The sequence below is a fragment of the Schistocerca americana genome, chromosome 2, assembly GCF_021461395.2.
Source record: "Schistocerca americana isolate TAMUIC-IGC-003095 chromosome 2, iqSchAmer2.1, whole genome shotgun sequence".
Classification (NCBI taxonomy): domain Eukaryota; kingdom Metazoa; phylum Arthropoda; class Insecta; order Orthoptera; family Acrididae; genus Schistocerca; species Schistocerca americana.
This window is the reverse complement of record NC_060120.1, coordinates 305,089,903-305,611,197: the sequence shown is the minus strand read 5'-3', so window position 1 is coordinate 305,611,197 and position 521,295 is coordinate 305,089,903. Positions and strand designations below refer to the sequence as shown.

Here is a 521,295-nt window from a genome sequence, read left to right as displayed (position 1 = left end):
TATCTTTTAATTTCTGTTCCACTTAACGTTCAGATAACAGGAATTTATAATTGGTGTTCAGCTTTGCGTATTTTTTGCAGTGATCCAAGTACTGTACTAGTGTCAGAGTTTATCATTGCAAGACTTCTTTTTTAACATACAGTCAATATGAAATTGTTAGTCTTCTTCAGCACTTATTGAAAGGTTGAAGTGGAGTCCTTCTTAATTCCCAAGCGATACTGTTTACTACCATGTTTGTGTGTTCCCTGTATAGAGGGAGCGATTGTGTTCCTCGTATCAATGTTTGTATCCAGTTAAGGATTTTCCAGAATTCTACATCATTACTGACAAGATTCATAAGAACTCAGTATACTCATATCCATTTTATTTGATGGACAATGATGCCATAAAAAGTAATTAAAACTAAACTCATTTTTAAATTGAAAATGTTCCTTTTCCCTTCTTGTGGTTATAGTACACTGTTCATGATATGGCTACAGCCTGGTTGTGGCCATTCTTGTGATTACACAGCTACATGGCAGTAGTATCTGCATAGAAAGTTGGACACTAGATACAGCACAGGTGATTAGTAGTAGTGGCTACTGTCACAGTTCTCACTAGATATAAAAGGAGACAAAACAGCAATAGGAATTGGCGAGCGGAATATGGCCATCCACTGTTAATTGGCAGGGATTATAATCTTCATTCTCCAAAATATCAGTCTGTTTTGGATACATTGTTTTTCTTTAATGCACATTTTCTTCCACTGACTTCTTTCATCATGCCCGGGAAGAACTGACAGTACCGGGTGGTTATAATTGAAGTGCAACTACTCATGGAGGCCCAGTGTGGACTGTAATTATCATATAGCAGTGAAACGTGGCCAATATGTCAATGTGGAACTGATTTACACTAGGGGGGAAAAAAATTCCAGTTGTGGCCACCAGGTGCAAATCTGGCAATGGAAACCATTTGTATGACGGTATAACATCCACATTATCATTTGACAGGCCATAATGCAAATGAATAGTATGACTATCAAGAAGAGAGATGGTGCACTGTTAGTGACACTGTTTTATCTGAGTGCCAGCAATGACAGTGCCACATTGAGAGACTGAAAGGTCTGTGAGGCCCATTGTCATTAAATTGTTTAATGATGATGGTGAAATTAAAAAACATGGGTGAGCTTGGTGTGGCACTTTAAGAAGCAATGTCCTATCCCTGATGAGGTTGCTGTTGCTGTAACCGATGCAGCACGTGCCCTGGGTAGTGCTAGTGCTCATGCAGTGTCATGAGATTTGTCTAGCCCATGGTCAAGAGTATAGTAAGTTCTGCAGTCTATTTTACATTGTTACCTGTACGAGGTCCAGATGGTGCAGTAACTGAAACCTCATGATTCACATAATGTTCTGAATTTGTTCCTTAGTTTCTGGCAAGGATCAAAGCTGGTGACATATAATCAGGCAATATCCTATGCAGTGACAAGGCACATTTTACATCACAGGGTGCAGTGAATGCACAGAACTGCCGAATTTGAGGTACTGTTAAACTCCGTATTGAGCACAAGGAGCAATTGCACTCACTGTATGTGAATGCGTGGTGTGGATTCACAAACACCTTTATTCTCAGTCTGTGCTTCTTTGAAAAGAATACACCCAGAGGGCCTGTCAGGTGTACTGTGACATCTGCACATTACCAAGACCACCTCATACAGCATGCAGTTCCCGCTTTGGAAGAGTGCAACTGAGTGGAAACCACTGTTTTTATGCAAGATGGGGCAGCACCTCTTGTTGCTCGCCCAGTGAAAGATCTTCTCAAGTCAATTTTCCTCAATCTCCAGAGATTTTCCAGATGAATGGTCTGCAAAACTGCCTGATCTGAGTCAATGTGACTTTTAGTTCTGGGGATATCTATAGAACATGTTTACCAAGGACACCTTTGGTTTCTACCTGATCTGAAGGCCAGTATAAGGGAACACATTGCTCAGATTAGACAGGAGCTGCAGCGGGCAACTGTTGACTAAGTCATTTTACAGATGCAGCATTTTGTCAACGTCTCTGGTGTTCATATTGAACAAATTGTGTAAGCGGCAGTTAATAATAAAATCAACATTATGCCTTTCTAACTCACAGGACCGTTTCTACCCACAACCTGTTCCTAGTCCATTACATATGGGGAAGTTTCTATATGTCTTTCTTGCATTCACATTGCACACTGCCAGATCACCTGGTGGCCAAAATTAGAACTATTTTTTTCCAGCGTAAACCAGTTCCTCATTAACATATTAGCATATCTACCAAGTTTCACTGCCATATGCCAATTACAGCCCACACTACACCTCTGTGAGTAGCTGCACTTTAATTATAAGCACCCAGTAGTTTTGAGGGATCAGATGTTCTAAAGAGGGTGCATAAGGCAGTAGTTCACACCTTGCCAAGTCAGGTGTGTCATCAGGTGTGTTGCTTTTATGAAAAATTATCTTTTTATCTCACTTGCCAAGTTGGTGACATGACTTCTTGTTAAATTCTTAATTCAATTCCTACAAAAAAAAAATGAAGCCCCCACAAAAGGAAGAGGAAATGAAATGAGACTTCATGTGTTGAGAGGCATGCTATTATTTCAGTGAATACAAAACTGCGTCAAATTTACAATGAGTTTGGCAGTATGAACCCATTTATCAGTATAGCACTGCACCTCCTCTGGTACGGATGCATGCTTGCATTCGTTTGGGAAGTGTGTCAAAAGCTGCTGTATCCTGTCCTGAGACAAGCCAGTCCAAAACTGTAACTGGTCCTTGATATAGCCACTGGGAGAGCTAATATCCAAGCTGGTCTCTCACATGTTCTATTAGGGACAGATCTGGGGATGCTGTTGGCCATGGCAGTACCTCAGCGTAGGCAGTTCCTAGAGACACATGCCACGTGTGGGCAAACATTGTTCTGTTGAAAAACAGCACCACAGTACTGTTGCATGAAGGGTGATGAGTGAGGACACAGGATATTGATGACATACTGTTGTGCTGTCAAGTGTTTCCAGAATCACTACCAGCTGTGACTTTATCGTACCTAGTGGCTACCCCACACCATGACACCGGAGTAGCACTGCTGAGCCTCTCCAAAATGCTGAAAGAATGTTACCCCTTTCCAGGTTGCTACCACACTCGCCCATGATGGCCATGGGGATTAGTGCAGAACTATGAATCTGGCATGTATGAAATTCTGGTTGCCGTGTAGAGTTTTGTGGACCAGCCATGCTGTGCCACTCCCAGTGGACTTCTCCGAAATGGTCTTCTCTAGTGTAGGAAATTGCTAATGACTTATAACAAATTACCAAATGATGACTGAACACACATTTTCTTCAACCATCCATTTCCAGTTGTTTATTTCATAACTGCATTTATAATTCAGTCCATTAATACAATGCTAATATGTCCTTCCTCTATGAGAACTCAAACAACAGCGCCACCCAATCTAACAGTAATATAAAAACTTTCTTACATTACATTAAGAACCATAATTTGTTTTTCTTCTAAGAAATCGGATAATAATATCATGATTCTGGATCCATGGACAGCATACACGATGTCCAGCAAGTAGTCAGCATTCTCCTGGCTTCCATGCACTGCAACTATATCTTTCCTCATACACTCTCTCTGTAGGAACAGATACGATATGCACAGTAGGTCTGTCGATATTTGACTCCTCTACTTTGCTTAAACATTGTGAACAACTGTAGCTGACATGAACAGTCTTCATATAGTGGAACAGGACTTGACCCACAATGTCCTGTTACACTACAAACCGGAGTCTTGACGATGGATAAGCCTGCCTTCATGCGCACATACAGTCCAATGTTTGGCCACTGTCAAATCTGAATGCCCCACAAATCTGGATATTGCACAGTTCAATCGGTTGGCCAAATGGAAACAAAAAAGGAGGCCCTTCCAAACTCAGGGTGTTGTTAACATGCCTTACACGAGTAAGAGGCATCTTTGTGTTCTTCACAGTGATCACACAACATCAAATGCTGCTTTAATCTCTAATACGACCTGTCAGATATGGTAACAACACTAACACGCTCCAGTGGCTGTTCTAACGGTCACAGAGAATGTCAACTCTAATCATTTACATACTTGCCAATGGTACCTGTGTGTACAAAATTATGTTGAAATTTGACCTAAACTTACTGGTTGTTTCACTTTTTTTGTCTGGCAGTGTATCACACAACATAAATCCCAGACAATTATAATAATTTTGCAGATAATGAAATGATTTTCACTTTCTTTTGGATCATATTTGCAAGGTGAAATCAACTGCATTGATTCTTTGTTGGCTTCAAATCAGAAATAATGTGTTAATCACTCATTTACCAAAAGATTAGATTGCTACTCAACACAAAAATGTCACACTGAGTTGCAGATAGGCACAAAAAAGACTGTTACACACTGAGCTTTTGCCAAAGCCTTCTTCAGAAAGGAAACACACACACACAGACAAACATACACCACTATATCCAGCCATAAGCCATTAACATGACTGCGGGAAATCCCAGTCTGGCACAAATCTTCACCTGTTGCCATTGAGTTATTTCAATGCCCCAGTACAGCAAAAGTCAGAAATTTGTTTTGTGAAGTTTTCCAGTTTTGTACTATTCACCAAATGAAGTTTCTAGTTTACTGTCAAAAGCTGTTAATGTTGTATGCAATTTTCTGTATATCTGAAGTATTTTTCCTAACATAATTTGTAGTGCTGTTGTAGCTTCTCTTGTTCTTCTTCCAATAATCATAAGGATTTTTAAGTACTCATACCACGAGGCCAAGTGTTGTAAGTTCAAAACAACCACCACACCAAGTGTTTTTCATTCATTAGAAACTATTTCAAGGCTATGACTAATTGCTACACCACATCCATTCTCTCAGGGGTTCCTCTCCACAGTGAAAAATACACACACATCAAAAAAAGTTTTGCATCACCTCGGTTCTGAGAGTTCCAGAACCCGTACAGAAAATTGGAATAGAGATCAACATAAATATCATTTCTGCCCTTTTTATTGCTCATGAAAACAGCACATTGCATATTGTACCACCATACAGTGAGACATTCATCAGTGGTGGTCCAGACTGCTGTACGCACCGGTACCTCTAATTCCCAGTAGCATGTCCTCTTGCATTGATGAATGCCTGTATTCGTTGTGGCATACTACCCACAAGTTCATCAAGGCATAGTTGGTCCAGATTGTCCCACTCCTCAAAGGCGATTTGGCGTAGATCCCTTAGAGTGGTTGATGGGTCACATCGTCCATAAACAGCCCTTTTCAGTACATCCCATGCATGTTCGATATGGTTCATGTCTGGAGAACATGCTGGCCATTCTAGTTGAGCTATGTCGTTATCCTGAAGGAAGTCATTCACAAGATGTGCACAATGGGGACACAAATTATAGTCCATGAAGCCAAATGCCGATATGGTTGCACTATCGGTCAGAGGATGGCATTCACGTATTGTACAGCTGTCATGCCACTTTCCATGACCACCAGCGGCATATGACGGCCTCACATAATGCCACCCCAAAACAGCAGGTAACCTCCACCTTACTGCACTCGCTGGACAGTGTGTCTCTGACGATTGTCTGGTTGAAGGCATATATGACACTCATCGGTGAAGAGAACATGATACCAATCCTGAATTCGGCTTGTTGTTGGGCCCATCTGTACTGTGCTGGATAGTTTCGTGGATGCAAAGATGGACCTCTCCATGGAAGTTGGGAGTGAAGTTGCGCATCATGCAGCCTATTGCGCACAGTTTGAGTCGTAGCAATGCATCCTGTGGCTGAACGAAAAGCATTATTCTACATGGTGACATTGCTGTCAGGGTTCCTCAGAGCCATAACCCATATGCAGCGATCATTCACTGCAGCAATAGCCCCTGGCTGGCCTGAGCGAGGCAAGTCATCAACAGTTTCTGTCTCTCTGTATCCTCCATGTCTGAACAGCATCGCTTTGGTTCACTCCGACACACCTAGACACTTCCCTTGTTGAGAGGCCTTCTTGGCACAAAGTAACAATACGGACGCGAACAATCCGCGGTATTGACCATCTAGGCATGGTTGAACTACAGGCAACACGAGCTGTGTACCTTCTTCCTGGTGGAATGACTGGAACTGATCGACTGCCAGACCCCCTCCATCGAATAGGCGCTGCTCATGCATGGTTGTTTACATCTTTGGGCAGGTCTAGTGACATCTCTGAACAGTCAAAGGGACTATGTCTGTGATACAATATCCATAGTCAACATCTATCTTCAAGAGTTCTGGGAACCAGGGTGATGCAAAACTTTTTTTGTTGTGTGTACAAATAGGCCTGCTCTGTACGGTAGTCAGTAACGACAGCTGAGAAGTGCACAAGTCATAATTAAATTTAGCAGACAGATTTGAGATAAGGAAATACAATGAAAATATACTTTATTTTCTGTTATTTGTTCCATTTTATAACAAAACAAATAAATTTGTAATGAAAGACTGGGAAGTATCTCTGGCTTGATGTTATATAAGCAACCACATCATATTACAAAAAAGATTTAGGTAACCCACTTTACAGTTGCTCAGGTATTTATTTTAGTTGACAATGAAATATAAAATACTAGATTCTGCTAAAGTTGCAGTTAAAATATCAATTTAGTCTATATTTATCACACAACATTCTGTGACAAAAAGACACTTACTGTTCTTTGAAATGCATCACTTAAATTGATCTTAGCCATCATCCAAGTGCACATGGTATATGATATGAAAGTGCAAGAAGTTTCATTTATAACCTATCTTTACTAATAATAGCAGTAAGTGAGTAAATAATTTTATACAGTAGCTCCCCCTTTTTACAACATTGGTACTTAAAGTATACCAGCAGTAATTGCTTCACGTTGCAGATCAGCTAACTGACGACGTAATCTTCCAGCTTCCAAACGAAGTTCTGCTTCCCTTTGTCGCAGTTGAGTTATCTTCCGCCATGCAGCTTTTTGTGGTCCTTGATCCACCACCCATCGAAGATACAGCTCAGACCACAAAGCCTGTAAATATGTACAATGACCATATGCAGTTAGTATAAAAAAACCTAACGTCTACTAATGAGTACAGCACTGGGCGGAAAAATGGAGTTAGGATTGATTCAATTCAAACAAAAAATAATTAATATCTCTGCGTTTCACTTTTTATTCTCATGTCAAATATCATTTGCTGCCAGCACACAACACACAATGAAACTATAATCAGAAGCTTGTGTAAGAACAAGGAAAGAAATAGATTTCATGCTAATAATGATAAAATCAAGCTCTGTTGAGGGTATTTTTTGAATTAATAGCCTTAAACAAAGAACAGACAGAAGTTTACACAGTTTCCCAGCTGTGTACTGAAAGAGTAAAAGTCTGGCATTATACTCTGGTAGAAAGACTAGTAATCTTCATATGAATACAGGGAAACTGGGTGGGGGGGGGGGGGGGGGGGGAATTGAGTAGTGAGGAAGGGATTTGAACACACTTCCATAATTTTGTGCACTCTTAATATATTTCTTCAGCGATTAGCCACCTGAGCTAGCACAGCAACATTTCAGAACACACTCAGCTTTGCTCTTCCTCTTGAGGTTTGTGTCTTTGGCACTCCTTAATTTTTATTCATAATGATGAACACTGGCTCATTCTGATGGATGTCAGAACAATGGAACTGTTGGTATATCTGTTAAGTCATGTTCAGAGTGTGATGATTAATACTAACCTCCCGGCTGACGTTCTATTTAATACCTCAACAGCTTATAAACTGTAGCAGGTTAAGGGTGAGTGAACACTACTGGTGATGGAAATAGAGAGTTTGATATCAGTGCATACTCTGCTGCAGAATAAAAATGTGGTTCTGGAAACATTCCCCAGACTGTAGCTAAGTCGTGTATTCACAATATTGGAGTGCTAGTCTTGCAGGGTTCACAGGACAGCCTCTGTGTAGTTTTACAGTAGGAGATGATCTACTGGGAGAGGTAAATCCATGAGAACAGGTTGTGAGTGCTGCAAAGTGAAAATTTCATTCAGTGTTGTGGTTAATTATACAAAAAGAAAAATTCACTCAAGAAAATTATAAGACACAATAGCTTGCCAGTACAAAATCCTACAAGGCGAAATATTTAGCACTGCCAATAGACTGTTATAAAAGTATACAACACTATCATAGCTTTTAGAGCTATTAGTTTCTCCCTCATGGAGCAGATGGGGATAGGTTGGAAAGGGGAAGATGTCAGAGTGAGAAGTAAAGATGCATTAAGATGAAGAGAAATAAATTAAGAACTAGAGGGAAAGAAAAATAAAAAAGGGGGAGGGGGGGCAACAAAGGTGAAAAAGTGAGAGTATTAAAGAAAACCATTAAGTGATACATAATAAATGGAAAATATAAGGAAGGTGGTGATGAAAGAAGAGAGGAGGAAATGTGTTAACAGAGGTTAAGTCCAGGAGGATGTGACAGTGTTGAGGGGCAAGTTCCCATCTCTGGAGCTCAGGGTGACTAGTGTCAGGTGGGAGTATCCAAATAGCCTGGGTGATGTAGTAGGCACTCAGATCCCTTGAGTCATGCTGCAGATCAGTAACTCAGTACTGAATGTGATCATTCCCATATAATACGCCAGCAGCAAATACAAGTTGGTTGGTAAACAACACGTGTGGTTTGCAATCCCTTTGATGTCGTAATATTTGCAAGTTGTGGGGATGTAGTAGATGGTAGTGGATGATTGTGCATGGTGCATGTTTAGCAGCAGGAATCTTGGAACAAGGATAATGGTTTGAGAATGTCATATGGTTTGACTATGAGGAAACAGATGTAGGAAGGCAGTGGAAGGGACAGATGGTAGCGTGGTGCATGATATCAGGCATACATGTTTCGACATTGTGCCCCACTGCAGGCTGTTAAGGAAGGTAAGAGCATATGGAATAAGTTCATGGATGTCTGAATGGGTCGAAGACTTCTTAAGCAATAGGACCCAGTATATTGTCCTCGACTGTGAGTGTTCGTCACAGATGAGGGTATCCTCAGAAGTGCCCAAGGAAGTGTGGCATGACTGCTTTTTGCCTCTGCGTATGTACATGATTTGGCAAACAGGGTTGGCAGCAATAGGTGGTTGTCTGCTGTGGTCTACAGTAAAGTGTAAAAGCTGAGTTACTTTAGGAATATACACGAAGACATAGACAAAATTTCTTGTTGGTGTGATGAATGGCAGCTAGCTCTAAAGGTGTAAAAATGTAAGTTAATGGAGATGAGTAAGAAGAACAAACCTGTAATGTTCGGATGCAGTATTTCTAGTCTTGTGCTTAACATAGTCAAGTCATTTAAATATCTGGATGTAGCCTTGCAAAGCCATATGAAATGAAATGAGCATGTGAGAACTGTGGTAGGGAAAGTGAATGATTGACTTCCGTTTATTGGGTGAATTTTAAGAAAGAGTGGTTCACCTGTAAAGAAGACCCCATATAGGATGCTGGTGCGATCTATTCTTGAGTACTGCTAGAGTATTTGGGATCCATGCCAGGTCGGTCTGAAAAAATACACTGAAGCAATTCAGAGGTAGGCTGTTAGATTCATTGCTGGTAGGTTCGAACAACATGTAAGTGTTATGGAGGTGCTTCAGGAACTCAAATGGGAATCCCTGGAGGGAAGGTGGCATTCTTTTCGAGAAACACGATTGAGAAAATTTAGAGAACCGGTATTTGAACCTGACTACCGAACAATTCTACTGCCACAAACACTGTCGTTTTCCCTCACTCCATTTGTGAGTGGAACAGGAAAAGAAATGACTAGTAGTGTTACAGGGTACCCTCCACCACACACCATACAGCGGCTTGCGGAGTATCTATATAGATTTAGGTCTTGGGGGAATTATGTATTGAGGCATTCAAGGCCTGGGTGATAAGGAGGTGCTTCTGAAGTTTTTGGACATGGAGGCAGGAGAAGACAGCCTGGGAGAGGTTGTTGGTATGGGTGTTGAGGAATTTGATGGTGGAGTAGATACATCTGCCACAGTTTCATTAGTCATAAGGAAGGTAGAGTATGATGTGGGAGCAGTGGCAGCTGTCAAAGTGAAGTGTTGTTGCTTATTGGTTAGTTTGTAAGGGATGGGGTTTGGGTGTGGCTTCATTGAGGTTAAATTTGCAGTTTTTCATGTAAGCAGAGAACAACCACTGGATTCAAGGGACACAAAAATATTGTGCGCACGGTGGAAAGAGAATGTACAGAAGTTTATTTTTGTTATTTAGCAGCACATCACTGCTATTTTGGTTTAAAGGACAAGTACATCCATTTTGATACATTGTACTATAGAAACATTTGCAAATGGCTTCACAGCTGAAACTGTACAGTAATGAAAACAAAACAAAAATGATATTTTAATATATCTGATAGTAGCTAGGTGTTAGAATGTTATCATTCAGGCATGATTTTAGAAGTAGCAAAGAATATGAAGAGGAAAAATACAATGCTGGGTAGGAGAAGAGGAAATGGAACACACAAAACAATGGAAGTCCAGGTTGGAATATCAATAGTATTATGAAAAGGATAGCTTGCTAATCAACGTGTCATCTTGACAGTGAGTAGCAGTCTGTCCTCTTCAGAATAACACATGAAGTGTTAATGAACATTAAGGAAAGCTAACCAAATGAAAGGTTGAAACTGGTAATCTGAAAGTATAAATGTGATTGTATCTGACAATAAAATCTTTTTAAATTATAGATTCCTGACTTTTCCAGAACGGGAGCAATCCGTAGTATAAAGAAATCTGGAAAACTCCAAACAGCTAAGATTGCTAGTAAAGTATTTATTTAGATGACTGGTTTTGGTAAAGTTATGTTACCCTCTTTGGATCTTCAACTTTACAATACTGACAACCATTGTTCATGTTCACACCACAGCTGAATATAGACTGTCCCCCAACCAGACTGTATTTAGATATGGTATAAGTATGAACACTTGCAGTCAGAACATTAATTTTATGTTTTGTGTATACAGTTATACATACATACATTAATCCTTGTTCGATAGATCATGAATGGCATTACATAATGGTGTGTAACGTGTCACTTTAACATAAGTTTTTGTTACACAAATTAATTAATTAATTAATTAATTTTAATTTTTTACAGTTACTACTTAATATCTAAGAACTCATCTAGTGAGTAGGAGAAGTTGTCATTCAGAAATTCTTTTAATTTGCTTTTAAATGTTGGTTGGCTATCTGTCAGGCTTTTAATACTATTTGGAAAATGACCGAAGATTTTTGTGGCAGCATAATTCACCCCTTTCTGTGCCATAGTGAGATTTAATAGTGAAGCTCATCTTTCTTCTAGTGCTGTAGCAATGCACTTCACAGTTATTTTTGAATTGGGATGGGTTATTAATGACAAATTTCATATGTGAATATACGTATTGTGAAGGTACTGTGAATATCCCAACTTCCTTAAATAAATGTCTGCAAAGTGATCTTGGGTGGGCTCCAGCTATTATTCTGATTACATGCTTTTGTGCAATGAATACTTTCTCTCTTAATGACGAATTGCTCCAAAACATGATGCCATATGAAAGCAGTGAATGAAAATAGGCATAGTAGGCTAATTTACTGATATGTTTATCACCAAAATTTGCGATAACCCTAATAGCATAAGGAGCTGAGCCTAACCATTTCAGCAGATCATCAATGTGTTTCTTCTAATTCAATTTCTTATCAATGCACACACCCAGAAAATTTGAGTATTCTGCCTTAGCAACAGACTTCTGTTCATATCTATATATGGTGTTATGCCATTTACTGTACAGAATTGTATAAACAGTGTTTTCTCAAAATTTGGTGAGAGTTCATTTGCAGAGAACCACTTAATAATTTTCTGAAAGACATTATTTGCAATTTCCTCAGCTGGTTCTTGCTTGCTGGGTGTGATTACTATATTTGTATCATCAGCAAAAAGAATAATAAGGGACCCAAGACTGAACCCTGTGCGACACCATTCTTGATACCTCCCCAGTTAGAGGACTCTGCTACTTTTTGCAGACAATCTGTACCATTAATTTCAACCTTTGCATTCTTCCAGTTAAGTATGAATTAAACAATTTGTGCACTGTCCCACTCATACCACAATACTGAAGCTTACCTAGAAGAATTTCACGATTCACACAATCAAAAGCCTATGAGAGATCACAAAAAATTCCAATGGGTGATGTTTGGTTATTCAATGCATTTAATATTTGATCAGTGAAAGCATATATATCATTTTCTGTTGAAAAGCCTTTCTGAAAACCAAACTTACATTTTGTTAGTACTTTGTTTTTGCAAATACATGATGCTAGTCATTAATACATTACGTTTTCAAGAATTTAGGATAAAGCTGTCAGAAGTGAGACTGGGCAGTAGTAGTTAGCATCAGATCTATCCCCTTTTTTATGCAATGGTTTAACAATAGCGTACTTCAGTCTATCTGGAAAAAATGCCCTGCTTCAGTGAGCTACTACATATGTGGCTGAGAATCCTACTTATTTGTTGGGAATGAGCTTTTAGTACTCAGTTGGAAATGCCATCAATTCCATGCGAGCTTTTACTTTTGAGTGAATTTATTATTTTCCTAATTTCAGTAGGAGAGGTTGGTTGAATTTCAAGTTTATCAAATTGCATAGGTACTGCCTTGCATTTTCTAATGAATAACTGGATCTTATTTTCTCTACAACACTTAAAAATGATTCTTAAAAATGTTTTCTACTTCTGATTTTTTGTTAACAAACTTTTCATTGTGTTTGATAGAAATACAGTCTTCCTGTGCTCTCGGTTGCCCTGTTTACCTTTTAACAATATTCCAAATTGTTTTAATTTTATTGTCAGATGTGCTAATCTCAGGCATAATGCATATACTTCTGAGGTTTTTAATAACTTTTCTTAATACAGTGCAGTAGTTTTTATAATGTTTCACTGTTTCAGGATCATTTATCCTCCTAGCTATAAGAGACATTTCCCTTTTCCGTTTACAAGATATTTTTATCCCTCTAGTAAGCCTTGGTTTCTTACAATTATATTTCACTGTTTTCTTCGGGAAACTGTTTTCAGATATACTCACAAAGGTATCATGAAATAGGTTAAATTTTAAATTAGCATCATGTTCCCTGTACACCTCATCCGAGTCTAACTGTTGCAAACTTTCCCTCAAATTTTGAATTGTTAAATCATTAATTGAACGCACTGTTTTGCATTACTGTGTGGAGCTATATCAAGTACTGTAACTAGCTATGCATCATGATCAGAGACACCATTCTTAACAGGAAAAGTTGTTATTTGATTAAATCTATCTTGGTCTATGAAAACATTATCTATCAGTGTGCTGCTTTCCTGTACTTCCCGAGTAGGAAAATCAATAACTGATGTCAAATTGAGGGGGAAAGAAAACCAAGTAATACTTCAAGGCCAAGCTTTCTATCATTACTCTTTCAGAAAATCTACATTAAATCCCCACAAACAATAATTTGCTTTCCTCTGTCTGACAGATAGCACAACAAAGAATCCAAGTTTTTTGAAAATAGTTGAAAATTTCCCAATGGAGACCTATACATGGCTTCAATTATAAAAGTGCCATTATTTAGTTTAAGCTCACATGCACATGCTTCTATATGTTGCTCTATGCAAAATTTTTTAGTTTCCAAATTTTTCACAATATGACAGATGTTAACATATATGGTAACTCCTCCTCTTTCCATAGTGTCTCTACTTACATGTGCTAAAAGCTTATATCCACCTACATTTACCATTTCTATACCTGTGACTATATGATGTTCAGACAGGCATAGTACATCTATTCCACCCCCAGTTCCTAAATCTCCTAACAAACAAGAGCTATCTACTTTGTTTTTTAATCCCCTGATTTCAATCAATGTAGGATGACTGGACACTGTTCTTAGCCTAAATAAGTACTCCCATGAGTTTCAGTGCCCACCCACCACCACCTCTAAAGATTTTGCTATCATCCCACCCAGTTTACCCTTCCCTTTCCTACTGAGATGCAAGACATGTTTTGTGAAGTCCCACCTACTAATACCATCAACAGGAACCAAACCTATGCCTGACAAAGTAGCTGCCCAAAGAAGCTGATCTAGCGTCATATTGATCCTCCTTATAGAGCTGTTCAATTGGGGTCGATCGTACTGCATGAAAGCACGAACCAAGTCAACATCTGTATGGTTTATTGCAGATACTATTTTTACAAGGTCACACTCAATATTGTAGCCTTGATCCCTATCAATACTGCTTCCCACTCCACCCACTACCACAATATGATCCTGCTTTGTAAAATCCTTGCACAGTGATCCTACATCCTCTATCACTTGGCTAAGACATGCACAGCGCTTGAAAATACTTGTGACCTGTTTCCTGTCACCTAATTTTTCCTGCAAGATCTGGCCCACACCTCTTCCATGGCTACTACCTAACAACAGAACTTTCCTCCTACTTTCTACTTTTTTTCAACAGTTGGTTTCCTAGTGAAAGTCTGTTGAGTGCTGACTACACTTTCATCTACTTGAGCCTCTTCCTTAGATGACTGAGGTAGCAAGGCAAATCTATTATTTGTGCTAAAGATGAAACTGTCAGATACCGTTCTCTTTCTGTGACCCAAGTTCCTTGCTACCACTTCCCACCTGTCTTCACCCTTCTCCCCCCTTAACCTCATCAGTTCCTCCCTAGCACTATCCAATTCAGCCTGAAGGGCTCTAATCTTCCCTCCCTGTTCCGCTATTTTCCTATTCCTTGAACATAATCTGCAATACCATGGAAGAGACCCATTTACTTTCCCAATTCCCATGCCACTACATTTACCCCAACGTAACCACCTGCCGCAACAGCTGCACAGAACCCCAGAACTGACTTTCCTACTGCAGCTCAGCTCAAACACTTCTCGCTCATAGTTGTTTACAATATTTTTACAATATTTATCTAGGCAATAACAGTAATATTCTATTAACTACAGATCACAAGAGTCACTACAGTTATGTGGAACACTGATATATGTATGTATACTACTAATATAGTAATGTAATGCACTTAAACTAATGTTAAAAAATCAAAACTTGTATACCCAAAAAATTAGGCCTAAGATCATGTATGCACGACAGGTACTTTACGCGTTTTGAAAGGAAATAAAAGGTAGAACTTAATTCCCCAAGTAGATATGGCACTACTAAATATATGTGTAATGAAAACAATCTAAATACTTCACTTAATACTTAAAGAAATGTCTTAAATTTGGATGTAAACCTACGTCTAAAGTATGCAGAAACTGGCCCTTAGATGTTTTCTCCCCCCCCCCCCCCCCCCCCCCCGCCCCCCTCCCCTTCAAGAAATACTTTGATACAATTGAAACCTTCAATACATAATATAAAACAGACTCTAATTAACTTTGTTGTGGTGTAATATTAACTTTATTGAAAGTTATTATAGAATTAATTACTTATCTTCACAAGATTAATATTCAAGTGTGTGCGATCTGCGCCAGTGTTGCCAACAAGATTTTATTTTTTATTTTTTTAAATTGTGACATATTGCCATCCACTGAGTGTCATGATCCTTACACATACTTTTGTGATATGAAATGATACAAAGTGCAGATGGCAGAGATTTTATGTGTTGTAAATTTGAAGAACCATAGACAGAACACAGTCTGGTCATGTAAATAAATTCTTTCCTAATGATCTTGGCTATCTGGAGTTGTTCCAGAGTTCATATTTTACATAAATTCTGTTTACAAGCCTATCAATGCCTCAACTAAATGTTGTGTAGTTACATTTTCTACTTCCATTGTTTGTATCCATAGAACTTTCCAGTATAGTATCAATATAACCGAGCCTCACTTCAACCAAACATGAACCCATTTCCCATAGTCGCTGTGCCTCACTGCTCATTGCTAAATGTGATGGAGCCACATAATCTAATGCCATTTGCACCTAATTATCCAGTATGTTGTTTCAAATGGAAATAGAATCAGAAAGTATGTTTTTCATAGCCTGACAATTTCCAGCCACCAGTTTAGAATCAAAACAGAGCAGCATGAAATGCCTAAACTAATATTCTACAGTTCACATATTTAATATCTTACCAAGCTTACTGGTGCAACTGAGGGCCAAATTACTCTACTGTTGGGTTCATACATTGGGTTAAGCACTGACTGCAGAACATCAGGCCTGTTAACATATGACCACAGACTGACAGTGCGCTCTGCAAGTTTCAACTGTACCCGCTCTGCTTCACAATTACCTACAAATGTACCTGCAACACAGAACCAGAACTTTTAAAAATGAGGTAAGTTGTGTTTTAAACCATACAAAAATATTCTCAAGCTTTTATTCCTAAAACTGGGCTGCAGAAATAGAGAAGCAGTGAAAAGTACTAAAGCATTTAAAACTATGAAACATAAATATAATAAAAATATTTAATGATATGAATAAAATAGAAAGAAACATTCCACATGGGAAAAATATATTAAAAACAAAGATTCTGTGACTTACCAAACGGGAAAGCACTGGTAGATAGACACAATAAAAAAACACACAAACACACACACAAAATTTCAAGCTTTCGCAACCCACAGTTGCTTCATCAGGAAAGAGGGAAGGAGAGGGAAAGACGAAAGGATATGGGTTTTAAGGGAGAGGGTGAGGAGTCATTCCAATCCTGGGAGCAGAAAGACTTACCTTAGGAGGAAAAAAGGACAGGTATACACTCTCGCGCGCGCGCACACACGCACACGCACACGCACACGCACACGCACACGCACGCACACACACACACACACACACACACACACACACACAAGCAGACATATGTAAAGGCAAACTCTTTGCCTTTAGATATGTCTGCTTGTGTCTGTATATGTGTGGATGGATATGTGTGTGTGTGTGTGTGTGTGTGTGTGTGTGTGCGCACGCGCGAGTGTATACCTGTCCTTTTTTCCCCCTAAGGGGATTGAAATGACTCCTCAGCCTCTCCCTTAAAACCCATATCCTTTCGTCTTTCCCTCTCCTTCCCTCTTTCCTGATGAAGCAATCGTGGGTTGCGAAAGCTTGAAATTTTGTGTGTGTGTTTGTGTGTTTTTTTTATTGTGTCTATCTACCAGCGCTTTCCCGTTTTGCAAGTCACAGAATCTTCATTTTTAATATATAAAAATATTTAATTATGAGATAAAAGCACTAATAAGTTTTTGGAACAAAGGGTTCATTAGTTGGGTAAACAGATGAAAAGCTATGAAGAAAACAGAGATTTGAAGCAATTCAAAAGTAACAGAAATCCTGAGTGCTCTACAGCTAGTAGAACTAGATTCTGAAAGAAAGAGTGGATGATAGGGGTTTAATGTTCTTTCAATTATGACATATCATTATAGACAGAACAAAAGTTCAGATTGGGAATGGAAAACAGACTGTCCTTTTCAGGGCAACCACCTCAACATCTGCCTTAAAAGATTTAGAAAAGCCACACAAACTTAAATTTGTATGGCTGGAGGTTTTTTCAAATGTGAGTCTACAGTGAGTTCGAAACATGTCCGAAGTTTTTGTGGATTGAAAAGTATTTTATTTTTTATTGCTCACAATTTCGACGCCTGCCTCCTGGAATCCAAGCAGGTCATATTTACACACAGCCGCAGAAAGTTGTATATACAACTGTTGTTAACTTTGGCAAGATTTGTAATTTATGCATCTTCAATAATTCGTGAAATTAATTATAAAGGGAACAAAACTTACAAAATATTAAATGGAAAAGAAGAACATCCAAAACCCATAAACCATGATACTAAATTAGTTAGTCACCTACATTATCATCATAGCAGTTCCTAATCTTAACTACTTGGAAAAACCATGTTCAAGGAAGAATAAGTCCCCTATTGCTGGGGACAGTATGCTACATTCTAGGACTCAAGTTGCAGAAAACCTATACCATCCCCAAACAATCCCAAACCCACTGGGTGTCAGCCTGCTCTTGCTGGGAAACCCACATAAGTCTTGTGTCATTCTGCCAGTTCTTCCATAGCTGCCATGTTGTTGGTCACATATCCACTGCATCCGATTGTCCTCTGTGTAGAAATTAAGTCTGGTGGTCAGTGAATCCTTTATGATACTCACTCACTCCTGCATTGTCTCTTATAGTTAGGTTTCTTATACACTCTAAATATTTTCTAAGTTCCCTTCCAGATATCTTATTTGCTACCTTGTTCACCACATGCCATTTGACTTTTGTCCCTGACAGTTACGGTTAGTGTACCAATGACAGTTATTTGAGTCCTCAGATCTTTGTAGACTGGACATTTTAATACAATACAGTCTGGTTTACCAAGTTGCTACATGCAATCACATCTGCTGGATGTTTCTTTAATACTGTATAAATATTCAACATCTGGTCCATGGCCTGTCAGACAATGACTCCTGCCCATAAACGGATTTACATTGTTGATAAGCAATCCCTCCTTAATGTTTGGAAATATGCCATATATCCTGTGAGCTGTTGTGATATTGTTCCAGTCTCTTTGCCATTCACTTGCTTTCCATAATTTTAACTCTTGTTTTGTGGATTTCTAACATATCTGAGGGATATATGCATGTGAAAGTTATGCTTCTCATCCATGTGAAAGCCCAAATACTTATCTCACTTTATTACACTGGAGTTCCCCTGACTCTCAGAGTAGAATTCTGCAAGTGAGAGAGGCTGCCTTTGAGCATCAGGTAGGCAATCTACATCTGAGCAAGTATGTCATACTTTTATTTCCAGCCTGGCTCTTGAGTCCTCTGCCACCACAACCAATAAGTCATCAGCATAGCTTATTACTCATGACAATTGAGCATTTTCATTCGGAGTTGTTAGCAATAGCGCAAGGCTAAGGTCCCAAAAAATTGGTCCACATATAGATCCCTGTAGATAATCTTTAGTAATCTGGCTCACTACATTGCTGGATGTTGTGCCCCACTCCACGATGTACCCTTTGCAGTAATGTTGGAAGTTATGGTACACACATTTTGGGGCCTCTAATTGTCTCAGGAGGGCAAACATTGTGATCCACCACAGGTTGTCAAATGTATGCACAATGCCTACAACATACTAGTTTCTACAGTTGTTGACAATTTTGAGAGCACAGGTATTTGCATAATCTATGGATCTGCCCTTTCTGAAGCTGAATTGGCTCTGTTTGAAGCCATGCAACTGTGTGGGGGACTGTATTCTGCTGCACAGCAAGCACTCTTGTGCCAAGAAGACAGAATGGTCTTACGCTCTTAGGCACCATTATGTCTCTACCCATGCTCTTCTAGATTATTACAACTTGTGTAGACTTTCAGATCACAGGAATTTTTCCTCATCTTGGTGATTCATTTGATAAATGTGTAAAGAACAGAACAATTTTGTTCTTCACGGCTTTTAACATTTCTTTATGGATGTAATCATAGGACACGGAGCTTTTCCATTCTTTGGCTGCTTGATAGCAATTGCAACTTCTTCTTCTGCAAATGGTAGAACACCACTTGTGCTTTCATATGGGGCCTCTCTTTGAAGATCATTAATATTTTCACTGTGATCTTCTGGAACAAGTGACTTCACTCACTAGGGTCTTACAGTTTATAAATAGCCTCACTTTGTTAAATATGGAGTGTAGAAAAGACAGTTAGTATTTTTACTTCTCTGTTACTATTCTACAGGAGTACCGCATGCACCAGTTACTAGTTGTGCCCAATGCCTTGAAGGCGGGATAATTATGGGAGTGGACAATGTGTTGTAAGGATAACTCCCATCTGCGCAGTTCAGAAAATCTGGTGCTGGAGGGGAGGATCCAGCTGCTCAGGTAGTGAAGCAGCCATTGAAATCAAGCATGTTATGTTCATCTGCATGTTGTGCAATAGGGTCGTCTACTTTGTTGTTGGCCACAGTTTGATGTAGAAAGCTGGTTGGTAGTCATGCCAATACAAAAAGCTGTGCAATGATTGCAACAGAGCTGGTAAATGACATGGCCACTTTCACAGGTTGCCTGGCCTCTAATGGGGTTGGACAAACCTGTGACAGGACTGGAACAGGAAGTGCTTGGTGGATGGATTGGGCAGGTTTTACACCTGGGTGTCACACAGGGATATGATCCTGGTGGCAAGGGGTTGGGATTGGGAGAGGCATAGGGATGGACTAGGATGTTGTGCAGGTTGGGTGGGTGACAGACCACCACTTTAGGAGGGGTGGGAAGTATCTCAGGCAGGATGTGTCTCATTTCATGGCACGATGATGTGTAACCAAAGCCCTGACAAAGAATATAGTTCAGTTATTCTAGTTCAGGGTGGTTATGGATGACAAAGGGGACACTCCTTTGTGGCTCGTTCTTGGGGTTGGTCGTGGTCGGAGGACTGGGGCTGTGAGGGGGAAATGGCACTGGAGATCTGTTTGCGAATTAGGTCTGGGGGATAGTGCCTGTCTGTGAAGGCCTTGGTGAGACCTTCAGCATACTGAGCAAGAGAGTTCTTGTCACTGCAGATATGCCGTCCTCAAGTGGCCAGGCTGTATGAGAGCGACTTTTTCGTGTGAAGGAGACTGACAGCTGTCAAAATGCAGGTACTATTGCTGGTTGGTGGGTTTGATGAGGACAGAGGTGCAGATGGAGGTATCTGACAGGTGGAGGTCAACATCTAGGAAGGTGAAATGCTGGGTTGAGGAAGATCAGGTGAAGTGGATGGGAGAGAAGAAATTGAGGTTGTGAAAGAATAAAGGAACTTGAACCACACTAGAGTTTTGTCATTTTGGGAGGCTAAGAAGGTTTACTGTACATCGTCCATAAACAGGTAGACATTGGAGGGTGCCATGCCAGTGCCCATGGCTGTGCTGTGGATTTGTTTGTATACCTTCCCTTTCAAAGGCGTAGTTGACAGTTACAATAAAATTAGTAAGGTGAATGAGGTAATGGGTTTGGAGTCTGAGAGACATTAGGAAAGACAGAGTGTTCGATGGCAGTAAGACCATGGGCATGAGGGATGTAGGTGTATAGTGAGGTGGCATCAACAGTGACGAGTAGGGATCTATGAGGTAATGGGGTGAGGTTGGTGGAGAGCCAGTGAAGGAAGTGGTTCGTGTCTTTGATGTGGGAGACTAGATTACAGGCAATTGATTGTAAGTGTTGGTCAATGAAGACTGAAATTCTTCCAGTGTGGGTACAACGACCAGCCACAGTGGGGCATCGAGGTTTGTTGGGTTTGAGGACTTTGGAGAGCATGCAGAAGGTGTGTGTGTGTGTGTGTGTGTGTGTGTGTGTGTGTGTGTGTGTGTGTAATGCCATAGGAGTGATGAGGGAAATGGATTCAGGAGAGAGAGGTTCTGGGAAGGGCCTAAGGCTTTAAGCAGGAATCGGAGGTTGTGTTGGACTTTTGGTTTGGGATCACCCTGACAGAATTTATAGGTGGACGAGTCAGATAATTCATGGAGGCCTTCTGTCATGTAGTCACTGTGGTTCATAACAACAGTGGTGGAACCTTAGTCTGCATGTAGGATGGCTAGGTCAGGATTTATTTTGAGGTTGTGGCTATTCTTTCTTCTATTGGAAGGTTGGTATTCTGAGGATGGGACCTGGGGAAGGATGGTGGCTAAGTTAGAGGTATGGAATTCCTGGAAGGTTACCAGGGGGTGATCAGATAGGGGGGGGGGGGGGGGGGGGGGGAGGGGCAGGGGGGGAGGAGGATTATGGTATGAATTGGAAGAGGCAGGGTTCAGTGTTGGAATTAGGATGGTTTTGGTTGGAGGGATTGGCAGCAAAGAAGTGCTTCCACTGCTGGGACTGAGAGAAGGAGAGTAGGTCTTTGACAAGCTCAGCATGGTTAAATTTGGATGTAGGGCTAAAGGTGAGGCCTTTGGCTATGACTGAAACTTCTGTGGAGCTGAGGGTTTTGGTGGGAAGGTTGATAACAGTGTTACGGGAATGTTTTGGCTCTGGATTTGGTGAAGAGTTGGTTGGGTGTTTTGGGGGATGTGGCAAGTTGAAAATATCAGCTAGGCAGAGTTTAGGTGCTATGAGGGATGAACGGAGGAATGCTTTGGGTAGGATAGGGGTTGGATAGTAATGTCAATAGGTTGGATAACTTATGGAGGTGGTGTCTGGAATCCTCCTCCAGGTGCTGGAGAGCAAGGACTTCAGCTTCAGAGATATGATGTACAGAGTACAGATTGCACAGTAGTAGGATTTTGCAGAGGGAGCAGGAGTGGTTCTGGGATGCCTGTGACATGGAGATGTGTTTTTGCAGTACCAGGTTTGTGAGGCCAGGGATTGACAGAATCTGAAAAGGAGTAGGTAATTGTGAAAGGAGGGATGGGATCCAGACAGAGGAATCTTTATGGTTAGGCTGTTTGGGGGATTCCACAGTTTAGGTAGCATTTGATAAATCGGATGTGGGACTGCTTTTCAGCCAGTGAAAAGGATACTTTTATGAACTGGTGCAGAAAGATGGAGCAGGGGTACAATTTGGCAGGAACGGTGTACAGGAAATGGGAATGAAGTGGAAATGGGCAAAATAGGTGTTAATGGTTGTGAGAAGAGCTGGATAAGCAGAAAGACATGTAAAAAATGCATAAAAATATGAAGATATGCAGAAACACACACAGATACACAAATATGTAAAAATACACACAAATGCATGAAACTGCGAGAAACCACATAAAAATATGCACAAATACAATAAAAACATACAGAAGTGTGGGAGAAAAGGAACACTGAGGTATATCAACACTGAGGTGTGTGTGTTGTGATAAGTGAAGAGAAGGGAATGGGAATGTTCTGCTGCAATGAGTGCACAGCTTTTTATGTTGGTATGATTACCAACTAGCTGTCCACCAGGATGAACAGCCACCACTGCAAAGTACACCACCCTCTGGCACAACATGCAGCTGAATATAACATGCTTGATTTCAATGGCTGTTTTACTACCTGAATCATCTGGATCCTGCCCTCCATTACCAGCTTCTCCGAACTGCGCAGATGGGAGTTATCCTTACAACTCATTCTCTGCTCCCGTAATTATCCCAGACTCACCCTATGGTAACATACTGTCCCCAAATCTTCCACCCAACTGTTTTCACCCCCTCTGCCTATCATCTCCTCCCCATTCTCATCTCCCACCCTCTGACAACACACCTGCCCATCTTTTCCTACTCCTCCCCCCCCCCCCCCCCCCCCTCCCACACACACCTCCCTGCCCCACAACCTCCTGATGCTGTGCCCGTTGGCATTCTAGTCTCTGCATACCCTGCCAGACAGTTTGCCTCCCTCCTCACCTCCACCACACTACTATCCCTTCCCCTTCCCTGCCCCCTCAGATTGTTACTTGCATCCCAAGTGGGGTGCTGGAGGTGGCAGTTATGTGTGCATAAGGTGTGCTTGTTTGTGTGTATGAATGGTGTGTGTTGCTCTTTTGCTGCTGAAGGCTGTGGCCGAAAGCTCTAAGTGTCTTTTAATTGTGCCCATCTGCAGCTTAACGTGTTTTCTTTAACATAAGTAGCAATCTATCTTATCCTACATTGTTGATATTCCTGCTTGGAGTTTCCATTGTTAGAGCTTTGTATTTGGTTTTCACTGATTTATAGAATAGTCTTAACTCCCTCTTCTCGTGTGTTAGAGCCCTTTGATAAAATTGTGAGCAGTTGTTGTGTATGTTTTTCTTCAGTTTTGTAGGCTCTATGTTCCAAGACATTGGTCTAGCACTTTTCTGTATTGGAATGGCTACTTTTTGTCTGTTTTGTAAGACAGTTGCAAGTACCCGTGTCATTTAGACTATGCTGCAGTCAGCATCTTCTGATATTCAAAAGTCAATTCCTGCACTTAGTTTTTCCTAGTTAGCCTTTAAAATAATTACATCAAAGGTCATTGTTTTCCTGTCCGATATTTATTAACTGTAAACCAGTGTCAAAGAAAACTATCATAATCACATTTTGGTTGCTTCCAATGGCATGGTGAAGGACTCTCCAAGAGTTGATTTTGATAGCTGCAGACGACTGGGCTGCCACAGTGGTGATAATGTTTGCTCCAGCACCAGCACTGTTTCCATGTGTGGCTGGACAGCCCATCCTGTACAGGACATTGAAATTTAATTCATCAATTGCTTCCTTATCCTGGTAACAACAGTTTAGTTTCCTTCTATTTATGCTTACAATTATCTCTTCTTTCCTTCTGTATAGTTTTGAGAATTGAGCATTGATCTACAAACTAACTGCAGTAGTTTTACTGGCAAATCAGTTTTTGTGATTTCTCTTTGCAGCAGCATATTGTACATGGACAATCACTTCCAGGCCACAAACATTTCTTACCTCTAATCATACAGGGTCATACTTTGGTGGCATTTTAGTGTTGGATCAGTATTTGGCTTCATTGCAGAGAGCACAAGCTTGCTTCTCTGCTTTTCTAAATTTGTTAAATGATCATAATCACAGCATTTTAGACTCTTCACACAACTAAGTGGTCCTTGGCTGACAGGATTCTGTAGCCAGTGTAACAAGAGCTTCCTGTCTCAGGGTGACCTCCACCATATTATCTACACACATTTATCCCATGGGGCCTGTCTTGAATTTTAACTTAATTTCATTGTCAAGGTACAGTCTTTGCATGTTTTCCCCAAAAATTTTGCTTGTACACTGCACCCGAAAAGTCTTTTTTGCATGTCGTAGTCAATACATCATACATGGTAATAAGCGGGTACCTCTTATTTTGGATGTTTGCATGTTAGCACTTTGAACATTTTTGTTTTCTTTATTATTTTCTGAGTCTTTGCTAGGATCTGCTTCTATTATTACCACACTGCTTGCAGTGCAAATACTTTTAAATATTCACATGAGTTCCTTGGGGATTTATTATGCCTGCAAAGTGTTCCTTGGTTATGCTTTCATCTTGCTCATCTTTTTATTTAATGAACCAAGTATGTGCACAGTTTAAGGTAGCCATTTTGATTTTGGCGGTATTTGTCAACCTTGGTTTGGATGGGGGAGCTGCAACTATTGGACCAGTAGCCGTTGTTTCTTTCACCATTGCTTCCCAAGACGCTAATTTTTTTTTTCTAGTTTGCTGATTCTGCCCAGTAACTGGGACTGGTACGTATCCCAGAGTAACAATTTCTGCTTGAGTTCATTAGCATTCAGTATTCTAGGTTTTTCTTGAAACCTATGACTTCACTATATATCATCATAGTATGAGATGATACTTGTGCTCATTTTCACCTGTCTCTGAGGCACTGCTTTTCTCCATTGGCTCTCATATCTTGAGAATATATTTTCCTAATGAAACTTCCTGGCAAATTAAGACTGTCTGCAGGACCGAGATACAAACTCGGAACCTTTGCCTTTCGTGGGAAAGTGCTCTACTGACTGAGCTATTCAAGCACAACTCACGACCCATCCTCACAGCTTTACTCTGCCAGCACCTTGTCTCCTACCTTCCAAACTTCACAGAAGCTCTCCTGCGAACCTTGCAAAACTAGCACTCCTGAAAGAAAGGAGACATGACTAAGCCACAGTCTGGGGGATGTTTCCAGAGTGAAATTTTCACTCTGCAGTGGAGGTGCACTGATACAAAACTCCCTGCCAGATTAAAATTGTGTGCATTCTGGCAACAGCCCCCAAGTTGTGGCTAAGCCATGTGTCCGCAATATCCTTTCTTCCAGGAGTACTGGTTCTGCAAGGTTTGCGGGAGAGCTTCTGTGAAGTGTGGAAGGTAGGAGACGAGGTTCTGGTGAAAGTAAAGTTGTGAGGATGGTTGTGAGTCGTACTTGGATAGTTCAGTCAGTAGAGCACTTGCCCAAGAAAGGCGAAGATCCAGAGTTCGAGTCTCGGTCCGCCACACAAAACTGTGTGCCACAAAGTGTTACATCAGTCCACACTCTGCTGCAGAGTGAAAATTTCATTCTGGAAACATCCCCTAGACTGTGGCTAAGCCATGTCTCCACAATATCCTTTCTTCCACGAGCTTTAGGGGTTCGCAGGAGATCTGTGAAGCTTCCACACAGTTTTAATCTGCCAGGAAGTTCCATAATAGCGCACACTCCGATGCAGAGTGAACATTTCATTCTGAATATTTTCCTAATATTTTGAAAGGAAATATGCAAGACAAGCATTCAACAGCTTTTGTCTTCGCAGCTGTGCATCCTACCCAAAGTGATGTAGCATTGCATAGAGGAACCAGCTTCTCTCCAAAAACATAGTGCTTCTTTCAGCTCAATATGCCTGCCAAGAAGAGTGGCCGCATGCACTGCTTGCAGGTATCGGACAGCTGTCCAGTACAGGGTCACTGCATCAGCTTCGTGATGTGCTGTCCAGGTGGTGATGCGCTTACACTAGATGTCGCCAATAGGCACCGTGTGCATATCTCAGCATGTGATGCAATTATGGGGCCATTAGAGTGTTGCTGGGTACATCACACCACCATTAGTGTTGCAGCAAAATGTTGACGCTCCATAGAACATGTGAGAGAGTCACTGTCATAGCAATACGGATTATCTACAGAACCGATATTCACCAATGATCCACATCAAATGCCACTAATTGTACAGGCTAAAACAATCAGTTAATAATCTATTGCATAGATCCAGCACAATGTATGTCACAACTGAGTGTATTGCAACCTTGCTTACACCTGCTTCTAAGATAGTCATTTGATCTTCGCACTCCTCTTATTTCATGTACATGCACACATTGTTCCATATGGTGGATCATACTTTGTATATGATTCCTTGCTTCACCATTCACACACTATCTGCTGGAAGTTCACAAATTCCAGCACAGTGTGGTCATCAATGGCACAATTACTACATATCTGTTGTGTCTGCGGCAGTATTGCAAGTAGAGTTCCACTTACACAGTTGGGCTACAATGAACATTGCATTTCGGTCACAGTGTGTTTCCGCTGTTGCATATGTCCCAGAGTCTGCGAACATGAAGCCATAGCCAACATTTAAGCTAATGACCAATTACTTTGCAAACACCTTCATGGTTGGTCAGTAGGTGTGACATCACTGGATATGCATGTGGAGATAAGGTACAGAACATCAGTATCTGGAAATGGTGCAGGACGGTAGTTTTACTCTGTGAAGGCCTTAGTAATACCTTCAGCATACTGGGTGAAAAGCTCTTTGTTACTGGAGATACAGCTTTCATAGGTAATTAGAAAGCTGAGAGAGATTAGAAGGTTTGATGTGAAAGAATTTCATATTGAGACATCTGTGAGGTGGAACACAACCTACAGCAAGGTGGACAAAGTGAAATGAATGGAAAAGAAAGGTATTAAGATTTTGAATGAACAAAGATAATGTGCCCTTCCACTGGATCTAGGTTACAGAGATGCCATCAGTGAATTTTTATCAACTGAATGGCAACTACAAAGGACTTCTCAAGATAGCCCATGAACAACTTGGCATAGGACTGCACTATTAATGTGTGTATGGTAATGCTATGGATCAGTTTGTATGTGTGATGTGTGAGGATATAGCAATGTTTCTTACTTCCACGTCATTACGTAGGTCGCTATATCAATATTACCTATGTTTGCTCTCTTCTACTTCTCTGCCTTGGCATACCTTTTTTTATGAGGGTTCAGTAACATAAAATGTGACTTCCATATGGATAATAAAACTACATAATTTTTGCCTTGGAAATGCCAGTTGCCAATGAATTTTAATTTAACTCTCATCTTCAGTTGATAGGATTGCTGTCTGATGAAGAAAAGTGTTTTCTATAGCAAGAAGTTTCATTAATACTTACCAAATTGTGATGAGTATGAGTGCTCAAAGAGCATGATGAGAAAGTAAGGACTGAACTCAAAACTACATGGAAATTGCTGATGCACTTGCCATACACAGTCTAGGAACAGTAGAAATGTTGGTGCATGCCCTTTAGTGCGACTGCTACTGTTAGCTGCATAGCAGGATTTGCTGTGACGGACTGTGAACGGATAACCAGCTTGCAGCCATTCCCTTTCTATCAGTGCTTCTAACCTGCAATAAAAGGAAAACCAGTATTTCACAATTGGCAATACAATACAAGATCAGTGATATGGTGGCAGCAATGACTTTACCCCCACCAACAACAGTGATAGAAGAAACGACACACACCTCACTTTTATACAGAACAAATCTGTTTTTCAGTAAAACAACAGTAAATAAAAAACTAAGAATTGTTAGTTTTACTTATGATTATTTAAATTAATTATTTCTGATCAACTGAAAGAGATCCACATGGTAATAGAAAGGTCCCAATGGAAACAAAACACACAACTCTTCTCAAAGCAGAAGTGCTAATTAGTAGACAGCATCATAAACTTCAGATGACTGGAGAGTTGCAAGTCAACACTTGTTTTTTGTTCTGAGCAGAAGGTTTAAAGACACAGACACTTGCATACAGCTACAATTCCATATTGTAGCTACAGTCGATGGTAGTCCAAGCTGAAGAGTGTGGGAATGCAAGGTTAGGAGAAGGAAAATGGTGAGACATTGTATATAGCAAGCAGAGAAACAGGAATACAATAGCTCCTCATCATCAATGCTACATTAAACCCTTGTCTCCCCTCCTATTTTCCAAGAGGGAGGTAAAGGTAGTGGCACTACTGAAGAATATGGTAGAAACAAGGGAGATAATTGCAAAAATAGCAGGTAAGAACTACCAGAGGTGTATGTTTTATAAATAAAAAATAAATAATAAAAGCTAGAAGCAGGGACTGATGGTGTTTAAATGAAAATTATATGATTTTTTATTAACACTACAGATTTTCACTTTTCATCACACCATGCAGTTGTTCCAAACTGTAATTTATCATCATTTAATTTAGCACCACAAAGCATACTTTTGTGCGTGTGTGTAAAAATTCTGAGCTGTCATGTAGTTATGCAGATACTGATGGATTGTGATTTTGATACAGTGATACTTTCATTAACAGGACTGAAATTCTGAAAAAGAATACAGAATTTGGAGAAACTATGAAAAAGCACAATATTAGCACATTGAAACACATAGCTGCCCAGTCCTCAAAGTGTTAACGAAGGGCATCTGCTCTGCTTTACTTGTAGTTAAAGTTGCTTCAAATGAACATCTTACTCAAATCCACTACTTAGTATTTCATTTTTTTTAGTAGGATTAATAATCACCACCACCACCATGTTGCAGCTCCTGTTTTCAAAGTGTTTGATGAGCCTCTTCCAACTTTTTCTATCCTTGTACACATCTTCCTCATGGATCCCTTTGGCAACCAACATGCCTTTTCCCAGTTAGAGTGATTTTAAGACGTTTCTTGGCTATCCTGGTTTCTTCTTTTTGTTTCACATGGACATACCATCTTAATTTAGACTGGCAGAGTGTTAATAGTATTAACCATTGTTGTTAATCTACTAAGGCATACTTCACAAATAATGTTTACATTAAAGTACTTGAAAACCTTGACACTCATTTAGAACAAATCAAATGTTGAAAACTTTTTTATTCACTGTGACCAGTGATATTAACTCTCATAATATTGCACAATCCTTCCAGGCCTAACCTAAATATGAATCTGTCCATTTCACGCTTTCCCCTTCTTCGCCTAATGTTCTTTCCTGATGCACTTATTTCATTTCTTTTCCCATGGCTTCTGTATGTTTTATTAATACCCCTCATTATGTTTCTGTACACTTCTATTCCTCCACAAATGGTATCATATGATGTGCTCAAGATATCCTATTGTTAATAGCCAGTCCCAATTTTAGCACTGATAAGTAAAGTTTTCTGTTATCAGTGTCCACTCACGTCAGGCTTAAAAAAATTATCGAAATGAATGCTGAATTAAAAAATAAGAACTTTTTAGCAAATTTTTATTCAGTACCAAAAATGAAGTGTTTCTGTTGCAATAATGAAATGGAGACTGTAGGCATCAATCAAAGTACTAAACACATACCCTCGCACTGTCCGGCAATCAGGATTAAGAATTACTTGTGCCAATGAAGTAACTAATAAGGTTGCATCCATCCCTTCAGAACCATGAACAAGTACAGAAGCTTCTTCCTGTGAGGGAAAAAATTAGAGTATAAGTTACTGACTAAAAACTAAAGTGATTTTCAGAATAAAAAATATATTTTAAAGTGTTGAGCATTTTAATAACATAATCCCATTGTGGTACCTACTTTCTTAGACAGTGTTTATATTATTGACTTTGTTTACACTATCGCTGAGGGGTCATGGCCTTCAGACAACTTTCAAATATCTGGAGCTGATTTGAAATGATTTAAAGTGAGAAAACCACATAACTTAAGCTGTGCAAATGGAAGAAGCGAGAGGAAGACTATACAACAGGTACAATGTTTCTGCACTTAGGGCATTGAAAGTGTAAAAACTTTGTGAACACATTGCTCTTGCTGAACCATACTTATAAACTAGTGTTATTCAAGCCCACAACATATCAATTAATTCTTCATCCACAACAAAGCTTCCTTAGATGTAACTTCAAAGTAAAATCCACATTATCTTTCAGTTCCTGATCTATTGTACAAGTATCCATTGACTGTACATACGAAACTGTTTCTTGAGTCTACATAGATAAGCAGTTACTGTACCTGATCAAGACACTGTGCAACTAGACAGGCACAATTTAGTGTATCCTTGATGTGTGACATCCAGTTAGACGACTCCAGGCGTGACAGCCAACGATCCATGGATGTGGAAGTATCATTGCATGCTGCAATGACAATAATGTGTAGAGAATATTTACAAATTACCTAGAAATTCTGGGAAATATATGGTTAAAAAAGTAGAGGTTTGCAGTCTATAGGAACCTGAAAATGTCCAACCTATTTTGGACAAAATTAGCATCTATTTTTGGTGAAATTAGCGAATTAGCATTCTGGGAAATATAAGGTTAAAAACATAGGGGATTGCAGTCTGTAGGAACCTGAAAGTACACTACCTATTTTGGATTAAATTAGCACATATCTCTGGCAAAATTAGCATCTATTTTTGGACGAGTTAGCATCTATTTTTGGTGTAGAAAGCATCTAGATGTATAAATGTAAAAGTTTGCTACACCACGTTCCTGAAGATGAAACTGACTGGGGGAAAAAAAAAAATTAAATTAAAAAAAATTATTGGAGATAAAATAATGAAACAGAGAATAAACAGTTTGTATCACTTAAAATTAAAGCTCTTTGAGTGAAATGATAGCCTCCGTTGAGAAGCAGCAGCATTTTCTTACTGGTGAACAGAATGCTCCTCCAATTTGAGATGTTTCCCGACATTCTCTTTCTTTTCCAACCCCCTGATTTTGCATATGTAGCATATAAGCCTGGATTTGCATATTGTGGCTGTGTCACCCATGCTTGAGGACAATACAGACAGAACCAACAAGATGGTTTGACTGAAAGTAGAACTGAAAATAGCTCTATTCGCACTTTACATGAAGACTTGGTGTGGTCACTATAGTGAGGATATTACAATGTAGCAGAAGTCCACAGGCATAAACAAATGAGAACCTAACGCCCAATCCAATAGGTGAGGAGTGGTGTGTGTGTGTGTGTGTGTGTGGGGGGGGGGGGGGGGGGGGGGGGGGGAAGCCCTGCCTCCCTCTTGCTGGTCAGCCAGCCTATACTAGTGTTCTAACCTATACTGGTATTTTGTGTTTCAGTGTAGCAGAATTGACACATTGATCCTTATCCCTTTGGGTGTCCTGAGAGTCATATTCTAATGCCACGGCAGACCAGGGTTAGTCTCGTCACTCATTTCAAAATAAGAAAAAGGGAACAATGAGCTACACAAAAAGCAAAGCAGAGTACTCAAAGCACTTGGTAATGGCTATCATGCTGTTGCTTGCTGAGGATGGCAATGTTGTAAACGAGGTAGTTCAGGTCCAACTTCTACCAGTATCTTATGTAACCATAGTGCAAAACACCCCACCTAAAACTGCCACAACGTTTTTAATGATCTTCTCTTTCCAAATTGTGCAATCCCAGTAACCAAGAATTAGTTACTTATCTGGTATTTATATGTAGAAAATAACAACTATTTTAAACTATCTCCAATAAAATATTTCATATGGAAAAAATATGCTATGAAACAGCATTTATTATGTAAAGGAAACTTGTTACCATGTTGCGGAGATGCTGAGTCGCAGATAGGCACAACATAAAGACTCACAAATAAAGCTTTCGGCCAGTAAGTCCTTCGTCAAAAATATATATATATATATATATATATATATATATATATATATATATATATATATATATATATAAACAAAGACGAGGTGACTTACTGAACAAAAGCGCTGGCAGGTCGATAGACACACAAACAAACACAAACATACACACAAAATTCAAGCTTTCGCAACAAACTGTTGCCTCATCAGGAAAGAGGGAAGGAGAGGGGAAGACGAAAGGAAGTGGGTTTTAAAGGAGAGGGTAAGGAGTCATTCCAATCCCGGGAGCGGAAAGACTTACCTTAGGGGGAAAAAAGGACAGGTATACACTGACACACACGCACATATCCATCCACACAGACAGACACAAGCAGACATATTTTCAAAATTGTCTGCTTGTGTCTGTATGTGTGGATGGATATGTGCGTGTGTGCGAGTGTATACCTGTCCTTTTTTCCCCCTAAGGTAAGTCTTTCCGCTCCCGGGATTGGAATGACTCCTTACCCTCTCCTTTAAAACCCACTTCCTTTCGTCTTCCCCTCTCCTTCTCTCTTTCCTGATGAGGCAACAGTTTGTTGCGAAAGCTTGAATTTTGTGTGTATGTTTGTGTGTCTATCGACCTGCCAGCACTTTTGTTCGGTAAGTCACCTCATCTTTGTTTTTATATATAATTTTTCCCACGTGGAATGTTTCCTTCCATTATATATATCACACTCTCTCTCTCTCTCTCTCTCTCTCTCTCTCTCTCTCTCTCTCTCTCTCTCTCTCTTTCCCACAAACGCAACTCACACATAAATCTGCAGTCTCAGGCAACTGAAACTGACTGGCAGTGTGGTTTCAGTTGTCTGAGACTGCATACATATGTGTTGGTTGCATTTGCGTGAGTGTCTGTACATGTGTATCTGTCATCTATTCTTGACAAAGGCCTTACTGGCCAAAAGCTTTATTTGTGACAGTCTTTTTGTTGTGCCTATCTGCGACGCAGCATCTCCACTGTATGGTGAGTAGCAACTTTCCTTTTCATAATACTGTTACATTCCATCATGGATTTTCCATTGTTTGAATTACTATGTAAATTCCCATTTTGCATTTTGAGTTAAAATTTGTTACTATATTTGAATATATTGCAAATTTGAATTTTTTCAGGTTCCTACCAGTAAACGAAACTGTGAAGAAGAATGTAGAGAAGGTATAAATCATTTACAGCTACTTAACTTATACAACAGCATCATAGCATAATAATGAAGGAAACAAATTCTAAATAAGAGTCTGCATCCATGGACCACTGTTAATTACTAATTTCATCAAGTTAGTTACAACTAACACGGTAGCATTTCTTTCTCTTTCTGTGGATGTACATCTACAACATTCTTCAATAAGAGTTAATTAACTTTCTCTCTGGTTAAATTGCTGGTTATGTTTCCTGCGTGATAGGAAACTCTCACCTACTATGCATATTGTACTTTCTCATTGAACTGCAATTTTTGTACAATTCTTGAATAAAAGGTAATTAGTGTACAACTTGTATGACATGCCACATGCATTAAAAAGGGATGCTGAAGCTTTAAATGTAGCTATGTAAAATGATTCCATTTGCTATAACACCCCTCCTAACGTAAATACAACTTTTTCTTCTTCTTCTCTGCTCCCTCTTCCTTGTGTAATGCAGATACTATGTAAATATGAAATGTCCAAATTCTTATCCAAATTGTATTATTCAGTGTAGAGTTTCTGATAACAGTCTAGATGTTCATGGCGAAACATTTTCTTTAACAAAATACTCAAAATTAAAAATTCACTAATGCCACATGTAAATCAACAATTCACTAGAACTACACATACATGCAATTGTGGTCTTGCAAATAGTGATTTGTTTTATGAGTGGCATAGCCCTCACTCTCATCTTTCGACAGAGGATCCTATCTTTTCTGAAAACTGGGTAATTAAAAATTTAACTTTATTCAAAAGAGTTGTCTTCCTAAACGTTTGAATTTTAAAATGTAATCCTTTCAAAAATTCAGTCACTGTCATATTGTCACGTCATAACCACAATCAAGACCAAATCTGAAAACAGAGTCATCATCAATGAAATACCAAGTGGTTATAATTTAAGTGCAGCTACTAACAGAGGTCAAGTGTCAGCTACAATCACCATGTGGCAGTGAAACTTGGTAGATATGCTAATGTGTTAGTGTGGAATGGATTTATATATACTGGGGGAAAAAAAAGGTTCCAATTTTGGCCACCAGGTGCAAATCTGGCACTGTATACTGACATCTCCAGTGACTATAGTGAACAAACTTTGTAAGCTATGGTTAATAATAAAATCAACATTTCTCACTTGTTTGACGTTTTCTGCCCACATCTCGTTCTATTTGGAAATATTTCTACAGAGGAACTTCGATTTTACATTCTCTGACTTTACGGTTTTTGTGATTCTACACCATAGATTCGTAGCCCATGTGAATATCCCACAAGATCAATGCTAAAAATTCCCCATTTTTACATTTCTTCCTAGTAAGATTAACCTCAATTCTAAGTTCTTATTCGCTTGACTTTGTCCCATTTTCTTCCTATTGATATTTGATGTGACTGACGGAGTTATACGTGGCACAAAATACAGGTGGTTCGCACCACGCTTGGTGGCAGAGTTAAGGAAATATTTTAGGCCGTTGTGGAGAGGGGAGATGTGAGAGAGGAAGTGCTGACGTAACCCAGGATCGGTGTTGCCAACACAGCTTTCAACATTTAGATTCACCACAAAATTATGATACAACTACTACTAGTTTGCAGCGGTAATTGAAAAACAAGACAGTTGACGCAAAGTGTTCCGGATCAAGCCAACACATGATAAAGGGGCCCAGCCACCACCTTTTCTTGTGCCAGTCATAATTCAGTCTCATCTTTTTGCATGTATTTCCAATGTACTGTATTCAGCAACGAAATCAGTCATCAACCTTTTAAATTCAAACATTGAGTGTCGAAGAATATTCTCAGTCATAATCGAGGAAATGTCACCGATTTCTGCCTAGTGAACTTTTATTGGCTGACGACTTGTTAAATCACCCAATAGCCAGTGCAGCCACCACATCACACTAAAACACGTAAAAATGAGCTCGCTTACTGGATGTGTGGAGAGGGGTAATGGCCCTTCGGCAACGAGAGTGCAAGTAGGGGTGAAAGCATTTTGTGAAGTGCTGAAAATATACTTTTCACTCAGATGATGTGCTATGACAGAGATACCACAAAGAAATAGAACAAAAGATTTGTGATAGCACATTTTAAAGACTTTCATTTTCAAATCTCACATGATCCAGCTGCAACTACAAACACATATGCCACTCAGGTATATACTTTGCACTGCACCCACCACAAATTGTAGATTGTAAAGACTGGGAGCAGTGACAGAGGGCATGCTAAAAATTCCCCTGAGTTTCCTTTCAAGTTTAAATTTTACAGTGTACAGAAATTCACTTAGCCAACTTCTAACAAGCTTGTAATGTCAACTGAGGAATTAACTCATTTTTTCACACCTCTGTTTCTCTCATCAAGCCCAAAATAACACTTTAACGGTCGTGAGCACATGAAATGCAGCTTATAAGAAAAGCATTAAACAACAGTAACAAAGTATGCCATTAAGCAGATGTCCACATTTATGTTTATGGTTTAGCTACTTAGCTGCTGTGATGTTTTTGGTTTAATTCAACGTATTCAGTTTTTGCTTTTTCTGGGCGAGCGCAAAGGATGATCTCTAAAATACACATGTCTTGAAAGTATAATTTGTAGTCATAGCACATCAGAAAACAGCTTTATTACGCTGTCCTCAGATACCAATTGCACTTTCTTGATGAGTTTTTACTTGCTGTTACACATCTGTGATTTTTCAAGAATTGATAAATTCATTACCACAAATTTCTGCATAAATATTGTAGTGTACATTTTATTTTCTTTACTTAGACAGATTTTATACACAGTATTGTAGAGGATTGCGATTTTTTATCATATATGCCAATTACATGTGTTTTTGCTTAATTTTTGGGGTTTTTAACATTTTTCTAAATTTTGCATTTTTTAATCCAGAACCACACGAAAACGTAAATAGGGGTTTCACCGTATGTGTGTCTCTTGCATTCACAGCACAAGATTAGTACCTGATAGCCAAAACAGGAATTAATTTTTTTCCAGTATAAATTGGCTCTGCATTAACGCATTAGAATATCTACTGAGTTTCACTGCCATATGATACTTCTGGCCCAAACTGGACCTCTGTGAGTGACTGCACTTAACCACCCTGCAGTACACTTAGCACAGAAAGCAAGTTTATTACAAACACCAACAGTCATCTGCAATGCAAAGACCTCCTGGATGGAGAGTGCAGCTGTAAATACAAACATTGAATATTCCAGAATGCTTATATTTATACAAACATATAATTGTCCAGAATATACTAACATATGATATTTCAAAACACTTCCAGAAATGATAAATACTAAACAACAAATAATTGCTGGTTGTAGGGTTTGAACAGGGGATCCACAGTATGCCAGGCAGTGACACTAACTGTTCCACTACACTGCATACACCACAGCTCATGGCATTGTTCCCGCTTCTCGAGAAATTGTGACCCATTTTTACAAAAGTTCTCACTGGAGCTGACTACAGCACCCTGGATCTGGATCTCATCAGTGGTCCTCTACATGGTGGCACAGGCATATCTTCGTGTTGTTAAATCCTCTTCACTATGATGAGCATCAATAGTAGCCACTCCCATTAAAGCTTCGCGATTGTTGAATGGGTCTTTAGTTTTCTTGAACCTTTCATCATTCATCTGCACATCTGGACTGTATTAGGACTTCATATGGAGGATATGGACAATGTGTCCGCAATTTTGCCCTCTTTATGAAGAGTCATAATCCTCAACTTTATATGTGATGTCTGGCAAGTGATGGAAGGATATGATACAGCCAAAAGTAGCACTTTAGTAACTATTATGACCTACTTACCACACAGGGATAAAAATCTTTACAAAGTCTCTGGGGCTGCATTTTATTGGCTGGTGCTTTATATTAAAGTGCCCTTGGTCTTTCTACACAAACCAGTTGCATGCTGCTTCAATCCTGATGGTGATATGTTTCATATAGTCATCTTGAGTATCATCCTGTTGGACTGGGAACAGTGTACCTACTGTCATTTCAGCCTCTTGACCATAGAGCACAAAGAATGGTGTGAATCTTGTAGTGTCCTATGTTTCAGTGTTGTACGTGACTGTCATAATGAATATTATAGTGTCCAAATTGCTCTGTTTGGAATCAATATACGTGAAGAGCATATCTGCCAATGACTTATTAAAGTATCCTGTGATGCCATTCATCTATATCTATGGATGGTAGCCAGTTGTCATCCTGTAGGTGATGTCACAACATGAAATTATCTCTGATACTAGTCTTGACTGGAAATCTTTTCCATGATCAGAGGTCACACGGGGTACTTCATGTTTCAAAATGATGTCTTCTATAAGGAAATTTACAGTTTCTGGAGCTTCAGCAGGCAGCACACCTGTAATAGCAGCATAGAGGCAGTGATAGTCAGTGCCGACTATTATCCATTGATTTATGTTTGTTGACTTCTGGAACTTGCCCCAATAGGTCAATTCCAATCCACTGAAATAATGCTGCTGGATTGGGATCAAATGCTCCGGAGGCTCTGCTGCATTTGATTCCATCTCTGACATTCCTTACAGGGGCTCACAAAGTGTGTAATGGACTGGTAAAGACCTGACCAGTGATACCTCCACCTGATTCTGTCAAGAGGTTTCAAGAATCCCAGATGATCAGATGTTGGAGCACCATGGAACTGTGTCAGAATTTCTGGCTTCTGGTGAGGTGAAATGGCAAGCAATCATCTCTGCTCCATCAGATCACAGCTCCTCTTATACAATATTTCAGTCCTTAATTGGAAATCTCCTTTGGTCCATTCCTCCTCCTCAAAGCTGCTACGGTTTTCAGCAGTGCTGGACTTTCTCTCTTTTCAGCAGCAATTTCTGATTACAGAGATTTCATCCAAACTGCTGCGTTCTGCTAAAGGATTACTCCTTGTCTTTGTGTCTATTTTTGTGTACCTTTGTGATGTTGTACTCCTGAAACCTCACTGCCCATCGTGCCAGTTGACCTGATGGATCCTTCAGGCTCATCAGCAGGCTAGTCACCCAGCATAGAGCATGGTGTGGTGTCACCGCCAGACACCACACTTGCTAGGTGGTAGCCTTTAAATCGGCCGCGGTCCATTAGTATACGTCGGACCCGCGTGTCGCCACAGTCAGTGATAGCAGACCGAGCGCCACCACACGGCAGGTCTAGAGAGACTTACTAGCACTCGCCCCAGTTGTACAGCCGACGTTCATAGCAAAGGTTCACTGACAACTATGCTCTCATTTGCCGAGACGATAGTTAGCATAGCCTTCAGCTACATTTGCTATGACCTAGCAAGGCGCCGTATTCAATTGATAATTAATATTATGAAGCATGTACCGTAACGAGAGATGTTCTACAATTGTGGATTAAAGTTAAGTATTCTACCAGTTACCTCCTGTTTTGCTAGTCTTATTTCTCTGACCTGTTCCAGACCTATCGCCAGTCAGCATGTAATTAAACGCGTGCATTTCGGCCTCCTCTAGAAAAACAGTGTTGGCTCTTCTGCCAACACTACACATGGTGATCCATTGCAACAGAGTATTGTTTCCTAAATAAATATGGCTGGAACTTGCTGAGGACCGAAACACCTGCAGGGCACTCTTTCTTGGTTGTACAGCAGTTATTCTTGACTTGGAGAACACTCTAGAAGCATAAGCTATCACCTACTCAGCACATTCCTGAATTTGTACTAGAACTGCCTCATCCCAAAACTGCTAGTGTTGGTGTGTAGTTCTGTCTTGGCATTCTCGTCATAAAGTGCTGTAACTGGAGATGATGTTAGCAAAGGACATGGAAAGATGTTTCTTGAGACTCATTACAGGAAAATTTGGCATCACTCTGCAGTAATTCTTGCAAGAGATGTCTCTAGCTACAGAAGTCCTTTACAAATCACTGATAGTATGAGCACATTCCAGGAAAACTTCTCACATCCCAAATGTGGTAAGGAGTTAGAGAAACTGTACCTGCTTATTTTCTCTGGGTCGGAGTGGACTCCGTCTTCATTCTTAGCCTATGATTTTTATTTCTTGGATGAGGCAGAGGCACTTTGTCATCCAGATATCACAGGCACTTTGTCCATTTAAGGTATCGAAGCAGACTGTCCACCATACATTCAAAGGAGGCTGGAGCACTGCATAGTCCAAACAACATAATTACTGAGGGTATTTTAATTCCACCTTTGCAAATACAAGAAAATGCATTTTGTGTGTAGTTGCAAAGGTGGAATTATAATACCCACAATAATAGTAAAGCAGCTAAGAATAATACGGCGACAAAAATGAACTAAAAAGGCATAAGATTGAATTCGTAGAGGCTATCAGGATTTATGAAGGCAGTCTTTTCCCAGTCAGCCTGGCCAACCTTGACTTGCCAATAGCCTGTCTTCAGTTGAGAAATACTTTGCTCCTTTCAAGCAGTCCAGGGTGTCATCAATGCACAGCAATAGATACATATCTTTCATTGTGATTTTCTTGAGTTGCTGGTAGTTGGCACAGAAATGTCGTGTACCATCCTCATCCTTCACAAAGACCACACGGGAGGACCAAGGACTCTGAAAGTTCAATATCATCATATTCCAGCATCTTCTCCACTTCCTCTGGATTACCTGTCGTTCAGCTAGGGCGGCTCACTTTATGAGTGCTTGCTAACTGACGGATGATCCCCAGCATTGATGTAATGTATTACTGTGGGCCGTTTGGTCAGTCTTTTCTCCACTTCACAGCCATAAGAATCTGAAAACAGATGCAGAATTGCTACCACTCGCCGACATTCTCCCTCGGTCAAGCCAGGAGTTTGGTGCACTGTCTGTAGTGGTAGTGAAAAATGATTCTTTGTTGATGACACTAATCTGCCCGTCTTGGACTGGTTTGGCTGTGCCTATGTACATACCATTAGAGATGAATTTTGGCTGGTGAAAATTAGTGATCCAAAGTTCTTCTTGACCACTTACAATGCTTATGATTGCTGTTGGCATGTATATTTCTTTTGAAAGTCTAAGTACCTTTTTGCAATCGACAAAAGCTTCACAGTTTAACTGAGCATCTCAGTTGATGACTGGCACTCATCTTTTTGATGATGGTGAGATAACAATGCCTTTTACAGCAAACAGCTGCCCAGAGCTGTCTTTGTAATGTGTGCTTGTTAGAATAGCTTCTTCAATCTGAACCCCTGATCTTCCACAGTCTGACTGCTTTTGATGCCTGCAAGAAGCTCCATCTGAGAATAACATTGTGACTACATTCTGCTAAAATAACAAATGCAAAGGGCTGTGTTCTGTCAGTGATAGTTATTCTTGCAATACATGCTCCTGTCAGCTGTACCCATTTCCCATTGGCAGAGACCTTCAACACAAAAGTCTTCTTTAGCTGGTGATAAGTAGAATTCAACATTACAGAACCAGAAGCTGCTGAGTCAACTAGTGCTCAGAGTGCCATCTCAGTAACTGTTGTCTATGGAGGAGAACTTTGCTAGCTTTTGGACGAATACTTCTTCAGAACTACAGAGTGTGCATGTGCACACACACTTGGCAGTTCTAAGGAAGGATTCATCCAAAAGCTAGCAAAGTTTTCTTTAATTTTTATGTGCCTGTTGACAACTCAGCATCTAAACTACTATTCAATTATTCTTTAGATTATTTATGTTCCACCAAAGACTCTGGAGTAAAACAGAACCTGTAGTAAAATAAGACATGTGACAGAGGATGCTTCAGTTGCCATTTAAGTATTGTATTGTTTGACTGAAAAGTTGGTAGGAACTCAATACTGTTCTGTTACAGTCTACAAAATTTGTAATGGGAAATAATTTTTACACACACACACACACACACACACACACACACACACACACACACACCAGCTATCATTGTCATGGCTGACTACATTACACTGGGGTGAGAGTTTGTATTGGGTTATGTGGGTGAAGAGGGGGGGGGGGGGGGGGGGGAGGGGGGAGGGACGGAAGTGCAGGAGTATTCAGGAAGGGTAGCTGAAAGCTGGAAGTGAGAAATAGGTGCATGGGGTACGAATATGGCCCTTTGAGTTCCTTCTGGCCACAGGCAGGAAGAGTTGTGCGCAGCCCACAATGATGTGGAGCAGTGTATTGGGAAGGGCAGATAGAACAGGGGAAGATTGGAACAGGAAGAATCTTGGCTGTTGTAAAACATCACCTCCACCCAACTGCCACAGCCTTGCTAACCATATGAACGACAAAAATACTATCTAGATCCCTACTTGTCATTGTTGGCACCATCTTTCTAAACACCAACATCTCCCGTGCCCATGGCCTTGCCGCACTCAAATACTACCTCTCCCAGTGTCCTTCCGAGTCCAAAGCACTACCTTATTCCTTATACACCTAACTAACTATATACTGGTTCATGTTCATTGATGATATCTTCATAATCTGAATCCAAAGCCAAGACAGTCTATAAACATTCCTTCACATTCTCAACATGTTCTCTCCTATCCACTTCACCTGATCTACTTCAGCTCAGCATATCACCTTTCTAGATATTGATCTCTACTTCTTTGATGGCTCCAACCTGACATCTGTACATATGAAGCCCACTATCAACAATGCCTAAACTTTGATATTTTCCATCCCTTACACACCAAAAAGTCATTATCGTACAGTTTGATCACCAGTAGGTGGTGCATCTGCAGTGACTAGCAAGTGAAGGTCTTACTATGGTATTCACAGATAAATCTTATGATCAATCCTAGACTGTATACAGATTTCTTGTGTTGTATCTACACACGCCCACAATCTTCTGACTGCCCTCAGAAAGCAGGTGCAAAGGAGCAACTGCCTCATCATTCGATGGCATACTGGACTGGAAAAATTGAACCATATCTTTCACCAGGACTTTGACTACTTATTATTAGGCCCAGAACTGAGTAACGTCCTACTCACAAAGCCTGCTAAAGTGGCATTCTGCTGCCCAACCAATCTACAACCTCAGGGACGTGTGGTACAACCGTTGTTATTTTCTGTGTCCATAAATGATCTGAAGGATAGGGTGAGCAGCAATCTACGACTCCTGATGACACTGTAGTATGTGGAAAAATATCATCTTTGAGCGAGTGTAGAAGGATACAAGATGACTTAGAATTTCCATCTCGTGTGATGAATGGCTGCTTGCTCTAAATGTTTGTGTGGCTTGACACAATCATATCAATTCAATATCTAGATGTGACATTGCAAAGCAATAAGAAATGGAATGAGTATGTAAGGATGGTAGTAGGGAATGTGAATTGCCGACATCAGTTTACTAGGAGATTTTTGGGATGATTAGTTCCTCTACAAAGGTACCTGTGCATAGAACACCTGTGTGACCCATTCTTGAGTACTGCTGAAGTGCAGTCAGATTAAAGGAAAATGTTAAAGAAATTCAAAGGCATGCTGCTGGATTTGTTACTGGCTGTTCAGTCAGCACACTGTAACACTACAACACAGTACTCTATATTTTTTACATTTTTTATTTTCAAATTTGGAGAGAAATTTCAGATTACAAATGTATATATTCTGTTCTTTTACTGTCAATTCTAATTACATGGAATACTGTAATGCAAATTTATTACCAATCATTTAAAAATAACATTGTAAAGAAATGTAGTAAACACACTGGCAAAGTCAGGATTTTTGCAATGTATAACAACAATCTGTATATAAAAAAAACTACACTAAACTACACCCAAACAGGCCATGAAGGCCCAATGGTACCGATCGGCCAACGAGTCATCCTCAGCCCACAGGCATCACTCGATGTGCATATGGAGGGCCATGTGGTCAGCACATTGCTCTCCCAGCTGTTTTGTCAGTTTACAAGACTGAAGCTGCTACTTCTCAATCAAGTAGCTCCTCAGTTTGCCTCCCAATGGCTGAGTGCACTCCGCTCGCAACAGTGCTTGACAGACTGGATGGTCACCTACCCATGTGCTAGCCCAGCCTGACAGCACTCAACTTCGGTGATCTGACAGGAGCTGGTGTTACCAATGTGGCAAGGCTGTTCGTACAACAATCTCTAACCAAAGACAATCTCAGCATGGTACTAATATCATTGGTACATGAAAGCGCACACACGAGGTGTTGCAAGCTGACAGTGAGAGGCACTGGGCATGATTAATTGCAAAAGTATGTGTGCAACTTAGTATGTGAACTCCACGGTGGTAAAATGTTAGTCAAGGTATTGAGAAGAATACAGCAGTTATTTGCAGAGAGTTTCAAAAGTATTAATAGAAGAAGAGTACTGTGTAGTCAGATGTCTTTAATCCTGCTCATAAATGGATGGAAGAGCCTGCTGCCTACAACTACTGTCATCAAATCATCATACCACACCTAAAGCAACTGCACTTCAGACTAAAACTGTGCCATTTCACAAATCTAGAAATCAATGTATTACAATCAGCAACTGAACATTATAGATATTGTGTTAACTTCAAATTTTGTCAGTGTCAATAACTATCCCAATTAATCACTACCAGTACTAGGGTCCTGCTCTATTCATTAAAGTAACTGAATGTAACTTAAATGAAAAATCCTCAAACTTTAATTTTATGTAGGAACCAGACAGTAATCAAATTTTGTTAGCTCAGTGAAAAGTGAAATTTTACAGTTTAATAGGTGGTGTTGATTAACTTTTAAAATTTAACTACTTTCATTACCTTTTTTGAGAATGAGACTTATTAATTATTTAAAGTCTGTCTGGTAAAACTGTAGTACATAAATTATTTCAATAGTATTTATTTAAGTGATTTCTAAAATTTGTTAAAAATGCTAATTCACTTACAGTTTGTGCACTATTGGTCCAAACTGCACAGTATTCTTGAAAACTAATTTTATCAACACACTTTTTAACAGCATTACAAATATTGAAACCTGTTGTTCTGAGCAACAGAATTATAGTGAATAAATCTTCGGGTACTGTAGACAAACAAGTGAACAGTAGGTTGTGGCAGAGCTGTAACAGCACTGCAGGTAGGATTTTCATTAGGCTGGATTCCATTAGGAATCATCATGGTCAACGACTATGAAATGATTATAATCAGAGATGAACACAGCATACAATCATGTATCAACACAGACTGATATGCAACTGATTAAAAACACCGCAGATGTTGAGATGAAGGGGGAGGCACTTGCTGGAGGGGTATGATATGAAGGCCTGGCCTTCCCAGGCTAAGTGCAATCAACAGTTTTTCACTCTCTCTCCTTGAGAGTGGAATAGGAAAGGATATGATTAGTAGTGAAACATGGTTCCCTCTGCCATAAGCCATAAGGTGACTTGTAGATTATGTATGCAGATACCCTTGTGGAACACCAAAGTGCAAGGCCTGTCTGATACATCCACCCAGCACATCCTCCTCCATTCCTGTAGCAGTCATATCCCATCCCATCACAGGCAAGGCTACCTGTGAAGACAGTTATGTTACACACCAGCTTCGCTGTAATCTCTGCACAGCATTTTATGTGGACAGGACCACCACCTAGCTGTCCACCCAAATGAATGACCACCACCTAACTGCATCGATTTCAACACATGTCAACTGGATCCTTCTGCACAACCGATTATGTAGATGGCAGTTGTCCCTGCAAGACAGCCTTCAGTCCCATATTCCTCTTGGCCTCTGCCCCCATTCACCCTACAATTGCCCCCTAACTTCACTCATCCTGTACCCACACCTTCTTTTCCCAACCCTCTACTCCTGCACAGCACATCACTCTACGCCCGCAGCCAGACGGAGCTCAACAGTACCACATTCCTACCTGCTGTCTCTCTCCCAGCTGTCAGCCATGCTTCCCAACACTCCTGCACCCCCTCCCCACCATTTCAGCCCTTGCCCACTCAAACCATGTAAGACAAAGCGTAAGGCTATAGATAGCCCAAAGCTGAATGAAACGGTTTTGGCTGTCAAGAGTGCAATGTGTGTAGCCTTCAGTGACTACTGCAGCGGAATATAGTCAAAAGATATTTCACAGAAACCAAAGAAATTCTGGTCATACGTAAAGGCTGTTACTGGCATCAAAGTCAATGTCCGGTCACACATAGATGAGACGAGGATGAAAATTGAGGGTGTCAGAGCAAAATCTAAAATGCTTAACTCGGTTTTTAAATGTTCCTCACAAATGAAAAGCCTGGAGATAAAACTGAACAAAGCTCCAGGGCCTCATGGAATCCCCATCATATTCTATTCTGAGTTTGTAGCTGACTAAGCCTCTATTCTAACTATAATCTATTGTAGATCCCTCGAGCAAAAACCCACGCTCAGTTGTTGGAAGAAAGCACAGATCATACTCATCTTCAACAGGGGTAGTAAAAGTGATTCACACAACAGACACCCAATACTATTGACTACGATTTGTTGTAGAATCTTAGAACACTCACTGAGTCAAACATAATGAGGTCCTCTGTGCCAACCAGCATGAGTTTTAAAAACACTGATCATGTGACACCATACCTGCAGTCTTCTCACATGACACACAGAAAGCCATGACTTAAGGCAGGCAGGTAGATGCAGTATTTCCTTATTTCCAAAAAGTATTTGACTCAGTACCCCACCTATATTTATTTTTGAAAGTACATTAGTATGTGGTATCAAACGAGATTTGGGACTCGACTGAGGATTTTTCTGTGGGAAGAGCACAGCAAGTTATCTTGGATGGAGAGTCAACAACCGGTGTAGAAGTTACTTCAGTTGGGGAAGTCTGTTGTTTATTAATTACACTGTTGACAATATTAATAATAACAGCAGACTTCTGAGAGATGATGCAGTTATCTACAATGAAGAACCAAAGAAACTGGTACACCTGCCTAATATTGTGTAGAGTACTGCAAGCATGCAGAAGTGCCACAACATGACGTGGCACAGACTCCACTAATGTCTGAAGTACAGTAGAGTCTCGATAGTTTGAGATGAACGGGACCAGAACCACCTCGAACTATCAAGAACTCTGACTATCGAAATTTAAATGCAAAAAAGAAATACTATGATTTTGTAAGTAATACACGTCAAAATAAGAACTTTATTAAAATAAAAGTATTTACACATGCATTTGCATTTGCAGAATAACAATAATTATTTATTTAGACAAGTAATACTGAAGTGTCTTTTGTTTGGCAAAGCTGCAATGTTTCCTCGCGGCAATGTCCCGCCATCGTCTCAGGAGCAGTAGGTCAGTTGGTGTCGCCTTAGGCTGTTGTTCCACGTAGCTTATGGCGGCCTCGAGAGCAGCGTAGCCATTGGTGTGACTCATCATCAGTGCAGCCTCTACCTCGCCATCCTCGTCACTCTCACACAGCGATGGAATGTTAACCATGTCAATTATAGAAGAGTCTGTCACTTCCAACTGTTCGTCCGAATTTAACAACTCACCCAGTTCCACCTCTTCTGCCTCTTCACACCCTATCAATCTTCTGATTAAATTACACAATGGTTGATCGTCCTCATCTGCTAAATCTTCAGTTTCTGTGTCTGGCATACTTTGCTGTAGAATTTTCCTCCATGACTTAGAAATTGTGTCTGACTTTATTTCGCTCCAAGTATTGCTAATCCAGTACACGACGTCCTTCAAAGTCACTTTCTTCAAAGCTTCTACAATGCTTTCGTTGTCTTCGGAATGCAGGATTGACTGTAGCAATCACCGTCGATACTTTTTTTTAGACATTCCAGAACGCTCTGATCCATGGGCTGAATGAGACAGGTAACGTTTGGTGGGAAAAACAAGGCGCGGATACCATCGCATTGCAGTTCTCCTGCACCTGGATGTGAGAACGCATTATCCATGAGCAAAATTGCTTTGCATAGCAGTCCCCTTTCTTTTAAAAAATTCTTGCAGTCAGGTACAAACGAGTTAAAAAACCAGTTCTTGAAGAATTCCTGGTTCATCCAGGCATTATTCTGATGTGAATAGACAGCCGGAAGAGCTGAGATGGATACATTCTTGAATGCTCTTGGCTTGGCAGACTTCCCAATCACAACTAGTTTTAGTTTGTGGTTTCCAGTTGCATTTGAAACTGCCATAACTGTGAGCCACTCTTTGCTTTTTTTGTGCCTAGGAGCACTTTTTTCTTCACAAGAAGCAAGTGTTCTTGCTGGTAACATTTTAAAATTTAGCCCAGTTTCGTCACAGTTATATATTTGTTCAATAGACAAATTTTCGTCAGTTATGATTTTTTTTTTTTAAACTCGACCATAAATTTTGAAACGGCCTGACTGTCACCAGAGTTTTTCTCCACATACGTCTACCTGACGCACTCCGTACCTCTTCTTCCACTTGTCGAGCCAGTCCACACTAGCGGTGAAATTGTCATCTCCTTTCTGCAGCTGGTTTCTGAAAAACAAAGCTTTTTCCTGCAAGATTGGGCCAGAAATCGGAGCACCCTTCTGTCTCTGTTGGGTAAACCACATGAACAATGCCTCACTTGTTTTTTCGAAGTCTGACTTCTTTATACTTCTTCGACCGAGTGATTCATGTGAGCATTTCTGTGAAGAAAACTGTTCCAATTTAAGTCGGTTTCTTTGCCAGTCACCAACAGTAATTTCACCGACACCATATTCAAGAGCAAGATTTTTTATTGTTTCTCCTATGTCAAGTCGTCTTAGTGCTTCAAATTTTAGATGCAAAGGCACAAATTTCCTCTTTTTTGTTACAGCACTCATCTTTGTAAGGTGTACAACAGAACACACAGTCAACAAACAAAACAAAACAACACACAACACTTTACAGTACAGGTACTGGGAACTACAGCAGCGTATGAACTCCCCAATTTTGATCGGTAGCAGCTGGCAGCAGTCGGGGTATTTCGTGCCATACTGACAACAGATGTTCGTGCAACAGGGCAGCGAGCTAATCGTCGGTGTTGATTGCATTGTTGTCTGCTTTGTCACTGAGCTGTACTCTCCCTATCTATCTTTTGCAATGATGTTTTCATTATTTATCATGTCAGTAAAAAAAAAGAAAGTAGATTGTTGCACCTTTTTTTTTTTTTTAAGAGGCTCGGATTATTGGAAACTCAAACTATTGAGACTCTACTGTAGTGCTGCCCAGAAATCAATGAGAGCACAAAGGAATGGAGATCTCTTCTGAACAGCATGTTGCAAGGCATCCCAGATGCTAAATAATGTTCATGTCTGGGGAGTTTGGTGGCCAGAAGAAGTGTTTAAACTCAGAAGTGTGTTCCTGGACCACTCTGTAGCAATTCTGGACATGTGGATGTTGCATTGTCCTGCTGGAATTGCCAAAGTCCATGAGAATGCACAATGGACACGAATGGATGCAGGTGATCAGACTGGATGCTTATGTACGTGTCATCTGTCATAGTCGTATCTATATGTATCTGGGGTCCCATACCACTCCAACTGCACATCCCCCACACCATTACAGGGCCTCCACCATCTTGAACAGTCCCCTGCTAACATGCAGAGTCCATGGATTCATGAGGTTGTGTCTCCATAGCCGCTTAATACAATTTGAAACAAGACTCATCAGACCAGGTGACAGGTTTCCAGTTATCAGCAGTCCAATGTTGGTGTTGATGGGCCCAGACAAGGTGTAAAGCTTTGTGTCTTTCAGTCATCAAGCGTACATGAGTGGGCCTTTAGCTCCAAAAGCCCATATTGATGATGTTTCTTCGAATGGTTCGCATGCTAACATTTGTTGATGGCCCAACATTGAAATCTGCAGCAATTTGCAGAAGGGGTGCACTTCCGTCATGTTGAATCATTCTCTTGTCATCGTTGGTTCCTTTCTTGCAGGATCTTTTTCCGGCTGCAGCGATGTCGGGGATTTGATATTTTACCGCATTCCTGATATTCACAGTGCACTCATGTAATGGTTGTACAGGAAAGTGCCAACTTCTTCATTACCTTGGAGATTCTGTGTCCCATTGCTCGTGTGCCGACTATAACACCATGTTCAAACCCATTTCAATCTTGATAACTTGCTATAGTAGCAGCAGTAACCGATCTAACAACTGCGCCAAACACTTGTCTTATATAAGCATTGCCAATGGCAATGCTGTATTCTGCCTGTTTACATATCTCTGTATTTGAATATGCATGCCTATACCAGTTTCTTTGGCATTTCAGTGTATAATGAAATGCTGTCTGTAAGAAGCTGCATATATATTCATTCAGATCTTGATAAGATTTCAAAATGATGCAAAGAATGGCAACTCGCTTTAAATGTTCATAAATGTAAAATGGTGCATTTCAGAAAACGAATCGGTCTACACATACAAATACTTGGGTGAAACATTTTGTAGGGACATGAGCATTCTACAAAGGAGATTGCTTACAAATCACTTGTGCGACCCATCCTAGAATATTGCTCAAGTGTGTGTGACCAGTACCGAATAGGACTGATGGTGGATGTTGAATGGGTACAAAGAAGAGCATTATGAATGGTCATAGGTTCATTTGACGTATGAGAGAGTGACGTTAAGTTGCTGAAAGGAATGAACTGGCACATGATTGAAGACAGACAGAAACTATCCCACGAAAATCCATTTCGCATTTTTCTAGAACCAACTTTAAGTGACAAATCTAGGAATCTTGAGTCGCAGATAGGCACAACAAAAAGACTGTCACAAATTAGCTTTCAATCAGTAAGGCCTTCGTCAAATTTAGATAACACACACACTCATACACACTCACTTGCGTTTGTTTGAGTGAGTGTGTGTGTGTGTGTGTGTGTGTGTGTGTGTGTGTGTGTGTGTGTGTCTCTCGTCTAATTCTGACGAAGGCCATACTGGCCAAAATCTAATTTGTGACAGTCTTTTTGTTGTGCCTATCTGCGACTCAGCATCTCCGCTATATGGTGAGTACCAACTTCCCTTTTCACAAAATTGTTATATTCCATCCTGGATTTTCCATTGTCTGAAATCTAGGAATCTACTACAACCCCCTGTGTGCATGGATGATATACGTGCCTTGATTTGCTTTGGGAAGCTCCTTGACTGTCTGTGGATGTGGAACATTTCACATGTTATAATGGAATATGCTCATATTTTTATTGATATACATCTAGAAAGCTTAAACATACGTTATGTACTTATAACTTCATTATGTTATTATTTATAAATAGTTTGCTTTCTTCTGAACTAATTACTAATGAATGGGACATCAGGAGGAATTAAAACACTGGAGACAAAAAACAAAGTAAAACTGAAACAATGGAAAATGTCTAAATATTCTCAGTCTAGGTAGTGTAACAGGAAGTAAAAACAATATGTTATTGACAGACAGGTAGTATAATACAATTGTGGTTGATAATGATATGCATGTGGGTTACATATCAGTCAACAGGTGTCGTAAAACTTATTAATGATTCACACTTCAAAGTTGCGCTTGGAAACATTAAAGCATACAAAATGAATGGTAGTTAACTTCAATAGTTTTACTTAAGAAGTTAAAAGCATCGTTTTTACTGAAAATCCACCCCCGTTAGCTGAGTGGTCAGTGCGGCAGAATGCCATGCCAAGGAGCCTGGGTTCGATTCCCGGCTGAGGCAGGAGATTTTTTTTCTGCTCAGGGACTGGATGTTGTGTTGTCCTCATCATTTCATACCCATCTCTGATACACAAGTCGCCCAATGTGGCATCGAATGCAATAAATACTTGCCCTCGGTGACCGAACTTCCCAGAATGGGGGACTCCTGGCCCACAATGCCGTACGCTCATTTCCATTCTTTTTTACTGAAAAGTTTTAGTAGTCACGCCCTCAAAATCATTTTCTATGCAGAAAAGGGATAGACAAATACATCCAACTTATATTAATTAAGCATATACACACCTGCAGCTCACAAAATTTTTACAGCCATTACAGTACTAGAGTTCCATGCTGAACATATATATATATAAAAAGAAGAAGAAAGAAAGATTTCTCGCAAACGTTTTGCATGCAGTTTGACTAACACGCTTTTGATCCCAAAGCCATGAAGTACCCTTTTTCCAGCTTCAGTTTTTCATGCATCTTTCCTTTTAATCACTGTGTTGAAAGAAATGTTTATAAGTTACGCCAAAAACTCTATGGCATAAAAAATTAATACCTTCAACAAGTTTTGTGAGACTATCAAGAAGAACATGGTGTCGATCAATTGGTTTATTAACTCTACGCCACTGAGGGTAGTATATTTCAACCTCGAATCCTCCACCTCGAGACTGTGAACAAAAATTATTAGCATTACTATATTTTGCATGTAAGACATATAACTCTTGTTTTCAATTTCTATTTTCATAACTGAAATAAATTACTAGATATATTTAACACAGTGATTTAAATACAATCAGGTAAGTTCAAAAGATACTTTTCTATGAAAAACTATTATTATTTTGTGTAAGTGGAATTTTGAAAAACATACTTAGAAGCAAGGTGAGTCACATATCCTTGAGACTTTATGACAACCATCCTGGTACAAGAATGTGGTACACACAGTGTTGATATAGAAACCAGTGATTCATATAGTGTTAAACGGGTCAAGAAATTATATCCAGTCTTGAATTAAATACTAATCACCAGTTTTAAGACATCTGTAAGTGTAGTTTTAATAGATTCAAACTGTCAGTTTGTCATCTTTACAGTTATTGATTTAATGGTCACAAAGTAATGCGTACGCCACTATCAGAATAGTGGTTTTTTATTTTATTTTTATTTTAAAAATCAAAGAAATTGTAGCAGCTACATTTAACAGGTAATAATGTGCAGCTTACAAGCATTATATTGTGTCAAAGAAATTGTAACAGCTACATTTAACAGGAAATAATGTGCGGCTTACAAGCATATATCGTGTGTGTGTGTGTGTGTGTGTGTGTGTGTGTGTGTGTGTGTGTTTTGACAAGATTTAGTAGATATAATTCAGTACTTCTCACAGAAACTACAATTCACTACTTTGCATAGAAACAAGAATAATTCCTCATTGTTTTTGAGGTGTCAGTTTTCCCAGAGCTTCCCTACACTTCTGAGAATGAGCCACATTATTAAGCAGACCAATTACAAAAATATGGAGGGTGAGAGAAACAAACAATCAATTATCCTGTAAAAATTCGTTCTCATCTATTGAATTATGATAATTTGCCATAGTGAAATGAAGTTATGGAGTCTTGATGTTCATAAGGTAGTGTGAATTATGCTGTTATACTCTCGTATTCCTTTGGTTTTCAAATATATAGACAATATACTGAGTGACTGTCTTAAGAGTTCTCAGGTGCTTTTTCTCTTGTGTTTCTGCAGATATTAGTTGTTATGATTTTGTAATGTGTAGATGGAGTCAGTCCAAACAAGTACTGTTCATCATGTGTATCATACAACATGGAAAGAATAGCTTTGTTTCCCATTGCAAATAAAATATTTTTCAAAGTGAACTTTCACATGCCCATTTAATACATCAATTTTTTACTGCCATATAACAGCACTACTCAGTATTCTTCATGTTTTCCTGCCTGTTTCATATACATTAAACAAAATATGCACTTCACTGGGTTGGGACCACTCTATCAACTGGACACATAAATGACTTATTTTAAGACACATTTTATTTATAATGAGAAATAAACTGATGTTTACTGTATATATATTTGAACAAAAAAGGACTGCAAGAGCAGAATGGTACACACAACCAAAAGAGTTTTGCATGACCCTGGTTCCCACAACTCCTGAAGATAGACGTTGACTGTGGATATTGTATCACAGACAAAGCCCCTTTGACTGTTCAGAGATTTCACTAATCCTGCCCAAAGATGCAAACAACCATGAACGAGCAGCGCCTATTAGACGGATGGGGTCCAACGGCTGATCAGTTCCAGTCATTCCACCAGGAAGGAGCTACATGGCTCATGTAGTCTGTACTTCAACCATGCCTAGATGGTCAATACCGCTGTACGATCGTGTCCGCATGGTTACTTTGTGCCAGGAAGGGCTCTCAACAAGGGAAGGAGATACATAGAGACAGGACGATACGTGAATGCCATCCTCCAACTGATATTGGTGAGGCATTCGTCTTCATGAATGACAATTTGTGCCCCCATCATGCACATCTTGTGAATGACTTCCTTCAGGATAATGACATCATTTGACTTGAGTGGCCAGCATATTCTTCAGACATGTACCCTATCGAACATGCCTGGCATAGATTGAAAAGGGCTGTTTATGGATGACGTGACCCACCAGTCACTCTGAGGGATCTACGCCGAATCGCCGTTGAGGAGTGGGACAATCTGGACCAACAGTGCCTTGATGAACTTGAGGATAGTATGCCACGATAAATACAGGCATGCATCAATGCAAGCGGACATGCTACTGGGTATTAGAGGTACTGGTGTCTACAGCAATCTGGACCACCACCTCTGAAGGTCTTGCTGTATGGTGATACAACATGCAATATGTCATTTTCATGAGCAATTAAAAGGGCAGAAATGATGATTATGTTGATTTCTATTTCAATTTTCTGTACAGATTCTGGAACTCTCGGAACTGAGGTGATGCAAAACTTTTTTTGATGTGTTTTTAATGCATATTGTCTGATGAATAGTGAGACCTCACTACTTGACTTTGCTATGTCAAAGCAGTAAGAAATAGTTTTTGCAGGAAGACTGAATTTGGGTTTCATTCATCTCACATGTTTTAGTAATATGTCTACTAAAAGATGTAGATCATTCTCAATTGGAATTCTGATACCCTAGAATACATCTTTATAACTTAAAAGGAACTGCCGGTAATATAAAAATAGCAGAATTAAAGAAAAGTTCATCACTGGATTGTAGAGATGAATAATTGGTTGAATAAAAAGAAGACAAATTAAAAGAATACTATATTCTGTTTAAAAATAGACATTTATTTATTTTATTACAATATTTGGTATGATGCTTATAACATTCATTTGAGGTCTTCATCTCTTTGGTAATCCACTGGGCTACTATGCGTTTCAGCAGGCATAGCAAACTATTGATGCCACCCACTCTTTGGCGCATCTGGAGCAATGGCACGGCAGGCCACAGAGGATCACCGATCCAGTCGGGATGCTCACTGCAGGGCTCAAGCTGCCAGACAGTGGCATAAATGCACTTAGCATGAATCTGTCACCATGCATAATGAACACACCAGTGCCCACATATCGCCAGCGTCACCAGGTCAAACTATGGTCATCTATTTGTACTGCTATTGTGAACTGCCCAAGCTCTTCTTTGCTTGCAGTGTAACATCTACTTACTGTCCCTACATATGAAGCTACTTGTGCTGTTATTCTGTATTACTTTGTCAGTTCTGCTCTTTGGAACTGTTCTTTATACCTGTGGAAGTTGCTGTGAAATATACCTGTGTAGTGTAGTGTTGTACCTTTATTTGTGTTGCATGTCGCAATGATCTCATTCCTACACTGCCTTGTATAAGCACGCACTATCAATGAGAGAGGAAGGTGATGATAGAAAAACGAATAGTGTTACAGCACTGTAGTATATTTTTTAATGTTTACAAAAATTACATGGGCAGATCAAAACACAATATACCACCTTTTTCTGTCACCACATTATTATGGTTGGGTAACCAGAAGCTGATAAACAAATTGTCCCACAGTAATGTTAGATTATTTGAGATAAAACAGCCCTTGACGGACGTGTTGCCGAGCATGAGGCAATTCCTGTAATACAGCTGTCTATTGATGAGGAGCATGAATTGTAGTTCATTTTACTGTGGGCAAAATAAGTCAAATCTAGTGAAATTCACACTAAAAAAATGTTTATGCTGCAACATCAACTTGTGGTGCTCCACATTCTTCACTGCTTTGGTGATGAGGTATTCCTTGTAACTGGTAAGTGGGACATCACCACCCAATATCCAAGGTATTCAGTAGGTGATTATAAATAAGCACAGGATTTATCTGAGAACCTTGACAGAGTATTTCCATATTTGGTATGGTACAGTGAACAACAGTGTGCACAGGCAGCTATCCTTTGCAAAAGTTGGTGTCTAATGAATATCGTGACAAACAATCACATCATTACATAAAGCTGACTATAACTTTCTGGAAAGAATAATGACTGGTGACAAATAATGGATGTATCAGTACAGTCCCAAATTAAACATAAATTTGGACAACATGGTCCCGAGAAGTAACAGCGATCTGGTATTACAGCTGGGTTAAAACAACAGTCTAGATCAAAATAATAATTTATTAATGCCATTAATAAAATATGGTTGCAGTCTAGATTGTTTTAATCCATTCAAATCAAACAGGTCTCCAAAAAGTGTGAAACTATCCCTCTTCTTCACTACTACAGAATTCATTATTACATACGCAAAAAAAGTTCCTTTATGTTCTGAGATATACAGGATATTTGGCTATTTTAGGTACAAACACAAGAGGCATGTAGAGAACAATGAAACAAGCAAATAATTCAATGAACATATGCCTGAGAACCAATGGTTTCCCTGATATGACTTAGGCAAAAGTGCAGTCATGCCAGCGTTACAGAATATATTGGCAATATGGTGTCGAGTGAACATTTTTCGTGTAGTGATGTCCCAGTGTCTTTAAAAAGTGATAGTGAGATTTGTAAAATTTGTGTGAAGAAGGTCAAAAGAGGTATCCTGTGTGCCGACTGCAAGTACTGGTACCACAACAAATGTGTCAAAGTCAATTTGAAATATATAAAAGACGAACATGATTGGACATGCCGATAGTGCTTCGTGAGTGCCGCGGTAAATGAAATAACGAACACGCTAAAGACAAAAGAAAAAATAATAAGCATGTTAACAGATGATTTAGTATCAATCAATACAAAATATCAAGAACTTCTGAGAAAATATCAAGAGCTGGAAACTAAATATAAAGCAGTGGATCGGAATTATCGCCTAACTCAAGACAACGCCGTTGTTAATAGTCATCCCGCGCAGAAAATGTGGCGTGTGCCAAAAAAAAAAAAAACAAGCAAGCAAGAACTACATGTAAGTACAGCCCCAGTGATACCATTATCAAACAAATTCTCAGCACTTGTAGCGGATTGTGGTTACACAATAGACATAAACAAACCTGAAAGTAATCACAAAACTCCCACTAAAGGACCAAACAAGAACTTGCCAACCTTAAGATGCACCAAAGGGCTTCTTCTGTGTGCCGACAGTCATGGAAAAGATCTATCCAAACGTATTCACGAAAGTATGCCTTCAAAGCATTCAGTTTTCGCGAAAATCAAGCCTCGTGTAATGTTAAATGCAGTGGTGGAGAATATTACAACAGAAATGAGTCAGTTGGACAAAGACACTCACATTGTGATTATTGGCGGCGGCAATGATGTATACAAAAACGAAAGCAAGACAGCCCTGCGAGGCTTCCGTAACATATTACCAAAACTATTTCAAATGAACATTGTCATCACAAACATGCCAGTGCGACATGATTTACCACTGTGGTCGTGTGTAAACAAAGAAATTCGACACTACAATTCTGAGCTAAAGAAACTGTGTGATAAATTTAGCCATGTACATTTGATAGAATTAAGTAAGATGAGTCATGATGAACATACAAAACACGGATTCCACTTAAACAGGAAAGGGAAGGCCAAGCTAGTTTCCCACATAAGCAAACTGTGGGAGAAAGACAGTGTGGAGAAAGCTCCAATTGCTCTGGGCTACAACAGCGAGACTTTTTTAGAATAAAGGACCATAATAATAGTTTTTAGGGATGTATTTCGGATATGACTGAGTCCTGTGTGCGCAAAGAAAAGCCAGGCTGTGTGAAGTAAGTGCTCAGTCATTGCAGGTCAGTTCCAAAAAACCAGTGTATGCAAAATGTCATAAAAAGTGTAACTCAAACGATTTTGATTCGTGCGAAATGGTAAATAAACAAGAAGGGATAACACCCTTAAAGTTAATGCACTTAAATGTGCAATATCTCGGAAACAAACTAGACATTTTACAAATCTTCATAGAGGAACACGTGCCACATGTACTAATAATAACAGAACATGGGCTAAAATGCAGTGAAATAATATACTATAGATTAGAAGGTTACTTACTAGCAAGTAGTTATTGTAGGCAAAACCATAAAGGTGGCGGTGTGGCAATTTATGTTAGTAAGGATGTAGAAGCTAAAAAAATTTCCTTTCTTGAACACCACACCAAAGAAGGATCAATTGAAATGACAGGTATTGTACTCCACAGTAATAATCTTAAGTTATCAAAGCATAAAATGATTGGAGTGTGTAGGCCACCAAATGCTGATGTAATGCTGTTTATGGATAAACTTAGTAGTGTTGCTGATCAGGCTGGTTCTAATGACTTTACTGTATTAGATGACTTTAATATAGATGCAAACTCAAATAGTATAGTAAACTTGAAACTCAGTGATGTACTGACTTCATACAACCTTGTAAATATAGTGAACTCTGACACCAGAGTGACGGACACATGTTCCAATAGAATAGATTATGCTATAATCAACAAAGATGTTATAGATAAGGTAAATTACAGTAAGTTAGATTTTCTTTATTCTGACCACTTCTGTCAGGTGATAGAATACAAAAATTCAGTTGTGCCTAAAATAACAAACATTGTGCCACAGAAACTAATGCTGAATACCTCAAATATTAATGCTCTTAAAGACAAACTAGCAAATGAGAAATGGGATTCTGTGTATCAGGTAAAAGGGTCGGATGAGAAATGGAATGAATTCTACTCAACCCTATTGCATCATTATGAATATAGTTGTTCAGTCAGAGAAATCCAGAAGGTAGTTAAACACTGTCAAAATGGAAGTAATCCTAGACTAAAACTCTCAACAAATCTGATTAGGCTCAGGCAGAAAGTACATGATCTAAACCAGCTTTATAAAACTACTACTATGCAGGTTTTCAAGGAAAAATACAATAGGGCCAAGCAAACTTTTAAAACTGAAATTGTCAATCTAAGGAAGCAGATTAACAGCAAAACAATAGAACAGTCTGACAACATAAGCAAAGCATCTTGGAAGCTGATTGACAAATACCGAAAAGGTCCCAACAAGATGAACATGGAACCACTCAGCATAAGACATGATGGTAACATTATAAAAAACCCAGATACTATATGTAATATTTTTAATAACTACTACATTTCTGGCGAACAATCAACGCATATTACAGATTCACAGAAAGAGATCCGATGCCATCTCACCCAGTGTACCGAATTTGAATTTGTGGAAGTGAATGAGCAGGAGGTTCGCAGGGCAATATACATGCTAAAGAAAAAATTTTCATCTGGATGGGATGGCGTATCCAGTGCTATTGCTAAAGCATACTTAAAAGAAATTTCTAAACCTCTTACTCACCTGATTAATTGCAGTATTAGAGAAAACATGTATCCAACGGTTCTAAAAATGAGTGTAGTGAAACCAGTGTATAAAAAGGGAAGTAAGAAAGAAGTCCCCAACTATAGACCAATATCATTAATTCCCACTTTTAGTAAGATATTCGAAAGCATTATCCTTTCTCAACTAAGTGCCTTTTTCACAAAACATAAACTGCTAGTAGATTCACAGCATGGCTTCAGAAAAAAGCTAAGTACAACCACAGCAGTTACACAGTTCATCCATGAAGTTTACTGTCTGTTGGACCAGAAGATGCAGACTGCAGGTATATTTTTGGGCCTGACAAGAGCATTTGATACGGTAAACCATAGGGTACTTCTTAAAAAGCTAAAATCTTATAGCGTTGGGGATCAAGCCATGAATCTTCTAACCACGTACCTGTTGAATCATAAGCAAAGCACTAAATTGTCATACAAACTAGATAACAAAATCCTGAATGCCCAGTCCACCAGTGAACCTGTATTACAAGGTGTACCACTGGTCTCAATCCTTGGACCCTTTCTCTTCCTTACATATATTAACGACATTGCACAACCCATTAACTCCCATATTGTAAGCTATGCAGATGACACATCTATCTTATTCTATGGGAGCGAATCTAAAGAACTAGAATCTCTTGCTACTAGTGGTGTAACAGAAGTAACAAAATACTTTAATGATCAGGGACTCAAGGTGAATATCACCAAATCTCAACTACTGACATTTAAAACAGGCAGTTCTCATCACAACAATATGAATAGTGTGTGTAATATCTCTGCAACAGAAAATGGTAACTGTAAATTCCTGGGTGTATATGTTGATGAAAATTTGTGGTGGGCATATCACATTAATTTCGTATGCGGAAAAGTCAGTAGTGCCATATATCTCCTCAGCCAGCTCGCAAAGATAGTTCCTATCCATGCACTGAAATAGTATATTATGGAACACTTTACCCCTTTCTCAATTACGGAATTGAACTATGGGTCTGTGCAGCTGATGTACATTTAAAAAGAATACTACTACTACAGAAAAGAGCAATAAGACTTATACATGGGATGGGGCATAGAGATTCATGTTGTGAAGTGTTTGTGCAGCACGAATATCTGACAATATATTCTCTGTACATCTTCAAAATAGTTGTATTTTTTATAAGTCAACCAACAGAAGCTATCAAGGGCAGTGATGTACACGATCACAACACTAGAACAAAGTGTAACTATTTCCGTAACAGAACAACGTTAAAAATGACTGATGAAGTCTATATATCAGTGGTTTGATTTGGTATAACAAGCTACCAAACTCTCTAAGAACGTACACGGGAAATGTTTCTGAAACATTAACATCTTTTCTAATAGAAAAATGTTTATATTCTTCCAATGAATTTTAAGATAGTGATTGTAACATGAGGCATTAGCATATCAGTTGTAATGTGATCAATGTAAAAAATAGACATAAGAAGCAACAGCTACAGAATATAGTGTATTTTATAAGTATAAATATAACCATAGTATTAAGTCTGACGTTTGCAAAAGCCATCATTACGATGGCTCCACGCAAAGAAAATGTAAATTTAAAAAAAAATAAAAATTAAAAAAAAAATAAAAAATTGTTGACGTCTAAGACTACATTTAAGGCTACCCTGCAGTGAAATATGCATGATGATGCCTCAGTATTTTTTCATGTGGCTGTTCAGAAATATGGTGCACGAATGAAGACAGGAAGTGTATCGGTCATGGCTTGCCAATAGCATGGCCTCCCAGATCCCACCTGACTTGGGCACTTTTTCTTTTTTTGTGTGGTGATATTTAAAAACATTGGCGCATTTCAGTCCTGTTGATACTGTAGATCAACTGCAGAAACGCATTGTGGATGGTTGTTAGTGCATTCAGAACATGCCTTGCATTTTGTAACATGTACTAGCATTGATGAGGATCTGTGCTGAAGCCTGTCTTCTCATGTATGGTGGCCATGTGGAATATTAGTTGTAACGTGTTTGTCCACAAGTACATATCAGCAGTTTGGATCTTTGAAGAGTCTGTTACAAGATGTTCATGTACTCAGTCATAATACTTCATACAGATGAAACCATTTGTTTCCAGATCTATGTTTACTAAAACTGTTTGCTTCTTTCATGGTCCTCTAGTTGTCCCTTTAGTTTGTACCTACAATAGTCAAAAACCTCGTTTATGAATTTATGGCAGTCAAGCTTCATCTGAGCAAAACAACGATCAATGTTGAAACATACATTTCAAGCCAACTGTTTCCTGCTTTTTGTGATAAGTGCCTGTGCAGGGTATCTACATGACAGCACACAATCCCATTTTTCAGATTTCATTTATGCTAAGATTGCACAATTTGGCTAGGAGATTCTGTAGTAAGGATCATGCAGTCCTGACTTGGCACCATTTGATTGCTGCTGTTAAATACAGCCTCTTGATGCTGCTTTCAGTGTGAAACACCCCTTGGGACATAGGTGCCAAGTAATGTGACAGGCTTCAGCAGAAACTGAATATGCAGAAATCTCACAGTGCAATGTGGCCATACCGTGGTTTCTGAACCTTAGCATTCCATTAAATGCATTAAAAGCAATGTTTTTCATGTGTGTGCAACTAGTCATCCTGATACAAGCCTCATAAAACAAAGTGGGAAAATTATTGTCTAATGATACCTATATGTAAATCTACTCATCTGCTCAATGGTGATGATTGCAATAGTAATATTCAAACTTGTGGAATTCTACCAAATTGTCATGACATAAAATATAAAAGAAAACATGTGTTAATGAATAAATGAACACTGTGATGTCAATTTTAGTGAACAATCCTGATTAAAACATGTGGAAACGTCACATTTCCATTAATAATTTACTTTGCTTGCCAGATTCTTGAAGTACTTACTTCATTCATGACTTATCTTTAAGGACACAAGTGCCATGGCTGTTACATTTCTTTTACATGGATCAGAATTATGTTATTAGGCTTTCTAGCCATAGTAAACTCCAGACCCAAAAATTATTTACTCTCATCTTTGGGCATCCAGTTCTGTTAGGCCATGAACCCACAGAATTCAATATACTAGTAAGCTCAATAGATTCTTACCTTTGCAGTTTGTGCCAATGTTTGTGTCCTTGTATCAATTATGTAACCTCGTTTTCCTGGTCCAAGCACTGAATTGATCAGTCTTTCATCTTCCTTGCATCTTTTTGAGTTTGGTCCCGTCATTGGTTGGCTACTGCGCATGAGAACACTCTGTAATGGAATACGACAGTTAACACACTTGGACGGTTATCGAGTATTTGAATATTGTTACAAAAGTTACTGCCAATAATCTGTTAACATAGTACAGAATGTGCCAAAAATGTTGATGCCATGAAACACAAATACAAAATGTTAATCATAATGATCAGTATTATTCAGATGCAGTGAAGGGCTGTTATAAAGGTGAATGATATAATGAAACAACAAAAGAAAGCATTTTTCTTACTTCTTTTGGGGGTACTTTTCTTTCCATTCTCCTTTGTTGTGGTAAGAATCAGCTTTAAAGTTTGTCCAAGAAACATATACAATGCTGACTGGTCGCTAATAATAGATCTTGGGTGTTCCATAGAAATGCTGTATTGAATCCAAACTCTGACTCTAGTTTGAATCACACAGTCTGTATAGCTATTCTTGAGGGTATTTTTGTTCTGTCATTGCAACTATGAAAATTAGTGATTTTTTCACCAGATGCTTTTAGCTTTGTTGAGGTTATCACCACCAGTGGTGGTGATTTTCGCTTGATTTCTCGCTTACATCGTGTGCGTAACAGTGTGCTGTGAAAAATCTAAGAAATTCAGTTTCAATGACAGAACAAAATTACCCTCAAGAACTGTAAAGCAACTACGGACAATATGGCCACACAAATGAAGAATTTTCTGTGTAGGTACTGTTCTGATTTGTTATTGCCATTTCACACACACATATTTTGATGTATTTTACTGTACACGTGGGTTGTTCTCATCAATACTGTGAATTTTGATGACATTCATTGTCACATACAGCTAACTATAGCCTTTTTGTTTCTTTTTGTAATTATATTGCATTTGACAATATTTGGAGAGCTAAGCTTGGCACGCCGTCTGGCATGCTTTTAGTTTACTTTACTCTTGTTAGCATGATTTGTTCACTTTAGTTTTCATGCTCAGCCATTGCACTTGACTGTTTTCACTGTGAAACCTCGTGCACTATATGTCAGGGCTTATACAACTGTCTTTAATATATACACTGGTTTGCATTCTGAAAATTTGTCTGTCACTTATTTTGCCTTACTGTGTGGGTTGTGAAGTATTTTTGTGCTCATGTTGTATATATTTTATAACGGATCGTCTGATGAGGGGCTACGCCCAAAACGTATCATTAAATGTTGCTATGGAAAACCCAAGATCTGTTATTAGCAACCAATCAGCACTGTGTGTTTATTGGATTAATCATAATGGTAATGTATCTCATGCGCAACTTCAAGTTGCAATTGCAACGTAAAGTTTGAGATATAAAATACACAGTAAAATCATATGAAAACTTTTTACATAGCAGTCTCTTCAACTTATGAAGTTGCATAAGTTGCAATGATGCATACCAGCTGATGCTGGTGGTACCAACAGTCCACCTGTACTTTATTTTTAAATCTGAAGATGGCCCAGTTTGGCCACTGGTAATAAAAAAAATTAGATGAAAATATAATCTATACTCTCTTATTCATAAAATAAAAAAAAGAAAATAAATAAAAAAAGAAAAATTGCTCTGGAGTTCTTTTGTGATCACTCATACTTTCTTTGTTGGATCTGATGCAGTTCAGTTGATTTTGTGCTTCAAAATTGATGAAATACAAGACAGGTGTGTCACTTTATCCCAGTTTCCATTTATATTGCATCTGTTACTTATTTGATTCCAACTACAGAACATATTTTTGAGAACAGCCATCATCAGATACTGTAAATACACTTCTTGCCATTAAAATTGCAACAAGGAGGACAGTAAATAACGAAATTTTACTTGTTATGTGAATACATAGTGTTAAATTTAGCGTAAAGAGGTGCCACCTCTGGCAACACTGACTCTGACCAAGTTGAGCATTTAATCACACTGAACTTGGATGACAGGGACAGATACAGGTACACCATTCCATGCTGCTTCATCCCTAGACCAGAGTCCATCAATTGTAGTGGCTGGCGCGTCATGGCTGCCAGTCTCTTGGCAATCCATGACCAATTTTTTTCAATTAGAGATCTAGAAAATGAACTGGCCAGGGAAACAGTCAAACACCCCAAGTATTGAGGTAGGTCTGGACATCATGGGCAAACATGGTGTCTTGCATCATATATTTTTTGATAAAAACATCATCGATGCATTGAAGACTGGGCACAGCCACTTGGTTCAATACATTAGAAATTAAATGTCTGCTATAGGCTATGCAAACCAGAGATGATCACGTTCTGTATCCAATGACACCACATAGCATCACGAGAGGTATGACAATGATGAACGCAATCTGGCAATGTTCATTCTCCTCGGAGCTTCCACACATGTGTCCATCATGATGCTGTGCGCAGAACTGGGACTCATCTGAAAAGAGGATGTGGTGCCGCTTCTGAGTCCAGTGTTGTCAATGGGTTCACCACGGTTGGAGCACCTCTCTCTGTTGCCATGTCAAAGGAAGCCACTACAATGGTCAATGTGCTAATGGCCCATGGAACTTTAGACATCATTGCATTGTCCAAGTGGACAAGGAAGCCTCTTTCCTAATGCTACATTTTCCTAGCTGCAGAAATTTGCTGCAATGTGGTGTGTAATACATGTGTGTGACCATGCTCTCCTCTCACACAATACAAACATGCCAGACTATTTTTCCTACAGTATGGGCAATGCAGTGCTGCTTCAGGCTCTACCTATGGAAAATGCCTGCATGCTTCTGGAGGAGTCTGCCCTCCACACAAGACTCAGTCTGTCCCACACGTTGCAGTGATTTGCTTGGTTGAAGGAGTGGGGAAGGCAAACTGAGAGCAGTAAACTCCTAAGCAAGAGCTGAAGTATGTGTCTCATGCGCAGTGGCAGCATCAGACAAGTTAATTCATCCAATCTAATTATTGCAACATTCACTAGAAATGTCACCTCATAGCTTCTCTACCTCAGAGGATGAGCAGCTTCAAGATGGTTTCCAAACAGCATATTTTGTGGTACAAGGCTGTTGCTGAGTTGAAAAACTAAATGCAAAAGGAGTTGAGTGGGCAGAAATTGGCAAAAAATTATTGAAACATGTAAGACAAAATATCTTTGATTATATCCGATGTAATATATACACTACTGGCCATTAAAATTGCTACACCAAGAAGAAATGCAGATGATAAACAGGTATTCATTGGACAAATATATTATACTACAACTGACATGTGATTACATTTTCACGCAATTTGGGTGCATAGATCCTGAGAAATCAGTACCCAGAACAACCACCTCTGGCCGTAATAACGGCCTTGATATGCCTGGGCATTGAGTCAAACAGAGCTTGGATGGCGTGTACAGGTACAGCTGCCCATGCAGCTTCAACACAATGCCACAGTTCATCAAGAGTAGTGACTGGTGTATTGTGAGGAGCCAGTTGCCAGGCCACCATTGACCAGACGTTTTCAGTTGGTGAGAGATCTGGAGAATGTGCTGGCCAGGGCAGCAGTTGAACATTTTCTGCATCCAGAAAAGCCCATACAGGACCTGCAACATGCGGTCATGCATTATCCTGCTGAAATGTAGGGTTTCGCAGGGATCGAATGAAGGGTAGAGCCACGGGTCGTAACACATCTGAAATGTAACGTCCACTGTTCAAAGTGCTGTCAATGCGAACAAGAGGTGACCGAGACGTGTAAACAATGGCACCCCATACCATCACGCTGGGTGATACGCCAGTATGGCGATGACGAATACACGCATCCAATATGCGTTCACCACGATGTCGCCAAGCACGGATGTGACCATCATGATGCTGTAAACAGAACCTGGATTCATCCAAAAAAATGACATTTTGCCATTCGTGCACCTAGGTTCATCGTTGAGTACATCATCGCAGGCACTCCTGTCTGTGATGCAGCGTCAAGGGTAACCGCAGCCATGGTCTCCGAGCTGATAGTCCACGCTGCTGCAAACATTGTCGAACTGTTCGTGCAGATGGTTGTTGTCTTGCAAACGTCCCCATCTGTTGACTCAGGGATTGAGACGTGGCTGCACGATCCGTTACAGTCATGTGGATAAGATGCCTGTCATCTCGACTGCTAGTGATATGAGGCCTTTGGGATCCAGCATGGCGTTCCGTATTACCCTCCTGAACCCACCGATTCCATATTCTGCTAACAGTCATTGGATCTCAACCAACACGAGCAGCAATGTCACAATACGATTAACTGCAATTGCGATAGGCTACAATCCGACCTCTTTCAAAGTTGGAAATGTGATGGTACACATTTCTCCTCCTTACACGAGGCATCACAACAATATTTCACCAGGCAACAACGGTCAACTGCTGTTTGTGTATGAGAAATCGGTTGGAAACTTTCCTCATGTCAGCATGTTGTAAGTGTCGTCACCGGCGCCAAACTTGTGTGAAGTCTCTGAAAAGCTAATCATTTACATATCACACTATCTTCTTCCTGTCGGTTAAATTTCGCGTCTGTAGCACATCATCTTCATGGTGTACAAATTTTAATGGCCAGTGGTGTATCTACACAGATTTGTATCTAGCCTTTAACCACAGTTATAATGAGCTCGATGATGATGTTATTGTGATGAGTAATGTGAACAAAATTTAAAATTCGTCTCATTGAAGAAGTTGGTGAATCCACTCCTCACAGTGAATCCCTTAGCTTTGGATTAAACACTAACACCTGCCAAGGGTATCATGTTATCCTTGGACAGTTCATTAATTTCTGATCATTTCTCCATATTGTCGAGCAACTGTTTTGTTACTAAAATGTTATACATGTGTTCTGCTTCATGAAGGAAGAACATCTGTGTGACTGCTTTACACTTCCTGAATACTCTTCCCGATAATATACAGTCTTCCTCCTCTTCCCTAACTTCCCTGAACTTTCAGAGTGCCAAAATTAATAGGTGTTTAGTTGGATAACTGCGTGCATGTTTTGCCTTTGCTGCTTCCCTAACTAGTCACGCTGCACTGCACCATGCCTATAATAGCAAAATGTTCCTCGCAGAGTGCTGGAACTTGTGCTGTGCTAATGAACTACATAATACTCATATGGAGGAAACTGTATGGGGGAAACTGTAGCACTTGCCAACTTCCAACAAACTGTTAAAAAAAACACAATCACCTTCCTGAAACTTTTTCTTGCTTTGTCCTCGAAGAAAGTACAATGGGAAAAGGCTTGTCACTTACTACATTTCGAATGATTACTTCACTGTCACTACGTCTATTAGGCAGAAAGTTTCCACACACTATCAATATGTACTACTGAAGCCAACCATAAAATTATGTTATTGTATGACACGCAGTTTAGGAGATACAGCATGATAAATATGAAGTAGCACAAGAAATGAACTTTTCTTAAACTCATAAATATGTCTCCATTTCAAGAGCACAAAATTTTTGTTGAATTAAAAAAGACTGTCAGAAGTACTTCTTCTATCACCCTCATCATGTACAGTTGTCCAATTATAAAAAAACACCATTTTTATTTTTATATTGTGATGCACGACACCCCGCACCTAGGAAAACACTTAATGTAGTGTCCTGCGGCCCGCAAAACACGCAAGTATATTCTGCAGCATGCTGTGATAAATTTTCATACGTCAAAGGAAGCCACTACAATGCCACACGTGAAAGGAAGCCACTACAATGGTCAGTGTGCTAATGGTCCACAGTACTTTATATATCATTGCATTGTCCAAGTGGACACTTGTCTTGCTGCAAAGAAGTCCTTTTCCTTACTCAAGTCACATTCTGGGCTCTACCAGTCAGTCTGCATAGCTGAGAGAACAATATGGCTGTCCTCTCCAACACTTGTTGCTATTGTTGTTTTTGTTGTTGTCATTTAGGGTGATCACTGTAATGGCTATCAGTGCCCTTACAATTAATGCATGAAAGGAGACATGTTAAAAAGTGACTTAAGATCACACATGCAATTTCCCACTCCTCTTCACATTAGCACACACAGTCACTCTATGACATCTGGATAAGCCTGTCATTTCCTACCTACATCAGGCAATAGTCTGTGGGGCCATTGAGGTCCTGTGTGGCATTAATATAGTCCTGAACACACTGATTCCACATTCACATCACAGTCATGCAATTCTGTCCAAAATGAGCAGCAGTATTGCACAACTGTAAACTGCAGTCTAAATAGGCCTCAATCTTGCTGCCGTCCAACTCTGACACATGACAGTTGATATTTGCCCTTTTTGCAAAAGGTGTACCATGATGATCTCACAAACAACCAACATTTAAATGTGATTTCTGAATACAAAACCTGCTGTGTAATCTTTGCTTATATATAGAATAATAGAATATAGATGTCGCTTCTACTACCTGCTTTGTGTGGTTGTGCTGAAATTATAATTCTTTAGATACACTAGCATGTAGCAGATTTCATGCCAATTTAATTGACTGTGAAAGAATAAATAAATGAAATGAATGACAGCTTTAGTTTATCTACCAAAAGAAGGCATTGATCAGCTGACAATGTCGAAGGAAACTTCCATCAAATATACAAACAAACTTAATAATCTGACATGACTGACACTCATGAATATTTTGTTTACCGCCATGAACATTAATATATACATTTTCTACTAATATTGATTGAAATACGCTAACAAATGAAGTAGATTCAAACTGTCTGTGTGACAGATCAGTACAAAAATTTATGATGCGTCAGACTCCTTGTCTTTTTCAGGTACTCTTCAGTGTTTGCATAGAGGCCAACACTTCACACACACACACACACACACACACCTACCTACAAAACATCAATGTTTCAGTCACCTCGATTTACATAAAATCAATGCATTTTGCACATAAAACAATTGAGTATCTCTACTGAGATTTCGAATCTTGTGTCGCATCCCCAAACTTTAAATTGCCATAGTTTTTCTCATATAGTTTCTTAACATTTTATGGATGATATTGCCTCAGTTATTATCAAGGTTAACTACTTTAAATCAGGTTCATGTGCTGTCATGCCTGTCACTTTCCTCTTGACAAGCTGATCTTAATGTAATTCGGAAGTGTCAGTTTCTTAATCACCAGCAGTGGTGTTTTTTATTATTGTTATTTTTATTTAGGGGCACAAAAGCAATTAGGGTCATACGCACCCATGCATAACAGTAATACAGCTAAAAACAGGGATTTGGAGAAGGTCCATAAAATACGACATAGAGAAACAGAGGTGCTGAACTAAAGATTAAATGTCCTTCGCCATATTGCTATGACAGATAAAAAGTAAAATGCAGTTGACAGCCCACGCATTGTTCACTAAAATGGCCGATTTCTCAGCCAGCAAACATAAATGAGAACGTAAGTGGTTAAAAAAAGGGCATTCTGTCAAGAAATGGCAAACCGGCAGAGCATAATATGGTGGGGAAGAACCACTTAACAAATGCCAACGGCTAAAAAGACAGTGCCCAATACGCAGCCTAGCTAAAATGATCTCCCCGTCATCCAAGCCGCTGTGAGAGGTGTAATTCCCCGGAGCTTGTTCCCATGAAGGAAGGACCGAGATCACTGGAGGGAATGGAAGAACTCACAGGCCAATGTGCGAGAACTGGAGTCTTGGCAGCTGCATCAGTGGCCTTATTTCCCATCAGACCAATGTGAACAGGAACACACATAAACATCACTATGGCTCCATCACGACTGAGCAAATGACAACTTTCCTGGACCTGTTTCACTAAGGGAGGCTCTGAAGGGCACTGAGAGAGGCGGAGCAGATAATGCAGTTGAAAAGCCTGTGTCGCAGGATGTACTGCGTGACCTGATACAGGACAAAGGGCTCTGCTGTAAATACTGAGCAGTGTTCCAGAAGCCAAAACCAAAAAATGTCAGTGCCAATGATGAAGGCACACCCAACACCACGGTCAGTCAAAGAGCCATCAGTGTACACAAAGATACTATCGTGAAGTTCCGCAAGAAGGTTGTGAAACTTACGGTGATAGAGTGAGGCTGGAGAAGTGTCTATAGGAAGTGAATGAAAGCCAACGTGAACATGGACCGCTGCACGAAGTCAAGATTGTGAAGGGTTCATACCCATTTGGAAAGTGGTAGGTAGCATGAAGTTAAGGTGCTGGAGCAAGAGCCAAAAGTGAAATCCAGGAGATAACAGAGAAGCGGGGTGCACCCCATACTGGTGATCAAAGAAGTCATCAAAAGAGGAGGCGTAGGATGGGTGGCTAGGCATGGCAGACACACGGCATGCGTATCTGCTGAGGAGAATGTCACGGCGGTATGATAGTGATAGTTTGGCAGCTTTAGCATACAGACTCTCGACCGGGCTAGTGTAAATGGGGCCAGCGCATTGGCCAAATGGATGCCATGGTAGTGGATAGTATTGAGACGGCGTAAGATGGACAGCTGTGCTGATGCATAAATGAGACACCCATAATAAAGTTTTGAATGGACAAGGAACTGATACAAACACAGGAGGGTGGTCCGATCCACTCCCCAGGGTGTACTGCTCCACAGGAAGTCTGCTGAGGGCACGCAGGACATTGAGGGACTACATACAGTGGGCGGCCAGGTAAGACACGTGAGAAGACCAAGAAAGTTTCCTATCCAGAATGAGCCCCAGGAATTTCGTAGTTTCAATGAATGGTAGAGCAACATGCCCAAGATGTAAAGACGGTGGAAGAAACCAATTGTACCCCCAGAAACTCATACACATGGTTTTGTCAGTGGAAAAATGAAAGCCACTATCAATGCTCCATGAGTAAAGATGATTGAGACAGTGCTGAAGATGCTGCTCAAGGAGACAAGTCCATGGAGAACTGCAATAGATCGGCAAAATCATAAATGAAAAGGGACCCAGAGATGTCCGGTGGTAGACAGGTCATTATAGGGTTAATGGTGATAGCAAAGAGGATAACATTGAGGACGGAACCCTGAGGCACGCCTTTTTCCTGTACAAAGGTGTCCGATGAGGCAGAACTCACAAGTATCTTGAAAACTCGGTCTTTCAAAAATTCCTGAAGGAATGGGGCATGCGGCCATGGAAGTCCCATGTGTAGAGTGTACAGAGGACACCAGTCCTCCAGCAGGTGTTTTAGGCTTTCTCGAAATCGAAAAACACAGCCACATTCTGGTATCTCTGCAGAAAACCATTCACGACATTGATGGCAAAGTGACGAGATGGTCAACTGCAGAACGGTGCGCTCTAAATCCACAATGCGCATTGGTTAGTAAATTGCGAGACTCAAGCCACCATACCAGCTGGGCATGAATCATACGTTCCATCGCCTTGCAAACAAAGCTGGTGAGAGAAATGGGGTGATAACTAGAAGGAAGGTGTTTATCCTTATCGGATTTAAGTTACGGGTATGACACTGGCTTCACTCAAGCGTCTGGGAATGTGCCCTCTGCCCAGATGCAATTGTGTGTATGAAGGAGAAAGTGGTTGCCCACAAGAGAAAGGTTCTGCAACATCTGAATACGATCATCATCTGGCCCTGGAGCAGAAGACTGGAATGAAGTGAGAGCATGATCTAGCTCCATCATAGTAAAGGCGGCATTGTAGCACTCGTGATTCTGAGAAGAGAAGGGTATCACCTGAGCCGCCTCTGCTCATTTCCCCAATAGAGGAAGGCAGGGTGACAGTGGGTAGAGCTTGAAATCTCTGCAAAATAGTGGTTCAAGGTGCTGGATGTAGCAACAGGGTCCACTATGACATCATCTGCTACTGTCAGGCCGAAAATTGGGGAATGGACCTTGGCCTCAGAAAGCCGTTGGATGTTAGCCCACATGATGAAATAGGGTTCAAATGGCTCTGAGCACTATGGGACTTAACATCTGAGGTCATCAGTTCCCTAGAACTTAGAACTACTTAAACCTAACTAGCCTAAGGATATGACACACATTTATGCCGGAGGCAGGATTCGATCCTGCAACCATAGCGGCCACACGGTTCCAGACTGAAGCGCCTAGAATCGCTTGGCCACACTGGCCAGCTATGAAAGAGGGAGTAGAACTGTTAAAAGAACTAGTAAAGGAAATCCAGATAACTTTTTTCCTATCCTGAAGAATGTGATGACAATGTGCATGCAACTGTTTATAACGAATGCAGTTTGCCATCATAGGATGACAGCTAAAAATGCAGAGAGCACGTCTCCGCATGTGAATAGTGTCACAGCATGCCTCAGTCCACCAAAGGACCAGGACATGGTATGGTAAAGAGGAAAGGAATGGAATGTTCTGCAGTGGTAACGATAACATTTGTAAGATATTATACCTGGTCATCACAAATGGACAAAAGTTGTTTGTTGAAGGTCACCACGGAGGAGTAAAGCCTCCAGTTGGCCTTAGAAAGCTGCCATTTGTGTGGCACACGGGAAATGGTCGCTCCAGTACATGTCAGAGAGAACAGACAGCTCGAGACGATGGACAAGCTGGGCAGTGCAGAAGGAGAGGTCCAAATGGGAACAAGTGTGCATGGAATCTGAGAGGAATGTAAGTGCTCCTGTGTTCAGGCAGATGAGGTTAAATTGATTGAGAAGTTCAGCCAAGACAGCACGTCGAAACAGCGGAGAGGGGTGAGGGAGTTGCCCAATAAACAGTAGGAAGTCTGCCCTGGAGACAACAAATGACGGAGTGATGTAAATGGTACAAAGGGAAAAGGTCAAGTGAGGAAGGAAAATGCAGACTTCGCCATCTTGAAGCCGGGTAGTCAGGGAGATGAGTTGACTATGAACATCATCCTGGATGAGCAGCATGACTCCCACATGAGATGGAAAGCTGTCCTCGGGGGGAAGGTCAAAGTGGATTGTGAAGAAATGCGAGAGCTAAAAGCAGTCATGAGGACATAATTTTGTGTCCTGGAGGCAGAGAACAAGCAGATGCTGTGATTCCAAGAGCAGCCATAATTTTTTGGACCAAAGGATGCAAACGTTCCATTGGAGGAGAGTCATGACGAGGAAAAGGGAGGAGGGAAAAAATGAAGTGATGTTACCTCGGTGGCTGATGAGTGCCAGCCTTCGAAGACTCACTGCTACAGGGCTCAGAGGCTGGAGGATCCTGCTCCATGAGCTCTACAGAGGCGTTAGCATTCTCTTTCTGTGCGTCTGTGGACACCAGGGCAGAAAAACAGTTGGGGGTGTGCACTGGTGACATGGAGGTCTGATGGGCGAAGATATCACGTGGTGCCATTGTCAAAGAGGATCTGTGAGTTGGCGAGGAAGACCATTTGCCTTTGCTTGGTTTTTGGAACCTTTCCGGATGGAAGAGGAAGACTCAGATGTTTGTTGGCTGGAGGGACTTAAGAAGTCTTCACAGGAGTATTCCTTCTGTCCTTTCCCGCTTGCCGGTTGTGTGGCAGGTGACTTTGCCCCACAAGATAAAAGTTTGGTGGTTTGTTGCACAGCTGGAGGAGGAGGCTGGGATGGATGCTACCATGACACTGGGTGATTTTACAGCCACGGTGCTGAATTTGGGGTCAAATGTCTGCATGGCTATGTCCTTCAAGGAATGAGATGTAGCAGGAACAGTACTGTAAGGGCCAGATGGTAGAACACAGGGTTTCCGACTAGCCAACAACTTGTGAGCGACTGGGTAAGGCAGTTTTTCCTTCACCCACAATCACCCTCATGAGCATCCCTACCATAGGTTGCACATTTGGCCAGGTGTCAACAGGACATTCAAGTGTAGTTGTAACAATGACACTGGCAACAGTGCATCGGGTTTGGAATGTATGGTTGGACTGTGATAACTTCATAGCGTGCTTTAATTTTTGATGGAAGCACCACTGTATCGAAAGCAAGAAAAAGAGTGAGGGTGGGCACTAAGGATGCATCTACTTTTTGATTACCTGATGCACTGCAGTGATACCCTGATCAGAGAGGTATGTTTGGACTTCTGCCTCAGTCAGACCATCAAGCAGTTTACTGTAAATAACATCACGCAAAGAATTCAGCATTCGATTGGCCTCGACATGAACAGTATAGGCGTGGAAAAGTAAAGCTGCAAGCAGTTGTTGTGCGTGAAAATCAGAAGTAGTCTCCAAAAGCACAGTGTCACTGTGTAAATGAGAGCAGGATTTCACAGGGCTGACAATTGCATCAATACCTTTCTAGATAATAAATGGATTTACCAAAGCAAAGGACTGACAGTCTTCAGTAAGTGAAACCATGAGGAACCGTGGGGCAGCTGGGAGGGTTGCTGAATCTGTAGCCTCATTCCATTTATGTTTAGTGGACATTGACTGCAAAGAAGATGATTGGCTCACTGTGAGAAAATCCCCGATGATTGCCAGTGTCTCCAAGTGGCGCTCCTTCCAAATTGGTGGGGCCCCTCAGAGGGGGTGCACCTGTCTCAGGTGACTGTTCACACCTCCCGAACCCTTGGCAGAAGGACCCATTGACAATTTGGGAAGGTAGCAGCTCAGGCAATCACCCCTCCCTGGGCCTGGCCTGTACCAGAGGGTTTGTACAAACCCTACCTGTTGAGCCCGGGCTGGGAATTATGTGTTGCCCATTCACCTGTTATACATCAAACGCATGGACCAGACTTCAGAAGCATACAGGGAGGAAGAGGAAAATAATGAACCTCAAGCACCGAAGCAGAGGAAGAATAGGAGAACAACAACGAAGGAACAAAAAACAGTGGAGAGACTGTTCTGACGCAGGTCATGTTTCCAAAAATCATTCCAGACATGTCTCCCAAGGAAGGGGAGAAAGAATAGCAGGAGGACAGATCTGCAGCACAGAAGGGAAAAGATGCTGCAAAGGCTGGGCCCTGTGTTAGCCAAGCACGAACCTGCCAAAGAGTAGCAAGCCCCCTGGGGGACCAGCAATGGTGTAAGGATACTTGTGTCTCAGTATTGAGAGCTCTAGCAACTGAACAGTTATTAAAAGACTGCTTGTTCTTCTAGGTTCCTGAAAATTCTTGGATTCTGTTAACCCAGAAGAAATTCCTGTACCTGTGAAAATAGAACAGATTACTGCATCTTGCAAAGCAGTGCTAGGAACATCATTTTGGATCAGGACATGAAATATATCCTCCCCATTTCCTGTTTGATATGTTTCACAGCTGACAGGCTGGTTAAAAGGATATATCATATATGTTCTCTGCTGCTCCCATGATAAGGGAAAAGCAGTGGATCACAAAACATATTATTTTCATCTACCAAAAACTATTGGTATCCTCAGTGGGAAGTGCAATATCCTAATTCCCCTACCAGGCCTGTTAGTTATAATGAAGAATTAGCAGTACCAGTGACTACTGAGAATGTGGTGGTGATTAAAGATGAATACAGCGAGGAACACACAGGAGACCAAGTAGGAATCTCCTTTGAAAAACAAGACCACGCCGTTGGCAAAAAAACAGTCTATGAGGAATTAATTTTTGCCTGGGTACAAGAATTAAGATCATTAACTTAACAGAAGATGAGAAAAGGAAGAGAGGATGCACTCATTTATACCAAAGACATTTAGACCTCAGATCAGAAAGAGTCAAGGCAAACATAAAAAGATACTAGTTAATGATGAAGAAATTAAAAAAGCTTGTGTGCAGTACAAATTTAGAAAGGTAACAATACTAAAAATAGGAGAAATCAGAAACTCTTTGCTACTATGGTTTTTTAGTCAAATTATGACCGCAAATGTGAAATAAACATATCCATTCCCAGTGATGGTCCTTACTTGGACCAGACCAGCCTTATGTGACAGAAATTCTCCAGCACGGCACTGCTGTCAGCTGTTGAAGGTGGTGATTGTGCTTTGCAAGGCAACAGCTGAATAGGAACAAAGAATGATTCATTTTCTATGGAGCATGAGAAGAGCACCCATCAAAATCTGCAGGGAAATGATGCCCACATATGAGGAAACGTGTCTCATTTTTAGAATGTGGGATGGTGGTATATTGAGTTCGCAAAAGGCCGCGAAGTGTTGCACGACAATGAGCATTCAGAGAGGCTGCATATTTATCGCTGGGAGAGTCTGGACCATCCACTGTGCAGTCCACAACTTGCCCCTAGTGATTTCTATGTTTTTTATCAGCTGAAGAAGTTACTGGCAGGACAGCGATTCACGTACTATCAAGATGTGATGCCAAGACAGCTGTCTGACGGCAGTTCCACAATCAGCTGGACTAATTCTACCACAGGGGCATCTCAAGTTTAGTGCTAAGGTGGGACAAATGCCTGAACCTGTGTGAGGACTATGTGCAAAAATAGTGTAAGGTATACAGAAGAGAGTGTATATTTGTAACTATCTGTACGTACCTTATTTCAGCTAATAAAAAATAGGGGCAAAGGTTTTCTGATGCACCCTCATATATGTTCATGCTGCAGATTTATGTAACAGTTACTACAGTTTGTTTTGTGAATAAGGCTCTCATATTGCAGACAAGATGGAATACCTGTTATAGAGATAAACAAACAATGTATGAGGTCTGTTCAAAAAAATCTGGAACATTCGTAATTTCATGCCAATGGTGTGTTCGAAGGAAATGTGGTTGGCACCCCTGCACACGCCTGTGTTTAATGTGTAAACACTGGAAGATTCAATGTTGCATGTCCATTAGTTATTGCTCAGTGCTGTATTGAGTAGAATGTCATGTCACACAGTTTGCGAATTTTGAGACAGCACAGTTTGAGAAGTAATGCGTTTGCACTCAATTTTTCTTGAAACTCAAGAAAATCTTTACAGAGACACATCAAATGATGCAGAAAGCCAACAGTGATGAGTGTTTAAGCCATGCTCAGTGTTACAAATAGTTCAAATGGTTTAAAAATAACTGGCCGGAAATTAAAGGAGACCCTCATTCAGAATGCCCTTCGACGTCTTCTGACGATGCTCACGTTAGGAATGCCAATGAAATTGTGCATGCCAATGAAAAACTGACTGTCCGAGAGATTGCAGCGAAATGTACCTGTAAAATTCCAGCTGGATCATGTCATGAAATCCTGACAGCATCTCGGAATGCACTGTGTCATTGCCAAGTTCGTCCCACGGCTCACGAGTCAAGACCAGAAAGACCTTCGCCTCACAATGTGTAAAGAGCTTTTGTATCATGCAAATGAGAATGAGATGTGATGTGATGATACATGGGCCTACAGTTATGATGTTGAGACCGAGGTTCAATCTTCATGAAGGGTCGGGAAACGTTCTCCAAAACTGAAAAAAGCTCATCAGGTCAGGTCATATGTTAAAGCCATGCTGGGGGACAAACTGTCCATCAATGGTTGTATCGGGATGTGTTGAGATGCCTGTGAGAAAACGTGAGGAGGAAATGATCTAAAATGTGGCGGACAATTGGCTCTTGCATCACAATAACGCACCTGCACATTCATCCCTGATGTTATGTGACTATTGCACTAAAAATGAAATCACTGGGCTGCCTCATTCTCCATACTCTTCAGACCTGGCACATCTGGACTTTTTTATTTCCAAAGTTGACAACCCCATTGAAAGGGAGAAGATTTGCAATGATAACCAGAAAAATAAAATTCACAGATGGTGCTTTGCGCAATCCACTAGGAAAAGTACCAAGATTGCTTCCGGAAGTGGAAACTGTGTTGGGAGCAGGGTACCTAGCATGGAGGAGAGTATTGCAAAGACCATTCATGATAAGTAAAAGGTAATCGCAGAAAAAATCTGTGGACAAAGTTCTGTAATTTTTTGAAGGGACCTCATGCATGTGACACTCTGTCTCTAACAACTTTGAGTGCAGTGTGACATGGCATACTTCCACTACATAAAATATATTTAGTTGAGGTTGGAAACAGATATGACTCTGTTTTCAGCATTAAAAATAAATTCAGAACATTCAATTGATGGACGCTACCAGTTAAGAACAAGGTGCAAGGTAACACTGTACATATTTCCAGTGAGAGTCTGTTGCAATTGCTCCAGAGTTGGAGACCCAGGCCAACAGTCCAGGAGAAAACTGTGGCAAGATATGTTTGTAGCAATTCCACTCCACAGCATCTTGAATTCTGGACATAATACACTGTACAAATTTTGTCCTATCTCACACTGGAACAAACAAAACACAATATCAGCAATATGAATTATGAATGACAGTTACAGATACACAAGTTTCTGATATGGTGAATTACCACAATTAAAGATGTAACTGGAAAGATTGAGGGAGTGTCATATGTTGAACTAGCCAACTGACAAAATACTTATTGTATAAACTCACAAGCTGACAAGACCACAAGCCCAAGATAACAGGCCAAAAATACCAGACCAGAATGAGTTTCCACAACTGTCAGTTCATAACCAAAAAAGAGCGTACTCTAGGTACGGGAAAAGGTGTAGTCAAACATCAAACAATGGAGAATCCAGGATGGAATGTAACAGTATTGTGAAAAGGAAAGTTGCCACTCACCATATTATGGAGATGCTGAGTCGCAGACAGGCACAACAAAAAGACTGCCACAAATATAGCTTTCAGCCAGTAAGGCTTTCATCAAAATTAAGACAACAAACACAACGATACACACTCACGCAAATGCAACTCTCCCCACACATGACTGCAGTCTTAGGCAACTGAGGCCACACTGTGAGCAGCAGCACCAGTGCATGATGGGATGGTGACTGGATGGGGGTAAGGAGTAGGCTGGGGTGGGGAGGGGAGCGATAGTAGCGTATCCCCCACCCCTCCCCACTGCCCTCCATCTAACCTCCCGACTGCACCCTCTTTCCACCCTGGCCCTGCGCACTCCCCAAGAACACGTAACTGTCCACCACCCCTACCCTACTATCGCTCCCCTCCCCACCCCAGCCTATTCCTTAACCCAACCCAATTGCTTCTCCCATCATGCACTGGTGCTGCTGCTCGCAGTGCGGCCTCAGTTACCTGAGACTGCAGTCGTGTGTGTGAGTTGCGTTTGCGTGCATGTGTATGTCTGTTTGTCACCTAATTTTGACGAAGGCCTTACTGGCCGAAAGCTACATTTGTGGCAGTCTTTGTCCTGTGATAGCAACCACCGAGTTTCACAAGCAAAATGTTGACAGATTGATTCAGGACAGTCGTCATATCACTCAGAGAGAAACTGCAAGTGCAATCGGCATTTCACAAGAACATGTGGGTCACATTATTGCTTTACTTGGCTATCAGAAGATCTGTGCGTGATGGGTATCGCGGATGCTGACTCCTGAAATGAAAGTGCCCAGACTTGAAATTTGCCAGGAACTCCTCTTGCATTATGAGAATGAAGGTGACGCCTTTCTCCACTCAACTGTGACAGGAGATGAAATGTGGGTACACCATTACGTTGAGAGAACTGTGAGACTGTGGTTGCAGAAACAAAGTGTTGACTTCTTCCGTGACGGCTTCAGAAAACTTGTTCATTGTTGGCAGAAATGTATCCAATTGGCTGGTGATTATGTGGAAAAGTGAATATTGGTAAGTAAAGATCACATTCTAAGGATTATTTCTGCATTTGATTTATTAAAATATTCCCATCAAAACCCAATTAATGAAGGTGGAGACATTACTTTTCATTCAATCCTCGTAAAACATCCAACATTCCACATAACACCTTCACACTATGTTTTCTTCCTTCTGTTTTCCTTTTCTAGAAAAACTTACCCCCGAGCTGAGCACTGCACAGTACTACCACCTCTTCCACTTTCACCACAAGCTCAACATCTCACTCATTATAGAGGGATGCTGACTCAGTTTTTCATGACAGTAAATGGGAAGTTGCGCTACAGAAAATGGCCCACAGACCACCAGTGTGTGTGTGTGTGTGTGTGTGTGTGTGTGTGTGCAGTGAGTGAAGTGTCATGAAACAATGTGTCTATAGCACGTGCAGTGACTGATAGTGAGATATGAGTGAACAGTGTGGCATTATATTATTTAATAAGTAATTTGTAAAAAAGTATTGTATATCAGGAGTAAATCTAATGATTGTCTCTAACTAGTCTGTAATTGTATATGCATAAAAATCAGCTTATTTTAAATTAGTCTAAACCTGTAAATACTTTGACATGTCCTACATCCTTCTAAACAGAGATCTACAAATGAATAAAGCTACTACTACTACTACTACTACTACTAGAAAGCACACTGCATGTGGCAGAGGTTGGGGGGGGGGGGGGGAGGGGAATAGGAAGGTCACAAAATAAAAAGATATAAAAAACTAAAAGGGAATGAAGAAAGGAATAGTCACTGAAATGCTGAGGCCAAAGAAAATTTAAGAAAATAATTAACATAAATTAAGGCTAAGTGAGTGGTGAGAACCAAGGATATGTTGTAATGTAAGTTCCCACCTGCGGAGTTCTGAGAAACTAGAGTCTGGGGGAAAAAATCCAGATGGCATGTGTAGTGAAACTGGCACTGAGGTCATGACTATCATGTTGAAGAGCATGCTCTGCAAATGGACATTATGAGTTGCCAGTATAGACCCTCTGTCTACACCTAATTAGTTAGGATGAATATTGTGTTGTCTATATTAATTGTTTATTATGCTCTGTGATCACACAAGTTGAAAAGCATGCAAGCCAGATACCTTATATAGCAATTAATATTCTGTTGTTGGAGATTTGCTTCCTACTTCCTTGGATGTTGGATGCTAGGCATCCCTTTGTAAATACAACATTCATGTTTGTGATGAGGAAAAACTGAAAAAAAAATGCTCATTTTATTGGTGATGAGGTAAACTACGGCTTTATGCCATTCACTGACTGTCTTGTCTCACAGTGGGATAAATGTGTTAATAGTTATGGTGATTACTATTGAAATAATAAACAGTTTACTTACTTTTTTTCTGTCTGACTCATTTTCATTTCACTGCCTCTTATATGTGCGTTTATTATCTATTTCATGTAGTGTTGTTCGTGTTACTTGTTTTAGGGATTACATCCTGTGGTCACACATGTTGCAAAGTGTGCAAGCCAACTCCCTAGTACAGGAATGAATATTCTGTGGTTGGAGGTTCACTTCCTGCTAGCTTAGATCGTGGGCACTAGACTTGCTTCAGTGACTACACCACCACATGCATGCAATTTGATTTGATTGTTTGAAAAAGTCACATCACATCAAACTGATCGATCAAGTCTTTTCAACAAAAGTATCAGGTGTAGACACAGATCCAGACTTACTCAGAGTTGCCACCTAAAAAATGACTCACAATCCATGTGGCTTACCTAACAATAATTCACAATGCACGTCTGATGAGCAACGTATGAAATGATACCCACGAGATTTACTTGCCAAGAGTGTATCTGGCAATGACAGATGTTCACTCTCCCATGTCAATAAAGGAACAAATGTGACAGTTTTTTGAGGAAGAAATACAATAGCATCTATCAATGACATCAATCAATTTCAACTGGAACATTACATTAGGAGTATGGTGCATTTTATAATTTCCATTCTATGAATGACATTCAGCAGTTGTTTGTTGGGCGGTGTACCTTGGTATATCAACAACATTAATAGCATTTTCCTCACTGTGCAGGGATAACTACTCTGAAGTGCCAATATACCACACATGAAACACATCAGCAAACAAATTTCAGCACTGCAAACATTGCAGGACATTCTAGCTTGCATTTTACTGAAATGTTAGGCTGTATGTATGCAATATGCCCAAACAATGCAAGATGCTTATATTTGGAATTACTGTTAATTAATGCAAGTGTATTGTCAGCCTTCCATGAATTAAGAACTTATCATTATATTCACCAAGAATTAATTTTTTTTTAAAACAATACGCACTGGGACCCTTCACGCACTGACGCTTTGAATGTTGCTCAGCCACAGTAAATACACGTTTCTTGACAATGTGCTTCCCATCCAATCCAAAATATCTTTGGGAAAAGAACAAAAACTAAATCGGTGAAAACATTCTACACTGTGAGTGTTGAGCTCCGAATCACAATTCAGACATACATTTAACACCAAACATTTACAGTTAGGCACCTGTTCTGGTTGAGAACATTGTTTGGCAATGGCTAACAAAGTGCAGCAACTGCAGTGCCGAATCAATCTCCAAATGACTTTTTCGATCTTCATTTGCAATGAGAAACACAATTCAATGTCGATGAATTGTATACATTCCTTTTAAGGATTTTTCCAAAATTTGTTCTGTAACAACATGTAGGGCATGACAGAAGTATGCAAGCAATTGCATGCCAAAGGGGCAGATTGAATTTCCTAGATGTGACTGCAGGCACAAGCAAACTTTTCTCATTCCACTTATTTCAGTACCATACAATCATGAAAAAATATTACATTGGAAGTGGCGTCATCTGGAATTGCTGCATCTCTTTTGGATGGTAGCCAAAAAGTGCTTTCACCATTGAAATTGCTGTTGCATATGGAGAGCCCTGAGATAGTAACTTGCAATGTCAACAAAAATGCTGGTATGGGTAAAGAACTCGAATCATGTCAACTCATTATATGGGATGAATGTACTAAGGCACACAAAAAGGCACTGGAAGTGCTTCATTGTACACTCAAAGATTTGAGAGCAAATTAACAGTTCTTCAGTGGCATACACATTTTATTGTCTGGAGACTTTGACAAACTCTACCAGTTATCCACATTCAGAACTCACTGGTGAATGTACTACACATGTCAAATCATCAGTTTTATGGTGGTATGGATAGAAATTGACTTTGAAGGTCAATATGCATGTACAACTACAACATGATCCACCTACCGAAAGCTTCACAAAACAATTGTTGGATACTGGGAATAGGAATACAGCAATTGATGAATCCACACAATGTACCACATTGCTAACAAACTTCTGTAAAGTTAATGCAGCCACAAATAAATTGATTCACAAAGTTTTCCCAAATATCACAAAGAATTACAAAAATCATACGTGGCTCAGTGCGCCTATTATAGCAGCCAAAAATTACGGTGTCAATGCCATCAATTTCACAATTCAAAATGAAATACCGGGTTATGCAATAACGTATAAATCCAAAGACAGTATAATGAATCAAGATGAAGTTGTCAATTATCCAGTTAAATTCAAGTTTTAACATTGAAAACTGCTGTGCTATCATTCTTCTCTAAACATAAATTCATCATGACTTCACCGTCGTACCAGGCTTTCAGTGAAAAATATGGTGAACAGCGTCATTGAAGCTACAGTTTTAAACAGAAAATTTACAGAATAAGATGCACTGTTGCCTTGCATCCCAACACTACTGCAATTCAAATTCAAAAATTGGCAGTTTCTGGTGTGATTAGCATTTTCAATGATGATCAACAAAGTACAGGGGCAACTGTTCCAGGTGTGTGGACTAAATCTGGCAAATCCACAATTCTCACATGGACAGCTGTATGTGGCCTGATAACACATTTGAAAATCTTCTGATTTATTCATGTTCACAACAGAAGAAAAACAAAAAAATTGTACATCCAAAAGGACTACAGTAAACAGAACTTATACACACTTTTTCTTTGAGTGATATTCCAACACATGCCTGGTATTTGCCAGTAGAATATAAAGCATTGTGTATTTATCTAGGTGCAATGAGAACACCATCTAATGAGCTATTACTTGAAGCACTGCACCCTCCATTGCACATCAATATTAATGGATAATACCAGAGAATTACTAAAGAATGCTATGCTTGATGAACAAAATGGCACCCCGTCTAGTGCCGAATTATGCAGAGATTCAAAATCTTCCAAATAAGACATTAACAAAAATATCATGCTATGAGTATGAGTTGAACCAATTATTGGCACCACCTAAAGGTGTCGATGTTACACGACAATGTAACAACATGTGACCATGGCAATGGAAAGTTTACACCACTTGACAGAGGCAGCTCCTGACAGAATAATATTTACAGGTGGAACAAAAAATACAGGGCTATTATAATTAAACTTTCGCCAATTGAGAGGGCTCCTTAAAAATGAGTGATTGTAGGACAATGAAACTTCATGGAAACATTTGTAAGAACACAGGGAAAACAAACAATGAAAAAAAAAAAAACATTAGAAACACATTTTAATTTCCATTTGAGGGGGTACCGCATAAGTTCCAGGTTAAAAAATGGATCACTGTGATGACCATCTGCATCCACAACAACCTGGAACCACATTAGAGATTGCTCTACTGAGGCCCAAAACATCTCAGGTGGGATGCTGGCTATCTCCCTTGCTATGCTCATCTTCAACCTCCAACATGCGTTGGTGTCCCACTCATAAACACTGTCCTTCACATAAACCCACAGTCAGAAATCACAAGGTTTCAGATCTGCTGATCTTGGAAGCCTCACAGTTCGTAATGATTGGCCAATGATTTAGTTTTCTCCAAATGTGTTAAGGAGTATTCAGGTAACCTCATGAGCAATGTGTGTCGATACTCATCAAGAGCAGTAGCACTATTTCCGTTGTTTTGATAAACCAGCTTTACAAGTAAATCCCCACTCACCTTATTCAGACCTACGTTGACTCTCTGCAACTGTAATGCACGCTTACGCCTGTGTTTCAACCCTACATCATCATACCAGTATCGATGCCTAAAGGCAAGCCATCACACTAAAATTATTAACAATGCAAACCCTGCAGCACATAGACTGATCATCATTCTCATAAAGCTGGGTACCCAAATGGTAAATGGTTTTCAACCTCCACTGGGTCAAGTAGCAGAAGATTAATTATAACCATCCTGTGCTATGGGCAACACCTTTGCAGACATAGACTCCACCACAGGAGATGCAGGAGAATTTAAAGTGCTCAAAGAAAGATCAAATATGACCCCAGCATTTACAGCAATCTTGTTGGTGCTGAAACACGCTTCTCAAAATGTTGATCTGAAAACAATTAAACAGTTGAAGTCTTCAGCAACATTGCATTTATTGAAATACCACAGCAAACAATGCCATAACAACTCTCAGACATAAAAATAAACAATGTCATAACAACTCCCTGATGTACAAATAAACCATTCAGTAAGTGGTGTACATGTAAGAGAGGAACAATGAAGTTATTTTTATGTGGGTAGAAGGGCACTGTGGTCTTCATGGGAATGAAATGGCTAATAAGTTAGTGAAAGAAGCAATTACCATTGACAGTCAGAAACATGATAGATCTCATACTCAGATTTCACAATCCCAATCAAGAAATCATTACAAAACAAATGAGATAGTGTCTAGAAAAGACCTAGTACTATCAGAGGACATAGCCATACTGAAGGACAACCATATTCACCAGCATTTCACTGGTATACTAAATGAACCATACCACCAAGATTTTATGTAACAGCGGCATGCCTAAAATTCACATATAGGCACTTTAAGCAAAATCTCCAATGCCCCATGGTCATGAATAGGTGGGTTGGAGAGGAAGATTACATTTTCATGACAGAGAGTAGGGATGATCCATACTTCCTTGAAATTCAACATGTTTTCATTATTATTTGAGTGAATAGCTGTGATTTAATAAGAACAAAGTGGTTTTTCATACAAGCAGCAGTGTGTTCTCGGTATACTGTCGGTTAAATGAACACTACATGGAAGCTGAAAAGGAGGGAAGGAAGATTAAGACTTTAATGTAACACTGACAACAAGGTAATTAGAGACGCAGCATGAGCTCGAATTGGGGTAGGAAATTGGCTGTGCCCTTTTCAAAGGAACTGTCTCCGCATTGCCTTAAGTGATTTACAGAAATCATGGGATTTCTACCATCATCCTCCTGAAAGCAAGTCCAGTGTGACAACCACTGTGCTAACTAGCTCAAACCTGGACATTGAGCTGCAGGGAGTAAAATGATGAAGAATAACTTAAGACCTTTTAAAAATTCTAAACAACTATCAACAAGAAAAAAATAAATCACCTTTAACTAATATCCCCCAAACAGTTCCAAAAAAATGGTCATATAATTTTTGTGTGTGAATACAGTAATTAATGGTATGAATATAATAGAAAGAAACATTCCACACGAGAAAAATATATTAAAAAGATGCTGTGACTTACCAAATGGGAAAGTGCTGGTAGATAGACACAATAAAAAATAAAAAACACACAAACACACACACAAATATCAAGCTTTCGCAACCAGCGGCTGCTTGTGTCTGTATACGTGTGGATGGATGTGTGGGTATGTGCGCGAGTGTATACCTGTCCCTTTTTCCCCCTAAGGGAAGTCTTTCCGCTCCCAGGATTGGAATGACTCCTTACCCTCTCCCTTAAAACCCACATCCTTTCGTCTTTCCCTCTCCTTCCCTCTTTCCTGATGAAGCAACCGTGGGTTGCGAAAGCATGATATTCGCGTGCGTGTTTGTGTGTTTTTTATTTTTTATTGTGTCTATCTACCAGCGCTTTCCCGTTTGATAATTCATAATATAATGCAGTAATTAACATATTCAGCATGTTATATCCCAGTATAAGCACATTCTGAATTTCACTTAACAGCTACATGTTACCTGTAAAGCAATCAAAATAAAATCTTAAGGCACTGATACATACCCCACCTTCATGCCTGTAGCTTAATACTGGAAAACGCCCACTATCACGAAAACTGGCTGCTATAGCAATAGTTTCATCATCAATGGTTTTTGGCACTACAACCGCACTAGGATACGTTGGGCAAATCTGAAAATAAATGAATCTTCCTCAATAATCTGTATAACAAGAGGCTCTTATAAATAATGTGCGTGCGTGCTTGAGGAAGAGAGGGGGGGGGGGGGGGGAAGGAGGAGTTGGAGGGAGGAGAGAGTGGGAGAAGGGAGGGAGGAGGGGGGAGGGAGGAGAGAGTGGGGGGAGGGAGGAGGAGAGGGAGGGAGGAGAGAGTGGTGGGAGGGAGGGAGGAGGGGGGAGGGAGGAGAGAGTGGGAGGAGGGAGGGAGGGCCAAGTGGGGGAGAGAGAATTGGTTTTGTATGCTTGTTAGCCCTCTAATTACACACTTCAGTGATCTATCTATTTGTGAGTGATAACCTATCCTTCCATAAACATCACAATTGTTTATATATATATTTCCTTACTTCTGAGATTGTCAATGATCCAAGGATTTTGCAGTTTTAGAAGCTCAAAAAGATGTTAATTCAGAAGCAAATTTCTCTTAAAAGGTACAAACAAAAATTAGAAACATTATGCCTTACTCATTTGCCTTCTAATCATTTATTACAATCACTGTACATATTTTTCATTTTTTGTATAGGTATTATTGTAATGCGGTTTTCTCCCTAGACAATGATAGAAACTGTTAGAAGAGAAACAATAATTATCTGGAGAATATTACTGAAAATGCGTTCTGCTCCTGCTTTTCTAATAGGATTAGATATACAACTTGCACCATGTGCAGAAAGTGCCATTCATGCTTTTCACACGTGGCTCTGACTTTGATCGTGTACACCTTCCGGGTTACAGGACTGGAGTAGGTGGTGGTGGGAGGGTGCATGGGACAGGTTTTACACCGGGGGCGGTTACAAGGGTAGGAGCCAAAGGGTAGGGAAGGTGGTTTGGGGATTTCATAGGGATGAACTAAGAGGGTACGAAGGTTAGGTGGACGGCGAAAAGACACTCTTGGTGGAGTGGGAAGGATTTCATGAAGGACGGATCTCATTTCAGGGCAGGATTTGAGGAAGTCGTATACCTGCTGAAGAGCCACATTCAGAATCTGATCCAGTCCTGGAAAGTATCCTGTCACAAGTGGGGCACTTTTGTGGTTCTTCTGTGGGAGGTCCTGGGTTTGAGAGGATGAGGAAGTGGCTCTGGTTATTTGCTTCTGTACCAGGTCGGGAGGGTAGTTGCGGGATGCGAAAGCTGTTGTCAGGTTGTTGGTGTAATGCTTCAGGGATTCCGGACTGGAGCAGATTCGTTTGCCACGAAGACCTAGGCTGTAGGGAAGGGACCATTTGATGTGGAATGGGTGGCAGCTGTCGTAATGGAGGTACTGTTGCTTGTTGGTGGGTTTGATGTGGACGGACGTGTGAAGCTGGCCATTGGACAGGTGGAGGTCAACATCAAGGAAAGTGGCATGGGATTTGGAGTAAGACCAGGTGAATCTGATGGAACCAAAGGAGTTGAGGTTGGAGAGGAAATTCTGGAGTTCTTCTTCACTGTGAGTCCAGATCATGAAGATGTCATCAATAAATCTGTACCAAACTTTGGGTTGCCAGGCGTGGGTAACCAAGAAGGCTTCCTCTAAGCGACCCATGAATAGGTTGGCGTACGAAGGGGCCATCCTGGTACCCATGGCTGTTCCCTTTAATTGTTGGTATGTCCGGCCTTCAAAAGTGAAGAAGTTGTGAGTCAGGATGAAGCTGGCTAAGGTAATGAGGAAAGAGGTTTTAGGTAGGGTGGCAGGTGATCGGCGTGAAAGGAAATGCTCCATCGCAACGAGGCCCTGGACGTGCGGGATATTTGTGTATAAGGAAGTGGCATCAATGGTTACAAGGATGGTTTCTGGGGGTAACGGGTTGGGTAAGGATTCCAGGCGTTCGAGAAAGTGGTTGGTGTCTTTGATGAAGGATGGGAGACTGCATGTAATGGGTTGAAGGTGTTGATCTACGTAGGCAGAGATACGTTCTGTGGGGGCTTGGTAACCAGCTACAATGGGGCGGCCGGGATGATTGGGTTTGTGAATTTTAGGAAGAAGGTAGAAGGTAGCGTTCGGGGTGTCGGTGGGGTCAGGAGGTTCATGGAGTAAGGTGAAAGGTTTTGTAGGGGGCCTAAGGTTCTGAGGATTCCTTGAAGCTCCGCCTGGACACCAGGAATGGGATTACCTTGGCAAACTTTGTATGTGGTGTTGTCTGAAAGCTGACGCAGTCCCTCAGCCACATACTCCCGACGATCAAGTACCACGGTCGTGGAACCCTTGTCCGCCGGAAAAATGACGATGGACCGGTCAGCCTTCAGATCACGGATAGCCTGGGCTTCAGCAGTGGTGATGTTGGGAGTAGGATTAAGGTTTTTTAAGAAGGATTGAGAGGCAAGGCTGGAAGTCAGAAATTCCTGGAAGGTTTGGAGAGGGTGATTTTGAGGAAGAGGAGGTGGGTCCCGCTGTGACGGAGGACGGAACTGTTCCAGGCAGGGTTCAATTTGGATAGTGTCTTGGGGAGTTGGATCATTAGGGGTAGGATTAGGATCATTTTTCTTCGTGGCAAAGTGATACTTCCAGCAGAGAGTACGAGTGTAGGACAGTAAATCTTTGACGAGGGCTGTTTGGTTGAATCTGGGAGTGGGACTGAAGGTGAGGCCTTTGGATAGGACAGAGGTTTCGGATTGGGAGAGAGGTTTGGACGAAAGGTTAACTACTGAATTAGGGTGTTGTGGTGCCAGATTGTGTTGATTGGAATTTTGAGGTTTTGGAGGGAGTGGAGCTGGAAGTGGGAGACTGAGTAGATGGGAGAGACTGGGTTTGTGTGCAATGAGAGGTGGTTGAGGTTTGCTGGAAAGGTTGTGAAGGGTGAGTGAGTTGCCTTTCCGGTGGTGGGAAACCAGGAGATTGGATAGATTTTTGAGGTGAAGGGTGGCATGCTGTTCTAATTTGCGGTTGGCCTGTAGGAGGATGCTCTGAATAGCCGGTGTGGATGTGGGAGAGGAAAGATTGAGGACTTTTATTAAGGATAGGAGTTGACGGGTGTGTTCATTGGCTGAGTTGATGTGTAGGTGAAGGATTAGGTGGGTGAGGGCAATGGATTGTTCAGTTTGGAACTGGTATAGGGACTGATGGAAAGAAGGGTTGCAGCCAGAGATGGGAACTTTAAGTGTGAGGCCTTTGGGGGTTATGCCAAATGTCAGACAAGCCTGAGAAAACAAAATATGCGAGCATAATCTGGCTAGGGTGAAGGCATGTTTGCGGAGGGAATGTAAATAAAACTTAATGGGGTCGTTGTGGGGGTGTTGTGAGGGTGACATGGTACTAGAAGGTGGAAAGTGTAACATGAGGTTGAAATGAAAATGAAAGATAAAAATATATGGGGAGAGATAAGGGTGAACTAGAAAGTAACTGGAGATCTGGTATGAAAAAAGGCGAAAAAGTGTTGGTTAAGTTGATCCTGTGGTCAACTTGGGTTGGTAGACAGCGATGTGCATGAAGGTTAGGTGGTTGTGTTGCCGCTAAAACACGTTAAAGGACGGAGAAATTCAGGAAAATTTCGAAAAAACGTGTAAATGTATTAAAAGGAGTGGTGTTGTGGTGAAAGATTACGAAAATGGGGCTAACAATTGTCTGACGAAGAAATAATGACGTTAAAACCTGTGGGGAGCGGCTACAAATGATCAGTGATGTGCGAAAAATGGAAGTGGAAATAAAGTGAAAGTTATTAGAACTAGCCGAAATGGTTGTTTAATACGTGAAAGCAGCTGTTATTGAACTAGAAACGGTGGATTTTATAGCAGCGGTAGTGTTGAAAACGGAAAATAAAATTTTTTTTGGTTATGGTTTGGAAGTGGGTTACGTATTATTGAGTGTATATAGGCGGGATAAAATTGTATTACGGTAAAAAGGGGAAGGTGAATACAAAGTGAGACTACTGGTAAAAACAGAAAGAGAAAATAAAGAGAAAATAAGACGACAGGAAAGATTTCGAAATGCAACAGCGACAATAATGAACGTAATTGTCGGGTTCAAATTAATGATATGGTTATAATAGAGGGAAACATTCCACGTAGGAAAAATATACCTAAAAAAAGAAAATGATGTGACTTACCAAATGAAAGTGCTGGCAGGTCGACAGACACACAAACAAACACAAACATACACACAAAATTCAAGCTTTCGCAACAAACTGTTGCCTCATCAGGAAAGAGGGAAGGAGAGGGAAAGACGAAAGGATGTGGGTTTTCAGGGAAAGGGTAAGGAGTCATTCCAATCCCGGGAGTGGAAAGACTTACCTTAGGGGGAAAAAAGGACGGGTATACACTCGCACACACACATATGTCCATCCACACATATACAGACACAAGCAGACGTATTTAAAGACAAAGAGTTTGGGCAGAGGTGTCAGTCAAGGCAGAAGAGCAGAGGCAAAGATGTTGTTGAATGACAGGTGAGGTATGAGTGGCGGCAACTTGAAATTAGCGGAGATTGAGGGCTGGTGGATAACGGGAAGAGAGGATATATTGAAGAGCAAGTTCCCATCTCCGGAGCTCGGATAGGTTGGTGTTAGTGGGAAGTATCCAGATGACCCAGACGGTGTAACACTGTGCCAAGATGTGCTGGCCGTGCACCAAGGCATGTTTAGCCACAGGGTGATCCTCATTACCAACAAACACTGTCTGCCTGTGTCCATTCATGCGAATGGACAGTTTGTTGCTGGTCATTCCCACATAGAATGCGTCACAGTGTAGGCAGGTCAGTTGGTAGATCACGTGGGTGCTTTCACATGTGGCTCTGCCTTTGATCGTGTACACCTTCCGGGTTACAGGACTGGAGTAGGTGGTGGTGGGAGGGTGCATGGGACAGGTTTTACACCGGGAGCGGTTACAAGGGTAGGAGCCAGAGGGTAGGGAACGTGGTTTGGGGATTTCATAGGGATGAACTAAGAGGGTACGAAGGTTAGGTGGACGGCGAAAAGACACTCTTGGTGGAGTGGGAAGGATTTCATGAAGGATGGATCTCATTTCAGGGCAGGATTTGAGGAAGTCGTATCCCTGCTGAAGAGCCACATTCAGAATCTGATCCAGTCCCGGAAAGTGTCCTGTCACAAGTGGGGCACTTTTGTGGTTCTTCTGTGGGAGGTTCTGGGTTTGAGAGGATGAGGAAGTGGCTCTGGTTATTTGCTTCTGTACCAGGTCGGGAGGGTAGTTGCGGGATGCGAAAGCTGTTGTCAGGTTGTTGGTGTAATGCTTCAGGGATTCCGGACTGGAGCAGATTCGTTTGCCACGAAGACCTAGGCTGTAGGGAAGGGACCATTTGATGTGGAATGGGTGGCAGCTGTCGTAATGAAGGTACTGTTGCTTGTTGGTGGGTTTGATGTGGACGGACGTGTGAAGCTGGCCATTGGACAGGTGGAGGTCAACATCAAGGAAAGTGGCATGGGATTTGGAGTAAGACCAGGTGAATCTGATGGAACCAAAGGAGTTGAGGTTGGAGAGGAAATTCTGGAGTTCTTCTTCACTGTGAGTCCAGATCATGAAGATGTCATCAATAAATCTGTACCAAACTTTGGGTTGCCAGGCCTGGGTAACCAAGAAGGCTTCCTCTAAGCGACCCATGAATAGGTTGGCTTACGAAGGGGCCATCCTGGTACCCATGGCTGTTCCCTTTAATTGTTGGTATGTCCGGCCTTCAAAAGTGAAGAAGTTGTGAGTCAGGATGAAGCTGGCTAAGGTAATGAGGAAAGAGGTTTTAGGTAGGGTGGCAGGTGATCGGCGTGAAAGGAAGTGCTCCATCGCAGCGAGGCCCTGGACGTGCGGGATATTTGTGTATAAGGAAGTGGCTTCAATGGTTACAAGGATGGTTTCTGGGGGTAACGGGTTGGGTAAGGATTCCAGGCATTCGAGAAAGTGGTTGGTGTCTTTGATGAAGGATGGGAGACTGCATGTAATGGGTTGAAGGTGTTGATCTACGTAGGCAGAGATACGTTCTGTGGGGGCTTGGTAACCAGCTACAATGGGGCGGTCGGGATGATTGGGTTTGTGAATTTTAGGAAGAAGGTAGAAGGTAGCGTTCGGGGTGTCGGTGGGGTCAGGAGATTGATGGAGTAAGGTGAAAGGTTTTGTAGGGGGCCTAAGGCTCTGAGGATTCCTTGAAGCTCTGCCTGGACACCAGGAATGGGATTACCTTGGCAAACTTTGTATGTGGTGTTGTCTGAAAGCTGACGCAGTCCCTCAGCCACATACTCCCGACGATCAAGTACCACGGTCGTGGTACCCTTGTCCGCCGGAAAAATGACGATGGACCGGTCAGCCTTCAGATCACGGATAGCCTGGGCTTCAGCAGTGGTGATGTTGGGAGTAGGATTAAGGTTTTTTGAGAAGGATTGAGAGGCAAGGCTGGAAGTCAGAAATTCCTGGAAGGTTTGGAGAGGGTGATTTTGAGGAAGAGGAGGTGGGTCCCGCTGTGACGGAGGACGGAACTGTTCCAGGCAGAGTTCAATTTGGATAGTGTCTTGGGGAGTTGGATCATTAGGGGTAGGATTAGGATCATTTTTCTTCGTGGCAAAGTGATACTTCCAGCAGAGAGTACGAGTGTAGGACAGTAAATCTTTGACGAGGGGTGTTTGGTTGAATCTGGGAGTGGGGCTGAAGGTGAGGCCTTTGGATAGGACAGAGGTTTCGGATTGGGAGAGAGGTTTGGACGAAAGGTTAACTACTGAATTAGGGTGTTGTGGTGCCAGATTGTGTTGATTGGAATTTTGAGGTTTTGGAGGGAGTGGAGCTGGAAGTGGGAGACTGAGTAGATGGGAGAGACTGGGTTTGTGTGCAATGAGAGGTGGTTGAGGTTTGCTGGAAAGGTTGTGAAGGGTGAGTGAGTTGCCTTTCCGGTGGTGGGAAACCAGGAGATTGGATAGTTTTTTGAGGTGAAGGGTGGCATGCTGTTCTAATTTGCGGTTGGCCTGTAGGAGGATGCTCTGAATAGCCGGTGTGGATGTGGGAGAGGAAAGATTGAGGACTTTTATTAAGGATAGGAGTTGACGGGTGTGTTCATTGGCTGAGTTGATGTGTAGGTGAAGGATTAGGTGGGTGAGGGCAATGGATTGTTCAGTTTGGAACTGGTATAGGGACTGATGGAAAGAAGGGTTGCAGCCAGAGATGGGAACTTTAAGTGTGAGGCCTTTGGGGGTTATGCCAAATGTCAGACAAGCCTGAGAAAATAAAATATGCGAGCATAATCTGGCTAGGGTGAAGGCATGTTTGCGGAGGGAATGTAAATAAAACTTAATGGGGTCGTTGTGGGGGTGTTGTGAGGGTGACATGGTATTAGAAGGTGGAAAGTGTAACATGAGGTTGAAATGAAAATGAAAGATAAAAATATATGGGGAGAGATAAGGGTGAACTAGAAAGTAACTGGAGATCTGGTATGAAAAAAGGCGAAAAAGTGTTGGTTAAGTTGATCCTGTGGTCAACTTGGGTTGGTAGACAGCGATGTGCATGAAGGTTAGGTGGTTGTGTTGCCGCTAAAACACGTTAAAGGACGGAGAAATTCAGGAAAATTTCGAAAAAACGTGTAAATGTATTAAAAGGAGTGGTGTTGTGGTGAAAGATTACGAAAATGGGGCTAACAATTGTCTGACGAAGAAATAATGACGTTAAAACCTGTGGGGAGCGGCTACAAATGATCAGTGATGTGCGAAAAATGGAAGTGGAAATAAAGTGAAAGTTATTAGAACTAGCCAAAATGGTTGTTTAATACGTGAAAGCAGCTGTTATTGAACTAGAAACGGTGGATTTTATAGCAGCGGTAGTGTTGAAAACGGAAAATAAAATTTTTTTTGGTTATGGTTTGGAAGTGGGTTACGTATTATTGAGTGTATATAGGCGGGATAAAATTGTATTACGGTAAAAAGGGGAAGGTGAATACAAAGTGAGACTACTGGTAAAAACAGAAAGAGAAAATAAGACGACAGGAAAGATTTCGAAATGCAACAGCAACAATAATGAACGTAATTGTTGGGTTCAAATTAATGATATGGTTATAATAGAGGGAAACATTCCACGTAGGAAAAATATACCTAAAAAAAAAAAAAGATGATGTGACTTACCAAATGAAAGTGCTGGCAGGTCGACAGACACACAAACAAACACAAACATACACACAAAATTCAAGCTTTCGCAACAAACTGTTGCCTCATCAGGAAAGAGGGAAGGAGAGGGAAAGACGAAAGGATGTGGGTTTTAAGGGAAAGGGTAAGGAGTCATTCCAATCCCGGGAGTGGAAAGACTTACCTTAGGGGGAAAAAAGGACGGGTATACACTCGCACACACACATATGTCCATCCACACATATACAGACACAAGCAGACGTATTTAAAGACAAAGAGTTTGGGCAGAGATGTCAGTCGAGGCAGAAGAGCAGAGGCAAAGATGTTGTTGAATGACAGGTGAGGTATGAGTGGCGGCAACTTGAAATTAGCGGAGATTGAGGGCTGGTGGATAACGGGAAGAGAGGATATATTGAAGAGCAAGTTCCCATCTCCGGAGCTTGGATAGGTTGGTGTTAGTGGGAAGTATCCAGATGACCCGGACGGTGTAACACTGTGCCAAGATGTGCTGGCCGTGCACCAAGGCATGTTTAGCCACAGGGTGATCCTCATTACCAACAAACACTGTCTGCCTGTGTCCATTCATGCGAATGGACAGTTTATATATGAATCCAAGATATACAGAGCTTTATTGTTTCATGCTCCAAGAAAAACATGTCACAAGAGGTGTGCTGTAGCACGAGCTGCACATTTAGCTCATGTGTATTTTTTCTTATTTTCTCTCTTATTTGTGCCACCTCAACCAGCCTCAGATTCATATTTAAAATGACTCACTTACACATACACTCATGATTCATGCACAGTATTTACATTGGTGGTAAACATATTACTTACATCACAATGTGCTCTCACTGTTGGTATGAGATGTCACTCCAAATGCCAGTTCAATATGGAGTACATAACAATAACACCTCCTCACCATTTTCCTGCCATACAATGGTTACATCGGCTATGTTATATACAAGTGATTACATTCCATTACTTAATATTGTTCTCTGAATTTTATTCATAACTCTATGTAGCAGTCCACACACAAAATACACTACACTATGCTAGCTGCGTATAGCCAGGCCGGGTCACTAGTAACATCTGCATACAGGGCTAAATTTACATTCCTCGTTCCCTTCCTGGTATATACTGGCAATGTAGGTAATTTAACACTATTCCACCTTTCCCTTCTCTTAGAGTCATGTATGTTGTGCAAGAAAAATTCTGGTTGCTTTTCAATACTTACAGGACTAAGGCAATAATTTTGTAATGTTGTTAACCTCAACTCTGAAGTGAAATGAGGGGCAATGGTATGATGGTAACACTTATTATACTCAACGTAATGGAAGTGGGAGTATGAAAGTCTCACTGGTCTAGTTTCCACCAATATTTCTGACTTATTTCTTCTTATACAGCATGGCTTCGAAACAAAATTAATTGCAAAAGAAGCACAAAATAAAATATCAGACAAACTTAAGTTTCATCAATAAAGGAAATGAAAACATATTTCATTATGAAAGAAAAACGAACATTAAATCATGAATCTAATAATCTTATGGGATCAAAGTGGAGAAAGATTGACAGATAAAAGAAGATCATTATGAGAACAAATTGTCCTGTAATCTACAGACAGAAATAGATTTGTGGCGCACTAAGCAACTGTCTCTCTCAAATCTTCAATGAACTTACATTAAAATCTTTGTTTATATAACTGATGCGCCATTCTTCAGACAATGTTGTAACAAGTTTTGAAAATTCAGTTTCTGGTCGGAATGCTGTCCAACCATCTTCCAGTATAGGATACATTGGACGGTAGAAAAATGGATAATGAAGTGTTGGTTCCTCTGAAACATAGATGCAATTAAATTAAGAGAAAAATTAATTTGAAAGCACCCCTCGAACAAAGTTCCAAATATACACAGTAGACAATACAGTTTCCAAACATTAAGCAAAAATATCTTTGAAAATCTACAAAAAACTGTCAATGAGTGTCAGTCATATTCTTTATCTACCTAGCTATAAAGATAGAAAACTTCAAAATTAAACTGCCAACAAATACAAACACACAAAGAAACAAACAACTTCTTTCTGCCAGGTAGTGGCAGATTGATAGCCCACTACAGAAGATAGTTTCGTCTGGCAAGAAAGAAGAAATGATTGGACGTAACTGGATTATTCGAAGATTAAGCTCAAGGTCACCAATGAACTGGACCACAACCTAGAGTGATTGGTTGGTTCCCATAACTCATTAAGCTTCTAATCTCTCCCATTACTGCGTACCTACTATCTACTTCCGCCTCAATTGTCTACCATTTCCACATTTATTAGTTGTTCTTTCTGTATGTGTCTTATTTTTGCAGTTTTTGTTCCTGCTTCTTCTTAACTTTGGTTTCATTCTTCTACACTACTTGTTTCCTACTATTATAACATATGTCTTGGCTCATTAGATTGTTATTCTGTCTCCTATGATTATCTGTAACTTAACAAATGCTTTGTCTGCCATTTATAATGTTTGAAGGCATCACATTTGCTAGCATTGCATTACTTATGTGCTTTACATTCAGCTATTTTTGACCTGGCTGACTTTCTTGTCTCAACAGGAAATGATGCCATTTCTCTAAGTCTTTCCTCTGTTTTGTTGGGCTTATGAATTTCTACTCTGATAGCTACTGCTTCTGTTGGCCTTAAAATATATTATTTATTTATTTGGGCCTTGTTGCATTTGGCAGTGAACTTTTCTTTCTTCCAGACCTAAGATCCTTTGATTCTTTATGAGTGAGCTTTTTCATGCTCCTCTGTCCAGGAAGCGCTGTGTCTTGGTTTTGTTTGTTCACCTCAATTTTTATAGCTCATTACTATCTTTTTGTGGAAGGATTATCTGTTGAATGTACCCATGGGCTTGATCACTAATTGCTGTGCTCGAGAGCAACAGTTGCTCACTGTTGAAGTAGGGAAACAGAGGGCCATATCAGAAGAACTAACTAAGGAGTCTATATCCAGATTACATTCCCCCCTCCCCCCCTTCCTCTTCTTAAGTTATAATACGACATATCCAATACCCTTGTACAAAATGCGTTGCCGCCGGCATGGGGGGGGGGGGGGGGGGGCGGTTGTCGCTTAGAGTGCTATAGGGCACATGCTGGGTGCTGGAGGGAAAAGTGCCATTCTAAACTGAAGCCTACACTCACATTTTTTGTAAATATTAAGTGGGGCTCCTCCACGCCCAAACTTGCATGGTGACCGTTCCAAAAGATTTACTGTAACCTCTGCTTTTGTTAGTATCTAAAAAGGATTCCACTGAAAATGCAGAGATTTATTTTTGCCTGGCTTGTTAACCACTTGTAACTTGCATGGTGACTGTTCAAAAAGATTTACTGTCACCTCTGCTTTCATTAGTATCTAAAAAGAATTTCACTGAAAATGCAGAGATTTATTTTTGCCTGGCTTATTAACCATTTGTAACTTTCAGAGAAGCGTCATGAGTGGCAAATTTTGAGTAAGACCTACACATTTCTCTGTTGCCATGTCAAAATTTGCTTCTTTTGCCAAAACATAGTGAAGTTTACACTATCTCACCTCACTAGCACATAGTGCAGATGCAACTTATAGAGAATTCTTAAACAGTGGTTTACAAAGTTTATTAAATGAGAAACTGAGGAAAAGTAAACACAGTAGCTTTGGTGCAAAAAATGTGTCATGTCTTCACATATGTTGTTCCACAACCTATAGCATTTCTCATTTCGCCAGCTATCAGTGTCACTTAAAAATTACATTCTTTAAATGAAAAAGTCTGTAGTTAGTGGAATAATATTGTGTATAATGAAGTTTTACATAATAATGATGTGGTAAAATACTCTCCTCTTTGGATGTTGTCATTTACCAAAATCTCATTCCAGTATCTGAAACCGTTTATGAAATATGAGGACTGTTGTAGATATTTCACTCTGGCTTCATTGCAGGCTTGGCACGGTCGCAAATGAGTGTGCCACATCAGATCAGTTTTCTCACGATTGGTGACTGATAGATACCTCTACCCAAATCTAACAACAAAATCAATATATAAGCTAAATTTCATATGCAACAACTTATTATGTAGTGTGCACAAATCATCAAATCATAGCGATCTCTATTTTTCATCACACACTTTCCCGAGTTTTGCACAATGTCTTACTTTCATGTAAATACCACAATAACTATGACCATTAACGAAATGATGGGCACATCATCATGAACCTGGCATATAAAGCTATAAGGAAAACAAAAATGAGTAAAAAAATTTCTATAAATTTGTTTGAGAAAGCCTGCAGGGTGCACGCCTCAATTCTGTCATTGCTGACCGGCCAAAAACTAGAAAACACTTATTGGCCCCCCCTTCTGAATAAACGAATGAATTTGCCCACCACTTTGGACAAAAACACATCACTGCACATCTACCACCGTATCCTGCACAAGCTATACTACTACTACTACTACTACTACTACTACTACCACCATCACCACCACCACTGATAAAAATAATAATAATTTTTGTTAAATTCTGAAACTACCTATTCTAACTTTTTGTGTAAATGCTTAAAAATAAATGATTTGCTTTAATTCATTTACTCTCTGAGTATGGAATGAGTCAAAATATGGAGATGCAGCTATGATAAACTGCTCCTACAGAGTGAACTAGTAACTAACTGCTCTTATTCTATAGTCATAAACACAGGTGATTGTGCAATAATTATCAAAGTTATTTTTGCTGTGCATAATTGATTGGTAAAGGTATGCATATGGTGTGGTTAAAACCCTCAATGTTTAGAACTGAACTACACCAACCAGAAATTATACAGAAAACCCAGTTCACTTGTAAGTAAGTTCCTCAATCATACCAACATCATTGGAGGAGCCTTTAATCAACTAACAATCAACTGGGCTAGTTACAAGTTTGCTAGCGGTGGATGTGACAGGACTTCCTGTGAAACATTACTAAATGCCTTCCCTGAGAAATACCCAGAACAGATAATTCAGAACTCCACTCATGATGGAAATATATTAGATCTAATGGCAACAAAAAGACTTGGCCTACTTGTGGATGTTCACACTGAAACTGGATTTGCGACTCTGGGGCAGTTGTAGCAACAATTATTACCATCCCTGACAAACTTAACACTTTTAGCACAGGACAGGAGCATGTACGAATTATGGCTCCAGCTTAAAAGAATATCTGACCATGAACAGGAGACATACGTACTAAGCAGAACAATTTCAGATGTAAGGGACCCTCTACGGTATAAAATCACTATAAAGAAACTCCTAAAGAAGCATAAACTGCTGCATAATAGTTGTCAAACAAGGTATAGGGCTACAGACAGAGAGCTACTGAGTGAAATCTGTTTGAATGTCAACAGAGCAATGTGTGAAGTCTTTAGCGACCACTGTAGCAGAATACTGTTGCAAGAACTTTCAAAAAAACCCAAATAAATTCTAGTATTATGCAGAGCTGTTCATAGCACCAGAGTTAATGTTCAGTTGTGAGGGTTTCGCAGCCTAAAATAGGGCGACTTCTGGCTGTGCAGAACTATCGTCCACCTTATTCTTCAGAATGTAACTTAATCATGCCTACTTAATACATAGTTATAGACTTGAGAGTAACAATCTGATTTATTGCTGTATTTACAAGAAATCCCTTGAGTGTGAGGTCACAAGAGGCCAATGATGTTTATGGCATTTGGTGCCCCCATACTGTCTGAAAGGAACCCAAGGAACTTCGTAAAGTAAGAAAGAAGTGGCAGATAAAACATTAGTGTTCCTGTAAGGTGAGCCAGTGGAATGTGTGGCGTCAAATACAGTCGCCTGTGTTGACAACTTACATGAAGAATACAATGAGGAAGATATGTGCTTAACAAGTGAAAGTGATATTGAAACATATGTCAACCCATGTAGTTCATCATCCTTGTCAGACAAGGAGCCACAAATCCTGTTGCCAGTGAAATGTAGCAAAGGACAACTGTTGTCCATGAAGAGGGTACTAAACATAATTATGTACATGGAACATCATCTGAAGCATAGCAAAACAATTTTGAATGAGTCTGCAGCAATATGACCATGTCGTGCATAAGAAAAACTATGGATTTTCAAGAGAGCACAAGGCACACTTGTTACAAAAAAATGGTGTTCGTGCATTTAAATTTACAGGAAGTGCATGAAGTAAGCTACCACATTATGTGCATAAAACAGCGTTCGATATAGATTGCAGTGATTTCAAGGGAAGCAGTAGATAGTTGCACAACTTCAAACAATACTACAGAACTGGAAGACATAAGATAATGAAATTTCAAACAAGGTATCAACTTGATGATGCACAGCAAACTGTAGATATTGGCTCAAAAATTTGTAGATGAGCAAAACAAACTTATCCCATTGTTCAGTAAGGAATTTATTTCCAACTCCAACCAATCAGAATTTGAAGAGGAAAGGCATATGAATGGAACCCTGGATATTAGAGGTACCAAGAGTGCTGTATCAAGATCAACTAACATCAACTCCTCAACGCATTTGTATACAGTTTGCCAACTGTTAATTTGGATGGTGAATTGGCTGGAAAGTTAGATGCAAGAAGTTGGATGTGCTCTGCCCCTATGATTCTTTCTCATCTGTGTGATCTTACATGAGTAGAATGGAATATTTACGTCACAGCGAGTAAGAGTGGGAAAATGGGCGTACGAGAACTACAACTAAGGTATGAGCATTGATTTTTGGACAATAGCTGGTAAAAATAGCTTTCTTTTGCTCAACTCCTGATCTGTGTATAAAAATCATACTCCTTTAGAGCAAAGTATCCCTCCTTAAATGTGTGCGACATTGTAATTCACACCACCTGGAACCACTGGACAAATTTCACCTCTGGATTTTTATTTTATTTTATTTTATTTCTGTGCCTATAAACCATATTATCACATCATCTACAGCTATGCTTTAAAGGATAGCCAGTTTCACAATAAGCTCCACGACAGCCTGTTTTGCATTTGGTTGCATGGAATCATATTCCATCAGCTCTCATCACTCCATAACAGCAATATGATTCTATATGCATTCTTTAAAACTGGATATCTATCTGAATGTCGTGCACAGTTTGTAACTCCCAAGGAGTTCGCCTTCGATCTTGATGGCGTGAACCTTTGTGATTACTGTGGTATGCCATTTTTCATTTGTTGTTTGTGGTGCAAGTTAATGGCTTGTTCTGAACATTTCTTGAATGTCGAAAGTGTCTGTGGGATGTAATATCTATGTCCCATAGAAGGCTGATCTCTGCACCTCCCGGACGCTCATTTTCAGTCGCCCTCCTGATGCACATGGCGATTCATTGGCGTCTTATATTCCTCCTGCCATTACTATTAACATAGCACTTTCAAATGAGCCTTGCTAAAGATTGAATTAGTGACCTCCCACTGAAGGGGTTCCTTATTAGATACAACAAACCTTTTCAACATAAAGGAACTCGAACAACAACCTTTGTGGCATCAAACTAACGTTCTTTTTTATATATAACTGTTAATGCTTTTCCATGGAAGGCTTCTGCCTGAAGTATCCCTTGGAGTGACTTCAGTGTTCTTGGCAAATTGTGTGTCCCTAACCTATCACTGTTGTCTAATTGGAGAAAGGGGACCTACAGATTAATGTGCACTATGAACCATGTGTTGTTTTTGGCAACTTCTCACATCATTGAGAGGTGAAGAGTAGGTTAAAACTAAGACTGAAAAATCTGTGATCTGACTAAGATTTGACCCCAAGACCTCTCGGTTTTCAGGTATGCATTTTACTGCTAGACTGCCAGGTTGTTTGTAAGTAGTTTTTCATGAAAGAGTTAGCGTTCGTCTTCAAGTGTCTGTCAGTTCAGGTTTACCATTATTATTGCGATGCTCCCCCACGAGTCAAAAAATGTATGACCCGCTATCTTGAACGTGGTTGTTAGTCTGCAATTAATAAGATACACAGCCAATCAGTTGCCTATTTTTATTTATTTTTAGATCTGACTCAGATTTTGATACCACTGTGGGTATCTTTTTCTTCAGAAAAACAAGGTGTTACCTTTTTTTTTTTTTGGGTGACAGAACAGGTTTTGATATTTTCTACAAACAAACTAGTGCGAATCAAATTATAGTATTTGACTCAATGCCCCCCTCCCCCAGTCCCACAAGATGGCCTTTTTTTCATTCAGCCATAAATCCTGCAATAATATTAAAAAATGCAAATGATTCCTTATGCAGTTCAGGTGTATACAGAATTATATGTGATGCATGATTCTGCTTTATATTGCGCAAATGCGGAAGGCTTTAACCATTGGATACAAAGAACACCTGTTGAGTTAAAAGAGTCACCAATATCCATAATTCTATGTTTGCAGAACACTTGTTAATGCCAGGTCATAAACCAATAAGAGCAGAAGACATGAGATTTTCCTACAGAAAAGAAAGGGTAGAGATTGCATGTATTGGAGGAATTAGAGACTTTTAAACACATGATAAGGAAAGATGGCCTCCTCCTAAACAAACAGTTCCAACTGAAAAATAGAGACTTCTTTAATGGTTTCAACTCATTGCTCACAATGTGAAACCTCTTGCTGTGGTAACTTGTTGATAAACATCACTTCCTCTAGAGAAGCATTGCTTGCCTTATGTACATCTTATAATACTTTCCTTTACAGTATAGCGGAGATGCTGAGTCACGATAGGCACAACAAAACAATTCACACAATTATAGGTTTTGGCCATTAAGGCCTTTGTCAGCAATAGACACACATACACCCATGCACACACACATTCATGCAAACACAACTTGCACACACATCTGAGGTCTCAGACAACTGAAACTACACTGTGAGCAGCAGCACCAGTGCATGATGGGAGCGGCGACTGGGTGGGGCGAAGTAGGAGGCTTGGGTGGGGAAGGAGAGGGATAGTATGGTGGAGGTGGCAGACAGTGAAGTGCTGCAGTTTAGACGGAGGGCAAGAGAGAAGGTGAGGAGGGAGGAGGGAGATAAGTAGTGGAAAGGAGAGAAACAGAGAAATAAAAATAAATTAAAAGAGTATGTGTGGTGGTGAAATGATAGCTGTGTAGTGCTGGAATGGGAACAAGTAGGGGGTTGGATGGGTGAGGACAGTTACTAACGAAGATTGAGGCCAGAAGGGTTACAAGAACATAGGACGTATTGCAGGGAAAGTTCCCACCAGCACAATTCCGAAAAGCTGGTGTTTTTGGGAAGGATCCATATGGCACAGGCTGTGAAGCTGTCACTGAGTTGAGAGATAACATGTTTGGCAGCGTGTTCAGCAACAGGGTGGTCCATTTGTTTTTTGGCCACAGTTTGTCGGTGGCCGTTCATCCGGACAGACAGCTTGTTGGTTGTCATGCCTACATAGAATGCAGCACAGGGGTTGCAGCTTAGCTTTCAAATCACATGACTGGTTTCACAGGTAGCCCCGCCTTTGATGGGATAGGTGATGTTAGTGACCGGACGGGAGTAGGTAGGTGGTGGTAGGAGGACGCATGGGACAGGTATTGCATCTAGGTCTACTACAGGGGTATGAGCCATGAGGTAGGGATTGGGAGCACGGGTTGTGTATGGGTTGATGAGTATGTTGTGTAGGTTCGGTGGAGGGCAGAATACCACTGTAGGAGGGGTGGGAAGGATAGTGGGGAGGACATTTTTGATTTCGGGGCATGACGAGAGGTAATTGAAACTCTGGCTGAGAAAGTAATTCAGTTGCTCTAGTCCTGGATGGTACTGAGTTATGAGGGGAATGCTCCTCTGTGGCCCGACTGTGGGACTTTGGGAGGTAGTGGGAGACTGGAAAGATAAGGCACAGGAGATTTGTTTTTGTACAAGGATGGGAAGATAATTATGGTCACTGAAGGCTTCGGTGAGACCCTCGGTATATTTTGAGAGGAACTACTCGTCACTGCAGATGCGATGACTATGGGTGGCTAGGCTGTACGGAAGGGACTTCTTGGTATGGAATGGGTGGTAGCTGTCAAAGTGGAGGTATTGCTGGTAGTAAGTAGGTTTGATATGGATGGAGGTACTGATGTAGCCATCTCTGAGGTGAAGGTTAACATCTAGGAAGGTGGCTTGTTGGGTTGAGTAGGACCAGGTGAGGCAAATGGGGGAGAAGTTGTTGAGGTTCTGGAGGAATGTGAATAAGGTGTCTTCACCTTCAATCCAGATAGCAAAGATCTCATCAATGAATCTGAACCAAGTGAGGGGTTTAGGATTCTGGGTTTTTAGGAAGGATTCCTCTAGACGGCCCATGAATAGGGTAGCGTAGGGTGGTGCCATGCAGGTGCCCATAGTGGTACCGTGGATTTGTTTGTATGTAATGCCTTCAAATGAGAAGTAATTGTGGGTGAGCATACACTTGGTCGTGGAGACTAGGAAGGAGGTTGTTGGTTTGGAATCCATAGGGCGTCTGGAAAGTCAGTGTTTGATAGCAGTAAGGCCATGGTCATTAGGAATGTTAGTGTACAGGGAGGTGGTGTTAATAGTGACGAGCAGGGCAACATGTGGTAAAGGGACAGGAACTGTGGAGAGTCGGTCGAAAATGGTTGGTATCTTTTATATAGGAGGATAGGTTCCGGATAATAAGTTGAAGGTGTTGGTCTACGAGAGCAGAGATTCTCTCAGTGGGGGCACACTAACCGGCCACAATGGGGCATCCTGGGTGGTTGGGTTTATGGACTTAAGGAAGCATGTGGAAGGTGGGAGTGCAGGGAGTGGTAGAGGTAAGTAGAGAGATGGACTCTGGGGAGCAGTTCTGGGATGGGCCTAAGGATTTGAGTAGTGACTGGAGATCCAGCCGGATTACTGGAATGGGATCACTGTGGCATTGTTTGTAGCTGACGGATTCCTTCTGCCATGTAATCCTTGCGGTTCAAAAGAACGGTGATGGATCCTTTGTCAGCACATAGGATTATAAGGTCGGGACCAGTTTTTAGATGGTGGACTGCAGTTCTTTCTGCAGATGTAAGGTTAGTTTGCATGTTGAGGGATTTGGGGAATGATGTTGAGGCAAGGTTCAAGGTTAAGACATTCTGGAATGTTAACAGGGGGTGGTTTGGAGGCAGTGGGGGTGGATCATGGTTGGATGGAGGAGTGAACTGAGTTAGGCAAGGTTCAATATTGGTCTTTGGTTGAGTCTGATTGGTCGGGTTGGTGGCGAAAAAGTGTTTACATTCCAGTAATCCAGCAGGATCTCCAGCCACTACTCAAATTCTTAGGCCCATCCCAGAACCTCTTCCCAGAGTCCATCTCTCTACTTACCCCTACCACTTACCCGCACTCTCACCTTCTACATGCTTCCTAAAGTCCATAAACCCAACCACCCAGGAGGCCCCATTGTGGGTTACTGTGCCCCCACTGAGAGAATCTCTGCTCTCATAGACCAATACCTTCAACTTATTACCTGGAACCTATCCTCCTATATAAAAGATACCAACCATTTCCTCGACCGACTCTCCACAGTTCCTGTTCCTTTATCACACAGTGCCCTGCTAGTCACTATTGATGCCACCTCCCTGTACCCTAACATTCCTAATGCCCATGGCCTTACTGCTATTGAACACTACCTTTCCAGATGTCCTATGGTTTCCCAACCAACAACCTCCTTCCTAGCCTCCATGACCAAGTATATCCTCACCCACAATTACTTCTCATTTGAAGGCATTACCTACAAACAAATCCGCAGTATGGTTATGGGCACCCACATGGCACCATCCTATGCTAACCTATTCATGGGCCGTCTAGAGGAATCCTTCCTAAAAACCCAGAATCCTAAACCTCTCGCCTGGTTTAGATTCATTGATGACATCTTTGCTATCTGGATTGAAGGTGACGACACCTTATTCACATTCCTCCAGAACCTCAACAACTTCTCCCCCATTTGCTTCACCTGGTCCTACTCAACCCAACAAGCCACCTTCTTAGATGTTAACCTTCACCTCAGAGATGGCTACATCAGTACCTCCATCCATATCAAACCTACTAACCACCAGCAATACCTCCACTTTGACAGCTACCACCCATTCCATACCAAGAAGTCCCTTCTGTACAGCCTAGCCACCCATAGTCATCACATCTGCAGTGACGAGTAGTTCCTCTCAAAATATACCGAGGGTCTCACTGAAGCCTTCAGTGACCATAATTATCTTCCCATCCTTGTACAAAAACAAATCTCCTGTGCCTATCTTTCCAGTCTCCCACTACCTCCCATAGTCCCACAGTCAGGCCACAGAGGAGCATTCCCCTCATAACTCAGTACCATCCAGGACTAGAGCAACTGAATTACTTTCTCAGCCAGAGTTTCAATTACCTCTCGTCATGCCCCGAAATCAAAAATGTCCTCCCCACTATCCTTCCCACCCCTCCTACAGTGGTATTCTGCCCTCCACCAAACCTACACAATATACTCGTCCATCCTTACACAACCCCTGATCCCAAACCCTTACCTCATGGCTCATACCACTGTAATAGGCCTAGATGCATGACCTTCCCATACATCTTCCTACCACCACCAACTCCACTCTGGTCACTATCATCACCTATCCCATCAAAGGCAGGGCTACCTGTGAAACCAGTCATGTGATTTGAAAGCTAAGCTGCAGCCCCTGTGCTGCATTCTATGTAGGCATGACAACCAACAAGCTGTCTGTCCGCATGAACGGCCACCGACGAACTCTGGCCAAAAAACAAGTGGACCACCCTGTTGCTAAACATGCTGCCAAACACGATATCCCTTATCTCAATGACAGCTTCACAGCCTGTGCCATATGGATCCTTTCCACCAACACCAGCTTTTCTGAACTGTGCAGGTGGAAACTTTCCCTGCAATGCATCCTACGTTCCCGTAACCCTCCTGGCCTCAGCCTTCGTTAGTTACTGTCCTCACCCATCCAGACCCCTCCCTGTTCCCATTCCAGCACTACACAGCCGTCATTTCACCACCACACCCAGTCTTTTAATTTCATTTTATTTCTCTCCCCCCTCCGTCTAAACTGCAACACTTCACTGTCCGCCACTCCCACCATACTATCCCTTCCCCTCAACGCCCCAGCTTCCTCCTTACCCCCACCAAGTCGTCACACCCATCATGCACTGGTGCTCCTGCTCACAGTGTGGTTTCAGCTCTCTGAGACTGCAGACGTGTTTGTAAGTTGTGTTTGCGTGAGTGTGTGTGCGCGAGTGTGTATGTGTGTCTACTGCTGACAAAGCCCTTAATGGCCAAAAGCTATAATTGTGTGAATCGTTTTGTTGTGTCTATCGCGACTCAGCATCTCCGCTATATGGTGAGTAGCAACTTTCCTTCTCCGGTATTGTTACATTCCATCCCGGATTTTCCATTATATATCATGTGCTTTGGACAACTACTCTTTTAAACTTCAACCACATGTCCTCTACACTCTTATCCACACAAGCAAATGTTTTGATTTCTTATTTGACATATTCCATAATGCTTTTTTTCTAGTTTACTAAACATTTCTTTCTAATTGTTTTGGTTGCAGAAAGAAATCTGAGAATTTGGATTCTGTACAGGACTAAATTACAACTGAAGTTAATAAATGTTTTTCTCTATCACATCACATACTACACTGCTATACTTCCCTAGGTTTTGCCCCTGTGTATTTGGTCACAATGCATTTCAGGCCAAATAGTTGGCTATCTTACATTAAGTTATTATTAATGATTTTTTCATCATTTTAATTACATACTTTGTTTCCTTTGTCATCAAACAATTATGTTACCAACTCGAGTGCCTATGTCATCACATTATGGTATCTAAGTTTCTTAGACAAAAACCCTCTGTGTCAAAATTATATATCCAGTTTTCATAAATCACTTAAACATAAGTCAGTTAATAATAGTGATTAAATGGTAGATTTAATAAAGAAATGTTAAAAGGTATAAAAATAAACTTACCAATGGAAGACAGCTTTTCTATAGAAAAAGCCACCTTAGTAAAATCATCAGTGGAATTGATTTCTAGTTGAATTATTCTAAAGTCCTTACACTTGATATTCAAGACTCCTCCCTGTAGACCATTAGGTTTCCGTTCAACAATGTCTATATTATGATGCAATAACTGAAACAATAACGCAAATCTCATTTTAGTAATTTTAATGTAGGTGACGGAGATCTGTAACACATAACATGATTAAAGGGTGGAATATATATTGACAGGCTTTCAGATCAGATCGATATTGAAAATAAATATTTTCGTAATCTAAACAGCATATTTCTCTGCAGCACTGTCTAAATTCAAATATAATGTCAAAAATGAATAAAATGTTGATCAGTAGTACACTGGTAGCAATGGTGGCAGTCAAAATTTTAAAGTATTATTAAGAGTGAAAACGAAATCAATTAAGTAATAATAACTGGTCAATAGATCACATACAGGTTGTTACAAAAAGGTACGGCCAAACTTTCAGGAAACATTCCTCACACACAAAAAAAGAAAATATGTTATGTGGACATGTGTCCAGAAACGCTTACTTTCTATGTTAGAGCTCATTTTATTACTTCTCTTCAAATCACATTAATCATGGAATGGAAACACACAGCAACAGAACGTACCAGCGTGACTTCAAACACTTTGTTACAGGAAATGTTCAAAATGTCCTCCGTTAGCGAGGATACATGCATCCACCCTCCGTCGCATGGAATCCCTAATGTGCTGATGCAGCCCTGGAGAATGGCGTATTGTATCACAGCCGTCCACAATACGAGCATGAAGAGTCTCTACATTTGGTACCGGGGTTGCGTAGACAAGAGCTTTCAAATGCCCCCAGAAATGATAGTCAAGAGGGTTGAGGTCAGGAGAGCGTGGAGGCCATGGAATTGGTCCGCCTCTACCAATCCATTGGTCACCGAATCTGTTGTTGAGAAGCGTACGAACACTTTGACTGAAATGTGCAGGAGCTCCATCGTGCATGAACCACATGTTGTGTCGTACTTGTAAAGGCACATGTTCTAGCAGCACAGGTAGAGTATCCCGTATGAAATCATGGTAACATGCTCCATTGAGGTGGAAGAACATGGGGCCCAATCAAGACATCACCAACAATTCCTGCCCAAACGTTCACAGAAAATCTGTGTTGATGACGTGATTGCACAATTGCGTGCGGATTCTCATCAGCCCACACATGTTGATTGTGAAAATTTACCATTTGATCACGTTGGAATGAAGTCTCATCCGTAAAGAGAACATTTGCACTGAAATGAGGATTGACACATTGTTGGATGAACCATTCGCTGAAGTGTACCCGTGGAGGCCAATCAGCTGCTGATAGTGCCTGCACATGCTGTCCATGGTATGGAAACAACTGGTTCTCCCGTAGCACTCTCCATACAGTGACATGGTCAACGTTACCTTGTACAGCGGCAACTTCTCTGACGCTGACATTAGGGTTATCATCAACTGCATGAAGAATTGCCTCGTCCATTGCAGGTGTCCTTGTCGTTCTAGGTCTTCCCCAGTCGCGAGTCATAGGCTGGAATGTTCCGTGCTCCCTAAGACGCCGATCAATTGCTTCGGACGTCTTCCTGTCGGGACACCTTCGTTCTGGAAATCTGTCTCGATACAAATGTACCGCTCCACGGCTATTGCCCCGTGCTAATCCATACATCAAACGGGCATCTGCCAACTCCGCATTTGTAAACATTGCACTGACTGTAAAACCACGTTCGTGATGAACACTAACCTGTTGATGCTACGTACTAATGTGGTTGATGCTCTAGTACTGTAGAGCAACGAGTCGCATGTCAACACAAGTACTGAAGTCAACATTAACTTCCTTCAATTGGGCCAACTGGGGGTGAATCGAGGAAGTACAGTACATACCGACGAAACTAAAATGAGCTCTAACATGGAAATTAAGCGTTTCCGGACACATGTCCACATAACATCTTTTCTTTATTTGTGTGTGAGGAATGTTTCCTGAAAGTTTGGCCTTACCTTTTTGTAACACCCTGTATACAATCAACAAAAATAAATAAGTAGAAATCTAGACAAAAATCAAATAAAATAAAATGTTGCTACTTTATACACATAAATACAACAAAATTCTGACTGTATGTAAACTATATTGAACAATACGTAAGTATGGTATAACAATACAAGGCAGATGACCACCTGGGCATAAGAAACCTCAGTTGGAAAATACATTGTTTTAGTGCGTCCATTACTGGAAATAAGACACCACAAGGACTGCAAACCAGTTGCTCAATTAAGGAAATATATATTTCAGCATTCACATTTCATATGCACTACAGATAGTTTCAGCAAATTAAAAGCACTCTATTGCTATGAGCAAGTCATATTCTTTTCACAGTTTCGTAAACCACAAAGTGTAGCATTAAACACACTAAACTTATCTGGTACAAGGTTCCAGAAAATAGAAACAGTTGTGTTATTGTGCTGTATGTGCAAGTAAAATTAAGAGTTCATACAGGGTGTTTCAAAAATGACCGGTATATTTGAAACGGCAATAAAAACTAAACGAGCAGCGATAGAAATACACCGTTTGTTGCAATATGCTTGGGACAACAGTACATTTTCAGGCAGACAAACTTTCGAAATTACAGTAGTTACAATTTTCAACAACAGATGGCGCTGCGGTCTGGGAAACTCTATAGTACGATATTTCCCACATATCCACCATGCGTAGCAATAATATGGCGTAGTCTCTGAATGAAATTACCCGAAACCTTTGACAACGTGTATGGCAGAATGGCTTCACATGCAGATGAGATGTACTGCTTCAGCTGTTCAATTGTTTCTGGATTCTGGCGGTACACCTGGTCTTTCAAGTGTCCCCACAGAAAGAAGTCACAGGGGTTCATGTCTGGCGAATAGGGAGGCCAATCCATGCCGCCTCCTGTATGTTTCGAATAGCCCAAAGCAATCACATGATCATCGAAATATTCATTCAGGAAATTAAAGACGTCGGCCGTGCGATGTGGCCGGGCACCATCTTGCATAAACCACGAGGTGTTCGCAGTGTCGTCTAAGGCAGTTTGTACCGCCACAAATTCGCGAAGAATGTCCAGATAGCGTGATGCAGTAATCATTTCGGATCTGAAAAATGGGCCAATGATTCCTTTGGAAGAAATGGCGGCCCAGACCAGTACTTTTTGAGGATGCAGGGACGATGGGACTGCAACATGGGGCTTTTCGGTTCCCCATATGCGCCAGTTCTGTTTATTGACGAAACTGTCCAGGTAAAAATAAGCTTCGTCAGTAAACCAAATGCTGCCCACATGCATATCGCTGTCATCAATCCTGTGCACTATATCGTTAGCGAATGTCTCTCGTGCAGCAATGGTAGCGGCGCTGAGGGGTTGCTGCGTTTGAATTTTGTATGGATAGAGGTGTAAACTCTGGCGCATGAGACGATACGTGGACGTTGGCGTCATTTGGACCGCAACTGCAACACGGCGAACGGAAACCCGAGGCCGCTGTTGGATCACCTGCTGCACTAGCTGCGCATAGCCCTCTGTGGTTGCCGTACGCGGTCGCCCTACCTTTCCAGCACGTTCATCCGTCACGTTCCCAGTCAGTTGAAATTTTTCAAACAGATCCTTTATTGTATCGCTTTTCGGTCCTTTGGTTACATTAAACCTCCGTTGAAAACTTCGTCTTGTTGCAACAACACTGTGTTCTAGGCGGTGGAATTCCAACACCAGAAAAATCCTCTGTTCTAAGGAATAAACCATGTTGTCTACAGCACACTTGCACATTGTGAACAGCACACGCTTACAGCAAAAAGACGACGTACAGAATGGCGCACCCACATACTGCGTTGTCGTCTATATCTTTCACATCACTTGCAGCACCATCTGTTGTTGAAAATTGTAACTACCGTAATTTCGAAAGTTTGTCCGCCTGAAAATGTACTGTTGTCCCAAGCATATTGCAACAAATGGTGTATTTCTATCGCTGCTCGTTTAGTTTTTATTGCCGTTTCAAATATACCGGTCATTTTTGAAACACCCTGTATAAATGATTAAAAAGTGTGTGTTTTAATACAATCTTGGGCTGATACGTTTTACACTTCAGAAAGTTTAACAAAACTGTTGTTTAATAAACTCTCAAATCACAATGAACAGTCATTAAAATCACAGTTTAAAATACACTAAAAAATAAATAAAAAATCCCATCATGAAGGAATTATCTGGATAGGATGATAATCACTAGATGTCGTACACATCTGCAGTCAAACACAGGATCGCAATTTCAGAAAAACTAGTTGATTTATTCAAGAGAAAGAGCTTCATAAATTGAGCGCACTGGTCCAAATATTCTCAATTGTGAATAGGTCCAGTGACCATGCTGGCCAAAGTAAGGTCTGGCAAGCACAAACACACGCCATAGAAACTTTCGCCATGTGTGGTTGAGCATTATATTGCTGAAGTGTAAGACCAGGTTGGCTTGCCATGAAGGACAATAAAACAAGGTTTAGAATATTGTGGATGCACCACAGGTGTGCTGTAAGAATACCACAGATTACAACCAAAGGGGTCCTGCTATGAATGAAATGGCACCCGAGACAACCACTTGTGGTAGTCGGGATATATGGCCAGCGACAGTCAGGCTGGTATCCAATCAATGTCCAGGCCATCTCCAGACTCGTTTTTGCTGGTCATCAGGGGTCAAGCAGGACTTAACACTGAAGACAATCCTACTCCAGTCAATGACAGCAGCCAACACGCAACAGAAGTATTTTGGACCTTGTAGCTACAAACAGGCTGAACCTTATCGATAGCATCAGAATAGAGACAGTGATTAGTGATCATGATGTCATCACAGCGACTATGGTTACAAAAATTAATAAATCAGTCAAGAAAGCTAGGAGAGCGTTTCTGCCAGAAAGAGCAGATAATCAGTTGTTAGCAACTCACTTAGACAATGAACTGCAATCATTTAGTTCCAGAATGATGGCCATAGAGGAATTATGGGCAAAGTTTAAACAGATTGTAAATCATGCTCTGGACAAGTATGTGCCTAGTAAGTAGATTAAGGATGGAAAAGATCCACTATGGTTTAATAACAAAATTCAGTAAATACTAAGGAAGCAAAGGCTGTTGCACTCTTGGTTCAAAAGAGGATGCACAAATGGTGACAGGCAAAGATTACCAGAAATTCATAGATTCTGTGAAAAGATCTATGCGTGAAGCATGCAACAGCTACCAACATTACCTTGGTTGAAGATCTGGCGGAAAACACTAAAAAACTCTAGTCCTATCTAAAATCGCTAAGCGGGTCTAGGGCTTCCACTCAGTCACTTGTTGACCAGTCTGGTTTGGCAGTAGAAGATAGCAAAAGGAAGGCCAAAGTTTTAAATTCCATGTTTAAGAAATTGTTCACGCAGTAGAATCGTATAAACGTACCATCTCTTGACAATTACACATAGTCCTGTATGGATGACATAGTAATAAGCGTCCCTGGTATAGAGAAATGACTGAAAGAGTTGAAAACAAATAAGCCACAAGGTCAGAATGGAATCCCAATTTGGTTTTATAATGACTACTCTACATCACTGCCTCTTACCTAGTCTGCATTTATCGCAAATCTGTCAACAAGTGCAAAGTTCCCAGCGATTGGCAAAGTGCAGGTGACTCCTGTATATAAGAAAGGCAGAAGAACAGGCCTGCAAAATTGCAGACCAATATCCTTAACACCGGTTTGTTGCAGAATTATAGAGCACATTCTAAGTTCAAATATAATAGATTTCCTAGAGAATGAAAAGGTCATGTTCACGAATCAGCATGGCCCTAGAAAGTATCGCCTGTGCAACACCCAGCTAGCTCTTTTTTCAATGGTATACTGACAACTATGGATGAAGGGCAGCAGGCTAATTCCATATTTCTAGATTTCCAAAAAGCATTTGACACAGTGCCCCCCTACAGACTGTTAATGAAGTGCCTGATTACAGAATAGCATCCCAGATATGTGACTCGCTCAAAGACTTCTTAAGCAATAGAACCTAGTATGTTGTCCTCGACAGCGAGTGTTCATCAGAGACAGGGGTAACATCAGGAGTGCCCCAGAAAAGTCTAATAAGACTGTTGCTATTTTGTATATACATAAATGACATGGCAGACAGGGTGGGCAACAAGCTGCAGTTGTTCGCTGATGATGCTGTGGTGTACAGGAAGGTGTCAAAGATAAGTGACTGTAGGTTGATACAAGAAGATCTTGACAAAATTTCTAGTTGATGTGATGAATGACAGCTGGGTCTCAATATAGAAAAATGTGAGTTAATGCGGATGAGTGGAAAACAAACTGCTTGAGCCAATCACGTCATTTAAATATCTGAGCATAATGTTGTGAAGCAATATGAAATGGAAAGAGCATGTGAGGACTGTGGTAGGGAAGGCGAATGGTTGACTTCAGTTTATTGAGAGAATTCTAAAAAGTGTGGCTCATCTGTAAAGGAGATAGCATATAGGACACTAGTGTGACCTACTATTGAGTACAGCTCGAATGTTTATTATCTGCACATGGTCAGATTGAAAGAATACATTGAAGCAATTCACAGGCAAACTGCTAGGTTTGTTACTGGTAGGTCTAATCAGCATGCAAGTGTTGTGGATATGCTTCGGGACAAGTGAGAATCCCTGGAGGGAAGAAGACATTCATTTTGAAGGACATTACAGAGAAAGATTAGAGAACCAGCATTTGAAGCTGGCTGCAGAAAGATCCTGCTGCTGCCAACATACATTTTGTGTAGGGACCACGAAGATATGATATGAGAATTAGGGCTAAAATGGAGGCATATAGACAGTCATTTTTCCTTGCTCTATCTGCGAGTAGAGCAGGAAAGGAAATGATTAGTTGTGGTGTAGGGTTCCCTCTGCCACACACCGCACATGGCTTGCAGAGTACATATGCAGATATCGATGTAGATATTGATTCCAGGCCGAACACATGTCTGGAGACGTCCCAGACAGCAGTGGGATACCATCCTGACTGTCACCCACCATACAAACCGAGAACCAGGAGTGATTTTCATAGCAGGATCCCTTGGCTGTTATCTGTGGCACCCTTACAACAAAGTGGTATGTCGACGATACTCCACACTATGTTTTGATGTCCTCCAGTGAGATTTTCACTTTTTGTCTTTGTGCTTCCTTAACGCTACCTTGGCCAGAAACTTTGCCAGATCTTTCTCTAACATTTGGAGCATTATGCGCAGGGTCCTCCAAACAGCTTAGGATTTTGATGATCTAACATGCAAATTAGTCAGAATTTAGCATGATATCCCTCAGAAGGACATCTACCAATTCTATCACTCAATGTCAACCCGATAAAATGCTTGTATAAGGCCCACAGGTGTATCAAAGTGTTAGTGACTTGCTCCATTTTAGAAGCTCTTTTTCATGACTAAATCATCCAATCTTTCTGAAACAGTTATAATTTGTTTGTCTCTACATGTGCATCACACTACAGGTTTCCATCCCATTCAGATAATTCCTTTGTGGTGCACTGTTTCTTTGTCTTAGTGTGTGTTTTCACACTCTGCATCTTGGCATGAAGGAAGGAATGTAACTGTTCAATATTTCAAAAATAGAAAGAACATTACAGAAGAGTGCTACTAGATACCAATGGAAGGGAGGATTAACTGTGCCAGTAATGAAGAAACCATTATTACATTTTACTAAAGCAACTGGATGAAACCACAGAAAATCTATATATGGAAGGGTGGACCAGGATTAGAACTCTTGTTTCTTGTGGGTCTGTATCTAGAGGGGGGGGGGGGGGAAAAACCTCTGGCTGGGCTACATATTGCTTTTTCGCTATTTTTACAGTGCTGAAAGCAGCACTGCAAGTTTGCATTAAAGGAAAGTTTGCATGAACTTTTCATTACAGCATTTACTGCTTGACCTTTAATCCCCAGGGTAAGACATTAACATAACTGAATGTAAAGTATCCAACTTTGCATCACAAGTTTTCACTTCATTTAAATAACTAACTCAATTTTGAATAGTCTTTCATTCTTTTCCAGTTTGATGTAGTGTAGTAAGACGTGCAACAGTAGTCCACTTCTTTAATAAGCAGACATTTTGATCTGGGAGACATCAATGTTAGAGCATCTTCTGGTGCTGTGATTGTGCACAGAACTATTTATTGAGAAGTGTACAAGGTTCAAAGCTTTTCTCTTACAAAAATTATTGTTCCATAGGCAAAGTAGGTTCAGAATATTTCATGCATGAAGCAGAGGATGGTAAAGATTGTTTCATGTTTCAGATGATTTTGATGGCTTGTTTTTTCATACACTTAAGAATGGTGAGAAATCTGATGCATATGCCATTCAAACTAGCCATAAATTGTGACCACACAAGTTTCTCTGTGAACATGAAGATCAGAAATTCCATCCATACTTTTCAGATTGAGACTAAAGCCTCCAGATCAAGCAGTGGTAATGAACATAAGTTACTAAAATTTACAGAAATAACTATAAATGAAAAATTTGAAACTAAGCTGTTCCTGGATATTTTTCCAACATATTAAGTGTCTGTTGAAATTTTCTGTGATGATTATACCATAACAAAAATAAAATCTTGAGAGAAAAAAAACATACATGAAAAAGGCACAATGAACCTGTTCCTTACTGTTACACTGTTTATGTTACTGAACAACACTGTCACACATTAAATGCTGCCTGCCCAGAGTGGCATTGGCTGCATTTACTAATAAAGCCTTAAGGACTGCCAGATTCAGTAAAAGTCTAGAATAGGGTCAATAGCCTGCTTATGCAATTCATCCTGTAATGCTGTCAACACTTGCTGTGAGGTATGATGGGAACAAGAGGTGCGTCAGCTGTTTGTGTTACACAGCCAATGAGAGAACAGCAGGCATATGACATCTTTCAGTGCTATACATCTGGAAGAAGAGTGAAAAATGCTGTAAATGAGTATTATAAATTTAATTGTTCCTGGTTTGAGTTGCAGCTATTTAAACTGGGCTAGAATTTGCAAACCAAGAACAGCTTCACAACTCATGATATTGTCATGTAGAAGGTGTAAGCAGATGAATGACGAACAATAACTTCTCTTAATGAAGGTTTATTCAGCACTTGCACATACAAGAGCACGGAGCGAACTACCTCCGGCCAGAACACATACAGTATATATATAGCTACAGAACATTCCAGTACGACGATTCTTGCCATTTGAGGATACTTCTAGAATGTACTCGACCCGAATATAGAAATTAAAATTTTACAGTTCAGGTGAGTTTTGAACTCACAACCCTCCATGAATCAGTCTAGTATCATAGCCACTACACTACAGCGACTGTGCTACTCAGCTTCTTCTGCAACATTGCTCCCTCCTTAACAGAACAGCGTCTTGGCGTTACGTCCTATAGTTCGGGAATGAGTTATCAGTCCTGCATACTCCGACTCCCGATGACTGATGCTCGCCCTGGCTGTGATCTTCTTGGAATATCCCTTGCCGCTACATTCTTCGTCACCTTTCTGCTTGTTGCCTGTCGCTGGAGCTTTTAATTTACCCTGGGTTGCAGGATCCTTATAGGGCTTCATTTGAAGGATGTGGACCGTATCTCCAACCTTTTGTCATCTTGTGTCGGGGTCAAAATCTTCAACTTCATAAGTAACATCAGACAATTGTCTTACAACCTTATAATGTCCAAAGTAGCCCCTGAGGAGCTTCCCACTGAAAAATGGTTCAAATGGATCTGAGCACTATGGGACTTAACATCTGAGGTCATCAGTCCCTCAGAACTTAGAACTACTTAAACCTAACTAACCTAAGGACAGCACACACATCCATGCCCGAGGCAGGATTCGAACCTGCAACCGTAGCGGTCGTGCGGTTCCAGACTGCAGTGCCTAGAACCGCTGGGCCACAATGGTCGGGGCTTCCCACTGAGACCAACCTTCTCAAATGGCTCTGAGCACTATGGGACTCAACTGCTGAGGTCATTAGTCCCCTAGAACTTAGAACTAGTTAAACCTAACTAACCTAAGAACATCACAAACATCCATGCCTGAGGCAGGATTCGAACCTGCGACCGTAGCGGTCTTGCGGTTCCAGACTGCAGCACCTTTAACCGCACGGCCACTTCGGCTGGCTAGGGACCAACCTTCTGAACAGGAGTGAAGATCCAGACGTGGTCACCAGGCTGGTAGACAACAGAACGGTGCCTCGCGTCATAACTTTGGCAATCATTTTCTTGAGCCTGCAGCGTGCGGAGTCGAGCTAACTGCCGAGCTTCCTCAGCTCTGGTTCACACCTGGCTGATATAGTTGTCGTCCATGACATCAAGATGTGACGGAAACACAGTGTCTAAAGTCGTCGTCGCCTCACACCCATGCACCAGGAAAAATGGGGTGAATCCTGCGGTGTCTTGTTTGGTGGTGTTGTAGGCAAATGTCACAAAAGGTTAGCACCTCATCCCAGTTGCTCTGCTCAACAATGATGAACATTGTTACCATGTCAGCCAAGGTCTTATTAAGATGTACGGTAAGCCTGTTAGTTAGTGGATGGCAGGCAGTCGTCGTGTGATGAGTGATGCTGCATTGACGGTTTATCTTTGTCACAATATTCGATTGAAAAACTTTCCCTCGATCTGTAATTAATGACCTTGGGGCTCCATGTTTTAATACAATGTCTTCTACGATGAATTTGGCTACCTCGAATACTTCGATTGGTTTCATGACTTTTGTAATGGCATAGCGTGCCGGATAGTCAATGCAAACAATAATCCATCTACTGCAACTAGTAGACATTGGAAATCGTACGAGGAGGTCAATCCCAACATGCTTGAAAGGCATTTCTGCTGGTGGAATTTGTATTAGTCAGCCAGGTGGTTTCTGAGGAACTGCTTTTCTCCTCTGGCACTCTCGACAGTGCGACACATTGTTGCAGGCACTCCTAAATAAACCTGGCCAGAAAAATCTCTTGCAGATCCTATTGTATGTCTTAATAAATCCTAAATGTCCAGCCTCAGGTGTGTCATGGAATTTCTGTAGAACATCTAAGCACATGTGTTTAGGAATCACTCTTTCCAAACGGATCAAAGTTTTTCTTGCAAAGTAATCCATTAACTACCTTAAATTGTCCTTTCACATCCTCTGACCGATTTAAGGCAATAAGGAAATACAGTAGCGTCTGATTCCACACATCTGCTTTAACCCATGACATCACAAATATGGCGGAAACAGCCATACACTATGACTAATATGGCACCTATGACGTCATTACGTAAACATGACCACAAACACTAAATACATTGAAAAACCAACACACACACGTTCCACAAAAACCTAATGAAACTAATGGGACAAGGGTGGGAAATTGGGGGTTTTTGGATGGGGACAAAGTAAATATTAACAAATTTAGACACACACCACCATACCAAACCACACAAAACGACAAAAGAAACTGACAACACGAAACTCCTCAAATGCCACTAAACACAATATCCTATGTAATCAGACACCTATATAGCTCAACAGCAGCTTCCGATCCCACAAATTGGAATTGAACACTTCCCTCGACCTATTTAGGTCAACAGAAACTACCGACACCAAATCATAAAACCCAAAACTACAACCACGTCCACAATCACCACCACCTAAAAAAACACAACAAACCAACAAAATTGGAATCGAACACTTCTCTTGACCTGTTATCCTTACGACATTTCGACATTTCCACATATAGCCATCCCTGGCCCGAGACGCTGGAACGTTAGTAAGCCTCATTTCTTCACAACACACTGAACAGTTCACGACTTCATCCAAAAATCTGAATAGTTGAAGAAATTTTATTAGAGACAACGCACTGTCCCCCACGACAACCAAAAACTGTTGACCTTGCCAGTCATATCCATACCTACAAAAGACATACAAAAAGCAATTTACCAAAATGGACACATGACGAACAGAATAAAACTACAATAATCAAAATTGTTAACTCACTGAAAAATATTCCGCTGAAAGCACAGTCACTATCGATACCACACACATGCAATGCTACCACGCAAATGAACCCCATTTGCCACGTAACACGCTACCCATAAACACACCACCAGAGAGAACCACCAATTGCAACAATATGCTACCTATAAACACGCCACACATGCAAACCAAACCAAACCAAAAACATCACGTAACACACAACACATAAACATACCACCAGAGAGCACCACCGATCACATCAAAACGACACCCACAAACACGCCACTCTCACAAACTAAATTCCGCACTGTTGTGACGTCACACACCACAACAGCCTTACGTCATGGGTCAAAGCCGACGGGTGGGATCGGACGCTTCGGTCGACCCCATAATTTGAGGTATCTTGGCATCCTCCTCCTGATCAGCAGAGAGATCCTGGAGTGCAGCGAGACAATCACTATCTTCATCAAAGTTTTGATGGTCTTGCACAGGGTTTCTTGAGAGACAGTCAGTATCTTGGTGTTTTCTTCCCCTTTTGTACACTATGGTAATGTCATACTCTTGAAGACATAGTGCCCACCTGACGAGTCGTCCTGTTTGATCCTTAAGACCTGTCAACCAACAAAGTGAATGATGGCCTGTAACAACTGTGAATGCTCTTCCATAGAGATACTGTCATTTCTCCTGGATGCTGTGCCCTGCACTTTAATTAATCTTCAGCCTTGCACTTCTGTCGTCGTGTGTCACTGAACCACTTGTGCAGTTCCGCCTGGAATACTTCCCAGCTTGTGAACTTCTCCTCATTGTTCTCATACCATTGCTTGGCAGTGCCCCCCAAGTAGAAAAATATGTTAGCCAAACACACGGTGTCATCCCATCTGTTAAATTTGGCTATAGGCTCATATACCTTCAGCTACTTGTTTGGATCTTGGCCATCATCACCAGAGAACCGGAAGGACGTTTCATGTGGTGGCACACATTTGCTGTCATCGTAACATCCTCTTCTTCTTCTTCTGTCTCTGATAGATTGCGATCTGTTGAAGAGGGCTCGAACTCAGGTTTTTCGCCATGTAAACGGTAGCTCTGTTGTGGCCTGATGGGAGCCACTGTGTCGTCGATAATGTGCGGTATCACAAGTTCCAATACCCAGTGCCTCCACCAGAATAATGTTACGTAGAAGGTGTAAGTAGATGAATGACAAACAATAACTTCACTTAACTAAGGTTTATTCAGCACTTGCACATACAAGAGCATGGAGCGAACTGCCTCCAGCCAGAACACGTACAGTATATATACAGCTACAGAACATTCAAGTACAATGATTCTTGCCATTTGTGGATACTTCTAGAATGAACTCGAACCAAATATAGAAATTAAAATTTTACAGTTCAGGTGAGTTTTGAACTCACAACCCTCCATGCAACAGTCCAGTATCATAGCCACTACACTACAGCGACTGTGCTACTGAGCTTCTTCTGCAACAATATATTTGAAAAATCAGTGAAATATTTCTCTGCTCTGTGTTGCTACACAATCCATCTGCACAAGCACACTGAGAAACTGGATCAATGTTCTTTAATTAAATCATGGGAGAAGGTAGGTGGGCCAATGTTTAATAATATATTGAATGTATGCCTCTTTTTAATAAACACTGCTCCAACCACCTTCTCCCACGATTGAATTAAAATACATTGATCCACTTATTCAAAGTGATGGCTTTTGCTGCACTTCCAGATGATTCTTTAAGAGTCATTTCACCATCACATTTGACACATCTTTGCTTCTCTGTAATTAATCCATGAGACATGCACCAACAGATGACGTTGCTGTGCAGAACTGAATCACTTAAATCAGTCCACTTTATAGCAATTACTGCCACAATCAAAAAATATTTCTCTCCATACTCATTAATACACTGAAAACCAGCAAATAAGACAATGGTTTCAATTTTGGCTCTGCAAATACATTGCCTCTCATTCGTTGTGTCAAAGAATCATACAGCTGCCTATGTGAAACTGACATGTTGCCAACAGACGAGCAGTAGATAAGCACCTCTGTGACTGTTGCTGGCCCTGATATAGACTTTAGCCACTAGATTACAAACCCTCAAAGATTGCAACAATAAACTTTCTAATCATTTCATCAATTTGCTAATTTAAAAATTGTCTCTTTGGATTATCAGAGAACATAATAGCTCAGTAACAAAGTATGGTATTAATAGAAACAATCTGTGAGAATGTTTAAACTTTTTTTCTTTCAAGAACTATCATATGTGTTCAACAGAAGACAGATTTTTGGAACTTGTTAGGGAGAAGGTATAACAGTGTACTTCACTTAAAACACAAAAAAAACTGAGGAAAGGCAATCATTTACCTGTTGCTGATTCATGGGTGGTCCACAGAACATACCAGCGTGGAGGTATTACAAGCTATTGAGTTGCCGATCTCCTTCTATTGTAAGCATTTGTGCATATATCCATGGGGGGAGGTGTGTTTTGTATGGGAAAGGAGATGCATGGTAAAGGGAAAACAGCTGACTCTCAACAGAAGTAGTAACAAGTGGATTGAAACGGTGGCATTCACAAAACTTCACCAAGATTTGAAGCAAATAATTTTCTTTAAAAGATGGAATATGGCTGGGAATTCCTAAATGTCAAAAATAAATTTTATAGATGTGAGTATCCAATGTGACGGTTAGTGTGATTTCATGGATGTGAATCCTCAATATGTTTTGTTAGTGACTGCACCCTGTTGCAAAGTGATATATCCATTCTCAAATCAACTCAACGTGTTCCAAATAATCTTTAAAATTATAGAAGATGCCTCGACAGACAGGACTGACTTGGGCAATAAATAGAAAGAGTGGTAAAACAATCCCTAAGGAAGCCCCAGGAAAAAGAATCTCACAATTAAATAACAGTTAACAAAATAATCAGAAATACTAGGAATCAGACACAAAAAACAATGATAATGAAGAATGCACAAACAAAGGTGAGGTGGTCTGATAACAGAATCAACAGCTCAAACAAATTCTTATCTATGATCTATTGCCTGTCAACAGCTTGTTAACAACAATTTTCTTGAATCGGAAAGTGAGTACAATGTTACTTTTGAATAATTTTCTTTCAAATGCTCCTGATTTTGCATATGAAGTGATTTACTTCTTCTCCTCTTCTATACATGTGCAGGTGTGCGTTTTCTTTTCTTTCTCCTACTGAGTAGTATATGAAAAATTCAGTTTGAGATTCAAACACATTTTCATGTATCTGCAGATTAGCCCGTTTGTAATCAGCAGTCAGTCACAATTGAAGGAAAAAAACAGTAACTTTAACAAAATTTATGTTGACAACACAACGGAAACCTTGTGTCACAGCTTGCAGTATGTGCTTTGACAGTTTGATGATGACCAGTGGTTCGCAAACAGTTAATTACACATCAAAAAGCTCTTGTGATAAAGTCAAAAATTAAATAATATTCATAAATACAATAGTAGAAGAAGTAATGACTCATACTATCCATCAGTCAGTGACCCGAAGCAGGTCTTTTGGTCAAAATCTTAAATTTTTAACAGTCTTTTCATTGTGCTGGTCTGCGACTCAGCACCACCTTTATGCGGTGAGTGGCAACCACCCTTGTGCGATGAGTGGCAATGTATCCATTTCAATATTGTTGTTATTCCATCCTGGACTTTCCATTGTCAGAAATGAGTGAGGTATTCAGTCATAAACAACTTTGACTTGTCACCCAGTGATGTAAAGAAGGACTTAAAGATACTAAAATTAAGTTCAAACACAAACCGAAATAACATCTGTTTGATAACTTCCCCTATTCCACAGAAGAATTACTGAATACGTAGAGAGAGAGAGAGAGTGTGAGAGAGAGAGAGAGAGAGAGAGAGAGAGAGAGAGAGAGAGAGAGAGAGAGAGAGAGAGAGTGTGTGTGTGTGTGTGTGTGTGTGTGTGTGTGCGCGCGCGCGCGTGTGTGTTACAAGTATCTGTCTGCAAAGATATAGTGGGCTCATTTTGAGAGGGAGGCGCAGTACAAAAGTGCATAGCTCTTATCATATACTTTTAAAGTAATGGCACCAATGTATTATTTAGCAACAAAAACCAGAAACTGAATACTATTCATATTTGATATGCATGTATATATATACTGCACATGAACAGAAGTCTTAAATTGTGTATTACGTAGTAATTCTGGTTTTCTGTACAGAATCCTGCAGCACATGCAACCAACACCCATCACTCTTCGTGCTAAAGACTCAACTGGAGGTTGCAGTGCCACCTGTCGGCTGTGACCTGTAGTATTCCTATGTTATATTGTGTGACACCATGGTATTTGGAATGGATCATGTTTTCAGAAGGCATGTTGGAGTAAGCATTTCTAAATGGTTTGTGAGTGGTGTTTATGATTCACTGGACTCGGTGAATACTGTTTGCGAGAGTAATATTGGAAGAGTTTGTAGAGGAGGTGTGAGATGGACCAAAGTTGTTGCATCTTGAGCCACGGACCCGTATATGTGGTGTTGTTGGCAGGACAACTTACAACATTTTATCTGAAGGGTTCCTGGTTCGAGAAGTCTAGGCTTGCATTCAAGACATTGTGTTGTTCACGTTATTTTTGCTATCACTAGATAGCTAGATTTGTCTCTCAGCTGACTTTGGTACGTATGTTTTCATGATTTTATTGTAGCCCGTGTGTTTATGTCCAATGTGTGTTCCTTTTACATTGAAAGTGGTGTTAATATAGTTTTTTTAAAAACTTTTGGGTTATGTTGTTAGTTGTTGGTAATTACGTTGGATTGCAATTGGTAGATATTGTGTTTATTTCACCTACATTGGTGAGGTTTAGTTTTAGATATTATTTATATGAGAAAGTTTTGGTTTTCTGGTACCACATACTTCACGTCAGCTAATAGATCAAGTGAAGTACAGATACTGGATTTTTTGGGTTGTGTGTGATTTTGTGGTAATGTGGATTTTGTTTAAGTTACCAAGGTCAAGTGAAATTTCTGGTACTAAGTTTTAGATATATGTGTGACTTTGTGGTATTGTGGACTTTGTTTGAGCTATATAGGTCATGGGAAATTTCCAATATCAGCTATTTTTCAGATCTTTTTATTGTGGTTTTCTTAATTGCTGAGGATTTAGTCTGTTTGATTCTTGCCTTAGTATTTGTTTTGGTAAGTCTTCATTATTAGGATTGTCATATGCTTTGTTTGTCCCTGCTCAAAAACCACTAATTCCACAGTTGTCCCATTAGTTTGATCATATTTCAGCAATTAAATATTTCTCATACTATTTGTGTCTTTTCATATGAGTAATGAGTAGTGTCATAATAATAATAATAATAATAATAATAATAATAATCATCATCATCATGTTGTGTATGCTTGAAATAGGGGTGTCTGCCATCTTGATGATGTAATGGATCAAAGCTGATTCGTGGTAATGCAATCTTCGGTTTTGCCATACTAACTTATCCCCTGCTTCCTACTCACAAATCACTTTGGTAGTTCCTATTTCTGCACCACAAGACATGTGATGCAAGTTATAAATGTCAATTATTTGAAATATTTGTACTATTGCTGCACTATAAGAGAAAAGCCAGCAGCTTGCGAGTGCTGTCAAAGTAATAATTAAACTAGACAATGAGTTTCAACTTGCTGAACTATAGTCAAACTGTGTGTTTTAATTATAACAAATACAAATAATGTTGCATCACTCATGAACTGTACAGTATCCTTATTTTTGATTCACCCAAATTTTCTAATTATGAAATTTCTAATACTGGCTAGGCTAGAAGTAATTGACAAGTAAGATAATGCCATACCCATAATTCTTCCACGCCTTCTTTTCGTGAAGAAAGTATCATATGATGACCAGTAATACACAGAGTTCCATCAACAGGTGCTTGAAATGGTGCACGCATTACCACACCATCCAGTTTTGGCACCAGAATCAACTCGGCGAATTCCATCTCTCCTGTCTTTCAAGAAGAAATAATACAATACATATTGCTCATCATATATAAGACTATTGCATAAGAATGCATGTGCTGACTTGTATTGATTTTTTTAATTGATTCAGTTGGATTACTCACAAAAGAATGGACTCAGTTAACATAAAATATACCAATAACATCATTAAAATAAAATGCAAATTACAGCTACAAAAAAGTTTTAATTGAGGTCTAACATGGAGTCTGAACACTTGTGTCAGAGTGCAAATAAGACACTGATGCTGAACACTGCTAATGAGAGTGTAAACTACCTCTACTGGTATCTGTACAAGTTGTCTGCAATAAAAATTTATAGCTCTTGCAGGACCTGTGCTTATGATTGATGATATGTCTGTCCTGATAGATACTCCAGTCTTTGAATATTGTGCTCTTGCATTTACTGACTAACTAGACTCGTCTGTGGGAGTTGTCTTAATGTTATCACAAACTATGTTTCCTTCTCTCTATTGCACAAAGGGTGTATCACAATGATTCAGGAGTCCTAAAGCAGTCACAGATTCCATGGGGGCATCACCTGCTTTGTATGGGCACCTAGAGATTTATTCTTCTCTATACAATCATGTTTGTTCCTCCACAGCAGATATCAGTGATTCTGGAAGCATGGCAATATGTACTTACTTCTCTTTAGGTCAGTGCAGTTTAAGAATCACTGATACTGGAAAATTAAGGCTCATCTTCAAAAGGAATTGGTTGATAAGAAAGTGACTGGTTGATATGCTTTGTGAAACTAGTTGAAAAGCACAAAGTCTTCCCTGAAGGCACTGCTCTTTATTGCTCAGTAAATGATGCCTACAAATATCACTTCCAGTTACAATAATAGCACAGAATGAGATTTTAACTCTGCAGCAGAGCGTGCACTGATATGAAACTTCCTGGGATATTAAAACTGTGTGCTGGACCGAGACTCGAACTCAAGGTCCCGAGTTCGAGTCTCAGTCTGGCACACAGTTTTAATCTGCCAGGAAGTTTCAATAATAGCACAACATTCACTGGCAACTCATGCAGGAATACAACATTGTGCAAATTTCAAAATAATCTGGGTTGAAGATTCCATCACAACAATCAATTTTTAGTCTATGGAAGCATGACATGGAGGACTGGTTTAGCCACAATCTACTACTGATAGCTGGGAAAGACTTTACGATAAGCTGTAACTGGTTATGATACTATATGGATAATCTGAAGCTGGAAATATTACAATAAAATAATTGCACATGAAACTGAATGATCAGATAGGCTCAATTATAGGCAAAGTAAATGGCAGACTATTGGGAAAATACAATCAATCTACAAAGAAGATTGATTACAAAACCCTTGGGCAGCCATCCTAGAACATTTTCAGGTGTGTGAAATTTACACCAAATGGGGCTAACAGGTGATACTGATGCATGTAAAGAAAGGAAGTACTAAAGGGCATACAGTGATTTGACTCGAGGAAGAGCATCACAGAAATACTGACAAATCTGGATTGACTGATGCTAAAAGACACAGAACTCCATAAAGGCCTACTTAAAAAGTTTCAACAACCTATATTAAATAAAGAATCTAGAAATATACAACCCCACCCTCCTCTCAAGCATTGCTCCCATGCGGAACACGAAGATGAGAAACGTGGAAAGTACCCTCTGCCACGAACTTCCGAATGAATGTAGATGTAAAGTATGCTGAAGGTATGAGTTCAATAGGCATTCTCAAACACCCAATCCCCCATTTGTTTCAGCAATACTACACTGAGGCTCTTTCAGCAACAACAAAGAAGAATGTTTTCAAGTATCGTTACTATTAGCTTTTATGTTTCATTTTGAATGAGATGCATTTTAAATAACTTCAATTTTCAAAATTAAATTATCTCCTAAAGTTAAAGGAGGAAGAAACTTAATCGCAGACACATTATGAATACTAATATTGTTAAAAGACATCATCAGGTGGTGGTATTGGAGGAGAATTTGCAACAAGTGTCAAGGAAGGACACAAGGTGCACTCAGTGTGTACGCCTGGGGGCCTCATTCTACATGTTGAAGAGGGTATTCTGGCAGTCACTGAGGGAACAAAGTATAACCAACTGCAGGCTGTGGTACCCGTTGGAACAAATTATGTCTGTTGCTTAGGCTCTGAGGTCACACATGGATCTTTTCAGGGACTGGCAGAGAAAGTTGAGAAGATCAGCCTTTCACATACAGTTTGAATAAAGCTCACAATTTACAGCTTTGTCCCCAGAACTGATCATGGCCCCTTGATTCTCAGCTGAGTGGAATGATTGAACCAAAGATTTCCAAGCTTCTGAGACAAGCTAACCTGTGACTTCCTGGACTTGCGCTATAGGTTTGAGAACTATAGGGTCCCCCTAAATACATCAGGAGTCCATTACACATCAGAGGCTGCTACCCAGATAGGTGAATGTGTGTGGGACATAAAGGTTTTTTTTTTTTTAGATTGTGTGTCCCTCCATCCAATACAGATAACAGTAGCTGTAGGGATCCCAGAAGTATCAGTGTAATATCGAAAGAAATGGTTACTATATTTGAGAGTATTAAAATCCTAGTGGTTACCTGCCGAAACATTTGCAACAACATGCCAGAGTTCAAAATGCTCCTGAAAAGCAGTAAAGGTCACATAATACTAGGTACCGAAAGATGGTTGAAACCTGACATTGATAGCTGTCAGATTTCTGGGAAAAATTTAAGTGTACATAGAAAGGATACAGTAATGCAAAATAAAGGACATGTACTGGTCACAGTAGACAAGAAACATGAGCCATAGTTACTCTACATGCTCCTCTGCATGCAGAGGTAACTATGGCTCATGTTTAAAGGAATAGTTGAGAATGCATTGGATATATGTGTACCCAGTAGAACAGTTCATAATGGCAGAGACCTACCACGGCATACAGTCACATTACTTCTATAGAAACAGAGAATATTGCATAATAGATGTGAAACAAAACATAGGGCTACAGATAGATAGGTGCTGAATGAAACACATTTGGTTGTTGAGAAAGCAATGTGAGAAGCCTTCAATGATGACTGTAGCAGAATATTGTCAAACAATACTTCACAAAACCCAAAGAAATTGTGATCATGTGTAAAGGCTGCTAGTGCCACCAAAGTTACTGTTCAGGCACTAGTGAACGAGACATGAACTGAAAAGGAGGGTAGCAACGCAAAAGCTGAAATGCTTCACTCCATTTTCAAATGTTCCTTTACAAAGAAAAACCCAGGAGAATTGCTCCAGTTGTGTCCACTTACCACTGAAAGGATGAGTGAAAGCAGTAATAGTGTCAGCAGTGTTGAGGAACAGCTGGAACATTTAAAACTGAACAAAGCTTCACAGCCCGATGTAATCCCTGTCAGGTCCTATACTTAATTTTCAGGTTATTTAGTCATTCTTCTAACTATAATCTATCATAGATGCCTTGAACAAGAAACTGTGCCCAGTAGTTGGAAGAAAGCACAGGTCATACCCATCTACATGAAGGGTAGTAGAAGAGATCTGCGAAAAATAACCATCCAACATCTTTGACACCGATTTGTTGTAGAATTTTAGAATATATTTAGAACTCCACCACTACAAGTTATCTTGAACAGAATGACCCCCTCCATAACCAGCAAGGATTCCAAAAACATAGATCACATGAAACCCAACACGACCTACTGAAAGCTTTGAATCAGGAAGTCGGGGAGATGCAGTGTTCCTCAATTTCCAAAAAGCATTTGTGTCAGTACCACACCTACGCTTGTTGTCAAAAGTTCGATCATATGGGTATCAAGTGAAATTTGTGACTGGATTGAGGACTTTTTGGTAGGAAGAGCGCAACACATTATCTTGGTTGGATGGCAATCATCAGATGTATAAATATAGCAATCATCAAATGTAAAAGTAACTTTGGGTGTGCCCCAGGGAAGTGTGTTGGGACTCTTACTGTTCATGTTGTATATTAATGATTTTTTTACAATATTAGAAGTAACATCAGACTTTTTGCAGATGATGCAGTTACCTACAAAGAAATACTGTCAAAAAAAGCTATATAAATATTCAGTCAAATCTTGATAAGATTTCAAAGTAGTACAAAAAATAGCAACTTGCTTTAAATGTTCAGGTACATAGAATTGTACACTTAATAAAAAGAAAAATCATAGTGCCCTGTGATTATAATATCAGTGAGTCAAAGTTGGAATCAGTCAACTCATACAAATACCTAAATGCAACACTTTTTAGGGATATGAAATGGAATGATCACATAGATTCTATTGTGGGTAAAGCAGTTGTTAGACCTTGGTTTATTGGTAGAACACTGGGGAAGTGCAATCAGTCTACAAAGAAGATTGCTTACAAATTATTCGTGCGACCAATTCTAGAATATTGCTAAAGTGTGTGGGACCTGTACCAAATAGGCTTAATGGGGGATATCGAATGTATACAGAAAGGGCAGCACCAATGGTCACCTTGGGAGTGTTATAGGGATGCTGAAGAACCTGAGCTGGCAGACACTCGAAGATAGATGTAATACATCAAAAGAAAGTCTACTGAGAAAGTTTTGAAGAACCAGCATTAAATGATTACTCTAGGAATATACTATAACCCCCCTATATATCGCTCACATAGTGATTGTGAGGATAAGCTTGGAATAATTACTGTATGCACAGAAGCATTCAAAGATCAGTCTTCCTCTACTCCATTCATGAATGTAATTGGAAGAAACCTAATAACAGGTACAATGGGACTTACCCTCTGCCATGCACTTCTACATCTACATCTATACTCTTATTTAACTGGATAGATAAAAAATCTACACACCGAGTGGCGACAGAATGCATACATAAAAGACTATTGTGATTGGCAAGCTTTCGGAGCCAGCTCCGAAAGCTTGCCAATCACAAAAGTCTTCTATGTGTGTGTTCTGCCACCACTTGATGAGTAGATTTTTTATCTATCCAGTTAAATAATTTTATGAATAATTGATTGTTTTGTTGTTATACATCTATACTCTGTAATCCGTGGTGGTTTACAGAGCATAGATTTAAATGTAGTATGAAGTTTTTTAAAGGCTTTTCTTTCACTAGTTCCTTATTTATTACCACAAGTCTGAGTGAACTCTAAGAGATATGCCATCACAGAAAACTCAAATGCAACGCTAAGAATCAAATTTGGGTTTCATATGTGTTAGTCACACTGATTGTTCGGATGATGGGAACTGGGCTGGATTCAATACCACCTAAGAAAATAAATATCAAGACTTATTGATTTCTGTTTGGATATTTATTTCCTATAAGTTAAGGCTGTTATCAACGCTAAGTTTAATTTGAAGCTTGGTTAGACAAGGCATTTGTCCCCTTCCTCCAAGCATTGAAATGACATGCCAGTCAGTAACAGAGAGACCTACAATTTAATGTGCATTCCAAATGTGGCGTAACTCAGCATTTTAACATTAACAAACATTGCCAGAGGTCAAAGAAGTGAAATGTGACTGATAAAGATCCTAGGACTGAGCGGAAATCAGATGTGAGGGCTTTGGATTTGTAGTGTGGTATTTTATTACTGAGCCACACTTCATTCCCACATAATTTAAATAATCACTTTCTACATATATTTCTGAGGTACACACTGTTTTTAACTTAGCACCTGAAAGGGAAAGACAAGCAATGCTATTTTAGGCCCATACACTAAAAAGGTACATATGTTTTGATACATGTAACCCATTTCTTATTCATCAAGCAATGCTTTGAAAATATTCTCATGAAATATCAGTAAATCATGTTTCAACAGTTTTCTTTATACCATACTTTAGTCATCAATGAAAGACTCTGCACGTAGTACAACTACTCACATTGTTGCAATTTTCAGCTTTATTGGGGTGTCCTCCACGAATATTATTCAAAATTAAATGTACCGGAGATTTATTATAAATAAGTGGTTAATTACTTAATTCTTCCCAAATGATACAGTTTCAACTTTTAAACTAATGCCCCATGTGGTATAACCAAGGTATTGAATAAGTTTTCATTACTGCTCTACTACTTTACACCTAAAACCAGTCATACTCCCCTTGCTGGCCCGAGAAATAAACATTTTCTTCCTTGTATAAGATATGATTTTTCCAGTTATATTTACATACCAGCAACCTGGGCAGTATTAGAAGCGTACTGCTAATAATTTTCAAAACTTACTGTCATCAACTGCCTCAGTCGATATAACCGAAGAAAGCAATGCAAGATTTCGTGACACGCAGTCATTCTCGTTACCATGTGCGAAGATGTGCAACAACCCACGATTGACAGGAACGGTGGGCCCGGAGGGGGGGGGGGGGGGGGGGGGGGGGTCATCGACCGTTTTCCTTAAAAAGTGTGAGGACAGGTCATGGATTTCCTGAAACACCCGTCTTTACATGTACTCATTTGGAGAAAACACATCAAACTTTACCAGGAATATTGAGAACTACGGCTCGGGCATTCCTGAACGCAAGTATAGTGCAACTATTTTGCCGTTTCCTCGGAGGAAAGAAATCAATCTACAACGAAAACTAAAAGCTAATAGGATCAACATCTGAATAACACGAATTATTAGGTTCTGCAAGTCATTATGTTGGACATAATCACATGCTGCTTACTTTTGTGGACAAAAGACAATGTATGTTGTATTGTTAGAGATCCCCAATTTAATTCAGGTATCTTCTTTCTTCGCCATGAATTGACATGTAACCTATAAAAAATTTTATTTTTCTTAAAACACAGTGTCGCCTAATGCCCCACGAATGATCAGATTTCCATTTTGCAAATTTTAAGTGCGTCGTCGGCAACACCGTACCATCTGTCAAACTTACAAATCAAAGATCCTTACCTAGTCGTACAATACATCTTTGGCTGTCGATATAATGCTCTCTACAACGATTGAGCACCACGGCGTGCGCCTGCACACAACACCAGAACAGTGCGGCTGGCATTAGGCTGAAATCGGAAATCGTTGCCTGGCTTAAAACCAAATGAAATCGTGGTGGTTCTGTGGTTAGTGACCTGCAATGGTAGAGTATGAGTAGTGAATACGCGTCCTGTTGTGTGCAAATATTTTTTTTAATCATTTTTGCATTTGTAACACATTCTGGGACTTTCTTATTCCTGTAACAGAAATATGTTGTGCAATATTCAATTCTATTTACATATAGGGGCATGATTCCTAAATAATATGTTTGTAAATCTCTTGCCTGACACTTAATGTAGTGAATAAAGCGATGAGACTACGACTCTATAACAACTTGTTCTTCTCTTTCGAAAATATTAAAACTTTAAGTTAGTAACAAACAAAGAGTAATTATTATTCCAAGAAGCAAACAACATAAAAGTATGCTCTTAATTATATAATACAAAAATCACTTTGCAGGTTTCTTTGCAGTGAAAACTCCCAGGCAGCTCCCCGCATTAGAACGGAACTCTCATAATACACAGGTATTTGAAATACATTCATTGCCTTGCCCTGTTGTGAATTACTGGAGTCTCTGGTGACAGATGATGGCTTTTCTGGAGTGGTGATAGCTACGTTTCCTCTGCTTGCTCCTCTCCTTTTGCTCCCTGTTCAGGTGTAACAGGCGATGGCCCCATCTGATCCTCTTGAACTGCCTCATCATTTTATGTCAGGATATCATATGGCTTCACTCATTTTATTGACACTGCCTGCTGCTTGTTGTTAATGTTGGAAGCATGGTGGTTGCAAACGGGGGTGTAGGATATCTGCCAGTTGCATAACGTGTGAACATGTTCAGAAATCTTTGTGGGCGAAAATATCATTATCCCTGTGACATGACTCTGGAGTTGGGCATAGCTCTGCAACTGGCTTTGCACTTGTGGAAATAAGTCTGATAAATTTATGTCTTCTGGTCCTGGCCATGTTGAAAAAAACTCTGATGGTAGACATAAAGTCTCTCCATACAGCATCTCTGCTGTGCAAGCTCCACTTCTGGTTATCACATGATTTGGAGGCCCAATAAAACCAGCTGCAGTGCAAAGGTCCAACTTCTCTTATGTCACATGAGCACACCCTTTAATATTCTGTGCCACTACTCCACTGAGCTGTTACTTGATGGATGGTAACTGGTGGTACAATTATGCAGAAATCCATACAGGTTAGATGGCGTATGGACTAGGGCTGAGTCAAACTGCCATCCTGGAACTGTGATGAGATGTGACAGGCAGCCAAACCACACTACTCACGTCGATGAAATGGTACTTGCTACCATTTCTGCTGATATATCTGCAATCAGCACTGCTTCGATCCATCAAGTATGACAATCGATGACTGTCAGTGAGAAGAGATGCCCTTCAAAGGGGGGCAGTAGTCCATGATATCTAAAAATATATGTGAGAATCGGTTTGTTGTGTTTGGATACTCTCCAACCTGTTTATCCACATGTCTGCCCACCTTGCATTGCTAGCACGATATGCACTCCCTCGTCCACCTGCAGCAGTCCTTCTTAATGCTGGGACATACGAATTTCTCAGTCATGAGTTTTATGCTTGTCTTCATGCTAATGTGGGCCAACCTATGCATACTATCGAACAACATCTTGTGGAGTCCCTCAGGTATGAAAGGTCTGAGTCTGTCTTGAGACACATCACACCAAACTGGAGCCTTTGTCCCCCACTGCCTGCATATGCTTAATTTGAAATCTGGTAGAGCTGTTTTGCAGATAGTCTTCCAATTAGCTATTGGTGGCCTGTACTTTGGCGAGCTGCTCATAATCCAGCATATGTGTGATGGCTCCAGCGCATGGGAAAAAAAATCGACAACTGCATTCTCAGCTCCTTCAATGTGCCTCGAATTGGCTGATGCGCTCCTACTGCCAGTATTGCCTCAGGGAGAAACTGTCTTTGTTTTTACCAAAAGCGAAAGTTACTGGGTTATGATCTATATATACAATGAATGGTTTTGCTTCTACTACAGTTGAAAATTTCTTATCACTTCATAAATGACTAGTACCTTGTGTTCACATGCACTCCACCTGATCTGCACTTGTGAGCTTGCTCGAGAAAAACCCCAACGGCCGCCATTGGTTTTGCATCAACTGATGGAGTTCGGCTCGAGTTGCCTATTGGCTTGCATCTGCCATCATTGCTAGTGATGTCTTGTGAACTGAAGGGGCTAAAGGACCTGCTTTTTGTAAACAGGCTGTCATCTGGTCAAAAGACATTGCACCTCTGTCGTCCATAGCAACAATCATTATCCTGAGGACCTTTATCTGCTAGCATTGCCATCAGAGGTGCTTACATCACAGTATGTATCGTCAAAACAAAGTTACAACTCCCTGGAACCAACATAACTGTTCACTGTCTGTCAAGCAAGGTACGCCCTTAATGATAGTGATCTTGTCTTTCATAGGACGAATTTCATGTTTCTGTTGTAGATCACATTTTGCCTTGTTGACAACTATGCCATACTTGCTGATTCATTCAAATACCTTCTTGAGGTATTCCTCGTGTACCAGTGGATTACTGGAAATACCAAAATATCATAGAGATATGCAGAACAGCAGACTAACCCCCATAGGACGTCCTCTATGAAACGCTGCCACATGTGTGAGGCGTGTTTTCAGCCCCAACAGAATTTGTAAGTATTCAGATAATCAGAATCAAGTTTTGTTACTACAGTTTTTTGCATGTCAATTTATATTATATAAGCTATTTTTTGATTATAAGCTATTTTGCAGTCTATGACACACGTTGGTAAAATATCTAGCATTGGATAATGATCTGGAATTCAATTTGTGGTAGTATTTGCATGGCCTCCATGCAGCACATTCTCGAATTCCACCTTTGCCACCACAAAATGAGTGGGCACTAGCCTTATTAGCCACTGTGATACCAGTTAGCATGATTCAGTCTTAATGTGCTAGACTATGTCATGCGCCGCAGTTTTATCTCGACTCTTTGGCCCTCTTCCTGTACCTTTCCATTTCGACTTGGGATCACACTTATCCATCTTAGTGAATCTGTCACAATCTCTCCATCCATCTTAATTTGCCCTGCATTGAGAGCTGTCTCGAGCCACTAGTGGCTGATAAAATCTGCACCAAATATAGGTTCCATTGCATCCATTAACACAAACTTGCACCGTCATTTTTAAGCACATCTGAGATCCACTTGTATTTCGCTTTCTCTGTAAGTCAGTATGGATGAATTGTTGGCTGTCATTACGTAGATGAAAGAGGTTGCTATTGCTCTCATTTCCAGATACGCCACCAATATGCTTATGACTGACCTGATATCGACCAGAAAGCAATGGACTGTCCTCTGATCCCTCATATACAACCGACATAACTACATTAGAAGGCTGGAGTGATTACTCACCAGCCTGGTGGTCACAGTGTCGTGACCATCTGTTGTTGTGGGGCTTCTGGTTTATCCTGTGACCTACCACATCTACTGCTAGCCTCTGAATCCGTTTGGGTAGGTACATGGGAATGTACATCTTGTGGATCGTTCGCCGAAACGTGATACCAACAAACTTGCTTTTGTTGCTTTCCTTGAAATGGTTTATATCTGTCATTAGTGTCTTATTTTGGCATAATCTTCTCATCCTGCTCCAACGATATTGTCTCCTGTTGCAGTGAATCTACCTGCTCTTTCAGTCTTTTTAATTGCTTAGTGATATCAGAGCGAAGGTCTTTTCATATCAGTAAGGCTTCTTGGGTGTCACCTTGCCTGGCTGCTTTTGTCACACTCGATGTGGCCGCTAGGTCTAGCGCTACATACACCCTGTCTGCTACTGCATTCTATGAAGTGATATCTTTTCCTTCACATTTGACCACAGCCGCTTTTACCGCTACTGGTAATTGCACCAACCATACCTGCAAGAATGTCACATTTGACAACTCCTCTTCACTTACAATTCCTTGCAAGTGGCGCCAGAATTCCCAAGATTTTCTGTCCCCTGACTGATCGCCGCATATGACTTGCTCTAGTCATTGTCCTACTGGCTTGCACAGCCAGCTAATCAGCGTTTCTCTCAGGTGGCAATACTTCTGGTCGAGTGACAGTCTCAATATGACATCTGATGCTAACTTTGATTTACGTGATAAGAACCATGGGATTTGTACCTTCATCCATGACTTGGCTATTATTGTGTTATCGAATCCTGCATTCGTTGCATTCCCATTTTCTCTTATTAATCGTGGAACTGATTGTCTATCATTGTCCTTTTTTATCTCCGCTATTAAATCTATTTGCTTCTGTACATCTTCTTGTATCTCCTTCAGTTGTATTTCCATTTACCTTCACTTCATGTCTTAATACGATGACTATGTACTACTTCACAAAGTTTCTTCCACTTGTGCCCTTTTTTTTTTTTTTTGCTGGGTCACCAGTTTGTAGCTGTCTTATATGATGCTAAACATTGTCAACCAAGCGATTGCGCTACAGCTCTGAAATAACTTTTTATTTCTCTCTAAAATATTACAACTGTTAGTTTAGTAACAAACAAAGAGTAATTAATTACTGCAAAGAGCAAGCAAAATAAAAGACGTCTCTCACACAAACCATACAAAAACCACTCTGCAGGTTTCTTTCATTACATAACTTCTGTTGATTAAAAACAAAAAAGTGAAACAATGTGTGGCAGGAAACACAGCTCAACCCCTCTGTAGAAGTGGCGCAGAATAAATTTGAATAGAATCTGATATCTTTGTGTAGGGACTGAGTTCTTTGGGATACTGTTTTGCGAGGTATGCTTATCGTGTGTGCTCTGCATAAAGTACATATAAAATCGAAGGTAGTTCAGTATAACAGTGGTTATTCAGTGGTATTACTCAGCATGCTTAAAGTGGTGAACCCCATACTGAGCGAGTTTGCTGCGTTTTGTACATCTTCAGAGAGGCATAATGGATACCACCACAAACGTGGCTGTGCAGTTGGAGCCTTCACTCACAGCCACGTCTAGCAACAATATTCCACCAATTCCTAGTGACTGCAATAGGAATTTTAGCATCAAATTGCTTGGTTTTTGACCCGCAAGGGCACAATTAGGACTTACCCAAGTTGAAATTATTTTTAGGTTGCATGGTCTTGTGTAAAACTTGAATCGTTTTACCTTGATCATTTCACAATTGGATCTTAATGTAATCGAACAGGTCGATGATATTCTGCACCTGCAGTCTTTCCATGTGTTTAAAGAGACAGTGCTACAATGTCAGAAGATCGCCTGGGAGGTTACAAGCTTCTTGCGACCTATCTCCTCTTATTAATAATGTTTCTCAGTGGAGGACTACTGAGAAAGGTCATGACTGTAAATGAAACTGGTATGAGGATTCTGGTTTTCATTTATGACAATTCAACTGGTATTGTGACATTGCTTGTTCTTCAGTCCTTCTTGTGTGGATGAGCAGGGGCTGGATGAGGGCCACTTGCATTGAGTGTGGCAGAAAAACTTGAGGCCAGACGAGCCGACTTTTGTGGGAGTGGACAATAGCATGTGTCAGCTGCAACGGTGACCGAACTGCTATTGCTCTTGGCTATTGTATTAGGCATGAAATGACTGCAAGCGCGACTTTCTGGAGCCTGTTATAAACTTCAATTGATGTTTGCCACCTGGGATTCTCTTGGCCAACGTCATGTGTTAATATTGTTTTCAATTGCTCTTGGAATCTGAAGTCTGAAGGCACGGGAGCCCGACATGCCAGTACTAGCGTCGGGCGATGTTTTGTTCGTTTTTGGTGGCGGCCTTAATGGCTGCTTTCATGCATCTCATGAAATGCAGGGAACTGGTCGGGCAACTCAAGAAGATGCGATGTGACAGAGGGCCCTACTGAAAATTGGCGGCGATGACCACGTGGGGTACAAAAAATGTTGCTGTCAGACTTGTTGGAATTTTGCAGAGTGAACTGAACACAGATGATAGACACATTTTCCTGCGGCCTCCTAACGTTGGAATCATTCGAGAATGTTGGAGCCGCGAAATACTTTTCTTCAGTATCAGCGCACTGTGCAAGAGATAGGAGTCTCCTCTGGACTGTCAGGGAGAATAGGTGTATGGACAGTGTCTCCTCCTGAAGATACTTCTGCACAGATTTTGGAGTAAGATTGTTTCTGCGATCCAGGCAGCAATTTAGGTGCTACCTGGAATTTATCTCCTCAGGTTTTATCTGTGGTCATCGAGCATCAGAGAGCCCAACAGTACAGATGTCAGTGGCTGCATCATACAGCTGCTGTCTCCTGGCTGCACACTGCCTGAGATCATGCTGGTTAAGTATTAGAATTACCACATTAATAAGGACCTGTAATTCTTCCCTGATACCCTCACCAGCATATGTTCTCGTTTTGGCGCTATACTATCCACGATTTTCCATATGGATTTTTCACAGAGTTCTCATTTCCGATCGGCATTCTGTCGCACAACTGGGATTTATCATTACCTCTGTTGATCGACCCATTTTACATTATTCAGTATTTCAGAGTAGTCCCCTTTAAAAAACGTGCCAACTACATATTTTCAACACCATTGTTTTGTGCCCTTGTACTGTTAATGAAGTGTTTAGTGAATCGAATATTTACGTTTACCTCTCTTTGAGATACTTAATTTATCATTTAGTAGCAGATGACAAATTTCGTTTCCTGCCCATTTTTGGAACTACTGAGCATAGAGATTGATTAGTAATTTGAGTATATTAACGCATATGTGCAACCCTTTTTACTACTCATCTACAGGATCATTTTATTAATTATCTTAGTGTTCGTTTCTCCTCTGTGTATAAGTTCAGGTGGTAGTTAAAGGGGAGGTTGAGTGTATGAGCAGCAAATTCAGTTGAACTCAGGTATTACTCACACTTCTTCATCCTGGCACCTTGTCTTGGATCCTTCCCGTGAGTGTTGAGAGGCTGTCAGTAGTCAATTAATAATTTTTATTGGGTTAAATATTCATAATTTTATCATTTGCAGTTTTTATTAAATTTGACAATAGTTTTAAACAGCTGCATGAATGTACTAAATATTGTGTTTTCTTCTGAACTTATTTAGGTATTTCATTTTTTTGTGCATGTGCATGATTTCTATACCACATTACATTTTCCTGTGATGATTATCGGCTTTACCATGGCATTGTCAATTTTTTTTAGGGGTATGGATATGCAATGTATGTTGTGGATTAATTTATTAGGTTACTGAAGATTTTGTTTTGTTTTAATTACATGTTAGGTGTCATGTGATGTAGTTCCTTTCCTTTGCTTTTGTGAATGATAACACAGAGCAAAGCAAGACTGTCACTAAGCGAAAGTCAAATAGGCAGTCCTAGTATGATGGACTTGAACAAGATAAGGAGAGAAACTTGTTGGGGATGAGATGGTATATTTTTCCACAGAACTGGAAGCTATGAACAGCAGAGAAATAAAGAATTCAGTTACATTTCTTGATGGCTTGGATGAAATACACAATATGAGTGAGGAATAAGACGCAGTCGAACATGAAAGACACGAAGATGGTAGAGTCCACACCAGTAATGACAAAGACGAAAGAGAATATAGGAGAATGCTGCCACGTTGGTACAGTAGTGCACATGAATCCCATTTCATGTCACCAATAGAAGGAACAGAGCAAGAGCAGGAACCAAATTTAGTCTTTCAAATTCTGAAAGGAATAAAGGAAGCAGGAAGGAAACATAGCAGGAAATGCAGGAATTAGAAAGGAAACATGAAGAGGCAGAACAGAAGAGGGAAAGAGATGTGAAGGAACATGCACAGGAGTTGGATAATGAACTGAGCAAAAGCATTGAGCACTTAGCAGAAGTAGGAAAGATCGGCATTGAAGCAAGGCAGACTGATTTAGTTGTGAAGAAGGAGGCTGTGATAGCAAAAGCAGAAGTGCCAGAGGCTAAGAAAAAAGCAATAATGGCAAATAACTAGTCTGGCATGCCGCAAACAGCAATACACATGTTAATAAGGGGCGTCCATTAATTATGTGACGCGATTTTGGCGTTTTTTCGACCCGCGCCCCTCCCACCTTGGTGAGATGTAAGATTTTAGCTTGACCCCCCCCCCCCCCCCAATCTCATACGAGATTTTGCAAAATGCGCTCTTTTATCATTAATACATTAATAAGTGCTTGATTGCGTTGAGTTTATTTAAAAACTCATAAGTTGTTTATTTTCATTTAAGACTAGTTAAGGCTAGTATTTAAGACAGACCGCAGTCTAGAATCACACGAGGAAACTGAATAATAAAATACTTAAATAAAAGGAACTACTAAAATTCGTAAAACAATATTCATTCTTATTCACTCCACAAGGTCTCAAGTGTGGTCTCAGAAGTGACTACTGGAATCAACATATCTAATGTGATTTTCGGTAAAATCATCACCTGGTTCATCCTTGCTCTGATTTAGCCACTCTAAACCCTTTTTCGCTTGCACACAGGAGATCATTACCTCGACATGTGACAAACTTTGAGGGCTGCACTTTGCACACTGGTGCAGCTGGAGCATTGTGGACATCAGTGCTCTGCAGCTCTTGTGATGGTTGGAAAGTAGTTATCGCATGTACTGCAGCATCTTTTTTCTTCCTTTTTCAGGAACTTTTGCTTCACTCCAGTCCATAACTTTGTCACTACTTCCAAGCAGCACTTCTTCATGTAGGCGTGTCGTTTCACATGTGCAGTATAATAATCATGATAACTCATTTTGAATGAGTGAAAGAGTTGACTGAGCCATCGAGTAACGAAACATTTGTGGGCATAAGCACAGCTGGTCGCGACCCGTCTGCACATGGCTGCCACCCACTCATACGCTGTACCATTTGTTGATTTGTGCGTTTGGCTGACAGTGGCAGCTAAACAATGGAGGAGCTACTGCGTTACTTTGTGGCGTTTGCATAACTGAGATAAATATTATATTGTAGCATTTAGCTATATTTTAAAAAAAAATTACGTGATATTTGCCGAGACCCCCCCCCCATGTGAGAGTGTGTGAGATTCGGCTAGACCAGCTTCCTTCTATAAGCACCTCATGTAATTAATGGCCCCCCTCGCTATGAAGGGACAAAATGTGACAACAGAGAACTAACAAAGGTTCAACGGGGTAGAGAAAAGTCTTGTGTACCAAGAGCAGGAGTTACGTAAGCTTACTTCGCATTCAGATGGAACAAAAGCAGCACATAGAACAATGCCACCGTCACGAAGCTCCCTATGCATGGAGTCAGCGCAAGGCAACACGCCCCACGGCGTGAGCACCCGGACGAAAACCGAACTCTCGCATAGTTGCAGCCCTCTTAGGAAGTGTAATACCAGAGATCGTGTACCACAGGGGCCCAGCAATTGTTGGTCACAGCACTGGACATGAAATCCTGGGGCATATGGAGTAAGCTAGAGTGTCAGATTGTGGCTTAACTACAGGCACAAGAGGTGTACCGGTGTTTGATTTCAAGCACTTTCTCTCAGTGCTAAAATTCCAGAATTTGTCATCAGTCCCCTAGAACTTAGAACTACTTAAACCTAACTAACCTAAGAACATCACACAAATCCATGCCTGAGGCAGGATTCGAACCTGCAACTGTAGCGGTTGTGCGGTCCCAGACTGTAGCGCCTGAACCACTCGGCCATCCCGGCCGGCTGTGTGAGAGTGGAAGTTCTTTATTAATCCCAAGGTCTGGCTGCCTCAATTAGTTGTTCGTTGCCTGCCTCATAGTCACTGGAGGTAAAGTTAGAATTTATATGTGGACGTATCGAGGGCCCAGCAGCAGAAAAAATGCACGGATTAGCGGCAATTTGCCGCTCATATATAAAATTCGAGGCGTGTTTCTCGGGATATACTCGTCGCGGGAAATGCAGGAGAGAACAAAAGAGGAAATTAATTTGTGTCCAGATCTTGAGTCGTCGGTGTACAAGAGCCCTATCAAGTTATTCAAAGGACTCATTCACAGGAACCACTTCATGGACGCACCCTGTAGTGAGAGCGAGATAATTAGATTTTGCATCTCAAAACTACCAAGCAATTATCAGCAATCAGTAATAGCAAAATGTGGGACCAACAGTGAGTCGTTTAAGAGCTTACTTCGTGAGCTGGAGCTTGCATTTTAGACACCGTCTGTGCCGGAATTAAAGAGAAGACAGAATGGGAACTTCCAGGCTCGCGACAGAAATAATGACCGAAGAAGTGAGAGGGATGGTCAGCCAGGAAGCCAAGAATACCACAGACAACGTTCTGGGTGAAGAGGAAATTGGCGACAATTCTGAAGAGGAAATAACGAGCGTCACTATGAACGGAACTGGCGGAGAACGAACCGAGGTTATGAGGAAGGCGAGGAGTTCGAAGTTCGGGGCCAAAGCCCACAGATCAACAACGGAATCGTCGACTGATAAGAAACTGACGCCAGAGTCGTGCGGGGAGGACTCAGTGCAAGGGACCTGCAACTGTTATCGGACTCATTTGTATACTCTTGTCAAATCTCGGGAACTTAATGGAGATTTTGCTGGAGGAACAAGGAGTGTTAACAGGACAGGACCTTCACCCCACGATCACTGTCAAAATAGGAGGGGTATGAGTGCACGGTATTCTGGACAGTGGCAGCCATATTACTGCTATTTCTGAGGCAGCATACCAGCATTTTTCTGAGAAAAGAAGCAGGCCAATACTGGCCCTGAACAGGGCAGAAGTAAAAGGGGCTCTGGCAGGGAAATGCATGGATGTAAGCCTGCAGACTCGGTAAGAGTTCATGTGCCAAGGATACAAACTAGAGACCAACTCCCTGATTGCGCCACATTTGGCGTCAGACATAATAACAGGCATGAACTTTTTGAATGAATGCCGAGCGATTCTTAATCTCGGAAGAGGGAAGTTGTTTTGTGCAACGGGACAACCATTCATACTAGATTTGAAGAGCAGGTTATACAAGTGCAACTTTCAAGCAGTTGTGTTAGACTTAATTACACCGATTGCCATAATGAGAAAGACCGATCAGTTGAACAACTGTCTGAAGAAGTCAATGAACACAAGAGGAAGCAGTGATCAGAGAAACTAGAGAGGCGATAGAAAACAAAATAAAAACTATTGATTGCATTGAGCCTGCTAGCATACTGAGTTAGGAAATATGCTGCTGCAGAACAAAGTAGTTTTTCTGCCAATACCAGGTTAGATAAAGAAGTTTCAATGTAAATTTAATGTGCATCCACACAAGATATTCTTCATGTCACTTTATGCTATACCCCAGGTTTATAGAGACAAAGTTGCAATGAGATATCGAGAATGCTAGCGGATGGGGTGATAGAACCTACGGGATTTACATATAATAACCTGTTGAAAGTGATCGATAAATCAGATGGATCTGTCTGTCTCGTCCTAGACTCTCGCCACGTAAACATAATTATTGCGTCACGGCCGGATCAATCTGAGAGGCTAAAAGAACATCTTCAGAACTTTCACAGAGCATCCGTTTTTTTCTTCAGTAGACCTCTGGTCGAGCCCCTGACAGATTGGGCTCGATCCCATTTACAGGCAATACACAACATTCCTTGCCTTTGGCAAGTGTTATCAATTTTACAGACTACCGTTTGGGGTGGACTTATCATCTGCCGCATTTATACAAACCCTTGATAGCATTCTGCGCGAATTACTCAAACGGCACATAACGACTTACGTCGACGATCTTCTGGTAGCTGAAAAGACGTGGGAATAACACAATACGGTTCCAAAGGAACTCTCCCGTACCATCAAGATGCACAGTGTCACCATAAATAATGAAAAGTCGATCTTCGGAACTTTGTAAAGTTTCTACGTCACATCATAATGGCGAATGGTAATGCACCTAATCCAGAGAAGATAGAAGCGACTGCAAAATTCGAAAGACCAACGAGCAAAAGACAGCTAAGAGGCTTCCTCGGAATCATAAATTTCTACAACTGCTATACTCACGTGGACGCTCAGAGAATCCCCTGTCTGAATTAGCTGATGGGAAAGAAAAGTAAATGGGACTGGGGCGAAACGGCTGAGAGTGAGTTTGGGGTTCTGGAGTTGGCACACATGAGGCGCCAGTTTATTTAGTATGTATATACACTACTGGCCATTAAAATTGTTTCACCTCGAAGATGACGTGCTACAGACGCGAAATTTAACCGACAGGAAGAAGATGCTGTGATATGCGAATGATTAGCTTTTCAGAGCATTCACACAAGGTTGGCGCCGGTGGCGACACCTACAACGTGCTGACATGAGGAAAGTTTCCAACCGATTTCTCATACACAAACAGCAGTTGATCGGCGTTGCCTGGTGAAATGTTGTTGTGATGCCTCGTGTAAGGAGGAGAAATGCATACCATCACGTTTCCGACTTTGATAAAGGTCGGATTGTAGCCTATCGCGATTGCAGTTTATCGTATCACGACATTGCTGCTCGCGTTGGTCGAGATCCAATGACTGTTAGCAGAATATGGAATCAATGGGTTCAGGAGGGTACAGTAGTACGGAACGCCATGCTGGATCCCAACGGTCTCGTATCACTAGCAGTCGAGATGACAGGCACCTTATCTGCATGGCTGTAAGGGATCGTGCAGCCACGTCTCGATCCCTGAGTCAACAGATGGGGACGTTTGCAAGACAACAACCATCTGCACGAACAGTTTGACGACGTTTGCAGCAGCATGGACTATCAGCTCGGAGACCATGGCTGCAGTTAACCTCGACGCTGCATCACAGACAGGAGTGCCTGCGATGGTGTACTGAACGACGAACCTGGGTTCACGAATGGCAAAACGCCATTTCTTCGGATGAATCCAGGTTCTGTTTACAGCATCATGATGGTCGCATCCGTGTTTGGCGACATCGCGGTGAACACACATTGGAAGTTGTATTCGTCATCGCCATACTGGCGTATCACCTGGCGTGATGGTATGGGGTGCCATTGGTTACATGTCTCAGTCACATCTTGTCCGCATTGACGGCACTTTAAACAGTGGACGTTACATTTCAGACGTGTTACGACATGTAGCTCTACCCTTAATTCGATCCCTGCAAAACCCTATACTTCAGCAGGATAATGCACAACCGCATGTTGCAGGTCCTGTACGGGCCTTTCTGGATACAGAAAATGTTCGACTGCTGCCGTGGCCAGCACATTCTCCAGATCTCTCACCAAATGAAAACATCTGGTCAATGATGGCCGAGAAACTGGCTCGTCACAATACGCCAGTCACTACTCTTGATGAACTGTGGTATCCTGTTGAAGCTGCATGGGCAGCTGTACCTGTACACGCCATCCAAGCTCTGTTTGACTCAATGCCCAGGCATATCAAGGCCGTTATTACGGCCAGAGGTGGTTGTTCTGGGTACTGATTTCTCAGGATCTATGCACCCAAATTGCGTGAAAATGTAGTCACATGTCAGTTCAAGTATAATATATTTGTCCATTGAATACCCATTTATCATCTGCATTTCTTCTTGGTGTAGGCCAGTAGTGTAATATAATGTAAAAGATTTGAGGAGAGAAACCAGTGGTGAATCATTCAGTATTGTGCAGATGGAATGCAGCAGCATGCAACTGTGTATTCTGCAGGGGTCGCTTCAGAGGGACCCTAGATATGGAGAAAAGCCTAGCAGCTGACCGACAACTTACCACCCACTTTTTCCCTGGAGGGATTAGCTGCATGTGGCAGCTGAGTGGTAGTGAAAGTGGGTGTGGCAGCTTACCTGAGCCATACATACACAGATCGGCTATGACAAGGAGATGCACCCAGCACTGGCAACTGCCATGCTCACCAAAACTGCCATCGCAGATAGCCAGGTGCCCACTTACACAGGTGCCTGGGAATGCCCCACTGAAGTGACAGTGACCCTTTGGTGGAAGCCGCTCATCTAGGGGAATGGCAGCACACAGTGATGAAGAGAATGGTTCAAGTGCCACGGTTCTAGTGCCACACTAATGTCGGGCACTAGCTCCAGTACCTTCTGAGTTCTCACAACTGACATAATTAGATGGACAGTATGCACAAGTCAAATCCGTGCTATATTGTTGAGGACTGCACAGGTTTCTTCTACTTTCCAAGTGAGAGCAGTAAGGAGTAATTGTCCACATCTGGATCAATCTGCTGTCCTTCTTCATTTGACGATGGATGACTCCCACAAATCTGTGGAGTCACTTCAACAATATTGACCACTCCTCAACTGAGTGTGACCATTCTAACGGTCTCCAGACAACCAGTAATTAGTCCTACTGAAAAGCTGGCATCATTGTAATCGACTTTCCCTTTTTGATGTCAATACTTGACTCAAACTTGTCCTCTGTAGTGACATGTTGGTAACAATTAGTCAGATTTTTTATGAGTGACTGTCAAACTATCCTTACTTTGAGTTAGTCAACCACTGTCAGTGTTATGACTGAGGGGGTGGGGGGTGGGGGGGCAGTGGTGGGGTTGTGGTTATGAGAGATTACAAGCCTCTTGTGGCCTGTCTCCTCTCATTTGTCTCAATTTTTTTGATTTGATATCATTTTATTAAAGTATCTCAGTGAGGGCAGGCTGGAGAAGGTCATTGCTGTAAATGAAACTGGTAACGATGACTCAGATTTTTATGGTGTTGTAACACTGCTTTCTCTTCTGTCCTTCTTGTGTGGGTGAGCTGGGGCTGGATGAGGGCCACTTGCATTGAGTGTGAAAAACGTGAGGTCAGCCCGGGCTGGATTTCCTGCGAATAGGTGGGGGATGGGCAATAGCATGTGGCAGCTTCTCAGGACAGTCGATCGGCTGTGGCTCTTGGTCACTGTAGGCATGAAGCGATGCCGAACGCGACTTTATTGATGTTTGCCATCTCGGTTTTGCTTAGCTGATGGCAGGCGTTACTATTGTTTTCAGTGGTTTTCAGAGTCTGTGGTCTAAGCCACAGGAGGCCCAACTTACCGACACCTTGCATCTGGGCGATATTTCTTTGTCAGCGATTTTCATGGCTGCTTTCTCTCGTCCCATGAAATGCAGGGAGTTGATTGGGCAATCAAGAAGACATGATGTGATATCAGAGAGCCCTGTTGAAAATTGGCAGCAGCGACCACAATGGGTACAAAAAATGTTGCTATCAGGGGTTGGTGGGATTTTGCGGAGTGCGCTGAACACAGATGATTGACGTATTTTCCCTCAACCTCCTACGATTGGAAACATTCGAGCGTGATGGAGTGGCAAAACATGTTTTTTCAGTGTCGGTGCCCTGTTCACGAGACAGGGGTCTCATCTGGACTGTCAGGGAGAATAGGTGTATTGATGGTGTCTGCTCCTGGAGATACTCTTGCACAGACTTAGGAGTAAGGTTGTCTCGGTGATGCAGGCACAAGTTTAGAGACTTTCTGGAATTTATCTCCTCAGGTTTTATCCGTGGTCATTGAATATTAGAAAGCCCAGCAGGACTGAGGTCAGTGGCTGTTCATTGTCTGCACACTCCCTGAGATCTTGGTGATAAAATATCTGAACACCAGATTAGTAGGGACCTGTAATTCTTCTCTGATACCCTCGGCCGCGTATGATCTCGTCTTAGCACTACAGTACCTACGACTTTACATGTAGGGTTTTTCACACAGTTCTCATTTCCGATCGCGTTTCTGCCGCATAGTAGGAGTTTGTCATTATCTCTGTCGATTGACCCTCTCGTAATAGATTACATTATTCAGTATTTCAAGGTAGATTCCCTTGTAGAAACCTGTCAGTTATTTAGCCTAAACACCATTATTTTCCGCCATTGTTCTATTAAAGCATTGTTCAGTGAATCGAATATTTACATGTTTATCAGACAAAATAAAATATCTTTGTGATATTATGCCTGTCATTTAGTAGTGAGCAGAGAAATTTCGGTTCCTGCCTATTTTTATTAACTATTGAGTGTAGGGATTATTAACTTCATTAAACTTTATAAAATTATAGCTTGTTTTAACCCTTTTTGCTACTCATGTACAGGCTCATCATGTCCCCATTGTGCATAAATTAAGGTGGTAGTTAAAGGTGGGGTTGAGTGTATGAGCAGCTCTCATGCAATTTCAGTTGAATCCTGGTACTACACACACTTCTCCAGCCCGGCACCTCACACACCTAAAGAAAATCGTTGATGGTGACACGTGTGGGGGTGACTCCCTGGCTCATACTCTTCGCTCACTTCATGTGCTCAAGAGTAACGAACTTCTGTCTGAGTCTTCGTTAAAGGTCTTTTGGATGCACTGGCTCCCACAAAAGTCAGAGTGGTCTTATTAGCGTTTACTGATCTATTGAAGAAGTTATGGACGGCGTCCTCGAATCGCTTATGAGCACGACTGGTCACTCGGTTGCATACCTGTTACAGAAGACATCGACACAGCCATACATGGAGAGTTTATAGAGTAAGCTTGCACTCCTAAACGCAAAGTTACACAGACAGAATTTTAAAACTACTTCTCATACAAAAAAAAAACCGTTTTAACGTACTCACAAGTGGTGATGGTATCATAAGTGTTTTGGGGCGGCAGCAAGGCAGTGTACTAAGCTCTGCTCTTATCCAGACTTGACTGACGAGTGCCAATAGACGCACATGCTCGTCGATCTCGGTTACAGCGTCCACAGCACAGCTCAAATGCCACAATTACTGATCCTTGTTCTGCAAGTGTGCTCACTAGACAGAAGTTATCGCAATCTCTGTTCTGGAATGATACTGCATCAGAGATTAATGTTATTCCTCCAACTGCAAGTGGTTTCATACAGGTTACTAAAATACCTGTTTTAATGGTAGCTAATAATTCACCTATCAAAACGTTTCATAAACCAACATTATTATGGCCTTCGAGAATCAATAATTCACCTACCAAAAGTTTGGTAAACCGACATTATTATGGCCTTGGAAAATGATTTTCCGCATACTTGTACTTTTGTTGTTGCCAATGTTTCTGCACCTGCATTCTGATTTCTTGCATAATTTCTCTCTTGTACCAGACTTGGTGAACAAGTGTCTCATTAAAGTGTCTCAACATCCTACTGCATTGGCTACTCATTGATGTAATGTCCATGACAGGGACTGTGCAGTGATTTGTGGAACAACTGCGTCTTCCAGACGTCTTGGAGCTCCGCTCGTTTGCATGAGGAATACACGTGCGTGAGTTACGCAAAAGACATCGCTTTCTCCTGCATGCGTCACTGCACATATTTCAGAGTTAAGTGCACAGTGCTCAGTTTTCGAAAATGTGGCACGAGGAAAACGATGTAATGACCTACCAATGAGAACAAAATCAGCACTTGCGGGATCGGATTGTACAGGTGCGTATGGCCTTAGTGGGGGTGCGCCGGAAATTTGGACAGTTACCAAGTGGCAGATAATGACCTCAGCCAACTGTCACTGAAGGATTTTGCAGCACTAACTGACTTAACACTTGCAATGGAGAGACATTACCATTCTACTCTCCATCACATCAAAAGTATGCCAGAACTGCTAGTGGTTAATAGACATCGTCACGTGCCTCTGGAAACGCTGCATGCTGCTCAACAAGAGTTTAAAAGGATGATTAGTGATGGTTCCCGCGCTAAGAGTGCTTGGTCTACTCCTTTGCAGATGGTCAGAAAATAAGACAGAAACTGTAGAATCTGTGGGCATTACACAGCTTTGAACTCTCGTTCAATCCCTGATAGGGACCCTGTTCCTAACGCAGCTGATTTTACCTGTAACAGTGCAAAGGCTGTAGCACAGATTCCATGGCCTCCAAACACAAAATAAAGATTGCTATTGTTACAACTCTGGGGTTATTCGAACACAATCGTTTGCCTTTTGAACTGCGTAACACATCCCAAACATGACAATGATTCATGCACAAAGTTCTTCACGGTTTTTCATTTGCTCTCTCTGCTACATATGAGGAACATTTGAAATATTTATGTGCAGTGCTCCAAAGGCTGGAGGACTACGGTACGATGACTAACGTTGGCAAGTATATTTTCATGAAGAATGGCGTTCCTTTTTTAGGCTACAAGATGTCTAACAAAGGCATTTCTCCTATGCTTGGTTAGGTGTCTGATATTCAAAACATGTCTCTCCTTGAGACTTTTGAAAGGGCTCTGCCATTTTTAGGCATGTTGAATTATTACTGCAAATACCTTCCCATGTTGGCTGAAGTACAAGAGCCTCTCAACAGCCACCTAAAATGAAAGAACACTTCTGGCAATAGGAGGATTTCTTGGACTGACAGAGCCTTTAAAGCTCAGTCTTCTTTGTTGGCCCACCATGTTGCTTACGCTCCCATTGCTCTTTTTGTTGACGCTAGTCAAGTCGCTGTGAGGGCTCGATTGCAACAATATACTACTTAAGCATGGCAACCTCCGCCATTCTTCTCCAAAAATTTGCCAAGGCAGCAAAAATCTTGGAGTGCTAATGATAGAGCAGCTAGCCATTTTTCTGGCTGTAAAACATTTTCATCCCTGGCTTGAAGGCCAGACTTTTTCTGTATATACTGATCACGTACCATTAACTTCCCCTTTAAAAAATGTACCAGAGCTAAATACTCCTTGACAGTCATGTTAAGCTGACTTCATAGCCAATTTTCTACAGACACTCAGCATATTTTTGGGCTGGACGTGTGGTGGAAGATTGTTTATCTCACAACTGCTGGCAATTATTTTTAAAATTGTGTAAAATTGGCTGCGTATCAGAACGCAGACCCACTCCTCCTCCAATATCAGCTGCATCCAGAATCAATGGGTTTACATCTGAAATGCCTACCCCTGCATCGTTGCGCAAATGGTATTTGGTGTGATACTTCTGGCCTAAAAATATGTGCATTTATCTTAAAAAAGTTGTGTCGAATTATTTTTAATTCATTTCACTCTTTGCCTCACCCAGGAGTAAGAGCAACTGTGCATTTAATTACAAACAAAGTTGCTTGACTGGGGATGCAGAAATATTACCGCAGTCGGGCGAGGTAATGCATGAAATGCGAAACATACAAAATTAGTAGACATTTGGCTGCTCTTGTTGATGATTTTCCCAATTCTTCTCGGAGATATTCTCACTTGCACATCGACATTGTTGGCCCCCTTCCACTTTTTGAAGGATACCAGTTTTTGGTCACAGTGATCGACTGATTTGCTCATTGATCAGAGGCTATGCTTGTTCAGTATACTTTTGCAATATCTATTGCTCATTTCACGGTATACTGATAATTTTGCTAATGTTTTGCTATCTATGTGGTTCGCCCATTTAAGTATCTCTAGGACTTTACCTCACATAGGGGACATCAACTTTAATGCCAGTTCTTCACACACCTATTGCATATTTGTGGTTGCAAGCATGTCCTTATTATGAGCTACCACTCCGCCAGTAATGGAATGGTAGAGTATACTCACCAGATCTTAAAGACAGCATTAGCATGCTGTCCAGAGTCTTAGGTTTTGGCATTTCTTTTGGTTTTACTGGAATTGCACACTAGTATTAAGGAGTCAATAAATGAGTCTCGTGTTTTCTTTTTTTTCCTCCAACTAAACTTCCTCCCTCACAATTCATGGAATTTATTGATTTTTTAACAAACTACTGGTCCCGAAAAACCCTACTAGACATGAGACCAAACCTGTTTTCATTAAAGGACTTGAAGACGTGCCACTAGTTTGTTTACGTGATGATGCTGTCAGACCACCCCTTACCCTTCACTATTCTGGTCGTTGCTGGGACCCGCAGTGTGACGACAAGGTATTTATGATCGACAATAACGGTAAAGCAAATGTGACCTCAACTGATCGCTTAAAGCCACCCTTCTGCGATAGGAATTTGGGAACTGTTCCCACGTGAAACAATGACAGAATTAATGTGCTTCAAATTCCTTCAAATGTAAGTCTACCTCATGTTATTGAAACTCGTTCAGATGGAAACGTTGTAAGTTAGCATTCAGGTACTCCTGCCTTTACAAAGATTTCTTAAAATTTGTAATTTCCATTCCGTTTCTATATATATTGTTAGACAAGCTACAGCTCTCCGAAAAACAGGAAGAGTGGCTAATGTGATTGAATCGATTTGAGTCTGATTATGAACTTAGGATAGAATGTGTTATCTATGTATAAGGCCTGAGTTCTGTGGGATGATGTTTTGTGATGTGTGCTTATTATATGTGCTCTGAAGGAAGTTATAATAAATCGAAGGAAGTTCAGTATATTTAATACAGTTTATTCAGTGGTATTACGTAAAATACCTCCAGAAGCATGAAAAACAATGCCAAACTGGAGCAAAATAACAGCTGTGCTGCAAATATCTTACAGCCACATGAACATCAAAAAGTATTAGTAGGAGAATAAATGACGAATCTACTGAAGAAGGAGAAACTTTTACGAAACATGTTTGGGTATTGAAACAAGAGGAACTGTGTTTGCTCTAAGCAGAACTACATTTTACACATTAAACGAAAGATGAAATTGCTGCAAGTGAAACAACCGGCAATGACATTTACATTCTTGTCTGTCACAAATAACTGGCTGTATATTACCGAACATGTCACAATTGCTGATGGTGCGGTTAGCAGGGATCTTAGAGGACAGTTTACATTGCTACAAATGAAATGAGCAACAATCATGTTTATCGACTTATTTGTTACCAATACTTTGCTGTTCTACAGCTACACTAGAATTGACCCAATTCTGGATGCACTTAACACATTCTTAATAAAAAAAGATTGGTTCAGCAATTTTCAGTTGCCTACAATTGCAAAATCTGCAGTAGCAGATAACAGCAATCTTCAGCCAATTGCAGATGGCAACATTCTTGTTGAAGTTATGTGTGATGACAAGAATGTGCAGACAACTGTTAATGATGTTGCATATATTCCAGTCCTTGCCTAGAACTTGCTGTCAGTCAGTCAAACGACAACAAGTTGATTGTGCATGTTCTTTTATGTACAGTGTGGTATATATAACAAAAGTGGTAAAACGGTCTCTGGAACACCATTAGCAATGGCAACTCAAGTAAGCTGCATGTAAGCCTACGAATTACATGAAGTTTGTCATTATGCAGATGCTATATAATTCAACAGTTACAAATTGTGTCATCAAAGATTTCCACATTTGAATTGTGTAAGAATGCGTTTATTAAAGGGAATCATGTTTGCTGGAATAATTTGGATGTCAGTTTAGACACATGTATTTCTGTCCGCCTCTCGTGGTCTCGCGGTAGCGTTCTCGCTTCCCGAGCACGGGGTCTCGGGTTCGATTCCCGGCGGGGTCAGGAATTTTTCCTGCCTCGAGATGACTGGGTGTTATTGTGTCGTCTTCATCATTATCATTCATCCCCATTACGGTCGGAGGAAGGCAATGGCAAACCACCTCCATTAGGACCTTGCCTAGTAAGGCGGCGCGGTTCTCCCGCGTCGCTCCCCTACGCTGTGTAAAGAAGTATGGGACTCATCATCATCATCATTTCTGGCATAAAAGAAAAACTGCCCTGACAACCTTTCACTATAACATCAACTGGAAGAATAAAATATCTGTTTGATATACCATTAGTGCATACTGATGTTGGTGGCCCAGTGAACATGGCTTTGTGGGGAGTAGCATGTTATCTTCTCCTTTTTACGGATAATGTGCCAAGAAAATCACTCAGTTACATGCTAAAATCGACAAAAGAATTCTGTGGTACTTTCATGAGTAGAAAATTAAATTGATTCTGTCTATCAACATATGTAGCCATCCTTAAAGGCGAATGGAATTCGCTTTGAAACGACAACTCCATACACAGCAGAACAAAATGGAATTGCGCTTTGTGGTGAGGCCACTAAAACAGTGATTTATCTGAAGAATGGATCTGTAACCAAAGCGGTTCAAAATGTTACTCCTGAGAAATTATGGAGCGGTCGTCAGATAAATCTCCGTCACTTATAAATCTCTGGCTATCGCGCATTTGTACACGTATCGAAAGAAAAATGAAGCTGGAAAAGGCGTCCAAGAATTCTATCCTAGTTGGATATTACGAAGATTTTAAAGCATAATGTCTGGTTGATCCAAATTCACCAAAGACAGTTGTGCAGGCCTATGATGTACAATTCGTTGAAAATTCAGAATGCATCACAAACAGTAACATGATTGATGATAATGGCAAGAACAACACTCAGCCAGTGGTAACACAAAGCATCGCTGAAGAGGCAACGAGATTAACACAGCCGGCTGGTGCTGATTGAAATGCAGTTTATCTTGAATTGGTACAGAATGACAGTGAGCAGATACTGAATGGCAACGCAGACAGGGACGCCAATCAGTCAGATACAGGAGCTGTGCCATCAGAAATTAGAAAATCATCACGTGAAATAAAACTGCCACCCAAATATTTTTGTGCTGATTTTGCTTGCTTTGCTAATATCTCGTAGCCAAATTCATATAAAGAAGTAATGCGAGAAATGGAACGAAGCCTGAAATGATGAATATGTAACTACTTGAAAACTAGACATATATTTTGATCGATTTTCCACCAGGCAGGAAGGCAATAAAATCGAAATGAGTATTCAAAGTTAAAAAAAAGTCAGATCGTGAAATTGAACATTATAAAGCTCGTTTTGTCACAATAAATTATTCCCAGATCCCAGGTGTGAAATCTGATGAAACGTTCTCGCCTGTTGTTCGTCGCCCTTCACTTTGTACCCTGTTAGCTTAAACAGTCGATTTTGATCTTGACATCGAGTACATGAATGTTCGAACTGCTTTTATGTACTGTTATTTCGATGAAGTTTGCATTCGTGAACCTGAGGGCCGCGTGAAGAAGGGGGAGGAGACGGAAGTTTGAAAGCTGAGGAAGGCAATTTATGGTCTAAAGATGGGTTCCCATACGCAACAAAAGTATCGCCACAGATAATGGAATGCTGCAGTTGCGTGTGTGAGCTCCCAGTTTTCAATGGTGCAATCTAAGAGATGCAGCTTTTGTCATCCCACAAGAAGTTTAACGTGGTTATACTTTGTTGCGCCACTTTCCTTCCTCCACTGCTCTCTGAAGGTTGTGTTTCGAAACACGAACGTTCTGTTGCAGTTCCATGAAGTAATTGTTGCTCAACTCTATTCAGTTTCAATACGTTTTCATTATATTACTGAAAAAAGTCAAAACAGTTGTCGATAGGCGCATTTTCGTAGCTTCTGGAACTATAAGAACAACAACTTTAGTTTTCTGCAGCAGTGTGTGTGTGTGTGTGTGTGTGTGTGTGTGTGTGTGTGTGTGTGTTACTTCCAAACCATTGATTTAGGCCTATCCATCAATCTTGAAATAATTTTGGATGAATAATTGAATAAACTTAATAAATAGCCAAAAAAGCGAGTCTATAAACTTCGTGAGGTGTGAGGCCAAGTACTGTATAAATTGTGGGTTACATGTAGGAAATAGTACCCAAGTCTGATGTGATGGGTATGAAATGAAAAATTAGTTATTCTAAATGCCTCGATCAACGAATACAATAGGATTCAAACATCTTGGAAGAGTGGCGTATCTGCAGTTGATATTCATATGCCACCTGTTGGTTAGTTTTCCACAGCAGACTTTCCGTCTTTGAGTGTTATTCCTTTTGTAAATGCGTTTGTAGCTCGATTTATCTTTGCGCGAAATCGAATAAAAAATTTACATTTCGTGAACCTTGTATTTAACTCTTTTCACAGCTCTAATGCCATAACCTGCGCTATCACATTAATACCAGCCCATATGGTTTCAGTCAACACCACAATGAAAGATGTGCAGCTACCTAGAATTTGTGACGTTACTGCTCATGGTGCCACATTACTTGCGAGTGCGAACCCAGATTAAAACAGTCATATCAGAAGTACATTACATTAACCCTTTCCAGCAGTCATATCAGAAGTACATTACATTAACCCTTTCCAGCCCAACTTTTATTTACTTGTGGGAAAAAATATTTTTTCGCGTATTTCCCTACATAATGATTGGAATAATATATATTTATAAGAAATTTTGTTATTTTTCTTTTGTTTTTGGAGGGAAATTTGGGATGACTCCATTTGGCATCATTGGGCAGGATTTGTTTCCTTCGGTCAGGTGGTTGGGATGTCACAGTGCTTGGTAATGGAACTTGAATGAATATTTTAATTACACAATTTGACGTAGTTTATTAAAGAAAAATTAGTACATACAATAATGCAACTTGCATTTCAGAACAATTTTATGTTTTTTTACAGCATGATTGTTAATTTACATGAAAATTTAAGAAACAGTTCCTGTCTTTGGTAGAGCAAAGAGGTTTATTACATTTCGTTCGAGAATATGCTGTAATGCACAATTTACATCTCTGTTTGTTTTCTATATGCTGTGGCCAGTGTCCAATGTTGTAATACCTTACATCATCAACTGTGCTGGGAACCAATTGGGCTCGTTTCTTCACAACTATAGGCGATGGACTGTCATCTGATGGGCGTCCTCGTCTTCTTACCAAAATGTCTCCTGCTTTTAGTAGTCCATGAGCTACATCAGACCGAAAAATCAATAGACATGTGTTTGGTAATTCATCTTCGTCTGCAATGTCGGCTGTATAGGAGCCACGCATTCACAACACACATGTCAAGGAGGTGGAATACGATCCTTAGATAAAATCTTTTCACACCAATATTACTCCTATACAAAGCAACCAGCATGTCGCGCAGATCAACTCCTCCCATCGAACCTCCACTGCGGAGGCAGCAAATGAGAGGGTACAATTGTGGGTAGGAGGGGGTCTATCGACCTCCTCATCGTGTGACACATTCACGGTGGAGTTGGTCAGAATGTGGTGAAATGTGGTGTCAGTGTGACATTATTAACCCTAATCTCACATGAACTTTTGAGATGTGGCCTTTTTTTCGCACGTGTCGACACCTTGCTGTCTGAAGCGTCGCCGCATCGAAGGGTGCCGTCGCAGGGCGCCACACTTTTGCACCATTTTATAGGAAGGTACCTCTGAGCCAAATTTCAAACTTATGCTTCGCACTAGAAGACATTATGGGGTTTCTCTAACAATGTCTGGCCTTGGAACGTCAATATATTTTCGTTCTCCCACTGACCAACGTTTCACTGGTCCCACTGGACTTACTCCTTTGTATGATGATGCAAGAACGACAGACTTGTTATCATACCACTTCAGCGCTATGATGTTCCTTTCTGTTTCAGTTCGATAATCGTATGATCCTTGTCTCTGCTTTTTCAGTTCACTGTCTGCTTTTAGATTGCAGCCTTGAAGTTTTGTGGGTCTAACAGTTCCAACACCCAAAATGCCATAGTTTTTCAGGGCAGGGGCAATTGAACCAATTGTCTTAAACACTTTAAAATTTTTATATTTTGGCAGTCCTTCCACAAGCTTTATCACAATATCACCACTTATACCAAGACCAGTATCATTATGTACAGTTCCTTTCCCTCGGTATATTTCAAAATCGTACACAATTCCGCTAGAACCAGCACGGGCAAAAACTTTTATACCCCACTTGTGTGGTTTGCTTTTTACATACTGTTTCAGGGATGAATGACCTTTGAAAGGAATGATTAATTCATCCACTGAATGATATTCCTCAGGTTCAATAATTGAAAAACCTTGTTTGATTTTGTCAACAAATGGTCTCACCTTGAACAGCTTGTCATAATCAGGGTCCTCTCTTTGTTTCATTTTAGTGTTGCCATTCACATGTAAATAATTTCTTAGCTTATCAAACCTATTTCTAGGCAATGAGTCAGCTATTGGAGAAAATCTTGTAGCCTCTGCCCAGTACATTCTGTAAATAGGTATTTTCATAACACCTGCTAGGATGTTTATCCCTATATACCTTTCTATTTCACGAACATTTGTATCTAAAGATGCACCTGTTTTCTGTGTGCAGTATAGATTAGATTGCTCGACTGGGTTCTGGATAATGTCATCACTACACATTGTTCTGAAATACTGCAAAGGTATCAGTTCATCTCGTGGAGGGCCAGAAAAAACTGCATTACATGATGTGTCAACTTCTTCAATGTCCTTCATTCTCCACCGAAAATCCCAGTGTGTATCACACTGAATTTTCTGAGCTGAATGACTTGGTGAAAGGTTTGGCTCAACAAGTAATCTTGAAGCTAAGGGAACATCATCTTCATCATTGGCTTGAGGATGCAGAATTTCAACCATATCAAGGCCCATTCCTTGAAGAAACTGAATATCTAGTTTAGTAGGGCCCTGCTGCCGAGCATTTTCAATCTCTTCCTCCACATCAGACGTATCAAGGTCCAAATCAGATAAATCACCTTCGAGAAGCAGCAATATTTCTTCTTCTGATAATGATTTACTATTGCGAATCATCTGGTAAACAAACCAGGAATTTTTTACTAAGGCAATAAAAAAACTGGTAAACTATATCAAAAAAATTTTAACATATTAATATTAGTTAGTATAATAAAGCTTCAAAAGAAACTTGAAAATATTAAGAGTTACACATTATGGTAAACTTTAGTCGGAAGTTATTTCATGTACTACATTTGGTAACATAACATATGCCCAATGATGTCAAATGGAATCACACATGTTTGCGACTTCCAAGCAGAAAATTATCGTCACTAGCATTATTTTCAAAGTGTTTACTAGTTAGCTCCATTAAGTTTCGGGAATGCAGCCGCATAAATTCTGCTTCTTCTTCTAATATTTCGGCTGTATATCTTTCAGCCATCTTCAGAGAGAGCCGTACGATTGACGGTCCAGCGCTCGCTCCATCCTTTTAAATTTGCGGACCGCGCCACTGCGCATGCGGCCACAGATGAACAAGGCGCCAGTGATGAAACTTCCTGGCAGATTAAAACTGTGTGCCCGACCGAGACTCGAACTCGGGACCTTTGCCTTTCGCGGGCAAGTGCTCTACCAACTGAGCTACCGAAGCACGACTCACGACCGGTACTCACAGCTTTACTTCTGCCAGTACCTCGTCTCCTACCTTCCAAACTTTACAGAAGCTCTCCTGCGAAACTTGCAGAACTAGCACTCCTGAAAGAAAGGATATTGCGGAGACATGGCTTAGCCACAGCCTGGGGGATGTTTCCAGAATGAGATTTTCACTCTGCAGCGGAGTGTGCGCTGATATGAAACTTCCTGGCAGATTAAAACTGTGTGCCCGACCGAGACTCGAACTCGGGACCTTTGCCTTTCGCGGGCAAGTGCTCTACCAACTGAGCTACCGAAGCACGACTCACGACCGGTACTCACAGCTTTACTTCTGCCAGTACCTCGTCTCCTACCTTCCAAACTTTACAGAAGCTCTCCTGCGAAACTTGCAGAACTAGCACTCCTGAAAGAAAGGATATTGCGGAGACATGGCTTAGCCACAGCCTGGGGGATGTTTCCAGAATGAGATTTTCACTCTGCAGCGGAGTGTGCGCTGATATGAAACTTCCTGGCAGATTAAAACTGTGTGCCCGACCGAGACTCGAACTTGGGACCTTTGCCTTTCGCGGGCAAGTGCTCTACCAACTGAGCTACCGAAGCGCGACTCACGACCGGTACTCACAGCTTTACTTCTGCCAGTACCTCGTCTCCTACCTTCCAAACTTTACAGAAGCTCTCCTGCGAAACTTGCAGAACTAGCACTCCTGAAAGAAAGGATATTGCGGAGACATGGCTTAGCCACAGCCTGGGGGATGTTTCCAGAATGAGATTTTCACTCTGCAGCGGAGTGTGCGCTGATATGAAACTTCCTGGCAGATTAAAACTGTGTGCCGGACCGAGACTCGAACTCGGGACCTTTGCCTTTCGCGGGCAAGTGCTCTACCAACTGAGCTACCGAAGCACGACTCACGACCGGTACTCACAGCTTTACTTCTGCCAGTACCTCGTCTCCTACCTTCCAAACTTTACAGAAGCTCTCCTGCGAAACTTGCAGAACTAGCACTCCTGAAAGAAAGGATATTGCGGAGACATGGCTTAGCCACAGCCTGGGGGATGTTTCCAGAATGAGATTTTCACTCTGCAGCGGATTGTGCGCTGATATGAAACTTCCTGGCAGATTAAAACTGTGTGCCCGACCGAGACTCGAACTCGGGACCTTTGCCTTTCGTGGGCAAGTGCTCTACCAACTGAGCTACCGAAGCACGACTCACGACCGGTACTCACAGCTTTACTTCTGCCAGTACCTCGTCTCCTACCTTCCAAACTTTACAGAAGCTCTCCTGCGAAACTTGCAGAACTAGCACTCCTGAAAGAAAGGATATTGCGGAGACATGGCTTAGCCACAGCCTGGGGGATGTTTCCAGAATGAGATTTTCACTCTGCAGCGGAGTGTGCGCTGATATGAAACTTCCTGGCAGATTAAACCGTGTGCCCGACCGAGACTCGAACTCGGGACCTTTGCCTTTCGCGGGCAAGTGCTCTACCAACTGAGCTACCGAAGCACGACTCACGACCGGTACTCACAGCTTTACTTCTGCCAGTACCTCGTCTCCTACCTTCCAAACTTTACAGAAGCTCTCCTGCGAAACTTGCAGAACTAGCACTCCTGAAAGAAAGGATATTGCGGAGACATGGCTTAGCCACAGCCTGGGGGATGTTTCCAGAATGAGATTTTCACTCTGCAGCGGAGAGTGCGCTGATATGAAACTTCCTGGCAGATTAAAACTGTGTGCCCGACCGAGACTCGAACTCGGGACCTTTGCCTTTCGCGGGCAAGTGCTCTACCAACTGAGCTACCGAAGCACGACTCACGACCGGTACTCACAGCTTTACTTCTGCCAGTACCTCGTCTCCTACCTTCCAAACTTTACAGAAGCTCTCCTGCGAAACTTGCAGAACTAGCACTCCTGAAAGAAAGGATATTGCGGAGACATGGCTTAGCCACAGCCTGGGGGATGTTTCCAGAATGAGATTTTCACTCTGCAGCGGAGTGTGCGCTGATATGAAACTTCCTGGCAGATTAAAACTGTGTGCCCGACCGAGACTCGAACTCGGGACCTTTGCCTTTCGCGGGCAAGTGCTCTACCAACTGAGCTACCGAAGCACGACTCACGACCGGTACTCACAGCTTTACTTCTGCCAGTACCTCGTCTCCTACCTTCCAAACTTTACAGAAGCTCTCCTGCGAAACTTGCAGAACTAGCACTCCTGAAAGAAAGGATATTGCGGAGACATGGCTTAGCCACAGCCTGGGGGATGTTTCCAGAATGAGATTTTCACTCTGCAGCGGATTGTGCGCTGATATGAAACTTCCTGGCAGATTAAAACTGTGTGCCCGACCGAGACTCGAACTCGGGACCTTTGCCTTTCGCGGGCAAGTGCTCTACCAACTGAGCTACCGAAGCACGACTCACGACCGGTACTCACAGCTTTACTTCTGCCAGTACCTCGTCTCCTACCTTCCAAACTTTACAGAAGCTCTCCTGCGAAACTTGCAGAACTAGCACTCCTGAAAGAAAGGATATTGCGGAGACATGGCTTAGCCACAGCCTGGGGGATGTTTCCAGAATGAGATTTTCACTCTGCAGCGGAGTGTGCGCTGATATGAAACTTCCTGGCAGATTAAAACTGTGTGCCAGACCGAGACTCGAACTCGGGACCTTTGCCTTTCGCGGGCAAGTGCTCTACCAACTGAGCTACTGAAGCACGACTCACGACCGGTCCTCACAGCTTTACTTCTGCCAGTACCTCGTCTCCTACCTTCCAAACTTTACAGAAGCTCTCCTGCGAAACTTGCAGAACTAGCACTCCTGAAAGAAAGGATATTGCGGAGACATGGCTTAGCCACAGCCTGGGGGATGTTTCCAGAATGAGATTTTCACTCTGCAGCGGAGTGTGCGCTGATATGAAACTTCCTGGCAGATTAAAACTGTGTGCCCGACCGAGACTCGAACTCGGGACCTTTGCCTTTCGCGGGCAAGTGCTCTACCAACTGAGCTACCGAAGCACGACTCACGACCGGTACTCACAGCTTTACTTCTGCCAGTACCTCGTCTCCTACCTTCCAAACTTTACAGAAGCTCTCCTGCGAAACTTGCAGAACTAGCACTCCTGAAAGAAAGGATATTGCGGAGACATGGCTTAGCCACAGCCTGGGGGATGTTTCCAGAATGAGATATTCACTCTGCAGCGGATTGTGCGCTGATATGAAACTTCCTGGCAGATTAAAACTGTGTGCCCGACCGAGACTCGAACTCGGGACCTTTGCCTTTCGCGGGCAAGTGCTCTACCAACTGAGCTACCGAAGCACGACTCACGACCGGTACTCACAGCTTTACTTCTGCCAGTACCTCGTCTCCTACCTTCCAAACTTTACAGAAGCTCTCCTGCGAAACTTGCAGAACTAGCACTCCTGAAAGAAAGGATATTGCGGAGACATGGCTTAGCCACAGCCTGGGGGATGTTTCCAGAATGAGATTTTCACTCTGCAGCGGAGTGTGCGCTGATATGAAACTTCCTGGCAGATTAAAACTGTGTGCCGGACCGAGACTCGAACTCGGGACCTTTGCCTTTCGCGGGCAAGTGCTCTACCAACTGAGCTACCGAAGCACGACTCACGACCGGTACTCACAGCTTTACTTCTGCCAGTACCTCGTCTCCTACCTTCCAAACTTTACAGAAGCTCTCCTGCGAAACTTGCAGAACTAGCACTCCTGAAAGAAAGGATATTGCGGAGACATGGCTTAGCCACAGCCTGGGGGATGTTTCCAGAATGAGATTTTCACTCTGCAGCGGAGTGTGCGCTGATATGAAACTTCCTGGCAGATTAAAACTGTGTGCCCGACCAAGACTCGAACTCGGGACCTTTGCCTTTCGCGGGCAAGTGCTCTACCAACTGAGCTACCGAAGCACGACTCACGACCGGTACTCACAGCTTTACTTCTGCCAGTACCATTCGATCCATGCTGGGAGATCGATGTATTACTGGGAGCTGAACTGTAGCGACGTCTTTGTAAGTTCAATATTGAAAGTGCCGGATTCCATGATTTATCTAACGTGAAACCGCTGTCTCTATTAATTAAATTCTTCGCCAAGCGGATTTCAATGGCCTCTTTTACTACGGAGTCCCAGAAAGATGAAACAGAAGTCAGAATTTCGACATTTTCATATGCCATAGAGTAACCAGAATCAATACAATGCTCTGCCACAGCCGATTTACTGGGTTGTAAGAGCAGAGTGTACCTGCGATGTTCCGTACACCTCTCTTGGACTGTACGATTCGTTTGTCCGATATATGAAAGGCCACATTCACATGGTATCTTGTAAACTCCAGGCTTGCGGAGTAGTAAGTCATCTTTAACGGAACCCAGGAGTGCAGCCGTCTTCGCCGGTGGACAAAAAATCACTTTTACTTTATGTTTAGTGAGGATCCGTCCTATTTTGGATGAAAGGCTTCCCACATACGGCAGGACAGCCATGGATTTAAATGTTTCCTCGTCATCTTCTGCATTCCTTATGGACACCTTAGGTTTTATTTGTAGTGCCTTACGTATCTCTTGTGGAGAATACCCATTGTCCTCAAAAACTCTCTTCAGATGTAATAGTTCGTCTTTTAAACTACTTTCATCAAGTACCAAAGTTCTTAGAACACTACTCGTCTGCGAAGGATGGTGACAGCTATTTGCATGCAAATATAAGTCCGTATGGGTCGGTTTCCGATATACTGCATGACCCAGAGTGCCATCTTCTTTGCGCCGAACCAAGACATCCAAAAATGGAAGACATCCCTCCTTTTCCACTTCCATTGTAAACTGAATTTGTCCATGGATGGAATTCAGATGGATTAAGAAGTCCTGCAATTTGTCCTCGCCATGGGGCCACACTACAAAGGTGTCGTCAACGTACCTCCAAAAAACTGTAGGCTTCAAACTAGCAGACTCCAGGGCCTTCTCCTCGAAATCCTCCATAAATAAATTGGTCCACCAAGGGTGACAAAGGACTACCCATGGCAACACCGTCAGTCTGTTCAAAAAAGTCGTTATTAAATAAAAAGTATGTGGAGGTCATCACATGGTGAAACAAAGCTAAAATCTCCTTATCAAAACTTTTTCCAATGAGATCTAAAGATTCAGAGAGAGGTACCTTAGTAAATAGCGACACTACATCACTGACTAATAGATCAGAGGTGTTCAGTTTCAAAGATTTTAATTTGCCAATGAAATCTGCAGAGTTCCTTATATGATGATCACATTTTCCCACAAGCGGCCTCAATAGTGACGCCAGGTGCTTGGCACAATCATAGTTGGGAGAACCAATATTGCTCACGATAGGACGTAGAAGCACTGCACCACTTGGTTTCAGTTAATTTACACTTTCAACAATAATTTACTAGTTCAACTTTTATATTAGTTTGCTTCCTTTACCTTGATATAATATTTTGAAAGTCGAGCTGGGTGCACTGTACCGTAGACACCATGCAACAATACTTTTGTCAAGGCATTGTAGCCTGCTGCTCTCTGTTTTAGCGAATTCACGGTAGCCAACCTAAGTACAATGAACATCAGAAAACCCTGCACACTCGTTTATAATCTGTGGGCAAATAGTTTGGCCTCGGGAAAAAGTTAAATATGATGTTGCCATATAGCATCACTGGGCTGGAAAGGGTTAAATAACCTGAAGAAGTCAGAATATGATCCTTACATTTACTACAGAATCTGAAGCATTTTAGCTGTTTATGTAGACAACTTGATTATCTTCTTATTAGAAATGATAGCTGGTAGGAAGCATTAGTGAATTAGTTTAAGATGAGAGATCTTGGCATTAGAATAAAATGCACCAGCAAACATGGAACGATTAGCGTGGATCAAAGTAAATATGCTGCAATCCAGTTGCACAATTGCATATCCATTTAAACATGGTTTGAAGCTGCAAATATGAGAAAAAAATTGACAATTAAGGAAGAGATTGTGGTATATAAGATTCTTTATCAGTTGAGTCACTCCAATATTTGGCTCAAGTCGCAAGGCAAGACATTTATTTAGTTTTAATTAATTTATTTATTTTCGTGTGCCATAGATACTTGATGCGAGTGTATCGTTAGGATGCAGAACGTGTCAGATTAATACAGTAATAGCCTTATCTAGCTTAAATGGTCATGAGGCTTACGAACTAAATACACTACTGGCCATTAAAATTACTACACCACGAAGATGACGTGCTACAGACGCGAAATTTAACTGACAGAAAGAAGATGCTGTGATATGCAAATGATTAGCTTTTCAGAGCATTCACAGTCTCACACACAGTCTAACATAACAGTCACGACACTCACTGCTGCATAAGTTGTTGCCGTTTGACTGATGGAGCGACACTAGCGCTCCAAGCGCCAGGTATGGTAAACGTCAGACGCGTCGTAAGCATAATGTTCGTTTGCATCCATTTCCTACGTAATTTCCGAATTATTTGAGTTATTTTCTTGCCTCCAAGGGTTTGTGTAGTATCAGGAGGCATATATGTTTCTAAAAATGATTCTAAAATAAGTACAAGAATGGATAAAAACCTCGACTAGAGTGGCAAGCTACAACACGTTCTTGAAGAAGCACTTGTGACATTGGACAGAATTGCAGCTTACCACGTTGATATCAAAAGCATATAAACACACATATTCACATGTAAGAAGCACAGACATGTACCTCTACATGCAAAAGCGATCGGCAGCTCGTTTATCGTTCTGTAGGCGTACTGTTTTTGTCATTGTCGCCTGTTGCCACAAGTACCACCTTCATCTTTATATTATTCTAAGTGGGACAAGAAACTGCCAAATAGTGGGAGAAAAATGCTGAAAAAAATTATAATCAGTTGATTGCATTACATTTCACGAAAAACCGAATATTTGAATAATTTTCAAACAATCTTTCAGTGAACAAGGTGCTAAAAAAATAGTGTCATCAAACGAAAGAAGCAAGGAAAATTAAGTGACTATCAACAGAAGTGAATGCCAAAGAAATCGGCAGCCCAAATGAGCCAACTTCTTCAGTTTCTTATTGTTAGAAACTAAGTCTTGATTCCAATATTTGAGCCGGTAAACGAGTCTCACTTTAACAAATATCTTGATCAACAGCAGCTTAGTTTCTTCACAACATCCAGGAGGAAAACTTGGGATAGCCATCAACAAGTCCACATATAATTCACTACAGTTTTTTTTTTGTGAGAATGTTAATCAGAAACTGAAGCCATCTGATTTTCACAATCCCTCAAAAATAAACGAACATTTTCACGGCAAATAACCAAGCTTCCAAATTTGTCTTCATAACTTTTGAAATGGCAATAAAAACTGTCGAATCTTTGTGGCAGTTTCCTCTTCATCGTCAGCTGAGGTGGCTTAATTGGAATGTCAAACAGTGCGGGTTCTGCGTTCCACACGAGTTATTGTCTGCTTTCATGAACTGGTTTCGTTCGAAATAGCGAACAAAACCTAATATTATTATACAGGTAAACTGGGTTTTTCTTCATAAGGTCTTCTCGTCTGCTATTAACTAGCCATTGTCTGCTCCTAAAACGAAACGTTCATCATTTAGACACATATAGTTTGCAAGTGAATCCTGACGATACAGTTTAGTATCATGGTGGTATATACCTCTCAGGGTCCTTAGGAAACAAAAAAAGACAGCTGTGGTGTCTTCTTCATGTTGTTTCTGCAACTTTTTGCGCTACAACCGCTCCCGATGGTAAAAACCATTGTATAAATTAAAATAAACAATCACTATTCGCTTTCACGATCGCGCCGAACTCACAGTTTAACCTACCGGCCGCTTGGGGCGCTGTAGGCAACAAAATCGAGGCGAAGTGTCGCGACTGTGGTTTCACACTTAAGGTTGGCGCCGGTGGCGACACGTACAACGTGCTGACATGAGGAAAGTTTCCAACCAATTTCTCATACACAAAGAGCAGTTGACCGGCGTTGCCTGGTTAAACGTTGTTGTGATGCCTCGTGTAAGGAGGGGAAATGCGTACCATCACATTTCCGACATTGATGAAGGTCGGATTGTAGCCTATCGCGATTGCGGTTTATCCTATCGCGACATTGCTGCTCGTGTTGGTCGAGATCCAATGACTGTTAGCAGATTAGCAGAATATGGAATCGGAGGGTAATACGGAACGCCCAGCGGCCTCGTATCACTAGCAGTCGAGATGACAGGCATCTTATCCGCATGGCTGTAAGGGATCGTGCAGCCACGTCTCGATCCCTCAGTCAACAGATGGGGACGTTTGCAAGACAACAACCATCTACAATAAAAGATCGACGACGTTTGCAGCAGTATTCAGATTCAGATTCTTTATTAGTCATTCAGCATTGTTACATGCAATAGACTTCGTCAGTTCACTTAACCTATTAATTTTACAAAAAAAAAAAAAATTACATATTTAAGTTGATGTTGGGCATTTCTAAAAATTCTTCTAATGAATAGAATGGATTATTTAACAAGAAGTTATGAACATTGTCTTTAAATAATTTGTCAGGCTTGATTGACCCATTTTTAGACAATTTGTTATATATTTTAATTGCCATATACTTATGACTATTGTTAGTTTTAGCTAATCTATTTTGTGGCAACAGCAGAGAAGTACACGTTCTTGTATAGTAGCCATGTCTTTCATTTGTTACACTTAAATAAGGTAGTTCAGCAAGTATGTAGTTAACACTCTCAAGAATATATAAATTAATTACTGTTAAAATTCTGTATTTAGTGAACAATGGTTTACAATGTGTTCTATTATCTACCTTGGCCATTACTCTGATTGCTTTCTTCTGGATCACCATAATTTCATTTATTTTTCTGCTGTTTCCCCAGAGTATTAACCCATACCTTAAAACAGATTGAAAAAAGGCAAAGTACGCTGTCCTTACGTACTCAAATGTCACACAACACATCAGTCTCTTCAACAAATATATAACACTTGACAACCTAACCACTATGTGATCAACATGAGAGTTCCATGTTAGACTGTTGTCAAGTACAATACCTAAAAACTTTGCCTTTTGTTTTTCTATTTTTGTAGTCTTTGATAGACTGAACCACATATTCTGGGTCTTTTCCTCATTTAATAGCAGACCATTGGCATTAAACCATGACGTTGCATTTTCTTTTGCCAATTTCATATCACTTACAAGGTTATCAAGTACATGGTTTACAGATAGAAAAGTTGTGTCATCTGCATACATATATGTCTTTACAGCTATATTTCCTGGTAAGTCATTTATGTGTACAAGGAAAAGAAGTGGTCCCAATTTAGATCCCTGTGGCACTCCATGTTGAACCTCGAGTATGTTTGACAGATGACTTCCTGAACTCACCCCCTGGTTCCTTTTATTGAGGTATGATTTGATGAGTTTTAAACTTTTATCACATATTCCATAGTACTCAAGTTTAGAGGGCAGAAGTGAGTGGTCAACACAGTCAAAAGCTTTGCTCAGATCACATAAGGTTACCTGGACTATCAGCTCGGAGACCATGGCTGCGGTTACCCTTGACGCCGCATCACAGAGAGGAGCGCCTCTGATGGTGTACTCAACGACGAACCTGGGTGCACGAATGGCAAAACGTCATTTTTTCGGATGAATCCAGGTTCTGTTTACAGCATCATGACGGTCGCATCCATGTTTGGTGACATCGCGGTGAACGCACATTGGAAACGTGTAACTCGTCATCGCCATACTGGCGTATCACCCGGTGTGATGGTATGGGGTGCCATTGGTTACACATCTCGGTCACCTTTTATTCGCATTGACGGCACTTTGAACAGTGGGCTTTACATTTCAGATGTGTTACGACATGTGGCTCTACCCTTCATTCGATCCCTGCGAAACCCCACATTTCAGCAGGACAATGCACAACCGCATGTTGCAGGTCCTGTACAGGCCTTTCTCGATACAGAAAATGTTCGCTGCCCTGGCCAGCACATTCTCCAGATCTCTCACCAATTGAAACCGTCTGGTCAATGGTGGCTGAGCAACTGGCTCGTAACAATATGCCAGTCACTACTCTTGATGAACTGTGGTATCGTGTTGAAGCAGCATGGGCAGCTGTAGCTGTACACACCATCCAAGCTCTGTTTGACTCAATGCCCAGGCGTATCAAGTCCGTTATTACGGCCAGAGGAGGTTGTTCTGGGTACTGATTTCTCAGGATCTATGCACCCAAATTGTGTGAAAATGTAATCACATGTCAGTTCAAGTATAATATATTTGTCCAATGAATAGCCGTTTATCATCTGCATTTCTTCTTGGTGTAGCAATTTTAATGGCCAGTAGTGTAATATATAAACATTTAAGAGAGGTTTGAGTGAGTAAACAACACAGATTATAGTAGTAATAATGATTTAAAAATCTAATTATGAGTCTTACATTCTAATGCATATGAAAAGCATACCATCATATGTTGATATGCCAGTGTCACATAGTCAGTTCTTATGGGAATGCTTAAAATTAAACATATTGTACCAATTGTTACCCACCGTCAAAAAATTCGTGTAAAGAGTAGAATGAACTATTCAAAAGATAAAGTATCAGTTGTTTTTTGAATTTAGTCAAATTTCCAATGACTGATTTAACACAAAATGGAAGTTTGTTGTATACTTTTGTGCATGAATAATGTACTCCTTTCTGTGCCATGCTGAGATTTTATGTATCTTTGTGAAGATTATGTTTACTTCTTGTATCATGATCATGATATTCAGTTTTATTAAACTGTATTATTGTTGTTCACAAAGCACATTAGTGAAAGCATATACTGAGATGGCATGGTGAGGATCCTGAGATGCTTGAATAAGTTTCTGCAAGAGCATCTGGATCAACACACCAGTCATACTTCTAATGACTCTTTTCTGTGCAATAAAGGCTTGGTTTGCTTATGACTGGTTACAAAGCTTGTCATGGAGCAAATGGTAAATGCTGCTGACTTCAGTCTTTTACATAGGTTGTTGATGTGAAGTGACCTGTTTAGATTGTTGTTACGTGTAATCCCAGGAATATGGAAGACTAAACTCTCAATATTTCTTTGTCTCCACATTTTATTTCATTATTTTTCTGTTTTTTATTTGCTGTTTGAAACTGAATGGATTGAGGTTTGTTCACATTGAGTGACAGAGCATTTGAAGTGAACCAATCTAGAGCTTCTTTGATTACAGTGGTCGCAGTGTTCTCTAGACTGCAATTGGGTGTTTTGTCAATCATAATGGCTATGTCATCAGCAAACAGTGTGAAGTGTGCTTTTCATGTCATAGAACATGGCAGATCACTGATAAGGATGAGGAAAAGTAAGGGACCAAGCACTGAGACCTGTGTTTCCCCACATTTTACAGTGCCCCAGTCAGAGCAGGCAGGTGCCATTGCAAAATTGTTCAATACTACCTTATGCCTTCTGTCGTCTAGATATGGCTCAAGCCACATCCTTACTTTGCAATTTAATCCGTAGTGATCAGCCTTTGTAAGTAGAATTTTGTGATCCACACAGTCAAATGCTTAAGTCAGATCACAGAAGATTGAAACTGGTGATATTTTATTGGTTATGGATTCAAGGAGTTAGTTGAGAAATGAGAAAATTGTATGTTCAGTTGAAGTACCCTTTTGCAGTCCAAATTGATTTTTATTAAGATTTTATTTTTAATAAGTTGATCCATGATTCTTTTAAACATAAGTGTTTCTAGGGTTTTAGAGAGACTTGTTAATAATGAAACTGGCCAGTAGTTGGAAACATTAGCTTTATCATCTTTCGTGAACAGTGGTTTCAAAATTGCATATATGAGTTCATTAGGGGCAGTACTTTGATTTATGGGCCCATTAAATATGTGATAAAGAACTTCAAGAATAAACTTGCAGCAGTGCTTCAGTACTTTGATAGATATATTATCCACACCAGTGGAATTTTTATTTTTCGTTTCCCTTACTACATTCTCAATCTCTTCATTTGTAATAGAGGGTACATGCATCTAACTAATTTTGTTCTGTACTGTGTTTTGTAGAAGACTCATGGCTTCAACTCTAGACCCTTTACAACGAATTTGATCTGCTACTGTCAAAAAATGGTTGTTGAAAATATTGGCAGCTATATCACCTTCATCTACCGTGTTTCCATCATGACACACTTCAATACTGTCTCTATCTTCTTTAATTTTTCCTGTCTTCCTTTTGACCACCTTCCAAAAAGTTTTTATTTTATTATTTGAATTGTTAATTTCAGATTTAATAAACATGGTTTTGGATTTTTTATTGACACTCTTTAGTATGCTACAGTATAATTTGTTGTGCTCCCTAGCTGGAGATTTGTGAGAATTTCTGAGCAAGACATAAAGCATTCTGTTTGTTTTGCAGGATGTTTTGATTCACGTAGTGAACCATTGTCCCCTGTAATTGCTCAGATTCATGTTTTTTTTTTTTTTTTTTTTTTTTTTTTTTAAATTATCTTGGGAAGTACACCTCCAAAAGTGGCAACGAATTCATTCAGGAATGTGTTACATTTATTAGTGACATCTTTAGCGTAATATACTATGTCCCATTCCAATTGCTGCAAATGTCAGCTGAAGATTTCTAGTTCTCACTATTGATTAGCCCAAAAGCTCTATTGTTAAAACTGCACTAGTTACCAGGACTTACATAATGCGTTTTCAACAACTGCCCATCATAGTCAGAAAGGCCATTTAAGATTTGTGTTACACATATGTTATCAATTTAGTGTCGACAAAAATATTGTCAATCAGACTTGTGCAGTTCTTAGTCACCCTTGTGGGAAAGTCAACACCTGACCTCAGATTAAAAGAGCTCATAACATTTTCAAAATCTAGAATGAGATTTTCACTCTGCAGTGGAGTGTGTGCTGACGTGAAACTTCTTGGCAGCTTAAAACTGTGTGCCGGACCGAGACTCAATCTTGGGACCTTTGCCTTTCACAGGCAAGTGCTCTACCAATTGAACTACCCAAGCATGACTCACGCCCCGTCCTCACAGCTTTACTTCTGCCAGTACCTCATCTCCTACCTTCCAAACTTTTCAGAAGCTCTCCAGTAAACCTTGCAGAACTAGCACTCCTGAAAGAAAGAATATTGTCGAGACATGGCTTAGCCACAGCCTGGGGGATATTTCCAGAATGAGATTTTCACTCTGCAGCGGAGTGTGTGCTGATATGAAATTCATTTTCAAAATCTTTCCTGACATTATTACAGGTAAGGAAATTTACATTAAAATCATTTTTGAGAACAGCCAACTTAAAAGAGATTCTATTTGCTTGAGGAATATACTGAGCCTGCCTGAGGGTGCTCTGTAAACAGTAATCACATAAATAGGCAAAATATTAACATGAAGTTCAATGCAACGAGCCTCAAAATGTTGATCAACACAATAATTTTTTACATCTACAGACTTGTATACTATATTATTTTTAACATACATTATTACTCCGCCTTTATTCATTGTATTTATAGTATAATAAGCTGCTAAGTTGTACTTAAATATAGTTGCACCATTTCAATCCTTTCCGTCAAATGATGTTCAGTAAAACATAATATATGGGTATTGTTCATTGCATCAGTGTCATTAATGCAGACAGACAACTGGTTCAGTTTGTTACTTAGACCCATTATATTCTGATGAAACATGCAAAGCTTGTCATTTCCTAAACTCCTTGTTCTGATATCACTGTTTTGCTGTAAATTGAAATTAGAGATTATAGGCAATGTACCTGCAGATTTTTGTCTTAAGTTAGTCCTGGAACTGAGGCTGGGTACCAAAAATCCAGTAGAGTTGTGCGTTTCCCGGATCTTGTGCATCCTCAGCTTCCCTCTGTTACTGCTGCTGATAGTGGAGACACATCACGTGGAGCAGGGTCTTGTACTGCTGTAGATTGTGGAGGGACTACGACTGATGAAACGTCTTAAGCCATTGATGGAAGGTCAGCAGTTTATGAAGTTTCTACCGCTGCTGCTGGTGAATGCAGAGGGATAGCAGTTGCAACTTTGACGGCTGTGTTTTGAGGTTCCACTCTTGCTGCACCTGAAGTTTGTGGTGTGTTCCTGTTGATTAAGCTGTTGTTTGCGGGTATGGTTGGATCTTCAATATTTGTCCCTGTTGGCAGGGGAACTGGGATACTGTTTATTTTACTTGTTGATAAAACAGCTTTCATTATTTCAGCACACATGGCATCTTTAACCCTGCTATTTCGATGCAGACCATGTTTTGTAAAGTGCTCTCTCACAGAGCTGTCAACTGGTATGAAAGCTGCATTGGGAAATGATTTACAAATTTTTTGCAGTTTCCTATTAGTGTTCATGATTTCAATATTAACACACAATTTTTCTATTAAATCATGCCTCCATGGAATAGCAACAACAAAAAAGGTAATTTGTGGGCTATTTCAAAGTTCGTCTTTCAAAATCCTCATTGCCCACCTACTTTCATTATAGTAGATGTCATTTGTGCCTCCTACCACAATACACTTGCTTCCAGACTGTAAGGAGCTTTCACCGTTCTTTAGGTTTCATGAAGTCTTTGGTGAGCATTACGTAAAATTTCGGCGATTCCTTTACCATGACTATCTGCAAGAACATGTATTTTGCTATTTTTCTTTGGTACAAAGATAAGTGCACAATTTACATGCGTATTTTTGTTAACAGTATTTTTCACATTCATTTCATTATTATGTGCAGTGGATGGTATGCACCGCTTCTCACCACCACTGTTTTTCCTAATGCTAAATGTAGATGATGTTACACAATTCTGTCGACACGGTGGTTTTAAATGTTCATTTCCACTTATCGGTATTGGTGCAGTCTCTTCACTCACAGGAAGAGCTTGAAATTTGTTTGTAAGCACCAGTTATTTGATGTTTTCACTTTCTGACAATTTTTTTGTGCTCAAAATTTTGTTTTTATAAGGTATGTTAGTCCACTCATTTATATTTTAAGCAGAAAAGAAGAGGAATTTTGTTTGCCTAAGAGCTCACTTATTTCTTTTCGAAGTTCAGATATATCACTACTCAGTGCACTAATGATTAACTGAAGTCTAGAAATACACTCATTTAACTTCATGATTTTGGTCCTAGAATTTGCATACACTTTACTTTTACCATCATTTTTTTCATTTTTTGCAGGAACACTATTCATTTGCACACACTACACCATCTTGAACTGTCTTGCATATGCCGTCAGAGTTGTAAGTAGATTCAACTCCAATTACCAAAAAATCTGCTGGGAACCAATCACACGAATTATGAGATACTGTATGTGAAAGGAACAGTCAGTGTAGGACTAACTTCTCGAAAAAGTGGAACAACCGAAATTGAAAACTTTTATGATCTGATCATGCATTAGATGTTGATAATCGGTGATCAATAATGGGCTGCATTCTTGTTAGTTGTGGCAGCAGTTTCCTGGAATTCAAGATGGTAATAAATGATTGCTCTATCAAGTACAGAAGCTGTAAACCAGCATGGTTTTCGCAAAGGACTGAGTACAGAATCGGCTGTTTCCCATTTCATGGAAAAGAGTGTAATGGGATTGGACAGAGACAACAGTACAATATGAATGAACTTGAGTGTATCAAAGGCTTTTGATACTGTCCAACATGATATCTTGCTAGGCAAGTTAGAAGCTCCAGTATGAAATTTTCACTCTTCAGCAGAGTGTCCACTGGCATGAAACTTCCTAGCAGATTAAAAATGTGTACTGGACAGTGACTCAAACTTGGGACCATTGCCTTTTGCGGGCAAATGATCTACCATCTGAGCTACCCAAGCATGACATGTGACCCATTCTCATTGCTTTAATTCCACCAGTACCTTGTCTCGTCGTTTCTGGAAACATACCTCAGGCTGTGGCTGAGCCATGTCTCTGCAATGTCCCTTCTCCCAGGAGTGCTAGTTCTGCGAGGTCTGCAGGAGAGCTTCTGTGTAGTTTGGAAGGTAGGAGATGAGGTACTGCAGAATTAAAGCTGTGAGGACTGGTCGTGAGTCATGCTTGGGTAGCTCAGTTGGTAGAGCACTTGCCCATGAAAGGCAACAGGTCCTGAGTTTGAGTCTCAGTCTAGCACACAGTTTTAAGCTACCAAGAAGTTTCAAGTTGGAAGCTATTGGTATACGAAGAGTTGCAAAAAAAATGGTTTCAGTCTTATGTACATTATAGCAGACAGGTAGAAATTACCCAGCCAACATTAAAAACGAAAGTATTGCTTACAGATCTGATTTTCGACCTGTATCAATCAGGATACCACAGGGAAGTGTTCTAGGACATCTCTTATTTTTGCTTTATATAAATGATACCAAAATTCCAATCAATGGTACTCATATAATCTTGTTTGCTGATGATACAAATGTTGTTGTAACTGATGCAAACCAAGTATTGCCAACATCTGTAGCTAAAGTTTTGGAATATTTACAAAATTGGTTTGAAACGAACAAGTTAAGTTTAAAGATTCAAAAACTAATGACATTCATTGTAGAAAAACAAAGTGACAGAATGACTTGGACTGCAGAATACAAAATAGAGAAGTTACGAGAGCAGCTGTCACAAAATTTTTAGGTGCCCACATGGTCGAAAATTTAGATTGGAAAGCCCACATCCACTACTCACAAGCAAGTTAAATACTACTTGCTTTGCACTATGTGTAATTAATAATGTGTCTAGCAAACAGCATAGCAGAACTGTCTACTTTGCTTTCATTCACAAATCGATTAACTATGGTCTCACTTTCTGGGGTCATAATACAACAAATCTAAAAACCATCTTTACACTACAAAAACGAACTGTTAGAGTGTTCAAGGCCAACACCCCTCAAACAGCTATTTCAACAGCTAAATATTCTATCTTTATCACACCTCTACATACAAAAACGTGCAACTAACAGAAAAAGGAGCATTGAAAATTTCGAAACCAACTCAGATCTGCATTCATATAATACAAAAATGTGCAGTGATATGCATGTAAGAAGAATAAACAAGGCTCTCACACAGAAGCAAATAAATGTTCAAGGTACAAATTGTATAACAAACTTCAGCATATATAAAATAAATGAAAAAATTACCTACATTTAAGGAAGCAGCAGTCAAGTTATTAATGACTGATATTACAGTGTAAACAAGTACCTTCAACAATGTTGTAGCAAGTAGTTATATTCATGTACCAGTTGATACTGTATGCCATAGTCACTGTCAATAGTATTTTCAGTCAAATGTTTGTTATGATCTGAATTAGTATTTTGAACAGAATTGTTACAATTATTATGTGTTTTTATTTAAATCTTAACAACAATCCATAAAAAATATCTTTTATGCAATTAATCAAAGTTGTTTCTTTAAAGTCAGTACCGCCATTAGACTGTTGTTTACTTACAGTGTTACATTTACACTTACACAATCATGATTTTGGCTTCAAAGTGCCATTATCAAGTGCTTTAAGTGTTATAAATTGCTTAAAACACTTGATAATGGCACTTTGAAGATGAAATCATTATTGTGTAAGTGTAAATGTAACACTGTGGATAAACAACAGTCTAATGGCGGTACTGACTTTAAAGAAATATATGACTGTGGCCTCGCGTTATGAAAAAATTATGAAATCAAAGTTGTATATACCGTTTTAATGTAAGTGTGTGTTGGATACTGAGCACCCTTGTATTTGTAGGAAACTGTTCATCCTTGTATACGTGTGTGTGTAATTAATTTTTATATATTATGTATTTTCTGATGACATCATGCAATGTAATTTGTCTCTGGATGAATAAACTACTACTACTAATACTACTACTACTGAGTACATTGTGCTATCAACAGCAGCAAAGAAACATTATACCTTCAAGGACTACACTGTGAATTGTGTTTTAAACATACTGAAAAAACAATAAGTTTGCTTTGCTATGATACGGACGTCATTGCACTGAGTCACAATGGTGTGCATCACACTCGACTAAACATCGACTTGAGATACCATTATATTCATGAGCTAATTAACACAGGAAAGTTCAATGTCAAGTCGATCAATAGCCCACCAAAAAGCAGAAAAGTAATTTTTTAACAAATGCACCGCCAAAGATCAACCATCAATAGTGGTGCCAAGCTGCAGGACTCTCAGATTTAAGAAATTAACATCTCGAGAAGTTGTGGGGGCATCAGGAAGAAATATCACCTTGGAAAAGCATTCCTCACTAACCTTGCTAACATAAGCTGCCTATGGTGCACTAGTACATACAGTAATTGGCAGGAAAAGAAGCAAATAGGACATGGAAAGTGCAGTTTTAATTTTTAAGTTATTTAGTGGAACAGAACACGATTACATAAAAAGTAACAGGAGAAAAATAACACAGTGGAATGGTATAGCAATAAAAAGGGGAAATAATTCCTATAGCACATAGTAGCCTCACTGAACTGAAGGTTGCATTGAGTGGAAAGTAATGAACTGTAAGAGTCAAAAATTATGTATAGTGATTCTGCATCTAAGCAAATAAAAGAAATAAAAAGTAAAGTATGCCTTGCATGGAACTGTCTAATCTAAGTGGGATTGTGTCACTACATGTGAGATGCTGGATGTCAGCTACAGTGGCAACACCATAAGTACGATCGTATGGTGTATCAAGTGAAATTTTGACTGGATTGAGGATTTTTTGGTTGGGAGGGCACAGCATTCTATTTTGAATGGGGAGTAATCGTCAGAAGTAGAGGTAACTTCAGGTGCACCCCAGGGAAGTGTGTTGGGACCGTTGCTGTTCATGTTGTATGTTAATGACCTTTCAGATAATATTAGTAATAAAATCAGGCTTTTTGAAGATGATGCAGTTATGTGTAACGCAGTACTATCTGAGAGAATCTGCATAAAAAATTCAAAAATACCACAATCATTAAAGCTAGCAAGTTTGACAGGGAGTGCTGTACACAACAAGGATTCCACCTCAACGACCAAGGAAGAAGATTAATCTCGGAACTGATTACCAAAACTGTGAGTAAACAAATGGCCACCTTTACAGTAATACCGCTGGACCAGGGAAACCTGTAAAGCCTAGTGGTCTGTCTGGCAAAATATTAAAAGATATGTTCCAGCAGGATCAAAATAGTCTTCAAACCATTCACTCTGAGCCCAGAAAACTAGATGTACCCGAACATTGTCAAAATGGGGCCTTGCTACCAGCAGTAGACTTACAAACAACTCAAGATATCAGCTGTATAGAAGTGCCCTTAAAAAAGACAATCTGAACCCTCTTCTCCGCTGCCCAGGGTTAGCAAAAATAGTCTTCTGTTCTTACATATTAATATACAGTCTTTAAGAAAGAAGTTGGAGAATTGCATTACTGGTTAGAAACTTCTAACTGTGGTATACTTAGTGTAACTGAGCGCTGGCTATATTCATCAGAAATTGACCTCAATATTCCATTTGGTTACTCCTTAGTACTCCTTTGGTACCTTTATGGCGATACAAACATTGGCAAGTCCACCTTAATAGAAAAGATTATTTCACGTAAGCAGCATGTTTATCTGCTGTTTTGTTCTGAATTCGGATTTGGCGGATATGATTCACGTGTACGTAATGTTATTGTTTTTGAGGAATTTGAATGGTCTAGGTGGAGGCAGTATGCTTCTACTTTGAAGTGTATTGTTGAAGGAAGGCCTGTTACTGTTAATGTTAAAAATAAACCAGGTATGGTTATAAAGCATCGTGGACTGGTCATATTTGTATCAAACGAGTTTAATATCGGTGACGAAGCTCTTATTTCACGTTTGAATGTTATTCATGCAGACTGTCACATTTTGCATTGTCGTTCTTTGAAGGCGGAACTGGGTGCGTCGGACTCGTCGGATGTGGAAACCCCGGAGGAGGTCGTTTGCAGATCAACAACTGGACATGGGGGTGTTGCAATATATATTAAGAATGGACTAAATCTACAATACTTTACTATTGATGTCACAGACCCGTGTATAGACACCAACTTTGAGGCTGCAGTTGTACATATACCTAAACATAATATTATTGTTGCATTTGTATATCGCACACCATCTTCTAGTGAATATGAATTTATAGTAAATTTTTTAAAAAAAGTGTTAGTCTTACTAACTAAGCCTAAATATAAACTCCAAAGAATCTTAATTTTTGGTGATATTAATATGGATATCAGGGTACAAAGTCATATCATACTGGAATTCTTCGATAGCTTAAGAGCTTTTGATTGCTATTGTCTAAATGATAAGCCTACTAGATATAATGCATGTTTAGACAATATAATAAGTAATATCCATGAAAATAATGTTGAAATTGGAGTAGTCAAGTTAGGCCTACCTGACCATGATGGCCTATGGATTACAGCCCCAGTCAGTATTTCAGATGAACAACACAAAACTGTTAGACCTATGAATGAATGCAACATAAGAGAGTTTGGAACTATATTAAGGTCAGTTAACTGGAATGACATCTTATACAAAGATATGTGTGTGAATAACACAAGCAAATTATTTATAGAGGAAATTGCAAGAATATTTGATGAGTGTTGTCCCAGATTAGTAAAAAAACAGAATAATAACCAAGCTCATATACCACAGAGACTAAGTAATTGGTTCACACCATACCTCAACAGCATCAGGATTATGCTTCTTATATTTAGGGACAGATCTCATAACAGCAGCGAGTACAAAGAGATGTACATTAGAATAAGAAAAAATTATATATCTGAAATAAGCTTGGCAAAACATAGGGTGAATGATAACTATATTCTTAAATCTAGAAACAGCTGTAAAGCTGCCTGGGAAGTAATTAAAAGTGAAATAAATAGACCAACAACTCAACTAACTACACCCATAGCCCCAGATATCTTAAACTCACACTTTGTTAACTTCAGTTTACAACAAGATTTGTCTCCTCCCAAAGCCATGCTTGATGCAAAAACTCTTTTAGGTTTAAATAATAATGTAGTTCACAAATTCTTCTGGGCAACAGTAACTGAAAATGATGTTAGCAAAGCAATAGACAAACTAAGTAGTTCCAGAGCAGAGGACTTCTATGGTCTGTCAAACTTTGTCATAAAGAAGATATCAAGTGATCTTCTGTCCCCTCTAACCACTCTCATTAACTGTATATTACAGCAAGGGATTTTCCCCGACTGTTTGAAAATAGCAGTAACTATTCCCATATTTAAAAAAGGAGATAAATCAAATCCAAGTAACTATCGCCCTATCTCATTAATCCCAATAAAATCTAAAATAATCGAAGACTGTGTTCACCAACAAATGAATCACTATTTTGAGAGGAATAACCTGTTAAGTAACTCACAGTGTGGATTCAGGTATAAACTATCCACAGTTTAAGCAGTTGAAAATATTGTTTGTGATATATATGATGGCTTTGAAAACAAATTAATCTCTTGTGCTACTCTCCTAGACCTGAGTAAAGCATTTGACACCGTATCTCATAGTACTTTGATCATGAAATTAAGACACTACGGCATGGAACAGGACACCCTGAAATTATTAGAATCCTACTTAAGCAACAGAGTACAATTTGTTGTTAGTGTAAATGGGCAGCTGTCAAACCCACAAACAATAAAAGAAGGTGTGCCACAGGGCTCCATACTTGGGCCCTTTCCGTTTGTAGTGTATGTTAATGATATTCCACAGTATTTACCCTGTAAAACAGTACTCTAATCTACTTAAGAAAATGATGAGAAGCCTTCTTAGCAACTCGGATAGTATTAACGACGATAACAGTGTATATGTTACACCTAATCCAGTGCATCGTAAACAGTGTGAAAACATGCTTCACTCAGCAATAAACGTACGTATCAGTGCACCTGAGGCAGGTGTGAATACAGGTAAAACCACGTACAGGGAAGAATATGTTATGTCTAGTGCAGTGCGTCGTAAACATTGTAAAAATATGTTTCATACAGCTGTAAACACAGCGATAAATACGCAGAGTGAAATAACAACAGGTAGGCCTACCGGTACTGTAAACCACACAAAGGAACATGCGCAAATTAATACAGTGTTACATGCGCAAATTTCTGAATCAAATGTGTGTATATATTCTGACAGCCACGGACGTGGTCTTGCTGAAATCTTACATGATAATTATCATGTAAATGCAACGGCCATTGTAAAACCGAGGGCACCCATGTCTGAAATCACAACGAACATAAAAGACCGAAATCGCCCCAGCTCAACTCAGTGCACAATTATAATAGGTGGAGCTAATGGTGTCTACAGGAATGAACTTTACAAATCCACTAACAATTTGAAAGAAATTTTGAGCTTTGCTAGAACACCTGTAATTGTCGTTGGTATTCCCCATAGACATGATCTTATGACTACTTCTATTGTAAATAAAGAAATTATTAAGGCTAACAGAGAGTTCAAGAAGATATGCAAAGCATTTCAGAACTCACATTTCATTAGTGTAGATTCACTGGAGAGAGAACATTTTACCCAACATGGCCTGCATTTAAACAACAGGGGAAAGATTGTATTAGGACAAAAAATCCGAGACCCGAGACTTCCTTTGTTCACTAGGCAGTTGCAAGAAAAGTGAGCACATTATTCTTCCACCTCCAGTAACCCAGTCTACAGCATCGTGTGTAGGACAACAATCACCATCTTCAACAGAAGCAGATCAGCCTACACTGCTGGCAGCTTCAACAACAGTACCTACTAAGGAAAGTGAGCCCACTATTCTTCTGCCTCCAGTAGCCCAGTCTACAGCATCTTCTCCAGTACTACAATCACCATCTTCAGTAGAAGCAGATCAACTTACATCTCTAACAGGTTCAACAACAGTACCAACTACCCGAGCAGAAGCAATGAAAACCACCCGCCCCTTAAGCAAAAGAAGAGTGTCACCACCAGGCCATCTCAAAGATTTTTTATTGGAGGCAGGCACCAATCAGCCAATGCGGTGAGCACTGCAACAGATGCCAAGCATAAAAAATTAGTAGTTTTGTATCAAAATGTACACGGTATAATTAGTAAGATTCCAGAATTAGAAGTACTATTGCTTGATGAACTAAAGGATGTTTCAGTTTTATGTGTATGTGAACATTGGTTAAAAGAAAATCAAGCTTTTGCTGCCAGAATAACAGGATATGAAATGGTTAGTAGCTTCAGTAGAGAAACTTTTAAAGGGGAGGAACATGCATTTATGTCAGACAAGGAATTGAATATAAAGAAATCAAGTTTAGTAAGATAAAAAACATTGAAAAAGTATTTGAATATTGCGTTTGCAAACTAACAGACCTTAAAATAATTATTGTGTGTGTATACCGTTCCCCATCAGGTAATTTTATGGAATTTTTGGACAGTGTTGAAAGTCTTTTTAGTGAGTTAAGACATTCTACAGAAAGCATTATTGTACTTGGAGATTTCAATGTCAACTTCAAAATCAACTGTTTAAATACTACAAAATTGACCAATGTCTTTTGTTCGCATAATTTAGCACCAACTATCTTTGAATACACTAGACATGGAAAGAACTCTGAAACAATAATGGACCAAATATTTCTTGACTTACATAAACTAGACAATGTTGTAGAAGTGATTGACACTGGATTCTCTGATCATAAAGCACTAAAACTTAGTATAAATAATGTACTCTGTAAAAACTCTAGGCCAAGTGAGAAACACATCCACAGGAGATGTATTAATGAGGACAACATTAGGATTTTTAATTCCTTGTTAAAAAATACAAGCTGGGATCTAGATAAACATGATAGTATAGACATGAAGTTTGAGTTATTTCTAGCTGATTACAAACATAACTTTGAAATTGCTTTTCCCCTTAAGAAAATGAAAGTAAAAGGCAAAATTAACACATGGATAACACAGGGCATAAGAGAATCTGGAGAGCAACTCAGAATGTTACGTAAATCAGCAAGGCAAAATCCTGCTTTGAAACAACGTGTTAAGTGTTATAGGAAATTATACAAGAAAGTAATCACTGCAGCAAAAAAATATATCAGTAGAAATAATGGCAACAAAAAATGAAATCAGTTTGGAAAGTGATCAATAGTAACTTAGGAAGAAGCAAAATAAGAAACAACATTGTTATTAAAACTGAGGACAAAACTATAAATGATCCATTACAAATTGCCAATATATTCAACTGTCATTTTACAAGTGTAGTTCAAAACCTCATACAAACCCAAAGTAGTACAGACATCAGTCATAACATCACATTGAATTCCGAAACTATGTTTTTGTATCCTGCAACAGTACATGAGGTAGAGAATGCCATCAGCAAACTAAAAAATAAATTATCCTGTGGCACCGATGGCATTCCAGACAAAATCATTAAACACAGCAGATATATTTCTCCTCTTCTTGTAGATATAATTAATGCATCTTTCAGTACTGGCACTTTCCCTAGAAAGCTGAAACAATCAATTATAAAACCATTATACAAAAATGGGGATCATTATGATGTAAAAAACTACAGGCCTTTAACAATGTTATCTTGTTTTTCAAAAATTATAGAAAGAGTAATGTATGGAAGACTCTCTACTTTCCTAAAAAAAAGTGGAATATTGGTCGATGAACAAAATGGCTTTCGAAAGAATAGATCAATTGAAACAGCTATATACAACTTTCTAAAACTTGTCCTAAATTCCATTGATAATAATGAAGTAAATTGTGGGGTCTTTTTAGATTTATCAAAGGCTTTTGACGTTATTGATCATAAACTACTGCTCGAAAAATTTAGTTGCTATGGACTCCGTGGTACTGCTCATGCATGGTTTAAGTCATATTTATCTGGCAGATCCCAGAAAGTAGAAATAGTTCATGATGGAAAGTCATACTTTTCTGGTTATAAGGAAGTTAGTTATGGGGTGCCCCAAGGATTGGTGTTGGGACCCCTGTTGTTCTTGATCTTTATAAATGACTTGCCAAACTATTTAACACAAGCTGATTGTGTACTTTTTGCTGATGATACAAGTCTCTTTATTAAAGCTCAGAATGAGACTGACCTTAACAGCAAAATTGAAACAACAGCAGTTGAAGCAAGTAAATGGTTCAGGGACAACAGTTTATTTGTGAATGAGGGGAAAACATTATGGATGAATTACAGACATGTTTCAAATAATTTGAAGCCCAATATAACTGTGAAGCTAGGCCAACAGAATATACTACAAACGCCGGATACAAAATTCTTAGGACTTTGGTTAGATGAGCATCTAAAATGGGACAAGCATATGGATGTGCTCAATAAAAAGTTAAGTAAATGTTGCTATGTATTTAGAATGCTCAAAAATTGCTGCAGTGATCAAACAGTATTGTGTACATATTATGCATTTATGCATAGTCTTTTGCGATATGGTGTCATATTTTGGGGCAATTCAAGTCAGGCAAAACGCTCCTTTATTATTCAAAAACGAGCGATAAGAATCATAAAAGGACCTGCACCTAGAGATCCATGTAGGGAAATTTTCAGGGAATATAAAATCATGACGCTTCCATCCATTTACATCTATGAAAGTATATGCTTTCTGAAGTCTCACCCCCAGTTTTCTTCTTTAAACAGTGAGTTCCATGACTATACAACAAGACAGAGTAATGAATTTCACAGAGAAGTGCATAAGAAAGCCCAATACAACAAGAGTGCAATATACCACCCAAAAATTCTCTATAGTGCTCTTCCCTTAAAAATAAAAAGGATTCAGCAGCTGAGCAGTTTTAAAAGTGAACTCAAAAGAATGTTAATCAGTAATAGTTTTTACAGTGTTAGTGAATATATGAATTCTTCAGAAAGATAGCGTGCCTTCACCTATCTTATAAGTTACTCATATACAAACTTGTGTCGTGGGGTAGACTCTTTTATGTACACACAAAAATTAATTAATTTGTCAATATAGAGTGTTATAATCATTGTTTCTTGTTGCTGTCCATTATACACAGAATATATGTAACTTATTTGTGTCCAATATTGTTACAAATTTATATCGTGTAAGCTATAATTGTTTTGCCCATATATTTAATACAGATTATTCACTGATAGTTTTTACGTAATATGTTGTTATTCATATTTATTCTGTATGTAACATATGACAAATCCCATATCATTGTACATGATAAAACGGGTGCTCAATAAACTGAAACTGAACTGAAACGATACAACTTTTATCAATTCAGGACAGACTCTTGAATCTGTATGAGAAAAAAATAATATAATATTTGAAAAATTGGATCATTGGTTTAGTGCAAACTCTATATACATAAATGAAACAAAAACCGAGGAAATATTCTTTAATTTGAAGGTATCAAACAAAGAAAATAAGTCTGTTAAACTGTTAGGAATGATGATTGACCAGAAACTTAGATGAGATAAACATATCACATACGTCTGTTCTAAACTTTCACGTGCTATGTTCCTATTTTATAAGCTTAGGAATAATGTCAGCCAAAACTTACTGCTGCATTCATATTTTGCTTATATCCACCCCCATCTTTCATATGGTATTCTGCTCTGGGGAAATTCTCCTAATTCAGTATCAATTTTTAGATGGCAAAAAAAAAAAATCTCTTCAATGTATAGTGGGTTTATCTCTTATGGATACATGCAGGGAACATTTCAAAGACCTTAACATCATGACAGTTCCTTGTTTATACATCTGTTATTGCGTATTACACGTATAAGAAAACATAGCTCAATATCCCCTTAGGTCATCTGTCCACACCCATAATACAAGACGAAATCACACAATTGATCTGCCATACTCTAGATTGTCTAAGATACATAACAGTTATAAATATGTAGGCCTTGAACTGTTTAATATGCTCCCTAAAATTGTACAAACAGTATCTAAAAATAAATTTAAGACAACATTGGGTCAATGGCTCAAAGGTAAAGCATTTTACTCAGTTGATGAATATAAAGATTGTAATATGGCAGATTTGCTGTTTTAACATAGAGAAAGGTACCTCTGCCTGTAGTAGGACCTAAATTTGGAAAAACAATATCTAACATATAGGCATAGGCCTATTTCGAGTGCTCTATATCTGTATCAATATCTCACGATAATGGCATAGTGTTATCAACATGTATATGATAATGACATAGTGTCATCAACATGAATACTCCTCATTTAATATAAATTTGCATAATGTTTTCTTTTTTATTGTGAAATTAACACTATATAAAATTCCAAATGTTTGCTATTGTACTACACTAACATTCATATGATTTATATATACATTGTTATGAGAATATAACCATCTTTATACTGCAATTGAACTTATTGATGAAGCCCATTGTATAAGAAAATACTGAACAGCTAATAAAGATTCTTATTCTTATTCATAAATATTCAGTCCGATCTCGATAAGATTTCAACATGGTGCAGAGATTGGTGACTTGCTCTAAATGTTTGGAAATGTAAAACTGTGCACTTCACAAAATAAAAAAAAAATAGTATCCTATGTCTATAGTATCGATGAGTCACTATTGGAATTGACCAACTCATTCAAATACCTGGGTGTAAGACTTTGTAGGGATATGAAATGGAGTGATCACATAGTTTCTAGTCATGGGTAAAGCAGATCGTAGACTTAACCAGTCTACTAAAGAGATTGCTTAAAAATCACTTGTACAACCCATCCTAGAATATTGCTCAAGTGTGTGGGACCTGTACCAAATAGCACTAACAGGGGATATTGAACATATACAAATTGGCAGCACGAATAGTCACAGGTTTGTTTAATCCATGGGAGAGTGTCACAGAGATACTGAAGGAACTGAAATGGTATACTCTTGAAGGCAAACATAAAGTATCCCAAGAAAGTCTATTAACAAAGTTTCAAGAACCAGCCTTAAATGTTTACTCTAGGGATATACTTCAACTCCCTACCTATTGTTCACACAGGAATTTGAGGTTAGGATTAGAATAATTACTGCACGCACACAGACTTGAACATTCATTCTTCCCATGCTCCATATGTGAATGGAACAGGAAGAAACCCTAATAACTGATATAATGGGATATACTTCTGCCATGCGCCTCACAGTGGTTTGCAGAATATAGATGTGAATGTAAATGTAGACATAGTGTCTCACAGTTGAGATAAACACACCATTTGTACACGTATGATCAAAATGACGATGCAGGAGGCACTAAAAAAAAAAAAATTACTTGCAGACATGCACATGGTAGTCTCCAGTAATCAGGCGTGCTGTTCACTAGGCAGTAGGATACAAATGTTATTAAGAATTCTGTGATGCAGAAGTAGCCTACCTATCCTGTGAAACTGCTGGAGGGGGGGGGGGGGGGGAGGGGGGGAGGGGGATGGCTTGAAAGCATCAATATCAAATTAGTCATATAAACAAAAATTTAACACTCTTCCTCTAACAGTCAGTAAGGTTTGCATTGTTCATATGAAGCGTGCAGTACAGACTCACTGGTGTCATCTTCTCTGCAGCCATACAGCCATACATGTCCATAATACTATTACTGCACCTCATGGCAAGTCCCTTCATCAAGTTCCCACAGCACAACCTACACTCACCATGCATTCATACAATTGATTCGCCTTGATGGACAATGATTCCACCACCATCAGTGCAGATGCATAATTATGTTCAACCTCCTGTGGGGTATCTCAAAGTGGTGAGTATGGAGGCCATGGATGGGGGCTGCGGATAGATGGCACTAGGTGGGAATGTAGGTCAGCTGAGAGGCGTACTGTGATGGTAAGCGCAATTGCGATGAACGCGTCCAAGTGGCACTGTGGTTACTGCAATTGCCTCATCACCGCTGATACTGCATAAAGCCCTGGTGCAGCTGACATCATCAGTCCCTTTCCTTTCCTTTCTCCCCCTTCAGTTTGCATAACATGTCTCACAGCTAAGGTTTCCATGTGGTGTCTGTTCTTTCAGAAATCTCTGGATGAACAGGCCCCCATGCATTATATAACTAATTTGCCTTGGTGGGCAATGAATCCACCACCTTCGGTGCAGACGTACTATTACATCCAACCTCCTGCGTGAATCTCAAAGTAATGAGCATGGAGAACATGGACAGGGACTGCAGATAGGTGGCACTAGGTGGGAGTGAGGGTTAGCTGAAAGGGGTACTAGGACAGTCCACACAGTTGCAATAAACACAGTGTCTGGATGGCGCAATGGCTAATGTAACCACTTAGTAAGCAGGAGGTCCCAGGTTCAAGTCCCGGCCCGGCACACATTTTCACTCATTGCTGCTCATTCCACAATGGTGTCCCAATGCAGCTGACATCAATAGTTACTTCCCTTTCCTTTCCTTTCTCACATATCCACCTTCAATTTACATAATATGTATCACAGCTGTAGATTCTGTGTGATGTCTGTTCTTCTGGACATGTCTGTAAGAAAAGACACCACGCACTCATATAATATAAATAAAGGATCATGTGTCATTGAGCAGAAGAGTGGCTGAAGGTACAGTTAAAACGTTGCAGTTATTGAATCCAACCACCTAAAAATGGTAAGGCTACTTCCAGTCCCTGAGGTGAAATAGTGTCATGTTAACATGCACGTTTATTGAATACAGTCCTATGATGCATGGTTTACTTCTCCAGCAAGAGGATCAACAGTGTGCAGTGCTTGTGGAAGGAAGATTGGGCTTAATGTCCCGTTGACATCAAGGTCATTAGAGGCAGAGCGCAAGTTCGGATTGTGCCAAGGATGGGGAAGGAAATTGTCCATGCCCTTTCAAAGGAGCCATCCCAGCATGTGTCTTGAGCGATTTAGGGAAATCATGGAAAACAAATCTGGATGGCTGGAAGCAGGTTTGAACCATCGTCCTCCTGAATGCAAGTCCAGAGTGCTAACCACTGTGCCACCTTGCTTGGTATACACATTGCTTGTGATGTATCACTAATTGTATGCCACATTTTAGTAAAGTGTACTTTATTTGTTGATAGGATGGCTGCATTTAATTATCTGTGGACTTGTCCTCTATTTTAGATGACAAAAGCATGAGTATAGTATAGTTGTTTTAAAAAATTGAGAGGCAAGAACTGTTCACTGAATTCATAGGGGATATATTTTAACAGAAATCGGAGTGACTGGCTCTCTCCAATTTTCACTACTTCATTTTCAATATTGTACCTTATGACATATAGAGAAACTTGGAACTTTGAAGATGTGTGTCTGAGTGAGTGTGTATTTGTGTTTTGTGATCAACCCCACACACATCTGCAAGTTATATTAGCTATAGTTGTTGCTTTTTCTCATTTGTTTTATTGCATCTACATTGACATCTATACACATAATTCACAAGTCACCGTAAGATGCATGGCAGAGGGTACCACATAACACTACTGGTCATTTTCTTTCAGGTTCCACTTGCGGATAGAGTGAGGAAAAAGTGACTGTCTAAAAGTCTCTGTACGAGCCCTAATTTCTTGCATCTTATCTTCTTGGTCCTTATGTGAAATGTACGTTGGCGGCAGTAGAATTGTTCTGCACTTGGTCTCAAATGCCGGTTCTCTAAATTTCCACAATAGTGGCTCATGAAAAGAGCATCATTTTCGCTCCTGAGATTCCCATTTGAGTTCACGAAGCATCTATGTAATACATCTATGTTCATTGACCCTACTGGTGGCAAATCTAGTGGCATGCCTCTCAATTGCTTCAATGTTTTCCTCTAATTTAACTTGGTGGGGATTCCAAACGCTTGAGCAGTGCTCAAGAATGGGTCACACTAGAGTTCTATATGCTGTCTCCTTTGTAGATGAGCTAGCCCTTCCCCAAATTCTCCTAATTAAATGAAGTCAAATAGTCACCATCCCTTCTACCAATATGACATACTCAGTCCCATTCATATTGCTCTGCAACGTTGTGCCTAGATATTTAATTGATGTGATTGTGTCAAGTGGCACCCTACTAATGCTGTATTCAGAGGTTACAGGATTGTTTTTCCTAATCATTGACATTAACTTACATTTTTCTACATTTAGAACGAGCTGCCACTCATCACTATAACTAGAAATTTTGTCTAAGTCATCTTGTATAGTCCTACAGTCACTCTAAGGTGACACCTTCCCATGCATGGCAGTATCATCAACAAGCAGCCATAAATTACTTTCACCTTGTCCGTCAGATAATTTATCTGTGTAGAGAATAAAAGCAGTCCTGTCACACTTCCCCAGTGCAGTCCTGACAATACCCTTGTCTCTGGTGAATACTCACCATCAATGACAACTTATTGACTTCTATTACTTAAAAGTCTTTGTGCCAGTTACATATCTGGAGACCTAAACTGTATGCTCAGACCTTCATCAACAGTCTGCAGAGAGGCACTGTGTCAAACACTTTCCAGAAATCTGGGAATATGGTATCTGGTTTGTAGAATATCAGGTGAGAAAAGGGCAAGCTCAGATTCACATGAGTGATGCATTCTAAATCTGTGCTGATTAGTGTTCAACCAGCCACAATTTGTAAGGTCAGTATCTTATTATTGGATCTTTTATTGAGAATCGTTTTATCTTATGATTACAATGATACTGTTGTTTTAACAAATGACTAAGAAAATTTCTATTAGTTCTTAAACTCACTTCACCAAAAACTGTTTATGGGCAATCGTAACCTAAATGTTTAGTGTCCTAAGCACAAACAATGCCATGACTAACCTATACTTTTGAAAATACTGTCTGTTGATGATGCATGCAGTGTCTGCAAAAGTAAATCTGTTGCATCTGTGTTTGGTTCTTTGTTACTAAGGGCAAAGTTTGCTGCCACTGTGAGGAAGCAAACATTGAATTCAGCTGCCAGTTATTCTGGGAACTCAATTTGATTAATACAGTTATTTTTGTTTTAATAGTATTTCACTTGTTTTTATTTTAGTTTTGGATTGATTTCCTTTTTGTGCACAATGCATGTGTTTTGTGTCTTTAATAACAGACTGGAATGTTTTAAAATATGGTTGTAATAGAATTTCAACCATATGTTCTTAATTAGAAAGGGTTTTTACGTCTTAGCATGAGATACTTTGATCCCTGGAGAAACCTTTACGTGATCCCAGTTTATTCTTAAAAGTTTTCTACATGTACGTCTGTACTCAGCAAGCTACTAAAAATGCTTGGCATAGGATACTTAGCATTGCACCACTTATTAGAGCTTCTTCCCATTCCATTGACATATGAAGCATGGGGAGAATGGTTCCTTAAATGCCTCTGTGTGCACATAATTGGTCTCTATTACTTAGTTTGCTTTACTATGAAAGACAGATAAACAGTAACAACACAAAAGACTTTACTGAAATAGCACTAAACGAGAGATATGTATGAAACCCAAGTTGTTGTCCAGAGGCATGAACCGCATGCAGTCCCCATATCAAAACAAACTCTATACCACTTTCAATGACTTTCACACTATTATTTTGTAACAAATGATACATCACCATAGTAACCCCCTCTCTTTTGAGTGTGGAACAATGAGTGACCAACTGTGTGATGCTGGATGGCAGAGAACAGCAGGACTGTTTCTGTGTTGAAATGGTTTACTAGCTGTACTATGGATCTCTATTAATTCTGGGCAAGAGCTGGGCTGTTTGCTTGTGACATTCCACTTATGTGTGGTTTTGTTGTTGTACATGATTTTCAAGAATCTTGAAGTCTCATATCTTGCTGAAGTGAAATGCTGAGAAGTGATAACTTGTAGGAGACACGCAGATGATAGAGACAGTACATGGAATAAGTTTCATGTATGGTTTAACCCAATATATTTCACTGTATTAAAGTTAGTTGCCAGTTCCAGTTTCACAGTTCACAGTGGGAACAGATGAATGAGCACATGTCCTCCACTATAATCCCATCAAGAAGGAGACTCACCCAATTATCCATTAACACAGATTTAGTGAAAGTTCATAGTGTTCATGGTTCAGAACAAATATATATTGACAGAAATATTATTAACACAGTGCACACAAAATAATTAGTAAGATAGTCACATAAGCAAAGAGAGCTTCACTCCAAGTTTAAATGCAGCCAAAACCTCTCAGACAAACAGAAGCTAAATGCTGTCAAAGTTAGCGTAAGGAGGGCTATGCATGAAGCGTTCAGTGAATTCGAAAGTAAAATTCTATGTACCGACTTGAAAGAAAATCCTAGGAAGTTCTGGTCTTACGTTAAATCAGTAAGTGGCTCGAAACAGCATATCCAGACACTCTGGGATGATGATGGCATTGAAACAGAGGATGACACACGTAAAGCTGAAATACTAAACACCTTTTTCCAAAGCTGTTTCACAGAGGAAGACCGCACTGCAGTTCCTTCTCTAAATCCTCACACAAACGAAAAAGTGGCTGACATCGAAATAAGTATTCAAGGAATAGAAAAGCAATTGGAATCATTCAAAAGAGGAAAGTCCACTGGACCTGACGGGATACCAATTCGATTCTACACAGAGTACGCGAAAGAACTTGCCCCCCTTCTAACAGCTGTGTACCGCAAGTCTCTAGAGGAACGGAAGGTTCCAAATGATTGGAAGAGAGCACAGGTAGTTCCAGTCTTCAAGAATGGTCATCAAGCAGATGCGCAAAACTATAGACCTATATCTCTGACGTCGATCTGTTGTAGAATTTTAGAACATGTTTTTTGCACTTGGTGCAGGGAGTGGCAACTGACCCTTAACATAGACAAATGTAATGTATTGTGAATACATAGAAATAAGGATCCTTTATGTATGGTTATATGATAGCGGTACAAACACTGGTAGCAGTTACTTCTGTAAAATATCTGGGAGTATGCGTGTGGAACGATTTGAAGTGGAATGATCATATAAAATTAATTGTTGGTAAGGGGGGTACCAGGTTGAGATTCATTGGGAGAGTTCTTAGAAAATGTAGTCCATCAATAAAGGAGGTGGCTTACAAAACACTCGTTCGACCTATACTTGAGTATTGCTCATCAGTGTGGGGTCCGTACCAGATCGGGTTGATGGAGGAGATAGAGAAGATCCAAAGAAGAGCGGCGCATTTTGTCACAGGATTATTTGGTAACCGTGATAGCGTTACGGAGATGTTTAGCAAACTCAAGTGGCAGACTCTGCGAGAGAGGCGCTCTGCATCGCGGTGTAGCTTGCTTGCCAGGTTTCGAGAGGGTATGTTTCTGGATGAGGTATCGAATATATTGCTTCCCCCTACTTATACCTCCCGAGGAGATCACGAATGTAAAATTAAGATTCGAGCGCGCACGGAGGCTTTCTGACAGTCGTTCTTCCCGCGAACCATACGTGACTGGAACAGAAAAGAGAGGTAATGACAGTGGCACGTAAAGTGCCCTCCGCCACACACCATTGGGTGGCTTGCGGAGTATAAATGTAGATGTAGATGTAGATAATTCATAACACTGTGTCATAAATATTGTTATTAAAACATTAGTACTCACAAGGCACAAGTTTACAGTTTCACATGAAATGTTCAAGAGAATTGGTATTACACAAGCTCATATTCTTTTCAAATGTATTTATAGCATGTATTATGTTTGGGAGCAAAGTATTACTTCAACCAACACAGAAATGTGAACAGTAGTATAGCAATATGCAGATTTTCACATTGCTCAACATACTGATGTATGAGTTAACCCTGGTCACAAACTTTTCACTGAAATGTACATGTATATTTATCCATGTAACAGTCTAACACATTCCAATATAGAGATGGTAGCAGTGTGCCTGCTGATTTTGGGAGGGGAATGACTGTTTATAGACAGGTGTAAGAACATGAAGTGAAACCTGGAACTACATAATGCTTTTGAAATTTGGTTAGGTTGTATTCTGGTGTTCTACATGGATTCCAAAACATTACTGTTGTTTGGTTTATGAAAAATGAGTTAAATTATTAATTCACAACAGTACATGGAACATTATTACTATATATTTTTTGAAATCCCCCATTTATAAATCTGGCATCCGTCATGAAATAAAGCTTTTATTCAAAATCTTAATTACTGACTAGATTAATTAATGAAGGGTATTGTCTGCTTCAGAAAAAATACAGGACCAGAGTTATATTGTGTGTGGTAACAATAATTCCTCTGATGCTGATTAGCTCATCAATGTTTCTTATTTACGCGATGTTGACATATGTTTAATTACTAATGTTTTCAGCAAAACTAATCTCATTTCTGTAATCAGGAGCATAACTATAAACAAATGAAATACAAGTTTAAACGAACTTTTGTATAAATAACTAGTTGATATCTTGCTGTACCGATGGTACCTGCATTACATATAACATGAAAAATAAAATTCATTTGTCCTTGCAAGCAGGAAACATAACAGATGGTTTGAATCCCAATTTCTTCTGTCTCAAGCTTCATATTGCATATCTGATGCCTCTTCATCTGTGAAGTAAGCAGTCTTCACTTTTGCTGTGGAGACTATTGTGGCTTTGCTGTCTTGAAGGTGTGAAAAGTGGATTGTGTAAATGATATGGCCCAACATAAGGAGGAAACAGCAGTGGCTTCACTGCATCTATACATAACCAAAGTGCATAGACTAATGCACTTGGGGCCAGGCCAATGCCTGGTTTCACAGCTGTTCTTTAACTCATAGTATGACAGGGAATGCATCATTCCAGGTATTTTTGCAGGACATGAGTGCTGCTTTGAGTATTCTATGGAGTCAGCCAGTCTGTTGCTCAGGAGATTGTAGCTCACAGGTTTGAGGTGAGAGATTCCACATAGTTTTGTGAGCTTAACACAAAGCAATCAGTCAAATTGTTGACCATGATCCATAGTTACTGTGGCCAGAAATCCATATTCCATGTGTCAACAAATTCTTTATTCACAACTTCAGCTGAAATATAAGTAATTGAGATAACTGATGGCCAGCAGATGGAGTAGTCTATTGTTGTTACAAAGCATTTGTACTTGTTGGAGTCTCTGCATGAGACGATCTTCTGAAAAGTTCTCTTGCAAATGAAACAAACTATCTTCTTAGACATCAACAGTAGGCAGAAAATTGAAGTCCCATCTGAAGAGCAGTACAAAGAGTTCCAGCATCAGACTCCATGGCTGGTGCAACGGGTTGCAATGCACGATGGTTCCAGGTGGCAAGGACAATGTTGAGTCAAGGCAGTGGCATGGTGCTGGCAATCTTCTACTTTTGCTGGCAGAGACAGAACTATCTGCTGCTTGCTGGTCAAGGACAGTTATACCTGTGTGAGAGATGACTGCCAGAAAGGTATTGGTCTAACAATGTGGGCTCAGATTGGCTGAGGAGAATGGCAAGTGGATGCAGCCAAAGGTCTGTAGATGTGGTTGCTCTACTGCTCTTGAGCATGCCCTTCTCCAGGTCAGGAGTTAAAAGAGTGAAGGACTAACACACAAGTTTCAACATCTCTACAAAAGGCCATATGTAGTAACACATATGCCTATACCTCACCTGTGCTCGCTGACCCAGTTCAAGGAAACAGAACATGAAAGATTTAAACCCTTTTGTAGTCAGTTACTAACAATTAAATATATGTCAGTAATATGCTAAACAAGGAGACTATTAGGATTGGAACAACAATGCCCAGCTTTTAAGATACAAAATTTCTAGATTTTTTTTGTATGAATGAGGTATTTTACTTATGAGTTGGTTTCTGTGAAGGTTTATTATTTAGTTTATTTTTTATTTTTGTGGAGGGGAATAAGCATATGTTATGGATAAATGGACAGTAATTAAGTATGTTACAGGATACTCTTAGTTATTGTCAGCATGAATGTAATCAGATATGACTGTGCAGCTTTGAGTGGTGGCAGATGTAAGGGGGCAAATGCATAGAGATCAGTGAGAATTGGTGATATGCACATATGCATCCTTACTTATGAACTGAGATTGTGGTATCGTGTGAGCGTATGCTCATGGGAAAATATATATGCTATGTACTCATGTATTTTTCAAAAGATAAATTGCATGATACCTGTGAAATAATGGTCATGACACATTGGCTAATACCCTACAATAATAAACATAGGACAAGCAACATTTTATTGCCCCGCGGAGTGGCTGCGCAGTTTGAGGCATCCTGTCACTGACTGCGCGGCAACTCCCGCTGGAGGTTCAAGTCCTCCCTCGGGCATGGGTGTGTGTGTTGTTCCTAGCATAAGTTAGGTTAAGTAGTGTGTAAGTCTGGGGACCAATGACCTAAGCAGTTTCGTCCCTTAGGAATTTACACACACACAACATTTTATTGGTGTTCACCATAGTATTGGATTATACAGCTCATCCTCCCCTCCCTCTCCCTCCTTTCAGCCTTCTACACTTCTTCCAAGAGGCCTACATCTTATATCTCTCTAATCTTATTTCCGAAATTATTGAGGGTATTTTAAATCCATCTTTGCAACTACAATAACATGTGTAAATTTGTGACCGAATGCATTTCATTTTATTGAAATAAAATATCATCAGTGGTCTTTAATGATTATATTTACAATCTGGTTTGCTTTCTACAGTTAAAAACAGTCCATTAAAAAAGATATTGGAGTTGCTTACTATATGATTTGTCCAGTTCTTACTCATCTCAGAAAACACTATCTGTTTGCACATTTTTTTAGTTATTCCCTTGTTTGGTACTGTTTCTTGTACCATTCTTGCAAAGACAGATTTCAAACCCTAAAGTTATTGTAAATCAGCTGTGGTAACATGTTCACACAAACAAAAATTTTTTCTAAAGTTTCATTTCAACTTTTTAGCGTAGTTTTTATAACTCTGTGGTCCACAGTAGGAATATTGTCTAGAAACGTTTCAATCATGCCTTTGTATGTGCTACTTTTTACATTCTTATTTGTGTAATGTTCATGTGTAAATTTTCACAAGCCAAGGTATTTCACAGTGCAGTTGTTTAAGTTTTTCGATTTGGTGGTGGTCCAGTCCCTTCATTGTATTGTATCAACTATAACTTGCTGTCACTTGAAAACCACTCATTTATCAATGGCAAATTCCCATTAACACCTACTTTTCACTTGTTGTCATGTTAACATTTGCTTCTTTTGGCAAACCAAAGTGGAGTTTGCACAGTTTCCCTCGGTAATATCCTGATGCAGTTTTAGTTGTGACAGAATCTTGAAAAAGTGGCTAGGTCAACTCTGTTTTTTTAAATGGGATGCTATAGTTTGGTACTTATTTTCTGATAGCGGCTATTGAGACAAATTCAGTGATGTATAACAGTAAGGTCTTTGAAGGTCAGCAAAGGCCACAAAGGTGGCATGAACATCCATTTACAGAAGGTGTTCAAAGTGATGACCATTGGTATCAATGCAGTGCTGCATTCTTCTTATCATGGATTGAGTGGTGTTCCTTATCACATTGGCACTTATTGAAGCACATGCTCTGACAATTCCCTTTTGCATATCTTTGGGTGTAGTTGGAATGTCTTTACAAACAATGTCTTTTATGAATTCCCACAAGAAAAAATTCAAAGGCGTTAATTCTGGCAAACATGCTGGCCATGATACATCTCCTCCGCATCCAATCCAATGATTTGGGAATTGTCTCTGCAACTCATTCCTAGCCATCAGCGAAAAATGTGCCGGACACCCATCATTTTGATACCAAATTCTGTTCCTTGTTCCTAAAAGTATTTCTTGCAATAATAGACCTAATGTTTTTTGCAAGAATGTGGTGTATTTCCTACCATTAAGATTTCCTTCGATGAAATGGGGGCCTATAACTCGGTCCTCCAGAATCCCACACCATACATTCACTGACCACAGTTTTTGGTGTGCATCTTGCTGCAGCCAACATGGATTTTCAGTTGCCCAATAATGCATGTTGAGCAAATTAACACTTCCATGGTTTGTGAATGTAGACTCATCAGAAAATAAAATCCCTCTGAATCTGAAGTTGAGCCCATTGGCAGAATTCAATGCAACACATACAAACCGTAACAGTTAATTATTGGTGGAGACTGATATAGTAAGGATGATATTTATGGTGATGCAGAACATGAACACTACTCTGGCTCATGCCAGATTCTGTTGTGATTTGACATGAACTAACACAAGGATCTCGAACTACAGTGGCAAGAGTACAAATTTCTGTTTCCTCGTTTGTAACTTTCCTTTGCTGGATGTGTTTCCGATGCATTAAAGATCCAGTTGTTCTCAATTTATTGTACACATATTTAAATGTACGACGTGTAGAGTGAGTATGTTGAGGATATCTTTCAGTGTATAAGTCTCTAGCTCTCACTGAATTTCGTTGGCATTCTCCATAAATGAGAAGCGTATCGACTTTTTCTTCGATGGAATACATCATTCACATTCACTTGATTTGATGATACTAGTTTTACTCTTCCTATTAGTATTGCATTGCAAAACCGTCAAATTGTGTTTACATGTCACCGGCACGTTAGATGCAATATTACTATTTGCACGATATACAAGAGAGAATTGTCACAGCATGTGCTTCGATAAGTGCCAAAGTGATAAGGAATACCACTCAACCCATAATAAGAAGATTACAGATCTGCACTGATACCAATGGTCATCACTTCAAACATCTTCTGTAAATGGATGTTAATGCCACCTTTTTGACCTTCATTGACCTTCAAAGACCTTACTGTTACACATCATTGGATTTGTCTTGATAGCCACTATCAGAAAATAAGTACCAGACTATAGCATCCCATTTAAAAAAACAAAGCTGACCTTCATATCTCTGATGCCACCCCACCTAGCAACAGAAAAACAATGTCATATTATAGCCCCGTTGTCCCATGCAACATTTGTCCCACAAACTTTTCAGCTACTATCATACTTTTGGAGTTATTCTAGGTGGCAATAATTAGTGACTCACCCTATATAGTCTAACAATGGAAAATCCAGGATGGAATGTAACAATAGCAGAGAAGGAAGTTGCTACTCACCATATAGCAGAGATGCTGAGTCGCGATAGGCACAATAAAAAGATTCACACACACACACACACACACACACACACAGACACACACACACACACACACACACACACACACACACACACACTCACATAAACGCAACTTGCACACATGTTTGCAGTCTCAGAGAGCTGAGACCACATTGCAAACAGCAGCACCAGTGCATGATGGGAGTGGCGACAGGGTGGGGGTAAGGAGGAGGCTGGGGTGGGGAGGGGGAGGGATAGTATGGTGGGAGTGGCCAGCAGTCAAGTGTTGCAGTTTAGACGGAGGGCAGGAGAAAAGGTGCGGAGGGGTGAGGGGGTAAGTAGTGGAAAGGAGAGAAATAAAAGAAATTAAAAGGTTGCAGCTTAGCTTGTAAATCACATGACTGGTTTCACAGGTAGCCCTGCTTTTGATGGGATAGGTGATGTTAGTGACCGGACTGGAGGAGGTGGCGGTAGGAGGATGTATGGGACACGTCTTGCATCTAGGTCTATTACAGGGGTATGAGCCATGCGGTAAGGGATTGGGAGCTGGGGTTGTGTAAGGATGGACGAGTATATTGTGTAGGTTTGGTGGACAGCGTAATACCACGGTTGGAGGGGTGGGAAGGATAGTGGGCAGGACATTTCTCATTTCAGAGCATGATGAAAGGTAATCGAAACCCTGATGGAGAATGTAATTCAGCTGCTCCAGTCCCGGATGGTACTGAGTTGTGAGGGGAATGCTCCTCTGTGACCGGACTATGGGACTTTGGGAGGTGGTGGGAGGCTGGAAAGATATGGCATGAGGGATTTGTTTTTGTATAAGGATGGGAGGATAATTACAGTCAGTGAAGACTTCAGTGAGACCCTCGATATATTTTGAGAGAGACTGCTTGTCACTGCAGATGCGACGACCATGGGTGGCTAGGCTGTACGGAAGGGACTTCTTGCTATGGAATTGGTGGCAGCTGTCGAAGTGGAGGTATTGCTGGTGGTTAGTAGGTTTGATATGGGTGGAGGTACTGATGTAGCCATGTCTGAGGTGAAGGTTGACATCTAGGGAGGTGGCTTGTTGGGTTGAGTAGGACCAGGTGAAGCAAATGGGGGAGAAGTTGTTGAGGTTCTGGAGGAATGTGAATAAGGTGTCCTCACCTTCAATCCCGATAGCAAAGACGTCATCAATGAATCTGAACCAGGTGAAGGGGTTTAGGATTCTGGGCTTTTAGGAAGGATTCATCTAGAGGGCCCATGAATAGGTTAGCGTAGGGTGATGCCATGCAGGTGCCCATAGCCATACCGCGGATTTGTTTGTAGGTAATGCCTTCAAAGGAAAAGTTATTGTGGGTGAGGATATTGTTGGTCATGGAGACTAGGAAGGAGGTTGTTGGTTTGGAATCCATAGGGTGTCTGGAAAGGTAGTGTTCAAAAGCAGTAAGGCCATGGGCATTAGGAATGTTATTGTACAGGGACCTGGCATCAACAGTGACGAGCGGGACACCGTGTGGTAAAGGGACAGGAACTGTGGAGAGTCGGTCAAGGAAATGGTTGGTATCTTTTATATAGTAGGATAGGCTCCGGGTAATAGGTTGAAGGTGTTGTTCTAAGAGAGCAGAGATTCTCTTAGTGGGGGTACAGTAACCGGCCACAATGGGGCATCCTGGGTGGTTGGGTTTATGGACTTCAGGAAGCATGTAGAAGGTAGGAGTGCGGGTAGTGGTTGGGGTAAGTAGAGAGATGAACTCTGGAGAGAGGTTCTGGGATGGGCCTAAGGATTTAAGTAGTGACTGGAGATCCTGCTGGATTACTGGAATGGGATCACTGTGGCGTGGTTTGTAGGTTGAAGTATCTGGCAGCTGACGGAGTCCTTCTGCCACATAATGCTTGCAGTTCAAAACAATGGTGGTGGAGCTTTTGTCAGCAGGTAGGATAAGAAGGTTGGGATCAGTTTTTTGATGGTGGACTGTGGTTCTGCGGATGTAAGGTTAGTTTGAATGTTGTGGGACTTGGGGAATGATGTTGAGGCAAGGATCAGAGCTAATAAATTCTGGAAAGTTAACAGGAGGTGATTTGGAGGCAGTGGGGGTGGATCACAGTTGGATGGAGGAGTGAACTGAGTTAGGCAAGGTTCAATATTGGTCTTTGGCTGAGTCTAATTGGTTGGGTTGGTAGAGAAAAAGTGTTTCCACTGTAGGGACTGGGAGAAAGAGAGAAGGTCTTTAACTAGTCCTGCATGGTTGAATTTGGGAGTGGGGCAAAAGGTGAGGCCTTTGGAAAGTACTGGTATTTCTGTGAGACAATGGAAAATCCAGGATGGAATGTAACAATACCAGAGAAGGAAAGTTGCCACTCACCATATAGTGGAGATGCTGAGTTGCGATAGGCACAACAAAAAGATTCACATAATTATAGCTTTCAGCCATTAAGGCCTTTGTCAGCAGTAGACACACATGCACACACATACTCATGCAAACACAACTTGCACACATGTCTGCAGTGTCAGAGAACTGAAACCACACTGTGAGCAGCAGCACCAGTGCATGATGGGAGTGGCAACTGGGTGGGAGTAAGGAGGAGGCTGGGGTGGGGAGGGGGAGGGATAGTGTGGTGGGAGTGTTGCACAGTCAAGTGTTGCAGTTTAGACGGAAGGCAGGAGAGAAGGTAAAGAGGGGGAAGGGGACAAGTAGCAGAAAGGAAAGAAACAAAAATAAATTAAAAGGCTGGGTGTGGTGGTGAAATGATGGCTGTGTAGTGCTGGAATGGGAACAGAGAGGGGGCTGGATGGGTGAGGACAGTGACTAACAAAGGGTGAGGCCAGGAGGGTTACTGCAGGGAAAGTTCCCACCTGCGCAATTCAGAAAAGCTGGTGTTGGTGGGAAGGATCCATATGGCACAGGGTGTGAAGCAGTCATTGAGATGAGGTAAGGGTTTGGGAGCAGGGGTTGTGTAATAATGGGTAAGTACATTGTGTAGGTTCAGTGGATGGTAGAATACCATGGTAGGAGTGGTGGGTAGGATTTTTGCTTAGTAAAAATAAAACCCAGCAGATAGTATTTAGTCTAAAAGACAAGCTACCATCTGATGATCCTAGTTATGTTAAGTTCTTAGGGGTGTATTTGGATGACAAATTATCTTGGGGTCAACATGTCAAGTATCTTAGTGGTAAGTTGTCTAGGGTAATCTATCTGTTGAGGTGACTAATGGATTTTATACCTAAAAATTATGTTAGAATATCCTATCTCTCATTCTTACAAAGCATAATAACCTACAGTTATTGGGGTAATTACAGGCTCATCATATAAGGCACACTGTAATGTTTTGTTTTCTGAGCAAAACATTATGACAGTAGTATATATTGCTACAACTCTAGGACAAATAGATGTATTTATACTCCATTCCAGAGACTTTCAAAATCACTGAACAGTTATGAACTAATGAGGCACAAATTATTTAATAAACTTCCACTAGCTATGCAAGATTTACCAGAGCAACCATTCAAACAAGCACTGTATGACTGGTTAGTTGCCCATCCATTCTATGACATAAAGGATTTCATCAATTGTAATATTATACTGTAATAACAAACCGATTACTCTTTTGCAACAGAAATTATATAGTATTATTAGTATGACTCTGTAGACTTTCACCAATTGTAATATTACACTGTAATAACAAACCTATTGTTATTTTGCAACATGAATTATATTGTATTATATGTATGGTCTTGTCAGTTGTAATATTATACTGTAATAACAAATCTATTGCTCTTTTGCAACAGGAATTATATTGTGTTATAAGTATGACTTTGTAGGATTTCATCAATTGTAATATTACAGTGTAATAACAAACCTATTGTTCTATTGCAACATGAATTATAATGTATTATATGTATGACTTTGTCTATTGCCTTAATTGCCTAATGACAATAAGGTTATTCTATTCTATTTTATTCTGCGTAGTTCTTAACTCTACCTGATTTCTCACTAAATGTATCTTTATAGGATCTTCCAATTCTGACTTCTCATCCCCAATAAGCTAGTCTGCTTCTTTACCTTGTCAGTAACAAGTTGATCAAAATACCTATGAGTTGCTCCATTACTTGACAAACCATCATCATCATCATCTATATTGCATTTTTCTACCTCAATGTAAAATCCATACACAAGTAAGTACCATATATGTAACATATAAATTATGCTGTTCATTAATATTTGTTTCTCTAAGCATGAACCATTGACCTTGCCGTTGGTGGGGAGGCTTGCGTGCCTCAGCGATACAGATAGCCGTACCGTAGGTGCAACCACAACGGAGGGGTATCTGTTGAGAGGCCAGACAAACGTGTGGTTCCTGAAGAGGGGCAGCAACCTTTTCAGTAGTTGCCAGGGCAACAGTCTGGATGATTGACTGATCTGGCCTTGTAACAATAACCAAAACGGCCTTGCTGTGCTGGTACTGCCAACGGCTGAAAGCAAGGGGAAACTACAGCCGTAGTTTTTCCCGAGGGCATGCAGCTTTACTCTATGATTAAATGATGATGGCGTCCTCTTGGGTAAAATATTCCGGAGGTAAAATAGTCCCCCATTCGGATCTCCGGGCAGGGACTACTCAAGAGGATGTCGTTATCAGGAGAAAGAAAACTGGCGTTCTACGGATCGGAGCGTGGAATGTCAGATCCCTTAATCGGGCAGGTAGGTTAGAAAATTTAAAAAGGGAAATGGATAGGTTGAAGTTAGATATAGTGGGAATTAGTGAAGTTCGGTGGCAGGAGGAACAAGACTTCTGGTCAGGTGACTACAGGGTTATAAACACAAAATCAAATAGGGGTAATGCAGGAGTAGGTTTAATAATGAATAGGAAAATAGGAATGCGGGTAACAAACAGCATAGTGAACGCATTATTGTGGCCAAGATAGATACGAAGCCCACACCTACTACAGTAGTACAAGTTTATATGCCAACTAGCTCTGCAGATGACGATGAAATTGAAGAAATGTATGATGAAATAAAAGAAATTATTCAGATTGTGAAGGTAGACGAAAATTTAATAGTCATGGGTGACTGGAATTCGAGTGTAGGAAAAGGGAGAGAAGGAAACATAGTAGGTGAATATGGATTGGGGCTAAGAAATGAAAGAGGAAGCCGCCTGGTAGAATTTAGCACAGAGCACAACATAATCATAACTAACACTTGGTTTAAGAATCATGAAAGAAGGTTGTATACATGGAAGAATCCTGGAGATACTAAAAGGTATCAGATAGATTATATAATGGTAAGACAGAGATTTAGGAACCAGGTTTTAAATTGTAAGACATTTCCAGGGGCAGATGTGGACTCTGACCACAATCTATTGGTTATGACCTGTAGATTAAAACTGAAGAAACTGCAAAAAGGTGGGAATTTAAGGAGATGGGACCTGGATAAACTGAAAGAACCAGAGGTTGTACAGAGTTTCAGGGAGAGCATAAGGGAACAATTGACAGAAATGGGGGAAAGAAATACAGTAGAAGAAGAATGGGTAGCTTTGAGGGATGAAGTAGCGAAGGCAGCATAGGATCACGTAGGTAAAAAGGCGAGGGCTAGTAGAAATCCTTGGGTAACAGAAGAAATATTGAATTTTATTGATGAAAGGAGAAAATATAAAAATGCAGTAAATGAAGCAGGCAAAAAGGAATACAAACGTCTCAAAAATGAGATCGACAGGAAGTGCAAAATGGCTAAGCAGGGATGGCTGGAGGACAAATGCAAGGATGTAGAGGCCTATCTCACTAGGGGTAAGATAGATACTGCCTACAGGAAAATTAAAGAGACCTTTGGAGATAAGAGAACGACTTGTATGAATATCAAGAGCTCAGATGGAAACCCAGTTCTAAGCAAAGAAGGGAAAGCAGAAAGGTGGAAGGAGTATATAGAGGGTCTATACAAGGGCGATGTACTTGAGGACAATATTATGGAAATGGAAGAGGATGTAGATGAAGATGAAATGGGAGATATGATACTGCGTGAAGAGTTTGACAGACCACTGAAAGACCTGAGTCGAAACAAGGCCCCCGGAGTAGACAACATTCCATTGGAACTACTGACGGCCTTGGGAGAGCCAGTCCTGACAAAACTCTACCATCTGGTGAGCAAGATGTATGAAACAGGCGAAATACCCTCAGACTTCAAGAAGAATATAATAATTCCAATCCCAAAGAAAGCAGGTGTTGACAGAATTACCGAACTATCAGTTTAATAAGTCACAGCTGCAAAATACTAACACGAATTCTTTACAGACGAATGGAAAAACTAGTAGAAGCCAACCTCGGGGAAGATCAGTTTGGATTCCGTAGAAACACTGGAACACGTGAGGCAATACTGACCTTACGACTTATCTTAGAAGAAAGATTAAGGAAAGGCAAACCTACGTTTCTAGCATTTGTAGACTTAGAGAAAGCTTTTGACAATGTTGACTGGAATACTCTCTTTCAAATTCTAAAGGTGTCAGGGGTAAAATACAGGGAGCGAAAGGCTATTTACAATTTGTACAGAAACCAGATGGCAGTTATAAGAGTCGAGGGACATGAAAGGGAAGCAGTGGTTGGGAAGGGAGTAAGACAGGGTTGTAGCCTCTCCCCGATGTTGTTCAATCTGTATATTGAGCAAGCAGTAAAGGAAACAAAAGAAAAATTCAGAGTAGGTATTAAAATTCATGGAGAAGAAATAAAAACTTTGAGGTTCGCCGATGACGTTGTAATTCTGTCAGAGACAGCAAAGGACTTGAAAGAGCAGTTGAATGGAATGGACAGTGTCTTGAAAGGAGGATATAAGATGGACATCAACAAAAGCAAAACAAGGATAATGGAATGTAGTCTAATTAAGTTGGGTGATGCTGAGGGAATTAGATTAGGAAATGAGGCACTTAAAGTAGTAAAGGAGTTTTGCTATTTGGGGAGCAAAATAACTGATGATGGTCGAAGTAGAGAGGATATAAAATGTAGGCTGGCAATGGCAAGGAAAGCGTTTCTCAAGAAGAGAAATTTGTTAACATCCAGTATTGATTTAAGTGTCAGGAAGTCATTTCTGAAAGTATTCGTATGGAGTGTAGCCATGTATGGAAGTGAAACATGGACGATGAATAGTTTGGACAAGAAGAGAATAGAAGCTTTCGAAATGTGGTGCTACAGAAGAATGCTGAAGATTAGATGGGTAGATCACATAACTAATGAGGAAGTATTGAATAGGATTGGGGAGAAGAGAAGTTTGTGGCACAACTTGACCAGAAGAAGGGATCGGTTGGTAGGACATGTTCTGAGGCATCAAGGGATCACCAATTTAGTATTGGAGGGCAGCGTGGAGGGTAAAAATCGTAGAGGGAGACCAAGAGATGAATACACTAAGCAGATTCAGAAGGATGTAGGTTGCAGTAGGTACTGGGAGATGAAAAAGCTTGCACAGGATAGAGTAGCATGGAGAGCTGCATCAAACCAGTCTCAGGACTGAAGACCACAACAACAACACAAGCAAATCTTTCTGCAAATGGTTCTCATTATCATTAGATACCTGTATGGGGTAATGTGGTACCTATGTGCTTTTGTTATGAATAACTTCTAATGTTTTTTTAGCTTTACCGGGTGGCCTTGAGTAGGTGTACTCATTAGCATTGCAAGTAAAATCTGGGTGAGAGTGATCCGAAGTGAAATCTGACTCATCCTTACCAACATCACTGACATGTTCAATAGTCCTCTTATCTAATGTCTTGGCATTCACACAAAATATCGCTAATGTTGATAGGAACATGTTGATTCTCTTGAGCCACGTCACTGACCCAGTCATGATCAATTACTTCAACATAAATCATACCATCCAGGTCTTCTAAATTAAGTATATCAGCTTCAGCTTCAACCATTAAATCATTAGAGCTGACACCAATGTCCTGGGTGTCACACACTTCCCCCACTACTAACTCACGATAAGCCTCCCCCTCCACATTACAATTAGCGACAGAAGTCTTTTGCACAGGGTACGTTAAAACACCAATACCAAAGTAATCACTATCAACATCTACACCTTCCACAGAAAATTCTGAGTTAAACAATTTTACTAAAACACATTCTTCAAGTTCATAAGGACCAACGATACATTTCTTACCACTATACATCTGTTTAATAATAACATCCCAAAAATTACTTTCAGAATTAGTTGCTTTAGCAGGATGGTCACATATACTCTGATCATCATGTTCCTCTTGATTTGAATTTGTTATTGCCTGGTCATGAAAATAATTTACCTCTTCCACCTGACAGGCGCCAAGTGAAGATATTAACAGTTTTGCTGGTTCTGGTTACTTTGGTTTCTGTTATGACTATTACCATTGTCATGCCTATTATTGTTATTGTTATTACTGCTATTATAAGTACCATGGTTCCTTCTGTTACCATTCTGTCTATTTTGTTGGTTGTGTTGATCTGACTCCCCACTATAATTGTTGTTTCTGTTGTAATGTGAGTTAGTAACCCTGTCCTGCCACGCGGAATTAGCTGAGCGATCTAAGGCACTGCAGTCATGGGCTGTGCGGCTGGTCCTGGCGGAGGTTCGAGTCCTCCCTCGGGCATGGGTGTGTGTGTTTGTCCTTAGGATAATTTAGGTTAAGTAGTGTGTAAGCTTAGGGACTGATGACCTTAGCAGTTAAGTCCCATAAGATTTCACACACATTTGAACATTTTTTTTAACCCTGTCCTCTTCCTCAAGAGCTTTGTTCAGTTTATCAACATGTTTAAAAAAAATCTCTAATGAATCATCAGGACCACAATCAAGGCTCCAATGAGTCCTCATTGGTAGATGTCTTTGCAAGGTGTCAATAAGAATAAGATCATCAAAAGGTTTGTCCAGGTGAACAAGCTAATGTAACTGTTTCTCACAAAATTCTTGCAGCGAGAGATTACCTGGACTGTACATACTACTATTCAAATATTCTGTTTTGATGCCCACCTGTTTACTTTTGGACCAGAATTTCCTCAAGAACATCTGTTGAAATTCATTAAATGTAATGTTTGGCTTTATGTATTGATTAGCCCATGACAACGCTTTACCATCAAAGAAACATTTGGCTATTTTAGTTTTCACAGAATCAGGCATGTTTGGAGGAGGAAGACTATCTTCACACTGTTTAGGTGGTCTACTGGGTGTCTTTTAAAATCCCCAGGGAAGTATTTAAGAGATAAATTGTTACAAACTGGTACAAAATTTCCACCAATTTGTGGGTATGATATATTTGTTTCAACATCACTTAATTGGACATTAACCTGTTGTAAACTTTCATACAGTGTCTCAATTTCATTATTAACACTGGTTGTATGGCTATGAATTTGTTCATTATTTAGTTTTAGTTTCTGTTTGATGAACTCATTTTTCTACTCTATATATTCATGCATAATTTTGAGTTCAGAGTTCCTTCATCTACAATATCATCACAAGGAGGGAAGAGTAGGTATACAACAGTAGATGTGCTACCACTCCAAGTGAACAATTTTTTAGTAAAAGGCAACAAGAGGCAGAAATCCAAAAGATAAGCCCTGAAAAACGTTTGAAAACCAATCACCATAGTGTCCAGTGTGTAAGCAATAGGAGCATGGATCTTAAAATATGTTACCTTAACGTTCAAGGACTGAAAGATAAAGAACTTATCATAAATGAGTTTGGTCTTGATAACCAGTTTGATATTTTTTGTCTGAGTGAACACTGGGCTAATGAGAATGAACTTGCAGTTGCCAAATTTGACAATTTTAGTACAGTAAATAGCTACTGTAGGAAAGAGCACAATAGAGGTGGTGTGGCAATTTATTCCAACCAGTCACTCAATTGTACAATAACCAAAATAGACCTAAATTTCTTGTGTGATGAACAGCACTTTGAAGTTATGGGTATAATCATTAATAGTCATAAGCTAATAGTAGTATCCATGTACAGATCACCAAAGGGAAGCATTAACATATTTTTAGAAAAAATGGACATGCTATTGAGTGAATTAAGTAATATTAAATGGCTACATTATGATATTGCAATAGGAGGTGATTTGAATGCTGATTTTGATGTTACTAAATGTAAGGGTAGTGTTGCAGATCTGGAAAACTTACTAAGACAATACAATTTACATCATGTTAATAACAGGCCCACAAGAAACAAAGCATGTTTAGATAACATCTTTGTAAACTTCAAGACCACTGAAAACACATGCGAAGTTGTAGTGTTCCCATTCTCTGACCATGACTCCGTATCTCTAAATTATGCAAGTAAAATTCCCCTCAATAGGAGCAATGCAAACAGACCTGTCCCAACAGTTGTGATTACCAGACCCATAACTGAGGATAAAATTAACACATTTCGAAATTCCCTTGCTGACAGAGACTGGTTTGGCCATTGTAGTGTCGATGGACATTACACATCAAGTAATGACCTGCCATCCAAAATAATATTTGATAGATTTTTTAATGCATTCTTGACCCTATTTAAGCACAGTATTCCCATAAAGAAAATCAAAATAATGGACAGCAGCCACAAATCCAGATCTCAAAACAGACAAAATATATGGTACACTAAACAGCTGACAGATCTAAAGAAACAAGTTTTGTTACTGTACAATATATACAATAGTATGAAGTCTGACTGTGCCAAATCAGCCTATGTGGAATGCAAGAATGAATACAAAAAAGCCATCCTGCAAGCCAAAAAAACCTACAATGCCAACAGCATACATAATTCCACCAATAAATGCAAAACCGCTTGGAAAGTAATTAACAGTGCTGCCAGAGATACCAAAAAAGACAAAATTAATATCCCACCACAAACAGTCAATGAGTTTTTTATTAATTTAGTGAAAGAAATAGAAGAGACAATTATCAAACCAGACATTAGTCCATCAGAGTTACTCTCCCAAAATTGGGGTAGACAGTCACTAAATACAAGCATGGTAACCTTCTCCGAAGTATCGCCTAGATATGTACAAGGGGTCATAAAACAACTGAAATCATCTGATAGCTTAGATATATATGGCATATCATGCAACCTGCTAAAAGAAGTGTGTGACCGCATTCTCTACCCCTTAACCAATTGCATAAACAAGTGCTTACTTGAGGGATATTTTCCTGATGAGTTAAAACTGTCTAGGATCGTCCCAGTATACAAAAAGGGAGATAAAGACTCTCCATCTAGCTACAGGCCTATTTCAATAGTACCCTCATTCTCCATGGTAATAAAATGCATCATGTACCAACAATTATCATCTCACTTTGAGAATCTAGGAATAATTAATGCTACACAATACGGGTTTAGGAAGAATCTGTCGACCATTGATGCAATCAACACGGTAGTCAATTACATCCTCAAAGTTTTTGAGAACAAAGGCTTTGCTCAGGTCTCATTCTGTGACCTAAGCAAGGCCTTCGACTGTGTTGAGCACATGCCACTACTAGAGAAACTAGAATTCTACGGCATCAAAGAAAACAGTCTCAGACTATTAAAAGCTTATCTCAACAACCGTAAACAGGTAGTTTGTGTTGGTAAGGAAATGTCAAACATAGAAAATGTTAAAGTAGGTGTGCCTCAGGGATCTGTACTGGGGCCCTTCCTGTTTCTGATAATGATCGATGGCCTCCCCTCGTTTATTAGATCCACCACTGTATTATATGCAGATGATACGACTTTTCTCAATAGCAGTAACAATCTTAATGATCTTAAAACCTGTGCTGAAAATACACTCACTCATGCAGCATATTGGTTCAGAGCAAATGGTTTCCTGCTAAATGAAAATAAAACTCAGCAGATAATCTTTACTCTAAGAGACAAGCCACTATCTGATGACCCTAGTTCTGTTAAATTCCTGGGAGTTTATTTAGACGAAAAGTTATCCTGGGGCCAACATGTAAACTATATTAGTAGTAAACTATCTAGAGTAATTTATTTATTAAGACAACTCAGAAACTGTGTACCTGAAACATACATCAGATCATCTTATTTTGCATTTTTCCAGAGTATAATATCCTATGGCATTATCTTGTGGGGTAACTGTAGTCATATACATGACATCCTATTATTGCAGAAGAAAGCCATTAGGATAATTACAAATTCTTCACATAAGGCTCACTGCAAACCCTTATTTACTAAACAAAAAATTACGACTGTAATAAGCCTCTATATATACAATGTCTTATTCTTTACGAAGAAGAACCTACAAGATGTGAAACGTAGAGAAAATGTACATTGTTACAACACAAGAAGCATCAAACACATATACATGCCTTACCACAGACTATCAAAATCAATAAATAGCTATGAAGTCACAGGGCACAAGCTATTTAATAAGCTGCCACGTGCCACACAGGATCTTCCTCAACATACATTCAAAGAAAGACTGCATGAATGGTTTATTGCCCACCCGTTCTATGATATCAATGAATTCTTCAACTGTAAAATGCAGTAATTCAACAGATGACCCACAGTACATTTATTGTAATATAAGCTAAAATATTTCAGTAGTCAATACCTTATCACACTGTATTATAAATTGTAACTTCATTTGACGTTGTCAATTGCTGTAATGGCCTAAAGACAATAAAATCTTTATTTATTATTATTATTATTATTATTGTTCCTAACTCAGCATGAATAACATCTTCGATGTTCTCCACACGCAACCGTATGTGATCAACCCTACCATTTACTGTTTGAATTTCAAGGGCAGTCAACACATGTAATTGACTAAGTTTTGAAAGGGAGTTTGCTACTTGTTCCTGCATAGCTTGAATTTTCCTTTCCATTACCTTAACAGTATCATTTAGAGTAACAATACTCTGTTTCACATCATTGTTTTGACTTGTAAGTTCATTCTTTAAATCATTATTTTGACTTGTAAGCTTGTGATCCAAGAGTTGAGATAATCTTTCCAATAAGCCCGAGGCCTGTTCAGTTGGAGAAAATCCTAAGAAATGTGATGCCTTGGATGACTGTTGCAGGTTCGGTGTTGATGACTGAGGACATTGAGCATATGAAACCCCTGCTGAGCTTTCCATATCTAAAGATAATATTGGGCACAAAAATAAACATACCTACCCAGATTATCATCACCAGGAAATTCACAATTATTCTGCCTGTCAATAGTCACATGACAAAAGAACGTTAGAAAAAAATGATAGTCTGAGGAAAAGTAACTTAAAATTTGAAAATTGTACTAATCTCAAATGTGGTACTATGATGAGTTGCCACACCACACTTCCTGTGTCATCCCAGTTGTTGTCTAATAATCGATTGTCACACATCACCATTATACTCTGAAATGTAGTGGAAAAATTAGTACACAGAGTTACACTTACCCCAACTCAGTGACACCATATTAAAATGCCACCCTTAAATGTGTGAGAGTAGGGAAGCATTTTAATTACCACTGATGCTGAGTAAGAAACAAATGTATACAGTTTCTCTCGTTCTGTCTATAGTTGGACAGCAGTAATAGTGAATTCTCAATCATACCATTGGAGTAACTTAATAGTTTGGACCTCCACCACTCACAAGTACGAAGGCGAGTGAAAACTAGAAAATTTCAATCAGAGGTAATGAAAGTTCACATAATAACTTAGCTGCTCCGTATGATGAGATACTCAACTTTAGTATCCTTGGGTGTTGCTTCAGAAAGTCGCAGAATTCAGCATTGCTGATGTAGTAATTTTTAAATAAAACACAGAGTATATCACTTTTCTTGTCTTATATTGTGACTGATTATCATGTACGTTGGTGGCAAGATGATAATGCAGACTGACTTTGTGGCTCCTCCTTTTATATAAAACTAAACAGTCGAATACATTGTTAAATGTAAGATTTACAGAATAACAATTAAAAGTCATTTGATGATTTTAGTTACTTAAATCAGTTTGAAAAAGTTTACTTAGTTTTGTACACAACTTCAATTTATTAATAGTGCAACCATTTAAATTACATTTTAGTTACTATGAACAAATCAGTTTGAATAAAATATTGTTAACAGTATTTCGGTCTGCTAGTAGAGCTATCATTTTAAATAATCTTAATGAATAAAAATTAGCTTTTCAGAAATAGGAAAAAAGTAAATTTTCAAGAATATGTAGTGCAACTTGACTGCACAGTTCGTATCATGAAATTTCAAATTTGGATTACTAACAAATGGCTTATTCCCCTTAGTTGCTGATATAAATTGGGTAGCATATTAATTTGTAATTTAATCTGAGATAGTAAACTCATTTGTAGTAATTTTTAAAGGGCATTTTACTACTGGAACTGAGAATTTTGACATGAGTAAGGAATTTCAGATAAGGATGGGAAGGTAGTCTCATTTCACAACCATGAAACCAAGTCATTGGTAGCCATACATCAAATATATGATGGCCTGAAATTGGCTGGTAGTTTCTTAAAGGTTTATGTTAAGAAGAGAATGACCCTTGTCTATCACAATGCTCAAGATTGATGTGGCAAGGCCTTAAAGAAGAAGCAATGTGGAGTAGATGAAGAAGCTGAGAGAGCTAGATAAAAGAGGCCCATCATCCAGCAAATTAATGAACTGAAGCCCAAAAAGTAATGGATACTGGCTGAGAGGGCCACTGAAATGAGTGGAATTGATGGAGAGATCACTTCTCTCACAAAGGAGTTTCGAGTGGTTTTCATTGATTGATTTTAATTGTTTGTTTGACTTTTATTGTCTGACAAAACAATGAGTTTTATTTGACAGAGAAAATGTTCCATACATAGCTCAGTGCTGTTGTTCTTATTCTTGAAACTTTAATGCTACATTATACGTTAGGCTGCTTTTAGGTTTCTTGTCCAGTTTGTCATGTTATCTCACCTGGAAAGCTCATAAATCCTGTATGGATGAAGGAACAAAATCTTGCTGTTAATTTGAAGTTACTCTTCAGATCATAAATCCTGTAAAGGAGGCAATAACTTGCTTTTCATTCAAAATTACAGTTAAAAACATGTTCAGGAGAACTGAACTCCTTATCTTTTTTTGTCAACTTATCTGTTCACTTACCCTTCAGATATCCACATTTGTCACGGAAAAATGCTAAAACTGTATCTGGAAATCATGGAATTGTGAGGAAATTTCGCTTTGGGAAACCTGTGGCAACGCTGAAGATGTACACAAAATTCAAGATGTTGTCACAGGATCAGGAATCACATGCTGTTCTCAGATGAAAATAAACCCTATATCACTTGCATTGACTTCTCACACTATTGATGTGTGATGAATGATATGTCACCAAAAGTCTAATATTGTCTTGACTGCCTCTTTGGAAGTGCTAAAGAGGGAGTTATATTTACATTGGAGGTGGAGGGCAGGGGTGGGAGGATAGGATGTGGGGGGGGGGGGGGGGGGGAGGAGGGGGGGGGAAAGGAAACGGAAGAGGTTATTTACGTCAGCTGCATCAGCACATCAATCAGCTGCAATGAGTGAAAATGTAAACCAGACTGGGATGCGAATCCAGGATCCCTTGCTTACTAGGCTAGTGCATTAACCAATACGCCATCTGGGACCCAATGTTATTGCAACTGCACAGACTATCTTGGCACGCCTCACACCCAACCCATGATCCCTCTGAATGCCACTTCTCCACTGTCCCTGTCCATTTTCTCCAGGCTCACTACTCTGAGATTCCCACAGGGGTTTAGACACATTTGTGCATCCACAGTGAAGAAGGAGGATCCATTGCCCGTCTAGGCGAATCTATTATACGAATGTGTGGTGTCTGTTCTTTTGGACATGTCCAAAAAACAGACATCAAGTATTCATAAAATAAGCGGTTGTAGCATATTTGTAGATTCCTCATTTAGTGCTGCTTCATGAAACTGTATGTTAATAACTTTGACTTTTTAGGCTTCTGAATATGAAAAATTAATTTATGGAATTGGTAAAGTGAAATAAAAATATTTTTGAAACTGACAACTAAATTTTATTCTATAATTTATAATAAGGCTTTCACAGGATAATTAGTGTCTGTCTTTAAGATTCTGCCAGTTCAGCTTTTCCAGCATCTCTATGACACTCTTCCACAGGGCAGAGAAACCTATGATCATTCTTACTGCCCTTCTTTGATATGTTCAGTATCCTCTGTTAGTCCTGTTTGATACTGGTTCCATATGAATGTGTTGAAACTATCTTCCTGTGTCAACTGATTGCATTTTCTTGGTATCTTTCCAACGAACTAAAGGCTGATACCTGCTTTATCTACATCTGAGACTATGTGATAATTTCTTTTCATATCCCTACAAATTTCTACAAGCAGACATTTGTAAGGGATAACTGATTCCAGTTGTGATTCATTTATATTGTAGCCATAGTATACTACTTTTTATTTTTTAATAACTTAATGTGTATTTTCTCCTGCTGCCACTTAGCAAGTAGATTTTTTATCTATCCAATAATATTATTTTTTCTTTTGTGGAATACATAATGTTAAATTTCTGAACATTTAATACAGGTACCAATCCTTGCTCCACTTTGAAATCTTATCAAGATGTGGCTGGATATTTGTGTAGCTTTTTTTTCACGTAGTACTTCGTTACAAATAGCTGAAAATTCTGTAAAAAGTGTAAGCATAGTATTAATATTGTCTGCCAGGTCATTAATGTATAACATGAACATCAAAGTAAATGTAACTCTAGCTTGTAATCATGGGGTGTGGGACAATGGCTGGCCAATGAATTGTAAAAAATAGTATTCCAAGAGCCATTATTTTTATAGCCTTTTATGTAGGCTGCCAGTTTTGACATCTCAGTAGAGTTATCTTCTTACTTTGGTGCTACTAAGATATAGTATACTATTTTGGGGAGCTAGCACCTTTGCAAAACAGTCATTTAATCTCTAGAAGAAATCTGTAAGATTACTAATTCATGTTGCTTAGAGTATTATCTAGAGATATTTTTCAAAAATTAAAAATCATGACCCAGGCATCTATATTTATATCTGAAAGTACCCATTTCATTAAGACTCCTGAAGCGTTTTCAACTTTGAACAATGAGATCCACAAGTTATGACACAAGGAATAGTTTTTCATAGGAATGTGCACACGAAATCAGTATTTCAGGACAATGTGTTACATAAATCAGCAATTCTGTTCAATGTGTTGTCAGGTAAAATCAAAAGAATACAGAACTTCAATACATTTAAAAGAGAACTAAGATATCAGCTTCTACAACATTACTGAATATTTATAGTAGGAAAGTTCTGGTTGAATGGCCTTGCCGCTATTGGAAAGCACTTCTCCTAAAGTCCTTCCAACTCCATACCCACTACCTCAGTCCTGATACACCTTACCAACTAAATCCTATCGCATAAATGCATCCCCTTTGAGGGCAAGGTATATAAGTAAATTCACAGCACACCCATGCTACCTCTCCGGACATTGATGTCCACCTCTTTGATGGCTCCACACACACTTCTGTGCATATTAAATCACTAACCACCAACGGTACCTGTATTCTGACAGGTGTCACCCCTTCTATGCCAAAAAAATCACTCCCATGCATACAGGCCACCTGTGGACAGCATAACTGGAGTTAGGAGAATTCCCTTGTCTGGTATGCTGAAGGTTTCACAAAGATCTTCACAGACAGGCACATGCAGGTCACCCTCTTATGCCAAATTGTTTATGGGCCATTTAGTGGAAACCCTCCTAGCCTCTAAAAACCCCAAACTCCTTGTGTGTCTAAAGTTCATTGATGATATCTTCATGATCTGCAACCAGGGCCAACACACCCTATCCTCATTTCTCCACAATCCTAACACCTTTTCTCACATCTGCTTCACCTGGTCCTCCTCAACCCAACACGTAACCTTGCTGGACATTGACATCCACCTCTCTGATAGCTCCATCCACACCTCTGTTCATATTAAATCACTAACCACCAACAATACCTGTATTTTGATAGGTGTCACTCCTTCCACACCAAAAAATCACTCCCATACTTCCATGGCACCCACAGACAGTGTAACTGCAGTGAGAAGAATTCCCTTGTATGGTATACTGAAGGTTTCACAAAGGCCTTCAGAGACAGGCACAACCCTCCAAACACAGTCTGCTGACCAACTTTCCATGTCATATTTGCACATACCCCTAATCTTCCCACCACCCACAAGAATCAGCTACAAGGAGCACCCCTCCACCCACCACCCCCCCTCCCACTCATCACCCAATACCCAATATCACACTCGACCAAAGAAAATGGGCCATATCCTTCACCAACGGATTTGATTATCCGTCATTATACCCAAAAATGATGGACATCCTACCCAGGATCGTCCCTATTCTTGCCAAAGTGCTATTCCAACACCAATCCAACATGCAGAACACTCTGGTCCATCCCTATGCCACTCCCATTCCAAACCTATTGCCACAGGGATCATATCCTTGTTGAATACCCAGCTGCAATACCTGCTAAAATCACCCATTCACCATATCCTCCAGTCTGGTCACAGGCTTAGCCTATCCCATCAGAGGCTGGATCACTTTTGAAAGCATCCCCGTCATATACCAGCTCTATTGCAAACAATGCACAAGATATTATGTGGGCATGACAACCAATCAGCTGCCTACCAGAATGAATGACCACAGAGCAGTGGCCAAGAACAAAGTTGACCACCCAGTGGCACAACACACTGCTGAATACAACATGCTTGAGCTCAATGGCTGCTTCACAACACATGCTATGTGAATCCTTCCCTTCAGCATAAATTGGAGCTATCCTGACAACACACACTTCACTCCTGTAATCCTTCTGACGTCAGTCTCCGTTACTCTGCTAGATTGTGTCACAATCAAGATGGCTGCCTAGTGATGTGTTCCTCTTTAACTAGTGTGAAAAGATGAAATTTGTGAGGGAAAAAAGTAAACTTTCAGTTTAAGGAATGAAAAAAGATTTACATTACTATTGGCGGTATTTCAGTGGCAACAGAATTTGCATCTTTTCACTTTTTAATTACTGCAAACAGCTTGTGAAATTTTGGTGTCTTCCAATGTTTACACCATGAGTGAAATGTGGAGATGAAATACATTAATTAAAATGGAGATGCAAACAGATGCACCACAGTCAAGATATATGAAGTGCAAAAATAGCTGGACACGAAAACAGTTTTCGCATTACAGTTCAAAGGTAATGTATACTCCATGTCAGATGAGAAAATACGGTCATGATCATGCCCATTGTAATAGAACAAATAAAAGAGTCATGTTTGTGGCTATAGAAAGCAATGAAATAGAAAATGAGAACATAAAGTGAATAAAGGAAGAGATATTATGTCTGAAACCTTTAATTACCAGCCTTAGTAATGACTTAAAAGTTTTGGAGGAAGATTTTTGTAACATGAACTATCACAACCATTGCCAGAGTCCTGTAAAAGTACAGAACAACAGCAGATTAGAAAATGAGGAGTTCCATGATGAATATGCCAGTGTGAAACAGCCAGAACATCTGCTTGAAAGAAATGCCGAAATTTGATAGTCAACCACCACGCAACACAAGGACGCATGCAGAGACTCAAATGAAGCAAATTCGCTTAAACAAGATGAAAAAAACTTGTGAGCAAAACAGAAAGTGCTTTTACTAAGTGATAGTCATGGTAGGTGGTGCAGAAAGCTTCTGAATAATATTCTAGAAAAGAATTACACAATTACTTCATTTCTAAAACCAGGTGCACATTATTCCAAAGTTACAGAAAAAAATGAAAAGACCAAATATTACAGTAAAACTGGCAGTGTAGTTGTGATTGCTGAAACAAATGACAGCTACAATGAAGAGAAATCATACCTATTTCGAAAAGCTGTCAATGAAGTGATACAAAACACAGTGCAGACAAAATTAATATTGTGTACAATCCCATACAGATGGGACATTCCAAGCAAAACCCACCCAATTTATAAATTAAACAGCCAAATAATGATAGCAGCAGCTGAGTATGATTTTGTTGCAGTAATTGACATAAACAGGTTCCTAAGCAGGAATGGTTATACAAGACATGGGCTGTTCCATAAAAACACGGGAGAACTGCCGGATATCAGTAACTTCCTGCCACGATACTTCAGCACAGAGTCTTGTGGCCATCTTCAGGTGAATGCCACTGTAGTAGTACTGGCGAGTACATGCTGAGCTTCGCTATTTAAAGCCTTCTGAGGTGACATTGCACATACGCTGCTCAGCGTGCGCGTTCATAACGGCTCCGTGCGCTGCGCGGAGTTCAGCTGATAACCGCTATCTCGATTGATGAGAGTCTCATTGTCAGACAATCTTATTTCCACAGATTCATTGATAATCGAGCTCCAAAATTTTGATGTATGGGCCAAAATTTTTGTGTCGTTGTAATTCATGGAATGGTCTATGGAAATACAATGTTCGGCGATTGTGGACTTGGTGGGTTGGAGAAGGCAAGTATGCCGTTGGTGTTCCACAATGCGTTCCTGCACAGTTCGTGTTGTTTGCCCTATATATGATTTGCCGCATTCACACGGAATTTTGTAAACACCTGGTTTACGCAGGCCCAGGTCGTCTATAACGGATCCCACCAGTGATGAAATTTTGGAAGGAGGGCGAAAGATGACTCTCACTTGATACTTTCTCAACATTCTGCCTATCTGTGAAGAAATATTCCCAATAAATGGTAGATACACAGCCGACCTGAAGGCCTCTTCCTCTTCCTTGTTCCATTGTTTGTAGGTCTTCATCACTCTGTTCACTTGCCTAGGTGAAAAGCTATTCTTCAAAAATACTTTTTGGAGGTGTTCCAGTTCCGCTTGAAGACTGTCGGCTTTAAATAGCGGAGCTCACGCGTACTCGGCAGTACTACTACAGTGGCATTCACCTGAAGATGGCCAGAAGACTCTGCACCGAAATATCATGGCAGGAAGTTACTGATATCCGGCAGTTCTCCCGTGTTTTTATGGAACAATCAGTACGCCGGGAAACCTTTAAACATCACAACAAGACATGGGCTGCATACTGTGTCTAATGCAAAAACAGCTTTTTGTAACAGATCACAATTACAGTACTCGTCACAGACACAGTTTCAAACTTTCCTCTCATAATTTAAAACTTTACACTCAAACACCATTGTACATGGGATTAAAAATTTACAATAAATTAAATAACACAAATCTGTTAAATATGGAGTAGTGGAAAAATGTTATTATTCAATTTAAGAATTCATGCAGGAGAGTTTGGCAAGTTGAAAAGAAAACAAACGATAAAGATTATGTATTATGTAATAAATTGTTAATATATTGTATTGCAAGCTGCAAAATGATCATAAGTATTTTGTATATGTTCTTGTTAATTGTTCATGTCTAAGAATTCATAAATGCCTGCTTAAATATGTTAATTATCATAACCTCATTTTTTTAAAGTAATTTGACATGTCTCTTGTACAAAATCTTTGATTTGTAACTGTACATTATTAGACGAACAAACTACATTCTATATTCTACTGAAAGCAGAGCTGGTAAGTGAGAAGAGAAAAATTCATCATCAAGAGGAAAAAACAAATCTGTGGAAGCCAAAACACTTATCAAACATTATCTGAGAATATTATCAAACATAATCTGAGAATAATGCAGCAGCAGAACAACATCAACAACAAGCAACAGCAGAGAAACTGTCATTATCAGCTTCAGACTACCAACATCCACCAGTAGCAGTAACAGTAGCGGAACAACCAGCAGCAGCAGGATCACCACCATCTGAAACAGCATCCAGTACAGTAGAAACAACTAGTGGAAAGCTGACCAGATAAGGAGTGCCACAAGCATCATCACGAGCAACAGTGTTCAAGAAGGAAGAACAGTCATCACTAACAGAGACAGCAACACTAACTCCAACAGGACCAAGAGTACCAGTACAAAAGAGCACTGTAGTGACAGAAGCTATTCCTCATAGGATGTGCTTGAGACCATGAAAGTCTTCAACTCCAAATAGGGATTTTTTATGGTCTCATCGCAGAATGGGGAAGATTCCAGTCAATGTGTAAGTAGTACAGGCCATTCCAATAAATGTCAGTGTTACTAGCACAAGAGCTTCACCTCCCCAGCATAAAATTGCTCCTATCATATCGGCATGTCGAAGGAAATAAATCTCAGCCCCAACAGTGGCAGCACCTCAAGCAACCATGTCATTAATAGTAAGCTCACAATTTTCCATGAAAATATTCAAAGCCTGTATTGCAAGTTAGACTGACTTATAATAAATATTGATGAACCAAGAGTTGCAAATTGTGGTCACATTCTCTGTCTAATAGAACACCATGTCACTGTTGGTGTTGAAATGCTCAATATTTCAAACTATGTATTAGCTACTCATATTGTAGAAAGCTTATGAGCAGAGATGGGATAGCTATTTATGTGAAAAAGAATCTGTCCTTCAATACAACAGATGTACAAAAATATTGTGTGGAGCAACATTTTGAGGTTCCGGTATGTGTTACTGAAATAGCAGAAGCTGGCAAGAAATTGGCAATTGTAGCAGTGTACGGGGCTCCATCTGGTGATTTTAAAATGTTTATACAACAATTAGATTCTGTGCTATCATGTCTAACAAGGAAAAATACAGACATTATAGTAACAGGATATTTTAATGTAGATTTCCTAGTAAACTCATCTTCTAAGGCAGAATTTGCAAATTTAATTCATACCTACAATCTTGTTTCTACTGTCAGTTTTCCCACAAGAACTACTGGCACTTTCAGCACACTAATTGATAATGTCTTTGTAGACATGAGTAGAGCTAATCATACCACTGTGGAAAGAGTCATAAATGGTCTCTCTGATCATGATAGGCAAATACTCACCATTAACAACTTTAATACAATGCTGGTGCTCAATGGAAGACTATTAGAAACATGAATGAGGAAAATATTCAAGAGTTAAATTATGCCTTTTGGAGACTGATTGGAGGTATGTTTATCTTGAGGCGATGCTAATACAAAATATAATCTATTTACTGATGAAGTATCAGTATCAGGTATATTTGAAAGAGTCTCCCTAAAAAAGATCTATGGACTATAGGACAGGCAATCGGGAAAAAAACCACAGATCACCAAGGGCATAAAAATATCATTACAGAGAAACAGAGAACTGTATATAATATTCAGAAAATCTAATCATCCTCTCGAGCTTAACTATTTAGGACATACTGCAAAATTTTAACAAAAGTAATTAGTAAATCAAGGAGTATGTGCATAACTTCTGAAACTAGCTGTTCAGATAATAAAATCAGAATGATTTGGAATATAATAAAGAAGGAAACAGGAACTTCACCATCTGACAATGTAAGAACTGCTGTTCTAAAAATAAAAATTTGAAAATAGTTGATAATAAACAGATGGCAGACAAATTTAACAATCACTTCTTAACTGTCACTTCTCAGATGGTTTGCAGTGGTGACCTAAGTGAAGCTGCATGTATTCTGAAAGTTAACCTCCCTGAAATTTCTAATGATATAACTGTCAATGAAATAAGAAAATAATTCACTCATAAAAAGTAAAAGATCTTCAGGCTTAGATAAAAACATCTCTAGCACACTGTTAAAAGCGTGCAGTAATGAAGTAAGTGTGGTATTTGCTCACATTTGCAACACATCTCTTTGCAAAGGAGTTGTTCCAGAGAGGATGAAATATACTGTTGTGAGACCTATTTACAAGTCCTGCAATGCTACAGATGTCACGAATTATCGCACTGTCTCTCTGTTGACAACATTTTCAAAGGTTCTTGAAAAAGCAGTGTAAACAGGATTGTGGCCCACCTAGATAACCATAGTACTATTAACCATAGACAGTTTGGTTTTCAAAAAGGGGTTTTGACAGAGCAAGCCATATACTCACCCAAAAATGATATACTGGAGTGTATTAACAGTAAGAAGTCCCGGTTGGTGTCTTCTGTGTACCATTTGGTGTCTTCTGTGACCTTTCCAATGCTTGTGATTATGTAAACCACAAGATAATCTTAGAGAAGGCCTATCATTGTGGAATCAAAGGGCTTATAGGTAACTGGTTAAAATTGTATCTTGAAAACAGGAAACAAAAAGTGGTCCTACAAGGCTGCAACAATGGACCTCTTAATACAGTGGTTTCTGAATGGGGCAAAATACAGCATGGGGTTCCCCAGGGATCTGTCCTTGGGGCCTTGCTATTTTTAATATATGTTAATGATCTACCTGTGTCCATTAGTAAAAAATGTGAATTCACAATGTTTGCTGATGATATAAGCGTTGTGGTAGATAGTATGTCTGCTACTGATCTACAGCCTGATGTTAATGACATACTCAGAGAAGTTACAGCTCAGTTTACAATTAATTCACTTTCAGTTAATATTTAAAAAAAACTAACTTTATTTCGTTCACACTAAAAATAAAAATCCAGAAAACATAGCCATTGCACATGACAACCAAATAGTGGAACAGGTGCATTCCACTAAATTCCTATGGGTTCATACTGACAGTAACCTCATCTGGGAACATCATGTGTCCCTGACTTTAAAAAGACTGTTATCAGCAACTTTTGCTTTAAGAATCACGCTCATCTTGGGGACATCACCTTTTTAAAATCAGCTTATTTTGGGTACTTTCACTCATTAATGAGTTATGGCATAATCTTCAGTATCAAGAAAAATCTGAACTGCTCAGAAGAGAGCAGTCAGAATTATGTGTAAACTCTTCACACAGGTAGGAGTACTGACAACAAGAAGTCAGTACATATACTATCTGATGAATTTTGTCATTAAAAACTATGTTCAGTATGAAACAAATTGTTCGTACCACAACTATAACACTAGAGGTAAGGATGATCTCCATTTTGAGCTAAGAAATTTGTCACTTGTACAGAAGGGAGTAAAGTATGCCACTATTAAGACTTTAATGCACTGCCTAATATATTAAATGTACAAGAGAAAATGAAATGCTATTCAGATGTACATTAAAGAAAGACCTGCTTGACCATCCCCTGTATTCCTTAAATGAATTCTTTTCCAGAAAAAATTATAAGTTCCATATACACTTTTAAGACACTTCTTGAATAAAAATATATATCTTGTTATTTAGTTATTAGATGAAAAATACAATACTATGTTAATGTTAGACAGTGAATTACAGTACTAGTCAAATGTTAGCTAGTAAATAAGAAAAATTGTTACTTACTATTATTTGTGTGGCGTCAAAAGGTCATAACGACCATGGATAACATAATCTTTGGGACTCAGATCGCTCATCAGAGCCACCATGTTAATTCAGTCTGTTCTTGTACCTTGTACTGTGTGCAGGTGTATGATCATTGTCAAAATATATGTATGTGCATATATAAATGGGGACAGTTTATTCCGTATACCGCTACTCGTATCCTGTTCCAATACTGGTGACACCGACGTGATCTGAACACGTAACCTGTGCTCGCCAGCACGTGAAGTGTGAAGTGCATAATATCAGAACTGTGTTCCTACCGACTGATCATATAATGATCAAAGCGATCTACTTTGACTCTCAACGGGCCGCAACAACAGTTACAATTGCGCCGTGTGCAGTGCCCCCATTATTGCAAAATGCACCCGGCCACTAACAACCATGATCGGTTCCAGTTTTGCCGCATTGGCAAACTAATCAAGAACATTTTAGTGCGCATATTTCTCCATGTTCACCCCAAAACAGGTTGCTCAAGTTTTCGACCACGTTGGTTCAGGTACATCATTCGGTGTTTCGTCTTCCAATGGTGTTGAGGGAGAAGTTCGGGTTGGTTACACAAACCAACACTCCCATTTTGCAGTAGTTCATTTATTCACCTAAACACATCTAAGGCTTAGAAAGAACTGACATGGCGGAACTGCACAAAGATAATCTTAGCTTAGTTCAAAGACGATACTCAGATCGATGCTGGTGTCGACCTCATTGGCGCCACATAGTGCCCCCCCCTGACCACGGTCAGCTCGACAGCGTCGTTGGGGAACTGTGTGGGTAGACATCGTGAAGGAAGGTTCGGCCACCAAAACTGGAAGTCAAAGTCATTGAAGCGAGCCGGGTGTTGTACTGGACGTGCTGGTCGTGCGGTGACAGAGCGATGATGATGATGTCTCCGGTGGGCATGGCGAACACACGAAGCATGTCCAGGTCGACGTCAGGCACTGAATGAGCACTAAATGAAGGGAAACACATGACGAACAGTGTATCATCGTGTAGTATTATTGAGCGAGGGCACATTCCAGGTGGGGGGCCATGAGTAACCTCGACAGGGCGAGGAAGGCGACTGTGGAGAGGTCAAAGGGACCGGCGCAGGGCCTGGAGGCGAGGGTGTGATCGTAGGTAAGCTCAACATGGGGAGCATGTGGTCACTCGATGGAGTGCATGAGACCAGAGTAGAGGGCAAGGTCAGAGGAGAGCTCTACGATTGGAGCTGGAAGACACTTGACCGAGTGTGTGAGTCTGATGTGGAGGGAATGGTCAGAGCGTCGTGAACCACGACGGTGAGAGGGGTGGTCGTGGACTGAAGGGGGGTAGAAGAAGGCTCAACATGAGCAGGCTTAAGTCTATGGAGAGAGACTGTAACAGCTGAATCTTTCATCTGGATGTCATAGGTGTTGGCTGAGCGCCGGAGAACTCGGTACGGGCCAGTATATGGAGGTTGAAGGGGAGCACAGACAGTGTCATCTTGGAGCATGACGTACTTGCAATTGTCCAGAGATTTTGGGACGTGAACTTTAGGGGGGGAATGGGTGGTGGGCGGAGGGATATGGAGGTTGATGAAGTGGCGTCTGACGTGGTCCATGAAGGAAGGTAAGTCAGACTGAGGGAGAGAAGTGGAAGGGCTCACAAGTTCTCCAGGGAGAACAATGTTCTGGCCGTATACGAACTCGGCTATTGTGCCTTTGAGGTCTTCCTTATAGATCCCACGAATGGTGAGTAGCACAAGGGGAAGGGCCTCTGTCCATAGAGAGTCATGGCATTGAAGAGCCACCTTGAAAGTGTGGTGCCAGCACTCAACTAGCCTGTTACTTTGCGGGTGATATGCTGTGGTATGGATGCGCCGGATGCCACAAATGTTACAAATCTCGTTGAACAGGGCTGACTCAAATTGTCTGCCCTGGTCAGTCGTGATGATAGCTGGACATCCGAAACACGATTCCCATGACTCGATGAAAGCTCGAACAACAGTTTCTGCTGTAATATTGGGGAGGGGGACAGACTCACCTAGCGAGGTGTTCGGTCGATAGACGAGAGAACATAACGAAACCCTTTAGAGGGGGGGAGAGGGCCGACAACCTCAATATGAATATGCTGGAAACGCCCAGGAGAGATCGAAAAGGCGCCGAGGGGGGGTGAAGAGTGCTTGTGTACTTTGCAGCGTTGGCATGCGATGCAGGAGCGTGCCCATTGCTGGCAGTCCTTGTTGACATTTCTCCACACAAAGAGCTCCGCAACGATTTGGGCAGACGCTAAATTATGCAGCATGTTGAAGACAGCTCAATGGAGCATGGTTGGAATGAGTGGGCATAACGTGCTTGTACTGACGTCGCACCAGATCTCACCAGAAATGCCAGGGAAGGTGGTGCGGACGAAGTGTAATGAAGAAGTAGAGTGTGAAATCAGGTTTTGTGTTTCCTCGTCGGCGGGTTGGAGGCTAGGCAGTTCAGAGAGGTCTAACAGCGAATGAATGGCATCGCCTCGTGAAAGGAAATCAGAAACTACATTGTCAGCACCCTTTATATGTCTGACATCAGTGGTGAACTGAGATATGAAGTCCACGTATCTGAAGCGGCAGGGAGGGTTTGTAATGGCCACGCGAGGGGTTTGTAGTCTGTTAAAACATATAAAGGGCATCCCTCAACATCAGTCTTAAAATGCTTGATCATTTCGTGGACCGCGAGCAACTCCCTGTCAAACGCGGAATATTTCCGTTGCGCTATGGTGAGCTTGCACGAGAAGAACTGCAGAGGTGAAGTTTGGCCGTCGATTGTCTGGCTAGGGACAGCGCCGATGGCAGTATCACTCGCATCTGTGGTGATGAAAAGCTGTGCATTGGGATGAGGATGCGCGATGGTGCAGGCCTCGGCAAGAAGATTTTTGAGGGCAGTGAAAAAGTCAGTCATAGCAGGGGTCCATGAAACGGGCCGAGATCCAGAAGTTTTGGCGCCTGCCAAGGCGTCCGTCAGTGGAGCCTGAATCTCCGCAGCCCAAGGTAGATGTCGGCGATAATAATAAACTGTCCCCAGAAAGTGCTGGAGCTCTTTGAATGACGAAGGTCTGGGTAGGTTTAGTATTGTTTGTACTTTCTCAGGGGGCGGTGAAATGCCGTCGGCAGAGGCCTGAAAACCAAGAAAAGTGACAGCTGGTTTATGTAGCTGCAATTTGTCCTGGTTGGCCTTGATGCCTGCTGCTGCGAGAGTGTTCATAATAGTTTGCACATGCCAAATGTTGCCCTCGCCAGAGGAGCTGAACACAAGAATGTCATCAAGATATGCAAAGCAGAATTTTAGTTCAAATAGCACTTCGTTGATGAAGCATTGCGCGGCCTGGGTTGCGTTTTTCAGAACGAAGGGCATGAATCGAAACTGAAATAGCCAAATCGGGGTGGTGATTGCTGTCTTCTTGATGTCTTCAGGTGCCATGGGGATCTGGTGGTAGGCCCGTTTGCAATCAATGACAGAGAACGTGGACGCACCTGTTAGGGAACTGGTAAAGTTGGCAATGTTTGGTATGGGGTAGGTGTCCATAATTGTTCGTACGTTTAATCGACGGTAGTCTCCGCACATGCACCAGGTCCTGTCTTTCTTGGGTGTCGTATGTATGGGCGTAGACCAGCTACTGGGAGAGGGTTCAATGACGCCGGAGCTTATTAGTTCAGAAATCTGTTTTTTAAGGTGGGAGAGGCACTCGGCACAAAGTCGACGTGGTTTACTGGAGATCAAGGGACCTGGCATGAGGCGTAACTTGTGAACTTGGTGATGACGAAAATGTTGCCGGTGGCACAGGAGGCGGTTTGTTTACAATGTGTGGTGGGTGGGGCAGGCGGGGCAGGCGAGGCGTGGTCGTGGTGTTCGGAGCCACTCGGTGGATCCAACAGGAGCCAAGATGGCGAAATGTCCCAGGAGTCAACGCGATGGCCGCTGGCCCGAAGCAGTGGCACAGTGGTCGGCTGAGCTCGGTAGAGCTTGGGAGCCGTTAGTGAGTCCATTGTCCGAGGGTGCAGCATGCGGTCGAGACGCTTGGCGCGAGTTGTCAGTGGCAGTCGTACGGCGGCGTGCAGGAGCCAAAGTTGCATAGTTTGAGGTACTGTCTGCAAGTGATATGTGATATAAGATGTCTAACAGACAGAAAAGTAAAATTTGAAAACAAACTGAAAAAGTTTCTCTTTGATAACTCCTTCTCTTCGTCCGTCCCATAGAAGTATTTGTACTATTGCAATGCATAAAAGATGGTGGATAGGAATTATTAACCCACATCTGTATAACTTTTCATTTTATTTTTGTTAAAAAATAAAATAATAAAACTTAGAAATGTTCAGATTAATTTATGGTGTACAAATTAATTTATGGTGTAAATGTAAATGGAATTATTCCACACAATTATGATTTATCACGTAAAATTATCCATGGAACATGAGACTAACTACTTAACAAACATACAAACTTATAACAACAAAAATAATCAATTATTGAGAATATAATGTAAATGGATAGATAACAAATCTATTCACCAAGTGGCAGCACGAGAACACACACAGAAAAAGGTTTAACTTTTACAAGCTTTTGGAGCCAGAGGCTCCTTCTTCTGGCAGAAGAGCTGAAGAAGAAGGAAGAGGGGTGAAGGAAAGGGACTGGAGAGGTTTAGGAAAAGGGATACACTTCAGAAAAGTCACCCAGAACCCCAGGTCAGAGGAGACACACTCGATGGGATGAGAAGGAAAGACTGATACACAAAGCAGGCATGAATAACACTATGTAGTCTTTGTATATAAGGAAAGATTATGCAGTGGATTTGTTATTTAGAAATTGCTATTAAATGTTAGTTGTTTGTGAGAAGATCATGTTATGCCTTGTGTAAGTAGGAGAAGCATCTACCAGCATGTGTCTGAATTCAACATGGCAGAGTTGTGCACTATTGAGAGTGCAGTTTATTAATACTGCAGTAATGCTGTTCACATGTTTAGATTCCATGAATATCAAATGAATATGGAATTAATGTAGTCAGAAGCTCATGCTCTGTGCCTTAAAGGTTTGCAATGGACCTACATGACTAATGTCCAAAGCGACAGACATATTGTTTACTCATCAATGTGGAATTGTATATCCACATCACACACACCGAATTTATTCATTCATTCTTTCTTTTTTTCCGTCTTTCTTTCATTACTTCGTTGTGTTCCATAGATGTCATCAATATGGAGAATCCTTAGGGATGTACAATAAGTCAAGATATGCATTAACAAAAGACAAGAAAATCATAGAGACAAGATCAGCATAGTGTATTTACAAAAGACTATCACTATACTGCTTAATACTAGTCACATTTACACCATCCGAATTTGACTGATAACATTGTAGTTTAATCCATTTAATCTAAAGATGCACAAACCAGCCAAGATCCAAATTTAATTGAATAAATCAAAAGGAAAGCTGTACTCTGAAAAATCTTTTGTCTCTTCAGTTGCACCATAGAGCTGACGTTTATCTGCTATTACTAGCTTAAAATTCACAAGTAATTGATTACAATGGTATTTTTCAAATTCAATATGTACCTAAATTTGCAAAAACCTAGTCCTATTTACAGTATATGATTACCTTTCATGTAACTGACAGAATTTTTCTATCCATGAATCTAGGTATCAAAAGTATGATGACAAGGACAGATTAAATCAAACAATGGAAAATCCAGGTGGAAATAATGACAATATCCTGAAAAGGACGGAATGCTACTCACCAATAGAAGAGATGTTGAGTTGCAGACAGGCACAACAAAAAGACTGCTATACACATTCACACAAGCACAACTCACACACACATGACCACTGTCTCTGACCACTAGGGCCAGACTGCACGCAACTGCACATGATGGCAGAAGCAATCTGGGTGGTGGGGCTAAGCAGGAGGCTTAGGTGGGATAGCAGGGTAGGGGTGGCGGATTGTAAAGTGCTGCTGCTTTGGTGGAATAGAAGGTTGTGTAGTGCTGGAGTGGGAGCCAGGAAGCTGATAGGTTTGTGAAGAACGGGAACTAACAAAAGCTGAGGCCAGGAGGGTTACGGTAATATAGGATATAAGCAGGGAGAGTTCCCACCTGCACTGTTCAGACAAACTGTTGTCAGTAGGGAGGATAAAGATGGTCCAGGCTGTGAAGTAGTCACTGAAGTGAAGAACATTGTGCTGGGGAGCGTGCTCAGCAACTGGGAGGTCCAGCTGTATATTGGCAACAGTTTGTCAGTGGCCAGTCATGCAGATAGACAGCTTTTTGGTTGTCATGTCCACATAGAATGCAGCACAGGGGTTGCAGCCTAGCTTTTAGATCACATATCTGCTTTCAAAAGGATAGACTGCAACTCACTGAAAATATGACATGGTGAGTCGCAATGGGCACAACAAAAAGACTTTTTCACTTTGAGCTTCCAGTCATAGCATTCTTCAGAATAGAAAACACACACACATTTACACAATCAAGCACAATTCACATCCCCTCACCTTCAGTGTGCTCAGCTATCTGTCCTCAAACCATAGGTCTTTTCCCCTTCTCTGTTCCTCTCTTTTACCCCTCCTAGTTCAGTTCGCCTCCACCACCTCCCCCCTGGCATCCTGACACTGCACCTGGCAGCCTTGCCTAGCTACCATAGAGTCCCTGGACTCTCTGCCAGGCATTGCTGACGCCTCTCCCACCTTGCTATTCTTCTCCTCCCCCCCCCCCCCCCCCCCGCCTGACCCCCACACGATGGATTGTTGCTTGTGTTCAATGTTGCACCATTGCATTCTGGCTGGAGATACCATTCATATGTGTGTGAAATGTGCTTGCTTGTACGAATGTGAGTGTATTTCATTTCATTTTTGTTTCTGAAGAAGGCTTTGGCTGAAAGCTCAATGTTTAACAGTCTTTTCATTGTGCCTATCTGCAACTCTGTGTGTCATCTTTCCAGTGAGTAGCAATCTATTCTTTTCATAATATTGTTGATATTCCAACCTGGACTTTTCATTGCTTCAGGAATCTAGATATTCAAATAACTTTTAGAAAGAGTGGCTAACAAGGAATATTTTTAATATTCATTGAATGTCAAGAATTCCTAATTTCTTGTTTTATTTTTTATGGGAGCTTGTTGAATAATTTCTGACCAGAGTACATGGCTCCATTCTGAACCCTAAACAATGTTGCAAATTCTATATGAAAATTATTTTTGACTTTTAAATTGTAATTGTGTAGACAAATTTCAGCTGAACCTGACTTATAATCAACAACAAAGACCATTAAAGAGTAACTGTTTTGGGGACTGGGTATATGAATTCCAGGATACTTAAAAAGAGCTCTGCAAGAAGTACAGTTATCTACTTTACACAATATACTTACTTTGCACTTCTGCTGAATAAACATTTCTTCATTTTAAGTGCACTTCTCCAGAAGATAATTCCACAGTACAACTAGGAGTGAAAACATGCAGACTAGGACGACACTATCATCTGTAGGCCAACATACAGAAAGATACTTCTGGGGGCTTAACATGCTGAACTGAGCTTCAGGATTAGTTTATATATGTGTTGATTCAGTTTTAACTGATCATCCACATCCAGCTGTAGCTCAGCTGTACCTCAATGTGTTTCATATAGTGTATGCCCTTACTGTTTAGTTACTTACTGCAATCTGTCACAAGAAGAATGACAGAAATGAGCAGATTTTTTTTAGTTTGATTTATTGACACACACACACACACACACACACACACACACACACACACACACACACATGATCTAGAAATTCTGCTGCTGAATAGAAGCAATGATCCAATAATAATGCCCTTAAGGTTTTACAAAAGAGCAAGAATGATTATATGTCTTTTACTTTATATGGAAGACTATTGTAAATTTGTAAAGAGCTGTTTACTGTGGAGGTTTTATAGGCTGATATCCTTATTGACTGGACATGAAATGTTCCCTTTTGTCTTGTATCATGTTCATGGATGTTAAAATTTTCATTTACATCTTTTTAATTCTTCCTAATTTATTTACAGATTTTTAGTATATACACACAGGGAAGAAGGAGAATTAATGACTTTTGAAAGAGGGATTTGCAAGAATCTGTTTGTCGAGCATGTTGCATTGCTCTTACAGTTCTTTTTGAGTTAAGAAGATGACTGAATAGGTGGTGTATTACCCCAGAATATAATTCTGCACAGCAGGATGCTGTGGAATTGGGCAAAGTAGGCAGTTTGGACAGTGCTTTATCTTGCTTGGATAGAGAGTAAACGCAGACTGTAACATATTTTATTTTGTGTTAAATTAATCTTGTTTATATGCGTGTGTGCCATTTGAAGTTATGTTGAAGCCATAAGCCTAAAAACTATGTTTCTGGAGAAGATGAAATTTTTTTGGAGTTTATTGTCACACTGGTCTCCTTTCTTATGGATAGGGACCACTTTAGCAATTTTTAAACTCAGTAATTAAAACTTCCGGGCTAAGAGGCCGTGGTCCAATAGTAGAAATACTAAGGGAGAAATATTTCTACTATTGGACCACGGCCTCTTAGCCCGGAAGTTTTAATTACTGAAGACGCCGGCCGTGAAAGCCTACACGCCAATTTTTAAACTGTCTGGAAATGTGCCAGACAGAAAGATGAATTTACTATATCTGTGTTGCTTTATGATATAATCAGGAATACCATTAATCCCTGAGGACATTTTTAAACAGAAATTTAGGATTTTTTTGTGTGTGTTTATCATAAGTTTATTCCCCTCAAACCATGTATTTAGCTGTTCTGTCATCTTATTAACAACTGCCTGAAGCTGTCTTTCCTTATTTCCTGTAATTATGATGCTTGCATCATCTGCCAAAAAAGTGTTTGTTTGTGACTCAATGTTCAGGTCTGGATCATTTACACTCCTGGAAATTGAAATAAGAACACCGTGAATTCATTGTCCCAGGAAGGGGAAACTTTATTGACACATTCCTGGGGTCAGATACATCACATGATCACACTGACAGAACCACAGGCACATAGACACAGGCAACAGAGCATGCACAATGTCGGCACTAGTACAGTGTATATCCACCTTTCGCAGCAATGCAGGCTGCTATTCTCCCATGGAGACGATCGTAGAGATGCTGGATGTAGTCCTGTGGAATGGCTTGCCATGCCATTTCCACCTGGCGCCTCAGTTGGACCAGCGTTCGTGCTGGACGTGCAGACCGCGTGAGACGACGCTTCATCCAGCCCCAAACATGCTCAATGGGGGACAGATCCGGAGATCTTGCTGGCCAGGGTAGTTGACTTACACCTTCTAGAGCACGTTGGGTGGCACGGGATACATGCGGACGTGCATTGTCCTGTTGGAACAGCAAGTTCCCTTGCCGGTCTAGGAATGGTAGAACGATGGGTCGATGACGGTTTGGATGTACCGTGCACTATTCAGTGTCCCCTCGACGATCACCAGTGGTGTACGGCCAGTGTAGGAGATTGCTCCCCACACCATGATGCCGGGTGTTGGCCCTGTGTGCCTCGGTCGTATGCAGTCCTGATTGTGGCGCTCACCTGCACGGCGCCAAACACGCATACGACCATCATTGGCACCAAGGCAGAAGCGACTCTCATCGCTGAAGACTGGGAAAATCTAATAAGTCTACAAAGGAGACAGCTTATAAAACGTTTGTGCAACCCATCTTAGAATATTGGTAGGTGTAGGACCTCTACCACACAGGACTAACAAGAGATACTGAAAATCTAGAATGAAGGGCACCATGGATGGTCAAGTGTTTGTTTGACCTATGGGGGAATACCATGGAGATGCTGGAAAAAATGAACAGACACATGTTTGTAGATAGACACAAACTATTGCATGAAAGTCTACTTACAAAGTTTCAAGAACCAGTTTTATGAGAGGAATTTAGGAATATACTACAACCTTCAGCTGTATTACTACTATACAGTCCATGAAGCTGAGATTAGTTTAATTAGAGCTTGCATTGAGGCATTTAAGCAATCCTTCTTCCTGTCTTCAATATGCGAATGGACTGGAAGAAGCTCTAATAACTAATACATTACAATGGGTTCTGACACGCACTTCACAGCCATTTGCAGAGTGTAAAATGTAGTTGTAGATGTAGAAGAATCAATGCAGTTTATAGTTTTACAGCTGACTCAAATTTATTTTTATGTGTTATAAAAAAGGGTGAAACCTTCTGCTTCTGGAGCTATATTTAACAGCCGCTGTCAATCTCCTTTGGTTAGCTTAATATCTACAGGACCACGACCACGTAGACAATTATCATAAAACAATAGCTGTCTTGTGCTGTAAGAATAGAGATAGTCTTGAGTTCCAAACCTACCTCAACAGATAATTTGCAGATGAAGGACATCATCAATTTCCTTTTCATTTGAGCCTGTGCTCCATCTCTACTGAACTTAGGGTCAGTGGAGTACTAAACTGTAAGCTTTCTTCCCTCTTGTGTCTCATGAGAGTGTGTTGAGACCCTCCCAGTATTAAGTAGACTCTTGCTTTCAAATCCAGACAAGGAAATAAAATTTACATGGAAATTGTTTTTCTGTTCTGAATTCTACTTGAGTAAATCATGATTCACCTAAAATTGATCCTTTTAACAGCAATAAATAACAGGAATATGTGTACTGGAAAGTGAGTTGAAGAATTACAAATTATTTTAAATGTTTTCTGCTCTTATTACTTTAGTCCTGATATATTGTATAGTCTTATTGATTTATTGTACTGTTATTTAATCAGATTGTATGGTTCTTCTGCATTTTGCTGCACAATGTTTTATTTTATAATATATGCAAAGGCAAATCAGAAAGCCTTTGCCCCTATTTTTTGCCAGCTGAAATAAGGTATATACAGGTAAGTACAAATGTACATACTATTCTACGTACCTTATACTATTTTTCCACTTAGCCTCCACACCAGACTGGACATTTGTCCCAATGCAGCACTAAATTTGAGATCCACCAATTGTATTATTCATGAGGCCGATGGTGAAACCACTGTCATACAGTTGTCTTGGCTTCAGTGTTGCATGTGTATCACTGTCCTTAGGAATTTCTTCAGTGTACCAAAAATGGGAACATCACTGGGGCAACGTCTGGGCTATATGGAGAGTGGTCCAGAATTTCCCAGTGAAATGAGCAGAGCTTGTCAGCAGTTTTAATTGCAACATGTGGCCTCACATTTCTATGGAGGGTAACCATGTTGCTCACATTTAGAATCCCTCAGTGCTTCTTCCTAACAGCAGCCCAGAGACGTGACAGTATGGAACAATAACTTTCGGCATTGGTGGTTGCACGTAATGACATGAAGTCCAGCAGGAGAGGCCCATGACAGTCCCAGAAGAACATTAACATCACTTCCCAACAGATGGTGCTGAAAGGAATGTTTTTGTCATAGAAGAACATAGGTGAGATGAACATAGGTGTTTCAACACCATGTTCTGCTGCTTCAGTTTTGGCATGCAGTGAAATGCAGTATACATGTTTCATTGCCAGTAACAATGCATTCCAGGAAACTGTCACCCTCTTCAGCATATTGTTGCAGATCATTCACTGAAGCAACATTTGCTTGCCTTTCATCATGACATTCAACTGCTTAGGCACTCTCCAACATAAAACCTTCCAGCACTCTAAGGACCCACACTCAATGTTGTAAACATTCCCATATGAAATGCCAACACCCAGGAAATGTCCTTGAGGTGCACACTCCGATCCGCTTTCAACACTGCATCTACGAGGGTAATGTCGTTGTCATCAGCAGTGAACACACCTCTCTAAATGTTCATTGTCATACAAGTCTTCAAGGCCTTTAGCAAACTAACAACACACTTTTCCCCATATGCAGGCTGCATTTCCCTGTGGATTTCAATGGGTGTTCTTCACTTGCTCCATAGAAAATGAAACATGCTTTGCTGCTTGTATGCTGTGGACATGTGAAGCACAACTGCCATCTTCAACAACTGACAACAGCACCAGGAGTCATGGAGCTACTGGCAGATAAGGTTGGTCCAATCCAAGAAAGGTCCACCAATGGAAATGGATATGTTGACTTTGCTTTTACAGTTGTAACTTGACTAAAATATAGGGGCAAAGTCTTTCTGATTTGCCCTTGTATGTGAATATGTCCTAGAAATTTTTATTGGACTGTATATTCTTTATTCTATTGAAATCAGTGGTTTTTAATACAAATACAGTTAAAAGAATTGAAAACTAGTGTATAAAAATAAAACATATATTTCAGAAGCGACTGGTCACAAATATCTGTGTTTATACTCCATTGATACACAATCACATGCTGTAATATTGACAATGGATAAGCTTAATCAAGTGTGTGTTTATTTGACAACATCCATATGACATGCACTGTATCTAGAATGGTTAAACGAAATGGATTTTAAGAGGAGCCTGCAAAAATGATTGGGTCTCTGTTTTATGTAATATTCTTACTGCTCCTTTTTGATGAGTAAATAGTTTGTTTACCTTACCTTCATTGCACCAGGATGTGGCTTCATCAAATAATAGGACAGTATGCAAACTAAGTTAATACCTTAGTCATCAGAATATTGAATACTGTATCTTGTAGGTCATAGGGTGGAGTAAAAAACTGAATTAAATAATTTCTGACATGTAGAATAATCGGGTCTACTGCCGGATGTTTGTGTCACTCTGGCACAATATTTCAGCCACATAACTCATTGCCTTCTCCAGGTGCTACCTGAGACTGCCATACTGGAGGATCTTGTCCAGTATTTATGTCCAGAGGGCGCTGGGTGCTTTCTCTGCCATCCGCACCCACCTGTCACTGCCTGTAATGTGTTGTCTCTTCCCTGGTGCTCCCTCGGACGCCCGCGCCCGACTTGGTCGCCGTCTGTGGCAGCTGCCTGAGGCGCGTCCTGTGTTGGGCATTCCATTCACGGTCCGCGCCTGCCTGGTGCTGCCCCTGAGGTTTTGGCCCTTCCCTGGTGCTCCCACGGATGTCCGTGCCCAGCTTGTCCACCATCTGTGGTCGTGGCAGCTGTCTGGCCCCCCAGCAGAGAAAGCACCCAGCGCTCTCTGGACATAAATACTGGACAAGATCCTCCAATACGGCAGTCTCAGGTAGCACCTGAAGAAGGCAACGAGTTACGTGGCCGAAATATTGTGCCAGAGCGACACAAACATCCAGCAGTAGACCCAATTATTCCACATGTCAAGATCTCGCCGGGAAAGCCTGAAGAGTTAAATAATTTATGATGGGCTACTCCTTCCACTCAGTTTAAGAGTATCTTCACAGTAAAATTTAAACTTAACACATTATACTGTTATTGACATTACTACTGTATTATAATATTTCAAAATGTTAAATAGTTTTATTTATTTTGTTGTTGTTGTTGTTGTTGTTGTTGTTGTGGTCTTCAGTCCTGAGACTGGTTTGATGCAGCTCTCCATGCTACTCTATCTTGTGCAAGCTTCTTCATCTCCCAGTAGCTACTGCAGCCTACATCCTTCTGAATCTGCTTAGTGTATTCATCTCTTGCTCTCCCTCTACGATTTTTACCCTCCATGCTGCCCTCCAGTACTAAATTGGTGATCCCTTGATGCCTCAGAACATGTCCTACCAACCGATCCCTTCTTCTAGTCAAGTTGTGCCACAAACTCTATTCAATACCTCCTGATTAGTTATGTGATCTACCCATCTAATCTTCAGCATTCTTCTGTAACACCACATTTAGAAAGCTACTATTCTCTTCTTGTCCAAACTATTTATCGTCCATGTTTCACTTCCATACATGGCTACCCTCCATACAAATACTTTCAGAAACGACTTTCGGACACTTAAATCAATACTCGATGTTAACAAATTTCTCTTCTTTTGAAACGCTTTCCTTGCCATTGCCAGTCTACATTTTATATCTTCTCTACTTCGACCATCATCAGTTATTTTGCTCCCCAAAAAGCAAAACTCCTTTACTACTTTAAGTGTCTCATTTCCTAATCTAATGCCCTCAGTATCACCTGACTTAATTCGACTATATTCAATTATTCTCGTTTTGTTTTTGTTGATGTTCATCTTATATTCTCCTTTCAAGACACTGTCCATTCTGTTCAACTGCTCTTCCAAGTCCTTTGTTGTCTCTGACAGAATTACAATGTCATCGGCGAACCTCAAAGTTTTTATTTCTTCTCTGTGGATTTTAATACATACTCCGAACTTTTCTTTTGTTTCTTTTACTGCTTGCTCAATATACAGATTGAATAACATTGGGGAGAGGCTACAACCCTGTCTCACTCCCTACCCAACCACTGCTTCCCTTTCATGCCCCTCGACTCTTATAACTGGTTTCAGTACAAATTGTAAATATCCTTTCACTCCCTGTACTTTATCCCTGCCACCTTCAGAATTTGAAAGAGAGTATTCCAGTCAACATTGTTAAAAGCTTTCTCTAAGTCTACAAATGCTAGAAACGTAGGTTACCCTTTCCTTAATCTAGCTTCTAAGATAAGTCATAGGGTCAGTATTGCCTCACGTGTTCCAATATTTCTACGGAATCCAAACTGATCTTCCCCGAGGTCAGCTTCTGCCAGTTTTTCCATTCGTCTGTATAGGATTTTGTTAACAGAATTAAAACTGGAAAAACAATACAAGCAACCTCTCCCAGAAATTCAGTTCTACATGTTTTGCTCTGAGATTTATGTGTAGAGTTTGCTCCTCAGATGATGCTAGAATGGTTTATTTTGGTTACTTTTGGTAGCTTGTAACTTATGGAATAGTTTTGTTGGATAGAATTAATAGCTGATTAAATGAAATATTTACATTACAGATAAGGGCTAATTGAATCTTATCGCATAGCTTGGCTAGGGTTCACTGCAAGCCCCTCTTTAAAAAGTTGTATTTGCTTGCTGTACCCTTGTAAATGGTGTTGATGACAGGAGCTAGACTTGGTGATCTGCTAACCAGTTCTGGATACCCCAGTTTTAATACTTGCAGCTGTGGGTCCCTCTATATAGAACAAGTTACAAAAACCTGTACTCAAAGACTGTGAGCCACTTTGGTGCCATTCCTTATAATGCACTGCCAACATACATATAGAGGATGGGGAGGGAGACGGCTTTTAGATCAGAGTTAAGATCTTTTTCTAGTTGAGAAACGTTTCTACAATGTAAATGAATATGTAAGCTTATATGATGACTAGGTCTTCACTCATTGTTGAGTTCTTTTGATTCTGTTCTGATGTACCATCTATACTGTGTCTGTCTTAGCAAAGAATTACTAGGTCTTCATTCATTGTTGAGTTCTTTTAATTCTTAGCAAAGAATGTCTCTGCTATCGGTTTTCTGTTTCCTCTGTTTCAGAGGCAGTGTAATACACCTTCATGAGGAAAAGGGATCTGGTGCTAGCCTAATTGTGATGGTTATAGTGTTGACAGGTTTTCGTGTGTTTGTGCGTTATACTTCTTAGCAGTGCTACAAAATGAACTAGTGTTTTTTATTTTTTGTGGGCTGATTTATATCAAAGTTTCATGGTATACCTGCATCACTGACTTACTTATTGTGCATGTTGTACTTTTCTGCAGTGTTATGTAATGTGTTCGTATGGTTTTTTTTTTTCTTTTTCAGTAGTGTTTTTATTTTCAAAATTTCATTGTGCATGTTCCACTCACAGTGTAAATGATGTATTTTGTGATTCCACTTCCAATCATATACCGAGCAAGGTAGCTACTCCAGTCTTAATGTATTGGACTTGTGTTTAGGAGGACTGGGGTTTTCATTCCCCGTCCAGTCATCCTGACTTGTGTTTTCCATGGTAGTCCCTTGTTGCTAAGGTGGATGCTGGGAAGGTTCCTTAAATTAGACCATGTCCAACTACATGCCCTATTCTCACCTTATCCTGCCCTACTGTGTCAATGTTTTATATTATTTCTGTAACATTTCTAACACATATGACACTGTTAGATTAGATGGTCTATGGACAAATAAATAAAATAAATAATGTAATGAAACATGATAAGAGATACTCCGAAGAGCAAATATTCTGGTATGAACACCTTTAATAGTTTTTCTGTGTATCAAGTCCATTTTAGCTTGTTATCCAGTTGGACACCAAGGACCTTTATACAGTGATTATGTTACAGTTGAATACTATGTGAATTACGAAATATCGTATTCATGATCCATGGAACTAGTATTAATCTAATCTAATCTAACTTTGAAAGAGTTCACTGGGACAATCTTTCTCAGTTGTATATATTTTTTAAGAAGAGTAAATTGTGTTACACTAACAAATAATGATACCACTATGCTAATTGTAACTCTATTGTCAGTTTTTTTTTATCATGATTTCGGACTAAGGCTGTTTTTTGTCTGTTACATGCAATATAATTATTTGGTTTGGAATTGTAATTTCCTTTGTACTGTCGGATTATTTACACAGTACCAGTACAGTATTTCACATCAGTTACACTTCTGCTTTCTTTTTGCCATGTCATAACTCATCATTAAAAATAAATACCATGAATGACTTGTGTTGTTGATTCTAATATCAGTAGGCCCTATCTGCAAAGCATGGTAAAATATATTGTGTGAAGGAAAGTGGCACAATGTTATAGGTGTATGTCTTGCTGCAGTTTTATGCACCAAAGTATGTTTCTGTGTCATCTGACATCAGCTTCATTGTTTGCAGAATTATGTATCTACTTTGGGAACAAACTGCAGCTTAAAATACATAGCCTATATGCCACATTTTTTTATCTGTACGTCCTGAAAGTATCTACAATACATTGCGTGTAAAAGCTTGTCTTCAATTAATTCCTAATTGATAGGCGTTGCATATTATGTGTATATAGTAAGGGGCATTGCTTATGGTCAAGCAACATTTCTGTTTTGTACGTTTATACTATAAGATAAATCGTGAAATGAAATACATTTTAGTGGGACAATATAACGATTCAATTAAACAGTGTGATTCGCTCTTGTACATGAACTTTTAAGTACATCGAACTGTTGTGGTTATCCTCATTCGTTTGGTCATCACGACAGCATTCGTTTTCTTCGTCTTCCACAGCAGCCCTTTTTACCCATCATTCACCGCGATTCACTGGCGAGAGAATGGTACTTGTACAAAGAAGGGCGCCGTTGTGTATTGGGTTGGATTCCCGCTAAAGAGGAAGAATAAATTGCGTTCTTGAGGTTGGTTTTATATCTATCATGTTGTACGTAGATATAGGCGCCATCTGCAACTTATCGTTATATCGACATTTCATTTTAGTCGTAAGTTCGCGTGTCCATTCCGTGCATTGGAGTATCTAAGCGGGGAACATGAATTGTTTTTACATAACTTCGAACAAAACTGTGGGTGAACGCTTGGGAACAGGTTCAGATTTGAGAAGTGGGCGAATTCGTAGTCGAAGCGTGGAATAGGTAACTATCAAAGTTTGCAGAAATGAAAATGAAGAACTGAAGGGAAAGTGCTACAATAGATAGTACAATACGTTTTGAAGTTGTTACGCATAGTAATGTAAATAAACTGTTCATTGTGGACACAACGTACTAAGAAATCTGATACAAACTCAGACGATAACACACAATGTTTACACATTATATCACAATATATTTTGAAATTGTGACAAGTTGTACGATATTATAATTTTAAATACAAAACTTGTGTTGTGGCGGGACGTAGGATTTCCAGATACGATTAACATATCAATTGTTGATGCTTTTAAGCTGCAGAAGAACTTTAATGGTAGGATTAATAACCTCTCACATTGTTTCTGCATTCACAATTAATTGTGTGTTGTAGGACATTCGTTTTGTGTTGTGACTTGTGATGTGAATAATTTTTTTATTGTTGTCATAACATGCAGAATCTCACTTTTATAACCCATTTTATATTTAGACAAAGCTTCGCACCATGCAAGCCGTCCTGTTTGTTCTATCAGGGAGAGAGCTCAGACCAACAAAAGTAGCTGTAACATATGTTGTTATACTGCTGTTTTGCGACCTATTCTGAGTTTCGTCTATTTTTCGGTCTAACTTTAGCATAACGTACTAGTTCTGCAAGTGCAGTTGGACAGGTCAAAATAACATAACATACAGTTGCTGGAGGCCTTGGTAGTTCACAGCGTTTTGCAAGCAGAAATACAACTTACTTTTACTTTTTTATTTGTATGACTGTGACTTCGTTACCGAATTTAATTAGCCTTTTTGACGTTGATGCATATGAAACTGATGTGTAGGCCAATCTACCAACAGTATTGTTAGTTTACTGATTGCTGATTTGTGTTAGTGTCACAGTTTCAGGGGAATACGGTATTTAGAGCATATGTACTTCTGCATGTCTTGTGAACTATAGAATCTATCAGATAAAGTGTGAGGGCTTATTATGTAGGGGGAAGAGGGAAGTAGGAGGGTCGAGAATGTAGTTGGTCATGCAAAAAAGAAATTACACAAGAAATAGGCCTACTGGAATACTGAACTTATTTAATGAGTGTAGGTTGAAAGTAGCCATTAGCTTGTAAAGCATTAAAAACAACCTATGTAGTCATGGCAGTTTTCCATAGTCTGCAGTTGAATGATGATTACGTAGAAGTCCTTGTTTAAATGGTGCATACACTGTTATTTTAAGCTACACAACAAACGCTATTGCAATACTGCCAAGAATGTGACTTACTATTCACATCTAATGCCATCTGGGAATATTATTTGCTAGTGTGATAACTATCTTTTTATAGCATTATTCTTTAAACGAATGTAGTCCATACAATTCTTGTGTGTAGCCCGTGGTACCAATGGAACATGGAGTAAACAGAAACATTTAAAAATTCATGTAGACTACATAATTATATTATTTGAATATAATAGAGGGAAACATTCCACGTTGGAAAAATATATCTAAAAACAAAGATTCTGTAACTTACCAAACGAAAGCGTTGGTACGTTGATAGAGACAATAACAAATGTACCAACGCTTTCGTTTGGTAAGTTACAGAATCTTTGTTTTTAGATATAATTATTATTTATTGTATCAAGTATAGTTATTTAGAAGTCAGTTGTTATACTCGAATTTCAGGAGTTATTTTGATATGGTACTCTTGATGAAATTGAAAGAATAGAAATTTCTTAACAGAACAGTCCTCTCTTCTGAAAAATATAATGTTTCTGCACTCATTGTAGAAACTGCTGTAAGGTGAAATACATTTTTCAAAAGACTATTTTCATTTAACGACTATATTAATGTTTATTCATGTATGTCATTCGCAGAAGGGGACAGTAACACGTTAACAGTAGTTTGCATACAGATAAAAATGTTAAGGTCCTTTATAAGATTTTTAGTTTCGTAGAATTGTGCTGGATAAGGAAACTGCAGTATAATAAACACACTTTTGGATTGTGGTGCATAGTTAACACCTATGGAAATTATTTATTACTTGATTGTGGTAAGAGATGCAGAAGTTTAGGTTGGGTTCATTGCGTTTTATGTGAGGTGATGCAGGAAACATCAGCATTTGAATTCTGATCACCTTGGATTGAATATCACATGAGAAATATGTTAAGACCGTTGTTGTGTCATGACACTTTTCTATTTCTATGGTATGTAACTTCAGATAGACGACAACACAACAACAATACAGAGACCTGGCTGTGACATTGCATGCTAGGAAAATACATGTGGACTACATGTTCGTGAAGCAGTAAACAAGGCGTAAAAGTTTCTCCACGTATTAATGAGAGTTCTGAAGAGGGGCAAGCAAGGGCACAATGGAGAAAACCTACATCTCTCTCGTAAGAGTCCATTGGGAGTATGCTGCAGGGATATTGGACCCCATCAAAGTTACCTGGCAACACAGGCAGGGGGAGGGCAGTGGATGGCAGCCAGATGTATAAAGGGAGATTACAGAACAAGTAGTGTCACCGGAATGATTAAGAATTTGGAATGGGAATATCTCGCACAAAAAAAAAATGTAAGGGCTAGACTTTGGGGAATACACCAATCGTTCATGGATGAGGATGCATGGGGAAACATAGTTCAAAGACTGGTTACTGATGAGGTATATCATGGAAGAAAAGACCATCAGTACAAAATACGTGTGAAATCATGATACAACAGTGCAGATAAATAATCTTATTTGCTATAAGAGTAAAGGAATACAACAAATTATCAAGAGAAATTGTCAATCCATTTGTAGCAAGCACAACAAAATTTAAAACCTGTCACAACAGTGGCAAAGTCACTCTTTGAAATTGATAGTTTTAGACCTGTTGTACCATTAACTAGTTTTTGGACCACTGCAGGCCCATCATCACATGTTAGTATTATAGGAACTTTTTTTTTTTCCAAGATCATGTGCAGCTAGATGTTTATCTGGAATGTAGACTTACCATATATGGAAGTGAAACATGTATCATAAGCAGTCCAGGTGGCAAGAAGAGAATAGAAACTTTTGAATATAGTGCTGAAGGGAGTATATCAAGTAGCAAATAAAGAAATACTGACTTGAATTGGGGGGGAGGGGGGGATTTATTGCACAATTTAACTAAAAGAAGTGATCAGTTGGTAGTAAACATTCAGATGTATGATGGAATTGTAAGTTCGGTGATGGATGGAAGTGTGGGGGGTAAAAATTATTGAGGGAGAACAGAGGATGAATACTGTAACCAGGTTTGAAAAGATATTGGCTGCTGTAGCTATTCAGAGACTACAACAGACTCTAGTGTCATGGTAATTGCATTGCATCTTGGTATCCATGACAAATTCTTTCCAATAATGTGCATTTTAGTCAGTTTACGTTCTCTCTCTCTCTCTCTCTCTCTCTCTCTCTCTCTCTCTCTCTCTCTCTCATCATAATTATGGGAAATCAATTGTAATTTTGGAACTGTCAGTGTAGGCCTACTGAACTCAAGTCTTAAGCATATATGCACTGTGTGGAAATGAATCTACTAAATTTTAAACATTAACAATGTTATGTAGCCTTTGATTAAAGTATTAGAAACTTCACTGTATTTAAGAACTGATGTGACTTTAAATGTTTGTTGCAAAAATCTGAAGCTTTTTCTGCCACAGATGCAAATTCAGTGATCATTTTAATTCAGATTTATCCATTATCAAACAGTAATAATTATGTTAGGGGTTGATGACTGGCTGCATTTAAAGTATGTAAGAGTAACTGTGTCAATAACAAATTTTATTGACCAGGTTTCACCACATTTCAAGAACTGAAATTTCTGTCATCAGGTGCATCAAACTTACAGATTCATGAAAATTATCTATAAATTCAGCCAAACCTGCCTCTCTGGTACAACTGCATATAAGTAAACATCTTTTTTTTACTGAAAGAACTGGTCACCCTGTCATTGCTGGGAACCAGATACCGTGTAGTGTGGTGTGTCTTGTTTCTGTGACCAAATTACATGATACGGTGGCAAAGATCCTGGATTCGGATTTAGGAGATGTGGGGTTCAAACCCCAATGTAGTCATCTGTATTTGAATTTTCCCAAAATCAATTAAACAAAATGCTGGAATGGTTTATTTGATAAATAAAGGGTTGCTTGCTTTCCTTCCTTGGCCTTGTGCAGCCAGAGTTTGTGTTTCACCTTTAATGAGCTCATCTTTGACAGATACCACAAATATCGTTCTTTGTGTTTTCTTTGTTGCTGTAATGGTTTGAGGTAAAGTGTATTCCATAGTTGGATACTGCTTAGGCCACTCACACTGCTGCCTGTACAAGCATCGCTTTCTCCTGTAATGTTCCTTGGAGAACCCCTGATGTTGTAGTATGTGCCACATGTTGACTTGGGTGCCATCAGCTGTAAACAGACAGCTCCTAAATATGTAACCAATGAAGAAGCTGTCTGTGAAAGAAGTGGTTAATCTGTTGATTATGGTACTTCTTTATAACCATTTAAGTATGTTTAATGGTGCTAGTTGACTTGATTTAGCAATATAGACAGACATACATGATAATTATGTGTAAGGACAATGATACAAAATGTCACTGTGGTTACAAATAGATAATTTCCTCTTAATGTGTGGCAGCAGAGAGAGTCTGGGCAATGGCCAGATATGACATGAATTAGAAGATAATTCGGAATGACATCCATGAGAAAGAGAGAACGGTACAAAACTCTAGGAAAATCGTCACTGAAATTTTAGCAACAGATAAGATTTTAAAACTTGAGAAGATGGCAGTTGTAGACACTGTAGTTGACAAGCTACAGATAACAGTAGCACAGACTAAAAATAAAAAGCATATAGGTGTAACAGAGAAGGGAAAGAAAAGATACAACAAATACAGAGAAGCAGCAGCAAGAAAAATAAAGATATTGGAAACTGAATACATAGGCCTACTTAAAAAAAGGGGAAATAAACTGAACTGTGGGAAGACAATGAAAGAAGTTGAAACTGGGCAGTGTCAAGAACCAAGCACCTACTATAGGCTAAATATCTAAGGTGCCGATGGAGGAAGGTGAATCTGAACAACATATTTGGTAAAGAAACAGGCACCAAGTTCCCGAGTATGTTGTTACTGAGCATGCTCAGCTGTACGGCATTGTTTGCTACTGTTACGACTCTCTCTTCATTTATGAGCTGCATGTCCCATCCGTAAATAGGAAGCTGGCGACAGTGGTCATGGTGTTTGTGAGCTGTGTTTGTGTGAATGTGTGTGTGTGTGTGTGTGTGTGTGTGTGTGTGTGTGTGTGTGTGTGTGTGTGTGATTTCTACTTCAGAAGAATGCTCTTTGGCTGAAAGATTAAAAATGTAGCAGTCTTTTTGTTGTGCCAATCTGTGGCTCAGTGAGTCTTCTATATGGTGAGCAGCAGTTGTTTGGTATTAAGAATTATTTTCAGCATGGTTCCCCTTAACAGATGAAGGAGCCGGAGCATTTTGTGGTAGCATACTGCAATCATAATAATAGGAATCTAATGACAATGAAATTGAGTGAAGTGACCGTAGAGTCTGACCAGCAAATTTTAAGATTGAGAAAATGATGAAATGTTACTCTGATTGACATGGAAAGAATAGTGGGATGGGCCTTGTTTCAGGGTATTATTTAAGATAATCATAGCCTGAGTAGGACAGTTCGTTAATGACTTTCAGATCAGGATAGTAGTGTGTGTCAAGATGAAAGGTTTGTTGGTTTTGGAGTACACTAGTAGTTTCATGACAGTCTGATGTATTGGGGGAAACAGATTAGTGAACAAAACTTGTCATCCACCCTCCCCCCCCCCCCCCCCCCCCCCCCTCTTTCTGGTTGCTGTGAAGAGCTGCTTTGTGCTTCCCCTTCCTTGCAGTTTGGTAGGTGATGAATATGTACAGCAAAACACTCTCCAGAGATTTGTCTGTCATGTAATTCAATTTTTCTGATTTTTCCATGCAGTTTTAGTTATTTAAAATGAGAGGTGTGTTAGATACAAAATGAATGCAGACCTTATTTTTTGTTCACTTTCGTCAGCTTCTCTAGCTGGTAATTGTATTGTAACCTTAAATTCCAACCTTGATATGGGCTGTGCTATATGTTGGAGGATTTGCTGAACAACCATTGCAAGTAAAAGAGCAGTAATAGGTCAGACTCGACAAAGGAATATTGTTATGCTCATGTATTATACAGATATTACTTTGTCTACTGAGCTCAACAAATGGAAAAAATGAAACAATATGACAATCATGATTAATGTAGTACTGAGCTGTGTGATTAATGTAGTGTGGAGCTAAGTTTAGCTTGTCATAATTCCATGATTATTTGTATAGAATTGATGTGTTTGAGCTGTGAAACATTTCCAGGGGCATTTTGTACAGTTTGTTTCATTAGATTCTGTAAATAATGATGAGGGACGATGTGCACTGTATTCTTTGCTTTATTGTTGAATTACATAGTTAAGTTTAGTGGCCATTGTATTGCCCAGTAGTGTAGTAATGTATGGCCAGATGGAGTTAGCTTATTGATTTCACCAGTGTAATCGTGGAAGATGGAATCTTTATCAGGAAACATTGTCTGCATTGGGAAAATGAAGAGAAAGAGATAATATAAATCAAATACTTACGGGTGTAATTTTGTGAGGGATTGATGTTAATCGTGTGGGAGAAGGAATATCAGGGTTTCACATACAATCATTCATGAAGTTATTAGAAATGGAGCACAAGCTGGGGTAGCATAAGAAAACAGAAGGAAATAGGCTGTATTTGTCAAAAAAAGAAAGAAAAAAAAATGGATCACAGAATTTGCTTTAATTTAATCCATTGACATAATACGTATTGCGTGCACTTGGTTGTGCCTATCAGTACCAGATGTTGATGAGGACTGATGCAAGACTTAGTGATGTGGCATGTAATGTCATAACATACAAGTACACTTGTGAGGAATGTGCTAGAGATCCACTTCGGTAAAGAACTGGCGAGAGAGCATTGCCAGAGTATTCTGGAGCCACATTGCATGTGAGCACTACAGCGTGTTTTTCAGAAGTCTGCAAGAATGTGACAGCTTGTAAAGAACAGGAAACAGTGATGGCTGTGATGGTAGCAAGTGATGCAAAAGTTGTGATGAAAATTTTGTTAAAAAGAAAAAAAGAGCGGGTGGCATTGGTAGCATGCAGGGTTATATAAAAAGCAAATGGGTGATGGATTGATGTCTAACATGATGCTACAGACTGTTTTTGGGTAGTATTGCCCAGTGATTTATGAAGAGCTGGCATAGTAAAACTCTATGCCCCGTATCAACGGTAAAAACCAAACAAGCTGAGTAGTTCCCCTTACATATATCAGTGACTCACTGCATCAGACTGCCTATTTCATGGTTTGCATTATCTTTAGTGTTTCTACTAAAATGGTCCTTTGATTCCATAGGCTGTGATCCTTACTCTGTCTACTGCCATGCCATTCTAGCTCACATGTTGTTTATGAGTATGTAAATACCTACAAACATGCAGCAGTGGTGATCCTTTTTTGAGCACAGGTTTAACTGTACTTTACTTCAATAAATTTGGAAATGTGTGCTCCCTGATACTACTGTTGATCATATGGTTAATTATTTCAACTAATTCCTTATTGCATTTTGTAATTATAATACTAATCAGTCCATCCCAGCCAGATAGGGTCTTATTCTTTATTTATTATTTTTCCTATTTATTCCACACCCACTTCCTTAAATTCAAAAGCAGTTTCCAGCCTAAGGTAAGACTTTGCCATCTGGGTAAGACCTGTGTTATTAAGTGGATTCACAGCTGACAATATAAAATATTCAAAATATATATTGCAGATTCATTAAATATATTGCAGATTTTATCTGGATCTTTAATATGGTTTCCTTCATGTTGGATTCTGTCAATTTGAGCATCTAAGTTAGGGATGGCTTTGCGATATCGTTTTATTATATTCCATGTAGTCTTCCCTATATTTGTTGACTGAACTATTTCCTTATCTAGGATCTGTTTTCTTAAATTTGAGAGCTGTTGCTGAAATTGTTTTTTAGCTTGATTGTTCTTATCCTTAAATATTTGCAATTTAGTTGACATATGTAGCACACTTAGATCTTCGATATTTTGGCTGAGTTTAATGATGTAAGCTGGAAGAGTCAGTCTGGTGTTTTTTACATTTTGGTTGTGATTTACTACTTTCTTACTTCCTTTCATTGGGGAGCAAAAATTAAGATATTGTAAAACAATATCATAAAATTTGACCCATTTGTATTCAGATCCTTTTTGCTGAAGAACTAGTTGCCATTCCTCAGATGCTAGTTTCCTTTTAAAAACATTAATGTTTTTCTCTTTAAGACTTCTTTTATGTTCTACAACCTGAGTCCTTTCTTGGATGCTTGCGTGTTCATAGTCTACAAATTGACATTTGTGGTCTGAGTAGCGGAAGTCCACATTCCAGCAACTAATACTATCTTTTGCCTCTTTACTTGGTATTATGTAGTCTGTTCTACTGGAAGTACTCGGAGTTACTCTTGTATCTGAATTTACAACATTCATAAGATTATAGGAGTTAAGGGTATCCTTTAATCTGCTGTTATGGTTATTGCAAGATGTTGCCTCTATATTCAAGTCACCAAGTATTGTTACCTCATTTGGGTCACAGTGTCCCACTATTCTACTAAAAATTTCTGTGAAATGCCCTACCTCTGATTTTGGTGGACGATAAATCCCAATAATTTTCTGTTTCACCGTGCCCTTTCCGCAACCTTTGATATGGAGTTGAACGCCTGTCACTTCAGTCAAGCCTTCATTATTATACGAATCTAGATGGTTTAATCTATTTACTTTGAGCTGCTCTCTAACAAATACTGCTACACCTCCACTTTTATGATGCAGTCTACAGTAGCTATTTCGTAGGAAATAGCCATCTAGTGTAAAGTAAATAATTTCCTCAGATTTCAGTCCATGCTCGGTTAATGATCATTTACAAAAGTCTGCAAAACATTGAGCTTATTTCTAAAATATTGTATATTTAAGTGCATGGCCCTTAATGGTACTTTTAGTTTGTCATTTTCAATTTCCTCCTGTTCTGGATTGTTTATATTGGGCCAAATCCGGTTGGAGTTGGCCCTTTCCATTAATTTCCTTGCATATTGGGATTTAGGGCGATAGCCCGTCTGTTTTCACGAATTATTACGTCAACAGCTTTGTTTATGTCTGATGCAATTCTCTTTTTACCAGATAGATTTAAATGTTGACCATGCATTGTGCAACTAGTGTTTTGATTGCTGTTGATGTCAAGAAGTCTTAAGTTTTTAAACTTGGAGCAGAATTGTTGTAATTTTTGATTTGTTCATCGAATTTCATGATTTACACAAGATCAGTCCGCCAGATCAAATCTCAGAAGTAAATTCGCTACTATCACATTTGTAGTCGATAGCAACTGCAAGATGATGATCAGATTTCTTATAAATGCACTGGCCTCGTTGCAGTACACGTCCTTTGATCCCTCTATGAGAACAACACAGTCACTCTTAGAGGAACTGGCACATTCTTTTTGAATATTGCTGGCTACATTTCTGAATTTCGCTCCAAGCCTAACAACAGCTGACACACTCACGTTCTCCTTAGCAGAGTTTGGTACAAAATTTGAAACATTGCATTCATGGCTGTCTCTGAATGTTTTTAATTTGAATCCATGATGTATTTGATTTCGCATGGCTGAAGAATTGTTCTTTGGAGATTTCGTGTTTGTTTTCGTGATTTTTAACACTGCAGAGCTGTCTTTGACATTGTCAGACACAAGCTTTTTTTTGTTCAGATTTTGAATATTTATGGAACGTTGGTGTTCGTCTGCTATTCTTACACTATTTTTACCTGAATTGTCGTGTTCTATTTTTTCACCTGCAGCACATTTCTTGGGTTCACATGATTTAACAGTTGCAGTACATTTATTTGCATTCACTTTTAAATTATTGCTGCTCCCCAGGATTTTTGTGCTCTAAAGCAGCACACTTTATTTGTAGTGCTTGAATTTGCAACATTTCAATTATTGAATACTTGTCACAGATGGCTTGTTAGTGTCCACCATTTCTCTTATCTTGATTTGTGTATCTCACCGTCAGCCAGGGCTTTATGCCATCTCTACATATAATACACTAACAGTGTTCAATGCTTTTATTCATATGAATGCTACTCAGTGAGGACCACCTTTTGCCTCATTTATGATACGTTGTTTGGAGGAATGAGTATACAGGTCATTGTCTAGTTTAATAAAAACTGACTAGTTTCATTTTAATTACAAATAATAGCTGTAGTCCACGAATATCAATCCACAAAAATAATAATGGACTTAAACAAGTTCAAATCAACTGTGAAGGATTACTTGGCTGAGCACTGCTTCTGTACAGTAAGGGAATACCTAGAAAAACAAAACTGCCTTACCAATTAAGACTGTTTTTATAAAATGTGTAGAGTAATAAAATCTTGTATAATTTTATCTTTTGTTAAAATGATCTCTGAAAAAAAAGAAAAAAATCAAGGAATGTGTATTGTAAGTAATGAATGTTCCAATATCTTTTGTACACTGTACAGTCCTAGATTTACAAGACCAGTAAATAAATAAATAAATAAGCATTCTGGAACATAGGTGTTTCTGTATTTACAGCAACTCCTATGTTAAATATGAAGAACAAATATTTGTAAGTTGTCTGTGAAGAGATTAACAGATAGTAACGGTCACATGAAGTCGTGCAGATATTTTACATTTTTAGTTAAGCAAAGAGCTGTGCAATTCCTTCTCAAATAACCTATATATATTAGCAGTAATTGAAATTTGTTTTTATAAGGGTCAAGAGACAGATTAAGGAAAGGCAAACCTACATTTCTAGCATTTGTAGACTTGGAGAAAGTTTTTGACAATGTTGACTGGAATACTCTCTTTCAAATTCTGAAGGTGGCAGGGTAAAATACAGGGAGTGAAAGGCTGTTTAAAATTTGTACAGAAACCAGATGGCAGTTATAAAGAGTCGAGGGGCATGAAAGGGAAGCAGTGGTTGGGAAGGGAGTGGGACAGGGTTGTACCCTATCTCCAATGTTATTCAATCTTTATATTTATCGAGCAGTAACAGAAACAAAAGAAAAATTTGGAGTAGGCATTAAAATCCATGGAGAAGAAATAAAAACTTTGAGGTTCCCCGATGACATTGTAATTCTGTCAGAGGCAGCAAAAGACTTGGAAGAGCAGTTGAATGGAATGGACAGTTTCTTGAACTGAGGATATAAGACGAACATCAACAAAAGCAAAATGAGGACAATTGAATATAGTCGAATTAAGTCGGGTGATGCTGAGGGCATTAGATTAGGAAATGAGACCCTTATAGTAGTAAAGGACTTTTGCTATTTGGGGAGCAAAATAACTGATTGATGGTCGAAGTAGAGAGGATATAAAATGTAGACTGGCAATGGCAAGGAAATCATATCTGAAGAAGAGAAATTTGTTAACATCGAATGTAGATTTAAGTGTCAGGAAGTCATTTCTGAAAGTATTTGTATGGAGTGTAGCCATGTATGGAAGTGAAACATGGACATAAATAGTTTGGACAAGAAGAGAATAGAAGCTATCAAGGTGTGGTGCTACAGAAGAATGCTGAAGATTAGATGGGTAGATCACATAACTAATGAGGAGGCATTGAATAGAATTGGAGAGAAGGGAAATTTGTGGCACAACTTGACTAGAAGAAGGGATTGGTTGGTAGGACATGTTCTGAGGCATCAAGGGATCACCAATTTAGTATTGGGGGGCAGCGTGGAGGGTAAAAATCGTAGAGGGAGATCAAGAGATGAATACACTAAGTAGATTCAGAAGGGTGTGGGTTGCAATAGTTACTGGGAGATGAAGAAGCTTGCACAGGATAGAGTAGCATGGAGAGCTGCATCAAACCAGTCTCAGGACTGAAGATGACGAAAACAACAACAACAACAACAAGGGTCAAGAGAAGGAATTTATTAAATATTGAGTAATTATTTTATGTTTCACAGACCAATGTAATGCTGATGATGTGGTTTTTTTCTGTTCTTGTCCTTACTGGTGTGAGGGAACTAACAATGGTCAAGGCAAAAAAGATGAGTCTGTCAGTCAAAAACTGGAAGGAATGCAGAATACCCATTTACAGCTCCATAACTTCTTGATTGGAACTGAGACAAGTTTCCACCCACAAATGTATTTAAAAGTTGATGTAAGTGAAAGTAAGAGGGTTTCTAATGTGGTGAATAGGATTGATTTTGTCCAAAAATTCACAAATTAAGCCTCTTCAGCTAGATTGATATTTTGGGCAGGTGCTTTGTCTCGAATAAAGAAAATTTTGTTTTTCTTTTACAATCAAGCAGTTTGGTGCAGAGTAGTTATGTGAGGTTTACCAGTTGTTTTTGTACCCTTATTAGGGTTATTGATAGAATGTTAACAATACGAGAATAACCCATTTTGCACCCTGGAAAACACTGGCTGTAACTGTCATGCCCATTTGCCCACTGCTTGGAATGCTGTTTCATTTCTGACATGGAATGATGATCCAATTTGTCATCCATGGTAATAAACTGGTGCACAAAATCACTTTTATCGTTTTTGTACAATGGTACAAAAACTGTGATTTTGAAAACAGCTACACATGGATCATCTTTAATAGTGATACAGTCATTTTTGCCGACACTTGGCTTGCATTCTTGTGCAAATACATATTCATAACAGTATCAAGATATTGTTAATATCAATGCCAACTCTCTGCCATGCCTAAAACTTATCTTCCTACTGTAGTGCCTTTCATCCTTCTTGTCCCTGATCAGAATCACTTCATATTCATTGCAAAATGTTCTAATGTCAAGTAAAGATTTTGATTACATTTAGTTGCATTTGTCATATTGCACAGATCATTTGGAGAGGAGTGTCAGGGATGTTGTAAGTAGCCAAAGATATACATTTAATTTAAAACCAATTCTACAAAATGAATTAACATTATGAAATATTAATTGCTAATGCTAACTATAAAGTAAACTAAAACAACATTATGAATAGTTCCCATGGAGATAAGACTAAGAGTGGCCCAACAGAATGGTTCTTTAATTCAGTCGTACATTTCACTACATTACCTACAAGTCATTTAATATGCTCTTGCATGTTGTTGAATACATGTGTACCTATGTCTCCAATTCCTTTCTTTACTATTACTTTTTTTTGGCTTTACTTAGAACCTTGGGGCTCATTTTGACTCTTTGCACAGGTCTTCTGGTTCTTTTTAGCCCAGAATACTTTCATATTCTGACTATGAGCAAGCTTCCTCTCCTTTGTCCACTTCAGTCTGCTGATTCCTGTTCTCATTTTGCTGGTAAGGGGTATTGGTAATACCAGTTGTAGAGTGATGTGCCAGAATTTGTACATGTTCTGTATGGTTTCTAGTGGAATTTCAGATTGCTCCAGGTTTGGTTTCACTATGGTAATATATTTGTTCCAGGAAGCTTTCCCTCTATGTCTTGCAGTGAAGATCCTGTCTGTGCATCTGCAGGCGTTCATGTGGGTCAGATGTTCACAGAAGGCCAGTGTCGTTTTCATCATAGATGTGACTGTGTCTTCTTGGAGATGGCGCAACTCAGTGTTGTCTGATTCTGTAGGTGCTATCTTCTTCTGTTATTGTCCATTCCTTGAGCTCTATTTTCCTGAGTGGACTCTTCCTATTTATTCAGGAGCGTACAATATGGAGGCCTTACTTCTGAGTTCTAACATTTAAGATTGTTGGAAAGGTACTTGCAGATGTAAATGCTCTTACAGGAATGATAGGTCCTCTCCAATTTGGCGCATATGTATCTACTGCCAAGTTCTCACTCTCATTTACTGAAATCCACTCTCCTAACTACTGGATAACAGGTATTTTACAAATGGTGGTACCTTCTAATGGAACTGAAGATGGGGCTCCCTTTATGTTAGTCGTGAACTCAATTTTTTGTAAACTGATCCTCATACTGGTCTTAGCTGCTATGGTGTAGAGGCTCTGTTGTTGGTGAGTAAGTTGAAAGGTAAAGTTCTGCATTCTGGCGTAGATGGGCCAATTAGGTCTGACCGACTGCGTGCCATCCTCTGCCAATGGTGTCATTGGAAGCAGTATGGAGGAGCATTTGGTCAGTGCATTGCTCTCCCGATTGTTACCAGGTTTCTTGACCTGGAAACCGCAACTAATTGGCCAAGTAACTCCTCAGTCGGCCACACGAGGCTGAGTGCATCCCGTACCAGTCCTCCCACCAAGGAAAAATCACTGGCAGTACCAGGATAAAGGCAGTCAGCCACGCTGACCGCTCAGCTGCGGAGGTGGAAAGTTGGTGTGTAACCTTTTCTATATTCTTGGTTAACAAGACAAGGTCACCTGCAAGGGCTAATGCAGGGTACACTGATGTTATCTTTATTGTATCCAATCTTCATTCCGGTTTCCAGCAGTAGTGTGCAAGTCTATTCCATGATAATCTTCTCCAGTATAAGTTGAAGAGCATTCTTGAGAGGCCATCTGACTACCATTTGAGTGGTGACACTCTGTGTGTTCACTTCTAAGTTTGATGTTGGAGGTCGTGTTCCTCAAAGTGGCCTGGACTAGTCTGACAGTCTTCTTGTCCAGGTCCAGTCTCGCAGGATGGGTATCGGGGCTTGTCCATCTATCGAATCACATGCCTTTTGGAAGTCCAGTAGGATGACCCGCAGATGTCTGCTATGACTGCATTATGTAAGGATGGGCTTGAGGTTTTGTATTTGCTCTGTGCAAGATGTACTGGTTTGAAAGCCAGTCTGATATTTACCTCATTGGGAGACAAGTTGGTTGGTGACAGTAGTTAGCAGGGCTCTAGAGACAACCTTGTAAGTGACAGATACCAGACATATGCCTCTGTAGTTGTCGAGGTCAGTCTTACTACCCTTCCTGTGCAGGAGATGTATCACAGCTGAGGTCCATCCTTCTGCTAAGGTCTCTGTCACCCATATATTACATATATTATGTGGATGCTTCGTACTCATTGCTCAGTTGCGTGTTTCTGCACCTCCACTACTACACTATCTTCGCCTTAGGCCTTGTTGTTCTCTAGACTCCTGATAATCTCCTGCATTTCTTCCCTGGTTGGTGGTATGGACATGGGATTCTTAGAAGGTGGCTCATGGAAGATAAGTTTCCTCTGCGTTGAGGAGCCTTTGGAGGGGTATTGGTGCAGTCTTCATTGCTTAACTGAAGCTTCCCATCAGGTCTGCAAAGCTGAAGAGTGGGTGCTGTGCATCTTGAGTCCCCTATAGAGGTCTCTTGAGTTGTTCTTCTTCTGTTGTATCAAGGGCCCATTGTTGTTTCTCTTGGTATTGTGGATAGTGTTGCATTTATTTTTCTTTGTGTCAAAAGTCGTATTAGTTGTGCTCATCATTATGCTTGTTCCACTCAATCTGTGGACTGCGCATTTTCTCTATAGCATGGCCACATTCTGTGGTCCACCAAGAATACTTGCGGTTTTTGAATGAGGCTGGGATGATTTCTTGCGTGGTGTCCAGAAGAGCTTTTTGTAGGTAGGGCCATTCTTGTTTTTGTATTTTTTTCGTCAATGGTTTGGAAGATGATTCCCTATTGTAGAGTCGTAGAATGTTGAATGTCGGTGTCTTTAGAACTCTCTTTAATGTCAGGTGATCTCCTCAAGGGTTGTAGGTTGGTCTTTACAAGGGGACAGTAATTGCCAAAGTCTAGGTTAGTGTCTCTAAGTATCTTGACGTTCTATGTCTCCCTGTGGCACTTGTTGTCTATAGCCACATGGTGTATCTGGAATTCACCTAACAAGGGATTCGGGCTCTTCCAGGTCTTGGACTTCCTAGGTAGTTGTTTGAAGGTGGTTAACTTCAGGACCATGCTATATTTGTCACAAAGGTCTATAAAGTGCTATCAATTCCTGTTGGTCCTTTTTCATGCTGGACAGTAGCCAACTGTTCTGTGATATTTTCTCTCTTTGCCAGCTTGTGTGCTGAAGCCACAGATGAGTACTGTGTTGTGGGATCTTGTCCAGAGCTTCTTCCAGTAAAGTTCAACCATGTCTAGATTTTTCCTGTTAATGTCATTTGTAGGTCATGAAAGTTTATGATAGTGTATGTTCCGTTGTGGAACTTTAGGATAGTAAGGAGGTCCTACCACTAGGTGAAATAAAACCCATTTGTGATTGATCACCCATTAGCGCACAGCAGAGGCAGTGGTTAGATGGGGGACTGCCTTTATCACTCTGATGACTGGTTTCCCTTTGTAGATCTCGTATTCTTGGGTTTCCATCACACCTTTGTCTGAAAATTGAGTCTCTTTTAGCAGTCTCTTGTAGTGCTCCTATCCAAGTTATGTTTCAGTTTTCTTACTTTTAGCAAGGAGTTGATGTTGATATTTCTTTTATTTTTTATACTGCTGTGTATATGGTGGGAAACATGGTAGTACAGGCTCCCCAGAATCCAATGACCTTCTTGCCCTGACACAGATGGTTGTGGATTGGTTACCACATGGGGTATTCTATGTGTTAATATTTCTCTTATTGTTGACTCCAACTAGTATTTGCATAGGGCCATGCTAGTGGGTGGCAGATTGTTTAGTCTGAAGGTTGTTAGCCCTGAGGTTGAAGGTAAGAAGTGCGAAGTGCTAATAAACGGATCCTAAATATATGCACGAGATTAAAGAATATTACATTTCTGGACATACGCTGCGTAGGAAGAAGATTCCACACATTCCATGGCTTACATCTCAACAGACTAGTGAAGGACATTGTTATAACATGGATCCAAGAAGTAGTAAACAGCAAACATGCAGTGTTCTGCTATGGAGGGCCATCCCTTTCAAGGAAAAAAATAATGAATACTTGGAGGAGTCAATCATGAAATGGCAGATCAGTGAAACAATACTTCGACAGGGAAAGAGCGACGTTTTTTTAGGATAATAAAACTTTCCACCAGTGCAACACCAGATGCAAGTGTGTGTGTGTGTGTGTGTGTGTGTGTGTGTGTGTGTGTGTGTGTGTGTGTGTGTTCAGGGAAAGAGCGACGTTTTTTTAGGATAATAAAACTTTCCACCAGTACAACACCAGATGCAAGTGTGTGTGTGTGTGTGTGTGTGTGTGTGTGTGTGTGTGTGTGTGTGTGTGTGTTTCATATGTGCCTCAAATATAATTCAGTCTACACAAGAATAATTTATCACTTTTGCATTACAATGTACAGGTTTAGGAAACAAAATAGATGCTTTTGATTCATTTATCACAGGACTATCTCCATATGTAGTAATAATTACAGAGCACCAGAAACAGTGGACAACATTCAATTTGTAAAATTATGTGTTACATGCAATAAATTGAAATTGAACTATCAGCTGCGTCTAACATGGGGGAAAGACACTGTTTGCAGCCACTTGATCCGAGACAGACACAGCTGAAAATACTGCTTCCACCATCTTCGTCATTGGAATTTTAGCCCTCATCTGCCATTGAAACTGTTGACCATCTTCTCCTGTAACCCAGGTGGGAGCCCTCACTAGGTGCTGTTAACTGGGCCAGCTGAAACAGGGTTTCTCCCTCTTTCTGTACTATTGTTAATAACATACGTTGTGAAACAGTAAACAAACACACACCTTAAAGTGTTTGTAGAAGTTGTTTTCACCTATTTTTTCAAAATTCTTATAGGAAAATGAGAACTGTTGGCAGTGACAAAGGACATTAATGAGTGTGTACATATTGTGAAGCAATTGTCAAAAAACCAAGGTTTTTTGGAGAGATTTCTGCAGGATGTTCTAGAACTGATATCAGATATGATTCTTATGACATGCTTTTATATTCTGTAAGTTCCCTGTAAATTGAGTTTCCGCAAATAAGGCTCCATTACTCCCTTTACCCATTAGTAAATGGAAATTTCTAGGATAAAATAATTTCCTAATTTTTAGAACGCTTAAAAGCAATAAATATGCTTACTGGAACTCTGGCTAAACTAAGCTGCTTTGTTAATTCTAAGGTGTGGATTTTCCATTTACTGTTATGATGTATTTGTAGTGTCAAGCACTTGTCGCCTTCTATTTATTATATTTCACTGTTTGAATACTTCTAGACAGAACTGTATGTGCTGAATCTTGTCAAATTTTAATGGCAGTTCATTTACCCTGAACCATCTGTAGACGTTTTCAAAAATTTTATTATCTGCCTTTCAGTAAGTGGAGTGGTAATAGTGTTTATTTCTATGCGTGCTTCATCTGCAAAATTTCTGGTGTACCTTGTCTGACAGGTGTTCATTACACACGTCAAATAACTGATGATGAGAAAACTGACAATAGAGACCTCTATATACTGTGTTGCTGTTGTACAGCATGTGAGACTGAGCTCTGCTAAATTATGTGTTAGGGATATATTTTATCAATATTATCATCATGCTATTTTTATTTTCCAGATTTGTCCAACATATTGTGCAGCTACAATTCCATTTTCGAAGACTGCATAGCATAACGCACATTACATCTTCTTCAGTGTTTCATCTGCATTTTACCATAAACCATTAGCCTTCTGCATTGGTGAAAAACTTCACCGAAAGCTATGTAGTCAGTGACAGTACTCTCAAATAATATGTGGTCAGTGACACTACTGTCATAAATATTATGTGATCAATGGCAATAATGTCATAAACATACTAAATTGTTCAAAATGTAAGTGCAGATATGCAAGTTTTTCACAAATTCAGAAATTGAATGTTATATGATCAAATGCAGGTGAAAAACTGAAGTAGTTGTAACACCTACTATGTCTATAGAGTCCTTGAAAATGGAGTTATAGCTCCAAAACACATTGGACAGTAGTTAGAGAATAAAAATATTGTGAGAAAGAAAGAATATTATTAATAGAATCTGTCCCTAATTTAAAAGTTAGTCATGGACAGCCTATGTCTTTGTGTTTATTAATAACTTATTAAAATTGTTGTTGTTCCAGATTTTCTTTTGGCTTGAAGCAAATAGCCTAAGTGAGAGAAACAATTTTTTGATAAAATATCCAACACATTGTATTGAAACTATCTGTCTTATGGCTAGTAGAGAGAGGTTTGCTATAATTGTTGTGCAAATGCATCATTTTAGCTGTTCTGTATTAGTGAAGAGGATAACTCTCATTTGAGTAAGTGATGATGATCCAAAAGAACCTTTTAATGAAAATATTGCTTGTAGTTCATTACTTTGTAACCAAATTCAAAAACCGTAATTCATAAAAGTTGATGCAGTGTTGGTTAAAAGATGTGTTACTGTTTTGTCAGATAGTAACAACTGGTCTTGAGACAGAGTCTTAAAAGGTTGTGTGTGTGTGTGTGTGTGTGTGTGTGTGTGTGTGTGTGTGTGTGTGTCTGTCTGTCTGTCTGTCTGTCTGTGTGTGTGTGAGAGAGAGAGAGAGAGAGAGAGAGAGAGAGAGAGAGAGAAAAGAAAATGGTCCTGTAGATGATTTTGTTTGTCCTAAGCTGTTTGTTTAAAGAGAGAGTTATATAGCCTTTTTTCATCACTGATCTGCCTTCTGCTTGGTTTTGGAATATGTACCATTTGAAATACCTCCATCATGCCAAAATGTAGTGTAGTCATAATGTCTGGAGAAAAAAAAAAATATATTGTATTTTCTTAATTAATGAAAATTTTGTTGCTCTATGTAAAGTAGTTTTCTTATCATGTAACTTTCATTGTGTGTTTGTGATTATTGCTTCTGTTTGATGTCTCAGTCTGTGTTGTTAGAGCTACAGTTCCATATAATTTACAGCAGAAAATAATGAACAGAAATTAGCAAACAGAATCACTCATCTATAACAGATTGATGTGTGGCATATACATATTACAGCATAGATACAGCTGATTGATGTGTGATGGGCAGAGCCTTACCTAGGTTTAGAGCTGCCATTTTTGCTGGTATAACACATAACCACACAGACATCCAAATGCACCCATCCACTGTTCTGATAGCGATGCAAGAGGGAGACAGTAATAATCACGTTGGAATTAAAATAAGATAAATGTTCAGTCCTATGTTAAACATATGTAAATGTTGCCATTATCACTATTTGGGCATTAGTGAAATGCTTTTTCGTTCATTCGGTAGTCTGATACAGTTACTAAGAAACACAAGCTTAAAAACTCAACAGTTTTCCACAATTTTTTGTGTGCTGTAAATGCCAGAATGATTTAATCAGTTCTCTGAAATGTATTATATAAGGGACACAAAATGTGTTAAATTTCAAAACTGCTTAATTTTGCAATTGTTAATACACACAGCTATATTGTGGATAAAATAAAATGTGGATTTTACAGGATGTTTTCTAGATAATGAAAGGCAAAGTATGTAGCAATAAGAACAGATCCCAGATACTTTTTTATTTTTTTATTTTTTAGTGACTGACAAGTACTGGAAATTTGATAAATGTGTCCCTGATCCTGTGCTGTGCAGATGAGTCTAATCAAAAGAAAAGAAACTGAAAGAGATGGGTAGCCTGCTTGTGTAAATATCATCACAATTGACAATCCCCATAACAGAGAGAGATTCTCCTAAAATAATATTAAAGACTTTGTACTTTTGATACTTCATGAGAATGTGTAAACGTAGTGCAATATAAGAAGGAAGGTGAAAATCATACTCTCTTCTTTTCTTCTTGCCCAGAACGATACCAGTAACACAAATTTTAATGAGCGTTTGATTGCGTATATATTTTCCTGCATGTATGTATGAGGGAATAAAGGACACTTATTATTTGCCTTATTGAACCAGTTTTTTGTGGTATATGGAGCTGTGTTCTCGTGCAAAATTTTACTGGTAGAGCAAGGGGGTTATCATTTAAATGAATAAAAGTGTAAGGTTATGGTTTTCTTCTGTAATTGCTAACCCACTTCAAGTCACTTTACAAAGGTTTTATGAGTGCTTTGTAGTACCAGTACTTTATAGACACAGACTATGCGACTACTGTAAAGAGTCTGTCCCTTTTTGTGGTATTCATGAAGTACCTTATAAACATGTTCACAATTATTGTATACTAAGTCATTTGGAATATTTTCTCTGTGGCAGTTGTGTTTTATCCTCCACGAATAGAATATATTTCAACAAAAAAACTTACCTAGCCAATTCTGTTTTCTGTGACTGGTCTTATTTCATATTAAGATTGCAGATTACAGTTACTTAAAAGAACAGAAATATTCTCTAACAATTTATTCCAGATTATTTTTAACAGCATAGATATTATATTGATAATTGATTACTTAATCTCTGGATGAAAAAATCAACTGTGTATCAATCTTTGGAAAACATTATTTCTTCCATCATGTTCCCGAGGTGCATGTAAGTTGTTTTATAGTGATTTGCTGTCACTTAAAATAGTATCAGTTCAGTAGAAGTGTCACTTGCTATTCCATTTTTTCTGGGTGTCTTGTTTGGTTTTTATTGGTCCCAAATTTAGTACAGTCTGTTGTTATGGACTGTGATATGCTTAAGTGAGTTTTTGCACATTGTTAAATTAAAAAATATTTTTGTTTTAATTTCATATTCCAATATCTTTTTTAGAAGGTATTCATCTCTTACTGTTGCACACTCAGAAATTTCAGTAGTGGGGATTAAGATTTTCAGTAGTTGATTCAGTGAGAAAATTTAGGTTCTTTGGTATACAGTTTCATGTATGTTTTTTGAATACTTAAATTTTAAGTCAACCCTTTTGAGGACTGAATGTATGTCTAAGATTAACACTTTATCTGCAATAGTATGTATGTGTGTGTGTGTGTGTGTGTGTGTGTGTGTGTGAGTGTACACACTTGATTTTTTGTAATTTTTTTTTTCTGCTGCCAGTCCACTAAATTAGCAGCAGTTTTGCCACCCAGCAAATTAGTTTGTTAGTTTGTTAACAGTTTACTTTCTTGGCAGAAATAAATTTTAGACACTGGGTCTGTAAAAACTGAAACATAAAGTAATGTTGTATCTCGTCTTCATTTTATAACAGGCATGTTTTATAGAATCCAATATTAAATGTTACTGGGACTACCACAATTTTATTGAAAATGATGTATTTAAGAGCTTTTGGCAGTATATCATGACTGGCAGTGAACAGTATATGACTACTGGAGTTGTATGTAGGAAAAACAGATCCTTCCTCATCTCAAAGGTGAAATGCTAAGGAGTGGGTGGAATAGGTGAAACAATGTTGATATTTTATTCAACTTTCAGAGTGACTAAATTTACACACTATTTGTGATTTATGAAGTTTTCCATTTATGACTGATAGAAGACATCTTTTCAGGTGTTTAGCTGGAGTGAACATATCTCCTCTTTTTCCAAAAAAATATTTCAACTAAACACCTTATTTTGTTAGTGGGATACTGGATGTTGAAGTCTTAGTTGTGCTCACATGTGCACATGTTGATGCAACATGTGTGGATCTATTTGTGTATTCTTGTGGATCTGCATGTGTACACTAGAATACACTGTGCAGTGCCTGGCAGTGAGTGCTTTATATCATCTTGTCCAATTACTGTCACATATGTAACATGGATAAATGACTCTGTGTATGCCTTAGAACTTGACATAATTTCTCTTATTCTCATGGTCCATATGTGAGATATGCACAGGAGACAGTGTAATTGTAATGCAGTTTTCCGTGAGAAACAGTTCTCTAAATTAGCCCAGCAGAGTTTTTTGAGCAAATTTTGCTTTCTTCCAAAGAGTTCCATTGAAGTCCCATGTTGATCTTTATTATACATGTGCTGTACTGACCTAGATCCGTAAGCACATTTGTTAAAATTCCTTCAATCTGCTATCAGGCTTAGATGGTAAGGACTCCATACTCTGGAGTAGTAGTTGAGAATAGGTTACACAAGTGTCTTGTATCTGGCCTTCTTTACAGATGCATCGTATTTTCTCAGAACCCTGCTAATGAGTATATTTGCTTCCCCTACCACTGATTTTATATTTTTTTATTTTATGTTGCTTCATAGTGTTGCCACAATATGTTTAAACTATGTTAGAGGCTCCAGAAGTCTAAAACTATTGTAGGATACTTTCAGGTTCATTGTCTTGTTTATAGATATTATTTTGAATTTATCCCACATTTCCACAGAGATTCCATTCAGTGCACCATGTGAAAATACCATATAAGTTGCCCTGTGTTATCTTGTAATCATCCTACACTTTCCTGTAGATAACAGCATAATTGCCGAACTACTTGAAAATACTGCTGACGTTGTCTGATAAAGCACTCATTCAATGAGAACATTCACAATCCTATTGTGCTTTCTTGCAGCACACATGATAATATCTTTATTTCAGCTGAACATTTGGTGTCCGCAACAATGTATTGTTTTATTGGTCTTTGAATATGCTCCATGCAGCCAGCCTCCCAAATAAATAAGAGTGAAATACCACTAGTGTATATAAGTAAACAAGTTGATATAATTACACATATTTTTACAATTTTCTTTGGTTTAAGAGTGTAAGTCATATAGCTGCCACCACTTTAGCAAGCAGAACCTCATGCTTGTGATATGAAAACAGACAAAACGGATAACATGCAGGTGTTATAAAAGATTCTTTGATTTACTTCAGATACTTCATACATGTACACACACTTGTGTTAGGAAAAACAAAGTTCCTTATTTAATATAAAGTCAGTGGTTGGTAATGAAATGAGCACATATATTGGTAACTGATATTTCTTACTCTCAACATAATGTAGCTACACTGATGTCAGATCCCACCAGTTTATACATCCAAAAATGTATGATTTATGTCTTCCACTTTCCTGCAGTCACAAAGCAGAGATAGTGTTGTTTTTGTGCGATTAGGTGCTGTGCAAAGTGGCAGTGGTTAAAGTCCAACCATGTTAGATGTGAATGTAGATGTTATGGTACCTGCAAAGTTTCCATCTACACTCCTGGAAATTGAAATAAGAACACCGTGAATTCATTGTCCCAGGAAGGGGAAACTTTATTGACACATTCCTGGGGTCAGATACATCACATGATCACACTGACAGAACCACAGGCACATAGACACAGGCAACAGAGCATGCACAATGTCGGCACTAGTACAGTGTATATCCACCTTTCGCAGCAATGCAGGCTGCTATTCTCCCATGGAGACGATCGTAGAGATGCTGGATGTAGTCCTGTGGAACGGCTTGCCATGCCATTTCCACCTGGCGCCTCAGTTGGACCAGCGTTCGTGCTGGACGTGCAGACCGCGTGAGACGACGCTTCATCCAGCCCCAAACATGCTCAATGGGGGACAGATCCGGAGATCTTGCTGGCCAGGGTAGTTGACTTACACCTTCTAGAGCACGTTGGGTGGCACGGGATACATGCGGACGTGCATTGTCCTGTTGGAACAGCAAGTTCCCTTGCCGGTCTAGGAATGGTAGAACGATGGGTTCGATGACGGTTTGGATGTACCGTGCACTATTCAGTGTCCCCTCGACGATCACCAGTGGTGTACGGCCAGTGTAGGAGATCGCTCCCCACACCATGATGCCGGGTGTTGGCCCTGTGTGCCTCGGTCGTATGCAGTCCTGATTGTGGCGCTCACCTGCATGGCACCAAACACGCATACGACCATCATTGGCACCAAGGCAGAAGCGATTCTCATCGCTGAAGACGACACGTCTCCATTCGTCCCTCCGTTCACGCCTGTCGCGACACCACTGGAGGCGGGCTGCACGATGTTGGGGCGTGAGCGGAAGACGGCCTAACGGTGTGCGGGACCGTAGCCCAGCTTCATGGAGACGGTTGCGAATGGTCCTCGCCGATACCCCAGGAGCAACAGTGTCCCTAATTTGCTGGGAAGTGGCGGTGCGGTCCCCTACGGCACTGCGTAGGATCCTACGGTCTTGGCGTGCATCCGTGCGTCGCTGCGGTCTGGTCCCAGGTCGACGGGCACGTGCACCTTCCGCCGACCACTGGCGACAACATCGATGTACTGTGGAGACCTCACGCCCCACGTGTTGAGCAATTCGGCGGTACGTCCACCCGGCCTCCCGCATGCCCACTATACGCCCTCGCTCAAAGTCCGTCAACTGCACATACGGTTCACGTCCACGCTGTCGCGGCATGCTACCAGTGTTAAAGACTGCGATGGAGCTCCGTATGCCACGGCAAACTGGCTGACACTGACGGCGGCGGTGCACAAAAGCTGCGCAGCTAGCGCCATTCGACGGCCAACACCGCGGTTCCTGGTGTGTCCGCTGTGCCGTGCGTGTGATCATTGCTTGTACAGCCCTCTCGCAGTGTCCGGAGCAAGTGTGGTGGGTCTGACACACCGGTGTCAATGTGTTCTTTTTTCCATTTCCAGGAGTGTACATGAAAGACTGTGATATGAAGGGCTACCATGGAGTAGTATTGGTGTGATCTAAGTGTAGTTTTTTCTTCTAGTTATCTGCACGACTTGCTGTTTTTTAACCACTCATTCCAAATCCTTTTTTCATATTTTGGTGAGAAAACCTCTGCGAGGAAATTGTCTATGATCTTAAGTATGTTAGTTCATTACATCCCCAGCAAGAGTGTCTGCAAATCATTTTCCAATATATTGTTGGGTATTTTAATCCAGCTTAAGGAGATACTGTGATCTTTCCTTTCCCTTTGGTTTAAGTATGCTATTGGCTCATGGGTCATCTGGTGGTTTTCACACTGTCAGTGGAAGTATTTATGGCGAGTGAGTGCATACTTTGCGTTTGACAAGATGACAGCATTTCCCTGTAACATAATATGACAGTATTAAATGACTTAAAAAAAAAAAAAAAAAAAAAAAAAAAAAAAAAAAAAAAAACACAGTAAGCTCAGCCACTATTTTTGTAATGTCTTTTGGCTGTTTGTGCTTAAATGCTACTTGTGCAAAGAATCCCAGAAAGTACTTCCTATTCCCTTCTCATTCTTAGAACTGTCTGTACAGAATATCTTTACCTGTGGGTATGTGGCTTGGAATTCACACTAGAGAACATTGAAATAGTTAATGCAACTGGCAGCTCAAATCTTGTGTGAGGTTTAAAGACAGTACAAAAGTAGCTTTGTTCAAACATGAGCAGCTGCAGCAGTCATGCAGATATGATTAATTGAATGTCCAGTGCTTTCTCTATATATCTTCTTGTGAGTGCAAAAAGATTAGTACACAATATTTAAATGTGTGAAAAATTACAGAAAATTTGTATATGTAGGCCAACAAGATGTCCTCTAAAAATGAGATCTGTTCGTTAACAATTTTATACTTTAATATTTGTGCCACAAGTGTAGTGGTTGTTTGTTTGTTTGCCACAAACAACACAAACATTGCATTTGTAGTAGTTGACTTCATGATGTCAGTACACACCCTAAGCACCTTTTATTGCACATTATTAAGTTTTTGTACTAAGATGTTTGTTGCCGATCCATCATCATAGTGTGAGTGTGACCATTCTAGGCTGTGATACACATTCATGCAGGTGTTATAGTCTGCACTTCTTGTTATGTTTGCCATTGCCTTTAACATGTTAACTGTTTCTCTCACACTGTGCTACTACTTGATTTGAGAGTGCTTTCCATTGTAGTTTGCATTCAATGTATAGGCAAAAATATTTTACCACTGCTCACAGCAGACTTGTTCTGCAGTGTATTTAGTCCATTTCCCTCCAGCTAGCATCCTGTGTCTGTCATTGCTGCATCCATTTTGAGCTGTCCTCCTTCCAGACTGTTGCTTGCTGTGTATATACTAACTAGTTAATTAGTTCATTATTTAGTTACTTGCTCTACAGATAAAATTCTCAACACACACACACACACACACACACACACACACACACACACACACATTCACTTTTAATTTAACTGTATATAGATCTCCAGTGGGTAATTTTGAACTATTTATGAGGAGTCTGGATTCCTTACTGTGCTATCTGTTAGACAACAGCAAGCACTTATTAGTGTGTGGTGACTTCAGTGTAGATTTTCTAAAGGATTCTGATAGGAAAAATGATCTGGAAACTTTATTTGGACCCTACAATTTTGCCTTAGTAATTAACTTTCAAACACAGGTGGAACTGTAATTTATAATTTCTTTGATAAATACCATAATACCTTACAGTATGGATACTTCTCAGTGGGAATCAGAATAATTAATGACCCCAGGACGAAAGTTTCTCAGAGTAGTTTACAGGAGATGACATAGGATGCAATTTATAATGAACCAAATGCTAACCTAAAATTTAATCTATTCCATGATTATTTCATATGATTATTTGAGAATAGCTTTCCACATAAGCTAGTCAGAAACGACACTAAACAGCCATGTAACAAACCATGACTAGAGGGATTAAAGTGTCCTGTGAAAGGAAAAGAGAATGTAGCTTTTGGCAAGAACACGTAGGCATCCTGGAGCAGTTGCACACTACGAAAAATATCCAGAATTACTAAAAAAGGTTATTAAAAATCAAAGAACATGCACATAACCTTGGAAATCAGTACTTCCAACAACAAACTTAAGGCAATATGGAATGTTGTGAAATGAGAGACAAGATAACCAGCCGCAGAACAGCTGAACAGCACTATTGAATTGAATGGAAAGGCTATAAATGATGAGTCACATGTAGCAAATGCATTTAATAATCATTTCTTAAATAGAGTAGAAAGCGTAGGGACAAACAGTTTAATAGCAAAGTCACAGCAGTGTAGTGCAAATTAACTTTCATAAAATTCAATCATATGAGTGTGTCGCCAACTTCTCTTTCTGAAATTAAGAAAATCATACATTCTCTCAAAAATAAAACCTCATTTGGTTTTGATGGTGTTTCCAATAGAGAAGTAAAAATTTGTTCCCTTGTAATGAGGTCAGTCTAATCTGAAATATGTAATGCATCACTAACTCAAGGCAATTTTCCAGAGAGCCTGAAATAGGCTGTTGTTAAACTCCTTTTTAAGAAAGATGATAAGGAGAGATGTCAATAATTACTGGACCTGTTTCACTGCTAACATCATTCTCCAAAATTTTTGAGAAGGTGATGTATTTGAGAATAGTGTCTCACCTTAGCAACATTAGCATCCTTAATAAATCGCAGTTTGGGTTTTGTAAGGGTTGCTCTACTGAGAATGTCATTTACACATTCACTCATCAGATTTTATAAGCTTTAAATAATAAAATAGTGTCGCTTAGTATTTTCTTCAACTAAGGCATTTGACTGTGTGAATCACAGTATTCTCCTAGATAAATTAACATTTTATGTATAAAAAACAAAGATGCTGTGACTTACCAAACGAGAAAGTGCTGGTAGATAGACACAATAAAAAACACACACACACAAATTTCAAGCTTTCGCAACGCAAGGTTGCTTCATCAGGAAAGAGGGAAGGAGAGGGAAAGACAAAAGGATGTGGGTTTTAAGGGAGAGGGTAAGGAGTAATTCCAATCCCGGGAGTGGAAAGACTTACCTTAGGGGAAAAAAAGGACAGTTATACACTCACACGCGCGCACACACACACACACACACACACACACACACACACACACATATCCATCCGCACATATACAAACACGGGCAGACCTATGTGGCCTTTACATATGTCTGCCTGTGTTTGTATATGTGCGGATGGATATGTGTGTGTGTGTGTGTGTGTGTGTGTGTGTGTGTGTGTGGGGGGGGGGGGGGGGGGGGCGCGAGTGTGTACTTGTCCTTTTTTCTCCCTAAGGTAAGTCTTTGTGCTCCCGGGATTGGAATGACTCCTTACCCTATCCCTTAAAACCCACGTCCTTTTGTCTTTCCCTCTCCTTCCCTCTTTCCTGATGAAGCGACCTTGTGTTGTGAAAGCTTGAAATTTGTGTGTGTGTTTTTTATTGTGTCTATCTACCAGCACTTTCTCGTTTGGTAAGTTACGGCATCTTTGTTTTTAATATATATTTTTCCCACGTGCAATGTTTCTTTCTATTATATTCTTAACATTTTATGTGATTGATGGTATAGCCAACCAGTGGATAATGACATATCTAACCAAAAGAATGCAGCAAGTCGTACCTAGTAATTCAAGCAATATGGTCCGGGGACATAATTCTGACTGGGGAGAAATCACATGTGGGGTTCCCAAGGTTCAATCTTGGGTCCACTACTGTTCCTCATATACATGAACGATCTTCCGTCTATTATACAAGCAAAATTAGTTCCTTTTACAGATGACCAATAGTACTGTAATCAATCTAAGCATACATACAGAAACAGAAGAAATGGTAAACAAAGTTCTTGAAAGTATCATTGACTGGTTTTCTGTGAATAGTCTTGCCCTTAATTTTAAAAAGACCCAACATATTCAGTTCTGCACTTCTAGAGTAACTACACCAATGATAAATAGGGTGGAAACTTCAAAATTCTTATGGGGCCCATATTGACGAGATTTTGAATTGGAGAGAAACACATTTTTGGTTCTCTGAAAAAAAATTAGTTCAGCCACATTTGTGCTTAGAATCATTGCAAACCTTGGAGAGAGACAAATCAGTAAGTTGGCAATTTTGCACATTTTCATTCAGTAAAGTCATATGGACTAATGTTCTAGGATAACTCTGCTTCAAGAAAGAAAGACTTCATTGTGCAAAAATGTGCAGTGAGAATAGTGTGGTGCTCACTCATGATCATTTTGTATACATCTGTTTAAGGAGTTGGGCATTCTGACTACTGCTTCACAGTATATTTATTTATTTCCTCATGAGGCTTGTTGTAAATAATCCACTACAGTTCAAAAGGAACAGTGAGGTACATAATTACAATACCAGAAGGAAATATGACATTCATTACTCCACATGAAGATTGTCTTTAGCACAAAAAGGGATGCAGAATACTGCAACAAAAATTTTTGATCATTTGCCCAGCGATACAAAATGTCTGACAGGCAGCAAAGTAAAATTTGATAACAAACTGAGAAAGATTCTCCTTACAACTGGCTCTATTCTGTATAAAAATTTCTATTATTGTAATGTGTAAAAGGTGGTGCGTAGAAATTACTATCTCACCTCTGTAAATTTCTTCTCCTTTTTGTAGGAAGAAAATAGAATGTTCATAATGTAACTGTATGTACAGATTAATTTGTGTTTAAGGACTCATTCCACATCATTATGGTCTATCATGCAAAATGATCTGTAGAATATGTTCCTTTTCTGACATAGGCTGTGTGTAAGTGTCTTTTACTTGTGCAAGATGTACCTGTGTGAACTCAGCATGTAATTCTAATTATTTTCTTTTTTTCTTTTGTGCAATGGTACTTTATGCCTAAGCGAAGAGCCATTCCAAAAAATTATTCGGAAGACATCACTGAATAAAAATATGTTAACTTTCAGACTTCAGTCTCCCCCCCTCCCCCCAAATTGGCAATCATTCTTAAGGAAAATTTTTTACCCTGCTTATTATTTTTTGTTGGTATACTAAGTTAATTGGCAGTGGGATGTTTTGGACAGTGCGTAAACTGTTTTGTTTTGTTTTACCAAGTTTAAAGCTAGTGCACAAATATATCATTTACTGTTTCCTTGGTTGATACTCCTTTCTTCGGTTTCATAACAATGCTTGTATCATCTGCAGAGAGGACTAATTCTGCCTCCTGATTCAATAAAAAGGTAGATCATTAACATAAAGCAAGAACAGTAATCAGCCAATGATCAAACTCTTTGGGACATCATTATAATTTCTCTCCACACAGATGATGTGTCTTCTCTCTTTGTGTTACTCAAACAGCGTATGGTAGCTTCCTGCATTCTGTTTCTTAAATAAGAACTAAACCGGGCATTTGCTGAACTATATATTCCACAAAAACTCAACTTCTCTAACAGAATATTATGAATGACACAACCAGATGCCCTTGATAAGTCCCAGAAGATCCCAGTTGGTGACATTTTATCATATAAAGATTAATTTAATATGTGCATAGTAAATGTATAAATAGCTGGCTCAGTAGACTGGCCCTTTTGAAATCCAAACTGTGACTGGCTAAGCATCTCATTAGTGCACAAATGATTGACAACCCTGGAGTGCATTACATTCTCAAACATCTTAGAAAATGATGTAAAGAATGACACTGGTTTGTAGTTATTGATATTTGTGGAGTCACCCTTTATGTAGAGAAGCCTAACAGTGGCATAATTCAGTATTCCTGGGAAAACACCCTGGGCTAATGATGCATTACATGAGTGACTATGAGTTGCGATAGGCACAATAAAAAGATTCACACAATTAAAGCTTTCGGCCATTAAGGCCTTTGTCAGCAATAGACACGCGCGCGCGCGCGCACACACACACACACACACACACACACACACACACACACACACACACACACACACACATAAAAGCAACTTGCACACACATCTGCAGTCTCAGAGAGCTGAGATCACACTGCGAACAGCAGCCCCAGTGTTTGATGGGAGTGGCAACTGGGTGGGGGTAAGGAGGAGGCTGGGGCGGGGAGGGGGAGGGGTAGTATGGTGGGAGTGGCGGACAGTCAAGTGTTGCAGTTTAGGTGGAGGGCAGGAGAGAAGGTGCGGAGGGGGGAGGGGGTAAGTAGCGGAAAGGAGAGAATTAAAAGAAATTAAAAGACTAGGTGTGGCGGTGAAATGACGGCTGTGTAGTGCGGGAATGGGGACAGGGAGGGGGCTGCATGGGTGAGGACAGTGACTGACGAAGGTTGAGGCCAGGAGGGTTACGTGAATGTAGGATGTATTGCAGGGAAAGTTCCCACCTGTGCAATTCAGAAAAGCTTGTGTTGGTGGGAAGGATCCATATGGCACATGCTGTGAAGCCATCATTAAGATGAGGGATACCATGTTTGGCAGTATGTTCAGCAACAGGGTGGTCCACTTGTTTCTTAACCACAGTTTGTCAGTGGCCATTCATGCGGACAGACAGCTTGTTGGTTGTCATGCCTACATAGAATGCAGCACAGAGGTTGCAGCTTAGCTTGTAAATCACTTGACTGGTTTCACAGGTAGCCCTACCTTTGATGGGATAGGTGATGTTAGTGACCGGACTGGAGTAGGTGGTGGTAGGAGGATGTATGGGACAGGTCTTGCATCTAGGTCTATTACAGGCGTGTGAGCCATGAGGTAAGGGATTGGGAGCAGGGGTTGTGTAAGGATAGGCGAGTATATTGTATAGGTTCGGTGGACGGTGGAATATCACGGTAGGAGGGGTGGGAAGGATAGTGGGCAGGACATTTTTCATTTCAGGGCGTGACAAGAGGTAATCGAAACCCTGGTGGAGAATGTAATTGAGTTTCTCCAATCCCGGATGGTACTGAGTTACGAGGGGAATGCTCCTCTGTGGCCGGACTGTGGGACATTGGGAGGTAGTGGGAGACTGGAAAGATAAGAAACAGGAGATATGTTTTAGTACAAGGATAGGATGATAATTACGGTCAGTGAAGGCTTCAGTGAGACCCTTGGTATATTTTGAGAGGGACTGCTCGTCACTGCAGATGGGACGACCACAGGTGGCTGGGCTGTACGAAAGGGACTTCTTGGTATGGAATGGGTGGCAGCTGTCAAAGTGGAGGTATTGCTGGTGGTTAGTAGGTTTGATATGGACGGAGGTACTGAAGTAGCCACCTCTGAGGTGAAGGTCAACACTGGGAAGGTGGCTTGTTGGCTTGAGTAGGACCAGGTGAAGCAAATGGGGGAGAAGTTGTTGAGGTTCTGGAGGAATGTGAATAAGTTGTCGTCACCTTCAATCCAGATAGCAAAGATGTCATCAGTGAATCTGAACCAGGTGAGGGGGTTTATGATTCTGGGTTTTTAGGAAGGATTCCTCTAGATGGCCCATGAATAGGTTAGCATAGGATGGTGCCATGCGGGTGCCCGTAGCCGTACCGCAGATTTGTTCGTAGGTAATGCCTTCAAAGGAGAAGTAATTGTGGGTGAGGATATAGTTGGTCATGGAGACTAGGAAGGAGGTTGTTGGTTTGGAATCCATAGGTCGTCTGGAAAGGTAGTGTACGACAGCAGTAAGGCCATGGGCATTAGGAATTTTAGTATATAGGGAGGTGGCACCGTGTGGTAAAGGGACAGGAACTGTGGAGAGTTGGTCAAGGAAATGGTTGGTATCTTTTATATAGGAGGATAGGTTCCGGGTAATAGGTTGAAGATGCTGGTCTACGAGAGCAGAGATTCTCTCAGTGGGGGCACAGTAACCGGCCACAATGGGGTGTCCTGTGTGGTTTGGTTTATGGACTTTAGGAAGCATGTAGAAGGTGGGAGTGCGGGGAGTGGTAGAGGTAAGTAGAGAAATGGACTCTGGGGAGTGGTTCTGGGATGGGCCTAAGGATTTGAGTAGTGAGTGGAAATCCTGCTGGATTACTGGAATGGGATCACTGTGGCACCTACAAACCATGCCACAGTGATCCCACTCCCCCTCCCCGCCCCAGCCTCCTCCTTACCCCCTCCCAGTTGCCATTCCAATCATACACTGGTGCTGATGTTTGCAGTGTGGTCTCAGCTCTCTTAGACTGCAGGTGTGTGTGTGTGTGTGTGTGTGTGTGTGTGTGTGTGTGTGTGTGTGTGTGTGTGTGTGTCTACTGCCGACAAAGGCCTTTATTGTGCCTATCACGACTCAGCATCTCCACTATATGGTGAGTAGCAACTTTCCTTCTCTGGTATTGTTACATTTCATCCTGGATTTTCCATTGTTTGATAAGTGACTATGAACATTTCATATTATAGGGCCGCAACGTTTTAATCTTATTGGAGATATTACTCACTCCATATGAACATTTACTTTTAAGAGTCATGATGATTCTTATTTCAGATAGGGATGTGAGGTAAGTTTTTAATTCACCAAATGTCTTCCGTATTGCCTCTTCAGTGTTTGTTTTATCTTCTGAAGTATTTCCACTGATTTTTGCCCCTATTTTTAAAAAATGATTGTTGAATGTATCTGCTGCATATGCAGTTTCTTTTCCAGTGACCCCATTCTGTCTAACAGCCATCTTCACAGTTCTGTTCATAATAAGAAAGTGTCAGTTGTTCTGACTATTTTGTACAGGTCCCTTTTTCATTGTGCAGAGACTCTCATACCTGTAGCGATCCAAGGCTTCTTTAATGATTTGCTCCTCCTAACACTTAATTATACACTCCTGGAAATGGAAAAAAGAACACATTGACACCGGTGTGTCAGACCCATCATACTTGCTCCGGACACTGCGAGAGGGCTGTACAAGCAATGATCACACGCACGGCACAGCGGACACACCAGGAACCGCGGTGTTGGCTGTCGAAAGGCGCTAGCTGCGCAGCATTTGTTCACCGCCGCCGTCAGTGTCAGCCAGTTTGCCGTGGCATATGGAGCTCCATCGCAGTCTTTAACACTGGTAGCATGCCGCGACAGCGTGGACGTGAACCGTATGTGCAGTTGACGGACTTTGAGCGAGGGCGTATAGTGGGCATGCGGGAGGCCGGGTGGACGTACCGCCGAATTGCTCAACACGTGGGGCGTGAGGTCTCCACAGTACATCGATGTTGTCGCCAGTGGTCGGCGGAAGGTGCACGTGCCCGTCGACCTGGGACCAGACCGCAGCGACGCACGGATGCACGCCAAGACCGTAGGATCCTACGCAGTGCCGTAGGGGACCGCACCGCCACTTCCCAGCAAATTAGGGACACTGTTGCTCCTGGGGTATCGGCGAGGACCATTCGCAACCGTCTCCATGAAGCTGGGCTACGGTCCCGCACACCGTTAGGCCGTCTTCCGCTCACGCCCCAACATCGTGCAGCCCGCCTCCAGTGGTGTCGCGACAGGCGTGAACGGAGGGACGAATGGAGACGTGTCGTCTTCAGCGATGAGAGTCGCTTCTGCCTTGGTGCCAATGATGGTCGTATGCGTGTTTGGTGCCATGCAGGTGAGCGCCACAATCAGGACTGCATACGACCGAGGCACACAGGGCCAACACCCGGCATCATGGTGTGGGGAGCGATCTCCTACACTGGCCGTACACCACTGGTGATCGTCGAGGGGACACTGAATAGTGCACGGTACATCCAAACCGTCATCGAACCCATCGTTCTACCATTCCTAGACCGGCAAGGGAACTTGCTGTTCCAACAGGACAATGCACGTCCGCATGTATCCCGTGCCACCCAACGTGCTCTAGAAGGTGTAAGTCAACTACCCTGGCCAGCAAGATCTCCGGATCTGTCCCCCATTGAGCATGTTTGGGACTGGATGAAGCGTCGTCTCACGCGGTCTGCACGTCCAGCACGAACGCTGGTCCAACTGAGGCGCCAGGTGGAAATGGCATGGCAAGCCGTTCCACAGGACTACATCCAGCATCTCTACGATCGTCTCCATGGGAGAATAGCAGCCTGCATTGCTGCGAAAGGTGGATATACACTGTACTAGTGCCGACATTGTGCATGCTCTGTTGCCTGTGTCTATGTGCCTGTGGTTCTGTCAGTGTGATCATGTGATGTATCTGACCCCAGGAATGTGTCAATAAAGTTTCCCCTTCCTGGGACAATGAATTCACGGTGTTCTTATTTCAATTTCCAGGAGTGTATTTTTAGGAAAAGCACTTTAAAAAGTGGATTCAGACTAATTAAGAAATATGTTGAATTTAGAGTTTAGCATGAGGCTCATTGTAAACTTCACCCCAGTCATCATTTTTAAAACTGTCTTTAAAATCGTTTATCATTAATCGGTGCCACTGTTTTCTTAGTATTTCCGAACTGTACATAGAGCTAAGTTATATAATGTGATTACCTGTGCATCATGATCTAACAATCAGCTTGTCATTGGATAGGCATGTGTCTCTCCTCCTGCTCGAAAGAACATATTATCTTTGTGGGTACTACTATTTTGAGTAACTTGATGAATACAAAATTATAAGTGGCTAAAAGCACCTGCAGATCACTTTTCCTGTCAGACTCCTACAGGAAATTTACATTAAAATCACCACAAATTAATAATCCCTTCCTTCTGTCTGAATAGCATAATAATACATCATTTTTTTAAATGAAAATTTTCCAGTTACCATATGTAACAATCATAAATATTATGTTTCTCAATAGTAATTCACAAGCACATGCTTCCATATCCTGAGCTATACACAATTTACTCATTTCTATATTTTTGCATGTATAGTCTTTTTTTTATGAATATACTAACTCCTCCTTTAATCATATTATACGAGGGTTGGAACTTAAATAGTGGCAACTATTTATTCACAACACATACAAAAGAGTTAAATGTTTGCACCGGTTATTGTCCTTCAAAGTAGTCACCAGCATTGTGTAGAACCCCATTGCCAGTGATGTGGAAGGTATAGTATACGTTAGCAGAGCCAGGGGCCAGGAGAGGCGTGATAATTCATCCTCATGCTCACAATACCAGCCTGGACGATGCGAGCTATGTGAACAGGGGCTCTGTTGCCTCGGAACACAGCATCAGCATTGGGGGACAAACATTGTACCATGGGATTTATCTGATCAATCAGAATGGACGCATAATCCTTGACAGTAATGCAATCTTGCAGAGTTACCGTGGGCCCATGGAATGCCATTGCGTGGCTGACCAAATTGTCATCGAACTCTCACCAAGTTTCACTCTTGGGTCGTAAACTGAGCCAGAAGTTGAAGAAAGTGTACAACATGACTCATCTGATCAGTGACTTTCTTTCATTGCTTTATATTTAGGTTTTATGGCTTCAGCACCATATGTCCCTGTTAGGGGCATTTGCATCACAACTACTACACAGAATGTGGGTTGACCGTGACTGACACTTACAGCATGATCAAGTACAACAGCACAACCTGCAGGCTTAGTTAGCATCTTCATTTATGTTCGAGCTTGCATTTCTTACTGTTTTTCCATATTTGTGTCCAACCCCTGTTTATCCTTTTCTTCCTATAATTACTAGTGGAAAAGCACCTATACATGATTTTGCATTAATCTGAAGGAGAACACTAAGCTCCATGTTCACTTGCTTTACAGCAGACGTAACCCTGAGCTGGTCATGGCACCACAGAACTTCCACAAAACCCATGTCAGTGTGCTCAATAACTGTTCCTGATTTTTCCAGGTCACCCCTAATACCATATTCTTTGTTTTTAGCCGGGCTGTTTCCAATTCCACCAAGTATCAACACCTGATCATCTTTGTTGAAACCCTTACACATTTGTCCTAAATTTGTTTTTACCTGGCTACGACTAGCAGTTGGTTTAATGAAACTTGTGGCCTGGCATTTTACATGTAATTTTTCCTCTGGCTACTGACCTACAACCTCCCATGATCTTCTTTTCCTGTTCAGTTTTTCACCCGATGTACCTTAAGTTTCTTAGCATTGTCCTGCTGCAAACTACATTTCGCTACACTTGTATGAGGCTTTCCTTCTCTAATTATAACAGCAAGTGATGTCTAATGCTAAACTAAATCTTGAATTTATTAACAAAATGTTCCTGTTTGCCCTTTCCTTGTCATATTTTCACAGAATCTCTTCTCTTTTGCCGCAGCTATTGTAATTGATATTTCATGTTTTCTAACCGTGCTTGACCGACACAAATCTTCACTGCCTGTTCCTTGATTTTCCGACCTTTCTGGCATAATCTACAATTCCATGAAAGAGCTGCACTCACCCCCGTTCTTTTCCCCACATCAGTCACTCCAGTGAAACTGTAACCTACAATTTTCAATAAAGCACTCCATAGCTGACTGATTTTATTGCTGGATACAATGAAACAAATTAAAAAGAAATTTATGTTCCCCTTTTTGTATGATACTTGCACATAAACATAAGCTTATAATCACAACTGTAGTCACAATTAAAAAAAACAGTTTATACACCATTTTACCTTATGTTGCACAGCACTGAACATTTACACTAATGTAATTACAGTTGTTCTCTTATTTTTCATCAGAGTCCTCTTCTGTGACCTTCTGTCAAGATCACGCAACACTCACTTTTGCCTGTGGTATTATTTAGTGGATAATGTTTTCCCGCCTTCCCTTTATGTGGTATAAATCTTCAATATGATGCCTCTCTAAACACAAAAAACTTCAATTCCCTTGGTCATGGACCCCCCCCCCCCCCTCAAAGAGCACCGACGATTTGCCAACATTTGAGTTCACTTAGCTACAACAACTAAGAGTTTGACAGAGCACTGAAAGACCTGAGTCAAAACAAGGCCCCCAGAGTAGACAACATTCCATTAGAACTACTGACAGCCTTGGGAGAGCCAATCCTGACAAAACTCTACCATCTGGTGAGCAAGATGTATGAGACAGGCAAAATACCCTCAGACTTCAAGAAGAATGTAATAATCCCAATCCCAAAGAAAGCAGGTGTTGACAGATGTGAAAATTACTGAACTATCAGTTTAATAAGCCACAGCTGCAAAATACTAACACGTATTCTTTACAGACGAATGGAAAAACTGGTAGAAGCCGATCTTGGGGAAGATCAGTTTGGATTCCGTAGAAATGTTGGAACACGTGAGGCAATACTGACCCTATGACTTATCTTAGAAGAAAGATTAAGGAGAGGCAAACTTATGTTTCTAGCATTTGTAGACTTAGAGAAAGCTTTTGGCAATGTTCATTGGAATACTCTCTTTCAAATTCTGAAGGTGGCAGGGGTAAAATATGGGGAGCGAAAGGCTATTTACAATTTGTACAGAAAGCAGATGGCAGTCATATGAGTCGAGGGGTATGAAAGGGAAGCAGTGGTTGGGAAGGGAGTGAGACAGGGTTGTATCTTTTCTCCGATGTTATTCAATCTGTATATTGAGCAAGCAATAAAGGAAACAAAAGAAAAGTTCGGAGTAGGTATTAAAAACCATGGAGAAGAAATAAAAACTTTGAGATTCGCCGATCACATTGTAATTCTGTCAGAGACAGCAAAGGACTTGGAAGAGCAGTTGAACGGAATGGGCAGTGTCTTGAAAGGAGGGTATAAGATGATCAACAAAAGCAAAACAAGGATAATGGAATGTAGTCGAATTAAGTTGGGTGATGCTGAGGGAATTAGATTAGGAAATGAGAGACTTAAAGTAGTAAAGGACTTTTGCTATTTGGGGAGCAAAATAACTGATTGATGGTCGAAGTAGAGAGGATATAAAATGTAGACTGGCAATGGCGAGGAAAGCATATCTGAAGAAGAGAAATTTGTTAACATCGAATGTAGATTTAAGTGTCAGGAAGTCATTTCTGAAAGTATTTGTATGGAGTGTAGCCATGTATGGAAGTGAAACATGGACATAAATAGTTTGGACAAGAAGAGAATAGATGCTTTTGAAATGTGGTGCTACAGAAGAATGCTGAAGATTAGATGGGTAGATCACATAACTAATGAGGAGGTATTGAATAGAATTGTGGAGAAGAGGAGTTTGTAGCAAAACTTGACTAGAAGAAGGGATCGTTTGGTAGGACATGTTGTGAGACACTGAGGGATCACCAATTTAGTATTGGAGGGCAGCGTGGAGGGTAAAAATCGTAGAGGGAGATCAAGAGATGAATACACTAAGCAGATTCAGAGGGATGTAGGCTGCAGTAGGTACTGGGAGATGAAGAAGCTTGCACAGGATAGGGTAGCATGGAGAGCTGCATCAAACTAGTCTTAGGACTGAAGACCACAACAACAACAACAACAACAATTACACTTATATTGATAACAACAAGAAATGTTTAAAACTAGCTTCCAGTTTTTTATTTAAGTAAATATTTATGATAGCTGAATTCCCACCGATTTCGCTGGTGCATTCAAGTAATCGGCTTATTGAAGTATGTCAATGTTGCATTAAAAAAATGACAGGCATATCTGCAATGCAGGTATTCAACGTAATTGTTGAGAGTAAGGACTCTTGCAAGATTATCCTACTCATCCTCCTGGCCCACATTACCATTACCAACTCCCATAAAAATTTCTCTGTACTTGAGAAGAGAACGAGGTTTCCAATAAGGATAAGAGAAATATTGCACTGATTCATCATAATGGCTAGTGCTCAGAGTTCAATTACATCATTAGCATTCTCAGTATCTGCATACATGGGACTGATGACCTCAGATGGTAAGTCCCATAGTGCTCAGAGCCATATGCATACACTGCTACTGAGAATTTATTGTGGCTTCAACAAAGGTGAACACAGTATTAATGGTGCTAGTGTATTGTTGGTTCTGATTGCTTTTCAGAAACCCATTTGTCCAGCTTGACAAAGTGGTCTTTATCTTCCTATCACCATTTTATCCTGTAGTTTATTGTATAATATTCACAGGTAAAAAATCTACTCAGCAAGCGGCAGCAGGAGGATACACAATGTGTGGAAATGCATGAACTTTCGCAATCAGTGGCTTTTTGTTCTGGCAGAAGGTTGAAGGGATAGTAAGACGGATGAAAGAAAAGGTCTTGATGAGAGAGAAATTCTACCATTTGCAAGACACAATTTGTTAATTTTGACTTATTCAAACATGTTTCAGCACTTTTGTCATATCTACAGTGGGTTTTTATTTTTCTTTTTGAAAATTATGATTGCATGTTTCCATTTTGTCGAGAATCCATGACTTTTTGGTTTAAAGTTATCTGCCTATACAAAGAAATGATAATTAGGCAGCAAGTGATTTGTTCATTTACATACACAGTTAAAGACATGTCGTACAATTGAAGCATTACACGTTATAAACTTAATGCATGCTTAAAAATGTATATACAGGGTGAAGTGAAATTTGCGCTCTCACAGTGCGACTCCTCACAGGCCAATGATAAAAAGTGTCTGTCACAAAATTTCGTCCGGCGAGTACATCCGGCAGAAAAAGGGCGTTAAAGAGTGGCAGTATGGCAACACTGTAACCACGTGTATGGTAACTATCTCTGTTGGCATATGTTAGTTGTGCTGTACAGTTGGTGCAGTGGACAGAGTTTTGTGTTAGCATGCAGGAGGTCAAGGGTTAGATCCTGCGTTGGGGCGCATTTTCTTTTTTATTTGCTAATTTCATTCTGACATTTCCTGCTGTAATGTACACCGTTTCTTAGGTCACATGTATTCTAAATTTACAACATTTTGTGCCGCTGAACATAACAAATACGTGGTTAGACAAATAAGAAATAGACAATTGAAACAAATAACCTGTCTTATGATAGGATAACTACAAAATCAATACCAGTTTCGAGCTGCTAAAGATGATAGCACAATACAGTAACACAACATCTACTTGTCATTTATACTACATGTAATATGAGTGTTCAGGTGTCATACATTAGCAACCAGTGACTATAATAATGTCTATATTAATGACAACATGACCTTCAGAACAGAATACATTGTCCTCAGAACAACAGGTGCTCAAAGTGACCCTGCACGTCCAAACACTGCGCAACCCGCAGTATCGTACAGCTCTGGTCCCTTTGTAGCAAAGCTGTGTCTACAGTAACAAGAGCAGCATGAATACGCCCTACCAATTCCTCCACATTCGTAGGTGGAGTAGAGTACATGTGCTTGTTCAGGTGTCTGTACAGGAAGAAACCCAGGGGATTTAGGTCACGTGAACATGGTGGTCATACAACTTGACCTCCACATCTGAGCCATTCCCCTTTAAATGTTCTGTCCAAATACTGTCTCACATTAATTCCAGAGTGTGGAGGTGCACCATCATGTTGGAACCATGTCCTCTGTTGAACATGTAGTGTAACATCCTCCAGTGCATCAGAGAGATAGTTTGAGACGAATGCATCATACTTTTGTGCAGTCAGCTAGTCAGGCAACATGTAGGGGCCCAAACACCTATCGCCCAATATTCCTGCCCAGATGTTGATACCAAATCGAACTTAATGTCCATGGTCACGGGGGACACGCAGTTTAACCTCACACCAGTGGTGGGCATTGTGCATATTGAAGACACCCTCACGAGTGAATGACGCTTCATCGCACCATATTACGGTGTTCACAAAGTCATCATTGGCTTCCTTTTGTTGTTGGAACCATTCACAGAATTGCATCCGCTGATGGCAATCTGCAGGATGCAGGTCTTGTGTGGAAGTATAATGATAGGGGTGCACCACATTAACGACTGTGAGTTGCAAGACACGCAGCTGCCTTGCTATGCTACGTGTACTTCCCTGAGGTTCTTGGTGTATGACCTCCAGAATAGCTTCCTCAGTAGCTGGAGTATGGCGAGTCCATGGATGTCTTCTGTCACATGATGGTGAAAGGAGAGAACCTGATACCCAAAGGCACAGCTCCAGATGACGAAACACATTTTTATCTGGATGGCGTCAACGAGGATATCCAGCAGCATATTCACGAGTGGGAACACCAGCCCGGTTATCAGATGCGTCAAGGACCAGAAGCATATCTACATATTCATGCCATGTATGTCACTGTACATGCCATATGTCTGCCACTTTAGAGATTTACAATGAGAAAATTCGATATGTGTACGCGTGTATGTTGCAATCTGTCATGGGCGCATTACTTCGCTTGCAACTATTCCCTGTCTGGTGGACAGCACATGCAGTATAAACACACCATCAGTCCTGCACATTGTTCCATCTTACGGCATTACTCCTCCGACAAATATTGTTCTGTATGATTTATTCCGACACCTCTAATTGTGAAATGTTCAGTTTCGAATTACACTGTTTCCCTGATGGTAATAGACATTATGTTTCCACAATCCCATTGATAGAATAATAACAATAATAATAATAATAATAATGTATTGAGAAATGTACTCACAGCATGTGGATACCAGACTCAATGTTGAAAGGCATAATTAGTGGGACCGTGGTGATAACACATACAAATAGTAATCGAGTTTGGACATTATTTGTAAAGTACGTTTCTAGTCCTATTGGTAACGTAAGGCCCTAACGAAATGTAATGGACCTGAACGAGGCAAGAATAATTGTTGGTACTAATCTATGGTACCACTGGAGGAGGGTACAAAGAAAACAGGTTTCACATCTAGTAGATGAAGTGGTGTGAATAAATTCATGCCCACGACATGGTAAGAGCTTCTTTCAAAGCTATGTAACCAATCTTCCATTTCTAAAGTTGTATTATGTAAGTACAGAAGTTTTCTAGAGGACTTGCTGCAATTGCCGTTGGCGATTAAGAGGCCAGATACCGCACCAACTGGACTACATTTACCAAAGAAAAAACATATGCCTCAACCCAGGCTCAAACAATCGACATCCTGCGTGCTAACCCAAAACTCTATCCATTGCAACAACTGTAGTGCACAACTAAAATGTTCTGTCAGATGTAGTTACTATTCATGTGGTGACAGTGTTGCCAGATTGCCACTCTTTAACATCCTTTTTCTACCGGATGCACTCGCCAGACAAAATTTTGTGAGAGACATTTTTTTATCGCTGGCATATGAGGAGTCACGCTGTGAAGCCCGAGTTCGCGAATTTCGCTTCACCCTGTATAGATTACTAGTTCGGAAATAAGATGGTTATACATTTGTTCCAGTAACACTATCATTGTTGCTGTCATCCAGCAATCTTTTCTGTCCATCTTTGTCTGAACTTGTTGTCTCAAAGTCTTCATCTTTCCCTGGAACATTGTTACCTTTGTGAATAGTATTTAAAGCTATCAGCATCATATATACTTAGTTTTCCTATTGGTACTTGACTTTTACCACTGTCCAGTTCACGATCAATCACTTTATCGCAGTTGCCATTGACACTGGTGACATATTAAGAACAGAATTGGACCGAATATGCTACACTGAGGAACACCTATGTTTATATATTTATTTTATTTTATTAAAAATTTATCATCAGCAGAAATGTGAACAATCTCCACCTTTTGCATCCTGTTTTCCAAGTAAGACTGAAAGGCACTCATTCATTGTTCCTCCGGTACCTAGCACTTCTATCTTGCTCAATAGTTTTTATAGTTAGCAGTGTCAAAAGTCTTGGACAAGTCAGAAAATGCCTGTAACACAGTCATCCCTATGAATCCCTATGAATAGCTTCAAGTACCACTTTTGTGAACTCCACAATAGCTGATATTGTACTTCTTCTATTTCTGAAACCCAGAAGTTATATTTACTCCAGAAGTTATATTTACTCATGTGTTGTATTAGTTTCTCTTTAATGATTCATTCAATAATTTTTGAGAATGAAAGCAGCTGTGAAACTGGCCTGTAGTTGTCAATGCTTTCTACTTTAGCTTTGTTTTGCAAGGGCACCACTTGCATGCTCTAGGTTTTCTGGGAAAACCATATATTGTGTCCTTTAATGGGGCTTGTACACTTCAATGGTGCTTATATGTTATCGATGCATGCCTTCAGAACAGAAACAGGAACTTTAGCTATGCCTGCTGACTTCTTATTTTTTAATTGTTGCGCAGCCTTCCTAACTTAAAGCTCTGTTGTTAGAAATGATATTATTATGCTTGCTGTGTAAGTCACTGTGGGTGCTACAAATGTTTTAGGTAGATTTTGCTGCAGCTTTTCCGCAATACCAGAGAAATGATCATTTACAAAATTTTCTTATTCCTTAGGACTTCTTATTATTCTATCACTATCTTTGATTTTTATGTTATTATGCGCGTGTCAGCCTTTTCCAGTTTCTTCTTTTGAAAACTCCCACACCATTTTCATTTTTATTTTCTGTATTAAATATCAATTTGAAATTAATTTTAAAACAGTGTAGAGTGCAAAGGCACATTTAATATGAGCTGACAGCAATTGCTTATTGTCATCAGTGGTTCCTGCTCCACATCAGCCATTGTCCATCATTATGGTGTTTAAGGTCTGAAGATGATCGTGTGCTCATCAAAACTGTCACTTGTAATAAATACACCTTTGCAATCTAGACTGTTTTATAATTAATTTCAAATATTCTGTTTTGATTTTTGGCTGTCTCCAGCATTGTTTCCAAAAATATATGTATTTGTCATTCAATGATTTTTTTTTTCCTGCAAGTAGTACCCTCCAGTATATTTTTTTATACTTGTGATAGTACTCAAGGAGCTGTCAATTAGTGCAACGGTTTTGCAAAGAACTGAACAATTTAAGTGTCTGTGAGGACTTTCTAATACCTGCAGTTGTCCATGTATTTTACTTAGGTGCAGTGGTAAAAATGGCTTCTTTTGGATATATCACCTCAAAAATTAATTTAAACAATGTGCAAAATTTAGAACACTTCGCATCTGCATTGGTTTCCATACACACATCATCTCAGGTTTGACTTGCCCATGTAAGCATGTGTCTTATGATCTAAGAATATCCTTCTGCAGGTCTGTGGTTTTGCAGGTTTCACTGAGCCTTCTTTAGGATTATTAACTGACAGTAATGATCCAAAATGCTTAGCAATTATCCCTTTCAGTGACAGTAAGTGCACAGTCTAAAATTGAAGCTGATCTTTTTGAAACCCTGTTATCAGTGCTTACCATTTGTGCTGTGGTGAAAGTGCTCTTAACATTTAGGAAGTTGTTATTAATTTGACCCGTAGCACCTATGTTAATATTTACGTCTCTGCAAATTATATATTTGTTTTGAGGGCTGAGACCCTTTCCAGGACTTTAATTAATTTGTTGAAGAACGTGTGCACATTACCGCTAAGTGTACGGCAAACCCAAAGAATGATTAGCTTCTTATAGGCACGTAGCTTTGTTATTTCAATGGCTGACAATTCAAAATGTTTATCTGTAGTAATTGTGCTCAGATCCTTTCTAGCTTTAAAATGTGTTCCACGCCTGATATAGATACAGGATCCCACACCCTTTCAGGTTGACCTACAGTAGTAATTTGCACATTCATATGATGACAGCACTAGATGCTGCAAACCATCATCTCTACACCAGTGCTCTGTAATGCATACTACCATGCTACTCAAAGAATGTAATTCAAATTCAAGTTGGTGTACTTTATTTTTAATTGACTGCATATTTTGATAAATAATAGATAATTTTGGGCAAATTTGCACAGCTCTTGCATACTCCAGTGTGGACAGTTCTTTGTCCTGCATTCACGATGCAAAATTCTCTAAGCCAGTTGAGATCCGTTTAAGAGAGAGGAGCCTAGTTATCGTAAAAAAGCCCATGTTCCCCTACCAATGACAACAGGTACTTGACCATATGTGGCCCCACACCCATCCACTATACCCTCACTAATTATGTCCACCAAGCTCCCTTTTCCAAACCTGTAAAAGTACAGATCATGCTTAGTGTAGTCCCATCTCTGTGTCCCCACTGTCACCACTGCATTTTGCACCTAGCCAACAGTAATTGGTATTTTCTCCAGCTCCACATTGACACACCTTACAGCACCACCAAGACGAGGCCAATCATGCCGATGGGACAGTGAGGGAAACTATCTTATTCATGCCACCATCTACGTTGAATGCCCTGGCCCTGGCCCTGTCCAGGCTGTTTCCTGCTTCACCCACTATCACTACCTGATCGTCTTTCGTGAAATCCTTACTCAAAGACCCTTAACACTCAATCACCTGATCCAGCCCAGCACATGGTTAGAAAATACTGGTGACCTGATACTCCTCCACTAATTCTCCTGTAATAGAGGGCCTTTACCACTGCCATGACTGCTACTAGCAACAGGACTCTCTTCTTCGTAACATTGATGTTATTCCTAACCTTTATAACCACAAGCGTGGTTTGCTGCACATGTATTACTCTTACACCGTCTTGAGACTCCTCTCCCCTCAGCTGTGGCAGCTGAAACCAGTTGCTGGTAGCCACAACAAAACAATTAGACCAAGTCCTTCTCTAGCAAGCCCTCATACCAATTGCCAGTTCCCAAACACCCTCATCACCACTATCTTCACTCATCCTTATCATCTCTCTCCTACCTTGATTCAACTGCACAGATCTTTCCTTCCTGTTCCACTATGAAATTATTCCTGCAGCAACTTTTGCAGTTCCAGGAAAGGGCCTCAGTGATCTCCCCAGAGTCCTCCCTACTCATTTCTGTCAGTGAAACAATTTACTATAGTTCCCACAATGCATTCCACTATCCCCTTTCCTATGACAGCTCCCACAGATCCACTCAAGGGCAAATAATATCTATAGCAATGGAAAAAAACCTCAAATATGAAACACTAAAGAGAGTTTATGAAATGTATTATGTTTATTTCGCTATAAGAAGACTGCAACCTCTGCTAATACATTAAGTTTGTTACTACTGTAAATTCAGAAACAAGCAAGGTTATTCTAAAAGGTGAAGCAAATGTAAACAAACATTTGTCAGAGGTCACAAGTAACGGGAATTGGAACCAACTTGCAATATTTCAGAAACCTAAGACAGAGATGACAAAACTTTCTTTTTGTCACAGGAAAGAAGACACTAGTTCAGCCATTCACAGCAAAAGGTATTTATCAAATATGTGCAAATGAACATAGTTCATTACAAGCCTTAGGTTCAGTATATAAACAAAAGTCAGGTCTATAAAACTTCTATCAAAAATTCTCTGTACAGGTAAACCCACACTATAATACACACTAAATATACTGCAGGAAGTATTCAAAATGCGAAAATGGACAGGAAAGGACGAAGGTGCACTCAAACCATATGATAAAAATGGGTTTTGACAAGCACTATAATCCCATTTGTCACTCATCCGCCATCTGTACATCTCTTGAATACATTGGTGCAGCTTGGACTTATTTTAAATGTTTGAGTTTTTGTAATAAAAGCTGGTTAGCAAGTCTGAGAACAAATAACATTCAAATTTTAATTTGACATGTTCAGGTGCATGGTGCAATATTAGCAGTTATACAATATTCCATAAAAGTACCTGAATTATCACAAGAATTTCCTGTCAGCTTTTACCGATAGGTTAATATTAGTAGTTATACAATATTCCAAAAAGTACCTGAATTATCACAAGAATTTCCTGTCAGCTTTTACCCATTGGTTAATGTGATGTAGCAGTGTTTAGTGTGGAGCTGTCTCTGCCTTTACACTGATCACAACCTCCATTTTAGCAGTTATGTGTGTGGTTAAGTGGTACAAGATTTCTTGGGGAATTGCTGTTTGTTCATTAAGGGGACTTAAAGGTCAAGTATCAGTGTGGTTCCTTGTAAAATGGCACTAAATTAGCATCACACACCATTTAGTAAATATTTGTTTGCCTTCAGGTTTTGAATAGACAAATCCTTTACTGTTGTCATTGTTACGCAATCCATTCCTCACAAATTGGAGTGTATGACTCAGTGCTCTTCATGGCAGTAGCCATCAGAAATAGGCAGCTGTACTGGTAAAAATGCCCATGTAACATATTGCAATACCTTTGTTTTGCAGCCTAGCAGGTGGGGTAAGCTGTGACCATGAAAGATAGGGCCCCACAGACGTTACTCTGCTTTGCATTTAATTTAATTTAATTCACCATGACAGCTGGCAGCACTGTTGCCAGATTTTACTGTGAATTGCAGACGGCTCCAGGCAAAAACAGTAGTCATTTGTGAAGTTCTGGCAACACTGAGGCATTGCCATAGTGACGTTTACAAAATTGCATTACACGATTTGTTGAGGTACTCTCACAAAGGTGCTGTGCCCTGCCCACTCCAACTGTCAGGGATTTTCTTACACCAATTCAGCTATAGGGTCTGCCTATCTGCTAGAGATATTTCCATTGCACAATGATTAATTGGTGTAGACATACATCATGTGAGACAGTCTGAATTATTCAGCTACTTTTCCTTGGATACTGTTTCCGTATGTCTGACTTCTGATGCTTCAGGTGGTAGGGGCAGACACTAAAGATGCATTGCAGATTTTGTTGAGAGGGATAACGATTGACGATTGCAATTTTCTGAGAACAATAGTCTTGAAGGATCTATGAGCTCTGGACATCAGAATGTAGTATTAGTCTAATTACTAAAATGGACGACTCATAAAATTTCCATTTTTTGTTGAAGCGGGGGGAAAAATAATTGAAGTATGTTGAGGAGAGCCAAAAACTACCTACCTAATTACATCATCTAGGACACCAAACCACTTTTCCATGTAGAAAGTTAATGAGTTCTGAAGAACAGTGCATAATCCTCTTCTGCAATGACTATAGAGATGCTGTCACTGTTTGCATAGCTGTGGCAGAAGCCAGTACTTTATTATGTGCTGCCTTGACACATTTAGCATTTTGTGAGGAACTACGTGACACTGTGCAAGTAATTATAAGGAAGACTGTAAGAGATACCCAGTCTGTAGATGAGATGTTGAAATGATCTATTGCCTCTGGAAAAATGTTGAAAAAACTGCTATAATCCAAATCAGATTTTTTGTAGCCTTGTTTTAAATTAAGATTTAAGACAATTGATTGAAATGTATGATCAAGGGATTGCTTGATTAACAGTGAGGTTTTTTTTTTTTTTTTTGGGGGGGGGGGGTTCATAACTTCCACTATGGGGGTTCCTCTGTTGTTTTCCTAGTTGATGTCAGTATTTCTAATCCACACCTCTATTCTTAGTCTGTCCTTTTTGTATCTGTGATGTGTCTTCAGCAGTCTTTGCTACTCTCAGCTTATCAGATTTTCAAATTCGCATGCTGCCACTATTGTCGAATTTCTATCATCCTGTGCTACCATGCCTCCCTTAGATTATATTTAATCCTCTAATAGTCATTTTTCTATCAAATTTCCCCTTACTTAATGAGGCAACACTTGATTCTGAAAGCTAGTGCTTCTCTCAGCTTTTGTTTGCTTTAATCTGCTATGGCTTGGTAAGTAGACGGTTTCATTTGCTTGTCATTTTCTGTGTAACCATTTACATGTAGTAGTGAAATCTACACCTTGTGGTATTTGCTTCCAAGAAGTACTTTGTACAGCCATGTAGTCAACACAGGAAAAAAATAAGCTTTAGTGCATTATTAGAAGCTTGATCAGCTTATCACTCATTGTTTTAAGATGTTATACTGTTTGTAATGATTTGTTTTGTACTGGCTATCATTTTGTCTTCTTTTTGCCTCTTACATGCTCTAATTTATTTGCACCTCTTTTCTTATTCTTATTATTGCATGAAATAAAATTTCAGAAGCTTTTAATAAAAATGCATGATATTTTCTGAGATTTTTTTAATGTGCATGGAAAAAGTAACCCACAAAGACGATTTCAGGTCTGACAAAATATGAATTTATGTTGGAGGTGATTGATTTGTACTAACATCTTTCTTTTTGTTGATAATACCCAGTATCAGCAGATAACTGTGGACATTATTGTTTTTGCATAGCTTTGCTTTCTTTTGTATGTTTAGTTCAAGGCTTATTATTTTTGTTCTGAAGATTAATGAAGCTGCAATACACACTTTGGGAGGAAAGAATGTTGACTTGTTCAGAAATGGAGAAAGAAAGAGGAAGAAGTACAATGTCACTAACTGGTAGCAGGAAGAGAAGTAAATCTTGTTCAGATAAAGACAGAGTGCATGGGAGAGAAGACAGTTTAACAAGGAGTTCATTGAGTGGTCTTAAGAGCAGAAGCAGAAGCAGATCAAACTTACATAAATTGTTGACTGACAAGGAAGATACAAATGGGTAAGAGCTGGAGAATTTTTGAGATTATTGATACAAGCTTAGTATTATTGGGTTGGTACATAAGTTCACAGTGTTTTTCCATAAGTTTAATAAACACAACAGACACACATAACAGAGACTTCAGTTATTAATAGTATATTCTCCTTCACTATTTACAATAGTTTGCCAATGCTGGCCTAACTTTTGGAGTCTGCAAATGTAGAAATCATGTGGTTTTGAGGCGAAGAGCTCATTGAGTCATGTTCAGAAAGGAAGTTCCTCAAGGTTGTTTGATAGAGAGCAGAAAAGGTGAAAATCTGAGGGTGCTAGATGAGGTGAATAAGGTGTGTATTGGATGACTTCCCAACTCAACTCCTGTATATCGTTTAGCAGTCTAACACTATGCTGGTGGGTGTTATGGAGTAGCATAATTTCATTCAGTCTTTCTGGCCATCGCCCTTGGATTGCATTTGGAAGACATCTCAGTTGTTGGACGATAAACATCAGCGGTGATAGTTACACCTCGGGGAAGCAATTCCTAGTACACCACACTTTCACTGTCCAATTAGATGAATAAAATTATCTTTTGTGGACGCACTCAGGTCTTTCTACAGAGAGTTGATGCTTTGTTTGGACTGAAACATTCTTTTTTCCTTATATTTGTATAAAGACACCACTTCTCATCACAAATAATGATACAAGATAGAAATTGTCGGTGTTATTCACAAGCCAAGTGATGAACAGCAAGCAGAGGTGCACATATGGCTACTGATTTTTGTGAAGGCTTAGAGCATGCAGTACCCATGTATCCCACTTTTGGACCTTCCCCATGGCATGCAAATGTCGCAAGATGGTGGAACCACAGTTCATCGCAATTGCCAGTTCTCGAGTACACCGATGAGGATCATTGTGGGTTAATATGTTTAAGCAATCTTCATAAAACTCTGAAAGTCTTCCTGACCATGGAGAGTCACTAATGTCAAAACAATCCTCCTTAAAACAAGAAAACCATTTACCTGTTGGGCTCTGCCCCAATGGCATTATCAAAATGGCACAAATGTTTCTGGCTGCCTCTGCTCCTGTTACCCCTATGTTGAGCTCAAAACAGAAGAATATATCACAAATGCTCCAGTTTCTCCACTTGGGACTACCTAGTGTCCACAGCTCCACTCACTATCTCCAAATGACAATGTGTAAACTCAAATAGCAATATTGAAATAATAAACTACAGTCAATAAATAAACCCATAGCAACTGGAATACTAACATGCAAAACAAAAACGCCATGAACTTACGTGCCAACCTAATATTTGTTTTTTTGTAGGAAGTCGTATCTCATTGCTTGACATTGTAGAAGGCCTGTGGAGCTCATATATCATAACTTTTTTCTTGTGTTTGAAAGTCATCGTTGTTTCTCTTTTTGTTGACACAGTATCACATTGATTTTTTTCTGTGTATATTTTAGTGCTTATTTTCACTTAATATGTAACTAAACTCACTTGCAAGCATGAAATCAGTAGATGGAATGTTATGCAAAGCAGAAATATCCATAGTCCACCAAAGGGGGCTACGATATGTGCTCTAGTTTATTTTTAACTGCACCTATGTCTGCAAGCACTGTTTTGTACTTCCAGCAGTGGAGTCATATTTTGGTTAAATGTTTGGTGAATTTGAGGCAAGTGTGTATTTAGTAAGAAGGGCAGTGCGTGGGGCGAGAGCAGACATTACTAAATGGGTGCTTTTTCCACTTTAGGAATCAGTAGTGAAAATGGATAAGACATTTGGAACAACTAAAGAATGATGAATGAAACATAAATCTATTTGCTGAAATTTCTCTTTATTTTGTGTACTGTTTTTACTTGGACTAACCTTAACTTGTTATGTGGCTCGTGGTGTATTATCCCTGCAGTTCTGTGTCTCAATAAGGAAGTATTTATTCTCTCTTGTAAATATCCTGTGTGCCTTTCAGGGGTGCACAAATTCCTTCTGTTTCTGCTGCATTCATAAAATTGAAGTCATTCAGAGGCTTGTCAAATGGATAATGTGATAGAACATTATCATACATATTCCCTGACACCAGAATTCGTGTTACAATAGAATAAAATGCTTTTATTTCAGACTAGTTTCTCTTTCATTTCTTTCAAATGCCACTGAATAATAATCATTTTTCCATCCACTTACTTTGTGTCATTAGATGGCTGTACCAGCTTTTACTATTAATCTGTTAAAGTTTTATACTTGTGTACAGAGTTTTCCATTTAATATTTGGGATCGAGACTCCTTCTTTTTACTTAACACTTGCCAAGCATCTTAGAAATGACATCTCAATTAATCCATTGTTTGTTCTATACATTCCTTGGATATCATTATTCCATACCACCACCACCACCACCACCACCACCACCACCACCACCGCTGCCGCCGCCACCACTATCACGAGTATTCTGCATATTTATTTATTCATGGCAAAAGAGGAGCAGAGACAGAAAGGAGAAAGGCAAAGGAAATACCAGGAAATCTGAAAGAAGTCTAAGGCAGTGGTAGTGGAAGAAAAAAGGAAAAGTTGGAAGGAATTCACATGAGAGTTGGTAGAAGGATAGTAATGTGGGTAAAAGGATGCTGTATGGAATAAGGAGTAAGAGGAAGAAAAGTGCTAAGACAAAGCTGGTAAAAGGAGAAAATAGGGATCTAATAATGCAGCTGAAGAGATGAGGAAAAGATGAAAAGAGTACTTTGACAAATTACTAAATTTGAAAAATAGCAATGAAAAGGTGATAGAAGTACAGTGGGTGGACTTGGACCTGGGAGAAGAGAGAGATCTTACCTTGTTAAAAGTGTAACTAGCAGAAGAATGAAAGTAGGAAAGGCAACTGAGATAGGTGAAATAAGTATGGAGACGGTAAAGGCGACTGGAGCTGGGCCTACTGGGTTACATTTGTTATATATATTGCTAAGATACATATGGATTCAGAAATGTGTGCCTGAAGAATGGTGAAAGGGAATAATAATTCATATGTTCAATAAGGCAGACAGGCAAATATGTGATAACTGCCAAGGAATTACAGTCATATTACTAGCAGGAAAAATGATGGAGAGGATACTGGAAAGAAGAGGAGAGGAAAAGAGCAGGGATAGTTAGGAGCAGTATGGCTTTTGACATGGCTAGTCAATAATGGACTCAATCTTCAGTATGAGACAATTGATGGAAAGGCATTGGGAGTGTGGGAAAAAATCTGATGACCACTTTTCTTCACTTATAAAAAGCATACAATTGTGTCCCCAGAGAAAAGAATGAAAAGGGAGTTGGAAAATGTGCGTTTGAAATTCTTCAAGCAATGCATTACAAAAGCTTCAGCATGAGGCAAGGAAGTGTGATATCACCTTTATTATTTATAATAGTGATGGATGAAATGGTAAAAGAGCCAAAAAGAACCTCATAGAGGAAGGGAGATGAAGTTATTGCTATTTGCCGATGGCATTGTGTTGTGAGGGACGAACAGGAACAATGTATAAGAACAACTCATCATCTTAGATGAAAAAAAAAAGAAGAGAAATATGGAATGAAATGCAGTGTGTAGAAAACCAAGACTATGATGGTAACCAAAGTAGACACAGAAGGTAAAGGATGAATTAACATCAAAGGACAGGATACTGAAATTGTGGGAAACTTTAAATATTCAGGTAGTATGATAATACAGAATGCAAGTATGGAGCTAGAAATCAATAAAAGGGTACAGCAGCTAATGTAGTAGACCAGTGGGTGAGGGACGTTGTATGGTGAAGGAAATGAATTGTTAGCTGCAACAGGTAGAAGATGTGCTTTATTGGTCGTGCACATTTTAGCGATTTTGACTGAGATAAACTCATGCTGCAGTGTTGTTCTTCGGTGACACGCTAGTCCAGAAGTGTGAACAGGAGCAGCTAAGTGAAAAAGCCGTGTGATATACACAATTGTTTATATATAAAAGCCAACTTTATCATTTTCCTTTGTGTGAGACCGCATGTACAAGATTCATGTACTGATTTGTAGTTCTGTATTCGCATATTTTACTGCTCTTGTCGCACGTGCATAATCTTTCATCAGTTGTATCAATACCTGTTTGTATTGTGATATATTGTGAAATTTCGAACATTTGCGAGTGCCTTGGTAAACTTGTACTACAAATGGCAACTAAAACAATCAGAAAAATCAGTAGTGTCATATCTCAAGGAGAAACATGAAACTTACACCACAGGCAGACATATAGAGGAACTATGGCCCGAGTTTAAAACAATGCGCTCCCAGTAGAACAGTTCATAATAGAGGGGAGGGGGTTTCTGGTACCTCCATGGTATACGGTCACTGTAAAGAAACTTCTAAAGAAACAAAGCTTACTGCAAAATAGGTGTAAAACAAAATGTAGGGCTTTAGATTGAGAGAAGCTGTATGAAACATGTTTGGCTGTTAAGAGAGCAGTGCATGATGCCTTCAAAGACTGGTCAAGTGATGTTTCTCAGAAACCGAAGAAATTCTGCTCATTTGTAAAGGCTGTTGCTGGCACCAAAGTTAGTATCCAGTCCGTAATAAATGAGACAGGAACTGAAATTGAGGGTAGTGAAGCAGAAGCGCTTAACTCCATTTTCAATTGTTTCTTAACAAAGGGAAACCGAGGAGAATTGCCCCAATTTAATCCTAGTACTACTGCAAAACTGAATGAAATAAGTATTGGTGTCAGTGATGTTGAGAAACAACTGAAATCGCTAAAATTGAACACAACTCCAGGGTGGTGGAATGCATCACAAATTGTATACTGAATTTGTGGCTGAGTTAGCCCCTCTTCATACTATAATCTGTTATAGATACCTCGAACAAAGAACTGTGCCCATTTCTGTCTGCAAGAAGGGTTGTAGAATCTTAAAACATTTTCTGATCTCAAACATAATCTTGAACAGAATCACCTCTTCAATGCCAGCCAGCATGGATTTCGAAAACATCATTTATGTGAAACCCAACTCTCACTTTCCTCGCATACAAGGCAGTCATGTAGATGCAGTATTTCTTGATTTCTGAAAAGCATTTGTCTCAGTACCACACCTATGCTCATTATCAAAAGTATGATGATATGGGATCAAGGCAGTCATGAGATGCAGTATTTCTTGATTTCCAAAAAGCATTTGTCTCAGTACCGCACCTATGCTTGTTATGAAAAGTATGATCATATGGCGTTATCAAGTGAAATTTATGACTGGATTGAAGAGCTTGTGGAAAGGAGGATGGAGCATATTATCTTAGATGGAGAGTCATCATCAGTTGTAGCACTAACTTTGGGTGTGCCCCAGGGAAGTGTGTTTGGACCCTCACTGTTCATGTTGTATATTAATGACCTTTCAGGCAATATTAATAGTAAACTCATACTTTTTGCAGATGTTACAGTTGTCTATAATGAAGTACTGTCTGAAACAATCTGCAAAAATATTCAGTCAGAACTTGACAAGGTTTCAAAGTGGTGCAAAGATTGGAGACATACTTCACATGTTCAGAAATGTAAAATTGTGCACTACTCAAAACGAAAAAGCATAGTATCCTATGACTATAACATCAGTAAGTCACTATAGGAATCGGCCAACTCATACAAATATCTGAGTGTAACACTTTTCATACAAATACCTGGATGTAACACTTTGTGGGGATATGAAGTGGAATGATCATATAAGGTCAGTCATGGGTACAGCAAGTGCCAGACTTTGGGTTTATTGGTAGAATACTGGGGAAGTGCAATCAGTCTATAATGTACAAAGGACATTGCTTACAAATTACTTGTGCAACTGGTTCTAGAATATTGCTCAGTGGATATTGAACGTATACAGAGAAGGGCAGCATGAATGGTCACAGATTTGTTTTATCTGTGGAAGAGTGTCTTGGAGATATGAAGGAACTGAACTGGAAGACTCTTGAAGACAGATACGAACTATCCCAAGAAAGTCTACTAACAAACTTCAAGAACAGGCTTTAAATGATGACTCTAGGAATATACTACAACCTCCTATGTATCACTCTCATAGGGATTGTGAGGATAAGCTTAGAACAATTACTGCATGCACAGAGGCATTCAAACAGTCGTTCTTCCTGTGCTCCATGGGAATGGGAAGAAACCCTAGTAACTGATACAATGGTATGTATTCTCTGCCATGCACTTCATGGTGGTTGCAGAGTGTAGATGTAGAACTGTAGGGAAGTGCTTTACAAGACATACCGTACACTTATATTGACAAACACATCAGAGACCTGGACAGTGGCAAGAAGAGAGGAGAGTTGGATCCAAGCCAGTGAAATTAAATTCCTAAGAAGTATGTTAGGGAAAATGAAGAGAGACAAAGTGAGGAATGAATATGTAAGAAAGTGACGAGAGTAGAAAAACTGAATGATCGAACTGAAAAGAGTAGGTTAAAATGCTTTGTACATATAAAGAGAATGGAAGGTGGAAGAATACCAAAACGAACAATAGATGCCAAGAGGGTGACTCAGAGCAAGATGGGTTGACTCGATCAATTCCAATTTAAGGAGGAGTCTGGACTGGAACAAAATAGCAATAGAAGAAGAATGGGGGAAAGTGGAGAAGTACTACAAATGCTCCAACCTGATTTGATGCAGGATAAAAGCGAAATGAAGATGATGACAGTTTATTTATGTTAGACAGCCGACTGCCACTTTTGATTTATTACATTTAAATAAAATTGATTTGAGTCTCTCTTGAGCTCTTGGTTGAGATTTCTCTTTGGTTTATGTGCCCAAACACTTTAATTCCTGAATCATCTGCTTTTATGATCAGTAATGTGAGGAAGAGATTCTGTGATTAAAGACAAACATTTGCTCTATCCTTCTCCCCCTCCCTCCTTACACAAGTAATTGTATACTATTGAAAAACAGAAATTTGTTCAGTGGATCATTTGATTATGAAGTCCTTTGCAATCGAAACATGCTTTGTTACTTGGAGATAAGCTTGGAACTTAATTTGAGAAAACTATTGCAAATATGGTACTTAAATATTTTATGCTTATTATTGATGTATGAAATTAGCAGAAAAGGAGCTCATTTTAAATTGAACTATATCATTCAAATTAATACTTCAGGCACAAATTCATACACAGTATCTCTATTTATATTTCTCATGTCTCACTATTATTGTCGTAACTTTTGTAAATACAGTACTTCAGCAGACTGATGCTTTTCCAGTGCATTTTTGACCATACCTGAAATTAGTTCATGCTGGTTCTTATACGTGGCGTGTTTTTTAAGTAAGTACCGTTTTGAAATTAAAAAAATATGTGCTAAGATATATCAATAATTTTATTTTTACAGGAAAACCTGTACCTTAATCTTCTTTTCTACAAAATTTCCATCACTATTGAGGCACTTGTCATAACGTTGTACCAGTTTTTGAATACCCTCCTCATAGAAGTTTGCCGCCTGACTTGTTAACCACTGAATCACCACTGTTTTGACTTCGTCATCATCTTGAAGACGCTGGCCGCCCAGGTGTTTCTTCAAGTGCAGGAACAGATGGTAGTCACTGGGCGCAAGATCAGGGCTGTACGGAGGATGATCTAGAGTTTCTCATAAAAAAGATGTGATGATATCGTTGGTCTGACCCGCCACATGTGGAAGGGCATTGTCTTGCAGCAAAATGATGCCCTTGCTCAACTTCCATGGACTGTTGCTTTGATTCTGGTGTGACATAGGCCACCCATGTTTCATCGCCTGTAATAATTTTGCTTAAGACATCATCACCGTCATTGTGGTACCGCACTGTCTAAACGTTTGGTTTTTTGCACAACCGTCAACGTTTTCTGTACCCAGTGTGCACACAATTTTCGGTAATTCAACTGCTCCGTCATAGTGCCATGCAGAACACTACGAGAAACATTAGGAAAGTCATCCTGCAAAGAGGAAATCGTAAAGTGTCTGTTTTCTCTCACCTTATTGTCCACTTCCTGCACCAAACTTTCATTAACGACCGAAGAACACCCACTCTGTTGTTCATCATGCACATATGTGCTGCCATCTTTAAATGCTCTCATTCACTTTCTTACCATTTCATCACTCACAATGTTTTCTCCGTAAACTGTACAGATCTCACGATGAATATGGATCACTTTTAGGCAATTAGCACTAAGAAATCTTATAATAGCCTGTACTTCACAGTCGGCGGGTTTATAACAGCCCGTACTTCACAGTCGGCGGGACTTACGGTTATCGGAGGCATCTTAAACACTCAGTACATAATGTAAACAAGGAAGAATCAGACTGTAATGGCGTCAGTGTGTAGATTAAGGCACAGACTTTCATGTAAAAATAAAATTATTGAGATATCTTAGCACGTCTTTTTTTAATTTCAAAACGGTACTTACTTAAAAAAACAAGCCTCGTATCAATGCTGTGATTGAAAGGAGGAATTATTTTCCGATCTTCCAAAGACAAACTGTTTTGGAAGAATAAATTCTGAATTTCAACTTTCTCTCTGTGAGCTTGTGTTCTGACGCCAGTACGGTCACAATGTGGCTGAACATATGTTTCTTGTCCATTTACCGACTTCACATAAGACCAAAACTATTTGGAAATTTTTGTCAGTTCAGTCCTTAAAAATTCACTTTCTAGTCCCTTGATTGCTTTCTACATTGCTTTAATTACGCTCATTTTGGCTTTGTTCAGTATTTATGTGCCAACAAGGCTTGAACTTCAGTCTGTTTTTGTAGCTAATTTCTAAGTAAATTTCTAAAGTATTTCTTTGCAATGTTTTTCATTTTATTCAAGAAACTCCACTGTATGGGGTCAAACTAGTTATTTACTTTTCTCTCCTAAACATATACACAAAAACTCGTGTAGTCTCTCACCTAGAAAGAGTTCATAAATTATTTCTTGATTTCAAGTCGTATGAACTGCATTGTGTGCACAGGAAATCAGTCTATGGGTCATGCTCCTCAATCTCAGCACATTATGCCAAACATCATACCCTGCAACTGAACTACTTTTCTTACTGGAACTGCTGTCAGAATCATTATCCTCCACTAGTGATGAGACAGCTGATTGGTTTTAACGACCAATTGGCCAGTCAGTAGTTTCTTTATTCATCAGATGAAACTAGTCTCATTCTCCTGGTTTGAGTGATTTAATTTATGAGGCCTGTTAAAAAGTATTGGATTATTGTACAGAAAAAATATTTCGAATACCTGACGGGGTTGGGACCCTAATACCCTTCAAAGGAGGCCCCTTAGGCTTGCACACACTTAGCCCACTGATCCTTCCATTGCTGGAAACACCTCTGGAAGTCTTCTTTTGGAATGGTGTTCAGCTCTCGTCATCGTGTGTCGTATATCTCTTCTCCACTCTCTAAACAGGATCCTTTCAGTGGCGTCTTCAATTTTGGAAACAACCCTAAGTCGCAAGGAGCCATGTCTGGAGAGTAGGGAGGTTGGCGAACAGCTGTAATTCCATGTTTGGCCAAGAAATTTTGGATCAAGTGGGATGAATGTGTGGGGACATTGTCGTGATGCAGTTGCTAGTTTTTCGCCGTCCACATGTCTGGTCTTTTGCGCCGAACTGCGTAACGAATTCACTGGAGTACATCTTGATAGTACTGCTTTGTCACTGTTTGTCCATTCTGGTGTGTACTTGTGATGTACGATTCCACGGACGTCAAAGAAGATGGTTAACATCACCTTGACTTTACTTCCCGCCCGTGGATGCTTCCATTGTGACAGCTGTCTTTTTGTTTCTGGGTCGTACCTGTATACCCATGACTCATCTCCAGTTATCACCGTGTTCAGAAACCCAAGTTCAGTGTTGGTTCTGTGCAGACAGTCCTGTGCAACGTCAAAATGGAGGTCTTTTTTTACCAGTGACAACAACTTGGGCACAAATTTCGCAGCCACTCAGTGCATGTTCAGATTGTCACGCAAAATTGCATGTGCAGAATCTTTACTCACTCCAACCTCTTGGGCAATCTCCCACAAGGTCAAATAACGATCTGCCATCACTAAATTTTGCACTCTCTCAAAAACAGCTGCACTCCGAGTAGTTTGGGGCCTGCCAGAACGCTGGTCACCCTCCGCTGATGTGTGGCCATCTTTGAATAGGTTGAACCACTACTTAATTTGTGTTACAGCCATCGCATCTACTCCAAACACCTGCTGAATCTTACGAATTGTTTCGCTTCGAGAATCAGCAAACTTTTGACAAAATTTAATGCAGTATCTTTGCTCAACACGTTCAGTCATCTTGAGAGAATCGGTAATCCGACTGACAGGCAGTGACCTGACAGTGTGGAAGGTGGGGACAAAATTCACGCATGCACGTAAAGGTCTCTTCCTTTACTGCGTACATTGGCACCACGCTATTGTCTCTATTTTGAGCGGCAAAATCAAAGGTTGGATACTTTTTAGACAGACCTCGTACACATTTTTCAGCCTTTTTCTGATATTTGAACCGTACCTAGGGTTGCCAACTTTTTAGAGACAAATACCAGTGGCAACTGGTCCAAAATTTTAGCAATGTGCTACAATATTACACAAAAAAACAAGTCGTGTGTCATGATAGGTGTGACTTTATATTATTGTGATAATTAGCTTTACCTAATGAACTGAGATAAAGTATGTCGTTCACATATTTGATTTCTGCTATGTTTTTTTGTTAATGCATGTCCTAGATCTTTCAGTCTTCCTGTACCCCACATATGACTGTTTCTGAATAATAAAAATGGAAAGCAGAAAGGTGCATTGTGAACATCACATCCATAGATTCAACTCATTTTGTACATATTTGGACTAAATTTCCTCGTATACTCACTATGTTTTATCACCGCTTATAGCCTTCTGACTTACAAGGGTAGTGATTGTAACTGAAATGAACATAATCATTTTATATGGAGCTGTTAAAACATATCTAAATATTATAATCAATCGTTCAACACTGTGAAGAATAAAATAAAATGGAAGAAAGGAAGGATGGTAGCAATGGGAATTGACTCCGAACCTACAAAGTGCCAGTTGTTGCTCTTGATCACTGGTCTAGAGTGCTAGTGCATGAACAGGTGCTCAGAAATTGCTCACACTGTGCATTTAGATCTTTAGAGAATTTTACCTTTTCCTATAGCCCACTAAAGTGAAATATTCTTGGAACTTGAAGGGACATCTACTGGCTTCTATGTACATAATTTGAACCAAATTGGTGCATCCCGTTCCACACCCTTGTGCTGTTGGATTTTCATTTGGAGTAGATCTACTTTAAATCTCACATTCTCCTCCAAAGATCTACTGGAAAAGGGCGTCTTTATCAGATCATCTACAGAAAACACTTTCATGCTACACTGAAGCATGAAAGAAACTAGTATAGGCGTACGTATTCAAATACAGAGATATGTAAGCAGGCAGAATATGGCGCTGCAGTCAGCATTGCCTGTGTAAGACAAGTGTCTGGCACAGTTGTTAGATCAGTTACTGCTGCTACAATGGCAGATTATCAAGATTTAAGTGAGTTTGATCGTGGTGTTACAGTCGGTGCACGAGCGATGACACACGCATCACCGAGGTAGCGATGAAGTGGGGATTTTCCTGTAAGACCATTTCACAAGTGTACCGTGAATATCAGGAATCCAGTAAAACAACAAATCTCTGACATTGCTGCGGCCAGAAGAAGGTCCTGCAAGAATGGGACCAATGACGACTGAAGAGAATTGTTCATTGTGATAGAAGTGCAACTCTTCCTCAAATTGCTGCAGATTTCAGTGCTGGGCCATAGACAAGTGTCAGCATGTGAACCATTCAATAAATCATCAACGATAAGGGCTTTTGGAGTTGAAGGCCCACTTGTGTACCCTTGATGACACAAAGCTTTACACCTCACCTGGGCCTGTCAACACTAACATCGGACTGTTGATGACTGGAAACATGTTTCCTGGTCAGACGACTCTCATTTCAAATTTCAAATTGTATCGAGTGGGAATCCATGGACCCTGCATGTCAGCAGGGGACTGTTCAAGCTGGTGGAGTCTCTGTAATGGTATGGGGCATGTGCAGTTGAAGCGATAAGAGACCCCTGATATGTCTTGATATGACTGACAGGTGACATGTACATAAGCATCCTGCCTTATCACCTGCAGGCATTCAGGTCCATTGTGCATTCCAATAGACTTGGGCAATTCCAGCAGGACAATGCAACACCTCACATGAGCAGAATTGCCACAGAGTGGCTCCAGGAACAATCTTCTCAGTTTAAACACTTCTGCTGGCTACCAAACTCCCCAGACATGAACATTATTGAGCATATCTGGGATGCCTTGCAATGTGCTGTTCAGAAGAGGTCTCCACCCCCTCATACTCTTATGGATTTATGGAGTGCCCTGCAGCATTCATGGTGGCAATTCCCTCCAGCATTACGTAAGACATTAGTCGAGTCCATGCCACGTTGTACTGCGGCACTTCTGTGTGCTTGTGTGGGCCCTGCACATTATTAGACAGGTGTATAAGATTTTTTGGTTATTCAGTGTATATTTCCTCATATAGTAGCTTTTAACTTCACCTATGGTATTTTGACTTAAAAGGGTGGAAGTCATAACTAAACTGAATATATTAATTTTCCATGTATAAGTCAAAGTTATTTGGGGGGAATAAAATAAAATAAAATGAAAATAATAATAATAATAATAATAATAGCAGGAATTGAACCTGACTCAACTGACTGCACACAAGAAAAATGTTGACCAGGTGCTGCGAGTCTTCAGTGCTGGCAGGGAGGACATCACATCATAGTATACGCAGTCAAAGACAGAACGGCTGCGTCCCTTCTCTGAGTTGATCATAATGTGGCTGACCATTTCAGCACTCGACACTGATTTCTGGTTATCACAGAGAAAGTGCTACAAAACATATTTTGTCCATTATACAATACCAGATAAGGAAAGTTGCTACTCACCATATAGCGGAGATGCTGAGTTGCGATACCTCAGTTTCAGTTCTCTGAGACTGCAGACGTGTGTGCAAGTTGCATTTGCGCGCGTGTGTGTGTGTGTGTGTGTGTGTGTGTGTGTGTGTGTGTGTGTGTCGACTGCTGACAAATGCCTTAATGGCTGAAACCATTTAATTGTGTGAATCTTTTTGTTGTGCCTATCATGAGTCAGCATCTCTGCTATATGATGAGTAGCAATTTTTCTTCTCTGGTATTGTTCAATTCCATCTTGGATTTTCTGTTGTTTTGTTTTTGTCCATTTTATTTGTACACCAACATGTCACCAGCTTATTGACACAGCTTTAATACAGCAAATGATAAAATACTGCGAACTAGCACAGGTTCAGGCTAAGATACTTTAGTGGATAGATATGGCCCAGTAGAACAGTTCATAATGGCAGGGAACCTCCATGGAATACAGTCACTGTAAAGAAACTTCTATAGAAACAGCGCTTACTGCTTTAGAGGTGTAGAATAAAGCTTAGGAATACAGATGGGGAGGTGCCTAATAAAACATGTTTGGCTGCCAAGAAGGCAGTGCGTGATGCCTGCAATGACTACCGTAGCAGAGTGTTGTCAGGCGATCTTTCACAGAACCCATGAAATTCTGGTCATATGTAAGGGCTGTTAGTGGCACCAAAGTTAGTATCCTCTCACTAGTTGATGAGACTGGAGCTGAAATTGAGGGTAGCAAAGGAAAAGGTGAAATGCTGTACTCTGTTTTCAAATGTTCCTTTACAAAGAAAGACCAAGGAGAATTGCCCCAATTTAATCTTAATAAATAAGTGAATTAAGTGCTAGTGTCAGTGGTGTTGGGAATTAGCTGAAATTGCTAAAATTGAACAAAGCTCCAGGGCCCGGTGGAATCCCTGTCAGATTTGTATACTGAATTTGCACCTCTTCTAACTATAATCTATTGTAGATTCCTCGAACAGAAAACCTTGCCCAGTTCTGGGAAAAAAGCACAGGTCACATCTGTCTACAAGAAGGATAGTACAAGTGATCCAAAAAACTACCATCTAGTACCTATGACATCGATTTGTTGTAGAATCTTAGAACATATTCTGAGCTCAAACATAAGAAGGGATTTTTAACAGAATAACCTCCTCAATGCCACCCAGCATGGATTCTGAAGAAATCGATCATATGAAAGTCAATTCTCACTTTTTTCATCTTACATACTGAAAGCTTTGGATCAAGCCAGTCAATTAGATGCAGTATTTCTTGATTTTTGAAAAGCATTTCACTCAGTACCACATCTACACTTATTCTCAAAAGTACAATCATATAGGATATCAACTGATATTTGTGATTGGATAGAGGACTTTTTAGTAGGGAGAACACAGCATATTATTTTGGATGGAGAGTCATCGTCAGATGTAGAAGTAACTTTGAGTGTGCTCCAGGGAAGCGTGTAGGGACCCTTTCTATTCATGTTGTATATTAATAAGCTTGCAGACAATATCAATCATCAGGCTTTTTGCAGGTGAAGAAATTGTCTATAATGAACTACTGTACTGTCTAAAAGAAGCTGCTTAAATATCCACTCAGGTCTTGACAAGATTTCAAAGTGATGCAAAGATTGGAAATTTGCTTTACATGTTCAAAAATCTAAAATTGTGGACTTCACAGTACGAAAAAGAATACTAACCTATGACTATAATATCAATAAGTCACCACTGGAATCGGCTGTTCACACAAATACCTGAGTGTAACACTTTGTGGGGATGTGAAATTGAATGATCACGTAGGGTCAGTCATGAGTAAAGCAGGTGGTAGACTTTGGTTTATTGGTAGAATACTGGGGAAGTGCAATCACTCTACAATCTACAAAGGAGATTGCTTACAATTCACTTGTGCGACCAGTTGTAGAATATTGCTCAAATATGTGGGACTTGTACCAAATAGGAGTAACAGTGGATGTTGAACGCATACAGAGAAGGGCAGCACGAATGGTGACAGGTTTGTTTAATCCGTGGGAGATAGGAAATAACTGAAGACTCTTGAAGATAGACATAAACTATTCCAAGAAAGTCTATTAACAAAATTTCAAGAAGCAGCTGTCGGTGATGACTAGGAATATACTACCATCCCCTATGTACTGCTCACATAGGGATAGTGAGAATTAGATTAGAATAATTACTGCATGCACAGAGGCATTCAAACAGTCATTCTTCCTGTGCTTCATACATGAATGGAATGGGAAGAAACCCTATATAGATGTAGAAATGGCATAGTTTTAGTGAGCTTTGTAGCTCATATTCTAAGAGAAATGGTGTGATTTTAGTGCAATTTCTGGCTTGCGTTCAAAGAGAAATGGCATAATTTTAGTACCATATTTACAGTATGCTGTACTGCCAGCCACCATTGCAAACAACTTATTATACTTGAAGAAGAGGCGAATAAAAAGTTTATTTCTAAAAATGAAGCATTTTCAAGATATATTTATTTACTTAAATATGAATTTTCCATACTTTGGGCGGTAAGTGCAGCTGTTGGTTGGTCGTAAAAAAAAAAACAAAAAAACACTACATCATAAATTCTTGTTTAAATAAATGTAACCGAGTGAGGTGGCACAGTGGTTAGCACACTGGATTTGCATTCGGGAGGATGACAGTTCAAACCTGCATCCGGCCATCCTGGTTAAGGTTTTCTGTGCTTTCCCTAAATCGCCAGGCAAATGCCAGGAAGGTTCCTTTGAAAGAAAGGGCATGGTCAACTTCCTTACCCATTATTCCTTAATCCCATGGGACCGATGACCTCTTTTGGTCCCCTCTCCCAAAATCAATCAACCAACCAATCTAAAAAATGTGCAATTGAGTTTTTATTTAAATTTATTGAGGCTCTATCTCTCTCTTCCCACTGTATTTATACCCCCCCCCCCCCCCCACCCCCTCCCCACCACCACTGATGATTCTATTTCAGGAAATGCTGAGGTGACGTGAACATAATGCAATAAGATCAATTGTTTTTAATTGTTTGGTGACTTCATCACTTGCTTTGTAATCGTATACTGTCTGTTATTGGAAGTATTCTCTCTCTCTCTCTTCTTCTTCTTCTTCTTCTTCTTCCTTTCTTTCATCTTTTTTTTTCTTTTTCCTGATGAATATTTGTCATTATTTATTCATTTTCTTCTAATTTCTTTAATTAATATAGTTTTATAAAATGAGTCTTCCTTGCAGATACTCTATTTAACATTGCATTTATCTTGAGGTTCACTTTATCTAGTCATATGATTTCGTCCATTCCCATGCCACTGAGTGTTTCAGCATTCTGATCCAGACACAAAGTTACCCATTAAGAAAACGCCTATTCATAAAAAAGGACAAAAACCTGAACTAAATGCTACTTATTGGCACTCAATAAGAAGTGTCAACTGTTTTTATTTGGTTGCTCCCATAGGCTGGTTTCACCTGAAAAAAATTAATGAATAACAAAGCCTATGGATTTGTAACACTACAACCAAATGAATCAACTGTTTTCATTTGGTTGCTGCCTCAAACTGGTTTCTGTCAAAAGAATTGGCCGATAGTTAAACCGATGCATGGAGCTATGACAACTGAGTTGATTGTTTTCTCTCTGTTGCTCTCATAGACTGGTCTCATTCTAACAAATGAGTGAATAAGTCAACAGATATGTAAAACTACATCGAAATGAATCGATTGTTTTCATTTGTATGTTGCCGTCATTGTTGTCCACACACATTGTACACCTGTGATCCATTTCACTCTATTCTAATCTTAAATTCAAAATCTTTCCATTTCATCTTATTGCTTTCTCCTTATACTTTATGAATCTGTATCAAGTAAACCTTTCTCAGTTACCTGCACTTTAAGGCACTGATATATATTGTGTAGATAAGCATATCACCTTGCTAATCATTTCGAACTGAGAACCCACATGTTCCTTCTATACAACTATCAAAACTCAACAGCTAGTAAATATTAAATGAAAAAGTGTAGTTTCCAATGACTATAATATCAATGAGTGACTGTTGGAATCAGCCGTCTCATACAAATACGTGGGTGTAGCACTTTGTATGGATGTGAAATGGAATGATCACATACACCCAGTTGTGGCTAAAGAAGGTGGTAGACTTCAGTGTATTGGTAGAATACTGGGGAAGTGCAGTCAGTCTACAATCTACAAAGGAGATTGCTTACAAATCACTAGTGCGGCCGGTTCTAGAATATTGCTAGATTGTGTGGGACCCATAGCAGATAGGGCCAACAGGGGATATTGAATGTGTACAGAGAAGGGCAGCATGAATGGTCACAGGTTTGTTTGACCCATGGAAGGGTGTCAGAGATTCTGAAGAAACTGAACTGGAAAACTTTTGAAGACAGACATAAACCAGCCCAGGAAAGTCTATTAACACAGTTTCAAGAACCAGTTTTAAATGATGACTCCAGGAATATATTATAACCCTCTATGTATCACTCACACAGGGCTCATGGGGATAAGATTAGAATAATTACTGCACACAAAGAGGCATTCAAACCATCATTCTTCCTGCACTCAATACATGAATAGAATGGGAAGAAATCCTAGCAACCGATACAATGGGACGTATTCTGTGCCATGCAACTCATGGTGGTTTGCAGAGCATAGATGTTGATGTTGATTGAATGTTATCTAATGAACATTTTTACTTTGCTTTTTAAAACCTGGTCTAGTGTTCTTCTGTTTGGGGATGTTTGACGGTAACTTCAGTTGTGTTTCTTCATTCAGTAATCCTTTTCTTTAGCCAGTGCTCTTCTTCCTTTGTTTAGTAGAATTTGTGTAATAACTTCAAGTTGAACAATATAAATTTCAAGGAAGACGCAATACATGAAAGTCACAGATCAAGTAAACAGAGTAAGATGTGTGTACACTTTAACAGTCAAATCATAACTGAGTCCAAGTCTAGCGGCCGCTGGCTGGCTGGCCGCTTAGGTGGCGCTGCTGCTGCTACATGGCTGGCAGACAGCACCGCATGTAGAGGACGCGCATAACTGCGCAGCGGCACTTTGAAAGTTCAGCGAGTCACAACAATTTGGTTTCCTGAATGATCGTTACAGCATGTTTAACTGCCATATTTCCCTGCCAATTATTTACTATAATTTATTATTCATTTCACATTTTTCCATTGATAGGTTTGCTTATTGATTCTTCTTTCTCTCTTACACTCATACATTTTGCCAGTGTTGGTCATCTTTCCATTTTGGCACTCCAAATTCATTTTAGATTTCATGTAATTGTGTATGTATGTTCCTGTGAGGTACTGATTCACGGCAATAGCGCTTATAACTATTTTAGTCTATTTTTTATTATAATTATTACTTAACGGTCGTTCTGATAGCTTTAGGATTGCTGTATAATTAATCACCAAACATTTTTGGGGCTGTATTGACTGTGTCCTTCACATCCTTTGTTAGCTGGTAAGGATCACTAAATAGTGATTTGTCACCGACCACATAGCATTTACACTGGAATCACATTATTGTATCTAGTTTTTCAGAAAGTAAGTACTGATATTGATTCAGTACTTTCAGTGCATCTTTCATCCCCTTGTCTGATAATGTTGGAGATTCTGTAACCTTATTTTTCAGTTCTTTGTTTGTAGCTTCCTCATGTAGGTTGTACAGACATCCATTTTGCCTATTCAAATCATTTTATTCTACATATGTGTTATAACGTCAAGTTGAACACACATATTTCAAAGACGACACAATACATGTAAGTCACAGAGCAAGTAGACAAAGTAAGACATGTGTACACGGTAACAGTCAAATCAGTACTGAGTCCAAGTCTAGCGGCTGCTGGCTGGCTGGCTGCTTAGGTGGCGCAGCTGCTGCATGGCTGGCAGACAGCGCCGCATGTAGAGGGTGCGCGTAACTGTGCGGCGACACTTTGAAAGATCGGTGAGTCACAACACGTTTCCCCCTTTGAATTTTTTGCACAGGTCTTGATGAAGGTGGCCTGTAGATTGCTAACGCCCATAGGTGTTGTTTGACTGGCCAAGTCTCGAGGAGGAGGCTTCCCGTACGGATGGAAGTGTCCTGGATGATAACGGGTTGAGATGACAGGACACGTGGGTGTCAAATCTACTGGGACCCCGTGCACCAATCTGCCCGTTGCGGCAAGTCCGGTTGTTACAGCAGGAGACATGGGTGATGTGTCCACGTCCGTAGGAGGAGGAGGCGAGTAGAGTTGCTCCAACAGATGATGGTCATCTGGTTCCTGCATGGGCACGTCTCCTCGTAGTGTCTGTTCTTGTGCTGGCACCGAGATGGTGGTGAGAGGGCTGTGTTGTGAGTAATGAGAGATGCCAAGATCCCGAGCGTCAGGTATAACCGAAGGTGGTGTAGCGGCATTCGGAACAGGCGTTGCCGGCACACGAGGCTGAGGCTGGTCCGAATGATGCACTGCAACACCCGTGTCCGTCTGGATTCCATACAGGCGTCGGCCACGGTCTTGTAAGATGCGGCCAGGACTCTATTTTGGCCGCCTGCCATATCCCCGTACCCATACAAGGTCGCTGGCGGTGAACTGGCCAAGCGAAGGCACCCGCGGCCGTGAGGTGGAAGGCCGCAGAAGATGAAGTAGCATGCGGGGCTGTTGGCCATGTAAGAGCTCAGCCGGGCTGTGATCGCCCATGGGGGTGAAACGGTAAGAAGCCAGAAATTGGAGAAGCGCATCATCGGTACCAGAAGAAGTCAGGAGTTTCCTCATCTGAGCCTTAAATGTGCGGACCAGGTGTTCAGCCTCACCGTTTGATTGTGGATGGAACGGAGGGGCCGTGACATGCATGAAGCTGTGACGAGCACAAAAATCCACAAATTTGGAAGAGGCAAATTGCGGGCCAATATCAGTAACAAGAGTAGAGGGAAGGCCTTCCAAAGAGAAAATGCGAGCTAGAGCACTTGTGGTTGCAGCGATGGTAGGCGATGTGCATCGGACAATGAAAGGAAAGTTAGAGTAGGCATCAAATACGAGTAGCCAATAAGTACCTAAAAAAGGTCCCACAAAGTCATCATGAATACGCTCCCAGGGCTTCACAGGCGGAGGCCACGGTGACGAAGGTGACTCCGGGGCGGCGGCCTGTGACGCACAAGGGCCGCAGGCAGCGATCATTTGTGCGATTTCAGAGTCGATGCCGGGCCAGTACACATGACGGCGCGCCAGAGATTTTGTGCGAGAGACACCCCAGTGCCCTTGGTGAAGGAGGCGCAAGACCGAAGCACGCAAAGACGCAGGTACCACAACACGCGGCGAAGCATTTTTGGTGGAAAGGAGGATAACACCATACCTAGCCATGAGGCGGTAATGCAAAGCGTAGTAGTTCCACAACGGATCAGAAGTCTTAGCTGACGGGCAATCTGGCCAGCCCTTCTGATTACAGCGTAAAACCTGGGAGAGGGTAGGGTCAGAACCCGTAGCAGCCGCCAGCCGGTCCCCTGTGATGGGAAACCCGTCCTCAACCTGCTGCTCGGCAATATCCAGGTGGAAACATAAAAGTTTGTCCCTATCGAATGCCAGATCAGTTCCCATGGGAAGGCGAGACAGTGCATCAGCATTCACATGTTGAGCTGTCGGCTGGAAATGAATCTCACAATTGAAACAAGACAAGTAAAGAGCCCAACGCTGGAGGCGGTTTGCAGCCTTGTTGGGAAGTGACGTTGATGGATGAAACAAGGAAACAAGTGGTTTGTGATCTGTAACAAGATAAAATTTGGATCCCTAAAGAAAAACACCAAACTTATGAAGAGCATAAATAATGGACAAAGCTTCTTTTTCAATTTGAGAATACTTTTGTTGGGCATCCGTGAGCGTTTTGGAGGCATAAGCAATGGTTTGTTCAGAACCGTCAGAAAAACGTTGTGCAAGGACTGCACCAACCCCGTATTGAGAGGCGTCCGTGGCAAGAACAAGATGCTGGCCAGGTCGATAAGTAGCCTGGCACGGGGCCTGCTTCAGCATAATCTTCAATTTTTGTAAAGCCGCATTGCATGACACAGACCAGTGAAAAGGCACGTTTTTATGCAACAGGCGATGCAACGGCTGAGCCACTGAAGCCGCAGATGGTAAAAACCTGTGATAGTATGTTATTTTCCCCAAGAAAGCCTGCAGTTCCTTAACAGATGTAAGGCGAGGAAGGGCATTGATCGCAGCGACAGTTTGCTGAAGCGGATGAATACCATCCCGAGAGAGTTGGAACCCCAAGTACGTGATAGATGCCTGATAAATTGTGATTTCTGAAGATTACACTTAAGACCGTCAGTCTGTAAGACATGAAAAAGTGTGCGGGGTTTTGAAGATGTTTTTCAGTGGTGGAGCCAGTGACAACAATGTCGTCCATATAATCGATACTCCCAGGGACAGGGAGCAATAATTGTTCCAAGAATTGCTGAAAGAGAGCAGGGGCACTGGCAACCCCGAATGGCAATCGTTGGTATTGATAGAGGCCGAAAGGCATGTTAAGGACCAGAAATTGCTGGGAAGCAGCGTCAAGAGGAAATTGATGATAAGCTTCCGACAGGTCAAGTTTAGAAAAATATTGGCCTCCAGCAAGTTTAGTGAACAATTCTTCAGGTCGGGGCGTAGGGTAAGTGTCGATGAGGCACAGCGACGAATATCACCATTGGGCTTAGCAATGATGACGACAGGAGAGGATCACTCACTGGAAGTGACAGGAAGCAAGACCCCTGAAGTAGTGAGACGATCCAGCTCCCATTTTACCCGATCACAAAGGGCCACAGGAATGGGCCGAGCCCGAAAAAACTTAGGCCGAGCAATGGGTTTGAGCGTGATATGAGCTTCAAAGTCGTTTGCACGGCCTAACCCAGGAGAAAACAGGGACAAAAATGTCGTCGACAAGGAATCCAATTGAGCATAAGGAATAGCAGCAGAGACGATATAGACAGATCATCTATGGAGAACGCGAAAGGCATCGGAACCAAAAAGATTCTCTGCATTTCTCTGGTCGACCACAAATATGGGAACAGTACGAATGACGGATTTGTAAGATACCTCAGCATTTAATTGTCCCAAGAGAGAGATCTTCTGTTTATTGTACGTCTGTAATTGCCGAGTGACAGGTGATAGGATTGTAGAACCCAACTGAAGATAGTTCTGAGAATTAATGATAGTGGCCAAGAGCGTCTTCCTGTTGCTCACTGCACTGTGAATTGTCGTTTTCTACCACTAAATGTGTGGGAATCAATGCCACAGGTAAAGCAGTTTGATTGTTTGACACCATTTATGCCGCCCTATGAGGCTTTCTTGTAGCAATTCTGATTGGCCGTGTGTCTAAAATGTTTTTCCAAACTATCCATAAGAAAACCACTTGCTTTGAACGGTGGGTGTTGCGGTTATGAGCTCCATCACAGCAGTGTCAAAAGAACTGGTGAAATATGCTTAAGAAGGGCTGTGATGACCTTCTCATTGTGTGACACATTCATGGAGGAGTTGGGCAGAATTGTGGTGAAATTCAGTGCCAATGTGACACCATTAACCCACATTACAGCTCACATGAATTTCTGAGCTGTGGTCTTTTTTCGCATGTGTTCACACCTAGCTGTTTGAAGTGTCGCCAAACCCAAGGGTGATATTGCAGGGTACCATGCTTTTGGACAATTACAGGCGTATAGGCATCTTTGGGACGAATTTCAAACTCATACATCACAATGGGAGAAAAACCGATTCTTTAATTCTGCTGCACAGTGTATATATGAATTTGTATGTAAATTTCCTCAGTTTCATAGTGCAGTTTATAGTTTTCCTCTAATTCGACACTGCTTGGCTCGACTGTGCCATCTCCTTATCTGTCAAAACACGCCCAACTCAGCTGAGCCCACGCGTGTGCATGGCCGTGTCTGTTTTTAACGTTTCTTGTCACAATTTCCAGGATGTACCATTTCAATACCACCTCTTGCTACTCTAAACACAGAGTGATTGCTGTTGCAAGTAGCACCAAACACTGAGATGTACCCACAAAAAATTTACAGCAATCTCTTTAAATACAAAACAATGAAAAAAACTTATTAGCTAACTTGTGCAGCAGCATCTCCTATCCTAAACACGTTTAAATATTTTTATCCCTGTGCATACCAAAAATTCAGTACAGATCTGTAAATAAAACGTAAGCAACAAAATAAATCCAAGTAAACTAATGACTCTAAACACCTTTGTATGTTTGCATGAGTACAACCTGTATGCCCAACACATTAAACAAATGAAAATCAAAGTTAATCTTTTGTGGTCACAGACCTATCATCACATACTTAAAGTCCTCTGTAAGTGTCCCTTTTGTTTCTTTTCGTAATAGCTTACAATTTGCCCTTTTGCATCATCACACTATTTATACATATTTTTGTAACACAAACAGAACACTTTACACTGCTGCTTTGCTGTCTTGATATGTACGAGGGCTATCAACAAAGTACATTACGTTTTGGAATTAAAAATAAATAAAGTATTGGAAAATATTTTTATTGTATACAGATGAAAGCCACACTTAAATACTACTTTTCTACATAGTTGCCATTTAAATTAAGGCACTTATCGTTGCGATGTACGAGCTTGGAAATTCCTTCGTCGTAAAATTCGGCCGCCTGCGCCTTCAACCACGTGGTTACCTCTTCTTGACGCTGTGCGTCGTCATCAAAACGCTGCATAGCCAACCACTACTTCATTGCTGGGAATAAGTGGAAGTCGCTCGGTGCCAGGTCGGGGCTGCACGGCGGATGAGGAAACAACTCCCACTTAAAAGATTCGAGAACTTCACGAGTGGCATTTGCCGTGTGGGCCCGGGCGTTGTTGTGAATCAGCAAGATCTTTGAGCCCAACTTTCCCCTGCGCTTGTTTTGTATTGCTCTTCTGAGGTTGTGCAGAGTTTGGCAATACCTTTGAGAGTTTATTGTAGTGCCTCTTTCCAGGAAATCCACAAAAATCACACCTTTTCTGTCCCAAAGGACAGTCGCCACGTGGTTGAAGGTGCAGGCGGCCGAATTTTACGACGAAGGAATTTCCAAGCTCGTCCATCGCAACGATAAGCGCCTTAATTTAAATGGCAACTATGTAGAAAAGTAGTATTTAAGTGTGGCTTTCATGTGTATATAATAAAATTTTTTCCAATACTTTATTTATTTTTAATTCCAAAACGTAATGTACTTTGTGGATAGCCCTCGTACATCCCAAATTTGTTACAATGATGCAGCTCATATTGTTGAAGCTGTTTCCAACTCTTCCTGCCAGCCAGTTGCCATGACACTAGCAAGAAATGAGTCACCTATTATTTTCGTGTGCCTGAATACCAAGGATGGTCAGATCAAAGCCTGCCCACTCTGCTATCCAGGCTCAACACACTCAAAATTAAATGTTAGAGTGCAACCTGATGCAAAGAAACAGATAGTTGTGTTCATAAGAAATGCTTGTTCAGTACAGATTTTTCATTTCTGTAGCAACAACTTGTTCCATTCAAGGCCAGAGTAGCTCAAGCCATTGCCACTGTACTATGTTGAGACAAAATTTCTTCAGCCAAAGTGAACTGAAGATGTGTTGTAAATAATACTTAGAATGTTTGACAGATGACTAGTGTCAAGAACAAGCATCAGCAACTTTGACTACTATATCTTTCTACTTCAACCAAAGCTTAATGCCAGTGAATTAAAAGAAGCATATTAAACAAAGCTGAACACAACATTGTACTGCAAAAAAAAGTCAAACTCCAATGAATAAGCAACCCGACAAACCAAATTAATAACTTATGCAAAATAAAGTAACACTGACATCTTATGCTCCAACTTTAAATCACTTTAATTCCATTTTATCATCATCATCAGCTAACCTTCCATGAGTATATACCTGGACCCTTGCACACTAAAAGAAGTTTGGTGTGTGACCAAAACAAAATCACCGCTCATACAGCAATGTAGATAAGTCACACCATTATTATAACAACATGCTTCCTTTGCATGTTTAAATTAAACATATTCTGATACTATATAGTAATTACAGCTTTTGCAGCTATTGAGAAAGTTGACTCTGTCTTTGGCTTGTAGTTCATAATTGAAGGGCTGAGGAAAAAGATGGTACAAGTGATGGAAAAATGCGTATCTACTTTGACATGCAATAAAAAATTCACAGTCCAGTTTTGGAGAATATACATTTATTCTCAATGTCAGGGATGCCTTCTTAAATGTTGTGTCAAAACATCAACGAGCAAAATGACATAGTGCAAGAATAATATAAAAAAATTAGTAGTGCAAAAAAGTGGTGTAAGTGCACCACATATTGTTTTATGGATTCAGTAGGGCATTACTTTGACCAAAAATCAAATGATGAACTCATAGGATAACAGTTTACATTATGAAGCCATTTTCAATACTTTAATCACTATTTCTGTCAATTGCCCTACTGCACAAATTTAACTCCCACAGTTACACGGGGGAGGGAGGTGGGTCTTAAGTCTAATAACAACACAATAAATATACCCCAAAAGTACACAAAACACCATAGCAAATTACCTCTCCCAACGTTTTACACAAACACGATATATATACAACAACTAACCCGCAAAACATTAACCTAATATAAACCCATGACAAGACTTCAAAAATTCTAATCTAAACAAAAGACTGTGTGTGTTCTATAAGACCCCTAAAATATCATACTAGACACAATGAATTTTATACTTCATACCCATCACTGTAACACCATGCCATACTTAGACAAGTCTGAATTGTGGAAGCAAATGTGGGTCCAAGGTAAACATCATGAGTCACATCCATGGGAATGAAAGTCAGGCCAAACATTTTATATGTGTTGTATATGGCTGTATTTAATATGTACATTATCCAAAAACAATATACGGTCAGAAAAAGGAAACATGTTGATTACCAAATAAATATAGCAGAGGTAACATTAAAAAAATGTTCAGTTGCCGAACTAAGGAAAGTATGGAAAACCATCACTAAGTGAAACATTTAATCGATTCCAAGTACAGTGTTGGGCTCATTTCCTAAAACATAACAACCCAATGCCTCGCCCCCCCCCCCCCCCCCCCCCCCCACCCCCACCCATCCACCCACCCACTGCCAAAAAAAAGGTGGGCAGGAATTCTAATTTTTAGGATTGTAGATGTTTTACTCTTAGAAGTTCATTCAAGGGGAGCTTTTATTCTTGTAATTACTTTTGTTGTTGACAATATCTATGCTTAGGTATCGTGTTGTTATCTTCTGAAGAATTCACATCTAATGACACACACACACGAAGATTATAATTTCTATTAAAGTATTGTGTATGTGCAAAAATTTATAATCGTATTTTGAAATATTGCATTACAAAAATATATACAAAAAAGAATGAAAATTAGAGTTAACATTTACAAAAGCAGTATCACGTGAAACAAATAAATATGTAGCTACAAAATAAGTATCTGCATGTCATCTTGTATTGTAATTGTGTCATGCATCAGGCTGTTGTGTTTTGCATGCATTGTCGCCATTCACTTGGGGATGGATTTCATTGATTTAAATTGTCCAGAAAAAGGTTAATTCACCACCACACTAACTACAAACAGCCATTGTTTGGACAGGTGTACATCTTCACTGCCCCACCAAAATGTTTAAATGCACTTATCACTTCCATTCAGTTACTGCTTAGTGTACTGCTACTCAAAACCGCTATAAATGTTTTTACCTATTTCTCATTGTTACCATTTGTACTACTATAAAAATCATCATCATCACTTACATTACTCACTTCACTTCCCATGTAAAAAGCTCTCATAACATCTTTTTTTTCCTCAACAAATATTTCATTATCATAACTCAACTACTGAATGTCATCAATAAAAAAATGTGCCTGCACAGTCTTTTCACTCATACAAGTAGAAACGTAATTTCACTTAGTTATTACTCAGTGTGTCCTTCTCAGCTTCCTTCAATAGGACATATCTGCACAACAGAAACATCGTCACTTAAAACTCCTGACACAGGAACCATTGCCTGCCCATAAATACCTTCAACCACATTAACCACAGGCCATACTGCCTGCTTACGAATAACCTCAGTAACTGGAACATATACCTCCACATATGTCTCCATCCACAAAAACGTCAGTCACAAACTGATCAATTTATCAGTGTTGCCATTCACACAAGCATTCATCTCATCACAGCACACATTTATTCTGTCATGCACCACAGCTGAAGTGTGATTCAGACTTCCTCTTTGTATATTAATGATGTCAAATCCACATTCTCTCTTCAACAAGTACACTTGCAATCTTATCATTCTTATCAATTAAACCTCCAATATTAAACTCCTATCCATAACTATCTGCCTCTCTACAAAATATCCCTCACTTAACTTCCTCTCATTACTATACCTAGAATTATTCCATCCCTTACTCCTATTTATTTCCTGATTAAATGCCCAAATTAATGTTCCAGTTGCAGCAAACTTGTTTTCCAAATTCTATCCCAGCTGTCCCTCTTTATTCATTTCAAACTTGCATGGCCTTTTCAGCTGAGCAAATTTTCTCAACACTTTGTTCCAAAACTCCCTCACTGTCAATCTTTCTCCTCTGGTTCTTTCAGAACTTCATTTTGAAGTTGGATTTGTTTGGGCTGCCCGCAGTTTCTGTCGACAAACATTTTCCCAAACACTACATGAGAAAAAAATTGACATGAACTTTTATTTTTCTATGTCTGATGAGAACCCTCCATCAATCTTTTAATAACCAAATTTTTCATTTCTTGTTCATACCCTGTACGAAACAATCCATGGATGCACCAAGAAAATTTACTGCTTGGCATCTGCTTACACATTTGTTATATCTGTCCCATTGTGTGTCTGCATTACTGTCCATCCCATATTTCCAAAAACATCGCATAGCTTTAAATTGCTTGTCCTACTGTACATGTGGCTAACTTCACAGTTAATTGCAACAAAATTTACACCATTTGTATTCAGACTACCACTCACAGTTTCTCCCATAAAGACAACATTATCTGCAGCTGTATTTGCACATTACAAACATCATGACTAACAGACCTATTTGATGCAGGAACCACTGCCTGCTCACAATTAAACTCTACATCATTTCCAACCTGTGCTTTAAAATTACCAGCTGATCTTGCCACTTCAGTTGTCTGCCAGCCACACTCTTGCTATCCATCTCAGTGAGGGCTTGCCTTGCCACTTCATCACTTGTGTCGCACAACTGCTCACCTGAATCAATCTCAGCCCTTAATTCAGCCTCAACTATATGAGTTCTGGCAAACATATTCCTTTCTACCTTCCAAAACTTTACTGTTAATTCTCCAATTGACTGTTGAAATCCTCAATTTTATAACCAAAATCATCTTTTAAATTCCTCGTAAAATTCTCTGTTTCGCTGCCCATGTAACTTTCTAAACACCCCTGGACTCATCTGTCTTACCGTTGATTTGAATAATCGACAAGGTATAGTCATTTCTCCTGCTTCTTCCTGCCTCTCCAGGCTCTGAGGCTCACTTTCATTAGCTGTGAGCTCACAGTCACTGGGTGACTTTTTAATTTTGTGATCAATTGCTGTGGCCAACAAGAGAGCTGAAAATCAAAAATAATGTGCCTGTTGTGAACCCTTAACTGTAATTGAGATTGTGACCCTACTGCTGCTGTGACTGCTGCTGCTGTCGGCTGCTCCGATGCGGTGCGGTGCGGTGTGGTGCGGTGCGGTGTGGTGTGGTGTGGTGCTGTGCTGTGCTGTGTATGGCTTGGCAGTGGCGTCATCTCCAGTTACTGGACAGCTAGTCGGCACTCAAATGGTCATTCTTGGTGGCACTGTTGGCCAATCGCAAACATCTTTATTGCAGATCACTGAACTGGCATCACACAGAATCCTGCACTGCCTTACTGAGTCAATTCACTGTGAACTATAATGAATAAGCCTCCGTGTTTGACTATACAAGTGGAATATAAATGAAATGTTCCATAATAGCAGACTAATTAAATTCAGGGGGCAGATCACTCTCAAACTTAACCACAGAAAAGTTTTTAACCTCTTTAGCTCCAGGGCACTAGTAGCATGATTCTACCCTCTAATGCTTCTCTTACATGTAATTGATGACACAGAGCGCTGAAATTTGTTGTAGTAAGTAATGACACTTTGCAGAAGGTAAGCAAACTATTGGTGCATGAGTCTTTGAAGTGACATCCGTTCTCTATGCAGATAAGTCACCAGTCCCGTGCGTCATATGCGACACACAGGAAGCATCACATACATTCCATCTCTTCCAGACTTCAGTCCCAACTGCCTATAGAACAGCAAAACTAAACAGTAACTCTGTCAGCCTGAGTGTGCAAAAATGGGAGCTGCTATTTAAACCTTCCATTGACGTGAGTGATGCGAGCACACTTCTGTCTTCCCAAACATGCCTAAAACTATAAATTCAATGCTATATATGAGCATTGTATGAATTTGCATGTAAATTTCATCAGCTTTCTAAAGCTGATTGTAGTTTTTCTGTAACTTAAAAGTTTGACCGCAAATAATGGTTTTGTTCAAATAAATGCTATTTTGTGTTGTTATGTTATCAATAAAAATAACAATTAAAACAAATTTTACCCATATGTCACTAATTACATCAACTTAGTAATGCTGCCACTGCTTTTTTAGACACTATATTTTAAGAATCACTTAAGGTGTTACGGAGATTTTTAAGGATCATAATATACGAGGGTCATTCAATAATTAAAGAGACAAATTGGTCTAGGGAAAAAACTGTTAGTAGGGCAAGTATGTTACTTTTATGGCTTTAATTTGGCATAACTGGGATGAGCCTTGATCAGCTGATGTATCAACATTGTTTTGTTTATAACCTCAAAAATATATTTCAAGATGACGACTCCACTTGAAACATCCCCATTAGTTGTATGATGTTCCGTTATTCATTTTTTACTTGCTGAAGGTGAGAAACCAGTGAATATACAGGGTGATCCATTGATAGTGACTGGGTCAAATATCTCACGAAATAAGCATCAACCGAAAAAGCTACAAAGAACAAAACTCGTCTAGCTAGAAGGGGAAACCAGATGGCGCTATGGTTGGCCAGCTAGATGGTGCTGCCATACGTCAAATGGATATCAGCTGCATTTTTGAAGTAGGAACCCCCATTTTTTATTACATATTTGTGTAGTATGTAAAGAAATATGAATGTTTTAGTTGGACCACTTTTTTCGCTTTGTGATAGATGGCGCTGTAATAGTCACAAACGTATAAGTACATTGTATCACGTAACATTCTGCCAGTGCGTATGGTATTTGCTTCGTGGACATTATCCATGTTAAACTGGACCATTTACCAATTGCGGAAAAGCTCAATATCCTGTTGATGTATGGCTATTGTGATCAAAATGCCCAACAGGCGTGTGCTATGTCTGCTGCTCGGTGTCATGGACAACATCATCCAAGCATCCAGACCGTTCGCCAGATAGTTAGGTTTTTTAAGGAAACTGGAAGTGTTCAGCCACATGTGAAATGTCAACCACGACCTGCAACAAATGATGGTGCCCAAGTAGGTGTTATAGCTGTTGTCGCGACTAATCCGCACCTCAGTAGCAGACCAATTGCGCGAGAATCGGGAATGTCAAAAACGTCGGTGTTGAGAATGCTACATCAACATCGATTGCACTCGTACCATATTTCTATGCACCAGGAATTGCATGGTGATGACTTTGAACGTCGTGTACAGTTCTGCCACTGGGCACAAGAGAAATTACGGGACGATGCCAGATTTTTTGCCCGTGTTCTATTTAGCGACGAAGTGTCATTCACCAACAGCAGTAACGTAAACTGGCATAATGTGCACTATTGGGCAACGGAAAATCCACGATGGCTGCGACAAGTGGAACATCAGCGACCTTTGTGGGTTAATGTATGGTGCGGCATTATGGGAGGAAGGATAACTGGCTACCATTTTATCAATGACAATCTAAATGGTGCGATGTATGCTGATTTCCTATGTAATGTTCTACCGATGTTACTACAAGATGTTTCACTGCATGGCAGAATGGTGATGTACTGCCAGCATGATGGATTCCGGCACATATCTTGCGTGCAGTTGAAGCGGTATTGAATAGCATATTTCATGACAGGTGGATTGTTCGTCGAAGCACCATACCATGGCCCGCACCTTCACTGGATCTGATGTCACCGGATTTCTTTCTGTGGGGAAAGTTGAAGGATGTTTGGTATCGTGATCCACCGACAATGCCTGACAACATGCATCAGCGCATTGTCAGTGCACGTGCAAACATTGTGGAAGGCGAACTACTTGCTGTTGAGAGGAATGTCGTTACACGTATTGCCAAATGCATTGAGGTTGACGGACATCATTTTGAGCATTTATTGCATTAATGTGGTATTTAAAGGTAATCACGCTGTAACAGCATGGTTCTCAGAAATGATAAGTTCACAAAGGTACATGTATCACACTGGAACAACTGAAATATAGTGTTCAAACGTACCTACGTTCTGTATTTTAATTTTAAAAAAACTACCTGTTACCAACTGTTCATTTAAAATTGTGAGCCATATGTTTGTGACTATTACAGTGCCATCTATCACAAAGTGAATAAAATGGTCCAACTAAAACAAAACATTCATATTTCTTTACGTACTACACGGATATGTAATAAAAAATGGGGGTTCCTGTTTAAAGAAATGCAGTTGATACCCATTTGACCTATGGCAGCACCATAATGTGCCATTACATGTTCCCACCTCTTGCCATGTGAGGATACGTCCAGCATTGTCAGACACGATCATTTTGGTGATCCAGGTGTTATGGTACAGGAAGGCATAATGTTGCATGGACGTACTGACCTCCAAATCTTTGAATGCAGTTGGTGTAATTCAGGCAAAGTACTCCTTACCCATGTGAGTCTTTTCAGGGGTGCAGTTGGTCCTGATTTCATTTTTATGGATGACAATGCACGATCAAAATAAACAACACAGTTGACGAGCACTGGGAGCAAGGGACTATTTGACAAGTGGACTGGCCCATCCATTCCCCTCACTTAAATCTTATTGAGCACATGTGGGAAGCTTTGGGGAGATTTATTGCAACACGTTCACATGCACCACGGACCATCCAGCAGTTTTCAACAACACGGGTGGAGGCATGGGGTACCCTACCACAACTACTCCTCATCAACCTTTTGACCGGCATGGGGCATGTTGCAGAGCATGCACTACCAAATGTGGTGATCACAGTACTATTAAGAACCATATCCTGTATTTCGTAATGTCCGGGGGATAATCATGAATTGAGCTGACTTCAGTCTGGCTATTGTGTTTGGATGAAAGTGTCATTTATGTTTTTGTTGAATATTTCTTTCAATGCCTTCTGTACTCTACTAAACTGCAGCAGTTCTTTCTACGTATGGTCCAAATTTCATCAAGCTACTCGTATGTTATTTGGCAATGACATTTCATATGAAAATTACTTTCATCCTTAAGTTTTCCTCACCAACATTTTTAAGACTCAATTCTTTTTGGAGATCGTGCTAGTATCTGGTTTTCATCCTAACTAACTAAAAGCATGCAGATTATTGCATTAAGAAACTTGAGGATTGTACACAATGAAACATATCTTCAGAATGGAAAGAATCACAACAGGTGAACTACAGGAACTGATATTGCTCATGTTCTTTTTGTATATACTTGATCCTCCATCATCCATCCAAGAAACAGAAATAGTTCTTTCTGCAGATGGTTCAAGTAATATAATCGGTCCTAATGGAGTCACATTAGCACTTTGTTCTGCAAATGGACTGTCACAGGGTTGAGATAAAACACGATACATACAATTTAGCGCTGCAAATGACCTGATCATACAGTTAGAAATAATACATGAGGGTAAATCAATATATGAGACAGCAGTGTTGGGAAAGATAGATTGATAAAGATGGCCGTAAAAAAGACTATCAGGTTGCAGACAGGCACTGTCATCTCCTCTCAATTCTCAGCTCTCACCCTGTTTATTTGCAGTCCTTGCCAATGCATCCTCGCATCTTTCCTTCTCCTTTCCTTTCTTGTTTCTTTTTTTCGCGCCTCCCTGTGCCACAATTTCTTGACGCTTTGCCTGTTGGAGTCTAGACCCTACACATTCCTCCAGACATTCATTTATCTTCCCATCTATACACTAATATCCCTTCCCATTCCCCAACCCCTCCAGATTGCTGCTTGCATCCCACATGATAATTGCATTCCGGCCTGAGGTGCTGGAGTTGGCAGTCGTTTGTACATGAGGTGTGCTTGCTGTGTATGTCTCCCTCTTTTTGATGTGTGTGTCTTTACAGTAAGTAGCATCTATCTTTTCCTCCATTGTTTCAATATATGAAATGGAATATTCTTATTTTTTAATTGTTTATATTGATAAGAAACTGAATTGGAAGTCACATGTTACAGGTCATCATAAACTTCTTAGCTCTTTTGTTTTTAGGATGGTATCAGATTTTGGAGATGAAAATGTAAGAATGTTGACCTATTTTTCTTATTTTCATTCACTAATATATTATGGTATCATACTTTGGTGTAACCCATCATTGTGGGGGAAAAAAAAGGATGTGTAGCACAGATGTGTGTAATAAGAATTAACAAGTTTCTTTCACTCTAGAACTTCTTGTAGAAAGCTCCTTAAATGGTTGGGCATACTGACAATAGCCTTAAAGTGCATTTACTCGCTTGTGGAGTTTGTTGTCAGTAATCAACCATAGTTTGAAAATGAAAATAGCATTTTTAAATGTAATACTAGAGGGAGAAATGGTTTACGCTACCCAGCACCCAGCATTAGAATGCCTCAGATTGGAGTAAGATGTTCAGCCATTAAAAACTTCAACTACCTATCAAGCTATATAAAGAATTTAATGGATAACAAAGTTACCTTTAAATGCAAACTGAAATCATTTCCACCTGACAACTATTTCTTTCCCATAGAAGAATTTCTGAAAGTGTCACAGTATGATTTTGTTTGTCTGGGAAGATATACTATATTGTAAAACTGAATCATTCCATGTTGTAGAAAGAGTTCACAATTGTAATCCATGGAACATGCAAATTAACTAACTAACTAACTTCCTTACTTCCTGTTGCCAGTCTAAATTTTCTGCAACTGCCACTGTTGGTTTTTGTGCTACCCAACTAGCAAAACTTGTCATCTAAATCCAGCATCACATTTCTTAATCTGGTTCTCACAGCATCACCTGATTAGATTCAGCTACACTCAATTTTTAGGCTTGTTTTATTTTTATTGGTGTTCATTTTAAAATTTGTTGTCAAGGCACTAGCCATCCTGTTCAACTGATGTGCCAAATCGTTTCCCATTGCTGATAGAATTTTGATGTCATTGGGACAAACCTCAAAAGTTTTATTTCTTCTCTATGTTTTTGTTTTCCAAATATCTGTGTAGTTTCTTTTACTGTTTGTTTGTGCACAGATTGAATGGTAGGCTACAAACCATCTCTCTTTCTTCTTTATTATTACCTCCCTTTCATGTGTCTCAGCACTGTATTTGGTCACTGTACAAATTGTAGATCATCTTTTGCCCCTGTATTTTATCCTTGATAACTTCAGAATTTTAAAGATTGTATTCCTTGAACATTGTAAGGAACATTTTCTAAATCTATAAATGTGGGTTTCTCTTTGTCCAGATAACTTCCTTGAGTCGTAAGGTTAGTGTAGCCTTCTGTTTTCCTGCATCTTCCTTTATCCCAAAAGTATCATGCCCCAGGTTGTTTTGTAACAGTCATTCTGTTTTTCTGTAGATAATTTGTGTTAGTATGTTACAACCGTAGTGTCGTAGTGGCCCCTTATCAGTTAGAGGGCCTGCACAACAGACAAGGATGGTGGGCTGCTGACCTCCCTTCAAGAGCTCTCCAGTTGATTTAAACATCAACAGATTTTCCGCATGAACACAGCACTACTTTGTGAAAAGCCATGTGACAGAGATCCACCAATTGGAACTAATGTGACTAATTGTAGCACTCTGCCGAATCAGTGTTATAAGCATGACAGCAGAGTCAGACAGGCAGTGTGTACCTACAACTAGGACAGCTCTGGCCAATACCTACGCCGGCTCTAGCCTAGTAGACACTCACTGTAACCTTCAGTAGAAAGTTGTATTTTGTTGGCCATAATGCCACTTTGTAAATGTGTAGCGTAGTATTTTGGTTATTATTTCTTTCCATTGTCTTGTACTCGTATCTGGTTTTTGCCACCACAGTAATTGTTGAGTTTCTTGGTGTTCTTGTGTTTGGAAATTAGTACACGCCAAGAAGGTGTTTAATTTAAATAAAGTGTGTTCAGACTTGATTGACCGCAAGACATTACATGTAGCTTATTAAACTGATAGCTCCATAATACATGGGCCAGCATCTGTTATTTTTGATACTGGGATTATTACCGCCTGAGGGTATTATTTTGCCGGTCTCAGTGTTCTGCATACAAGGTGGAACCGTTGTATCACAGTTGGTTCTGTCGAGGTTTTAATTATTGTTAGGAAATATCATGCTGTGCTTAGATTTGGGTCTTTCCACTCACTATCAAATTCTTCTCTTCCAGTATTGCATCTTACGTCTCATCTTCACCTACTATATCTTCTTTTTTGTAACAATGTTTTCAAGCTTCTTTGTATTGTATACCTTTCAGTCTCTTCTTCTTTGCTTAGAAATGGCTTCCCATCAGTGCTTTTGATGTCCATGCAGCTGCCTGTCTTAACTTCAAAGGTTTCTTTAATTTTCCTATAAGTAGTGTCTATCTTTAGTATAATCATGCATGTTTCTACAATTTCAAGTATCTTCTGCCGCCATTCTGGCTTTGGAGATTTCTGTTTTCTGTGACTTTAATTTTATAGGTATCTGTATTTCCTTTTGCAGGCTTTATTTGGTCCATATTTATGTTTTTCCTGTTACCATTTAAAATTAGTGTCATGTGAGCATTGAGGGATTTCTGTTTGGTCTTGACATTTTGCCTGGTTTTTTTTTCTCCGCAGCTTCACTTTTTTTCCACTGAATGTTGTTCATTCATCTTTTGTTATATTCATTTCCCTTATTCAGTTACTCATTGCTTAATACTCCATTTGAAGCTCTCGATCTGCATTTGTTTTAACTTGTCAATTCCCCATCTCCTTAGTTGGCTACTTTATAGCAGTTTTTTCAAAACTCTGGATTTCATAACTACTGAATCATAATTTCAGTGCTAATGTAACTGTGTGCTCAAAAAAGTTTTATTAACATAAGAGTATCTTTTATGTGAACATTTTAAGTTCTGTAAGTTTAATAGCCATTTTTTTAGAATTTGCAGTATCCATAATGTTTCATATTACATAATATATGGGAGTGTTAATAAAAATAAAGAATGCTTTTTAATAAGTGGGAATGTGTCAGCTGTTTATGTAATGAATACTAGGGTACAAATCTTAATCCATATGTATGAGTATGCTGAAGAGCTGAGACGATTTAATACAGTTATGTCTCAAACACCATCACATTAGTCACAGCTGCAGAGTTCATGTAATTGCATTCATGAAAGTGTTTGTAGTATGGAGAGTATTACTCTACTCAAGAGCACACCACTCTGCACACTTTATTTGCAGCTGTATTCTTGTTACTCGCATTCCTCTCAGCAGCGGACACAAAAAATGAAGTGAAACATTCATAGCGTGTAGGCTTTCACGGCCGGCGTCTTCAGTAATTAAAACTTCTGGGCTAAGAGGCCGTGGTCCAATAGTAGAAATACTTCTCCCTGACGTTTCGTTGCCAGTTGTGGGCAACATCATCTGAGGTGAGTCTATGACCGGCTGCTAGGCCGTGGAGGTCCTGTTATATATAGCGCGCGTAGAGGGCGCCACCACTCATCACGTGTTAACAGTAAAACTATCTCTGGCTGGCGTCATTACTCTCGATCGAAGGTAATCGATTGTCACATCTTTGGTACAAAATCGATCGCCATATCTTATCTAACTTCAAGCCTTCTTCTTTCCTGTTAAAATTATTGTGGTGTTTAAAAATCTCTACAGCCTCTCTATACATACGTGCATAATAATGGGATGTCTTTGCTAGCACGCTCATCTCACTAAATTTTATTTCATGGTCACCGTTTCAAAAACATGTTCCGCTACAGCCGATTTGTCCGTGTGTCCCAGTCGACAGTTCCTTTTGTGTTCAGTTAGGCGAGTATTGATACTTCTTTTTGTGGTTCCAATGTAAACCTTCCCACAACTACACGGAATTTTATACACACCAGAAGTAGCTAAAGGGTGTCGTGCATCTTTCGTCGATCTTAAGCATTCACTAATCTTCTTGGTGGGTCTGAAAATTGTTTCAACTCTGAACTTGGTGAGCACTTTCCCGATACGGTCCGTAATATTGTGGATGAATGGAAGAAAAACTTTCCCCACCGATGGTTGTTGTGGTTGCACGTTTTCGGCCATTTTTCTTCTGGGATGGAGTGCTCGATCTATCTCCTTGCCAGCGTACCCATTTTTCTGGAAAGCGGTTCACAAGTGGTTTAGTTCCTCTTGCAAATAAGCTGGCTCACAGATTTTATTAGCCCTGTCCACCTTAGATCGAGCACTCCATCCCAGAAGAAAAATGTCTGAAAATGTGCAACAACAACCACCATCGGTGGGGAAATTTTTTCGTCCATTCATCCTCAATATTACAGACCTTATCGGGAAAGTGCTCGCCAAGTTCAGAGTTGAAACAATTTTCAGACCCACCAAGAAGATTAATGAATGCTTAAGATCGGCGAAAGATGCACAACACCCTTTAGCTACTCCTGGTGTGTATAAAATTCTGTGTAGTTGTGGGAAGGTTTACATTGGAACCACAAAAAGAAGTATAAATACTCGCCTAACTGAACACAAAAGGAACTGTCGACTGGGACACACGGACAAATCGGCTGTAGCGGAACATGTTTTTGAAACGGGTGACCAAGAAATAAAATTTAGTGAGACGAGCGTGCTAGCTAAGACATCCCATTATTATGCACGTATGTATAGAGAGGCTGTAGAGATTTTTAAACACCACAATAATTTTAACAGGAAAGAAGAAGGCTTGAAGTTAGATAAGATATGGCGATCGACTTTGTACCAAAGATGTGACAATCGATTACCTTCGATCGAGAGTAATGACGCCAGCCAGAGATAGTTTTACTGTTGACAACACGTGATGAGTGGTGGCGCCCTCTACGCGCTCTATATAAACCGGACCTCCACGGCCTAGCAGTCAGTCGTAGACTCACCTCAGATGATGTTGCCCGCAGCTGGCAGCGAAACGTCAGGGAGAAGTATTTCTACTATTGGACCACGGGCTCTTAGCCCGGAAGTTTTAATTACTGAAGTGAAACATTGTCAGTAACTTTTGTAGAAATCAGATTATTGTCACAAGAGTCAAAGGGAGGCAGTAATTGAGAAGGAAGCAATACAGTTCTAGCCTGTCCTTCACGTTCTTTAATCTGTGAATTGAGCAAACAGGAAAGGAAGCTAAGGAGAAATTTGAAAAGAAAATTAAAATTCTGTGTGATGTCCAGAAAAGTAAAATGAGGGTGATGGTATTGCTGAGGGAATTGTGTTAGAGAATGAGTTACTGTGAAAAGATTCGACTGGGTTTCACTTGATAAATGCTTGTAACATTCGATACCATACTGTTCTGCTCTGTGTGTTGTAATGTCCATAGATCCTACTTTGCACCCTCTCCACAAGATATTAGAGACATTGTTGCTCAAGTCTGTCCCACTTTTCTTGCATTGGCTGTCCCAAGGCCATGTAGTATGTGAGAAGGGTTCTTGTGGTAGCACACTTATATTTCAACTGGTCCTAAGTTTGGTTAGTTGGGTTCATTCAGTTGATTACTGCCACCTGCAGGAAGGCGTTTGTACATTATCATCTTGAAAGATAGACCCATTGCCAAAATATTGGCTGTAGGGCTCAAAACATGACTGAATTTGTGGAATTGTACGTCTGTGATTTTCACTAGTAGCTGACCACCTTCACACTCTTCTACCACTATTAATCATCAGGTATTGGACAATTCCTGCACTCGTCAACAAAGAGAAATTAATGCTATGATTTCATGTTGTGTTCCAGGTGTTCCTTTGCCCACTTCTTCTACTCTCCTGCTTTATCTGCATGCCTCACATTTTTACAGCTATGAGATGCTCAAAAGGAGGAACTATAGTTAGAGATTCTTCAGTCCACAACTTCAGAAGTGAGAGTTTAGTATTCTGGTCTTCACTTCCATTTTGGTATCAGTGGGATAAAAATAAAGTGTGTGGATAGGTGAGTTTGATCTGTTGACTAAATTGATGTAGGACCAAAACTTCTTAAGTTTTCTGACAAATTGTTATAGTTTAGCTTCATAGAATACTTCTCATGTGTGGTGCTTACGTCATTATAACTTTGTTCATCATTCTTTTGTTAGCAAGTCTTTGGATTCATTTTAGTGTTCACTGAATGTTTATTTGCTTTTGCGGTAACTTCCTGAGCACTATTGAACATCGATGGATCTTTCACATTAACTGTACAGTATGGCATATACTTCTCTAATGTGCCCCATACAGTACTATCGAGTTTGTACCAAAGGTCCAGCACATTTTTCTCCCAAGATCAATTTTGTGTCACATTTGCTATGTGAGATTGTTTCCGTAGCTAAAACACATTTACACAACCACACAGACATCCAAACATACACACACTTGGCCGCAGCAAGTCTCCAGTGGTCTCACTGAAGTCACGGTTGTGTGTGTGTGTGTGTGTTTTGTAAGATGATGTAAATACTGTTTTGTTTGTATGTTTCTACACACCGTACATCAGTCAGCTATAGGTGAGTGGTCACTTTACTTTATTTTATTTATTACTCTATCCAAGAATTTCCAATATTTGTATACATGTTTAATGGATCCGTACAGCAATGAGATCACCCTAGATCTGGAAAGTGTCAAGATTATGATTTTGGCTTAATTTTAACTTTGTGGCCTGAGGTTCTTCCTGGTACCACAAACATCAGTTAATTTGTGTATTGTGTTTTCTGAAGTAGGAATTGGAGAGCAACACAGTATTTGTCTAAATGAGTGTGTGAAACTACCTAAAACCCACTCTCATCCTGGTCGATGTAGTAGATCAGCAGTCGTTAATTCACCACATGGATTTGATCTGGGTCTATATCATCTTCCCGTCTCGCAAGCTAGTGTGCTGCACATTAAGTTAAATGAGGCTTTCATTAGATTACAGCTGAATATGTAACAATTTTACAGTGAAACTACTAAAATTAAAGCTGATATCAATCCAGCAATTGGTTTGAACGCCACAGCGCTTAACAAGGTATGAGTCTACTAGATGTGACATTCCATCACCTTCCTCTGGTTTTAGGGGCTCTGCAGTTTAATCTGGACTCTGAACCATGACACAACTTGGCTCTTTTCACATTAACAAACATTAACAGAAGTGATAAATAATAGGTCAGTTCCACATCAGCGTTATTAATAGATTCCATGCTAGTTATATATTGCCCACCCTATAGAAGTCTGGGGACTATCTGAGGTCTAGCCCCAGACCTTTTGATCAGTATTTAACCCCTAAGTCACACTGTGAAGCTACTACTGTATTACAAGAACAACAATAAATGATTAGTAACTTCACATTTAAAAGAATTCAATTTCAGAACAATTTAACAGGTCCAGTTTTTACCAAATGATTGAGCAGTCAGTTTGACAGTATATCTTTACATATAAAAGTAGATTTTTTTATTGAGGGGTTGGCGTGTGGGGAAAACACACTGTTGGTGTTGTATACCTGTAATAGTTGAAAAGGACTGATAGCTTTCTCATGCAATAGTCTTAGGGATTGTTGCTTGATTGATCTCAGCTACAGTGATATACTAATTAGGAAAAAGGCTGAAACATGTCCATAGTGTAAATACACTCCTGGAAATGGAAAAAAGAACACATTGACACCGGTGTGTCAGACCCACCATACTTGCTCCTGACACTGCGAGAGGGCTGTACAAGCAATGATCACACGCATGGCACAGTGGACACACCAGGAACCGTGGTGTTGGCCGTCGAATGGCGCTAGCTGCGCAGCATTTGTGCACCGCCGCCGTCAATGTCAGCCAGTTTGCCGTGGCATACGGAGCTCCATCACAGTCTTTAACACTGGTAGCATGCCGCGACAGCGTGGACGTGAACCGTATGTGCAGTTGACGGACTTTGAGCGAGGGCGTATAGTGGGCATGCGAGAGGGCTGTACAAGCAATGATCACACGCATGGCACAGCGGACACACCAGGAACCGCGGTGTTGGCCGTCGAATGGCGCTAGCTGCGCAGCATTTGTGCACCGCCGCCGTCAGTGTCAGCCAGTTTGCCGTGGCACACGGAGCTCCATCGCAGTCTTTAACACTGGTAGCATGCCGCGACAGCGTGGACGTGAACCATATGGGCAGTTGACGGACTTTGAGCGAGGGCGTATAGTGGGCATGCGGGAGGCCGGGTGGACGTACCGCCGAATTGCTCAACACGTGGGGCGTGAGGTCTCCACAGTACATCGATGTTGTCGCCAGTGGTCGGCGGAAGGTGCACGTGCCCGTCGACCTGGGACCGGACCGCAGCGACGCACGGATGCACGCCAAGACCGTAGGATCCTACGCAGTGCCGTAGGGGACCGCACCGGCACTTCCCAGCAAATTAGGGACACTGTTGCTCCTGGGGTATCGGCGAGGACCATTCGCAACCGTCTCCATGAAGCTGGGCTACGGTCCCGCACACCGTTAGGCCGTCTTCCGCTCACGCCCCAACATCGTGCAGCCCGCCTCCAGTGGTGTCGCGACAGGCGTGAATGGAGGGACGAATGGAGACGTGTCGTCTTCAGCGATGAGAGTCGCTTCTGCCTTGGTGCCAATGATGGTCGTATGCGTGTTTGGCGCCGTGCAGGTGAGCGCCACAATCAGGACTGCATACGACCGAGGCACACAGGGCCAACGCCCGGCATCGTGGTGTGGGGAGCGATCTCCTACACTGGCCGTACACCACTGGTGATCGTCGAGGGGACACTGAATAGTGCACGGTACATCCAAACCGTCATCGAACCCATCGTTCTACCATTCCTAGACCGGCAAGGGAACTTGCTGTTCCAACAGGACAATGCACGTCCACATGTATCCCGTGCCACCCAACGTGCTCTAGAAGGTGTAAGTCAACTACCATGGCCAGCAAGATCTCCGGATCTGTCCCCCATTGAGCATGTTTGGGACTGGATGAAGCGTCGTCTCACGCGGTCTGCACGTCCAGCACGAACGCTGGTCCAACTGAGGCGCCAGGTGGAAATGGGATGGCAAGCCGTTCCACAGGACTACATCCAGCATCTCTACGATCGTCTCCATGGGAGAATAGCAGCCTGCATTGCTGCGAAAGGTGGATATACACTGTACTAGTGCCGACATTGTGCATGCTCTGTTGCCTGTGTCTATGTGCCTGTGATTCTGTCAGTGTGATCATGTGATGTATCTGACCCCAGGAATGTGTCAATAAAGTTTCCCCTTCCTGGGACAATGAATTCACGGTGTTCTTATTTCAATTTCCAGGAGTGTAGAAACTTATTTTGTTTGCATGTTTTAAATGTATTACTGCTATATGTCAGCTGTAAAGTAATCTCTTTTATGAAGTAGTTGTGTTCATTTAATCCAAAACTTAATTATAAACAGTATTCTTAGTTTCTCCTCCAGGTGCAAAAATAAATTAATTTTTGAGTGAACCTATTCTTGAGCCAGCAACGTAAAGCTTCACGGGGGTGAAACACGGTGATCTCAGTTCCGTTTCACAGTACTTAATAGAATACCCCTGTGATTTAATAATCAAACTGTGGAAAATCCAGGATGGAATAATAACAATAATGTGGTCTCAGCAGCCAGAGACTGTGGCCATGTATGTGTGAGTTTCATTTGTGTGAGTGTGTGTGTGTATTAATATTTGACTATCTTGAAATTGTTTAAGTAGTCATTTGTTTGGTAGGCTCCCATCCACAAGTCTGTCAGTGGTTTAGAAAGAACAGTCCAACAGAAACAGACATAAAGTAACTTTAAAAAGAGGACCCTATTCTGTGAGCCTTTAAGAGAGTGCATGTCAGTTTAAGGGTTTACACCAGAATAGACCTACTGAGTTGCTTTTTGTACTCACACCATATTTTTTTTATTCTTAGTGCATGTCATTTTGATGGTTAGTGTTATGTAGGTGGCAAATTGAGTAGCTTACATAGAGAGTGGAGTTCCTTGTTAGAGAGCACACCAGAGAAAATAGTTATTGACAAGCAGTGGTAAGCATTCTCAGGTGCCTAAATAATTTGCAGCAGGAGATCCTTGGATCTACTTAACAGATGTTCTGATCACTCTTTTCTGATCACTTTTTTTTTTAAGCAAGAGAAAGAGTTTCTACAAAAAACACAATTTCATCCAACATAATGGAGTGCACCTAAGTAAAATAAGCTGTATTTTTAACTCTGTGGTCCCTAATATGAGAAGATATTCTTTATACAAAAGTCTTTGAGCTCACACTTTTCACAGTTTGAAGTAACTGATATTCCCGGTTGTGTTTAACTGAAGACCTAGGCACTTCCTGTTATCGACTATCTGTAATTTGCTAGTCTTTTTAAAGGGGAATCGGTCCAGTTGAAGAGTTTTGGTAGTACATTTTTTGGTGCCTGTGGTTGACAGATTTTCACTTACAATGTCATCTGCAAATTTAGTACATTTTCACTCATGATTCTCAGCTACCAATGGATATTAATCATAAATCAGAAACAATAAAAGACCCAGATACACTCCAGGATGTACGACTCATCAGCCTGATGCAACAGTTACTCCTGGTTTTCATTCCACAGCTTCCAAAATTACTTTCTGCATTCTGTTGCTGAGACAAGATTTCTGCAGATTAGCTAATGGACCCCTGAAGCCTTGCTGCTGGATTTTCTTTAATAGCAGTTTGTGATAAGCATGATAAAAGAATTGTTGAAGAAGACAAATCCTTAATTGGATAGTAGCCATGGCAATCTACAAGACCCGGAATGGATAAAGTAACAGTAACAACAATGTAGGAAAAGACAGATTGCTACTTACTGGAAAGAAGACACATCAAGTTGCAGACAGGCACAATTGAAAGACACTTACACAAAAATAACAATAAAATGACACAGGTTAATCAAATACCCAGTGGTGACCTACAACTGTTTAATGAAGCTAAGATATTGTCCTCAAATGTTAAGATTGCCTGTTAAGTCATACGTTCCGTAGAACCCAAATTGCCTTTTATTTAAAATTCAGACAAGCCAGACAACTTTTTGAATATGCAAATCAAAAAGATTTGGTTTGCATCTGGATCACACATTTGTCATGGCATAATATTTCAGTGGTTCATCTGGCCACCATCTTCAGCTGACAGAGCTGTTTGCCAGAGCTCACTGGAACTGATTCCTGCTGTGAACAGAAGACCTTTTATACACCACAGAGAAATATTATGTCAACATAACTGTATGATCCAGCTGCAGACATAAGAAGAATATAAGGAATTAATATGCAGGGAAAGTTTACATGGTCACAACTTTTAGGATGCTTTGAAAATACTGTAAGAAGTGAAATTAATCAAATAGATTCCATATCTCATGATTTTGTTATCTCAGTTGTTGATTTTGCCCAATAAGTACATATAGTTTGTTTATCCAGTCAGTTCTCTGGAATGCATACTCTATATTCTTTTTGGAAATACGTTTTCAAACATTGTTAAATTTAGTATTGGCATCTTTTTTTAAATAAATAAGATTCCATTCAAATATTTGGAGGCAGTTGTAAAACTTTTGATTTGTATCATTATTTACGAGCTTGTTTGTTCTGTAGGCGAGGGGTTCCAAAACTCTTCCCATGATGGAACAATTTGAGAATCCTGATACTTTGGTGGAACACCTTGCCTATTTTGAAGCTTGATAAAATTTTAAAACAGTGCAAAAACTTGTTTTATTCAGTGATTTTTTTATTGGAATCATAACTAACACTAAAGAGACAAGAAACACATCAGAATGTTGAGCTCTTATTCAGTTCCCGCAGAACACCAGCGTTTGGCAGAACACAGTTTGGGAAACCCTGCTCTAGACCACTACCAGTTTACTAAAGTGTTGCGGCTATATGTCATGAACAATGTCTTCTTCTACATTTTTTGTGGAGTTTATCTTCATTAAAAAAGAAATAAAATGTATTCACTAACGTAATTTGATTAGCTTAAAGGACATAATTTATTTCAAAAAATTGTTGCTTTAGTAAGAAACTTATTGTTACAGATTGCCCATGAAGCAAGATAGCAACGACACTGGATTATCTACACTTCCAACGCGTTTGACACGGTCTCAAAATCCTGCTTTTGTTGCAAAACAAAGGAGTTTCTTACAGAAAGTGACCAGGTCCTCAAGTGGTAGTTATAGTGCTGTGAAAGTACAAAATGAAGAAATGGAAGAGCAGAGGGATGATGATGATGAGGATGGTGATGATGATACATTTACTGCCTCAAAGACATATGTTAAGAGGAAAAGAGAGAGAAGTGAAGGACCTGCTGATCCACTGTCAATGGACCAAGATGATACACAGAAGACGAAGGCAGCCAGATTAAACAATTCAGCTGACGTCAAACTAGAGGTATAACATAATTATGACATCTAGTGAGATTTCAGTGTATATCCTTACCAGTGACAAAATATTACTTTGTACTGCACTTCCCTTCGATCATAGGCTCATAAATAATTATGCCACCACAATGTGATAATTTCTTCCTTATCAAGAATCACATCTCATTCATAAATTGTTTTTCATATTTGAATTATTTGCTTGTCTGCCAGCAATCTTTCTTTCTTGTCATGGAGAGAATCAGTGGAGTAAATGGACTTACATTAGTCAGCCAGCTTTCTGTCTACACCAGTGACATTTCTTTGTAAGTCTTCAAGAAGATGTACTGTCAGTAATCAACAACAATGGTCCCTGCATTGGCACATCTCCTAACATTAAGAGAGAAGAAGATTTGGAAAAATGATATACTGTTGGGAGATTATGTGACTGGCTTAAGTTCTTTAATTTTTTATATACATTTTTATGACACGATCACATGAGTGTTTCACAATGCTGTAACTGGTTTTGACCAGCCTGTGGTCATCTTCAGACATACTGCAATCAGTTTCCATTATCTTGTCAACATTACTATCTGGAGGTGGCCACTGGTTGGTTGTAACTGGTTACATTGTTGTAAAATGCTTGTGATAAGTAACTGTCCAGCAGACCCATATGAATATAAAAATGTGTTACTGTTGTATTTTTTTCCTGGTTTTCAGGTATTTTATGACTTGTACACTGTATTTCATTAGTGTGTAGACTAGCTGCTCTGTTTATGCCTTTGTGCATATTTGTATTTGAGACTTCTGCTTGAAGATGACGACTAATATCTGAAATTGAAACTGCAATTAATAAAAGATAAAATAATATTTGAGAGCCATAAGTGGAAACAACTAAGTTTAATCATGTGATTGTGCCATAAAAAGTATTAAAAAAATATCACAAATGACACTGCATCAGTGATGAGCCAAGGAAGAATTGGAGACACACACACACACACACACACACACACACACACACACACACACACACACACACACATTCATATTCACACACTGTACATCTACATTGCCCTGGTTATGCAGCTTGACTGGATTGAAGAGTTGTGTTTGGTGGAATGGGGAGAAAGGAGACACATTTTGAATTTGTAATCCTCCTGGCGTTGTTATCTGCTAGTCTCTGCCCCACACCCACTTCCACCCCTGCCCACTGACCCTAACTTTATTCATATTGCACGTAAACATTTTTTACAAACTTACTCTTCTTCTTCTTCTTCTTCTTCTTCTTCTTCTGTCTCCCCGTCCTAATCCACTCTCTCCATACCATCACGCACTGCACACTACTTCCCCTGCCTGCAACCAGAACAAGCTCAACGGTGCCACATTCCTATCCTGTGCACCTGCCACCATTCCCTCCCAACAATGAGGCATCCTTCCCCAACCCTACTTCCCACTCCCAGTCTCCTTTCTCCACATGCCCACTCCAGCCAACACAACCTCTCACCCTGTCCGAAGCAAGAAAGCAATAATTTTTAGTTAAAATTCATATTTTCATCTAATGAAGCAGTCCAAAATTCAAAATTAATTTTCTCCAGCTAAAAAAATAAACAAATAAATAAAATAAAAAATACACAGGATGCCTGACCGCAACACTGCTGTTTGCAAGACTGTTTTACTTTTTTAAATTAATTCTTCCACTCACAATAAAGGATGGCAGCCAAAAACAGTTGCAGGATAGAATTTTTTTATTAAAATTCTTAATAAAAAAATTCTATCCTGCAACTGTTTTTGGCTGCCATCCTTTATTGTGAAGAATTTAACAGTTGCTGCTGCAGCCATGTTTAAAATCTTGAAATTCTTCCTCTAACTTAATTTCATTTTATTGAAATTTTTGTTATCTAGAGTTCTTGTCAAAGTTGTGATTACAGGATGCTTCTGGAAAGTAAAGTGTCACTTTCTCTTCTTCTTCTTCTTCTTATCTTTTTGTGATATGGCAGAGCAGATCAGTTGGTGAGGGTGGAGGGGACCTTTAGCTTTCCATTAGTAATTAGCTCAATTGCCTCCTTGTCCTTCGATGATTAGGGTGGTCTTTTTGTGTGAACATCTACGTAGGTGTTGCATCAGACTTACAGTGGAGACATTTTTATAGCAATGATATGCACTTTAGGTTTTGCGTGAAGCTCGGCAAGACACCTCTGGAAAAGTTTGGAATGCTAAATGAAACCTTCAGGGATTATTGCCCTTACACATTATAGTCGAACAGGTGGCATAAGATGTTGAGAGAAGACTGAGAGGAAGTCGCTGATGAGGCCTGCACAGAATACCTGTCAACATCACGTGACTCATATGCATCAATTACTGAATTCAGAACGTTGAATGAGTGTTTGCTTGATGTGAGAATTATTGGACTTGCCGAAAACGATTGTTCATGAGATTGTATTGGTAGACTTGGCCATGCAGAAGATTCGTACAACACTTGTGCCATGAATTTTGACCACAGTGTGTTAAGAACTCTGACAACTCTGTGAAGATGATCCCAATTTCATGGGTAACAAGATCTCTGAGAACGAGTCAGGGTATTTAGTACTATCCAGAGTGAAAGAGACAAGAGTGCAGAATGACTAACAATGTCACTGCAATGCCAGGAGGTGGCTTGCAGAAGCAGGTCCCGCATGAAGTCCATGCGCCCCTCCCCTTTCTCTCTCTCTCTCTCTCTCTCTCTCTCTCTCTCTCTCTCTCCCCCTCCCTCCCTCTCTCTTCCCCCCCTCTCCGTCAGACTCTCTCTCTCTCTCTCTCTCTCTCCCCCTCCCTCCCTCTCTCTTCCCCCCCCCTCTCCGTCACTCTCTCTCTCTCTCTCTCTCTCTCTCTCTCTCTCTCTCTCCTTCCCTCCCTCTTGCTTTCTCTCTTTCTCCACCCCCCACCCTCTCTTTCTCTTTTATGCAAAATGCAAAGGTGGTAGTGCACCATGAGTTCGTACCCTAAGGCCAGGCCATCAACATTTGGTTGTCTTGAGTTCCACACTTTGTAGAAACTGTCTCAAAACTACTTCAATGGCTTTCGTGAAGAGCATTCCCATTGATGAGTTCCAGAAATTTTGTGGCATATGGAAATCACACTGGCAGTAATGTATTGATGCAGAAGGGTAATACTTTAAAAGAATTTGAAGGTATTGAACCTATCCTATCAATAAATTTCTGGATAAATCCTGTACAATTTGCTTTTTTTAGCTTTCCATAGTTTCCATCTTAAAATGGCTTCATTCAATCAGCATTCTCCTTTACTGTTTTACTCTGATTCTGTTTTCCAGTTTTTGTGTTAAAATCCAGGAATTGGCACAGGAATTAAAGAGATTTCTCTTTGGATGGTAAAAGAGATCACTGGTCATGTAAAATTCTAAGCTCCAGTATCTTTCCATTTCTTTTTTTGTTTTTGCATCATTTCCAGTTGCTCACTTACTGAATGATAACATTTGTCTGGGTTTCCCAGGTATTTGTGCAATGGAGTGTAATGTTGTTCTACTAAGTTGTAGTATGTTGTTGCTTCATCCAAGTTGTTTGCCTTGACATTTGTTTTGTGACATTAGTATCCTTAACCATGTGTGTCACACTTGACAGAGTTCTGTCTAATATATTTTATAGATCATCTGCCAGTCGGGCAGTTACATTAGAAAATTTAAAGAGAGAAATGGATAGGTTGAGTGAGAGAGGGGGGACAGGGGGGGGGGGGGGGGGGGGGAGAGAGAGAGAGAGAGAGAGAGAGAGAGAGAGAGAGAGAGAGAGAGAGAGAGAGAAGATCCAACAAAGAAGGGCATGTTTCATCACGGGATCACTTGGTTATTGTGAGAGTATTACCAAGATTACCAACAGACTCTATTGGCAAACATTACAAGAAAGGCATTGTTCATCATGGAGAGGATTATAGGTGAAATTTAAAGAAAGCACTTTCTGGAAAGAGTTGGACGACATATTAGTTACTCCCACATACAGGGTGTTACAAAAAGGTACAGCCAAACTTTCAGGAAACATTCCTCACACAAATAAAGAAAAAATGTTATGTGGACATGTGTCCGGAAACGCTTAATTTCCATGTTAGAGCTCATTTTAGTTTTGTCAGTATGTACTGTACTTCCTCGATTCACCGCCAGTTGGCCCAATTGAAGGAAGGTAATGTTGACTTCGGTGCTTGTGTTGACATGCGACTCATTGCTCTACAGTACTAGCATCAAGCACATCAGTATGTAGCATGAACAGGTTAGTGTTCGTCACGAATGTGGTTTTGCAGTCGTGCAATGTTTACAAATGCTGAGTTGTCAGATGCCCATTTGATGTATGGATTAGCACGGGGCAATAGCCGTGGCGCGGTAAGTTTGTATCGAGACAGATTTCCAGAACGAAGGTGTCCCGACAGGAATACGTTCGAAGCAATTTGATCGGCGTCTTAGGGAGCACGGAACATTCCAGCCTATGACTCGCGACTGGGGAAGACCTAGAACGACGAGGACACCTGCAATGGACGAGGCAATTCTTCGTGCAGTTGACGATAACCCTAATGTCAGCCTCAGAGAAGTTGCTGCTGTACAAGGTAACGTTGACCACGTCACTGTATGGAGAGTGCTACGGGAGAACCAGTTGTTTCCGTACCATGCACAGCATGTGCAGGCACTATCAGCAGCTGATTGGCCTCCACGGGTACTTTTCTGCGAATGGTTCATCCAACAATGTGTCAATCCTCATTTCAGTGTAAATGTTCTCTTTACGGATGAGGCTTCATTCCAACGTGATCAAATTGTAAATTTTCACACTAAACATGTGTGGGCTGACGAGAATCCGCACGCAATTGAGCAATCACGTCATCAACACAGATTTTCTGTGAACGTTTTGGCAGGCATTGTTCGTGATGTCTTGATTGGGCCCCACGTTCTTCCACCTACGCTCAATGGAGCATGTTTATCATGATTTCATACGGGATACTCTACCTTTGCTGCTAGAACATGTGCCTTTACAAGTACGACACAACATGTGGTTCACGCACGATGGAGGTCCTGCACATTTCAGTCGAAGTGTTCGTACGCTTCTCAACAACAGATTCGGTGACCGATGGATTGGTAGAGGCGGACCAATTCCATGGCCTCCACGCTCTCCTGACCTCAACCCTCTTGATTTTCATTTATGGGGGCATTTGAAAGCTCTTGTCTACGCAACCCCGGTACCAAATGTAGAGACTCTTCGTGCTCGTATTGTGGACGGCTGTGATACAATACGCCATTCTCCAGGGCTGCATCAGAGCATCAGGGATTCCATGCGACAGAGGGTGGATGCATGTATCCTCGCTAACGGAGGACGTTTTGAACATTTCCTGTAACAAAGTGTTTGAAGTCACGCTGGTACATTCTGTTGCTGTGTGTTTCCATTCCATGATTAATGTGATTTGAAGAGAAGTAATAAAATGAGCTCTAACATGGAAAGTAAGCGTTTCCGGACACATGTCCACATAACATATTTTCTTTCTTTGTGTGTGAGGAATGTTTCCTGAAAGTTTGGCCATACCTTTTTGTAACACCCTGTATATCCTGCATAATGACCACAACAAGAAAATTCGAGAAATTAGAGCCCATACAGAGGCTTACCGACAATTATTCTTTCCATGCAGTATTTGTGAGTGGAGAAAGGTTTGGGGGTGGGGAGGGGGGGATCAATTAGTGGTATAAGAAATACCCTCCTCCACACGCCATTAGCAGGCTTGTGGATTGTGATTTAGACATAGTTTTGTAGTGAAGTGCAGTGGGAGGATGGACAGAACTTCTGGTCAGCCAAGTACAGGGTTACCTAATCAAATAAGAGTCTAGTACTGAATAAGAAAATAGGAATGCAGGTAAGCTGTTATCAACAGCAAAGTGAACTCATTATCATAGCCTAGATGGATATTAAGTACACCCATTACATAGTACAAGTTTATGTGCCTTGCAGCTCTGTAAATGAAGAGACTGAAAGAATGCACAATAAACGTAAAGAAATTGATCAAATAGTTAACAGAGATGAAAAGAAAATTGTGATGGGAGATTGATTGTAGGAAAAGGAAGGAAAATTGTTGGAGAATTGGGGATGAGGGAAGGATTGAAAGGGGAAGCAGCATGGTAAAATTTTACATACAGCAAAATTTAATCATTCCAGTTACTTGGTTTAGAAAACATGAAACAAGATTGTATTCATGGAAGGAACCAGAAGACTCCTGGAAAGTTTCATACAGTTTATATAATGGAATGTCAGAGGTTTAGAAACCTGATTTTTAAACTGCCAGATATTTTTAGAAGCAGACGTGGAGTTTGAACATGAACTGCAAATTACAACTCAAGAAGTTGCAGAGGGATAGAAAATGGAGGAGACCTGGATCAACTGAAAAAATTAGACGCGACTGGCAGTTTCGAAGGGAGGAAATATTAAAATATGGTAAATCACTGAGCAAAGAAGAACCAAAAAATAAGATTGACAGCAGTGCAGAATGATTAAGCTGGAATGGTTAGAGGAGAAGTACAAAGCTGTGTAAGCATGTATGATTATGAGAGAGAGAAATTCCACCTATAGGAAGAGTAAACAGACCTTTGGAGAAAAGAGAGGCATCTCTATGAATTTCAAGAGAGCAAAAGGCAAATCAGTACTAAGCAAAGAGGGGAAGGCTGTAAGGTAGTAGCAATGTAGAGAAAGAATGTACACTGGAAATGAACTTGATGACAGTATTATAGAAAGGGAAGAGGAAGGTGAGATGGGAGATAAGATACTGCAAGACGAATTTGAGGGAGCACTGAAAATTCTGAGCTGAAACAAGCTCTGGGAGTAGATGAAACTCACCTGTACGAGTGTTGCCCAGAAACTAATGCACCGCATGTTTTTCTCAGCCAAAAACAAAGCTACAAATGTGAAACATTATGTATTATTATTTGAAGTCTCCTGAGTGAGAATGCCAAGTCTCCGTCACTTCCGACAAATAGGGTAGCTGCAGGACAGTTTCAAAATGGCGTCTGTAGGTGATGTATGTTACAAGCAACATGCCGTCATTGAATTTCTCATTGCAGAGAAAGAAACTGTGGGGAATATTCACAAATGCTTGTCCAAAGTCATCTGCTGTCAACAGAAGCACTGTTAGTCACTGGGCACGTAGGGTGAGGTCATCAGAAAGCAATTCGACAGAGCTCTACAATTTGCAGCAGTCTGGGAGACCATCCATGGCTGTCACATCTGACATGTTGCAGCGAGCTGATGTCATTCATGAGGACTGGCACATTATGTGGAAGATATTTTGAGAATGATGAGCAGGTGATTCACACAGTGAAGCTCTAGCTCTGCCACCAGGACAAGGGTTGGTACCGACAGGGCATACACACCTTTGTTTTGTGCTGAAGGAAGGTCATAGAACAGAATGGAGATTGCATGGAAAAATAGGGTATGTAGATAAAACACCATCCTTTTGTGTGTGTAATTCTCATTATGTTTAATAAAGAATTGATGAAGAAGAAAAAATGTGCTGCATTACTTTGTGGACAAACCACGTGATCACTGAGATCCATTGGAGAACCAGCCATGACAAACCTATTTCACCTGATAGCAAGATATGAGACAGGTGAAATGCCCTCAGACTTAAAGGACAAATAATCCAGATTCCAAAGAAGGCAGGTGTAGTCAGTTGTGCAGATTACTGACCCATCTGTTAAATAAGTCACAGTTGCAAAATACAAACTCAGTTTATTTACAGAAAATGAGAAAACTAATACAAACAAATCTTCGAGAAGGTCAGTTGGGCCCCAGAGGAATGTAGGAGAACGTGGGACAGCAAAGAAAGGCAAACTTAATATTTTAAGTGTTTATTGCTTTAGAGGAAGCTTTTGACAATGTTAACTGGAATACACTCTTGAAATTCTGAAGAAAACAGGGGTAAAATACCAGAAGTGAAAGGTTATCTACAACTTTTACAGAAACCCGACTGCTGTTATAGGAGCTGAAGCACCTGAAAGGAAGGAAGTGAAACAGGGTTGTAGCTTATCTGTCATATTATTCAATTTGTACATTGAGCAAGAAGTAAAGAAAAACAGAGGAGTTTGGGGAGGTAATTTAAGTTCAAGGAGATGAAATAAAAAATTCAAGGTTTTCCAATGACATTGTAATTTTGTCTTAGGTGGCAGAGAATCTGAAAGAGCAGTTGAACATAATGCACAATGTCTTGAGAAGAGGTTATAAGATGAACATTGCGAAAAGTAATATAAGATTAATCAAATGCAGTTTAATTAAATGAGGTGATAGTGAAGGAAAAGATTAGGAAAAGACACAATAATAGTAGGAGATGTGAACAGCAAAGTAACTGACAGTGGCTGAACTAGAGGGAAAATGAACTGGACACTGGCAATAGCAAGAAAAGCATTAATGAAAAAGAGGAATTTCATAACATTGACTATAAATTTAAATTATAAGGATTGTTTCCAGTAAGTATTTATTTGGATTGGAGCCTTGCACAGAAGTGAAATGTGGATGTAAGCATTTGAGACAAGAAGAGGTTAGTATGTTGAAATGTGATGCTTTAGGATAATTTTGGAGATTAGATCAGTAGATATGGTAACTAATGAAGTAGTACTGATTCAGATTGAGGAGAAAATACTGCATAAAGGAGTTGCCAGTTTGTTGATGGTGGGAAACGTGGGATGTAAAAATTCTAAAGTGAGACACAGCTTGACTACAATATGGAGGTTAAAATTGGTGTATGTTGCAATACTTATACAGAGATGAAGAGACTTGCACAGAATAGGTTAACGTGGAGAGTTGCATTAAATCAGTCTTTGGATTGAAGACTCCAACAACAGTTGCATATTACACGAAGAGTGCAGTGTTCACTGCAAGTGTCAGATGTTTTGAGAGTCCTTTGTCCTTCCGCCTTGGTCTCCTAAAATTGGCGTAAATAATTTTGGTGAGTTTGGGTCTTTTTGCATGACTATCTTTTCAGTATTTTTTTTATGAGTGTGATTGGGTTGTCCTGCAGTAGGTGCACTTTATTGAATTTATGTAAAACTTTGTACTCCTGATGTTTCCCGTGTATGTTATTCCGTTTGGATGATCAAATACTGAAATATTCTTTTTGAATCGTGCTAGTTATGCTAGCTCATTTTCATATATAATTTTGAATTTTGTTTCACCTTCTTTTAGAACAAAGTCTACAATTCCCAGTGCCAAACTCATTTCACAGTGGTTCCTAATATCAGTTGATTTTTTGTGTATTAAAATTACAAGAGATACAAAAAATAATTAGCTGTTAGGAGATTGTCATCTGATCCCCAATAAGGGGGTAGATAGAAGCAGAGAATGACCATATCTTTATTTATTCAACATGTGTTAACTGAAGTATTACTGTCCAGGGTCAAGGAATGTATTATGTGCAATTTTTCCCTTTCCCTCGGTCCAGATACAGAAATTATTCTCAGTGCTTCTTAGTAAATGGTACACATTATGCAATATGTTAACTAGTGCCATTTTATAGTGTGCATCTGTAAGAAAGTGTTTAAGATTTATACTTTCACTGTGTGTTTTTCATATTTTCTATTGGCTTTCCAGAAAGATAAGTATTGTTGGACATGCCATAAAGAAGGAGTTGTTCTGATTTGCCACACATGTCCTCGCTCATTCCACTTGCGTTGTGCTCAAATGGAAACTGTTCCTGGTATTGCATGGATGTGTCCTGAGTGTGCAACCATTATGCATGCAGAAAATGTAGATACCAGGTGAGCATGTTAATTAAAATATTTATGAGGAAGTGATACTTGATGCTGTACAAAACAAAAACTGTAGTACTAGATATTGCTGACAATAATAAATACTGTTTTTCCTTTATCAAATGCACACATATAGTAAACATTCAGCCTTTGAATTAAAATAATTGTTGCAAGTAAATTATCTTCTGGTCACTATCATGTTGTGTCTTGACTTGTTATAGCATTTCATTTTCATTTTAGGTCTGCTGCAATGAAGCAATTGAGCCTGGACAGATTTTGCAGCCTGCTTAAATTTGCACTCAACAGGCTGAAGTCTCTTACAGGGGTAAGCAATTAAAACTTCTCCCATCCCTTAAAACAATTCATTCTCTCTCTCTCTCTCTCTCTCTCTCTCTCTCTCTCTCTCTCTCTCTCTCACGTGCATGTGCATGTGCATGTGTGTGTGTGTGTGTGTGTGTGTGTGTGTGTGTGTGTGTGTGTGTGTGGGGGGGGGGGGGGGGTTATGTGCAATAATGTCAGTTGCCCCTCAGGTGTCTGCCTGCTCAGGTAAGCATAGCTCGTGATGTGTGTGCCCCTCCGCCCCCAACCCACAGTGACGTGGCACACGCAGTGTCGCTGCTGCGTGAGTGGTGTGTGGTGCAGTGGGGCTTGGGCAAGACGCATCTAGGCATTGTGCTGTTGAAAAGCTATACATTATTCAACAAATTTAATAATTTTTTTAGTATGGTTTATGTTCACTGATATAGAAAACTATATTCCATTCCCTATTTCACCCTCTTAGGGTGGAATTTTTATTTATTTGTTATGTTTTCATTATATTTTTCTAAAGTAGACTGTGTTCTTCCTGACGATACAAACTCTTCACACCAAATTTCATCAAAATCGGTTCAGTGGTTTAGTCATGAAAAAGTAACAGAGTTACATTTGCATTTATAGCATGAGTATGGAAGTATATATTAAACTCATTGAATATTGTATAAGCATTGTATTCATTCTGTTGAAAAATATAATGTAGAACATATCAACCAATAAAAGCATTTTCAAAATATGATGAAATTCAAAAGTCAAAGAGTAAATGGTGTTACAGGATTCATACGACTAAGGTCATTGGTTAGTTTACAGCAGACATAAGACGTATAAGAAGAGCAGAAAATGCAGTTACTGTTTTTTTTTCCTTTCTCCAGGATGGCAACCATCTTTTGTATGATAAATTACAATCAGTTCAGTGAAATCCATAGACAGGCAGCAGTAGGAGTATTTACAAAGCAATTCAACTGTCCTCCACCTCAGACTAATACAGTTAATAGGTACTGACGACGTTATTTGACCTGATGTGTCTTGAACATTGTCCAGAGCATTTTTACCGTAATGCTATGTAAAGCAGTATTTGACAGTGTTCATAACCTTACCCATCTTAGGGCAAAAGTACTTACAAAAGTAATTATGGAGAAATTTGAGTGTTTCAGTACTGAAAAGGACTGTTACCAGAAAATGTGTAGCATGTCAATAGTGCAAAGTTGGTAGCAATACACATGAGCCAGTGGAAGACTTTCCAGAGGCAACAGGCCATTTCTCCCAGACACCTATTGACCCCATGGGCCTCTTTCCATCATCAGAGGCTTATCGCGATATATATTTATGGCTGTTAATTGAAAGACTTGTTTGGTGGAGGTGACACCTGTCAGTGACATCTCAGAGGAAACAACAGCAAGAACCATAGGATTTTCCATTATAGCTATCCAGCTTGTGTCCCTACGGATCAAGGATGGCAATTTGACTCAACACTGTTCCTCAAACTATTGTAGCTATGTTGATTGAAACACCACCATATGTAAGCAATAGCATGTAGATTGGTGGCATATGAGATTAAAAGCAGTGCTTATGTGCCACAAGAACAGCTGGACTGCCACACTGCCACTGGTTTTACTGGTATCCCCACAGCCCTCAAACCTGTCAGTGGAGCAGTGACAGTGGAAATTGTTTATGGGGAGACTATACATGCTGTTGGAGTTTATTTCATCACTACAGCTGCTCACTGAATCAGTACTACCATTTTTACTGCAATGAGCCAAGAGCCAAATCTGTAAGCTACGCCTTTTGCCAGCATCCTGCCATGGAAACCAAAAAGTTATAGTCCACAAAAACCTTAAAACATCACTGCTTGTCAAGCAAAGAACACATGCAGTGTGCCCACCATTACAACTGCCATATTCTGGATCTTTCCAAGTTGTCAAACACAATGGCAAGCAATGTGCAACAACAAACCACTAACAGTATCATTGGAATGGGTCAAGCCAGCATTTTTGCTGATGCTAGACATTCCTTCACACCGTCAGGAAACCTGGGACTCCACATCGACATCATCACACCCTCCATATAAATATCCAGTAGCTGGCATGATCACTCAGGGTGTATATGACCCGGGACAACCGGGAGATCTGGGAAAAACCTGGGAATTTTTTCATCCGGGAGAAAACTGGGAAAAACCCGGGAATTTTTTAGAATTCCGGGAATTTTTCGTTGTTTTAGTTTTCAGTTAAATTTTTGTAGTTTTGACTGGTAAGAATCAATACTCTAACAAAGGATATTACTGTATCCCGCTACTGCAGAATAATACTGCAACAATAAAACGTGAACAAAAAAATAAATAAATAAAACATGAATTGCAAAGGAAATGTGCCATATACAACAACAAAACACAGTGCTCATACAAGTGTTTGCCTACAGCAAAATGTGTCAAAGACTTTTGGAAGACTATGCAATGCTTCATAACAACAAATTGCCTCCGATGAGTGTGACATCACAACTGTTTACATTAGATTCATTTTAGCAGTTACGAGCGGGCTCATGTGCATGCACATTTGAGTGGCATATGAGTAGTACCTTCTCCCGTTTTCTGGCTACAGATATGTGGCTGCTGCTGTGTAAGCAGTCGCAGCACTCTGTAAGTTGATTTCCTCCCTCGGGCATGGGGTGTATGTGTTGTCCTTAGCATAAGTTAGATTAAGTAGTGTGTAAGTCTAGGGACCGATGACATCAGCAATTTGGTCCCATGATAAAAAAAAATGAGAAGTTGATTTTAGAATGGGTGCATAGTGTATGTGATATCTCTGTCAGGGGAATCCTCGCCGCATCTAGAAATAAACTTTCCTGCAGGCAAAAGGGGACCGGGCTATACAAGCTGAGTGGAGTAAAGCCGAACGAGTGAACGTCAATCGCTGTTTGATTATGTGGTTGTTTGGATTTGCGAATGATCAGCGTTGTTATAATTACTAAGGAAATCCATAGATTCAGACTACTAGAGTGGAAATAAATGACTAACAGGAATAACAGGTAAGAAAGATTACGTATTATCTTCTCGGTGTATCCAGGAAAATGAAAGTTTGTCAGAAAATTTTTGACCAGATCGCTACACTAGTAAGGGCCAGTTGTACAGTCCCTGTCTAGCAGCCGCTTAAGTTCTGTTCTGGAAGTAGTGCGGAAAATGGTTTGTATGAACATAACAACGCCTAACCGGAGAATAATCAGGGATAACTAAACCTGTGATTGTGGCAGGGTTAGTGAAGTTAACCGGCGAATAAGTTTTGACTAAGGCAGGAATAGTTCCAGGATTAGTCATGACGTGATTTTTTGTTAGAACGAGGAAGGAGAGGAAACAGGGACATCACACAAATTAGGGAAGTATATGACGATTCCAAATTTATATTAAAATTTTGTACTACTACTTTTCGATTTCATGTTCGAGAAACTGGAACGTATGAATGAGATGTGAAACTATTTTCTAACATAAAGCTTTTTGCTTGTAGTAGGCCTAATAGGCATTTTATGCTGGTCTTCGTGAATTATATTCTGACGTGTTATAAAAAATGACCATTTGTGTGAAAACAGTCTCGTTTATTTGGTGTGTGTTAAAATTTCTGCAGTGTTAGAAAGGCCTATTTTGTTTTATTTAGCAGACTGTGACAAAATAGACCTAATCAGATCGAGAAACCACACCAGTGTTGGGTACTATTTGTATTAACAGCTTACGCAGTATTAGACAACGATATTTCGAGTTTTCATATAGCAAAATGTTTGACGAACTTTGATGAGATAATAGATTCTGTCTCAGAAAGGAAAGCATGCTATGTGAAGCTGTAGCAAGATTAGAGAGAAAACAGTGCTAGCAGCTAAGATTGAAGAAATATGTACTATATTGCTTGTGTCTTGTCTTTACTGGTTGTATGTATCCTATATTTAATTTAATGTCACCCAAAACAGAAAGTTATTAGCTAGCAGGCAATAAAGACTGCAAATTTTCTGAAGAGTTCTTGTTCTCCCGATTACAAATAATCCCATCCAGTATGAATTGTGAGGGTTTTTTTTTTTAAGGGGGGGGGGGGAGGGGGGGGAGGGGCAGGATGTCAAACCGGCCGACTGGGAGCAGGAGAGGTACCACAGGACATTTTAATTTCCACTGTCCTGAATATCGTTTGATGGCATCCAGTACAAAATATACACGTTTCAATCTCACGGAGCGAAATACAGTGACGTGCGATAGAAGAATGCTGTGTGAAGAGGGGTGGCAGTGCACTCTGGCACACTTAACACCAAATAACATGTCTTACATTTCCTCGAACATATATGTTTTATGTATCAGGCTCTTCAGAAAGATGTGAGCTACAAAATGAAGATATTTTTTAAAATTTGACTTTTTAAATTTTTGACGTATCTCAAACGCCCGAGGGAGGGGGGTGGGGCTGGAAGGGGGGGAGGTATTTCCACTTTTCTGACAGCTATGTATTAATCGCTTTGGAGAACAATGAAGTTATTTTTGTCAGTTTGCTAAAGAAATTTGCCTATTATAAATCTTTTACGCTGAGGCAGTCAACTTGTTTGAAATAAAGTGTTTAGTTCCACACTATTGGCTAATTTCAACTGCTCGCTGCATTTCAAGTGCACGTTTTCATCTTCTAGCACGTATGGCATTATGCCATAATAAAGAATAAAAAATGAGTTAATACAGTATTGGTACTCCAAGAAAATTTACATCCCGAAACCTACTCTGAAAAGCTTAATGTCAGGTCGAGGCCTACTTCATTGGGAATCTGGATATACGAATGTGTGCTTTAAGTATGCACTTTAAATAAGCTATTTTAGTATGGTTCACGAAATTCCGATGCTCTTGGAGTATCCTCTGATGTCTCTTTTCTTTTGTTACGTAATGTAAGATCTTTTAATGTTTTTCACGTATGAACATACAGGCATCCTGCGTCATAGCAGCTGCCAAAGTGCGGTGGCGCCTGTTATCTGGCGCGCTCTGACGACTACTGAAATGAACCCATTTCTAACAGGTAGGGGGAAAATGTTGCGAATGGTGTTTTGAAAAGTGTTACGAATGGTGTTTTGAAAAGTGTTACTTTCAAAGTAAATTTCCTTTTACGCAAGTTGAACTATGTGCGAGAATGTACAATGAATTTCTTAAATCACAGAGCGTTTGATGACGAGCCATTTAGAAGTATTTCGAGCCCAGATCAGTCATTCATGTCGTCATTATGAGCAAATTGATGTAGTGCTGTGGGAAGCTCTCTCTCCTCTGCGGTAGCTAATTTATTTGTGGAAAACTTTGAGGACAAGTGCTGGAATCGGCTAAAAATTTTACTGGCCCATTTGTGTGATATATCTTAAAGTGTAACATGTGCAAAAAATATCAACATTATATGTGAAAGCTTAGCTTCTCTTGCAGCTTGTTAACCTTAGAGACCAATATTATATGTGAAAGCTTTGCTTTTCTTGTAACAACACTATGTATATTAATTTAAAACATTAACGTTTCCTGTTTGTGTATCCGCACTACGTAAGTGATGTTGCTATTAGCTGACTACGTCCCGTGTCCTGTGGTCTGAATATCCATTGTCATCGGCTGGCGGGATCACACGACATGAGCTATGACTGATTTACAAAAGCGCATCGCAATCTCGATTACAATGGTTTGGAAAGTAACATGCGGTGTTTGGTGAAATTCGAATTTATACTTTCGTAATATGAAAATATGCAGTGAACATGTTGCTGCACATCAAAAATCTTTCCAAAAGGAGTTTTCTTCCCTGAGTTTCGTTTTCTAAAGTGCTGGGAAATTCTACGTCTGTGTATAAAAACATAACCATTCAAAGGATTGATAAGTTTTATAGTTCCGAGGGAAAATATACTGTCACTTAATAACACGGAAAAAGTGTGTTTTCATCCAGGAGAAAGTGTATTTTTAACCGGGAATCGGGGAATTTTTTTTCCTTGTCCACGTATACACTCTGTCACTACAACCCAGTGCCATTCTCACCTCAGCAAACAATCCCACTGGAGGTGCCGAAGGCACCTGTGGTTTACACTAGAGCAGACCGACAAGCACATATAAATACCTGCACTTCCCTATAGCTTTGGTGTTCCATAGAGGGGCTGTGTGGGAGGTATCATCTGTGGATAGTGCTTAAAATGTATATATTTTTCTTTGGCTTACTGACAGTTGTCAGTGTTATATTTCCTCTTTGTTTTCTTTTTTTATAGTTCCTTGTTTACTTTCCATTCCAATGTGTATTCTTGCAATTGCCAGGGATAACAACCCTGTTTGAGTTTCTTAAAAGTGAATGTAATTGGTTGATAGTCTCTGTGGATTACAAATGATCTGGCTTCTATGTAAGGGTGGAAATGCCATACAGCTTCACAGTTAGCCAGCTGCTCTCGGTTATACACACTCCAGTCGGTTTGTGCCTCTGTCAACTGACAGAAAATATCTAAAGACTTCCAACACTTCTCAACATATTGATGGAGAGTTGGGCCAATAGCATGCTAGCTAGCTAGCATCTACCACTACAGCTAATGGTACATTACTGACAAGGTGAGACAAGAGAACAGCTTTTTGTGAACTGGCGTTTACCTTTTCAAAGATATGCTGCACCTCTGGAGTCCATGGCAAGGGGTGTTCGTCTGTGGTTTGTTGCGTGCCTGTGCTGCTGTCAGTGATGCCTGTATCTCTTTCGCTCCCAGCAGGTGTTGGTGGTTGTTGTTGTTGTTGTTGTGGTCTTCAGTCCTGAGACTGGTTTGATGCAGCTCTCCATGCTACTCTATCCTGTGCAAGCTTCTTCATCTCCCAGTACCTACTGCAACCTACATCCTTCTGAATCTGCTTAGTGTATTCATCCCTTGGCCTCCCTCTACGATTTTTACCCTCTATGCTGCCCTCCAATGCTAAATTTGTGATCCCTTGATGCCTCAGGACATGTCCTACCAACCTATCCCTTCTTCTGGTCAATTTGTGCCACAAACTTCTCTTCCCCCCCAATCCTATTCAATACTTCCTCATTAGTTATGTGGTCTACCCATCTAATCTTCAGCATTCTTCTGTAGCACCACATTTGGAAAGCTTCTATTCTCTTCTTGTCCAAACTATTTATCGTCCATGTTTCACTTCCATGCATGGCTACACTCCATACAAATACTTTCAGAAATGACTTCCTGACACTTAAATCTATACTCGATGTTAACAAATTTCTCTTCTTCAGAAACGCTTTCCTTGCCATTGCCAGTCTACATTTTATATTCTCTCCACTTCGACCATCATCAGTTATTTTGCTCCCCAAATAGCAAAACTCCCTTACTACTTTAAGTGTCTCATTTCCTAATCTAATTCCCTCAGCATCACCCGACTTAATTAGATTACATTCCATTATCCTTATTTTGCTTTTGTTGATGTTCATCTTATATCCTCCTTTCAAGACACAGTCCATTCCATTCAACTGCTCTTCCAAGTCCTTTGCTGTCTCTGACAGAATTACAATGTCATTGGCGAACCTCAAAGTTTTTATTTCTTCTCCATGAATTTTAATACCTACTCCAAATTTTTCTTTTGTTTCCTTTACTGCTTGCTCAATATACAGATTGAACAACATCGGGGAGAGGCTACAACCCTGTCTCACTCCCTTCCCAACCTCTGCTTCCCTTTCATGACCCTCGACTCTTATAACTGCCATCTGGTTTCTGTACAAATTGTAAATAGCCTTTCGCTACCTGTATTTTACCCCTGCCACCTTTAGAATTTGAAAGAGAGTATTCCAGTCAACATTGTCAAAAGCTTTCTCTAAGTCTACAAATGCTAGAAATGTAGGTTTGCCTTTCCTTAATTTTTCTTCTAAGATAAGTCGTAAGGTCAGTATTGCCTCATGTGTTCCAGTATTTCTACGGAATCCAAACTGATCTTCCCCGAGGTTGGCTTCTACTAGTTTTTCCATTCATCTGTAAAGAATTCGTGTTAGTATTTTGCAGCTGTGGCTTATTAAACTGATTGTTCGGTAATTTTCACATCTGTCAACACCTGCTTTCTTTGGGATTGGAATTATTATATTCTTCTTGAAGTCTCAGGATATTTCGCCTGTTTCATACATCTTGCTCACCAGATGGTAGAGTTTTGTCAGGACTGGCTCTCCCAAGGCAGTCAGTAGTTCCAATGGAATGTTGTCTACTCCGAGGGCCTTGTTTCGACTCAGGTCTTTCAGTGCTCTGTCAAACTCTTCACGCAGTATCATATCTCCCATTTCATCTTCATCTACATCCTCTTCCATTTCCATAATATTGTCCTCAAGTACATCGCCCTTGTATAGACCCTCTGTATACTCCTTCCACCTTTCTGCTATCCCTTCTTTGCTTAGAACAGGGTTTCCATCTGAGTTCTTGATTTTCATGCAAGTGGTTCTCTTATCTCCAAAGGTCTCTTTAATTTTCCTGTAGGCAGTATCTATCTTACCCCTAGTGAGATAAGCCTCTACGTCCTTACATTTGTCGTCTGTTACCCAAGAATTTCTACTAGCCCTCGTCTTTGTACCTACTTGATCCTCTGCTGCCTTCACTACTTCATCTCTCAAAGCTACCCATTCTTCTTTTACTGTATTTCTTTCCCCCATTCCAGTCAATTGTTCCCTTATCCTCTCCCTGAAACTATGTACAACCTCTGGTTCTTTCAGTTTATCCAGGTCCCATCTCGTCAAATTCCCACCTTTTTGCAGTTTCTTCAGTTTTAATCTACAGGTCATAACCAATAGATTGTGGTCAGAGTCCACATCTGCCCCTGGAAATGTCTTACAATTTAAAACCTGGTTCCTAAATCTCTGTCTTACCATTATATAATCTATCTGATACCTTTTAGTATCTCCAGGGTTCTTCCATGTATACAACCTTCTTTCATGATTCTTAAACCAAGTGTTAGCTTTGATTAAGTTGTGCTCTGTGCTAAATTCTACCAGGCGGCTTCCTCTTTCATTTCTTAGCCCCAATCCATATTCACCTACTACGTTTCCTTCTCTCCCTTTTCCTACTACCGAATTCCAGTCACCCATGAGTATTAAATTTTCGTCACTCTTCACTACCTGAATAATTTCTTTTATTTCATCATACATTTCTTCAATTTCTTCGTCATCTGCAGAGCTAGTTAGCATATAAACTTTTACTACTGTAGTAGGTGTGGACTTCGTATCTATCTTGGCCACAATAATGCGTTCACTATGCTGTTTGTAGTAGCTTACCCACATTCCTATTTTCCTATTCATTATTAAACCTACTCCTGCATGACCCCTATTTGATTTTGTGTTTATAACCCTGTAGTCACCAGACCAGAAGTCTTGTTCCTCCTGCCACCGAACTTCACTAATTCCCACTATATCTAACTTTAACCTATCCATTTCCCTTTTTAAATTTTCTAACCTACCTGCCCGATTAAGGGATCTGACATTCCACGCTCCGATCCGTAGAATGCCAGTTTTCTTTCTCCTGATAACAATGTCCTCTTGAGTAGTCCCCACCCGGAGATCCGAATGGGGGACTATTTTACCTCCGGAATATTTTACCCAAGAGGACGCCATCATCATTTAATCATACAGTAAAGCTGCATGCCCTCGGGAAAAATTACAGCCGTAGTTTCCCCTTGCTTTCAGCCATTTGCAGTACCAGCACAGCAAGGCTGTTTTGGTTATTGTTACAAGGCCAGATCAGTCAATCATCCAGACTGTTGCCCTTGCAACTACTGAAAAGGCTGCTGCCCCTCTTCAGGAACCACACGTTTGTCTGGCCTCTCAACAGATACCCCTCCGTTGTGGTTGCACCTACGGTACGGCTATCTGTATCGCTGAGGCACGCAAGCCTCCCCACCAACGGCAAGGTCCATGGTTCATTGGGGGGGAGGGGGGGGGGGGGGTTGGTGGTAGAAATTAACAATTCCTAGGAACCTTCTCATCTGCTGAAAATCCATTAGGCTTGGGATGTTATCTTTGAGTGGACAAATACTGGCCACAAAAATTTATGGCGAAGGAATGTTACTTGTTTTTGGTGCAGAACACATTCTGTTTCATTTACTATCCAACCATATTTCGGTATCCTGTTGAACACTGCATTAAGCTATTTCTAATGGTTTGCTGCTGTTTGGAAAAATACCAAGATAGTTGTTTAGATAGATGAACATTTAGATAGATGAAACAGAAATTCAAATCCTGTAGCACTTCATCTGCAAAACACTGCACTAACTCAGCATCATTTCTTAGACAAAATGGCACATGCAGATACTAAAACAAACTGAAAGATATTACTGTTGCGGCCTTCAGTGTCTCCTCTTTTTCTGCGGGGATTTGGTTATAGGCTTCTTCACAGTCAGTCGTGCTGAAAATTGCAGCTGAGGCTAATACATTTGTGAAATCTCTCATATTAGGGACCAGGTAGCAGTTAGGAATGGTACATTCATTCAAAATGTGGTTATCTTTGCAGGGCCTCCATGTGCTGTATTTATCTTCACTAGATATAATGATAGAGCTCTTGGGTCTGCGTATGATACATGTCTGTAACATCTCGTCAAATTCTGCTTTTGTTGAGGAAAAACAGTCGGATGTTAATCTCCTTAACCCTTAAGAGACTGGTTAGCTGGGTGTTGTCTTAATATGGTGCAGTATGCAGTACTTTATCGGAGCAGTCGATAACTTCCTGTCTGGTCTCTGGTATGCTAGTGTGTACCTGAACCCCAGGTCAGCTGTGTTCTCAGTTCAACACATGTTGTAATGGGCAAGTTGTTTGCAACAGTAAATTGGAGAGGTGCGCACACTGGTGCAGTTTTGTTCTATCATCTGATGGTGCTTCCAGGACTAATGATGGCTCCTTCATTTATGATTTGGAGCTTTGTGGAAGTGTGTGGCCTGCTGCACTTGCTGTTGGCCACTGAGGCCATTCAGAAACACACTTGGAGCTGTGTGCCTTGTGGCCTGACTGCCAAAACACCTGTGGTACCAGCAGACTGGCTAATGTAGTTTTCTATGTGCCATCCATTCGATTCTGCTGGTGGAATGAGGAACTATTTTCTTTACTTTGACTGGTGTGCACCCATTTGTTTACCATCAGTGCCAGTAACTGCTTCTGAAGTGTATCATGTTGACATTGTGGACTCTGGAGCCGTTCATTAATGTTTAATGATTGTTCATGTTGAACAGTAGCTGTCTCAACCACTCTGATGTCATTAGTTGCTTGTGTCACCATGGAAATGCATGCCTATTGCATCATAGCATGAACTTTGTCAGCTACATCTGTTAAAGAATTAGTAATTTTTGAGAACATTTCCCGTGGAGAACATTGGTTTTTCTGTGTACTTTAAAATGAACATAAACAGTTTTGACCACAAGAAACCTATATTTTTTTGGTTATTGGTTTTGGTCAGTTACTGCCCTTCTTCAGACCTCGTACTAAAATATGAACATTGAATGAGCTTGTAGAACATACATCTTATACAACAAATAACAAAAGAAAAAATTATACCATTTTTGGTAGGTAGTGGCAGTGAACGGAGTAGGCGTTATGAACTCCATGAATGTCAACTACTCAACTACTAAGGAGAGCAATGCAGCAGTTGCTTAAATAAGTGATACTCCACCCCCCCCCCCCCCCCCCCCCCCCCTCCACCGCACACCAAATTACATTAGCAATAGCCAATCAGTCATACAGCCCGTAAAACAGTTCCAACAATAAGGTATATACAGAATGATTACAGGAAAGCTAATAACAAATGAAGAAGTAGGTGCCTTATAAAGTAACTACTATAAACAGCATTTCATGAGTCTGTGGTAAAAGTAAATGTAAAAAAGAGATAATCAATCGTAATCAGTTGTGAGAACACCAATCGCCATCTATGAGGATTTCTCGCAAACTCGTAGATTGTATGGCAGCAAAGGTGGTGATTAAGCGACATTAATGGTTCCATGGAGACGGCATGGTTGTATCAATATGCGCCATCCAGCAGAAGAGGATTTTGTGTATTGTATGGTAGCAGAGATGGTGGTTAAGCGACGTTAATGGTTCCATTGAGATGCTGTGGTCATATTGATATGCACCATCCAGCAGAAGAGTATTTCAGAGTTGCGACAGCAGGTGGATGTCGAGTACATACTGGCATGCAGGTCAACATCTAGAAATGCATGCCAGGTACTGCATATTGCTCCTAGGTAGTAGTGGCAGTGGAAATACTGCTTGACTGACACAGTTATTTGCCATCGTAGTGGCATGGAGCTGTCTATGTGCCTGTTTCACAGGCAATGATTTCAAAGTTGCGACAGTGACTGATTGTTACAAAATACTGGTGTGCAAGTAAGACAGCTGTTGAAATATGTGTCAGATCCCCCAGATGACATTGGCCAAGCAACCAACAAGATAGCAAGTAAAGTAGGATACATGATACCTAAAGTATGACAAAATATCAATTATGTCACCATAACTATGGCATAAAATCTAATTGACCCACCGGGGTAGTCGAAAACATGAAACAAAAAGCGTAAGAAAACTGAAGTTGAAAAGAACTGTGAGCATAGTTGATTACAGTTATTCCATACAATAAGAGCACACAATGTCAGATGTACAGAAATATATGCTACATCACTATGATCTAATACACCAAGGACTCATCTAAGTAGTCATAAATGTAAAACACACACATGATCAGTCAAAAGTTAAAAGATACTGTGACTGTAGTTGTTTAGTCATAAAAAGTCAGTAGAACAGCAATGAGCATGATGTTACAATTATTGTTTGGTGAAATGAAAGAGGAATAAATATGAGCAGAAGTAAAATAGCATTCTTTAGTTAGCTTAGGGTAAAATCATAATATTGCATAAAGGGAGGCACTGCACACAAACAGGACCTATTAAGATAGTCGCGAATAAAAAATAAGAACATAAGCAATCAAGAGTTTAAAATAAAATGCACAAAGTTTATAACAGAATAGATTGAAATGTACAGTTGGAGACTGCAATAATACCTATCTCAATTTCGGTGTTTCTAAAATATGATGTAAAGATTGCGACAAATGGTGGATTGGACAGAAAGATAGGAACTTGACTACTCGTTATAAGGAACACACTTCAGGTACGTCTTGTAATAAATCAGTATTTGGCCAACACCTGACACATCACAATCATTCAGAAGGATCTATAAGGAGTAACTTAAAAGTCCTTCACAATGCTATTTAATTTCTGTTCACATTTATACCTCTTTTATTTCTCCAAACAATAGTTGTAACGTCATCCCCATTGCTATTTTACTGAATTTTTGTTACTGTAAACAATGACAGTCACAGTACCTTTTAACTTTTGACTGATTATGCATTTGTTTTACATTTATGACTACTTAGATGAGTTCTTGGCGTATTAGACCGTAGTGATGTAACCTATATTTCTGTACATCTGACATTGTGTGCTCCTGTTGTATGGAATAACTATAATCAACTATGTTCACAGTTGAAACTTCCTGGCAGATTAAAACTGTGTGCTGGACCGAGACTCGAACTCAGGACCTTTGCCTTTCGCGGGCAAGTGCTCAACCAACTGAGCTACCCAAGTACGACTCACACCCCGTTCGAGTCTCGGTCCGGCACACAGTTTTAATCTGCCAGGAAGTTTCATATCAGCGCTCACTCCACTGTAGAGTGAAAATTTCATTCTACGTTCACAGTTCTTTTCAACTTCAGTTTTCTTATGCTTGTTGTTTCATGTTTCTGAGTACCTTGGTGGGTCAATTAGATTTTGTGCCATAGTTCTTATTACTTAATTGATATCTTGTCATACTTTAGGTATCATGTATCCTACTTTACTTGCTATCTTGTTGGTTGCTTGGCCAATATCATTTGGGGGATCTGACACATATATCGACAGTCGTCTTACTTGCACACCAGTATTTTGAAACAACCAGTCACTGTCACAACTTTAAAATCATCACCTGTGAAACATGCACTTAGACACCTCTTTCTAGGAGCAACACTTAATATCTGGCATGCATTTCTAGATGCTGACCTGCATATCAATTTGTGTTTGACATCCAGGCGCTGTCGCAGCACTGAAATACTCTTCTGTTGGATGGCGCATGTCAATATGACCATCTGTTTCCACAGAAACCATTAACATTGATTAACCACCAACTTTGATGCCATACAGTCTACGAATTTGCGAGAAATCACCACAGATGGCTATCGGTGTTCTCACAAGCAATTAGGATTGGTAATATCTTTTTTATTTGTATTTTTATCACAGACTGATGAAATGATGTTTATAGCAGTTACTTTACAAGGCACCTATGTCTTCATTTGTTATTAACTTTCATGTAATCATTCTTTATATACCTTATTGTAACAACTGGGTAGGTAAAAAAATCTACTCATCAGGTGGTGGCAAGAGAACAGACACACAAAAAAAGGTTTAACTTGTGCAAGCTTCCAGAACCAGGGGCTCCTTCTTCCAGCAGAAGAGTTGAAGGGGAAGGAAGAGGGGTGAAGGACAGGGACTAGAGAGGTGCAGGAAATGGTATATAGTTTGGGAAAGTCGCCCAGGATGCTGGGTCAGAGGAGATTGTTGGCGAATGCACCAGATGAGATTTGAAAACTTGAGAGCTTAAAGCTGGAAGACCGAATATTACGCAAGACAGAGATTACTGCTAAAACATCATGTACGAGTTAATAAGAGCGAAAAGCTAAGTGCATTGTATGTCACAGAGGTGGGAGGGGGGCTGGCAAAAACTAAACACATTAAAAAATGAAACGTGTAGAAAACTAAAATGGTGTGAAGAAAGTAGTAGTTCCTGCTAAGAAATGCTGAGATGGAAGGAGTTAACATAAATTAAGGCTAGGTGGGTGGCAAGAACTAAGGCCATTTTGTAGTGCTAGTTGCCATCAGCAGAATTATGAGAAACTGAGCAGAATTATGAGAAACCACACACCACAGAAGGCATGTGTGGTGAAACATGCACTGAGGTCATGACTGTCATGACACTGCAACATATTGTGTGTTGCTGGTATACACCCTGTGCCTATTCCCATTCATTTTAGCTGATAACTGGGTGGTAGTCATGCCACTGTAAAAGGCCGAACAGTGTTTAATAACAGCTGTATATGACACGTGTCGTTTCACAGGTGGCTCTCCCTTTGACAGTATATGTTCCGTCAGTTACGGGCTAGTATAGGTGGTGGTGGTGGTAGTAGGGTGCATAGGGAAAGTCTTGAGTGGGGACGGCCTTAGGTGTAGGAGCCATAGCATAGGGAGATAGGTGCAAAAGGAGCATAGGTTCTGAACAGTGATATTGCGGAGATTGGGAGGGCAATGAAAACCTATTCTAGGTGTGGTGCACAAAATCTCAGACATAGTGGATCTCATTTCAAGGCATGATGTTAGGAAGTCATGGCCTTGTCGAAGTAGCTCATTAACATTCAAGACCAGGATAGGACTGAGTGACAAGTGGTGTGCTTCAAAACTTATTGTTGGAGGGATCAGTAGTACCAGGAGTAGACATGATGGCCCATTATATTGTCAAAAATTGATTATTTTCATTGTTTTATTGTAACCATTGTTTTATGGGCTGCATGCAGTTGACATGGTGTTCTTAATGCCTGCTCTGTTCACCACCACCACCGCCTACCAGCACGGGTATAATTTCTTCTTTTATTATTTGTTATATAAGATGAATTTTATATGTTACTATTATTTGCGCACATCCTTCTGAACTCATTGTTGTTCATCTTTCAGTATGAGGTCTGAAGATGGTCAGTAACTGACCGAAACTGGTAACCACAGAAATAAAGGTTTGTTGCGGTCGAGACTGTTTGTTCATGTTAAAGAATTGATATCACTTTCTCGCGTGTTGCCACAACTTATTTTTCTGGAATGGTAGCTGTGTTAGCCAAACATGATGGTAGCTGTGTTAGCCAAACATGATGGAAGTGTTGCATCCTGCATTTGTACTTCCTTGACAATGTTTCTTAGGTGTTGCCAGAACTCAGTGTTCTATTGCCAAAACATTCAAACTGGAACACCCATTGCATGCATTAGTCTACTGATATACACACTTGGCTGACTAATGTGCCCCTGTAGTAGAGGTATTGCTGTTGCGAGGGTGGTTTTAATATAATATCCCAAACCATTGTGACTGCTGGCATCTAAGCTGTTAATTGCCACTGCTAATTTTGTGAGATCACTTGTGAAGTTGTTTTGTGTGAACAACTCAAACATTGCAAACCACAGTTCTGGTTTCTGCAATAGGAATTTTGGAATTTGTGCTATCATTCACAGTCAAATTGTTTGTCTTGCTTCCAGTCTGTCTCACTTCTTGCAGAAATAACTTAATGATGTGTGTGTTGCAGTTTGAGTTTGCAGGTCACTAATCAGCTCTTGCAGATCTTCTTGCAGTAGTAAAAGCTATCTTTTCATTTGAATCTGTTTGAAATCAAGATGTGAAGTCTCTATTTGGTTTTGTACATTGACTTGGTTTTGCTGTTCCTCTGTGTACTAGAAATTGCCAATTTATGGGATTCTTTGGTAATAAAAGTGGTAATAATTCAGTAATTTTTATTAATAAATTTATTCAGATGACTGAAAATACGCCTTGACAATGGAAAGTAAACAACGAATTGTCAGAAAAGGAAACACAGAGGAAACATCACATGGGCTAGTCAGATCGGTAGACCAATGGACAATATATACAATTTTAACCGTGACCCATGGATGATGCTTCTCACAGATGTCTCAAAAAGTAAATATTTTTCCCAAATTCACACAATAATCTTCAAATCAATAAATATCTTTTACTACACCCTTTCTAAAATAGCCTCTGTTCTTCTCCAGCATTCAAGCTACCTGCATACCAAATTTCATCAACATTGGTTCAGTTGTTTACTTGTCAAAAGGTAACGGACACACACACTTTCATATTTATAATATTGGTGTGGATATGACGGCCGCATTTGACCACTACATGGCAGTATTGTGGTGTGACATTACTATTATTGTAAAATTTCTCATTTGTTATTGTCAAACAGCAGTAGCTTTTAAACTGACTGAGTAGTTTGTTTATAGTGAATGTATAAAGCAACAGTGTGTTAAAGAAAAGTCCTCAAATCACTAGTTGGTAGCTACTTTTATAACAAAGTATCTTGAAAATGGCGAAGCTAGTCGAGTGTTAACGTGCTATTGTCATGAGCATTTGCGGAAAGAGATAAAAGGACAATGTAGGATCTAAATGATTGGATGTCCACGACTCTTCACAGAACATGGGGTTTGGAGGCTTGTCTGCTCTGCAATGTAGGATAATCTTTGCCATTTCTGCCAAAAGAGCACAATGCCGGTGCACGCGAAAGTGTTTTGGAGCACACTGTTTATTGCACATTGTTGAACATGGAGCTCCGCAGCAGACCACCCCTATGTATACACATGTTGACCCAATGACATCGATTACGATTACAGTAGGCACAGGACCATCTGGATTGGACTGTGTCAGTCAGTGGAAACGTGTCGGTGTCGGCTCTTTGGCTGAATCACATTTTTGCTGCGCCAGGTTGATGTTCATCTCCTCAAAAGCCATCATTGAGGTGAATGGCGGCTCAAAACTTGCATCTTGCCATGGAGACAGACTGGTAGGAGCAGTATTATGCTGTTGGAGATATTCTCCTACACTTACATGGGACCTGTAGTAGTAATCAAAGACACACTGACAACTGCTAACCATTTGCATCCCTTCATGCTTGATGTCTTCCCTGACAGCGATGTAATCTTTCATCAGTATAATAGTCCATGTCTTGGAGCCTGAACCGTAGTACAGTGGTTTAAGGAGCATTATAGTGAACTCACATTAATGTCTCTGTGATCAAATTTGCCTGAAGTAAATCCTATGCAATCCATCTGGGTTGCTGTTGTGTGCCATGACCGCATACACAAATCAGCGGCCTATTATTTACGCAAATTACGTGACCTGTGTAGGCATCTAATGCCACGTACTTTCACAAACCTACCAGCAGACAGTCGAATTGCTGATATTCAGAATCAGTAATGTATTTCATTCCAAAGATGGACAAACAAGCTATTAAGCAGGTAGTCAAAATGTTTTGGCTCATCAGTGTCCATGTTATAACTTTCACAAAAATAATTGGTAAATGGCAGTTCACTTCAACATACTTGCATTTCCATGAGCGATGAAAGCTTACTAGACAATATGTGTTCAAGATCATCCACTATCTTTGCTGAAATACTGTTTTCTCATTGCTGCCTCCAACAGATACCAAACATATCTGTGTGGAATGCTCTAATTTTCAATTAACCATACCTGCTGAGCAGGATAGTGTCAGACCTACTTATGTGGAAACTGTGTTAACTACTAAGAACTGTGTATCTCTTGATATTGAATAATAGACCATGAGAAGTGTGATCAAGTAATTAAAATTTTCAGAACACAGCCTAAACATAAAATATTTGAGAAATAAATGTTGTGCTCTAAGAAAGAGTACTTGCTGCATTGGTCCTACATGACAAATTCAAATTATGTGCCGTACTAATATCTCAAATCTTAGCCTGACACACTATTTAACTGGTTTAACTTGTCACATTTAACTCAAATGAATTGAAAAAAAGTGTGATATAATTATTGTTGTACAATGTAATGTCTTTTTTCACCGATGTCTGAGAGACATTTTTGCTTTTTAGTACTTGATTATTTTTAATTTACGTGTCTTCCTTATTTTTAAATCTGGGTGGTGGCTAATAACCTGAAGCAGTATATGTTCTTACTGACAGTATATTTGTCAATTCATTGTAATATAATTAATAAAATAAACTAACAAGAATTCATCTAAAATACACTGTGTGAGCATGTGACTCATGATAAAATAATTAAAACTGAGATTATTCTGATCTGCAGCAGTGCTTGTATGCTGTTGCTCTTGAAAAGAGTCTGATTTCTGCTGCAGTTCCCTTCTTTCTTTTTCTCTTTCACCTGCAATGAGTGATTTTGATTGCAGCATATAGCAGGATCAGCATTATGAGATTAGAAGAATATGATATAAAACAGGAGCAGGTTCCAAACTCTAGTTGACTAAGTGTCTGTACTGTATTTTGGATGAAGTAGGTTCAGGCATGCAGTCTTTGGCAGTTACTGCTGTATGTCCTGCCCTTGGGCTTGGCATTCATTTGCTGGGTACGGGCTTGGCGACCTAGGGTTCCTGATCTGGGGACTGGTAAGCACTGCCAGTCCCCCGTCACCGTAAGCTCTGGGCATGCTTCAGTGACCACCATGCGGTGCGGCAGTGGAACTTTGTGTGTCTCAGGGAATGGAGATCTTGGCTTGACTGCCCAGATTGAGAGGATGGAATAAACCTCTATAAAAAACCCTCAATCTCAAGGTGTGCTGCGCGCTGATGAGATGCATGGCTGTTGGGGTGAAACAGTCGTTAGCAGGCAACCTCTGGGGAACCTGCCACACCTCAGTTGTATAAGGCTTACTCAGGCACTCGGGGCTCTGTCTGAGTGAACCCTTACTTCCCTAGCTGCTCGTGGGATGGAAATGGATCCTCAGGAATCTTCTTTTCCTTCTCCCAGCAGCAAGGGTGGGCCGCTGGGAGGTTCTAACACCCAGTCTATCAAGACGGCTTGCGTAATCAGTCCTCCTGACTCCGGCACTTCCTTGATGAGTCCAGTCTTTAGTAACAGAATGCATTCTGATCCTCGGAATGTGTTTCTCGCAGTGAAACAGGAGGAGAGTAGTTTCGAGAAGGTTTTGCCCTTCTGTGTACAAAAGGGTTTGGAGGGAATCTGTGGCTCCTTAAAATCGCTGAAGCGCTTGCGCAGTTGGACCTTGCTAGTGGATACTTCCAATTGCCAGCAGGCAGCTAACCTCCAAACTGCTAAATGCCTTGGGGAATATGCCATTGACACTGAACTGCACAGCACCTTGAATTATAGCAAATGTGTTGTGACATGCCAGGATCTAGTCGACATTCCCAAGGAGGAACTGCAACGTGAGTGGGCTTTGGAAGGTATAGTTCGCATGCAACATATCAAAAGAGGGTTGATAGCAATCTTATCAAATCTGACTCCTTTTTTCTGACCTTCAGTAGCACGAAAACTTCCAGAGCATGTTAAGGCTGGCTTCTTTCGCCTTAGTGTGAGGCCTTATTTCCCGATCCCAATGCGCTGTTTTAAATGCCAGAGTTTTGGACATACCACCTTAGGGTGTAAAGGCGAAGTGACTTGGGGCAACCACAGTAAGGCCATCCATTGACTATACTTTCCCTTTACTTGCCTCCACATGATGCACTTGATGAAGAGGCCCCACCGACCTTATTACATAGCTCCCCCAGCCGTTCATAATCTGTGGTGATTTTAATGCCCACAATGTGCTTTGGGGCTCTGCAGTAACTGTCCCAGGGGTAGAGCAATTGAGAGGCTTCTCCTGTCATCTTGTGCATACTTGCTAAATGTGGGACAGAGCACTCACTTCTGCACAGCGACTGGGTCATTCTCTGTCATTGATCTCTCGCTTTGCTCTCCAGCTCTTGCCCACAGTGCTCAATGGAAAGTGGTCAGTGACTTGCACAGAAGCGATCACTTTCTGTTCTGGTTCACCTGCCAGATGTTGTAGGCCCCGAAAGGAAACCGCCACGATGGGTGCTCAGTAGGGCCGACTGGACACTTTATAGCCAGTTGGCCCATTTCGAACACTGTGTGAACGTTGAGGCATGGGTGGATCGTATTACCAAAATCATTCACCATGCCACTGCAGCATCCATTCCACAGTCCACAGGGCACCAGAAGAGGTAACCTGTCCCTTGATGGAGTGCCGAATGCCGCTCTGCAATCAGGACCAGGCATGTGGCTCTGCGCAGGTTCCAGTGTTGGCCAACTGCTGAGAATCTTGCAGCCTTTCGGGTGGCGAGTGCAAAATGTCTCAAAATTATTCAAGAGAGCAAGAAGAGGTCATGGCAACAGTTACCGAATACCATTAATCGTTCCACCAAACGTTCCATTGTGTGGGAGACCATCAGGAGAATTTCTAGGAGAGGAGGGATGTGCCCCATGGCTGCTGTAATGGATAGTGGCATAGTGGCACTCTCCACATGGATCCACGAGACATTGCCCAGACTATGGTAGCGTATTTTGCCACAGTTACTGCAACACCCAGTCAGGATCTGGGTTTCCAGCACTATAGAGCGGTTGCTGAGAGGTGTAGTTTGGACTTCCACTCCACCTCTAATGAAGTTTACAACTGCCCATTCTCCATGTGGAAGCTGGATTCTGCATTGTATGTGGTTCGTGACACATCCCCTGGTCATGACGGGATCCATTACAGTGTGCTACGGCACCTCACAAGGCACAACAAAGATATCCTCCTTGCACTTGTTAATGCCATTTGGGCATCAGTTCACTTTCCTGACTCGTGGCATGAGGCAGTTTTAATTCCTCTTTTAAAACCTGGGAGAAACCGCACGAGCCCAAGTAGTTACCTTAGTGTTGCCCTCACTAGTTGCATGGGAAAGGCCTTGGAGCAGATGGTCAACTGCCACCTTGTCTGGATCTTAGAATCCCAGCAACTCATTGGTCGCTGTCAATGTGGGTTCAGGAGGTTTCGTTCCACCTTTGATAACCTTGCCCTCCTGGAGGCAACTATACAGCATGCTTTCCTATGTCGCCATCACCTTCCAGGTGGATTTTTTGGCATCGAGAAGGCCTACGATACTACTTGGAGGAGTCTCATCATGGAGCAGCTTCACGAATGAGGTTTTCGTGGTTGTCTTCCCATTTTTATTCAGTCCTTCCTCTCGCCACAATATCTTAGATACTGAGTCGGTGACGTCCTGTCTGATCGCTGTGGGCAGCATAATGGTGTCCCTCAAGGTAGCGTTTCAGTGTGACTGTCTTTGCCATAGCTATTAGTAGCATTATGTCCATAGTGAAAAGTCCTGTCCAGTGTTCCTCGTTTGTGGATGATTTTTCTGTGTTTTGTTCTTCTTCAAGCCTTCCAATGACAACACGCCAGTTGCAACTTACTCTTAGATGTTTGGATGAATGGGCACAGAAGAGTGGTTTTAAGTTTTCCACCGAGAAATCCGTGTGTGTTCTTTTTCGCAATTCTCGTTCAATTTTAACCTTTCCTGAATTGAGGATGAGGGGCACTGTCCTTACTTTTAAAGACACAGTGCGATTTGTGGGCCCATTTTTGACTCAAAGCTTACGTGGTTACCTGATCTTGGAGACCTGAAACAATGATCACTTAAGGCTTTAAGTATTTTAAAATGTCTTAGCCACAGTACATGGGGAGCAGACAAGACTTATCTGCTCCAGTTTTACTGGGCATTTGTGTGCTCTCAGTTTTATTATGGGTGCACGGTGTGTTTATTCTTATTTAAACATGCTGGACGTTGTGCACCATGAAGGAATTAAGTTGGCCACTGGGGCATTCAGTATAAGCCCCATATCAAGCCTTTGTGCAGAGGCTAGTGAACCGCCTCTTCATATATGGCGACGGCTACTTACAGTGCGCGAGGCATATAAAACTATGTCCACACCATACACACCTGCATACTATACTGTCGCTCAGCTTCCTCTGGCGTGGGTTTTTCATAACTGGCAATGAGCAATGAGGCCCTATGGGATTCGTGCACAGAATTGCCTTTCTGAGATGGGTGTGGCTGGTCTTAATGTTTTACCTTGAGGTTGGAGCAGATTTCCACCTTGGCTCCTCCAGAGACCCAGACTTATTTTAGATTTGACTAATTTTAAAAAAGATAGTACGCCAGATTTTACATTCTGTTTCTTAACACTTTTAGATGTGCATCACGGTTTTACTGTCATTTACACTGATGGCTCCAAACAAGGGAATTTCCTTGGCTGTTCTGTGGTGTTCCCTGGACATTTCACCAGAATTCGCCTGCCTGTTGAATATAACGTTTTTGCAGCGGAGCTCCATGCGATCCTGAAGGCACTGGAGCAGATGAACCGTATTCGGGGCAATCGGTTTCTCACCCGCTCTGATTCCCTTAGTGCCTTACAATCGTTGCTGAATCTGTACCCAGCTGAGGAGTTGGTCCAGCTGATATATGACCAACTGTACTTGCTCCAATGGTGCGGTAAGCAGGTGTCATTTTGCTGGGAGCCGGGTCATGTCGGAATGTGGGGCAATAAACAGGCCGATCAGGCTGCCAAGGAGGCCTGCAGAGAGCAGGATGTGACACAGTGTCCTATTCCCTTGCAGTCTATCATTTCTGCACTCCACAGGAAGTGCATGCAGTTGTGGGAGAAAGAATGGCTGGCGGTGATGGCCAATAAGCTGCGGTTGGTAAAGTCAGCAACTCGGCCGTGGCGTTCCTACTGCCGGTTGCTCAGGTGGGCTGAAGTGACCCTCACGCATCTTCGGATTGGGCACTGTACTCTCACACATGGCTTTCTATTACGGTGGGAGGATCCCCCATTTTGTGATGCTTGTGGTGTGCACATCTCTGTTCGCCACAATTTAACGGAGTCCATTTAATACTGTGATGCAAGGACAGAAGCAAAAATTGGTGGAGCTATGTGCTCTATTTTAGCTGATGATGAGACGAGTGTATCGGTTTTAAAGTTTTGCAATGTGTCTGAACTGTGGCCCAAACGTTTAAGCTGGAGGTTTTAGTGTATTGCAGAGTGGCTGGCTCCTCCCTTTTTTTCCTTGCAGTCAGCCAGCCACTTCCATCTGCTATATTGTTTTAGCTCCTTCTACCACTTTCTTCCTGTGTAGTCATTGTTTTACTGCTGACACCATGCTCCGTCTTGTGCTTCGGTGTGGGTACGCATATAGTTTTCCAACCTTTGTTCCGTGTGTTTTACATTGTTTTATCTTCCTGTTCTGGGTATTTTCTTGACACCCGTCTCAATCTGGTTTTGTGTGGGCGCTGAAGACCTTACCGTCGTTCGCCCATACAAACCTCTCCATCATCCATCCATCCTGCTGTATGTCCTGAGGAAAAGATGATGATGTGTGTTGACAATCAGCATTGCAATTGCCTGCCAGTGTCAGACTGTAGTCAAAACATAATCTGCCACATTCAGCTCATTTATGTCGTAATGCTATACAGCTTCATTCTTTTGTCCACATTTTGCCGAAATGATAGATCATAGTTCGATAATAGCAAAAAGGTGCTATGTGAATGATAATGTCAACAGGAGTAAACAAGAATGGATCTGTAACTGCAGTGGGTTTCACTGTTTTGAATCTTCTTGGCAAATTAAAACTGTGTGCTGGGTCAAGACTTGAACCCATAATCTTGTCTTTCATAGGCAGTGCTCTTTCCTATTGAGTCAGTTTCTGATATGTTCTTCATTTGATGTCACTGATTAGTGACACCCTGTACTTCCTTTTTGCTAAATATGAATTGAACAATTTCCTCTGATTCCATAATGTGCCATATTATGTGAAAGTGAAGTGTGGTTTAGGCAATCAAAGACTTTTTACTATATCAAAGAGGAGAAAGACAGATCCACACAGACTGTAAAGTTGAAATAAACACTGTATTTAGCACCACAGGGCAGTTTTGGTGTTAGGTCATTGTCAGACACACTGATGCATGTGGACATATCCACAGAGTAGATATATAAAAGAAATTGCATGCCATACAAATTTAACATGGCTATGCTGTAAATGTACACAGCTACAAAACAAATAACAGTTAAGTACTTGTACTAGTATACACCACAAAACAAATGTTCGATGACTTCTTATACTTGTTCATAGTGTGGTTTCAGTTGCCTGAGATTGCAGTAGTGTGTGTGAGTTGCGTTTGTGTGAGTGTTTGTGTATGTGTGTCTGTCATCTATTGTTGACGAAGGCCGTAATGGCCAAAAGCTTTAATTGTGAGAGTCTTTTTGTTGTGCCTATCTCCGCTATATGGTGTGTAGCAACTTTCCTTTTCATTATACTGTTGCATTCCATCCTGGATTTTCCACTGTTTGATTTTTATTTGTAGTTTAGTCACATGTGTTTCTTGTGGGTATAATCAAGAAAGTCAAAGGCCTAGCTACTGCAGCGTGCATCACTGAGTGCGTTCAGCAACTACCTGGAGAACCTACTCCCATCTTGAGTGAGATCACGTGCTGAATGTACCAAGTCCACCAGGGTTTTCCTTGTTATTGTGACAGTTATTCCTCTGAAAGCTACACTTCCTTGTAACATTATGGTTCCCAGTGAGATAGCACTGCATCCCTCTGGGAAAATCAGGACCTTCTGAGGAAGATCGGCCACAGTCCTGCTGCATCAAAGGTTTTATCAGCAATAGTCAACACCTCACACATCTTTATTGAATTGTACATTGGCAGCTGTGAAATCAGTACAGTACACACATTTGCCTTCCACTCATAGATCTGAGAATCTGACACAGTTCCTCATTTACCTCCAGATAAAGACAAACTTTCAGACTCGAGTGCATTGGAAGACACAATAGTTTCAGGGAGCTCTGGCAACAGTAGAAATACTTAAGCTGCAATTATTGCCACAGAGTATTGGTAGCTGCTGAAGCCCAGGACGACACCCTGGACTTATCAGTGGCCATTGCAGCTTTTAGTTGCCTCTATAACAATCCATAATTGCAGAAGTGTTGCCAGTGCAGGATTTTCTCATGAACCAACCTCTTGATTATGTCTCATAAATGTTCGATGGGACTCATGGTGGGCGATCTTGGTGGCCAGATTACTGAATAGTCCAGACGGTCTTAAAAACCAGTCGCAAACAATTTTGGCCCAGTGACATGACACAGTCATCTGAAAAAATTCCATTGTTGTTTGGGAATATGACATCCATGAATGGTTGCAAATGGTCTCCAAGTAGCTGAACGTAACTATTTCCAGTCAATGGTCCACGTATACACAGCCCACACCATCATAGAGCCACCACCAGCTTGCACAGTGCCTTGACTACAACTTGGGTCCATGGCTAATTGGGGTCTGTGCCACATGTGAATCCTACTATCAGCTCTTGCCAACTGACATTGGGACTCACTTGGCCAGGCCATGTTCTTTCAGTCATCTAGAGTCCAAGTGATATGGTCATGAGCCCATGAGCAGATGATGTGCCGTTAGCAAAGGCACTTGCATTGGTCTTCTACATCTATATCTACGTGTATACTCCGCTAGCCACCAAGCAGTGTGTGGCGGAGGGCACAATTCGCGCCAAAATCTTATTCCCCACCCCGTTCCACTCGCGGATCGCGCAAGGGAAAAACGACTGTCTGAATGCCTCAGTATGAGCTCTTATTCCCTCATCTTTGAATGATGATCATTGCAAGATTTGAAAGTTGGTGGTAATAATATATGCTCTACATCCTCGGTGAAGATCGGATTTCAGAATTTAGTGCGCAGCCCCTTCTGTTTAGCGTGTCCCACTTCAAACTTTCTATGAGATATGTAATGCTCTCGTGATGGCCAAATGTACCAGTCACAAATCTTGTCTCTCTTCTTTGGACCTTCTCAATCTCTTGAATCAGACCTAACTAGTAAGGGTCCCATACAGACGAACAATACTCCAAGACTGGACGAACTAACTTATTTTAAGCTATTTCCTTTGATGAAGGACTGCATCGCTTCAGGATTCTACCAGTAAACCCCAATCTAGAGTTCACCTTACCCGTTATTTGTGTAATCTGACCATTCCGTTTGAGATCATTTCGAATAGTCACACCCAGATACTTGACGGACGTTAACTACTTCCAAAGACTGGGCATTTATTTTGTACTCGTACATTAATGGGAATTTTCGCCTTGTTATATGCAGTAGGTTACGCGTACTAATATTGAGAGATAACTGCCAGTCAGTACACCACGCATTTATTTTCTGCAAATTCCCATTGATTTGTTCACAACTTTTGTGTGATAGTACTTTCCTGTAGACTATAACATCATCGGCAAACAGTCTCAGGCCGCTGTCAATACCATCAACCAGATCGTTTATGCAAATCGTAAAAAGCAGAGGACCTATTACGCTGCCTATGGTCACACCTGAAGTTGCCCTTGTTTCTGTTGAAGTCACCCCATATGTCAAGACGACGTATTGCTCTCTGTCTGTTAGAAAATTTTCTATCCAACCATATATGTCATCGGATAGACCATAAGTACCCACTTTTTGTAGCAAGTGACAGTGCGGAACTGAGTTGGACGCCTTTCGAAAGTCGAGAAATATGGCATCAACCTGGGAGCCGGTATCTAGAGCCTGTTGTATATGATGCACAAAGAGGGCCAGCTGTGTCTCGCATGACCGCTGTTTCCTAAAACCGTGCTGGTTTCTGCAGATGAGCTCCTCAGAGTCTAGAAAGGTCATTATGTCTGAACACAAAATATGTTCCATGATTCTACAACGAATCGACATCAGTGAAATTGGCTGGTAATTACGTGCATCCGATTTTCTACCCTTTTTATAGATTGCTATGACCTGGGCCTTCTTCCAGTCCCGTGGAACTTTCCTCTGTTCCAATGATCTCTGATAGATGATGGATACGAATGGTGCTATTTTTGTAGCATAGTCAACATAAAATCTTATTGGGATACCGTGAGGACCAGATGCCTTCCTGGCGTCTAAGGATCTTAACTGTTTTACGATCCCAGATACACTAAACACTATGTCAACCATCCTTTTGTTTGTTTGAAAATTGAATGGGGGGAATGGTGCTGCATTCCTCTACCGTAAATGAATTTTTGAAAGCTAGGTTTAGAATTTCGGCCTTCTGTTTATCATCATCAGTTACATTATTCATACTGTCAGCAAGAGAAGGTATTGAATTATTTGAAGCGTTCATAGGTTTTATGTATGACCAAAATTTTTTGGGGTTATTTTTAGAATCTGCAGATAAAATATTGCTTTCAAATTCGTTAAAAGTATATCTCATTGTCCTTCTGATAGCTGCTTTCATTTCGCTTAATTTCTGTTCGCGGGGCAGTGACTGGGTTTAGAACGACTATGCAAAATTCTCTGCTTTTTCAGTAACTTTCTAATATGTTTGTTGCACCAAGGTGGATCCTTTCCCTCCCCTATACTTTTGCTAGGCACATACTTCCCTAGCACATGGTGGACAAAACCTTTAAATTCCGACCAAAGATGCTCAATATCTTTGTGTCCCGCGGTGAATGCTTGGAGCTGACTATGAAGATATTCATTAATGACACTTTTATTTGCTTTCTCAAACAAGAAAGCTCTATGCAGGTTTTTTTTTTTCTCTATGCAGGGGTTTTTTTTTTTTTTGCAACTTCCACTGACATAGAAGCCACGATGACATTATGGAAGCTAATACCTTCTTCTAGATTAACTTCATCAAAAAGATCAGGTCTGTTTGTCACCAAGATATCTAATATGTTCCCATCTTGAGTTGGTTTTCTAACCAATTGCTAAAGGTTGTATGTTGAGAGCGCTCCTAGAATAACTTCACACAATCTTTCCTGATGGGATTATGGCCACATGACGGAAATTAACAGATTTTGAACATAGAATGGTAGTTGGAACCAGAAGCATTGGACATTCCATTTCAGAAATTGTTTGGGCATTAAGTATTCCGCAATCCAAACAGCCAAGATTGTGCCGAGAATACCACATTTCAGGCACTACCTCTCACCCGTGGACAATGCAGTGGCTGACAACCTTCACTTAACGAGCGAGAGCAGTGGTGTTTGTGTAGCCACATCGTATTAACACAAAATTTTGCCACATTGTCCTAACAGATACGTTCATCATACATCCTTAATTGATTTCTGTGGTTATTTCACGCAGCATTGCTTATCTGTTAGCTCTGATAACTCTACATGAACACTACTACTCTCGCTTGTTACGTGAAGGTTGACAGCCACTGCATTGTCCATGGGTGAGAGGTAGTGCCTGAAATGTGGTATTCTCAGCACACTCTTGGCTCTTTGGATGGCGGAATACTTAATGCCCAAACGATTTCTGAAATGGAATGTCAGATGCTTCTGGCTCCAACTACCATTCCATGTTCAAAGTCTGTTAATTCCTGTCATGCGGCCATAATCCCATCAGGAACCTTTACATGTGAATCACCTAAGCAGAAATGACTGCTCCACCAATGCACGAGTATACGTGATACTACTGCCATCTGTATATGTGCATATCACTATCCCATGACTTTTGTCACCTCAGTGTTGTGTTGTAACTTTCATAACTATTCTTTCTTAATCTAATTAACATATATTTCTCTTCTTAATTTTGTTTCAGAGTGAACCATTTTGGAGGCCAGTGGACCAAAAAGAATTTTCTCGATATAGAGAATTTGTAGTTCATCCTATGGACTTTTCTCAGCTTGAGTATAATATCAGAAGGAAAGCATATGGCAGCACTGAAGCATTTATAGCTGATGTTAAGTGGATACTTCATGACTGTATTGTGTTTAATACACGTTAGTACGTTTATTCGAGCTGAGTTTGTATAGTCATATAACCACAAATTTCTGTCCGTATAATTTGTAGTTTACCATTAACAAGTCTGTTTTATCTGTAAAAATTTGATCAACTTTTTCATGTTCTTATCATCTTCCCAGTTAACAATCAATTAGAAGTTGGACAGTTACCATCCATGTAAAAGAAAGAACTTTGAGCTTTCACAATCAACTCTTACCTTGAGGAACTGAAATATAGACTGGAGGAAGGAAAAGTCTTCAGAAGAAATTATCTAGGTTAAGATGCAATAGATGGCAAATATTTTATACTAGTAGCTATTATTAAAAAAGGAGTTTTATTGGCATAGAAACAGTGAAGTACAGACATGTCTTTTGTTGTTTTGGTGTTCAGTCCCAAGACTGATTCGATGCAACCCTGTGAACTTGCCTATCTTATGCCTATCTCTTCATCTCTGCATAACTGCTGCAACCTACATTGATTTGAACTTACGTACTGTATTCAAGCCATAGTCTCCCCCCTACACTACTTACCTCCTACACTTCCCTCTATTTGGACCTTGTGGTCCAGCGGTAAAGTGAATACCTGAAAATAGAGAGATTGCAGAATCAGATCGTGGTTGAATCACGTATTTTTCAGCCTGCATTTTAACTCAACCTTCACCTCTAAATAATGTAAGGAGTCACCAGAAACAATGCATGCTTCAGATTCCACATTAAACTGTAGGTCCCCTTTCCCCAGTTGAATAACTGTGGTAGGTTAGGTACACACAAATTGCCAAATTGGTGTCTAATTGAAAGACTAGCAACAGGCCATTGAACTACACACAATTATTATTTCATTTTATCAAATTAAATATTCCTTAGTGCCCAGAGTTTGTTCTATCAACCAGTTCCATTTTTTAATCAACTTGTGCCATAGTTTAGTTTTCTCCCCAATTCAGTTCAGCATGTCCTCATTAGTTATCTGATCAACCCATCTAATCTTCAGCAGTTCAAAAGTATCTATTCTCTTCTTGGCAGCAGGCTTTGTCATCCATGTTTCACTCCCGTATAAGGATACTCTCAAAACAATCACTTCCAGAAAATGAACAGTGTAAAGATAAGGTAGGTTGCTACTTACTGTAAAGATGACATGTTAAGTTGCAGACAGGTGTCATCATTAGAAGGCATGCGCGCGCGCGCGCACACACACACACACACACACACACACACACGTGCGCGCACACACACACACGTGCGCGCACACACACACACGTGCGCGCACACACACACACGTGCGTGCACACACACACACACACACACACACACACACACAAGCATATCTCACGCATACATAACTGCCATCTCCCGTAGCTCCAGAATGTCACTCTACTTAAAATTTGACAATTTCGTGAAACACTGGAGGGAAGTAGCATTAAATTGTACCATTGCACGAACTCTTATTGTATTTGATCAGATTTACAATAGAGTTATCGTAGAGTACCAGTATTATGGACATATAAACATATATGCTGACAGACAAAGATGAGATTGTTGTCCTCCAGAAAATAGTACTTGACTGATATGTCATCTTATTTTGTTTAAGGGAAGCAATATTGATTTACCAAGTAGGTTGCATGTTGCATATGAGCAATTCACTCCTTACACTCACTTATTAGAATAACAGTTAAAAATTTTACCAAATTTAAATCGGTTTGAAAACAACAAGGCAACATTCAGCAGATGCCAGGCAAATGAAATGTGTCATAATGTGATGATTGTAATTGTTGTTGCAAGAACGAATTACAGCAACAACACCCGTATTGGAAATAGTACCATCAGTCCACACTAGATCACAGGATGAGTTAAAGCTTGAGATTTGAGTAGAATTGTAACTGCAGTCTTTTATTTATTTATTAGTGCTGTTCGTACACAAGACCTGTACCCTAGAAGATACTTCAATTCATGTTTCACAGTTATTTTTATTATTAAAAGTCATAGTGCTTTAATAACACTAAGATACGATATTTTCATAGCACCAACAAAAATCACTAGATCACAGACCAATCAGAAGATCGAACAGAACCGAAGATTTCCCAAACTGTGACGTAAAATGTTCAGACAGTTTATATTATATTCAAACACAGGCCTACTTTCACTACAGGCATTCTTTTATGAGAGTAATACCTTGAGATTGCCTGCAACAATGGTGGGCTGTGTGATACTCTATTGGCAACTTAATTACGGTGGTTTATCTTAATATGTTCTTCTTCTGGAGTGGTTTCTTCCCTGCAGTATTTGGCATTGGTATGGAAAATAGTATTTAATGACACATACTCTCACTAAGAATGTTGTGGCCACACACGCTGATAATGATTCCCAACTTGTACAACAATAAACACTTATAATGTAAACAAGAATGGAAGCAATTCACAGTTAAACGTCCAGGATTGTAGTCACACACATTCTCTCTCTCTCTCTCTCTCTCTCTCTCTCTCTCTCTCTCTCTCTCTCTCTCTCTGCAGCCTTCCAGAATAAGGAGTCACAAGAAAATTATAAGTCACTGAGGTTATTAGTTCGTGTGTTGCGATGAATAACACTTGAAGTCTGAATAGTATGCTCTCTGAATGTAATTGCTTGACACAAGCACAAGTCTAAGGCTAGGCGCACACTGGTGATTTTCCGTCGCGCGATTTATTTGTTGCAAGAATGAAACGCAGTGGCTCGAATAGGAGTGCGCACACGTGCGACAAAAAAGTAGCGTTGATTTAAAAGGTGCAGCAGGCCCTATTTCACACGTGATGCAATTGTCACAGGTGTGGAATGATTCACAGGCACTGGCATAGGCCCGCGCGCACTAGTGACGCGATTTCCAGTCAGTCGCTCTCGCTCTGTGTTGCATACACACCAGTTCAGTGCGCCAGCAGCGTGTCTGATAACGAGATTTGCTCTACGGATGACATTGTAAGTTGTGTTGTGTTGTCAATTCAGAAAGACTAATTGCAGAAGTAGAAAAGCGACCAGCTCTCTACAACAGGAAATTAAAAGAGTGCAGTAATCACAATTTGAAAGAGAAACTATGGGGAGAAGTATGCTGCAGCCTAATTCGGAACTGGACTGAACTGCCTGGACCAGAAAAGACTAACAAAGGTATTTCGTGGTTCACTTATTTTAGTCATTCATGTACACATCACAGTTACAACAATTTAAATTTTTTCATATTGCCGAAATACTGATCCTTGTGGAGTCACAAAGTAGTTTGCAAAATAATCCCTTATCTGCATACCACACACATCAGCTCTTATTCCAACAGCCTCACAGTCTTGCAGAAGGCATTCGTACGACTCGTCCTCAGTTCGTACAGCGTCATTTCGTCTTACGAAATTATGCAGAATACAACATGCTTTTATGATTATGTATGAAAAACCAACATCCACATCCATAGGTCGATAAAATATTCTCCATTTGTTAGCCAAAATCCCCAAAGTACATTCCACCATTCTATGAGCACGACAATGTCTGTCATTAAAAACACGCTGTTTCATTGTCAGGTTTTTCTTCGAGTACGGCCGCAGAATATGTCTAGACAGTGCAAATGCTTCATCTCGTACAAAATTAAAAGGTTGAGGCTCTCCTTCCTCATCGTGTGGAAATTTTTGAGGATTTGGAATGTTTAACTGATTAGATTTCAGTTTTTGATAGAAGTTGGATTTCTTGAACACATTAGAATCCCCATTGGCTCCATATGAGCCCACGTCTATCACAGTGAAACAATAGTCAGCATCCACTACGGCCAAAAGGATCTTCAAAAAATAACTCTTGTAATTATAAAACTCTGAGCCACTGTCAGCAGGCCTCTTCAGTCTCACATGTTTCGCGTCCACAGCACGAATGCAATTTGGAAAGTCAGTTCTGTCTAAAAACTGTTTGGCAATAATCTTCCGATCATCTTCAGTTTTTTCTGCCATATGAATAGGCTGTAGACATTGCCACAACTGCTCGCATGTATCCTTCACAATTTCTCTGATTGTAGTGGCTCCCAGTAGATATTCATAGTGTAATGAGCGAAAGCTATTTCCAGTTGCAAGGTATCTGGAAGAAATAATATTCAGTAACAGAATTAATATTTATTCATAGAAGTATTAAGGTAAATACTTACAATAAATTATATACAGTGATAATTTCATTTATGACAGGTAAAGAAATTCAAAGGAAGTGGAAAAATCTGAAGGACTGCTTCGCGAGAGAACTGGCATCACAGAAAAAATCTTCGTCTGGCAAGGCTGCAAGAAAACGGAGGAAATATCTATACTTTGATGCAATGTTATTTCTGCTCCCTCAAATGGAAGACAGACCGACCACCAGCAACATCGAAATTATGCCCAGTAACACAGGAAACAAGGAAGTAGGTTCTCTCCCAGTTTGTCTTCACAAAACAACAATGATACTGCACAGAGCACAAAAGTACGACATCCTACGAAAAGAGAAGCCAAGAAGGTTACGTCCTACGAGGAATCTCTATTAAATATATTAAAAGACAGACAAAAAGAAGTAGTTAACGAGGATAAGAATTTTGCATTAATGCTTGTCCCCATGCTGGTGAAGTTAAGCGAAGAACAGAAACATGATGCGAAAATAGAAATACTGAATGTGATTAGGAATGCCAGATATTATCAGCTTTCACCGATTTTTCCACAGCATCCGAACATATGTTATAACACAACTCAAGCGACTTATAAAACACCACTCAAGCAACTTATTCTCCAGCATCTTCATTCGTTCAACCGTATTCTTCAAATGTCCTAAATGAAATGGAACCTCCACAAAATTTGTTCATGTGCCCCTCTGCTGACAACTGCAACAAGACCACAGAAACCTCTGTGCGCAACATGGTTTTGCAGTTTTCTCATGAAACAAGTTTGCCAGTTTCGACTTGCAGTAGTGATTTTCTTGATGTATCTGATCAGTAATGTAAAATGGCAACAACAAGTGTTGAATGAAATGATTCTCTTGATGTATCTAATCAATAATGTAAAAGGGCAATAAAAACTGTTGAATGAAATAATGTGTGCTCACCTCAAAGTCACTGATAAGTGCTCCTCAGGTGGCATACACTTCTCCATGTTGTATCTTGTTTTGTTATATTCGGTCATACTGTCTGAAGCAGTGTATCAAAACTATTCTTACTCATTCAATAGTATTGAAAGAATTTATTTGGGTGATTTTGTAACTCTGTGTAATTTGTAAAACTGCCCTTTCACTTGTCTTTGACTTACAATCGGATGCACCGAGTAACAACATTTGCGCTGTTTTCTCACTCTTCTTTGTAGTAAAAGCGCCACCAAACAAGCTGTTTCGATGAAATCCATGCTGGTACTGAGAGTAGTTGCGATTTTCCTGCTGCTGTGTGCACATCACAATGTACTTCTGCGACAGCGATTGTTAAGTCGCGCCGACTGAAAAATCGCAAGTGCGCGCCTAGCATAAGTCCATCCATTGTGTACTGTCTTGTGACTGCAGTGTTTGTGGAGGCATGGCTCATGTACCAATGTGGGGGTGTTCGTTGTGGTGGTGCTGTGATCCTCCATATTTGGTACTGCTGTTCGAACAGCCTGTTCTGTGGCCAGGTGGCCATTTATGTATAGGTTCAGCAGACAGATACTTGATTGGCATGCTGTGAACACATGATCACTGGATGCAAGGTAATGCTGCTCATTCCTCTGGAGTCTACTGGACACTAACTTGTTAACGGACTGATGTGTTGTGATCAGTCTCTCTATTTGTATATAATCCATACTGTGTTGTGAGACCGGAAGGGACCTATGATATGGCAATGCCGATTGTGTCTGTAGTGCAGGTACACATAATTTCAGTGTATAGCAGATGTATTACAAATGTGACTGTTTTTATTCTTTCTGCCTAGCATACAAGTTTGTCTATGATGAAGAACTCTGGATAGTGTTTCTTATTCTTAAATTATTTTCTACCCTCATTCAAACCAGAAAAAGCAACTTCTCTACTTAGACAGACAATTTGGGGATAGAATATTTGGTCATTTGTTTCAGTATTGGACAGAGTGCAAAATATAGGTGAGAAAAGACAGTCACTCACTGTACAGATGAAGTACTGCTTAGTAGATAGGCACATAAAAGAATGTGTGGATTTGTGGAATATAGGAGCTCACCTTAAAAAAAAACTTTGTCAGTCTCTGTGAGTGTGCAAAACGCATGTGCAGCCCCCCCCCCCCCCCCCCCCCCCAAATCCCTCCCCCAGTGCACACACGATGTGTTCCAGAAGTAGTTTTGTTAGTTTATCAATTATATTACAACGAATTGACAGTAAGAACATATACTTCAGCTCATTAGCCCCCATACAACTTTAAAAACAAGGAATACAATTACATCAAAAGTAATCAAGTATGGTATCATTTATCGATACCACCCCACGTGTGTCACAGTTGGCAATGGAATTGCAAGTTTCTGTCAGTTGCTGGTAGGGGTCATGTGGGATCCAGTGGACCCAGTGGTGCAAGCTCACTGAGCCACGACTCCAGAGGCTCCCTCTGCCACCACAATGTGGGACAGCTGGCAGCAGTGAGCAGCAGCCAGCAGCCCACACACACTTGGAACTCCTTCAAACGAGATCTTCGTTCGTGCTTACTTTCTTGTTGACGTTGAGAGCTCGACTCTACTTCCTGCTGTATTATTTGTAATGAGTCTTCGTATGCTGGGAGAAATACAAATTAAGTAAATCTTCTGTTTATTATGTTAACTTGTTTGCCAATCATTTCCGCTCCTGTCCAGCTGTCCTGCGACACCAGTTGCCACGCCACCATGTAGCCCATCTCTCCTTACCGTTGTGTATGAAGTCATACACAACATCAAGTTTTAAGAAATCAAAAATAACATCTTACAGACATTAGTGAAAAGGAGATGTTATATCATAAATCAAGAATTATATGACATTTTTCATATTTTTTCTTTCTTTTTTTTAGTTAAATGTTACAAGTTAAGTCAGTGTGCCAGGTTGGTTGGTTGGTTGGTTGGTTGGTTGGTTGGTTGGGGTTGGTTTGGGGGATTAAAGGGACCAGACTGCTACCGTCATCGGTGTGCCAGTCTGAGGTTTGAACCTAAATACTGTGGCACACTATTTGGATTTACTGTGAATGACCAGTGCAACAAATACTCTTTCTTAGAGCAAAAGATAAAGTTGCATACCAGAAACACTGTGCCCATAAACTGCACATAAGTTTGTATAACACATGTCAGTCCTCAATGATGATGAGAAATTCTGCAAGTAGTCCACCAAACTTTGGCCAAGCTAAGTCTCCACATTATTCTTTCTTCCATGTGTGCTTATCCTGCAAAGTTTGCAGGTGAACTTCTGTGAAGTTTGGAAGGTAGGAAATGAGGTGCTAGCAGAATAAAAGCTGTGAGTGTGGGTTGTGAGTCATGCTTGAATAGCTGAGTCACTCGGGCACTCTCTCACAAAAGGCAAAGCTCCCAGATTCAAGTCCTTAACTTTAATCTGCCAGGAAATATCAAGATATCATTATCTTGAAACACTGTGGTTAATGAGACAGGCAGCTGTGACAAATAAACTCCCACAAATAACTTGTTGGCAGGATGCTTCATTGCTGCCTCATTGCACCCTACCTCCCACCCCTAAGACAATGGAATAAGGAAAATCAAAGGTATTGTACAAATAAATTTTGAGTTTTAGACTTTTTCCCAAAAAACTGTAAATTCAATAACTGTGACATAATTGGTGGGGGAAAAAGTCTAAAGAATTAACCTTCAGATATTTTTGGCTTTTTCAGTACAGATAGCATCCAGCCTTTATATACAGGGAGTTCAGAAAGAGTCTGAAAAGCTTGTAAGGGTGTTGCAGGGAGGTTGTGCTGAGGAATAAAAATTGATATGTTGCACCATTTCAGAGTTATTTGCTATTGACGTTAGCCAGTCAGATTGTTGCACACAAAAATTCAAGCAGACTGCCAGAGACAGTGTCGCCAAAATTGTTCTTTGTTTGGTTTCCTCAAACTGAACAAACATAGTTTTTGTTCACCTAGCTTAACTTTATCACTTCTGAAAAGGCACATTTTAACTGGTCATGGCCAGTTGAACAAGTAGTAACTCATGGACCCACAGGTGTCCATGCTTTAGTGCATTTTAGCGTGTGCAAGTGCTTGAGTTTGCATGTGCAATGACGTGTTTGGCTAACTTAAGTACTGAATAATTCACAAAAGGCGCAACATACCAAATTCTTTTTCATGACAATTATTTCTGAGCACAGCCTGTGCTGCAATGTCCTTACAAACATTTCAGGCTGTTTTTGACGACTACACATACATGTGTGTATGAGAGAGAGAGAGAGAGAGAGAGAGAGAGAGAGAGAGAGAGAGAGAGAGAGAGCGGGGGGTGGGGGGAGATCATAGAACTGAAAGTATGTAGAATGAGAAAATCTAGTCAGCATGTGAGAGCAGAAGGAAGTACGTAAGTTGGTTTCTACGTTTTTTAGCTTTCAAATCTCTGATACCAGCAATTCCTTTTTTTTCTCACCCTATCGGTACATTTCCTGTGACCAGGTTCGTGGGTGACATTTCTTTACTTTTCATGTATCACTGAATTTTACCATTCTCGATTTATCGAACCTTCTTCTCCTGTCCACCAGAGTAAGAAGGCTCTGCTTCTGAACGTTAAGAACTTTATTTCTTTGTGTGTTTCCATCTATAGCTGCTTGGTTAATAGAAGCCCATCTTTGCAATGCGAGTTAAAAATTCATTGAAAATATATGCTGTTCAAGTCACAATGTAATTGATTGTGTAGTAAATAGTTCTTATCACAATAATGTGGGAGTTTCTTCAGTGTATCCATTGCATATTTATTGAAGAAACTTGCAGTGTATTGCTGAAAATATACTGAGTAAAGATATAAAACAAGACAAAACCTCACTCAGTCTCCAGAAACAACATGTGCGACAAATACTGCATTATCAGTATACAAAAGAATAATTTCTGTGAAGTTTCTTTTCTGCCTGTGGATTTGGGCTGTTTCTGACGATTTTTTGAGACGCTTAAGACCCACAGAGGAGTGTAGGAGAAATGCTTTCTTACTAATTGCGTTACTGATCAGGACCGCACTACTGCAGCAATTAAATTAAATAAATATGTAAGATTTAGATATGAATAATTTTTGATTCACTATTTGATTCATCATGTGCTTTAAGAGCTTTTACATTTAATTTTCTTCTATTTTTCATCAAGGTACAAGATTTCTCAGTAATCTTATTTCTTACAGTAAATATTATCTCAGTTTCATCTCTTCTTGGTATATGTATTGGCTATTTATACTTTGATATCATAACTGTTCCACCTATGTGAATAGAGAATGTTTTACTGTGAGGTTTTGCTTTCGTATTGTTAGGATATTACTAATTTGCTAATAATTGTACAGAAATACCTCATTTTAATACAAACTTTTTATCTGTCAGTGTTTTCGAATACATATATGAGGGTTTTTCTCCCTCTCCAGTTGTGCAACTGATTGTTCTCAATAGAATACTCTGTAGCTGTAAGTTTGTCAGCAGAAGTTCGTGTTTGAAACTGTAGCCACTGAGACACCATACCTGTTTTTTGTTATTGTCAAAGAGAAGTCATCTACTGCAGTTATTTCTTTATGAGATGACTTGTGATTCTTACTGGAGCATGGCACCTCTCACACAGAATCATGGAGTTGTCTGACTTTTTCGTGTCAAAGGACACTGAATGTGTTTGCTTTCTATTCCTTTTCAATACTGAGATTTTCCTTTTCTCTGATTTCTTTTTTTTTTTTTTTAAAAAAAAAAGAGAGAATGTGTGGCTACTTCCAAAAGCACCCTCTAAATATTCTTCTTTAATGTGAATGTTTAAAATTCATTTATTGTTTCCAATATTTTTAAAGTTCCTATTGTTATGAAAACATTATGCAAGTAAAGATCAGCATACAATGGCAAATATTTTGTTTTTGTTGCAGAGCATACCAAGCTAACATCTTCAGCAAAGTATATACTTAAAGTTTGTAAACAAGAGATGGCAGAAATTGAAATATGTCCAGATTGCTATTATAATGCCAACACATTGAAAGATACATGGTTTATAGAGGCATGTGTAAGTATCTTTTGGCAGAATTTTTATTCTGAGCAGGCATTTCATTCTGAGAAAAATGTAATATGTGTTATAAATATCTGTCTTATTATAAAATGTGTGTGTGTGTGTGTGTGTGTGTGTGTGTGTGTGTGTGTGTGTGTGTGTGTGTTTCCCACATCTCCTAAACCACTCAACCGATTTCAACCAAACTTGATACACATACTCCTTACTTTCTCATAATAATCCCTGTGTGGATAAGACCCACCTACCTATCTTAGTACAGGAGATGTGATAACATAAACAATGACATGCAAGAAAAACTATTGCATCATGCATGACATTTCAATTTACTACTTGTTTGCTAATAATTCCATTCATTTTAATACATTTATTCTTCAGTACTAGATTAGATTAGATTAGATTAGTCGAGTCCACATAAGAAAATCCCTGATGCCTACCAGCACTTTCGACAGCTTTATCCAATGGAAAGGCTGGTGATTAAGGAAATTTTTATCAACAGGAGTTGGCCGGCAAGAGGCAGATACATAGTGTATAAGTTCCAGATCACCAGATTGTGTGCCAATGTTGTGAACAATATTTAAAGTCATTCTACATTATCGTATGCAGTAAGGAGAATGCAAGACACTCTTGATGGGAACAATAGGTTTAATAATCCACCTTTTCACAAGAAGAGCAGGCTTTCTGCCAATAGCTTTTCAACATTTGGTCTCTTTCCTTCTTTCAGTAAAGAGTAGTAACATCAGCATGTGGCTTATAGAAAACATGTTGTCATGTAACTACATGCTATCACTGAAAACAAACACTCATAAAAGTGAAATTTTATGTAGTCACCTGACTGAATAACCAGTCAATGGAATATTTTACGTCCCTTGGACTGACTCAGATGAAAGGCTTACTTAAATTTTCATACTCAGGATCTTATACAGCACTGAGTGCTACTGCCTTCACTAAAAAGACATTGTACTGTCACATTGAAAGTGGAATCCAAAAGCTTACTTTGGTAGCTTGTATTCAGTGTATTATGAACTTCAGTATTGTAGCCTGCTCTAATTCTGTGCATTCACATTCTGTGTACAATAGGATGACTTACATTTGATTATGGTTTTAGGGGAGATGACAAACATCTGACAATAATTTTGAGGGGGGTTTAAGGGAGACTTAGTTGCAATAAATGAAGAATCTAACATCTGACAATAATTTTGAGGGGGGTTTAAGGGAGACTTAGTTGCAATAAATGAAGAATCTAACATAATCTAAAGAAAAGAAATTAATTTTTATGGCATATAATACACAAATATAATCACAATAAAATGTAATAAATTTCGCATATGTATTATGTAACAACATTATGAAAAGGGTAGTTGTTTCTCACCATATATCAGAGATGCTGTCACAGATAGGCACAACATAAAGATTGTCAGAAAGTGAGCTTTTGGCCAACAAGGCCTCCATCAAAAATAGACCCCCCCCCCCCCCCACACACACACACTCTAATGCAACTCACAAATATATGACCACAGTCTCTGGCTATTGAAGCCAGACTGTGAGCAGCAGAGCATGCTGTAAAAGGCAACTGGATGGTGGCAGTAAGGAAGAGGCTGGGGCGGGGATAGGGATGGATAGCAGGATAGGAGTGAGAGATGTGGAAGCGTACGGGGATGAAGTAGAGGAGGGTAGGCAGCTAGGTGGGGTGGGTAGCGAAAAAGAGGAAGTAAAAGGACTGAGGGTGCATTGGTGGAATAGAGGTCTGAGTATTGGTGAAATGGGAACAGGGAAGTGGCTAGATGGGTAAGGACAGTGACTAACAAAAACTGAGGCAGGAGGGTTACAGGAACATAGGATATGTAGCAGGGAGGGTTACGACCTGCACAGTTCAGAAAAGCTGGTGTTGTTGAGAAGGATCTAGATGGCAGAGGCTATGACACAGTCATTGAAATGAAAAACGTCGTGTTGGGCAGCCTGCTCGGCAAAGGCATAGTCCAGGTGTTTCTTGGCCACAGTTTGTCAGTGGCCATTCATATGAATATGGACAGACAGCTTATTGGTTGTGATGCCCATGTAGAATACAGTATATGGTTGCAGCTTAGCTTGTAGATCATGTGACTGATTTCGCAGGGGGCATGCCTTTGTTGGGATAGGTGATGCTTGTGTTTGGAGTGGAGTAGATAGTGGTGGGAGGAGGTACAGGATAGGCTTGCCTATGTGTCTATTACAGGGATATGAGCCATGAGGTAAGGGGTTGGGAGCAGGGATTGCGTAGGGATGGACAAGGATATTGTGTAGGTTCAGTGAGTGACAGAATGCCAGGAGTGGGAGGGGTGGGAAGGATAGTGAGTGGGATAGTCCTTGTTTCAGGGCATGATGAGAGGTAGTCAAAACCCTGGTGGAGAATTTGATTCAGTTGCTCCATTCTTGGGAGGTACTGAGTCACGATGGGAATGCTCCTCTGTGGCCGGACAGTGGGACTTTGCGAGTTGGTGGGTGACTGGAGAGATAAAGCATGGAAGATTTGTTTCAGTACAAGCTTGGGAGGGTAGTTAGTCTGTGAAGACCTCAGTGAGATTCTCTGTATATTTTGAGAGGGATCACTTGTCTCTACAGAGGTGACAGCCATGGGTGGATAGTCTCTATGGAAGGGATTTCTCAGTATGGAATGGGTGGCAACTGTCGAAGTGGAGGTATTGCTGGTGGTTGGTTGGTTTGATATGAACAGAGATACTGATGTAGATGTCTTTGAGGTGCAGGTCAGTACCAAGGAAGGTGGCTTGTTGGGTTGAGTGGGATCAGGTGAAGTGAGTGGGGGAGGTGTTGAGGTTCTGGAGGAATATGGGTAGGGAGTACTCATCCTTGATCCAGATTATTAAGATATTGACAATGAATCTGAACCAGGTGAGGGGATTGCAATTCTAGGTGTTCAGGAAGGATTCCTCTAATTGGCCCATGAATAGGTTAGCATGGAATGGTGATATGTGGGTGCCTAGCCGTAACCTGGATTTTTTTGTAAGTAATGTCTTCAAAGAAGTAATTGGGGGCTATGATATGGTTGCTCATGGTGACTAGAAAGGAGATTGGTGGTTTGGAATCTGTTGGGTATTGGGAAAGGTAGTGTTCAGTAGTGGTAAGGCCATAGGAATTAAGGATGTTCGTGTAATGAGAGGTGGCATCAATAGTGACGTGATGTGGTAAAGGAACAGGAACTGTAGAGAGTTAGTGGAGGAAATGGTTGGTATCCCTCAACATGCAAACTAACCGTACATCCACAGAAAGAACCGCAGTCCACCATCTAAAAACTGATTTCGACCTTATAATTGTAGCTGCTGACAAAGGCTCCACCGTAGGTGTTTTTAACTGCAAGGATTATCTGATGGAAGGACTCCACCAGCTGTCACATTTGTCCACCTATAAATCCTGCCATAGTGACCCCATTTTAGAAATCCAGCAGGATCTCCAGTCTCTCCTCAGATCCTTAGGCCCATTCCAGAACCTCTCCTGGGAGTCCATCTCTCTCCTTACCCCAACCGCTCTCCACGCTCCTACCTTCCGCATGCTTTCTAAAGTCCCTAAACCCAACCTCCCTGGATGCCCCATTGTGGCTGGTTACTGTGCCCCATTGAGAGAATCTTTGCTCTCATACACTCTCACCTTCAGTGTATTACCCACAACCTTCCCTCCAATATAAATTATACCAACCACCCTATCCACATTCGTCAAGAAACTTCTCCCCTATTCACTTCACCTGGTCCTACTTGACCCAACAAGCCACCTTCCTCAATGTTGACCTCCACCTCAAAAATGGCTCTCATACACTCTCACCTTCAGTGTATTACCCACAACCTTCCCTCCAATATAAATTATACCAACCACCCTATCCACATTCGTCCAGAAACTTCTCCCCTATTCACTTCACCTGGTCCTACTTGACCCAACAAGCCACCTTCCTCAATGTTGACCTCCACCTCAAAAATGGCTGAATCGGTGATTCCACTAACAGCCACCAGCAACACTTCCACTTTAACAGCTGCCACCTATTCCATACCAAGCAGACCCTTCCATAGAGCCTAGGGGAGGAGGATGTCGGGGATTGGATGAGAGAAGGTGAAGATGGGGTGGGAGAGAGAAGGGAGAGGGGTGAGAAAGGAGGGGGGAGGGAGAAGGGGATAGGGGCAGGAAAAGAGGGAGAGAAGGAGGAGTAAGAGGGGGAGAGAGAGAGAGAGAGAGAGAGAGAGAGAGAGAGAGAGAGAGAGAACCAAGAACCTGCATGGGGGAGGGTGTGCTCTCCAGAGGCCTAACCTGTAGCCCAAAACCTGGGTTCAGCCATGCAGCAGCTGCAAAGGAACTTCTTCCCATACATGTTCTCTCTAGTGGAAACCTTTCTTCACCACACTGACAATTGACACATAGAACTCCATATAGAACCATGTTTAAAACAGTACCAACTTCTCTCCAACAGTAATCCTCCTCCCCTTCCACCCAGTCATCCCTTGGTAATTTTTCAAGAATTCCTCATTTCTAGTCTGGCCTCACCTTCTTTTCCTAAACTCCTCCCCAGTGAGCACATCATCACTCCTACAGAACACATAACTATCTGTAACCTGCAGACAATCCAAACCTTATCATCGTTCCTGTGGACAGAAGCTCCAGCTCTGTGCTCATGAATCGTAGTGACTGTGTGACTGAAGCTCTCTGCCAACTTTACTACATGACCATGATTCCATCCCAGAAGTCCAGTATGACCTTCAGCAGCTCCCCAATGCCTTAAATCCATCCCAAAACTTGATGCTTGAAACCATCTCCTCCTTCACTCCTGCAACTCCCCCCCCCCCCCCCCCCCCACCCCCCACCCCATCTTCTACCTTTTACCTTCTCCACAAACCCAAACACACAGATCTATCTACAAGTTATCCCTCTGTGGCTGGGTACAATGCTCCCACAGAATGAACCTTTGCCTTTGTTGACCGACACAAACTACAGTTATCCCATTGTGGCTGGGTACAGTGCTCCCACGGAATGAACCTCTGCCTTTGTCACCAACACCTCCAAACAAATGTCCATAACCTCACATCCAAAACAATACTTACTTCCTTCACCACCTCTCCACAGTTCCTGTCATGTTACCACCAAATTCCTTGTTGGCAACTGTAGTTTTGGCGTCCATATACACCAACATCCCTCATGCCCATGGCCTTGCAAGCATGGAATACCACCTTCCCAGCATCATCCTGATACCAAATCCACTACCCTATCCTCTTAGCCAACTATATCCTGATCCATAATTATTTCACCTTTGAAGACCAAATCTACAGAGTCCACCAGGAAAATGTATACACACTTTAAGGAATGAAAAGTGTAACTTATGTGTTTATTTTACATTTAATAATTGGTCACATTTGTTGTACAACCTTCAGCTTAGCACTTGGTTACTTTAAATCTTCAAAATGTTCACTATTGGCGGCTGTACACATAACAGAACGAAGTACAATCACCGCAACTATGTCAGTCAGTGTTACAGTGGAGACCGCTGCACATGTTGCTCTAATCTCCTGGCGAAGTTCCTCCAGCGTGCATGGCTTATGTCGATAGACATTATCTTCACAGTTCCTTAAAAGTAAAAGTTTGTAGGTGTTAGATCTGGTGATTGTGGAGGGAACTCAATGGGCCCTCTTCATGCCATCCAGTGCCCCGGAAAATTGTCATCCAGGAAATCTCATACAGTTAGGTGATAGTGTGGTGGTACCCCATCCCGATGGTAGAAGACATCTTCATCAGCTCCATAAAGCACACATATACCTAGAAAAATTGACGTGTGTTACATTTCCAGTTATACTTCTCCAGTGACAGTAGTATCAAAGAGAAAGGGTCCTGCTAAGCCCCTAGATGATAGTCCACACCACCCATGATCCCGTGGTAGATTGGCCACTTTATCCACATAAACATGCAGATTTTCTGGTGCCCAGTACACACCGTTATGCCGATTCACATATCCATTAAGTTTAAATTGTGCCTCGTCACTCCACATTATCTTCATCACAAATTGTTCGTCATCAGTTACCATTTGCAGATACCATTCACAAAATTGCATTAGGCGATCAGGATTGTCATCATTAATCTCGCACGATAATCATGGAATGTAAACTTTCCACTTTGCGGCTTTCAGAATTCTTCGTTCACTTGTACTGCTAACCCCCACTTCATGTGCATATTGCATAGCAGACTTCTGTGGAGAATTAACAAATGTTTCCAACATGAGAGCCGGTGAAGCAAGACTTTTAGATGTATGCTGTCTTCCTGATCTTCCTTTGTGAATATCACAAATCATTCTGTGCAATTCAAACTGTCAATGTTGGGTTTAATTGTTAGGCAGGTTGGCGGTTCTGTTTCAAACCCCCACCTCCACTGACATTGCACTTCAACGGAATTATCAAACTTTAAAAACCACTTCACAATACATTTTCGTTGCTCGAATGTCAAGCATGCTCCACCTATCTTGTTTTCTCAATACCAAGATGAAAGTAGTAACATCTGTTGAGCCTAAGACTGTACTACAACACACTCAGAACTAAAATCGAATGACAATGTCGATATCTCATTAGAGCCTGACAAAGATTGTATACATTTTTCTGATGGACTCTGTATAAACAATTCAGTGGTACTGCCATAGGACTCACTTGGTACCATCTTATGCCAGCTTACTTATGGGCCACCTGAAGTGAACTTTCCTATCCAGTCAACACCTAAAACTGCTTGTCTGGTTCAGATTCATTGACGATGTTTTCATGATCTGGACTCATGGCGAGGACATCATTTGTTCTTTGCTCCATAAGCTCAACAACTACTCCAAAATTTGCTTCAACTGGTACGTCTCAGTTCAGTGATCCATGTTTCTTGATGTCAATCTCCACCTCTGATGTGGCTCCAGAAATATGTCTGTTTATATCAAGCACACCAACCACCAACAGTACTACCACTTTGACAGCTGTCATCTATTTCACCTCAAAAAATCTCTTCCTTACAGCTTGCCACCCATGGATGCAACATCTGCTGTGAAAAGTAGGAGTTTTGAAATATGCTGATAGCCTTAACAGAGCCTTTATTAACAGACAATATTTTATCCAGCTCATCCATTAACAGAACTCCCATGCTATCTCCTCAGTCGCCAGTAAACCTGTTAACCAGCCACTGACCAGTACTCCTCCGATCACTTAAGATCACCCTGGCCTTGAAAAGTTCAATGATATCCTTAATCAAGGCTTCAGTTACCTCTTGTTGTGCCCTGAGATGAGGGATAAGCCAGCCACATTCGTGGCAACATTGCCCAAAGTGTGTTCCACTACCCACTCAACCTACAGAATATCCTTGTCTATCCCTATTCCAATCATCCTCCCAGTCCTGCACCCAATGGGATTCTCTTTTAGAAGACCCAGATACTCGTACAAGACCTGTTGCATACACTCACCACGTGCTACTGGGGACCAGTCACAGGCATTTCTTACCCAATAAAGGGCAGGGCCACATGTGAAAGCAGCCATCTTATATATCTGCTATGGTGCAATTATTGCTGCTATGGTCCAATTACTGTGCAGCATTCTATGTGGGCTTGACAGATAACTGTCTACTCACACGAATGGCCACTGTCAAACTGGCCGTGCCGCAAAATTGACCAATCAGTTGTCGATTTGGGTATTCCCTTCCTGTACAAGTTTCTCTGAGCTATGCAGATCAGAATAGTCTTTCCTGCACATCCTGCATTCTCACAATCTTCCTGACCTAAACCTCCACTAACCTGTGTGACACTGCCTCACCTTACCTTTTCCCTTTTCTCTACTGTCACTGTCCACACCACTCTTCCCCCGTCCAAATTGTATACTGCCTTCTCTCACCACTGTAATGTAACATACCACTTTGTTAAAGTGAAGTGTTGCACAACGTATTTAGGAGTGACAAATGATGATCCTTGAGTGTACAAAGCTTGCATTTGGCTACACTAGCTGTTCTTAATATTTTCTCCATGCAGTGGACCCCTGTCTTGGAGTTACTCTGGCCTCCACGTCTAAGAAGACGGCCGTGACAATGCATGAAAAAGTCATAGAACAAAAGAAATTCCAGGTAGTAGGGTCTGGTATGAACTGTGTCTTTGACCGTTGCTAATGTGTTGAGTTTTGAGCACTCAGCTGTGTGAAAAAGTAGTAGTCAATGATACGAGGCATACTTGATATAGCCACATTGATTGAGAGAGAGAGAGAGAGAGAGAGAGAGAGAGAGAGAGAGAGGTTTATTTTCAAGTCAAGGTGCAGGTAATGAGAATGTGTCATTTTGACATTGGAAGCGTACCCTTCAGATAATGTATTCCATTACTCAGCAGAACTGTCTCGGAGATACCTAGGAAACACTTAACCCGCTTTAAAACCATATGGGTATTCTCTCTCTCTCTCTCTCTCTCTCTCTCTCTCTCTCTCTCTCCCCCCTCTCCCTCCCTCCTACCCTCCCTCCCTCCCCCATTTCCACTCATCCCTCACCCCTCCTTGTCTCCCTCGCTGTCTCCACCTTCTCTCTCCCAACCCACCCGCCTGTGTCAAACTTCTCTCTATATTTTTTATATGCTCTACCCCTCAGAAATCCTCTAGTCTTGTTATGCAGCTTTTGAGTCCCTTGTGCTCACTCCTGCCTCATACTATCCAACTACTCTCTCCTTGCCTAGTGGATCCTTCCCCAGCATGTCCCTATATCCATCAGCCCATACAACTGTTTATCAGTGTAATGTGCGCTTGGTAGTGTGTGCAGTTGCATGTGTGAATGTATGTACTTTCTGCCAGAACAACAGCCAGTGTTTCAACAGCCAGTTAAGATTGCATACTGTTACATGTGTCTACACGCCAGACATCAGTCTTCTGAAGGTTGCCTTTCTTTTATTTTAGATATTGTTCCACCCAGGAATTTCTGTTAGTGTTATACTCAGTGAGTATGTGGGGTTCAGGCGGGCAACAAATGACAGCGTTTTTCTAATTCTGAAGATCATACCACAACTGATGGTGCTTGAGTATCTAAATTGGTGATGGTCTTTTTATTTATGCACTGATTCAATAGGGTCACAACTATCCTCCCTACCATAATGTAGGCTCTTTGAAATTGATCTGTCTTCATCCAAGCTGTTTTTCATTACTTTTCACCTACTTCTGTTGTGGTTATTGAAGCAACAGCAGTGTGTGTTTCCAACTGTTTTAAAGATAATTGCACAGTTTTCGTAAGAGACTATCTCATCTACAGCTCCATCCTATGTGCTGTGCTACCATGATACAATTGTAATACCTAGAAAAAAAAACTGTTTAAAATATTTATGCCTAGACAAAAGTCCACTAGATTTACGTAGCTAATGCACTTTAAGCTGAGTGCCAGTGGTTTCCCTGATTTCTGAATGAATACACAACTTATTTCCCCAGCACGCCTTACGACTTATTTCCCCAGCAACCCAAGCATCAAAGTGCCTTGTATATAACAATTTGAAACATCTGATTACTTTACAAATGTGTTAACTTGTTAAATAGTTGATATTAAATATGTAAGCAAGGAAAAGTTAAGATAAGGTTTGAAATTGTGCTTTAAGTTAGTTTGGCAGTTCTGAAATACTGTTTGAAAATAGTGTGGGTAATTGGCACACCGTGACTTTTGCTGCAGTTTCTAACTGTGATCTTTGTCTTACTGTGTTAAACATTTAATATACGATTATACCTCTTAATGAGTAAGTTGTGACATCAGTTTAAATGTTTATGTTTGGTCAGTAATTTTACGAAATATTTAAAATTGGATTTTTGTTGCCCCTGGAAGCTGTTAGATATGCAACCTGAAAGTGACCCATGAGCCAGGACAGCCATTTAATATACAAGGTATACAACTTAGCTTCCACCGTTTGGCGATAGGTGGCAACAATTGTAAGTTGCAATCGATTGCAGACGTCAGGCAGTTAGCTTGGACCTTGGACAACATAACCTTAGTCAAACATTAGTCGATCTGTGTCTGCATCATAAAGTTGTTCTTGATTGAAAATGTCAGTTTACAAGCCTAATTCTCATCATTTGTGGGAGGTGTTGCTGGTTTTTTTCAGTATGAAGGAAACAGCGGCTGAGTCTCATTGAATGCTCTCAAGTATGTATCGTATAGACACTATTAGTGAAAGAACGTGTTGTGTGTGGTTTCAACGCTTCAAGAACGGTGTTTTTAACGTCTTGGACTGGCATAGTGATGGAAGAGAGAATGATTTTGAGGATGCAGAATTGGAGACATTGATGAGTGAAGACTTACGCCAAACTCAAGAAGAATTGGCACGATTAGTGGGAGTGACACAGCAAGCCATTTCAAAATGTCTCAAGGCTATGAGCATGATTCAGAAAGAAGGAACTTGGGTCCCGTGTGAGCTCAAACCAAGAGACGTTGAATGGCATTTGTCTGTTTGTGAACAGTTGCTTCAGAGGCAAAAAAGGAAGGAATTTCTGCATCGCATTGTGACCGGGGACGAAAAATGGGTTCATTACGATAACCCTAAATGCAAAAAATCATGGGGATATCCCGGCCATGCTTCCACATTGACGGCCAAACTGAATATTCACGGTTCCAAGATCGTGCTCTGCATTTGGTGGGACCAGCTTGGCACCGTGTACTGTGAGGTGTTAAAACCAAGTGAAACAATCACAGATGCTCGTTATCCAATGCAGTTAATTTGTTTCAGCAGGGCATTAAAAGACAAATGGCCGCAGTACAGTGAGAGGCACGATAAAGTGATTTTGCAGCACGACAACGCTCAACCCCACATTGCAAAAGAGTTCAAAACATACTTGGAAACGTTAAAAGGGGAGCCCTACCCCTCCCGCTGTATTCTCCAGAGAGTGCCCCCTCTGATTATCACCTGTTTAGATCAATGGCGCATTGCCTGGCTGACCAACATTTCCAATCTTATGAAGATGTCACAAATTGAATTGCTTCAAAAGATGGACAATTTTTTCGACGCAGGATTCGTACGCTTCCTGAAAGATGGCAGAAAGTAGTGGCCAGCAATGGAAAACACTTTGAATGATACATGTGTAACCAATTTGTTTCATTAATCCCTCAAATGTTGGAGAAAAAACAGCGGAAGCAAAGTTGTACACTTTGTAGATACAATTTGCTTCACCATCAGAGGGGTTTGGTTTAATTTTTTTGAGCCAGTTATAGAAAGTATAGCCCATTTTCTTTCTTCTGACAACTTCCATTAAATTATAAATGTAAATTTTACTTGTTTTTGACATGCCATGCCAAAAGCTAGGAATAATAATGTAAACTATTTTGTTTCTGTTTTTGCGTATAACTGATTACTTAATCACATTGAGGATATTCAATTAATATCAAACAAAAACTGTACAAAATAGTTGTAAAGCACAGCGTACTGTACCTTGATTATTTACATATTGCTGGTATCAGTAATCATTGCTTTTTAATCAAACCATTAAAAGGTGCATTTTTACTTACAGCGTAAACCTCATATACTTGTATGGGCGAAGCTGAAGGGATATCCTTTCTGGCCAGGAAAAGTCTTGCGGGTGCATGACGAAAATGCAGACGTGCGATTTTTTGGTGCACATGACAGAGCATGGGTCAGTGTTCAGTGCTGTTATTTGTATAGCAAAGAAATGCCAGCACCTGTGAAAAGTAGAAAACATGAATTACAAATTTGCATAAAGGTAATTAACATTGTCAGTATTAACAGTGTATTTATTTTATTGTAAATGATAATCTCGTTGACTTATTGTAACCTCACATTGTGACAAACTTCCTTTTTTGTTGAGATGTCTCAGAACGATGTGTTACTCAAAATGGCTGTTGTTGATAATGTAATTGTATCCCCGCTTATCGTTGCATGAAACTGCAGTAATATAAAATTATTTGTGTCTGAAAATCAATCTCATAGTGGTATGAAGTGTTCTCTGAAGTGAACTTTCATGATTGATTGTGCCAGACTGGATAGTCTCCAAGTGGGACTGTGCACCATGATACAGGACAGCCATTTAATATAGATGCAATTTGTCTCACTATCAGAGGGATATGCAGTTGTCCTCTAAGATTGTTAGCAGTTTGTTGTGTGTAATTCATTTGCTGATTCTTGTGTGAAAAACGGGAGATTGATCCAATGAAAGTGTTTGTTGATGTTTACAGAAAGTACTTGGAAGCAAGAACATAATGACTTTTAGCCCTGTACTATTAAAATTCAAGTCTCTACTATTATCACCATGTTTTGGCAGTTTTAATGGGTTTATGAGAGTATGTACAGTCAGTGAGTAAAGGGAAGCTTGTTTAAACTCCACAAAACAGTATCGTGGAATTCGTCAAGGTGTTATCATATAGACTCATTTATTACAGTCAACCATGTACTTGTACATCCCCACAGAGGTATAGGAGGGAGTGGAAAGCAGCGTGGACGAGTAATTAATGTATAGTACTTGTGGGGGGAGGTGATATTCCAACTCAAGTAGTACCAGTCTGATGTCAAAGGAAAAGGAAAAATTCGAAAGGTAAAAGAACTAAGCCATTTAGCTTCTGCTCTAGATGACAGCTCGGAACAGAAGAGAATGATGTTTCTTGATCACAGAAGAAACAGAAAAGGACTCGACCAGAAGGAACAGAGTCCACGAAAGACACTGAATTGCATCGCCGATGTCTACTAAAAGACCGGACACATTGAGTGGTGTTGGGTTGCACATATTTAGTAGTGATTGAATAATAGGTGATTTGTTGCAGCATAGGGTGAGATCTTGTTTCTGCAGATTCCTTCAAAAAAACCTGCCGGCAGCCTTCTCCATGAAGATGCCTTCTTATCTGCACTTCTGAGACACAAGTTTTGAAATTCCACAAACTTTGAACATAACTTTGTTACACAAGACAGTGGTGAAAACTATGCTGCGACAACGTCTCAAACATATGACAGAACTATTCAATAACAGAGGCAGGTAATGAAATATAGAAGAATACTGTTTAATTTTAGGGTAACAGGGAGCGTGTAACATACAAAAGTAAAAGTAATGACACATTAGTAGCACAGGGGCCTACTAGTCAGTTGGAGTTGAAGTAGAGTCACATTAGAATTCACAGTGGCATACAGCGAGCAAAATGCTGCAGCTTTGTGACTGGTATTGTTTGATGATGTCCAATGTCCATAATGGACAGGGTATTCTCCATAGCAGCAAACCAGTGGGCAAGAAGTTCTATACAGGCAGGAGTAATATCAAACTAACATTTTTAAAAATCTATAAGACACAGAGGGAACTTTACAAGAATGGCACAAATGGCAGCACTTAAGCAAAATATTCTAGCTATCAGAGCCTGGTTAAACTGAGAACATACAACAGACTCATCAATATGGGTAAACAACAGATTGGCATAGAAAATAGTAACTCTATCTCACACATAAGACTGACGATCGAATTTGTTCTCACTCCCTAGACTGTAAATTTTATGTAGGAGCAGGACATAAATTATAGTGATGTGAACTCATTGGTAGTTGTTTAACAGTTTTAGCGTGCATTTACACGGAATGAGTCTTTCTGAGTTTTGATGGAACCACTACAGGAGATGGAATATTGTTATACTTGGTTAAACAATCAAAATTAATTACAGTCGTCTGATGTGGGAGCTGTAACTTGACATTGACAGGTGACATTAGATGCAATATCTGAAATGTTCAAATCCAGGAGCACATTAATTTCTTAGTGCTGCTCAGTTTCACAGCAGTTTGCGTAACATTACATAATCTTCTACTTGGTCTAGTGCCATTGTAGCATTATTTTGACTGTGGAACTGTTGCCTCTGTGTCACGGATGCATTGTTCTGCCGACCTCTCTTCCAAATAGCTTCACTTTGCTGGAATTTATTTCAGACGGTAACTTCTCTATCTCAAATGGGGAGAGTGTTTTGTGGCCATAAACAATTTCAAAGGGACTCCATCCCATTGATTCACGTATCCTGGCGTGTATGACAAAATTACAAGTTGCAATTGCAGTCTGAGTGTGAACTGTTCACATCAAGACAACATTTTAACAACTGTTTTATAAATGTATTCAACCCAGCCATTGCTCTTAGAGTGAAATGGCATAGTTGTCCACTTCATTTTAAGTAGTCAACATAGCTGTAATACAAGATTGGATATAAAATTTGCTCCTTGGTCTGTTATAACAGCCTCTGGACTTCCAAATGGTGGTACTGAATGATTGATGAATGCTTTTGCAACTGTCTCAGTAATAGTGTCTTCAGTAGGTATCATAATAAGCTAGTGAGGGAAATGGTCAGTGATATTTAAAACATATCTGTTATTTTGGGCTGTTAAAGGGAACAGTCCAACTATATTGAGTGATAAGATTTGAGAAGGTCCTGCTACCTTGGGCAGTGTTTGAAGAGATATATTTGGTCTTCCTCCATGTGCTCTCTTAGCACATGGGAGACAATTTGGAATGTATCATCTTCCTTTTTTTGTTGCCACCAATAATGGGCTGCAATGTTCACTAGCAAAGCGCTTTTCCCATTATGGCAAGTCTGTATGCTGTCATGACAGTGTTGCAGAATGAATTTACAGATAGCCTCGGGCACTGTTGTCCATTCCCCAATAGGCATTTTCTTATATAAAATGTCTCTTCTTGTAACAAGATGTGGTGAGGTAGTCCATTTATTACACGCAGTATCAGATTCTTTTGTCATTTCTAATTACTTAATAAGTATGTTGTCTATTTGCAGGATCTTAATTTTCCTATTCAAGGTATCTACATTCTGCTTTAACTGGCCAGTCATATTCACTAAGTTTTAAGGTCCGTCAACAAGTCTGTTTCTGGGATTTTTTAAAATTAAAAGCTATTGTAAAAGGTGTCAGAAGCAAGTGCGAGAAGTTTCTTTTTGTGGCGCTGTAGGTTTTGTTCCACTAGATTCAGCTGATGTGATGCATAATCAATAGCTTTTCCTTCACCATTTTGTATTTGACTAAAAATACCGCTGACAGCTATGTTGCTAGCATCACACAACACAATAAAAGGCAGCACAAAATATGGATAAGCCAAGACAGGTGAACTTCTAAAAATTTCTCTCACAGTCTGCTGTCTGGACAAAAGGAGTTCCTTTCTTTAATAATTTTGTGAGCAGTTTTGTGCTGGCTGCATAGTTTTCCATGACACAACAATGATAGTAATTTATTAATCCAAGAAATGACTGCAATTCTGTAATGTACGTCTGTGCTGGAAAATTGTTCACTGTTTCTGTTAATCACGGATCTGATTGTACAACATCAGTGGAAATTGTGTGGCCTAGTAATGTGCTTGTAAATGCGCAATTTCAGAGGTTTGCACTTTTGTCAGTCGTTCTGCATGTTCTTTCGTCATATCTCATCCAGGTATATCAGACACAGTGTTGGCTTTAAACATCGCAGAAGTAAATCAGCAAAACTTTGAATGTAGAAGGAATGATTCAAAGGCCAAAGGGTATCCTTATATGGCAGTGGGCACAACAAAAGTTGCCTTTCCCTGATTTTCCGGAGCTATAGGAATTTGGTGGTATCAAGAGCACATATCAAAGGTGGTGAGGAGTTTGCATTTGCTAAGGTGATCCAAAGTGTCATCAATCTTTGGAAGGGGATAAGTATCTGGTTTCATGACGTTATTGACCACTCTCATATCTACACAAATGTGATTACCTTGTCACCATTATTGGTTTTATTTGGGACAGCCACCTTAGGTGAAGATCGGGGGTTGAAAGAAGGTTGAATTGCTCTTGTTTCTAGCAAATATGAAATACTTTTCTCTACCATGGCCTGCAAGTGACACAGTAAGTGATAAAGTTTCTGGACTGTAGGGTAGGAATCTCATTGTATGTTAAAGAGGTTGCTGAAAGTCGTTTCTTTTCTTCATTGAAACTCTCAAATTCAGCTAGTAGGGGTACAATACACCCTGATCTGCCCATGTGTGTGTGTCAGAGTCTCTCTTCAATTTCTGCTTCAATAGGTGATGTGACTCAGGTAGAATTTATGTGAACTATTCTTTCAGACTGTTCATTTTCTTAGTATGCAGTTATCTCATCAGTATTTACTTTGTACATGTTGGCAAATATGGTATCTTGCAGAAATTTAACATCTCTGCTTCCAAAGCGTCTATGCACAGTGACAAAATGCAATCTCTTCTGTCATACTAATTCAAGACAAACTGTGCTTCACGTGTGTCTGTTTACTTTCTAAAACTTCGTTTCTTATTAATTGATCCACTAAGAAAATCTCTCTTCTTAACAAATCTTTCCTTACCTCTATCCAAATGATTTTCCTGGTACCACCTGGTATTTTTTCAGTTTTGTTTAACTTCAACACTTTGGTACATGGTTTACTGGGTAGTTGGAACATGGCCTTTCTGTCTGTACTCCCTCTGGTCCTTATAGTGGGAACACTGGCTAAATTATGGACATTTCCACCAATTTGGACTTCTTGTGTTTGGAAGTTAACTATTCATTGAAAATGGCACTGGAAATTGGTCATTCTTCGAATCTGAACTGGTGCTTACTTCCATCTATTTCCATTTCTGCATATTGTGAACCTAATGAGTAAATTACTTTTCTTCCAAGTCTACTCAGTCTACATCACAGGTATTTTAATTCTTGACCACAAGTAGATTTCACTAACAAAATTCTTATTTATATACCTGTATCACTGATAAAGGTAGACTGTCTACTGTAGATGTTACTTTGCAAATTGGGACCAATGACCTCAGCAGTTTGGTCCCATAGGAACTTACCACCCCTTTGCAAATTTATGTTTGACACTTGAGCGAGTCCTACCTATCTTACTGGATTCACTTTGTGGAAGAGGAGTGAGGGGCAGTGGTATCCAAAATATATTAGGTTAGCCAAGCAATGCTGCAGAGATCAACAGTTTGCTCTCTCGCGTCCGATCTTTCTATAGTAGGCACATGCTGGTGCCAAACAGTCAGGAGACTTTTGGCCTGGACATGTGCAACAAAAGCAGAGCACTTTGTCAGTGAATTCACATCTAGCAGGGTTCACCATGGTGGAAGATTGGACAAATTGCTTGGATTCCTTGCATAGAAACGCATGTCATACAGCATCCCTTAGTGTGCTTGGCAAAGCACACTTCAGCTCAGCATCTACCAATGGGGCAACCCCACTAACAAATATATCTACACAATGAGCTTCTGATTCACTAAAGACTACATCATTCCTTTTGTTATTTTCCCTAGTACAAATGTACAACACAATACAGCTCTTATTCTGTCGGCAAGGCACTCTAAATCCTCTCCGTAATTTTGGCGTAGAGTGGAAAGTTGGGCCTGTTATAGATAACACTAAACTTCTCTTCATATCTATCGACTTGCCCTTTTGCAAGGATGTCAAATGCCTTGGTATTTCTGAACCCTTCCATGGAATTTGCATAAGCACATGTCTCCTTGCACCTTAAGGTAGGTGACGTCTACCAACACTTCATCACTCCCTGCAGACAGTTTCCCTACATTTGTTATATTATGAAATTTTGTACTTGGCTAGAGCAGCAACAGCAAGATGAAATCATCTTGTGGAAATAATAAAGAGCCAGTCAGTTGCAAAATGGAAGGATTATTAAAACACCTCTACCATGGTTTCAAATTTTATAAAACGTCTTCTTCAGCAGGAAATATTGACACCTAAACAAATAAACATTGAAAAACATGATTTCACACACACACACACACACACACACACACACACACACACACACACGCACAATATACCGTCTCATTCTGTGGAATCCTTCTCGCAAGAGAGGCGATAGTAATATGCTTAAGAAGGCTGCTTGATAGTGAATGAACATTATCATGCTAATATTGTTTAAAATGTTAAAATTAGACATTCAAAAACCTGATCAAATTTAGCTGTGTACATATTTAAAATTAATAGAATGGCAACAATTAGTAAGTTACCATCTAAAGCGGAGATGTGGCTCTATTTTCATATGAGTTAGGATACAACATTTTCCTCTTCTGCTAATGCTAGTGGTACTTGTGTTTCTTCTTTGTTATGATGTGAACATATTTCTAGAGACATGATGTTCACACTTTTTCAGATGTGTTACACACTGAAGTACCAAAGAAACTAGTATAGGCAAGCATATTCAAATACAGAGATATGTAAACAGGCAGAATACAGCACAGTGGTCAGTTAGATCGGTTACTGCTGCTACAATAGCAGGTTATCAAGATTTGAGTGAGTTTAATGTAGTGTTAATTGCCAGCACATGAGCAATGGGGCACATCATCTCCGAGGTAGTTATGAAGTGGGGATTTTCCCATACGATCATTTCATGAGTGAACCGTGAATATCAGGAATTTGGTAAAACATCAAATCTCTGACATTGCTGCCGCTGGAAACAGATCCTGCAAGAATGGAACCAACGACGACTGAGGAGAATCTTTCAATGTGACATAAATGCAAATCCTTTAGCAAATTGCTGCAGATTTCAATGCTGGGCCATCACCAAGTGGCAGTGTGGGAACCGTTCAACAAATCATCATCAGTATGGGCTTTCGGAGCTGAAGGCTCACTTGTGTACTGTTGATAACTGCACAACACCAAAATTTACACCTTGCCTGGGACCATCGGCACCGACATAGGGCAGTTTGTGACTGGAAACATGTTGCCTGGTCAGACAAGTCTCTTTTCAAATTGCGTCAGGCAGATGGACGTGTATGGGTATGGAGACAACCTCATGAGCCCATGGGACCTGCATGTCGGCAGGGAACTGTTGAAGTTGGTGAAAGCTCTGTAATGGTGTGGGGCATGTGCAGTTGGAGTGATATGTTGTTGTTGTTGTTGGTGGTCTTCAGTCCTGAGACTGGTTTGATGCAGCTCTCCATGCTACTCTATCCTGTGCAAGCTTCTTCATCTCCCAGTACCTACTGCAACCTACATCCTTCTGAATCTGCTTAATGTATTCATCTCTTGGTCTCCCTCTACGATTTGTACCCTTCACGCTGCCCTCCAATACTAAATTGGTGATCCCTTGATGCCTCAGAACATGTCCTACCAACCAATCCCTTCTTCTGGTCAAGTTGTGCCACAAACTTCTCTTCTCCCCAATCCTATTCAATACTTCCTCATTAGCTATGTGATCTACCCATCTAATCTTCAGCATTCTTCTGTAGCACCACATTTCGAAAGCTTCTATTCTCTTCTTGTCCAAACTATTCATTGCCCATGTTTCACTTCCATACATGGCTACACTCCATACAAATACTTTCAGAAATGACTTCCTGACACTTAAATCTATACTCGATGTTAACAATTTTCTCTTCTTCAGAAACACTTTCCTTGACATTGCCAGTCTACATTTTATATCCTCTCTACTTCGACCATCATCAGTTATTTTGCTCCCCAAATAGCAAAACTCCTTTACTACTTTAAGCGTCTCATTTCCTAATCTAATTCCCTCAGCATCACCCGACTTAATTCGACTACATTCCATTATCCTTGTTTTGCTTTTGTTGATGTTCATCTTATATCCTCCTTTCAAGACACTGACCATTCCATTCAACTGCTCTTCCAAGTCCTTTGCTGTCTCTGACAGAATTACAATGTCATCAGCGAACCTCAAAGTTTATATTTCTTCTCCATGGATTTTAATACCTACTCCGAATTTTTCTTTTGTTTCCTTTACTGCTTGCTCAATATACAGATTGAATAACATCGGGGACAGGCTACAACCCTGTCTTACTCCCTTCCCAACCACTGCTTCCCTTTCATGTCCCTCGTCTCTTATAACTGCCATCTGGTTTCTGTACAAATTGTAAATAGCCTTTCGCTCCCTGTGTTTTACCCCTGCCACCTTTAGAATTTGAAAGAGAGTATTCCAGTCAACATTGTCAAAAGCTTTCTCTAAGTCTACAAATGCTAGAAACATAGGTTTGTCTTTCCTTAATCTTTCTTCTAAGATAAGTCGTAAGGTCAGTATTGCCTCACGTGTTCCAGTATTTCTACGGAATCCAAACTGATCTTCCCCGAGGTCGGCTTCTACTAGTTTTTCCATTCATCTGTAAAGAATTTGTGTTAGTATTTTGCAACTGTGGCTTATTAAACTGATTGTTCAGTAATTTACACATCTGTCAACACCTGCTTTTTTTGGGATTGGAATTATTATATTCTTCTTGAAGTCTGAGGATATTTCGCCTGTTTCATACATCTTGCTCACCAGATGGTAGAGTTTTGTCAGGACTGGCTCTCCTAAGGCAGTCAGTAGTTCCAATGGAATGTTGTCTACTCCGGGGGCCTTGTTTCGACTCAGGTCTTTCAGTGCTCTGTCAAACTCTTCACGCAGTATCGTTTCTCCCATTTCATCTTCATCTACATCCTCTTCCATTTCCATAATATTGTCCTCAAGTGCACCGCCCTTGTATAGACCCTCTATATACTCCTTCCACCTTTCTGCTTTCCCTTCTTTGCTTAGAACTGGGTTTCCATCTGAGCTCTTGATGTTCATACAAGTGGTTCTCTTATCTCCAAAGGTCTCTTTAATTTTCCTGTAGGCAGTATCTATCTTACCCCTAGTGATATAAGCCTCTACATCCTTACATTTGTCCTCTAGCCATCCCTGCTTAGCCATTTTGCACTTCCTGTCGATCTCATTTTTGAGACGTTTGTATTCCTTTTTGCCTGCTTCATTTACTGCATTTTATATTTTCTCCTTTCATCAATTAAATTCAATATTTCTTCTGTTACCCAAGGATTTCTACTAACCCTCGTCTTTTTACCTACTTGATCCTCTGCTGCCTTCACTACTTCATCTCTCAAAACTACCCATTCTTCTTCTACTGTATTTCTTTCCCCCATTCCTGTCAATTGTTCCCTTATGCTCTCCCTGAAACTATGTACAACCTCTGGTTCTTTCAGTTTATCCAGGTCCCATCTCGTCAAATTCCCACCTTTTTGCAGTTTCTTCAGTTTTAATCTACAGGTCATAACCAATAGATTGTGGTCAGAGTCCACATCTGCCCCTGGAAATGTCTTACAATTTAAAACCTGGTTCCTAAATCTCTGTCTTACCATTATATAATCTATCTGATACCTTTTAGTATCTCCAGGGTTCTTCCATGTATACAACCTTCTTTCATGATTCTTAAACCAAGTGTTAGCTTTGATTAAGTTGTGCTCTGTGCAAAATTCTACCAGACGGCTTCCTCTTTCATTTCTTAGCCCCAATCCATATTCACCTACTACGTTTCCTTCTCTCCCTTTTCCTACTACCGAATTCCAGTCACCCATGAGTATTAAATTTTCGTCACTCTTCACTACCTGAATAATTTCTTTTATTTCATCATACATTTCTTCAATTTCTTCGTCATCTGCAGAGCTAGTTGGCATATAAACTTGTACTACTGTAGTAGGTGTGGGCTTCGTATCTATCTTGGCCACAATAATGTGTTCACTATGCTGTTTGTAGTAGCTTACCCGCATTCCTATTTTCCTATTCATTATTAAACCTACTCCTGCATGACCCCTATTTGATTTTGTGTTTATAACCCTGTAGTCATCTGACCAGAAGTCTTGTTCCTCCTGCCACCGAACTTCACTAATTCCCACTATATCTAACTTTAACCTATCCATTTCCATTTTTAAATTTTCTAACCTACCTGCCCGATTAAGGGATCTGACATTCCACGCTCCGATCCGTAGAACGCCAGTTTACTTTCTCCTGATAACAATGTCCTCTTGAGTAGTCCCCACCCGGAGATCCGAATGGGGGTCTATTTTACCTCCGGAATATTTTACCCGAGAGGACGCCATCATCATTTAATCATACAGTAAAGCTGCTTACCCTCGGGAAAAATTACGGCCGTAGTTTCCCCTTGCTTTCAGCCATTCGCAGTACCAGCACAGCAAGGCCATTTTGGTTATTGTTACAAGGCCAGATCAGTCAATCATCCAGACTGTTGCCCTTGTAACTACTGAAAAGGCTGCTGCCCCTCTTCAGGAACCACACGTTTGTCTGGCCTCTCAACAGATACCCCTCCGTTGTGGTTGCACCTACAGTATGGCTATCTGTATCGCTGAGGCACACAAGCCTCCCCACCAACGGCAAGGTCCATGGTTCATGGGGGGAGGTGGAGGCGGAGGTGGAGGTGGAGGTGGAGTTGGAGTGATATGGGACCCCTGATATGTCTAGATACAACTCTGACAGGTGACATGTACGTATGCATCCTGTCTGATCACCTGCATCCATTCATGTGCATTGTGCATTCTGACAGACTTGGACAATTCCAGCCGGACAATGCGATACCCACACATGTCCAGAATTGCTACAGAGTGGCTTCAGGAACACTCTTCTGAGTTTAATGACTTCTGGCAGCCACCAAACTCCCCAGACATGAGCATTATTAAGCATATCTGGGATGCCTTGCAGTGTACTGCTCAGAAGAGATCTCCACCCCCTCATACTGTAATGGATTTATGGACAGCCCTGCAGGATTCATGGTGTCAGTTCCCTCCCTGCAGGATTCATGGTGTCAGTTCCCTCCAGTACTACTTTGAACATTAGTCAAGTCCATGCCACTGTTTTACCATGTCCCCCCCCCCCTTCCCCAGCACCACCACCACCACCACCACCACCACCACCACCTCTCTCCAACCCCCTTTCCTTCTGTCTCTCTACCCCTATTCATCTCCCCTTTTCCCCTCTTCTCCCATTCTCCACTCGGGTTCTTTTTGCTATTTTTTCTATTTGCATTATTCTCAATTCACACATTTTATTTTTGCCACAGTGATCTTTTTCAGATGGTAACTTATTATTTGTTGCCATGTTATTAATTCTAAATATGTACACAGTCAAATATAATCAGATTTTTTAGTGTCATGATTTTAATGTTAGTGTTTTAAGCTATGTTAGCATGATAGTGTTCATTCACTATCAAGCACCCTCCTCGCACATATTACCAGTGTCCTCTCTTGCCAGAAGCTATCCTTGGCCCAGGCGTTGCGTACATGATGCTAGTGTACTAGCTGTACATTAGTGAGGAAATAAAAAGTGACAACAACCATGTTGTGCACGTTTTATTATCACGGAGGTTAAATTGTATATTTTGACTTATGCTTTGTGGTCATATTTCAATGTACCTTTGCCACAAGATATAATCCAGTAAGTCTGAATAATTTTTTTTTTTTTGTTCATAGGAAAATATTATTGTACCCGAGTGTCTATATATAATCATGTTTTTCAGTGTTAATCTGCTTAGGTTTCAGTATTTTTTTCTGAAGGAAACATTTTTATAAACATTGAAACCATGGTAAAGGGATTTTACAAACATTCTATTTTGCAACTGATTGGCTGTTTATTATTTCTACAAGATGATGTTATATTTTGTATGGAAGTGTAAAAATTTTCTCCTGATTTACTCCTGAAGGTAGGAACCAGCAAATCCATTGCAAGATCAAGTACAACCCAGGATTGAATTGGCTGTGGAAACACCGGAAAGGATAAACGAGAATAGCTGCAGACACAGTGCTACTTTGTGATGTCGCATTTACTAATGCTTCAGTATGGTGCCTTTCCAGATCTTCATTCACCACTCGAAGTTGCTCAGGCTCCGCTCACATGTCAGTCTCCATCTCCAGCTGTCCCTGTGATGTGGCGGTGAGCATCACTTTAAACTACACCCATCAGTACAAACAAAAGGTCTTCGGTGCAGCTCTCAGTGACGTCTGTGGCTGCATTGGACCCTGGCGACATCTTCTCCCAAAAAGCAAAACTCGTGACTGATATTTGTGGTCAAGAAACAAGGCAGTAGCGTTGGACAACTACATGAAGGCAGCGCCTTGCATTGGGGTTGTACAGTCTTGTACTGCAAGGAAGCAAGGGTCAGGATATTGTTATGGGTCGCTGGTATCCTATTTCTACAACACAGATGCACCCATGGATTAATACGGTTCTTTATTTACATGAACATTTACTTAATAGTCACAAATCTGGTCCGTATGTACTGTCATAACCTGCGATGTGACCTGATCCCGCTCGATGAGTACTGACAGATGCCAAACTAGAATGAGTGAATCAGTGATGCCCTCCGGTCAGTGGCGGCGGCCTAAATACTTGCTGTCGACAGGGCATTGGCAGCGTGGTGCTTGTCGGTGTGTCTCTGGCCTCTTTCGTGATAGGCGCACTTTGTCCAGTGCGTGCTATTGATCTTCGTGCTACACCTTTGCCGACCGATGTGCTGGCAACAGCTCACGCCAGCACAGGGGTGGCACTGTGCCATCGTATCCATGATGTTGGCATGTACAAAGATGGCAGAGGTGCCACTTGAAGCTGAAAGGCCTTGTGCAGCTGTGGTGGTAGCTCTGGGTGGATTGGGACAGATAGCCCAGACTGAACGCACTAAGCACTTACCCATTATGTCACAGCACGCAATCAGATGGACCCGCACAATGGTTTCACTCACCCACTCATGGCTTAGTAATTTGTATGCAGCATCTCAAAGCCAAAAACAGGATGAATTTGGAATCCCTCTTCTGACGCCAGTTTGTGCACCCCATCAGAGATGTAATCAGGATTGGAAATCGATGTAGACTTGCAATAAATATACATCATTCACGTTTAAAAAGAGAAACCACATCAGTTTATTTGCTCGTGGGATTACATTGCGAAGATTGCCATGGGGATGAGAGAAAATAACTTCAGTAGCCCTAGACCTATCTCAAAGGAGAATTGAAAATTCAAAGATCAAAGAACTAAGCCACTTAATGTCTGCTCTAGGCGGTGCCTCCGAACAGAAGAGATCAGCTCTCAGTCTCGCAAGTCAGGTTATCCTGTGACATGATTTGATTGGCAAGGCAGCTTTGCTGAAGATGATTCGGCCTATTCCAGCCTGAATCAATTGATAGTTGTTGCATCAGCTGAAAGGTGATGGACAAAAAATGCACCCTCATTGTAAAATTTAAATAATAAAAATAACTCACGTTCAGGATCTGGCTGCACCTTGTACATGTCACAGACCAAATGTAATTTTAAGAAACTGTTGAAAATTACTTTGGAAGAAATAAATCATGGAAGTGCCAGAAAGATGGACTGCATAGTTCAGACTACTCTTTGTGGTATACTTTTCAAATAACCAGCTCATTTTTGTGTGCATTGTGAAAGTTGGGAAATTATGAAACTTGTCTGGGTTTATGTAAGCTGCTCTGTGTTAATTGTGGCAACATAATAATGGTTGTGGTTGCGTGTGATACCTGAATAATATACATCACCTTATAAGCAACTTACAGGACTGTTGTTGGAGACCTATTCATCATTAAAAGTGTACACATACAGTACACCAAAGACTATAGGAAACATCCTAAGAAATTGTTGGTCGTGTGTGCTGAAAGGCAAGTTTTATTTGGACATTTGAAACAAAAAACTATGATTACAAAAGCCTATGAAAGAATTCAAAAGTGTGTGATATATTAGTGAAAGCAGCATTTATTAAGATAAATGTATTTGTGCAAGAGGATGCTAGGGGAAGCTTTTAAAAAATATGGGAATGGCAGTACAGGGGTGTAGGGGCAGGACAGACATTTAACTGAAATTAAAACTTACCTCATGACTGTAGGATGGACAATAATCTGCTTGACGTTCTCCATGTCCTGTGTCATATAAAAATGTTGTTATAATTCACAACATCAGATTCTAATTATCTGCACTCTCCAGATACGAAAATGTCCTCTATTTACTGTTTCTGCTGTCACTGAATCACCCTAGGTAAAACAAACACCAACACTTTGATGATTTAAAATTATATAGTTGCTGCAGCAATTGTATTTCTTCATGCATAGAACAATTCATTTTGAGAATTTATTCTTATTTTTGAGTGCTGTAGAAGTTGTGTAATTTTTTAATATGACATCTGTTAGTCGTTATTGAGCCAGCTATAGCTTTCAAAAACCTTTGTCTGTAATGGATGAAATTAAATGAACTCTTTGCACTTTGGTTCTGGATTATCCATACATATTATAACATATATTCTTATGTTCCACATCTCTTCCTAAACATGTGGATCAATTTCAACCAAATATGATACACCTGTCACTTACTGTCTGGAGAGAATCGCTGTGGGAGTAAGAACCATCTACCCATGAAAGAGGCAGGGGCAGAAGAGAAAAAGTAGTGTAGCTCACAACGTGTGAATTCGCAGACTTAATTCACCCAGTATTTGACCATGAGGGCCGTTAGTGACTTGCAACAAACTTTACACATAATTTCAGACCTTTACGAAACCTTTTCTCTCCAGCAGCCCCAGAAAATCATGAAAAATAAAAGTTTACCGTATTTACTCGAATCTAAGCCGCACTTTTTTCCGGTTTTTGTAATCCAAAAAACCGCCTGCAGCTTAGAATTGAGTGCAAAGTAAGCGGAAGTTCTGAAAAATGTGGGTAGGTGCTGCCCCAACTAACTTCTGCCATCGAATATATGTAGCGCTTCACAGGCATGCTTTGCAGGCACAAGATAAATACTGGCGCCAAAACCCCTGCGTCAGTAAATAAATTAAAAAAAAAAAAGGGTGGAAGATGAGCTTTTTTCTTCGCCCCGAGTTTCGACCACTGCATTTTCATACATTATCCAATGAAGTAAATACAAATTCCGTATTGTTCATCTTCGAATGTAGCAGCATTTCAATGTACTACAAAAATCCGACTGGCAAGACTGTTTGGGATGTTTGTCAATATGGCCAACTCTATGTTCTGAATTCTTTCGTACCTGTGAAAAAGAGATGGTTGCTAATAGGAACTTTTATGAATTGTGTATCACATCCAGTATTCTCTTCACCATAAGAATAATATGAATAGAAACATTTTGCCATGTATTCTTTCGTGTTTGCTGCTACCTCATTTAAATCCTGTCTACCTAATAAACTACGAAACTAGCATGAGACAACAGCAAACGTGGAAGAATATACATATCATGTCATGTTTATATTCGTATTATTCTTATGCCTAATAGTGATACAGTCAGAAATGAAGCACGGCAATTGACTAGATTTTTAAATCTAAGATGACTCTAATTTCTGTGCAGAATGTAATGTACTAAAGAGGCATCTGCAAAGATTTTCAAACGGAGAAAAATTTTCGCTAAACTCTCATTCAGAACATCTTCTATCATACGCAGTCTATTATTTGGTTCTTGTTGATCATTATCAAAGAAAGCAGCAGTGTAAGTAACAACAAATAGCAGTCTCTTGCCGTTGTTTCACTAATGAGACTATTCCTCCTCTCTCTCTCTCTCTCTCTCTCTCTCTCTCTCTCTCTCTTTTTTTTAAAGCGATGGTAGCGTGCACAAAAGCAAGCCATGCTGCGAGTGGCGACAGGCCGTAAATACTCATTATCAGAATGCGACAAACAATGAATGACATAGTACAGTACTGCATTTTCAGCTTAGAGTGACATAAACATCTATAACAAAGAGAACGGCACTTATCAGATCAAAGAAAAATAAGCAATCAATTCAAACCAGATGAAGCACGTAAAAAAGGAAGGGTACCCGTATAAATACAGACGGAGCGCCTGATGCATAGCAATGGCTACCTGGTGAAGCTTAACTGCTAAGCTTACGATTTGAACCAAACTACTGTAGCTGTATCATCATTCACTCGACCTAATTGTGTCTCATATTACAATGGACCAACTTTGTTTCGATTTGGAGGTGCAGCCTAAAACTATTCTCTCCCCTTGAATTTCGAGTCTGAAATTTCGGGTGCAGCAGAGATACAGGAATTTTTTTTTTTCCCCCTTGATTTCGAGTCTCATTTTTCAGGTGTGGCTTAGATTCGAGTGCAGCTAAGATTCGAGTAAATACTTTACACCACTTACCACATTTTCGCTGTTCATGCAGTAAAACTGTCACATTAGGGATGACATTGTAATTTGTTATTTCTTTACTTAATTTATTATTTCTGTACTATTAACTGTATTCAGGACACATTTTCCAGACACTATTCCCGTATAACACTCAATGCACAAGCAAAATTATGTCATTGTAAGAACATAGTTCAGGAGATATGACATCATAAACACTCAGGTGCCTGAAAAACTGCTACATCATGTATGAATTTAAATTTATTACTTTTTTGTTACGAGCTTTACTCACAGCACATTTAGCAGACAGTATAAAAATGTGTCACTGGATGTACTTGCAAAATTATATTTTTGTATGACATATTGTTCAGGAGATATGACGTCACAGAAATTAATCTTTGTGAAATCGAAACTACAGGACATTTTTTGCTATAGGTACAGGTGAAATATGTCTGCTAATATGTGTGAAATTTGTTAAATATATGTGAAACATGCCTACTTTGGTAAAGCCGTGGCTGAAAAGGTCCTCGTAAACCCCTAGATAAATTTCTGTCAAACATGGTACACATGGTACTATCTGGAAAGAAATACTGTGGTGCTAAGAACCAGCAACCTCCTGTTGGGGTGGACGTGATACTGTGGAGAGAGTAGGGGGTGGGAAGAGATGGATAGATAGAAAGGGGAAGGAGAACATGAGGACATGAACAAAGATATGAGGGAGGAGGAGATGAGCAGTTTGGTTGGGGGGGGGGGGGGGGCAGAGAAAGGCAAGCAGAGAAGTTGAACAGTGAGGGGGAGGAGCAGATGGACAGAGAAGGTGATGGACAGAGGGGGGGGGGGGGGGTTGGAGGAGATGGATTGAGAGTTGAGAGAGGTTGGGGGAGTAGGAGATGGCAAGAGACATGGGAGGAGGAAATAAACAGAGAAAGGGAAGAGGAGATGGTCATTGAGATAGGGGAGGAGGATACAGAGGGGCAGTAGGAAATGGACCCCGAGGATGGTGGGTGGAGGGGGTAGAAACATATAGACAGAGAGAGGGACGGGAGGAGAGGAGGAGATAGACAGTGGAGAGTGGAAAAGGTGGACAGAGAGAGGAGGGAGATGGAGGTGGACAGAGGGAGGGCAGAGGAGATGGACAAAAAGAGGGTGAAGAAGGAGATGGGCTAGTGGAACTGGGAATAAAATATACTGAGGCAACACTAGGTACTCAGCTAGTTTCTTATAAAAATGCTGTAGCAAAATTTTGCTCCTAAATAACTACATTCATGTCAACAATTTGAGAAATGGTCAAGAGCCATGAAACAACATCAAAATGGCAATAGATTTGTTTACTTACAAGGTGACTGTGCACAGTGATATTAATATAAAGTATACTGGGAAACTGAGCATGGTATCAGGATGGCACTTATTGTGTACACCCCTTCATTGATGGCATACTGTATGTCAGATCAGTAGTGGCAGTGTTAGGGCTATGTTTCTTTTACCTAAAATGTCTCTTGCATGTTCTGTAAGATTCAAATTCAAAATGTGAGCTGGCCGGCCAAGAAGTGTGTCCTCAAATTGGAGTTGAGTGCACACGCCTCACCAGGCCAGCCCTGCATGGTGGGGCTTTGTCATCCATCACTCAGAGCCAAGATCCATGTGCACTTTGAAAATGGCACACACACACACACACACACACACACACACACACACAATAGCAGAATGGCACCACTATAGATTGTTGCCAACAGAGAACCCCTGGGGAGCATATGCGCTGGTGTATGTATCCCCAGCTTGATGCCGCCCCAATGGGGATCTCTATCACCACTATATTGGTCTCATTCTGAATATTAGAAGACATGCAGTATTTCCCTGGAAACTGTATGTGAGCACCCAGGAAGAATCATTCTCCAAGTTAAACTGTGGCTTTTCTGTAAAGAAGACACTGTCGTATGGTTACCGGCTCTACTCACAGTAGGCAAGACACAACATTTATCTTGACACACTGTCTGTCTGGATGAAGGGACTGCACTGCGTGGGTTTCTGTTTGCACGAGACTGACCACTCAAATCTGACAACATGAAGGCTGACAACTGTGTGACCCAGAGGCTGTCGTGACGACTCTACCTGTGACAGGTGCTGTGTTGGTTGTATGTCTTTGGACACTTAAGGGAAAAATGACAGTTAATTAATAAATCTGGGTGCTGGTTTGTAGTGTTTGGCCAACCTTGCCCATCTTGCCATTAAACATGTCCTTTCTTATGGGATACTGTCTACAGTCAGGAAATAGCGCTACCAGTGACATTCAGCTTGCAGCCCACCTAGTTTTGATTGTGATTGGGATGTATTCTGCCAGTAATCCAGCCATTTGTGATGTTACCCACTGTATTTGCTGTGCCTTGACTTGTTTGAATGCTGTTTTTCAAATGCACACACAACTTTCTTAATGTCACCATACCCAAGACATACCCCTACACACAGCTGCACATGCACAAATTTTTTTCATAATAATGTGTTGTGTATGTCGCGTAGTGTCCCATCAGAGTTCAGTTCTCACCATGTCACTAAGGCATGGTCAGTTTTGATGGACCCACTAACTTACAGACAGGGATGTGTTTCATGTACACTTACAGTAAAGTTACCTACAGCTTTGTTCACTATTTTGTGCCAATATGACACCTAAACAAAGCAACAATTTGTGTGTGTGTATGTGTGTGTGTGTGTGTGTGTGTGTGTTTTTGAGACTACATGTTAAATATATAATTTATAAGTACTTTAATTTTTCTTTCACATGGGTTTTTGTCTTGTCAGTACAATATTTTGTAATGACAAGGTATATTCAGCAAGTTTTTCTCTAAATGCTGTGGCTGAATTATTGTTTATGATTGTGCAATACTGCAGTACAGAACTTTTCTTACATGTTTTGTACTGAACTGGTCAGTATATTTTATCATTAACATTTGACCATTATGCTCAAATAAACCATTGACCGTCAGTTTTACATCTAAATCATTATAGGTTGTTCAGCCTGAAAACATGTTGTCAATATATGTTTACTATACCCTTCAAATCTCATTGGGAAGTTGACTGTGGAAAATAATCTAAAGCTGGAAATTAGTTCTCGTACATCTCCTCGGTCAGTATTGTCTGACTAAAAATCAGCATTAACGTCTCCTCCAACACATGTGATTCTGTAAGAAGCTATGTAGTATTTGTGCAGCCTGATTCAAATTTGTCCCTCTATCATATGTTATGACAATCATGTTTACCTGTCATCAAATATTCTGTGCTGTTGTTGGCTTACACATTATGTGATCAAAAGTATCCGGTCACCTGGCTGAAAATGATGACAGCTTCCACTCTCACAGGCATACGTTCAGTCAGGTGCTGGAAGGTTTCTTGGGGAATGGCACCCATTCTTCACACAATGTTGCACTGAGGAGGGGTATCAATGTTGGTTGGTGAGGCCTGGCATAAAGTTGGCATACCAAAACACTCCAAAGGTGTTCTAAAGGATTTAGGTCAGGACTGTGCAAGCCAGTCCATTACAGGGATGTTATTCTCGTGTAAGCACTCTGCCCCAGGCCGTGCATTATGAACAGGTGCTTGATTGTGTTGAAAGATGCAATTGCCGTCACCGAATTGCTCTTCAACAGTGGGAAGCAAGAAGGTGCTTAAAACATCAGTGTAGGCCTGTGCTGTGATAGTGCCACGCAAAACAACAAGTGGTGCAAGCCTCCTCCATGAAAAACATGACCACACCATAACACCACCATCTCTGAATTTTAGTATTGGCACTACACATGCTGGCAGATGACGTTCACAGGGTATTCGCCATACGCAAATTCTGCCATAGGATCGCCACATTGTGTACTGTGATTCGTCACTCCACACAACATTTTTCCACTGTTCAGTCGTCCAATGTTTACGCTCCTTACACCAAGCGAGGCGTCGTTTGGCATTTACCAGCATGATGTGTGGCTTATGAGCAGCCGCTTTACCATGAAATCCAAGTTTTCTCACCTCCTGCCTAACTGTCGTAGTACTTACAGTGGATTCCGATGCAGTTTGGAATTCCTGAGAGATGGATGATGCAGCCATAATGCTGTTAGACATTGTGTCCCTCTTCAACTGTCCGCGATCTCTGTCAGTCAACAGACGAGGTCGCCCTGTATGCTTTTGTGCTGTACGTGTCCCTTCCCGTTTCCACTTCACTATCACATTGGGAACAGTGGACCTAGTGATGTTTTGGATGTGGAAATCTTGCATACAGACGTGTGATGCAAGTGACACCCAATCACCTGACCATGTTCGAAGTCTGTGAGTTCTGCAGAGCACCTCATTCTGCTCTTTCACAATGTCTAATGCCTACTGAGGTTGCTGGCAGTAGGTGGTAGCACAGTGCACCTAGTATGAAAAACGTATGTTTTTGGGGGTGTCCGGATACTTTTGATCACATAGTGTAGAGGTAAACAGAGCAGACATCTCGTTTATTTAGGTACCTGTTTACAAATACAATGTACCAGACCTTATGGTTTTCATATTTGTAATAGTGTACTATGAAAATATACAGTTTAAATGATACACTGTGTAATAGATACATCAGAAATTAATCATTTTTGTTCTGATTTGTTGCACAAAAGCATAGGAAAATGTTTCATTGGCAACTAAAACTATTTCCAGAATGAAGCTTTTGGAAGTAGGGTATTTTCATTTGACATCATATCTAGAGCCATAATGCTTTACTCAGAAAATGAAGTGTCATTTTAAGATTATATGTTAATCTCAGCTTTGAGAACAGAAGTCAAAATTTAGTTACAATTTTCAAAATTTATCAGTTAACATCAATAGTAAACTGCTGCCCTCAAATTTATATCATTTTTACAAGGAAATAGGTTAAAAACAAAATTTTGAAACATTTCATAAAAAACTGCTTATTTCACAAAAATTTTTTCACTGTCATTTACGCAAAATTTTCCTATCCCTACCTGAGCATTTTTCTGTTCATTCATTGTCCTTTCTTCTCCCTTCGTGAATGGCTCAGGTCTGATTTTTAAATTGTATCTTACACACAAACATAACATATTTTTGTTAATACAGTGATTAGAGATTTACCACCAACAGAGATTATGAGAGACCAAGCATGAAACTGTATTTGTCAAGTTAAATGATTTACTTTGAAATTTTCCAATGGAACATGTTACTCGTTCTAATTTTCAGTCCTTGTTTTGGTACAGGAATTGTATCAAGATGCAGTACAGTTTGGAATAATATTTTGAAATTTTATTATATTAAAAAAACCAGGAAGACTATATAAATTTGTAGGATGTGGATTATGCCCCTAATCTCTATTTCAGGAATTGGAGCAACATACTAAAAAGCTCAGGGAGAGATTTGGTAGATTTCAGCTACCACCAAGTCTTACTCCTTTTGATCCAACAGTGGATCAGTTACCACTTTTTCTTCCACACTACAAGGAAGAGGTGCTTAGAATGAGACGCTTTAAATCAAGAAGCAGGACTTTTCCTGGAGAGGATAACGAGAGTACGGTAAGAACTGTTTACAGTGAATTTATGAAAATTATTTGATTGTGATCTTACTTACATATGTTTTTTTTTCATAACTGGCCTTTCATTGTCTACTGAGATGCCTGAAAAATTTTAAATCAAATTATTGATTCAATATTTAACTTAGTAATTTGAGTTTTGGAACTGTACTTGCATTTTTATGACCAGGACGACTTCTTACTGCATCTCTATGAAAGTTGTTGCGTTCTTGTGGTGTCATTGACTAGTTATGCAATGTATACAGTAGGAATTTATGTTGGTAATTGAAAGTGGAGATACTGCATGTAACATAATTTCATAATGTGTAAAAACTAACTGTTGGTTAGTTAAAGATTAAAGGAAGGCACCACAGCAGTACAGAGGCTGGCTGCTCGATTTGTTGTCAGTAGGTTTGATAAACACATGAGTATTACAAAGATGCTTCATGAATTCAAATGGGAATCCCTGGCGGGAAGATGATGATCTTTTTGTGAAACGCTGTTGAGAAAATTTAGAGGCCTGGCATTTGAAGCTGACTGTGGAATGATTCTATTGTCACCACCGTACATTTTGCATAAGGACTATGAAGATAAGATAAGAAATTAGAACTTTCCTTCCCCTTCAGCCTTTCTGCTGCGAGGAGCTGCAGGCTCCAAAAGCTTGTATAATTATAACCTTTTTTATGTGCATGTTATGCCGCCACTTTGTGAGTAGATTTTTTATCTATGCAATTACATTATAATAGTGAGGAAGATACATTAAAGAATTGTGTTCTTCCTTTATTAAGTAGGCTTTGTATGGGATAGCAGGGACCATGAAGTCAGTGAAATGCCTCTGCAGCACAGCTAATGGAAAATGCTGCTTTATGTCAAGCATTACTGCTGCAGGATATAAAAGCGATAGTGAGTACTCAATTGTGATGAAGCTGCACAACACCTTAAATTTTAACAAAATATTGTGATTTGTAGGGATGTAATAGATATGTATACTTGTGAACTAAAGAAATAAGAGAGTGTTGATGTAACTGATGTACATAATATTGTTAAAAAAAATTTAAAAAAAATTAGGGAACTGCAAATGACAGCTGCATTTATTTTTGCTTTTAACACACCTGCTCATTCTGAATTTCATGGCAGGGTTTATGTGCTTAAAGTCTCGACAATACCAATCCCTTTAAAGAACTTAAACTGTTTCATTTCTGGCATACTACACTAGCATATTAGGGCTAGCCATCTTACAGAACAGCTTCTCATGAATCTGATGATGCATGTGCAATTCTGCTATTGTGTGTTAATTGCTGAAAGTCACCTAGCCTGTAGTTGAGATTGTCGTGTTTTATTGGGAAAAAGAAGGTACAGGAAAGTAATGACTGAGCAAGTACCATACAGTGAAGCAGAAAAGTTGGCTCAGGATCAACAGTCACCTACCTTTATAATATCATTTGCAGCTATTGTGAAAAATTTGCACAAAAAATTTAGCATGTTGAGACATACAAAGACCAGTAACAAATAGAAAGGAAAGTAAAACACACCTGAACTAGCAAATGCACTTGTAAAGGTGCAGAAGCTGTAAAGCACCTCCTCATTTCCAAGCCCATACTTACAAATAGTGCACATCTATATGATGAACAAAGACAAACCTTCTAGCATCTCTACAGCAGTTAAATCTCCATCCATGTTATCAAAATATACACAAGTTACAAAAAGCAAAAAACATAAATCTGAGCCCAAAGCCTTTAGACCTTTCAACTCTGGTTTTTTCTGACAAATCTGATGAGACTTCAACAGATACTGTAGGTTCGTATGAGCAGTTGCCAGTGGACTCGTGCGCATGTGCAGAGCTGAATTCACGTATGAGCAGTGCCTTCCTCCCACTTCTGGCTGCTTGAAGCGTGGCTGTTTGTTGTATGAGCAGTAACAGCAAGTAGCCAGATGCTACCCAGAAAAATTTTTCTGGCGTGCCCAAGCTGCCAGATTCGCGCATGCGCAGAGCAAGCTGAGTTATAGTGGGGGGGATCCTTCCCCACGTGACCCGTGTATATGTTTCGTGTCTTTGACCCTTCGTAATATTGCTGCTCTCTTCTTTTACAGCTCCCACGTCAAATGAAATCAAAATAGATTTCTGTGGCCGGGAGCCATCAAGTGAATTAATATACATTCTCATAACCATGAAAGACCAAAATAAGTTAGTAGTTTCAATTTTCTGATTTTATATTATTTCCACATTATTAGTAATCAACCATTAATGTCTTAATGAAGCTATTTCTGTCTGTTTTGTAGAGAAATTTGCTTCTATCAACTTTTTTTCTGCTGAGGCAGTTAGTTTATTTGAAGCGAAGTGTTTCATTCTGCACTATTGGCTACTTTCAACTTCGTTCAATTTCAAGTGCAAATTTTCATTTTCTGGGACGAATGACGTTATACCATAATAAAGAACCAAACATGAGAAAACAATACTGAACCTCTGAGAAAATTGGTATCACGAAAACCACATGGAATGCTGAATAACAGGTACTTAAGAGTGCATCTGGACATACAAATGTGCAATTAGAGCGGAATGAGGCATTTTACTGTGGTTTATGAAATTCCCATGCTGGCTGGAGTAGTCTCTCATGTCCTGTTCCTTTTATGACACTGTAAGATCTCTTAATGCTATATATGCACGAATATACGTAAACAATATAATAGAAGGAAACATTCCACGTGGGAAAAATTATATATAAAAAACAAAGATGAGGTGACTTACCGAACGAAAGCGCTGGCAGGTCGATAGACACACAAACAAACACAAACATACACACAAAATTCAAGCTTTCGCAACAAACTGTTGCCTCATGAGGAAAGAGGGAAGGAGAGGGGAAGACGAAAGGAAGTGGGTTTTAAGGGAGAGGGTAAGGAGTCATTCCAATCCCGGGAGCGGAAAGACTTACCTTAGGGGGAAAAAAGGACAGGTATACACTCGCGCACACACACACATATCCATCCACACATACAGACACAAGCAGACATATGTGTGGATGGATATGTGCGTGTGTGCAAGTGTATACCTGTCCTTTTTTCCCCCTAAGGTAAGTCTTTCCGCTCCCGCGATTGGAATGACTCCTTACCCTCTCCCTTAAAACCCACTTCCTTTCGTCTTCCCCTCTCCTTCCCTCTTTCCTCATGAGGCAACAGTTTGTTGCGAAAGCTTGAATTTTGTGTGTATGTTTGTGTTTGTTTGTGTGTCTATCGACCTGCCAGCGCTTTCGTTCGGTAAGTCACCTCATCTTTGTTTTTTATATATAATATACGTAAACATTTACTTGAAGCTGACTAAGTAGGCAAATTTGGTCAGTAGTTTTGAACTAAATATTTTGTTTCAAATATAATGACAGCTGTAGCAGAATTTTACAAATCTACCTTCTGTGAAAGTGTTTTTTGATCACAAGGCACTTGTCTAGTACTTCCTCTAGGCCTGAAGTTATTTCTTAATTTGTGTTTATGTCTTAAATTTATAGAATGCCATTCTATGGTAAATTGTAGACTGGCAGCATACCGTGTTTTATCGTTTTAACTCCGAACGTGGCTTCGTATTTAATCCTAGAGTAGAATATAAACTGTCAGTTGTGGAGTTTCTTTGCCTCACAGACAACCTTGTTAATTTTTTGAACATTTTGAAATAGTCATGAAATTTATTGTCCTTTATTCCAGTGTAAGCTACACAAAAAACTTTTTTTGCAAGAAATTTTTATTCCGTCCTACTAGCTTTTTGCAGTGCTGTGTAGATGTAAACCTGTTGGAAATGCCACATAACAATATTGCAGAGTATGAATTTAAAAAACAATCTGTAAAATTCACCCCTTAGCAAAATGTTATGGTACTTCGAGCTGTCGAGTCTAATTTTGAAATGATATTTTGCCAAGAACTGCTTCCTTATTTGCATCCTTTATCTGGGTGGGATATGATAAGACAATTGCTCGAAGTACAACTCTGTATGTCCTCTCAACAACATGCTGCAGGGCTGCACATGGTCATGTGATGCCCCACCATGAAATTCAACCAGAAATTCGACGAAAAGCGTATGAGCAGAGCAAGCACCAAACACATGCTGTCTACGTCATCGTAGCTGCGCATGCGCAGTACAGCCTGTTGCCTGGCGCTGTCTGGTAACTGCTCAAATGAACCTTATACCTCTCTGACAGAACTGCCGAGCCCCTCATTCAGTAAACTATCCAGCTTAGGTTCCACAAGTTGATGGAATTTCAGTGAAGCTTAAATGGGTTCAAGACACAAGGGGGGAAATGAAACTTGTAGAGCAGGGAGACCTCAATGTTCGTATTTGGAAAAAAAAAAAAAAAAAAAAACAATTTAAACTTCCTGGCAGCTGTGTGGTAAGAGGGATCATGTCCACTGCAAGGATGACCTTGCTGAGAAAATGACCAAAGAAGGGATGGCTGTGTTTGTAAGTAATATATACCACTTCTCTGCTACGCCCCTCATTACCGACCTTAAAGCTTTTGCTGTTGAAACACATGTGGGACACAGGAGTACGGTAATGTCTCATACTTGCCACCATGAGCTAAACCAGGCTAGGCTATGGGACTGTCAAACACCATATGATACAACTCCTCCAACCAGTCTTCCTACAGGGAGATGTAATGCACACAGTGTATTATGGAGCTCATCCCCTGCCTGCCCCATCACTTAAATGGTAAAGAACCTCATTATGCTATAGGACCTATTAGCCGAACACATTTCAGAACTGCTACTAAAGTGCGCGTCATTTACGACGGCGGCTGAGTTTAGGTTCGTTCTGCGCGTCTGACGTCACAAAACACAGTCAGTCAATGAACAGAGAACGACGTTGCCAGAGCTCGACTGCAGTGCAGAGCATGGACGAGTGTCTTCAGTTTTAGAAACGTTCCGTCATAAATAAAGTAAATGAACAAAAGCAATGTCTTGATAGCAGACTTTCTATAAAAGAAAGTTTGGAAAAAGCATTCTTTATACCAATTGCTTCATATTCTATTAATTAATTAAACCAAACAAGCAATAAGCCTCCTAATTCAGGCGATAGCAAGGAAATTCATTCTCACTAACCGCTTTTTCGCAATAAAGAACAACGGTAATTGTTTATTTCCTATTGTACTTCGATGAAACGTGAGTAATTCATAGTCATACCAACAGTGTTTGTCGGTATTTAGAGTGATTCTTTAAAGTAATCCAGGATTTCTGTTGAATGACGAGCTACGTTAGCGTAAAGGTTAAGGTGTTTAGTTGCTAAGCAAAAGGTTCTGAGTTCAAACCTTGTTCAATGCTTAATATTTTCTTCATTTAAAAACAATATCGATGTGTCTTACTTCATGAATTTTATTCGTTTGAATGTAATTTTTTGAAATTTCTAGTGGCAACTAAAATCAACCATACGGAAAGTATACGCTGTGGACTTTTACTTCTGCAAACTCTTCAAAATTTCGTGCAATGGTTTACTACATTTAATGCTGCACAACAACTGCGTTGAACATTGAAACAAAATTAAGTCATTTATGGGGGGAAGGTATCAGTCAAGAAGATGTGTAAAATCAAATTTTTGGGCCAAATAGTTTTTGTGAAATCGAATGATAAGTGTGTCATAACCATGAATACTCCCAGTTCTTACCTATATAAATATCTCTGTACATGACCATGAATACTCTTCTGTACATACCTTTATGAAATGTTGAACCATGAACTCACGTAACCATGTGCGTGTACCTATCACTGTGTGCACAATTTTCCTCTCCAACACATGATGGTTCTTACATTACCTTAAACAGTACTCTTTCTGTTTGTGTCTTTGTGTTTCACTGTGTGCAACCGTATGGGTAATTGTGTAATCTGATTCTTCAGCCAGCCTATGTAAAATAAGTCGAAGGTTATAGAAAACTATGGAAATTGAGAAGGACTTCAGTGATAGAAGTGTATGCATATGGACAGAGGGAAAGATAGATTGGTATTCAAAAGAGAAGTAAGAAAGGAAAAAGTAGGACAAGAAAGGAAAAAGTAGGACTGGTTGCTAAGTTCGAAGAATAGAAAGAAGATAGGCCCAAGGCAGGATATCCTCTCCCCCCCCCCCTCTTCCCCAGGATCCCCACTTCGCCGGTACTTGAATGAGAAGCCAGAGGAGGTATGATGTTAAACGTCCCCTGCAGAATGGACATTGTCACCTTCACCTTTGAAGTCCCCGGAGAAAGAGTTTAGCATCTCCTATGGAATGGCAAATGGTGAAGAATCAGTCACACTTGTCTGCGAGGGTTGTGTCAAAGGTGTGGGGTGTGTGTGTGTGTGTGTGTGTGTGTGTGTGTTTGTAGTGTAAACCTTGTGTACCTACACTACCCACTCCCTTTCAAAATTGATACAAACCCTCCCCATTCATACAATATCTCACAAACGGTATAAAAATTCTAATATTCTATAAAAATAGGAAATTATACACTACAACCAAATAGTTATTTTATCAGTTAGTCACTTCACATTATATCTTATACACACATAAAACACCTTGTTCACTTTATGTCAACTAGGTATCGTTCTTCTTAAACAGTACCACCATATTATATCTTCTCCTAGAATGTTACTCTGTTAGTTTTACCTCACGCTTAGAGGTAACTTTTTACCATGACTCCTTAAATTAGTGCCGGCCGGAGTGGCTGAGCGGTTCTAGGCGCTATGGTCTGGAACCACGCGACCGCTACGGTCGCAGGTTCAAATCCTGCCTCAGGCATGGATGTGTGTGATGTCCATAGGTTAGTTAGGTTTAAGTAGTTTTAAGTTCTAGGGGACTGATGACCTCAGAAGTTAAGTCCCATAGTGCCCAGAGCCATTTGAACCTTAAATTAGTCATAACCGTGCAGTCATAATCGGCCACTTAAATACTAATATGATAGGATAGTTTAAGAGGTTATAAATAGATTACAGAATAGTCGAAGATTTGAAGGGAATTCGGTGTAGGAAAACTAATGTGGAAGTACCAGCGAATGCAATTCAGGGACCGACGGTCGTCATTCTGCCTGTTTACACAGAATTTTAATGTCCCTGGGGTATATACCACTTGACGTCTTTAATATTATATTTTCCTTTTTCTTCTCCAGTTGTAGGATCCACTAAAAATAAGGTTTTTGGGTGGATTACCGATTGTACTCGGTAAGGGCCCACACACTTTTGAAAAAATTTATGCATTTCTTTGGGCAGAGCTCTGAAGATGTTGTTTTACTAAGACTAGATCATCTACCTTATATTGAGGTTCTATAGCCTTCTCGTTGTGCTTGCTTACTCGTGCTCTCTTAACTAAGTTCTTAGCAACTATCGTTTGTTCAGTTGGTAATCAGTAGGTTGTTCTGGCCAAGTAAACATTTAATAAGTGTTTCACCTACAAAGGGTTTACCTAATCTTGTAAGGGTGTTAGTCCAGTTGTTAAATGTTGTAACTCATTTAAAATAAGCTCGAAATCTTTAATTTTTGTCGCCCATGATGTATGGTTTTCATGGCAGTAAGTGTGGCATAATTTCCTAATTTCTTTCATAACTCTTTCTCACGGGTTAGAAGGATTATAGTTGGATGTTAGTATTTGACGAATCCCTTCCCATGCTAAAAATTCTCTAAACTCGTTACTAGTAAACTGAGGTCCATTGTCAGAAAGAAATCGTTTTGGTTTTCCTACTTTGAGAAAGTATTGTTGTAGACAATGGATTACTATTGGTGTGTTTGCTGTTTTAATTGGATAGAATTTAATATACTTCGACCAACATTCTATGAGAACAAAAATGTAGGCCACTCCTCCTCTTCCTTCTGGAATTGGTCAAAAGAAATCTGCAGCGGTTAGATTTTGTAACGCTTTAGGAATAATTGGATGCATCTTATATTTAATGTGAGAGTTATCCTCTTTTACTTTCTGACAAATCTCACAAGTCTTAATGGCTAATGCCACTTTATGTCCTAGCTTTTTAAAATAATAGAACTTATTCATATGTCCAATGCATTTCTTTATACCGAAATGTCCATAACCCTTATGAATGTACCACACTAACTCGTCTTCACTAGACTAGGTATACATAAACACCAACATTGCGTTGTCTTACTGTCTCTCTAGAACAGATTATATCACACAATCTTCCACCTTCCCACTTGACTAGGCGGGTAGCGATTTCCTAATGCACATAACAAAGATATCCGTAAAATAAGGATCATGTTGGATGTTCTCTGTAATTTTCTGAGCTATTTCTTGTACTTTATTGCGTGAATATTCTAATGTTCGAAAATTAATCACAAAGATTATGCCAGGTCCTTTTGAACGCTTTAGTTCTTTCATGCCTACTGGTAGCCGAGACAAAGTGTTGGGTACAATGTTCTCCAAACCCTTTACATAATGGATCTTAATGTCACACTCTTGAAGAAACAACATCCACAGCATCAATCTACAATGTAGTAATTAGCTATTCATTAGAAATGATACAGCTAGGTGATCTGTATAGACATGTATTTCGGACTCCCATATCAGTGTTTGGAATTTTTGTATACTCCATACCAATAATTTCTTTTCTGTTGCCGTATAATTTAATTCATGTTTGTTGATACTCCGGCTAGCAGAAGATATTGACCTATGGTCTATACTGGTTAACCCCCATTCACCTTGGAACAGCTCTGCAGCTATACCATAGTCTGATGCATCGGTCGAAATCTTAAATGGTCCACCCATTACCAGATGTTTTGCAGTATCGGTGATTCTGATAGAGCTCGTTTTGCCTTTTCAAATGCTTTCTGTGCCTCTTGGTCCCAACACCATGGTACTCCCTTTCGTAATAAACACAGAAGTCGAGGGTCATTCAACTCTTGACTTTGTACATAGTGTCTATAATACCCTGCCATTCCAAGAAATCCCTTCATTTGTCTTATATTTCTAGGTTGTGGACACTCCTTAATAGCCTTTATATGTTCTGGATCGGGCTTAATTCCTTGTACACCTACGATATGTCCCAAAAATTTTAGTTCTTGCCTTGCAAAGTGTGACTTAGACAACTTTACTGTAATACCTTTTTCTTTAAATTTTTTCAATGTTTTCTTCAAGGTTAGCTAGTGTTCATTCCAGGTGGGTGATATTATCAATGTATCATCTACATACATAATTAAATCCTTTATTATCTCTCTACCCTTTGCTTCATCCAGCTCGCGTATAAACACTGATACCGGGATATTTAATCCAAATGGTAACACATTAGAATGATATGCTTTTCCATAAAAAAGGAATGTTGTAGATTCCCTTGAATCTGGATGTAACCAGATCTTCCAGTACCCAGCAAATAACTCATTGATGTTCACAGGTCTATCTTTTTCAGTTTCTATATGTTTATTCAGGGTGCGCATGTCCAGTATGAGCCACACACCACCTGTAGCCTGTTTCACAACTACCAAGGGATTATTTATTACGCTTGCACTGCATTCTATTATTTTATTATCTACCATCTTATTGATTTACTCCTTAACCGCATTTTTTAAACTCACTGGTATTGGGTTTACAGAAAAATTGTGTATTATCTTTGATCTTAAACTTACTTACATAGTCATATAATAGAGGGAAACATTGCACGTGGGAAAAATATATCTAAAAACACAGATGATGTGACTTACTGAATGAAAGTGCTGGCAGGTCGATAGACACACAAACAAACACAAACATACACATGAAATTCAAGCTTTCGCAACAAACTGTTGCCTCATCAGGAAAGAGGGAAGGAGAGGGAAAGACGAAAGGATGTGGGTTTTAAGGGAGAGGGTAAGGAGTCATTCCAATCCCGGGAGTGGAAAGACTTACCTTAGGGGGAAAAAAGGACGGGTATACACTCGCGCACACACACATATGTCCATCCACACATATACAGACACAAGCAGACGTATTTAAAGACAAAGAGTTTGGGCAGAGATGTCAGTCGAGGCAGAAGAGCAGAGGCAAAGATGTTGTTGAATGACAGGTGAGGTATGAGTGGCGGCAACTTGAAATTAGCGGAGATTGAGGGCTGGTGGATAACGGGAAGAGAGGATATATCGAAGAGCAAGTTCCCATCTCCGGAGTTCCACATACATATCCATCCATACATACACAGACACATACACAGACTCTAGCCAAATTTATCTCATGTCTTTTGAAATTACTAGAGCTATTATTATTACTCCTCCTGCAATTTTCCTTTTCAGTAGTTGCAGGGGCAACAATCTGGATGACTGACTGATCTGGCCTTGTAACGCTAACCAAAATGGCCTTGCTGTGCTGGTACTGTGAACGGCTGAAAGCAAGGGGAAACTACAACCGTAATTTTTCCCGAGGGCATGCAGCTGTACTGTATGGTTAAATGATGATGGCGTCCTCTTGGGTAAAATATTCCGGAGGTAAAATAGTCCCCCATTCGGATCTCCGGGCGGGGACTACTCAAGAGGACATTGTTATCAGGAGAAAGAAAACTGGTGTTCTACAGATCGAAGTGTGGAATGTCAGGTCCCTTAATTGGGCAGGTAGGTTAGAAAATTTAAAAAGGAAAATGAATAGGTTAAAGTTAGATATAGTGGGAATTAGTGAAGTTCGGCGGCAGGCGAAACAGGACTTTTAGTCAGGTGAATACAGGGTTATAAATACAAAATCAAATAGGGGTCATGCAGGAGTAGGTTTATTAATGAATAAAAAAATAGGAGTGCAGGTAAGCTACTACAAACAGCATAGTGAACACATTATTGTGGCCAAGATGGACACGAAGCCCACACCTACTACAGTAGTACAAGTTTATATGCCAACTAGCTCTGCAGATGATGAAGAAATTGATGAAATGTATGATGAGATAAGAGAAATTATTCAGTTAGTGAAGGGAGACGAAAATTTAATAGTCATGGGTGACTGGAATTCGATAGTAGGAAAAGGGAGAGACGTAAATATAGTAGGTGAATATGGATTGGGGGTAAGAAATGAAAGAGGAAGCCGCCTAGTAGAATTATGCACAGAGCATAACTTAATCGTAGCTAACACTTGGTTCAACAATCATGAAAGAAGGTTGTATACATGGAAGAAGCCTGGAGATACTAGAAGGTTTCAGATAGATTATATAATGGTAAGACAGAGATTTAGGAACCAGGTTTTAAATTGTAAGACATTTCCGGGGGCAGATGTGGACTCTGACCACAATCTATTGGTTATAAACTGTAGATTAAAACTGAAGAAACAGCAAAATGGTGGGAATTTAAGGAGATTGGACCTGGATAAACTGACTAAACCAGAGGTTGTACACCGCTACGCTCACATGTTCGAATCCTGCCTTGGGCATGGATGTGTGTGATGTCCTTAGGTTAGTTAGGTTTAAGTAGTTCTAAGTTCTAGGGGACTAATGACCTCTGATGTTAAGTCCCATAGTGCTCAGAGCCAGCCAGAGGTTGTACAGAGTTTCAGGGAGAGCAGAAGGGAACAATTGACAAGAATGGAGGAAAGAAATACAGTAGAAGAAGAATGGGTAGCTTTGAGGAATGGAGTAGTGAAGGCAGCAGAGGATCAAGTACGTAAAAAGATGAGGGCTAGTAGCAATCGTTGGGTAACAGAAGAAATATTGAATTTAATTGATGAAAGGAGAAAATACAAAAATGCAGTAAATGAAGCAGGCAAAAAGAAATACAAAGGTTTCAAAAATGAGATCGACAGGAAGTGCAAAATGGCTAAGCAGGGATGGCTAGAGGACAAATGTAAGGATTTAGAGGCTTGTCTCACTAGGGGTAAGATAGATACTGCCTACAGGAAAATTAAGGAGACCTCTGGAGAAAATAGAACCACTTGTATGAATATCAAGAGCTCAGATGGAAAGATGGAAACCCAGTTATAAGCAAAGAAGGGAAAGCAGAAAGGTGGGAGGAGTATATAAAAGGTCTATACAAAAGCGATGTACTTGAGGGCAATATTATGGAAATGGAAGAGGATATAGATGAAGATGAAACGGGAGATATGATACTGCGTGAAGAGTTTGACAGAGCACTGAAAGACCTAAGTCGAAACAAGGCTCCGGGAGTAGACAACATTCCATTAGAAATACTGACAGCCTTGGGAGAGCCAGTCCTGACAAAACTCTACCAGCTAGTGAGCAAGATGCATGAGACAGGCGAAATACCCTTAGACTTCAAGAAGAATATAATAATTCCAGTCCCAAAGAAAGCAGGCGTTGACAGATGTGAAAATTGCCGAACTATCAGTTTGATAAGTCACAGTTGCAAAATACTTATGCGAATTCTTTACAGACGAATGGAAAAACTGGTAGAAGCCGACCTCGGGGAAGATCAGTTTGGATTCCGCAGAAATATTGGAACACATGAGGCAATACTGACCCTACGACTTATCTTAGAAGAAAGACTAAGGAAAGGCAAACCTACATTTCTAGCATTTGTAGACTTATAGAGAGCTTTTGTCAATGTTGACTGGAATACTCTCTTTCAAATTCTGGACCATAGGGATCAGTTTGTCCTGTCTTTAATGGAATCGATTAAAGTATGTGACCTTTGTTTCACTGTGTCGAATGTAACGTTACATACATTTTGAAGTGATCCTAATTTTTCATTAAACTCAGACTGCACTACTACACTTGTCTTCAATGTCAAATTGCAGTTTCTTGGTCAAATTACCGAGCGAGGTGGCGCAGTGGTTAGCACACTGGACTCGCATTTGGGAGGACGAGGGTTCAATCCCGTCTCCGGCCATCCTGATTTAGGTTTTCCTTGATTTCCCTAAATCGCTTCAGGCAAATGCCGGGATGGTTCCTTTGAAAGGGCACGGCCGATTTCCTTCCCTATCCTTCCCTCACCCGAGCTTGCGCTCCGTCTCTAATGGCCTCGTTGTCGACGGGACGTTAAACACTAATCTCCTCCTCCTCCTCTTGGTCAAATTCTGTAATTGCTCCTCCTGTCTTTGGTTAAAGTCTACAAACATTTGATTCAATTGTACTGTTGAAGAATTACTTAATTAATTCTTTAAATCTACTCGTAAATTTTCCACTTTATCATTTAACACCTCAAATTTAGAACTTAAAGCTTCACTCTGTACTTCTAGTTTTTCAGAAGCTTCACCCTGTGCTTCGAGTCTTTCATTTAATGAAGCATTCTGAGCATTTATAACAATTATTTGAATACTCTGAGTTTTGATTAAGTTTATTACTTCGGACAAATCTGGAATGTCTTTGTTCACCCTCATGGCCACTGCTGGTCCTGTAGTTTCTGTTCGTTGTTGTTCCTTCTCCGTAGTCATAACCTTCCTGATCTCGTGATCATTAAAAAAAATCATCTCTGCAAATAATGAGTACCCTAATTTACATTCAAATGGTTATCATCTTGTACTCACCTGGCATAGGATTGTAGGCTGCATCGGTGAGTTGTAGAAATGGCACCGGTGAACTGCAAGGGCACCGGTAGCGTCACACGTTGGTGTCGGCATTGGCGGGCGCGAAGTCAGCAACTCAAACAGCAACCAGCAACGATGGCGTGTTACTGCGACTGCGTTGGCTGGTTACTGTTTCGGCGTCGGTTGATTTCTGTGTCGGCTCCGGCTGGTTACTGCGTCGGCATCGGCTGGTTACTGCGTGTGTGAGGATTGTTTCCTCCCCACAACCAAATCTTCTTGATTGGATCTTGCAGTCCAATTTCTTCATCTCGTTATTATGTGTTGCTATGGCAACTCTCAACTTTTTCTTATGTCAGTCTTCTTCAAAAAAATTCCCCCTTTTCGTGTCCTGCTCTCTTTGGTCGCGATGTTCTGGTGGCTCCGGTGACTGAGGGTGGCAGTGTGGTACTTGTGTGCAAGACTCACACTCCCCCTTGACTGTTGAACTTACTTGAAGTTACTGCGCTGATCTTCTTTCAGGATAGTCGGCTGCAATATTCTGCGCAGCTTCTTCTCCGAAGAATAGATGCTACTCTGGAGGAATTTTCTATACTTTTAAATAACTCGGTACACTCGAGAATATGTTGACTTCAATCTCACCATATTTCTTAACACATATCAGTTTTCATACACTAAACATTTTCTGTAAGCCCGACACCTTTGGGTCTGACAGAAGCCGTTACAATCATCTTTCTATACATACAGTCTATAAATCTCTCCAAGTTTAACAAGACAACTGTCCCGACCTTACGGCAGTAAATGAGAGAATGAATCAATAAAAGTCTCTTCTTCTCTTTCAACAGCCTTCAGATGTTCACATCAATAATGTTTTATATCTCACAGAGTACGATGCGTTTACTCCATGGGCGGGATGTGTAACTACTTAGGTGGACTCGGTGACTACCTGCTCGCGCAGATTGTCCGTCCTATACACGTCCGTCCTGTACACACATAATTGTGGTGCAGTAGACAAAGTTTTACTGTACCACACTTATCTCTAAAATAACGTGTGTTCGAGACGGTGGAATTTACTCTGAAATACTCGAGGCACTACAGTGTGGTGCAGTGGGAAGAAGTTGAACTTATATTTCAGAGGGCAGCATTCAAGTCCGTGTCCATCCCTCCAATTCAGGTTTTTCAGCAATTTCTCTAAATTGCATAAGGTGAAAGCTCACATGGTTCCTTTGAAAGGGCACAGTTCATTTCCTTCCCCATCCTTCCCTAATCCAAGCTTGTGCTGTTTCCCTAATTGACCTCATCATCAACAAAATGTTGATTACAAAGTGCTTTAGTGGCAAGTCTTAGGAACCAGACAGAGCACGTCTGCTTCAGTTTTATAAAGATATTATGAGATCCTGGCTAGAATATAGGTGAACGGTGTATGGATCAGCAGAAGCTACTTACTTCAGTGTCATTGACACTCTTCACAATAAGGGTATCAAGCTGGTCACAAATACTTACAGGACCAGCCCTGCATCCAGTCTCTATGCTGAGAGTGGGGAGCTGCGAATTACTGTTAGGAGGCAACTCTTCATGGTGCATCAGGCATTTTCTGTTCTGCTGTCACCAGCTTACCAAACTGTTGCTCGCCTTACTGGGAAAGATATTTTCTCAAAATGGCAGCTAGCAACAAAGCCATTTGGGAAATGCATTTAGTATGAGCATGGAGACACTTTGTGTAGGCATTGCCAAGTCAAGCACAGGGTTAGTACTGACTGCTACGCTAATTATTGAAGAGGATCAAAGTAATTTTATATTAATCAGGTAAGGAGAGAAAGTGGTCCTGCATATGTTTTTCATACAGTATGTAAAAAAAATTAAAGTACACACCACAACAATAAAGCTGTATTTGCAGTTGGATCTAAGTAAAAGGATTTTCTATGCTGCTTTGTACTTTTCCTTTCTTATATCTCCATGATCTAGCTGCCTGAAGAATTTAATGTCTTTCTCAAGAATTATATGCAGTCTTGAGGGCACTGAAGCACGTGAGATGTGTTCGGACTTCAAAATCCCTCACCTGCTCCAACTCATAGAGTGCCTGCCAGTCTCTGCAATGCATATACCTGCCAGACAAAGTCAATGATATCCAGGACACCTTCCTCTACCTACAAATGGTAGGGAAGATGGTGTTATTCTGCTGGATACCGGGGCACATTGGGGTCCAGAGAAATGTAGTAGCAGATACAAGATCCAAGGATGTGTGTCGTGATGGTCAGTTGGATCAGTGTTCTGTCTGCCTACATCCTATCATCTTGCTGATGAGGTATAGAGACATGTTCAGATGGGAAGAAGAATGGCTGGGAGTTATGGAAGAAGCTACTACTAGTAATGCCAACACTGTGTGTATGGTATACCACCTTCCAGCCACATGGACGAAATGAAATCCTTCTCATTTATCTACATATAGGACACAGTGCCATAATACATGGCTTCTTACTTCAGAGGAGCAATCCCCCCGCCCTCTAGTATGTGGTGCTTGCAGCATACAGATCTCAGTGTATGGCATTTTAGTTGACTGTGTTTCATATGCAGTGAAATGGCAGTGGCTTATTAACCTACAGACCTACCTTCTATTTTAGATGATACTGGGATGAATGTAGCACAAATTTTAAGATTATTTGAAATTTCTGAGTTGCTTTCTAAAATACGTTTATGAGCCATTGGGTTCAGATCAGACAAATTTGATAGTCAAGACATCAGTATGAGTTCAGTGTAACACTCCGCAAATCTGTGTCCGGGAAGACGTGAAGCATAAGGGATCCAGGATGTCTGCAATAATATTCACATTATCCGCAGCTGTCTTGGTGCCTTCACTGAGTATCACAGATAGCAGTGAAACCCAGGAGAATGTCCTCCATAGTCCATACTGCTCGAACCAGTGTCTATCCACGATGCAGTGCATGTTTCAAGCAGCTGTTCACCTGGATGATTACATGTCCGGACACAACCATCAACCTGGTGTGTAACAAGAAACATGATACATGTGAGCTGGTGACAAATTTCAGTTGATGTGCAGTTATATTTGGTGCTGTTGTTGGGTCAACATGGGAACACACAGGAGTTGTGTGCTGCAGAGCCCCGTCTTCAACAATGTGCACTAAATGATGTTCTTTGAAACACTTGTAACTGCACCAGGATCATGCTCTATCATCAGATCTGTCACAGATTGCCAGCTACCCTGCTTTACATAGTGCGCAAGTCTCTGACGCCCTTGGTCTGTGATGAGGTGTGGAAATACACCTTGTTGCCTACGTGTGGTTTCATCATGCTTCAACCAATCTCCATAGGTGCTCTTTTTTTTTTTCTTCAAAATCTCGGATGTCAGTGGATTTCCCCATTGTTAGCCAATCTGTAGAATTTTCGTAGGTTAATTCTTCAAAGTACTTGCAATATATTTGTCAATCACAGTATTTCATATACTAAAGTGTCCTGCTGAATAGTGCCCCTTTAATTTTGGATCAGTGTTTCTGAATAGACTACTTCTCCTTTAGCATTAAAAGGTGCTCAAAGAGATTTCTGTTGTTTGATGTATCTTCTGGAATAGCACACAAGGTTAGTTTGAACTCGGTGTACTGGCTATAACATATAATTCTAGATGCATGTATTCCAGTCAGGCAAGAGAATGCATGTCTGTCAGAGTATGTAAAGACAATAATAATTTGTACAATTATATTTCAATATCGTTTGTTCTCTTTCGAGCATTTCTTTGACATCATGGAGGTCACATTCTCATGTGCCCTTCATCTGCAGTGCCACAGAGCAGACGACTAAGTCAGCAGGTAGAAGTGTCTGTTCATGGCTTGCCTCACAGATATCACGAAATCGTTACAATGGGAACCTGCACAGACCATAAAACATCTCCCAAAAGTGGGGTGCTTCCTACTTGATAACTGCCTTAACTTCTTTTGACAGCTAATGAAGAGCAGTGACGTGGGATATCTTGTTGCCAAAATGACATGTCCCACTTCACCTCATTTCACACACACACACACACACACACACACACACACACACACACACACACCACAAAAACACTGTCACATTTAGTACCATATGCAAAGTTTATTAAGACAAATTATTCTTTTGTTTCTGTCCTATGTTTACAGTAAAGTGCCCTATTATTGCCTTATAGTGGGATTTGCTGTTGTTAATCAGCTCCTGTAACTCTTCTTAGAGATCTATCTTCTCAACAAAATATGTGCATTTTGGTGCATATGTCTAAATGTCTTTGTTTGACTTTTGAAATAAGTCTTACTATTCCATATGAAATTCCTTCCACATTTATAATACTGCATTTAATCTTCTTGTTAGAATAATTATTGCATCTAATTGTCCTCCTTGCTTTGTTCCTCTGTACCAAAACATATGACCAAGTATTTATTCAGTCTCCTTTTTTTTCCACTGTGCTACTGATAACCCTTCTACATCCAATTTGATGTCATGTAACTCCTTTTTTAACATCATTGAACTATCTTCAGTTCCTAGTATTCTGCAGTTTATTGTCCCAAAATAAAAATTACAGAGGCACTTGGTTTTCCAAGGTCCATGGTCTTCAATTTATTATCCTCAAATAAAAATTATAGAGGCACTTATTTTTCCAAAGTCCATGTTGTTGTCTATTAATTGCACTGTGTGGCAAGATAGGGTGCAGAAATGGCTGAACATATAACATGGCCTGAAGTCATTGCCTGAGCTCCCTCAGTCAGCTAATACTAGTAATTTTTCTGTTGGACCAGAAAACTGTTGTTCCAGGAACTTGTGCATGTCAGTTTAGATTAGATTAGATTAATACTTGTTCCGTAGATCATGAATACGACACTTCCTAATGATGTGGAACGTGTCAGGTTAATAAAAGATGTCTGCACAAGATATTACATTACACAAAATATTGCATGACACTAATGTTTGTTTAAGTTGTTTTTTTTTTTTTTTTTTTTTTTTTTTTTTTTTTTTAATTCCCCCCCCCCCCCCCCCCCCCTTTCATTTATATCTAAAAATTCAGCCAATGAGTAGAAGGAGTTGTCATCTAGAAATTCTTTTAATTTATTTTTAAATGTTTGTTGGCTATCTGTCAGGCTTTTGATGCTGTTTGGTAGGTGACCAAAGACTTTTGTGGCAGCGTAATTTACCCCTTTCCGTGCCAAAGTCAGATTTAACCCTGCATAGAGGAGATCATCCTTTCTCCTGGTGTTATAGCTATGCACACTGCTATTACTTTTGAACTGGGTTGGATTATTAACAACAAATGTCATAAGTGACTATATATACTGTGAGGTTACTGTGAGTATCCCTAGATCCTTAAATAGATGTCTGCAGGATGACTGTGGGTGGGCTCCAGCAATTATTCTGATTACACGTTTTTGAGCAATGAATACTTTTCTACTGAACGATGAATTACCCCAGAATATGACGTCATACGAAAGAAGTGAATGAAAGTAGGCATAGTAAGCTAATTTACTGAGATTCTTATCACCAAAATTTGCAATAACCCTAATAGCATAAGTAGCTGAACACAGACGTTTCAGCAGACGACCATCAATGTGTTGCTTCCAGTTTAACCTCTCATCAATGGACACACCTAAAAATTTTGAAAATTCTACCTTAGCTACAGACTTCTGTTCAAAGTCTATATTTATTACTGGAGTTGTGTCATTTACTGTACGGAACTGTATATACTGTGTTTTAACAAAATTTAAAGAGAGTCCGTTTGCTGAGACCCACTTAATAATTTTGTGAAAAACATCATTTACAGTTACATCACTTAGTTCTTGGTTTTTGGATGTTATTACTATACTTAAAACGAACTAACTTTGCATCTTCATCAATGTGGAATGGTAAGTCATTAATGTATATCAAGAACAGTAAAGGACCTAAGACCGAGCCCTGTGGGACCCCGTACTTGATAGCCCCCCAGTTTGAGGAATCAGCTGTTGTTTTAACATTACATGAACCACTTATTTCAACTTTCTGCATTCTTCTAGTTAAGTATGAATTAAACCATTTGTGCACTGCCCCCCTCAGACCATAATGATTTAGATTATCTAAAAGAATTCCATGATTTACACAATCAAAGGCCTTTGAGAGATCACAAAAAATACCAATGGGGTGATGTCCGGTTATTCAGAGCATTTAATATTTGATCAGTGAAAGCGTATATAGCATTTTCTGTTGAAAAGCCTTTCTGAAAACCAAACTGACATTTTGTTAGTACTTTATTTTTACAAATATGGGAGGCTACTCTTGAATACATTACTTTCTCAAAAATTTTTGGTAGAGCTGTCAGAAGAGAGATTGGGCGGTAGTTGTTGACATCCAACATAACCCCCTTTTTATGCAATGGTATTACAATGGCATATTTCAGTCTATCGGGGAAAACACCCTGCTCCAAAGAGCTATTACATACATGGCTGAGAATCCTACTTATCTGTGGGGAACATGCTTTAAGTACATTGCTGGAAATGCCATCAATTCCGTAAGACGTTTTACTTTTCAGTGAGTTTATTATTTTACCGATTTCAGAGGGAGAGGTTGGTGGAATTACAGTTGTTTCAAACTGCACAGGTATGGCCCCTTCTATTAGTAGCATTGCCTCTTCTAGTGAAGATCTAGATCCTATTTTCTCCACAACATTTAAAAAATGATTATTGAAAATATTTTCAATTTCTGATTGTTTGTTAGTACACTTGTCATTCAGTTTTGTGGCACTAAAGTCTTCCCGTGCTCTTGGTTGCCCTGTTTCCCTTTCAATAATATTCCAAATTGCTTTAATTTTATTATCAGAGTTACTGATCTCAGACAATGATACACATGCTTCTGGACTTTTTAATAACTTTTCTTAGTACCGCACAATAGTTTTTATAATATTGAACAATTTCGGGGTCAGTACTCCCTCTTGCTGTTAGATGCAGTTCTCTTTTACGATTGCAAGATATTCTTATTCCTTTAGTTAGCCAAGGTTTTTTATATGTTTTCTTGGAATTATGTTTAACTATTTTCTTGGGAAAACAATTTTCAAGGGCCTGCAGTAACCCTACCCAGGATGCTTTAAGTGCAAGAATTTGGCAAGACATGTGAACTGTGCTATACCTTGGCAGAGACATCCTCATAGAAAGATCAGCCCACACCTGAGTGCTTCTGTGACTCAGAGCCTGTGATCAGTGTCACTGGCTTACATAGTTACCGTATATCTATTCGACTAACAAGTCTGCAGTTAGTATCATCACTTGGCATTCAGTATGTCATTGTGTCACTAGTTGTAATACTCTTGTTTGGGATAGTTGCATTCTTTGACTAACCACACTGCATTGCAAGTTGTTGAGCAGCCCACTCATACTTATTCTCCATAAAGCAATCTGTGAAGTTACTTATGCATGCAGATAACAGCTGCAGAGCATGAAGGTCTGGAATCATCATTAAGATGGAACTCTCCTCCCAGTTCTTAAATTTTTCTTATTATAATTTATATATCATTTTGTGAACTCTGAAGTAACACAAAAATAGTAATTGTGTAAATATGGTACTATGTTTTCAAATTGTAATGTTGTATTTTCTTAGACTGTTGCAACATAAAAGTATTTTCTGTAATGTGGGTATCTCCTAAGTAAGACCACAGTAATACATTGGTAGAAAAAAATTGCAACACCGAGACGTAATTAATATAGACTAATGAAATTTCAGGAATACATTTATCTGGCTAACATATTTAAGTGATTAACATTGCAAGATCTCAGATTAATGTAAGCGTGAGATAAACTATTGCAAATGTGAAATGCTGGGGTGCATTAATAACTGGTGCAACTGCCACAGTGTTGAATGCAGACATGCACACATTCTTTTTTGTAGATGCTAGATGTTGGTTTGTGCAATGGAGTTACAAGGCTATCACACTTGCAAGTTCAATACAGGGATGTTTAATGCTGTTTGTGAGTGACACTGGAGTTGCCACCTGATGATGTGCTCAATTTGCGACAGATCTGGTGATTGTGTAGGCCAAGTCAAGATGTCAACACTCTGTAGAGCATATTGGATTACAACCGCGGTGTGTGGGTGAATGTTATCCTGTTGTGAAAGAACCCCTGGAGTACTCTGTGGCTGTAATTGGACAGTTTGACACATATAGTGTCCCTGGAATGCTATTCTTGCACGGCAGCATAATACGTCAAATCACCAATAGACATACAGATCTGTGCATGGGATAATCACGAGTGTGCTCCTGCTATCATACAAAGTCGCACCCCAGACTATAACTCCAGGTATTGGTCCGGTGTGTCTAGCACATAGACAGGTTGGTTGCAGGCCCTCAACTGAACTCCTTCTGATCAACACACGGTCTTCAGTGGCACCCAGGCAGAACCAGCTTTCATCAGAAAAAACAACAGACCTCCAAGGTGTCCTCCAATGAGGAATTGCTTGACACCGCTGAAGTCACAAGTGGTGGTGGTTTGGTGTTAGTGGAATGTACGCTACAGGGTTTCTGGCTTGAAGTAAAGAATTTGTAACAGTGTGTTCTGTCACTTTGGTGCCAACTGCTGCTCAGATTGCTGGTGCAGATGCAGTGTGATGCTCGAGAGCTGTACGCCAATTCCCTCATGTACAGTGGCTACATTCCTGCCAAGTCTTCCTGCAGTATTGCAGAAGAGCATCCAGCTTCTTGTAGCCCTATTACATGACCTCGTTCAAACTCAGTGAGATGTTGATAATGGCCTCTTTGTTGCCTTAAAGGCGCTCTTGACTAACAACAACTCACTATGTCCAATCTCAATGGTAACTAACTCTCATGACCATAACTGTGAGCATTTAAAGCAAACCTGATTTGCAAGAAAGGCAAATGCCAGGCTTAAATTGACTGAAAAAATCCTAAAGAAATATAAAACTTTTATCTATTATCGATGAGTATCACTGCAACTGTGATGAATAAAGGTTTCATGAAATTACAGCAACCAGTTGCCTGTCGTTTTGTTTTTTAAATTATGCTATTACATTACTGGTTTCAAACCACCTAGTAATTCATGTACTATGTGATGATAAATCTCTAGACAGTTCAAAACTGGTAATGAAACAATAAAAATTGAAGAACAAAACAAAAGACGACGGGTTACAGTAATTTGAAGAAACCTAAAGAAATGTACTTCGTCCAACAAAAAGTGGCTTACAGAACACTCTAGGCCAATTCCTGGGTACAGCTTTCCAGTCAGAAAGGAGTAGGGCTGCAGCCATGTGTCAGTGCATTTGGCTTTTTGTGTGAATGTGAGATTAGTTTCTGAGCTGTGTGTGTGTGTGTGTGTGTGTGTGTGTGTAGCACAAATCAGTCGGCTGTAGATAAGTGAGTTGCCTTTCCTCATTTTCATTTGTTCCTCTTCATGTTATACAGCTCGAAGAGCAGTGTGTCACCTTATAATGCAAATTTGCATATTTGATTACATTTTTGCTCCAGTTTTCTGTTTAAACAGGTTACTTGTCTCCCCAAGTAAAGTACCGTGACAGAAGTTCTTGCTAATAATTTATTTAGTTTGTATTTATTACTGTAGATCTTAAAAACTTTATTCTTTTCTTTCAGGGAAACAACGGTGATCCACTAGCTATCAGTTATGAACTCCAAGGAGTTACTCACCAACTGAAACCTCCAAAACAAAAGAGGAGTAAAACACCAAGCATAGACAGAAGACAAACCACAGAAGAGCTGGATGGTTTAACTTCAGATAATTCAGTAGGTAGGGCATCCTTGGTAGAATGGTCTAAATTTGAGGAAGAAGCAGCACAGATAAAACTTACAGAAAGTGACATAGAGGACAGTGAGACATGTGTAGAAATACCCTCTAAAAGGACAAAATGTGAAAGAAATGTAGTCAATGAATCCGGTGAACATGTTATAAATGAAGCTTCAAAGTCATTTGGTAAGTCCGGTATAGTTGACATTCTACAGAAAAAGCTGATGAGCTTAGAACCAACATGTGATATACCAGAACCAGAAGTGGAAAGACCAGTTACAGAAACTCAAAATATTTCTGACAACAGCAGTTCTCTGCATCGAGACTGTTTGCAACCACAGAATTCGGTAAAGTCTGATGGAGACAGCTGCTCAAAGGTGGTGGCAAATGGAACCTCTGACAGCCAATTGAAAATTAGTGGAAGAGTTTGTGAAATATCAGATGTTAATATTACTTCTGGTGCAGATGATACTGCATTCAATAATGAACAAATAACAGATTTTCTCTCCTCAGTAGATTCACCGAACAAAGGTATAGATTTGAAGGAACTGTTACCAAAAGAATTAAAAATTGGAACCAAAGGTGAAAGCAGCCAACCTGATGAGAATGGACCACTGCAGAAGGAAACAACGAAAAATGAAAACTCTCCTGTTCTTGACAAAGCCGAATCAAATACTGACAGTGAGTTGCTGGATAAGAAATACTCTGATGCAGTACAAGAACGTGTATTGTGTTCTGTGCCAGCTGATTCAGAGCTGAATGTGCCTGAAAATGAATCAGTTACTTCAAACTCTTTGGACAGTGGAGAGTTAGGTTTGACCACTGAAAGGCAGTCATGTAATAGTGAAATACCAAATGACTCAAGTGTAATAGCGAATATTCCAAAGAGTGTTATTGTGTCAGTTTCATCTGTTAATATAAATGATGAAATGAGAACATCTTCTGAAATATCTCTGGAAAATAAGCATGTGCTACTGGAACAGAATGTAAAAACAGAACTGCTTGAAAATTCAGATGCATGCACAGAAAACAGCTCAAATGTAATTTCCCTTGCCCCACTAGTAAAGCAGTTGGACAGCATCACTGAACTAAAAACTACCACTAACAAACTATCTGCAGAACTGACTGTGGAAGAGTCATCCCATCCAGATGTTATTATAGTGAATCCAGCAAAGAAACAGACATTAGAAAAACATAAGGATGCTGATGAAGAAGGCTCGCTGAAAGAGGAGAATTTCAATCAACAGTCCCCATATTGCAGCAATGCTGATATAGTAGATTTTACACCCAGAAATGATGCAGTTGATGGTCTGAATAACATATACAGTAGAGAAAGTGAATATTCAGATGAAAAATTAATTTTGCTGTCAGACAAAGATTCCATAAAAGTTTCCAGTAGTAAAGAACCAGCAAAAGATGGATCTGTACTTTGCATTACTGTAACTGCCTCAGATGCAGTTCCTGAACATGGTTACAGTAGGCGCACCACAGAGGAAGTAACAATCACAGCAGACAAATTGGGCACTGAAAAATTTCAGCACAATAAGAATGTGGAATCTGACACCTTGATTATAGAAAAATGTGAAGAAGAGGAAAAGGAAGAGGAAGAGAAGTGTGAAGAAGAAGAAGAAGAAGAAGAAGAAAAGAAGGAAGAAGAGAAATGTGAAGAAGACAAAAAGGAGCAGAAAGAGGAAAAGGAGGAGGAGGAAGAGGAAGAGGGACAAGAAGAAGGCCGAAAAGGAAAAAATGAACCAACAATTCCAAGTGCTAAATTTTTTGTTTTCTCATCTGAAGATGTGAACAGAGTTGGGGGAAAAGAAAGAGAGAACATTAGTGAAAATGGTCAACTATCTTTATGTAACAATTCAGATTCTGGAGTTGACAAAGGCACAACTATTTTAGAGAGTAGTGCTTTGCCAGAAATATCAGTAGTTAAATCAGTTCCTGAGCAACAGTGGGAAAATTTGACAGACTATGAAGCAGATGACAGCCCAGACACCTCTGATGAACATATTGTGGTAAAAATGTCTGCAAATGTGAGACATTCCCCTGAATCTAAGAAAGAGACCTCAAAACTATTCTTTGACGATGCTGATGAAAATAAAATTCCAGATGTTTCCGTTAGACCTTCAGGAATTCGTATCCGTGATGTGAGTGTTATGTGTGTGAAGAGGAAAGCAACAGAAGCGGCCATGACCACTAAATTCAAGGAAGAAAATAAGTCTGACATTGAACCTGCTTCCGATGTAAAGATCTCGGATGAGACACACACATCTGGTGACGAAAACCCTCGTGAAACAGAAGCCTTAAACCAGCCTGAGATTCAGAATACATGTGTTACTGTTAATAAAAACACAAATATACTTTCAGTGTCACAGTTATCCACAAGTTTAGTATGTGAAGAACAAAAAGAAGTAAATATTACTGCTACAGACAAGTACCGAGCTTCTGAGAATGTAGGAAATATTGAACCAGATGAAAGTAACACAAGTACAATAAATACAAACAAAACCAGTGCTAAAAGTGTAGAACTAGTCAAAGCCACTGACGATATTCTCTTACCTTTTGAAATGGTGTGTGAACATGAAAGTGATGAGGATATACAAAGTGAAAATGAGGCGGCAGAAGAAAGTGTAACTAAACAGTCAAAACAGCCATTGCAAATGGTGGAATCAAGTAATGCTCCAGATGAGCAACTGGAACAATGTACACAAGATGCGTCCCCAAAGTCTGTCTCGAATAGGTCTACATCAGATGTTAGTGAGCAACTGGAACAATGTATGCAAGATACATCCCAAAAGTCTCTCTCTAATAGGTCTCCATCAGATATTAGTTCTGATGCAACAACTAAAAATCTTAATACATGCAAAACTGTGTTGGTAGGAATAAAGTACAGTAAACAAGCATCAGCTCTTGACATACCAGGACGTGCAACTCCTGAGAGTGTAATTCTACTTCCTAATAGCAGAGCAGAGCATGGACAGAACAATAATGTAGTTGAAAATAGCATGGATGACTCCTTAGATGCCCGATATAGAAGTTCACCTGTATTGGGCAACAATCAATCCTATCTCCCGTGTGCCACTTCAGATGCAGGTCCCAATACTGCGGAATTTCACAAGCATGCTGAAAAGGTGAGATGACAGTACCTCATGGTAATACTTATTGGCATATTTTCTCCACATAAATGTGTCTAAATATTAACACCCTCTGCCTAACAATTTGCCCTTCCTCTGTCCTGTCATGTCATCCCAATCCACACCTGCATATGATCTTCATCATGTGTTTACCTCGCTGGCTTGGTACCTGTGTGCTGCGTGCCTAGCCCCTGTGCACCTGCTACCACCCCTCCTGTACAACTAGCCTGCACACATGCTGCCTCCCTCAGAGCCACTAGCTACCTCCAACTGCTTGTCATCCCATACGACATTACACCTATTCCAGTCCATCTACCAAACTGCAATTCTAGCTCTGTGTGTCCATCTGGCACAATGTAGGTGCACAGGTGTGTGTGTGTGTGTGTGTGTGTGTGTGTGTGTGTGTGTGTGTGTGTGTGTGTGTATGTGTGTGTGTGTCCTTTACTACTATACAGAGTGATTCAAAAATAACTGTACGCGCTTAATGCGTGTGGGTCAAATAAAAGTCAAATGTTAAATGAAGTTTTGCCTGAAACTGCTGTATTTCCGACGTATGGTGCATAATGTCATTTGTGGTAGGCATCATATAATGCGCCAGTACAGACTGTCGGTGCATCATGTTCACGTGCGTATAAACTGTTGTTGCTTTGTCAAAGGTGCCATTGCACATTTCATTTGGGAGGTAAGAGAATATCTCAAAGCTGCTTAGCCTGTTAAGTGCACAGGTCATGCAGCACCAGATGCTTGGCTTACCAACTCTCCAGATATTAAGGGGTGTGTGTGTGTGTGTGTGTGTGTGTGTGTGTGTGTGTGTGTGTGTCCTTTACTACTATACAAAGTGATTCAAAAATAACTGTACATGCTTAATGCGTGTGGGTCAAATAAAAGTCAAATGTTAAATGAAGTTTTGTCTGAAACTGCTGTATTTCCGACGTATGGTGCATAATGTCATTTGTGGTTGGCATCATATAATGCGCAAGTACAGACTGTCGGTGCATCGTGTTCACGTGCGTATCAACTGTTGTTGCTTTGTCAAAGGTGCCATTGCACATTTCATTTGGGAGGTAAGAGAATATCTCAAAGCTGCTTAGCCTGATAAGTGCACAGGTCATGCAGCAACAGATGCTTGGCTTACCAGCTCTCCAGATATTAACCCCTGGACTTCTATCTTTGGGTCTGTCTCAAGGAGCTGGTGTAAGGTGTTGCAATTGGGAATGTAGCACAACTACAGCAGTGAACTGAAAAAAGCTGTGCAGAATGAGATGAACATAGCCTCCATATTCCAGGAGAAGTAGGAAGCCAACCATGTTACAGTCTTCATCTACATGGACATCGTTTTTAAATTTTTCCAAGGTAAACATACAGTATGTGTGGTTGAGTTGAATTTTGGGTTCCTTCATGTTGTTGCTTTCTGAGAAGAATTAATTTTGTGTTGTACTTGTGATCCCTACTCTATTGCATAACTCTGAAATAAAGCAATTTCAGACCATACGTTATTTAAAGTTTTATTCTTATTTTGATGCTTGAATTACACCCATGAAGCGTATACAAATACTTTTGAATCATGCTGTATATTAACTTAAGTTTATTTATCATCCTTGAACTATGTCCCTGCCTCACCAGTTATTATGTGGGCTTGTGGTGCAGATAAAAGCTGGAAAGTCATGTAGTTTGTCATTCATGTCATACATTAAACTTCAGTTTGGATGGCAGTTTTAAGTTTGCCATAATTCTAACATCAAACTTGTGTGAAGCCAATGTTAAGTTACTCTCCATAAAAATATTTTAATTGCCTGAGTCAACCATCCATTTATTTATAAATTAAACATAAGAAAATGACACATTGAGTTGCGGACAGGCACAGTGAAAAGACTGCTACACATTAAGCTTTCGGCCTAAGCAGTCATCACAAAAGAAAACAAAACACACGCACTCACTCAATGAAGCATACCTCACACACTTATGACCACTATCTCTGGCTGCTCAGGCCAGACTGAAACCGAAATGCGTCAAACGGGAGCAATAATCTGTAATGGAGGAGGGCTTGGGGATGGATATCAGTGTACTAATAGGGGAAGGGGAAATGATATGCCTGGCAGAGTGTGCGGGACTAGAAGTGGCAGACAAGGCTGTCTAGCATTGGGAGGTGTGGGGGAGGGAGGGAGGTAAAAAGAGAGGGAGTGGAAAGGAGAGGAGCAGAGGGTGCATTGGCAGAGAGCAGTGCACAATGAGGGTGAGGGGACATGTGTTGGGAGGTGATAGGACAGAGGGGGCAGAAACTGTTGAATGGAGCATGTGGGGATAGTAGGTTACTGTGCATTGAGGCTTGGATGAACTCGGGAGCTGAGAATGTGTTGTAAGAATAACTCCCATCTGCAGAAAAGCTGATAGTGGAGTGGAGGTTCCAGAGGGCATGGGTTGTGTAGCAGCCATTGAAATCAAGCATGTTATGTTCAGCTGCATGTTGTGCAACAGGGTGGTCAACTTGACACTGGCCATTCATCTTGGTGGATAGCTGGTTGGTTGTTATACCACATAAAAAGCTGAGCAATGATTGCAGCATGGCTAGTACACAACATGGATGCTTTCACAGATGGCCCGGCCTCTGAATGCTTAGGATAAGCCTGTGACAGGACTGGAATAGGAAATGCTGGTTGGGTGGATTGGTCAGGTCTTGCACTTGGGTCTTCCATAAGGAGTGGCAAATTGTTGATATTCTAATTTGAACTTTCCATTGTTCAAACAAAATAAGAGTAATTTTCCAATAGTTCTTTGATACCTAAATACGGAAGTCACATAGCAGTGACACATAGTACTTCGTTCAAGAGCAGTGGGATTAATAAAGTGAACACCACTTTGAGGTCAAAATCATTTGAGTAGCAAAAATCATTGAGATCCTTAAACATACAAATCTAGAACAGTGTGCCTGAGAAGTCTGTGGACAAGCAGGCTCATTATACCCTAAGTCATACAGTGTGAGATGAAAGAAAGCATAGGAGGATAGTAACGAAGATATATCTCATTTCAGAGCATGGTAAGAGGTAGCTGTTCCATTTCTGGCTGGTACTGAGTAAGGCTGTGTGCTCCTACATGGCTGCTCTACAGACCTGTGATGAATATTGCATATATTTGAAGAGAAGACATTGAAGAATTGTTTCTAGATGGGGTGGGATAGATAGAGTCAAACTGTAAAGGCTACTGAAACATTTTTGCATTGTATGAGACTGCTTGCCACGTCAGATGTGACAGTCGTGTATGGCTACATTGACTGAGAGAGACATTTTGGTGTGGACTGGGTAACAACTGTCAGAAAGAAGGCATTTTTGTTGATAAGTAGGTTTAATATATACACATCTTCTTGTGGAGTCATCATTGAGGTTAGATCCAGGAGGGTCATGGGGAAATGAATGGGTCAGGGAGTTGAGGCTCTTAAGGTAATAAAGATAAGGTAGTGTACCCTGGATCCATATAAAAAGGTATCATCAATCAGTCTGACTGTGGTGATGGTTTACTAGCAGGCTTCTTACCAAGGACCCATGAACAGGACAGTAAGTAATGATACCGTGCCCATACCTTTACTAATTTAAATTTGTAATTCAGTTATATCTTTGAAGGAAAAGTAGTTATGAATAAAAAAATAATTAGTTGTAGTCACCAGGAAGGAGGTAATTTGGTTTGTTGTCACCCAGACATTGGAAGTGTTGCTGTTTGATGACAGCAAAACTGTGGGCATTCCTGATGTTGGTGTAGGTGGAGGTGAGATTGACAGTGACAAGCACAGTGCTCTGTGGCAAAAGGGAAGGGCAGATTTAAACTGGGTACTGAACCAGACCTCAATCTTTGCCTTTCATAATGCTCTTATTGACTGAACATGCAGGCACATCTAATGGAGTGTTTCAAAGTTTTGATTCAAAAATGCACACTTCACTGCAGAGTGAAAGATTCATTCTGGATACAAATCCTAAGCTGTCCAGTGATACACTTTCTTTGAGAAAATTTGACTACATACTGGTCCTTTACATAATAAGACTTGTCAAATCTTCATCTACAACAAAATTTGATAAGTGTAACACAAATTTTAAACATTATTGGTTCATCTATGGCGTAGAAGTAGTTGTCGTCAAGTAGAAATGATTTCTTTTTGTTTTTAAAACTTTCATTACTTGTCGGAACTGTTAGTTTGAAAGGGAAGTGGTCAAATATGTTTATGGCTTTATACTTCACTACTTTCTGTATTAGTATAGGGTTACGTTGTGGACGGTGGAGGTTATTTTTGTTCTTGCTGTTATATTTACAAATACTACTATTATTTTCAAGTAATGCATAATTCTTCACAGCATACTTCATAAGAGAGAGTAAAGGTATTGTGAGGTTGTTATAAGTATTTATAATTTTTCAAACAGCTGCCTGCATGAAGCTTGAGAATGGACACCAGGTATTATCCTTACAGTAGGCTTCTGTTCAATGAATACTTTTGTGTCTGTCTGTGGAATTGCCCCAAAGAATGGAAATATGTAAAGTAAGCTGATTTTCTGATGCTTTCATCACCAATTATATGTGGAGCATTTGTTGCTGAGCTAAATAGCTTTATTTTTCTAGTAACTGAACATCTGCCATGTACTATAAATTCGTTACTGAAATAGTAGCTTTATGTCTCAAATTATGGTCCAATGGTTTAGTGTCACCCCCATAAAAAATTATACTATTTTGTATGCATTTAATACACATAAACTCCTTCCATCTCAAGAGGATTTCAGTTTGAACATATTGAAATATTCTAATTCAACAAATCATTTTAAACCATTCAGATGAAATTATCATTTGTACTCTACTACCTCAAGAATGTAGCTGCCATAAAGATGACATTTTGTTTGGCAAGTTGCCATTTATAAAATAATCTCGTCCTAATGATAAATAAATTATTGTACCATGACACTAGGACTTTCAACTACAAGTACTCATACTGACTATGTGCAAAATGCAGAAAGCATCAAGAAAATCAGTGAGATGTATTTGACATAACTGAACAATGCAGGAAGGGATTTTATATTTTTCATAGCTGCTATTTTTGCAGCAACTGTAGTGTATATTTTCAAAATAAAATTCAGTTGTCAGTTGCACAGATATATTTGTTTTGCTTTACCAATTTCAACAAATAAATTGATCTTCAGAAATTTTGTATTGTTTTAGCACATTAAATGTCTTCTTGGCAGAACATAATGTCATAACATGTCCAAAAATGTACGTATTGTTTGTGATTATTGTAAACACAGATTGCACGCGCTTGCCCTCTAGTACAGTAACATAATTGAATGGTTTGTGCATCGTTTCAACAAATAGATATCTAGCTAGTCGAAATTTACATAAGAAAATGTTATATTCAACTGAAGACAAATATGGGGTGCATGATTTTCTAATGAAATTATATTAATCCTTACAATCTGGGAGGGGGGGAATTGGAAATTTTTTGAATTAGAGTGTATATTTGTAAGTTAACAGTTTAGGATACTTTGTTGGTCATTTCTTCAAAAACTGAAATTTTGAAGTTGAAGTACTTCAAGCAGTTTAGTGATGTCACCCCATTCATGTTGAAAAATAACACACAAAATATATGCACTCACTGATATTCATGTATTGTCTCTCACTTTGTTTCTTGTATGAATTACACAATCAAGCTTCTAACAGCAAGCAATGTTCAACAAAGGTAGATCAAATTTCATTATGGAGCAGAAGTTTGTGATCAACTATCTCGTTTCCTAAAAAATTGATTTTTTAGTATCAGTCTTCTCTACTGGTAATGTTATGAATCATATAGGTGACTTAAATGATTACAAAAATATTATAAGAACTGCCCTAAATTTTCTTACTCATTTTTGGAGCCATGCGAGTAGTGTTTGGATAATATCGTAACTAGTGATGAGACAAGGGCCTCACAGAAAGCTAATACTGGTCTATCGAATATTAATTCCAAACTCTCTTATATAACAACAACAACATCAATAATAATAATAATAATAATAATAATAAAAACAATTAACAGCCCATGGAAAGTACACTCCTGGAAATTGAAATAAGAACACCGTGAATTCATTGTCCCAGGAAGGGGAAACTTTATTGACACATTCCTGGGGTCAGATACATCACATGATCACACTGACAGAACCACAGGCACATAGACACAGGCAACAGAGCATGCACAATGTCGGCACTAGTACAGTGTATATCCACCTTTCGCAGCAATGCAGGCTGCTATTCTCCCATGGAGACGATCGTAGAGATGCTGGATGTAGTCCTGTGGAACGGCTTGCCAACCCATTTCCACCTGGCGCCTCAGTTGGACCAGCGTTCGTGCTGGACGTGCAGACCGCGTGAGACGACGCTTCATCCAGTCCCAAACATGCTCAATGGGGGACAGATCCGGAGATCTTGCTGGCCAGGGTAGTTGACTTACACCTTCTAGAGCACGTTGGGTGGCACGGGATACATGCGGACGTGCATTGTCCTGTTGGAACAGCAAGTTCCCTTGCCGGTCTAGGAATGGTAGAACGATGGGTTCGATGACGGTTTGGATGTACCGTGCACTATTCAGTGTCCCCTCGACGATCACCAGTGGTGTACGGCCAGTGTAGGAGATCGCTCCCCACACCATGATGCCGGGTGTTGGCCCTGTGTGCCTCAGTCGTATGCAGTCCTGATTGTGGCGCTCACCTGCACGGCGCCAAACACGCATATGACCATCATTGGCACCAAGGCAGAAGCGACTCTCATCGCTGAAGACGACACATCTCCATTCGTCCCTCCATGCACGCCTGTCGCGACACCACTGGAGGCGGGTTGCACGATGTTGGGGCGTGAGCGGAAGACGGCCTAACGGTGTGCGGGACCGTAGCCCAGCTTCATGGAGACGGTTGCGAATGGTCCTCGCCGATACCCCAGGAGCAACAGTGTCCCTAATTTGCTGGGAAGTGGCAGTGCGGTCCCCTACGGCACTGCGTAGGATCCTACGATCTTGGCGTGCATCCGTGCGTCGCTGCGGTCCGGTCCCAGGTCGACGGGCACGTGCACCTTCCGCCGACCACTGGCGACAACATCGATGTACTGTGGAGACCTCACGCCCCACGTGTTGAGCAATTCGGCAGTACGTCCACCCGGCCTCCCGCATGCCCACTATACGCCCTCGCTCAAAGTCCGTCAACTGCACATACGGTTCACGTCCACGCTGTCGCGGCATGCTACCAGTGTTAAAGACTGCGATGGAGCTCCGTATGCCACGGCAAACTGGCTGACACTGACGGCGGCGGTGCACAAATGCTGCGCAGCTAGCGCCATTCGACGGCCAACACCGCGGTTCCTGGTGTGTCCGCTGTGCCGTGCGTGTGATCATTGCTTGTACAGCCCTCTCGCAGTGTCTGGAGCAAGTATGGTGGGTCTGACACACCGGTGTCAATGTGTTCTTTTTTCCATTTCCAGGAGTGTATTTTGGGATTGAATGCTACATGTCCCAAGAACTGAGAAATGAAATCAGAAACTTACTGTTCCACTTTCCAGTAGGATAATTGTTCTCATCCATCACAATCCTCAGTTGGAAAAATTCAACTTTTGCTTTGTATTTGGGCCACTAAGTGTTTGAGCATGCACAATGCAGTCTTGACCTTGCTTTCCTCACCTGTAAAAACTGTTAGAGATGAAAAGTGAAGAAAAGCTGTCACTGACTTCCTCAACAAATTGGAACAGTTGAATCCTGTGGAGTGTATAAAATTCTTTCAGCATTACAGTAAATGTTTGAATTTGTCAGCTATACTGGAAAGCCATATTGTACTCATTATGCAATGTCTCTAAGCAATAGTGAAATGTAACATATTTTTGTATCTTCCTATACATGTTTTGTGTTGTATTTCATTCTCTTTGAAAAAGATGAAATGTCAAAACACATAAGTTGATTTTGGGAATAATAATGATAATAAAAAAAAAAAATGTGGTCAAGACATCATAAAAGTTAATAAAGTGCATCCAGATGGCTGCTTCATCTCATAGCCCTTTCATGCAAATTGCAGCTAAATTGTTTCAATTGTCACATAGATCACTGTCAGTTGTTGCTGACTTCCCACTAATTTTTAATCCTTTGTAGCAAAACATTCTTTCAGTGAAGAGTCAACTTTGCTATATTCAGAGTTTTGGTTGTTCTTAGTAAATATGGTACATTTCTTATGAAATATTATCATTTCACACCAGTATCAATGATGTCAGAAATTTGTAATATATTAAAAATGTTTTTGAATTTGCATTGGTTTCTAGCAGTTATCATTTTTACTGTTTTAGATAGCGAACTTCTGCTGTAATACACTTCAAGAGATATTGCGTGAATTTAGCAATGCAGGAGATGAAAAGGCAACCATAAAAGCACTGCAATTGGAAATAGAAAAAATAAATTGGCAGCACAAACAAGAAATTGCAGAACTTCGGCATAATGCAGGTAACAAACTGTATTGTAATCATACTATTTTTGTGAAATTCGTTGGTCTTCCATTGGTACAATTCTATTTTGGTTAACAGTGTAATATCTATGGCTGCATCCTTACTCTGCATACTGCCTGTGAAGGGCATGGCAGTAAGTTCTGCTTCAGGAACGACTTGAAGTTTTAAATAATTTCTTTTCACAGGGAGGCCTACAGTATGGTGCAATTTCAAAACTGTTTGTTGTTTTTACTTTAATGATTTTGTGAGAGAAGCTGCAGTTGCATGGTAATAAGTGTGATTATTGTTAGATTTGTTGTTGTTGGTGCTTTTGTTGTTGGAGACACTGTCAGTATATGACAACTTTCACCTCCATTCACCATTTGATGTAGGTGCTTCTACATTATAAAAACAGATCTTATTCAGAATAAATTTGCATAATCTTACAATCAGAAACACAAAATCAACTAGATTTGGTAATACTCAAAATTATTAATTCTTTGCTAAAAACATAATTAGTTCATGCTTATGGAATTTTACTGCTGATATGCACGCCTGGAGAGTACTTAAAAAAGGGTGCAGATTCTTTGAATGTGTTCTGTCAATCATATGTTCATAATTACCTTTACCTTTAAATCTTTTCTTTCTGCACTTGACACTCCTTGAAGTTGTGATCCTGCTACATAGTGCCACTCGTAGCTAAATCGAACTTCTTCACTGTCTGAAGGAAGGCACTGTGATAAAGGAAAATTACGTTTGCTACTCACTAGCTACGAAATCATGCAACATCTTCTTGTTAAAATCCTTCTGTAGTTAACACTCCCCATAACACTTCCACTGCATCAATTTAGATTAACATTTAAGCTCTTAATAACCAAACTTATCACCAGACGGATCATTCGTATCACAAAATCAAGAAGTAAGTAAGTACTTAACGAATTAATTCCACACAGTATTCTATTTTTTTTATTTTTTATTTTTATTTTTTTTATTTTTATTTTATTTATTTATTTATTTGCTCTCCTCGGAGCCACAGCCCTTGTCATCATGACTACTTCATCTTTGAGGCCCATGGCACCTCCAAGTCACAATGTCAAAGTGTAAATGGCTCCTTCTCACCAGCAGAACACTTGCCCTCTGTCGCGCCTTATGGCTGTTTTGTGCTTATATTTGCATTTTGTATCTGTGCATAAATCAAATTGCACGCACAGTATGCGAACTTTCCTCTGTAACTATTACCACAAATCAAGGTTTCTACACAACCATCTTTCATCGGCATAGTAGAAACGAAGTGGGGCATGTTGCTACCTGGAATAGTAACATATACCACCACACTTGCTAGACAGAGAATATCACATCAGACTTGAGTTCCCTTTTATGTTGTTGGTTGTTGTTGTGGTGGTGGTAGTGGTAGTGGTGTTTGATTTGAAGAGTGATTTGATGCAGCTCTCCATCCTAGTCTATCCTGTGAAAGCCTCTACATCTCTGCATATCTACTACAAAGTACATCCCATTTGATTCTGTTTTCTGTATTCAAGCATTGGTTTCCCTTTACAATTTTTATCCCCCACACACTTCCCTTCATTTCCAAATAGATGATTCCATGATGATTCAGTATGTGTCCTGTCAACTGTTACCTTTTTTCAGTCGAGTTGTGCCACAAAGCTCATCATTCTTCAGTTTGATTCAGTACCACCTCTTTAGTTATTTGTTATGCCCATCTAATTTTTGACATTCTTCTCTTCTTGTCTAAATTGCTTACGTACAAAACCTCACACTTCTGGTATACAATATATTAACACAAACTCTCCAGGAGATACAGTCTTAAAATAGCATTGTCCTTGTGGGCAGAGAGATTTGCATGTTCATATAACACTAATGGCTATGCCAGCAGTAGCATAGCTACTGGCAGTGCTCCCAAGTCAGACTGGTCTTAATCAGTGAACCAGATGGAGTGTGTCTCACAACACCCTGTCTTCCCACTTCCTGTTCTTGACCCCTTCACATTTTTAAGAAAAGGGGAAATGAACCTTGACAGCTGTAGAGAAAGCAATTCATCTTGGGGACGTTTATCCCAAAATCGAGAACTGTAGTTCTCCAGGTTGGTGGTTGGCAATGGGTTACTGCCTTGTAACAAATGACTTGTTAACAGTAAACAGACTACAAAATAGATGAAAAATGTAAGAACAAGGTACACGATTTGGAACATGGAATATTTGGTGTTTGTATAAACAGGTGCCTGAGTCAGTCTAGTCAAGGGTATGGTAAGATATAAGATAGATGTAGTTGCTATACAGAAGTTCACTCGGAGGATATTGGTATCCGCCATGTGGTCTTTAATGGAAGAAGTGAGATCGGACACTAGTTGGGCATTCGATTTTGTGCGAGTAAGGCTCTAGCTACTGATGTACCTGGATTTTCATCAGTGAACAAAGACATAAAAATATGCAAAAATGTCATTTGTGAACTGCCATGCACCCACAGAAGAAAGCACATTCCAAGTGTTAGATGAATTCTGTGTGAAACTGGATGTAGTCACAGACACCTTCAGCAGTAGCAGTTGTAAAGTCCTACTGAGTGATATAAATGCTGAAGTGTAAAGAGATGACTTATTCCATTTAACAAATGGGAGACACAGTTTATGTGAACTTTGCGACAACAATGGCATTAGGCTCATAACTTTTGCAATGCTGTAGGGAATGTTCATCAACAGCACAAATTTCCTACAGATGGGTATGCATAAAAGAACTTCAGTTTCACCAGATGGGAAAACAGTTAATCAGACAGATGACATTGCAACTGACATCAAAGCAAAGAACTGGGTGATGGATGTAAAGACTGCACAGAGTGCAGAGACTGGGAGGAACCTCTTCCTAGTAAGAAGTTGGCTACAAGTACAGCCCACAACCAGAGTTAGTAACATTCTTAAGAAAGCAATCGGCCACCATGTCAATGCACTCAAAGATACTACAAAGAAAGATGTATTTCAGCTCCAGCTCAGCAGGTGCTTTGAAATTGTGTAGAAAGAGGATTTACAAAAGAACCCAGAAGAAGTGTGAAAAGAAATCAAGGATGGAGTAAAAGAGGTTGCAGATGTGGTCATCAAGAAGAGGATCAGGGGCAAGAATATTTGATTTGGGGACAAGTGCGTTAAGGCATTAGCCAAGAGAAGAGAAGCTACAAGGTGCAGATTTTGCACAAGGGAAAGGACATTTTAAAGAGGTATGGAGAACTACCCAAGCAACCTTGAGGAGAACAAAGAGAATGTATATCAAAGGAATGATAGAGGATGTTCAACAAGTTTTCTCGGGGAAAGTGTTGCAAAAGATGTACCATAAAGTTATCTCCCTTAGTAAGGGATACCAGAGCTGTCAAAAGGACAATAATGGGACCATATTTGACTCCAACATTGATGAGAGATGGAAACAATGCTTCAGGGATTCCTAAGCTGTGATGAACCTAAAGATCTGTTGAATTTCAACCTCGTGACATTGTATATTTAGAGCATCCAGTACCTATACTGGAGGATGTAAGGAATCATACAGTGAAGCTGAAGAACAACAAATGTGCAGGAGAATATAGATTCCAGGCAGAAGTATTTCCAGTTGGAGGAGAGACTTTTCAGTAGAAAAATCACCATCTAGTCGAGAGGATCTGGATTTTGTAGGAGATTCCAGAGGACAGAAATATAGCAGTAATCAGCTGTATATACAAGAAAGGTGACAAAATGGACTACACCAACTACAGAGGACATGCCCTCCTGAATGTGTCCAACTGCTGCATACTGGATAAAATCCAGCCATTTGCAGAAGTAGTTATCAGCGAATATCGGGGGGGCGGCGTTCACCTGTCTACAGCTTCTGTGTGCAGTGACAGCTCACTGAGAAGAAGTGAGATTATGGCAAAGATCTGCAAAGATTTTAAGAAGTCTTATGAGTGCATCCACTGGGAGATCCTGATGAATTGCCTAACCAAGTTTGGAATATCCAAGAAACTCATCATCCTTAGATAACTGTTCATCTGGCTGATTCAAAAGGCAAAGTGAAGCTCTGGAATCAAGTCGCGGAGAGCTCATACACAAACACAGGGTTGAGACAAGGAGATGGATGTGTCACCAATATTGTTCATCTTGGCACTTGAAAAGATAATGAGGAAAGCTTTCCATAAGAATGTCAAGGGGATCAAGATAGAGGATGAGAAAATCACACAGCTCGCATTTGCCGATGATGTGGTCTTGTTGTCCAGATCTAAGGAAGAACTGATGCAGATGAGTGACAGGTGGAGATGGCAGCGAGCAGAATCGGTATCCTTGTGAATGAATCAAAGACTGGGTATTTGATAATGAACAGGACACATGTCTGTTCAAGAGACCCATTTCGGCCTCTGGTAGTGGGAATGTGATCATGCGGAAGGGTTCACAATTTTAAATATCTGGGGGTAATCCGTTCAGAGAACACATCTTGTGAGGCAGAAATCAAAGCAAGGATCCAAGCCACAAACCAATCATACTTCATTCAGCCTGAGTCAGCTTTTTAAATTGTGAAGTCTCTCAAGGAATTTCAAACTGCAGCTGTACAAAACACTGATCCAAACAGTAGGGCTATGCGGTTGTGAAACTTAAGAGTGTGCAGAAGAAAGACTTAAATAATCTTATCATTTTTGAGTGATGAGTCTTAAGGAAGATCTATAGTCCAATACAAGATGAGATCACTGGAGAATGGAGGATCTGGCATAATTGTGAGCTGGATGAAATGCACTATAGATCTAACATTGTAGGCAGGCAGCTTGTATGGTTGGGATATGTTGCTCAGATGGATAAATGCTGATGGCATTTAAAATCCACAGATTTTGCTCCCTGATAAGGGAGACCACTAAGAAGACCAAAGAAAAGGTGGAGAGGCAGAATCCACGAGGGCCTGCTGCAGATTGGCATAAAGGTTGATTGGCGGCAGAAAGAAGGCACAAAACAGAATCCAGTGGAAGAAGAGCCTTGTAGGTGCTCACAGTCTTCTGTGCCTAATTATGTAAAGTAAAAGTAAAATATAGTAACACAGTAATAAGATTTAGTGATCAAGGCTTGTGATCATGTATTGCAGATGTTTCTAAGGTTGAACACATCTTCATTTTAAAGAGAATGATCTCAGAAATCTACATCCACTATGGTGCTTGCATGACCTGTAATTTCACTAGCCAGAATACCTTTATCATTGTCAATGGATTGAGTACAACCAAGATTTAAAAATGTCAAAATTATTATTCCAATTCTTCTAGGCATCTACTATTTCTCTCTAATTAATGGTATGTATCCTACTGAGTGGAAACAAAGTTTAATAGTACCTGTACCCAAGAATTAGTAACGTTCATGATTAGCTGTCGATTTACCTTAATGCTAATAACATGTATGACAGATATGTATTAGGCTTGCTAGGATGTCATAATACAACTATTACACTCATAAAAGTGACCTAGCTCATAAAATCCATGAACAGATGATAAATGTGCGTTTTAACATTACTTCAGTCCTGAAAGGTGTATGATATCATTATTTCAGTACCTTACTTCTGGGAAAGAAATAATTGAATAGCAAATCTGTTGTTCCCAGTCTTGGTAGCCACTCTGAAATGCTTCAACTGGTAGAGCCTTTAACATGTTGGTCACATTCTTTTGAATGTTCTACAGAGTCCCAAAATGATTTCCTTTTAAGACATTTTTTATTTTGGGAAAAGAAAAGAGTTACAAGACTCGGAGCAGGTGAATAGGGGGGCTGTGGAACAACAGGGATGTCTTGTGAGATAAAAAAAATTACATGATGGAATTAACCATTTGACATGTGGCATTGCCATGATGCAGCATCCACTTGTCTGCAGTGACTGGTCTCACTCCGTTCACCCTTTCCGTAAGACTTTCAAAGACACCTTTGTGAAACACGTGGTTGGCAGTTTGTCCTGGAGGAAAAAATTCTTTATGCACAATACCCTTACTGTCAAAAAAGCAAATCAGCCTCATTTTGGACTTTGATTTGCTCATTCAAGCTTTTTTCAGCTGAGATGATGTCTCATTTTGCTACCCCTCACTTTGCTACTTTGTCTCAGGTTAGTACTCAAAAACCCAGGACACATCACCTGTGATCACATGACTAAACCATTCATAGTCATTGGCAGTCCCCTCAAGAAGATCAGTACACATGTTTCTTCGATTGTCCTTCTGGTCAGTTGTGAGATTTTTCGGTGCCGTTTCTGCACAAACCTTTGGCATGTGCAAATCTTCAGTCAAAATTTGATGTACAGTGAAAATGTTCAACAAGTCACCCGTCATCCTTCATGTTAAATGTCTGTCTGATCTTAAAAGAGCATGCACACATTCAACATTTTCATCAGTTTTTGAAGTTGAAGGTCTCCCTGAGTGAAGTTTATGTTCAACGTGTTCTCAGGCTTCCAAGAATGATTTGTGCCAGTGAAAAACTTGCACTTTTGATAAGGAATGTTCCCCATAGATTGGTTTCAACTTTTCAAAAGTCAAATTCGTGGATTCCTCAAGTATAACACAAAACTTGGTTGCACAATGTTGCTCTAAACTCGGCTGTTCCATTTTCGTAACACACAACAAAAGCACTTCATTGATGGCACTCTCAAAAATCACGTGATAGATGTACAGCGTTAAAACTCGGGCTGAATGTCTGTAAGGGATGATCACACTGGTCTAAGCAATAGAACAACATAGCATTGCCAGATTGCTCACAGTGTTGTCAGTCTATTACTTTTCTCACATACCTGTTATCCCTCTTTTCCCTCTGTGAGGAAAGAACTAATGGGTCTGAAAGCTAGAAGTGTAATATTCTCTCTTTTAAATGTGTCTCTCAGTATTAATGGAATTTTGCCTTGTGAAGGCACAGTGCGTACAAAATAAATTGACCACAGCTGCTCAGATGGCACAGTAGGGCAGATGGCCTCCATGCAGTAGCAGAGCTGAAGCCTTCACACAAATGCATGTCTCACAGAACTTCCAAGCTACAGTTAGTGAGCCTGCAAATGATAATATTAAAAGGTTGTATTTGTATGATGAGTAATTTGCCAAATACAAAAGTTCAAAATCTGTACTATGTGACTAGAGCACTGAAAATAAGAAATCATCACATAAATGAAGATGAAAGGAATATATAAGTCCTAACACCCACAGCAAGAAGGAAATCTCGCTAAACAAATTTAGTGGGTAACGTATCATAGGCAATACCAACACTAAAATGAAGAAGGGACTGGTATCCAAGTAGTTTGATCCCTTTCCCCCCTTTTAAACCAACCAACACACAACCACAGAGACATCCAAATGCACTCTCCCATGATAGAAAAAAGCTAGTGCTCGAAACATAGGGTGTATGCTGTTATGTTTTACTGGGTCCATGCATAGATCTGCTATAGGTGATTGGTTGTCTTTCCCTTATTTAAACATGTTAGACATTTTACTGGTATATTTACACCCTCATCTGCCTTACCCAACATAAATTTTGTAATGTGGCACACAATCTTCCATGCCTGACAACAAAGCACTTTCTCTGCACCCATAGTTCATGGAGACTGCATGGGACGTTGAGCAGAAGAGAAATGGCAAGGACACATGAAGTACATTGGTCTGCATACGACACACAGTTGACAGCTGACTAGCAAACAAAAGTGCACACCTCAGCAGGCCACATGCAACCAAGGTGGCCACCCTTTAAGAACAAAGAAATGGACTTAGCAAGTACTGTGATCAGAGATCACATTATATAGTTCAAGATCTAAGAGGTGGCCAGCCTTGCGTCTCCTTGTAATTTTATCACTTTCTCCAGTGAATTATTCTTTTGAGATCACTAACAGTTATTCCAATTTGTCGGGTCATTCATCCAGGAACTCAGGATTATAATCCTCACACCACTGACCCTGTGGTGGTGGGGTATCTTGTAAGCCTCGTCATGCAGATAGCTGTATTGTAGGTACAACATATCTGAAGTCTAGCCATGGAGGGGCCAGATGAACATATGATTCCTGAAGGTCAGCATCAACATTTTCAATAATTATTGGTGAAACAATGTAGATGATTAACTGATTTGGCCTTCTAACCTTAATGAACAATTCTTTGCTGTGCTTGATACCTAGTGGTGTGCACAGATGAAGGCAAGGGAAAACTCCAGCCATTATGTTTCTCGAAGGCATGCTGTTCAATTGTTTGGTTTAATAAGGATGTGACATCCCAGAGGGTAAAATATTCCAGAGGAAGAATATTCCTCCATTCATTTCTCCAGGTGGGGACTACTCAAAATATGTTGTCAATCAGAAGAAACAAACTTCGGTTCTAGTGTGTAGCAATTGCACAAAGGTAGGAAAATAAGGAGATGGTATCTTGAGGTGGTTGACAGTATCAGAGGGAGCATTAGGCAATGAATGGCTGGCTGAATTTGGTGTAAAAAGAAATACAGTAGAAGATATGTGGGTACCTTTGAGAGATGATATAGTGAAAACAGCACAGGAACCACAAGGCAAAAAGATGAAAATATAAAATGGAGGAAACACAGCGGTCAAAAGGAAATACAGATGTCTAGAAACTGAGGTTGAGATGAACTACAAAATGGCAAAGCATGAATGGCTAGTGGAGAAATACAAAACTGTTGAAGGTTGGTTGACAATGGAATATGTGTAGAGGCCACATATAGGAAAATTAAATAAATCTTGGGAGAAAAGAGAAGCAGCTATATTAATGTCAAAAGCTCTGAAGACAAGATAGTACTAAGCAAAGAATGGAAGGCTGAAAGGTTTAGAAAATATACACTGAAAAGCCAAAGAAACTAGTACACCTGCCTAATATCTTGTTGGGCCCACACAAGCATGCAGAAGTGCCGCTAAACGACGTTGCATGGACTCAACCGTCTGAAGTAGTGCTGGAGGTAACTGACCCCATGAATCCTGCTGGGCTGTCCATAAATCCGTAAGGGTACGAGGGGATGGAGATCTCTTGTGAACAGCATGTTGCAAGGCATCCCAGATACACTCAATAATGTTCGTGTCTGGGGAGTATCGTAGCCAGCGGAAGTGTTTAAACTCAGAAGAGTGTTCCTGGAACTGCTCTTTAGCAATTCTGGACGTACGGAGTGTCGCAAGTCCTTGGTAATGCACAATGGACATAAATGGATGCAAGTGATCAGACAGGATGCTTACGTATGTGTCACCTGTCAGTCGTATCTAGGTGTATCAGGGGTCTCATATCACTCCAACTGCTCATGCACCACACCATTACAGAGCCTCCACCATCTTGAACAGTTCCCTATTGACATGCAGGTCCCATGGATTCATGAGGTTGTCTGCATACCCATACACGTCCATCTGCCCGACGCAATTTGAAACAGAAACTCATCCGACCAGGCAACGTGTTTCCAGCCATCAACTGTCCTATGTCGGTATTGACAGTCCCTGGCAAGGCATAAACCTTTGTGTCTTGCAGTTGTCAAGGGTACATGAGTGGGCCTTCAGCTCTGAGAACCCATATTGATGATGTTTCATTGAATGGTTCGCATGCTGGCATGCTGACACTTGTTGATGGCCCAGCATTGAAGTCTGCAGCAGTTTGCGAAAGGGTTGCACTTCTGTCACGTTGAACGATTCTCTTCAGTCATCATTGGTCCTGTTCTTGCAGGATCTTTTTCCGGCCACAGCGATGTTGGAGATTTGATGTTTTACCGGATTCCTGACATTCACGGTATACTGGCTCATGCGCTGACAGTAACACCATGTTCAAACTCACTTAAATCATGGTAACCTGCCATTGTAGCAGCATTAACCGATCTAACAATTGCAGAAGAGACTTGTTGTCTTATATAGACATTGCCGATCGCAGCACCATATTGTGCCTGTTTACATATCTCCGTATTTGAATATGCATGCCTGTACCAGTTTCTTTGGCACTTCATTGTATAAAGAGCTGTAAAACAAAAGAAAGTTCAATATAGTATTATGGAAAGGGAAGGGAAAGTGAATGTAGCTGTCCCCGCCATCTCACTATTATGAGAAGGATTTGACAGAGCACTGAGAGACCTTATTTGAATCCAGTCACCTAGAATAGAAGACGATTACATCATTACAAAACTGTTGCAGAAGGTATGAAGTGTTTGAGACAAGAAAAGTTCGCAGACCTCAAGAAGCATGTAATAATTATACCACCAAATTGCACAGGTATCAACAAGTGTGAATATTATGAAACCATCAGTTTAACAAGTCATGGGTGCAAAACCTGATTATCTGCAGAAAAATGAATCTACTTATAAAAGCTGACCTGGGGAATTAATTTGGATTCTGGAGAAATATAGAAACACAGAAGGCAATACTGATCTTCTGACTTATAAGATAAACTGAAGAAAGATAAACCTACAGATATAGAATTTGCAGATTTAGAAAAAGCTGTCGGCAGTGTTGACTGAGATGTACCCTTTGAAATTTTGAATGTAGCACGGGCAAAATGCAGGGAGCAGAAGACTCCCTACAGCTTGTACAAAGACTATCTGCAGTTTTAATATGAATATGAATAGGAGGTGGTAGCTGAGAAGGGCTCAAGTCGGAGTCTCTCATGTCATTCAGTCTGGTAAATGGAATAGACAGTAAAGGAAGCTAAAGTATCCTATTGTGGGATGGTACACATAGAAAGTAATAAGGTACCCAGTTAGCAACAAACAATAGAATTTTATTTCTATAAAGAAGCAAACAAGAACATGAACAACAAAAACAATTTCTCAGCAAAAGGAACATAAGGAAGAAGAAATGTCACATACGCATTATAGTTCCATGAAGGTGCAAGAAAGAGCACTCAGTCTATGACAATTGATGTCACTGCTGTAGGCAAGTTCAAAATCAGTTGCACTGAAACCAAATTTCCACTGGTCAAGAGTTGCAAGTGGTGGTACTATTAAGGCTGCCTAATATATGAATACCAGGAAGTTAGCCAGTGTCACGTGGTTTGTGAATGCAAGCTAGTGCCAGTGATGTCCGGTGATCGTGGCGCTCTTGTTATTGCAGTGGATGTCGCGGTGAACTGGAGCTGTATTGGCTGCAGGTGTCTGTCAGGGCGGCAGCTCACAGGACTACGTTGTGTGGCATGTCGATGAAAGCAAAACCAGGGTAATGGAGTGTAGCCAAACTATATCAGGCAAAGGTGAGAGAATACAATTAGAAACACAGGACGCTGAGTACTAGTTGAGTTCTGTTATTTGGCAGCAGAATAACCAATGATGGCTCTACCAATCAGGATATAAAATGCGGACTTGCAAGTGTGATAAATGCTTTTGTACAAAAGTGAAATATGTTAATTATTGTTCGAAATGTGTGTGAAATCTTATGGGTCTTAACTGCTAAGGTCATCAGTCCCTAAGCTGACACACTACTTAACCTAAATTATCTTAAGGACAGACACACACACACACACACCCATGTCCGAGGGAGAATTCGAACCTCTGCCGGGATCAGCCGTGTTAATTATTAATATAAACTTAACTCCAGGAAGTCTCTGCTGGATTTCAGCAGTGTAGTCTTATATTTAAAACTAGCTGCAGAACACTGCGTTGCTCAGGTATTTATTTACAGCTGTGCCCGAGACTTCATATGTGTGGAGTTTATTTTTGACTTACAAAGCTTCTTGCTATACAGTGTATGAAGTAGTATGATTGGGGACATGAATCATAAGCTTGTTTGTTTCATTAACACAAGCGTAAGCCACATAGAGTTGGCCATGCTAAAAGTAACTGACACTAAGGCCCGTGCCTTCAGCATGCAGCGTCTGGCCTGTGAAGGGTTCTGAATCGCGAGGTAATGCATGACACTCTTGATCAGTGTTACATAATATCTCACTTTTGCAAGAGTTCCCAAAGAGCGAGTTAAAGCCTGATGTTCTCCAGCCACATCAAGTCTCACCTCATGATCTTCATTGGATTCTTAACACCATGTAGCTCTCAGTCTTCTAACCATTCTCATGTATTCATAAAGACTTGACCGCTTCATAGGAAGTTTTATTCATAAATAAAACAAAATAAAAATTTAATGAGTAGGCTACTGAATCATACAGTAAACTTAATAATTTTGTTTCATAACAAGGAATATAAATAAAGCCTATCAAAAACAGCAAAGCAATGTTGTTAAGTTTTAATAAAAAAAGCAAAATCAGTAAACCTGGATATAGTGGCTAAGTAAATTCCATGTTAGTTTGTATTTGTAAAGATTAAAAATACTTCTGTCACTGAGATAAAAAAATTCCCTAGTAAGGAAGTCAAATATAAATAAAACCTATCAAAGGAAGCAAAGGAAGTCTCTGTAAGTCCGTCCTTATAAAAATGGTTGCGGGAACTCGGCAGTTCAATATAGACTGTCGAAGAATCAAAAACCCCTTTCAGCTGTCTAAGTTTTGAATTGTTATTTTATTTGAGCGCCGAAAGTGGTTGCTTAAATAAAATAACAATGGGAAATTTAGACGGCTGGTTCGACGCTTAAGGCAAAGCAATGTCGTTGAGTGTATAATACACAAAGTGAAATCAGTAAATCTGTGTATCCTAGCCAAGTAAATTCAGTATCAGTTTGTATTCATAAAGATAAGATTGTGGTGCTTAACTTTGCTACTGATACGTGCTTCTGAAAATATGTCTGTCACTGAGTTAAAAAAACTAACAGCACCAGTCATTGGTTCTTTGGCATGCTACACCGTGATGGTTAACCATCCGAACCACTAAGCTACGCAGACAATGTTAGATGAAACTTTAAATTACAATAAAATTTTTCCCATGTTCATATTTTGATGAAATAAAGCCTAAATGTTGCCCTACCCTTTGCTCAAGTCACATGTGAAAACTGCATGAAAATTTGAGTAGTCATTTTGGAGACTAGCATGTTTGAGCAAACATACACAATAGTTAGCTTAAATAATGATTTTATTTTTATTTATTTATTTATTTTCTTTTTTTGTGATCCAATTGTGATGAAATAAAGCCTGTATGTTGCCTCCAAGCGACACTCAAGTTATCTGTAAAAACCCCATGAAAATTCATCGAGTAGTTTGGAGATTAATGTGTTCAAACAGATATGCCAGTTTTACAGTTTTATTATTAGTATAGATATGGGTGATAAGCAATACTGACAAAAGGAGTATACAAAATTTTGAAATATGGCACTATGGAAGAATGCAATTAGAAGGATGGATCGAATAACTAATGAAAAGGTTATGAATTGAAATGGGGGGGGGGGGGGTTGAGAACTCTGTGGTGATTAAAAGAAGGATCGATCAGTTTGACAGAACACTTCCAGAGGCATTTGAAGTAGTTAATTAGTGGAAAGAATAATTAGTGGAAAGAAGGGTGGGGGCAAAACCAATGTTTGATTACAATAAATGGGTTTGAGAAGATGCAGGTTTTAGTTATGTGAGGGTGAGGGGACTTGTATAGACTAACATGGGGATCTACATGAAACCAGCCTTTTGACTGGGTGCCAAAGAGTATTCCCTACTTTGATGATTGAAAATTCAATGTAGGTAGCCCTGAGCCTCCTTTTGTAATGGTCTTTGTACATTTCCTTTACTGGAGAAAGAGGGAGACAGGTACGAGAAAATTAAGGAAAAGAGAAGTATTTATTAGCTCTGTTCACAACACCCACAAATAGATGTTCTCTCTCTCTTTCTCTCTTTCTCTCTTTCTCTCTTTCTCTCTTTCTCTCTCTGTCTCCTTTTTACAAAAGTTTCTCCTTCACTCTTTTTTTAAATGGAAAACAGAAGATTTTGACAGATAGAACAATGACCCGCTTATTATTAGCTGATCAACAGGGCATATTAGACACAAGACATAATTGCTTCCTCCATACCTTTTCTATTTCAGTCACTTCTGTTGCTTTTATCAGTCATGTTATCTGTGTGCATATTCTAAAATTTGTTTCTTCACATTATTGGTTGCTTCAAAAATAGTGTTTTGTTTTACAATATAGTATACGGTGTTTGAATTAAAGTAAATTTTTACTTTGTAAAGACACATGCAGTGAGGATGATTTGCACAATGTACCTTAAGTTGATTTTGTTTTGATTTGTTAGTATAGTGTCTATATTTTTGTTTCTGAAGATCTGATTGCATCGGAGCTTCGGGCAAATCTGCTAACAGAGCATCGGCGCCTAATGAATGAAGCCAAGCATCGATGGGAAATGGAGAAAAAGAGGGCAGTTGAAGAAACAAAAAAGAAGCAGTGGTGCTCTTATTGTGGCAAGGAGGCAATCTTTTACTGCTGCTGGAATACTTCTTATTGTGACACTAATTGTCAGGTAAGCTTATTTTTTCAGTAAACATTTTTAAGATCTTTCAACTGAATAGACAATAACAGTAGTATTCTCATACTAATGTAATAGTTTATATATGTAAAAACAAAAATGATGTGACTTACCAAATGAAAGCGCTGGCAGGTTGATAGACACACAAACATACACACAAAATTCTAGCTTTCGCAACCAGGAAAGAGGGAAGGAGAGGGAAAGACGAAAGGATGTGGGTTTTAAGGGAGAGGGTAAGGAGTCATTCCAATCCCGGGAGCGGAAAGACTTACCTTAGGGGGAAAAAAGGACGGGTATACACTCGCGCGCACACACACACACATATCCATCCACACATATACAGACATATTTTGCTATAAATATGACACTTAATGAAATAATGACATAAAAAAATGATAAAATTTCCAAGATGGAGTTAGAAATAGAAGTGCTGCTTTGTTATTGTTTTATTTGCTTGTCATCTGTGCTGCTTTGTTATTGTTTTATTTGCTTGTCATCTGGAGAAAGAATGTCATTGTAGTTTGTTCAGTTATCAGCTTCTTACCTCACCTAGAAGGAAATGCATCATTGGAGGACAGTAGAATTCCCACATTAAAATATTTGTTGGTACATAACAGATTTTTCTTTTTTCTACTTAAGAATTTTAAGGAAGATTTGCAGCATAAATATGTCAGTAGTAGCGTGCGTAATTTGTAAGGGCAAATATTCTCTATTATAGAACACTGAGAATGTTGTTGCAATAGTTTAGACACTGGACTTCCATTCAGGAGAAGTGAGGTTCAAACTCCCATCTGTCCCTCAGGTATAAATTTTGTCAAATTATGACACTTTCCAAGTGTTGCTGTTGAGCTGTTATAGTTTTCATAGTGTACTTATGTCTATGCATTTTCTATGTAATATTACATAATATTGTTCTTACATCTAGGTGGAATGACATCCATAGTGCATTGTGGAGCGAGTTTTCTGTCTAGTAATAGTCATTACTATGAATTATGCACTTTATTTTGTATGTGACTTTGAGTGATTATAGATAGCACTTTTTTACAGTTATTTGACAGTTTTCACTCCAGCGATGCCGTATGTCTACAGAGTAAGTCGCTTTTTGGAAGTTCAGGGATGGTATTTGAGTTTCATAAATTGTAAATTTGTAGTTATACAAAGCTTAAGGTTATCTGTTGTTTTTTAATACGTCATGTCTTTTTTATCTATGTTCTTTTTCTTTTACAGAAAAGTTTTCTAAGATCTGAAACTTAGTTAAGGAAAAGTTTATTGAAATAATAGAAAAACAAAACAGGAAAAAATGACATGACACACAAAAAACATTAGATTAGATTTGTCTTGCACCTGTTCTGATATCCCGAGCAGCTTCATACTTTCTTCTTCATGTGGGTGCTTCTCTTGCCTTTTCTTTCATATAAGTTGTTTTCCATTCCCATTACAGTATCTTACATGACCCTTTTCCTCCCTAATGAAATCTATTTGGGTTATAATTCCATTGCCGCAAAAACTAACGTTACCAGTCGAGAAGTCTGCTTTTAAGTCCTTCTTTCTTATACTTAGTCCGATGATACAGTCCTCAATTAATTTATGAACTACAAGGAACACACTTACCAAAGCTGCATTTCCTATTTTAACCTTCAGCATGGTCTTTATCCAGACGTTTTGTGACCTGGTACTGATGTTAGAAGCTCTGCCTTGTGGGATAATTTCTTAAACAAATTGTTTGAAGTCACATTCATGGACACTACAGTATCAAGTACTACTTTACAGGGACATCTAATATTTTGACGCTTGTAGCTGAAATTTGTGCTGTTGGATATACTTGGGCACGTGGATTTATATCTTCTGTTATTTCTTCAACTATACGCATTCTATCTTTGTGCCTAAAGCAGTGAACTTGTGGCTGATAGTGTCTTGTAGCTTTAATATTGAACAATCCTTTGGGGTGTGACTCAGTCATCTGTCATTTAAACATCTATGCCCTGTTGAATTATTGGTCTCTTCTACCTCTGAGATTATTGGCACTTGTTTTCTCCATCCTTGATTATCTGTAAGTCTTGTTTATGGTAAATTCTGGTTCAAGTGTTTCTGATTATTATTGTGGTGTAGCCTGGATTGTATCTTCTACCATATCTTCATTGTTTATTCCTGTTTTGTCTAAAATTGTTATTCTCATTCTACAGTCTTTGTCCTGCGTGCTGTATGTTGTTATTGCTTGGGACACCAACATTACTTATCTCCTTTCTGTTGTTTCTATTCTGATTGTCATTGTAACTTGATTGCCTATTATCAGGTAGCTTGGCCTTCAGTATTCTTAAAATACCCTTATGTTCGACTGTTTAGTCACAATAATGTGCTTTATTCAAATATTTCTCAAGGTATCTTCTTAAGTTTCCATTCATATATGAAAATGGTGTGGGATTATTGACCTTCTTTATAAGTCTTTCTTGTGTACCTCTTGACCAATAGTAGTTTTACAGTGCATCTTCAAATTTCTTGTATGTTTTGTAGACATCCATTATGACTGTAGCCCATAAACTACCATCTCCTTCCATATATCCAGATGCATAACTGTTTTTTTTCTTTTTTTTTCCTGTCCATGCTTGTTGTAGTACTCCTCAAAAACTACGGATAAACATACTAGGAATCATGGTTCTTTTACCAGAAGAGAACATTTGAAGTTGTCATTCTCCTCCATCAGCACATTTGCGCAAACATTAGATGATGGTTCTTGTAAGACTGTTCACTTGGACTGGTGTACTTGTACTGATCCACATGTGTAATTGTATAGTGACTCATAACATAGTGTTTGTTGTCTTCAGTCTCCTATACAACCATTCCTACCATCTTTGATTGCGTCTTGCATATCTTCTAAACCCTTCATGCATGTTTCCATTTAGTGAATTCTATTCCAAGCTGATCTTGTACTTCCTTTAGCTATTGATCCACCTTATTCCTTGAGGGTAAACCAACATTAGTTATGTTCTCAACTGCTTCCTTATGCCTTTCTTGATACATAGCAAAACTTGTTGTTCTTTACCCACTGCTTAGTTATCTATCTGTTTGGCAAATTGTTCTCGTTTCATTAGGATTTGTTGTTCCATAACCACTTCACTTCCTGAAGCCAGTTCCTCCACCGTTGTGGATATCTGCTGTACATTTTTTTGGTCCCCTGCTGTTTGCTTTGACACCGAAGGTAGTTAGATTGAAATTCATTTGTGAAGGACACACATAGTTGTGGCTGGCTGGCTGGCTGCTCTGCATTGTTGTGGTTTACATAAATTCACTCTCTCCAACAGATATATGTGGAACAGTACAAACACCAGTATTAATACACATGCAGTACAATACAACAATCACAGTAATATAGTAATAGGCTAGTAACAATTCTTTCACATGACTTCAGTAATCTGGAGTTCTCTCAAATCCTTTTCCATTTCCTTAAACCAATTGGGCTTGGTCCTCTCTCTCTCTCTCTCTCTCTCTCTCTCTCTCTCTCTCTCTCTCTTAAAAATAAGTCAGATTTAGTTAGTCTGTCAGGATTCATTTGGAGTGTGTGTCCATAGAAACCAATCCTTCTTTTTCTTCATGGTTTCCGAGAGTCTCTCCGACTTTGCATAGAGGGCTTTGCCTCTATAGAAACCTTGTTTGTTATTTTGGAATTTGGGACCCATGATCTTCCTCAAAATTTTCCTCCCATGAGTAGCGTTTCTGCTGGTGTTATAATGCCTTATTTTGGTGTTCCAAGACATGGCTTTCTTACTGTATGTGTTTTTGGTTTTCTGGAAAGCTAGTTCCATTTCGCTCCTTCTTGCTTCCATTGCTTTCCCTTCAAGGTTGTTCCATTCAATCCATTCCCCTAGGTGCTTGAAACTCCTAACCACCTCTATTTTTTGAGCTCCTACTTTAATTCTTTTAGAAGTATCTAGTATATTTGTCATAATCTTCATTTTTTTGTAAGAAATCTTAAGTCCTATCTCCTTGCTTGCTCTTTTAACTCGCCGATTTGTTCTTTAGCCTCCTCTCATGTTTCTGCAAGCAACGCCATGTCATAAGCAAATGCCGAACACTTAATCGTGGTTCCTTTGGTTTTTGTTCGAAGTCTTATTCCCCCTCTTGTTCTTGCTTTCCATTCCCTCACAACCTTTTCGAGTGCACCATCCCCTTGTCGGACCCCTGTTCTGATCTCAAAAGGTTCCGATAGTTCACCCATGAATCTGACTTTAGAGGACGTATTCGTGAGCGTCTCCTTGATGATGTTGCGAGTTTTCCATTCCAAGCTAAACTGCTCCAAAATATTTAACGACGACTCTCTCATATAACATTGCCTTTATTTTTAATTCAGATGTGGGCAGGGGATTAGTTAAATAAGTAACTGTTGTTACTTAAGTTACTATTCCTACAGCTGAAGGAAATAATCTACTGAAGTAAGTAATGCAAGCTCCTTGAAATGAAATTTTTTGTGGCAGGGAAGGTTCTCAATAAAGTCTAATTGAGTTAAATTCACTCGACGTTATCTATATAAATGAAATACACATTCCCTTCACTGTCTTGAATACTCTTGATTAGACTACTTCCTGTATGTCATTGAAAGTTTGGTAGTCCCTGTTGAGAATTGTAGGACAGTAATCAATGATGCTCAACGTGCTCGTTGTGTAGTAGCAACTGCAGATCTCTACTGGTCCCCTGTAAATTGCTTTTAGTATTTAGGGCTTTGTATAGAAGCTTGAGAAACTGATCTAGTGTAAGTTATCATTTGGTTCAATAATGTGTAGCTGGACAGCAGATTACTTCAATTATCAGTAAAAATGCCTCCTGATGTATCCTAAGACCATGATGGAGATTCATCAGCAAACATCATGAACCAAATGTCCGAAGGTCCTACAGAAGCCTTGCATGTACATTCGCTCTTGGAAGTGCACCATTTATAAAATGAAACTTGTTTTAAATACGTATTCAACACCGTATCGTATTATCCTGTAGGAAAATTATAGTATCTTCCCTTCCACGCCTTTAATAAATGCTTAAAATTTTATGTTTGTGGAGATCGACAGCCTCCAGATGTTTAATATACGTAAACCTGGTCCATAGATGGCTGTAAAGTGATTTTTATTTTATCATGCGATTAGCTAATTTTGACTACTATTGACCATGTTTACATTTATTTAACAAATTCGTCACAGTAGCAAAGTAAGATAAAATTACCTTTAATGACGGACAACAATAAGTTACAATTATCTTCAGGATTTGTACACATCTGTTCTAATCGGATACTGTAACAGTGTGTGTCATTTTTCAAAGAGTAAAAGCATCTCTCTTGCAGGTGAAATGCAATACATAGCTGTATTTCAGAATTTATAATCAAATCAATAGATAGACAGCTGATCCTAAACAGATGCGTTGCAAATGTGAAATGCTGATACGTTCACAAAAGGTGTAACCACAAGAATGTTGAATGCCAGCATGCAAACGTTCATGCATTGTGTTGTACAGGTGTCAGTTATCAGTGTGTGGGATGGAGTTCCATGCCTGTTGCACTTGATCAGTCAAACAGGGATGGATAGTGCTGTTCGTGGATGATGCTAGTCAGATGATGTCCCATATGTGCTCAATTAGAGACAGATTTGGTAACTGAGCAGACCAAGGCAACATATCAACAGACTGTAGGGCGTGTTGGGTTACAACAGCAGTATGTGGGCAAGCATTAATCTGTTGAGAAACACCCCTGGAATACTGTTCATGAATGGCAGCACAGCAGGTCGAGTCACCATATTGACGTACAGATTTGTAGTCAGGCTGAATGGAATAACCATGAGAGTGCTCCTGCTCTCATACAAAACTGCACCCCAGGCCATTACTCCAGATGTAGGTCCATTGTGTTTGTATACAAACAGGTTGGTTGTGGGGCCTCAAGTGCCTTCACCCTAACCAACACACAGCTGTCACTGGCATTCAGGCAGGACCAGCTTTCATCAGAAAACCCAACAGACCTCAACTGTGCCCTCCAGTGAGCTTTCGCTTGACATGTGTGAAGTCACAAATGGTGGCAGTTTGGGGTCAGTGGAATGCATGCTACAGGGTATCTGGCTCAGAGCTGTCCTGAAGTAACTGATTTGTAACAATTCATTGAGTCACTGTGGTGGCAACTGATGCTCGAATTGCTGCTGCAGATTCAGTACAATGTACCAGAGCCATACGCTGGACACAAAGGTCTTCCCCCCATGGCAGTGCCACATGGCTGTCCGGACCCCAGTCTTTTTGAGACCGTACATTCTTGTGACTGCTGCTAGCAGTCATGTACAGTGGCCACATTCCTGCACAGTCTTCATGAAATATTGCAGAAGGAACATCCAGCTTCCCATAGCCTGATAACGCAATCTTGTTCAAACTCAGTGAGGCATTGATAATGGCGTCTTTGTCACCTTAAAGGCATTCTTGACTAGTATCAACTCACCAATTTCAAAGATAGCTAACGATCACATCCGTTACATCACATATTTCAAGGAAACGTGATTTGCATCCTCATAGTAGTGCTGCTATCGCCACTCTTGTGCAGCTGGGATGAAATTGGAATAGATATCATCTTTCAGCTGTAGAAACATGCCTAAAATCTTTGGTTTATGTCTTACAACTCCTTCTTGGTGTTGCAATTTTTCTTTTTTCCGGCAATGTATCCTCCTATTTATGGACTTATCTAGAGGAATCCTTCCTATCCACCCAACATCTTAAACACCGCGTCTAGTTCAGATTCAGTGATGATATACTGGTTATCAGCATCCATGACAGCGACATCACCTGCCATGTTCAGAATCTATTCTCAAATCAACTTCACTCAGTCCTCATCAGCTCAGTGGGCTACCTTCCATTATGTTTGTCTACACTATTCTGGTGGCCCGTGAAAAACATGCTATTTGCCATTTTTTCAATTGGTTTTGTTAAAATGAAGTTTATATATTTGTGCTGTACTTGGACCTTTAACCAGTTTACCCGTTCACTTTTGAGGTAATTATAGAATCTGCACTTTGTCTTGTAAAACAATTTTCAAAAGTGGAAGTTACTTAGTGATTCTTAAATATCTGATCATGTTTTGGGATATTATGTGTTTCCTTAGTGTGTATTGAACAGTTAAATTATAACACATTATAAATGATGAACTTAGATTCTTGTTGCTTTTGCAACTGTTATGTTTGCAGAGAACAGTAAGTTTTCTATAGAACATGTTACAGTTTGGTGTATCATTTGCATTAGCTTTTTCATGTTACCAGCATTGGTATGTCAATTTTACCAAATGTATATAGATAGTTCCCTGGTAACATATGCCCATGGTTTACATTAGGAAAATATTTTGCAGAGAAAACATTGGCCTCAGCATGTAGGAGCATGCCGACATATCAGTGGAAACACAGCACAAGAAGAACCTTCAGCTACTGGCAGTGTTACGCAGCAGACTCAAGTATTTGGAAAGCAAGTCATTTCTCTACAACCACAGGTATTATATGAAATCTCTTAACATTATATCTGAAAATAAAGTAAAGCATTGTTCTTGTCTGTTGATAAATGGTGCAAATTTTTGCTAAAGAAAGTTGTGCAACAATGATCAGTTTCTGTTATCTGATTTCCTTCCAGTTCCATGACAGTTAAAAATGTAATGGAATACGTGTCATTGCAACTTCTTGTCAGAGAACCAGAAGCAATTTCATCATAAAATTTTGCAAACCATTAAAATGGATGTAGTTCAGTCTCTCATTGCTGCAGGGTAGCGTTCAAATTGAAACCAATACATATGAACATAAACTCTCTCTCTCTCTCTCTCTCTCTCTCTCTCTCTCTCTCTCTCGCCCTCTCCCTCCCCTCCCCTACCCTTCCTGTCTCCCTTCCTTAGCTAGTGCAGTACTGAGATATCAACCAGAACTTGAATTGTAAATCACATATTATAGATCTTCTCAAGCACTTGGGTTCAGCATTATCTCATCTATGGGTAACTGCTGATTTCATGTTGAAACCATTAATTAGCTTACTTTGCATACTTCCATTCATTAATGTTATATGGAATAATTTTCTGGGACAGTTTCACAGACACACACAAAGTATTAATCACACAGAAACTTGCTGAATATGTTCATTCTTAAATGTCATGGAGATAGCTGTTAGAAAGTTAAGCCTACTAACACCAACATCACAATGCCATCACTGTGTTACAATGGGGGTTGTGAAAAATCAGACCTTAAAATTATAAATGTAACATTAGGAACAAGCACAGCATCCACTGACTACAACATAACCCTACTATAGCACAGAAAGTAGTGAAGTACAAAGCCATAAAAATATTTGACCATCTCCCTTTTGAATGAATGGTGCTCTCAGATAGTGAAAGTTTTAAAAACAAATTAAAATAATTTCCACCTGACAATTACTCCCAGTCCACAGATAAATTGCTGAATATATACAGTATATTTGGGTTACAATTCCCAAATTTTGTTGTAGAGTTAAAACACTTTAAAAATCCAGGTACATAAATGACAAACATATAATCTTGTTTCCACAGAATGTAGTATCTTGCGTGTGAATCTACCATGATAGTGAGTCGTCGTACACTTGATCCACTGGATATGCAAATAACAATGAAAACAATCAATTATTGATAAAATTATGTAATTGGGTAGATAAAAAATCTACTCACCAAGTGGTGGCAGAACACACACATAAGACTGTTGTGATTGGCAAGCTTTCAGAGCCAGTGGCTCCTCCTTCAGGAAGAACCCTGAAGGAAAAGGACTGGAGAGGTCTAGGAAAAGGGGTAGGTTTTGGGAAAGTCACCCAGAACAGCTGTTCAGGGGAGACTTAACATACGGGTATGTCCCATACGGTAAGTCTCCCCTGACCCACAGTTCTGGGCGACTTTCCCAAAATCTACCCCTTTTCCTAGACCTCTCCAGTCCTTTTTCTTCACCCTTATTCCTTCCTCTTCATCCCTTCTGCCTGAAGAAGGAGCCACTAGCTCCGAAAGCTTGCCAGTCACAACAGTCTTTTATGTGTGTGTTCTGCTGCCACTTGGTAAGTAGATTTTTTATGTACCAATTACATAAACTAAACTAAGAAGAATTTATCATCATATAGACAATAGTCCTTACTGTTTTGCTATGTATTTGAAGCAATGAAATGCCAGTTAGCAGTTGGAAGAAGAAGAGGAGGAGGAGGAGGAGGAGGAGGAGGGGGAGGGAGGGCAGGGGGGGGGGGGGGGGAGATGGAATGGAAAAGAGGAAATGGAAAGAGGATAACCAGTATCAGATGTTGGGTGTGCATTCACTGTTACTGTACTGTGGGATTAGGGGTTATTTTTCTCAAGTCCATTTCCACTTTAAATGGATACATGGATTCCTCTATCATAAATAATTATTTGCTCTGAGGCCCATAAAGTAGAACAGCTATGTGTCTGAAGACATGACAGTGAAGCATGACATAAATTCAGTGCCTACCTTATGCTCCGAGATGCTTCAGAATTGGTAGACAGTTGGTCATACTTAAGTACAGTAACCAAATACCCCATATTTATTTTAAAACTAGAAATATGATTCTTAAGATATAATGCTGATAAATAAATACATGATGATAATGTTTAAAACTAACATATTTCTTGGAACAGACTTATTTTACCCAGTTAGCAATTGGTTGGGCTCCTTTTGCTCTTTCTAGACCAGTCACTGCACCAGCAGAGAGAATCACACTAATATGCTGTAAATGACTTGACCTTTCATCGTAGCTCATTTGAGTGGATACTTTGTAATGGAAATAATGATGATTAGTTGTGCACAATTTATATTTTCATTTAATTTATTCTGAAGCATTGATTGCAGCCTTAAGTGTATTTACTTACATATAACTTAATAAATCACAGCTATGGCCGGAAATAAATTTACGTTAGACTGAAATTCTATTGCAGTTGTCAAATTAGGTTTAGGAGGTGTCCACTGTAATAACCTTTAGTTAATTTGGAACAGATCACCTTACCAGAAGTAAGAGTCACTGAGCAGCAAATGAGTACATATAAAAGAATGATAAATTGCTCTGCTTTTGCACCAAGCCATACACTGCACTACTGGTAAAAAAAAAAACCCCCCCCACACACACACACACACACACACACACACACACAGAGAGAGAGAGAGAGAGAGAGAGAGAGAGAGAGAGAGAGAGAGAGAGAGAGAGAGGGGGGGGGGGGGGGGCGGCATATATATCTCCTTTATCCTGCCTGTTTGCTGCTCATATCTCTTCTAGTTGGTGGGTAATGATATATTCTCATATATGGGATTTCATTTTATCATGGATTTTCCATTCTTCTTCTTCTCCTCCTCCTCCTCCTCCTCCTTCTCTCTCTCTCCCTCTCTCTCTCTCTCTCTCTCTCTCTCTGAGTACTTTGACCACCTTTGATTTCCATTGACTGCATCATATATTTTTTCTGTAGTGGATAGATCTGAAACAACTTCACTCAGCCCCTTGAGGACATTTGAACAAATATGCAGTAAAATAGCTGTGTAAAATGACCAAGTATCATAAAGTTGAAAGGTTTACACAAGGCTGATGGAGTACTTTGAAGGATGCACTTGAGATATTGTTAGTGCGGATTTGGGTAACCTTCGGATTACTGTAGAATTAAAGAGACTTAAAAAAAAAAAAAAGTATTATGGGAGTTAATTTGCACCTGTCTTCGTAAGTCTTCTTTCAGTAAATGGAAACAGAAATTATAGCCAGTCTTCTGATTTCTACTGCATGCTTTGAATTTCATTAGATCTGGAAATTTATTTCATAGAAAAGAAATACACCCCTGCAAACCCAAATTGCCGGGGTCATGTTTAAATCCCCTGTGCTTGATATGTGAGTCACTATTTTTGTATTGAAAGTAGATAGCATTACATATTTAGTAATGAGGGTTTACAGCAGATATATTCTGTATTTGGAAACAGAACATGCATGTTGAGCAGAAGGTTTTATACTACAATAGATGAGTTTATATGATATAATTTGAATAATATGTGCTTGGTTAGATGCAAGTTATAATTAAGGCGAAATAATATTCCTATACGTACCCCAGTAGAGGAATTTCATTCCATAATAATTTTGGAGTTTTACCTTAGTCACTTTCCAAATTGTAAGATGTAGCTCACTTACTTTTGTGAATGTGCTTTAGACCTCTTCTTTCTCTTTTATTTATTTGTTAACACTGTACAGTAGTGTTATAAAGCATGTTAATCTTATGGCAGATTTATTTCTTTTAGTAGGCTTTTCTTTATTTTTTTGTTTTTGTTTTCCTTCCTTTACAAATTCAGCCCTTGGAATCAGTACCATATAAAAATAACCGGAGGCCGCCAGGAAAGAAACTGCAAAATGAGGTATTAGAGTCCTCATTCAATGAATGCTCATCTAAGAGGGGCACCTCTAAATCAGGAAAAACATTAACATTTAAGGGCCGCAAGCAACGGTGTGGTCAGTGCAAAGGATGCAAGAATGAAAAATGTGGCAAATGCCCTCCATGTCTAAATCTCAGGACACATCAAGTATGCAGACAAAGGCGCTGTTTGAACCTTCAGCCATATAAAAGTAAAGTGGTTATGGATATAGACGGACTGGAAGAAAATTCTGATCAGGTTGGTTCTGCCACAGAGAGTTCCATCGAGGACAGTAATGCACTTTTTACGGGCTACTATTGAAGTAATTTGATCTTGATTGTGCACAGAATTACTTATATCAGATTTTAAATTTCCCCTCTTTGTTGTTGCCACTTTTTATAATTATTGTTAAAAGTGTTCTCAAATGTCTGCTTCTTCACACCATCATTAACAACAAATTTTGTGACCTCAGTAACTCGAAAATCAACTGATAATAAATTAAATGTAGTATTGTGGAACAAGTAAAAAATAAACAGCACATAAAGGATCTATTGTAAGGCAGAAGAAAACCTGTGTTATAAATTTGTTGTTTTGTAATACACATATAATAATGAACCAAAGGAAAAATTCATGAAGTTTTCAAGTATCATTATGAATAGAAGTTAAAGCCGAATTGAAATGGATAGTAGTAAAAAAAGAGAGAGAAAGAGAGGATGAACACTGCATTTTTTATAATGGTATGCAAGACTATAGTGCTAAGAAAATGTGAACAAGGCATGACTTGAATGGTAGGTGTTTGATATGTGAAGAAAAATAACTAGCAGCAGAAGAATTTTGAATGGAATATGGCATTCACATCACAAGAATTTAAAAGCTGATCAACAGAGTACAAGTTCATGAAGAACATGCAAGAAAATAAGAAAATGCAGATTTCAATAACTACTAAGGGAATGTAGTTACAAAGACATCTTATGAGAATTCATACTGATACATCTATAACATGAATAGCAGCTGCAAAGACTGGAAAAATGCTGTAATATGAGGAGAATTTGTAGAGTGTATTTTATTTGTATGTGTATGCTGAAGGACTCCAAAGTGCTAACAGAAAGAAGGAAGGTAAACAAGAATTTTCAAAAATATTAATGGGGAAAAGTAGTAAGTATATGGCTTTTAATACATGTGCTTCTTGAAAGTAACAGTCATTTGTTATTAGCTACTAAACACACAGAATGAGTCCTGCTGTGTTATGCAGAGCTCAAGACAAGTTACATTGTCTTCCTTTATTGCTCTGTACCTCGTCTAAATTATAAATTATTTGATATTTTTCCAAAATATCCAGTACTACCAGAAATTTATTACCTAATCAGCAGCCAGAATTAATTGTTTCAAAACGTTTTCTTGTTGCTGTAAAATTGAGGAAGTATAAACACTGGCTATTTAAAACCACCACTACTAAAAATGATGTTACAGAGAGACCAATAATTTTTTTTTTTTCTGAAACAGGAACAACCAAATGGCTTGTTTGTTTTAAAACAAAAGTAAAGTCTGATAATGTTCTGAAGATTTTTGTATGTTATATACTGTTAGATGAAATACACTTGCACAATATAAATAGAAATAAATACAAACATGCATTAATGTAGTAAAACTACTGTCATTTGGAATCAACACTATGTTTTAGATCCATAAAGGAAAAATGACACTCCAAGGCAAGTGTTTGTTGAATTTGATTTTAGCAGAATATAACTGTTGAGAAGTGTAGTGTACAGTACTGAGTATATAAAATGACTCAAGCTACTAAAAAGTTAAGTTAAACTCAGAACATCTTGCATAACATTTACTGCAATAAATTGTGGAGACTGTTTTGCATCAACTGGCGGCACAGAGGTAACCTGTAGCCTGAAAGAATGAACAAAAATAAACAAAAGCAGATAACTATCCCTTAATACAAAAATAAATAATGATTGTTGAGACTTAAATCTGCATAAAGTAGAAAGAATAAATAGTTCTCTTTGCATGTTTTGAGACTTGTATTTTATAGGTATCACATAGTGCTCACATACATATGCAAAACAGTCTTGATTTTTAGTTTATTTTTAATTTGAAAGATCTAAGAATGCAGGTGATATGATTGGGAATATAGATAATTGATAATTTTATAAAAGGAAGTGGACAAACATTTAATGAAAAAACAGACTGATGCAGATATATCTCACAACAAGAATTAGTATTGAATTTTCTTATCAAGTGTGTATATTGCAACACACAAACTACAGAGAATATTTTCTGATCAGGTAATAAACAAGAAATATGGCTGATTTGGTAACTGGCATGGAGAAGGATCACAGAGCACTTGAAGAAACTGTGTCAAACTACAACTGATTCAGTGGTGGATATGAGAAAAAAATAAACATTTTTGGAATTTATTAAAATGCGTATTTACTTTGTAAAATATGCACAGAATGTTACCATTTGTGTATATTGCAACAGGACACTCTACAGAGAGAAATTCTGATCAGATGTTAAACAAGGAAGATTACTGATCAGGAAACTGGCATGGAGAATGATTCCAAAGCACTTGAGATAACAGCGTCAAATTACAATTGATTTGAGTGTAGAACTTATAAAAAATAAACATTTCCAGAACTTATTAAAATATGTGTTTTTATTTCTTAGCAGTATGTCCAAAATGTCACAATACATTTTAGTGAATACAAGAATTAATTTTAACAGAAGGTCATATTTATTATATGGTATGAACCCTTAATTATTTTGGCTTTACAGCATTGTCATTAACAAAAGTATAAATATATATGATACCTACTGTTAACAAATGTCATTTAAAAATAATAAATATTAGTGTTCCAGTACTTTTTCATTATACTGCTATAAGCAGTAAGCAAATTACTTTATTGTAAAAAGCAAAGAAAAGAAAAGTTTGCTTTCACTTTTCTCTGTCTGCTCATACTTATTTTTTGTATTTATTGTACTTTGTGTTTTGCTGTCTAGAAGATGGTGATTACTTACATAGCATTGAATTTAGTAGATCTATTGTGTTGTTTAAAGTCTCAACAGACATTCCTAGGCTGAAATGATCGAAAAAAGTAATAAAACTCTTTCTGTTTTGGGAAATTGTTAAAATTCCTCTTTTTGTCCTTTCTCATTGTAACAGTTATGATTATCAGTTTGTTAATATGGTTCGAGCTAACTCAATGCTTTTTGAGCCATTACATATCAGATATTTGGAAGTAGATGTTTACCAGTCCATGTTATTAAATATTGTTTCTCCTCCCAAATGGGGAAAAGATGAATTCCAGCCAGCTTATTCATTTTCATACACATGTGAATCCAAAAAGACATTTGTGCACAGTGCAGTTTTATTGTAAACTATAAAATAATTCAAACTGACTGTAAATATTGTTATGTGGAGTACTGGAGATATGTGATACAAGACAAGTTGTAAATATGTAAATAAAATAGATGTAAATTTATTTAAATGAAATGAATAATTAAAGAAAACATTTTTTATTCATTTGTATGAATAGACACATTTTTGCTTTTTTTTTTTTTTTTTTTCTAACTGTGTAAGATCAAACAAAGTATGAAGTGCACAACTAAATAATTCGGTTGTTTGAAAAGCATTTTTCGTAAATTTGTGTGTTCAGATTGAAAGATGGAGCCAAGAAATATGGAAGCATCATTTGACTTAAAAAGCCATTTACACAAACAAAACTGTAGAGGCAACCTCTTAGTGAGTTCATTGTGTGAGGTCTTCAGTTTTCCCAACTTGCAGCTGTCTGGCAATGCTGGTTATTCTATAAAAACTACATTCATTTCCCTTTTATTAATCATGTTTGCTAACATCAATTTTTTAATAATTTCATTTACGTGGGAAAAGTCTGAAGCATGGAAAATACACGGCATTAAAAGATCAAAGCTCCTGTTCATAATTGGCCTTTGATGTGTATCCTACACATCCCATTCAGAAATAATCAAATGATTTTGAGTTTCACATTTCTGAAACAAACTCATAAAATCATGTAAAGCTACTAATTGCACATAATCATTTATTTTTATGTTTTGCATGGTTCATTTTTTTAAACTAAATTGCACGAGTTTCTTTTTTATACAAAAATTTGTTTACTGTATATTTTATTATATTTTGTTATAACAGTTGTTTAGTTCGTTTATACAATATAACAAACAACCAGTTGTACTATGAAACAGTATCATATTCTTGATTCAGTTCATTTATCTTTTTTTCTCTGGGGCATTATGTCCAGAAACGTACAGTAAGATACGCTATACTAACGTCTAGCTGTTTATGTTAACTGTATATTAACTTCAGGTCATTAAAGATACTTTTTAGTTGCTCCTTTTTTTCAGTAGCCGTATCAAGTTTCATAATTATAGTAATGATGATGATGATGAAAATTATTGAGGTTATTGACATAGCAAAATATGTAATGTGTACATTAAGCAGAGCAAAATCAATTGTAGCTAACAAACACTTCAAAATATTAGAGGGCCAGATGTCTACCAGTTATGGATCACATTACACTGAATGCCGGCTAAATGGAAGGAATATGTGGCAAGATGAGGAGTAAAGAAAAAGACAAAAGTTTGAAGCCAGTATTTTGCCAATAACAATAATAATAAAATTCATAAAAAGATATTTCCAAATACCTACAGTTATCAGTTGCAAATGGTGGAAATGAATGAAAGCTACATCGAATGTATATGAGCTCTGTTCAAAAAATTTCTGGAACTTTGCCTACAAAATTGTTCTACACTTACCTTACTTATTGTGCATGGTCTCAATCAAAATACTCCCCACCACAATTGATACACCAGTCCCAACACCATTTCCACTTCCGGAAGCAATATTGGGATGCCTCTTGCTGAATCGCACAAAGTGCTGTCTGCAGATGTTCTTTTATCTGGTCTATTGTTGCAAATCTTCATCCTTTCAATGGGATTCTCAAGTTTGGAAGTAAAAAAAAAAGTCTGCAGGGACCACATCTGGAGAGTACGGAGAATGAGGCAGCATAGTGATTTCATTTTTTGTGCAGTAGTCACGCATCAATGGGGATGAATGCGCTGGTGTGTTATCATGATGTGAGAGCCATGAATTATCTCACCACATTTCAGGCCGTTTCTTTCTCACACTTTTGTGCAGGAATTGCAACAAGTCCCACCTAGTATCATCGATTAACAGTGTGTCCCTGTAGCACAAAGTTATGATGGACAAATCCTTGAGAGTTAAAGAAAACTATCGGCATGGCTTCGACATTTGACCCCGCCTGACGAGCTTTTGTTGGTCTTGGAGAATCTTTCCTGACACATTGTGCAGACTGAACCTTGCTCTCAACATCATAACCATAGACCCATATCTCATCACCTGTTATGATTGTCATGAAAAACATCTCATTCTCATTTGTGCGATCCATAGGCTCTTCACAGGTTTCGAGGCAAAGGTTATTCTGCTCTTGACTCATGAGCTGTGGGTCGAACTTGGTGGTGACACAATGCATTCCAAGATGCTGTGTCAGGATTTTATGACACAATCCAACTGAAATGTTGCATTCCTCTGCAATCTCTCGGACAGTCAGTCTTTGATTAGCATGCACAATTTCGTTGACATTCCTGACATGAGCGTCGTCGGTAGACGTTGAAGGGTGTTCTGAATGAGGGTCATCTTTATCTTCCATCAGGCCATTTTTAAACCATGTGATCTATTCATAACACCGAGTACGACCTAAGCATTCATCACTGTAGGCTTCCTGCATCATTTGGTGTGTCTCTGTAAAGGTTTTCTTGAGTTTCACACAAAATTTAATGTAGATGCGTTGCTCCTCTAACTTTGTCATCTCAAAATTCGCAAATTGTGTAACACAACATTCTACTCAATACAGCCCCGCACAATAACTAACAGACATACAATAATGAAACTTCCAGCAGCTACACATTAAACAGAGTTGTGTGCAGGAATACAAACTGCCTTTCAATCCAGCACAGCATTGACGTGAATGTTCCAGAATTATATTTACAGTATATGAACTTCTCCACCGTCTTACCACGACTGGTGCATCCCCAAAGTCCTCAGTTTGAGTTTCTGAAGATTTATTATATTTAGGAGACTAGTTATACATACAGCAAGGATAGAGTTAATAAATTACAGGCCACTAGTCTTTTCTGAGACTTACGAAAGGTGTTTGACTGTATATTTCAACTAAATTAAAATATTTTGGTAAGAGATTCAGTGGAGAGGAAAGTCCATAGAACATCTTGAACACCTACATAAATGTGCAACATGGGAGTTGCATAGATAACAAGAGTGATACAGAGAGCTGTACCATAGGTGCAACCACAATGGAGGGTTACCTGTTGAGAGGCCAGACAAACATGTTGTTCCTGAAGAGGGGCAGCAGCCTTTTCAGTAGTTGCAGATGTAACAGTCTGGATAATTGACTGATCTGGCATTGTAAGATAAACCAAAAAGACCTTGCTGTGCTAGTACTGTGAATGACTGAAAGCAAGGGGAAACTACAGCCATAATTTTTCCTGAGGGCACGCAGCTTTACTGTATGATTAAATGATGATGGTGTCCTCTTAGGTAAAATATTCCGGAGGTAAAATAGTCCCCCATTCGGATATATGGACGGGGACTACTCAGGGGGACATCATTATCATGAGAAACAAAACTGGCGTTCTATGGATTGGAGTGTGGAATGTCAGATCCCTTAATTGGGCAGGGTGGGTAGAAAATTTAAAAAGGGAAATGGATAGATTGAAGTTAGATATAATGGGAATTAGTGAAGTTCGGTGGCAGGAGGAACAAGGCTTCTGGGTGAATACAGGGTTATAAATACAAAATCAAATAGGGGTAATGCAGGAGTATGTTTAATAATGAATAAAAAAAATAGAAATGTGGATAAGCTACTAGGAACAGCATAGTGAACGCGTTATTGTAGCCAAGATAGACATGAAGCCCACGCCTACCACAGAAGTACAAGATTATATGCCACCTAGCTCCACAGATTATGAAGAGATTGAAAAAAAATGTATGATGCAATAAAAGAAATTATTCAGAGAGTTAAGGGAGATGAAAATTTAATAGTCATGGGGTACTGGAATTCAGTAGTAGGAAAAGAAAGAGAGGATAAGTAGGTGAATGTGGATTGGGGGTAAGAAATGAAAGAGGAAGCCGCCTGGTAGAACTTTACACAGAGCATAACTTAATCATAGCTAACATTTTATTTAAGAATTGTGAAAGAAGGTTGTATATGTGGAAGAGGCCTGGAGACACTGGAAGGTTTGAAATTGATTATGTAATGGTAAGACATAGAATTAGGAACCAGGTTTTAAATTGTAAGGCATTTACAGGGGCAGATGTGGACTCTGACCACAATTATTGGCTATGAACTGTAGAATAAAACTGAAGAAAGGTAGGAATTTGAGGGCATGGGACCTGGATAAACTGAAAGAACCAGTGGTTATAGAGAGTTTCAGAGAGAGCATTAGTGAATGATTGACAAGAACAGGGGAAAGAAATGCAGTAGAAAAAGAATGGGTTGCTTTAACAGATGAAGTAGTCAAGACAGCAGAGGATCAAGTATGTAAAAATCCATGGGTAACAGAAGAGATATTGAATTGAATTTATGAAAGGAGAAAATATAAAAATGCAGTAGATGAAGCAGGCAAAAAGGAATACAAACGTCTCAAAAATGAGATAGACAGGAAGTGTAAAATGGTTGAGTGGGGATGGCTAGAGGACAAATGTAAAGATGTAGAAGCACATATCACTAGGGGAAGATAGATATTGCCTACAGGAAAATTAAAATTAAAGATACCTTTGGAGAAAAGAGAACCACCTGTATGAATATCAAGAGCTCAAATAGAAAACCGGTCCTAAGCAAATAAGGGAAAGCAGAAAAGTGGAAGGAGTATATAGAGGGCCTATTGCAAGGGCAATGTACTTGAGGGCAATATTATGGAAATGGAAGAGGATGTAGATGAAGATGAAATGGGAGACACAATACTGCGTGCAGAATATGACAGAGCACTGAAAGATGTAAGTCAAAATAAGATCCCGGGAATAAAAAACATTCCATTACGACTACTGATAGCCTTGGGAGAGCCAGCCATGACAAAACTCTACCATCTGGTGAGCTAGATGTATGAGACGGGTGAAATACCCTCAGATTTCAAGAAGAATATTATAATTCCAATCCCAAAGCAAGCCGGTGTTGACAGGTGTAAAAATTATTGAGCTATCAGTTTAATAAGTCACAATTGCAAAATACTAACATTAATTCTTTACAGATGAGTGAAATAACTGCTAGAAGTCAACCTTCGGGAAGATCAGTTTGGATTCTGTAGAAATGTTGGAACACGCAGGGTAATACTGACCCTACGACTTATCTTAGAATATAGGTTAACGAAAGACAAACCTATGTTTCTAACATTTGACAATGTTGACTGGAATACTGTTTTTCAAATTCTGAAGGTGGCAGGGGTAAAATACAGGGAGCGAAAGGCTATTTACAGTTTGTACAGAAACCGGAAGGCAGGTCTAAGAGTCAAGGGGCATGAAAGGGAAGCAGTGTTTGAGAAGGGAGTGAGACAGGGTTGTAGCCTATCCCTGATGTTATTCAATCTGTATATTGAGCAAGCAGTAAAGGAAACAAAAGAAAAACTTGGAGTAGGGAATTAAAATCCATGGAGAAGAAATAAAAACTTTGAGGTTTGCCAACAACATTGTAATTCTGTCAGAGACAGCAATGGGCCTGGAAGAGCAGTCAAATGGAATGGACAGTGTTTTGAAAGGAACATATAAGATGAAGATAATGAAAAGCAAAACAAGGATAATGGAATATAGTAGAATTAAATCAGGTGATACTGAGGGAATTAGATTAGGAAAAGGGGCACTTTTAAAGTACTAGATGAGTTTTGCTCTTTGGGGAGCAAAATAACTGACTATGGTCAAATTGGAGAGGATGTAAAATGTAGACTGGCTAAGGCAAGGAAAGCGTTTCTGAAGAAGAGAAATTTGGAAAATTCATTTTTCTCAATTGATATAAATTCCTTAACAATACAAATTTGACTGTGGTCTTGATTCCAAAGACTGGTGTGACGCAGCATTTAAAATTAGTCTAGTCTTCTGGGCAATGCAACTTCTGCCACCATGAGTGGTACTCAGTTTTCATTCTGCAGACAGACTATATCTCCCCAGCATTTTTGTCCATTACTCTTATGTGAGTAAACAAAATAACTTCACCGAAGTCATGTTTATATAGTGGATTTATTTTCAATTTATTAAATGAGTATTAATTTGCTGTTGTTAAGTGAGCTTTTATGTAAAATACATTCCTATAAACACAGAAGCATATAATTTGTAAAGCTGATAATATCAGTGACCTTTGTAGAGTTGATGGCAATGTAATTGGACTGATAAATCTAGAACCTTTGTGCTGTCTGTCATTGACAGTATATTGTAAAGCCAATTGTGTTGTAGTAACTTGGTGGTGAATTAATGAATGACCAGAAGGCTACTGAACTTCTCTCAGCATTAATTCTGATACTGGTAAACTGTATAAGCTTCTTCCAGTCAGGAATTACTGTCACTTGTAGTGTAGTCTACATTAAGTGCAGCCTCTGTCAATGACCATGCCGAGGTGGAAACACCAGTTACCAGTCGCATCAAAGTGAATACACACCATCAGGAATGGCCAGTACTTGGATGAGTGACAATCCAAGTATGCTGCATGCCATTCACAAATTTCCCTTTGCCTTTATGGCAAAGCCTTTAATCACTAGTCATTGCGCCAATGTCCTGAATTCAACTCCCGACCTGTCCACAGCATCTCGTGACTTGACGGCATGTGAAATTGTTAATGACTATCTGTCGGATGGGGTTATAAGCTTTCTGGACCCTCTGGTGCTATTCGAGAGATGAGGCTATATGCTGGCACTGGGTTTCACCTTCTCCCTTCTCTAACCACCATCTCCAACACAAACACGACACACCACACACACACACACACACACACACACACACACACACATACCAGTACAAGGATCTTAACAAATACACATACACACATACCTCTCATACTTCATGAAGCAAATGTGCCTGCGGGTATGGAGGATAGGGAAAACCTTTCCAATTAGGCAGCTGACCTACACTTGGGTTCTCCCAGCCATTTGTGCCATATGACTTTACTTTATTGGAACTGCTTATCACACACCCACAGTATATCTTCCAAAGAGTGTGTGTATGTCTGCTGAAATGGGAGTGATCATGTTCAGATCAAGAACAGTAATCTGCTGTAATGCACTGCTTGATTTATGCTGAAATATATGAAGTTCTGTAACTTCAGTGACCTAATTCTTTTGCTCTGGGAGACAAATTAAGCCTCTGGGCCTCTTCAGATGTTGGGAGCTGAGGCTGGGGTAATGCATTTGATATGCCTCATGCTTTACAGCCAGTGGTAGTGCAGACAATGAAATTGCCATTGTTGAATACATATTGAACTTGGAACAGGCTCTACAGTGTGGTAAACAGCTGAGAGCTCTACCTGTTGAGCTTTTTACATAATAGCTTACTTAACACCTGCAAATAAGTACACATTTAATAAACTAAAAATAACTTCACTATATAAACTCAAACTCAGTGAAGTAACTTTGTCTGCTCAGATAAGAGAACTGGACAGGAAATGCTACTGAGTGAGGTGGTGCAGTGGTTAGCACACTGGACTCGCATTCAGGAGGACGGCAGTTCAAACCCACGTCTGGCCACCCTGATTTAGGTTTTCTGTGAATTTCCTTCAATAGCTTCAGGCAAATGCTGGAATGGTTCCTTTGAAAGGGAACACCCAACTTCCTTCCTTCCTTCCTCGTCCTTCCATAATCCAATGGGACCGATGAACTTGCTGTTTGATTCCCTCCGCCCAACCAACCAACGAACCAAACAGGAAATGCTGGGAAGATATAGTCTGTCCATAGCTCAGAAAATGAGCAGTGCTCATAGTGGAGAAGGTAGCCTTTCCCTGAAGAGTGCTACAGCTGCCATGCATGATGACTAAGAATCAATTTCTGTTCTAGCAGTGAAGAACAGAGCCCAAAGATTTATGTAGATTCTGTTCCTATGTATTTCTTGCCTTAATTTTATTACTAATTCATATCTGAATATTCCATGATGTGTTAACGCATTTTGTGGAAAATACCACCCCCCCCCCCCCCCCCCCCCCAAATCCCCAAACCCCTGGTATCTGCATACTGCATCACTAGTGATTTGGAAGGTATGCTGCAGAGATTTGGTGTAATTTTGTGAAACACCCAGTCATTTGTGGGGCAGATAGAGTGGTGTATCACCTGCTCCCTCTTCAGTATGCAAACATATGAAGAAGGGGACATTCACATTTAATATCTGTTCTTAACTGATTTCATTTAACAACACACATTAATTATACACCATTAAGACACTATTTTTAATAATCTCTGACTTTTCCATCCCCTGCAATATGGAAACTACTAGCCCTGGCCAGAAAGTAATAGAACCTTTTTGGTACGAATTTTAATGTAGTTTAGTTGTGTACTGGGAACTTTTTCCCTCTAGAAGCTGCAGTTTCGAGTTATTCAAGAAAAATTTTAAAAAGTGACCTTTAAGTGCCCCCCTCCCCTCCCCTCCCCTCCCCTCCCCTCCCCTCCCCTCACATTTCACATATGGGGATTTTTGGTATCTTGTTTGCGACACTTCCCCCTACCATGGTACAAAAATTTGCAGCTGCATGAATTTTTTCCCCTAATATTTCTTCATTGATTGGATTAATTACCAAATTAACTATTCCTTGATGCCTCAGGATCTTATCTTCAGCATTCTTCTGTAGTACAACAGTTCAAAATCTTTATTTTCTTTGTCTGTCTGTACTAGTTACCATCCATGTTTCTCTTTCATACAAGATTGCACTCCAGACAATTACATAAAGAAGCAGCTTCTTATCCACTAAATTTTTATTCAGTATGAATAAATTTCTCTTTTTCAGGAAGGCTTTTCATCCTATTTCGTGTCTGCATTTTATATCCTCTATATTTCATTCATTGTCTACTCTTAATGTCTCATTTCCTGATCTAATTTTGTCAGCATCACACAAATTAATTCAACTACATTCCCTTACTCTTATTTTCCTTTGTTGATATCCATCTTACATCATCTACTGAAAAAATGGTCATTCCATTCAACTGATCGTCCAAGACCTATGCCATCTCTGACAGAATAAAAATATTATCTGTGAACCTCGAAGTTATTATTTGTTGTGCTTTTCCACATTCCTCCTTAGTTTCCTTTACTGCTTGTCAGTGTACAGATTGTATAACACGAATGATCCAGTACCACTTCCTTGTTAACTACTGCCTCCATTTCGCGCCTTTTGACTCGTATGACTGCAGTCTGGTGTCCATACAACTTACTGGTAACATTTTATTCTTTGCATTTGATCCCTGCTACCTTCCATATTCGGAGTATATTCTGATCGATATTCTCTAATACTATTTCTAGTTCTACAAATGCTATGAATTTAGATTTATGAAACCCAAATCGAATTACTCAGATCAGCCTCAGTGAGTTATACCATTCTTCCGCAGATAATTAGTGTTGATATTTTGCAGTCATGACTTATTAAGCTAATGTGGAAAAGCACAACAAATAATAACTTCGAGGTTCACAGATAATATTTTTATTCTGTCAGAGATGGCATAGGTCTTGGAAGATCAGTTGAATGGAATGACCATTTTTTCAATAGATGATTCTCTGTGTTTGATATTATTTTGCCTCATTTATCCTGAATACCAGTTTTGTCATGATTAGCCCTTCCAAGGATGTTAATAGTCAGAGGAAATGTCATCTACTCTGAGCAGCTTGTTTCGACTCAGTTCTTTCAGCATTTTGTCAAATTCTTCTTGCTCTATCACACCCCCAACTCAGTTTCATCCACTTTCTATTCCCTTTCCATAACACAGTCTTCTAAGCTTTTATCCTTTGTTTAGTACTGTTACCTATTCCTTCACTCTTCAGCATCCCTTGAATAGCACTGACTTGCCACCAGACCTCTTTGAAGTTCATACAGCTATTTCTCTTTCCTCTATAGGGTTCTTGAATTTTTCCATGTGGGGAATCCATCTTCTGTATCTTCCTGTAATTCTACATCTTTCAACCTATCCATTCACTTTTCAGGTTCTCTATTCTACCTCCACAATTAAAGGCTCTAGCACCCTACCGTCTGATGTTTAGGATGCCAAGTTTTGTTTTTTATAGTATCGTCCTTCTCAGTAATGTTCATCTGGAGCTCTGAATGAAGGTGTATTCCACTTACAGAAAATTTACCGATGAGGATGTCTTCATGTACAGAATTCAGAGTCCAGTCTGCTTCAGTAATTGTTCAATTACTGAAAAAGGTAAAGGATGGTCAGTATTTGCTTTCAGGAGGTTAGGTCTCAAAGCTAAGATAGTTTCTTTCTAGTTTCATTTGCATGTGTTAGTCGTATTTTGAATTTCGGTTCCTGAAAGCAAGAGCTGGTCAACCATTCTGTCTTCTCATCATCTTAATAGTTTTCTCAAGTTAATTTTACTTTTGATACAACTGTTGCACTAACTACTCAGTAGCTGGAGGAGTCTAAATATTATTAGAGCTCTTTGAAAGAATCTTGGTGCTCTTGAATAAAGGCAGAATTCTAGCACACAATAAAAATACAAACCCAGTATATGAGAAGTATTCACAAAACTTCCTGTTACTGTGGAAAAATCAAAATGTAGTCCTTTATTCAGAAATAAATGTCAAAAAACGCTGAAAATGTGTAAATATGTATAAGACAAGGAAATAAACACCCTAATATATTTTAATTAATTAAAGGTGTACTATATTAACCATACTATAGCACACCACAAATTTTACTGTGGATTTATTTATGCTGAGTGACCTGTGCAGAAAGGAAAATGGAAGATAAGCGTAAATGTCCCATCAATGATGAGGTCATCAGAGATGAAATGCAGTTTCTCATTTGGGAAAGAAATTGACCATTCTCTTTCAAAGGAACTATCCTGGAAACACTGTAAGTGATTTTGGGAAATCATAGAAAACGTAAATCTGAATGGCTGTCTTCAGAACAAAAGTCCAGTCTCTTAGTTGATAGAAGCAAAAAAGAGACAAATCTGCATGTTTACAAATAAACAGTTTTCTTTAAATGTAAATATTTTTATACATGGATCAAAAGGAATATTTTGACAGTACACATTTAATTTTGCATGACGGACTCTGCACTTTATCTCAGCACAGATTCAACATGTCAGTGGTATTTGATGGGAAGTAAACAGCACCAGGTGTCCATGTGCACATTACACAATTCACAAAGAATTCGAGATAGTAGTTTTTGAGTTCATTGATCTAGATGTGCTTTATGAGGTTGGTATGTGCCAAATTTAGGGGAACTTTACAGAACAGGTAGCTCTATGATAACTACATCCTTGGATAAGAGTGGCACATTTAATGCCATTTCTAATGTCATTTATCCAGCTTCAGAAGGTTGTTGTTGTTGTGGTCTTTAGTCCAAACTCTGGTTTGGTGCAGCTCTCCATGCTACTCCATCCTGTGCAAGCTTCTTCATCTCCAAGTAACTACTGCAACCCACAGATCTGAATCTGCTTAGTCTGTTCATCTCTTGGTCTCCCTCTACGATTTTTACCCTCCACACTGCCCTCCAATACTAAACTGGTGATCCCTTGATGCCTCAGAACATTTCCTACCAATCGATCCCTTCTTCTAGTCATGTTGTCCCATAAACTCCTCTTCTCCCCAATTCTATTCAGTACTTCCTCATTATTTACTTGATCTACCTGTTTAATCTTCAACATTCTTTTGTAGCACCACATTTCAAAAGCTTCTATTATCTTCTTGTCCAAACTATTTATCGTCCATGTTTCAGTTCCATACATGAGTATGCTCCATGCAAATACTTTCAGAAAAGACTTCTGGACACTTAAATCTATACTCGATGTTAATGAATTTCTCTTCTTCAGAAATGCTTTCCTTGCTGTGGCCAGTCTACATTTTATATCCTCTATACTTCAAAAGGTATAATTTTGAAAAAAGGGATCTGACAAGCTTGTCATTTTCCATGATGCTCATTCCAAACAACAAAGGTGTACCAGTCCATACTTTGCCAAATCAATTAATGGATTTCATCACATTCTGCTCATGGAGTGATTGAATGACTTTCCTTTATCCCAGGTACCTGTATTGAGCTTCTTACTATGTCAAGTGCTCTCCATTTGACTTTGGAATGGTCATGTCCTTGACAGAGCTGGATCATAATGTTCTTACTGACCAGTGCATATCTAATAGCTTAGGCTACTTAATAAACACTGATTTTAGTATGTGGTATGTGTTAAAATTCACTGGTTTCTTCATTTTTGGAAATTTAGATTGGCAAATACTGTGGAACTGGCTTGAAGATAGCAATAAATCATTCCTGAAAAAATGTGCCATATTTCATAGCAGAAAATCAGAAGCTAGATTATTAGTTTCTTGCCAGACTTGCCTAGCACTTGTAAAATATGACTCTCGAGTGATGAATTGGTAATGTATAGAAGCTGCATTTGCAAACGTCATGTTTCAAATCTCTGTCATGCTATTCTAATTTCAGTCATTTACGGAGCTCAAGATTTTTTTCATGTTTAGTGTCCTGTCCATTCCCTTCATCTCAGCATTCTGGTGAAAGTATCTTACCCTCCTCCTGTCTGCATCATCTGTTTCAATTGATTTATTTTTTATTTATTTATTTTTTAGTAAAAATTCCAAAAACTGAAAACTTTTCCGTTTAGATTAGATTAGATACACTGTTTGAACAATACAGCCGTAATGAGGAAAGCTTCATGAATGTGGAACATATCAGACAACCATAATACATTATGTATATTCCATGTGGAAACTAATATGCTTTGATATTGTGTTCATCCAACAGTTCTTCAGTGAATTTGCCCTCAGGGAAGTGAAACAACTTAAAAAAATTAAAACTCATTTCCATGAACAAATAAATATAGTAGTTAAACAATGGAAAAATCCAGATGGAATGTAACAATACCAGAGAAGGAAAGTTGCTACTCACCATATAGAGGAGATGCTGAGTCGCGATAGACACAATGAAAAGATTAACACAATCATAGCTTTCAGCCATTAAGGCCTTTGTCAGCAGTAGACACACACACACACACACACACACACACACACACACAAGTGCAACTTGCACACACATCTGCAGTCTCAGAGAGCTGAAACTAACAGTGACTAATGAAGGTTGAGGCCAGGAGGGTTACGGGAACGTAGGATGTACTGCAGGGAAAGTTCCCACCTGCGCAGTTCAGAAAAGCTGGTGTCACTGTCCTCACCCATCCAGCCCTCTCCCTGTTCCCATACCAGCACTACACAGCCATCATTTCACTGCCACACCCAGTCTTTTAATTTCTTTTTATTTCTCTCCTTTCCACTACTTACCCCTTCCCCCTCCACACCATCTCTCCTGCCCTCCGTCCAAACTGCAACACTTCACTGTCCGCCACTCCCACCATACTATCCCTTCCCCTCCCCACCCCAGCCTCCTCCTTACCCCCACCCAGTCGCCACTCCCATCATGCACTGGTACTGCTGCTCGCAGTGTAGTTTGAGCTCTCTGAGACTGCAGACGTGTGTGCAAGTTGCGTTTGTGTGAGTGTGAGTATGTGTGTGTGCATGTGTGTATATGTGTCTACTGCTGACAAAGGCCTTAATGGCCGAAAGCTATGATTGTGTGAATCTTTTTATTGTGCCTATCGCAACTCAGCATCTCTGCTATATGGTGAGTAGCAACTTCCCTTCTCTGGTATTGTTAATATAGTAGTTGTTATAGATAAGTAAATATACACTCACTAAGCCACATAAAAAAACCGCTAAGGTGAAAAGGATAGATTGCTACTCTTCACATAGAGATAAAGGAAGCATTGAGTTGGAGACGGAGGGAAAAGAAGACTGCAAACACACACACACACACACACACACACACACACACACACACACACACACACACGCTTGTCCACTGGAGATCAGAATAACCTATTGTTGCTGAATAGGGGTGCAAACTTTCCAGTAGTTACAGGGACAACAGCCTGGATGACTGACTGATCTGGCCTTTTGGCATTAATCAGTGTGGTTTTGCTATGTACTGCGACATAGATAGAGGCAGAGAGGAAATTATAGCTGTTAAATTTTACATAGACATGTATCTCTACTGTCTAATGACAATGGCATCCTTCTGGGTACAATATTCCAGAGACAGAACAGTCTCCTAGAGACTATGGAGGATGACAATAGCATTAAAAAGAGAGAGAGAGGCAAAGAAACTCGTTCTCTGCCTGATTGTACAATAATCCCTTAGAGTATTTGAGAAGAGGAATGGACAGGGTAAAGTTGGATACAGTCTGAATTACTGAAAACTGTAGCACAGGAAAAAGAGGACATCTGTTCGTTCACACGATACAGTTTTAAAAACACAGAATCGAAAAAGGTAATGTCAAGGTCGTTCTAATAATGAACAAAATACCAAGTATACTATCTGATAAGAAGTAGCTGGCCACCCCTACGTAATGTGGAATTGACCACTAGATGCCATGAGAGGTGGACCCGCCAGTATAAAAGGAGTTGGGCAGTAGTGTGTTGTCAGTAGAGAAGCACTGACAGCAGAATACTTTGGCCAGGAGAACTCAAGAGCCTTTGAACATAGACTAGTCACTGGATGTCACCTAAGTAACAAGTCCATCAAACTTTTCAAATCATCTAAAACTGCCCAAGTCTACTGTTGGTGATGTGATTCCGAATTGGAAACATGTAGGAACAATCACAGCTATATCGAGCAGATTGACCTAGTATACTGATAGGCAGGGACCATCAAGCATTGCAGAGGGTTGTTTAAAAATCACATGAAATCAGCTGAAGGAATCATTCACAAAACATGACCAGCAGCCAATATAGCACCATGCCTATGCAAAGGGAGTGAAAAAGAAAGGGCTACAATGGTCGAGCAGCCCCTTGTAAGTCACCTTTTTCTGTGTTCAGTATTGCTTGATGTGATATAATGAGCAACCCCACTGCACAGTGGATGACTAGAAACCCTTGATGTTGAGTCATGAATCACAATACACCCTGTAGCATTCTGATGGAGGGGTTTGGGGTTGGTGAATGTGTGGAGAACTGTACGTGTCATCGTGTGTTGTGCCAACAGTGAAGTACGGAGGAGATGGTGTTACAGAACAGGGGTGTTTTTCATGGTTAGGTGTGGTTCTCGCATTGTGCTTAAGAAAATGCAAAAGGATATGAACACATTTTACAGCATCGTGTACTGCATACCTTCCATACGTCAGTGTTCAGCACTTCTGGCTGCTATGCTGAGAACCCGAGTTCAGCACCCAGTACTGTCAGAGGTTTCCTTGATGGGAGGACTGGAACGGGATTCAATCAGTCTTATGAGGCCACTTGAGGATTTACTCGATCGAGTAGTAGTGGCTCCGAGGTCAAGAAAGTCGACAGCAACCACATCCAAGTGATACCTTTGGTAGAAGATGGAAGTGCGTATGATGAGATATAAGAAATTATTCAGTTAAGGGGGGACTGATATATCATTATAATGGGGGACTTGAGTTCAGTAGTTGGGAAAGGAAGAGGGGGCAAAGAGGAGAACATGGTCTGAGGAAAGCAGTGAAAGGGGAAGCTACCTGGTAGAATTTTGCTCAGAGCAAAATTCAGTCATTATAAAGACTTAGTTTAAGAATCACAAAAGAAGACGTGGGAGAGACCAAGACCCAGTGAGAGGTTTAATTAGATTATATAATGGTACAAGAGAGATTTTAGAACCACATTTTAAACTGCAAAAACATTTCCTGGACCAGATGCGTATTGTGACAATAATTTATTAATTATGAAATGCAGGAAGATAGGAATTTAAGGAGGTCGGATCAGATTAAGCTGAAACTACCAGAAGATATTGAGAGATTCATAGTGATTACAAGGCAGTGACTGAATGAAGTAGCTGAAGTGAAATAGTTAAGGCATTAAAAAGAAAATGCCCATTAAAAATCCTTGAATAACATTCCACAACAGATGTCAATCACAATGTAAAAGACACTAATTATATAGGTGATAACATAGTATTTATTCAGACATATCTACACTCATATTTACAATAGAAGAAGTATTGATTATACTCACTGACTGAGATGTTGAGTGATAAAAAAGCACATTTACAGTAAATGTTGCAAAAGCTTTGGGTCACTGTCATTCTTCCAAGCTAGTAACAAACATACACACTCAGATATATAGTCACAGCACCGCAGTTCAGCTGGAATCACAGGCTTTGTTAGGGTGAGAGGAAGAAGGGTACTATTGGTGGATGAAAGGTTTTATATTGATGAAGGAGATATGGAGTCATAGGAGATATGGAATTTAACATACAATGAGAGAAAATGGTGTGCTCTAGAGGACTATAAAGGACAGGATTTTTCTGTTTCTTTTTTTTTTTATTTTTACAAAGAAATTTGCCAAACACCCATGCAGAATGTGAAGTCATTTTATTTTATTTTTGCTACCAGTTTCGGCAGCTCAGTATGCCATCTTCAGACCTCATATGCGCCTCACAAAAATTATTGATATTGACGTACTGGGGCCATCTATTTCTGGATACCATGAATTCTCAAGTGCTTCCTTCGAAGACTTATTGGACTTGAAGACTTGAAGTTGCAGTCAAGTTTTCAAAGGAAGCACTTGAGAATTCATGGCATCTAGAAACATGGTCCCAGTATGCCAATATTGATAATTTTTAGAGGTGCATAGGGGGCCTGAAGATGGCAAATTGAATACCAAAACTGGTAGTGAAAATAAAATAAAATAACTTCTCAATTTGCATGGCCATTTGGCAAATTTCTTTGTTAAATATTTGACCAGCCATTGTCCCACGTCCACAATGGGTCAACAGAGAATAAAGAAAAGATGTCCAGGGTGTGGAGGAATGAGGACAATGTGTCTTGGCCCTACATCCAGATTACGAAAATATCACAAATGAAATTGAACTAAGCAAGCAGTTTAATGCATTTAGTGGCAGAAATAATTCTTGTGCGTGGTCCACGAAACACAGTGGAGCAGAATGCGACATGCAGATGCCTACAGTGTTTTTATGAGTCTGTATATCTTCCTCTTGAATGGGCAATAGGCAGCCTTTCATCTAATTGCATAACTGATATATAATGTGGCTGCTTTCACGTTTGGGTAGCCTTTTATTGGGCAGAAAATGCCTGTGACTGGACTGTGTTAGGAGATGGTCGGTGGCTGTATGGGACAGATCGTGCACCTGGTCCGACCCCATGGGAATGACCCATGGAGTGCGGGATTAAGAGCAGGATTTTAAGAGATATTCTGTAGTGTGGGTAGGTAGCAGAACACTACGTTGGTGGATGTGGGTAGGATTTGAGGTTGTATATCCCTCATCTCAGTGCATGGCAAGAGGCAGCCCTGGTGGAGGACGTGACTGAACATTTCATGGCTGTTGTGATACTGGGTGATCAAAGGAGTGCTAGTCAGTGGTTGGTTGTCAGGTTTTCTGGTGTCAGAGGAGCAGATGGCATGGGAGATTTGTTTATGGCTGAGCTGGGTAGGATATTGTCTTGTCAGTAAAGGCTCTGATAAGGTTATCAGTATGTTTCAATAACTTCTGCTTTCCACTGCAGGTGATGCATCCATAGATGACAATGCTGTAAAGAAGAGACTTTTGCCATGGAATGGGTGATAGCTGTCAAAGTGGAGGTACTGCTGGTGTTTGATGCTCTTTTTGTAGACAGGCGTATTTACAGAGCAACGTGAGAGGCAGGGATCAACATGTAGGAAGGTGATTTGATAATCTGAGAAGGAACAAATGAAGCAAATTTGGGAATAGGTGTTGAAGCTATGGAGGGAAGAGTGAAGGTTGTCCTTGCCATAAGTCCAGATCATGAAAACATCATCATTGAAATTGAACCAGACAAGAGATTTTAGGTGTTGACGGGATAGGAAAGATTCCTCCAGGTGGCCCGTAAATAAGTTGGCATAAGATGGTGCCATGCAAGTACCCATGACAGCACCACAGATCTGTTTGTAGATCTGACCTTTTAAAGTGAAATAATTGTGTACCAGGGTGTGGTTGGCTAGGAGGATTAGGAAAGAGGTGGTTGGTTTGGTACAAGGAGGACATTGGGAAAGGTAATGTTCCATGGCCACAAGGCCATTGGCATGCAGGATATTGGTCTACAAAGACATTGCATTCAAAATGACTCAGAAGGAGTCTGTTAGTAACAGGATAGGAACTATGGAGAGGGAAGTGAATAGTGTCTTGAATGTAGAATGGGAGGGTACAGACAATAGTGTGGAAGTGTTGGTCAACAAGTCAGAGTTTGTTCTGTGGGAGCATTGTACCCAGCCACTATGGGAGGGCCAGTAGGCAGATGTGTGTGGTTGGGTTTGTGGAGAGACGAGTAGGTAAAAGGTAGAAGTGCATGGGGTTACCAGTGCGAGGAGTCAGGTACAGGTTTTGGATTGGACCTAAGTCCTTGGGAAACTGCTTAAGGTCATATTGGACTTCTGGGATGGGCTCATGGCAGTAGGGTTAGTATGCAAAGGTGTGGTAAAGTTGGCAAAGACACTCAGCCATGTAAACATTATCATTCAGTATCACTGTGGTGGAGCCTTTGTCTGTGGGAACAATGATAAGGTCTGGATTGTTTTTTAGAGTGTGGATAGTAGTTTGTTTCATAGCAGTGATAGTGGGCTCACCAGGAAGGGATTTAGGAAAGGAAGGTGGGGACATGTTGGAAGTGAGGAATTTATGTTAGATTACCAGGGATGACTGCATGGAAGAAGAGGAGGATCACAGTTGGAAGGAGGTTAGAATTGTTATGAACAAGGTTGTAAATGAGGTTTAGGTTGGCTGTTATCAGTGGGGTGTGTGGTGTAGAAATATTCCCACTGCAAGGAATGAGTAAAAGAAAGAATGCCCTATACAAGGCCAGCATGTTTGCAGTTAGAGGCCTCTAGAAACAGCAGGGGTCAAAGTTTGGCAGAAAAATTGATGACAGTGTTTCAGGATGGATGTTCAGGAGTTGTAAGTTTCTTGGAGGGTGGAGGAAGTTTTTGGGGATTTGAAAGGCAGAGTAAGTCAGCAAGGCATGGTCATGGAGCTATATGGGTTTGACGGGGTGTTTGGTTCAGACTAGTAGGCTTTCTCTTGGGTATAGGAAGTCTCATATGGGCATAAGATGGGAGTAGCTGGGGCAGGTTTCTCAGTTGGTGATGGGAATTGTATTCCAACTGTTGAAGGCCAAATTTTCCTTTTGCAGTGATGACACTCAGGAAGGAGGTGACAGTAAAAGGATGTTGCCAAAGGAGTAGAGGCTGTCAAGTATCATTTGAGTTTGGGTTGTATGATTATGAAAGACCAGAAAAAGATTAAGGTTCTTGCAGTTAGATGGGTGACAGCCTGAATGCCAAATTTGATGGTAAGCCCATTAGGCAGGATACCATGTGCCAGAGAAGATTTTGGAAAGAGGATGTGTGATTGGAGTTTTGCAAGGGCAAAGAAGAGTTTTCAGAACATGCGAACATAGAATGAGCAGGGATCCGTGTTTGGGTGGTTGGGAGACAAAAGGAGTGATTCAAAATTTGTTAAAAAAGATTTAAGACAAAGATATGAAAACTTCTTGTCGAAATGTTTTAACTTATATATGTTGGAAGTTGAGAAGATGTGTTAAAGAAGTAGGAAATTTAGTTACCTGTGTACGGAATGAGGTGGTGGCTTTGGAGTCGGCAGGACACAAGAAATAGTATTGTATAAACTTAGTGTCTTCTTCTGTCTGTTACATTCTCAGAACCTCTGGCCAAACACCCTACAGAACCCGAGTAAACCCATAAAACCATTGTCAATATATCTGCTGTGAATCTTAATTATACAAGTTTTCTTTCCAAATGCCTCGCCTTCAGCTGCACCTCCAGATCCAGTCATGCTATTATTTTGCACTAGTCAAATATCTACTCTCCATCACCTGTTCCCCATACAGTGGTGCCACAGTTTCACTACTATCATTTCTGACCTCAACCAACTGAAAACGGACATTTAACCTTCAGTCTTCCAGTCAGTGCCCCAGTCCAACAGTGATACCACCTCTTTCTGCACTTATCCAACCACGTCCTCTGTGGCTACCATCCAGGAATTTCTCATCTCCAATTTTTTCTCATCTCCTTTCTTCAGACTCTGCTCAATAACACTAACATTTTATAGAGGAAAGAGCATCTGCCCACAATCTTAAAACATCCTGACATGACCTGTTTCTCTGCTGGTAGCTTCCAGCAGTATGATAATTCTTTACATTGAGCAGGTCTTTGTAATGTAGATTCATTGCTCACCTTTCCTCGTAGCTGTTACACTCAGTACTCTTCAGCATGTCACCTCTATGGTGGACTCATACAAACCTTCTTCTTTCTTGAGACATTAGGCCAAGTTGTTGTTGTGGTTTGATGCAGCTCTCCATGCTACTCTATCATGTGCAAGCTCCTTCATCTCCCAATACCTACTGCAACATACATCCTTCTGAATCTGCTTAGTGTATTCATCTCGTGGTCTCCCTCTACGATTTTTACCCTCCACACTGCCCTCCAATGCTAAATTTGTGATCCCTTGATGCCTCAGGACATTTCCTACCAACCGATCCCTTCTTCTAGTCAAGTTGGGCCACAAACTTCTCTTCTCCCCAATCCTATTCAATACCTCCTCATTAGTTACGTGATCTACCCACCTAATTTTCAACATTCTTCTGTAGCACCACATTTCGAAAGCTTCTATTCTGTTCTTGTCCAAACTATTTATCAACCATGTTTCACTTCCATACATGGCTACACTCCATACAAATGCTTTCAGAAACGACTTCCTGACACTTAAATCTATACTCGATGTTAACAAATTTCTCTTCTTCAGAAACGCTTTTCTTGCCATTGACAATCTACGTTTTATATCCTCTCTACTTTGACCATCATCAGTTATTTTGCTCCACAAATAGCAAAACTCCTTTACTACTTTAAGTGTCTCATTTCCTAATCTAATTCCCTCAACATCACCCGACTTAATTCGACTACATTCCATTATCCTCGTTTTGCTTTTGTTGATGTTCATCTTATATCCTCCTTTCAAGACACTGTCCATTCCGTTCAACTGCTCTTCCAAGTTCTTTGCTGTCTCTGACAGAATTACAATGTCATCGGCGAACCTCAAAGTTTTTATCTCTTCTCCCTGGATTTTAATACCTACTCCAAATTTTTCTTTTGTTTCCTTTACTGCTTTGCTCAATATACTGATTGAGTAACATCGGGGAGAGGCTACAACCCTGTCTCACTCCCTTCCCAACCACTGCTTCCCTTTCATGCCAAGTAGTCTATTGTAATCTTCTGCTTCTGCTGATAGTACTTATCTATCCTGATAGAACCTACTAATTATCACCAGTACCTCTACTTTAATAGCTGACATCTTTTCCACATGAAGAAGACTTTCTCATAGCCGTCAATGGACACTCAATTGCAGTGATGAGTACTTCCTTGCCAGTTATGCTTAAGGTCTTGTTAAGTCTTTCATCCATCGAACCTATTCCACCAACAGATCTCCCATGCTGTACCTCCATATTCTCTAACACTTCAACCACACCCATTAACCAGCCGAAAAAAGGTAACCCCCTATTACAAAAAAAAATCACCTTGACTGGGGCAGCTTAACCATGTCCTGCCGGCCGGTGTGGCCGTGCGGTTAAAGGCGCTACAGTCTGGAACCGCGTGACCGCTACGGTCGCAGGTTCGAATCCTGCCTCGGGCATGGATGTGTGTGATGTCCTTAGGTTAGTTAGGTTTAACTAGTTCTAAGTTCTAGGCGACTGATGACCTCAGAAGTTGAGTCACATAGTGCTCAGAGCCATTTGAACCATTTTTAACCATGTCCTCCTCTGAGCTTAAGCTATCTTTCATTGTGTACTGAAATTGGAAACATCCTCACCCAAATATCTTCCTATATTTCCAGGAGCCATAATTCTTCTTCCATCCAAGGCATAAAATATCCTAGTCTGTGTTTCACCATACCCACCCTCAGCCCTTTGCCATTTGGGTCATATCTGTGTGAAAGTTCCAGATGAGTGACCTGTACCATACCAATTCCCAGCAACATTATATCCCAGTCCCATCACAGATGTATTCTACCTCATAAGAAAGAGGTTGACTTGTTACAACAAGTATGTTCTGTAGCAATTCTTAGTCAACTCCTGCACAGACTTTTATGTGGACTTAATCACATACCTGCTGTTCTCCCACATGAATGGCTGCTGTCAAGCTATGGTCAAGAGAAGCAACTGTTGTAATATGTGAATATGCCCCCGTGCTCTCCAAAGAGCAGCTCAACTTCCCTGAATTGCATAGATTGGAATTGTCTGTACGATGTATCTTCAACCCCATAATTCTCGTGGCATCCATCTTCACTATCTTTTGTGTGTCCCACACCCATCTCCACATCTGTTCAAATGCTTCTCTCTCTCTCTCTCTCTCTCTCTCTTATATACTTCCCATCAACCAACAGTTACCCATTACTTCGGACTAGTTTGTTTCAGCCTTCTACATAGTGACCCAAAGAATGTATACAATGTTTAGTTGTTCATTACTTCAAAACTAACTGACAAGAAGGTCTCATTTTTGGTAAAAGTATAGCTTAAAGTTTAATTTGTTAAAATCAGTCTAGTGTTCGAAGTGGTTACTATTAACATCCATATGTGGGTGATGCCACTGAGATGTTGCATGAACAACTGACTGCAACATGTGCATTTGAACATTTGTACAGTTATGTTCAATCTATTCTTGGAGTTCATCCACTGTGCTTGGTTTTTGTCAGTACTATGATGTCTTGATTGGAAGGATGAAGCTATTAAGTCTCTGACTAAGATCACTTGTCACTGGCGGTGTTTGGTTGTTTTAAATGATTATTTTAAATTTTGCAGCAGTATCTCTGTGCCAGTTAAAGAATAGGCAGGTTTCTAAATTCCATCTTCATTTTAATATAATTTTTTTATAAAAAGTGGCATGTTCTTCGTTTATTGAACACTTTTTTATACCTCTAAAAGTAAATCAGCATGAAGCACACAGTTACTTGGAAATGTCTGTTTGTGAACTATACTTCTCAGAGGCTCCATTTCACATTATCTGTTGGGGTGTATACTGATGTACCCAATTGAGGTTTACTTTTGAAAGTAATACTTAAGTAACTGAACATTGTTTAGGTGCTTTTCACTTAAGCAAATTAGCTAACAAAAAATATTAGAAGTTCGTTGAAAATTAGTCCCTCAAATATTTCTTAGATTCAGGCAGAAGATTGTAAGTGTCTGGACCAACCATAATTAAACTCAGGACTGTGGGCCTGGTGGTAAGGCATATGGTAACTTTAAGCCATGGCATATTTATAAATAACACCATAATTAAAATTTAATTTTTTTATTAAAGTCAGTGGGAAACAGTTGTTGTAGGAATACACAAAATTTAATCAGCAAAGGCAACACTCAGCATACAACAGAGGAAATGAGTAGTGCATAGGCACTTGAACGTAGTAGCTTAGTTTATGAAACTATTTTGTATGACATGTGCACTTATGTTTATATTGTCCTGATGACTTCCTGCACAATACTGTCAGTGTGTGTGTGTGTGTGTGTGTGTGTGTGTGTGTGTGTGTGTGTGTGTGTGTGTGTGTGTGTGTGTGTGTGTGTTTGTAAATGGTACAGTAATATCTTTTATGTCATATTTGAATGTGCTGTGTAAACTGACAGCCAAACGTGACCTTGTTATACTTCGTGTAATTTTATTAGCTCAATCCTTGGCAATGAGCGAACTTTCCTGTATATGAAACAAATTATTAATGATTCAGATGGTAAAAATTCTTTGTTTTTTAACCATGCTAATCAAATTATACTATGTTGATTACTCAAAGAAACCAGTGTTTGAACTCTGGTAACTGGTAAATCTTCAAAGAGAACAATTTTTTTTTACAGAAAATCCATTATCCACTTCTCTCTCAACTTGGTTACTTCCGTATAAATACTAAAAATGAAGCATAGTCTGGCTTCCTGTAATAAAGCACACATACAATGCTGTGCTAACACATGCACCTTAATTAGAAGCCATAGTTACACATACATAGAGAAGTTTTATGGTGAGCAAAGAAGAAAAGTATATTTTTCACACAATTAAAAAAAAGAAATGGTTTAATTATAACACAATTTGTTGATTATTTTTTGTTATTTGCTTGTAGCACATCCAGAGTGTGTGAAGGCTTGCAGTAGTGTGTGATGAAGGGTACAATAATATTCACAGTGAACAACAGTATATTTTACGGGACAGTATTTTATAATTATTTTGCTTAGGGAGAGAGGTGTGTGTGTGTGTGTGTACACAGACATTTGGATGATGCATTAAGAGAGAACAGTGACTCGTGAAATGATCGTGATGACATACTAGTTTCAGTCAACACTCACAGAACATTGGGGGAAACTGTTAAGCATTTACCAACTACTTACACTTTTGTGGCTACCATGTACCAGATGTATGTGTATAATTGATGAGTTAAATATTATAACCACCTCTTGTTTGTGGCAACCTGTATACCTATAGTGAGTATAGCAAAAATGACATAATATCTAAGTTGATAGCATACACCAACGATACATAAAACTTCTGTGGTCAGCTTTATATAGAGAGAATGAAGGAAGATGGAGATACAAAGGATTTATTCTAATGACCCTCCAATGGGAATGAGTTTTATCAGGCTCATTGAATACTAATTTCCTGCATCATTAATATGTATTGGAAGTTGAAAAACGATACTGAAAGTATTAGTGTACCAGTAGACATTTTATGTCCATGTAGTATTCAAGAACATGTATGTTGAAGGCTGGCCATCTAGAAAAGAGTATAGGCAGCAAATTTTGTTCCTGCTGCCTACAGATTGCAGTGTGGAGGCAAACACACATTTCAGAGCATACTGTTCATTACACATTATTGCAAATAGAGCTCTGCAGCAGACAAACTTGACCAACAAGTCCCATTTAGATTGAGAGCAAGGTTGCTGTGATCAAGTTGAGGAATAAAGGCTTTCTTTTGCACCACATGGAGGTTTGTGACAAGAACTGTCATTTTTCTAGAAGACCAGCACTGGAGATATAAAAGACAGTATTGGATCATATGGGGCCCAAGCATCTAAGGTTCACAGGGAGCCTTTATGTTTTGCAGAAACACTCCCCCTCTCCTTGCCACAAAGGCTTTAGACTCAGTTAGTATTATTTTTTATCACTGAAAGGGTGGGTTCTTCCCATTGGACTTGGAATCTTCCTGTTGCCCACACCTGAAGTGCAGAATGTGACACGACAGCCACAATGTTGTGTTCTAATTGTTCTTCCCAGATTTGATGAATATTAAACCTTTTAACAAATTATCCATGAATCAGATTCGCACAATTAATAAGCACATGCGACAAGGAGCTGAAACCATATTTATGCAAAATATTAATGTTCGTGTTATATACTTGCATGATATTGACAGCTATTATAATTTTTTATCCCAAGTGTAGTGTTAAATCCAAAAAATCAGGAAAATATCGGCTGCACAAAACTGTGGGTCACAGTAACTCTCATAGCAATCAGCCAAATGGGCTGTCAGTCAGAGTGGACAAGTTAAATAATACATTTGGCACATCATGAAGAACCAGTTGAGTTGTTCTGAAATATTTCTTCACAATCTACAGGTAATGTCTGGTGCAATATATCCCTGATCACTGACCAAGCCTTCCAGATCATTCACGATATCACACTGGAGCCATTTTGCATGTCAAAGGTGGACCAAGTTACTCTTATGTAGACAGAAAAAAGCTGTGGTCATGTCTAACTTCCTAGGTAGTTATTATTGTGACAGCTCTATAACTTTTGGGTGCGTATGACCCTAGTTGTTTTTGTGCCTTAAAACAAAACAAACAAAATTGCTAACTCATTGTAGAATTTCTGTTTTTTCTTCATGTCCCCAATGTACTAGCAACCATTCTTTTTGTTGAACTTCCGTGCAGTTAATAACGGCATTGAAAGCACTCGTGCATGCTTATTCTTCCATATACATATTTATTGTGTATGCTCATTTACTTGGTCATACATTGCACAAAGCCAAAGAATATCCTCCAAACTGGAAATTTTATAATTGCAATATTTAAATTTACAGAAGTCAGCTCATCTCCTTGTTCCCAGTGTACCTTTGCCAACAATAAGCAGACAACCAGGCGTGCGTTATGCATCATATACTACTGTCAACAGCCGCTCCCCTACAATTCTGGGAACTGCTGTTCAGGTATTGTATGAACAAAGATTATTTTTACCATACTTGTACTCTTAAGTTACCTTAGATAACCGAATTCACTTTGGTTTGCACATGCCACTTTCCTTGAAATATTAATTCAGTGAAACTTTCATAATTTTCAATCTATGTGAGATAAATGATAAAGCAAAATTATCCTGAAAATCAGTTGTGCAACAACATTGGAAGTCCATTTGCAACCTAATTGTACTCCCTTTGTTGTACGATTTTTCATATCTGAATGACAATCTAAAACCACAATACTCGTGACTACAGTTTAGCCCACTGTCATATTTATTAATGTCAAGTATAGTGCATTGGTGGGATCAAATATTTGTACAAGACACCTGTCAGCATGGAACTAAAATATTGTATGTGATACTTCTTGTATTTCAGTTTCTAATGTGCTTAGAGCAACATATTTCCAGTAATTTTGTATTTATATTATCAAAAGGTCAGCAGGAACAGTCATGAAATCTTTCTCAGTAAATTAATGGGTTTACACTGTACCTGTACTGCTTAAGTTCCCTAAATTGTACTGCAGTGTGTTGACATAATTCTGATCCCTTGCGTTGGGACCGATGTTCTAGCATTTTGGTCCCCCCCCCCCCCCCCCCCCCCTCTTTTAAACCAACCAACCTTGACAATTATGCACTTTTCAATGGAGTAAAACAAGGGAAAACATTTGTAACATACTGGACTTTTTAAAACTGTGTTTGTGGGAACTGTTGTCACAGTTTTTCTATGTTACTATTCTGGCTCTGGTTTATTGTGGTTAAAATGCTTTTAACCCTGTCTGAAAAGCAAGAAAGTTCGTAATTGTGTTCAAATTTCGCTCTTTGTGAAGTATTCCCATTAAAACAAGAAAATAGTTAATTTGAAAATATTCTTGTTTGTGTTTGTGGTTTTTGATATTTCATAGTTGCATATATTGATTGTCTCAAGACCCGTCTTCAGATCTACATTTGATTGTGGATTATTGTTGGATGTTTAGATGTTTATTTAGTAGCCTTTTGGCACATTTACCACATTGTTGGCTTTATCAATTGAAGTTACTTCTGTTCTGCACACCAAATTCCTTTTGATCCACAGTTCTGGGTAATTTTTATCATCATTGCTATACCATCTCACCTCATGACATTCTGGGTGCTCCATTTTTTTGTCAGGAAGTGCAGTTAGGACATATTTATTGGAAGTGGGAATTTCTGTGTGTGGACCATAGATAGATGTCTAGTCCATGTATCTGAAATGGTTTGTATCCCTCTACTAACCATTGTAAAGATGCTATTTGTCTCATGTGTTCAAAATACTGAGTGCAAGACACACATTTTTTATGTACTGTTCAACTTTCCAATTTTTGTTTTTGAACAAGTTTGGTTCTGCAGTGCAGCAGATAATTGCACACATCCCTACATGTCCCACAAGTACTGCTTCATGTGCTTGTCATAGGACTTCACCACACAAGTACACTGGGGCAGCAATTCACTGGCTTCTGCACATGTGCTCAGTTGTGTGTGTCACAATCATTGACTCTGTGCATTGTTGTGTGCAGTGTATGCTTCCATTGTTCTTCACTCACTCTCATTTGTTGCAGTGCACATGCCTACCTTGTTAGACTATGCATCTCAAGACTGAATGGTAAGTGATTCTTCAGGAAGACACGTCTTAAAGATAGCAGCAGAAGTACATTACTCCATATATTACAATATATTAAGCTCTATATTTGCTCCTCTGTCATGTGGTAATTGTTTTTGGCTCTTTTCAGTTGATGGGATGCTTATGCAATGATGGGATGCTTATGCAATGATGGGATGCTTATGCAATGGGTGTTTCATTGCATCTACTTCCTGCAAAATCACACAGCTCAAGAGGGCAGTCAATAAGCCAAAAATTGATTATTTTAGGACACTCCTCAGAGACATTCACTGGAGTGATGTTTACAGTTCTCATGGCATGAATGAAAAATATAACACTTTTGCTAATAAAATGCTTACCTTATTTGAACATTGTTTTCCCCCAAAACTAACCAAGGTTAGAGCAAAGTCTACAAAGAAGCCATGGATTACTCAAGGAATGGAGGTATCTTGTAAAACAAAAAGAAAACTGTATCTGTCAATCCGAAACAGTTCTGATGTTGATGCTATAGCACATTACAATAAATACTGCATAATATTAAAGACTGTAACATGGACATCAAAGCAAATATATTACAAAGAAAAGATAGTCATATCAGATAACAAAATAAAGACAATATGGGACATAGTGAAGGAGGAGACCGATAGAACCAGACATGGAGAGGGACAGATAGCCTTAAAAGTAAATGATACATTGGTGACAGATGTGTATAGTGTTGCAGAACTTTTTAACAAACATTTTATTACTGTTACTGAAAAGATGGGGTTGTCAGGTTCTGTAGATGCTGCTATGGAATACCCAGACCAGACATTTCAAGTAATTTCCATAATATGAATTTGACCCTCACTACCCCAGCAGAAGTAATGTCCATCATAAAATCTTTAAAATCAAAAACATCTAGTGGGTATGATGAAATATCAAATGGCTCTGAGCTCTGTGCTATGGGACTTAACATCTGAGGTCATCAGTCCCCTAAACGTTGAACTACTTACACCTAACTAACCTAAGGACATCACACACATCCACGCCCGAGGCAGGATTCAAACCTGCGACCGCAGCAGCAGTGTGTTTCCAGACTGAAGTGCTTAGAACCGCTTGGCCACAACGGCCGGCGGTGAAATATCAACAAAGTTAATTAAAGAATGTGATTCTGACTTAAGTAGCTATCTGTGTAACCAGTCGTTTAGCAGTGGAATATTTCTTGAATGGTTGAAATATGCTGAAGTTAAGCCACTGTTTAAGAAGGGGGATAAAGAAATAGCTTCAAATTTCTGTCCAATTTCACTTTTGGCAGCATTCTCAAACATTTTAAAAAAGGTAATGTGCAATTAGCTTCATAACCATTTTGTCACAAATAACATACTGTCAAAGTCGCAGTTCGGCTTTCTAAAGGGTTCTGATATTGAGAAGGCCATCTATACCCACAAGTATATGACTAACATACGATGACAAGCAGACAGAAGTGGACAGTGTTAAATTCTTGGGATTACAGCTTGATAATAAATTCAACTGGGAGGAGCACACCACAGAACTGCTGAAGCGTCTTAACAAATCTCGATTTGCAATGCGAATTGTGTCAGACATAGGGGATATAAAAATGAAAAAGCTGGCATACTATGCTTACTTTCATTCCATAATGTCATATGGGATTATTTTTTTGGGTAATTCAGCAAGCCAAGCTAAAGTTTCCCGGGCACAAAACATGCAATAATAGTTATATGTGGTGTGAACTCAAGAACATCCTGTAGAAGCCTGTTTAGGGAACTAGGGATACTAAGTATTGCTTCCAAATATATTTATTCCTTAATGAAATTTGTCATTAAAAATATATCACTTTTTCAAACCAACAGTTCAATCCACGGAATCAATACTAGAAATAAGAATAATCTTCACAAGGATTTAAAGTCACTTAGTCTTGTACAAAAAGGTGTGCATTATTCAGGAACACACATTTTCAGTAACTTGCCAGCAGCCATAAAAAGCTTAACAATGTGTATTACCTTATAAATAAAAAAACTTTTTTAATTTTAAATTCAGTGCATTAATTTGATCTTAGTAAATGAGTGTTTGTAAAATGATTCTTTCATATAGTGTTCATTAAAAAAATTGACGATCATTCCACTTGGGACCTGGGGAAGGTACATTAGCTTATTTGTTACAGTTGTAAATATTTGTCATGTATTGTTATTTTTCTGACATGTTCTACCCCCTGGAGGACCTCCTCACTACAGATCAATTGGAATGAATGTAAATCTAATCTAATCTAATCTAATCTAATCTAAACACACCCCCACTGTGAAACTGCTGGCATTGCATCATAAGATAAAGAGTTTTTCATAGTTAACATACGCGAGAAGAGGATTAGACCTTAGGAGCACAGTCAGTACGCCAAAGCCTCTTCACGTTCCACAGTTCAGTGGAAGTTGGCACCATTTTTTTGCAATTGTGTGATGGGCCTTGTTTTTGGATAGTCAGATACAGATTTCGAATAATAATTTGATAGACCAAGAAAGGATAGCATACATCTTACAGTAGAAGGTGCTGGAATGCACAGTTCCTATGTATTGTAAGTTAGATTTGATTCATTTCTGGCTAGTAGTATGACACATCTAGCATACCTCCTGCAGAATGAAATGACATTTCTGCAACACCAGGTTGAGTTGCTGCTTCACCAATTCTTCACTACTGATTTAAAATGGTGTGGAATTAGATATAGCTTCCTGTAAACAGATTGTGCATCCACAGTGGGATACTGAGTAACAGGCATTGCCAGAAGTGATCCATTAGGACTGAATAATTCTGCATAATCTTCTAGCAGCAGAGTAACTCGATTCCCATTTCTCCAAAATTAGCCACATTGGTAAGCATTACACTACAGTTGTCTTGATTATGTGCATACTATGGCATAACAAGCATTGTGCCCTATTCTTTACGTTATTATCCCCCAGTGGCTCCTCAACAAGCAATGTTTCAGTTGATAGATTGGTTCCAACATCGATCCATATTATCTTGCCTGTTTCTTCTTGAATACTGATCTGGAAGTTGAGCTTGAGTGAGTATGATCACAGTTTAGGAATGGTGTTAAGACCTTTAGCACCCTCCCACACCAGTTTGGTGTCCTTAATGATGGCATCAACAAGGAGCAGGACACCATTGAGTGTGTGTGTGCCCATTTTAAAGATGCTACATGAGAACTGCCAGCTATTATAGATTGTAATTGTTATGAATTTATCACAAACACTTTGGAAAACAATGTCACATTTGATCATGAGATATACATTAGACACAGAGAGAAGGGGTACATTGATTCGTCCCAGTGGGAACTGGCAGTAGATTTAAAATGCCTTTGAGAGTGATGACCTCATGATAATAGCCTACATACAGATATCATTCTCTGAGAAAATAGAGAAACATTATACCAGTCCCTACCTGGCATTGGCTAGATGTACGGTACTAGAATGGGTAGATAGTTACTACGATGCAGAGCCAAGATATCTAACCCATAAAGAGCACTATAACTGCTGCTTACCAGAGTAAGTACTTCCATCCAATACCTGAAGTTACAGTGGATCAAGGTAAAGATAACAATTGCTGATCCCAGTGATCTTACAACATTTTTAGCTACACCTCTTAATTTACAGTGAGGTGGACCCATACTGGCAGACAACGAGAACCAAGAAACAACTGACACTCCTGTGCCTAGCAAAAATTTCTCCTTCTGCCTGGTACACGGAAGTCTGCCACTAACACTGTACACTGCTGACCAGTGACTGTATTTACCGAAAGCATTGCCCATTGGTTCCAGCTCTTGTGTGTCCATTTCACACATGTGTGGCACCATGTGATCTACCACATGTGGACCTCCTCTGTTATCTACACTTTATCTCTCAGTGGCCCATTTGACTACCTTTATCACACTGTTGCACTTTGCAATCACTATACATATGTCCCAGGCAGTGGCAACAGTAGCCACTCTTGTGGCTGCATATCAGATTCTATTTCTTGCAGAGTAATGGTGACAGTTACAGCTCCTTGCAAGGTAGCAGGGAATCTCTGTCATACCTTGCTCGCATCTCAGCCAGTAGTCTGCACAGAAATGTGTCCAGTGTGTCCTGCTCAGTGTCTTGGATCACTACCGGATCTACTTCTGTGCTCCCTGATAGGGTGTACTTTTTCTTACTGCCTTTGCAAATACAGTCCACAAATACCTCATATCCTCCCCCAAGATGTTCCTAATGAATGCTTTGTGGTGCCTACTGGTACATTTTAGTATAAAATGTTCATGCAATCCAGCATCTAAATCCGTGAAAGTTTCCACCTCACTTAGTTTTTGTGACACGTTATACATAAACACACAGTCTGTCCATTTTAAACATGCTACGTGACAACTGGCAGCTATTATAGATTGTTTCTAATTGTTATGAATTTATCACTTTATATACGGGATGTTACTAAAAAGTTACTGAGATAGACATTTTACACTTTGGTGTTTTGAGACAGTTGGAAATTTGCTAATGATATGCTACTAAAATGTTTTGTAGATTGTAATTATTTCCCTCCTGAATATATAGTAAACCTGTCAATGAATGTCTTCATCACTATGGCTTATTAAAATCGGCAACACTGAGCGACAAAGAAAATTTTTCATTCTACGCACATGAATCTAAAGGATAAGAACAAAACTGCTTCTGAACCAAGTTCTCAAGGTTCAAGGCATTCGTCTGTAAGCTGTTGTGGTTTTTCTAATACTGACCCTATTATAGTAGTGGGTGTTTCCTTTTCTTCTAAATTGTGCCAGGAGTAATGTGTTATAGAGTGATAAAATTTTCAGTACTTTTGTGACATTATTTGTTCTCAGTGGTTTTATTCATCATTTTAAAATTCAGAAATGTAGGTGTAATGTGTTAGCTGCTAAGAATTTTTTTAATTGTTTTGTCAAAAATGCAAGGAATCGGGCGTATTTTTATTCCTTCAGCAACTATTAATATAACTGACAATGCAAAATTAAACAGTTCAAATGATATCTCCAGTGAAAGTGAAAAAAATATTAAGGTGGAGGCTGCTGTAGATGTCCAAGTACCAGTAGTCATGGATTTACTTAATCATGTCAATTATCGTGAGAAAGAAACTTGAAAAAATGAAAGTAAATAAGATTAACAATAAATTAAGGGTTGGAGAGCTTCTGGAATATAGCGTTTAAAGACCTAAATAAGGCCCCACTCCAAATATACCACATCAGAACTGCAGCCTGTTCTCAGAGTTGGCTGCTATGCTACACTCATAAATTGTTCTTCTGAAAACTAACTTGAGGCTGCTGCAGCCCTCAAATTCTCAAGAGAAACTCCAATTTCTTCATCTGGATTTCTCCACAAACAGTATGACCAAAGTGTATTTAGCTATGCCCAATCTGTCATATATGTACTAGGTGGTGATGGTTTTCTGCCCTTTTTGCTATCCTCAACTTATTTTGTTCCTCACTCAAACAACAATTATCCACACACAACTGTGCAAACTGATCTACAAGGCGCTGCACCACCCCTTGCTTGGTAGCTTTCACATACGACTATTAGTTATTAAGGATAGAGAGGGAAAATGCACATAGAGACAGGTTGCACATGGCAAAAGCACTTGTAAGCTGCCACTCTGTGCTCTTTATTGATTTATAGAGTATTGTTACTTGCTATAATCTGTGTGGTTGGGAAATTAGGCATCGAACATTCAAAAGTAGCCGGTACATGCACTGATTAAAGTTCTGACAGCGAGCCTATGACAGATGCCCTATCCATTGTCCCACACTTTTCTATAAATCATTCCCTTCCAGAAATTCTAGTAATAATTAAGAGGTTGCAGTATGTGAACACTTTTGTACAACACAGTTAATTTACTTCACTTTAAATTCATATATTATGTCTGTGCTTCCCAATCACACTCACACTACAGTCATTCACCTATCACTAATTTGTATGAGTTTACCATGCCCATTTTTTACTGTCAATTGCCTTTTGATTATATAACAACTCCCCTGATACAAAATTAATCCTGAGCTTCAAAATTATTGCTTTGACCATGATTTCTTCTCTCACACACATATGATTCCTACTTGCTTGATGACTCTGGCATGACTGACTCACTCCGTCACACCAAACGATCTCCAGGTACCAATCTATCCCTTCTAGAATTATTTGGTGCCCCAATCAGTGATGCTGCTGCACTGTAGCAAAGGTGCATTAGGCTAGATTCGATCCCTCAAGTACAGGGTCGATATCTGCACCTTTACACAGGCACTCATCAATCCATGATGACACATGCCACTGACGACAAATGAGTGGTCACTACAATAGCTAAGTTCTTTGCTGTTGATGGTTTTTCCCATCAGAAAAGTCTTTGGTGTGGAACAGAAACAAAGTTGATAGCTATGATATTTTGTTTTGTTATGTTAGTAAACACTGTACAATAATGTAACTCAAGAATCAACTTGCCCAACAAAGTAGATGGATCAAAATGCACTCTTTAGTGTACCCACCCTTTGGATTCTGTGGAGAGATTCTGAGGACTGCTTTTCTAATGATGACACAATACTTCAGAAACTTGATGAACATCATTAAGTTTGTAGTTGGTTGCAGTGTCCTGCAGAGATGGTTTTCATAACCTGACTACCACATGTGCCGATATTAATTTATTGTCAGTCATGTTGTAAAAGCTCAAGAAATTAATTACTGGCTCTGCAGTTGTAAATAGTGCTTATATAATAAATAATATAAATAATGTTTGTATTTTTTTAGAAAATTTATGATGCATGCATGTATTATTCTACCCATGGGTACCTACATTTGGATTTGTTTGTAATGTACAAATGCACATGGATTTCATTGCAGTGTGTTTTGATTTACAAGACTTTTTCCATAACTACACAGTTGTACTCTGGGTAATTTTAGTGGCATATAGAGAGCTTTTCTTTACTCTTTAAAATAGATATCCTTGTCAATAAATCTTTCTTTTGTAACTAGCTGCATGTCTGTTACAGGTTGTTGCCAGTAAGCCTCAACAATCTGCAACTATTTTGCCTGTGGCAACGTCATCTGGTAATTTGTACTTCACAACAGCAAGACTTTCAGCACCACCTCCCCTAAACAGGGTTAATGCAGCGAGCAGCACTCCAGCAACATTGATATACCCAGCTACATACTCACAGGCTGGAAGCAAAAAACAGCCGAAAGTTACACAATCAAATTTTGTAAATAAGTGATTTCTTGTCTAAGTGAATGAGAAACTGTGAATGCAGATTAATTGCAATTATTTTTCAATTATAGTTAAGTGGTGCTAAAACTATTTAAAAATTTGACAACAGTGTCTTGTTGTTAATGAGCTCGTTGATAGGATTTGTACCAGAGGAAAGTGAACACAGAAACATTATCAGCAAATAACTAAAATGTGTACTCTGCACAGGAAATATCTTCTATGTTTCGAAGACAAATTGCATTCATACTGTAAATGTAAAAAAAAGAAAAAACTGGAACATTGTATATATGCTCAGACTGGCAGGTGACTTTTCTTCTGTTTACTGCAAAACAAAAGAATCCCTTTGTAAAAATGTGTTTTCAGGCAACAGAAGTTTAGTATGTGTAGTCACAAACCTGTGTACAATGGACTAGTGTGTGTGTGTGTGTGTGTGTGTGTGTGTGTGTGTGTGTGGTAAGTAGATGTTTCCCCAGTACAGCTTTGCAGAAGTTAATTTTATAAAAAAATAACTTGATTTGTGCAGTAATACAGAAATTGTAAATTAATGTAAGTTGGTCCACTTGGTTGTATGTCCATAATTTGTGTGTGTGTGTGTGTGTGTGTGTTTGTATATAAATATATGTCTAGAATGAAACTGGATATTAAAGATTGGAATATATTTTTATATTAAAAAGACTAATGAAGATTGTTTAGTTTACTTTTTCTCTCAGTTTTGTAATATAAAAGTAAACGGTTTACCCCCCCCCCCCCCCTCTCTCTCTCTCTCTCTCTCTCTCTCTCTCTCTCTCTCTCTCTCTATATATATATATATATATATATATATATATATA

The 521,295-nt window shown here is 39.9% G+C and overlaps 2 protein-coding genes across 7 annotated transcripts; one reads left to right on the top strand and one right to left on the bottom strand.

Annotated features, from left to right (window-relative positions):
* Positions 1–6,420: 6,420 nt before the first annotated feature.
* Positions 6,421–133,264, bottom strand: LOC124595181 (myotubularin-related protein 9). Its single transcript, XM_047133793.1, has 12 exons — positions 133,049–133,264; positions 126,256–126,411; positions 108,411–108,573; positions 96,146–96,300; positions 86,286–86,411; positions 61,755–61,904; positions 51,391–51,502; positions 30,582–30,703; positions 29,927–30,033; positions 27,766–27,998; positions 16,121–16,290; positions 6,421–7,042 (listed from the first exon to the last, which is right to left on the bottom strand). The coding sequence occupies exons 2-12, from the start codon at positions 126,400–126,402 to the stop codon at positions 6,866–6,868; spliced, it is 1,662 nt and encodes a 553-aa protein (XP_046989749.1). The 5' UTR covers positions 126,403–126,411; positions 133,049–133,264; the 3' UTR covers positions 6,421–6,865.
* Positions 133,265–242,332: 109,068 nt separating this feature from the next.
* On the top strand, positions 242,333–520,983 carry LOC124590946. Of its 6 annotated transcripts, XM_047131688.1 has the most exons (16): positions 242,333–242,413; positions 261,630–261,809; positions 338,408–338,759; positions 348,316–348,482; positions 348,714–348,798; positions 378,005–378,185; positions 388,178–388,311; positions 399,807–400,016; positions 421,497–421,688; positions 444,649–447,933; positions 456,256–456,409; positions 470,498–470,694; positions 478,052–478,189; positions 482,025–482,342; positions 511,460–511,585; positions 520,251–520,983. In XM_047131688.1, exons 3-16 carry the CDS (start codon positions 338,415–338,417, stop codon positions 520,470–520,472), a joined length of 5,754 nt encoding a protein of 1,917 aa, XP_046987644.1. In that variant the 5' UTR covers positions 242,333–242,413; positions 261,630–261,809; positions 338,408–338,414; the 3' UTR covers positions 520,473–520,983. The 6 variants fall into 6 exon arrangements, with proteins under 6 accessions (XP_046987644.1, XP_046987645.1, XP_046987643.1 ...); XM_047131689.1 differs by lacking the exon at positions 261,630–261,809 and having other exon boundaries at positions 242,335–242,413; XM_047131687.1 differs by lacking the exons at positions 242,333–242,413; positions 261,630–261,809 and adding an exon at positions 292,855–293,103.
* Positions 520,984–521,295: the final 312 nt, after the last annotated feature.

What these genes read in the sequence shown, in the direction of transcription:
- LOC124595181 (XM_047133793.1), bottom strand. Translation starts at nt 126,402, where the DNA reads ATGGAATTCGCCGAGTTGATTCTGGTGCCAAAACTGGATGGTGTGGTA. An exon ending in AAGGCGTGGAAGAATTATGG is followed by an intron (nt 108,574 to 126,255) that starts GTATGGCATTAT and finishes TTATTGTTTCAG; the next exon opens with TTATTGCATCATAATATAGA. An exon ending in GCTACAGGCATGAAGGTGGG is followed by an intron (nt 61,905 to 86,285) that starts GTATGTATCAGT and finishes ATTCCATTACAG; the next exon opens with AGTGTTCTCATGCGCAGTAG.
- LOC124590946 (XM_047131687.1), top strand. Translation starts at nt 292,859, where the DNA reads ATGAAGCTGCAATACACACTTTGGGAGGAAAGAATGTTGACTTGTTCA. An exon ending in CATGGTTTATAGAGGCATGT is followed by an intron (nt 388,312 to 399,806) that starts GTAAGTATCTTT and finishes TTTTACTTACAG; the next exon opens with CGTAAACCTCATATACTTGT. An exon ending in AATTACAAATTTGCATAAAG is followed by an intron (nt 400,017 to 421,496) that starts GTAATTAACATT and finishes TCTCTATTTCAG; the next exon opens with GAATTGGAGCAACATACTAA.